The sequence below is a fragment of the Podarcis tiliguerta genome (assembly GCF_965153285.1).
Source record: "Podarcis tiliguerta genome assembly, chromosome: 14".
Classification (NCBI taxonomy): domain Eukaryota; kingdom Metazoa; phylum Chordata; class Lepidosauria; order Squamata; family Lacertidae; genus Podarcis; species Podarcis tiliguerta.
The window spans coordinates 3,438,280-4,004,608 of record NC_139547.1 but is presented as its reverse complement, the minus strand read 5'-3'; the positions used below and the strand labels follow the sequence as shown (position 1 = coordinate 4,004,608).

The window sequence follows — 566,329 nt, the reverse complement described above, 5'->3', positions numbered from 1 at the left end:
GGTTCCTGATATAAAGTACAATCTGCTGAGTGTTTCACAGATCACCAAGAAAGGACTGATTTTGTCCTATGATGAAGAAAGCTGCAAAATCTCCAAAGATGGAGAGCTGTATCTTTCTGCTAGAGAGAAAGATGGACTGTATTTGTTGACTTTTGATGAAAGTGATTGCATAAAATGTAATGCTTCTGAATCTAACATGATCTCTCTTGCAGGTGTGACGAAAAATGTCCGGACTACGAGAGTAACCAAAGCTTTTCAGCGAGTGTATGCTGATGTGATTGGTCCTCTAGCACCGTCTAGAGGCAATGCAAGATATTATCTTGTGTGTGTGGATCATTTCTCTCATTACGTGTGGATATTCATGTTACACAAACCGCAAGAAGCCTTAGAAAGGTTTAAAGAGTTTTGTGAGAAGGTTAAGAATATTCATGATGCTAACATTGATTGTCTTTTCACAGATGAAAAGCCAGTTTTTCTTTTACAGGATTTTCAGGATTTCCTGGATAAGAAAGGGATAAGGCACAAGATTGCTGTTTCAGCAGATGCATGGAACAAAAGTGTCTGTATGCAAGTGAACAAAGAATAGCAAAATGGGATGAAGGCGCAATTGCTGTGTTCACATTTGCCACATGAGTTTTGGGCTGAATCTCTATCGTGTTATTGTTACTGTTGGGTGAGAAAGGTTTCCAAAGGCATGGAATGTTCTCCTTTTGAGAAGCTGTTCCACAGAAAACCTTCTGTCGCGCATTTTAAGGTTTTTGGATCTCAAATCAGGACAGAAACTCCAGATGGGGTGAAGAATGCCAGAGGCATTTTTGTGGGTTATGAAAAGGGTCTCTACAGAGTAATTTTGTCTGAATCTGGTCAGGTGATTCTCACAAAATTTCTAGAGAGTGCTCCTGAACAGGAGAGAGTAATTGTTCACACATATCCCACTGAGGACAGTTCAGATGATGATGATGATTTTACTGATTACAGTGGTACTGAGAGTGATAGTGATAGCTCGAAGAGCTCAGTTGACACAGTCATTGAGAGGAAATCTCACACAATGGCTAGACCTTCACAGGTGGAGGATGAACCACTGTTTACTAATGGAACTGGTTCTCCAAAGAGTCCTGAGACTGAACCAGTGAGCAGAGAGGATCAGCACCTCTTACGCAGGTCCGAAAGAGTAACAAAGGGAGTACCACCCAAGAGGTACTCAAAAGAGTTTGCTAACTCAGCTGTAGCGTGTGTTACTATTGTTGACAACTCAAGACAGGTTAAAGCTGTGTCTAAGTCAGAGACAGAGACACAACAGGGAGTTGCTAAGCGTAACACTACATTCCCTAGCCAAGGATATGCAAATGCACTCATTCCTTGGAAATCAGACAACCAGAGAGGTACACTGGGGAAACCAGTGGCGGGTAGTTCCAAGGGTGGAACTGAAACAACAGGGGAGTGTTATATGTATAACAACTGTTTGTTTTCTTCTCTGGATCACGCTTTGCTCGCAGCACACATTGAATCAAATGGGGGAGTATGTTACGATATTGAAGCAATGATGCTGCAAGCTGATTGCTTGGAAAAGTCATGTGATGTTGGGAGTGTCTGTGGGAAACAGACAGCACCGGAATTAGCTCAGAGTGTAATATGAGCTGCACAGGAAGTGTTTGTTCAGTCGTCTGCTGGAGTTTGATGAGAGCAGACATGTTTTCTGTAACACTGCAAAGACAGGAATAAAGCCATGTAAATACATTTCTGTCTTATCTCTTTCCCCTGCCGGGGGGGCAGGAAAGAGTGGTGTGTTCTTCTCACGCTGAGAAGGATCGCCTATCGCGACCTCTGCCTGGTCCCTGCCGGGAGAGCAGACCGGGAGGTCAACAGGAGACCAAGCCGGGTGCCTGGGAGAGTTGCCAGTTTCTGCTGATAAAGGCTTGGAATCCAACACTGCTTTGGTTAACAGCTCTCTATATGTCAGCCAATTACTTCTCATATCCAGTTTTTTCAGAGATATTGCTTCTAAAGGGGAGGTCTCCCCAGTCTTTAGGGGACAAGGTGAGGTTGCATTCAGACAATACTCCAAATCATATTTTGGAGTCCTCTTCCCCAACCTGGGGCCCAACTCGGGTCCTGGAATACAACTCCCATTACCCTCAACCAGCACAGAAATTACTCAAGGATAATGAGACCTGTGGGGCGTGTTACTGGGTGGTTGTTTTTATTTTTATTATATATATTGTGACATTTTATGTTGATTTTGTTCTGTGAACTGCCCTGAGACCTTGGGTCTAGAGCAGTATACAAATTTACTAAATAATGAATAAATAAAATAATAGTCCAATACACCCAGGAGACTCAAGGTTGGGGGTGCACTATGACTTTAATGCTCGGACTAAGCCCTTACGCATTCAAATGTACTGTAAGTTTTCTATTCTTTTCTTTGGCTTATGTAACTATGTAAATGACATCTCAGAAATACTGAATAATACTAATCACTATTATTGTTAGATTTCTTCACCACCTCAAATGCTTAATTCAAGGGAAAAAAACTTCTCTCTTTTTTAAAAAATGCATGCATTATCCCATTCAGCTGAGTCAATTTCCCCCCAACAGTCTGTGTAGTTCAGATTCAATATATTCTTCCTGCTCGTGTATCTTGTATGCTAGTATAAAAACTGGAGATTTACTTATATTTTAGTTTTACCAGAGAGAGAGAGATTCTTGTATAATTCAGTGGTACACCTAGAAAGGGGTGAGTGGAGAGAGAGAGAGAGAAGGAAAAAACTCCTTTAGGCCACAATATGTCGTTAATATTCCAAATTAAGTCAGATTATTCTGCATCAACAGGCAGGTCAAGCTCAGCTTTATGTGGTATCATTTATAATACAACATTTTGCCCAAAGCAGCACAAAAACCCTGAAGCACCACTCTGAATTATCATGACTAAATAATACAGAACACTTCCTGCGGGGGGAGGGGGATGGAGCTGTGTCTGGGGCAGGGCCTCTTGGTTCCATTCTGACAATTGTTGTGACTTCTGAAAACCAGAGTTGGCCAGGCTAATAGTGGGCTGAAGGCCGGTGCCATGACCCTGGAGTCAGACTCCTTCAGAGGGTGAGGCCTAGGGCCTGGGAGTCAATGTGGGAGAGGGGATTGCCCCGAGGGCTGGCCCCATAAGCCTCTAACATGGTGGCTCTTCCACCAAGAGCCCAAGGCTGTTGTGTTGCCCCCAAGGTTTCTTACTGCACCAACCATCTTCCTGGCTCCATCAGAGTCAACAAGTACTAAAGCAGGCGGGGCCCCTTTAAATGAAGAAGCTCCTCCCAGCAAAGGTGGAACTCTCAGCTGAGACAGAGCAGCAGCTACTATTTAAGGCTTTGCCTGCTGCTGCTGCTGCTGAAACAACATCTGAGCCCAGTCCAGCCTCAGTTAACAAGGAGCTGTCCAAGGTACTCTTGCTGTGCCTCAGTTCTTCTCAGTTGAGTGTGCACAGCAGGAGCTAAAGATACCCCCCCTTCCCCGCTGCCACCAAAGGAGGGATTAATAGGCCACTGGTGGCAGCCATTGTCTCTCCTCCTTCACCCAGAAAAGCCCCTGGAAACAGCACATGTCAGTCAAGCCATCACTTGATGTCGTGGCAGGACAGAAAAACCTTCAGCTGCCATGCTTGAGAGACAAAAAAAATCTTAAAATGTATGCACCCTCTGAAGATTGACAACCCCCCTGCTTCCGTTGTGTGATGGACAAATGGTCTTGTGAAAGTGTGCATCCTCATTGTGCCAGCCAGAGGTGGATTTAGGGCAGCATGACCAGTTCCACCATCAGGGGTGCTGAGCTGGGTGTGTGTGTGTGTGCACAGGGCATTGCAACTATGACATAGTAAATTGAGCAGAGTCTAGCAGGGTGTGTGTGCCGAATTTAGCCTTGCATGAGGCCCCAGTGGAATTTGAAAGACCAACGTCCACTCCTGGAATGAGCCTTTTATGCAGTGGCTCTTCATTTGTGAAATGCTCTCCCCAGTGAGGCTTACCTGGTGCCTTCATTACATATCTTTAAGCGCCAAGCAAAAACGTTTCTCTTCAACATTCAGTGGCTTTTATAATGTGTTTATGGGAAGGGGGTTATTGGTTTAGTTTTGTTTTGTTATATATTTTGTATTTTTTCTTTTTTTAATGTTGTGAACTGCTCTGTGATATTTGAATGATGGGTGGTATACAAATTTATATGCCTGTTGTCTTTGGCCATGGAGTTTTCTTGGCAGGGATACTGGAGTGGCTTGCCGGTTCCTGCTCCAGGTGGATCACGTTTGGTCAAAACTCTCCACTATGACCTGTCCATCTTGGGTGGCCCTGCATGGCAAAGCTCACAGCTTCTCTGAGTTATCCAAGCCCCTTCGCCACGGCAAGGCAGTGATCCATGAAGGGGAGAGTCCCATGGACTGCAAGAAGATCAAACCTCTCCATTCTGAAGGAAATCAGCCCTGAGTGCTCACTGGAAGGACAGATCCTGAAGCTGAGGCTCCAAGACTTTGGCCACCTCATGAGAAGAGAAGACTCCCTGGAAAAGACCCTGATGTTGGGAAAGATGGAGGGCACAAGGAGAAGGGGACGACGGAGGACGAGATGGTGGGACAGTGTTCTCGAAGCTACAATCATGAGTCTGACCAAACTGCGGGAGACAGTGGAAGACAGGAGTGCCTGGCGTGCTCTGGTCCAGGGGGTCACGAAGAGTCGGACACGACTAAATGACTAAACAACAACAATACAAATTTAAATAATAATTATAATTATGATTATTCTTACTAATAATAAACCTGGACACATTGACTGCATGGAAAGGGGAGGCCTTCTCTCTGTCTCAGCCGGACCCCCCTGGCAACATTATGACATTTTGTGATTGTTTTATGGATTACTGTGAGATGATGTGTGCCTTCCATTCAAATGCTAATAATCATAGTGATCACAAGGATGAATAACAATTATCTCTCTCTCTTTGTGTATATATAATTACATTTATATCCCATCTTTCCTCCAAGGAGCTCCAAGTGCCCTGCCTCGTCTCTCAGGTCCAAGTCTGGCACTCTAACCACTACACCACGTTGCCTCTCAGGAGGAGCACCAACCTCAGGGCTGGCCCAAGTCATTTTCCTGAGGCAAAGAATAAGATGGCAAAAGGTAATCTGACTGGCAGCGTCTGAGTGGGGCCGCATCCTGCACTCCCCCTGAGGGCAGGAGCCCAGTTTATGCCCCCCACAGCTTTGCCCTCCCCCAGCTCCTTCCTGCTGCCCCCCCTTCAGCATCTGCCCCTGGAGACCCCTGCTGCCCGTCAAAAGCATCACCCTGAGAGGGTATTTTGTTTTCCTTGGAAAGGCAACCTCTTCGCTCAGTGGCATTATTTGCCATATAATTGGAGGATGGATTCCCTTCTCCCCTGGCTGCCTTTCATGTTGTGAAGCAGGGATATTTTATTGAAGAAATAATTCACTCCAGATTATTCCGTCTGCTACACTAAACAAACAAACAAATGAACAAAAACCTAGCCCTGCAATGTCAAATAATGCCTAATTTTTAGAAGGAGGGTTTTTTGCGATTGAGGAGTGTGGCGCTGGCAGGCCTCTTGGGCTATTAGATGCATTACATACATTATTAAGAAATAACAGGGGCACCTTCCGAAGACAAGACAGGAGTCATAACAATGGGACATTGATTGTCAGGGAGAAAGAAATTACACCCCCCCTCCCATTTTAGCAGCACAGCGGGATTTCAGACCCGCCAGCCCAGCCTCCCGTTTGGCGTACAAATTTAGATACGTGGGGCCTGACAGTCCCTGACAGATCTTCACATCTGGAAAACTGGATAATAACAACAATTCAATTCAAGTAGAAGGAAGGAAAATTAGGTTTTCAATCTTGATGCCAGCAAGGAAGCTCCTGATATGGAGATACACAGTCAAGTTTGCATGAGTTGACTATATAAAAAGCAGAGCAGTGTGGGAGGGGAAAGGGGGGGGGGGAGGAAGAAGAAGAGGAAGGAAGGATAGCAGGGGAGTCAGGAATTAGCGTGCAAAGTTCCTGTGTGCGTCTTTCGTTAATGTGAGTGCTAAACAGAAGGCTTCTAACAAAGGGTTTTAAAGGCTGGTGAGGAGGACGGTTGCCGTAGGAATTTCCCTTTGGGGTTCAATACAGAGGCTCATGCCAAGTTTCCAGTTGGTTGGACTTTACTGAGTAATGCATTACAGGACAGAGTCCAGAGAGCTTTCCATTAACACACACACACCATAATAAACATTACATTAACTTGGCTGCTTCATCCTCTCCCTGATCAGCTTCCTGATTGCTCCACCATCTCTCATTCAACCACCGTCCTTGAAATGATTTAATCCACCCATTTTTCCTACTGTACCTGCAGAGCCCTCCTTGTACCTTATCTGATGTTTTATTGCAATCTGCTAAACTGGGGACTAATCTACACTGGTGAGTAATAACGTTAAAAAGTGTTCTAAAAATGTAACACCAGAGGGCACTGTAGAGCAGCAATCTTTGCCAAAGGGAAATTGCATTGGGAGCAATTTTTAATAGCGTTATTATATATAAAAAATAGTGTTTTCCATAACAGTGTAGATCCAGCCTAGTTCTTACCAGTTTTGTGGTCAGGCTGTATTCTTGCGTATGTGAGACAGAATTTCTACCTCATTGCATGGCATGGAAAGTGTCTAATTACCTGCGTTGGGTTTACCATGTTGTGGCAAACAATGGGCACATGCAGAGCGGCTGAAATTATTGTTATTGCTGCTGCTGCTGCTGCTGTCATTGTTGTTACAGGTCCCTGGTTGCAAAATGAGACTGCTAAAGAGGTCAGACTAGGTGGACAAACTTAGCCTGGCAAGACTTCCTTTTCCTTGCTTGCTTGTTTTATAAAATGTATACACCACTTGACTGTAACAACTCTCTCAGAGCAGTTTACAAGGTACTGGGAGACCAGGCCTTAACTAAAGAGATGGCCAAGTAAGTGTGATGCATTGCCAAAGAAGCTGCAATAGTTGGAGAGCCTTCTGACAGGTGGCATATCTCTCCCCCCTCCCCCCCCCCATTCCTTGACTTGAGATGATGTCATCAAAGCATCTCTGTGTGAAAGAGAACAATAGACTGGCAATCCTGGAACTGAGCTTGGAACAACCTTCCTCCACTTCTCTCCTCCCTCTTGGGACGGAGGAGGCAAGCCTTCTCAGCAGAGGTCAGGGTATCTGGTGGTTCTGACCTGTTCAGACTTTGCCCACATCCAACAGTCTCTTCTATTGAATGATGATGAATATCTGAGTTGCTAATGCATTGTTGGGTTTTTGTCTTTCAAAATTATACAGAAAAATATGTATATTATGTGTATAAAAGAGCCAAGTCCCATGTAGCAGAAGTCTATGGGTGTTAATATGGAAGTACGTTAGTACAGTTGTATGTAACATCTAAACTGCCAATATGATGATGCAATTATAAGACAAATCAACGGTGCAACTGCTCTTGGAATAGTGTGCACAGTCCTGGTCACCTCACCTCCAAAAGGATGTTGTCAAGCTGGAAAAAAGCAACCAGAATATGATCAAGTGGATGGAATAAACTCCCATATAAGTAAAGCTTATGACAACCGGGGCTGTCTAGTTTAGAGAAAATGTAAGAGGCAGCAAGACATCTTAGGTATAGTGGTTTAATTTGCTTGCTCCTACGGGCTGAGGTCCCTTTGCTCCCCCCAATAAAATATTAGAGGGGGCTGCCCCCCAAGTTGATGGACATTGCCATTCAAATGGTGTGATCAATCATGTTGGGTGGGGCTTACCTCCCTCCCAATATTTTATTCAAGTTGGCACCCCTGTTTGCTGAAATGGGACAGTTTAGATGCATAAATGAATATTGCTAGGATCTTGACCCTGCTGCCTGGCTTTGTCTTTGCATGTGCATCTCCTTTGGCTCCTCCAATCCTTATCCATTGCTTTGGAACTCTGCCCCACCTGCTTGGACCGCAGAACCACTTCTGGCCTGCTAGCATAAACACCCAGCTTCCTCCAGCCCAGTTCCAGAACCTGGGGCCCAGTGTTTGCTGAGACCTGGCGACAGCTCATTTGAGCGAGGAGCATGTGACATAACTTTGGGTTGGCCATGTATGTGGGCCATGTCATTTTGTGGAAAGGGGAAGGTGCAAGGGGTATTTTAAACCTCGGGCCGTGAAAGATTTCTGTCTGAACCTGAGGCCACATAATAGAGTTGCTAGACAATCGCTGTGAGTACATTTGTGAGCCTTTCGAGAAGCAGAAATTAAGTCACTTTCATGTGTATTGTTTTTGGTCCAGCCAGGTGCAACTGTTAACACAAAATGCTGATGCGCCCAACATTTCCAAGTGCCACAAGAAAGACGCTGACCCACTTCTTTGATGTATGACTTGTTCTCGTTTATCCTCTTTTCTACTGCACATGCTTTATTAAAAAAACAACAACAAATAGGAGAAGTAATGGGGCTTTCTGGTCTAATCTTTTCCTACAGCTGTTAAAGGTGTTGGGCCTTTCTGCTGGTGGGATGGGGAGAGAGAAAGGGTGGCCCGGCCTTTAGATGAAGTAACACCCAGACCTTAAGCTCTTCGGGGCAGAGATCTATCTTTTATGCATGTGTTTCTCTTTATAGTGCTGGGGAAGGTGATCACCTAGATTTTGGGGATTTGCCTGCTCTGCCTTAGGGACAGCTTGGCAGTGCTCCTGGGCCTGGGCCAGGCTCACTGTGAGGACCCCAGGTACATGATTGTAAGCTCATCAAAAGAAGGGCATATCATAAATGTGATACATTTTCAGTTCTGAGTCACGGGGAACACAATCCAGTGGGAAATTATCCAACGCAAAGGCTGTTGAGATGAAGGAGGGCTGCATAAGAGCACAGTAGTAGGTGATGTTACAGGTGCTGGCCAACTGGTGCTTTCCTCTGGTGACCACTGCCCTCTGCCGTAATGCTCTTGCACAGCTCATGTTCATTTCAATGGGGTTTATACAAAGGGACTTCTTGTTGGATTGTGGCCCAGGCAAGCTAATGGGAGGAGTAGGAAGATTTTCTGCTTTGGGCTCCAGCCCTCCCTCTTGAGAAGCAAAGTTTCCACAAATGAGAACTGAGCTCCTTTAAACTTCTCGGGAGTTTGAGCACCATCAAAAATTCTAAGGAGATACTCAAGGTAACCTTCATCTTAGCATTTCTCCAGCAAAGCTGTTTGCCAATAATCTGAAGGAGGTAGGGGGAACCAACTTCAAAAACGTCTCCGATCATTAGAACACTGTTTCAAAAGGGAGGGCCTCTGAACTGATGGGTGTTTGGCAAAGCACTCGGCTTGCACAGATGCTCGGTATCTTTTATTTTCTTTTTTAAAAAAAAATTCAGAGGGCAAACCAGGCAGCCTGTCTGGGACTCTTCTGGGCTTTGTCCTCCTCATCTAAAAGAGAGCTGGTGGCTCATTCTGTGGTATTGTGTGCTTTGCTTGTGTGTTGTTAAAAAGAAAGAAGTTTCAGACAAGGAATGTGAGGATTCAATTGTTATGCACAGTATAAAAACTGGACATGGTGCTTTTTCTCCAGCTCGCTCCTGTTTTCACCTGACTAACCATATTTCCAAGCTTATCTTGTGGTCCAGCCACTTGATTTCACTCTTTTAAAATGCAGGACACTTGTACTAGAGAGGGACCCAGATGCACCCTGCCTTTTTCGGGGGTACCCACAAGTAGAGAGTGAGGGGCAGATGAAGCACATGGAATATGAGAGGGGGAAAGAACATACAGGAAAATAGGAAGCTGCCTTTATATTGAGTCAGACACTTAGTTCATCTTGCTCAGTACTGTCTACAGCAGGGGTTTTCAACCTGTGTGTTGTGGCACCTCAGGGTGCCTTGAAGTATGGTCAGGGGTACCGTGCACAATACTGGTGTCTGTTCCTCTTCCCTTCCCTTCTTTCTCGGATGCCCTCTTACATCTCTGCCTCTGGTGCGCAACTCTTTGTGGCAGCAGCCCTGGCTACAAGCTCCCCAGTCAAATGGCGCCTTTGGGGCTGGCCAGGGGGTGCTGGTTGCCAGCTAGCAGATTGGTGAGGGAGCTCAGCAAGCAGGCAGGCAGGCAGGCGTGCGCTGTGTTGGCATTTCTTGTGCTTGCTGTGTGCAAGGCCTGCCTGGGAGCTGAGTGCCCAGTGCTGAAGGGAAGACTTTACACCATGCCTTTAGGCCTGGCAGCACCCACTGCTGCCTCCGAAGGTAAGGTGCTGGCCTCATATTCATCTTTGGCCAGTCTCTGTGAAATATACTCAGAGTCGAGTGTGAATTTCATGCTCTTTATGCAGCTCATAGTAGCAATGAATGAAACTTTTCCCAAAACGTCTAGCTATATATATACATTATTTACACAATGGGCCCCCCGTGATTGGCTAATTCTGGGTTGCCCCTGTAGGCCAATCAAGTTACAGATTCACTTCATCCTGGAGCCTGATTGGCTGCCCCTGTAGGCCAATCAGGTTGCGGATTCACTTCCACTTGGAGCTGGATTGGGTGGCTCCTGTGGACCAATCAGATTGCTGCATTCTGGATCCTATTGTTCTAGGATTCAGCTCAGTACCTAACACTCTGTCAGGCTATTAAGACTGGGGGCATCCTCTTCCCAGGCCGCTGTGGGGCAGTGTGAGGAGGCACCTGTCTTTGGAGTGGCGGGGGGAGGGGCAGCTCAGAGACCAGGGGGATGGGCAACTGTGGCTGCCCAGAGAACTCCCAAGGAGAGGCAAGAGGAGAGGAGGCTGAGGGAACACTCTCCAAGGAAGGGTGTTTGAAAAAGGGTGAGAGGCTGCCAGCTCTGCAGGCAAGGGGTGACATAACTGGGCTCCTGAGCCCTACAGTGGTGCCACAGAAAGAATGCAGTTGGTCAAGGGAGCCACAGACTCAAAAAGAGTCTGGTCTATTCACTGGTGGAGGAAGAGGGGTGTGGGGGGAGCGCACCACCACCACCAGTGTGATTCCAGTGGGGTGCCATCGTGGCTGCCCCCCCACCCATGCTTGGCACCATGCCCCTGGGCGCACACCAGCCACGCCCCCACCCACTCTCTGCCCCCTGGGCTGGAGCATGAAGCTCCACCACTGGGTCTGCAGTGACTCCCAGGGCTTCTCCAGGGCTTCAGACAGAGCGTCTCTCCCAGAACTACTTGGAGATGCCAGGAATTGAGCCTGGGACCTTCTGTGTGCAAAGCAGATGCTGTTTCTTTCCCGGCAAAAGCACCCTCTGCGAACTCCCGTCAGTCCTAGTGAGCATGGTCAGTGATCAGTGATGATGGGAGTTGGAGTCTGACACATCCAGAGGACTACAGAGTCTACACGGACTGGCAGCATCTCTCCAGGGCTTCAGGCAGGGGTCATTCTTAGCCCTGCCTGAAGATGCGGGGTGTGTGTGTGTGTTGAACATGGGACCTTCTGCATGCACAGCAGGTGCTCTCCTGCACCAATTGCCATCCATGGCTTCTACCAGCATTGGCTCCCATTTCATCTGAAGCAAAGTCACCTTACTGAGAATCGCCCAGATCAGGGACTTCAGAGCTATGAGGAATAAAGTTGCATTTTGCTCATCTTGTCATAAATATCCCATTTGCACCTTGGTTTCATGGAGGATAACTTTATAAACACACACAAGCAGCCACTTGGTTAGTTAGGCAAATATATCAAAGCTGTGTGTGGAGGTATCTGCCTGGGATTTTGAGTTCCATTTCTCCAGGCACGAGGCATCTCCAGTTTGGGTGTGCTTGTTTTATTTGTAAACTCTAATTTATAGTTCTTCATCTTGACTTTTTATTGCTCCTGTGCTGCAGTTTTTCAGAATCCTTTGCTGCTGCTGCAGGTGGTGAATGTGCCCCAAGGTTGCATTCACACCTCAGTTTGTTTCATTCCCCTGGCATTCCCCCTAAGTTGTTAATTTCTGCATTATATTTGAGCTTTCCCATAATGTAAAAGCGGCTTCAGGAAAAATAATGGAATATAGTGCACATTTAGTGCTCATTTCCATGCAGGGCTGTCAATTTGAACAAAATATTGGGGGGGGGGAGATAAACCCCACCCTGCATAATTGATCACATTTGAATGGCAATGCCCATCAACATGGGGGGTGGTCTCCTCAAATATTTTATTGGGGAGACCCCTCGGACCCCTCGGAGGTGGCTCCTATGTTTCTATGTTATCTGATTCCGGGGGGGGGGGGGGAATCCATTCATAGAAGATCATGGGAGTACAGTGATGAAATTTGGGGCCCTATACCACCATGCAGTTCTTCCCTGCCATTTTCATGGGGGAGCAGAAGCAGCCATGTGCGGAAATGGTGCATTGTCCAATGACATGCATTGTTGTGTCACACCACACCCAGCAGTGTTAATGAAATTTTGCATGACGTGCCAGCCTGTCAGTCAAAAAGCGACAGTACCCTGGCACAATTGGGGCTGCAGTGTAAAAGGAATATTGGAGAATAGGGCAGGAGTGGTGGCATTATCACCAGAAAAAGTAACACAAAATTCCCCGCATCTGAATGCCCCCTCCAAGTGAGAATTGTGGTATTCTGTCAGGAGATGAAGAACCTGGCTCCACTGGGTAGGCGTTGAGTTGGGGGTCCTGGCATTTTTTAGAAAGAAAATCCCACCGCAAGTCTAACATCTTCCCTTGTCCTCTCTATTAGCACTCGATCCATGCTAGTTACACAGAACTAGTATGGGGTTGGGATGCGGGTGACACTGTGGGTTAAACCACAGAGCCTAGGACTTGCTGATCAGAAGGTCGGCGGTTCGAATCCCCACAACGGGGTGAGCTCCCGTTGCTTGGTCCCTGCTCCTGCCAACCTAGCAGTTTGAAAGCACGTCAAAGTAGATAAACAGGTAACGCTCCTGCAGGAAGGTAAACGGCGTTTCCATGCACTGCTCTGGTTCACCAGAAGCGGCTTAGTCATACTGGCCACATGTATGAGCTGTACGCCGGCTCCCTCGGCCAATAAAGCGAGATGAGCGCCGCAACCCCAGAGTCAGTCACGACTGGACCTAATGGTCAGGGGTCCCTTTACCTTTACCTAGTATGGGGTAGTGGTGAGAGTGTTGGACCTGGGAGACCAGGGTGCAAATCCCCAGCTGGCCAGGAAGCCTACTGGGTGTGCCCTTGGGCCAGTCACTGCCTCTCAGCCTAACCTGCCTCACAAGGTTGTTGTGGGGTCAAATAAGGATGGGGAGAATCATATAGGCCACCTTAACCCACTTGGAGAAAAAAAAGGTGGAGATATAAGTGCCCTAATAAATAAATAAGTGTGTGTGCGTGTGTTTGCACCCACCCACACGTATATGTTTTGCTGCCACTGCCTCTTCCCTTCCTCCCTTCCTCTCTCTCTCCACCAGCCGCCAGGCAAAATGGCACCCATTTGGCTCCTGTTCTGACACAAGATAAATGAGAGCTGGGCCTTTAGCGCTTTTCTCTGGCTGCCAGGGGTTCCAAAATAGCAAACTATTTTTCACAACCACAATGTGATCTTCTGGAGTGAGTTGCAGCAGGTGTACGGGGCAGGAACAATCGTCGCCTGCAGAGTGCGATGAGGGGGATTCATTAAGTTGCCTTGTTTGTCTACAAAGGAAGAAGTCGCCTTTCACAATTGGCCAGACGTCGCCTTTTACTGGACGAGGATGCATCATTCTTTTCGTAGATGCAGACCACCCTTTTCAGCTCAGAAGCTTCTGTGAATGTAAATGGGCCACTGAGAACCAACATTAAAAATCTCCAGACTTGCAAGCATTTCACTGATTAAAAACGGTTGCACTCTTGTAACCTCTCCCTGTTGTTATGGCTGCTGCACTGTTCCCCCTTTTATCTAGAACCTATTTTGGGGTCAGGGCAAAATAAACATTTCCGTATTGTTATGGGTTGGGGGGGGAGTCAGTCTGGATGATGCCCTGTGTCCATTCCAATTCTTGGGTTCCTGCACCCAGGGAGGGTTAGAATCTCATAGAGGAAGTTGTGACTTAGCTGATCTCATCAGCACCCCAAAGGAATGAGCTGGGTTGCAAGAGCTACAACTCAGTGATGGTGCCCTCCAGGCAAATGGGTGGGGCTCCCTGCCCTGACTTTGCTGCTAGGCAGGAGAGCAATAGTCAGTGGGATGAGTGCAAGTTGAGTGGAAGCAGACAGGACAGCTGTGGACACAGAAACCTGCTTGCTCTGTGCTGAACCCAAAGCCCCTCCATCTTATTATGTTCGTGCTGCAGGTATGTAAATAAAACCATATATCCTAAAGACACCACAATCTCTGCTGGCCTTCATTCCCAAAAAACCTGAACCCTAGGCAAGCACAGGCATCCCTATAGTTACTCACCACTGAGTAACACTTTGTTTTGAAATTCCATATTGGTTGTATCTGATTCCTTCAAGACTGTGAATATACAGTAAACATGCAGGTACTGTCAACCTATTGCAAAACAGAACCCCTCATTTATTAATTAATGTTTAAATGCAATTGAAAAAGAGGCAGGGCGACACAAATATGTTCATAAGGCAAGAGCCCAAACACAACTTAAATGGCTTGAGCATCAGTGCCTTTGCTCATTTGCCTTCAGTTACGATGCTCTAGCAGATAGTTAGTTATATGATAGTGTATTGTAACTGAAGGCATAAATGCCAGCCTCCTGCCTAAGGAATGCATCTTAGTTTATAAACATAGTTTCCCCCCGGGAATGTAGAGTTATGTGATGCATGATTAACTTAAATACCGCAGTTTATTTCTGAGGCTGCAATCATAATGCAATTTGTACAGAGCTCATTTTAGGGGGTGGGGGAAGGGATACACTATGCATGAGGCGGGGGGGGGGGGAGGGATATTGCTATTAAATTTCTTAACTGACTTTCAGCCAGGCCAGACATTGAGAAGGCTGACTTGCCAACACACGTACACCCCCCCCCCAATAATAAAATGTTGGAGAAGAGCTAGGAGGATGTTCACAGAAAGGAGACCTGTCCCTGCATGCCAGCCTTCCCCAGCCTGGTGCCCTCAGAGGCTTAGAGCGGCAACTCTCACAAACTCCAAGAAACAAGACCATATAGGCAGTAATCAGAATCACAGAACTGTAGCTTGGAAGGGACCCAAAGGATCACCTAATCCAGGGGTCAGCAAACTTTTTCAGCAGGGGGCCGGTCCCACTGTCCCTCAGACCTTCGGGGGGGGGACTGGACTATATATTTTTTTTGGGGGGGGGGTGAATGAACGAATTCCTATGCCCCACAAATAATCCAGAGATGCATTTTAAATAAAAGCCCACATTCTACATACTGATTCCCAGGCCGTCTGTGGGCCAGATTTAGAAGGTGATTGGGTCAGATCTGGCCCCTGGGCCTTAAGTTGCCTACCCATGATCTAATCCACTACAGTGCAGGAATCACAGCTAAGGAATCCTTGACAGGTAGCCATCCAGCCTCTGTTTCGAAACCTCCACCAGGCAGTCCATTCCACTGTCGAACAGATCAGAAAGTTCTTCCCAATGTTTCATTGGAATCTCCTTTCTTTTCATTTGAATCCATTGCTTCGGATACTGCAGCTCTTGTGCCAAAGTAGTGAGTACTTCTGTACAAGATGCCCAGGCGCAGGTGAAATGCTCCTTCCCCTAATTCAGCTCCTTGTAATTCTTCAAAGGAGGTGAGTCCCTATTGTTGCTTTATTATATTCCCCCAGCCTCTGAAATTGTTTGCTCACAGTATCAATTACTCGTCAAGTGAGCTGCAATCAATGTGTTTGAATTGCCCCCATTTTACTGGGCTTTGTCTCTGTTTTGAAATCAATCTGCTGCCCCTTTTTAATCCATTTCCTTTCCTCTAAGCCCTCGTGTGGGATGTTGCAGCATTGATCACTGCCACAATGCCCTATTGTCTCACTCTGTCTGTGAATAGATATATAATGGAGCACCAGGGAGATTCTTCCTTAATCCTATCCAGTGGGGTTGCCATTCTGCATTTCAAACACCCTGGACAGGCTCCCTGGTAAGAACAGCCTTCCTGGCTCAGACAAAAGGCCTCTCTGGTCTAGCATCCTGTTCTGCCAGCCAGATGACCCACAGGGAAGCCTGCAGCAGGACTTCAGCACCACAGCAGTCTCCTCACTCCTGATGCCCAGCAGCTGGCACTCAGAGAAGCTGGCTGCCTCCAATAAGGAGCGAGTGCAAAGCCACCCTGACTTGTAGACATTGATAGACATATCCTCCATAGATTTGTCTGTACTTTTAAAGCTGCCAAAGCTGATGGTAGCCACTGTTACTTCTTGTGGCAGTGAATTCCACAGACGGGCTTCCTCTTTCTTGTCTTTCACCATTCAGCTAAATTGGGTGGCCTCATTGAACAGTATTGTGAGAATTACAGAATCATAGAACTGTAGAGTTGGAAGGGATCCAAAGTGTTAACTAATACAACCCCCCGCAATGCAGGAACATTTATTGTACTTTCTTGTTGCTGCGAATTTGTCCAATCCCCTTTTGGAGTCATTTAAGCTTGTGGCCATCCAATCCATCTTGGGGCAATGAGTTTCATAGGCTAACAATGTGGACAGACATGTTTCCTTCCTTTTGTTTCCTGGGTCTCCTTCCAGTAAGCTGACCTTTCACCTTCACTTCTCTAGGATTCCCCTTTCTTTTCTTAATTCTAAATATTAAAAGATTTTTTGGGGGTAACAAAAGTACACACAGCACCTCTGTTTTCAATACATGGAGTCCTTTCTCCAGATCAGTAACATCTGATGTGAGACTTGACTGTCATAGGCAGTGTGAGGCTGGGGGAGAAGAGAGGTGGGGAGAGAGGGCAGGGGAGAAAGAAAGGGGGATAGTAAACTTTCTTTCTTTTACACAGTGTGTGTGTGTGGGGTGGTGGTGGTGGGGTTGTGACAGCGTCACATGGGTAGGTTCTTCATCTATTCATTTGTTGGTTTTTGTTGGCGGTGAGGGAGATTTGGGGAGCCCAGGGCAAGGCTGGTGACATTCGGCTGATGGCAGTCAGCTCTCGTTTGTGAGAGTCCTGCCCAGTAACACCTTTTGTCCTGACCTCTGAACTTTGAAGGTCGAAGCAGCTTTCCTCCTCCTGGGTTCTAGTGCCTCCTCGTTCCCCCTGACCATGCTGCACATTTTTCATCTGATTTCTCTTTGGGGAGGGGTGGGGAACCTGAGTTGATATGGAGAGTGTGCCTCCTAACATGAGCAAGGACCTCAAGCCATTGTTGCTCCAAGTAAATTTATTTCCCACTTCATTGGTGATGCGAGGCTTGGCTCCTTGCCGCCTCCACCCCCCCCACCCCCTTAACCTTGCAAGCAAAGATACTTTGCAAGAAGCTGGCAGTGTCCGTCTTTCGAAGGCAGATCACACACCGTTCGCTGCACCCAGTTGTGCTGTGAGATTGAAAACAATGTCCCCCACAGCACGGCCCCTACTGCGCCTCTCATTATAACACCATCCTTGGAACCCAGCCATTTGAGGTGTGCTTTCGCAAAGGTGTTATTATCGAGGGGCTGGGGATGCTTAATGCTCTGTCAGCATTTCCATTACCAAACTGTTTTTGTTGGGGGTGACACACAGGCCATGAGCATTGCATTCTGGGTTGGCGAGAGAGACATCAATCTGTGATAAATTTTTATTTGCTTTCTCTCTCCTACCCAAATACTCTGAAATCTAACTGGCAAGCCATTTCCCCCCTCCTCTCCATTAATTGTTGCTGATACAAATGAAATTGGGGATTTGGGAGATTTAAATATTTAAGCAGGTCTCCTGTGGCGCAGGAAATGTAAACAGACCACAACTTGTGCTTGACAATGGGGAAGAAAGCAGCCCCCCTCAGCCCCCTCATCCCTCAGCAAAAGGCAGACTGATATGTAAGCAGGGACACATTGCTCTCTGTGACAGAGAGGTTTGTTTTATGCTTAATTACATGAACTTCAAATCAATGCTTGGAGGTGCAGGAAAGGTTGTCGGAATGGCCTGCCCTTCTGTTAGGCAACTGGGATTCAGATTCCTGAAACGCATCTATCCTTCAAAATTTGCACTGCTCTCCATTTTGCCATGCAGTTCTCCAACCAAATTATGAGTACAAAATGCATTTTGTCATGAGATTGGGTGGGGGGGACAGTCTGGATGATTCCTGTGCCCTTTCCAAACATGTTTTGCGCTGTGTGTGTATGTGTTGGGTATAAGAGCTTGCCAAACAAGCTCCTTTGTCTTTTACTGACTAGTTAAGTACCACAATTTGCCATATCCAAAGAAGTTGCTCTGTACCATGGCACCAACGGGTGGGCCTCCACACCCCTCTCCTCAAGCTGTTAAGTAGGAGAAGAATAGCCAGTGTGTGGGAACTGAGCTTGGAAGCATCCTGGAAGTTGGAGACCCAGAGACATGCTGGGTCTGTGCTGGATCCAAAGCTGTGACTAATGGGGAAAGTTGTGTAAATAAAACCATATATCCTAAAGATAGCTCAGCCACCGTGGCACTGACCTTCATTCCAAGGAAACCAAACCCGGCGTATCTGCAGGCATTCCTGGAGTCTTTTGCTTTGGTCCAGCAAAGTGGTCCTTACTTTCAGCAGACTTCGCTATAACAGGGATGGAGAACCAGACTGCAACTGTCTTACAGCTAAGCATTTGGCCATGATGGCTGGCATAGGCGCCAACTCTATAGCCCTGCCAAAGTCTATTGGGATGGGGCTGAAGCCCCCCAATCATGAGGGGCCAAGCCTCGTGGTGGCAGGTCTTGCGCCAATGATGTGTCGCAACGTGCCTGATGTCATGCACACATTTCACACACCCCTCCAATGTTGGGCGGAACTTGGCACCTCTGGTGGCTGGAGCTGATGGGAGCTGTAGTCCCAGCAACATTGGGAGGGCCTTGGCTTCCCCATCCCTGCTCCATCGCTTGCTGCAGCCAATAAGAGTTCTGAGGTTCCTTTCAAAATCCAGTCTGCCACCCGCCACCCCGTGCCTTGATGTGCCTGAGGTGGCTCAGGAGGTGTTTTGTTTGCAGCCCTGAGCTCTCCTTTCCCTGAAAAGGCAGATCCGGCTCTTCCTCTGTGTCTCTTTGCATTTTGGGCAGGAGGAGCGAGCAGACGGTGGCTGCCGAGGACCAGAGGGAAGCGTCTGCTTGATAAATGCCTGCGCTTTTCATTAGTTATGCTTAACAAGAAAAATATTGTGCTTGATAATTCAGGCCACACGGTTGCCTGCCACATCCAGTCGCTTTCTCTGCCCTTGTCTCTCTGACTACCTCATCCGCCGAAAGAAGTGATGTTATAATAATATGTGAGTGGAATCCATAAGTTTGATTCCAGTGCTCTCTCCCTTCCCATCACCCAAGAAATTCCAGGCAGGAGGTCCTTCCTGTGACATTTATCTGATGTGCAAATTGTATTTGCTCTTTGGGGAAAGTCCATTGTTGTGTTGGGGGAACTGTATGATTTCTGATCCTTCTGTTCTCAGCCTCCACTTTCTTGGGCTGTGGTATTTCACAGCTGATGAGTACGGTATACCAAGTTGTGGTTGTTTGTCACAGGGCACAGGTGCACTCCACTTCCTCCTGGAACTGTGGACTTGGTTTTTTAAATCTTAATGCAGGGTGGGGGGTAGGGTGGAGTTAGCAGTACTTTTTGTTACTCAGGGATACTGCCTGCTTCCTAAATAAAGAGGCAAAGTGAGAGAAATTGATGTTGGTGACGTTCAAGTGAGCAGCCTCAATGACTGATTTATTGCTCCTTCCTTCCTCCATCTTCCTGACCAGGGCAGATTCAAGATAGATGAAATAATAATAAAGATTGTATTATATGTCACCCAGCCTCCCAAAGGAGGCAGGGCCTAGTGCACTTCAGAATTTTAAAAAATGACAGTTTGTATACAATGGTTAATTTAAAACATCTAAAAGCGCAAAACTAAAAACTATGAATCCTAGAGCAAATGTATGTCCCTAGAGCCAGGTAAACAAAAACATATGTAATTGATGTCTAAATACTGAAAGTGATAAGGACAAAATCCTAGGGTCCAGTACCTAAACCGTTCCCCGACTTTCCTAGGGTCTAGCCCTGCAGGTTCTGAATTAGTCAGGTTCAAGTAAGAGAGCACAGCCAGGCAAAATGAAGCAAAACAGCAGCTAGGAAGCTTTGACTGCTTTTACCGTTGCAACAAGGTTTCAGCTCCCCCCCCCCAAAAAAACAAAAACCAAGGAAGAAGAGGCCCAGAACAAAGGGCACATGGCTTCTGAAATGCTCCCAAAATTTCCCACAACACATTTCCCACAGCACCATCAAAACATCCCAGGTATGTCACAGAAAAGGTATGGTGTCAGACAGAAACCTGAGATCCAGACATGCCCCTTTCAATCCTGCGGGGTTCAAGTACCCACTTCACACAAGTCAATGAGAGTATTTACATATCGCTTTGTCATGAAGGCATTCCTTGGCTCCTTTTTCTGTTCTTTCTGGGTCTCATTTCCATTATTACCTTTTGGAACTAAATAAAACCATCTATTTGACTATTTTTGGTAAATTTCTATGCTTCAGGAAATGGGGTTTCCTTGCCTTATTATGGTGCTGGGAACCCAGTATAACAGAGGGAATTGTATAGAAACCAGTGGTAGTGTGTGCATGTATTGCAGTTGTCAATCCTTACAACGTAGCGTGCAAGCTCAGGAGGCCAATACTTTGTCCATAACAAAAGCATGAGAGGGGCAACTGCACTTTTCCAGGGAGGAAGTTCCATAATCAGGGAGCCACTACCAAGAGGTCCCTGCCTAAAGTCACTATGTCTTGACAGGATGATGAACAGGGCCTCCACTGCTGACCTCTAGTGCATGGGTCAAAATCCATCCCACATACCATGAAACTGGGCTCCTGCAAGAGAGTTTTCCAGTGACTACAGTTCTGATCTGACCACCCCCTGCCCTTAGCAGTGCCTGAAATGCTCCCTCCTTGCTCCACATCAGGGCCATTTGCGATCCTGCCCTTGGAACAATCATGCTGCCACAGCAGATCTATTTCTAGGTGTCATCCCAGCTTCTTGCTGCTTAGTCACTTGCCCAATTCTGTTCCTTCCCCCCGCCTTCTTCTTCTTTACATACTTAGCACCCTGAAGTGTGTAGATTGGATTCTGGAGGCTATGCTGTTAACTAAGCAGTTTTTCTGCTCTCTTTGACACACAAACCTCGTTGCTCAGGTTGTGACCTGCTGCACCCCCCTGGCCTGGGGGTTGGGCTGGCAAGCAGTGGCGGGGCTAAGCAGCCATGAAACCCATCAGGACCCTTTGCTCTAGTGGTGAGTATCTGCCCCATTGGGTGAGCCATCAGACTCACAGTTTGGAGCATCTTCCTGGGCCCTGGGGTGCGCTCAGGCTCTGGTTTGGCCATTAGGCCTCCTAGAGAGGAAGGGCTATGCAGGGCTCCCTGTCTGTGCTGAGAGTTGGCCCCTCTGCCCCTTTCTTTACCTGCCCCTTTCCTTGGCTCTAGACCCTCTGGACCCTGGCTCTCTTTCTCCTTTGAGATGGGATAGTGAGCCATCTGTTGCCCTACAGGGGAGACTGTGTCCAGGTTTACGTGCACGTACTTGCTTAGTCTGCTGTCCAGGTGCTGCTCTCTGTGGATGAGGCAACTTCAAGGGGCCCTCTGCTCTCTTTTCCTTGGGTTATCTACCTTTAAATCCATTGACTAGAGGACTCCTTGAAAGATGGGACACTTCCAAACAGAAAACCATCCTATGTAAATTTGAACCTAGGTCCATCCAGCATTGTCTACTTTTGCTGGCAGTGACTCCTGAAGGTCTCAGTAGAACTCTTTCTCATTGCCTGCTCTTGGATCCTTTTAATGGTTTGAACCTGAGGCCTTCTACATGCCAGGCAAGTGCACCACCACCAAACTATGGTCCCTCCTGGTACCCACCTGAAAATTGTAGATGTTGGCTTGTTGTTGGCACCGTTTCTTTTAGTGTTGGAAGGGGAACTTGTACGGGCTGTATCAGTATTTCCAGCTGCAATCTATCTATCTATCTATCATCTATCTATCTATCTATCTATCTATCTATCTATCTATCATCTATCTATCATCTATCTACCTACCTACCATCTATCTATCTAACATGTTTTTATATTGCTTTTCAGCCAAGATTCCCAGAGTAACTTACAAATACCCTCAGCCTTAAAATATAAAAAGGCACAACATGAAAGGAAAAGGCTTTGGGGAGGGAAGAGGAAAACCAACTCAGGCACTAGTTCTTAGTTCGTATCATGACCAGGTGAAATGGAAAGATTTCAAGGAGAATAGGAGGAGCAGAATGTTACGTGTTTAAGCAGAAGTGGATGGGGAGACCTCCGCAGTCCCATCTCTCTCCATCTCCTGTTGCCTGATGGACCAGAAACTTCCACCTTCCCTTTGGATTCTGCCAAGAGACACCAGGCAGGTGAATGAAAAGTGGCCAGTGCATTCAGTAGCCTTATATACCTAAGAATTGTGTCTGGAGCCACTTTTAAGAGTTTCATGTTGAAAGTACTTTAAACATGATTTGGCAAAGTTTTCTCATTGCTTATATATTTAGCACTAATTCATAGCTCTAACTTGGATCATTGATGTATCCAGTCTCGCACTTTCTCGAATGGCGCATCTGCCTCACCTTTTGCAAGCTTTAAGGAGTGCCAAGATGCTAGCACATTTATGGGCATGAGTCATCAAGATCTATTCTGCCCATATCAGGCTCAGCAAGGCAAAAACCTTTGTGTTGTGTATCTCTCTCTCCCCGACCTCCCAGCAATTGTACCCAAATAACCTGAAAAGCATATTCAAAACTCAGCTATTATTTCTGGAAGTTTATGTTGTTGTTGTTGTTGTTTTGTTGTTGTTGTTGTTGTTGTTGTTGTTGTTGTTGTTGTTGTTGTTGTTATACTCCACCCATCTGGCTGGGTTTCCCCAGCCACTCTGGGCAGCTTACAGCATATATAAAAACAAAGTAAAACATCAAGCACTAATAACTTCCCAATACAGGGTTGTCTTCAGATGTCTTCTAAAAGTTATATAGTTCTTTATCTCCTTGGCATCTGAAGGGAGGGTGTGCCACAGGGAGGGTGCCACTCCCGAGAAGGCCCTCTGCCTGATTCCCTGTAACTTCACTCCTTGCAGTGAGGAAACCAGCAGAAGACTCAGTCACTGGCATTTTTAGGCCTCATTCCGTTAATAATTCAGGTGGGTGCTCTCCTCAATGTGCTTTCACAAGGAACCCAGGTCAAGAACTGTAGAGTTGGAGGGGACCCTGAGAGTCATCTAGTCCAACCCTTCACAATGCACGAATCTTTTGCCCAGTGTGGGGCTCAAACCCACAACCCTCGGATTAAGGGTCTTATGCTCTGCACTCTGAGCTCTCCCAGTGTCTGCTGAAGCTGTGGACCAGCTCTGCAGGGTACGATCAACATTGTTGGACTAGCATAGTAAGATTAACATTGGCTATGCAACCCCATGACACTGGATTCTGGTTTTACCTGGAACAAACCTGTCCAATCTCACAGTGTAGAGCAGCTTGATTTGGATCAAATTTCCAATTACGCTTCCCAATTTTGGAGTTTTTGGAGCCATGTCTAGTATTTGAACTATATGCTGCATTACTTCCCCTCCTTTCCTAATATCTCCTTGTCCCCCCTCCCCGTTTTAATTTTATAATTATTGCCTGAAGATTGATTGTTTAAATCAGTACTCTACAAGAAATCAGGAAGCTGTTTGTAGAGTGTTTATTTAATCTAAGCATTTATGCTGTGCTCTAGCTGGAAAAGCTCCCAGAGCAGCTTACAAGCCAATAAAAAAATCAGACAGCCCCTCCTCTTGGGCCCACAGTCTAAGAAGACATGGCACAAAAGGAAAATGGGGGGGGGGGGAGAAGGAAAAACAAACCCAGATACCAAATATTTACTATTACAAGGTTCCTTTAAAGACCAGTTTGAATAGAAATGGGTGTGCTTACAGTTCAGAAACAGCTTGGGGTGGCTCGTGAGAAGTAGCCTCACCTTCCTGAAAGTGGCTGCAATGCAGCCAGAAGCCCCTGATCTTCCAGGAGGCCAGGCTGGAATCTGCTGGTTTCTCATCATTCTTACAGAGGTTGACTCACTACTCTTTCTGCTCTTCCTCGCAGGACAGTTGGCTCACTGTGGGGAGGGAGGAGTAGCCCAACGGAGCTGGAGAACAGCAGAAAGGGGAGATGGCCGCCTCTTGCTCTCTGCTTCTTCACAGCCTACCTGAAAGAGGCAAGCTGCCCTCCAGAGGCTACTTCCCCACATCCCATTGTGTCTGGAGTCTCAGCAGCTTGGCTGGGCCATGCGGGGCAGAGGGGGCGGAAAGGAGGGCAGGGTCCACCCAGCCATGAGGCAAGGTTAGGTGACCGCCTCGGGTGGCAGGATCCAGAGGGACAGGTAGCTCTTTCATCCTCCCCCTTGCTCTCAATGTAGCTTTTCTCCCACCCTTTCATCCCTGGTGGGGAGGGAGGCGCCACTTTATGGTTCACCTCAGGTGCCAAAATGTCTTGGGCTGGCCCGGAAGAGGGGTCATATGGATGCAGGTGTGCCTCGAGAGCTCCAAGAAATAATTTCCCAAGCCTTCAAATTCTGAGTCTTCATGCCACACTGAAACCCAGCATCTCAGAGCTTGTTATGTGCTGGCATCCACGGGGGGAGAGAGAGTGCTGGTATTATGATCTGCATACGCTTTCCATACAAGCCCAACATTTTCTCTCTCCCTTTCCCTTTTTGCCTTTTTAAAACAATTGAGTTGACATTTTCAAACTGCTTGCAATAATGTTTCCGTGATCTTTCCTTTGGACTGTAGTAGCTGCATCGATAGGCAAAGTTGCATAATTGGGATAATTTTGTTCCAAAGTACATCACTTTTTTTGCAACCATCGGCCCCACATTCCAGTGCTGCCAGCACCTGATGAACAAAATCCAATCTGTTAATTATTTCCGTTTCCATGTTTCCAGTTGCATCTTTTATTTAATAAGGGGGGGGGTCTCTTCTTTTGTTTTAGCTTCTCTCGTGAAACCTTTGAAGCCAGCCTCCTCCCGCTGCCTTCCTGAAGGTTTGTGCTTCTCCATCAACTGGCTGTTCTTTCTGACGCAGGTCCCTGAGGACCCCCTGAGCCCCCTGAGCAGAGAGAGAGATTCCTGTTCCTTCTCCTGCACAGGAAGCGGAATCAGGTCTTATTAAATTCCTACAACTGAATTCACTTAAACTCCCTCAGAGTAGGATGTTTTGCCTGACAAGCTGTGTCAAGAAAAAAGGCTCTCGTCTAGCTAATTAAGACATTTCTTTTGACAGGCTGGATAGCATTTAAGCTCAGTGTGTTGTACACAAGCTAATAATTTAATGTCCCCCCACCCCCTGCAACTATATATGCTATAACCAGAAAATGTCAAAAATACAGAAGACTCAGAAGTCCCATTGAAATGAATCTGAGGTAAAAGCGATTAAAAAAAACATGGGAGGGATCACTTGCAGAAAACTTTTATCCAAGTGGTTTATAGGAAAGGCATTAAAAACATCCCAGTTTTCATCAGTTAAGATCATCCTCCGCCCACCTGATGCCCTCCAGTTGTGTGTGTGGCTGATGGGAGTTGTAGTCCAAAACAGCAGGAGGGCAGCAACTGCGAGAAGGTTGGTCAAGTTCTGTGATGTTTTGCTTCCTATGCGGAGTCTTCGTGGGGGACACATTGAGTGGATCTAGAGAACCGGTAGAAGTGGATCCCCCTGAGTTTCATGATCTGCCAGGCCCAATTGTTCAGGTCACGTGGCTCCTTTATTATTTAATCTACATTGTCTTCCAATCTGCATTGGCTTTTGAGCCCAGTTCCAAGCACCACTCATATTGAGAGCATCTTGTGACCCGGAAAACTAAGAGCTGTGCAATAGGTTGCAATTTCCATGTACAGGGATAGCATGTGCCACAGTAACACACTGGTTTCTTTTTTCTTTTATCCACACTTACTTTCATTGCCTAAAGCCTAAGCAATGTGGGAGAAAATCCACAAAACCAGAAGTGTGTTAGCACTGATGCAGGAGAGAATAAAATACCTTGAGCATGTGGAGTGTTTTGCTCACTTTTATGTCTAACCCGCCTCTCCCTGCTTCTGGTAACCATACAGATGACTCCAGTGAGTGAGAGATAGCAGACATTCTCTGCCCCACAAATATTTCCCACCACCTCAAATGCTCCCAAAGCTCCTTGTAACATTATATTAAGGTCCTATCTAGCACCAACAGAGTTTATTGAATGCTTGTGGAATTTTAGAGTGAACTCAGCTCTTCTAAGTACAAAGCTGGCAGGAACTCTGAGCCCGAGTGGGAAGCCAAGATGCTTGGAAGGTTTCAAGAACAACAGCAGCAAAGAGGTGTGTTGAATAAAGACATTTGTTTTGCCCTTCCCTCCTACTGGCCACTGATTCAGAACTGTTAGAAATTCCCCTTAGACTTGTGCAAATCTTAGCACTGCACTTTGGGGAGAAGTGGGAACATTCCACCCCTTTGGTGTTATTGCAGCAGCTTCGCTAGGTAGAAGGAAGAACACAGCTGCTGCCAGGCTATCCACCTTCCTTGATCTCTCTGGCATAGGCCACTTTCTCCTTCAGCTGCAGGCAAGAGCAGCTGATGGTGGCATTGATAATAGCGTGAGGGAGGCGGGCAGGGATAGTTCTATCATTGGGCAAAATGAGGCATCTGCCTCAAGCAGCATCTGCTGGGTGGGAGGGGATCAAGAAGACAGAGGAGAGCTGTGTATGGACTTGCTAGGAGTCCCCCTCAGAAAACTACAGTTCCCTGACTTCCCTGTGAAGAGAGATTGTTAAACCACTCTGAGAATTTTAAGTCTGTAAGGGGAATAGTGAAGTTTCCTAACAGCTCTCTTCACCCTTAAAAGACTGCAGCCCCCAGAATTATTTTGGGGCAGCCCTGGGTGTGCCATCATAGTGCTTTCAGTGAATGATGTGAATGGAGCAAGAAATGTTTGCAGCCCTCACACTGGAAGGGAGAAGTGGAGGCTGGGAGGGAGGTGCCTTGGAAGATCCAGTCACAGGAGAGAAGTAACCCTCCCACTTCCCAAACCTGAAGAAGGAAGTGGGTCCCTGAGACCTGAGAGGCCACAGGACGGAAGGGATAGCACGGTCAGAAAGCGTGAGAATCCAAATCTCAGGGACATGAGTCCGAGCCCCATGTGGGGCAAAAGACTCCTGCATTGCAGGGGGTTGGGCGAGATGACCTGCAAGGTGCCTTCCAACTCTAGAATTCTATGATTCTAAGCCTGTCCTCTTGTGCCATCATATTTTATCTCTCTATTTTTGCTGCTTATTTAGTTGAATTGCGGCACCTTCCTGCAAAGGTGACAGATTTCTTCTCCACCCTTGCTTTCTCTTACCTCCCTCCCCTCCCAGCTACCATTTTTCATCTTTGCATCATCTGCTCTATCTTCCCTACTTCAATTTTAATTCTACGTTTATGGTTGGCTTACCTAAGTCTAATTCCCCCCCCCCCCCCAGCTCTCTCCCTTTGGGACTTTGTAGCTGCTCTGCTCAAAATTTCATTCTTGCGAGAAAAAAATAAACCTTTAAACATGGTAGTTAAAACATCATGGATAATCAAATGAAATGATGAAATAGTCCCCTAAGGGAGAACATACTGCAATTTGTAAAATATTCCCTCCAGATGTCTCAGAAAACACTCCCTCTCCTCATAAGATCACCCCCTGCAACAGGGTTTGATTTGCATTTAGATATGTTGGAGTGATGCTCAAATGGGGTTGGCTTTCATTTATACCTGAAGTGGTACAGCCAGGTGGTGTCAGGTGTGAGGTGCTGTCCACGGGTGGCAAACACAGAGTGCCAGTGAGAATCCAGGCTACCATTTCTGGCTTTGTGGTCTGTGCACTGACTGAAGGAGAAGAGGCACCCTTGGAGCAGGCGAGAGTCATCAATGCTTGGAAAGAGACTCTGAGCAGATCCAAACCATATATTTAAAGCACATGACTTCTGCCAAAGAATCCTGGGAACCATAGTCTTCCCCTCCCAGAGCTACAATTCCCAGCACCCTAAACAAATTACAGTTGCCCAGCCAGTTCATTCCACTGTTTGACTCCCAATTCTAGTATGATAAGAGAGGGAGAAAAATTCTCTCTGCTATGCTATTTGCTATGCAAATCTGCATCAGGTGCCCCTATAGTCACCACTTCCCCTGAACTGAATAAAAATCTCTCTTCATGTTAGCCTCTCCTCATATGGAAGGTGCTACAGATTCCTATTTCTTTGCTGGGTTTATTTATTTATTTAAAATGTTTTCATTAAGATTTTTCTTGGGTAACAAAAGTATATGCAGCATCTCTGCTTTCAGTCCTTTCTACAGATCAGTTACATTCAGCTTGGTTTATTTATTACAGTTATTTATATCCCTCCTTTCAGGAAACATCCTTCTAAGATGGCTTACAAGAAACAGCTACATTTCTGAAAGCTACCCTGAACAATGCCAACCTATTAAAAAGCCATTGGGATCCTTCTCACAGGGCAGCTGGTGGTACAATGGCCCTGTGGGGCAGGGGAGAGAAAAGTTCAGTTGAATATCACTCTGAGGTGATCTTCGCTTGCCTCCTGTGTCCTTTTCTGTACCTGTTCTAGCTCTACAGTGTTTGTGATGGGGGCAGCCAGAACTATACACAATCCACTTGGGACTTTACCATCCTGGATAACTGGGTTCTCATCAATGTCCTGGCATCAAGGCAGGCCAGCAGCTGCAGCACCACGGAGAGCTCTGAGTGAACCAGTTTGCTCCAACAAGGGCTGGACTGGTGAGCTGAGACTTTATGAGACTCTTCCTCCAGTCCACATGCTCTAAGCTCCATCCACTTGGTCTAAAGGTTGTGGATCTTCAAGTTCTTCTGGTGGTTAGCCAGATGCCTATGGGAAGTCCACAAGCAGGACCTGAATGCAGCAGCAGCACTGTTCCCACTTGCGAGTCCCAGCAACTGACAAGTCACCATGCTTCACCTTCCTGTGCCATCCTGACTGGCATGCTCCCTGTGCCACTGGGCACGTGTGGGAATAACAACAACAGCAACAACAACAATGTATCTGTACCCCACCCATCTGAACTGGTTGCACCAGCCGCTCTGGGAAGTGTTTGATTTGCCCTGGCAAGTCCCGCTCAAGGCAAGGCATCTGTGATGCTCCCATTTCAAGGTCTGCAGGCTGCAAATCACCATCCTTGGGCTCTGTAGGCTCCAAGCCACAAACCTCAGATTCTGTGGCTCTGAGCCACAGAATCAGGAGCCTGCTCCAGTACCCCACCTGTTGGGCCAGCAGGCCAGGGCTCAGCCAGCTCCTCTTCCTCCAACTCTGAGCTGAAGACCAGGGTCCCAGTACTTAGCCACTTTGCTGTTCACACCCAACTCTAGATTCAGATGCTTGCCTTATCACAGCCAAATCTTTGCGCTCCAGCCTCACTCCTAACTAGCAGATAACAATATAAAGTACTTAAGTGCAATGTGTGTCTGTTGATGAGCTCCCTGCACCCACCGGCTGATCCTGAATTCTTCTGTCTCCCTGTTAATTATGTGTCATTGTGTTTTCCGCTGATGAAATCCCTTTGTGGTAGGAGAACAGCCTACCGTTTGCGTTTGGCACCTAAGCTGCTCCTCTGCAACGGGGTAATTAAACAACAAAGACCATGTTTGAGTGGCAGGTGTTCAAGCACTCCTTTCTTCTTTGTCTGGGAAGACATAGTTTATTAATTAAAAGCAGAATTTCTAAACTGGGAACAAGAGGAGAAAATGTCAAAGACAGCAATGGCAACGTTCTTTGACTCAGAAAGTGCAGCTTGTTTAGCCGCTTAGTGACCCCCAGATGTTGTGTTGACTCCTCCTGCCACCAACCCCATCCAGCATGGCCAGTGGCCACAGACTGATGGGAACTGGAGTCCAGCAACTTCTCCAGAGCCGCAGGTTCTCCACCCCAGTCTAGTTCAGCAGCCTCTTATACACCCTCTTATAGGCATTGGTGAGAAATATCTTGCTGATATGTTAATAACATTAGTCGATGTGTCAAAAGACAGGCTTCCTGCTTTCTTCACAAGGATATTAAGATACTGAGAAAAGTAGCTGCCTTTTAATGGCACAAGTCCAATCTTACAAGGCAAATGTGAGATTGTACTGGAAAAGCTTGATTGCCACAACTATTTCAGTTTTACTTTTGCATGTTTCAATTTGGCCAGTTGTTAGACATTGGTATGATGGGGATTTAAATTTAGGTAAAATAACTGGCTGAGCTTGACTTGCTAATTATGCCATTGAAGAGTTGATGACTTGGTTTTAATTAAGTTGCTATAGACTTATGTTTAATTCTGTTTTCTTTCTTGCACAGTTGTATTCTGTCCACCCCCCATTTGTTGTTGTTGTTGTTGTTCAGACGTCTGAGTTTAAGCAATAAATCTGGATGGATTGAAAATAATGTATCCATCAGTAATAAAGCAGTAACAACTGCAAGTAAAAAAAAAATCTTCAAATGCGAGGGAGAACTATCACATTTTTGCCAGGTGGAAAAAGATGTTTGGGAAGTATATGCCATAAATGGGGAGCCACCACAAATAAGGCCACCACCTCAGAAAATGCCTTGGGCCAGAATTATTGCCTGCTGGTGATGGACCTGCTGGCTACCTGGGAAATACATTGTTTCTATGGTTTTCCCTAGTGAGAGGTTTATGACTCAGTGCATCTATGACTCAGTACATAGAATTTGTCTGAGCCAGATGAGAGAAAGGGTCCATTTAGTTCTACATTCCATCTCCAACAGTGGCTGATCATGTGATGCCCATGACAAAATCAATCATTGTAATTGCCAGCACTTTTACTTTTTAAATAACATATTTGCTGCCAAAAGAGCATATTTTAAGGGTCTGTCTTACTTTATGGCTGCCATTCGTCCAGATTTTCCTTTAAAAAGTTCGACAACTTTGGTGGTTTTCTGGTTTTTACTTTTTGAAATATGGCAACCCTATCTTATTTTTTTGATGGTAAGTCGTTTTAAACTGTTTTTGTATAGTGTTTGAGTGTTAAGACCCACCTTGGAAACTGGAAACCACTTGAGTGGGAGAGGGCTTGCACTCTTGCGCTTGAATCCTGCTTGTGGGTTTCCTACAGGCATTTAGCTGGCCCCTGTGAGAACAGGATGCTGGACTAGGTGGACCACTGGCCTGATCCAGCAGGCTCTTCTGATGTCCTTTTCTCTGGGACCTTAGGGTGAAAGGTGGGTAACAGACAGATAAATCACAAGAGCCCTGCTGAATTAGACCCAAGACCCCTCTTGTCTAGCATTCCATTCTTACTGTCTCTTATATCATGATATGTCTTTTGGATGTGCTTCCTTGAAATCCAAACAAGACAAAGAGCAGTGTACCAATGCTTTATATAAATAAAAGCTGGGCATTCCATGTTGAGGGTCCTGGTTACAGCCCATCGGAACGGGTAATGGGGTGGAGGGGAGGGAATTGCATTTGGCAAGGTGCTTTTGCCTACGCAGCCTCTGACTTTGCAAATGAGGCAGAGAACCAGGGGTTATGTGGACTTATGTTTGTCAGCACACGCACATGTCAGAACCAATTTGAGTCTCTAAGCCTCCGTTTGTTCAGAAGGCTCATGTTTGCTCCAGGTATCTAAATTTAGCCCCCCCTTTTTGGTCAGCCGGAATAACTTATGTTATGGAAAAGAACGCTTGCAAATCTTTGCCATGTCACACCTTATTAGTCACACAAGCACTTAAAAAGCAAAGCGAAGGAAGGAGACACTCCATGGATTTGTGGAGACAGGACCTTGTTATTAATATTATTAAAAGTACCGGCCTGAGCTGTCTCAGGATTTTCTTTGACTTGAACCGGACCAAGTTTCAGAACATGAAATCTCTGAACAACACAGCTTGGGGGAGAAGGATCCATCCCTCTTCTAAAAAGGGGAGGGGGCGACTCAGACGTCTTCACAATGTGGTGCAGTCTTTCACGTCTCCCCCCTACCAGGATCAAAGGCAAAGTCTGTATTTTGCTGACATGTTGCTCTTTTGGGGAACTATTGCAGACTTGCATGCTGATTGGGGGTTACAGGCATAGGCAGTGAGCTTAAACTGGGCGAAAAGCTCTCAGATATGCCCCCTTTTTAATGCAAAGGTTTCTGTGAAATGGGTTTGCTGTCAGGATTTGAACCAGGGGCCTCTCCGCTGGTGCTCTGCTTCCCCCCTATTGTGAACCACAAAATTCGAATCATTATTACTATTTTCCAGTTGTAACCAACTAAACCCTGAAATTAATGCTATCTGAAAGACCAAATTCTTTCATACGAACCTGCCCAGGCTCTGAGATCTTCAGGAAGGCCCTTCTCTTGGTCCTCCCCCTCACAGGCAGGCTTGGCTGGGACACAGGAAAGGGCCTTCTCGGTGGCTGCTCCTGGACTCTGGAGCTCCCTTCCTAGAGAGGTTAGACTGACTCCCTCCTTGTTGTCCTTCTGCTGGCAGGTGAAGACCTTTTTATTCTAGAAGGCCTTTAGGAACTAGCTGGAAAGGGCTAGTGTTGTGATATTTTTTCTTTTCTTTTGTTACCATCTTTTTAATAGAACATTTAAATATAGTTTTAATTCTCTTAATGTTCAATTACTTTTTAATGACCATCTTTTCTATGTTTTTAGTTTTTTTCTGTTTTATCTGTAAGGTGCCTTGAGTCCCAGTCTGCGAAAAAGGTGGGCTATAAATCATCTTCATCACAAAAATTTGTTATGTCCATTAACTTAAATTGGCCTCATCTGAATAGGACTAGCACTGGACGCCACCTGCTAGCACCAAGATGGGTGGCTGAGGCTGAAATGCCTTTTCTAAGGCTACCAGAGTCAGTTCAGGGCTATCTTGGGATTTGAACATGGGCTTTTTTGCAACACATTTTATTCGTGTGTGTGTGTGTGTGTGTGTGTGTGTGTGAGAGAGAGAGAGAGAGAGAGAGAGAGAGAGAATTATTTGCTTTTGTTACTGCATTCAAATGGATTTCTCTATTTTCCAAACTTCAGTGTTAAATACCTTATTGAGACCTTGACAGAAGTGGGAGATATAAGCAGAAGCCTTCATGCACAACTGAGAAGGAAAACCCAGCTTGCTTGCTTTATTTTAGTAACATCATTAGATCCAAACTAGCCTCAACAATTGTGGACTCACCCAATAAATTAACATTCGATTGATCTATGGATTAAACTGACCCAAACCTGCAGCGCTAATTTTATGTGTGTGACATTTTTTCCAGGGCCTATGTGAATGCTATTTGTTTTTAAGCACCCCCAACTACCCACCTCCTGGCCCAATGCTTTTAATAGCTACCTAGCAGGATGAAATCTGACAGGTGCAGCTTCTCCCATTAGAGGATGCCTTGAGGCCATTGCCAGCGTTCCAAGATTTCTACCTGGTTACGGAAGCTCATCTCTCTTTGCCAGATCCCGTTAGGCTAGCCCCAAATGACAGATGGCCCAGCCGCACTGCCAGGCAACACAGATGTGATCTCTGTTCTCAGATAGACAGTTGCCACAGTGCCCAGTAGCCTAAATTGCCCTGGCAAAAAAGGACGACTGAAGCCAGGGGGAGGTTGAAAGAGGTTGCTTATACTGTATATGTGTGTGTGTGAGAGAGAGAGAGAGAGAGAGAGAGAGGGAGGGAGGGAGGGAGGGAAGCTTTTTTTTTTTTTGAAACGATATTTCCAAACAAGGTTATAAAATTATTTCATTTTGCCATAAGGATAGGTGTTAGCAGGTAAGCAAACTGACAGAATTCATAATGCAATTGCAGCATTCAGTTTTGCAGAACGATGCTGATGTCACAAGCAAGCCTTTATAAGGGGGCTCTTTTTCAGAACTGTTCATTTTTACGGCAGCTGCCATGGTACAGAAGTAGCTGGTTAATATGGGAAACAGCCCCACTAGAAAAATTAACCAATAAACTGAAACTGACACGGGGACAAACAGAAGAAGACGCCTTCACTCTGGTATGGCTCCCCTTTATCACATACACAGCCCAACAGGACAGTGACAATAATCCACCAAAAGCATACAAATCAATATGGCTAACCTGATCCAAAACACCCACGAACCCCACTCACACACGAAAACAAAGACCACCACAGCCAACCACAAATGAACAACCACACCCTAGGCCAACCCCAACCTCTCACCACCAAAGGAACACAAGTGAAGAGCAGAGAACCTGTACAAGCAATGCTGACACAAAATCCTACATACATTAAGCAAAACACATTAAGCTGGTTAAAATAAAAACAAAAACAGGCAGGCAGCCTGAGTTTGAAGGGAGAAATGCAGCCTCTACATAGCTGCCTCTGCTAGCTATATAAGGAGTGGGATGATCTTTCAGGTATCCTGCTCCCAGACTGTATAGGCCTTTGTGAGGTAAAGGTAAAGGACCCCTGGACAGTTAAGTCCAGTCAAAGGCGGCTATGGGGTGTGGTGCTCATCTCGCTTTCAGGCCAAGGGAGCCAGCGTTTGTCCACAGTCAGCTTTCCGGATCATGTGACCAGCACTACTAAACTGCTTCTGGTGCAACGGAACACCATGACGGAAGCCAGAGGGCACGGAAATACCGTTTCCCTTCCTGCCGCAGCAGTACCTGTTTATTTACTCACACGTATGCTTTCGAACTGCTAGGTTGGCAGAAGCAGGGACAGTGCAATGGGAGCTCACCCCGTCGCATGGATTCGAACCGCCAACCTTCTGATCAGCAAGCTGAAGAGGCTCAGTGGTTTAGACCACAGCGCCACCCATTTTCCTTTGTAGGCCTTTGTACACCAGGCCTTGAATTCAGCCCAGTTAACAGTGGCATCACACGGCCGCAATAGTCTGCCCCAGTGAGCAGATGAGCCGCTGCATTTTATTTATCTGTGCAGTATAAGAAGTTGGGCCAGCCTCAGGGGAGCTCCGCATTATTACCAAACATTCATTTTTATCTGTCTGTTCCTTCAGTCAACAACATGTGCTTAGTCCAAGGGTCAATAACTTGAATTTCACTTCAGTGTCCTGCATTCTGAGCGGCCAATAGATGGCACTGCTGTGACTCCCTCTGTTATTATCTTGCCCAATAGGCAAATCCTATTTCAGAAGGACCAGCCTCTTCAAGGAGATAAGCCCAAATGAACAGGTGCACCAGAGAGTTGCAGCCTTTTGCTGCATTTTGGCCCGAGAGAAGGCTAAAAAGCAAGGGATTGATGCGGTCTGAGGCCGGCCTACTTGGATGCAAACCACATTATACCCAATGCATCATCCTCCAAGTGAGCTACACAGAGAAGGGGGGGGGGAGGGACAAAGGCTCCAGCCATGAGGAAGCAGGTGAATCTTTGGGGTCTGGCCCAAGGGGAAGACTAGAGCTGATGCAGTGAGTAGTGCCTGAAGGTGACCTACACATAAGTGCTCAATCAAATGAGCACTGAGACATGACTCCAGCACCTCCGTATTGAATTTGTGGCCGCTTCCCCAGTTGAGACTGGATCTCAAAGTGGGCTGCTACTGAAACCCACAGAACGGTGCCATGTAGGAAGGAAGGCCAGTCTCTTTAGGCCAGTATGCAGATGGCCTGGGTGAACAATGGGATTTGCTGCCACTAACTAGGATGGCTTTAAAAGAGGATTCAACAAGATACTGGAGGAGGAGGAGGAGACCCCTGGCGACTAGTCATGATGGCTGTGTGCTGCCTCCTAAGTCAGAGTCAGTATACTTCTGGTAAGCACCATTGGGAGACAATGAGTGTGCCCGTGGCCTCGCTTGTGGTTACCCCATTGCATAGGAGCCAACTCCTGTATTTCAGGTGCAAGCCCCCCCCCCCAGTTGATGGGCATTCACATTCAAATGGTGTGTGTGTGTGTGCACCGTGTCATGTGATCAATTATGCAGGGCGGGCCTTACTGGGGCCCCCACAATATTTCATTCAAGTTGGCACCCCTGCCCCATTGGCAACTGGCTGGGCACTGTGAGAACCCCATGGGCCTCTGACCTGATCCAGCAGAGCTCTCTTTTCTCATGAATAGGTGTCACAGTGGCCCAGTTTACACGTCATGGTAAGGTAAAGGGGTAAAGGGGACCCCAGTCGTGAGGGAGTCCAGTCGTGGCCGATTCTGGGGTTGCGGCGCTCATCTCACTTTATTGGCCGAGGGAGCCGGCGTACAGCTTCCAGGTCATGTGGCCAACATGACTAAGCCGCTTCTGGCGAACCAGAGCAGCACACAGAAACGCCGTTTACTTTCCCGCCTATTTATCTACTTGCACTTTGAGGTGCTTTCGAACTGCTAGGTTGGCAGGAGCAGGGACCGAGCAACGGGAGCTCACCCCGTCACGGGGATTCGAACCGCCGACCTTCTGATCGGCAAGTCCTAGGCTCTGTGGTTTAACCCACAGCGCCACCCGCGTCCCAGTCACACGTCATGGTAACCCATAGTTAATTGCTTGCTGTGAAGTCCATGATCTGGGCTGTTTGTCTCCTTCCAGCTCATGCAGAGAGGGACCAAACTGCAATCTTGGCTTAGCTATACATCCAATAACTGACCAAGCACAAACCATAGTTCATATTGAGTTGGGGTTGCATGCAGCAAAATGAACCACAAACCCTGAGGCAGATACAATGCTCAGCCAGGCTTCATGGTTTGTTTCCACCCAGCATGAGTAGGCAGAAGTGGGAAGGAGCAAATAAAATGTGAGTCGTGGTTTCCAGTTTACCAGTGATGTGCAAATATGGCCAGTGAGTTTTTTAGCATGTTTGGGTGGGGCACTGCAAAGTCAAGAGGTGGGAGAATGTTAAAAAGCGCACTATGGATCCCATCTGATGCAGGCCAATTTGAAGGCAAACAGCCGTGCCCATAGCATTTATTTATTTACACCCTGCCTTTACCAGTCAAGATTGGCTCCCATAGTGGGTCACTATTAAAATCTACAAAGTTGTGTCCTTATTCAGGGAAGTGTTTGCTTATAGCAGGTTTGTTGGGTCCTTGCCAGCAAAACTGCTGTAAGCAATTGTTGTGGTCCCCTTCTGAGAAGTGTCTGGAGGGTGGCAATGAAGGAACAGACTTTTTCTGTGGTGGCTCCCCAATTATGGATTGCTCTTCCTTGGGAAACAACAACAACAACAACAACAACTTATTGTTTATACCCCGCCCATCTGGCTGGGTTTCCCCAGCCACTCTGGGCAGCTTCCAGCAAAATATTAAAATACAATAATTCACAAAGTACAGGCTTTGCCATCTTTCTGGCATCAGGTAAGTGTGTTTTTATTTTTCCAGGCATCTGGATGGTGCCAATAGTCTAGCTTTTGGTTGTTTATTTTCTCTGATCATTCTTATATGGGTGTGGTGGTTATTTTATGGTGTTGAGTTATTTTTCTAGATGAACAAATTTACCGGTAATATATTTGTTTCAATATAATGAACTTTTATTGTATATTTTGGATGTTATTGTTTCCGTAAATCACTTTGGGACTTCTTATGGCAGTGGCAAGTAATAATGAATGGAATAAATTGAAATGGAATTTAACAACATGTGATACAAATAACGGTTGTTGATGTAAGTCCTTTCTTCCTTGTATGGATGACACTTGACCGAGTACCTTATGTTGAGGTACTCTGTCTCTGACCCCAAGGAGCCGGCACTCTTAATTCCAAACCTCAATGTTCTCCAAAGCTTTTCACATGAGCTTTTTCAGACTCTGTTGCTGAGAACAGAGTTGGGAAACATTTTTTTATTTTAAAAAAAGTCTTATTAAATATAGATGAAGAAGCATTTGTGCAGCAGCCTTAATGAGGCTTTTTGTTTATTTCCCACAAAACACAGCCGGATCCATTGTGCTTAGCTAAATTTAGCTGGTGTCAGCTTGGGAGGTGTGAACTTGAGCTCCATTGGATTGGGGAGCAAAGGGGCTCTGTACGTCCGCCCCTCTGAGGCATTGCCTACATGATGCTTCTGTGGCACAATCAGACACCCCTGAAGTGGAAAGGGGTGGCTGGCAGTGATGCAGTGCCATGGTGTCTGCACTGACGTGTGGCAGCTTCAAACTCAGATTTAAAGCTAAGAAGGCGGTAATTGGAGATCTTCTCCGCTCTATGAAACTTTCTTGTGTTGTGTCTCTCAAATTCACTGCCGCAAGATGGTGTCACAATGGGGATTAGATGGATTAGTGGAGGCAAGTTTTACCATGTGGCTGAAATCCATTACAGCTCAATGGAACCTCCATATCCAGAGTCAGTAGATATGATCCAAGAGTCGTCTGACTCTTTCCCCACCCTCATTTGGTTGCCAGAGAGGATTCTGGGTCCCAAAGCTTGGACTGCATGCAAAGTCCTCTTCTGTATTACAAAGGATATTTGCTTGTGTCTTTCAGATTGTGTGATGCACTCCCCTGGAGCAGCCAAAATGTGGGGCTGGCTTTAAAGGATGAAGGAGGATCAGAGGGAGAAGAAAGCCATGGATGTGATGGAGAAGTGGATCTTGTGGCCAGTTTTTGACTACTTTGGTCAAGAAAGGGAAAAGGCTTCTTACTTGCTCACCTTCTCTTAGTTGCCCACACCATCTATCCAAGCTCCCAAGTCCTGGAAAACTACGGGGAATATATGGGTTCAGAACACCACTGTCCAGTGCCCCTTATTTATGAATGCATAATCTTTATTGCATCTGTCCATGGACCATAGCAGGCAACCAGCAGGCAGTATTGCTGGAAGCCACAGGAGGGGAGAGTCTTGCTCTTGCGCTCAGGTCCTGCTTACAGATTTCTCAAAGGCATCTGGTTGGCCACCGTGAGAACATGATGTTGGACTAGATTTAATCTGCTTTTAGTCTATTGTTATAACTTTTCAAGAGTCCTAGATTATAGGTGTTGGTTTTTCTTATTGTTAATTTTATTGTTTGATGCATTTTTGTAAAATGCATTAAGGGCTTTTAAAGTAATACATAAAATATGTAAAAAGATGGTCCAGCAGGCTCTTCTTATGTACACAATCAGATAAAAAGAAATGGAGGCTCAGATCCTATCTCTGCCATGTGCTCTGCAACTGTTTATTTCCACAGCTGGATTAATTCATCTTTTTAAGCGTTCCATCATTTTCAGGAATGAAATATTGCAAGCAAAACCTAAGTTTCCTCCGCCATGGGCACCCAGCTCTTAAGAAGCAAGTTGGCATGTGTGTTTTTGCTCCAGTGTTATGGTCTGCCCCTTTCCTGATTTCCAAACAGGGTGGGGGGACTGCAAACAGCGCCACCTGGAAACGTGTGTGTCTCTGAGCGCCTTGGAGCGCAATGCATGCCCTTGGCTCTGTGGTTAAGGGAGTGATGAATTAGGCCCCTTTGGAGAGAACCGGGGGCAGGCTGGATGCACACTGCAGAAGAGCCCTTCTCTGCTTCATGCCTGCCGGGGCTTCGGGATGATTGATTAAGCTGGCATCACCTAGGAAGGGAACTTGCCGCGGCACTTTTCTGCTGAAACAATACAGCTGAGCTGGAAAGGGACCATTCTTCCTGCCCTCATTTCCTAGGAAGGAATATCTGAATATGCCTTACAGCAGGTCAGGGTCAGCTGAGCTGTGGACACTAGTTGGAGGGGAGCCAGGAGCAGCAGGGCAAGCTGCTGGCCAGGACTGGAAATCCAGCAGTCAGGACCACAGGAGAAATCAGGCGGCAGGATCAAGGAGGCAGGCGCACGCCGGCTCTAAGGTGTGTCTCGCTACTAGTCTCCTTCACAGGTTTTTAAGCAGAGGTTGGATGGCCATCTGTCAGGGTTTCTTTAGTTGTGATTTCTGCATCGGGGTTCGACTAGATGACCCTCAGGGGCCCTTCCAGCTCTGTGGTTCTAGATATGTGGCTACCCAGTGAGCTTCATGGCTGAGAGGGGCTTTGGAACAGGGCCTTCCTAGTCCTAGTTGCACACAACACCACCACTTTGCAACGATGGGAATAAGAAGAGCCCCTCCCTGCCCCAAAATCAATTTGGAGGAAGTAGTGAGGGACTGAGCTGCCTAAAAGCGATTTGAAATGGCAGCTTAAACAGATGCAGCCGTTTGTTTGACAACACAGCCATCAAGTGCTCCTTACGAACGTGGCTTATCTGTATTCTAGATTACATTAATAGATGTAACTCTTTCAGGGATGACAAGCGCAAATCTTCATAGGATGCATGAGAACCCCACAAGGAATGCTGCTGGTTGAGATTTCTGAGGTTTGGGGAATGACATTCTTCAAATACGCTTCCACCTTATCTGAAAGTGTGTCGAGTTTGTGCATGCAGACATTTGCACAGGGCCAGCTTCAAGGGGTGAATATGCGTATACAAAGCCCCTAACAATGTGGACACAGTTTACCTGCGAGGTTGCCTTACTCTACGTACATCTACTTATCTGCCTCAATCTGCAGAACTGGTGCTTTTGCAAGTGCCACATTGTACCTATTCCACATTTCTAAGAAGCTGATATTTTAGTGTGGCAGCACCTACACGTTGGAACTCCCTGCCTATTGATATCAGGCGAGTGCCATCACTGTACTCTTTTTGGTGCCTGCTAAAAACATTTTTGTTTCAACAAGCCTACCCAGATATTTAGAACGTTGATGTGTTTTGTAGTTTTGCATTGATGGTTTTAATTTTCTGAATGTTTTAACTGTTTATACTAATAATTTCATTGTTTTTATTCTTTTTGTAAACTGCTTGAATGTTTGGGTTTGTTTTTGTTTTGCAATGTAGCGGTACATGTTGTTTTTGTTGTATAGTCGTTTAGTCATGTCCGACTCTTCGTGACCCCCTGGACCAGAGCACGCCAGGCACTCCTGTCTTCCACTGCCTCTCACAGTTTGGTCAGACTCATGCTGGTAGCTTTCAGAACACTGTCCCACCATCTCGTCCTCTGTCGTCCCCTTCTCCTTGTGCCCTCCATCTTTCCCAACATCAAGGTCTTTTCCAGGGAGTCTTCTCTTCTCATGAGGTGGCCAAAGTACATACATTTCATTAAATAAAATAAGTAAATAAATATTTATAAAGCCTGAAATGTGAGGCCTCCTTACACAGGTGCTGATGCCACGAGCTGCTTCCACGAGCCACCCTTTCTCCTGCAGTTCCTCTACAAAAAGCTACCAGGCCAGCCTAGGACTGCAAACAAAAGACGCCACACGTCCAGTGGAGGTTACACTGGCAACCATTTCACTGCTTGCCATGGGAGCAGGCCCAACATCAGCACAGCTGCTCCAGCTCCTCAGCGGGATCTCATTTAATTTGGGGCTTTTACAGCTTTTACCCCCTGGGGATGGGGCTGGCATTTAGATTTCCCAGAAGCCTGCTGATCAGCCTGTGTCATCAGGGCCAGCCCATGGGCAATGCCATGGAGAGTGTCAGGGGCTGGGAGCCAGGAGCTGAGCGTAACCTGGATCTGAAGGCAGCAGGAGGCAACGTCAGAGAATAAGGCAGGTCTCAGCACCAAAGAGCAAGCAGGGTCAGAGCTGGATTGACTAATGGTCTGGTTTGATGTAAAGCAGCTTCCAATGGGCTGGAATTTCAGAATCCCAGGATAAATTTTCATGATAATTGCAGAAGTATCCCTGTCTACACAAGGAGTTACAACATTGGCTGCTATCCACAATCGGCTTAAAGGCAATGTATTGGCTGTGGGTGGAATAAATATCTATTATTGGCCTTGACGGGACCCCTCTTCTAACCAATGGTGACTTGTGAAACCAAATTTCTCATGCTCAAGGCAGTGCTTTTAGTAGCAATCACATCCCCAAGCCAGGTATTAAGTTGGAGGCCCTGTCCTCCGATTCACACCTGTGCTCATTTCATCAGCACAGGGTAGTTCTCAGACCCGATCCAACCTTTGTCCCCAAGATCAGTTCTTGGTTCCACACGGCCCAGGAGGTGGTTCCTCCCTCCTTTTACCCCAACCTTAAAACACCTGAGGAGGAGGATTGTTGCACCTTAGATGTATGCAGGGCTCTCTGTTTCAACCTAGACAGAACAGCAGCATTCTGGAAATCGGAAGCTTTATTTGTTTTATTTGGGGGTGTCACAGTGGGGTGGAAGGTATCCACCTCCACCATTTCCAAAGGGCTCAAGGAAACCATCATCCAAGCCTATCAGGCACTGGGGAAGTTCCCTTCAGGGGGGCTGACTGCACCCTCCCTCAGGGGAGCAGCCACATTTGCCATATTTAAGGAAGCTTCCCCATTGTGGAAATTTGCAGGGCAGCCATGTGGGTCTCCATGCACACATTTGCCAAGCACTGTAAGATAGATTCATGGGCCTCGGCCAACATAAGCTTTGGGAAAAAAGTACTTCAGCAGCTAGTTAGTCCATGCCCTTTCTCCCCTCCCGCCCAGACATACTACAGCCCTGCTACTTCCCATACCAGGACCGCCCTCCAGGAACCTCTGGGGGGGAAACAGCAATTCTTACCATGAATTTCTATTCTGGGGATTCTTGGAGGGCAGGGCCCACCTCGCATTGGAGGCCGGGTTAAAGGAGATAACTGTAACAACCGGGCCATACATAAGTAGCATAAGGCACAGGGTAGGCTGTTTTTCTCCTGCATCTATTTCTTTCTGTTTGCCATGCTCCTGAGCACCACGGATGGAGGCCATATGTAGAGTCAACACAAGCGCAGAAGGTTTGAAACCAGCACACAATGTTGGCAGCAGTTTGCAGTCAATTGGACAAGGCTGGGTTTGGGGCCGTACCCATGGTCCCCCCTTTGAGTGTCCATTACTCAGTTTCGGGGGCGGCACAGAAAGGCAGGGCTTGCAGCACAAAATGGGGCCAAATCAGCACACCACTTTGGCACCAGTTTGGAGCCAATTGGGCAAGGCTGGGTTTTGAGGTTTGAGTGTCAATTACTCGGGGCAGCACAAAGCGTAGGGTTTGCAGCACAGAATGCCACAAACTAGCACAAAACTTTGGCATCACTTGGGGGGTGGACCCAGAATTTCAGGGTCACACATTAATGAAGCCCACACTGGTTTGCAAAATCCATTCTTGAGACAATATTCCACTTCAGAGTTTTCTACTCAGAAGCATGACTGCCTCAGACTGCAGCAGCACAATCCCCAGCAACTGTCATTTAGAGGCAACCTGCCTCCAACCGTGGAGACCAAAGCCATCATGGCCAAGTAGCCACTGGTAGCCTCTTATCTCTCTGAATTTGTCCAATTCTCTTTCAGAGCCATCCAAGTTGGTGTTATGAGAGAGGAAGGAAAACTTTCTCTGGAGGACCGGAGCCAGCCCCTGCCCAGCAAAAGAACCCCAATATGGGTTGAGGTGAAAGCTGTCAGAGACACCTTAATTCATGATATATTCTTAGTAAAGAAGAAAGATGGAGGATGCCCCCCCCATCATTTCTATATAAATAGCATCAAAATTTACAAACCTCAGCATATAACTCTCCTTCCAGAGAAGAGACTTAGCCCAAAGCAAATCTTGGAGACGTGTCACATGGCGACAGTATTATTCATGATTTGCTGTTCCTAGAAGGAAGGCACACTCATCCAGAGCAAGGCATCTTGGAGGGAGACTAGGCAATTCATATTGCAGCTTTGAATCTAATGAATATTCTTTTAAAATATGCAATGTTATGCTGTAATTGGCTGAATGAGGACGAGTGCTGAAAACAATTATTTAAATTCCATTTCAAGAGGCTTTTTTCCAGGCTTAATGCTAAATGGATATGGGAGCTGGGGGGGGGGGGGGAGAGGAGATGAGGGTGATTAGGGGCCTGACTTCTTGTATTTGGTATAGGCAAATCTTTTCGGCTTTCACTGTGGGGTTGCATGAGAGAGAGTGTGCAGTGGAGATTATAACATTACCACACCCTGAAACATTCATGTCCATGAAATTCATATTTGGCCATTCTAAATTAGGCTTTTAGCTAAACTAGGTTTTGCTGTGTTGCTTTGTGGGTGGGGCTGTGATGCAGTAATGCGACTGAACACAATTTGGTGCACATGTTTAGGACGTAATTCTCACAGCCTTCCTGGAAGGGGGATTGAGTGGAGGAAGGAAAATGCAAAATCCTTTGTAATGCAGTTTGTGCCTTGATATATTTTGCAAACTCAGGATACTAACTCCAACATCTCCTGCCCTCCCAACCTTTTAAAGAAAACTTAGGACTCAGCTGCAAATAAAACGTTTTAAATGTGTTGTAAAGTGCAATATACAAACGTGACACGAGATGGCGAGAGTGAGCTATGCAAAATTCAATGTATTTTTCAAAACGTTTTAAAAAAACATTTTCACAGCATTTTTTATATGTGTGTAGATTCCACCTTAGGGTGGTATGCTACCAGGTTTTACTGATAGTAATGCTACTGAAATTAATAGACCTAATTTAGTTGTGTTTATTGACTTCAGTGGATTGCCTCTGAATAAAATTTCACTGAATACACTCTTATTTTTTTAAAAAAATATTGAATCAGAGTTGGGTGGTGATGGATGAAGCACAGGTTCAATTCTGTGCAGACACTGGAGAGCCCACCAATCTATAACCCTCTGGAGGCTAGGCCAGTTGACACACAGATTTCAAATGGAAACTGGAAATTAATTAAATGAACAATTAGAAAAAAGAGAAAATTTGGAAGGAGGGAGGGAGGAGAGAACATGAGAGCATAGTGTTATGATTTTGGGGGTGGTCATTCTGGATGATATCCTTGGATCACCTCCAGGCATGTGATTCTGTATCCAGTGGGTTATAATCTAGCAGAAGAGGTTGCTGAACCAGTCAGGCAAGTTTCTTTGCAAGGCAATGGCATTTGCCAGGCACTTAAGTGCCCTCACCAGCATGTCAGGAATGGGCTAACTTGCAATAGCTACAACTGAGAGATGGGGAACAATAGCTTGAATGCTAGAAGCTGCTGAAAGACAGACAGACACCTAGATCTCAGTCACTGTGAGCCCCCTCCACCCTGTGCTCAGGTTTTATATATATATCTCTGTAAATAAACCATGTAGCCTAAAGACACCAAAATCTCTGCTGACCTTCATTCCAAGGAAACCAAACCCTGGGTATGGTGCTTGGAAACCCTGGAGTCTGAGATTGGGGCGGCATGTAACAATCTCAACATGAAGCCAACTGTCAAGAATGTATTAATAGAAATAATTGTTTCAGCAAACACATATTTTCAAGGAGCCCTCCTGAGCATGTTTGGCGGTGACAAAATTTTTCTTTTTTTACAGTATTCCATTAAAGCAAGGCACTGTGGAAGATCCAGTCAAACACAATTTAAAATATCAATTTAAAGTCAGATTAAATAGATCAGACAGAGGGGGTGTCCCTGTGAGTGGGCAGGGCCGGCAATTTTATTTCTTTCTCTAATATTCCTCCTTGAAACCAGACGTTACCAAGAGGGTGTACAACATAAGACAATCTGCCAGAACTCATTAAGCGCTGCTAGACAGATGAAAATGTACACCTGCCATATCTAAGGAACAATGAAAATAGATGTATTGTTATCAGTTTGCAGGAGGGGGCAAGTCTGAATGGGTCTCTTCCAAACCTGCAGTCCTGTAACTATGGGGTTAGACTGTACAAGAACAAACCTGGTAAACTGGTCAGACAATATTTCTTTGTAAGGCAATGGGCTGAGCTGGCTGGTTAAGAACATTTAGATGACCAAAGAGATTGCTCTGTTGCCACAGAGACAAATGGTTAGGCATTTTCCCACCCCAAACTCACAACCAAGGAGGGCTTTGTGTGCATGTGAGTTTGGGGCTGATGCTGGAAGCTGGAAGACACAGAGAGATGTCTTGATCTGTGCAGGACCTCACAGCTGTGACTTGGGGCTTCCCCGGAAAATTAATTGGGAAGTGAGATCTGTTGGAGTGTCAATGCTGTGAGCGCCACCATCCTATGCTCAGGTTGTGTATATGTGTAAATACAACCATATATCTAAAGACACCACAATCTCCACTGACCTTCATTCTGAGGAAACCCAGCCTGCCTCTGAGAGGCCTAAATAGGAATATCCACAGGATACAGCACCTTCTTCTTCTTCTTTTTTTTAAAAAAACATTTATACTTTTACTAATAAGATTTGCCATTGACAAAGAAAAAGTTCTGCATCAGGTGTCCAAACTTTTTTCAAAGAGGGCCAGATTTGATGAAGTGAAGGGCCGTGAGGGCTGACCAAAGTTTTTAACCTTTTTTAGGATTGAAGTTGCTGAGGTGTTTTTAAGGATTTTACCCCAGGAGATAAACTGCCACAGGGGCCAAATTAAACCAACTGGCAGGCTGGATTAGGCCCCTGAAACAGACTTTGGACATGCCTGGTAGTGAATAGCTCCAGAGCGATGAATCTGAAAGGTTTTCCAGCAACAGAAAAGCAAATAAACATTGACAAAAGGCAAACCTACAGTAACAACTTAGTTACAGTGTTACATCATATTAAGCATGAAACCCACCACAGGTAAGCCATTATTGAACCATTACTTAGGACAGATGAAACACAAAGATACATTTCAGGATATATAAACAAAAAACAAAATATTGTGTCCTTTCCTTTATGGTTACTTCAGGTGAAGGAAGGGGAGAAATTTACACCAACCATTCTGTCCGCCAGGAGACTGTCCGTGTTGGAGCCAGACCAGGACATTTTGCTGCCTTAGGCAAAACCAAAAATGCCAAATGTGCTTGAGGCAGTCCAGGGGGTAAAAGCAGGTGTGCGATTGCCATGGTAGTGGTGTGGTGGTGGTGTGGGCAGCATGTGGGCATGCGGCAGTGAAAACGGGCATGGAGATCCACTGCCAGCAGGAGGATCTGCCACCTGAGGCAATCTCCCCATGCTGCCTCATGGGTAGGCCGGCCCTTGTTCTTCAACGTGATAGAGCACTTTCTGAAGACTGCTGTGGACGGGCACAGGAGGAGGAGTTCTTTCAGACTTTCTGAAACATCCATGTTTTCCAGGCAGCCTTTTAAAAGAGGGAAGAGGCAGTGAACAAGCAAGGAATGTTGCAGATAATCTAACAGGCTGTGGCAGCATTTTATGCAAAATTATTTATTATGAAAATTATTGTCATGAAATATTCATCCCTTCCCCTACTCCTGCAATATGGTCAGGGAAGGAGTCTCTCTCTCTCTCTCTCTCTCTCTCTCTCTCTCTCTCTCTCTCACACACACACACACACACACACACGTTCAGCAAGGCAGAGAGTGGCTCCGAGATACTCAGTCATCCTTGGGGGATGTTAGGTGTGTTTTGAAGGTAACCTTTCGTGGCAGAAAAGAGGCTGGTGGAAAGCTGACTTTCCCAACTCGGGAAGGGGAAATAAGCTGCCAAAGCCGAGGAGTTTTCTGCTCTCCTGATTATACATGCTGCAGAATACCATTTGGTCAGCCAAACAGCAAGTGATTGAAAGGAAGGAGGGAAGCAAATGGTTGAGGAGGCAGCTAAGAGAGCGAAAAACAGCTGGCAAAGTCCCTGTTCCATTCCCAGTCAGAGGAAGAGTCATAGCTCGGTGTTGGAGCTTTGGCTTTGCAGGCAGAAGCTTCCAGGTTCAATTTTCAGCATCTCCAAGGATGTCTGAAACCATGGAGAGCTGCTGCCAGTCAGTGTAGGCAGTGTTGAGCTTGATGAACCAACTGGCATAGCTTTGCACAAAGCAGCTTTCTGTATTTTTTTAAAATATCAGAACCATTAGGATTGCAATTTTATTTTGCTTTTAGGGAAAGTGCCACAGCTCAGTGCTAGAGCCTTTGCTTTGCGTGCAGAAGCTCCCAGGTTCATCCTCTGGCATTTCCAGTTAAGGCTGGAGAGAGACCCCTGCCTGAAATCCAAGAGAGAGGCTGCCAGTCAGAGCAAGCAATACTGCACTTGATGTATCAATGGTCTGACTCAGTAGAAGGCAACCTTGCATGTTGCCCCATTGTGAAGGCTTAATGAGCCCCCTTCTCTCTCTTTCTCTAACCAACTCTGGTTTTGTAAAGAAACGATATGTTAATTTTTTATATTGTGTGGTCCTTCCTTTCCCATCTCTTTGGCCACCTTGAACCATGGCGCACTCAGCATGCTGAAGAAGCCAAGCTGTTGAAATGTGACAATGGGGCAAAAAGAAGTGGCTGCCTTGTGTCCCAATGGCTTGTTCTTTTGGCTAAAATGGCATTTCATCTTCTGCGACTTGAGGGACCTTTGCGGCTTCAAGGATTGAAATCTGGATGCCAGGGATGTGTTTGGTCCTGCACAGATGCCATTCCTTGGTGAGGGGGTGGGGTGGAGAGACCCCCTGTATCTTCCAGCACATGAGCCATCAGGCAGCGATGGTCTTTGGCTCTCATCCAGTGGCTTCTGTTAACTGGATGAGCACCAAACCAGAAGAAAATGAAAGCTAAAGATTAAAAGCTTTGTTGCCTGTTCTTTTACGAAGTTCCAGCCAGAGATATACATCTGTGGAGGGGAAACTGGCTCCTAGGATGGCGTCCCTTTGCCAAATCGGCACGAGTGTTTGGCATGGCTGGGCGAGACTGAAATAAATGCATGAGTTGGATGACTCTAGGAACTGGACGAGACAAAGACCACAGCACAGAGCGAAAGAGCACTTTCTTGGTGCTGTTTATAACAGAGCTGAAAAAGCCAAATGGGGGTAGTCTTTGGCCAAGATAAGAAGAAATGCACTAAGAATGATTTAGTGGCACAACACATTCGGAGTCTTGAGACTCCTCTTCAAAGGCAATTGGTTGAATCCCTTCAGATCCACCCCACTCTGCAACAGGGAATCTGTCCATTTCAATTTTTTCTCACTTTCTCATTTTCCCAGTCTTAAGGTCAGTGCATCACATTTCCACATCACTTTGTGATTATTATTATTATTACTTTTTGTAAAGATGTCTTCAGGCTAGCGCTAGCACCTGCACTACAGATCTCTTCCACTGCTCCCTTCCCAAAACGTACCTGGTGCTCCTGCTCCCCTGCACATCTATTTCTGGAGCTGCATCTGTGAGACACACACATGCCAGTTGCACCAGGCATTTCCAGGGAGGATCAGGTTGTTGACCTAATGGCTAATCCAGGCCGGCCTGGAAGCTGTTTGTTCATTCAGCACCAGAGTATGAGCTGCCGGCTTGTTTAGCGTTACATGTGTATCCGCTTTCATCTGTCAAATGCTGCATCGCGGGCTTGCATCGGCCTCTAGGTAATAGAAGCACTTGTTTGATACGCTCTCTGATCTTGCCTTAAACATCACTCTCTCAATTTGCTTTCTGAGGAGCACTGCTCTGACCCGGTGGGAAAATGTGTCTTTAATTTGTCCTTTCACCTACTCCTGGAGCACTGAAAGCATTCTGTAGCCACCTTTTCCACTCTGTGTTGTGGAAATGAAGAAATGCTCTGCATGGTTTGTATTTTAGGCTTGGTGGAGTTCTTTAATTTCGTTTTGTGGGCTCCCCTCCCCACCCACCTTGAAATAAATAAGAACCAGTATTTTGTTTTGCATCAATTTACTTTCAAAGTGATGTTCCATTTTCTCCTCACATCCCAGACAGATGGAGGACAGAGGAGTGCAGCCATTGGAGCTTGGCAAGACAACGTAGTGGAGTCCCTGTTGGGTTTAATGGCAATGTGCTGCTTTTGACTTCCTGCTGCTAATAGTGGCTTGGATCCTAAGATGGCAGGGAGTTATCAGAAGGAAAGCTATCCACACCCACATAAGAATCATACAAGTGTACAGTTGGAAGGGACCCAAAGGTCCAAACCTCTGCAGAGCAGGAATCTCAGCTAAAGAATCCTTGATAGGAGGGCTTCAAACTTCTGCTTTAAAACCTTCTGTGAAGGAGAATCCACCACCTTCTGAGGGAATCCGTTCCACTGTCAAACAGCTCTTATCGTCAGAAAGTTCTTCCTGATATTTACTCAGAATCTCTTTTCATGTGATTTGAATCCATTGGTTTGGGTCCAACAGAAAACAACCTTGTTCCATCTTCCATGTACTTCAACAACACAACAGGGAGAGTGGTGATAAAATAGCAAAATGCAATGTAACAAAAGATAGTACCAGGGCAACCGTTACAAAGTTAGAAATCTCAACAACCATGAAAATAACAGGAGTAGTCTTTTTCTTAATGAACATTAATATATTTGAATCTTGATAGCAGAAGAATCCACTCATAAATTAACAGGTGCTCAACACTTGAACGTAGTTCCAGTATACATCATGTTTCCTCCCCCAGAGGGGCTTAATCATCGAGCTAACAAAATTAAATAAAACAAGATTTCCGTTAACATCTATTTCCATGAGGTAAATAAAATGTGAAGAGAATGTGTTCATGCAACATTACCTGTTGTAGTAAAATGTAGACAGTGCACAATTATTAGTTTAGAACAAGGGTAAATCTATAAGAGTAAAAAATGACAAAATAACTCATCTAATCACAGAAGGATATAAAATTGACAGCCCTTCAGATATTTCAAGATGACTATCTATCATATCTCTTATCAGTCTCTCCTTATCCAACTCCCACAACTGTTCCTCATAAGGCTTGGTTTCCAGACCCTTTATCATCTTGGTTGCCCTCCTCAGGACACCTTCCAGCTTGTCAATACCCTTCTTAGATTATGGTGCCCAGAACTGGACACAGGACTCCAGGTGTGATCTGACCAAGGCAGAATAAAGTGGTACTATGATTTCCTGGATCTGGACACTATATGTCTGTTGATGCAGCCTAGAATAGCATAGAGACGAGCCTGCTGGGTCAGGCCATGTGGTCCAGCATCCTGTTCTTACCACATGCTTGTGAGAAAATGGCAAACAGGACCTGGTATCCAGAAGCAAAACTTGGCCATTTACATGTGCGTTCAGTTTAATAGTACAGTACTATGGTCACAGCTCCCAATTGGCTCAACAACACATCTCACACTAGTTCCTGGGCGCAACTCTAGACTAAGTCCAGTATCGCTACCAGCTGTTCCAACACCAGCTGTTTTAGGGCATAATCATTTACAGTAAGTTATCTAGAAAATTTACCTCTTCATCATGACCCTGCCTGCTTTGTAGATTTCACTTTTTTTTTAACTGCTTGGTTTTGTTGTGGTAGAAGAGAAGTTGCACTGTGCTACTATATCTTTTAAAAAAATGATTATATACAGCCAGTGCTTTTTTTCTTAAAAAATGTTCAGAGGTACTCTCATTCCGTCTGAGACTCAGGAAACACCATGAGTGGAAATGAGGCTGCCATCGGGGGTAGGAACGGAACTGACGATTCACTGTGCTAGAGAAGAAACTTTTTTTTTAAAGTTTCTTCTCCTGTTAGATTCACAAAATGTTTAGGGGTATGTGTACTTCTGCATCCCCCCAGAAAAAAGCACTGTTTACAGCCCTGGAATCTGTTTGGTTGGAAGGTGACTTAGAAAACTTTAAAAAGAAATAAATAATCCAGCTGCTCCAGGTTTTTAAGGAGCCCCCGAGCAGGATGCCTTCAGTGGTCCTTCTTTCCCTCTCCCCACCCCCTTCCATCACTTCTAGTTGCTCCACCCCTCCAGCTTCCTCAATGCTCCTGCCTTATTGATTGCCAGGCGGGCAGCCAAGTCCTTTGCTTGCTCACATTTTCTGTGACAGGGAAAGAGGCAGGTGAACACGCAAGTGAACAAGCAGGCTGCAATGGTGTAGAGGAGGAGCAGGTGTAAGGGGCTCTTTGTCAGTGGGCTACTTTTGGGTGTGTGTTTGTGGACCCTCGGCAGGTGCCCATCCAGACTGACCTTTGGCTCTAGCCCTGCATCAAATGCTGTAGCTCAGCAGAAGGGCTCCTATTTTGCAGACAGAACTTCCCAGATATCTCCCCACCATCTCTAGTTAAAAGGAACACAGCGAAGACAATGGGGTGGGTGGGGAGGCCATGGTCTGAAACCCCAGAGAGGTGCTGAGTTCAGATCCTGCTTGTGGGCTTTCCATAATTGGCATCTGGCTGGTCACCGGGAGGACAGGATCCTGGACTAGATGGGTCCTCTTTGGTCTGATTCAGCAGCCAAGCTCTTCTGATGTTCTTACATTACTCAGCGTAGATTGAGGTAAGGAGCTGATGTGACCCTCTAGATGTGGCTGGACTACAACTCCCATCATCCCTTACTGATGGCTGTGCTAGCTGGGGCTCACAGGAGCTGGGAGTCCCACACCATCTGGAGAGCCACAGGTTCCCCACCCCTAGAGCAGACGGTGCCAGGCTATCTGGACCACAATTCTGACCTGGGATAAAGCAGCTTCCTATGCAGACATACAGAAGCACCTGCTTTTCACTCTTAATTTCTGCTCACTGAATTAGATGTTGGTAGCAGTGTGTTTTAACTGTTTTTAGTTCTGAATTTTCAATTGTTGCAACGTGCCCTGGGACCTGCTGGTGAAGGGCTGAGTAATGTAAGAACAGATGATGATTCTGATGAGGCCTTGGCATGCGCCAGAGGATGCCGACTCCGGATGTTGCTGTTCCCCTGAGTAAGACACCCTCAGTGGACCATCCACTGCTTCCATTTGAACCGGGTCTTCATTCTAGAGCAAAGGGAAGAGGGATTTTTGCACATTCCCTTTTGCAGTTGAGAACTGAAAGCTTCTCAGCCCATTCCAGATAGACTAAGAGCTTTAATCGCTTGGCTTCCACCACCAATTACGCCTGAGAAACGGGATAGCTGGGAGGCTCATATCGAATTGTTATCAAAACGTCTCAGTTCAGATTCTGACAGCTTCTAAGGGGAATGCGTTTCCTCAGCCCGGAGTGGAGAACAGAGAATTCCACTCAGTAACTTCCCACTCAAGCTATAGATTTACTGTCAGAAAAAATAAAAGCATGCCTGAATTCCTCTTCAATTAAAGCATCTGGCTATTCCTTTAGCATCTGTTAGTTCCTCTGCTTTGAGTGTGCAGAGAGAGAGGTTCACCAAGGTATCTGGATACGGAGACAATTCTACTTGCCAAGAATTCTCTTCTTTAGAATGGTTAATGTTGCCATGACACAGCCTTAGAAATAACATTGTCTGGATGTTGAGGATCAGTTTGAAGACTGCTCTGGGCTGGTTCATATGTGCAGGAATATGCCTTCTATTGAGTTGCACCATCAGTCCTTCTAGGCTTGTTTTGCAGCAGCTCTTCAGGATTTCAGGCCAGGAGTCTTTCCTAGCCACACCTGGAGGTTCTGGAAATTGAACTTGGAACCTGTGGCACACAAGCAACAGATGTGCTTTACCACTGAGCCTACCAGCAATGTTCCTGATGAGCCAAGGAAGCTGCCTTATATGGAGCCAGATCAATGGTCCCTCTATCTTTGAATCGCTGTGTGGAAGCTGGAAGGCAGATGATACTGAATCAGACCATTGGTCCACCTAGCTCAGAATTGTCTACACAGTGTTTCAGAAAGGGAATCTAGCCCAGAGCTACCTGGAGATGCCAAGGATTGAAACTGGGACCTTCTGCATGCAAAGCAGATGCTGAGCTATGGTCCTTTCCCATCAAAATGACCCTCTGTCATATCCCAGGTATGGTTGGACTCCAACTCCCATTAGCCCATGGTCAGTTATGACGGGAGTTAGAGTCCAACAACATAGAGAGAGCCACAAATTCCCCACCCCTCGGTCTACACTCAATGGCTCTCCAGAATTTCTGGCAGGTGACATTCTCAGCCCACCCCAGAGCTGCTGGGGGGTTGAGACTGGCACCTTTAGCATGCAGGTCTCTCCACTTTGTTACTGTATCTTTTGATCCAGGGAGCCACGGAGGGGGGTGCATGGCAAAGGGACCCTGGAAGACGCTTGCTGTTTGACCAGGGCTTCAAACCAATCCCAAGTCTCCATTTTCAAATAACATTTTATTGTTGAACAGGAAAAAATGTGTACCAGTTTGTGGCCACCAATTAGTGCTATTTAGATTAAAATCTCTCCCTTCCCCCCTCCTTTCTCATTAAGGGTTTTTTTTTTGTCTTGACCCTCAGTGTATAGGTCAAGACAGTTGGCATAGCATGAACATGAATGACAAGGTGAATGCCTGTTGTTCAGATCTCAGCTCACTCCTCTGTGGTCATTATCGTGCACCCTTTGGAAAGCAGTTAACTCTTTCAGCGACACTCTGCAATCCATCACATGATGTTATGAGTTGTGGGGGCGGGCGGGGGGGGGGGGAGTCATCAGTCTGGATTATAACCATGGGTCCCTTCCAGTTCTTGGGATCTTGTATCTGTGCAGATTGGATACATAAGAGAAAGCTTAGCCAAACCAGTTCATTTGTCAAGATAGTGGCTTTGGATGGCTAGGTAAGTACCACAGTGTAGCATATCCAAATAAGTTGCTCTATGGTATATACACCGTATAGCCAGGTCTTTCCCTCCCCTAGCTGCTATGTAGGAGAACAATAGGCAGAGCTGGGAGTGAGCGAACTGGAAGCAAGCTGGAAGCTGAATACACAGAGACATGTCTTGCTCTGTGCTGGGCTTTGGAAACATGTGGGGAAGCAAGATCCATGGGTGTGCTAATGCTGTGAGCTCCTCCATCCTATGCAGCCCATCTTCATTTTGAGGGAACTGAACCCCGGGTAAGCTCTTGGAACCCCTGGGGTCTCTCACTGCTCAGAGATTGGGGTGCTTCATAACAAGGGAGCAGCAATGCTTGCCTGCTTTATTCATTTTTAGTTTATTTAAAACATAATTATTCTTTACCTTTCCGAACACCAGGATCCAAACTCCCCTTTTATAATAGAGAGAAAACAGTCTAACAATAGAACAGAGATGGGCGCAGCAAATACTTTAACTAGAAAACAACAGAGCCTGACACTCCTGGGGAAACAACAATGTTTTATAGTATAGATATACTATAAAAGCTGAAGGTGATGAACAGTCCTTTTGTGACAGGAAAGTGCAGGCCTCCAGGTCCTTAAATCAGTTACACTGGGTTATGGCTTTTAATTTTGATGTGCCAAGTGTTTTGAGCCATGGACAGTGAGCATCTTTTTCTTCTTCAGATGCAGATACATGACCATGACTTGGAATAACTGAATTACCATATCATAAATTCATGGCAATCCATCTTGCCTCAGGCACCTACAGCTTCCCGCCATCTGTTGATCTTGATTATTGCCTTTTATTAACTAGAGTGCTCTTCTTCCAGAGATGGGACACAAAGCTTCCTACTTAATTTGTTCATGAACTGGAGTTATCTGGTGGACGAAGATACTCTGGAACAGGGGTCAGCAAACTTTTCCAGCAGGGGGCCGGTCCACTGTCCCTCAGACCTTATGGGGGGCCGGACTACATTTTGGGGGAAAAATAATGAACAAATTCCTATGCCCTGCAAATAACCCAGAGATGCATTTTAAATAAAAGGACACATTCTACTCATGGAAAAACATGTTGATTCCCTGACCGTCTGTGGGCCGGATTTAGAAGGCGATTGGGCCACATCTGGCCCCTGGGCCTTAGTTTGCCTACCCATGCTCTGGAAGACGATGAGCCTTCCCAGATACTTCCTGCTTTTGGAGGAAAATCCTTCAAGGACAAGTTATTCTGTTGCTTTCAGAAGGCATGTAGATGCTGTAGATGGATCCCCATCCCGGGACTCTGGATGAAAGGAGCATAATTGGGAAAAGGGGGAGAAGTCAACAAGAACTTTGCATCAAAACAAACCCAGGAGTGGGGTACCTCAGACCTGGAATTGAATTTATTTTATTTTTATTCATTTATTAAATTTGTATTCTGCCCTTCAGAGAGGTTCACAACGTAAGAAAGTTCTGGAGGGCCACCATTTATGTTGTGCCACCGCCAGGCCACACCCCTCTCTAGCTCTGCTCCACCCTCTTTTTCAGGGCTTCTGCTTGGAAGGTATCCTTGTCCTCTTGCCTTCCAGGGCTGGTGTCTGTGTGTGCTTCCAGATGACACCAAACTGGGAGTGGTAGCTAATACCACAATGGAATCAAGATTATTTTAACAGATTAGTGAACCAACAAAATGAATTTCAGCAATGACAAATGTAACTTTCTGTATTCAAGCTTAAGAACATGAAAAGCAACTTGCTTGATCAGATCAAGGTCCATCTTGCCCAGCATATTCATTGCAATAATCCCAGCAACCTGCAAGTACTAGGTTATTAGCTGATGGTGGTCTAACAGGGGACAGCTTGCCTCCCACCCCACATTCCCTCAGGATCATAATTACTTTCCTTAGAAATCCAAAATCCAGCTCAGCCTGGATTGTTCTTGATGCATTGCCCAGGATTTTGCAGCCAACTCACATCATGAAATTTTGCACAGTAATAAATGGGAATCAGAAATGTGAATTCCACCAAGAAGGCTGTGAAATCACCTAAGCTTCTTTTCCAACTTGGATCCTTCTGCTGGAGAGCAGAGAAGGATGGGAGGCTTCCCAGTGGACAAAGTAAAAGAGAAAAGTAAAAGAGCTTTCTATATTTGTAGTTTAAATACCTTGGATAATTAGTGCTTCTCAAGATAATTAGTACTTTCTTCCCTCTGTTTGCTTGAAATGAGCTAATCAGGTGTTTGTGCTGGTGACACCTTAAGCTTTTGGTTGCTTTGCTAAATCTTTCTAAGGTCATGTTACCTTACCTTATCTGAGACCCCTGGAGAATCCGTGTTAGGTTCTAGAAAGTGCAGATAATTCTTTTCTAGATCAGGGATCATTGACACTCCAGATGATGTTGGACTTCAACTCCCTTCCCCCAGTCACCATGGCCAATGGTCAGGAATGAGGGGTGTTGTAGTTCAGCTATATTAGGCTCCTCATTCCTGTTTTAGACTCAATAAATCTTGGCAGGTCCCAGGACACAATATTCCAGGGACTTTAAGCCTCACATCTTAGCAGCCTTCAAGATGCACTCCGTAAATGGTGAAAGGATGTAGCCCCAGTGACTGATGGAACTAGGGCAGACACCTCGGCCAAGCCCTCCTCTCAATGGCCACCCTGGAAGTAGCAGATGGTGCATCAGTGGTGGCAAGCGGGTCTGGTATCAGCACCTGGGTAAACATTGCCAGGTTGGACTGCTGGCCAGTGCACCATCCTTTCTTTCTTCTTATTTTTAAAACATTTTACAGTCCATCTAGTTCAGCATTGCCCACCCTGACTGGCAGCAGCTCTCAAGGATTTCAGACAGGAGTCTCTTTCTCAGCTTTATCTAGAGATGCCAGGGGTGGAACCTGGGAGCTTCTGCACGCAAAGCAAATACAGAACCACTGAGGTAAGGTTCTTCTTTCTGGATGTGCTCCAGCCTAGGCTGGTTCTGCTATATTAGCAATCTCACTACCCACCACCAGAATCAGCAGAAGAGCTACACTTACTGCTTCTGGTCACCACCAGTTGGGGTGGAGAGGAGATGTGATGGAAGCAGAACATTGCATCCCCAGTCCTGAATAGGAACTTGGAAGTGCACTTGAGGGAGGAAGCACCAGGTAAGAGGAAATCATGTAGTCACCCATGGAGGAACAGTGTGCCTTCAGGGACAGAGGGAGCTGCCTTGAATTCCTGACACAGATCTGTGGTCCATCTAGCTGAATGGCAGCTCTACCAGCCATACCTCACTGGGCACCCTCCAGAAGTTTTTCTTTCTGACAAGGGCAGCCCCACAAACAAAGCACTGCAGACATCTAGAAGTCTTTTAAGTGGGAGACTGAAAAGCAGAAGGAAAGCAACGAATGGCTTGGGATAATAATTCATAATGATGATGGTAATAATAATAATAATAATAATAATAATAATAATAATAATAATAATTTATTAATTTATTATTTATACCCCGCCCATCTGGCTGGGATGCAGGGATTACTGTGGACCAGTGGCTGGCAGATGGTACAGAGAACTTGGGAGGCGGCTGGCAGATGGCGAGGGTAGCTGGACCAAGGCAGCAGCAGCAGCAGCAACAGCAGCTCTTGGCTTGGGAAGAGCACAGTTTGGAAAGCAAGATCAGAGGACACTCATTTTCCTGGGGATTAACACAAGGCTAGCAAAGCATCCTAGGAGGACCAAGTCAAGGATAATGCTCAGTATGGCATTCAGGCCTCAGCGCAGAGCAGCAAAAAGGAGATGTCTTCGGATGTCTGCCAGAGGAATTTTTGTTTCCCATGTGGATTACTATGGGAAATCCATCTGCCATATGAATGTTTGACTAACTCAGTCTGTGTTTGTCATTCCCTCAAGATTGTCAATCACTCGCTGCAATTAAACACATCACATTGTTATCCTGCTCTTCATTTGAGGAGAACCTACCCTAGGCTGAAAGATTGTGATTGGCCCAAAGCCAACCCCTCAGTCTGAGCAACTCTTCTGACTGAAAGCCTTCCCTCATCACCCTTGCCTGACTGAGCTGGGACCTGACCCCCAGCCTGTCTCTGACTGCGTTTCCCCTGTCCTTCCCAGAGTGCCCTTCACCCTCCTCTGCAGGGTCAGTTCAAGGCAGTTTGAAGTCTCAAGTGTGGGCAAGATGGCGCCCAATAGAGGCAGGCAATCTGTCTGTTCCGCTTTCTCTCAGTTCCTCATTTTTGTTCTCTTCCATTCAGTTCTCTATATTTCTACATCTCTTTGTGATTATTATTATTATTATTATTAAGTCCTTGTGCAAATTCACCAGCATCTTAGAGAAAATTTCTCTTGATACACACATTATTGCATGCAATACTGTCTAATGTACACATTTTTGCAAAGCAATCTTACCTAATACAATGCATTTTTGCATGCAATTTTTACAGATATAGGCATTTTAAGGCATTGAACCCCAGGATATACATTTTTGTACATATTACTTGGCAGGAAAACTGCACTTCAAAATTCTGAGAAGTGTGAATTTTGAAGGCTGGGTGTGTTTCAGTTTATGTATAGTGTTGCAAAGTGTAACGTTAGTAGGCTTGCTTTTCCAACCATATGAACAGTTGAACACTGGCACACAGGCTCTGTCTACTCCTTGTTCCTCAAAACCTGCTCCCTGAGGCAGCTGCCTCACCCAGCCTCATGGTAGGGCCAGCCCTCAATGTCATCATTTTTCATCATTGTATTTTTATGCCACCTTTACATAGTAATAACCATGCTCAAGGCGGCTTACAACACGAAAAAATTTACAAACATAACATAGCAAAAATAGTCATAAATAAATAAAACCTCAAAAAGTACACAAGCAAATTTATCAATTTTTGCATAAATCATAAGAACTAAAATAAAAAAATCAGTAACTGCAACAATTCCTCACTCCAGTGAAAACCCCTAAACAAGACCCCAACCCAAGATTCTGTTCAGCAGCCTCAGCTTTTGTAGCTGGAGTCAGTCCGGGTCCCTCCTTCTCCAAGTGGAGAAAGGTCTGTTAGCCAGGGAGCAGGTCTTCCAGGACTCACAGCCAAGATGGTCTCCTTGGGTGAATCTACACACAGGAAGAAACCTGCTATAAATAAGTCAGGAATCAAATTGATATAACAAAAGAAAAAAACCCCGCTATGTAAGAATTGCATATAAATTTCTTTTCTTCTCTGGCACTATTTGGTGTTGCATGTTTATAATGTCTACAAAACATTGTTTTTGACTAATGTAGCTGCGTCTGCTTGCTCTGTAACTCAATCTCTGGCAGTTGCAGCTGTTTGGCTCAGGCATGACATGTAGGAAAACCCCTCAGAAATAGAGTTAAGCCTTCCTCTTACACACAGAATAAGCAAATCTTTTGGTGTGCAAGAGTGAAGCAGGCCTCCAAGTTTCATTTCAGAAAGAACTGTGTTCCAGGGGTTGGTCCCTTGCTGTGCAGGCTGAAGGTCCCAGGTGCAATCTCTGGCCTCTCCAGGTAGGGCTGGGAAGGACTCCTGCTGCAATCCTGGAAAGCCACTGTCAGCTGTCATAGACAACACTGAGCTCAATGGAGCAGTACTCTGACTCCATACAAGGTGCCTTCCTGTGCTCCTAAGAGAGTATTCTCTCTCTCTCTCTCTCTCTCTCTCTCTCTCACACACACACACACACCCTTTAGGCCAGTACAGTGGTACCTTGAGTTCCAAATTCCTTAGGTTACAAACGCTTCAGGTGACAAACTCCACTAACCTGGAAGAGTTACCTCGTGTTGAGAACTTTCCCCCAGAATGAGAATGGAAATCGTGTGCCGGTGATGCAGCGGCAGCAAGAGGCCCCATTAGCAAAAGCATGCCTCTAGCTAAGAACAGTTTCAGGTTAAGAACAGACCTCTGGAACAAATGAAGTTCGTAACTAGAGGCACCACTGTAGATGGGTGGTGGAGCATCTGCATTCTGAAGGTCCCAGGTTCAATCCTTAGGAACATCTCCTGCTGGGTAGCAGGAGGGAGGGAGATAGACCAATGGCCTGATTAGGTCAAAGCAGCTTTCTGTACTCCGAAGTACCTGAAGTTTAGGAAATCCAGTGCTAGAGAATTCAATGGGCTTTCTTGAAACAGGAAAACAAAAACATTTTCCATAAAGGAATAAAATCTGTAGCATTATCAGGAGTAGCCCCCCCCCCCCCGCCTGCAGACACACACCCCAGCCAGCCTCATCATTGGCTGTAAGTTCCCGAAATCACAATGTGAACTAGCACATAATTATTATGTAAGATAACTGCAGACAATTATTCTGCCTCCCTTCCTCTTACAATGTTATAGAACTAATTACTTTCTCCTTGTGTAATGTTACTTAGGTAAATTGAACCATTGCAATAATTTAAATCTCATCCTTTTCACTTCCCTGGGTTCCCTTCTCTGCTCTGCAGTCCTGACTTGCGTTTCTGGAGATGGGGTGTGTGTGTGTGTGTGTGTACACACACTGCACCAATTCCACTTTTATTTCCTCTTAATACTGAACTCAGGAGGCTGACTCCCAATTAGTTTTTTGGTAAAGACATTTTAATTGCATTTTATAATGTGTGTAAAACAGAGAGTTATAACAATAGAAGAAAATTAAAAGATAAAAAATAAAACTCTAAAATAGGCACGTAGACTGAGTACAGTTTCACGTGGGTTAAAATAACAAAGTCTATGTAATGAATATTGATGTTATCTGATTTTAAAGTGTAGTTCTAGGTTTGTTGGCTTGTGACAAAGGTTCTCTTGATGGTCCATTGTATATGTAAAAATGCCAGATCATATAAAAAGTGCCTGGAGGTTCTCGTCCTTGTTGAAATCTCAAATTATGCACAACTTTCTCCATTATCACAGAGTAGCAAGGCCAGCTAGTTTTGAATCGATTCAACATTCCAGGCCCCCTCGTTGCGCAGAACTTTCTTTTCCGTGGCCTGATCCTCCTCCCCAGGAAAACATTTGCATCCAGGCACAAACTTGCTCCAACCTTGAGGACTTAAAGGAAACCACCCCCATCTTTGCGATCGCTTGTCATTGCTATGAATTAGCTTCCCCTGGCGTCATGATAATAGGTGACGGGACGCCTGAGAGCCGTCCTTCTCTGCAGTGTGTAACTCCTGCTATGCTCCCATTATCCCTGCTGCGAGTGCTGTTACACCAGCAATTGTTTTGATGATGAATTACAGAACACGGTGCAAGCACTGAGCATTCAGAAGGGCATGGCATTTGAAACCATTCTGCGCTTGAAATACAGTAATTGAATACAACCGGCTCAGTTTAATGTAGGCAAAAAAGCAGGGGAGGCAGTCACTTACCACTGTCATGGCGTTGCTTAGCTCTTGTTTCACCCAAATGTTCTGCCTTTCCCTGATCATTTTAAACAGTGTTTGGGGTTTTTGCCTACTTTCAACGTAAGTATAAAGACAACAAGGATGCTTCCCTAAGTAGGGACGCCCCAAGATGCTGCAATAAAACTCTGATCCTCGACCTCTGCTACTTTGTGGCTCTACTTATCTGAGAGAAAGGCTTTAGGAGTAAGCTCAGAGGGAAAATCCATACCTGCCGTCTTGCAGGCAGTGGTGTAGGAAGTGGGGGCAGAGGGGGCAGGTTGCCCCGGGTGCCACTCTGGGAGAGGTGACAAGATAGCCCCTGCCTCCCCCCAGCTGTAGAGCGGCCAAGGGCTCGCAGCGTCCATACGGGCTGCCACACATGTGCAGTCCATACGGAATGCCGCTCACGCAGCAGCCTGTACAGTCACCATGCTGCACATGTGTGGCATTCCGTACGGAGTGCGCACCGCAGGATGCTGCACCTGTGCAGTCCGTACGGGCTACGCCACCCTGGGGGCCGGAGAGGGTTCCTCCGCCACTGCTTGCAGGACATATTTGGGAGAAGAAAAGGCTCAGGAGTAAACCTTACACCATGGGGAGGCAAACTAAGGTCCGCGGGCCAGATCAGGCCCAATTGCCTTCTGGATTCGGCCCGCGGACGGTCCAGGAATCGCCGCATGGGTCACCAGCGCAAACATTCTTTCCCTCTCCCTCCCTCCCTCCCCCTGACATGGCGGTGGCAGCGGTACCTCCTCCCTCGCTCCTCCTGGCTTCTCCCTGCCCTGCCTAGAGGAGGAAGGGGGCTGGGCTTTGTTGGTGCCAGCAGCAGCAGTGCTCAAGCATCCACCATTTTAAGCAGCCACTCTCCGGAGCCCTTTCATATGCCGCTCATCGTCCCTCCACCACAGCAGCCGCCAGCCCCTGTCGCTAGCAAGACACAGTAAGCAGCCACCAGGACTTGTGGTGCTCTTGAATATTCTCTCCCCCCCCCAAAAAAAATATAGTCTGCCCCCCACAATGTCTGAGGGACAGTGGACCAGCCCCCTGCCAAAAAAGTTTGCTGACCCTTGCCCTATACCAATCTGAAGTGAAGTCCCTAAGATGGCTGGATGGCATCTTGTATGCTGCCTTCTGGCAACTCCTGCTGCCAAATATATTGCTTACAGGCACTGACATTCTTGAGATCCTGGCACCTGCTAAAGACATAGAAGCAGCGGTGCGGTGTATGCTCCCACCACCTAGGTAGAGGAATGAAGGTTGTGCTCCCAAGGGTGTGGGTTGTGGAGGGAGCCCGTTGCACCCAGCCTGGCCAGGCACAAGAATGCAGCCTCAGTAGCATCCTAGCCTGATGCTGCCCAGTGTAGGAGAGGGGCAGCAACGCTGCTGTGACTCTCATCCTTCTCTCTGCCCCCCAGGTCAGAGCTGACCTGGGAGCGGAGCTGGGCTGTGCGCAAGGGAACTAGGAGCTCCCTCAGCGCACAGCTCTCTTGAGAGGTGGTCTATGGGGGGGATGCCTGGTTGCACCCCCTCCCAAAAATGTGCTCGGTGCCGTGGCCCCCACTGCACCCCCCATGCTACACCCCTGCATATAAGGTTATATTGCTGCAATGTGTTATATGTAGGGTTGACTTTGAAGATGGTTTGGAAATGGCCAGGTTGTTCAATGGGGCAAGGTTGTTCAATGGGGCAAGATGGTTTGAGCATATTACACCGATCCTGATCAGACTGCACTGGCTACCAACTAGTTTCTGGGCCCAATTCAAGGTGCTAGTTTTGACTTATAATGCCTTAAATGGCTCCGGACCACATTATCTCAAGGACTGCCTCTCCCCATATGAACCTGGACCCTGAGATCATCTTCTGAGTTCTTCCCCCATGTGCCTCCTCCATGACCGGCCCAGAGGGTGGCAACATGAGAACAGGGCCTTTTCTGCAGTGGCATCTCGTTTGTGGAATGTTCTCTCCAGGGAGATTTGGCTGGCCCCTTCATTATACATCTTTAGGCACCAGGCAAAAATGATGATTGACATCGAATGCCCTTTTAAAATGTGTTGGGGAGGGAGGGTTATTGGGCTGTTTTTGTTTTTATTATGTCTTTTGTGTTTCTATATTGTGATTTTATGTTGTAGCAGCCCTGAGACCTGCAGGTATATGGCAATATACAACTTTAATAAATATTAATAATAAAACTGCTGCATGCAACCCAATCTCTGAGCAGCAAAAAACTACAGGTGTGCTTGCGCTTCCCCAGGAATCTTTTCCTTAGAATGAAGGTCAACAGAGACTGTTGCATCTTTAGGATATATGGTTTGATTTACGCCTATATACAACCTGAGCTCACAGCATTAACACTCCAACAGATCTTGCTTCCTCATTAGGTGTCCAGGGAAGCCCCAAGCCACAGCTCTTGGGTCCAGCACAGAGCTGACAGGCTTCTGTTTTTCCAGCTTCCTGCACCAGCCAAACTCACTCTCACACAACCCCTGCCTGGCCTATTCCCCCCCCCCCAAGGATGATGTGGCATCCAGCCAGGTGAGGGGGGTGAGGTGGAGAAAATTGCCTACCCACTTCGACAGTGGAATTTGCTGCCAAGGAGTGTGGTGGAGTCTCCTTCTTTGGAGGTCTTTAAGCAGAGGCTTGACAGCCATATGTCAGGAGTGCTCTGATGGTGTTTCCTGCTTGGCAGGGGGTTGGACTCAATGGCCCTTGTGGTTTCTTCCAACTCTATGATTCTATGATTCTATTCTATGATTCCTGGAGAGGACCATTGCTATGGCAACCTAGCTCACTCTTTGAGATGCTGATGAGAGCACGTAATAGGCCAAGTAAGACCATTAGCTTGACAAAGGAACTAGACTGGTCTGTTCACCAGATTTCCTCTTGTAGATTCTAAACTCACCGCCACAGGATGACAGTTATCATGCAGACTGACCCCACAAATCCATAACAATATTTGCGTACTCAGACTTTTGGCGGGGCTTAGTTCCAGAAATCAGGGTTATGGTTTCATGCTGCCCAGATCATTGCTGTAGATTTTATTGAGGTGTTAACCTGTTTACAGTTTCTGCATTGGTGTGTACACTGCCTTGTGATACCATATGAAAGGCTGTACAGAAATGTTTAAATAAATGAAAAAGCCTTCCATGTGCATCTAGGATTTCACCAGGGACAAAAGTAGGAATGAGAATATTCTGGAGACAGGGAGAGGCAGGGAACAAGGGATTCCAGAGCACACAGGAAAACAGCAGAAGCTTCTTCATCCCTTTTCCACCCTGCCTTTCGAACCACATGTGGCTCACAGACGGAAACCCACAATTACACTGCCTTGGACGAGAGGACGCTTTGGGTCCCTTCCAGGGCTAAAATTCTATAATTCTATGAACCTTAAGAGTGATGGAAACCAGCATTTTAAACTGTGCCTCTGCTTAATATCCCTATTTACGTAACTCTTACCAAGCTTATTGTCGGCTTGCACCTGAGAAGGAAAAGTTTAGGAGTTCAATGCTTGGCAAGTAAGAGTCGTCAGCAAATGTAACAAGGTATTCTGGGTGTGAACCACACTTCACAGGTACTGCAAAGTTGGGAGCACTTATTATAATAGTGAGCGTGATCCATTATCATCAACACCACCCACATGTGACAAACTAGAATAGTAAGGCATGGTGCTACCCAATTAAAATTGCCAGGCTGTACTTCCATAATGCACAAGGAAAAACTGTATGTATGTATGCATGTATGTATGTATGTATGTATGTGTAATTAAAAAGGCTACCTTTCCCATATTAAATGTTGCAAATGCCCATTCAAAAGGAGGCAATTTAAAAAGGCCTGTGTCCACAAACTTTCCATTATTTTCAATGGGAGACCCAGATGCACTGCTCTCCTTATAACTTCTGTGTTTCCCATCCAATTGATATTCTATTTTATCACTTTCCCCCCACTCTATAAACATTTAAGAACTTATGGTTTTTACACAGATTGGAAGGTAGGTACCCATTTTATAAGCAACCAAAAAGTCTACACAGACACAGTCTAACTGCTCTCTCTCTTCCTCTCTCCTTGCAACCCAAGGGACCTCTGTGCTCTCTTTATTTGGTTGTCATAGATCAGGGATGGAGAACCTGCATCCCTGCAGGTGTTTTTGGTCTTGAACGCTCAGAAGCCGCAGTCGCATTGGGGAATGAGGGGATGAAGAGGCTTTCATGTTTGTTTGCAACAGATTAGCACAGAAGAAGTCAGAGAGTGAGGGACATAAACATAGGCCAGAGCCTTCTTTGCTTTTTGTGGATGGGGGTTCCTACTTCAAGCTAGCAGTTAAAATAGAAACATTCCTTTGCATGGTGGTTTGCTTTTCTAATTCAAAGCTAAAGTTTGTATTTCAGCTGCCTGAAGATCTTTAGTTAAAGCTCAGTGGGCTGTACTATGCTAGTCCTACCCCATGTAATTCACGATCCTACAGTAGTCATGTCTATTAACTGCTCTGAATAAGTGTGTCTGTCTCTGCTCTGAATAAGACAAGCATTCGATACCACACAATGTATTTCAGTTGAACCTATGTAGCTGGTTAAGTAAGCACCTCTGAGTTCAATGAAGAAGAAGAGTTTGGATATGATATCTGGCTTTATCACTACCCTAAGGAGTCTCAAAGCGGCTCACATTCTCCTTTCCCTTCCTCCCCCACAACAAACACTCTGTGAGGTGAGTGAGGCTGAGAGACTTCAGAGAAGTGTGACTGGCCCAAGGTCACCCAGCAGCTGCATGTGGAGGAGCGGGGAAGCGAACCCGGTTCCCCAGATTACGAGTCCACCGCTCTTAACCACTACACCACACAATGAAGCTGAGTCCCAGGAAACTTCACACAGGATTGCCGCTATGCTGATCCTAATGCATTGGGTATTGTGTTATGGACTGCAGCTCTTTGGGGGAGGGACGACAGAACAACAAAACTGCCTGCTTCTGGACTCCTCTTGGAGGTACCACGATGACCTCCTTCACTTCAAAAATTTACCACTGCGCCACTTTGGGTATCCCACAAAATCTGGACAATCATAGGTCCCTTGCCTCTGTGCTAATCTTTCTGCGACCTGTACAACCTTTCTGCGACCTGTACAATTTTAATAGTAAGAGAAACAAACAATTGTTTTTAAATTGAACTGATTTATTTGAATTGCTTTTTATTTTTGCATATGAAATGAATGCAATGAATGGGGCCTATTAGCTTCCTTTTTCATTCATTGGAAAAACGAGAACATTCATCTTTTCCTGAGCACTGTTAAGTCCCCAGCTGGAATTGATGGACAGATGCTAATTCTGAGACCTCCTCCAGGCTGTGCGACAAAGTTGCATGACTCTGTGTTCCAGTCTCACCTGAACTGTGAACTCCCTAGTGGTTTCAGCCTCAGTCCTACCTTCTGCTGTTGAGGGATAATAATACTGTTCTACCTAACAGAGTTGTTGTAAGGATTACAGATCATAATTTTGAAGTGCTTTGCATCCTATAACAAATGCTGGTAGAACAAACGTCAGCTGGAAATTGTAGAAGGGAACAATAAAAATGTCAACAATAATAATTATCCTTTTTAAGACACATACAACAAGTCCCAAGGTGAATTACAGTATGAAATTTGGGGAGCTTAATTCTTGGCTAATAAGATTCATCTGCCTACAAGCAGAATGTCAAGCACAAACCACTGTCTTGTGCGGAGTGAAACTAGCCTCTAACCATGGTTTGTTCCGCTTGGTTTGCTTCATTGCAGAACAACAAGATGCCATTTGGGTTGGAATCTGTCTCACGTAATGAGTAGCTGGGATTTTAATCTTTTACCAAACACTGTGTTTGAAATCTGAAGGCCCTTTGTTGTTGCTCAGACGTCTCCTACCAAAGCAGAGGTGGGTAACTAAGACCGCCACGCTTCATCTGGGAAGAGACCTTTTCCTGCCCCTTTCAGCAGCTGTGCAGTTCCCTGATAGAAGGGGGAAGGCTGCAGTTGAGGGATAAAGCACCTGCTTTGCATGCAGAAAGTTGCCAGGTTCAATCCCTGGCATCTCCAACTAGAACTGGGAAAAACCGCTCTGTTTGAGACCCTGGAAAAGGCAGCTGCCAGTTGCTATTGACCATTCTGAATCAGCTAAATCAGTGGTCGGACTCTTTCTAAAACAGCTTCCTTATGTTCCCAGAGTTATTGCATGAATCTCTGCAGCTGGTTGCCAGTAATGACCACAGAAGCCCCCAAGAACCAATATCTGTGCCATCCTGGTTTAATTCCATAAGCAAATCTTGCATAAAGTTGTTTTCATGTGAAGGCACACTGGTGTAACAAACAAACTTGTCATGGATATTTTTGCTTGGATGCTTCTGGTCTTTGCAGATTCGAGGTGTGCAACAGTCTTGAGAAAGATGAACATAAGCCCCTGTTTACCATATACAGTCCTGATTGCCCCCCATAAATCAAATGACTATTCTATCCCTATGTTTGTTTGTTTTTCAGACCTTTGGGAATACTTTGTTAAAAGGCCAAACCGAGCTGCTGTTAACTGTAGCCATGCTTCAAGGTCCACCCCTGGTTTCTCAGCAGTGTGATCTCTGCCTCGTGAGTGGAGGGATCTCGTCTCTAGTACCCGCCAGTTTCTTCAGAGCAGTGTTGGGATGACAGTGGAGTTCATAAAGTTCTTATATGTCTATGGTTCTGCCTATGCAGGCTCTCGTCACATTCACACAATACATTAAAAGCACTCAGTACCACTTTAAACAGCCATGGCTTCCCCCAAAGAATTCTGGGATCTGTAGTTTGTTAAGGGTGCTGAGAGTTAGGAGACCCCTATCCCCCCACCCCCCCCACCCCGAGCTGCAATTCACAGAGTGGTTTAACAATCAATTGCTCTCCACAGGGAATTCTAGAATTGTAGCTCTGGGGAGGGGGAATGGGGTCTCCTACCAACTCTCAGCATCCTTACCAAACTATAGCTCCCAGAATACCTTCGGAGAAACCATGACTGTTTAAATTGGTAACCTAGTGCTTTAAATGCATGGTGTTGACTTGGCCTAGGAGAGCAGCAACTCATCCCCAATATCAGTGGTGGTTCTGGCTGCGTTGCCCTTGATAAAACTTGCCTGCCCCACCTGAAACTCACTGCTTTTGCCCCAGAAAGGAAATATATATATATATACACATATTCACTGGTGGCAGATCAATCACCAATCTCTGGCATAATGTGTAATTTGAGAGTGTTCAGCTTTCCCTGGATTGAGCCCAAGATATCTCTTTTCTGGCCTCAAACTGGAATTTGGTCTTATCTTAATGTTCTGCCTGAGATTTATTAATAGAGGATGGAGAAAGGACACGATCATTTCCCCTATCATAACCACCTGGCAAAGAGCCATATAAAAAACCTGACATTTCCCCCATTCTTTATTGCCTAGCAAATGCTGTCAAGGGAAGGTCATCTGATTCCTCACCCATCAATACAGGAAGGTGATAAATGTGTCACATCACATTCTGTGCCGCTGTCTTCACCCTTGGGAAAGTGGCGGCAGGGGAGGGGGGAGATAATGCTTTCTGTCGATGTACATTGATTTTCTTTTATAATTGTTAAAAAAAACTGGAATGTGGAGGACTGCTACGCCTTGATGCCATCAAGGGATGACAGCTTAGACTGCCAGTGCAGTGTGGTGGTGAGAGCATAAGACCAGGAGGACCTGGGAGAGATGAGGGTTCAAATCCCCTCACTTAGCTGTGAAGCTCACTGGGCGACCTTTAGGCCAGTCGCTGCATCTCAGCCTCAACTACCTGACAGAGTTATTGTAGGGATTGATGGAGGAAGAGGTGTTGAACAATGAATGCAGCCTTGAGCACACTGGAGAAAAAGGTGGGATATAAATGCAATAAATATAATAAAATATAGAGAGATCGCCTGATGCTCAAATGACCCAGGCCCAGCCTACAATGCATTTGGACCAGTGTGACTGACCCGCCCCCTGCCTCAGCATCGGAGTCTGAACTGCTCCCTGTCATAGGTTCCTCCTGCCCATTAAACCCTGTTGTCCCTTCACTATCCAGCACCTCCTTCCAGTCTTCCCCCTCTGACCTCTCCTCAGTGTCCCACCAACTTCCTTCCTCTGGAATTTCCCTTGGGGGTTCCCCAGCTGGTGGCTCCCACTAGTCCTCATTGTCCAGCCAGTTCCTGACACTGGGTATTCTATATGCAGTGCAGGATGTAATCCACCATAAGTGGATGACAAGAAGATTCAAGAGTTACCCAGACCAGACTCGGATGCTCACCTGTGATACATTCACACATTGAAAGCACATTGTTTTTCTCATGGAGTGCTTTGGTTTACATTGACTGCTGATCCAGAGTTTGCCCTGTTTCCTGTGACAAGCTGCAAGGCATTCCTCTGCCTAAAGCCACAATTAGGGCAGGCGCATGGTGGAGGTGATGGAGTGAGGCCCCTAGGAGAAAAGGCTGCAGAATTTGGGACTTTTTAGTTTAGAGAAAAGGTGAGAAAGAGGCGACATAATAGAAGTTTATGAAACTATGCATGGCATGGGGAAAGGGGATAGAGAAAAGTTTCTCTCTCTCTTATAACACTAAGACTCACGGATTTCCAATGAAGTTGCATGTTGCATGTTCTGAACTCCCGCAAGGTTCAGAATTTCAAACAATGCTCTCACAGCTGAGACCCAACATCCAAGTTGCCTCAGCAAAGTCCTGGAGCAACTGGCTGAGTTTTACAGCAGGGCTAGTACTCATGGACTGGAGGCCTCACCTCCTGAGCGCTGCCTCCTGGCCAGTGCCATCCTGGCTTCATCAGGGTACTGGGGTTTACTGCTGTGGGGATCTCATCTCAAGGCTTTCTGGATCCCTGGAGGCATCTGTGGACCAGCCACCTGAGGTTCAGGGGAGGAGAGAGAGACTCCAGTGCCCATGGACTCACATGGGGTGAGCCAGGCCATGGCTCCATCTCCTCCTCAGAGCTGCAGTGGCCCAAAGAGTCTGCTTCCAATAAGTCCTGGTCTGAGGCTCTGACAGAAGATGCTTTTCCTCTGAATGTTGGCCAAAATGGACTGCCTCTCTCCATAGGACCCAACCTGGACCCTGCAATCACCATCCAAGGTCCTTCTTCAAGTGTGTCCTCCATGGGAGCTCTGGAGGGTGACAAGATGAGAGGCCTTTTCAGTGGTGGCTCCCCATTTGTGAAATGCTTTCTTTGAGGAGGCTTTGCTGGTGCCGTTGTTATGTATCTTCAGGTGGCAGGCAAAAACATTCCTTTTTAACCAGGCCTTTTAACTATATGGCCTTTCTGAGTGGGTGAGATGTTTTAATGTAATTCCCTGCATGTCCTCTGGTCTTAATGTATTTATACTTTTCTGTAAGTCGTTCATAAGTTGCTTTGAGTTGCCACTGTTTAAAAAGTGACTAATAAATGTAATAAATAATAAAAATAAATGTGCGTCTATATATGCAAAAGGATGTGGGTGGAGCTGTGGTCTAAACCACAGAGCCTAGGGCTTGCCAATCAGAAGGTTGGTGGTTCGAATCCCTATGACGGGGTGAGCTCCCGTTGCTCGGTCCCTGCTCCTGCCAACCTAGCAGTTTGAAAGCACCCCAAAAAGTGCAAGTAGATAAATAGGTACTGCTCCTGCGGGAAGGTAAATGGTATTTCCGTGCACTGCTCTGGTTTGCCAGAAGCGGCTTAGTCATGCTGGCCACATGACCCGGAAGCTGTACGCCGACTCCCTCGGCCAGTAAAGCGAGATGAGCACCGCAACCCCAGAGTTGTCCATGACTGGACCTAATGGTCAGGGACATATGCAAATGAACATAATATAGTGTGGTGCAAATTGTGCCATTGGCCTGTGCTCTGAGCCTCTTAAGGTCCTAGTAGCTCTCCTTGGAAGTCATAAACCCACAGCTGCAAAACATAACCTAAGCCAATTTACTGACCACAGGTGTCCTTCTTGAGTAGGGGCACTTTGCTCCTTCTCCATTGGCGACATTTGCGTATGGACATTTGTTCCATGAAACTGCAAGACTGAGAAGAGATGGAACATTGCATTTGACTCTCCAAAATCCCTTGCAAGAGACCACAACTGACGCTCATATTTAATTCATATCTAAAGCCTCCATTCGCTGCATACATTCTAAAAAAGCGCTCGTGGCATTTCCAGTCTGTTGCATCCTTGGTTCAGGAGGTCAGCACTGCGAAAAGCAGCTGTGCCCAGGATGGTAGAGCTTTAGTCAGGGTACAGCTGGCATTTGTTTGGAGTGGCACAGAAACACTATCCTATGGTTGTATGTACAGGGATGACCAGAGATATTTTGGTGCTGTAGCTGTTAAGATCCAAAGGGTTCTCTCTACAGTCAGAGGACAGATAATCAGACATCTTCTTTGTCTCTGCAGCCTTTTCTCTGAAAGCATCCTCAAACAGCTTCACCCATTGCTTTGGGTGAGGAAAACAATTTAATTTGGTAATGTGATGGTCTCATTGATGGCAACTGTGAGTAAGGCTTATGGTCCCTGGGTTTTTTGTGCAGGTGATCTCACCAAGCCAGGGATCACACAACAAACAGGTTGGTGACACAGTTCTGTGCAACAAATCAGATTGCAATGTTATGTGATGACATCAATGAGGGCAACTGAAGTCAACTCCAGGTAATTTACCTGGAGAGCTGAATCTTTTTGAAAAGGAGAGCTTGAAAAATTATCAAAAAGATTGTAGGTTTTTGACAGCGCTGAAATACGTTTGTGTAATTTCAGCTCCGCTTGAACAAAAAACAATAGGAGTTGTTATGGCTCAGTCTCATTATTGGAGTGGGATTTTGTCATGATGACTAACTTCTGCTTCTTCCTGGGGCAAGCCAGCCTTTTCACCTCTCCCTTTGCTAGATGCTGCTCTCAGGTCTTGGATGTCATCCTGCAGAGTTTCTCCAGCAGCAGCAACAGCGACAACAGCTGCCTCCTTGGCAGGCTCTCCAGGCAGTTGCCTCTGCCATGCTGGAATTGCCTTGGGGTCTGCTGCATGGCTGTCTCACTGAGGGCTTTGCACCGTCTGTCTGCACCCCATATTCCACTGCTCATCTTTACATCACGCATTTGCAGTCAACCTGAAGGGTGCAGGTCCCCATCTGGAAAACTGCAGAAAAGAACCACGGTTCTAATTCTATGTTATCAGAGCCATCAAATTGGCAAGATCAGAACCATCCTGGTGCAGGGATGGCTCACTTAGGGTTGATGGCTGGTTTTAACAGGACAAGTACAGGGAATGTCAAGATGCCCCCATAACAAACAAGTGACCCAGAGAGCTCTGTCATGAAACCTGCAAGCCTGAGGCCCCCAACTCCTGATTTAGCTATTTGCTGTGTCAAAGGAGAGAAAAAAGTTGGTCTTCTCCCTTGATTTAACAGAACAGCAGTACCATTAACAATGCAGTTTGTGAGTGGAACACATTGTTACACCTTGAATTGTTCTTGTTGAGTTATACTGAGTCAGATCATCAATCTATATAGCTCAGTACTGTCTACACTGACTGGCAGATGCTCTCCAGGGTTTCTGGCAGGGAGTTTCTCCTAGCCCTACTCGGAGATGCTGTAGGACACCCTTTCTTAACGTTTGGTCCCCAGATGTTGATGAACCACAGCTCCCGTCATCATTGAGCACTGGTCCTGCTTGCTAGGGATTATGGGGGCTGTAGTGGAACATCTGAAGACCCAAGATTGAGAAATGATTCTGCAGGGGATTGAACCTGGGCCCTCTTCTGCAGGCAGTGAAGATTTTCTAACCACTGACCCACACATCTTTCCCATGTAGATGTGCTCTTTAGAAGGGGGCGGCTATATGGAGCATCCATGTTCAGATGCAGTTTTGCTGCTGCATACTGGTTGCTGGGGAGGCAAATGGTGTGAGCTTTGCCTATGGGCTTCTCAAAGGCATCCAGGTGCCCACAGTGGCACAGAGTGCTAGCCTAGCAGAGCTCTTTGTACATTGCCCATTGGCTTTCCAGGGTCAACCATGGTTTTCCTCCGTCAAAGAGGCAGCCATAGAGCCTTGGCATCAACCCATCTGCTCAAAATCCATGGCTTGTTCAGGCTCCCTCTGTGGGTTCATTATCTATCTGAATAGTTCTCCGCTCCCTTTTCACTACTCCATCCTCTCCACCCAGCCAGGAGCACTAAATTAGAACTAGTTTCCTGCTACTGAGTGACAGCGCTAAATAGTTTAGAGGTTAAAAAGCCACTGCAAAATAATTGGAGGTGCTGTAGGCTGAAAGCCAAACTGGGGCCAGTTCAGCCTTGGCGCCCCCACCCCACCCCCACCAACTCCCTGCCGTTCTCTAGACTATCATTGTGGGTTATTCTTAGATAATCCTCTTTTGGTTTGGAGGCTTGCAGACAATGGTCTGGGGGCCATTACTAATCGCAATACATTTGGAGAGTGGAATTAAAAATAGACGAAGGGTGAGGGGAAATGGCTTTCTCTTGCCCCCCCCCCCATCTCCATAAGCTACAGTTGTGCCAACATGATCATGTACAGGCCTTTTACAAATTGATCTGCTCTTCATTTCATTTTATTGTTCATTTCCTTGAATCATGAACTGGAAATTACTCCCAAAAGGTATTCCTGTGGGGATGATGGATCACTGGGGAGCTGGGTGCCCCCGCCAGTAAGGACGCTGTCAGGGTTCAGACCTGGAACCTGGGGTCTCCTTGGAGGAGGAGCAGACACACCCGCCCACCCAGAAGATTTCTGCTCAACCAGTGTGACTCTGAGTGAGCTATCAAATCCAGACATCCCTGTCTTACGACCAAGACCAGAGGTTTCCATACTACTTGCCTGGTTCCTGGCTGGCTGCCATCAACACCATCCCTGCCCTCGGCCACAGGAACAGAGGAGATGGTGAGCTGGAAAGGAACTTCAGAACTGCTGGTGGTGTGAGGGCCTAGCTGAGAGGAAAGGGATGGAGCCTCCAAATTACTCCTATACAGTTCTATATGTTCGGCTTCCAAAAATAGTTCGCAAACCGGAACAGTCACTTCCGGGTTTGCGGCATTCAGGAGCCAAAACATTCGACTCACAAGGCATCCTTCAACCAAGGTATAAGCTTTCAGTCTGAGGTGCCTTGGAGGTCCAAGCATCAATGCAAAGCCTTTGGTGAGAACAGCTAATGAGTCATTAGCCAGGCAGAGGGTCCTTTGCTGCTCTTCATGTGGTATAGAGCATGCCTTCCAGAATGGAAAAGCTATCATGTGGAAAGCAGGTTGCTGCTGCTAGCATTACCCAAAAGCTTTTGCCCTCCACCCTCAGCTATGGAGAATTGTCTCCTGGCACCTTCATTAATTTGCTTCACCTTGCTAGCTTTGTTTCTTGGAAGAGGATTAACAGACTCTGGGTATATCTGTGCTGCAGACTTAAACTAGTTGAAGCTATGCTCTGTGATGGGGCAGAGGAAAGTGCAAAGCTAGGGGATAACCTTAGTCCTCCATGCAAACTGCAGTCCTCACAATTCTTTAAGGTGAGTCGCAGCAGTGAAAAACTGTATTCCACTACAGCAAGGTGTAGGCACACCCTCTGAATTAGGAATTTGTGTTGTTTTGGGTGGATACTGAGTTGTAGCAGTGACCACTTTGTAGTGATGATCAGAATTTAAAATTATGCACCAGCAACACTAGAACTTTCCAAAAGAACTTGCTTATTTTTATTTTCATTTTTAACAAAATAAAAAAGAAAGGAAAAATAGAAAAAAAAGTGGGGAAGTGAAACAAACTGAGGAAGACTCATCACCTAACATTAAAAACCACAGTAACCATCAATACATCCATCACAACTGAAACGTTTAAACAGTTTGTCCATTTCTGGTTGCCGTCGCTCAAAAAGGATGCTGTAGAAGTGGAAAAGATCCAGGAAAGGGCAACCAAAATGATCAAGGTGTTGAACTCCCCTGTGAGGAAAGCTTGCAATATTCATGGGTTTTTAGTTAAGAAAAGGGTGTGCAAGCAGGGAATATGATAGAGGCCCATAAATCTATGCATGGTGTGGAGAATGTAACTCAGGGCAAATCCTTGAAGCTGAATGTTGGAAGATTCAAGGCAGACAAAAGGAGGTTCTTCACACAACACAGAGCTAAACTGTGGCGTTCACTCCCCACAAGATGTAGCAATGGCTACAATTTTGATGGCTTTGAGAGGGCTGTTCAACAGTGGAATGGACTCCCGCAGAAGGTAGTGGAGTCTTCTTTATTGCAGGTTTTTAAACAGGCTGGATGGTCATCTGTTAGGGATTCTTTAGCTTTGGTTCCTGCATTGCAAGGGACTTGCAAGGGTCTCTTCCAACTCTACAGTTCTATGAAAAGAGAACTAAACAAATTCATGTCAATACCTCTGTATACCAGTTCCTGAAACTCACAAGTGGGGAGAGGGTGGTTTCACTGAGGTCCTGCTTTCAGGCTTCTCGGAGGCATCTTGTTGACTATTCTGAGAACAGGATATTGGACTAGATGAGCCACTGGCCTGACCCACTGGCTCTTCTAATATTCCTGCATTCGTAATTATGTGCTTTTGCTAATATATATTTATTTCAAAGAACAAACACCACCTCAACCTTTAAATCAGTAGAATGTAAGCTCTTGCAGAACAGTTCTATGTACAGCAGAGGATGGTCCTCAGCAATTCAGTATGGTGAGAGGGGCTACTATGAATGGGCTAGAACGAGAGTACATATGTTAAGAGCCTGTTTCTGTTTTCCACAGTGAAGTGCTGGTGAACACCATGCGCCGCGCACCCTCGATCTTGTAATAACTGTAAAACCCACAGACTTTCTTAAGTCTCTTCAACTTCAGCTGGGATTATACACTATCAGATTGGACGTGGATAATATTTCCCCAGCATCTTCCTTTGTAAAAGCTGTGACATTTCACTAGGGTGCTTTTGATTTATTTTGCCATCTGTTGAGAACAGTCTGTTATCAATAGAGATGGTTCCTGATTCCTTTCACATCACTGAGGTTTGGCAAGCAGTCAATAACCTTGAAGATGAGGTGGGAACGATATCTTCAGCATTTCAATTAACCTTCTGCAAGTTGCTTAGGTGATTGGATCTAAATGAAATCTACCCCAATCCCAGGGCTTTTCCAGCTTTTCCCTGTAAGAAGCGGTGGGCAAGAGGCTCAGTTGCAGGACATCTGCGCTGCACTCAGAAGGTCTAAGGTACGATCTCTGGGTGGGGAAAGGAAAGAGCCTCTGTCAGTCAGTGTCAGTCCTGGGCTACTGGATGGACCAATGGTCTGACCCAGGACAAAGAAACTTCCTACATTCTGCGCAGCAAAGTTGGGTAAGGGGCTGGATGTATCAGAGTTCCACCCTCCCATCAGTACACAAACAGATACACATTTTATATCTTGGGGGGGAAAGCATTTTTTGTACTGTTTGCTGCTCCCCACTCTCCTGAGCAGTGAGACGTTCCAGAGACAGCATCATGGAGTGTAAGTTCCCTTGGAGGAGAAAGTGCAGGTGACTTAAAGCATGTTTTTCATGTTAAAAATTAACAGGCAGACTCTTACATGTGTGGGGTTACAGCTATGAGTGTGGGGGGTGTGCACTGTGTTATTTTGCATTGGTCACACCCACTTTTGTCTTCTCCATGCCCACTCTCAGAATATGGCTCCGGGGGGGGGGGGGGGCACAGGTTGGCCAAGAAAGGATGTGGCTCTCAAGCCAAAAAAGTTCCCCCGTTCCTACCAGGGAGTAGCTCTCCTACCTTACGCAAGAACTACTGCAAGAGCCACCTGCATCTGCAGTAGTTCTTTGGCTTTCCAGCCTTGGGGTAAATGGGACACTGCCCCTCAAAGCTCAGTAAATCTTCAGCCAGCCCCCCACCCCACCCCTGCACCTGCCTGCTTACTTACATGCAGCCCAGGGGATGACAACACCTCTCAGCTCCCTCCTCTTCAGTCTCAGTACTGCCCTTGTACAATTCAGCAGTAGGTGGGGGCAAAACTGGAAATGAGTTGGCTCTGCTTTTCGGGGGCTTTGGTTTCCTGATACCATCATTTACTCACAGCTCTACTGTTGGTACCCCATTTTCAGGGGAAGAACTGTTAAGCAGAGGAGGATGCTTGACCTTTCAGCCACCTTTGGATTCCCCCTGCTTGCCTTAAGGCTATCCCCTTCCTCCAGTCAAGCTCAGAAAGCAGACTTAATTTACTATATGTCCATCCATCCTTTCCGCCATGGAGCTCAGGGTTCAAGATTCTCTCGCTCCCCATTTCATCCTCAGCACAGCCCTGTGAGGTATTATAGGCTAAAAGAAAGTGACTAGTGCAAGGTCACCCAGTGAGCTTTATGGTTGAGTGGAGAACCTGACCCCCCCCCAGCCCCATGGAGCAAGTGGTGAGGAGGTCAGTGGACGGGTACGGGAAAGCTGAAAGGCCCATCCGTTCTCCCCTGCAAATGTCAGAGGTCATTTGATAAGGGCATGTGTTGTCTCACCCTGTCCCTTCCTGGAAAAGCAGAGGGATTGCCTGTTAGCAGTGGTGGTGTAGTGGTTAGAGTGTCATATTAGGATCTGAGACACCAGGCTTCAGATCGCCACGTAGCTCACTGGGTGGCCTTGGGCCAGTCACTGCCTCCCAGCCTAGACTACCTCACAGAGTTGTTGTGGGGACTAAATGAGGAGGGGGAGAAAGAACCACGTATGCCACCTTGAGAAAAAGGAGGGATATAAATGCAATAAATAATAACACAATGACTGGTGGGCTGTGCTTGGCATGGAAGTCACCCTTCATGTGGGTCTGGAGGGCATCAAGCCTTGCCACTTTGCATGTGCCAATATGTAAAACAACCAAACTTCTTTTTTTTTTAAAGAAGGTCGGGCTTGAAACTTGTTTAGAATAAAACACTCTGAGTCAGCCTTCTGCAGCCTGGTGCCCTCCAGAGGTCTTTGGACCACAACTCCCACAGCATGGCTGTGTCAACTGGGCTGCTGGGAGATGTAGTCCAAGACATCTGGAAGGCACCTGGTTGGGGAAGGCAGTGCTCTACTTCCCAAGCGCTGCTGCACAATGTGCCACATTCTGTCTGGATTTGAGGCAGGAGAGGTGTGGGGAGGGGGGGCAGGGGCTTAGTGGGATGGCAGAAATGGTCTGAATGGAAGAAGGTTGCTTAAAGAGGTTGAAAATGAGCTACCTGCCAAAGGAAAGGCAAACCGGTTTGGACTGAGTGGGGAACATGACAGACGGTTTGTGGTGTAGTCTGGGAGCTGGAGGTGAAGAAAGCAGGCAAGGTGCAGAAAGGTAAACAGCTTTGGAGGTGATGGGACCAGCAGAGGAGGGCAGAGGCCAGGTGGAGTTCTTGTTGGTTCAGCGTTTCCAACAGAAATGAAATATTCTAGGAATCCACATCTTAGCTCACAGAGGAAATCCAGCCTGACTAGAGTGCTGCCCTATCCTCTCTAGTGCCACCCCACAGCTTCCTCTTCTCAGAGCTGGAGCAGCGTTCCCTAAACTTTGATGTCTGGAGCACTGTTCTTTTTTTTCTGGATTAAAATTGGAAATACAGTGCTCTTCTTGCACTACCCTCCCCTCATTCTGTTGGAAAAAATGTGTTTTCTTAATTGGCTCCGCAGGTAAAACCTTGGAACTGTGGGAGGGCCTGGCAAATATTTTGAGCAAGTCACCTCATAGTTGCAAGGAGGCTCTTTTGTTTGGGGAGACAGTAAGAAAATGTATTTGTTTGGGGAGGGAGCTTGGTGGGGGCATCACAAAAGAGGAAGGCTTTCAGTTTTAATTCAGGTGTGTGTGTGTGTGTGTGTGTGTGTGTGTGTGTGTATTAGTTTGGTAATTTTATCGGCTCGTATGTGTTTATTATCTATGTACTGTACCTAAACTGCAATGGTGGGTGCCTATCATTCATTTTGGCAATGCTATCTGTTAAGGTTAAGCTTGAACTTTTGCATATAAATTGCAATGAATTAGTGGTTGGTGCAAACAAATATCTGTTTGTCCTTCCAGCAGAAAAATGGCAGGTATAGAACTATTTTAAACTAGCATGAGTGAAAAGCATTCTGATTTGCACATTCTATTAGGCGGAGGCAGCCAATGTTGTTGGGCTCCAGTGATCATCAGCCCCCACCTAACATGACCAGTGGGTGGGGTGCTGGGAGTTGTCATCTAACAACATCAAAGGGTACCACGTTGGATAACCTGCTATAAGAGCTCAGTTACACTCGTCTTCCCCAACATCTGGTGCCATCTATACGTTTTGGACTATAACTCCCAGCATTCCTGAGAGGGAGATGTGATTCAAAACACCTGAGGGACACAAGGTTTAGGAAGCCTGCTTGAGATTCACTCAGATAAGAATCTGTATTATCAGGGAGCTATCTGTGGTCCTGAAACGCCTAAGCGTATTGCCTGGATTATGTACCTCTGTTGCTGGACAACCATTCCTGTTGAAGGCCAGTCTGCTTGGTATCCCGTAGGCTTACAGCCGAGCTGGATCAAGGTACTGACATTTGGATTTTTCATTTTATTTCATAGTGCCCTGAACATTTGCAATAGGATGATATATCTAAATTAAATTAAATTAAAACTCCCTTCCACCAAACATGTCCTGAGTTTTCACAATTCTCTTTGCTGCAGACATGCTAATGAGCTCGGGTGGTAGTCACTGATTTTATTAAATATATTTGGATTCCTGCCCGGTTTCCACTTCACCTTCAGATGAGGTGAACTTCTGCCTTTTTAAAATCTTCCATTGATCTTCTCTCTCTTTAAAGCTTCTCCAAAAACTGCATGACAACGGACAGAAAATATTTAAAGAATGCCTGAAGAAAAGTCAGCTCCTCTTTTTTCTCTTCCTCCAAGAGGGTACTGGAGAACTGCGGCAACTTCAGCACTGAGAGTTCAAAGGAATGAGAGTGGTCACTCCCTCTATGGACAGCAGCTTGTTGATCCCCATATTATGTGGCCTTTTGATCTGATCTCAGACCTTGTGTACTGGCTCTTAATTTTGCCCATAGCACTTCTGCAAAGTACTCATAACAGAGCTGGAGGCGGCTGATGAGAGGAAGCCAAGAGACAGGAACCAGTAGTAGAAAAGTCAGAACCAGAGACTCAGGAAAGACTGTCATTTTCCATGCAAAGTCTTGACAGCTCTTCCCATCTGGAAAAGCCAGTGCCCAGCCTGGTTGAGTGGAGTCACTCATCCTCAGAAACTGCAGCTGGGAACCTGCAGTGCTCCTGCTGCGGCTGGACTCCAGCTCCCACCATCCCCGACCACTGGCCAGGGCTGATGGGAGTTGGAGTCCAATCATATCTAGAGAGCACAGGACCTGCTCCAGGCAGCTCCAGCCACTGAAGAGCTTTCCTATGAATTGTGCCCTGTGGTAATTAATTTATTGACTGCACAAGGGACTAAACTTGTTTTGGGCTTGCCCGGCCTATGGCTGCAATCCTAGCCGTTATTTGTTTGAAGTAACTCTCACTGTGGACCTTACCTCTAAGTAAACATGCATAGAATCACAGTGTGTGCAGTGTACACGCAGTGCCCTCTGCCAGAGACTGCTGGACTCCAGCTTCCATCAGCCACAGCCAGCATGGTCAATGGTCAGGGATGAGGAAGGTTGGAATCCAAAAGCATTTGGAGAGCCACAGATTCCTCATCCCTGCTGTAGATATATGTTGATAAACAGCCTAAGACCCCAAATTTAATAGCCAATACCAAAGTGTTTTTAAAAGGCTTATATTAAGCAGCCTGGAAAGTCTAGGAGCCAGCTAATTAAAAAGATATATTTTCAAAACTGACAGTTTTTTGGGAATGGGGATTGTAACAACCAACACCTCAGGATTTTAACAGCACTCTAGGCAGACACCTGGAGTGAGATGTAATCATAAGCAATCCAGAATAAGGTCCAAATGCAAAAACTGAGAAGGATAAAAAGACTCAGGCAGAAGTTGAAGTTAAGATTGGTGCTGCAGGCCAATATGATCAGCAGCTTAATTTTCCGTTCCTTTCCTAACGATTCCTAGCATGGAATTTGCCTTTTTCATAGCTGCTGCACACTGGGTTGATGCCTTCATCGATCTATCTACTACGACCCAAAGGACTCATTCCTGATCAGTTACTACCCATTCAGCCATCATGAGCATATACAAAATTAATATTCTTTTGTCCCAACATGCATCACTTTACACTTGTTTAAATTGAATTGCACTTGCCATTTTACTGCCCAGTTTGGACAGGTCCTTTTGCAGCTCTTCATAATCACTTTTTGTTTTAATGACTCGAACAATTTAGGATCCTCAGTAAACTGGGCCACCTCACTGCTCACCCCTCACTCTAGATAATTTATAAACAAGTGAAAATGCACAGTACTGATCCCTATGGGACTCCCTCCTTTCTGACATCCCTCCACTGGGAAAGGCTCTCAGGCAGAGAATGTCTTTTTAACTGGAGATGCTTCTGGAGACTGAACTGGGAAGCTTCTCTCCAGCTGAGCAGCCTGTGGCCTCTCCACAACCCATTCATGATTGTAACACAATTGTTGGTCAGAGAACTTAAGGAATCAGAGTTATGTCATACTATCATTTTAAGCTAGATTTGTTATTGCACACCCCCTTTTTTTAAAAAAAAGAAGAAGACTCCCCCACAAAGATCTACTCCCTTCAAATTGCAACACTGCAAAAGGGGGCCACCTCCTGAGCTCCGAGAGAGCAATTAAATTCAATGCCCATTTGAAGTGGATGCAATAAAGTCAAACAAAATGGAAAGCAATATGCTAATTACAAAAAACATCCATCAAGCTGCATCTCTTGGAGATGAGAGTCCCACACTTTGTCAGAACTTCTTGACGTGTACGAGAAATTCCAAATTACCCTTGAAAGTCCTCAGCTGGAGAGGCCTTCTAAGTAGAGACATAAAAGGGTGTTGGAACAGATCAGTAGGCTTAGAGCTCAGCTCTGCACTTCACTTTGCTCCTCTGAGTGCTTCAATCGCTGCAAACTTGCAAAACAGCAGCCCCGGCCCCTGCCTGACTCATTAGCACCAGTCCCCAAAGTAACATCAGTCAGGCTGGCTGCAGATTTGTGGAGGATTCTTTGCCCCTTGGCAGATTGAACCAAATAAATCAATACCTTGCCCAACACCCTTTTAAAACAGTCATCCCCCACCCACTCCAAATTTGGCATAACCTTTCCCTTGAATGCTTTAAAGGCTGTTGTGGAAATAATATTTCGCAGGGAACTGCTGCAAATAAAGGCAGATGAGGGTCAATTCCCTGTTTTAATGCGGGGTGAAAAAGACAAGGCCCTCCCAAGTGCCCCAAACAGTACCCTGAGTTTTCTGCAGAATAACTGACTGGTGCTTGAGAACAGGGCCAGCTGGAGACATTTTCTGCTGGAGACAAAGATAGTCCCCACCTCCCCAAAAGGAAATTCCACGGAGAGCTGAATTTGGTCATGGGAAAACATACTGTACCATACCTGAGAGCAAGGGGTTAGCTGAGAAGGTGCAAAGAAAGCTAGGGATCTCCAGGATTGGGAGAATGGTGGTGGTGGGGAACTGCTGCCTGAAGCATCTGTTTCACTCTACCTAATGATAGGGCTGGCCCTGTTTGAGAATGTGATCTGTGTCCCAACATCATCACTCAGAGCATTTCCCTCTGCCTCAGCCAACCATGGGGAGCGTGGCAATGCATGGTGTCCCAATGTTCTACATGTTATGCATAGATAGACGTTACTCAACATGGGGCTGGCATCTTCGGAAGTGGCCTTGTATAATTTTACTCAACAGATCTAGAACCACTGGAAGCTGCTTTACCCCAAGTCACAGCACCAGTCCATCTCACATAGAATTGTTTGCATTGACTAGCAGTGTCTTTCAAGGGTCTCAGGCAGGAGCCGTGTCTAGCATACCCCCCCAACATTTCTCCACTGAAAATAGGGACTTCCTAAGGAAAGCGGGATATTCTGGGATCAAATTAGAAACCGGGATGACTTCTCTACATCAGGGACATCTCTGGAAAATAGGGACACTTGGAGGGTCTGGCTTAGCCCTACCTACAGAGGCTGGCTATTGATTCTGAGGCCTTCTGCATGCAAAGCATATGCTCTCCCACTAAGCTAGAAACATTGCAAAAATGTCACAGCACTCAATTGTGGCACTCCTTAATATAGGACACATCCCACCTTTATGGTTTGACATGGGATTCAGAGTGTGAACTTGCATATCAAGTTGTTGGTGAACTACTGAGTACATCTGTTAAAATGTACCCAGCTTGTCATCTTTTATATAAAAGCAGTCTAGACAAATTGTTCTCGAGGAGTTCTCTAAAAAGAGAGACCCATTTACTGCCTCTTCCTGCACACTTTTTGCTCATATAAGGTATGAATCAGCAAGAGTTAGATCTGGACCCTCATTGTGGAGTTTTTGCATCATAATTGGCAAGTCAGTTTGGATAAAAAATAAGAAAGTAATTGCATTCTTTTAGATATAGAAGATTTAGCAAGAATTCCTAAGTGGGTGTTAATAAGTTGGAACTTATTCAACCTTTTACACCAACGGGGCTCAGCACACATACCCTCCACCATCCTGAGAAAGCTCTTTAATCCCAATTTTATTTTATTCTTTGGTAGATTTACAAAAAAAAAAAACAGGAGGTGCTTCTGGATTCAGCTGTGTCACTGGAGACCCAGGTAGCCTCAGTGACTAGAAGCACCTTTTATCATCTGCACCTGGTATGACAGCTATGACTGTTCCCAGGTCAGGAGAGCTTGGTTATAGTAGTTCAGGCACTGGCGACTTCAGAACTGGATTACTGGCAAGGAACTCTATGAGGGGCTTCCTTGGCGCTTGACCCAGAAGCTGCTGTTAGTGCAGAATGCTGCAAAACAATTGCTGACAGGAGTGAGACCCCATCACAGGAGTCAACTCCTAGGGGCCAAGGTCCTTTCGACCCACCCCCCCAAAAATATATAACACCTCGGCTCAGGTTGCTTGTTTTCTCTACCTGGCCAAGTTTAAGGTGTTGTTGTTCAAGGTGTTATTGTTCTGGGATTGGCTTGCCCCATAGATGCCCGCTTAACCACATCCATCTGTGGAACTGGCAGCATTATAGACGACACAAAATGCTTATTCTGCACTTGTAAGAAGTCAGTATTTTAGGGTGGCAGCACCTACACCCTGGAACTCCCTGCCTATTTGCATCAGGCAGGCACCATTGCTGTGCTTTTGGGGGCCTGCTTAAAACTTTGTTATTTAGGCAAGCCTACGCAGACATGGAGACGTTGCTGTGTTTTAGTGCTCCCCAAGTCAATTTTAATCTTTTGAATCTGTTTAACATCTGTTTTTAATTGTCTTTCTTGACAATATTTAATGTTTTATTTTATATTACTGTAAACTGCCCAGAGGTGATTTTAAATTTTTTTTACAGTCAAGAGGCACCGTATTTATCGCTCTATAAGATGCACTTTCCCCCTCCTAAAAAGTAAGGGGAAATGTGTGTGCATCTTATGGAGCGAATGCAGGCTGCGCAGCTATCGCTGCACTCAGGAGGCTTTGCGTTGCTTTCGCTGAAGCCAGGAGAGCAAGAGGGATTGCTGCTTTCGCTGTGAGGTGATCCCTCTTGCTATTGTGACTTTGCTTCGCTGGAGAGGTGCTGTGCAGCTTTCCCTCTCTGCGCAGCGCCTCTTTGGCGAAGCGGGAGGAGAAACAGAGCCCCTTCTGTTTCTCCTCCCGCTTTGCTGGAGAGGCACTGCGCAGAGAGGGAGAGAATATTTTTTTTCTTGTTCTCTTCCTCTAAAACTAGGTGCGTCTTATGGTCGGGCGCGTCTTATAGAGTGAAAAATACGGTACATACATTTTGTTAAATAACAAGCAAGCAAGTACTCTGCTATACATAGAGTCAGTTTTCTGGTGTACTGTATGTGTGTGGCTATGTTAGTGTGTTATAGCAAATAAAAAACAGAGTCTCATGACACCAAAGACAGATTAATTGTGGTGTAGCCTTGGCAGGAATGGAGCCCAGATTATCAGAGACATGAAGCCTGATTACGCAGGGTCAAGTCCACTGATGCATCTGCCAGAATAGATACAGTGGTACCTCAGGTTACAGACGCTTTGGGTTACAAACTCTGCTAACCAAGAAGTGGTTGCTCCAGGTTAAGAACTTTGCCCCAGGATAAGAACGGAAATCGCGTGCCAGCAGCGCAGCAGCAGCAGGAGGCCCCATTAGCGAAAGCACGCCTCAGGTTAAGAACTGTTTCAGGTTAAGAACAGACCTCTGGAACAAATTAAGTTCTTAACCCGAGGTTAGTCCAGCCCCCTCCCCACCTGGTAGAGTCAACACGTTTTGCACTACAGCTTCCATCAGCCCCAGTCAGAATAGCCATGGCTGATGGGAATTATAGTCCAAAACATCTGGAGAACTCCAGGTTGGGAGATGCTGTGTTCAAGACTCAGGTATGTATGTTCTCAAAATAGAATAAGTCAGAAGGGTACCAATGTTTATTTTATTTATTTTGAAAAATTATGTGCAGCTTAATTACAATCATCTCTAAGTGGTGTACAAAGAGATCACATAGATCAGGGCTGAGAAGCCAGTGAGTTGCAGGACTTCCACTCCTCAGCCAGCATGGTCAGGGATGATGAGAGCTACAGGTTCTCCTGACCCAGATCTACAGGAGCAGAAGCTGTCTGTGCAAGTGTCGGAGAGGCTCCCCAACAGGCAGAAATTCAACTTGTGCAGCTGTTCCCTGTTCAAGTTCTGCCTGTTACACTGCTGTTAAAAATGGCGCAGGAGCTCCAAACGCCTCATTGGAGCCTCAGCTCATCAATATTGCGTGGATATATTGGGAGGGAAGAAGTTTTGTTTTTGTTTTAAAAAGCAACAAAACACAGGCATCAAACTGAGTTTTAGGAGACAGGAGGGAGGAAGGGGGGGGCACCCCACCCACCACCTACTACTCCCAGTGACAAGCTTACTTATTCTGAAGGGAACTCTGTCTGCGTTCTTTGAATCAGAGTAATGAAGACTTTGGGAAAGGGAGAAAAGTGTTATTTTGACTTGCATAATTCAGGATGTAACAAGAGCCTGTGGCAGTTGAGAGACTCAAAATACAGTTGTGCAGTTGCTACTGTTCTTCCAGGTATGTTAAATTAAGGTTGAAATATTCCTTAAAACCAGAAGCAAATGAACAAACAAAAAACACCACCGTGATCTAGAAATGAAGTTTTCATTGGAGGCTTTATTTATTTATTTACCTGTTTGGGAGGAGTAGAATTAAATGATCTTGCATTCCCAATTTTCTTACTTTTTTCCTTTGAAACGTTGAAGGCTTTGCAGCTACTTTGATCACTCCTCTTTCACAGAGTCTTTATGTCTCTGTGTTTATTTTTATTTTAGTTTTTGGAAGAGGGATGATATAAATCTCAAATACACTCATTTAATAACCACTTTTAAAATATCCTAGGCAGGGACCCTGTGCCTTTAACATCTGTCTAGCAGCCTGGCGCAATGAAGGCAAAAGCTGCACTAGCTGGATTTCTGACTGCCGTGCAAAGAGGCCCAAGACCTCAGAAAGTGCCAAGGCAGTTTTTAGTGGCTTACGTCTGTGATTCTTTCTGCACTTAGCTGGGAATAAGTCCCGTTGAACTAAGTGGGGCTTACTTCTGATTAAACATGCATCAGATTCCACTTTACACCAGAACCTGTGGCCTTACAGATGATACTGAACTACAACTCCCATCATTCCCAGCCATCAATGACTTGGGCTGATGGGAGTTGCAGTCCAGCACTAGAACAGAAGAAGAGCTTGGAACTTGCTTGAGGACTTGGTGCACTAGAGCAAAAGGATACTGTGGAGTCAGAAAAGGTTCAGAGAAGAACATTCACAATGATCAAGGGAGATGGAGCGCTTAGGATTTTTTTAGCTTACAGGAAAGGTGAGTGAGAGGTGACATGCATGGCATAGAGAAAGCAGATACAGAAAAGCTTTTCTCCCTCTCTCATGAGAACTGGACATTCAATGAAGTGGAACGTTGGAAGATTCAGGGCAGATAAAAGAAAGGACTTCTTAATGCAGCGCAGGCGAGACTTGGTCCCTCAGGAGGCAGTGACGGTCACAAATCTTATGGCCACCACCAAATTCATGGGGGAGAAAGCTGTCAATGACTACTAGTCATCAGCTAATAATGCTTCTGAATATGAGCCAGGAGGGCAGAGTGGTCTTCTGCACAGGTCCTCTTTAGAGGTTTCCTAGGCTAGAGGCATCTCATGGGCCCCTTTGAGAACATCATGCTGGACTGATCCAACAGACTCTTCTGACATAGCAGGAGAAGTGAATCAGATGAAAAGTCCATCAGGGCTGGGGAAACTTCCTTAGCTCTAGGGCACATTCCCTTGTGGCTAACCTTCCAGGTGTAGGCCACACTAGCAGGGATTTTTTCCCCAGCTGGAACTCAGCAGAACTCAGTTCTGGCACCTCTTAGGTGGGTGCCGTTGTCATTATAAGAGACCTCCGAGTACAGGGCAGTATATAAATTCAATAAATAAATAAAATAAATAAACAAGGGAGGTGTTCATGGTGAGTTCCAGCACCCCCTTTTCTAGAAAAATACCACTGCACACGACTCTTGGTGGGGTGGGAGGGAGAGGCAAATAGATGTGTCTCTTATCTTCATACTATACTCCAGAAACACCAGAGGTTTCTGCAGCCCCACATCACTCCATCCAGGAAGGAAAGGGGAATAATTTTAGGTAAAGGACTTAGATTTCAGCTACTCCAGGAAGATGTGGAGCAAAGGCAGTGAGGGGTGAGCTTGGCATATGTGGCATTAGGGGAGACCCAAGGGCCTGAGAGAAAGGACTGGAGGGCGACATTCATCCCTCCCTCTGAGACTCTGGTTCCCAACCCCTGATTCATTACCCACATTAGCCAGTCAGATACCGCTAGAAAGTCCACAAAGAAGCATCCCCACTGACCAGAAACAGTCCTTGGGCAACCTGGTTACAAAGCTTTGCTGAAGGAGGGCCCATCCAAGGCAGTCAATTCCATTGTCAAAAAAGTTTTATTTTAAATATTATTATCACACAACATCACAATTTGAATTCTATGTAATTCAGCAACTTGGGGGGGGGGGGAGCCTGTGGACTTTCCAGAGGTATCTGGTTGGCCGCTGGAGGAATTGTGATGTTAAACTGACTGGGTGGCTGGGATCCACAACCTCAGGGACCCCTCAGGGAGAGGGGTCAATACGGCCCTCCATACCTCTCTATCAGGCCCTTGGAACTCCCCTAATGCCACACACACACACACTCGTGCCAGGTTGCATTCCTTTCTGCACCCTGGAGTACTTTTGGCTAGCTGAAGCGTGGACTCCTTCTCCAGTTTTGGAGGTTCACTCCCTGACACCTCCAAGTCTAAGAAGAAGCAGAGGGCAGGTGATGGGGAGGTGGTGGTGGTGGACTGGGTAGTTGGAGCAGGCAAGCTAGTCCTGGGAGCTGCACGGGGACCAATGACCTGACTGGTCATGATCTGAGGAACCCCTCCCCCCAGTCCTTAAAACGTTTTCGCTCAAAGGGCCCATTTCCTCGAAAGCAAAGACCAAACCAGAAGGGGCCAGAGGAGCCCAGATGCGCGACAAAAGCCCACCCAACCCAGAAGCCCAGGATCTCCTGTGGCGGGAGGGGGGGCGTTGGGAGGCGCAGGCAGCCCGGCAGCCCAGCGGGTTCGAGCCTTGCCTGGGCAGGGGCTGCGCGCGTCTACACGGGAGTAGAGGGGGTGGGAAGAGCGAGCGAGCGAGCGAGCGCGGGGTCCCCGTTAAAGCTCTCGCTAGCGCTGCTTGTGGTCACAGCCAAGCAAGCTCGTCTCCCATCTGGCTCAGCCTCGCTCCGCTCTGCCTCTCCCCGCCGCCCCCCCCCCCCAGCATCATTCCCGTTCGCAGCCTCCTTCTTCTGCCCCCTCTCCGTCTCCCCCGCCCCGTCCTGCCGGCCCAGGGAGCCACCCTGGCCCAGCCGCCGCGGCCGCCCCCCCTGGCGCGCTCGCCGTCTCCGAAGCCGGGCCGGGAGGGGGCAGAGGCGGCGGCGGCGGCGGCGGCAGCAGCAGCAGCACCACCAGCGGCAGCCGCGCCAAGGCGAGGCGGCGCGATCGCCCAGCCAGAAACATGGAGTCCGCGCCGGCAGCCGCCGAGCCCGCAGCCGCCGCCGAGCCGGGCTCCGAAGCCGCCGCGGCCACGGCCGGCGCTGCAGCCCGGGATCCCGCGGCCGGCGCGGAGCTGGCCCGGAAAGGAGAAGCGCCGCCGCCGCCGCCGCCGCCGGCTCCCAACCGCAGGCAGAGCTACTCGGGCAGCAGCAGCGGCGGCGGAGGAGGAGGAGGTAGGAAAGCGGGGAAGGGGGAGGGGAGGGGGGAGGGGGGGAGAGAGAAGCCCCTCCGCCGGGATCCCCGCGGCCAGGGCCGGGGTCGACCCACGATTGCGTCTCCTTTCCGTCTCCAGATATGTATATAAGTATGTATATACAGTATATATATGTGTGCGTGTGTGTATAGGCGTGTATGTACAGTATGTATATGTGTGCACATATATATATGTATATGTATATCTGGTTCGACATGCTACCTTGTAAACTTTTAATGGATTTTTTTTTTAAAAGAAAAGAAAAAGAAACCACAAGCCTTTGCTTCCATGACAAGCCCGGCCTTTTGGTGGGAGGAGACTCCGAAGGCCCGTTCACACGTTCCCCCTGGTTGGAATGTTTTTGTTTTCGGAACTGGCCGGCCTGAAAAGGCGCGCTTGCCTTGCTCCGCACGTGTCCCGGGCGAGGCGCGGGAGGCGAAGGGCCGGGCTCGTCTTTGCCGACGTGCACGTGTAGAGGCGAGGACGCGGGACTGGTCAGAGCCGCAAAAACATCGCCCCGCCGGAAAATAAAAGTCCCCAAATGCCATTTTGGGTCTGGGCTTTGGGGTGTGGGATTTATCTCCCACAAGGCAAAGAGGGTTTCAGCCCCAAGTCAAGGAATCAAACACTCTGGACTGGCAGGTGCTTCTCCGTCTCCCTCTCTCCCCCACTCCTTTTTAAATATAGGTGTCTGTTTTGTTCCATTATTAAATGGTGGACAGAGTTTTGGAGGGGCGGGGCTGGCTTCTTGCCTGGTTTCTTCCTGAAGCGTGTTGATGGAAGCGTTCAGACGAGCTCGAGCAGCTCCGTGTTTGCACACTGGGGTGGTGCAGTTGTTTCCTTTGGAGTTGTTGCTGGCAGGTGGAGGCCGTTGACCTCTCCTTCCTGGATCTGGCAGGAGTCCTCTGCTCGCCTCTCCTTTTTGAACGTCCCGCGTTGCGCGCTTTTCTCACGGTCTGGAGGCGAGCGCAGGTCAGGTCCTCTTGACACGTGCAGGTCACGCGAAGTTCAGCGCCGGGCGTACGGCGGCTTCACAGTCGGGGAAACAAAAAAGACCTGGCGGTTGCTGATGGGTGCGTGGGCGCGCGCGCGTTTAGCAACGCGGGTCTACCTGGCTTTTTTAGAGCAGGGAGGCGAGCGTCCCCCTTTTCTGCTTGGCGTGCCAACGGTTAAAGCCCAGAGGACTTCCAGAAACGTGGATTGGTGTGATCTGCTTTCTTTGTAAAACGAGGAAGGTGGTGATGAAGGATTACCTCTCCTCTGTAAATAAAGTAGGCATGGTTGCTCGAGAGGAGAGATGCGGAACCGATTCACCAGGTTGTGAGGACGTAGCCATGCTCGCCTTGCTGTGCCAAGCTACAAGTTGGATTTAGCAAGCCCATAGCTAGAAGACTGTCTTCTGTCAGTGGGGGTTATTATTTTGGAGGCGGGGGGAGCTGTCGGCGCAGCACTGGAGACAGAGGAGCTGGGCTTGGAGAGGGAAGGGGGCTTGCAAAGGCGGGCTAGTGCCCCTCTCTCGACGCTGCTCAAAATATGGCTGATCATGTGCGCTCCAATATTATTTGTTGTTGTTGTTTGTTCCTCCCAATTTAGGCCACGCCTTCCATTCCGAGCAGCTTCCTCCTTGGCTGGCGATCCCCGTACAGCGGGCGGGGGGGCGGAATAAAAGATGATCGACACCCCTTGAAACCAGGAGTGCGTGCGTGCGAGTGTGTGGGGGGGGGGCAATTTCCCGAGATTTTTTTAATGCAACTCTAGTTAGTGGAAGAAATGTGTATAATTGTATTTGCAGTATGTATATAGAGAGAGGCATTTTTGGGGGATTTGCAAGGGACCTTGGGATGGTGGCTTCCACGAAAAGGAATGTAAAAGCTGGTTACATAACAACGTTAATCAGAAACACTGGCGAAAATGTGTCTGAGGAGAGCCAGATTTTTTTTTGGGGGGGGGGGATGTTTACGAAGCGGCTGGACTTTTGCTGTTATACAACCTCCCTTTTCTTCTTCTTTTTTCTGGCTCCATCCCTCCTTAACTTTCTCTGCTTTCAGATAGCTTAATCCCACCTTATTGTTTACCCTGGAATTTTCCTCCCCCTCCCCCTTCAAGAAGAGAGCGGGGAGTGAGAGAGTGAAATCTACAGTGTGCAGAGAATACTCCTCTCTCTCTCTCTCTCTCTCTCTCTCTCTCTCTCTCTCTCTCTGCACATCTCTGTTTCCTTCCCAGCCTGAGCCATGCAAGTCTGTGGGAAATTATGTAACCAGAGTTGAAGTGTGTGTGTGCCTGTTATTATTGCCATAGAAATAAAAAAAGGCCTGGGAGAAGGAGTAGAAGGCGACCTCGACAGTTGATGGTGACTTGTGCTCCATCCTTATCACGGTGATCTTAAACGGTTTAGGCTTTTGAAACTGCTAACCTGCTGACCCAAATGTGCAGTGATGCTGCTCTGCTCTCTTTCTCTATCCTCGTTGTCCCCCGCCCACCCCCAAACCAATTGTGGAGAGGATTAAATCAGGAGGGAAAGTGAAAATGTACACAGGCTCTGTGTGTGTGTCTCAGCACGCAAGCACTGCCCTTATGTAACAATCTGAATGGAAGTAACGGGGGGGGGGGGAATACGTAAGTTAAGGGGACCGTCTGAGTTCAGGGGCGGGAGAGCATCCACCAAGGAAAGCCTTAGTTGAGGGTGGGGGGATGCAGTGGGCCTCCTTTGTGGATGGCAACACTGAGCAAAGCAGGAGTGTCTCTGCTTTTGCAGGAGTTCTGGCATCTATGCTCAGGAGAAGGGAAATGTTTGCAATGGCTGTTATGATGATGATGATGATGTAATAATGGAGTTGGCAGAAAATAATATTTGCTTCCAGTGTGTAAAATGGTTGGAAAAGTGGAACTGGCATTTCCTTCTAGCATAACATCTGCAGCAGAGCTGGAAGCTCATTGACTCTCTGAGCAAAGGCTTTGTGGATGAATGCTGCAGCTGCCTGCCATTTGATATCCTTAGGGGTGTAGAGGAAGGGGAACCTGACTCGGGATTTATTCAAAGTGGGAGTGATGACATCTGCCAGAGTGCTGGAATCATTGATGAAGTCTCCTTGCTCCAGCAACTGAATGTAGTGATGAGGAAGCTTACAAGTTTGTAACAGGGCTAGCATAGTTTTCTCATAATGAGAAAAATAACCAAGCAGAGAGGCTAGGTACTGCTTTTCTTTGATGGAGTTCCTACTTCAGGTGAGCAGTTTAACCAGTAACACTCCTTTACAAGATTGTTTGCATTTCTAATCCAAAGTTAAACTCTGCATTTCAGCATTTGACTCAATGTGTTTTACAGGTTGAACCTATGGAGTTGAATAAGTAAGCAACACTGAATTCAATGGAGCTGAATTCAAGTGAGGTTAGAGGGAAACAGGTAGAGGGCTTTCTCAGTAGTCGTGTCTGTCCTTTGGAATGCCCTCCCATCAGATGTAAAGGAAATAAACAACTACCCAGTATTTGAGTTTTAGAAGACACCCGAAAGCAGCCCTGTATAGGGAAGTTTTCAATGTTTGATGTCTTACTGTGTTTTTATTTGTAGGAAGCTGCCCATACTGCCTGGGGTAACCCAGTTAGATGGGCAACATATAAATAATAAATAATAGAATTGTAGAGTTGGAAGGGACCCCAAGAGTCATCTAGTCCACCCCCCCTACAATGCAGGAATCTCAGATAAAGCATCCACGACAGATGGCCATCCGACCTCTGCTTAAAAACCTCCTGAGGGAGACCATTACACTAACCAAGAGCTCTTACTGTCAGAAAGTTTTTTCGTATGTTTAGTCAGAATCTCCTTTCTTATAACTTGAAGTCATTGCCTCGAGTCCTACCCTCCAGAGAAGAGAAAACAAGCTTGTTCCCTTTCCCATGTGACAGCCCTTGAGATATTTGAAGATGGCTACCATATCTCCTCTCGGTCTCCTCTTTTCCAGGCTAAACATGTCCAGCTCCAACCGTTTCTCATAAGGCTTGTTTTAAAAACCCTTCAACATCTTGGTTGCCCTCTTCTGCACACATTCTAGCTTGTCAACATCCTTCTTAAATTGAAGGATGCCCAGAATTGGACACAAGATTGCAGGTGTGGTCTGGCCAAGGCAGAGCAGAGTGGTACTATTACTGTACTTCCCTTGATCTGGACGATATACTTCTGTTGATGCAGCCTAGAATAGCACTAACTTTTTTTGCTGCTGTATCACACTATTGACTCATGTTCAGCTTATGGTCCAGTAAGAACCTTAGTTCCTTTTCACATCTACTGCTAGTAAGCCAAGTGTTCCCCATCCTATATGTGTGCAGCGGGTTCTTCCTGCCTAAGTGCAGAACCTTACATTTGTCCCTAATGAAATTCATGTTGTTACCTTGTGCCCAGCTCTCCAATCTACTAAGGTCCTTTTAATTCTAATTCTGTCTTCTGTGGCATTAGCTATCCTTCTCAATTTGATGTCATCTGCAAATTGGATGAGCATCCCCTCAGTTCCTTCATCCAAGTCATTTATAAAGACGTTGAACAACAATGGGCCCAGGGCAGAACCCTGCGGCACCCCACTTGTCACTTTTCCCCAGGATGCTGAGGAACCCTTAATAGGTACTCTTTGGGTCCAGTCTGTCAATCAGCTGCAAAGCCATCTAATAGTTAACTGACATTTTACCAGCTTCCTCACAAGCTTCCTCATCAGTTTCCTCACAAGAATATCACTTTGTCAAAAGCCTTACTGAAATCAAGATATACTATTTCCCTGATTCACCAAGTTTGTAATTCCATTAAAAAAAATGAGGTTCGTCTGGCATGACTTTTTTTTTTAAGAAACCTATCCTGGGTCTTAGTAATCACATCATCCCTTTCTAAATGCTCACAGGCCAACTGTTGAATTATCTGTTCTAGGACCTTCCCTAGTACTGATCTCAAGCTCACCGGTCAGTAGTTACCTGGATCTTTCCCCCCTTTTTGAAGATGGGGACAACACTTGCCCACTTCCAGTCTGTAGAGACCTCACCTGTTCTCCATGAACACTCAAAGATAATAGACAAAGGCTCTGAAATTTCATCCGCAAGCTCCTTTAGTATCCTTGGATGCAGCTCATCAGGCCCTGGAGATGTGAATTCATTTTAAGTAGCTAGGTGTTCCCTTACTACCTCTTTTCCTATCTTGGGCTGCAGCTCCCTCCTTACATCATTTATTCTGTTATCACCAGGTTGGACATCACTTTCCTTTTGGGTGAAGACAGAGGCAAAGTAGGTGTTGAGTAGTTCTGCCTTCTCTCTATCACCTAATAGCATTTCTCTGTGTTCCCCATGCAGAGGACCTCCCACTTGCTTGTTCTTCCTCTTTGGACATAGCCGAAGAAACCTTTATTATTATTTTTACCCTCTCTTGCAAGCCTGAGCTCATTCTGAGCTTTAGCCAGCCTGACTTTCCCCCTGCAACTGTTGACTACTTATATACACTCCTCCTTTGTGATTTCTCCTTTCCTCCATTTCTTATACATGCCCTTCTTAATCTCAGCTCATCTGTAAGCTCCTTATGCAGCCACACCGGTTTCCTTAGATGTCTCCCACTTTTCTTTCTTGTTGGTTTTGTCTGCATTTGGGCCTTCAATATTTCTCCTTTTAGGAACTCCCATCCTTCTTGGACTCCCTTCTCACTGAATATTTCTGACCACAGGATCACACCCAGTAGCTCCTTAAGCTTTTTGAAATTGGCCTTTTGAAAGTCCAGAGTGTGTGTTCGACTACACTCAGTTTTCCCTTGCCTTTGTATGATCACTTCCTCCCAAGTTTCTGAGTTCTTCCACTTATTTGATCAGTTCCTCCCTGTTGCTTCTTCTGCCTTCTGGGAAATGAAGTTGTCAGCAAGGCAATGGGGGAATTTGTTGGACCTTACATTCTTGGCAGAATTTGAGTTTCAACAGATATCAGGGAAATTGAAGTCTCCCATGACTACTTTCTTTAGGAAGGCATCTTTCAAGTCTTTAGTCTGGCTTGGCGGTCTATAGCAGAGACCCACAGTAAGGTCACTGTTGTTTCCCTCTCCTACATTTTTTACCCATATATTCTCAATCCGCTTTTCATACTCCAGGTCATGGAGTATACAAGTGTATATATACCGGTATATACAATTGTACATATCCTTTACTACTACTACTACTACTACTAATAATAATAATATTGATTTCAGTGAGTCTTTTGAGTATTATGTGGCACCTGTAACAGTGCCAGTTCTGCCAATCAAAGCAGTTGAGTGGACACATGTAAGGTAAGGTGGGAACAATAATGTGAAAGAACTAGTTTGTATGTGTTAAATTGTGCATAAACACAGTGTACACCAAGTCACACACATGGCGGTATCAAAGGCATCATGCATCAATAGGATGTTTTGGTTTTCCTTTTGATACAACTGGAAAAGTTGTATCCTGCCCTGCCTTCCTCTGCTCTGCCCCAGCCTCTTTTGCTGTTGCTGCTGCCGCTGCTGCCAAGATCGCTTAAGCAGCTTGTGGCTGTTGGCTTTTGAGGAGCAACAGTAAAAGTCTTGCTGAATGGCAGAAATGCATTAGTGCTGTAGTGGCAGCAACCCGCTGCGGTGTCTTTCATTTTGTAATTTGATCTAATAATTTTTGATAGAGTTCTAAAGCAACCCACTAGGACGGTGGCAAGTTTTAAGGAATTGATGTGCTCCAAGAAGCGACACCAGGGCTGGCATTATAGCAGCGTGAAAAGGTGCTGTGGAAAGGAAGCCAGCAGCAGCGTGAGAGCAAGCTGAATGCAAAAGCTGGCTGGAGGTGGCAAAGCAGCACTTGGATCGAGATGACCTCCATTGTCGGACTCAGTTGCATTACAGCTTTCAAGGATGCCAGTTTACTGCTAGGATTGTGCTGTTTCTGCACAAAAGAGACACTGGAAGATGGGGTAGAGAAAGAAATATAACATCGGAATGTGAGATGCGCTTGTTGGATCAGGCCATGGCGGGCCCATGTCATGCAACATCCTCTTCCCACAGTGGCCAGCCAGGTGCCTGTGGAAAACCAGCAAATAGGACCAGAGCACAAGAGCTCGCCCTCCCTCCCTCCCTCCCTCCCTCCCTCGGTTTCCAACAACTGGTATTCAGAAGTATTTACTGCCTCCAAACACGGAGGCAGACAGAGCATAGCCATTGTGGCTAGGAGCCATCCATAACCTTTTCCATGCCTTTGCCCAATCCTTTTATAAGGATTAAAATCTTTAAATGAGTTTTTACACACTGCAGGGGTTTGCAGAGCCCCCAGCCCCCTGCTCCGTGCTTGTGTCATGTCAAGGAGCGTCATTCGAGTTATGGGATGGTGCCTCGGCTCTGTCCCAAGATTGTGTGGCACTGCTGCCATGTTAGATGTGGACATCTCTGCACAGTCTAGTCTCTGTGCCTAGATGACCCATGCATTCTGGAACCCTGCACAATGAGGGTTTTTCTGGAACATGTGGAAAGCCTTTGCACGGAGAAGTCTGAGCAAGCAGTTGTCCTTTGCAGATGTGCATGCCTAATGCACAGACCATCTGGGGCCTCCCTGCCCAGTTTGATGCCCCTTCGCCTAATGCAGGTGTGTAGAGCGCTGTGGGAGTGTTTGTGGTTCAGTCTGCGGGTGGGCAAATGTGGATCCTTGAGCCCAGCCAAGGCTGAAAGCTTGCTGACTTGTCTTACCCTGTTGGCCAGCTGTATAATGTGAATTGCTTTTAGCTTCTCTGAGCTGCTTTCAAAACAGTAAAAGCGTCCTGTGCCACCTTAAAGGCTAACAGATTGATTGCACCATACGCCTTCATGGACTGTATCCCACTCCATCAGGAGCTGGGCTGTAGTCCAAGAAAGCTGCTGCCACAATAAATCTGTTAGTCTTTAAGATGCCACAGGACTCTTAAGCTGTTGCAACAGACTAATATGACTGAGAGCTGTTCCAGGTGTCTCTGCCACCCTGTAAATTGGGAAAGATGTTCACGAGTGCTGAGGGTTCAGCTGCTTGAAACTTGGTAGAGGTCTGTTTCTTTTGAGCATATTTCTGGCTATGCTTAACATGTGTGTACCTTTGTCTCTATCTTGACCCTGTGGCATGTTGAACAATGGAAGCGTGATGCCTGGTTGCTTGAGGAACTAGATTTCATCCTTCAAGATTACTGGCTTATCTCTACATGACAAACTTGTGTCAGTTTTATACCAGTTTAGCTGAAACAGCTTCCTCACCAAGAATCCAAGGAATTTACATTTGGTTGAGAGCTGAGAATTCTGCTCCGCTCTCCTTCCTATAGAACTACAGTTCCCAGAATTCCTTGGGAGGGGAACATAATAACTACTCTTTTAGGTCCAAATGGGGATGGGGTACCTGTGGCCCTTCAGATGCTTTTGGACTACATCTTCAGCCATCCTTGACCACTGGTCATGCTGGCTGGGCCTGATGGGAATTGGAGTCCAGCAATATCTGGAGGGTAATTGATCTCCCATCCCTGATCTATGGTGCAGATATCTCCTGCAAATTTCAGGCTGCCATGGCTTCTGTTAAGACGGCTGGCTGACCCCTTGTGCTACCTGAACCGTTGTGAAGAAAAGACAGGCAGTTGTAATATTACTGATGTAAGACTTCATGTTTCTTTGCATTAAGTCCCCTTTGGTCTGGGTGTTGTCTTCAGAATACTGAACTGGGTTGTCAGCTCTGCACAAAAACTCAAGGCTTCAGAAAGTGGAATTCATGTTATTTCTATTTAGACTATTATAATTAGGTAATGATGTTATCTCAAATCAGAAGGAGATGGAGCAGCCTCACAAGAAGATCCCCTGCTTTGGCTATTTAGCTTTCTTGTGTATGTGGAGTTTCAGCCATTTTCCCTGACTGATTTCATAAAACTTACATACACACCACTTGATTGTAAAAAACAACAACCCCTCCACACACCTCTAAATGGTTTACAATAAAGATAAAACAATAAAATTACCAATAAGAAGAATTAACAACAGTCATTTAAGACTTTAAAACTTAAAAGAAAATAGACTAAAAATAGATTCGAGCTTGCAACAGCTTTCTAAGCTTCTGGATAGGCTTGCCTAAACAAAAATGTTCTTAGCAGTGAAGGTGCCTGTCTGACATCAATAAGCAGGGAGTTCCAAGGTGTGGAACGGATATTATGTGGCATCTGTAACACCGATCGAAGTGGTCGGGCATCCATGTATGGGGTAGAGTGACCTCTTAGGTAAAGTGGACTTGTTGCCGTGGCTGCACCCAAATCCAGATCTGGAGTGTTCCCACACAGCCCAGACCAGTGGCTAGAAGCTGAGCAGGCCAAGATTACAGCCTTATTGATAGGGAAGGCACCCAGCAACATTTAGGTCACACCTAGCGAATCCAGAGCTCTCATACTACTGCCTGCTACTCACAAGGGCTGCTGTTACACACCTGTTTCCTCCATAGCCTGTATCATTCCTAGTCGAGGCCCTTCCTGGGGTGTCTGCTTAGAGAGAGGCTCAGTGAGTGGCCAGAAGGGAGAGCATCTTTTTCATTGTGGTCCGCTGACTGTGGAACGCTCTTCCCAGCAAGGCCCTCCTGGTGCTGACATGGCTTCTTTTTGATGCCTGAAATTTGTGCCAGCTGTGCTTGATGCTAATGTCACTCTGGATTGCTGATAAGTTTGCATGATGGATGAATGTTCAAAGCAAGAAGGTGTCTGTTTTCACAGTGCTGGGCTGGTTGTGGCTGTTGCTGTGTGTATGTGTGTGTTGGTTGCACCTTCTGGCAGTTGATACATCATGGGAGAGGCAATCCTGGGGAATCTGCTCGATTTAGTAAGAAAAACGTCTTAGTCCTTGTGTGCCTGGCCATTATATGATGAAATAACTGAAGGCATCTTGGTGGGCTTCTAGTGGCCATTGGAGGTGTTCAGCGCACTCCCTTGCTCATATCCTCCTGTGCCTACAGCTCACACCTTTAGGCTCCCCACCCATTAAGCATTGTCCAAAATACACATCCCCCTTCCACTAATTGATGTCCAGCTGACGACCCCCCCTCTGCTCTTCTCACATGGGCATTTTTCTTACTTTTGGACTCTGCAGTGTTGCCTGGAGCCAGGCAGTCCTGGTATATTTTAAGAATGATGCACCCCGTGATTTAGAGACTTCCCGCTTATGAAGACTTCAGTTCTCCCTTTGGCAATTCACGGGTAATGATAAATCATCTCCAGAGAGGAGAATATGTGCTTCTCTCTTGCTAGCAAAGAGTCAGCCTGACTTCCATGCATCTGTGTTCAGAATTGAAGTCCCACTGAGTTCAGTGGACTTACTCTGAAGTAAGTGTGTGCACCACCACCACAGTCTAAGAGCTTTCTGAGCTCTAGTGGTTGGCCGTTGAGATGGCAAGGGAGATACACCCCCTATACTTTATGTGTCTTTGTTGTAGGGCATGGGTGTAGCCAAGGGGGGCGGCAGCTGCCCCCCATCAAGTAAAACAATAGAAATACTTAACTAACTGACCAGTCGGGTCAGTTCTGCCTCCCCAACAAAAGTCCTGACCCCCTAACAAAAACCCTGGCTATGCCCATGTTGTAGGAATATGGGAGAAGTTTGACTCTGTTTGTACTTAAAGGCAAATCTGCCAAATCCACACTTTCCAAAACAATGTGGAGAAGTGAAACACAGACGTCCTTAGAAATCCTCCCTTCTTCAGATTTTGCAGGTCTCTGGAGTGCAGTTCTCCACCCAGTAAAGTATGCAAAAATGCATTGTTTTAGGGAAAATAACATACAAACATACATGCATTATATTAGGAAAAACTGCTTTGCATATTGGGTAAAATTGGTGTGTGTGTGTGTGCGCGCGTGTATGAGAGAATGATACAATTTTGGAGATATTCACACTAAAGGACTGGTGAATTTGCATGAGGATATTGTATGTATGTGTGTATCACAAACTGATGTAGAGAACTGAACTGAAGATTTGGAAAAATGCGGAACTGAGAGAAACCCAAACTGTATCCTCCACTAATTGTGTTTTGTCTCTGCCCTTATGAACCAAATGTTGTAACTGCAAAAGCAGCAGAGATGTACTTATTATTATTACGTTTATTAGTCGCTTGCTACCGTAAAGGTATCCAAGCAACTTACTTTTTAAAACATATACATAAATATTTATTTCATAAAATAAATTTATTTTTTCATAAAATTTATAAACCTCTTGACTGTGAACAACCCCACCCCCCAGTGGCTTAGAAAGAAGATAATAGAAATATCAGTTAAAACAGTTAAAAAACTATTTAAAAAGTTATTAAAATACAGATTACAAATATATTAAATACAGATTAAGGCATACAGCAACATTCTACATGTCTGTGTAGGCTTGTTTGATCAAAATTGTTTTTAGCACATGCCGAAAACAGTACAATGAAGGCACCTGCCTAATGTCAATAGGCAAGGCGTTCCAAAGTGTAAGTACTGTCACACTAAAAGATGGATTTTAAACAAGTGCAGAATGAGTTTTATGGTTATGTGGTACTTGTGGTTGTGCAGGGGAAAGAGAAAAATTAATAGAAAGCATTAGCATTTCATACAATTTATAAAAATGAAACAACCACACTAAATGGTTGGCACCTGTCTGTTTCGGAAGTGCCTTTGCTGGTGAAGTCAGACCTTTGGAGAGTTACAGCGCCTGCTGTGACTGTAGAGACCGATACGAGAGAGACATGTTTTAATGCAACTGGGGCAGATGGAGGTGTCTGGTTCTGCTGCGGCAGCTGTACCACTGAGCACCACAAACTACCTTACATATGAGTCAGTCCAGAACAACCATTTCCTTTGCTAAATCAATGGAGACTAATAATGCAAGCTCCCACCCCAACTAGCCCAGAGAAAATTTTGGATTTTGGTGACTGGTGCTTCTGCTGTTTCATAGCCCTGAGCTATGGAGTTGATTTTTCAGCTGCATTTTCTGCCCTTTGGGGATTCATCAACCATCAGGATCAAACTGAAGCACAAAACTTCCAGGGGCTGCGTACAGACTCTGGAGGGCTGTCCTTGAGCAACTGCAATTGTTCATTGGCAGTGGGGAGAAATGGTCATTCTGTGCCTTAAGAGCAGGGGTCAGCAAACTTTTTTCAGCAGGGGGCCGGTCTACTGTCCCTCAGACCTTGTTGGGGGCCTGACCTTATTTTGAAAAAAAAAAAAATTGAACGAATTCCTCTGCCCCACAAATAACCCAGAGATGCATTTTAAATAAAAGCACACATTCTACTCATGTAGAAACACGCTGATTCTGGGACTGTTCACAGGGCCAGATTTAGAAGGCGATTGGGTCGGATTCGGCCCCCGGGCTTTAGTTTGTCTACCCATGCTTAAGAGTTTTGTGAGCTCTTTGCTTGGCCCACCCCTTCTCCCTGCCCTTTCCTCTCTGTGTAAAACCCACTTCTTGTTTTACCCTTCTCTTTTAAATCTTACTTGTGTGAGAGTCACTCCTTTGAAAGAAAGGCCAACCCCTCAGCTTCAGCCCATTGTGTGGAGGGACGAGAAATTTCCCTGAAAGCCTGCAAATGGTTAGGCATATTCTTGGAGTCATAAGGACTAGAATGTTGCCAGCAGCAGGCATGAGTTGGCTTTCTAGTTCTTTCTCTTTCTCAATGCTCCTGCAAAAATGCAGAATATGCAAGCAGCTCTGAATATATTCAGAATGCCTTTTGAAATAATACATTTTTCTACTTCCCTACATTGAGAGTGAATTTGAGAGTCACTGGAACCTTCTGCTTCTTATCATTCCTGCCCTCGGCCGCCACGTCTCCCCGTGGTGGCCCAGTTGTTCCAGTTGTGCTCTGCTGATGTGGCCCTTTGCTGGTTACCCTCATTTTTACTGCTTTGAATGTTTTGCTCCCTGATTATGAGCAAAAGGCTGCTCCCGCCCCCTTCTTCTTCCCTAGCACAAGTTGAACTTCTTGATAGCGTAACAAATTTTAGCTTAGCTTGCTACTATTCTAATGAGCTTCCTTCTGGCTAGATAAAAAAAAAAAATTAAGCTGCAGCCTTGCTGGAAAAGATTCCTGCACACGGATTTGACAACTAAGTTTAGCCGATTGTTAAAAAGCAAGCTATGATTATGGGCTGGCAGCCTGTGCTACCAGTTCTGAATTTTAAAGAAGCAGAGATCTAATGCTTATTGGCAAAACAATCCCCGCTCGAAACAATATGTTTCAGAAAAGGGGGGGGGGGCAGCCTGAGCAGCTTTGGCATTTTTGCCAAGAGGGTTGGGGGGGGGGGGGAGAGCACATGCCTGTTTTTCAAGCTGCTTCGGCTCCCCCTAGAGAAAAGCATCTCCACTTCCATCCTTTAGGGACCAGGTAATAAAGTCCCTCTGGAATGATCTGCCCTTTATTTGGAAATGAAATGCATTGCTCCAAAAATGTCTCTTCAGCAACCCTTTTATGGATTCTGATGTAGATTATTCTCTTAGCTGCTCAAATATTTGTTGAATATTTGATAACTTTCTTGGGCATGCCATGCTTTTTATTTTGTTTTCATAAGACCATGAGACGAGCCTGCTAGATCAGACCAGTGACCCACCCAAGCAGATGCAGGACCCAAAGGCAAGAGCCCTCTGCCCTCCTGTGGGTCCCAGCAACTGGTACTGTAGCCAGGACTCAGAAGCATTGCTGCCGCCTCTTGTGGAGGCCCAGGACGGCCCCCATGGCGAATGGGAATGGATAGACTTATCCTCCATGAATCTGTCCAATCCATCACTGTGTCCTGTGGGAGAGAGTTCCACAGTTTAACTATGCACAGCATAGTACTTTCTTGTGTCTGTCCTAAGTCTTTCAACATTGGATGTTCATGAGTTCTTGTGTAATGAAAAAGGGAGACAAACTTTTCTCTGTCCGTTTCTCCGTGCCATGCTTAATTTTATAAACTTCTGTTATAGTACCTCATCCTTGTCTTTTTTTAAAACTAAAAAAAGTCCCAAATGCTGCAGCCTTTTCTCATAGGAGAGTTACTCCATCCCTTCATCATTCTATATAATATAGCATAATATAGAGGCATATAATATAATTATAAAATCTTCTCTCTCTCTCTCTCTCTCTCTCTCTCTCTCTCACACACACACACACACACACACACACACACACAATGTTAGATTTTGGGTCTGTCAAATGAATCTGATCAATCTGAATCAGAGCAAGAAATGCTGTGATGTCTGGAGCACTCTGATTTTGATTAAAAAAAGAAGTCACATTTGATAAAATTTGACTGGAAAAACTGCATTTGTGTGTGCGTGTGTATTTGGCATATAGGTTTCAACTCTGCCGTTACCCATATGGCTGTTGTATTCACGGTTTTTTGTATGACTGCTTCTGATATCAGATTGAATCTGCAACATGGGGTTTGTAGTATCTCATAATAAAAATATTGTGGCATTTGCAACAACATGTGTGCTTTGAAATATCAGAGCACAGCAGAAAAATACAGAAGAAGCATTGCTGCAGCCTGAAAGTGTGGAAATCCTTCCAAAGGAGCATGCAATAGATTTGACTTGAGCCTTCTGGATTCTAGCAATGCTGCCAGAATAATATTTGGAACAGACAGAAAAGCACTAGTTGAATCAAATTCCTTGGCACTGCATTTGAAGCAAGCTGCATTTTTCCAGGTTAGATTTCTTGGATGGCACTGTATTTAAATTCTCCTCCCCCATCTATGGAGAACACCATAAACATTAGAGTTCTTAACAGGAAGTTTTAAAATTGCCCCATGAGACAGTGTGGCTTCTATGGTTTGGCAAGCAGCAGAACGTCCCCTGTTACAGTTTTAAACAGCCAAGTAACTTTTTGCTGGATGCCTTTGCAGAGTATTAGCACATATTTAGGATTATTGAACAGTACAGCCTCTCTTGTACTCTACCATTACAGGATGCAGGTGGAAAGTTGTAGGTCTGAATACTCCCATATGAAGCAAAAATCCCTGAACACAGACATAACCTGAGGGGAGAGAAGCCTAAGCCAGACCCTTTTCCCTGACATGCTAGCTTTCTACAGGCATCTGAAGTTCTACAGTACTGAGCCCCTCCACTCCCATTCCTTCAGTGGTCCCAACCATGATGGCTACATACCCTCCAGCACAAAGCAGTCCAAATCCAGGATACCATCTTCCATATCCCACACAAGATTGCAGACATGAAAAAATGTTTATTGGGGCATGGTGCGCAAAAACACACATTTTGGGGCACTGCACAAGATCGTAGACCTGGGGGGAAAAATATCACTTTTTGGGGGGGGGGGGTGAGATGTCTGCTCGAAATTGCACGAGAGCAAGGTGCCCCAAATGGCTGCTTTACTCTCACAGGAAAAAATGGCATGTCCCAGTTTGGACAGTTGGCAGTTGGCAGATATGTGGCTCTGTTTTACCTCCACTGTCGGAGGCAGTGAACTTCTGAACACTAGTTTCTGGGAATCACATAGGCATTTGGTTGGCCACTATGAGAACAGGAGGCTGGACTAGATGGCTCATTGGCCTGATCCAGCCGAGCTCTTCTTCTGGAATCATAGAATTGTTGAGTTGGAAGGGACCCCAAGAGTCATCTAGTCCAACCCTCTGCGATGCAGGAAGCACACCTTATCTTCTCACAGTTTGGGGAAGGGGGAAGGCTTGACCACTCAGTTCTGCTACCAGTGCCCATTCAGGCAGGGCATGATCACCCTCACAGCATTTGAGTCAGCCAAAGACATTTCTGGGCTGGGACCACCTTCCCACTCTTCCCACTCTTCCAGTTCGCCTCTTGTCTCCCTGCTTCCCTTCCCTTCCCATAGCATCAGTGACAGCAGGCCCTGTGGAAGCTCAATGACATTGCCTGCTCTTTATCCTTCCACAAGGTTCATGGAAGCAAAGTAGCTGCAGCATTTTCACTTCTGCAGATGGGCAAGCCTGCCAGCCTGCCAGGAAATGCCATGGAGGAGCCAGAGACATCTGTGATAATGAGTGAATTACCTCGCCAGGTCTGACCCCCACAGTGCTGCTGTTTGGGAGCAGAAGCTTTCATGTGAATGGTGTTGAGCTTTCTCCTCTTGCTTGGTGTATGTTCTCTTTCTCTGGAACAATGAAAAAGGAAATCAGCCGTAGGGGTGTATTTGAAGATGCAATGCCAAGCAACGGTTTTATGCTGCTTCTATGATTTGCAGGGATACAGGGTTGGACAAAAGAATGCCGAGAATTCCAAGCAGATTGTAACTCTATAGAGGAATAAATTCTGTGCATGTAGCAAAGTCCCGTTTTCAGTGCCCAGCAGTGTCATGTAGGGTTGAGGATGTCCTCTTGCATAAAATCAGCAGTTCAAAAAATACATTATTTTTAAAAGAAAAATTGCCCATTAAAATGCATATCAATCTTATTTTTAAAAATCTGTTTTAAAAATTTGTATACAGTGGTACCTTGGTTTACGAATTTAATCTGTTCCAGAAGTCCGTTCTTAAACCGAAACCGTTCTTAAACCGAGGCGTGCTTTCCCTAATGAGGCCTCCTGCTGCCAGTGTCTTTTTACCGTTCAGATTCTGTTCTTAGACCGAGGTAAAGTTCTCAAACCGGGACACTACTTCCGGTTTTGTGGAGTCCGTAAACCGAATCGTTCATAAACAGGACTGTTCTTTAACCAAGGTACTACTGTATTGCTTTATTGTCAAAACCTCTAAGCAGTTCTTATTTTTTTTAGGTCAACTTGCTTTTGTCTTCTGAATTTTATTGAAAATCATAGAATCACAGAATCATAGAATCATAGAGTTGGAATAGACCACAAGGGCCATCGAGTCCAACCCCCTGCCAAGCAGGAAACACCACCAGAGCACTCCTGACATATGGTTTGTATTTTATGATTTGTGTAAACTGATTAGCAGTTTCTAATAAATTTTAAAATAGAGAGAGAGAGAGAGAGAGAGAGAGAGAGAGTCCCTTTGCCTGAAATCCTGGAGGGCTGCTGCCAGTCTGTGTTGACAGTACTGAGTTTGATGGACTAATAGTCTGACTGGGCGGGACATGGTCAAGGTATATAGTGTCATGCATGGTGTGCAGAAAGACGGCCAAGAGGAGTCTTTCTCCTTCTTTCATAATACTGGAAACTGGTGGAGTCATCCTTCAAAGCTGAATGTTTAGGAAAGACTAATGGAACTCACTGCCACAAACCATGGTGCTCGCCACCAACCTGGGCAAGCTATTAGAGGGATTAGACAAAGCCACAGAGGATAAGGCTATCTGTAGCTACCAGTCATGATGGCCGTGTAGTGCCTTGAGGATCAGAGGCAACATGCCTCTGAATGTCAGTTGCGAGGGGAGGCAAGCAGGGTGAGTGCTGTTGTGCTCTGGTCATGTTTGCATTTATTTATTTATTTATTTATTTATTTATTTATTTATTTATTTAAATTTACACAGACATGGATATCCAGAAGAAGGGGTCATCTGAGACATATGTGCCCAATAATAATAATAATACTGGAAAACTGTAGGAATTATCTAATATTAAAGGTCCAGAGAAAGAGATTTAATTCATCTTTAAGTGTTGCCTTTCTCATGAGAGGCTCTGGCAGATGGCTGATTCAAAGTGCGTTTACCTTGAGCTCAGTTGCATTAGACTGACAGCTTTTTATAGTCAATTGGATAAGGCAGCAGCCGTCAGAATGGGAGCAGCAGTGTGGGGACAGATAATGGGGGCCCTGAAATGATGATCTGAAAGTGAGCTGAGCCCATGACGTGCTTTCAGTTTAGCTTGTTGTGAAGGCAAGTAGTTACATGCATGCATGCACGCACGCACGCACGCACGCACACACCATGGGAGATTTTGGGCATTTTGTGGTATGCTTGTTGGACGCATATGTCAGGTGAGCAGGCAAACACCTACACCCATTCACCTTTCTTTGGCCTGGGGCCCCATTCACCCTTTTCCAACCCTGCAGGGCCCCGTATTGCCAGTGGTGGGCATGGCCGGAGGTGGGCACAGCCAACCTGCCCTCTTGCGTGTGTGCCTGCACACATGCCCAGAGGCACACAGCCCTTCCTCTTTAGATGATGTGTGCAGAGCAGCTCAGGCAATTGAGTTATCAACTTGCAGGCCAGATGCACCCACCCCAATGTTGTGTCTGCTTTACCTTTCTCCTCGGTGCCCGATTCTGTGCCATGAAATTTTCTGTCCCAAGGCATCATGCTGTTAAGTGCAGCTAGGTAGCTATTTTGTAAACACTGGGCTCTGTATCCTCTTACTTTGAAATGTGGCAAGCTAGCCGCCCTGCTGTGTTTAGGCCTGCCCCCTTGCCCATTCCAATGAAGGAAGCCCTAGGCTTCTGTCCCAAAGGCATAGGAACACTGAAAGCTGCTTTTCTGAGGCTCTATCCAGCTGAGTATCTAGCTCAGTATTGCCAACATGGAGGGGGTTTCCAGGGTTCCAGGGAGGGAACACTTGCAGAGCTTCCTGGGATTGAGCCTGAGACCTTCTGCAGGCCAAGCAGGTGCTCTGGTACCGAGCTACGGCACCAAAAGGGTTAATACAGAGATTTTTAATTTTTTTTAAAGCTCCCAATAGCCAGGCTGAATCTCACCTTAACATGAAGGGATAGAAGCAAGAGCAAGGTGCCTTTAAATCTCACAGATCACTTGACAGAGACACATCTTTGGCAAGAGGCCTCATGTCCTAAACCTGCAGAGTTAAATTTACCCAGCCTGACAACTGTATACTGAGGGTTGAGTTACATAACAGCAGTTGCTGTGTTTCACATTGCACTAATCCTAAAACAGAGATAATGCAGACCCTGCAAAACTGAATCTTTGCTGTGTGCGGAACCTGGTGTGGTGCCAGGACTTACTCTTTCCTATATGTACGTTCACGTCGCCGCTTCTTTACGTTCTGCCATTTGGGCCACCTGCTAGCTTCTGAATATTTGAATTATAGGCCTGCAAGTCAACAGCACGGAGCTGCTGTGATCTAGCGGACAGGGAGCTGGACTAGGAGCAGGGAGTCCTGGGTTCAAGTTCTGTCCTGGGACCAGATACTCCCTCCTAGCTTTAACCCACCTCACAGGATTGTTGTGAGAGTTACAATCCTGGCATGGGGAAGAACCATGTTCAACACCTTGAGCCTTGAAGAAGAATGAGGTTAAAATGCAATTAATAACCCAAGAAATATATCAGGCCTGACAGGTGGATGTTAGTGCAAGGCAAGAACTGTGATACTGAAACCATTTATCAGCAGTAACTTTGGGGATCCACTGAAAACCCAGAGCTGCTCTCCCTCCCACTGACCCTTAGGTTTTGTGATCAACTGGACCAGTTGCCAGTAGCAGATTGAGCTTCCACCCAGAGAACTTCCATGATTAAACCATAAAGGTAAAGGTAAAGGTACCCCTGCCCGTACGGGCCAGTCTTGACAGACTCTAAGGTTGTGCGCTCATCTCACTCTAGAGGCTGGGAGCCAGCGCTGTCCGCAGACACTTCCGGGTCACGTGGCCAGCGTGACGAAGCTGCTCTGGCGAGCCAGCACCAGAGCAGCACACGGAACGCCATTTACCTTCCCGCTATAAAGCGGTACCTATTTATCTACTTGCACTTAAGGGTGCTTTCGAACTGCTAGGTGGGCAGGAGCTGGGACCGAACGACGGGAGCTCACCCCGCCGCGGGGATTCGAACCGCTGACCATGCAATCGACAAGTCCTAGGAGCTGAGGTTTTACCCACAGCGCCACCCACGTCCCATGATTAAACCATAGATGGCTGTCAACCCAACATTTATGTATCACTGGTCTGTAGGCAATGGCCATGTATATCCTCAAGTGTTTTTATCTTGAAAGGCTATATTTGTGGTGGGTGGGGGGACATTTCTCACTTGCATGAAAACAAAAAAGCCACAACGGCCTGAGATCCCCCCCCGCCCGTCATCTCCTGATCATGGATCTTTTCATGAGTAACATTATGGCTCAACTTTTTGTAGCCCTGCTGAGAATATGTCCAAGGAGGCAGCCTGGTGCCTTTCCTGAGCAGTTGTGTTTCACTTTTGCACATGTGGAAATTTGGGCATTGTGTTTCCCCCCTTGGAGTGCCCCCCCATGGTCAGGGAAGATGGGAGTTGGAGCCTGACAACATTTGAGGAACAAGAGCCCCCTGCCCTCATTTTGGCTGCAGGGGGAGAGTGTCAGTGCTCTGCTGACTCAGTGCCAAAAACACCAGGACAAAGGAATGGCTGCCCTAGATCTAATCCAGCCTCCTGCATCTGACAGTTGTTAGCATTGCATGCTTCAGAAGGAAGACTGAGAGGACCAGCAGGAGGCAGATGTCAGAACACCTTCTGCTAATCCTGAATAGTTGCTGTAGCTTCTGAAGACATGGCTTTCTCTGACCTTTCTGTGTAGGCAAGATTAAAGAAATTTTGATACTCCCCTCCCTACCCCCCAAAAAGGATTGAATCTGAGTGGAGAGATTTCCCCAAAATTGCTCTAAAATTTGTTCTGTTCTCTGTGCAGAGACTCTACTTGTTTGTGAATCTTCCTTAAACCTTTGTCTCCTGCCTTTGATTATTGGAGAGTAGAAAGCAGAAAATGGATTTTTCTTTTTGCATGTTTATTTTTGTTGGTCTCAACAAGTGGCTCCCACTCTGGGAATTTTTTTGGCAAATGTAGTCAATTCTGCTGACATTCCTCTTTGCTACTCCCATTTGCCCTCACTGTCCTCACCTAGCGTCTGATGTGATGTTTTCACAGGTGGATAAAGGGAGTCACATAAGTGGCCACAGCCAACTGGGTTCAGTGGCAGTGTGGGCAACTAAGGCCAAGGTGAGTGAGGGCAAAGGACGTGGTAATGGAATGACATTTTGCAGGCGCCACAGACAAGGGAACACAGAAGTATTTTGAGTAGCATTTAAACCATTTGGATGCTTGGAGAGAAGGGTTATTCCCCCCAGGATTTCCCCAAATTAGTCAATATTCCTCCCAGTAAAGAGAGCCTAGTTAATCTAGGTAATCTTGCCTACAGATTAACTAAACAAGCACCAGCTCTCAGTGCTCATAGGCTGTTAACTGTGTGTGCTAAGGAGAAGTTAAAATCTTTTCCTCCTGCTCCCAAAGAAACAGCAGGCAGACAATTGCTTGTTAGCAATGCTCGAACCACCAGCAGCAGCATTGTGTCAACCTGCTCAAGATGGTTTATAGGGGAATAAATGGCTAATTGGAGTCTCACTCAAACAAGACAAGCAGGACTCAGCCTGAAGAAACTATTAAGCCTATGCTTCTGTGCCCAAAGGTACTTGTTCTTGTTGGTACATTTATATACAGAGAGAAAGAGAATTTCCTAGGTACCAATATCCAAGTTTGGGGCAAGTTCTCTTTGATGAGAGAACCTCAGTGGAGATTTAAAATCACAAAGTATCAGCAAAGTAAAGCGTAGAAATATAGGTTATGACTTTTAAAACATGCCCTTCCAAGTTCCTTAAAAGTTTACCTCTTTCCCCAGCATAGGAAAAGACTGCAGGTTTGGTAAGTTAAAAAATGGTTTACTTACTAATTCTTCAAAGGTCTGGTTCATGTGCTTTTCCATCCATCAGTCAGAAAAGTTGCATAGGCAGTAAAATGTAGTTTACTTACAAAGTGGTAGAAGTTCCTAGATTATTGGTATTGGAACTCAACAGTTCCTGATGAGAGCCATGTGGCTGAGCCACAGCAACCAGTTCAAACTGCTTCACACGCTGAGCTTCTCAAGTAGACTGGGTACAACCGTAACTTGATGACTCATTTTCTCCCAAGGTAAAGGGAAGTGACATAGCTAAGCCTAGCAGGACACATTATTCTATGGTCCTAACCCCTTCATGCATTTAGACTTAAGCATGCTGGTTATATGAGGCTAGTTATCCTACAGTACTGTCAGTGTTGTTGTTTTATTAACGTGTTGGTTCATGTGCCAAGGCATCATTTAAGCATCGGGGGGGGGGGAGGCCTATCACATGGGCTATTAAATTACTCATAATTGGGTGCAACTTTTACTAATCTAGTTGGACACTGTGAGAAGTGGATGCTGGAAAAAATCATTTTCTGATTATTTTACCTTGGTGTTGGAAGCTGTCACCATGTTTGGGTTTCAGAAGATGACAGCCATGCAGCTGATAAGCCAATAACTCACTCTGTGCGTTTGCTTGAAGAAATGTCTGCTGATGACAGGATTCAAGCTTCTTTCTCCACCCCAGTTCTTAGAGCTGAAACAGAGGAGAGGAGAGCTGCCTACGAGGAATCTGTTGCTGGGCCATACCTTTAAAGAATATAAGACGAGCCTGCTGGATCAGGCCAAAGAGGACCCATCTCATCCAGGATCCTGCTTTCACATTGGCCAACCAGGTGCTGGTGGGAAACTGACAAGCAGGACCCAAGCAAAGAGCCCTTTTCCCTCCTTCAGTCTCAAGCAACTGGTGTTCAGAATCATTGCTGTAGCCAGTCATGGAGACAGAGCATAGCCATCATGGTCGCCTTATCCTACATGAATATGTCCAATCCATCCAAGTTGGTGGTCCCCACTGCCTCCTGTGGGAATGAGTTCCATAGTTTAACTATGGGCTGCATAAAGAAGGACTTTGTTCACTGCATGTTGGGTCTGGGAGCTCAGTGATCAAGACTTTTCCTGCAGAGAGCCCAGCTTGAACCCATGACACTTCCAGTCAAGCAAAGGATCAAGTAGCCCAGCCTTTGTCAAGGCAGCCCTCCAGTTCTTATTGGACTACAACTCCCATCAGCCCCTGCCACTATAACCAATGGTAATAGAATAACAGGATCATGGAATTGTAGAGCTTGAAGGGACACTAAGGGTCATCTAGTCCAACCCCCTGCAATGCAGGAATCTCAGCTAAATTATCCATGACAGATGGTCATTCAACCTCGGCTTTAAAACCTCCAAGGAAGGAGAGCCCATAACCTTCTGAGGTAGACCATTCCACTAACCAACAGCTCTTACTGTCAGAAAGTTTTTCCTGATGTTTAGTCAAAATCTCCTTTCTTGTAACTTGAAGCCATTGGTTTGAGTCCCTCGCTCCAGAGCAGGAGAAAACAAGCTTGCTGTATCCTCCACGTGACATCCCTTAAGATATTTGAAGATGGCTATCATACCTCCTCTCAATCTCCACTTTTCTAGGCTAAACATACCCAGCTCCTTCAAGCACTCCTTGCATGACTTAGTTTCCAGACCCTTAATCATCTTGGTTGCCCTTCTCTGTACATATTTGTCAACATCCTTCTTAAATTGTGTTCAGAAGTGGACACAGTATTCCAGGTGTGATCTGACCAAGACAAAATAGAGTGGTACTCTTACTTCCCTTGATCTGGACACTACTGTTGATGCAGCCTAGAACAGCATTAGCTTTTTGTTGTTGCTGCATCACACTATTGACTTGTTCACCTTGTGGTCCACCAAGACCCCTAGATCCTTTTCACATGTCCTGTAAGTAATCAAGGTGACCCCCATCTTATATTTGTGCATCTGGTTCTTCCTGCCTAAGTGCAGAACCTTACACTTGCTGCTATTGAGATTGATTTTGTTAGCTTGCGCCCAACTCTCCCATCTGTTAAGGTCATTTTGAATTGTGATTCTGCCTTCTGCAGCCTTACTGTAGCTACCCCTCCTAGTTTGTTGTTATCTGCAAATTTAATGAGAACCCCCTCAATTCCTTCATCCAAATTGTTTATAAAGACGTTGAACAACAGTAAGACCAAGACAGGATGATGAGGAACCATTAATGAGTACTCTTCGGGTCCGGTCCATCAACCAGCTACAAATCCACCTAACAGTTACCTTGTTCAACCCACATTTTACCAGCTTCCTCACAAAAATATCATACCCTCCTAGTTGTTGTCATCTGCAAACTAGATGAGCACCCCCAGTTTCCTCACAATAGTATCGTGGGGGACTTTGTCAAAGTCTTACTGAAATCAAGATACACTATGTCCACAGCATCCCCCGATCCACCAAATTGGTAATTCCTACAAAAAAAGAAATGTGATGAGTCTGGCATGACTTATTTTTGAGAAACCTATCCTGGGTCTTAGTAATCACAGTATCCTTTTCTAAATGCTTGCAGACTGACTGTTGAATTATCTGTTCTAGAACCTGGGTCTTCTCCCCCCCCCCCCCCACTTTGAAGATGGGGAAAACATTTGCCCGCCTCCAGTCTGTAGAGACCTCACCTGTTCTCCAAGAATTCTCAAATATTGTAGACAAAGGCTCTGAAATTTCATCCTCAAGCTCCTTTAGTACCCTTGGATGCAGCTCATCAGGCCCTGGAGATTTGAATTCATTTAAAGTATCTAGGTGTTTCCTTCCTACCTCTTTTCCTATCTTGAGCTGCAGCTCCCTCCTTACACCATTTATTCTGTTATCACCAGGTTGGTCATCACTTTTCTTTTGGGTGAAGACAGAGGCAAAGTAGGTGTTGAGTAATTCCGCCTTCTCTCTGTCACCCAATAGCATTTCTCCATCTTCTCTTCCATCATGTATAATTGAACACAGCAGCACATGTATAATTGAGCATGTGGAGTAAATATGCTGCTTGATTTGTTCAACTGGAACACTTCAATTTATGAAAGGGGAAGTGCAGTGGGAGTGGGGGGGGGAGGAAAGGCAATTCTACTCAGTGCGGAAGCGATTAAAAGTATGAAAATAACATCTGCAACCCAGTGTCTCAGTAGGGGGCTACTGTCCAGCCAGATGGTTCTGCCCCCTTCCAGGACACTCCATTCCATAGCTCTCTCTCTCTCTCTCTCTCTCTCTCTCTCTCTCTCTGTCCATTCCATATGGATTGGCCCTCTGAGAATCAGGTTCACTACCAATATGTGTGATGCTTTCCTGACCAATAGCTGTGTTTCAACAGCTGCCATTTATTCTATATAAACAGATGTTGTCCAAAGTGCTGATGGTTCTTTTTAAACACCCGGGGATAACATCTCCGAAGAAGGTAGGAAGAGGCCTGCAGGATTAGTCCAAAGGTCCATCTGAGGCTGTCAATGGCTACTAGCCAGGCCCTGCCCTGCCACCACGGTGGTTTCCCATTAAGACATCCAGCTGGCTACTGGGATCATTGGCCTGATCAGCAGGCTCTTACATTCTTAGGTCCCCCCGCTTCCTTCAAGGAGCTCAGGACAAGGTGTACGCATTATTATTCCTCCCCAAGTTTTATCCTTATGTCCAATCTCAGAGATAAGTGAGGCTGATATAGATTTAGATGATATTGAAATAGATGAGTGTGTGTGTGTGTGCCTGCACTCACCCACTGACCTTTGCAGCTGGCTTTGAATCCCAGTGAGAGTCCAGCACACTGACTGCTTCACCACACCAGCTTTATGAAGGAGCAACCAGTCATGTTAGACAAATGAAGCTTCCATGTATTGGGGGAGTCTACCTCTGAGGTTCTTACCTAGTCCAGCTTCCTTTTTTCACAGTGAACTCAGGTTCAGTGGGTGACCTTGGGCCAGTCACTGCCTCTCAGCATAACCTTTTTCATAGTGTGAGGATAAAATGGGGGAGAGAGAAAACATGGTGAGATATAAAATCAATCTATCATGTATGTATGTATGTATGTATGTATGTATGTATGTATCATCTATCTATCTATCTATCTATCATCTATCTATCTATCTATCTATCTATCTATCTATCTATCTATCATCTATCTCATTTTTTGCCGGATCATTTTTATAAACAAGTAACTATTTCACCTAGTGAAGGTATTACACCCAGCTTGAAATGCACTAGATTGCATGATGATGTTGCATCCAGTGATGTCATGCTCAAAGTTTACCCATCAAATTCAATGGTCATGGCTCAACAAGTTCATTGATACAAATAGGTCTACTCTACATTCCTTTCTTTTTTATGACTTCCTAGTAAGGTGAGGGCCAGATATCTTACAACAGTCTTTTCCATTTCATTTCATTCATTTATTTATTTTTAAGAAAAATATTATCCTTCCTATTTTTCAGAAGATGTTCAAGGCAGCTAATAGTAATAATAATTAAAAAATGACAGTGATAAAATATAAAACCACCCAGAGTTCAACCAAATAGTAAATCAAAATAATGAATAATGAACTACACAACGAGTACATAGCAGCCATCAGAATTAAGACGTTGAAGTACAAAAAAAGGAAACATTGAAGGCTTACATAAATAGTGGCGTTACAAATGTCTAGTCTTACCTCCAAAGGCAGGGAAGAGATCCATTGCTCATGTTACTTGAAATACACTGGCTTCATGAGAGCCTTAAAGAGGAGAGTGCTCATGTTGGGATCAGACATTTGGTTAACAATTCAGCTGCAAAGCTTCCTCTAGCTCCGCGGTATACATGCTCAGATCCCATTCATTTCTATGGAACTTAGGAACAGCAGAAACTGCCTTGATCCTGAGTCCGATCACTAGCTCAGTATTGTCTCCCCTGGTTGGCAGTGGCTCTCCAGGTTTTGGGCAGGGAGATGCTGAGGATTGAACCTGGGACCTTCTGCATGCAAAGCAGGCACTCTTAACACCGAGCCAGGATCATTCCCTGGAGTTCTTGCATGGAAGATGTTTCCCACTGGGCTGGGCCATTTGCAATGCAACACAGTTCTGTGATGGGGATCTCCCAGATCTGTTTTATAGCTGACAGCATCCATTGCATGCAGAATCCACATTTTATTTTTTTAAAATAAGTGTTCTGAATACTGATGCCTTGTATCTTTCTCTCTTGCTTGGTGTCCTTTTAATTATGAGTTGTCATCCTCGCTATCTGCAGATGCTGGTGTGTCCTGCTGGGCATTTATTTCTGTCTTGATTTGAAACTCATTTGTACCTTAGCCTTTCTGTGCAAATAATTTTATATTAAATGCAGGGAAATGGGGTGATTGTGATATGGCCATTGCCATGATCAGTAGTTTTTCATAGCAGGTGAGCTTGAGGATTTGGGAAGCAAATTAGAAATGGCTTTGCATTTTGAAGGTCTCTCATGCTTAAGATCTAGAACCTGAACAACTGCATTAAAACTTGGGCTGGGGTGTTCCAGCATTCATGTCAAATTGTGATAAACCTGCATGCTTCAGGATGGGCGTCGAGAGTTAGGTGAGAGATGGGTAACCTGCAGCCCTCCAGTGATGATGGGAATTGGAGTCCAACCACATCAGCCCTGCCAAAGGGCTCAGGGCTTATCTACACTTAACTTCCCTTAGCTCTTTCCAGCATGGCCCACAATTTAAAGCTCCATGTCCGAGTCTCCCTCTTCTTTAGCCTGGGCCCTTTCCCTGTGGAAACCCACTCTTTAAATCTCAGTTGGAGCAAACATCAATCAGCAGAAACCCTCTTATTCAGTTTTCACAAGCGTGTTTTTGCAGGAAAAGCTCTGGAGAGGGGAGGGGGAACTGCTCAGACAGGGAGCGTTAAAGCTGGAAAAGAGTCTGGAAAGAGAAGGTAAAAAGCGAGTGTGTAAGCATAGGTTCAGATGAACCTATGCATCACGGTGTGTGTGTGTGTGTGTGTGTGTGTGTGTGCGTGTGTCTGGTCCTGAAGAGAACTGGAGTCCAATGACAATCTGGAGGGCCACATTCTTCCCATTGCTGGGTGAGGCCATTACTATGAGAATGGAGAGCTCCGGCTTAAAACACTCTTATCTCCCAATAGTGATAGAAGTGAAACTGAATCAGAGCCGTATTGGGGAATGAGCACGCTATCTGGCTAACATTAAAAAAGAAAGCCGGCTGTTCTGTAGTTTAGCCAACCCTTCTGGGTGATTCTAGAAACATGCAGACAGTGTCTGCATGATCCACCTGTTGAACTTCTACCCAGTTATGCGCCCACAACTCAGAGGAACAATGATCTTCCATGCCAGCAAAAGCTTCCGAGAGCAACTGATGTTAAAGCCTTTATAATCTCTGCTAATTATTAACATTACTATCCTATTCCCTGCTCTTGATATAGCTTGTGTGGGGAATAACAAGGTAATGATGATACGCAAATGGTGCAGTTTTGCATGCATGCGCTCGCCTGTGTGTCTGGTTTCCTAATTAAGCAAACATCCCTCTCAAGCCTTTCTCAGAGGTTCCTTTTCTACCCCGCCCCCCCCCCCCGTGCCTCTGGTGCTGGGTGCAGCTGTAACACGGGCTCCATTCAAACCAGGGTTTGCAAATGTTAAGTGCCTTTTAAAAAAATTTTAAACATTTATATCCTGCCTTTCGCTTCCACAATGGAACCCCAGAACTCATATACCTTAGTATATCCCATATACTAATAGTAAATGGATTTGAGTCCTAGCATACATGCAGTTTTTGTTGTTGTTGTTGCTTTGCTGGGATATGTGTGTAAAATGGATGTCTAGGGAGTGGAGATGTAATGGAATGTGTGGAAAGAAGCATGACAAGGCTGGCTGGCTAGAACCCTTGACTGCCAGTTTGGAAAGGTGCATCTGAACAAAGCTGTTTTTAGATGATGTATAGAGGCATAGGCAGAAGGGACCACTTTGATCTCTTACCGTAGTGAAGCATTTGGTAACCTTGGTGCCACTTCCAAGAAGGCTCTCTGGCACTCACCAACTTCATCCCCAGTTGTGCTGGGGCATACCATCACCCCCTCCAAGAGCCTGAAAAGTGCAGGAATTGGGGTCTGTAGTCAACACCTCATCGCACAGAACAGATGCAGCCGTAGCAACCACCCCATCCTCTCTGGTGGTGCTGTCATTGAATGCCAGGTCAGTTCAAAAGAGATCACTCACCCACAACTTGATGACGGATGGGGGCAGGTGTGATGTGGCCAATGGTCCAAAACATTTAGAGGGGCACTGGGTTGCAGAAAGCTGACACAAACCCACGATTAAGCCAAACAAGGATAGGGAGAGGAGCTGGAGAGGAGATAAAGGAAGATCATGATTCCCAAATTTGGCTCTTGATTTGCAAAGTACAGCCATCAGGAGCCAGGATTATGCCTGTATAGGCCCTCAGCTACTGCACAGAAGCTCTGCACCCCACTTTTTCCTTTGGAGCCCTAAAGCATGCTATTGCAGCTCCTTTCCCGCTAACTCTGAAGCTAACAGTGGCAGAGGGCACTGTTTTTTATTGATCCTTTCCTCTTCAGCACCAACATACAGGAGCTGGATAGCTATTTTTAAAATACCTGTAATAATTTTTTCTTCAAAGTATAGACAAAAGGATGCTGGCTGTTTTCCCTCCTTGTGTTTTTTTTTTGAGGGGGGGTCTGTTTTGCAGTATATTGTTATTGCTGCAATTTGGCATCAATTGCTGCAATTTGAGGGGAGGGCGGGCAAGGAGCCCCCTCTTGGGCCGCTCGGCAGTCTTTGCAACCAGCCCGCTCCCGGATCGTTTTTTCGTTGTTTTTACACAGTCCGTTTCTGTGCGCGTGCCGACCAATTTTCCGAAAGGAAATTGGCCGTTCTCTCTGTATTATATGTTTTAGCTGAGTTCAAACAGCCAAACACCTTCTGCAGGAATCCTCTGCTGAGTGCTGATATTCGATTTGAGTCCTACAATGGTGATATCAGCTATTAGGCTAACTTGGGGTGGGTGTGTGGATGTGTGTGTTTGCGTAGACGTGTTTAGATTCCCTTTCCATTCATTTTCAGATGCCTCCAAATGTGCTGGCTATAAATACCATGGTTTATAATAGTAGGTCAGAGAAAGGAGAGCACTTATCAACCCCACTGAACCTGAAAATGTCTTCCCCCCCTGGGTGGGGGGGCAGCGGTTCTGGGCGACTGCGCTAGCATCTCTTTCCTTCCACCCCTTAGCTGCTCACTGAAGCTAAAATCCCTCGGCCCGCCGGGATACGCGATGGCAAATTACAGCCCCGACATTGTCCACAGCAGCAGCAGCAGCAGCAGCAGCAGCCTCTATAGCTGTGGAAGCAAACAAAAGATGGTTGTGCCCGTGTGTGGAGCGTACCAGATTGGAAGTGATGTTTCCTGTCTACTGGGCCTTCTCTGAGCCGGCGAGGAATGAAATCAAAGGCGACGGGTTGCTTCCCTACAGCTCCAAAGAAGACTTTGTGGCTGAGATGTCTTCTTCCATCCCATTCCTCGAGACTGAATCCCTCCCCTGCTTGTCTTCTTCTTGTGGTCTTCTGTTCCCCAGGCACCTCCTGTGATGGAACACTTAGCTCACTCTCAGTGTCTCTCTCCCTAGTTTCCAGCTGCATTGGGTGTCTGTTGTCAGATGCTCAAGACTTTCCAGAACGCATCACGATTGTGGGGGGGGGGGGTGTATACATGTTGTTTTGTTTTGCTTTTATTTTAAAAACACACTAAATGTACAGCAGGGGATAGTAAGTAAGTGATGACAGGGTGACATATTGACTGAAACCTCATGTAATGCCTTCTGAAAGAATATGCCTTTTGGTGCATATTTTCTCTTTAATTATTATTACTATTATTAATTTGTTGCCCTTCTTCTAGCAGATGGTAGGTAGGGTTTTTTTGGGGGGAGGGAGTTGTCTGAAATAATTAATATGTTTATTAAATAAGGTAGTGGAGTCCATTATCTAGCAAATCAATTATGTAAATGTGTCAAAAAGCATCAGAAGTTTAGCATTTTAACTGTTGCCAAACTGCATCCACTTTCCTAAATTATAGATGAAAGACTTGGGATTTCTCCTCTCCTTTCCATGTGATGTTGGGGCTTCAGTCTTCTTCCCCCTTCGAGTGTAACAGAAGAACAATTTTTACTAGTGGGTTGTGCGTGTGTCTTTGCACGAATCGGGGTATTCCTTATCTACCACGAAGAAGCCCCTTTATATACAGACCTTTATATGGATGGTAAACTGATAGGGTGAAGAGGGGAAAGGAAAGTGGCTGAAGTAAAATGCCTGGGTGAGAAAATGAATTGCTGGCTGGTAAAGAGATTCATTCTCTTCATGTTTCAGTGTGAACCCACCTCGTTTCCCCTTCCTGAACCAACAGGTGAACTGGGATGCAGCCACGCTCTGAATTAAGTATGTCTCCAAATTTTGCAGTGCAGTTAGTTCCCCATTCCCAAGGTTGTGTGCAAAAACGTGTGCACTGGTGAAAATGCACGTCCAAAAGTGTGTGGAGAACATTGCATGCAAAACTGTGCATGCAGACAAAAAAGAAAAAAGGTGTGCAAAAATTTGTTTACAAAGAGAAATGGGCAAGAAAATGCAGGTGCATTTTGGGTTGCTTTTGTTTCATTAAATCGCAGACTGGGGGGGGGATGGGGAGAACTAAACTTCAGGCTGGGGGGGGGGAATGAAGAGAAACTAACACTGCCAGATTTGTCCATCAATCCATCAACTCATAGTTCTGCCCCCTCCCAGCAAAGAATTCCCTACAGAAAATCTATTAATGGCTGACCCTTTTGAAAAAGCAATATATTCTTCCTGATTATTTCATGTTGCCCAGAATTCTTCACCGTTAAGGCCATGGCCCATTCCAGATCTGCTTCCTCCTTTGCCACCAAGACTCTGCTCTGAACCTGGGCTTTAGGATTTGGCGAGGGACCACAGCTGATGGAGAGATCACTTGCTTGGTATGCAGAAGGCTCCTGGCCCAATCCCTGGCTCATCTACAGTTAAAAAGAGGGTGTGGAGGGACCCTTCCTCTGCCAGAGTCTTGGAAGGCCTGCAACTAGTCAGAGAAGACAAATTTTAATATTTTCACATCATTTATTTACCGGTGTTTGGAAATTTTATATTTATGTATATTGTTTGTTTATCTCAACAAGAAAAGCAGACCATACACACAAGGAGAAAAAGAAATATGAACAAAATAATAGATCCGTTCATGACAAAACACTTCTGAGAATAAAGTCAAAAGAAAAAAAATCTGGAGTGAATGAAATGGATACATTTATAAAATTGTAAGCTTACAAATGGGGTATAAAAGCACAACTTACGTTGTACAATAAAGGAAATGAGGAAAAAAGAAAAAGGTCTTCCCTGTTTATTGTCACCTCCAACTAAAACCATACTTGGAAATATTTGGAAATTTTCTAGGCCATTTAACATTTTCAAGAAATCTAAGCGGTGTACAAGATAACTAAAAACGTAACTTGAAAACATGCTTTAAAACCATCTCTCTCACACATACACACACTGATATGAAATACTTCCAGGAAACATAAACAGCAAGGTGCAACAGCAGAGGTTAAAAAAGAAGAGAAAGATACGACTTCAGGAGGTACTTGAAGCTGATGGCACCATTGTGGATTTCAGAGGGATTAGGGCATCCCAAACTACAGGGGCACCCATGGGAAATGCCCTTAGCTCAGATCTCCCCATCAGTGGCCCCTACACTGCCCCGCTGACTGTGGGGTCACCCAGTCACAACACTTTCCTTTCTCCTGGAATTCTTGCAATTCTGATTTCTTAAAAAATGCCTTACAAATGTGGAGCTTCCTTTCTACCCGAGATTACAAGCATTCATGCAACACAACGCCCAATGTGTTGTGTTTTAATTTGTCAGTGTTAGATCAATCATAACAGAATGAACAGAGGTGTCTGATAGAGTTGAAAGAAGATGGAGCAGGGCTGGTGCTGCAAAAGGAGAGAGAGAGGGGATGACAGATGTGATGTCTAATTTGAATGGATGAGCTACAGGCAAGGAGCGGGAGGGAAGGGGACGCGGCAGCCTCAACCCTCAGCAATGGCCTCGGGAAGGAGACAATATTAAAGCTTTATAACAATGAAAGAACATTGCCTGATGTGTTTCGCAGAATGGGGTAATGTATTCCGAACACACAGCAGTGGTTATATTTAATCTGACACTGCTAAAGATGGTTGGGAAGGGGACAACGGATCCGCCAGCATTTTATTTCAACACACACCCTCTGCTTGCTCTGCAGGTTTCTTTCTCCCCCCCCCCCGCCCCCCGTTTGCAATTTCCTCTTTGCAAAACCCAAGGCATCCAGGAGAACAGCCTTTGGCAAGCCTCTTGTTCTCCAGATGTTTGGGGCTACAACTCCCATCAGCTGTGCTGGCTGGGGCTGGTGGGAAGGCTATTCTGAAACATCTAAATTGCCCCAACACTGGCCTGGAATAACACTGTTGGGCTAAAGGGCCAAACACTGGCCTGGAATAACTCAGGTTCCTCTCTTCCTATGGCTGGAGTTATCCAGGGAGAATCAATGATCAGCATCCTCTTGGGCTGAAGGAATTGGTGCTGAGGACTGGGCTTTTAAATATATTAGTAGCAGGAAATCATCTAGGGAAGCAGTTGGACCCTTGGGTGACAAGGGAGTTTAAGGAGTTGTACAGGAGGGTAAAGAGATTGCAGGGAAGCTAAATGATTTCTTTGCATCTGTCTTCATAATGGAGGATATAGGGCAGATCCCAGTGTCTGAAGTACTGGTAACCTTTGCAGGAGGAAAGTCTGAAAAACTAGGATAGATAGTGGTGATGGCATATGAGGTTCTAGGCCTAATAGACAAAATAAAAACCAACCAACTGCTGCGTCCATCCGAGTGTTCTGAAGGAACTCAAATCTGAAATTGTCTAATGAAAATATTGTCTCTCAGATCAGCCTCCATAACTTGAGGACTGGAAAGTAGTCAATATAAATCCAATTTTTAAGAAAGGATCTCAGGGGATCCTGGAAACTACAGGTTTGTTAGCTTAATGTCTGTCCTTGGAAAACTGGTGGAAAGTATTGTTAAATATAAAATAACCCAGCACATAGAAGAACAAGCCCCACAGAAGCAGAGCCAGCATGGCTTCTGGAAAGGAAAGTCCTGTCTCACAAACCTATCAGAATTATTTGAGGATGTCAACAAGCATATAGATAGAAGTGACGTGGTGTACTTGGACTTTCAAAAAACTTTTGACAAAGTACCTTATCAAAGACTCCTGAGTAAGCTTAGCAGTCAAGAAATAAGAAGAGAGGTCCTCTTGTGAATCAAGAATTGGTTAAGTTACAGGAAGCAAAGCGTAGGAATAAATGGAGAGGAGTAGAAAGTGGAGTCTCTTCAGGAATCGGTGTTGGGATCTGTGCTTTTTAACTTGTTCACAAATGATCTAGAGTTAGGAGTGATCAGTGAGGTACCCAGGTTTGCCGACAATACTAAATTGTTCAGGGTTGTTAAAATGAAAAGAGTTTGTGAAGAGTTTCAAAAGTACCTCCAAACTGAGTGAACGGGTAGTAAAATGGCAAACGCAATTCAATGGAAACAAGTGTAAACTGATGCATGTTGGAGCAAAACATTTTTTACTTCACATACATGCTCATGGGGCCTGAACTGGAGGTAAAGGACCAAGAGTAAGACCTTGGGGTCATAGTAGAGCACTCTGTGAAGATGTTGACCCCGTGTGCAAATTCCATGTTAGGGATCGTTAGGAAAGGAATTGAAAATAGAACTGCCAGTATCATAATGCTGTTATATGGTGTGGCTGCATGTGGAGTACTGCGCGCACTTCTGGTCTCCTCACCTCGAAAAGGATATCATAGAGTTGGAGAAGGTTAAGAAAAGGCCACCCAATGATCAAGTGGATGGAGCGAATCCTCTATGTAGAAAGATTGCAGCATTTGGGCCTTTTTAGAATAGAGAAAGGGTGAGAAAGGTGAGAAGTTTATAAAATTATGCATGGCATGGGGAGAGCAGATACAGAAAAGTTTTTCTCCCCCTCATAACATTGGAACTCCTGGGCATCCAATGAAGATGAATGATGGAAGATTTATTACAGATGAAAGAAAGTACTTCTTCATGCAGCGCAGAGTCAAATTATGGAACTCACTCCTCCAAGAGACGGTGATGGCCACCAACTTGGAGGCCTTTAAAAGAGGTTTTGACAGATTCATGAAGGAGAGGGGTATTGATGCCGACTGGTCATGATGTCTGTGCTCTGTCTCAACAGCTGGAGACAGTAATGCTTACCAGTTGCTGGACATCACGGGAGGAGAGAGGCCTCTTGTGCTCAGATCCCACAGGCATTTGGTTTGCCACTGTGAGAGCCGGGGTCATGGGGCCGATCCATCAGGCTCTTCTTATGTTCTTATGTTCTAAACAGTGATCATGCCCACCTCATTCATTGCACTTCCCCCTAAATTGAAAAAGGCCCAATTATTTAGCCTTTCCTTGTTGGGAAGCCCAATCCAGCCCCCTAAACATTTTAGCTAAGAACTCTGATGACTTGCCATCCTCGTCAGATGAATGGCTGGTGTCAAGAGTCTCCTGATGGGACTGATGACAAAGAATCTAAGCTGATAAAAAGCCTCTCTGATCTTAATATAGTCTGTCCCTTTGTCTGTTGGCTGTGCTTAACTTAGTGCTGCGATCAGCATTGTGGGTTTGTAGAGATGTTAGTGCAGAGAGTCTGTAAAACTCCCACTCCTTGCTCCCATAAATACATCTCTGTGATAAAGTTTGGAGTGATTTTTGCACTTATAACTTTATGATGCATCCTTTTGGCTTGTTAAGATGAAAGGCCTTCATCGAACTTGCTCTCCTCTGATGTGATTTAAAAAATAACAACACAGGAGCATAGTAAATAGATTATACTCTGTGTGCAAAAGAGAGAGAGAGAGAGAGCGCACTGGTGCAGATTAGTGTTTTGAGCCAGGAGGTTTTGCCACCATGAAGGGTGGGGAAAACATGGGGGGGGGGGGAGTTTCTTTCTTTCTTTTTTGACAAGCTGCTTGTCAGAATTTTCAGAAGAACTTTCTTTTATTTATTATTCATTATGCAGAATTCTGTAGCATAAATGGATTTGTTTGCATGCCACCAGGCTGATTGAAAAATAACCAACATCAGGGCAACTTGGGCTGAGTAGGGCTGCGAGCAACTGTGGAGGAGGGAGGAGCAGATGTAAAAGAGCCTGGCTGCTGGATCAGAGCAAATGCCCGTCTTCCCCAGCATCCTGTTTCCACTGTTGGATCTAGCCAGGGCGGTCAGTGGGTGATCACAATCGGTTACTCTTCTCCTCCTTCTCCCTCTTCCTCTCACCACCCCCAGCAAAATAATTGTGTGTGCACCCTGACCTGGGTTTCTTGGAGGAAAGTGGGAGCACAGAAGAACATAACAAGAGCCTGCTAAGGCAGGCCAATGACCCATCTATTCCAGCGTCCTGTTCTTACAGTGACTAGTCCAGTGGCAATGGGGAGCCCACAAAAAGGACCCGAGCAGAAGGACCCTCTCTCCTCCTGTGGCTTCCAGCAGAGGATGACTATCAGGCTATTGGTAGCATTTCCCTCCATGAATTTGTTCAATTCTCTTTTAAAACTATCACTGCCTCCTGTGGGAGTGAGTTCCATAGTTTTAACTCTGCACTTTGTGAAAAAGTATTTCCTTTTACCTGTCCCAAATATTCCAACAGTCAGTTTCATTTGATGTCCATGAATTACAAGAAAGGGAGAAAAATTGTTCTCTATCCAGTTTCCCCATGTCATGCAAAATGTTATAAGCATCTATCATGTCACCTCTCACTCACCTTTTCTCAAAACTAAAAAGTCCCAAATGCTGCAACCTTTCTTCATGAGAAGCCTAGTGTCCAGATCAAGGGAAGTAATAGTACCACTCTTTTCTGCCTTGGTCAGACCACACCTGCAATCCTGTGTCCAGTTCTGGGCACCACAATTTAAGCAGGATGTTGACAATCTGGAATGTGTGCAGAAGAGGGCAACCAAGATGACCAAGGGCCTGGAAACTTAACCTTATGAGGAGTGCTTGAAGGAGCTGGGCATGTTTACCCTGGAAAAGAGGAGATATGATAGCCATCTTGAAATGTCTAAAGGGCTGCCACATGGAAGATAGAGCAAGCTTGTTTTGTCCTGCTCTGGAAGGCGGGACTCAAACCCATGGCTTCAAGTTACAAGAAAGGAGATTCTGACTATGCATCAGGAAGAACTTTCTGACAGTAAGAGCTATTCAGCCATGGAACAGACTCTCGCGAAAGGTGCTGGGCTCTCCTTTCTTGGAAGTTTTTAAGCAGAGGTTGGATGTTCATCTGTCATGGATGCTTTAGCTGAGATTCCTGCATTGCAAGGGGTTGGCCTAGATGACCCTTGTGATCCCTTCCAACTCTATGATTCTGTGAGGAAGTTGCTCCTTCATCTCTTTGGCAGTTTTGATTGCCCTTTTCTGAACCTTTTCCCACGTGTACGATATCCCTTTAGAGGCGACGAAACCAGAACTAGACTGGAGGACGGCCCTTGGTACTCCATGGAATCTATTAAGGTGCCTGTCTACAGATCTGCATCAGGGGGCACCCTAGAGGTGGAGTGCTACTCTAGAGAAGCCTTCATGTTCAACAGTGACCCACCTGGCCTCAGGAGGCAGGAGTGCATGAAGAAGATCTCATATCATGGGCAGGTGGCCTTTCGTGTACCCTTGCCCTCAGCCATGGTTCAATTATATGAGTTGATGAACCCCTGGCTTTAGGCAACCCCCTCTGGCTGGGGCAGTTGGGAGCTGAAACCCAAATCATCTTGAGGACACCAAGGTAGGGAAGGCTGGTCTTAAGCCCCATCAGCCCATGACTGAGGCTTCGTGCTCTGACCACATGGCCTCAGCTCATCATTAACACTTCGCATAGCAGCCACCACCATATTCTTCTAGTCTGTCTGTGTGCATGCATCCAGTTGTATTTATAGAAGAATGCCTGTGAAATGTGAAAGAAACAGGCCTTTGAAGTGTCAAGCCATAAATTCTGGAGGGGAAAAAACAGATCTTTCTTCCCTGCAGGAGGAGCCTGCATTTCATGTCGAACTGTCTTAATTTGCCTAAAATATTTCCCCATTGGCTCCAGCCGTGGAAAATAATAAGGCAGAAGAAGGGAGCTGGCGTGCCTCAATCCAGAGATGTTTTCTGCACTTAGGCCCAGTGTTTCTTTCTTCCACTTGCTCTCAGCTTTTCATCCATTTCCATTGCGCATGAAACCCCTGAAAGGCAGAACATCACTGCCTGAGCTTTGGGGCTGAGGGAGAAAACTCTTCCTGGACATTTTGCTTACAGGTTTCCTCTGCTGATTAATTAATTAATTATTCATTTATTTCATTAAAATTATACACAAAAGACCAAAACAAAACAACCCTCAAAGGGTCTGTCTGATATCAATAGGCAGGGAGTTGGAGCTTTTGCCACACTCCTGAACTGATTTCTTACAAATGCCAGTCTCCAGATCCAAGTGGTCAAGTGGGCATATATGGGATGAAGCATGGACTTATTTTCAGTTGGAACTCTCTAGAACTCAGTTCTGGCACCTCTCAGGTGGGCACCATTGCCATCATGAGATGACAAATGAGGCGCTCATGGTGAGTTCTGTGGGGTTTTTTTAATCATATTTTTATTGCATTTTCCATCCCCCCCCCCCCCATTTAGACATTATCTTAAAATTCACTTTATATATTGCTCGACTGAGCATCAACTTCCCTCCCTCCGGCTTCATGGTTTCCCCATTTATATCTTTTCTTCCTAGCATTTGCAAGTCTTTCCTTCTACCGTTTTCCTTCCTAGTCCCTTTAACTTTCAATAAAGGTAAAAGGGTACCAATCTTAGCATTACAAGTCTTCTCACAACCCCGCTAATGTTGTTACATTATGTTTACAATGTTCTTTCAAATATAATATAAATTTAGTCCAGTCTTTTTGAAAAGCTTGATCCTGTTGGTATCTTCCCAGTCAGCTTCGCCAGTTCCACAAAGTCCATCATTTTCGTCTGCCACTCTTCTAACTTTGGTATCTCTTGCTGTTTCCATTTCTGGGCTAATAAAGTCCTTGCTGCTGTAGTTGTATACATAAATAATTTCTGGTCACACTTTGGTATCTCTCCCCCAACTAACCCTATTAAGAAAGCTTCTGGTTTTTTAACAAAGGTACAGTCATACCTCATGTTACGTCCGCTTCATGTTACGTTCTTTCAGGTTATGTCCTGTGGCAACCCGAAAGTACCGGAAAGGGTTACTTCTGGGGTTTGCTGCTCATGCATGCGCAGATGCGCAAAATGATGTCATGCACATCCGCAGAAGTGGCAAATTGCAACCTGTGCATGTGCAGACACGCTGCTGCGAGTTGCGTTCTTTTCATGTTGTGAACGGGCCTCCGGAATGGATCCTGTTTGCAACCAGAGGTACCACTGTATTCTTGAATATTTTCTTTAACTCATGGTGAGTTCTAGCACCCCTTTTTCTAGAAAAATAGCACTGGATAAGGCTATCTCATGGGCAAACTGGGCCCAAGTTATTAAGGGCTTTATGTACTAATAGTGGGACACGGGTGGCGCTGTGGGTTAAACCACAGAGCCTAGGACTTGCCGATCAGAAGGTCGGTGGTTTGAATCCTTGCGATGGGGTGAGCTCCTGTTGTTCAATCCCTGCTCCTGCCAACTGAGCAGTTCGAAAGCACCTCAAAGTGCAAGTAGATAAATAGGTACCGCTCCGGTGGGAAGGTAAACGGCATTTCCGTGCGCTGCTCTGGTTCGCCAGAAGCGGCTTAGTTATGCTGGTCACATCACCCGGAAGCTGTACGCCGGCTCCCTCGGCCAATAAAGCGAGATGAGCACCGCAACCCCAGAGTCGGTCACGACTGGACCTAATGGTCAGGGGTCCCTTTACCTTTGCCTTTATACTAACACCCTGAACTCATCCCAGTAGCAAATAGACGACCAGTGCTGACAAGCTTTCACTCCTGTTAGTTATCGTTCACCAGCATTCTGTGCTAACTGTAGCTTTTGGGTCAAGGACTAGGGAAGCCCCACATAGTGCACATTGCAGTAGTTCAGTCTTGAAGTAACCAACGCATGAACTGATGTCAAGATGGACAGGCCAGAGCTTTGTAGCCAAGCATGAGCTTTGTGTGGTGCCCACAATTAAAACTGATGGGAAAGGCAAATGCTGGCTGCAGGGTTTTTAGGGCCTAGGGAGGAGTAGAGGGGATAGGGCCACTCAACATCAATGAGCCCAGGGGATGGAGAGATGGGAATTCTGGTTTCTCTTGGCTTCTGATATTTTCTAGTCTTGAGTTCAGTCTTCCATCTTTCTGCATCAGCCTGAAAAACTCCTGAAAATTCATCAGCATTTTAAATACCTCTTAATATTTATTTAGTTTATTTATTTCATTAAATGCATATACAACTTGATTGTAAGGGGGAAAAAACTCTCAAAGTGATTTACAAAAAGAATAAAACTATGCAATTATCAACGAATAAAACCAGCAGTTAAAAATATATATTTTTAAAAATAACTAAAATCCACAGCCACAAAAAACAGATTAAAGCACATGTTTCTGAGCACATTGATATATGCTACTTTGACTGATATGCACACATTTTTGCCATTGATTACCCCTAACAGAATGCGTTTTTTGTTATTTTCACTGATGCATGCCTTTGATGCACACTTTCTGCTAGCACACATGTTGTATACATTGCTTTTGGCTGGAGACTTGTATCACAAAATTCAGGGAAGTCTTGAGTTTCGAAGGATAACTGTGTTTTGGTCCCCATGCTGTGTGAATTAGGTTGGTTTGCATTAAAATCCCATCTGAGCCAAATTTCTCCCTATCCCTAATGGGCCTGTCTTCTTTCATGAGCATACCCAATCTCCACCACTGCCACCACTGCCATTGTTGCCAGTTGCTCCACCTCCTCTACATCATCACTTTGCAGAGAGCCAATGAACAAACAGACCTTGGCAGCTGTCACTCCTCCTCCTCACTGCCACTGTGGTTTGGTTGTACTTTCCTTCTGTTCCAGAGGGTGGGCTGTAATGGTGATGGAGGTGTCTCAGAGGCTCTTCAGTGGGCCTCCTTTTGGAGTGTAGGCTCTTGACAGGTGCCTGATTATGCCTCCCTGTGAAGCTAGCCCTGGGAAAGGCCTCTGAGAACCTTTGCACTGAGACCGTGGAAAGCCAGTCATTGCAGATGTGGACAGAATTCTATGTTTCAGAAGCCTCTTTCCATCCTCAGGCTTCTGAAACACTAGAATTCAGGACCATCAAATGATGGGGAGGGAATTCAGGACAGAAAAAGGGGACTTCTTAACACAATGTACAGTGGTACCTCGGGTTAAGTACTTAATTCGTTCTGGAGGTCTGTACTTAACCTGAAACTGTTCTTAACCTGAAGCACCACTTTAGCTAATGGGGCCTCCTCCTGCTGCTGCTGCTGCGCCGCCAGAGCACAATTTCTGTTCTCATCCTGAAGCAAAGTTCTTAACCCAAGGTACTATTTCTGGGTTAGTGGAGGCTGTAACCTGAAGCGTATGTAACCCGAGGTACCACTGTAAAAGGAATTAGCTGCCACAAGCTGTGAAAAGGGCTACTGGACAGCATGTTTTTGCAGGGAAGCAAAGAAACTCATGGAAGAGGTGGAGAGGCCTATCTATTCACCATGATGGTTAAATGGAACCTCCATATTCAGAGGCAGTGTATCTCTGAATACCTTGTCTAGGTGATTACATTTTGGGGTACCATGGGGTATTTTTGAAATTCCCAGTGCTATTTAATATCTATATGAAACCGCTGAGAGCAGTCATTATGAGTTTTGAGCAAGGTGCCTTTAATTCACTGATAACACCCAGCTCTGTTCCTGCACAACATCTGAGTCAGGAGAGGCCATGCCGTTCCTGAACTGAATGCCCTGATGCGTGGCATGAGGAAAAATAAGTTGAGCTGGAATCCTGACAAGCAGGGGGCACGGTGGATGAGTGGTTCCTATGCATGGGAAATTGGTCAATTGCTTGTCCTGGACGGGCTTGCACCCCCCCTCCCCAAAGGAGCCAATTCGGGGTCTGGGGGTGCTTGAAATCCAGCAATACCTGGAAGTTTCCCCATCCCCTATTAAACCGTTGTCTACCTTACTTTACAGGCTGCTAAGTGTTTGGGGTGGCTGTGACTAAATGTTTGAACCGTGTTAATGTTGTAGCCAGTGCAACACAGACAAGTTTGCCTGGATGATCAAGACCATTTTGGAACTAGAAGTTCCCAACTTGTTACATCCTATTTTGTACTGAAGCATATTAAAGATTCTGTTTAATTACAAGACATTAAAGCTTCAAACAGATTCTTCAAAGGTATCAGAGGGTAAAATAACTACTGACTTAGCTGAAATTCAGTTTCATTAAGACTGTCCATATGGCAGAGAGAGGCCTAATAAGTTTTGTTCAAAGATAAAGATCTTTGGATATTCCCCACCAATGTAATTCTATCAGCTTTGATACTTGCTAATTGGAGACTGATGTCCCTATTTATGTTGGCTGACCACTGGATTTGCAGTATCTGCCTGTCCTGGAGCTGGCAAAATCACTCAGAGCAAATTGAGGGCAAGATAAAATAATGTATTACAGAAACATTACTATGATATTATTATGTTATTATAATGAGCGGCAATGGAGGTGTCTATGTATGGTCTATCAGATTCACTTGGCATGTTACACATGGAAGACCTATGCAAAGTTTTCTACTTCTTTCAGTTTTGATCATTATTAATATTTTATTATTGTCTATGGAGCCGTCAGAGTGGCAAACGTCAAAGGCATTAAACCATAATATCAAACATTAATTTGTCAAAGCCGAATCCGCTGCTGCATTTATGTGGAATAAGTCAAAGCTGATATCAAGGTTACAGATCTGATTTACAGACTGAATCCATCGGTCTAATATATTTACAGAGTCTTGTTACTCTGCCTTTTTATTTCAAAGACAGTGCCCAAGCCTTACCAGCTTAAAAATGAAGCACAGCATTTATTTATTTATTTATTTATTTATTTATACATACAAACAAACAAACAAACAAACAAACAAACACTGGTACCCTTTTATCTGCTGGTGCAAAAATTCCTCTTAGGGTGACTTTTAAACATACAGCAATGAAGATGGACCAAAACTCACTAGCAAATGCAAAAGTGGCACCTGCAACAAATTGTCGCAGTGTAATGTTCTCCAATTCAGGGTGCCAGCCAGTCAGCCATGATCTTTCACAAATGTTCTAAAGAAATAGAATTTAAGCAGCAGCAGCAGGTCATACAGCCTCAGCAGCCAGAAAAGTTTAGTCTTCACTTAATGAAGCAACGAAAACAGGAAAAGGGTCTCTTCCTTTCACAACCACCCTTAAGTCAAGTTTGTTCAGTTGTCTCCGAAGTCTGCTGTCCCATATATTTGCTCCATTCTGACTTGGATGAAGGAATTATGGGGATGCTCATCAAATTTGCAGGTGACACCAAACTAAGAGGGGCAGCTAATGCTGCAGAAGACAGATCAAGGGAAGTAATAGTACCTTGGTCAGACCACACCTGGAATACTGTGTCCAATTCTAGGCACCTCAATTCAAGAAGGATGTTGACAAGCTGGAAGGTGTACAGAGGAGGGCAGCCAAGATGATCAAGGGTCTGGAAACTAAGCCTTGCGAGGAGCGCTTGACGGAGTGTAGCCTCGAAAAGAGGAGACTGAGAGGAGATATGATAGCCATCTTCAAATCTTAAGGGCTGCCACATGGAAGAGGGAGCATGCTTGTTTTCTCCTTGTTCTTAAGGGTAGGACTTGAACCAATGGCTTCAAGTTACAAGAAAGGAGATTCCGACTAAACATTTGGAAAAACTTTCTGACACTAAGAGGTGTTCAGCAGTGGAACAGACCACTATCTTAGTGGTAGACGATCTTTCCTTGGAGGTTGTTAAGCAGAGGTTGGATGTCCATCTGTCATGGATGCTTTAGCTGAGATTCCTGCATAGCGGGGCGTTGCACTAGATGACCCTCAGGATCCCTTCCAACTCTTAAGATTCTATGATTCTATGAAATGCTGGTTGCATTTTCCTTTCCTCTTCCTCTCTTTGTTTCTTCCTCTTTCCCCAAGATGAACAGTCCCGCTTTTTGTCCAGGTGAAGCTATTGTTGCTGTTTTTCATGTGGAAGGAACATTCTCAGAGTAGGAGACAAAATGGAGGGGAGGTGGAAGGGGGAGTAAATAAGATTCCCATTATTTCTGCATTGGCTTGTGGAAGTGCCAGATGTGCGTTTTGATTTTCTGCCCATCTGGAAAGCTGTTTAACATTAACAAGAACTTATGAATTCTCATGTTCATTTTAATTGCCAGTTTATTCTCTTTTAACATTGGGTGATCGTAGAGGAGAACCATATCTTTGCAGCAATCTTGTTGCCTTCATTTCCTTTCACACAGCCACTGTAGGGGTAGCAGGCTAGATGAACAAACAAGAATTGCATTGCTGGAGCAGATGTATCACACCAAGCCCACTGTCTCCAACAGGGGACAGACACTGGGCATCTCACAAGCAGGAAAAGACAGTAAACCACATTGACTACCCCTCAGTACCTTGTGTCCTCTTCAGCTTCCTGAACTGGCATTCTTCATTCTCTGTTTACTTTCTGGTGTTTTACTCAATATGCAATTCTTTAAAAGTCGAAGTTCTACTTAGATAAGGGAGGATTGTAAAAACTGATCTAGACCGTTGATTCCTTTGCAGCATTTCAACTCATCTCAGGCCTGCAGATAGGAGCTATATTTGCTTTTGATGGGAAGGAATCCACAGCAGGGTGGATGTATTTAAAGCACCCGAGAGAGGAGGAGAGAGGTCCAGTTTAAAGAATGGATTTAGAATGGAGACGCAGGGGTACGCATACCCCTAAACATTTTGTGAATCTAGTTTGGCCTTATTGAGGGGCAGTATTTCAATATGAGTAGGAAAATGAGAGTACCCCTAAACATTTTTTTTTTGAAAAAAGCATTGACAATTAACACTGAGCAAAACTCTTTATTTGTAGAACAGTTGCTCAGACCTTTCAGGGAAGCTTTTATTGTGCAGAGTGTGTGTCTCCCGGGGAAATAATTGTTTGTGTAAATTGGCTCCAAAAGTTGTAACAATATCAGTGGTCTGAGCAGTGGGCTTTTGCAGATCTTAAGTAGCAGTGGGGCCTGGTGGGCTCTGTGGATTATTTCCTGGAGATTATTTCCTGGAGTCAGTCACCAAATGCCTCTCTGCCTTGCCATTACTGTTTACTGTTTTAGTTTACTGTTTTATCTTCATTGTTTTTGTTTTTATCAGCCTCCTGTAAACTGTCTTGGAAATCTAGTCTGTTATCTATTGGACTGCTATTTTTAGCAGATATATTCCTTTTATCTCCATTTTTAAAAAAGAAAGAAAGAAAAGGAAACCTTTATAAAGCAATCTGTATCCCAAAGGGTTAAATTCAAGGGTTAATCATTCCCTGTCAGATTTTAGTATTTAAAAAACAAAATATGTGACAATTGAGTATTTTATTCTTTAAAAAATCCACCTTGAGGGGCAATTCCATTGTGACTATGAAGACTGAGGCAGTACTTCATGTTCCAAAAGACATGTGAGCTAGTTGAACTTAGTTGCCATTGAAATAAATGGTACAGTTACTCATGAGTTTGTTTAACGTATTTAAAATTCTGCCTTTCTCCCAAGCTGGGATCCAAGTCGACTTGCAACATTTTATAAACATCACTATAAAATATGAAGCGATAAGAACGAACTGTTAGAAACAATTCCCACCTATTTCAGTGGCAACTATTTTCATCTAGCATAGTATTGATCGAAGCCGATGACCCCATGTCTCTCCTTGTGCTCTCGCATGGTATCAAAGAAAAGAGAAGCTGTGGTATCAGGCACCCCCAGTTTCCTCAGCAGACAAAGGGTATTCTTTTGTCATCATCCTGACCTCAGAGGGGAGAGGAGCAGTGAAATATACTCGGAGTCAAGAGTGGATTTCATGCTCTTTATTCAGCTCATAGTGGTGGGGAGGAATGGAAGTTTCCCCACAATATCTCCTTTATATACATTATTTACACAATGGGCTGCATGTGATTGGCTAATTCCGGGATTCTCCTGTAGGCCAATCGGGTTGTAGATTCACTTCCACCTAGAGCTGGATTGGGTGGCTCCTGCTAACCAATCATACTGCTGCATTGTTCTAGGACCAATCAGACTGCTGCATTCTGAATCCTATTGTTCTAGTACCAATCAGACTGCTGCATTCTGAATCCTATTGTTCTAGGACCAATCAGACTGCTGCATTTTGGATCCTATTGTTCTAGGACCAATCAGACTGCTGCATTTTGGATCCTATTCAACTCAGTACATAACAAGCAGTAACAACAACCCTGTGTTTTATCTCTGCATAGTTGAAGAAGCCAACAGCTCTCACATCCCCCAGGCCAGGTGGTTGACTCATTAATAGTCACTATTCCTTGAACAAAGGGAGGTAGAGCATGGGAGGCGTGGCCTGGAGACAAAGGCTCAAGAAGCCTCAGTGCACCTCTACCCTCTGCTGGAGCCACAAGGCGTTTTCATGGAGCTGTCTGTGGTGCTGCAACCAACAGGCTGCCTTGCTTGCAACGTCAGGTCTAGGACAGAATATCCTTGAACTGGGATGGAAACAGCAGACTGAGGGGAAAATAATACAATTCTCCCTCTCTTTATAATATTAGAAATTGGGATTATCCAGTGATGTTGATTGGCAGGAAATTCAGAACAGACAAAAAAAGTACTATTTCATATGATCCATGATTATTTAGATGATAGCATTGAGAGAGGACTAGACATAATCAAGGAGGCTGTCACTCTTGATATCTACACCCTGGTGGTATTCCCCCACCCCCAACCTGATCAGAGGCAGTGTACTTCCAAATATCAGCTGTTAGGGAGCCACAGCAGCAGAGGAAAGACTGTTGAGGAAAGTTCTGCTTGTGAGTTTCCTCAAGACATCTTATTAGTCCTGGTGGGAAGCAGAATATTGGACCAGATGGACCATTGATCTAATTCAGGAGGGATTATGTGGAGCCGGGGCTGGGAAAATGGGGTCCCAGCAATGTCATTCTCTAGAGCCAGTGTGGTGTAGTGGTTAAGAGCGGTAGTCTCATAATCTGGGGAACCGGGTTCGCGTCTCTGCTCCTCCACATGCAGCTACTGGGTGACCTTGGGGCAGTCACACTTGTCTCAGCCCCACTCACCTCACAGAGTGTTTGTTGTGGGGGAGGAAGGGAAAGGAGAATGTTAGCCGCTTTGAGACTCCTGAAGGGGAGTGAAAGGCAGGATATCAAATCCTTCTTCTTTCATTTCATGTTCCTGTTCAGCCAGTGCCTGGCCACTAACATGTACTTGTGTCCCTAAAGGCAGGTAGGAAATTTCAAAGAGGCAGGGAGGCTGAATTGCACACATCAATCTGATTGAACCAAACCAAATCTATGACTACTGATTTCCGGTGCTTCCGAATTTCCTTCCAGTACTTTGAGCACGACTTTTATGATGCCTCACTTTTTCTTTTTGTATTTCCAGGTAATTTTTCCTCATTAGATGTTTACTTTCAATTTGGTGGGAAATATGAGAAAAGCCCTTAGGTTTCAGATGGCCATAAGTGCTTGCAGCTGTTTACATTGTAAAACTCATCAACCACAATTTAGGTACATCTCCAAAGCCATTAACATGAGCAGAAAACAATAAGGAAATCAGCCCACTAATTGAAATGGGGAAAAGGGCAACTTAGAGATGAAACTCAGCAATGAAAAAATGTTTGTTTATCCAACTTTTATCCCTCGGGTGGGGACTTGTTTTAGTGTTGTACAAAATCTATCTCTATAAGGGCCAGCCATTAGACTGAAGACATTGGTAAGGTAAGGTAAGACTGAAGATGTAAGGTAAAGGTAAAGGGACCCCTGACCATTATGTCCAGTCGTGACCGACTCTGGGGTTGCGGCTCATCTCGCTCTATAGGCCGAGGGAGCCGGCGTACAGGTTCCGGGTCATGTGGCCAGCATGACTAAGCCACTTCTGGCGAACCAGAGCAGCGCACAGAAACGCCGTTTACCTTCCCACTGGAGCGGTACCTATTTATCCACTTGCACTTTGACATGCTTTCGAACTGCTAGGTTGGCAGGAGCTGGGACAGGACAACGGGAGCACATCCCGTTGCGGGGATTCGAACCACCAACCTTCTGATCAGCAAGACCTAGGCTCTGTGGTTTAACCCACAGCGCCACCCACGCCCCACATATGTAGATGTAGGGATGGTCATTTTCAAAAGGAGGTGGCCTTTCAAACCAACTGAAGGGCATCGCTGGAAGCGGGAGACATCTAACAAACCCCTTTGTAACTAATTTTGGGCTGGTTCAACATAATACTAAACCAAAGTTTAGCATTACGAGAATGAGCCTTGGTGAGCCTGTGCTTCGTACACACCTGTCCACCTCTGGCCATTACCAGCCCTACCATTAGACAGAGTGAAGCATCCACCTTGGACAGCTAATTGTGGGTGTCATGAAAAGGCAGCAAATTGTCTTTTCAGCTGGGATCCTTCATCCAAGCCAGTTATCACTGTTCAAGGACACATCCCAGCCAGGCAAAGGCATTCATGGAGGACATGGAGCTTGGTCAGTGAGGGGTGTGGCTTCAGAAGTGTCCCAAGGCCAAGACAGAGAGCACTGGAAAGTTGCATTCAATTTGTGAGCTAGAGGCTGCCTACCTCTGATGTACACCAAAGGTTAGGGGGCATGAATGAACTGGTCAAAGTATTGCCAATTACATGTTGACACACACACAAATGGAAACAAAAGTTGAGAAATCCTAATCTATCAGTTCCGCCTTGGAAAGTAATAGCAGTTAAATCTGAAACCCCAATATCTAGGGATAAATAGTTAAACTATAGAACTCACTCCCACAGGAGACAATGATTGCCACCAACCTAGATGGCTTTAGAAGAGGATCAGAGTCCCTGGTGGACAAACTAAGGCACGGGGGCCGGATCCGGCCCAATCACCTTCTAAATCTGGCTCATGGACAGTTCGGGAATCAGCGTGTTTTTACGTGAGTAGAATGTGTCCCTTTATTTAAAATGCATCTCTAGGAATTTGTTCACCCCCCCCAGAATATAGTCCGGCCCCACACAAGGTCTGAGGGACAGTGGATTGGCCCCCTGCTGAAAAGGTTTGCTGACCCCTGGATTAGACAAATTCACAGAGGAAAGGCTCCCTAGGTGGCACAATGGGTCTGTGTGTCTGGCTGCTAACCAGAAGGCTGGTGGTTCGAGCCCATCCGGGGATGGTTGTGGACAGAATTCCTGCATAGCAAGGGGCTGGACTAGATGACCCTTGGGATCCCTTCCAACTCTACAATTCTATGATTCTATGAAAAATGTGAAATACAGGCCCAGAAGCAGCCGGCTCCTCTGGCTATTTAGAGATGAGACAAAAGTTTTTTCTCCCCTCTCTGGAGAGGCGCAAGACTAACATGAATTGACAAGTGGAAGTGCGAGAGATCAGCTGGTGTCTTACCACAGGAAGCTCTTGTTTTATGAATGAACAGCAGCCAGGCAAGCACTGGTGCAAAGCAGAAAATAATTTTTTCTGACTTGGAGCAGGGAGAAGTAAAAGAGATGCTGTTAGCCTTTGTGTGTGTGTTCAAACAATGATTTATTCTGTATTTGGAAACTAATTAAGAAGGTTGGAGAAGTTCAGTACATGGGGCAATGACACTGGCAGGTCTCGGCTGTTGATTAGTCTCAGAATAATAGGAAATATAACCTGCTGGGAATTGAGAGAGCTTGGAGTGGTGAACAAACCGAGGCCTACTTTTTACAGTGAACCATTTCAGGTAGCAGGTAGGGGAAAGGCTCTTTTTATGTTCTTATGGGATGTAGTTCAAAGGCCATCTAGAGGGCACCAGGTTTGGCAAGTCTGGGATAAATTTGTTTTCCAACAGTGAGCCAGCAAGATGGTGGAGTGTGTGTTTATGATAGGGTTTTTTGTCTGTTTGTCCTAGACAGACCTTGTTCTGGATAAAAGGTTGAGGCAAGGGTGGTGGCAACTCATGTGTGGGCTTTCTCCATTGTGGCCCCCTAGAGGTGGAACTTCCTATGTCAAGTGGCTGGAGGCCACCTTCCTCTTCATTTGGATCCAACCAGCAGTTTAAAACATTTCCTTTTTAAGCCTTGGATTATGTTGCTGCTTAAAGCATCACTGGCGAATGCTGCTCTGTGTTCTTACGTTTCACTTCCCATTTTGGTGTGATAATTTGAGCTGGATCAGTCTTGCTTTGATGCTTGTATATTTTATATTTGTAAGCCACTTGGGGTGGAGTTGGAGAGGTATGCATTTTAAGGTAAATAAGTAATGAAATGATAAGTGAGGCAGCAGATTGTAGAAGCAGCCAGTTTTAAATGCACAGGAGGATAGCTTGCTTCATCCCTGCTGAAGAGCATGGAACAGAATGTGCCTTCTCAGAACAAAAGGCACTACAAAACCAAAGTGCTACAAAGGCAGAGTCCAGCTTTAGCTGTATCTGCTTGCAATTCCCCCACTGGAAGAGAAGTGCATGGATGTATTGACAGAACAAACACGAACACATGGATCTGCCTTATAACAACGTTTTAGCCCTCCCTAGAGATGGCATCTGGGACCTTCTACCACTGAGCTAATACCTTTCCCCAAAGATTCAGACTATTGGTCTACCTTGTTTAGGGTTACATGTAAGTTCTCCTCATCTGTGTTCATTTGCATAAATAACTAAATAAAATAAATGACAGTGATGCAATATGCTCTCCTCTCACCATGTCATTGGCTGGTCTTTCCACCCATTTTTTTCAGTGTCCCTCCTTCTCTCCTTGCTGTCTCCCTCTAGTGTACGCTGGAAACCTCTGGAGCTCCACCATGTTTGCATCCATCCCCACCACTTCAATAGATCAGGAAAAAATAGCCCCATTAGAGCATTCTTGACCCTCATTGTCTTCTGCTCTCCCCACCCCTCTCATACTTCCTTCATTTGAGTTGCTTGCATCAGTTGGTGAGAAATTAATTGGCCTTTGCCAGACAGCTAATTACCATTAGGCTACATTTGATTTTTTTTCTTAAGTGCTGTTCAGCTAATTGCTGTGATCACTTAGCTTGTATTCTTCTGATCTTTATGACAGTGATGTATTTACTTGTTTGGGATTCTACCCCAACTTGCCCCAAAGGTTCAAGGCCAGTTGCAATGCAAAGCAGTAGATTAGAAACTCTATAGGACAGTCCAGAAATGGCTAAATGCAGCCCTGTGCTGCCTGTTGAACTTCTAGTGCATCCAGTTGTTACTGTGCAGGCATGGATAACAATACACATAGGTGTATTGAACAGGGTTATATGCAGCTCCCTGGCAGAGCTTTTAACACAGGTCTGCAGCACAAGGTTTCATAGTCAAGGGGGCAAGAGTGATCGGAGACCCTGGAAGATGTTGCTTCTCTGTGCCTGGATAAAAATTCTCTCCCAAGGAATTGATTTATTCATTTAAAATATTTATAAATTGCTTCATATCAAAAGATTTCTAAGCAGTGTACAAAAAAACAATAAAAACCAACCATATCCAATGGAAGAACATAATGATCCCCAAGAATCTATGGGAAGCTGTCTTCAGGCACTAGGCCCATTGGCAGACCAACTCTGCGTTACAAAGATGTCTGCAATTGAGACACAAAGGCTGGCAGCATCAACCCCACCGTGTGGGGATCCCTTGCAGATGACCACAGTGCCTGGAGACAACCAATCAGGTAGTGATACACTACTCCAGAGGAGGACTGACTGCTGGGAGGAGTGCAGAAAGAAGAAATGCCATGGTGCATCTGCTGCAGCACAACCGGATGCCTTCATCTGCTTCATCTGCAACAAAACACGTCTCTCCCATATCAGTCTCTGCAGCCACAGCAGGCACTTGAGCTCATCTCCAAAGGCACACTCTTCAATGGTCTCCTGAAACAGATGGATGTCAACAACAACTTTATGATAATAGTACCACACTCTTCTGCCTTGGTCACACCCCAACTGAAACACTGTGTCCAGTTCTGGGCACCACAGTAAACGAAAAATATTAACAAGCTGGACCATGCCAGGTGAGGGTGATCATGATGATAAATGGTCTGGAAAAAAGCCTTCTGAGGAACAGCTGAGGGAGCTGGGTATGTTTAGCCTGGAGAAGACGGAGAAGCTATACGATAGCCATCTTCAAATATCTGAAGAGCTGTCAACTGGAAGATGGAGCAATCTTCTTTTTTGCTGCTCCAGAGGGTAGGACCCAAACCAAAGGATTAAAATTACAAGACAGGAGATTTCTACTAAATATCAGAAAGTACTTTCTGACTTTAAGACCTGCTTGAGAGTGGAACAGACTCCTTTAGATTGTGGTGGACTCTCCTTTGATGGAGGTCTTTCAACTAAGGCTGGGTGGCCATCTGTCAGGTATTCTTTAGCTACAATTCCTGCGCTGCAGGGGGTTGGACTAGATGACCACTGGTGTGCCTTCCAACTCTGAAATTATATGATTAAAAGGAAATCAGAGTAAAAGTTTGGATTATGGTGCAACCGGATCAGACTCTTGCATTATGAAGGATATCTGTGGTTAGATTTTTAGATTTTTGGGGATTTTTTAAAGTAGTGATTTCACGCAGCTTTCAGTTTAGCTTCCCTTTCCTTCTACTGGCTTGTCATAGATGTGCCTAGGGAGGAATGCAAAGAAGTCTTATCTAGGCTCTAATAACATTCTCAGCCCGTTTCATTGGGTTTTTGTGAAATTATTGCACAGTGTGGTGGAATTATGATAGAGGTAATGTACACAGACCAGATTTACATGGATTGGATTGCATCAGACATGTGCATTGGTCACCACAGATCTCATGCTCTGAACTCTGACTTGGTTTCTCCCCTCCACCTCTGATGGCCTGTAGCCTTCTTCAGCCACTGGAAACTCAAATGGCCTGGTATACTGAGCTCCTGACAATGGCACATAAGGTGCCTTCTGCCTTTCAAAATTGCTTCAGGGATAAGCAGGCCATTCTTACACAGAGAATGAGGTATCCGTAAAGCCACAAAACTGCTTCAAACACTCAACCAAAACAGCAGTGCACCCAGGAGTTTCTCTGTTTCCCATCATTCTAACAAGCTTCCAACCTGTGTGTCTTGTGTTGGCTGATCACAAGCCTGATGATGTGTTTCATCATTTTCCTTATTAGCCTTGATGGTTCTGTCATGGTGGATTTGCAGGTTTCTATAGCTAATATTGAGTGGATTATTTCAAGCACACATTGGAGAACCCTTATTGCTTGACAAGGTTTGTCTTCACATGTTATGTTGTTTACATGTGCCCATGCAGAAGAAAAAGTAATGATGCATTTGCCATGAAAAAACATGTGGGTCTCATATGGGTCATGCAGCAGAGAACCAGACAGGCTGCACTCCTTGCTGAGTGTACATTTGGCAAATGTTTGGCACGTATGTTGCTCTGTAATGTGTGAGATGGCCCTAAGAAAAATATAATTTTGAATGGTGGCATTATTAGTTTGGGTAGGTAGGAGTAAACCTGTGCATGCTCACAGTGGCAAATTTCTAAGGATGCGACTTCTAAGTTTCCTGGTTTGGTCTGGCAAAGGAGCCCAGTAGGGGCCAAGGCAGGTGTGGCACTACCATGGAGAGCTCCAGCTGAGCAGCTTCCTCTAGCGAAGTCTAGAGGCAGACCAAGTGGGCAACATTCAACTAAGTTTTACTTAGTAGAGCCACTGAAATTAATGAACATGACTAAGCTAGGTCCATTAATTTCAGCAGGTCTACTTTGAGTAAATCCTAGTAGGGCAACTGGTTTGAGTTCCGAAGGTCCCAGGTTTAATCCCTGGCAGCATTTCCATCTGACAGATTCAGACAGCAAGTGATGGGGAGGACACTTCTCTGCCTGAGACCCCACTGGAACCAAGACTGGCAGCCAGAGGAGACAATACTGGGCATGGAGGTCCATAGGACTGGGACCAACCTCTTGTATGTCACTCTAAATGCGGTTGGGGAACCTGCAGCAATCCAGCACTTGCTAGACGCTCAGAATCCATGGCCACTTGCCAGCCTGGCTGGGGGGGGGGGGAATGGAAAGTGGAGTCCAACTACATCTGGAGAGTCCATCCCTACCCCTGCAATAAACTATTTTTTTTTAATTTTTTTTTGCAGAAGGGTAGTGTCTGGATGAGATAAAATCAGCACCTTTTTTTAAAATTAAATTTCCAGAATTTCACAAATTACCTTCAATTCAAATAATTACATAACATCTTTGTTTCATAGGTTGACTGCCCACCCACACCTCCACAGTGTTTTTATTTGAACCCTTTTATACTTGTATATCAAGCTTCTATATTGTATATCAAACTCTTCATTGTATATCAAACTTCTACATTGTATATCAAACTTCTACACTGTATATCAAACTCTTATCTGTTACAAAAATCCCTGCAATTTTATCATTTTCCTTCCACTGCTCATATCTTGAATCCTGCCGGCGACTTCATTTGACTGTAATACTTTTTCAAATAGTCCACAAAAAGCCTCGAATCCTCGATAAAAAGTTCATCATTTTGGTTTCTTAATTTTGCCATCAGCTTTGCCATTTCTGCATAGTCTATTAGTTTTAAAAGCCATTCCTCCTTCGCTGGAACCTTCTCTTCTTTCCATTTCTGTGTGTATGGTATTCTAGCTGCTGTGGTCACATACATAAATAGTTTGGTCACCTTATTCAGAGTATCAGTCCCTATTATCCCTTCGGATCTTTTAGGAATAGCCCACTTAAACATCTTCTTCATTTCATTATATATCATTTCCCAAAGGCCTTTAGTCTTTTTGCATGTCCACCAGATATGAAAGCCTATTTACCTTTCCAACATTTACTTGATACATTTTTATACATTTTGGCCAATTTATTTGGCGTTAAATACCACCTGTGTATCATTTTCAAACAGTTTTCTTTTAAAGCATAACAGGCAATGAATTTCATGTCCTTTTCCCATAGCTTCTCCCAAGTCTTTCAATCATTGTATCATTGTTATGTTGGCTAGCTTATGCAAAACTACCTGGCTGAGCTACTGCTATCAAAAGAACAACTGAGGGACATTAGCAATACAGGATACCTCCTGTCCCTTTGCCCCAGGTGTGAAAAGAGATTGGGGATTTGGAAGGTTGCCAGGGTAGCTGCTGGGGGGGGAAGGGTTGCTGGCAGGGAGGAGGAGGAAGAAGAGCTGAAGAGGAGGAGGAAGAAGAGCCTGCGCTACTTCCTCTGGAAATTACCACGCCATAAGACCTGAACTCCCTCCGTGCAGACTGAAGGTGTCAATACAGTGGTACCTCAGGATGTGAACGGGATCTGTTCCGGAGCCCCGTTCGCATCCTGAATGGAACGTAAGACATGATAGCGCGTCTGCACATGTGCAGGTCATGTTTTGCTGCTTTCGCGCATGCACGTAATGGCATTTTGAGCATCTGCACATGCGCGAGCGGCGAAAGCCGAAAGTAACGCTCAACCTGAAGCACATTCAACCCGAGGTATGACTGTAGGTGGAAAAAACCATGTTTTTAAAAGTAATGACCATCTCTGCTGTGTCTTTAGTTCCCCAAAGGAGCACAGACCCTGTGTGAGTTCCGCTGCCCATATGTGTAGGAATATGTAAGTCTCCCAGTTCAACTTCATATTTATTTCAGTTGGGCACAAGCCTCTATGGGGAATGACCACACTGGTGAGATAAAATCAGCATCTTGAGAGAGATCAAAATGACAGCATCTCCAAAGAACTCCTCCTTGAGCGTGGGGCTTTGTAGCTATGACTGGAATGTGTGAATGAGGAATTTTTCTACTGATTAAACTTGATAATGGCAATAGGGGTTGGCCATAGTTAGTCCTACTGAGAGCAGTCCCACTGAAATTAATGGACCTTTGTGTGTGGTATGAGCTAGATCAAAGATATTTCCCTGTGCCACAGAGGACTAGGAGCTTGCTCTCTTCTGAGAGAATAGATATGCAAGGTGGTATCTTTGATAAGATCAGCCAGAAAGGATGTTCACAGGAAGAAGATGCAGAGCTCTTCATTAGAATACAAGGGAGAAGTAGCTAACCCCTCAGCAAACTGTGCAAAGCTGGTTGTTCAAGGCCTTTTTGGAAATAAATGTCATTGCTTCTTGCATGTAAATGACTTGGCATTGCATCCATCCGCCTCAGGCAAAGCTTTTCATAAGCTCTCTAACACTTTCTTGGAGGCTGGTATAGAGATGTTTGGAACTGGGGATTTGTACAAATGGGTTGGGAATTGTAATTTGCCACTTAGGGTTGTCTCTCAAAACATTTTGCCTTTGAAAGGAAGTCGCCACTCCTGGTATTGTTTAGAGAGAGCGCAGGGAGGTTGTTGAGAACCTCCACAGGATGAAAACAGGTGGAACTGCAGCTGCTGCTCCAGAAAGTTTGCCACGAAAGATTAAGACGGGAATGAAACATCACCCAAGGCTGTTTTGTTTTTCTGAAAGTGTAACTCTTCATTTCATCCCTATTTTTGCATTAATGAAGTCATGATCTCCTGGATTCTTTTTTCAATAATTAAAAAAAAACACAAGTTGCAACTGTGAGATGGGTTTGCGGGAGTAGAGTGGGGAGGAAGTGGGAGACATTAAGTGAGAAAATGTGAAGAGGTTTCTAACCAAAAAAAGATAGTTTGGTGGGTATATTTTTATCCTAAAAGGATTTATTAAAAGGGGGATATAAACTCAGCACAGGGAAGGAGAGAAAGTGGAAGGATTTGGGGGCAGAGTGCAACTTGGATAAAATATTGGAGGTGGGGCAGATAAGCCTTACCCCACATAATCGATCGCATACACCATTTGAATGGCAATGCCCATCAGCTGGGGGAGGGTAGCCCCCTAAAATATTTTATTGGGGTGGCTGAAGACGCCTCGACCCCTAGGACTTAGCTTCTATGTTTGGGAGGATGCCAATGGGATTAGCAGTGAAACAATGTTGGACGGACAGAGAAGGAAAGAGCAAGTCACTTTGTAGCTGTCTTGGCATGGCACTGTGGCCTGGGGGGCAACATCTGAGAGTGAACCTTCTCTCATTATGGCACACGGTCCTTCATAAAGATCCACATCATGACATTGCTGATGACTATCATCTCAAAAAGGGACGCGGGTGGTGCTGTGGGTTAAACCACAGAGACTAGGACTTGCCGATCAGAAGGTCGGTGGTTCAAATCCCCACAACGGGGTGATCTCCCGTTGCTCAGTCCCAGCTCCTGCCAACCTAGCAGTTCGAAAGCACATCAAAGTGCAAGTAGATAAATAGGTACCGCTCCGGCAGGAAGGTAAATGGTGTTTCCATGCGCTGCTCTGGTTTGGCCAGAAGCGGCTTAGTCATGCTGGCCACATAACCCGAAAAAACTGTCTGTAGACAAACGTCCAGCTCCCTTGGCCTGTAAAGTGAGATGTTACCCTTATCATCTCAAGAACATAAAAGCAGCCTTGCTGGATCCAACAAAGGCCTTAAGCCTTCTCTTCCCATCAGAGTTAATCAGATGTCTCTGGATATAGAACCATCCTTTATGGTCAGTTGTCATTGACAGTCTTATCTTCTATCCAAGCCATGAGAAAACTCATTTTTTAAAAAAGCCACATAAGTTGCTGGTCGTTTCCACACCTTGTGGCAGTGAATACCATAGTTTAGATATGTACTTGTGAAGAAGCTATGTGCTAAATTAGCAAAGAGGTTGTATACACTGAATAATAGAAATGATGTAGACAATTTTGTTTAAATATGGCATCCTTATATACAATTGATAACTGAAGAATGGCAATACCCAAATCACAGGCTGGACCTTGACAAACTTAAACAGACTTATATACCCTGGAGGTGGGAGAGAAGTAAGTTGGAATTTTGGTTTTGCTGCCACAGCCACCCGTCCCCTCCCTTTATATATAATGGTTGTTATATATTGGAAATAAATAAAACTGTATATAAGAAAAGAAGCAGCTATGAGCTCTGCAGGCATCCAATGAAGCTGGTGGAAGATTCAGGGCAGAAAGTGAGACAGGGGGGAGGGAGGGGGGTTTACCCATGAAATGCAGAGATGGAGGAAGAGAGAGAAACTGCCCCTCCCCACCCCTTGGACTCAGCCTCAAGGTTTTCTCCAGCTATTTAAAAAACAATAAACATGCATGTTACTTGCATTCACTTCATTGATGTGACATTGCTTTGGCCCTCATTTCCACAGTCATTTCTGATCAAGCAGGTTTTTAACTTTTAAGGCAGAGTGAAACTGGTGCAATTCAAATTCAATTCAAATTCGTAAATTAAAAACATTACATTAACAAGAACAGGGTGGATGCTGATAGATAAAAAAGGTAAAGGACCCCTGGATTTTTTAAGTCCAGTCAAAGGTGACTGGGGTGCAGCGCTCATCTCGCTTCAGGCCAAGGGAGATGGCGTTTGTCCACATACAGCTTTCGGGTCATGTGGCCAGCATGACTAAAGCTCTTATGGTGCAGCTGGACACCATGACGGAAGCCAAAGCACACGGAAACACCATTTACCTTCCTGCTGCAGTGGTACCTATTTAGCAACTTGTACTAGTGTGCTAGGGATGCGGGTGGCACTGTGGGTTAAACCACAGAGCCTAGGACTTGTTGATCAGAAGGTCGGAGGTTCGAATTACCTTCCGGGGGGGAGGTAAATGGCATTTCCATGCGGTGCTCTGGTTTGCCAGAAGCGGCTTAGTCCTGCTGGGCACATGACCCGGAAGCTGTATGCCGGCTCCCTTGGCCAATAAAGCGAGATGAGCGCCGCAACCCCAGAGGCATTCATGACTGGACCTAATGGTCAGGGGTCCCTTTACCTTTACTAGTGTGCTAGATTGGCAGAAGCTGGGACAGAGCAACAGGTGCTCACTCTGTTGCACAGATTTGAACCACCAACCTTCTGATTGGCAAGCCCAAGAGACCACAGCGCCACCCGTGTCCCCTAATCTCAGGTATCAAAGGCCTGGCTAAAGAGGTGCATCTTCAAGCATTTGCTGAAAGCTGTTATGAAGTTTCTAGGTGCACCTATGTGTAGAGGGAGTTCCATAACTTGGGCCACCTTCTCAGGGTGGTGGGCTGAACTTAACACCCAGGAGTGTCTGTAGGATATACAGTGGTGCCTCGCAAGACAAAATTAATTCGTTCTGCGAGTTTTTTCGTTCTACGAGTTTTTTCGTCTTGCGAAGCACCGCTGTGTATTGACGGTTTCCCATAGGAATGCATTGGCGGCTTTTTAAAAAAGGCGCAAGATGTTCCGTCTTGCGAAGCAAGCCCATAGGGAAATCCGTCTTGCGAAGCAACTCAGAAAACGGAAAACTCTTTCGTCTTGCGAGTTTTTCATCTTCCGAGGCATTCGTCTTGCGAGGTACCACTGTATGGGGTTTGAACACTAACATGAACATCTTCAATTGGGCCTGGAGATTAACTGGCAGCCAATGCAGCTGCTTTAGGACAGGGTCCCAAAAGCATATGAGATCTAAAGGCAACCCTGGCCAGTAATTTAACTGCTGCATTTTGGACCAGCTGAAATTTCTAAGTCTTCATTGCCATAATTCAATCTGTAAACTTCCAGAGCATGGAGTATCATGACTGAGTCACCTCTTTCCAAAAGAGACCATAGCTGGTGAACTACTCCTAGCTGCCAAGGCCACTCAGGCCTCAGGCGACAATGTTGGATCCAGGTGTACCTCCACCCAGCTGTGACCAAAATCCCCATCACTTTCTCTTCTCACATACATCATGGATTGGGTGGGCAGGGAAACCCAACAATGTTCATCTGTCTCCAGCCAAAGATGAGCTTCTTCTCCCAGCCTCTCTGACACCAGCTTCTTGCCTTCTGCTTTGAGCAAATGTGATTTGCAAATGAAAAATTTCATTAGTAGAGAAGTTGCCTGTGAGGGAATTAGGGGAGGAGGAGGGGGGAAGAGAAAGAGCAAAAAAGCAGCACAGTAACACTCAGAGCTGTTGCACAGAGCAACACAATTGCTTCGTTGGAGGAAGAAAAAGATTTACAATCCCCTGTTTGCAATTAAAAGAACAATTGCTTCTAAAGTGGCGCTTATTATTTTTAAGAAGTGTGTAGACATTCCAACAATGCAGATTGAAGGAAATAAGTCAGCTTGTGAGCAAAACATGCTGGAGATAATTGGCAAGGCTCACTTAATGCGTCTTGTTTGGTATCCAAGAGCTATTCACTGTGTGCCACCGTAACAGTATGTTGTTGGTACAACAGTGCTGACAGTTTGCGGAGATGAAAGGCAAGGCAAGGGGAGGATGTAGCACAGATCTTGCCAGGCAATCTGGAAGAAACTGATTCTGTGCGGGGTCTGAACGTTTCCAGCCAGCTCCTTCGGTTATTAATTAATCCTTTCTTTTCTGATCTCTGCTCCCCCTGCTGCTGCTTTGGGGCAGAAACTGATGGCACCCATTGCCTTGTTGAAGTCCTAAAGATTGTGGAGATGGTGGCTTTCAGGGGTGTGAGTGGCGACTGAAAGCCCCTTTGCCTTCCAAGTGTACAGTCCCCCGTGCCAGGGTGGGGGCCCATCCCTATCCCAGGAAAGCCCTTTGGGGTGGAGGGAAGCTTGAATCTGTAGTGTGTGTGGTGTCGGAGTCATTAGCCATGGGCCACCGAGAGCTGCAGGGCTTCCCGCAGGAGCCCTAGTTTTTCTGTCTGAGGAACAAGAAAAGCAGAAACCTTCCTAGGTCTTCTGACCAGGGCTTGGAATGCGCTAGCTCAAAATCCCGAAATATGCCAGGAAGCCCTTCCCATAATTGCCAGATGAACTAAAGGTGGATTAAGTTCATTTTGGGGTGGCATTTTGCATGATTTCCCCTTCATCTTCATGGTCATTGTCATTCTTTCTCCCCCCGCCCCCAGCCTTCTGTGAGATGGACCAGCCTGGCTGCTGCTAAGATTGTCTTTTCTGATTAGCCTTGTAAGGCTGTCAGAAAATGCTGTTTTGTTCCCGGATTGCTCATGAACACACACCATTCAACATGACTGGATGGCAGGATTGGACTGTCTTTTTAAGGCTGCATACTGTGGGTTAAACCACAGAGCCTAGGACTTGCCGATCAGAAGGTCGCCGGTTCAAATCCCCACAACGGGGTGAGCTCCCATTGCTCAGCCCCTGCTCCTGCCAACCTAGCAATTCAAAAGCACGTCAAAGTGCAAGTAGATAAACAGGTACCACTCCGGGGGAAGGTAAACGGTGTTTCTGTGTGCTGCTCTGGTTCGCCAGAAGCGGCTTAGTCCTGCTGGCCACATGACCCGGAAGCTGTACAGTGGCTCCTTCGGCAAATAAAGCGAGATGAGGACCGCAACCCCAGAGTTGGTCATGACTGGACCTAATGGTCAGGGGTCCCTTTACCTTATTTCACAGAATCATAGAATTGTATAGATGGAAGGGACTTCAAGGATCATCTAGTCCAATCCGCTGGAACGCAGGAATATTTTGCCCAATGTGGGGCTCAAACTAACGACTAAGGATTAAGAGTCTCGTGCTCTACTGACTGAGCCATCTAGATTTAAAGCACATGTACATGACACGGCTCCCCCAAATAATCCTGGGAACTGTAGTTTGTTAAGCATGCTGGAATCACAGCTTGGGGGAACCATAGTTCCCAGGATTATTTGGGTGAAACCTTGTGTTTTAAAGTCACAGATGCAGCCATGGACCAGAACAAAGCTCCTCTTGAGCAATAATGGTCGAGTACGTGTGTGTGTGTGTGTGTGCCTCCATCCTTTGTGGACTATTGGATGATGTGAGACAGTGGGAGCCGGTGAGTTTCAGCTGTTTCCCATTTCCCACCCACCTGCCCACCCAACTTGTGCCTGGTGGCTGCAGCCCAATGTCCCACTCACCTTCGTCTTCTTCAAGTGTCTTCACCCTCAAAGCTTTTTGGTGTGGGGGTGTGGGGTGGTCAGTAGGTATTTTCTCACCCATCATCCAGCATGTTCTCCTCCTCTGTAAGTCTGCCGGCACATGACAGTGCTTGGAAAGTTGGGAGGGTGTTCATTGCTGCAATCCAGCTTTTGCTCCCTTGCTAAAGTTGCAACCCTAACCCCATTTACCTGGAAGTTAGCCATACTGAATTCAATAGGATTTATTTCTGAGTAGCTACAGTTAGGATAAACTGGAGACTTGCCCTTTAGAAAAAGAAAAAAGCTTAGGAACATTGAATCAGGTCTGTTCTTAAAAGTGAACCAAACAGATTCCTGAGTCTTGTTCCTGGCAGTGCTGGCTCCAGCTGGTTTATTTTCATTCTTTATTACATCAATATTCTACCTTTCCTCTAAGGAGCTCTTGCCTCCCACCATGTTATCCTCACAACAACTTTGAGAGGTAAGCTAGGGTGAGGGTCCCTAGGTCAGCCAGTGAGCTTTGTGGATGAACCCTCATCTCCCAGGTCCTACCCTAACACTAACCACTCGGCCACACTAGTGTTCTGTTCCTGGATGAGGCCAGACCATGTGACAAGGGACCATATTTTCTTATTATGCAGAGTCAAATGATAGATTATTCTCTGTGCTCCATAGCAGAGAAGTAGCACGTATGTTTTGTGGGGATGGCTGTATATGCTTCTTTCCTTGTCTTTAAGTGAGGAGGGAGAGAAAGAGAGAGATCAGCAAGGTCTGCAGAGTTCCAAAGCTGGGGGTCACTTGGGGGGGGGGAATAGACTCGAGGGAGGATGGAAGCAGCAGCTGTCTAGCCAGAAACTGTTAGGTAGGAGTGAGGAATTGAAGGCTTGGTTGGGAAGAGAAAAAAGGCCAGCTCAATACTTCTTCAGCATCCAAGTGCCATGCCTCCAGAATCCCAGGAGATGCAGGAATGGGATGCCTCAGATCACAGGTGACAACATGTGAAATGAACAACTATTAGGGATGAAGACATTTCCTGGTTCCATTCCTTTACTCTTCCTCTCAAACACTGTCTCTGTCTGCACCTCTCACCCTTCTCCTGAATTCTGGCTCAACTAGGACCCTTTCTTAACGCTGAGTCCAGGACGGGAGCATGAATGTCTAGCCACAGCCTTCTGTTCCTCCCATTTGTTTGCATCTTACCATCTCTCCATTCCTTCCTTCCATTTATTATTCATTGCTTTTCAGGCCCTCACAAAATGACATAGGACAGCAAAATAAAAGCCACAGCAGAACATACGGCGAGGATGCAGACAAGTAGACACACGAGGGGGACTTAAGGGAAGGCAAGAGCTAAAAATGTGAACCACCCTGTGATCTTTGGATGAAGGTCGGTATACAAATTTATAAGATAAGACAAGGTGATAAGATAGATAAGATAAGGGATGATGAGCTAAGTGGTTATTGAAAGCCAGAAGGGGATAAATGAATGTCGCAGAGATTTCCACAACAGTGGGGGCCCCCTGAGAAGGCCGCATCTCTCATGTACACCAACCGCTTTCAGAAATGAAAAATGGAACAAGGGAGAATCTTTTGTGCAAGAGAGGGTAACCTGGTGCCCACCAGATATGGCTACACTCCAGCTCCCATCATCCCTGACAATTGACCATTGTGCCTGGGGCTGATGGGACTTTGAGACAGAACCTGCTGGAGGACTTCAGGTTGCCCAAAGTGATTGCTTTGTTTCAACACTCAGGCCTTTACAGGAAGCGAGACCTATTGGTAACATGCAAATTTATTTTGTATATGCCGCTTACTGGAGCAAAATACCTCCATGGTTTAATATGGATGAGTCTAAAATATTCATTAAAAATAGCAATTAGAAAAACAAACAGTAAAAACAAGTTACATAATAAATGAAATCAAAACAGCAATTTAAAAATGCTTATACTTACTACAACTGCATGTCAAAAGTACATTCTAAATTACATGCTGGCTTGCTGGAACAAAAACATTTTTAGCAGGCACCAAAACCTGTACCATGAAGGTGTGTGCCTAAGATCCATGGACAGGGAGTACCAAAGTGTAGGTCTTGCCACACTAAAGGATTGATCCCTTGCAAATGCAGAACAAACATTACGTGGCACTTGTAAATGTGCCCATTCTGCAGATGCAAGTGGTTGAGGGCACATGTGTTGGGTTAGGTGATCCTTCCAGTAAAATGATAGCAAGCTGCTGAGGACTTTTATATGCAATAGTAACTCCCTGAATGTGGCCTAGTAACAAATCAGCAGCCCGAGCGGGCAGGGGGAATTGGCAGGACCTGGGAAGAAATGCAGAATTTCAGAGGCATTCCTAATGGTTACACAGAGGCGTAGCTGGGGGGCTGGGAGGGCACACTGGGCGCCACACCGTGGGGCGCGGCACTTATCGTGGGGCCTGCCGTGCGCCTGAGCCATGCATCTCTCCTGGGAGTGATGCGGTGGCTCAGGCACCTGCAGGCTCTGTGCTGCCAAAACAGCTGAAGTGGAGGTGGCAGGCGGACTCCTTGAAGGTTCTGCACAGAGTACCCTGCCCTGGCTCGCCCCACCCCATGGATGGCTCGCCCCGGGTGCCCAAGCAGCTAGCTACGCCACTGTGCTTATGTAGCACTTCTGAGTGTGTAGTGCTTTACTACACACACAGCCAGTACAGGCTTTTAATTGCACAGCCAGCCCTTGAGCTAGACTGTCATTTTCAGCAACAGTCTTTCAACCTCCCTGTGTTGGCAAGTTGGAAGTTTGCCCTAAACCTATTAAGAATTTTTATTTCCATCTGGAGCGCAGACTTGTGGTGTTCAGCTGGCAGGTGACTATTTTGGGCCACACAGCAGGATCCAAGGGAATCATTCAAACGCCACTACAACTGTGCTTTTGCCAAGCTATACCTGTACAGTTTTATAACTACCTATCATCCAAAACTATGGACTGGCAACCTCCGCAACCCAACCTTATATGCCAGGAACAAATAAGAAGGAACAAAGGAAGCGGCCTTACATCACGTCAGAGCCACTGCAGCTGCACTTCTGCGTTGCCATTGGTGTCCTAGCAGGCCTGCCAGCAGCCTGGCAATCTTTGCAGTGCCAGTGGTGGCTTGGCCGTCCTTGCGCCAGTAGTCTGGCGGGCCTTTCAGCAGCAGCAACTACCCATTGGATGCCACACTTTGAATCTGGCCCCCACTTTGAAAATTTGGGGCCCCCTCAGCCCCCCTGACCCCCAATGGTGCCCCTGGTCCACACTGACTAGCAGTGGCTCTCTGGAGTTACATGCAATAGATCTCTCCCAGACCTGCCTGGAAATGTCAGGGGTTGAACCCGGGACCTTCTACATGCCAAGCAGATGCTCTTTCACTGAGCGACAGCCTTTCCCTGATAGGAACATGGTAAGTCACCTCATTCTGAGTCAGATTCATTTCCTGGAATAGTATAACAGTCTCTCTTCCCAGAACTATAGCTCTGTGAGCGGAAGAAGGGTCTGCTAACTACTCTCGGGGTACTTAACAAACTACAGTTCCCAGGATTCCTGATTTTTTTAAAAGTATAATGCTGCTTTAAATGAATAGTGCAGGTGAGCCTTGAGTCCAGCCTTGAGGTTACCAACTGCAGCGATCAGGCTGTCCCTGTCCAGGAACGGGCACAGCTGGCAAACTAGACAAAGCTGGTGGAAGGACCACCGCTGTTTCTAAGCTGCTTGGAAGGAGGCTAGTGAGGAGAAAATAGATGATAGTGGATATAAAATAGCTTTAGGGATCTAGTTTGGCCAATGGGCCGCCCGTTGCTCCCCCCCCCCCCCGATAGAAAACAAGCCCTCACCTCAGCATGTCCAGGGCTGGGCTGGCTGGGTGAAATTCCAGTAGCATGGGAGAATATACATTTATCATTGCCATGGCAACCTCTGATGTTGATTCATTAAATGGCACTCTTTCACCCTTGAGATGATATACTCTGCTGGCCTGAAGTGTCCCAAGAATTTGTTTCTTGCCTCTGGATTATTAATAAAATGAACGGCAGTATACAACGGAGACACTTTTTTTAAAACCATGGAGAAGTCATTGGTTATTAATTGGCTATTATGACATACTTTTGCAAATGAACTTTTTAACAAGTCGTTTTAGCTGTACAGAAAATCCTGCAGCTCGCCCTTAGCAATTAGGATTTAGGGAGCTGAATAGGAAGGACACAGTCAAAGAGGGAGTATTTATAGAACAGAAGATATTTCGTGAGCAGGAGGAGACCTCTTGCCCTGCTCAGCTCCTTGATTTTATTGATCTCAGGCCCTCCGTGCTGATATCCAGCTCTCTCTTTCTTCCTCATTATAAGATCCTTGCTTCCATTCTAGTCATTTCGCTGGAAATGTTTGCTGGAAATGATCGTGGCTGACCGTATAAATTTACCTGGGCATTTATTTCCATCCCTTTTGGATTTCATCCAAGGTGCTGGTTTAGCTAGAACCAGCCCCATATATTTGGAGTTATGTCTGCTGGCCCCTCTCATTGTATGTCCATTTCCCAGAATATGCCCCAATATGGGAGAGGCCACTTCATTCTCCTACCCTGCCCCAGGGCAAGCATCAGTGCAGGCCGTTTTAAATATATCACAGTGTCTCTGATGTAGCGCCACCTGGTGGCATTGAGGGCATTAAAATGGCAGCTCCCAATGCCCCCCCCCCCCCCCAAAGCAATGTTGCACTGGGGAAATTTATGAAAATAAAAAGTGGCTGCTTGCAGCTACTCACTGCCAGGTAAGCTTGTGGCTGGAAGCAGAGGAGGATTTAGGGCAGTGCCGCACTGGGCGCCAAGCCTGGGGGGCACCACAGGGTGCTACAACTATGACACCGTGAATTGAGCAGAACGGAAAGTGAGAGGCAGGGGCTGCCAAATTTTGGTCTTGCACAGGGCTCCACTGAAGTCTGAAAGACCAATGTTTGCACCTGCTCACCTATGTAGGGAAGGCCAACTGTCCAGGAGGGAGCTGCAGCCCAAGATAGGAAAAGAGGTCTTTGTCTATGATCTTTGAGAAATCTGGGAGAGCAGGTAAGGTCGCTGCAGACTGGAAGTGGACAAGTGTTGTCCCTATCTTCAAAAAGGGGGGAAAGATCCAGGTAACTACTGACCGGTGAGCTTGACATTGATATCAGGAAAGGTCCTAGAACAGGTAATTCAACAGTCGGCCTGTGAGCATTTAGAAAAGAACGCTGTGATTACTAAGACCCAGGATGGGTTTCTCAAAAATAAGTCATGCCAGATAAGCCTCATTTCTTTTTTGATGGAGTAACAAGCTTGGTGGATCAGGGGGATGCTGTGGACACAGTGTGTAGGGATTTCAGTAAGGCTTTTGCCAAGTCCCCCATGATATTCTGGCGAGGAAGCTGGTAAAATGTGGGTTGAACAAGGTAACCAAATACAGGGCACTGTAGGGTCACAGCAGTTGCTGAGAAAGTCTGGCAAACTCCCCTCCATGGCTACTGTGCCTTTTCCCATAACAAGGAAATTGTGGTCACTTCCTCTTAGTTGACAGTGCCCATTGCACCTTCCTCCATCTCTGGACTCAGTTTCACGGCATCCTGGCATTAGACTGATGAGAATTGGTGACTTGGCTTCATTTCAGTCAGTGGAATAGAAAATAAGCCGGCAGCAGTGGCTGTGGGTGACTTTCCTTTTTCTCAACAACTTTTTGTTCCTTCCTTTTGATACTGGCTCAAGCCTCTTTTTAAAAAGCCTTTTAAAAGAAAAAGTCAAATTCTGATTGGACAGCTGTTCTAGTTTTGCTTGGGGACGTTTTCTCAATGTGGCTTAATCAATGTTATGAACTGGGTCTGTGGGGGGCTGGGGCTGTAATTGGTTTCAGGTGACACTTCAACTAGTCAATCTGTGAAACAGTCAAGTGTTGACACAGCTCGGCAGTTCCAGCTGTTCCTGCTCACCCTCTTCATCTGCCCCCGCTCTGGATGTGGCACCCCGTCCCTTCTCCCTTCTGGTGCCATGACTTTCCAAACTGGATCTCTTACTCACCATCCTCACTGTCACCTGCACATCTTTTCCTGGGCTTTGAAACTCTTCTACTCAGCAGGCACTTAGGACACCCTCTTCTTTGGGGAAACTTCCCAGATGTCCCTTTGAATCAGAATTGCGTTTTTCATGGTGTTTTCACAATATCTTTCATTCCGGTGGAATAAATAGCCTCTGTGTGGAGAATCCTGCAGCTTCCTCAGCCCTTGTCAGGCAGGCTAGGCAAAGAGGTGTTTCTAAAACAACTGGCCACTTTGCTACTTGGAGAGCTGTTTTTTTAAAAAAAGAGCTTTAATGCAAACAGTGGTGTAACTGGAGTGAAGCAATAGGAATGTTTGGGGCCTGGGTGAAGCTTGTACAGGGAATGCCAACTGGGCATCAGACATCTTACTGGCAGTTAGGAAAATAACATTGCATTACACAACACTTCCTTTGAACTGAGGAGTGGTTGGGCACATTTTAAAGGGATGGAAGGCCAAGTAATCAGCTTGTTTGGAGGTTCAGGGTGGGCAGCATTCTAGGAAAGGATAGCCAACTGCATGAGAGCTGCGTCTGCAGCCTGACCAGGTCATCATGATCACCACCCCACATTTTCTTTTGGCTAAGTTTTGACTAAAAGACAATTCTGACAAAAAAGAGGAAAGTATACATGCCAACAACAGTAAATCATGTATTTTAAAATTTAATAAAGATTAATAATAATAATAGAAGGAAATCATGACATAAGGAGCACTAAAACCATTTGTAACATAATATTCAGCAGGAGAGGAGGCAAAACAGTTGCAGTATTTCCCACTTGGCCTGTCCTGAGCCTCCATAACTACCTTGCTGCCCTCAGGGGTGATGGAGGAAACGGTGCCATTGCCAGGAAAAGTCATTGCCATTTACTAGGAAAACAGATTCCATTGATACTGAGAGAACATTCCTTTGAGGATGCTTCCGGACAAAGCTTTTTAGCATCTTCTGTGTGGTCCCATTACAGGTCGTTGGCTTTAAAAAGAAACCAACCAGGATCCATATAGCATTTACGTCCTTTGGAAGTTTTCCAGTACTTATTCCTCCTTCCAACTTTTTGGAAAGGTCTGGCACTGCAGGGCAAGAAATTATTTGGCATGGGTGTCCCTTCTGCGTTTCTTTGCACATTTACAGTGGCAGCATTGATGGGTGTGGTTTGACACAGTCAGTGACATTCCTGAGGGGCTGTTCTTTAATGCTCCACCTCTTCTCTCCCACTATTGTCTTTTAGGATTGCAGCCTAAAAGTAGGTGCTGTGAGCTACACCAGGGACTGGCCCTGCCATTAGGCAAAAGGAGGAGACTGTCTCAGGGGGCAGCTGCTGGGGGGCAGCAGGGGCAGCTCCTTGGTTGTTCCTCCTGAGCCCCTGGGCTATACCCTTTGCTGGAGGACACAGCTGGTGGTGCTGCCCTCAGAGGTGATGAAGGATATTATGCCATTGCCAGCATTGAAAAAAAGATTGAACTGCCAGCCCAGTTGGCTTCTGTACATGGGATGGGGAGATGCCATCTCCTGTTAGCTCCCTTCGTGATGGTGGGGCTACTCTCAGCAGCTGGCGGTCACCACTCCTCACTGCCCCTCAAGTTTCCTCAGAATGATGCTGTATGATGACGTGTCCTTCGGTGGTGGGTGGCCTTAACAGGAGATCATCAAGGTTCATTCTGGAAGGGGCTTGTTAAGTCTTCCAGTGCCTGTTCTTGCATCTGGCTTTGTGATCTGTTCACAAGTGAATGTTTCGTTGCATAATTCTGCCCATGCGTCTCCAAGGTTTTGCAGTCGGACAAAGTGGCAAGATGAAAGGAATCCTACCGGTTAAATTTTCATGTATTTATGCATTATTATAGCTTGACAGTCAGAAATAATATCCTTCCCCTTTTATCCTGTGTTTCCCTCTTTTGAATCTGATATTTCCTTTAAAAGAAAGGGAGGAAGAAAGAAAGAAGCAGAAACGAAGTGTAAAAGAAGATAGAATTAAACCCTAGTTAGGATGACTTCGCTTCAAATAGTGTGAGATCTTAGATCTGTCTCCCCCCTCCAACCCCCCCCCCCCATCTAGTCTGCAGAGACTTGGCAGTCTGAGATGCCCTTGGGTGTTCAAAGGTAGATCAGTCTGCAGCGGGGCTGCCTTTGATGTTTCACCTACAAAAGTGTCACATCACAACTGATGCTGTTATTTCGCATTGCATGTGAAAGATTCACTAAAAGGTTAATTTCAAATCATGTTGAGTTTCATGCCATTAAAGTCAGTGCTCCCCCCCCCCCCCCGAACATTGCCAGGGAAATGATTAGCTGGGAGGGAGGCTGGGTTTACCTACCTCGCTGTTGCTTGTGAGAGTAAATCGGTGAGAGCTTGAGAGACACACGGATCCATGAGCCCCACATGCTGCTGCAAGGCCTGACCCTGCGCCATGCAACATAGACTTCCTTTGCAGTTCTGCCCCGATGGATGTACTGGGTCCAATATAAGCTACACCAATCAAAGCCACTTTTACTAAGATCCTCATTATGCACAAGCTTGCTGGATCCCCAGGTGTTATTCTGGCCCCAAATATTTGCGACTGAATTTGGAATTGTAAGCAACTCGGGGTCTCAAGCTGGTGGCTCCAGAGGCAAGACCCAGGTGCCACTGGCTCTATGCCGTTATGCTGGCTTCCTGGAGGAGGGAGCTGTTTGCCCTGATGTCTCCTCTGTGGATATCCTGAAGGGGCAGTGTTGCAATTACCAACTGAGCTGACTTTAAGGAGCCAGAAGGGTTCCACCTGCCATAAAACAAGACTGAGTTGTTCTCAGACGCTTTACCAGATCAGAACTATTTGATTCCCTGTTTGCTTTCTGGCCAGGGATTAGGGAGAATTCAGTTGACATTTAAGGCAACCTAATTCACACTTTCTGAATCAATGCAAACTGAAACACAGCCATCGTTTGAAATTCATGCCTCTTCTAATTTTGCAGCATAGTTCTAAAGCCAAGTAATATGTACAAAAATCCACATACTGGGGTAAAGTGTGCATGAAATGCATATATCAGTGGAAGAGCATACTAAAATGCATTATAATGGGGTAAATTAGTTTGCAATACATAAGGCAAAATTGCATAAAAATGTATATCAGGAGAAATTTGCATTAAAATGCTGGTGAATTTTTGTGAGGACTTTATAATAATAATAATAATAATAATAATAATAATAATAATAATAATAATAATAATAGGAAACCAGTGTGGAAATGTGGAGAACTTAAGATCAGAAAAATTAAAAACAGAGAAACTGAAACTGGCAGATCCATCTATGCCAATTTCTGCCTCACTATCTCCTTTGTGTCTACCTAATTTCCACTCTTTCGAAGATTGATTTCTGGCAAACCAGGCATTTTAACCAACAACAGCAAGGGTAGTACCAGTAGGTGGGAAATGTCTCAGATTCAATGTACTGGATTAGAACAACATCATCTCATGTGTGGAACACTTGTGAATGGTGGTCTTTTAAGGAAGTAATTTTTTAAAATGATAGAAATTGCTTGTAATTATTCAGTTATGTGGTGGAGTAACAGTGGAGCTTTTAACTGCCTATTACCAGTAATAACAATGCCAATTGTGTTGGCATAAATGCATCCGATTGTTTTGCAAATGCATCAAGAGTTATGTTGATGCTTGTGCTGGGATTGAGTGGGTGGCATCCTGCGGTGTCCTGAGCCATCCCAGCCTTGGAGTGGTGACAGATTCCAGAGGGAAGCCGGCAACAGGCCAGCGGCCAAATGCTGTTGTTGCTTCCGACATGGAGAAAATTAAGTCCTCTTGGTTTCATGCCCAGCCCGTGTAAAGTGTTGCAGGCAAAGAGCGAGAGTGTTTCATCATGTTTGAAACAGCAACCAACTTCCAAGATATTGTCCTTTAGAGGCCCCCGTAAAGTCCTTTGAGTGAAGAATTCTTGCATCCTCTGTGGAAGCTTCTGGCTCAAAGCTTCCATAAATTCCACCTGTTATGAGCACTCTCTCTCTCTCTTACTTCAGAGGGCGCATACAGAATACCACTTAATGAAGATCAGCAAAGGGTCCTGTGGCACCTGAAATAGGAATGCTCTATTAGTAGGGACGCAAGAGAGGGCCTTCTTCGTGGTTGCTCCCAGAATGTGGAACTCCCTCCCTAAAGAAGTTAGACTGGCTCCCTCATTGTTGTCCTTCCACCGGCAGGTGAAGACTTTCTCTTGTTCCAACAGGCTTTTGGGAACTGACTGCTTATAATGAAAGAGCTGGTGCCATGCTGTTTTTGTTGGGATTGTCTGTATAGTTTTAATAGATCAGAGAGAGAGAGAGAAAGAGAGATTTAAATCTATTAATGTTTATATGTTTTTAATTATCTCTCCCCCCCCCCCAATGTTTTAGCTGTTCTTATTTTATTTGTGAGCCGCCTTGAGTCTCCTGTCAAGGTAAAAGGTGGGGTATAAATAAATATATTATCTTTTGTTGTTGTTGGCATCTTGGGAGACAACAGAGGAGTGCATCTTTGGGACAGAAGTCAAAGTGTTGGGAGGTTGCAGCGCCTGCTGTGGCTGTAGGGACAGATATGGGAGAAACTTTCTTTGTTGCAGCTGCGACAGTTGAAGGCATCCAGATGTGCTACAGGTACAGCATGGCGTTTCTTCTCTCTGTGTCCCTCCAAGCGGTCATTCCTCCTTTGGTCACAGCTGTGGATACATGACCTGCCAGGAGGGGCACAGGATTCCCACATGGTGGGGCTGATGCTGCCAGCCTTCATGTCACGTTCGCAGACATCTTTGTAATAAAGAGCTGGTCTGCCAATGGGCCTAGTGCCTGAGGACAGCTGCCCATGGATTCCTTGGGAATCCTGTCATCTTGGTGGTCATGACCAAGCCAGCATTGATGCCACTGAGGCAGAAGTGAAAACATGCTGGGATGATGATGATGATCATTCCTTTGCCAAACTGGGCCTCTCCAGATCTTTTGGACCACGCTTTCATCAACCTCAGCCTACTGGTGTTGACTGGCAGTATCTCTCCAGGGATGTGAGATGTTCCCAGCCCTACCTGGAGACCTTCTGCACGCAAAGCACATGTCCCATCACTGAGCTATTATTACTATTAATTACTATTACTATTACTATATTACTGTTGATTGCCCACCTTGCATCCTAAAATCTCAGGACAGGTTACAACAAAAAAAACACAATATTAATATGAAAATGCAATATTACACAAAACTAAAAACAGTTTCAAGCAGTTTAAAACAACTAAGAATGTGACTTTTATTCAGCTTTTAAAATTTCTACTAGAAGCCTTTCATTCAAGCACTATAGCATGAGAATGTTGGGGTTTTTTTACACAAATAAACAATCCCAAGTACAATTTTTTAAATCAAAATTTAAAAACCACACTGTTAAAATTTCACCACCAGCCACAAATGTAATAATGATCATGCACTGAAGTGAAAAAGCATGGTGATAGGGGGCAACAGCCTAAAATGTCACTGTGCACGTCGAAAGCACACTCCTTAAAATATGTGGAAAGGTGATCTACATCTGTAGTGATAGTGCTACTGCTCCATTCCTTTTTTAAAAATGTATTTTGTGAGCTTTCAAAGCTCACAGGGAACTTCAAAGCATAGGGAAAAGGCAGGAAAACCAAATATGATGATGACATCATTCATATGCCCCAAACAAAGTGGGCAAACAAAGAGCAGTTATAGATTGGCTACAAACTACAGCGTTTTCCTCACGCATGTCCCCCCCAACTTCTCATTCTCTGTCCCATTGCTAGGACGAAGCTGGCCTCCCTTGGCTGTGTTGCTTGCTAGCACTGCACCATGTACCCGTATGAATTCTCCCTAGTTATGTTGTCAGGGACTGCAATTATTGAGACCCAACCTTGGGAATAACAGGCTCAGGAGGATGGCAAGTTTGCCACCCTGAACCAACACTAACAGAACAGCAGTTGTATATCTACATTTCCATTCCTTGCTATCTGGGTCTTTCTGTTTTTGCTTCCTCACTTCCAGATTGTAAGCTTTTGGAGGGCAGAGGGCTCTCCCCCCCCTTATTTCCATTACTTTGTAAATACACTATAAGGTGTGTTTATAAAAGAGACAATGCATGAAACCAGCCTAAGAGCAGTCAAAGGATGAGGGGCTTTTAACTTCTTCAATGAGTCCTTCACATTGTGCTGAGGGTTCCAGTCTTAAATGTATAGCCCACCCACCCTTCTTTGGAAAATCTCAGAACACTTAGGAGTTTGTGATGTGATATTTATACCCCACCCATCTGGCTGGGTTTCCCCAGCCACTCTGGGCAGCTCCCAACAGAATATTAAAAACACAATAAAACATCAAACTTTAAAAACTTCCCTAAACAGAACGGCCTTCAGATGTCTTCTGAAAGTCAGATACTGTAGTTGTTTATTTCCTTGACATCTGGTGGGAGAACGTTCCACAGGGCGGGCGCCACTACCGAGAAGGCCCTCTGCCTGGTTCCCTGTAACCTCACTTCTCGCAGTGAGGGAACTGCCAGAAGGCCCTCGGAGCTGGACCTCAGTGTCTGCACTGAACAAAGGGAGTGGAGACGCTCCTTCAGGTATACTGGTTGTGGGTGTCAAGCATTACGTCTAGAAGAGAGAGAGACCATGTGGTGTAGTGGTTAGAGTATTGGACTAGGATCTGGGAGATCAGGGTTCAAATCTCTTGCTCAGCCATGAAGCTTACTTGGTGTGGTCTTGGGCCAGTTACAGTCTCTCAGGCTAGCTTACCTCATAAGGTTGTTTTGAGGATAAAATAGGGTGGAAGAGGACGCTCCTAGAAGGAAAGGTGGGATATAAATGCAGTAAATCAAATATCAATAAGTGGAGCTGTATGCTACGTGTGCTGCAATAGTGTACTGAGGTCAGGGCTGTACATTGGGGTGAGAGGATAGGGGTGCCTGTATGTGAGACACAAAGCATAGTCCACAATGGTGAGAAGTCATCAACAAAGAACTGCAAAACCAGCGGTCTGCCTCTTAACACAATAGCCGTCAAAGACATAACTTGCCACTGAGAGTCTTATTTTTATTTATGCTGTACTCAGAAAATAACCCCCCGTTGCGTGCGAGCCACATCTCGGCAGGGTGTAAAAAGAATAAAGCCAGGATTGTAAATACTTTATGGTGAAGACTCCCATCTACCGAAACAGCCAACAAGCACACATACCCTCCGCTCCCCCCCCCCCCCGGTGGCTGGAGTCCCGTCTTGTTCTCGCTCCTTTGTGCTGCTGTTGTGTGTTGCCTTCTTGGCCAGCTTTTGCTCTCCCTTTGATTTATTGTGGTACTCAGAGCCTCTTCTCGCTGTCTCTCCTGCAACGTGTGGCTGGTACATGAGCATCCTAGGCCCCATAAGCGCCTGTGTTGCTGTACATGCAGAGCTGTTGTTACAGACAGAGATTAGAAAGAAGACTGCATTCTATACCCACTTACCTGGAAGTCCCATTGGTCTCAGTGGAGCTTTCTTCTGAGTGGACATGAATGGGTTTCCACTGTACGGCACAATTCATCTACCAGGAAGGTTTTCTGCACAGTCTAGCTGAAATGAATGGGGGAGGTGCAGGGGCCAGGTAGAACTCAGAGTCACCCCATGTAGTTACACAACTGGCTCTGTGGCATCCTGTTTGTTTTGCAAAAACAGATTTTTTTTGGGGGGGGGAGGAAGAAAATAGTACTTCAGGGTGGTCCAAGAGCTGCTACTGGGAACGTTGTGACATTGTATGGAGGGGGGGGGGCGGGAGATGGCAGCCCCCATAGCTACATGGAGGCAACCATGTTTTTCTTCATCCAGATCCCTAATAAAGGGACTGCACATCATTCCATTCATTCCGCTCCAAGACATTCTGCTGCCTGAAGCAAAGGACAAAATGGCACGCATACACTACACCCATTCCACATTTAGTGGGAAATCCTGCTTCAATACTAGCAACCCCCTCACTGTTCCAGTTTGTGTGGGACACCCTGGAATTACAGAAGCCATCCTGGCTTGGATCCCAGAATGTCTCGTCTTTTGGTCTGGGTCTCTGGTGCAAATCAGCTTGCTCCTGTGAGAGCTCAGAACAAAAAAAAATGAGTGTCCCAATTTTGATTGGCAGGATGTTGGAAGGTATGCCCTTGTGGAAGGTCTGCAGCAAAGCTGTAAGGGTAGAGAGCAAGGCACATGACACAAACCCTCTTGTCCAACAGAAGTGTGTGATTAGGAAGCTCAGGAGGAAGAGCTGAGGGGCACCACTCTTCCCAGCACATGCCGCCTTAGACAGTCACCTCACTTTGCCTAGTGGTAGGACTGGCTCTGATTGCAGAGGATGCATCAACAGCTTGGAGGAGAGGAAGCTCCTGGACTACCTTGGAGCTACAGACTTCTGGGATTGGTTCACTGATTACGAGGCTTGGACAGTAGGTTTATTTCCCAATCCATGCATGGATCTTTGCTTTGCTCCAAAACAGTATCCTCCCCATCCCTTTGTGTTAGGTTTATGTCAATGAGCAAATGCATCCTTTGTGTTTCAGTCTCTTTTGCTCAGAAACTCTCTATTCAGCTGGCCAGGCATCAGTTGTAGCTGAAGGTTTCTCTGCCTTTCTTAAGGCACAGGGTGTCACTGATGTCATAATTGCCCATGGCACTCAAACGCTGAGAAGTGCAGACACAAGCAGAACTTTGCTGTCAATCACAGTCACCCAGAGCAGGTTGGGTTCCACGGAGGTTTTGACTCGCACTAACCCTGCTTTGGGACACAGGTGGCGCTGTGGGTTAAACCACAGAGTGCAAGTAGATAAATAGGTACCGCTCTGGCAGGAAGGTAAACGGCGTTTCCGTGTGCTGCTCTGGTTCGCCAAAAGTGGCTTTGTCATGCTGACCACACGACCCGGAAGCTGTCTGCAGACAAACGCCGGCTCCCTCGGCCTATAGAGTGTGATGAGTGGACAACCCCAGAGTCGGTCACGACTGGACCTAATGGTCAGGGGTACCTTTACCTTTTAATCTCTGCTTTGAGGCTTTATAGCAGGGGTAGCCAATGTAGTCCCTGCCAGATGTTGTTAGGCTCCAGCTCCCATCGTCCCAGACTGTTTGCCATCCTGGTTGGAATTGGTGCAGGGCACCACATTGGCCGCCTGTACTTTATAGGGTCTGGTGAAATGGGATTGGCTCTTGGAGTTGGTTGAGGGAATGCCCTGAAGCTGAATTTTGGGGCGACTGAGGCTAAATGATGGGAGATGCAAGATGGACAAAAGGAAGTGCTTTGTCACACAACATACAGTTAAAATAAGGAATTTGCCAAGACAAGATGCAGCAATGGCCTCCAACTAGGACAGCTTTAAAAGGGGATTAGACAAATCAGGCTGGAGGCAGATTAATCAATTGAGAATTTGAGTAAGAGCTGAATCACACCTGTTCGTTTTGTTCTTTGAAGCACTTTTGACTCACTCTGGTCATTTGTTTCTTAAATTGGTACTTACCTTGCCCTGCCTTTGAAAGCTCACAGAGTGAAATTTGGTTAATACATGAGTGCCTTTCTTTGGTTAAAAAGCAGATGATGAATCAACTTGAAAATTATCTAATCAGTCGATGGTCCCCAAACAAATCACTTTTGAAAACTCCTTGATGCGTCAGCAAATTGAAATGAGTTTTTCGATATTGTCTTACCTGATCTCAGATTTTAATAATGTTTCCTGAGCTGCACAGGAAATGGCCCAGTGTGTGCCATCCCACCACAACCACCCTGCTCCTTCAGGTTGCTGTCTCCATGGCAACGACATGATAGAACCAATCTGAATTCAATTTCAGGAGTAATGAGAGGAGATAATTTTGCACTCAATCAATCACTGTCAGTAGCTGCTATCAGCCAATCAGTCATTATGTCAGTCACACTCATAGTAAACCTTCCCCCCTCCTTTCTAGAAGAAGGTCCGGTCAGGGGAGAATGTTTTCACATCAAGAAACATCGCTAAACTCTTGTCTGGCTTCAAAGCTAACAGGTACTACATCCAAGTTCTCATTGACCTCTGATTTTAAACCAGCATTACAGATCCAGCTAGAAGGGCTCCATCCTCATCTTCATCAAGATGACCTGCCATTGGGGGTTTCCACCTCACCAGCCCCTTGCTGGCCATATAGAGTTCCCACAAAGTGTGGGAAAGGGAGCACCCAGATATTTCCTAAGACTTAAATAAGGACAGGATGGGATTATGTGTCTCCTCACATCTAGTCCACCACCTGGAAGGGATCTAGAGTGCAGCTTCCCACACATGTCTGCTGCATCCCCACACCATTAGGCCTGGATGGAACACCTGGATGCAGCCTACAAGTGCTGGCCAAAGCCATGTGCTTGATTACCTGGCAAGAACCTAGTACTTAAACCCATGATTTCGACCTATGCCCATATGACTTATTCAGACATTTCCTCCCATGCGGACATGAAGAGCGCACCACATAGGTAGAAAGAATAGTTACATACATTCCAGTTTCCTTCTGAATGATAAAAATATAAGAAGAGGAGCCTGATAGTTGGATCAGACCCAGAGGCCCACCTAGTCCTGCGTTCTGTTCTCACACTGACTGATCAGATGCCCACTATGGGCAAGAGGACAACAACACACTCCCCACCTCCAGTTCCCAATCACACTGGGAACCAGCAGCACATAGCCACTGTGGTGAAGAGCCATTGATAGCCCAATTCTCCTCGATGAATTAGTCCAGGGGTCAGCAACCTAAGGCCCATGGGCGGGAAGCAGCCCATGGAGGTCATTTGACCAGCCCACGAGCCGCCCCCGAACCAAGTTGCCTGCTCGCATGCTGCGCTAAACCGGCACAGCGTGGCGCAGGGACTCGCTTCTGCAGCGCCGAAAATTGTGTCTGTACAGACGCAGACACCAAAAATCTCTGAAAATTGCGGGTGTGTGCACTCATGCACGTGTGCGGTCCGGCCCATGGAGGGATCTCCACAGGACGGATCTGGTCCGGGCAAGATAAACCTTGCTGATCCCTGATATTAGTCTGATCCCCTTTAAAATCCATCGAGTTGTTGGCTATCTTTTAACTTGTAGTAGTGGGTTTCCTGGGTTAAACTGAAGGAGAATTTAAGTGACATGGTCATAGAAAGAAATAGTTTTAGCTCTTTAAAACATGTTGGCTGACCTTATTGTACCCTCCTCCCTTCACTTGCTGCTAGAATAGCCTTCCCCAACCTGTTGCTCTCCAGATGTTGGAGTCCCAACTCTCATCAGTCCCAACCAGCACAGCCAATAGCCAGGGGTGATGATAGCAGTCGTAATCCCAAACATTTGGGGGCACCAGGTTGGGGAAAGCTGAACTAGAACATGCAGGGAAGAGAAATGGCTGATTATATGTCTCAAAACATTATAATCTGTAAAACACCAGTAAAACAAACCCCAGGAAGTATTTCCAACATATTTGGAAAGCAATTTAAGGACTGTGGCTGCATTCACATGGCAGTTCATTCCATTTTCAGAATGTTTCTCTAACTGTTAATTGCCACATTATATCTAAGCTTTCACATGATAGAAAAGCAATGTCTGAAACTATAATAGAAGGCTGTGCAAAGTTTCCATGTTATTTTCAAGGGGATTATTTGTCAAAGCAAAGCACATGGCAATGAGCACTAAGCTTGTGCTATATTCCACTATACAGTGGTGCCTCGCAAGACGAAATTAATTCGTTCTGCGAGTTTTTTTGTTCTACGAGTTTTTTCGTCTTGCAAAGCACCAATGTGTATCGACGGTTTCCCATAGGAATGCATTGGCATTTAAAAAAAAAAGGCGCAAGACCATAGGGAAATCCGTCTTGCGAAGCAACTCAGAAAATGAAAAACTCTTTCGTCTTGCGAGTTTTTCGTCTTCCGAGGCATTCGTCTTGCGAGGTACCACTGTAGTTCCAGAAGTGGCTTTTACATCATGTGAACTTAACAGTTAGCAAAAACTCACGAAAATTGCCTTGTGAAGGCAGGCTCTGTCTCATTATTCCAGATCAGGCTGCTCATCCCTCTAGCTTTGTCTTGTCCCTACTTCCTAGCGGTGGTTCCCCAGGGGTGGGGTCTCATTTAGAGAAAGATCTTTCATACCCACTGCTACTTGAGGCCCTTTGAACGGAAAGTGCCAGGGTTTGAATGTGGGGTTTCTGCTTACAAAGCCCTTGCCTGCCCACCAATATATGCCCCCTTCTTTAAAAACATAAATACTTTGTCAGTACTCGTCACTCTCTAGCTGATTCTGACTACCAGGCCCAGGTGCCAGGTGTGGCCCGCGAGGCACCTCTGTCTGGTCCTCAGGCTTCATCTCAGTGGTCTGACTCCACCCACTCCTTGAATGTTTTTGCCTGTCCTTGTACAGTGTGCTGTGATGGCACATTTTTGTGGAATGGAACTTAGTGTACAAAGGTAAGAGTGATGTCCATTGATCCAGCCACTTTTGCTTCTGATTCTGCCCACCTCTGGCATGTGTGACCCCTTGAAGGAGCCAAGGAGAATGCTGAACAAGATCTCCATTTATCCTCATAGAATAAAAATAAGCAAATTTGGTCTGTTTACATAATTTCCACAGGTTACAGAATCCAGTGTGGAATAAGAAGCCACTTAGTGTAAATTTTCCTTTTTCCACCCTTGCAGCTCTGTCTGTTTCCTGTTTATGCTTTTTTAAAGAATCAAATGTGACCTTCCTGGACTTAAGGGAGCCCCATTATTACCACCATACCATATCAGCTTTCAGCAGAGATTTATGCCTTTCCCAGACGTGCAAGCTAAGAGAGATTTTAAAGAATGTTCCCCCAGGCCTCTAACTTACTTTCAGTTCTAAGCTTAACTCACTTTGCAAAGACACCTTAGGCAAATGACTAGATCTGAACTGATGTACGAGGATTCGGAGGTGAGTGACAGCTTGTTGGCACCCCTCCCGCTAAGCTGGATTTAACCGAACCTCCACAAGCCCCACGGGAAGCTGGGAAGTCAAAGCAAGAACAACTGGACGGTGTTGATTCAGCTGTTGCAAAATTTATGTAACTTCTTGTATCTGTCATTCCATTTTTCTGACCAAGGAAGGCCACAGGAGGTGCAGAAAGACCTGGTTCTGACCACCCCCATGGCCTACTGGGCAGTCCCCAGCCAAGTGTGGTAGGACCTGGTCAAGGTTGCCTGTCAATTCCTGTTTCTGTCCAACCAGCATTCCATGTGAGTCAGTGAGGATTCACTGAGGGCAGAGCTTGATTCAGGATGTAGACAGGTAGCATCCTTAGTTAGTCATGGTTCTCAAGTCACTCTTGGAGCTAGAGGCTTTGAATGCTGCTGCTGCTGCCAGACAGAAAAAGTAGAGATCAGTTCCTGATTTATGCCTTCCATGTCTCTCCTTAAAAGGTCTGATCGGAAGTAAAACTGAGACCCCTGGTAAATCACTCCCTTGTTGGAAGTCAGACTTCCTGTCCCCCAGCTGTCACCTGGGGGCAGCCATTTCATTAGAAACAGGACTCATTCCACCAGCTTTGCCAAAAGATCCACATCTTCTTCCCCTGAACTGTGCCAGTTGGCATTATAAGAGCAAATGTCTAAGAACTGGTACCTGAGTTTGATTTCTTTTCTCTTCCCTTCCTGTCTGTTTCCCCTTGTGTGTTGTGCTTTTATAGATTGTAAGCTTGGAATTCATTGATTGCATGTAAGCCACTCTGGGGTACAAGTGTTAGTTGTAGTAGTAATAACAACACCTCTTCTTCAATAGTATAGACCAGCCAGATATTTTGGACTACAACTCTCATCAGCCCTGGCTGGCACCCCCATGCTCACATCAGCTCTAGCATGCATGATGGCCAAGTTCATCCAAAAAGGCATAGCTAGAAGGGCTTTGCCATTCTGGAACATGTGCATTCATGCAAGGCTGAAGCATTTCAGACAAAACCCAAAGAGAAGTGTCTGAAATAGGGCTGTGCAACCAGTTTGTCCAAATCTAAAATGAATTGGGCCAATCTGTGCTATATCCAGAATGGGTCAAGACAACTACAGAGTGGGTTGGGTGCACCCAAATCAATTTGTAGTGATTTCTGCCTTTGCAAAACCTTTTTAAGAAGTCTCTCTAAAGCCAGACATACCATCTCCAAAGTGCTGCAATTATTCATTGCAGTGCCATACAGTCCTAATATAAATTATGTTGACTCTTCCATATATAGATTTATTTGGGGGGGGGGCTCTTTAGAAGTGAAATATTATGGAAGAAGGAGAAGAAATGTTTATTTCAGCTTGATTACAATTCACTAGAATCTTCAAGGGCCTTGTAAAATTGCTTTGTGGGATGGATCCTGTCCACATGCCTCCAGCTGTCTGCAGAGAAGGGTAATTGTCCAGAAAAGTGTGAATACGTTGGATTGGATTGTGTAAAATATGGTTGGCAGTCCCTCCTGAAGGTTCCAGCCCTGTGAACCAGCATGCTTTGTTTTCATATCCACCCTGTTAACTTGAAGCACTTTACAGAGTGCACTCATTATGACAAGGTACATCATCCAGGTAAATGTCCTGTAAAAATAGTATTTGTTTAGAGATAAGGCAAAAATTAATCCACAGATTTCCCCTCTTCCATTGGTTTGGTTTCTCCATCCCACTCCCTCCAATAGCTATTAAAATCAGACCTGGCTTACCAGAATGAAATATTTATAGTGCTTGAGAAAGATGCAAAAATGTTGTTTTAATTGAAGCAAGAACTGAGGTGCAATGCCAACTTTCATTATGCAAAGAATAATCCATCTCTGCACTCCCACATAACTCCCCCTGCATGCCCTTCTTGTCCTGTGGACAGTGTGCTCTCAATATTTTTGGGTGGCCAGAGTGGGGCTAAGGTGAGAAGAGGTCCATATGACCAGTGGCGGAGCTTCATCCTCCAGCACCGGGGGGCGGAGAGCAGGCGGGGGTGGGGCCAGCACGTATCCTGGGAACGTGGCACACCACCCACAGAGGTGTAGCGCGTGTCCTGGGGGTGTGGCACCCAGCGTGGGCAGGGGGGGGAGCCACAATGGCACCCTACTGGGATCGCTCTGCCGGGGGCGGTGCGCTCCTCTCACACTCCTCTTCCTCCGCCAGTGCATATGAATCGATTTAGAAGAAAACACTTCACTTGAGTATCCTTCATCAACCTGAAGTCTTGTGCTGGGGCGGGGTGGGGGTGGGGCTTTTTCAGCCTGAGGGTCACATTCCTTCATAGGAAACTTTCTGGGGGCCACATAACTGCAGCAGGCTGGGCCAGAGGAAAAGTGAAGAGGGCAAAAGGATGTGACTCTTCACTTTGTTCATTGGGGTACATTCTGCCCATGCAAGAGACAGAGGTCCAGACACTCACATTTCTCTGCTCTCCATACAGGAAGGGCTGTTGCTGCAGTTCAAGGACACATTCCAGCCAGGCAGAAACACTTGAGCAGGTTGTTGAGCATGGCTGGTGAGGGCTGCAGCTTAGCAGGGGGCACGATCTGGGCAGTGTCCTGAGGGACAGTTTGAGGAGCATTTGGGCCTGGGGTTCCCCCACTTCTGGTCTGCACCACTATTATGCTGCCCTTTTCCCTGCCACTTCCAAGCCTGGCTCAGACCTTGAAGATGGCCATTATGTTGACTGCTACTGATGTTCGAGGGGGTGGGGGGCTCTTTAGCTGAGCTTGGAGAGAGCAGCTTCTCAGTTGAGCCAGTAGGTCAGAGTGAAAAGCGGTGCCATATCTTCATGGTGTCCCGGCAGACCAGAGTTACAGCTGGGAGAAAATGCATTTCTTCCTCTGGATCCTCATATCTTCAGCTTTCTCCGTCATTTTGCATCACTGTGGCAGAGAGGGGGGAATATTCCCCAGGGAAACATTTTCATAGTGGAAAGGGCTGCATTGGCATTATTTTTTCCTGCATCATATTTCCCTTGTGAAAATATTTACAGGCATACAGTAAACCAGGGCAGCTGTTCTAATGATTCTGGGCGTCTCTTTCCCTGTTGGGCTTCCCCTCAAAAATACATCTTTTGGAATTGCACAAATATCCCAGATCTTCTTCCAAGTTCTTGTAGACAATTTTAACCAAGGCAGACACATTGCTAGGGGTAGTCACTATCTGCACACAGTATTATTTAGCTCCTGTATTCATTCTTGAACTTAAAAAGGGGGAATATGTTGGGTGCTTTTTCTTTAGGGGAGGAACATTTAAGGTGCCATAAAAAGGAACCTATCCCTCTCAATCCTATGCAATTGGCATACCTTTATGGAATTGGCATACGTCACTCATTTCGCCATTTTGGCCATCACACTTTAAGAAATCTATAGACAGATTGGCATGGGTCCAGATGGTCACTGCCATGGAAAGCATGTCCTGTTAAGAAGGGCTGAGCAAACTGTGTATTGTTTAGCCTGGAGAAATGAGACAGGATAGCTCTCTTCAAGTACCTGAAGGGTTGACATATAGAAGAGGGAAAAGACTTGTTTTCTGCTGCTGTGATAGGAGCATAGGTTATGATGAAACAGTGGGAGAAATGTGTTGACAGTAGGATCAGTTTGACACATAGAGGGTTGAGTGATTTCTCCTTGGCTAGAAGTCATCCCGCAGCAGCAGCTGGGCAGCCCTTCTCTGGGAAGGCACAAGATCTCTGGATTTCCTACACTGAGCCTGGAGTTTGACTCTGTGGCCCAGAAGCCCATTCCCAGCTCATTATTTATGGCAGCCCTGTCTGCCATACGGAGGATTTCAGGACATTACAAGGTAGTTGTTTGGGAGGCTGAGAATAATGTACTACAGAAGCTCTGTAGGGAAACAACTGATTTTTATAAATACCAAACATTTGTTACAAGGGAAAAGCAGTGGGTTGGTCTCTTCTTGTCCCCTAGGAAGCCAGTGTTCCCTTTCATTCCAGGGAGATCATAACTGCCAGGCTCTCCCTTCTAGTATCAGCCACTCCATCAGGCTGGAGCAGAGGGAGAGGTGGGGCCGCCCACAGGATCTCCCTGACAGACCAGGAACTCTTGGCTCCTCCTTTCCTTGAACCCCTTCCACTCCATAAGCCTGTTGGATCAAGCCAGTCTAGTGCAGCACCCTGTTTTCACAATGGCCAGATCCAGTCCTTTTGTTTCTAAAAAAATATGTTTAGGTAGGGATACTCTCATTTTCCTAATCATATTGAAATACTGCCCCTCAGTGAGGCCAAACTTAGATTCACAAAATGTTTAGGGGTATGTGCACCCCTACGTCCCCCCAGAACAAAAGCACTGGCCCTGTAGGAAACCCGCCAGCAGAACCCAAGCACAAGAGCATTGCTGCCTCTGACTGTGGAGGCAGAGCACAGCCATCATGGCATGTCGCCCTTGATAGCCCTCTCTTCCATGAAGTTGTCCAATCTTTTTTAAAACCATCCAAGTTGGTGGCCATCAGTGTCTCCTGTGGGCGTAGGTTCCATTGTCTAGCTATCTGCTGTATGACCAACTATCCTGCTGAATTCACTTATAAAGGAATGGGGAAGAAATTAATTTCAGTTCACATTTCAATGTAACGTTCCCTAACTTGCACTTTCAAATCCCAGCTGTCCTTTGAAATATGCAATTCTTTGAATTTTGCAGTTCTCTGAATTTTGCAACACAGTTCTCCAAACCCACCCAAAGTGTACAAAAATGCATATACTGGGGGAAAGTGTGCACAAAAATGAGCAAAAGTGAAATGCAAAAGTAAAACCTCCTTTTTGTCTGATTCTGTACGCGGCGACCTTTCGTTTACTCAGGGCTTGCCTGAGCAGCTGTTTGAGGGCTGAGCTGTAGGCTGGATTGGGATTCTGGCAGTTGCTGAAAGATGGAGACCAGGATTGTGGCCATTAATGAGGAAAGCACTATCGGGGGGGGGGGTAGTGGGTGGGTGGGTGAAAAGGGGAGCCCTGCAAGCATGTGCCTGAAAGGGTATTCCTCTCCCTTGTTCTCCTAAATATCAAAGGAAACTAAAGAGCCTACTATCATAGAATCATAGAATCATAGAATCATAGAATCATAGAGTTGGAAGAGACCACAAGGGCCATCGAGTCCAACCCCCTGCCAAGCAGGAAACACCATCAGAGCACTCCTGACATATGGTTGTCAAGCCTCTGCTTAAAGACCTCCAAAGAAGGAGACTCCACCACACTCCTTGGCAGCAAATTCCACTGTCGAACAGCTCTTACTGTCAGGAAGTTCTTCCTAATGTTTAGGTGGAATCTTCTTTCTTGTAGTTTGGATCCATTGCTCCGTGTCCGCTTCTCTGGAGCAGCAGAAAACAACCTTTCTCCCTCCTCCATGTGACATCCCTTCATATATTTGAACATGGCTATCATATCACCCCTTAACCTCCTCTTCTCCAGGCTAAACATGCCCAGCTCCCTTAGACGTTCCTCATAAGGCATCGTTTCCAGGCCGTTGACCATTTTGGTTGCCCTCCTCTGGACACGTTCCAGTTTGTCAGTGTCCTTCTTGAACTGTGGTGCCCAGAACTGGACACAGTACTCCAGGTGAGGTCTGACCAGAGCAGAATACAGTGGCACTATAACTTCCCTTGATCTAGATGCTATACTCCTATTGATGCAGCCCAGAATTGCATTGGCTTTTTTAGCTGCTGCGTCACACTGTTGGCTCATGTCAAGTTTGTGGTCAACCAAGACTCCTAGATCCTTTTCACATATACTGTAGATATGAAGGATTACTCATGTAAATCAAACGTAGGTTTTAAATAAGGATGGGTGGGCATATCAGCCTATGGGGAGAGAAGGTTCCTGCTGGATTAGACCAAAGACACACCTAGTCCAGCATCCTATTCCTTTGGTTGCCAACAGTGGTGGACTTTGGGCTTTCAAATTTCAGTGGTGCCCTGTGTGACACCAAAATTTGGCACCCCCTGCCTCTTGCCTTCTGTTCTAAGTCGTTGTGGCACCCTCTTGGCTCGGTGCTCAGTGCGGGCAAACTGATGGTTCTCCCCTAAATCCACCTCTGGTGGCCAACCATATGCCCATTATGGCAAGTCTGCAGGCAGGCTCTCAGTGCAACAGCGCCCCCTCCCTCCTTGTGCTTCCCAGGAACTGGCATTCAACATGGTCATTGTGACTTGCAGCCATTGGTGGTCTTATTATCCAGTTAGGAACATAGGATGCTGCCTTATACTGAGTCAGTCTTGGTCCATTGCTTCATCTTGCTCAGTACTGTCTACACTGACTGGCATCAGCTATCCAAGGTTTCAGGTAGGGGCCCCACCTCTCTGGAGATGCTGGGGTTGAATTTGGGACCTTCTCATGCCAAGCAGATGCTCTATCACCTAGCTATGCCTCCATCTTTGGTCTGTATTTTCACAACCATGCATTAATTTGCAAATGTTGTTGTTGTTGAGTCGTTTAGTTGTGTCCGACTCTTCGTGACCCCATGGACCAGAGCATGCCAGGCACTCCTGTCTTCCACTGCCTCCCGCAGTTTGGTCAACATTTGCAAATAGTTCAAAATAAAAAGAAAATCTTATGGAAATTCCTATTCAAATAGTTATTAAAATTTGCATGCAAATTTTTGAAGCTGAGAATGAAGTCAGATCATCAGAGGTGTGCAAAAGAGGAAGGATAACAAAAGTTTGGCTCTACACATTACTTCTGTTTGCTTTGGTATCTGCAAAGAGAAATGCCTTACGTATTCCTCATTGTAAACATTATTGTGATAGGAAGAAAAATTCGTCTGGAATCTCCTTCCTGACCCATGCAGTCAAACAAATGTGTTTTGTGGACCAGAAAAAAGGGTGGGGGTGAGAAAGAGCCCATTCATTGGTGACGGTCTCGACCACTGGCTACTTTTCTCTCCAAAGCTGGAGAAGTGAAACTTGCTCAACCCCCCTGCCCCCCCCATTCCCTACAGGTCCTGTTCAGCCACACAGCAAATTACTTAAAAGGGCAAATGAAATGTTTGCTGTCCTGGCCAGCTCATTCAGTCCAAGGGAGCAGAACAAATAGTTTGAAGAGCACCAGCACAGAAGCAACCGATTCCCTTTTCTTGCAGGGGTTGGAGGGATCAACATTTCTTGCAGGTTGCTGGAGGGATCAACGTTTTTCTCAATGTTATGGTTGTAGTGATGTCAAAATCTTTTCAGGCTCTCATTAACCATGGCCTGAAAATAACCTGGACTCAGCTATTTAGCCTGGTAAAGCTTGCATAAAAGCATTTCTCCCCTGTGGTGCTAATACACTCAAAATAATAAGCCAAAGAGGGTAGCTGCTGTGTCCCAGCATAACAGAGGTGGCCTTTTAGGAGAGGAGGTAGAGAAGCTCAGTGGTGCACCTGCTTTTTATGCAAAAGGGATCCCAGGTTCCATCCCTGGCAGCTCTAGTTAGAAAGGATCACAGATGGGGAAGAACTTTGCCACAGACCCCGCCAGCGAGGGTAGACAATGCTGGTCAAGATGGACCAAGAGTCTAACGCAGCATGAAGCGGAGTATATGTCTGAGATGCAGAAGATCCTAGGTTCAGGTCATGGCAATTCCACTTCAAGGAACATCATGGTCAGTGGTCAGTGGTGAAGCACAAGAGGCCATTGTGACAACCTGCCCTAACCAAGATGACAAAGTTCAGACCATACACTGAAAGGACTATCATACCACTTTAAACAGCCAAGGCTTTCCCCAAAACATCTTGGAAAACGCAGTTTTTTTCAGGGTCCTGAGAGTTGTGAGGAGACCTCCATTCCCCTCATTAAACCACTCTAGGAATTGTAGCTCTGGGAGGAGAAGAGGGGTCTCCTCACAACTCTCAGTGCCCTTAACAAACCACAGATCCATAATCTCTGGGATGCTATGACTATTTAAAGTGATATCATAGTGCTTTAATTGTATGGTGTGAATGTGGCCAAGGATAGTACATTGCCATAGCCTTAAGGAGGTCCAGAAATGCAGGTATCACCACCACCACCATTGACCATTGGTCATACTGTCTGGTGCTGATGGAAGCTGGAAATCAACCATGTCTGGAACACCAGAGATTAGTCATGCTTGGTAAACAACAACCCATGTCTCCTTAATTCACCATGCTTCCCATATTGTAACAGTTACAGAGTTAGGTGGTAACTAAGGAAGGTGCAGTGGGACGCGGGTGGCGCTGTGGGTAATACCTCAGCGCCTAGGACTTGCCGATCGCATGGTCGGCGGTTTGAATCCCCGCGGCAGGGTGTGCTCCCGTCGCTCGGTCCCAGCGCCTGCCAACCTAGCAGTTCAAAAGCACCCCCGGGTGCAAGTAGATAAATAGGGACCGCTTACCAGCGGGAAGGTAAACGGCGTTCCGTGTGCTGCACTGGCTCGCCAGATGCAGCTTGTCACGCTGGCCATGTGACCCAGAAGTGTCTGTGGACAGCGCTGGCTCCCGGCCTCTTAAGCGAGATGAGCGCACAACCCTAGAGTCTGGCAAGACTGGCCCGTACGGGCAGGGGTACCTTTACCTTTACCTTAAGGAAGGTGCAGGTTGCTTTTTTATTTTTATTATTGCATTTATATCTCACCTTTCCTGTGAGGAGCTCAATGTCATGTACGTGGTTCTCATTTTATCCCCACAACAATCCTGTGAGGTGGGTTGCTGTGTATAAACTCAGCACAGCACAAGCCCCAATATACCGTGGCACCATGCGCAAGACCCTTTCCTCCACTTCTTGGGCAAGAGTTCATAGAGCATGTCTAATACATCTTTCTTCTTCCACTCCAGGATCTTTGGATCCAAGTCATTATGCTGGGCAATTTTGGAAGGAGCAAAACATGAATGAAGCTAAAGCAGTATATGTGACATGAAAAAGAAGCAGTTTTTATTTAGTAGTGCAGTGGTAAAATTTGATGTGCAGGAGGCCAGGAACTCATCATGAGAGCCCCCCACCATAGGTACACCCCCCCCAAATGCAGGTAGATTTGTTAATCCGTGATTATTACACACATGCACAGCCAAAAAGAACATCAGTAAATGGCATAATACCCAGTTTATTAGGATCAGCATGACTGCAATTCTATGTGCCGTTTCCCAGGACTGAGCCCTATTGAATTCAGTGATGTGCTTCCTTCTGCCTTTATGGGTAAAATATATTGTAAAATATGTTGCGCTTTAAGGGAAAATCTTCTGCCAATTAAAATGCAACTTTCAGCCTTTAAATAGAAATGCAAACAACCTCGCAAAGAAGTGTTGTCATTTTAATTGCTACCATAAAGCAGAAAGCCCATGAAATGAAAGAAAATAAGTCTCTGCTTGAGGATTTTCCCCATTTTCTCGCTTCTGCTAGGCCAACCTGTCATGAACAAACTTGAAAGCCTTGTTATTACCTGATTCAGGTAGGTAGCCGTGTTGGTCTGATGCAGTCGAAATAAAAAAAGTAAAAAATTGTCCAGACCACCTTAGAGACCAACTAAGTTTTTTCTGGGTATAAACTTTTGTGTGCATTCACATGAAAGCTTATACCCAGAAGAAACTTAGTTGGTCTCTAAGGTGCTGCTGGACAATTTTTTAATTTTTTTGTTATTACCCGATACACCTACGAGAACTGGGAGGGTGCATCAATTACTGTAGCACTTGAGCTGAAAACATCATTGCTCCTGCTCCAAACAAACATCCCAGAGCTGTGCTGCCTTGCATTCTGCTTCCACTGCACCCCTTTCGGTCATTAGAGTTAAATAAATTTGCAGGCCCACACTGTTATACAAAGAGACAGACTGTAAGACATCCCTTGCTGGTGGCCAAAGGCTAATGTTGGTCACTGTGACAGAGCATCCTGGCTGCCTGACCTCATTGGGGTCGGGATGGCTCCAACAACGGAAAGCAGGAACTGTGCCATTTCTAAGACTGCAAGAAACACTGAAGCTTGGTCATGCATAATGTGGGTCAGTGTGACGACATTGCGCAGACATGGGCAAGCGATTAAATGCCTTCCCTCGAGCGCCCTTCATGTGCAGTCGCTTTGGGGGCACCAACCTGCTTTTGCAGAAGTCCCACCGAAATCGCGATGCAGAGACGGAAGCCGTGCATGGCTGATTACCTCTCTGCATCTGAGCATCTTCTCTCTAACTTGCGCTGACTCCTTATTGCTAATCAAATCCAAAGCGGCTTTGTGTTTCCCCGCACCTTGCGGCACTGTTTTTAAAATTCACGACCCCTGAAGTGCCTTCGTCTTGGAGAGCTCTCTTTCGAGGTAGAGCGGCTGCTTTAATATTTACAGATAGACACACTAATTCCCTTGATGACGGTAATTAATGTGCTGCTTATATCCTATTATGTGGTGATTTAACGAGCTGGAGGGTAGCTTATGGATCCGCCGCTCCTCTTAAACCACCGAGCGACGCTCAGGCAGGAGAGAAGAATGCGGAAAATAGAGCATAAAAAATTCATGTTTTGCTAACGAGAATCTTTCAGATTAAAAAGAAAAAAAGAGCCCACTCATAATAAATAGATGTTATGAAAACAACTGAGAGATTGCAACCCCTCTTAAAAAAAAAAAGTGCTGCTTTTAATTGACAATTAAAACTCACTTTCATGTTCCCAGCTTACTCTTGGCTTTTACTGTTGTTTCTTACACAATGTTGACCTTTTTTTTTTGTGGAGGAGTAGGTCGTATCATGTGGCAAATGTCAGAAGTCCATTTCAGATGTTAGTAATCAGCAACAGCTCTTGTTATGCAGGAAGAAGCCCCCCCCCCCTCAATTCATTGGATCTGTTCAGAAGTAAGCCATGCTCCCCCCCCCCAAGTTGAAAAATAACTCCATTTTGATTTCCAAGCCGATCCAAACTCCCCTTTGAAATCAAAGGTGATGCTGATGTTTCTGTTGATTCAGAGGGGAGATTCAAGGGGGATGCAGCCTCCTAAGTAGCTGAAAGGAGGGCAGACAGGAGCCCACCACCCCAGGGGTCCTCAGTGGTGGGTTGCTGTTTCTCCTCCACTCAGTATTGAATCCAGATTTTTTGGGGGGGTGCATGGGCTTTCCTCCAATAATGAATTCCTCTCCTCCCTCCTTGGTTGCTTCTTCTCTTTTTCGTCTTCACTGCTTCTGCTAACAGCTTGCTTCCCAGTAGGGTTGCCAGGTCAGAGCTCAGGGCCCAAACCTGAGACCTCTGGTGATGTCATGGGTGTTGGGTCCTGGTGAGTCTTCCTTTGTGTTCCCTCCCACCAATGAGCTCTGGAGACTGAGGTTAATTGGGAGAGGGGAGGAGGGCAGAGAGTAGAACAGGAACACCCCCCCCCCAAAAGAGTATATGCAATAATTTGCAGCCAGCTCCTGATGGGCTGAAGTTTGCAAGCTGGATGGATAATCTTCCATATATATATATAATGCACTCCTGTCCCCCTAGAGTTCCATGCCCTCCTGGAGCTGGGCAGGTAAAGCTGGAGACCAGGGCAGCCGCATAGGCATCAACTGCTCCTCTTCCTCCCTACCAGATGAATTGTTAGGGCAAGAGTGAAGGCCAAGGGGACAAGCAAGAAGGTTGCAATGATGGAGACCATGCTGACCATGATCCCCAGCCTCTGCCAACTGTATTGGGTGAGCAGGCGGAAGTCAAGCCAGGAAGACTTCTTCATTGAGTAGGATTTTTATCCATGCCAGATGAGAATTTTGTGGTTGCAATGTGTGCTGCCTTACTGAAGACACGTTTTCCAGGTTAGGAAGAGGGGTGTGCTTTTTTAAACAAACAAATAAATGGATGAAATAATATACAAATATTGCATGAAGAGTGCAAAGGTTTTTGGACAACTTGGGCGAAATAGACATTTGCCTACATCCGCCCTCAGTGTTAAAATGCACATTGTGCTGTCTTAATGGTCATGGAACAGGAAAAAACCCTTGGATACAGGAAGCCAGACATTCCAAGAACCCGGTTTTAAAAAGAGATACTGTCTCAAGGACTTAAGAATCTCTAGAGGAAAGTGGAAAGAAGGCAACTCGAACTGGGAAGCGGGAGTGTTTTCTCTGAAATGCGTTGCTGTTAAATTCCCACACAATAGCATGTAAAGCTGCTTAAATGTGGAACTGCGCAGCCTGCTTCCACACCTACATCTGAAAGGTCAACACTGCCTTACTGCAAGGCAGTCAAATGTGATTTGAAAGAGAAAAGAAATCCTTTTCTTTTTTTAGTGCTGAGTACTCTGGGTTGCAGTATCAACAACCTGAGTTGTGCAGTTCTAACATTTATCAGGAAAAAGGAAAAGAATTCTTAGAGTGGCAAATGAGGGGGTGGGGAGAGAGAAAATGGTGCCTAAGGGGTGTCAGACACAGGAGGTCTGTAATGGTGGTAGCAGCATGCAAGGCTTTGGTTAGTGGTTGAGTACCTGCATGTCCAAGCTCCTGGGTTTGATGTCTGGTACCTCTAGGCAGGGCCGGGGAAGCTGCTGCCGTCAGAGCAAATGTAGCATCCTCCAGATATGGTTGGAGGACCATCTCCCTCATCCCCAACTGCTCTGGCCAATGGCTGGGGGGTTTGGGAAGGTCACAAATATCTCTATTTCTTTATTAACAGTAGGAACAAAATCTAAAGGCATGGAAATGGGAAACAACTCCTGTCTGGTGTCTTCTAATTCCATGCTGCTCCCCTGCCTTTTATTTTATGTCTTTGATTTTTCAGGGCAAATTAATCTTTTCCCCTGTCAAGATGTACTGTCAATAAGATAAAGCCAGCACAAGAAGTAATTTATATAATGGAATAAAAAGTCACAAGAAGGTTGAAATTTTTGGAGCAAAGTTTTTAATTGCCCCACCTGAGCCGAGGGTCCAGGTGTCAGGTGGGAGCCAGGACGCTCCTTTCTTCCCCTTAGACCAGGGCTCACTAGCATTTTGTGGACCCGCCTCTTTCTCTGCTCTTTCAAATGTGTCAGCCATTTTATGTTATGCCACTCACACCATGGCAACCATTTTGTGACTGGCACTCAGACACATCTTCCAAATTCCAAATGTGCTCACTGATCCAAAAAGGCTGGTGTAAGCCAGAAAGCAGGGCCAGGGTTTATTCCAATTTCTGTACAGTTACTAACAATTTGAGGTGCTCCATAAAGATGATGATGATACACTAATAATAATCTTCTGTAATAAGCCGGGAATTTCTAGGCATTTAATGCATGGAGATTTGACTGTGGAAAGGCCTTTAATTTTACTGGTTTATCTGATAGACAGTTCACTTACCATTAAGAAATGCTAGATTTAAAATGTTAGAAGGCTTTACTTTTAAAACACACACACTCCAACAGACTTTGAGACATCATAGTTCTAGAAATATAATACTTCTTACAAGTATTTTTTTTCTCGCTAGAGAAAGCCCAAGGCATGTTAAATGTATTTTCTAATTTTCCATCTGTTGAGAGGTTCAGATTGTACAAGACTCAGTCCAGAAGAGGTTGTTATTCCAGCTGGTAAACCACTTGAAATGTAAAAATGCTTCATAGGAAGTTTCCTTTTCAGGCTACAAGTGGCTCTAAATGTTGCATGACTAGGTTTTCTTCTTTTTTTTATAGTCCTTTTGTAGTTGCCAAATGAATTCCCATCTGCACGTAAGTTGCACCCAAAGTCTCAGCTATCTTGGCTATTCTAGATTTTTATTTTTTATTTTGCTAAGAATATCAAGTGCAGAAGTTCTGAGCAAAATGTTCTCTGACCCAACAATTTACCACAATACAGAGCTGAAACTAGTTTGTTCCCAAAGATTCCTTTCCATCAATTTTGAAGCTGAGTGTTCATCAAATATTGCCTGGACTTGGTAGTAGTCATCAAATATTTGATATCTGTATTTGACAGCACACATGGCAGTTGTGAACAGGCACTATTTGATAGCTGACATACAATGGTGCATCGTATTTGTTCAGTTGGTTTAAAATCTTTGTGTACTGCCCTTATGCAGAATTGCATTCAAAGTAACTTAACGAAATCAAGTTAAAAATATCATGCAGGGGATTTTCAGTCTGCATAAAACACACAATTGTACAAAACCATCATAAAATGATTCCTCAAACATATAAGATTGAGATCTTTTAGCCACAATGGCTCAGGCACTGGCAACATCAGAAGTGGATTACTGACTTTTGTTCCATGTGGCCCTACCCTAAAAGCTGGTCCAGAAGCTGTGCAGAAAGCCACAGGTCCAGCTGTTGACCAGAGGTGGTTATCAACAGCATCGTGCCCTCCAATGCAACACGGCCCAAATCCGAGACACCATCTTCTCGGTCTGAAATCTTTCACAAGTCACGTGACCTGCACAAGCATGTAGACCCAGGATAAGTGCTTTTTCAGGCATAGCGCCTAAAAATGTGGGCCTGAAAAAATGTGTTTTCAGGGCAATATCTCCTCCCAAAACCACTCAAGAGGAAGGCACCCAAAATGACCACCGTGCTCTTGCAGGGGGAAATGCCATGTCCCATTTTTTTGTCTGGGGCAGTTGATGGGTATGCAACACACAGGTCTGCAGACACAACTTCAGAAAAATCTTCACTGGCTCTCAACATACTTTCAGGCCAAATTTAAGCCACTGCTGCTAATATATAAAGCCCTAAATGACTTGGGTATGACGTACCTGAAAGGGCCACTTTTTGCCACCCATTCCTGCTCACTGTTTGAAATTTGCAGGAGAAGCATGGCTAACATGGCATCTATGAAATAATGGTGTCAGGGGTTCAGGAGCAGAGGCACAGGAAAGGGAGGAAGTAGAGAGCGAGGGGGAGGAGTCCGAAGGAAATGTTAGCGATGACAGCGGTCCGAGGTCTCTGAGTCTTTCCAGCGAATCGGAAGATTCACAGAAAGGGGCTCCCATGGTCAGGGCAAGGGGGGTGCCTAGGGGGACACCCCAGGAAGAAGGGGCCAGAGGGGACTCAGAGAGCAGCAGTTGGAAATCAGGACCAGCGTCCACACCAGAGTGCAGTAGGGGGGAGGAGTCCCAGGCATCGGGATCAGGCGGCGCACTGCCAGCGGGAGGACATGAGTCAGGATTGGCCACGCCTCCATCGGGGAGCGAGGAAACGGTCGAGAGGAAGGTTGAAGGCTGGGCGCGTGCGCCAAGTTCAAATGTACAGGAGGGCGGCACAGTTGGCAGCCCGGATAGGGAGCCAGGTCCCAAAGCCCGCCGAAAAGAGCGGGAGGAGTCAGGGGGGTCAACGTCAGCGTCAGAAGAATCCAGGAAGGAAGGGACCCCGGGGGGTAGCAGAACCCAGAGGAGAAAGGAGAGACAGAAGAGGTGGAGTAAGGCTAGAATCTTAAACTGGTGTACAGGGGGCGGAGATTCAGATGGAGCTTCGCCGATCTAACCCTAGACGTAGAGCTGGGGCGCTGCGGATTGAAAATGGAAACTGTACTTCAATAAAGACTTTTGCACATTACTACCGGCTAACGTTGGTCCTCTGTGAGCTGGGACCTGGAGCCAGCTCTGACAAATAATAATAATAATAATAATAATAATAATAATAATTTTTTATTTATATCCCGCCCTCCCCAGCCGAAGCCGGGCTCAGAGCGGCTAACAACAATAAAAGTAACACAGCATTCTAAAATCAATATATTCTAAAATCAATTCAAAATCAAATTAATGGCAACCATTGGGCTAGAGTTCTGTGACTTCCACAGGCATGGCACAGCTTCAGAAAAGGCCCGCTCTTCCTCCGACCACCCATTTAACCTCCACAGGTGAAGGGGCCCAGTCTCTAATGGTGATCTCAGCTGTTGGAGGGGGGATGGTGGCTCATATGGAAGTCTGTGGTTCCTTAGTCTGATCCAGATCCACTTAGGGTTCAGAAGGTCAACACCTGAAGTTCTGAATTGTTCCCCAAAATGAACTGGGAGCCTGTGACGCCATGGTTTGGCATGACATCTGAACACCATTTGAACTACTGTGGTTTGCAAGTTGCCATGCAACTAGGATTAGAAACTATGGTTTGAGTTGTTGTTCTGCCCAGCATCTGGGAATTTGCAAGTAAGGCAGCAGAAACCATGACAAACCCCAGTTTTCCTGTACAGTCGTACCTCAGGTTACAGATGCTTCAGGTGATGTGATTTTGGGTTGCGCACCGCACCAAACCTAGAAGTACCAGAACGTGTTGCTTCTGGGTTTTAGTCTCGCACATGCGCAGAAGCACTATATTGCGCTTTACGCATGCGCAGAAGCACTGAATCGTGACCTGCGCGTGCGCAGACACGGCGCTGTGGGTTGCGAACGTGCCTCCTGCAGAGATCATGTTCGCAACCCAAGGTTCCACTGTACATCTATTTCAGGAGCTTCTAGAATTGAGGTTCTTAGGATCTGTGTGCAGTGTATACAGTGACCCACGTGTGCAGTGTATACAGTGACCCATGTGTTTCAGCTGAGCTCTGCTTGAGCAGCAATGCCTCTCTGAGCTCTGGAATGTTCTTGTATCCTTGGTTGTTCTTCACTCCTGGTTTGCTCTGCTAGTCCTGCCTCTTGGTTTATCCTTCAGTCTTGACTTTCTCTCCAGTCCTGAGTCCTTGCTATGTTCTTCAATTCTGATCCCCTGCAGGGGTGCCCAAACTTTTTTCAAAGAGGGCCAGATTTGATGAATTGAACATGTGTGAGGGCCAACCAGAGTTGCTGAGCTTTTATATATATATATAATTTTACACCAAAGTTGTTGTACATTTGGGTTAGGACCCCCGGACCCCCAAATAGTTCATCTCAGACAGCTCTGTGTGGATTAGTTATAACAGTGTGGAGTGTAAGCCCTGGTTTGGCATATAAATTACCATGCTTTGGTGTTGTGCAAAGTTGCACCTGGCAACTTAAGTGAGTGAGTAGGAAGGAGGGAAGGGGAGAAGCCTTTACTTTCTTCAAGGTCACCTTTTCCTGAAGAAGTAGGGGAATGGGAGATCCAAAAGAACTCTGTTACAGCTTTTGAAGGCTGAGGGCAGCTGAGATACTAGTGAGTCTCTCAGGAGCAGCTTGAGGAAGGTCTTCTGCCACACCTGAGGCAGACTCTCATTTATCTGAGCCACTGTGCTCTGACTGCTAACAACCAGCCCAAATTGGCTTGCCTTCCTCACATTTGTCAAGGAGCCAGCTGCATTGGCTCAGCTGTTGTGGCTGAGGAGGAGGAGGAGGAGGAGGAGGCAGCAGCAAGAGGATCAGAGGAAGCTTGAGTCATCATCACTCTTACTCAGTTTACCTTTCTTTCCCTCTTAATTTCTTTTTTGCTTCCAATGTTTCTTTCTTTGTCATAACTATCTCTTCTGGCCTGGACCACTTGGGCATTTTCTGGTGTGTTTAAGAAGGATGCCCCCCCCCCCCACTTAGTTAGGAAAGTGCCATCAACTGGGATAGACAAATCTGACAATTTTGGTTTCTACCCATTTCTCCTTTTCTAGCCTTAAATTCAGTTCACATTTCTGCATCAGTTTGGGATATACGTATGTAGATAGACAGACAGACAGACAGACAGATAGATAGGTAAACAGACAGATGGATTCCTAACAATAATTCTTCAGCATTAAAGTGTGTTTTTCTCCCAATATGCTTTCCTTTCACACAATCTTCTTTAAAAATGCACATTTGTATGTTATTACTTTTTTATGTATTACTGAAAACTAATACAAGCCTTTTGATGCACGCCTTCCCCAAACATATTGTTGCACGCCACTCCTGTCTCTGAGCGGTGCAGGATTCTGGGGGTTCCAGACCTCGGGTCTTGCTTCTCCCATAGCCACAGCCTTCAATTCAAGCAGAAATCAACCATTGCTCTCAAATGTTGCACTGCCTCTTCTGCCTTCTGTTTAGTTTCTCTGTCACATTACTCCTACTCCCTGCCCTAAGCTTTTAGCTCTCAATGCCTCTAACTCTCCATTCTAAACTATCACTTTATCTGTTGAGGGCACCCACCCATTTAACATCTGGTACCAAGTCCAAGGGACGCGGGTGGCGCTGTGCTCTAAACCACTAAGCCTTGGGCTTGCCGATCAGAAGGTCGGCGGTTCGAATCCCCGCGATGGGGTGAAGCTCCCATTGCTCAGTCCCTGCTCCTGCCAACCTAGCAGTTCCAAAGCACGTCAAATAGGCACCACTCCAGCAGGAAGGTAAATGGTGTTTCTGTGCACTGCTCTGGTTCGCCAGAACCAGCTTAGTCATGCTGGCCACATGACCCGGAAGCTGTCTGCAGACAAATGCCGGCTCCCTTGGCCTATAGAGTGAGATGAGCACCGCAACCCCAGAGTCATTCACGACTGGACTTAACTGTCAGGGGTCCTTTACCTTTCCCCCCCCCCCAACCTAGTCCTCCTGTCCTCTGTTTTGTTAAAATGCCTCATCCCCCAGACTATCACCCCACAAGAAGCTTAGCCTGGCTTAATTATCTATTGACACTTGCTGATTCCAGTGGATTAGAAGTGCCTAGCACAAAATTTAGCACCCAACGCCTTAATTAAATACGTACTGGACCTAGGAATTTAGGGGAGTCTGGCACCCACAAACTCATAACTATGTATTTTTTCTAGTTTTATGTGGTTGGTGAAGTGCAATGCACAGTTCTGAGAAATGCAAATTCCCAAGAACTGCTGCATTTCCATTCAGATCATTTTAGGATGGGCAAGTTGGGTGATTTTGTACTGTGATGCCACTTGAACCAAATCCCCACCACTACCACCAGCTTTTAAAATCGACATCCACTCATGTGTGCCTTCGGCTTTGGGGACCTTAAATTCTTATGTTATGCCACCCCCATGCCAGAGGACAGATACTGGGTGCTGTTCAGGGCAGCACAATGGAAGACCCTGAGGCACAGCCCATCAGTTTCACTTCAGGGTCAAGATTTCAACTATCCCCCCTCCCCTCCACTCTCAGTCCACTACAGAAGTTGCAGCTGGGCCTGTCGGGGGGAACTGCAGAGCTCTAAATCTGTTTCTAGCTTACATTAGGCAAACATTTAACAAACATTTTACAGCATGTATTAACGTTTATTTGTTTTTATGAAGAGTTTTCAGACAGACACAACTGGAATAGATGAAAATTATCTTTTCCCAGTATTTTTGCAGAAATAAACCAGCCCTGCAGACAGTTAGTGCTCAGAAGCTAAATTCATGGGCTTCAGATTGTTTGCCAGGCAAGATTTACAAAGCCCATATTCTCTGGCTATCAAGGCATGGGCTCAGATATAGAGTCAAGCCCCAGATTTTAACCACCGCCATCGAAAAGACTGCCGTGGAAAGAAGAGTTGATGGCAAGCATTCCTTCATGGGGAAAGCGTTGTAAATATCAGAGGCCGCAGCTGAGAGTCTGGGCTGGTGATAAACAGGGGCTGGGCTATAAAGAAGAGCAGTTGTTGAAAGTTTTCTGCAATACTTTTGTCCCTTCACTGCTATGTCTGTTCCCTTTTGTGATACTTTTGAATTCAGCGTGCCTTGGTGCAAAGGAAAGCTTTTGAATTTACTTCAAAACTTGAAACAGACTCTTATTTTGTAATTTATTCCCCATCCCATATTTTCCTGCAAGGTGCTCAAGGAGGTGTACATGGTTCCCCCCATCCTCATTTAATCTTTGCAACTACCCTATGGGCTAGGTTAGGCTGAGAGGCAGTGATTGGCCCAAGATTGGTCCAGTGAGTTCTGTGGCCAAGTGGGGATTTGAATCCCAGTCTCCCAGGTCTCAGTCCAACACTCTAACCACTATATGCTATGCTGGCTTCCTCAGCACTCTAACCACTGCACCACACTGCTTCTCCCATGCCACCTGAAACCAGGCTGTAGAAGGGCCGGTATGGGACTCAAGGACAGCTATCCAGTCCTTTCCCCCAGCCCCAGGCCACACCCTCATTTGACACACTTTACACCCATCAAGAATGCATTTTTCAAGGTGGCTTTGCATTGCGATACATCCATTACCATACTGTATCATGATATTGTGATATTTGTTGCTGGAAGTTGCTTTGAGTTACTTTGGTGAAAAAACAACTGTTAAGTTTACTAAATAATAAATTGAAAACAGGGGTAATCTCCCCTGCATGCAGGAGAACAGGTTTTGGTGGACTGAGTTATAGTGGATCCAATGGCCTAGAAGGCAGTAGAGGGAAGTGAGGGGTGGATGAGGCTCATCAACCTGGGAAGGAAGTCCTTCTAGGAGGAAAACTCTGGTCCAAGCTCAAAGAAAAATCTGTTCCCACTGCTTTGCAGGACATCTTTGGGAGAAGTAAAGGCCAAGGAGTAAACCCTGCGCAAATCTGGAGTGGAGTTGCTAAGATGGTTGGGTGGCACCTTGTACACCTCCTTCAGGCAGCTCCTGCAGCCAGGCTGGTGCCAAACATCTTGTTCTGCTTTCCTCTGGAGCACAGCAGCAGCCCAGGACCTCCATGCACACTGCTCAGGCTTGCGCCCTGGAGAGGTCATTTCACGTGCTGCTAATGCAGCAAAAGCAACATAGAGGCAGCAGTTACAAGTTACCAGTGTCTGCATCCACAGCAGGTGCTGTGGTTCTCCAGCGGTTTGACTTCACCCCTGGAGATGCAATCCATTGCCTCTTGAGACAGATGGATGCCAACAACAACAATGTCCACTTTGAGTTGCCCGGGTGGAGAGATGTGTGTGCTGATCTGTGTCTAGACTCTGTTCACATTTGCCTCTAGCCCCACCCCTACCTCAGCCCCCTCAATTTTTGTTTCAAGGGGGCCCCCACAATCTTAAGGCGGTCCTGCACACGTGATATGCCTGTGACATTACATGCATGACGCACATTGCGTGTTGCAGGTCCAGTGGCTGACTCCTCCAGAGCACTTGGCCTACACATGACATCACAGGAGTGCGCCACACGCTGTCCCCCCATTTGGGGCAATGTGGCACTTCTGAACATGACTCTCTGACTGAAAAAGATTCCCAGCCTCTGTGTTAAATGAGCAAATGTACAATGGTGCAATCCTCTATGAGCAGCAGCAGGAGACTCCTGAGGCATCTCAAAGACTCCACAGTGCAGCACACTGTCGAATCCTGGATTGCCGTGGAGAACCAGGTTGTGTGGTTTGGTACTGAGAGGGTTGGAATGCAGGCTGGGGGGGGGGGGTGTCCTCTTGCCCACACTGGTTTGCACAGATGCTGGTACTAAGTCATTTGCAGACTGCCAGTCAGGCTGAAGGTGAAATCTGGGACAGACCACAGCTGAGGAGATGCTGTTCTGTTGCAAGCAAAAGAGAAGCCATGGGGTCTGACCCTGGTGGTGCAGCCAAAGTCAGGCTAGTAATAGATGCTGGAGGACAGCTGGGGAAGTAAGACCAGGCTATCTGCATGGCTGCCTGATGAGTTGAGCTGCTTTGTTGTTGCTTAGTCATTTAGTCGTGTCCGACTCTTCGTGACCCCCTGGACCAGAGCACGCCAGGCACTCCTGTCTTCCACTGCTTCCCGCAGTTTGGTCAAACTCATGCTGGTAGCTTCGAGGACACTATCTAACCATCTCATCCTCTGTCTTCCCCTTCTCCTTGTGCCCTCCATCTTTCCCAACATCAGGGTCTTCTCCAGGGAGTCTTCTCTTCTCATGAGGTGGCCAAAGTATTGGAGCCTCAGCTTCACAATCAGTCCTTCCAGTGAGCACTCAGGGCTGATTTCCTTCAGAATGGAGAGCTTTGATCTTCTTGCAGTCCATGGGACCATCAAGAGTCTCCTCCAGCACCACAATTCAAAAGCAACAATTCTTCGGCGATCAGCCTTCTTTATGATCCAGCTCTCACTTACATACATCACTCCTGGGGAAACCATAGCTTTTACTATACGGACCTTTGTTTGAGGAGCTAAAGTAAACAAGAGAGCTTTATAACAGCTCCATGGAGTTAACTGACTGTATTCTGGCCAGAACTGCAGCCCAGAGGGTGCCCTTGTTCCATAGCACCTGGTTTGCAGGGGGACCAGGACACTAATGGAGCAGGAGGTCAGGAAGACTGGCTGCTGGGGGCTGAGTTCAAGAGACGCATTCACACTCCTTACAGCAGGAAGCAGTAGGCTGGCTTCTGGGTTGGCATCTAGCTACGTATTGTCTACACTGACTGGTAGCAGCTCTCTGGGGTTTCAGGCAGGAGTCTCTCCCAATCCTACCGGGAGATGCCAGGGGTTGAACCAGGGACCTTCTGCATGCAAGGCAGGTGGAAGGCAGATGCAGAGCTTCCACATGCAAGGCCATGGCAAGGAGGACCTTCTGCATGCAGGGCAGGTGCTCTACCTCTGAGCTACACTCCTTCCCGATCCTCACCAGGGATGATCTCCCACCCCAGCTGAGGATCAAGAGGGGCACAGCATTCTGGCACTCCTGAGTCCCTGGTGGGCTTCCCAGAGGTATTTGGCTAATCACCGAGAAGCAGATGCTGGACGAGGTGGTCCAGCTGCGTTCTTCTGATGTTTTAATGTCATGTGCAAATCAGAAAATTAAGAGAATGTTCCTCAAGGCACAGTGGTTGCCTTCTGACTTCTCTCTTCCCAAGTTGTCAAGCACACACCTCACTGCCCCTGTGATGCTTGGTTTAATTAAGTGTTTCAATTTCTTGAGAGAGCCTCCAGTAGCAACACTGGCCATAAATGAGAAGAATTACGACCTGCAAAGAAGCAGTTCAGTCATTGGTGGCTCATCAACATTCTTTCCCATTAAGATTGCTATTAAGTAATGGGATTTTTTGAATGTATTTTGCTTATGTACGGTTAAGTACGGTGGGAGGGGGAATCCTTCATTTGTGTTCCATCTGGAGAGTTGCATAAGCTGCTTTTGGAGATTAGAAGGGTTACCTGGGATGGAAATGGGCAGGGGCAAATGTAAGCGAGCAGGATTTTTGCTGAGCATGGGCAGAGCTATATTTAGCAGATGTAGCCACATCGCTTCAGAAGGAGTATGCACACAAACGTCAGGGAACAGCCATGGCTCAGTGGGAGAACAACAAGGTTTGTTTAAAGAAACATATGTATTCTGAATAATCATTTTGATTAATTTTGTTGCCTCTAATCAAGGGGAAGGGCAAAAAGGTAGAGCAGGCTGCATGAATCTCAAGCCTGAGGGACCAAATGTGGCCCCCAGACCTCTCTGTGTGGCCCTTGGGACCCTCCCCAAGCTATACACCCCTGCTCCTGGCACACACCCTCCTCAAATGCTTTTTCCTGGCTTGAATGTGTCCTTGAACTGTGGACTGCCAGCAAGGATGGAGAGACACATCCCTACATTTGTGCATGTAGAAACCTCTGACTTTCAAGAACCTGGAATCTACTCTACTGCTGAAAGAGTCATGTCCATTGCCCCATCCGCCTGTGACATACAACCCTAGAAAGGTTCCCTCCAGGGAATGTGGCCCTCGGGTAGAAAATTGTTTCCTACCTGAGAGCTACAGCATGGCACTAAAGCAGAAGCACAGTTGGACTGTAGTGGATCAATATAGGTAATGAAGATTGTTGTCGTAGGTTTGTGGGGGGTGAGGTTAGAATCTGCAAGAGAAAACCTGGTGAACTGCTCAGACTAGTCCCATTGTTAAGGTAATGGCCTTAGATGTCCAGTTAAATAGTTCCATTTACTCATCTAACAGGCTCTCCATGGAGATAAAAGGGTGGGCCTTTTCCCACCTCACTTGGCTGTATGCCACATCCTCCTAGGATGGAGAACATGAGGCCAAGGGGGGCTGAGAGTTGTGTGTGACAGTTTTGCTGGAGTGTCAATGCTGTGAGTCCCTCTATCCTATGCTTTTCTTTATATATATGTAAAGAAAACCATATATCCTAAAGACACCACAGTCTCCATTGACCTTCATTCCAAGGAAACCAAACTCTGGGTAAGTGCAGGCATCCCTAGAGTCTCTTGCCACTTGGAGATTGGGGTGCATGTACCAATATATGGTGGGTTCAGTGGACAGAACAGAGCTATTCATGTAACTATCTCCTTTGGCTGCAGTTTTCTGCAAGGCAACACCTGGCCACTGCAGATTCAAATTCATGGCATGTCATGTACCAGACTTTCAGAGGAGGGGACATTATCCAAGGTTAACAGGATGCACTTGCTGCCAGTCTCTCTTTTTCCTACTTTCTTGGATGAGGCCTGTGTGCCGCTGAAATGGAGGCAGATTTATCACCAAGCATGAAAGTAAAGAGCAATATCGGGAGCCAGTTCCAGTTTCTCCAACTTCTTAATTGGCAAAGTGACCTGCAAGGCCTTGTTTTTTCCTTTGCAGCACTGGCTGCTGTCCCTTTGAGGGTTCAGGATCTGACAGTGTGCTGTTGTGGAGAGGACTTCCTGATTCCCCTCACCTAAACTGATTTTGCAATCACCCACGGAATCGTAATATAAAGACTGAATTGGATCAGGCTATAGTGTGGTCCACGTTGCATGGGAAAGTGATGGCAGGGGAGGGGTGTGTGTGTGTGTGTGTACATATACCGTTACCTAACTCTGTACCTTTAGGAGGGTGCTTTTTCCAACTCGGGGCCCCTGAGATTGTCAGTACTTACAGATGGAAAAGACAGTGTGCCACAGGCAGCAGCAAGCAAAAGAATCCTAGCTTACTAGGATTCACATTCACACCATACATGTAACAGCATGGTGTGAATGTGGCCTAGAACAGCAGAAGGACTGGGGAAAATGAGCTAAAACCACCAATGCATGAAGTAGAACAAAACTCCTAAAGCAGCCCCAGACAGCTCTGCAAACCATCCTTTGTTAAGTGTTTACACCTTGCTCTGTCTACTATTTATTAGCAGGGGAGGGTTGGGGCAGTAAGTGAGATCTGATGGTTTTCCTTCAGATGACACCAGGTGAAAGCACGTGCAATGTGTCCATGAGAGCGGCCTTGAAATAACTTTCACAGCTGTGTGTTTATCAGATCAACCTGCCATTTTCTCCTTCGATCGACTTAATAGCAGCTTTTGTGAGGTGGGCTCCATCCACCGTCTGGATTCAAGCTCAGGAGTTGTCTTGGAAAGATGGCTAACAGGAGTAAACATCTTTGGGTGGAATGTCACAAGGGCGTGCAGTTTTCTTACTTGTCTCATCCTTTCCACACACAAAAAGCTGCCAAGGAAGATACGTCATGCTCTCTCACCATGTTTGTGGCCTGAATCACAATAAGAAAGGATAGCAGTGAGGAACTCTCAATGGCTTGGCTGGGTTTGCCATGTCATTCAAATTTTAACTGTTTTGCATTCCAGTTAAATTTGACACTGATGATTTACTAAAGCATTTATCGATTAGTTTTACCTCCCATGACCCACTGTAACAATGTAGGATTGCCATATTTTGAAGAGCAAAAAAGAGGTAAATACCCCTACTATATGTAGGCTATAGAAGCTGTGATATATTGCTGGGTGGGGGCAGGACAAGAGAAGAGGAAAGCAAGTCTTCAACCACCAGCTATATCTATGTGTCATCCACAAAGTATAACTAGAGACACTTTGGCAAATTAAAAAAATCCACCCAGACAGGTATTTTACCCCTGAAAAAGAGGACGTGTCCTGGGAATAGAAGTCACATGGCAACCCTAGAACAATGTGACATCTGGTACATTCTGGGAAAAGGACCATGGCAGTTGACAGACTGGACCATCAGTGTCTTCTCCATTGCAACCAAACCCACAGGCAGTGGAGAAAGACAGTGAGGCATTAGAAATCTCGGAACAAAAACATTCAAAGACATAAATGAGTACCAAGACAAATTACATGCTAATAAATGAAACATGAAATGAACAAGATTGTAATGACTGGAACATGGAAACAAATGGTGCTTTAAGTAGGAGAGACAGATGGAATCCGGAGCTATAGATCTATCTAAGCCCCTCTTCAGGCATGCTAGATGTCAGTTCCTGGACATGGTGTCACTCTGGAACACGGTGGACATTGAAAATGGCTGGATTAGGAGGGAGACCACTGGAAGGGCCTTTGAAGGGCGCCCTTCAGAATGAAGCCAGCCTCAAAACATTTCAGAATTTGTGGTGTGGGTGAGCCAGGTTGTCATGGGTTAAGTTGTAGAAACAGGGAGATGGCCACAAGGTGAAGCTCAAAGGCTCTCTGTATTATACTTTGCATCAGTTTTATAGCACTGTAACTGTCATGGCTTCCCTGCTGGTGAAGGACAGGTAATAAATTTAATTGTTTTCATCTGTGAGTGTTTGTGTCCCCCACTCACATCTCTGAGTGACATTTTCTTGATCCCTCCATACGAGGGCATTGAGCCAGGATGGTCCCAGATGCAGGTCCTCTGTGGAAGGAGGCAAGTACAGTATCTCATTTGGCATTTCCCTCAGATGCTTTCATATAAGGTCTTCAAGGTAAGATAAATTTAACATCCTTTGTCAGGAGCTGGAGCTGGAACACGATGAAATGCAAGCTTTCTTGAACAAGGTTACGGGCTGAGAATATGGGTTGACCTTCTGTTCCTTTCTCGGTTCCTGTGTGGACTTGCTTTCCCTCTGAAGGGAACAGTTGGGAGGAAAGGACAGAAATGTCACCAGGGCCTGGACCCTTCAGCCAAGCTCCACCAACTGCCTAATTCAACTGAAACACAAAAATCAAATTCACTGTCAAACTAGAGGACTGGTCCAGCTGTCAAACTTTTTATGCATTAGGGACTCCAATACACATGGGAAATTGTTCAATGCATGCAATGCCCTGGTAGGATCCTGCTTTGGTATGAATAAATTTAATAGTGTGTGTGTGTGTGTGTGTACACACAAATATTTTGAAGGGTGGGGTGTCCAGGTCAGGTGTGGCTGCTGCCCATTGGACTGGTAGGGCAGACACCAGAGAACCAAACAGTAGGTGGTGCCAGAGACGATGACAGGGCCGGCTAATTATAGTTTTGTCCCCTTCTTTCCCCCTGCTGAGTTCTCCAAAGGCATGGCACTGAGACGGAGGAGAAAGGCGCTGACCAGCACTGCCACCCCCTGGACTGGTTGTGCATAGGAAGGCTGGGGCTGACTGATCCTAATGGACCCATCCCCACTGATCAATGTGGAGGGAGAGCAGAGAAAGTGTATGATCCAACATATGTGAAACTGGTATGGACTGGAAAGAGACTGATCTGTCCACCCCAGGTATAACCCACCATGACATTCCCCAGAGTGAACTTTGATGGCCTGAATGGGAGTTGTGCCACAGCACTGTCATGCATTTCAATGGGGCTTGTGCAAGAGAACTTCCCGGTGGATGGTTGCTGAATGGGGATTGAACCCTGGCTTCCAAGTCTCCAGCACAGCCTTTTTTAACCTCTCTGGAACAAGGGCAATTGGCTCGATCAGGGATTCAAAATTGCTGCTTCGCAACTGATAAGTCAAGAAAATAAAAAGATGAACAATTGTATTAAATATGCATTTAATATAATTGTGGATCTTTTTATCTTCTTATCAGCTGTGAAACAGCAATTTTGAATCTATAATTTACTATAGATTAGATCTGTAATTTACTATAGATGTTTAGTTGTTTTTTAAGATGAAGGTAGTGAGCAGTAAGAGGTTGAGCTATAACCAAAATCAGAAGTTTCTTTGTGGATTTTTTTACAGTGAATGAAGATCTACTATATTTATCAATCAGTCGATTTCTTTACTACGATTTGTGACCAGAACTCAAAAAGAAACTTTCTACAAATACATAAAATAATGCCAAACAAAACAACACAGAAAAACCATAACAACAAAAAAATACTATTAACTGTGTTGTGCTATAGAGCACCAGGCAAGAAAACAAAATTATAAGTTTGTCAGAATTAGTCCCTAGGGAGTTTTTTATTTAGTAGCACAATATTTAGCCACAATGGAAGAGGTGGGTGCAGCCTTTTCTGAAGGCAGCAAAAAAAGCAGCAGCATAAAATGAAACCGATCATCCTGGGAATTTCTGTAAAAAAAGGTTAAATGAAAAGGTATTCAAGAGAACAGACAGGAGTTGATGAATAATTATTTATTAAATTTATATCCCGTCTTTCCTCACAAAGGAGCCCAGCGGTACCAAAGCATTTTTAGTGATAAAACAGTATAATTGCAAATCATTAAAAAAAAAAATATTGAAAACATTTGAAACATCAAAAAGCATTTTAAAATGTTTAGTATATCCACATCCTTCTCCTTTTGTGTGTGTGTCATTTGCACTGGCCTTCAAGAACAGCCTTGCACCAGGACTCCACAACACTGGTTGCTGAAGAACTGTGAAAAGATCTCCTGATGTTTTAGAAGCTGTGGCAGGGAACAAGTTGGATGAAAGATGTGGTTCTGGAAGAGTTAAACCCTCCCCGCCATTTCCCCAATTTAAAGTACCCCAGGAGGTGCTGTTAGCTAAAGGATTTGTCCTCTCTATCCCCACCCAGGGGTAATAATATTGCTGGGTGGGTGGAATTTCAATCTGGAAAAGAGCTAACACTCTCTCTTTCCCGGCACTGGAGGCTTCATCCAACACACAGCACCATGGAGTTGCATTTAAGTCTAAAGAGGATGCCGGCTGGTTTCACAGCCTTATAATAGTCTGGCCATTAGCCATCAACTTTTCAATCTTGGACACATTTCCCCCCAAAATATAGTGCCCCTTGGACCTAAAAAAGCTATTCTCATGTGGCTGGTTGGAGATGGGAGGATGTGTGGCTGTGTGCAACGCACAAGCCTGAGAACGTCATAGAGGTCCTTCCACTACCATTGCTGCTGATGTGAAGATGGCGTGTGTGTGGCGGAGTTTAGCTTTTTCATTTCAGATGTCAAAGAAACCAATAAATTGGTTTTTCTAAGGTGAAGAAAATTTCTCAGGGAGGTCAGGTGAGGGGTGATTTGCACATTGCAGCAGCCTTTTACTATGGGTGAAGGTGGGTTTTTGTGTTGGTTTTTTTCAAACTGTCTACACAAGCAGTTCCCAGTTCCACATAATAATATTTTTTAAATTATTTATACTCCGCCCATCTGGCTGGGTTTCCCCAGCATTCCCTTCATTTCCACATACACACAGCTGAACAATCCCATTCCAAAAGGGTTAGGGGTCTTAGTAGATTACAACCTTAACATGAGTCAACCATGTGATGCAGCAGCAAAAGAAGAAGAAAAAGAAAAAGCTAATGCTGTTCTAGGTAAAGGGACCCCTGATCATTAGGTCCAGTCGCGGACAACTCTGGGGTTGCAGTGCTCATCTCGCTTTATTGGCTGAGGGAGCCGGCGTACAGCTTCCGGGTCATGTGGCCAGTATGACTAAGCCGCTACTGGTGAACCAGAGCAGCGCACGGAAACACCGTTTACCTTCCTGCCAAAGCGATACCTATTTATCTACTTGCACTTTGATGTGCTTTTGAACTGCTAGGTTGGCAGGAACAGGGACCAAGCAATGGGAGCAAACCCTGTCGCGGGGATTCGAACCACCGACCTTATAATTGGCAAACCTTAGGCTCTGTGGTTTAACCCACAGCTGCATCAATAGAAGAGTCTAGTGTCCCAATTAAGGCAAGTAATAGTACCACCCTTGGTCAGACCCCACCTGGAATACTGTGTCCAGTTCTGTGCACCACAATTTAGAAATTGACAAGCTAGAACATGTACAGAGGAGGGTGACCAAGGTGATCAAAGGTCTGGAAACCAAGCCCTATGAACGGTTGAAGGAGTTGAGTATCCAGTCAACCTCTCTGCCTTTTGGAGATTTCATTTCAAAGCCTGGCACCTGATGGCTGCTTTTCTTTTTTGTGAAATCTATAAGCAAGTCATTTGGCGAGTTTGGGTTTGGAACTGGAGCCCCTGCTTTTGATTCAGCATGCTTATGCATACTGCAGGGTTCTCGTAGCATAGCTGCCATCCCATCACTAGATGGTAGCATTCCTTATTGTTTCCCAAACCCTTCGTCTCAATGTCCTTGCAAAGGTAACTATGCTTGTGGTATTTTTAAACAAATCTTTTTAATGCATTTCAATTCCCAAGGAAGTTGGGAGTTTTTTGTGAAGTCTGTCAAGGCAACAAGTTTTGACTCATCTATCACACTTCTTTGGGAAGGATGCAGGGCCAGCGTGGAACGTAGCTAAAACCACTCCAACGAGAAAGGGGGGTGCTGCAGAGAAAGGGCAGCAGTGTAGCAGGTCACAACCGCCCCAGCTTCCACATGTTGATCCTCCGCTCACTTTCACCTGGGGGAAGCTCTTCTGCTAGGCTGCCTCAGAGGTGGGAAGTAGCTGGGCTTGCTCCATCAACTTTGTTGAAAGTCCAGCTCCATCAGGCACCTCCTGCCTCGCCACCAGCTGTCTGTGCTTGCTCTGGGACAATCTGTTGAGAGATAGAGGTTAGGAGACACTTACTGTATCTGATATATTCAGCTCTAAACTGTTATGCAAAAGCGCTTAATGTCTGACTGCACCATTTACACTGGATGTTGGTGTGTGTGTGGAGGGTAAATGGGGGGGGGATTGTTCATTAAAGGTATTTTCAGAAACTGAAAAATAAAAGGTTAAAAAGAAGAATGGCTATGATGGACTGCTGTCACTCAGAAGTTGCCACATGCCTCCACCCATCCAAAATATACTCTTCCTTACGGCCGCTGTCCAATATCACAGACCTCCAGTTTTCTCCTACCCTCTCAGAAACATTAAATGATTGACTGGGTTTTATTGTGTTCAGTCAGAGGACACAATGAGAAGATGCAAGAGAACCTTCTGCCCCATCACTCAGGAGGTTTTTAAGCAGACTCTGAATGGCCACCAGTGGGGGGTGCTGTAGCACACGGAGAGGCAGTGTGTTACAGAGGCTAGAGTGTCAGTCTAGGACAGAGTTTCCCAAACTTGGGTCTCCAGCTGTTGTTGAACTACAACTCCCATCAACCCTAGCTTTCAGGAACAATGGTCAGGGGTTATGGAGCTGGAGACCCAAGTTTAGGAAAGCCTGGTCAAGGACCTGGGAGACCAGGGTTCAAATCCTCACTCAGCTGTGAAGCTCACTGGGTAACCCTGGGCCAGTCCCTGCCTCTCCACTTAACCTACCTCACAGGGTTGTTATAGTGATTAAATGAGGAGAGGAAGAACCATGTAAGCCAGCTTAAACTCCCTGGAGAAAAATGGGGTATACAAATGCAATGAATAAATAAAATAGCATGGATTTTCCTGCATTAGCAGGGGGGTTACTAGCTGACCTTTCAACTTGATGATTCCGCCATATTGGAAAGGCACATTGTTCCCTAAGGGAAATAAGCATTCTGTAGTCTAACCTTGTCCTAACCACAAATTGCACTACACCCCATTCCTCCCAGCTCTGAGCAGTGTGACTTGGGTTCCTCATCTGACACTGAGGCTTAGGGCAATGTCCTTGGGGCGAGGAGCAGGCCTGAGGGATAGTTGCTGAGGCAGAAGGGGAACTATCCAGCTAAACAGCTAGAATAAGGGAGCAAGACTAGGAGCTGGACACAATGAGATGTTGCATCAGCCGCTGCCAGGAGGCGAGTAAGAGGTTTTATAGCTGGCCTGGCTGTTCCACCTCAGCCAGGCCATGCTATTGTGGAGCATCAGCAGGTCCTTGACCTGTAGAAGACTTTGGCTGTGACTTCTCCTCCCAAGTATGGCTCTGAGATGTACACTTTAGGCTGTAGTTCAGGCTCCATATTCCTGGAGTCTCAGCGGTTAGTGTGGAGGTTTGGGGTGGTCAAGGTATTCCTCCAGTTCTACGATGTCCCATAATGGAACATCATTCAGGATTGTAGTCTTGGGGTGTCTGTTAGTGTCCACTGGCTCCCCTTCATGACCTTGCTTACTGGGAGGATGGAAGACCTCCTCCAAGAAGTTTAAATTAGAGTCTTTCTTGGGGCAGGTTGTGATATGAATACAACAGGATATGAAAACCAAAAATACTGGCTTACCCACAGACTCCGCCTTCCAGAAACCAAACAACAATGAAACAATTATTTACCAAATATCTTCCTTTATATTTATGGAATTTTATTTTATTTTCAAACTGTCAGTCAATGCTGAGACATGCAAGGCAGCTGCCCCATTAGCTCCCCCTCCCCCTTTCCTGCTACATGCCCAAGAGCAAGCACTGCATCCATAGAGGTCTGGATCCAGATCATTTCTGGCTACTACTGATCATTTCCTAGTCATGAAATGTTGTCTGCTAATGGCTCTGAACAGAGAACAGAGTGCACAGGCTCTCCTGAGAGGTTTAAAACACTGTGAAGCAATTGTGTTGCATCCAGGTATTAATGGACTGACCTCAAACAGAAGCAGCAGAGAGAGATTTTTCTCCCTGCTCACATGCGGACCGAGCAGAATGAATTATTATCTGGACTATCAGCTGTGGAATGTGACTTGCTAGGGAGAAGTCAGTCGTATAACTCACTTTAGTGGCTGAGGCTTCCCTGACTGAGGGAGAGAGAAAGAAAAAGAATTTATATATCCCCAAAGAATGTCATGTCTGTTTTAGATTTGCACAGGCCAGTGAATGTATGCAGATGTTCTGTTCAGTGGTTTATATTACAGCTTACTTACTGTTTCAGCCTTCACTGTGGAGGGACAAAATTTGCCAAGATAGCCAGGCAGGATGACAGCGGAGGAAGTGAGCAAATGAGTCCCTTAGCAAGAGCTGTAGGTGAGCAATAGCATTGGTCCTTTGGTGGTATGAAAGGTGCTGTGTGGGCAGGGAGGCTTGCTGCAGTGACAAAGTAGCTCTGGCCAGGTTATGTGCTTGCCAGGGTGAACTTTCTTTTTGCATGGTGGTCCATCAGGCATGTACAGAACAGTGCAGATATCACACAGGTTACAATGCAGGAGAACAGGTCATGCTTCTCCTGGGTCAAACAGAACTCTTCCATTTTCAAGGAATGAGATGTTATTTGAGCCCCTTGTGGGTGGGGGGGGGGCTGTTTTCAGGGGATAGTGCCCTGTTCCAGTCAGAGCAAGAGCCCATCGGCTTCCGAGCAAGATCTCTAAGGAACTGAATCCAGAACGGAGACCACCAGTCTGAAGAAAATACAGTGGTACCTCGGGTTAAGAACTTTATTCGTTCTGGAAGCCCATTCTTAACCTGAAACTGTTCTTAACATGAGGTAGCACTTTAGCTAATGGGGCCTCCCGCTGCTGCCGCTGCGCAATTTCTGTTCTCATCCTGAAGCAAAGTTCTGAACCCGAGGCACTATTTCTGGGTTAGTGGAGTCTGTAACCTGAAGCGTCTGTAACCTGAGGTACTACTGTAAATGAAAGGGGTAGTCAGAAGGATATTTCAGGACCCAGGACAGCTCCCCAGTTCTCCATTTTTGCCTACTTAACTCACACAGTTCCTTCCAAACTTAAGCCTACATGAGGGTTTCCCCTCATGGAGCAAGATAGGGAAGTTGCAAATGTTCTGACTCACACGACTGAGCTGGTGTAATATAGGAAGCAAAAAAACTGAGCTTTGCGTCTAGGAAGTGCTCAGTTCAAACCTTCCCTCAGCTAGGAGGTGGCTTTAGACAACTTGCAATTTTCTTATTTATTTATTCAGTTGCTTTCATTTGTATTCCACCTTCTTCCTCCAAGAGGCTTGAGGTGGCATACCTGGTTCTCTTCCTCCTCATTTAATCATCACAGCAACCCTGTGAGGTAGGCTAGGCTGAGAGGCAGCGACTGGCACAAAGGTCAGTGAGTGAGATCCATGGGGATTTGAACCCTGTTTGCATAGATGCTGGGCCAGCATGCAAACCGCACTGGCCTTAGAACCTGGTGGGCTGATTTCTGAATCTGCCTTATCTAACCTACCTGGCTGATGAAAGTCTAGGTGCACCTGGATCAAACGTGTGGTGTATGTGCTTTTAAAAAGCTAAAACAAAAGTGCTTATCAATTGGAAATACACAATGTAAGCAGAAGATTTTCCAGTCTCACTATCTGAATAGAAGAGCTGGTTTCAATGGTGTAGAAAGATGCTTTTGTTGCAAATATTACTTTCCCCAAACCTGTATGGTGCTGTTTCCCCTACTTGTCTAAGCTACAGGAGGGATCGACCCAAGGACTCTGCCAGCAGTGCCCTGGCATTTTTCTCCCTGTGTCACTCGGGTAGCCATCAAGTTGACAAAGCTCTCAGTTATCTCTGCTATGCTGCGGCACAACTGATCTAGTGGCTAAAGATGGTACTGCTGTCCTTCAGTCCAGCCAGAGCAGGTGACTTGAGAAAACAATAGGGGCTTTCCTGGCTCTATATAAGGGCTTAACTCTCCAGCCTAGCAATTAATCTCACTGTCTAGCCCAACATTTCCCAAAGTAGGCGATACCACCCCCTGGGGAGTGCTGGATCAATCCAGGGGGTGGTAGTAGCCTCTGGTGCAATTGGGGGGTTGTTGAATAAAAATAAGGGGGTGGTGCAAGCCTAAAGAAGAGGAAAAAAATGAAAAAAGCTTCATATATGTTTAATCTGTTGTGTAATGATGCTTACTGCCTCCCATGGATGTGACTGTTGTGCTGGAGGCAAGGGGTTTTCCAAGGCTTGGGTGAAACCTTTTTGGCTTCACCCAGACCCAGGAAGTAGATCGCAGCTTGCCTGCCTATTTGGCCAATGGCAGGCAGGCTATGGTGCTGGCCCCGCCCCTGGGGTGGATTAGACTGAGCCGGCAGTCTTCCTTCCCATTTGCCCCATGGGTTTTATAGATACACAGGTAAAGGTAAAGGGACCCCTGACCTTTAGGTCCAGTCGTGACCAACTCTGGGGTTGCGGCGCTCATCTCGCTTTATTGGTTGAGGAAGCCGGCATACAGCTTCCGGGTCATGTGGCCAGCATGACCACAGCTGTCAACTTTCAGTTCTGAAAATAAGGGATCAGCAGCCTCACCTGTCCCCGGGACAGTCTACGGGATATCTAACAATCTGGGATAGCAGCGGGAAGCAGCGGGAAACGGCCCTGGAATAAGGGAATTTCCCACAAAAAAAGGAAAGGTTGACAGCTATGAGCATGACTAAGCCGCTTCTGGTGAACCAGAGCAGCGAACGGAAACGCCATTTACCTTCCCGCCGGAGTGGTACCTATTTATCTACTTGCACTTTGACGTGCTTTCGAACTTCTAGGTTGGCAGGAGCAGGGACTGAGCAACGGGAGCTCACCCCGTCACAGGGATTCGAACAGCCGACCTTCTGATCGGCAAGTCCTAGGCTCTGTGGTTTAACCCACAGCGCCACCCGTGTCTCTTTATAGATACATAAAAGAACGTAAATTTGTCGCTGCATCTATCTGTTTGTTTGCTTAAAGAATGTAGATATCGGGGGGGGGCACTGAGTAATTCTTTTTCTGAAAAGGGGACGGCAGGCCAAATAAGTTTGGAAACCTCTGCTCTAACCCTATAAACGACCTTGCCTTCTCCAGCTTGATAGGGACTTTGCCATCTAGTGGCTAACGATGGTACTGCTGTTTTCAGTCCTGCCAGACCAGGTGACTTGAAAAAATACTAGGAGCTTTCCTGAATCTATACAGGGGCGTAGCGTGCAGAGTGCCAGGGGGACAGTAGCCCCAGGCGCATGATATTGAGGGGGTGCAAGCCAGGTGCTCCCATGCACGGATTCCTGACCTGCCTGCTGCCAGGGGTCTCTGGGCCCCAGAGCCCAGCCTTGCCGCCATGCCCTTGGCCCCCTCACTGAATGGCCACCCAGCCAATGTTCAGGGAATGCACCCACTAAGGGCCGTGTCAGCCAGCTGGGCTCCCCCCTGTGCAGGCGGGCAGCCAGGCAGGTGGCACAGCACAGCCCTGTGAACCCTCTACGCCCCACACCTGCCTGGTGGCAGCAAGGGTTTGACCGACACAGTGGGTTTTGTTCATCATCCATGCTCAGCCCCTGGTCCCTCCTGGCATGCACATGTGCCCCGGACACCAATAAAAGACACAACGCCACTGGCTCTATATAATGGTTTCTCCAGGCTTGGCTCTTCAGCCTAGCAATTCATCACACTGTATAGCTCTGCATTCTTCAGCTTGATTTTGACCATGCCATTTGCCTTTGATCCTCATTTCCTTGTACTAGAACTAGGAACTGCCACCTCCCACCCCCAGCTGCAGCTGCAACCAGTTTCAGAGCCCGGCAGGCTTGCGTGATCCCAGCCAATTAGCTTTTTCTCTTTTATAAAAACAATCCATGAAAGAGAAGGGCTCCCTCCTCTTTCTTCTTTATCTTTTTTGGCATTTCTGAAACTGTTCACAAATAACTGAAGTCCTTTCAGCTAAGCTCCAAAACAGTCAATGAATAGCCAGGATGCCACCTCCATCACCTCTTAAATCGGGGAAGGAGCTGGCTCTACTTGACGGACCAGACAATTCCAGTAGGGGGCACCCTTTCTGCATGCAAGGGTCATGGTGATCTCGGGGTTCTGGGGGACATGTTATCACTTCCAGAGCAGGGAGACGCTGCAGAAAAGTGTTCCGCCCCACTGTTATAATTCACCTTAATGAGCAGCGAACAAAAGGTTGTGAAGGACAGTTGTGAGCGATTGCCGGCAGATTCCTGTTGCACCGCATCTGGCTAAGTTCCTGCTGGCAAGAGACATAATATATTATTGCTGCAGGTCACATAATGGTAAATGAACACTTACTGGCTCTGTGGCAACTGGATTGATTATTGTATCCCCTTCCGAACAGGGTCTTGCTTTGTTTTACAAGTAAATGCATTTGTCCCTGCTGTGTTAAAAGTCAGGCGATCAGTCTGAATTCACTGAGCTCAAAGTGAAGATGACAGAAGCAAACCAAGAGCGGCACCGGGCCTTGCATGAGCTTGGCAATGGTTTGATTCACTTGCAAAATGTGCTGTGCTCATGAGCATATATATATATGCAGTGTCAAAAACCTTCAGTTAAGCTTAAGAGTTAAGGTGTAATTTAAATGCCATCAATCCAGAATATGTAAATTGCACAATAAAGCATCCCTTGTGACCAGTGTTTTAACTATGTATAGAAATATGGGGTAGTAAGAGGATCAGGGAGATCTGAATGTCAAAACATAAGAGGAGCCCAGCTGGATGCAGCCAAGGGACCATCTAGTCCAGTATCCTGTTCCCACAGTTGCCAACCAGGTGCCCCGATAGGAGGGCCACAAGCAGGAGGGAATGTAGTCCTTGGAACTAGCAGTCACTGACAGTCTAACCCTCCAGGAATTTGTCTATTGCCCTTTTAAAGCTGTCCATATTTGTGGCCATCACAACATCTTGTGAGAGCAAATTCCATAGTTTAACAATGAGTTAAGTACTTCCTTTTTGCCTGTCATGAATCTCCCAAATTCAGCTTCATTGGTTGAGCCTGTTGGGCTCTAACAATATGGGAGAGAGAGAAAGAGGCTTCTCCCTATCCCCTTTCACCACACCAAACATATTATTACGCACCTCTGCCAAGCCCTTTGCTCACCATTTTTGTTCAAACTAAAAATTCCCCAAATTTTGCAACCTTTCCCCACAGGAGAGTTCCTCCAGCATCTGGATCATTTTGGTTGACCTTTTCAGTTCTACAGTATCTTTTTTTAGGTGTGTTGAACAGAACTGTATACAGGATTCCAAATGTGGCTACACCACAGATTTGCTACAATATTGGGTGTTGTTCAGTTCTTTCCTAATAATCCCTGGCATGGAAACAAGTAGTCCGTGTCTTGCTGGGACCCAGTATAGTGCACTTCCATGTGCTGGGTCTGCTCAGATCTCAGAACAGAATAGCCAGGCACAGTCCCTGTCTCAGCCATTGGCTGACATAAGACGCTTTTGGACTTGCTAGGTCTGGTATAAGCAGTAGGAACCAGCCTTCCTCCTTTGCCAGATCAGCAGAGGAAAACCTTCAAGCTGCCCCAGCTTAATCCCAAAGCTCCAACAACACACTTTAGAGGCCCTGAGCTGGAGCCCCACACCCTGGACTGGGAACAGGCAGTCCCAGAATAATAGAATTGTAGAGTTGGAAGAGACCCCAGGGGTCATCTAGTCTAATTCCTGCAATGCGGAATCTCAGCTACAGAATCCCTGGCAGATTACCTCTGCTTTAAGAACTTCCCATGAAGGAGAGTCCAGCACCTTCTGAGGGAGTCCGTCCCAATGTTGAGCAGCTCTTGCCGTCAGAAAGTTCTTTCTGATGTTCATTCAAAATTTTCTTTCCTGCAATCTGAATTTGTTGATTGAGGTCCTACCCTCTGGAGCAGCAGAAGACAAGCTTGCTCCATGTAACAACCCTTCAGATATTTTTACATGGTTATTTTATCACCTTTCAGTATTCTCTCCTCCTGGCTAAACATACCCAAGTCCCTCAACCACTCTTTGTAAGATTTCCAGACCCTTGATCATCTTGGTTGTCCTCCTCTGCACATGTTCCAATTTGTCAATATCTTTCTTAAATTATGGTGCCCAGAACTGGAATCCAAGATCACATCCCTTTGGCAGACTCATCTGCCTTCAGATCACACCCTGGGACCCTCTAGGCCTCGTTTTCACCTTTGGAGGCTGACTTGACCCACCAGCCTCCTCCCCCCCCCCACCCACTGCCCTACCATACTGGCTTCTCCTCTGAAAATGCTGGAAGAAGCAGGACCTTGGAGTTGATGTTGCAAGACAGTGCAAGTAAAAAGCACTGTGTGGGAAGGCTGACTCTTTGCAACAGATCAATGGCACCATCAAAAACAAAAGTGAAAGAAAATCTTTGACTGGATCGCTGCCAGAGAGAGGCACTGTGACCTACCACAGTTAAATTTGTTTAGCGTGCTACTGATGCTATGGTAATGAGGTGTTCCTTTTAACAAGGCAGCTGTCAGTTGCAAATTTAAAATGCAACTCCTCTCAGTTCAGAAGGGAGGCAATGAAGACATCACGTGAAAGAGCAAAGCAGTAAAAATTACCTATGGCTTATTGGTGTGTGTGTGTTCTAACTCTCTCACCCCTCCCTCTCCTGCTTAGAAAAATTATACGGAGGTAGAAGGGTCAGTGGAGAGGAGAGAATGACTTTCAACAAGCCAGTGTGGTGCAGTGGTGAAGAGCGGTAGTCTTGTAATCTGGGGAACCAGGTTCGCGTCTCCGCTCCTCCACATACAGCTGCTGGGTGACCTTGGGCTAGTCATACTTCTCAGCCCCACTCACCTCACAGAGTGTTTGTTGTGGGGGAGGAAGGGAAAGGAGACTGTTAGCTGCTTTGAGACTCCTTAGGGTAGTGATAAAGCAGGATATCAAATCCAAACTCTTCTTCTTCCAACCCCATTTCACCCCAAAGGCATAATCGGGGTGCCCCAGGGCCTTGAGGGTTTTTACATGCAATGTCCTTCCCAACAAGAATGGGATCATCAAAAGCTGCCTTGTATCTCTACAGACCATTGGTCCATCAATCTCAATATTGAGCCTTCTTGGGAAATTAAAGTTTGAGATAAGTGCCAGAATGAGCCTTCCCCAACCTAGTGCTCTCCTGATCAGCCTCAGTCGGCATGGCAGTAGGATGCTGGGGGTGATGGGAGTTCCAGTCCAAAACATCTTGAGGGCACCAAGATGGGGAAGGGCACCATTTTTGCCCACTGATGTCATGGAGATCCTTGAGAAGGTGGTAAAATGTGAGGAGAGTCTGGTCGAAAGTTACAGGACCACCAATAACTCTGAGTGAGCAACTTGCTCCAAGCAGGGTTGGGAGCAGACCAAGGCCTTGTAAGCCTCTGCCTCCAGACCGTCTTGTGGGGAACCTCCTGGCCTGCAGATGGGCACAGCCACTCCATAGCCTCTCTCATGGGCCGCTACCTGGGCCCCTGGGCTGGTGAAATGCGCTGGGAAGCACCTGATTCCTCATGCTCAGGGGAAGGTGCACAGCAGGGTCTAGGCTTCGGCCCTGCTGGTCTGGGACGCTGTCTGTCAGCCTCTGTGGTCCCCTGGCCTCCAACAGCTGGGTCACAATCCTGCACCTGATCCAGCTTCTCAGCTGGCACCTCTGCAGCCTCCAGCCAAGTGTCTGGATATCTGTTGTCCCACCATGCTCTCATACCCTCCAACATTTTTGGAGGGCTACCATTGCAGTATTCCTCCTCCTCCTCCACATCGGGAGAAGTGGAGGATGCCAGCGCAGCCTTCTGGCAGGCCGCACCAGGCCACCTGCTTCTCCAGAGACAGCACAAGGCCAAGAGAGGCCCCCAGAAAGCCAGGCAAGGCCTCGCTGCCGCCGGAGATGGTGCAAGGCCTACAGCAGCCTCCGGGAAGGTTGCCCCAGCCCACGCAGCATCAGGAGACACGGGGTCAGCCTGGAGAGAAGCTTCTGGGGAAATTGTGGCATCCCGGATTGAGCTCAGAAGCTGGGGCGGCTTCTGTGAATCTGGCACGTTCCAATTAAATTGGGACACTTGAGGGTCTGCTTTGTTGCGCAACCTAGAGGAGAGACCTAGAAAAGTAGGCCTGGAGCAAGCCCCAGGTGGCAACAATTACCTCAGCGGTTGTTTAACCATGCAGTGAAAAATGACGTTCAGGACAGCAAAGTCACATCCAGCTGCATTACCTCATTTTCCCTCCTTCCAAATGCAGGGAGAACTTGAAATAATGGGCCTGTCTCCCCATCCCCACTCCTGCTGCACTCCTGAGCGCACTGAATCACGAGCACCTTCTTTCCTCAGAACAAATTTATTTCTTGCTGCCTCCGTCCCCACAAAGGCCGACTCCTGATGAATACCAGCCTCCGTGGCTTATTTGTCAAAACCGGCACACCTGTGAGGGTTCCTGGGCAAGATAAATTTCAGGCGAATCGGAGGGGAGGGGAGGGGAAGGAGATGCCAAGCGAGGAATAAATCTTAACAAGTTACGCCGGGCCGTGAATTCTCCTGGAAAGAAGAAGGGTCCTCTTGACAAGGTATGATAAATTACACTCTTTGTTGACACCTTCATTGAGTTATTTATGGCTCGTTAATTGAACCGAAAAAGGAGACTCGTGGAGGTGGCCAGGAATACAATGCTTTTTCAATGGGCTGCAATGGTGGATGGCGTGAGAGGAAGAGGCAGGGGTGCCAACTTGAATAAAATAATGGGGGGATGTAAGCCCAGCCCCACATAATTGATCACAAGACGTGCCACACACATACTGTTTGAATGGCAATGCCCATCAATTTGGGGGGGGGGGTCCAATATTTTATTGTGGGGACCAAAGTGATCTTGGCCCCTAGGCGTAGGCTGCTATGGTGATAACATTCATTGTCTGGATTTTGAGATGGCTGGCATCTCCCCACATTCTGGAGAGGTGACCCTCTTTAAAATTGGCACATTTCACCTATTTCTTCTCAGGGTTTGGGGTTCTTGTTAATTTTTGTTTGCTGTGTCAAGGACACCCTCACCCACCCACCTGCAATCCCAGTCTGCTTCAGATCCATCTAGCACTTTATGAAAGTGTTGTGTTTTCATTTCTTTTTCCTGGAGAAGACATCTCACTGCGCCACGAAATGTTGAGAGTTCTCAGGAACTGACAGCCTTTAAGAAAAGCTATTTAGGGAGCTGAGAAGAATTGTACAATTGCAGCTGTTCTTTGCAACCATATCCCTACCCCCACTCCAGAACCACCTCCAGCACCATAATATTTGGATGCACATCCTGCAGCAAAGCCTTATAAAATCTTCTCCAGCATCTCCTCCCCCCCCCATGTGGTAGGTCTGCAGTTGTATGGTCAGCTTGTGAGCAAAAGGACTTCAAGAGCACAGGGCAAGCGTGGTTGGGTAGGTCTCATCTCCCTTTCCATCCACCATTAAATCAGGCCATTCTTGCAAAGGCCTTCTGGCTCCCAGCTGGAGATTCGTTGTCAATCCTGGATCAACCTGAAGGCAATACAGTCTCAGTTGGGATGCCTCCAGGCACTTTTTAATGCTAATGTTTGAGATATCATTGACTTTCAGAGTTATAGGCATTTTCTCCTAGAGCAGGTTTTTAAATTCTCCTTCATGTATTTATTCAGTTATATTTACCTATTTGCTTAGGACGATATCCTACTTTCCAACAGTGCTGAGTTCTTTCTTAGAGCAGCGTTGGAGAATAATTGGCGTATGAGCTGCATTCGGCTCACCAGAGCCCAGACCCAACATCTAGGCTGCGCAAACTCTGCACATTTAAAGCACATGACGCCCCCAAAAAATCATGGGAGCTGTAAATTACAAAGCTACAGTTTCCAGCACCCTTAACAAACTACAGTTCTCAGGATTCTCTGGGCAAAATCAAGCACTTTAAATGTGTACACAGCCATAGACTCTTGAAAAACTTTTTTATTATACTGTTATGTTATAAATTTCATTGATAAACCACCTTCCTTAGGAAGGCGTATATGACAGCTTCCTATCTCAGTGAAACTTTGCTTGAGCAACAAGATCTACTTGAGGCCTCTTATGTCATGTGTCTCTGGTTTTGCTCTGGACTCCTGCTCTGACCACTGGATCCTGATTGCTCTTCAGTCTTGATGCTTAGGTCCCAAATGTTGACTCACTGTTGACTCAGGCCCTGCGCTGACAACATCCATTTTTTTAGGTTTGTAATTTTTAACTGTAAAGTTTTGTTGTCATTAAAAAAAAAAAAAGTTTAGTTAGGCTTTAGTTTCTTTAGTTTGTTTGAAGAACAAAAATAACAACATTTATGCTTGAGTATGTGTTCAATCTCGTGGCGGCAAGTGGCGCTGTGGTCTAAACCACAGAGCCTAGGGCTTGCCGATCGGAAGGTCGTGGTTCAAATCCCTGCACCGGGGTGAGCTCCCGTTGCTTAGTCCCTGCTCCTGCCAAGTTCAAAAGCACATCAAAGTGCAAGTAGATAAATAGGTACTGCTCCAGCGGGAAGGTAAACGGCATTTCCGTGCACTGCTCTGGTTCTCCAGAAGTGGCTTAGTCATGCTGGCCATGTGACCTGGAAGCTGTACACCGGCTCCCTCGGCCTATAGAGTGAGATAAACGCCGCAACCCCAGAGTCATCCGCCTTCTGGTGTGTTAATGCTGTGAGTCTCTCTATCGTAGGCTCAGGTTGTATATATGTGCAAATAAACCATATATCCTAAAGACACCACAGTCTCCACTCTCCCTCATTCCAAGGAAACCAAACTCTGGGCAAACTCAGGGAAACCCTGGAATCTTGCCATGGTCAAAGATTGCGGGGCGGCGGTGGTGGCATGCAACACCATGTTTGCCTTTAAAAAATATATTCGCTGGGTGCACATTCTAATGAAAAGTGGTGTGCATACATCTGTGTAGTAACCAATGACAATGGTGTGGCAGAAAGGGAGAAAGAGAAAAACCCCACCTGCAGATCCACCTGCCTTAGCCTCCGGCCACACCGACCATTGGCATGCAGCCTCCAAAAGTTTGTCCATGAGGGAATGTGGCCCTGGAAGAAAAAGATGACCCTCTACCTCTGCTTCACAGAAAGTCTCCATCACTGAACTTGCATAGAAAAGGCTGCAGTGTGGACATGATCCTCTATCATTTACATCATTGGTTCCCAAACCTTTTGGGCCACCAGCCCCTTGGTTCCATAAACTCACCCCCAGAGACCCCTATAAAAACCACTATTCAAAATAGTGGTTTTCATGACCTACTAAGGAAAATAACAACACAATACAATTCAAAGCAGTAGCAATCAAATGCACATCCAATTAAAACTAGTTTAATTAATTCAACAAAATTGTTGAATTTGATGATACCAGCTTTTGAAAGTCTGACCGTCATTGCCACCCGCAGTGCCTCCTGCCGCCCCCTTGCCTCTTAGCACACACCTCCCAGGTCATTCCCCCGGAGGGGGCACCACCCACTTTGGGAACCACAGATTTGCATTCTAATCACTTGAGAGGAAGAAGCAGTCAGGTGTGATCCCAGTTCTTTACCAAAAAAGTGGAACGAGCATGGATAGTTTTATGAGGCTCTGAAATTGACGCCCCACTTTGTTCCCATTGCATAGCCCAAGATTGCCAGCCCCTGCTCCCTGCCCCTCCCCCAAAGCTCCTCTCCCTGCCCCTTGCTTAGCTGGCCAGTGATGGAAGCTGCCACAGGAATTGCGCATGGGGTGGGATGAGAAAACACTGTCTCACTTCTCTCCCCTCCCCTTCCACTTTAACACTCTGGTAGAGGAACCTGGGGCCTTGAAAGTAGGTGTCTCCTTAAAAGTGGTTTTGTATGAGCTCCTGCATTCTTTTTTCAAGGCACGTCTTGCAAGATCTTTGTTGACATCTCAGTTCTAAGCATTTATTTCTCAGAAAACCAGAGTCCATCTACCTAACCCTCTTTTATACCACTAGGTGGCAGTGTGAAAAGATTCCTGTGCATATTTGCTGAATGCACAGGCTTGTAGTTTGCATTTATTCATTTATTTCATAAATTTTATACACTGCTTGACTGTAAAAGATAAAACAGTAGAATCAAGAAGAATTTACAACCCTACTTTAAAATGTGCAAAAGTTAAAATACTAAAGCAGAATAAAATTATTTCATCCTTCTGAGCATCTGGGTGGGCTTGTCTAAACAGGAATGCTTTTAGTTATGCTTTGAGAACTGTGGTAGTTTGCCATTCAAGAAACTGATATTTTCACGGATGGACTGCACATGTCCTATAGCATCTCATGCAGTGGCGTAGCAAGGTCAGGTGGTACCCGGCACGGAAGATTTCTTGTCACCCCCTACATTGAAATCTAGTTGGACTCCCAAGAGACTGTGATCTACTCACTGTATAAAAAGACTGGCTGTGATCTACCCATTGTCATTGCCAGGAGGAAGGATTCACCAAAGTTGTTGAGCTTTTTCTTTTATGGGGGGGGTGCAGGGTTTGGGTCCTGAGTTGAGGGAGCTTCTGCTTCTCTCCTTCCCTCCACCCTCCACTTCTTTGCTCATCTGTCTCCTTCCTGTCCCCTGCCTGCCTGCATGACTCCTCCAGCAGCCCAGGATTGCATGGCTGTCAAAACGAAGCAGTGATAAGCAGCAAAACTACCCCCTTCTTCCCCCGACGGCTTGCAGTAGGCGGGAGTTGCGGGCAGGTGGCACGCCGAATGTCACTCCCCATCAAAGTTGACACCCAGGGCGATCCACACCCACCACACCCACCTTGCTCTGCCCTTGATATCATGCTTCCTAAAGTAGAAATCGGCAACTGGGAACATGTCATGTCAGTGGCGTTCCCATCCAGTCCCCCTGTCTGAAGGGTCCTCCTCCATTAATGTATCTTAGCTGCTTTCTTCCACAAGCAGCGGTGACAGTGATCAACTCTATCCAACACAACACAAGGGGACTTTAGGTTTTGCACCAGGGAGAGGCCACCAGCCATTTTTCTGATGGCAGTTTCAGTGAACTGCATCAACTCATAAGGACCTAAGAAGAGCTTCCTGGATCAGGCCAAGGCCCATCTAGACCAGCATCCTGTTCTCACCGTGGCCACACAGAGATGTTTGTGGGAACCGCTCAAGCAGGATCTGAGTGCTCAAGTATTCTCCCTCTCCTTCATGGGCGTAGCCAGGATATTGGGGCGGGGGGAGAACCTCAGTTAGCTATGTATTTATATTGATTTTTGTTGATGGGGGGCAGCTGCCCCTCCCTGTCTCCCCCTGGCTACACCCATGCCCTCCTGTGGTCTCCAGAAGTATCACTGTCTCCAGGTGTGGTGGCAGAGCATAACCATCATGCTGAATAGCCAGCGACAGCCTCCTCCTAATTCCAGAATACAGTGGTGGTACCTCTGGTTACGTACTTAATTTGTTCCGGAGGTCCATTCTTAACCTGAAACTGTTCTTAACCTGAAGCACCACTTTAGCTAATGGGGCCTCCCGGTGCTGCTGCTGCGCTGCTGCTGCGCAATTTCTGTTCTCATCCTGAAGCAAAGTTCTTAACCCGAGGTACTATTTCTGGGTTAGCGGAGTCTGTAACCTGAAGCGTCTGTAACCCGAGGTACCACTGTAGAGAAGCAGAACCCTTCCTGGTCGTCCTGGGTTGGTGGAGTCTCTCAGGTGCCCAATAACCCTTTGCAGCCCCAGTTGTGATGCAACCCTCTAACCCCAATTGCTCACTACGTCAGGCAGTGGTGGCAGCAGAGCTGTGTCCCAAACTGATCCTCTTCTGCTCCTGACAATGGGATCAAAACATTTATTGTTAGCTCTTCAGTCCATGCTTACTTAAAGATCTGAGTCCTGACGTGGCCATCAAATGACTCCATGCTAGCTTCACCCTCCATCTCATGCTGCATAATCAGAATGGCTTCACTTTTTGAAGCGTGCTTTTAAAAGCTTTTAAAAGCCAATGCGAACCTCACAACCTCCTTTTTTTTTAAGTTCCTCCCTCCCTTGCTTGGTAATGCAATTAGAAAACAGAGCAAAAACATACCTGGTGCTTGATTTACTTCAGCAGTCCCAGGAGAATCTCCCAATGATCTAAATATTTCAAAACTCTCAGCTAAGAACATGGTAACATGCATTACAGTGAGTGAGAGTCTAGCAATCACCTGGGGCGTGTGCCTGGCCCAGTGGCTTTTGATTTGAACCGCGCTGAAGGTCAGAGTTTAAATTATACATCAGCAATTTACTTAAAAGCCCAGCCAGTCTTCAGAACAGTTGTCTAACAACCTCCCTCTGCTTCTGCCTCTTTAGGGCTGCAGTTTTTTGCAATGTCAGTAATACTTTGCTTGATACCGTGTTGCAGAAGCTGGCTGATTTAGTGAAGCCCTGCTGAGATTCCGGCTTTAGAGACTGTTCCGGGTATATATTTGCTAACTTCTAGGCTGCCATTGGATCTGTTTGTGCAAATGCAAAAGTTGCAGGTTCGATTCCCGCATGGGACAGCTTCATTGCAGGTGGGTTGGGTGATTCTATGATATCCATGAGATATTCTTTCAGTCAAACCTTTAGGGTACCTTAGGGGCCACCTGAACCCTTATATCCCAGCTCAATCACTGAAATAATCTGCAAAAACATCTTTGGTTGTTTTTGAGTTGGCTAGGCTCATTTGACAAGAAAGTGAGCTTTTTGTGTCAGTGACCCAGTCTGGTGGAACGCTCTGCCACTAGAGATTCAGCAGGCACCGCCTGTGCCAACTTCTAAAGGTCTGCTGAAAACCTCTTCTCTTTTATTCTGCAAGAAATTAAGAACACATATTTCCTCAGTAGTCAGCCGAGCTTCTGAATTTAACATTTTAGATGGTTTAAAATTGTACGGTTTTATGTGTAATTGTAAGCCTGATTTTTTTATTTTAAAAAAATGAATATCTGTTGTGAGGAGGGACTGAATGCTTGCCTGCCTATTTATGAATATTCTAATATTCTATCTAATATTCTAATATTCTTCTGTGTGGTGATGAATGCCTGTCCTTGGGCAATGCCTGCTATGAAAAACTTCTGAACTGGCCCTTGTAAGGATGGATGAATTGTCAATTTGGGTTTCTCTTCGTTTCCCTTTTTCCCAACCTTAAATTCAGTTGGCCACATTTCCATATCAGTTTGAGATTTTTTAAAAATAAAGAAATCCTTGTGAAAATTAATGAGCTTTTCACCTAATTTTTGCATGCATGTAAAACATGCATGTTTTGTTGGAGAACTACTGTACATTGCGAAATTCAGAAAGGTGCTAATTTCAAAGAATAGTCATGAAAAATGGTCTCTTGGCTACGGACTACCTTGTCTCCTTACTATCATTTCCTTGCCTCACTCTGAACACTTAGAGAACTTTGCTAGATATAAGTATGCAAGGGTAATAAATAAGTAACATGATGGAAGTTGCATCTGCACAGCTGGTGACCTCTTTGCTTCATTCCTTCATTTACAAATAAAAGCTGTAGACACTTTAGTTCTGACACTCACCATTCAAGTGCAACCTTGACCTATTTCTCCTTATTTTTAAAAAAGGACAGTATTATCTCCAGGAATCCCCATACTGTCCGGTCAAGCCTGCGCAGAGCCGACTCTGTGATGTATGAGGAGGCCTGTCTAGCAGCATTATAGATTGCTCTCCAGCAAGATGTTAATCTTCCAATATCATATATCTCAAGGGAGATCTTTTGTTGCAGTGATTTGCCAATGTTTTATATACAGTGACTTAAAGTGGGAAGAGGAAGGAGGCTTGTTTAGTGAATTAGATTGCTGCTCCTTGGAGGAAGCTAGTTTGCCATCATGTGTGTATCTGCATTGAGGGGGAAAGAGGTGAAGTCAATGTACATCTGACACCATGTTGCACATCCACTGTGGGTTTTCGTTTCTTTCTCTAGACATGACTTTATTCATGCAATCAGCAATTGTGTGAATGGGGCATTCCCTCACCCAAAGCAAAAAGTCACAGTTTCAAAGCTGTGGCAGGGAGGGTTTAACCCCTCTGCCCCCAGTGCAGTACCATTCTGCATTCTCTCTCCCTCACACCTTCTCTTTGTATTGGAAAAAAAGGTCCCATTGATGGGAACTTTCCTTCCAGTGTGAATAACTGATGTGGGTTCCCCACTCTGGACTGGGACAGCTGCAGGGGCAATGGGGCTAAATGCACTTTTCACCACAGATATAGCCCCCCCCCCCGGCTTGCTATTGGCTTTTTAGAGACACGCTTGCTAACTGTGTGAATAAAGTCACACACACCCTTCCTTACCTATGTGTATGCCAACTTTAAGCAGAACCTGAGAGGGGGTTGGCTGCAGCTGTTGAAATGTATTAATGCAGAATTCAGGAGCCTCTGGAAACAGGGCAGAAGCCCAGAACATTTTACCAAAGTGCAATTAGGCCACTGAAACGAATGTCATGTGATCTAAGTAAAGGCTGCTATGTGTGTTCCATTTTGCAAATGGGGTTACTGTGTACACTGAGTCTTATTAAACAGCTATGCCCACACGTCTTGGAACCTTAACCCACTGGCAGAGGAAGAGGAGTGCAGGGGGAGCGTATCACCCCCGGCAGCGCAATCCCGGTGGGGTGCCATTGCGGCTCCCCCCCCCCCCCGCGCTGGGCACCACACCCCCGCAGATGGTGTGCCACGCCCCCAGGACACGTGCCATGCCCCTGCAGGCAGCGCATCATGCCCCCAGGATGCGCGCCAACCCCGGAGCATGGAGCTCCACCACTGCCTTAACCCTATCCAGGTTCCCACACCCACCAGCACACACACCACTGCTCATGTTTGCTGCTCATGCGTAGAGCTTCCTTAATCCAAAGTCAAAAGGTTCTCTCTCATACTCTGCACCATGAAATAGCACGAGTACTATGGAATTGACATGACAGAGATGTATAAAATATGTATGATGTGGAGAAATTGGACAGGGGTAGGATTTTCTTCCCTCATAATACTGGAACTTCTGGACATCCGATGAAGCTGAATATTTTTGAAGAATCATTGCAGATAAAAGAAGACTTCTTCATGCAGAACATGGTTAAACGTGGCCTCTCTCAGGAGGCAGTGATGGCCACCAACTTGGATGGATATAGAAGCAGATTGGACAGATTCATGCAGGAGAAAGCTGTCAATGGCTTCTAGCTATGATGGCAATGCTTTGCCACGATGGCTGGAGGCAGTAAAGCTTTTGGTTGACCGCTGTGAAGACAGGCTGCTGGGCTAGATGGGCAATTGGCCTGATCCAGCAGTTTCTTCCTATGTTCTTATGTGGTCCCCCCCCCCCACTCCAGTCCCTTCAAGGCAAAATGCTTATGTGAAGACCCAATGGGAAACCCCAGTGCAAAATCTTGTGCAATGTGCTTTGATGCTTGTATAATAAAAAGGCACTAGCAAAGAGTGCATTAGAAGAAATGAAACTCTTCTCACATTTGCATCTGTATTTGTGCCGCGTTCCTAAAATATTTATCAACTCCTTACCCTGACATGTTCCAGGAAACACTTTATAATTCAAAGGGGGGCTTTTATTTTCATTTTTAAAGGAGAAGAGGAGAGGCTAATAATCCTCTCTCTCTCTCTCTCTCTCTCTCTCTCTCCCCCCCCCCCGTCCCCCCCCCCCAGCCTGTGAGATCCTGACAAGGGTGCTCCATCTGGGTGATGATTTGTATGTTTACTTTCTACAATCAGGTAGAAGTGTGGTGGCAGGATAAAGCAGGATGCGTGCATAAATAAGGCTAACCAGGCTGATCTACCCTACTGAGCTTGAGCAGATTTGCAAAAAAGCTTTGACAAGTGCTGACTGAAATCCTTTCTTTTGCTGACAGTAGAAGTGTGGGAAGAGAGTGTGGCATTCTTGATAAACTAATAATGCAGAGAGCATCCACCCCACACTCTCTTGCTATCCTGCTTTAGGAAGGGCACAGCTGTAGTGCTCTGCTCCACGCTTGCTCTCTTGCAAAGGCCCAAGGCAGGTTGCAGCAGATGCCATGTCCTGTTACAAGGGTGTGGGGCACACCTAGATTCCAACAGGTGCCATCTGGAGTATTTCTGCTTTGGAGTCCCTCTGATATCTCGTTCTTTCTTTTTTAAAAATCTCCAATCTGCTTTCCCAGATCAATTATGTTTTCACAATAGTCCAACTGGTCTCCACTGGCTAGCTCTTTTGCCTACATCAAACCACACTAGGAATACTGTTTCCAGCTCTGGGCACCACGGTTTAAGAAGAATATTGATGAGCTGGAATGTGTGCAGAGGAGAGTGACCAAGATGATGAAGGGCGAGAAACCAAGCTTTATGAGGAACAGCTCAGGGAGTTGGCGATGTTTAGTCTGGCGAGGGGATATGATAGCGATCTTCAAATATCTAAAAGGCTGTCACATGGAAGATGGAGTAAGCTTGTTTTCTGCTGCTCCACTGTGTAGCACCCGAATCAATGGATTCAAATTACAAGAAAGGAGATTCTGACTAAACCATGGGAAGGACTTTCTGGTGGTAAGAGCTGTTTGACAGTAGAACAGGCTCCTCAGAAGGTGGTGGACTCTCCTTTGTTGGAGGTTTTTGAGCAGAGGCCAGATGGCCACCTGTCAGGATTCATTTAACTGTGCTGGACTAGATGATCCTTGGGTTCTCTTCAAACTCAAAAATTCTATGATCCTCTGTGTTGTATTTCCTGCCAGAATGCATGAGACTTATATTTTCCTATGGCTCCCAATTAAATTAACAGGGCTGGAAGTAATAGAAAACCACAACTTCCATGAACCCTGGCAGGAAATCATACTGAAGTAGCACACAATAAAGAATACAGTGGTACCTTGGGTTAAGAACTTAAATCGTTCCGGAGGTCCATTCTTAACCTGAAACTGTTCTTAACCTGAAGCACCACTTTAGCTAATGGGGCCTGCTGCTGCTGCCGTGCCACTGCTGCACAATTTCTGTTCTCATCCTGAAGGAAAGTTCTTAACCCGGGGTACTATTTCTGGGTTAGCGGAGTCTGTAACCTGAAGCGTCTGTAACCTGAGGTACCACTGTTTTTGAAATTGAGAACCAGATTGAGCATGCTAGAAGAGAGTGTTGCTCACAAGCACATTTACACATGGATTTAGGATCGAGCCCTATCTTGGATACTCAGGATGATTTGCACAACTCTGTGAAATAACTTGCATCTCATGAATGCATTTGGATATAGTAGGTGCAGAATGTCAACATAGCCTGTGCTGTTGAGAAAGTGACTGCTATTTTTTAATGTGTTTCCTCAGCATGAAGGAAACGGTCCCAATGTTGTGCTGTGCTAAGTCTCTTTTTAATGTATTTAGTTGGTGTAGCCATTCCCCTTCTGAATTGCTTCTAGAGGTGCAGACATTTTGATTAGGGCTTTGTGAGGCCAGGCATATTTTTGAAAAAGCTGCAAAGTGTGTAGACTGGATTCTGCAGCAGCAAGCAGATGAAATTAAACTGAACAGGAAAAGAACTGTTCTGTTTTTAGTAAGAAATATTCTCTCTTTCTGTGACACAGATACAGAGCTGGCTAGCCCAGTTACACATCCCCAGGGCTGCATGTTTGCCATAGTTTTGTAGGAGTATAAAACAAGCACAAAATGTACATTTCAGCTCCCTAAGAATCTGAGCTTCAAGGTTTTGTTTAAGTTGCTAGTCCTTATGTTTACAGGCAATACAGTGGTACCTCGGGTTAAGAACTTAATTCAATCTGGAGGTCCGTCACACAATTTCTGTTCTCATCCTAAAGCAAAGTTCTTAACCTGAGGTACTATTTCTGGGTTATCAAGCTGGGAATCTGTAACCTGAAACATCTGTAACCTGAAGCATCTATAACCCGAGGTACCACTGTACCACTGAACTTTGCTTCAGGATGAGAACAGAAAGCATGTGGTGGCAGCAGGAGGCCCCATTAGCTAAAGTGGTGCTTCAGGTTAAAAACAGTTTCAGGTTAAGTACGTAACCAGAGGTACCACTGTACTCGGTGGCGATTATTGTTAAATTTCAGCTCAGCCCTAGTGACCTTTGTTTAGTTACTCTCTCTGCCCTAGATGCCTGTCTGGAAAAGAAGAATAATTTCATCTACCTCACAGGGTCGTTGTGTGGATCAATGGCACAGGAAAATGTTCCCTTCCTTTAATCTTGGCTTCAGGTGGACCAACATAAGCCTTCTTCCACTGTTGCTCCACTACAACTGGCATTTAAAAATAGACTATCTCTGAATATGGAACTTCCACATAGCTGTTGGGGCTGATAGCCATAAGAACATAGCAGCACACATAAGAACATAAGAAGAGTCTGCTAGGTCAGGCCAAAAGTGGCCCATCTAGTCCAGCATCCTATTCTCACAGTGGATACCCAGATGCCTGTGGACAGCCTGCAAACTGGATGTGAGAACAAGAGCACTCTGGTCCCCTGTGAGTCCCAGCAACTGGTATTTAGAGCATAATGGCAGAACAGAACCATTGTGGCTAGTAGCTGTTGAGAGCCTTGTCCTTCAAGAATTTGGGGGTGTATAAGAAGTCATACTGTGTATCCAGTTCAGGCCATTCTCTGGCTGGTCTTCTTGCCTCAATAGCAATTGGCAGCTCTTGGTCAATGAAAGGGGCTTGCTTCTGCTGTCCCAAGGCAAGTGTCAGAGCAAGTATCCCCCCCCCCCCCCCAGACAGGATCCAGGAAATGGAGAAATGAACTGGCTTTCTGCAGTTGCTCCTTCACTGGCCAAGAAATTGAGCCAAGTTCAGTTGGCCAATCCTCCATGAATCCCCTTTCAAAGCCATCTAGCTAGTGGCCATAATCACATCAGGTGGCAATGAGTTCCACAAGTTCACTATGCATTCTGCGATGTCCTTTATTTTGCCTGCCCTGAATTTACTGCCATGTAGTTCTTTGGTTGACCCCTTGCCCCTACAGCTACCCATGTTCAAGGATTACGAGTTGGAGAACAAATTGCTCTCCAGATTTTCCACACCAGAAATCTCTCTCCTTCTCTCCCTCTCTGCTTGTGTTTCTGTCTAACTGATAAGTTGCAATGCAGCTGGTACACCTCAATGGGCTGTTGCGTGCATCTGTGTGTGCAGTGTTCTGGGTTGTGTTCTAAGGGCACCTTGTTTTGTGAAGCGGCTTCCCTCAATAAATCCACGATATGAAAACAGACAGCTACAGCTTTGTCTTTGTGATATAAATCCAAGTGACAGGTTCAACTGAAAAGCTTGTCCAAATGATTTAAAGACAATAAGCTTAATGGCTCCTCATTGACAATGTATTAAATACAAAGCCTTGGAACTCCCGATGGTAAAGGCTTTGACATCTGCCGGGGTCTGGGCTCACTTTAAAACACACACATCAACGCATGTCCCCAGAGCCGGAATGAAGCAGCTTTTGGGCTACTGTCCAGACCAAAAGCTGTGTGGCTTTATCCACGAAGATGCCTTTGCATGTTTCCCCACTTCTTCCAAGCAGCAAAGTGTTTGGGGGGCCAATTTCCTTCTGAAGTGCTAGTATCGGAGGCAGACAGCATGCCTGCAAGATGGCTTGTTTAGAAATTGACAAGTCGTGAATGAGTGAGGCCATAACTGCCCAGACATGGGCTCATCATTAGAGCAGCACTGGTTTCCCCCCAAAGGCCTTGGAGTTTCCTTAAGCCTCCTCCTTTACAAGAGGAATGTAGGAAGCTGGCATATACTGACTGCCTGGGAGCAGTTCTCCAGGATCATAGAATCATAGACTCATAGAAGGGTAGAGTTGGAAGGAACCACAAGGATCATCTAGTCCAACCCCCTGCAATGCAGGAATCAACACTGAGATGAAATAGGATTTACCTGATTGGCAGTGCCACTTCCTGGGTGGCACAAGTGGGGCTGGCTGAGAGCAGCAAACCAAGGTTGTGCAAGGGCAAGTGTGCTGAAATGCTGGCTGCTTCTCTCTAGCCAAACACAGAACAAAAACCTTGGCTGGGTGTATCTCTCAGCGCGCAGCTACAACAGGCCATAATGGTTGTTGACAAAACATCTTCCATCTATCAGTTTTATTCAGGCAACACGGTTGCTATAAAATGGAAAAGGTTGAGATGGGAGTGCCAACTTGAATAAAATTGGGGGGGGGGAGAGTAGGCCTCGCCCCACATAATTTATCACATGATGTGGTGCATGCACACCATTTGAATGGCAATGCCCATCATCTTTGGGGGGCAGCCCCCTCATATATTTTCTTGGGGGCCCCAAAGACCCCTTGACCCTTAGAAGCTGGCTCCCATGGGCTGAGAAAAGGGGAAAGCAAAGGATGGGGAAGACTGGGGACTTTTTCGTTTAGAGAACAGGCAAATGAGAGGCATCAGGATAGAAGTTTGTAAAATTACGCATGGCATGAAGAAGGTGGGTAGAGAAAGGTTTTTTCCCCCTCTGTCATAACGCTGGAACTTGTGGAAATGAAGGTGAATGTTGGGAGGTTCGGGACAGACCCAAGAAAGGACTTCTTCACACAGTGCATAGTTAAACTATGGAACTCGCTTCCACGGGAGGAAGTGATGGCCACCAAAGTGGACGGCTTCAAAAGAGGATTCGACAAATTTATGGAGGAGAGGACCATCAAGGGCTACTAGCCATGATGTCTCTGCTCTGACTCCACAGCGGAAGTCGCTGGAATCCACAGAAGGGGAGAGTTGCTCTTCTGCTTGAATCCTGCTTGCTGGTTTCCTACAGACACCTGATTGGTCACTGTGGGAACAAAATGTTGGACGAGATGGGTCACTGGCCTGATCCAGCAGGCTCTTCTTATTTTCTTGGAAACAACTCTATGCTTCTCTTCATCTGCCTCTTCCTTTGTTACAAAATTGTTGACATGTAGGGGTCTGTTTTTTTAAAAAAATACTGCATCTTTTGCATAGGTAAGGCAAATGATCCCTGGATGCTTAAGTCCAGCCAAAGGTGACTATGGGGTTGCGCCGCTCATCTCACTTTTCAGGCCAAGGGAGCCAGCTTTTGTCCAGACAGTTTTCCGGGTCATGTGGCCAGCAGGATCAAACCGCTTCTGGTGCAACGGAACACCCTGGAACACCTATGCTGGTTCCTGGTGCATTTTTTTTTTTATTTATTTATTTATTTATTTATTTTATTTATTTATTTAACAAAACTTTTATACTACAGTGGTACCTCGGGTTAAGAACTTAATTCGTTCTGGAGGTCCGTTCTTAACCTGAAACTGTTCTTAACCTGAGGTACCACTTTAGCTAATGGGGCCTCCCGCTGCCACCATCGTGCAATTTCTGTTCTCAACCTGAAGCAAAGTTCTTAACCTGAGGTACTATTTCTGGGTTAGCGGAGTCTGTAAGCTGAAGTGTCTTTAACCTGTAGCGTCTGTAACCTGAGGTCCCACTGTACTAGCTCATGCACACCCAATGATGGTGCAAATGGTAATAATCTGTGTGATGAGAACAGACTGTTTTTAAAACCTTACTTTTACATGAGCTGTGAAAGACCAGACTTCCTGAGGAATAGAGACGGGAGAACTTTTGTATTTCCAACATTTAAAAAAGCAACATTTTCCAGCCGGCTCTTCTGAGAGGAAGAACAGGGCATTTTCCTCAGATTTTTCTAATACTAAAACTCATTTACTGCTATGGAGGGGGAAAATATCTCTGGCAGAGGATTTAGCTCCTGCTAATCCTTAAGCAACTTGTTTTGACAGAGCCTTTATGGAAGATTTCTCACCCTCCCCTCCCCGGTGAAAGTTCTGATTTGCTGCAAAAGAGCAATTACTGATTTGTCCTCAGGCATCTTTTTAATGCCTGTTTGTTAATGAACTTCATGTATGTTCAAGAATAGCAAGGAGAATCCAGCCGCAGCAATTTACTGGGAAAATCTAAGCATGCTTGCTTGTTCTTTCCCCATCTCCTGGATCTTTCATTTTCTCTCTCTCTCCCTCTCCACATCACTACCACACCACCAGTGCCTCTCTTCCCCACCCTGCCGCCTCTGGGCATCTGGAGTCTGGATTTCATTGAGTTTGTCATGTGGTCTTCTCAGCAGATTCTCTGACGAGCAATTGAAAACTGAGCCGGCTTGCTATTTACAGCACACTTTCAAAACATAAAGACATTTCCCCCAATGAGCCTGGCAATAAAGGCGTATTTTGTAGACATCACACCATTTCAGACTGTCCATGACTGGGTCTGGCATCTGCAAAAGTTTCTGCACACTGTACAATGCCCCATTTGCAGATCAAAAACCTGGGTGCTGTTAGCGGGTGCTCCAGGCTCCTGAGCTAAGGCTACCAGCCACCCCCGTTTCCCAGGGACAGTCCCTGGATAGTCCCCATACAAAATCCATTGAAGTTGCAAAGTGTCCCCGGATTCATCGAAAAAATCTGGTAACCTTATCCTGAGCTCCAAAGCCTAATGTGCCCAGCTCTGCATCGTCTGCTTCCTGCCCTTAAAAAAAATAAAATTGTGTCTCTTACGACAACCCCCTTGCCAACTGGAGAAGGGCTGTAGCTTAGTGGCAGAGCATCCAGTTGAAGTTCCCAAGTACTCTTCAAAGACAGCACCATAAAGTATGCCATTTATTTCAGAAAAGGAATAGGAAGGAAGGAAATTTACTTTAGCTAGCTTAGGATGCTAATACAGCTGGCAGGAATGTCTTTCTATGGGTTCTAGGCCCACCCCCACCTCTTGATGGCTCTCCATATGAGCCTCTTGGAACTTTGCATCACCAACATGTACCGGGGGGGGGGGGGAGGACAAAATAAAAACTGTCAGAATTTATTAGAGAATCCAACAAGATTTCAGATGAAGTGGTTGCAGTCTTAGATGACAACCGCCTTCAGCAACATCATCTAGAGCAGTGGTTTTCAACTAGTGTGCCATGGTCATGAATGATGGTCAGGGGTGCTGTAGGCACCTTCCTTCCCTCCCACCCTCCCTCCCTCAGATGCCCTCTCACGTCTCTGCCTCCCAAAGGCTTACATGGCTCTTTGTTGCAGCAGCCCTGGCTACAAGCTCCCCAGGCGAATGGTGCCTCTGGGACTGGCCATGGGGTGCTGGTTGCCAGGAGCTGAGGTGGCCTCAGAGTAAGTAAGCAAACGGGCAAGGGAGTCCAGTCAGCCTGTCCACCAGTGCTTGCTGTAGGGAACTGACAATGGAGGGTGTTTGAGAAAGGGTGAGAAGCTGTCAGCTCTGCAAGTAACTGGGCTCCTAAGCCCCACAGGGGTACCACAGAAAAATGTTGTTGGTCAAGGGAGCTGTGGACTCAAAAAGGTTGAAAATCTCTGATCTAGCAACAGAGAAACACCTACCAATTTCTCCAACCAACTAATAGAACCTGGCCGAAATACTTCCACTTGGGGTGGAAGCAGAGTTGCTGGTGAACAAGAGGCAAGGCCTCCTCAGTGGCTGCATCCAGGTCATGGATCTCCTGGCCCCATGAAGTGCCATTGACCCCCTCCCTCCCTATTTGTTCCTCGTGAATAAACATCTCTTCTAGCAGGCTTTTATTTACAAGTCGGGCCATGGTTTTTAAAACTCCTGATCCTGTCTCTTATTTATAGTTGTTCGATACCATTTTATGTGTTTATTTCTTTAAGATACATCTTTCCTGCTCTTCACCGTAAAAGGTGATTCCAGAGTAAATTACAATTGATTGCCAGTAAAAATATATATAGCCAACAATGAAACACTAAGTAACACACAGGGACTCTAAAGAAGACAAGAGTGCAAAGATAAAATAAAGATTATAGCAATTGACAGAGAAGCCAATGAATCCCTCAAAGGCCTGGGCAAATACTGAAGTCTTAAAGGGGTGGCACCAACCAGGTGTGATGGGTTCTGCCCAACATTGTGGGTGCCCAGCATGCGTGCATGTGTGACATGGCAGGAGGAGCTGATGGAGCCAGTAGCAGCCACAACAGGCCCCATTGGGCTTCCTCCTGCCGTGTGGGCTGTGGAATATTGACGGGGCCCAGCCCCTTCACCGAAAATTTAGGGGGTCCTCAGCCCCCATGGCTCCGCAGAGATGGTGCCCCTCACACCAATGGGATTTGGGATAGGAAGGACTTCCAAAGTGCAAGTGCAATGTCACGAGAAGGATGGGATATAAATGTTTCAGTAATAAACACCACCAAAAGGTGGGGACAACCTCATTTTGCAATTTGGAGATTGGGTGGTGAAATTAGGGAGGACATAACTCATCCTCTGGGCAGCACTCGATGCTGTCTGTAGCTTCTTGTGATGGTGGGTCACTTAAGAGTCTGTTTTTCTACTGCATCAGGCCACTTGTTCAGTCTAGCTCACTCTTTTCCATGCTGACCTGCAGTAGCTCTCCAGAGTTTGAAGCAGGGGTGTCTTCTAGCTCTACCTGGAGATGCTGTCAGGGATTGAACCTGGGACCTTCTGCATGCAAAGCAGATGCTCTGCTCCTGAACTACAGCCCTTTCCTGGTGAGCTATGGGCCTTCCACCACTTATGCTCCATAGCTGCGGGGAATTCTGAACCCAGATCTCCCCAGTTCCTGTCTAACTAAATACCATAGGAATACCCAGTCCAAGGACGCACTCAGATGGTCTGCTTCATTGTCTTCTCTAAAGGAAACTGATCTTCGAACTGTTTTCAAGTAGGAGAGCAGCATCATTCTGTGCTTCTGGCACTGGATTTTCAAGGATGGCTGTCCTTCACACAAGGTCCAAGATGCACATGAAGCTATGGCACTTTTAATTTGTCTTGCCTGGGCATGAGGCAATGATCCTCTGAAGGTGTGTGGCGCTAGGAAGGTGGACTGCTGCAACCCATCTCCCCAAATGCTTCTAAATGCATTTGTCGCCTTCATGTTATATAAAGTTCTCTTGCTAGAAATCCTTGAGACAACATTGTTCAAGGCCACTCAGTTGTGGAAACCAACGACTTCAAAGTTCTGCTCTCAAGTGCAACATGGCTGTTCTCAATACACGCTCTGCACTGAACCATTGCCCCAGGAAGCTGCTGCTATTATTCACTTCACAATGCAAGTCCAAAGCACCAGAAGGCTTGATCTACAAGATATATTAACTGCTTTACAGACACCACTTGCATTGGAGACGGTGGGCATCCCAAAGAGGCACGGGGGCCATTTATCATGCAACCCCCCCCCTCACAAAGTTAGATATTCCTTCCCCCCACTATCCCTGCCACCTTCCTCTCACCCAGATACCTTCCTTTGGAAAGCAAATAAACTAAACTTTAGTTATGCTGCATGATGATAATTGCACGAAGAAACATCTTCTTGTAACAGCTATTTTGCCCCTCCTCGTATCCAATTACTATGCTTACCCAAAAGCTGTCATCTCCTATACATCCAGCGTAATTAATAGCTTATGGACCAACTCAATGCCATGGAAAATAATTACTGGTAAAGTGAGAAAGTAGTCTTTTAAACAAATGCAGCAGTCAGGCACTCCTAACGCTACACGTACAGTTTTGCCTTGATCCCAAGCAGCCCTCTAACGGCAATGTGGACTAATTTGTCTGCCCCTTTAGAGATTAAGAAGGGATTGAGTGCTTTCTTAATAGAGACTGTGAGGGGCAGATGCTATAATTAGCCAGATCACATTTCTTTATTCTATTCATTAAAAACAAAAAAAAAGCTTGCAAGACAATATAACATGTATTAATTTTAAATTGTAACTATGCAGGTCATTTTATAATGTAGTGGTAATTACATATATCCAGCCTAAGCAGGCAAAAGAAATGTCCTTGATGTTGTTTCTGATTCCAACAGAGGTTAAGGATACGCCTTTTCTACAAATATGCATTAGTTTTATGCTAGTTCTGCTGTCCTCACTCTTCCACTGGGGGCAGGTAGAGGGGTGAGTCCGCTACAGATGCCAACTAAGCAAACCAAAACACACATATCTACTTTATAGGTATTTTCGGAAATGGTTTCTCTTGTTTATTTATTCTATATATTGTGGGTTCAGCTGCCTCTTGACATATCATTGCCAAACTCAGCATGAGGTTTCCCAAGGTGGGGGAGGCAGTCCTCATCTACTTTTGGACACCAACAGTCATTTTGAATCAAGAGGACAGACTGAAATGTGACCTTGGCGTGACTTCACCTGTTTTTGACATAGGTTCCAGCACCTCTTGAGACATCGTTGCCAAATGGCAGAATGATTACTGTGCTGGGGGCAGTGGTTTTTGTTGACTTTGGGGCGCCAACCCCCAGGTACAAGTCTTACCCCTCAACAGACAGCCCTCGTTCATTAGTTATTTGGACTGTGTTAGTGTATACAGGTTCAAACCATGTTATTTTGAGAAGAGGGTGAAACCAGCCATACGTCAGCAACCATACATTTAGGAATGAAACTAGCATGCCACACAAAAAGGTCCACACAATTTAATTACTAAACTTCGGATACAACTGCTTTAAAAAGACACAGAGCCAGGTCTGGAGAATAGCCAAAATTTAATGATGGAAGGACCAGAACCCCCAAATAGGAAAAAAAAAACACTCTAGGATTTGTGGCACAAAATATAGCTTCATAGCAAGGCTGGATCTGCTCCCAAACTTTGGAAGTTTGTGCTTTACTTGAGGTTAAATCTGAAGCAAGATAATGGTGTGTCTTCCTTGTGGGGATTGGTTTTCACTGCCCTTCCCTATATGGTCACAGGGCAGTGTTATGCACATTAAAACTCATTATTATTACATTATTGTTGTAATTTCTTAGCCGTCCTTCACCCTAACGTTCTAGGGCGGGTTACAACATTAAAATACAACATTAAAAGCAGTTTAAAACAACTTGCAATCACAAAAATAAGGTGGGTCCTAAAAATATCTCATCAAAGGTAAAGAGCTGTGTCTTCAGCATCCTCTGGAAGTTGTATAAGGAAGGGACTTCTGTGTGGAAGGACTTCTGCAGCTTTGGGACTGGCACAGAGAATGCCCTCTTCCAGACTGCTGTCACCCCCTGAGCCTCTGAGGGAGGATGAACTACCCAGAGGGCAGCCTCTGCCAAAGTCAGTATCTGAGGGGGAAGGAGGTGACTTTTCAGATATTTGGGACCTGAGTCGTTTTTGTGGTGTCCAAATGTCGGTTAGATTTCAGTGTGTGTGTCTCTGCCCAAGATGGTTGGGGATACTGGGGAATGATTCCAAATCTGGAGTAGTAAGGAAATAGATTCTTTTGCAGAGTTAATGTGACAGGGAAGTAAGTGGCTTGCCCTGTACTGAACAAGAACTTCCAAGGTTGCAACGAGTGCTTACATACTTATCATTTCCCTTGTCTAATCGCTTAATTACCTTGGTCTCATTTGATCTCATTTTGAAGGTGACTAAGTATAGCAGCAGCAGCAGCAGCAAGGCAGGAACCTTCACTGCCTCATTTGAAGGTGGAGAATGAGGGCTTTGGGGGCTAATTATGGGGACCTGCTTCTGCATCTGCATAAGCAGGGAGGACATCGCTGGTACCACCCGAATGGGAACTGAGGTCTCCAGCCCCTTCTGAATCCTGTGGCTTTTCTGGGCTTTTGTGAAATTGCAGACTGTACCCACCTCAACCCCTGACGATTGCCAAGGTGCTTCCATTACATATTTTGAGGGGCTGAATATCGCTCTCTATTCCTTTCCCCACTTTTCTCCTGCACACATCTGTATGGTGGATTCATTTCCCATTTTGTCTCTGCTTCCTGAGCATCCCTTTTCACAGCCCCCCACCAGAAATCTTCCAGAGGGCTGAGGTGGGTGGGAGGGAAATAAATCACGTCCCGTATATTCCCAGGGCAATTTCAACTTTAAAAAAGGATATCAACATGAAGGACAATTGCAGTGTTGAGCTGTCATCTCGTCCCCACAGGTACCATGAAAAATTACTGCCAATAAAATAACATTTTTCAAAATGTGACACTACCCTTAAATTTATCTTCCACAATAAATGGGTTCTGGGAGAAAATTTCAGTCCTTTTGAGCATAAACTATTCTTCAAGCACTCAATAATAGATTACAAATGAATTGCATTATTAATTTATAATAGAATAATTGTTTTGCTTCAACAGTCACTTTCAAGAATTCGGGCAGTAATTTTCTTTGCTTCTTTATCATCTTAAAGATATTTTCCCCACAGGAAAGAAAAAAGAAATGAAAGAGAATGAGAAGGGGGGTGGGAAAGTTGTAGATGGGTTCAAGTCAACAAAAGACCGAGACTTTCATTCCAAAGGCCAATTGGAACGAAAGCCTTAACTTGGATTATTGTCTCCAAAGGTTGCTTGCTATGTTCATTACAGCCTCCGTTTGGCCCTTTCTGTGATGCGATCACTGAGCTGCTCACTCAGAGTACAAGGAAGAATGAGAAGCAATTCTTGAGAAGCATGAATTAAGAGCATGAGGAGAGCCCTGCTGGATCAGACCAAAGGCCCCTCAAGTTCAGCAGCCTGTTCTAACCAGATGCTTATAGGAAGCCTGCAAGCAGGACCTGAGCACAACAGCCCTTCTCCCTGCCCCGTCCCGCTTGTGAACCCCAGTGACTGGCATTCAGAGGCTTACTGCCTTAGACAATGGAGGTTGAACATAGCCATCATGGCTAGTAGCTATGGATAGCCATCTCCTTCGTGAATTTGGCCGTTGCTATATCTTATAGTATCAGATTCCATGCTTTATCTATGTTTTGTGTGTGTGTTTTATTTGGTCTGTCCTGAACCTTTCAACATTCCACTTCATGGGATGTTCTAATATTATGAGACAACAATGATATGAGAGCACTGGGCTGAACATTTTCACTTCTGGGTTTTTTATTTCTCCTCCTATTTCTCCTCTAGATTTTGTCATTCCAAATCACTCTATCTTGTTTCTGAAGCTGAACTGATTGTGCATTAGGAACTATCCACTGGCTGGTTTAATTATTATTAATACTGTTATTACTATTATTACTATTATTGTTAATATTATTAATATCATCATCATAATTGTTGTTGTTTATTTGCACCTTGCCCATCTGACTGGGTTGCCCCAGCCACTCTGGGTGGCTTCCAGCATATATAAAAACATAATAAAACATTAAACTTTAAAAAGCTTCCCTATACAGCGGTCATTACATTTCTGCTTGCTGACGTTCCTGAGTTTTCAATCCCAGGCTGGGTTGGGCAGGAAAGACTCTTGCCTGATACACTAGAGAGCTGCTCGCAGTCTCTAGATGTTTAAATGGACCAATGGTCTGACTTATAAGACTTATAAGACAGTTTCTTGGCTTCTGATGTGCTGCAATTTTCAGCCCTCTTATTTCTCTCTCACACTCCATTCTGTATGTTCATGTGTTTCACCAGTTGAGGTCTCCTTTGGTTATTGCCTTTTCTACCTCTCTGCCTTTGTTGTCATTTTTTGGGCAAATGGTTTGTTACACCAGAGTCATTGTCACATCAGGTTTTTTAAAGAACTGTACTCAGATGCAGGCTTTGTTTTCTTCCTGTCTTCCTGCTGAACCAATCCTGTTGTTTCTGTTGGAAGTCAACGAGGCACAGAAATTGCTACAAAGGAGTCGGCTGAAGAAACCCTGTAAACATTATGGCAGTATGAGAAAGACTTGTTTGGTTTATTTCTGCAGGCTTTGAAGATGCTGCAAAGCCCAAGTTTAAGGTGATATAAATACAGATGTGAAGAGAGAGAAAAGTATTTGGGGGCAGCAGGGCTTTGGGATGGTTATGGCCGTTTTAGCTAGATTCTGTAGATACGTTATTCTGTGTTGGATTTTGAAGGACTGTAGATCTTTATTGCCGCCAGTTGAGATTGAGCAGAACTCCAGCTTTTCTGAGAGAAAATTTGACAAAACCTAAGGAGACATGAGGATGCTTGCTAAGGGCTGATCCCTGTGTAGATTTCACAACCATTTTGCTTAAAGCAGGAGGGGAAGGACTTGTTGTGCTCCAGATGCTGTGGGCAGAGCTGGATTAAGACCTTTGGAGTTCCTAAGCACTTAAAAGATTTTGGTGCTCCCATATATCTAATAAAAATATCAACAATAATAAACTGTAAAATAAAATCAAAAAATCAAAATAGAATGGCATCTATAGTAAGATGGAAAATGTTTTTTTTTTGTATATCACTTTATTTATATCTGATAAATTTTCTCCTACTTTTTCTAATTGCAGTCTTTGATCAGATCTTCAAAACTAATCTTATGTAACACATCTGTTTCTTTACTTACTAGAGATAAGGCATTCAGCCTGCCTTGTTTCATAGCTGTTCTGTTGGGATTCTCTCTTTTTTGGCAACAAATCATAATTTTTATTAATTTTTCAATTTTATAGTTCCAAATAAATATTTTACAAACTTTAAAATATCCAGTGACTTCCCTTCTTCTCTTTCAATGGTTCATTTTACATATCATACATCCCTGCATATTTTACTATAACCATTCAAATCAGTTTTCCACTTTTACATCCATCAAATATAATTTACTCTGTTGAATTTATCTTAGTGCTGCCGGCATTTTCAGCTGTATACAGTTATTTTCCATATATTCAATAAATGTTTTCCACTCTTCTTTAAATGTATGTTCTTCATGCTCTCTTATTCTATGTGTTAAATCTGCAGGTTCTGCATATTCTGTCAACGTAAGTTGCCAATCCACTTTAGTTGGGACCTCGCTCACTTTCCAATTTGGGGGCTAACAAAACATGGGCCACAGTTGTTGCGTACATAACTAACCTTTTCTGACACCTAGGAATTTCAGTCTGGGTTGTTTTTTTGTTTTTTTTGAAAAGTAGTTTTGAACATTTTTTTTAAAATCACTATAAATTATTTCCCAATAACTTTTTCCTTTTTGCATGCCCACCACATGTGGAAAAAAGTTCCCTCCATTCCGTTACACTTTCAACACATATCTGATTCTGCTTTATAAATCTTAGCCAACCTACTCGGAGTTAAGTACCATCTATGAATCATTTTCTTCTTCTTTTTAAAATAATGTTTATTGCTTTTTGAACAATTTAAACACTACAAAACCAAATAAAAACAGAAAGAAAAAAACAATACAATACAATACAATATAAAGACAATACATAACACTAAACACATTAAACTAACAAAACCAAATAAAAACAATTTAAAACACTCAAACAATTTCAATATCTTATCTTTCATTCACTTATTTCACCGACCTCCTCACACCTCCCTTTTTGTATTCCACTTCTGTCAAATGTTTCAGCAATTCCTTTCCATCTTCCTCTGTTATCTATCCTATAGTTATCCTAACACATTCTAACTTTATTTTACCTTTAAAATTCCATTAATCTATTTATACTTAAATCCTTATAACATTTCTACTAAAGCCATATAACTTCATTCCAAAAATCTTTTAACATTCATTAATTTTACAGTATTTCTGTAAATAATCTTTAAACTTTTTCCAGTCTTCTTCCACCAACTTCTCTCTCTGGTCTCGGATTCTGCCAGTCATTTCCTCCAGTTCCATTTAGTCCATCAACTTCATCTGCCATTCTTCCCGGGTGGGTAAATCTTGTGTCTTCCAAATCTATGAATCATTTTCAAATAATTCTCTTTCAATGAATAACATGCAGTAAATTTTAGGTCGCTTTCCCAGAGTTTCTCCCAGAGGTTGAGATCTATATTGTGTCCTATGTCTATTGCCCAGTGTGTCATTGAAGCTTTAACAAACTCATCTTTTGTTTCCCATTCTAGTATAAAATTTTATATTTTAAGTTTATCCTTATTTTGTAAGAATTATTTTTCAAATTGTGAGCTTTGGTCCACAAATCCATTCTTTCTATTTAATTTAAACTTGTCATGTAACTGGTGATATTGCAACCAATCCATAACTTGCTCTTTAAGTTTTCCATTGATTTCAGTTTGGGTCCCCCCCCCCCATAAAATCCAGCAGTTCCCTGTAAGTCGCCCATTGTCTGACCATATTAACTCTCTTAATTGTAATTGTTTCAATGGGAGATAGCCATAAAGGTGTTTTTCTTTCCAGCAGATTTTTATATTTCTCCCAAACTCCATACAGATTCTTCCTAAGAATGTGGTTCATAAAATTCTTGTAGATTTTAGCCTTCCCATACCAGAGACATGCATGCCAGCCAAATTTTAAGTCATGACTCTCTAAATCTAAGATGTCTGCATTGTCCAATACAATCAATTCTTTTAACCAACACAAACAGGCTACCTCATAATACATTTGCAAATGGCAGAGCAAAGCATCCTCTTTCTTTTGTATCTATCATAGTTTTATGTTTAGTTCTTGACTTTCCCCCCTGCCAGATAAATTTAGAGATATATTTTTTCTATTATTTGAAGCAGCTTAAATTATTTACAATTAGGATTGATTGTAATAAAAACAGCATCCTAGGCAGTATATTCATTTTAATGGCTGAAATTCTACCTAACTGGGGGAGTTTCTCCCCCATATTTCCAACTCTTTATTAACCTCTTTCCATAATTTTATATACTTATTTTCAAATAGGTTGAGATTTCTTACTGCCAGTCAAATTCCCAAATCCCCAACTTTTTTGCCTATTTTTAGTCTAGACGCCCTTTCTAAAAAAAAATTAATCTGCTCATCCATGATTTTAACCAACATTTTGGTTTTATCTGAATTTATTTTGAAACCCACCATTTCTCCAAACCTTTTCATTTCTTCTAATGCTTAGGGAACGCTCTCCAAAGGTTGTTCTAGTGTCAACGCCACATCATCAGCAAATGCCCTTAATTTATAAACTCTATGTCCCACCTTAATACCTTTAATTTGCCTGTTTCTCCTTATATCCCGAAGCAGTATTTCTAATGTCAATATAAACAGCAGTGGAGACAGGGTAACCTTGTCTTGTTCCTTTTCCTATTTGCCATTTGTCTGAAAGAATATTATTTATTAATACATTTGCAGATTGATCAGTATAGCTTTAATTCCTGCTAGGAAAGAATTACCTATTTCCATTTTCTCTAAAACCTTGATCATAAATGACCGTGAAATATTGTCAAAAGCTTTCTCCACATCTAAAAAGATTAACACAGCCTTTATCCCACTTATTACTTCCAAATACTCTATTAAATTAATTACATTTCTTATGTTATCTTTTATTTGTTGGCCTGGTAAAAATCCAGCCTGGTCTCTGTGGACTGACTCAGTCAATGTCCTATTCAATCTATTAGCCAAGATTGTAGCAAATAGTTTGTAGTCACAATTCAATAATGAAATAGGTCTATAATTTTTGGTCTTTGTTAAGTCACTGTCTTGTTTTGGGATCAGAGTAATGAATGCTTATTTTCATGAAGGTGGAATTACTCTTGTCACCAAAATTCTATTCATGGTGTCCATTCTGTTGGAATTTTTAATATACTTCAAATGACTAAAGGAACACTCATCTGAGCAATTCGTGATCATTAATGTTAAAAATCTGGCAATGGAAAATATCTATGGTGCCCCCTTTCCTTGATGTGCTTATTTTGCTTAATAGTTAATCCATTCCTGGTTGTTGGTTGCATGGCCAGGGGTCAGCGATTATGGACAATAGTATCCAACAACATGTGGCAGGCACCAAGCCCCCCATCGTGACTCAAAGTGGGATGTCAAAGGCAAATTGGGATGTTCCTGGCTTTGGTGAATCATCTTGGGCCAATAATAAGAGATTAGCAAAATCTCAGGAGAGGTTGCAAGCCTCTTTCCACTTGGGGGACCCACAAGAAAATCAATGCAGTGCAATGACACTGTGAATTCTCTTGTGCAAAAATAAGGAAGTTGAGCGCAGTGTGGTTGCTAACGCTTTGCATGCAGCATAATCTCCAACATTTCTCCAATGAAAATAACAATAATTTTACTATTTATACCCCACACATCGTACTGGGTTGACCCAGCCACACTGGGCAGCTTCCAACATATATAAATAACATAATAAAACATTAAAAACCTTCCCTATACAGGATTGCCTTCAGATGGCTTGGGAGATAACTCCATATCCTCCAACATTTCTTCCATAAAAATAGGGACATCCTAAGGGAAAGTGAGACATTCTAGGATCAAATCAGAAACTGGGATGACTTCTCTAAATCAAGGACATCTGTGGAAAATAGAGACACTTGGAGGGTCTGCATGCAGTCTATGCTCCCTTTCTCTCAGCCTATGGGTTTCTGTTCCTTACCTGTAGGTGAAGGCTAGGGTTCGGAAACCCATGACTCTCCAGTTGCTGCCGGATGACTGCTTCCATCATCTCTGGCTGAAGGCCAGTCTGGCTGGAGCTGAAGGGAGTTGTAGTCCAGCAACACCTGGAGGGCTCCAGGTTTCTGACCCTGATCAAGAGGGAGGAAACAGAAGCCTTCAGAATGCAAGAAGCAGATGGTGCTGCCTAAGCATAACTCCCCCACTGCTCTTCCCTTCCTCCCCATGCCCTTTCTAGTAGGAAAACAAGTCCCTGGGAGTTACCATTTGCAGGGGGGGGGGGCACTTCTGCAGCACAAGCCTTCACTCCTCACTTGTTCATTTCAAGTTGTTCTTCATTTGCTGGTCTAGAGAAGAAGCATAGTGCTGGCAACAGGATCACCAATGTGACCAGTAAGGAAGTATCTTCCTCGCTTTCCCTTGGTTACATATGTCCTCTGTGATCCTTGTCTGGTTAGGATCACTTTAGGAGAGGGAGGGGTGGAATGATGGTGAAACACCAGAAAAACCCCCCAGGTCTGAATAGCATGTGTGTGTGTGTGTGTGTGTGTGTGTGCTTTAAAATACTCATAGGAAAGCACTTGCACAGCCCCACAGAGCACCCACCAGGAGTGTGAGATCCCACAAAGTCTCATAACTCACGCCTTGGTGGTGATTCATCTGTGTTGGAAGCCATGTCACCGGCTGTAACTTTTCCAATTAAGGCAGAGCAGTTGTACTCCCTCTGTAGAATCTGCAAGGTTCTCGCTATTCATGGCAAGGTTATGTAAGGCAGAGCTGAAAAGGTCAAGGTAGCTCCATGTATTTAAAATCTTGCTCTCGAATCATGAGTTCCTCAACTCCTTGGAAGGTCTCAACCCGCAGTCGTTTCACAGTTTATCAGTCAGTGAGGCTGTGGCAAGGCAAAAGCGATGAGCCCCTGATCTTTTAGAAACTGGAGATAATGACCAAGGTTGTGGGCACAATGACCTTTCCATCCAAAGAGGCCATGAGATCACTGAGGTCCACATGCCACAACTTTAGCCCTTTTTATTCTCTGTCATGACTGTACGGTAAAAATCATTGCCAAGGCTGAACTCTGCTGTCCCTGACCAGCATTCAAGAACTTCAATGAAAAACTATCTTGTCTGCAGAGCAGCTGAAGAGCCAGCATGGTAGAATGGTTAGAGCAGAGCAGGCCTGCAGGTGAAGCGGGTGAAAAAGCCACCACAATTGGCAGAAACCACTGCCACGGCTGTCGGAGAAGCTCCGCTTTGCAGAACATCTCCCCTTTCACCAAGAGCTTTGTTGCCAAGTGAGAAGGGAGATTTGGCAAGGCCTTCTCCTTAAGCAGGGGGGCAAGACTTTACAACAGCTTTTCCTTGAGAAGAAGCCCTTGCAAAGCCTCACTTCCCCATCCCCACATCATGGGGGTGGCAGTAGGGTGTTTAGCCTCAGGCATTTGACTCAGCCCAACTCAAGTTAGCCCTCAGGTGAACTTGGGCGTTGTCAACCTTTTCAGACTCAGGACCCACTTTTAGCCCAAACATGCATTTGGGGACCCATTTCTTCATCTTTACCATATATTAGCATGGTATCTGTGCTTCTGTTGCAACCCGCCTTGGGTCAGGTTGCAACCCACTAGCGGGTCCTGAGCTGAAGATCAGTGGGTTAACTAATCAACTGAAATGGATGATATTAACCAGCTATGATTCCTTGAAATAAGTGACAGATCTGTCTTTTTATTTGGAGAATCTGGGATTTCTGCGACTGGGGAATTGGATGCTAGCATCTTCTTTCAAATCTGATGTGTGAAATTGTCATGTAATCATGTCAAGAGCTGTCTGCCGTTGTTCCCAATGATTTCAAAGAACTGGTCATGCAGAGAAGCTCCACCCCCATCATAAAGTTTAGTTAACCACTAAAGTGATAATAGTAAAGGTTGCCTGTTTTCTGAATATCGTCTCACTTCTTTGCCCCCTTGGTCTGGTGTTGACAGGATGAAAATTTCTCCACCATTCGAGGAAAATGAAGCTGGAGGGGGGAGGGGAGCAGCAGCTACTTTGCTTTGTGTCTCTGTGGGGGGTTCTTTTCTTTTATCTTTAAAGACACAAAGTGGCTTGCAACCTATTTTGAGATGAAATAATGCAGGATCAAAGCAGAGGGTCAAGTTGGGACAGGGCACTTACATCGCACCGGCTAGGGCCTGGTTTGGATTAAGCAAATAATGAAACCAGAGCTGCTTATCTTGTTTCTTTTGTTTTATTTTTTGAGACATGAGTGGAACATTCCAAGTTTCCAATGAGTATTGCTTCTTGTCTGGGACTTCAAAATTCACACCAGGAGCTCTGGGAGCCAGAGAGGCAGTGGCAGCCAATGACCTGGTGAGACTGCAGCACTTCCTGACGTCCCAAAAGCTGAGCCACTTATGCTTACCAGGAGGGGGAGCAGCAAGACAGTGGGGAGGTCAGTGTGATGGGAACACAGCAGCAGTGACCTCCCCACTGTCTTACACCTTCACCTCTACTTCCCGGTAGAACTTAACTCAGCTGTCAGGAGGTGAGCACCAATGCCCCACCATGCTGCCTGCTATTGCAGAGAAGGATTCTGCTCGCCCTGCACTGCATAATATGGAGGTGGAAATCACAGGCAGTTCAAGCTGGGAACCACCACAGGGCTTGAACCAGGAAATCAGGTAGCAGAGTCCATGGACCTTGCTCTTGGTACTATTGAGGGCAGCTTACAACCAGAGAGAAGCAGCAGCCAAACCCTTCTGCTCCACAGCACAGCCCTGATGGTGGCAGGAAGGAGTACTGCAGTTTGTCATCCTGGTCAGGCCAAGTGATCCAGGTGATAGGGACCCTCACTAAGCTTATATAACGTCTGTCTTGGGCTTGGCTTCCCAGTCTGAGCAACTTGTCCCCCAGCATGCTTTCTCTGTGAACTCATGGAGCTGGGCTCCTGCTGTCCTAGAAATCATACAGTCATAGAGAGCCAATGTGATGTCGTGGTTAAAGTACTGGAGTAGGACCTAGGAGACCAGGGTTCAAATCCCCACTTGACTATGCAACTCACTGGCTGACGTTGGGCCAGTCACTGCCTTTCAGCCTAACCTACCCCACAGGGTTGTTGTGAGGATTAAACAGAGAGGGGGCAAACCACACAAACCACATTGAGCTCCTTGGAGAGGAAGGTGGGGTAGAAATGCAATGAATAAATGAAATAAATGATAGAGAGCCAGCCCCTTGACAACGTGTGCTATATAGCTCTGCATTTCAAGGGCAGCCCCCCCCCCCCTTGGGCTTCTCCCAGTTGGTAGGTGAGTTTCAGCAGAATGCCTTGGATCCAGATGGAAGGAAACACTGATGGGTTTGTGTCCTCCACCCTCAAAATTTGCTCCTCAAAATAACCGAACCTTCCACACGTACACACACACATGTGTGAACGCACACATACACACAGAGAGAGAGACAAAGAGGGAGAGAGTTATGTGTCTCTATAAATGTGGCCATGGATGGTTTTTTTGGGGGGGGAGGGCATTTTGGCCCAGAAAGAATTTTTAAATATTCTTTTGTAATCCCTGCAATAACCTAGTGCTGACACAGCATTGCTGGGTAAGAAAACACCACCACCCCACACACATACACACACACACACACACACACACACATCCCTGCTTGTCTTCACTGAAATAAATCATGAAGAATTGAAAACCACAAATCAGTTAGGAACAGTTTAGAACATCCTTCCAAGAGTATTTGTAACTGGGTCCTTGTAATTGCATGTTTGGGTGGGGAACACTGTGTCATTTGACAATGCATGGCTATTTAGCATGGTCGTTGTGGATGCTACGCACCCATCAGCAACATCGACTGGCCAGCGCCCCCAACCCCAGAAACATTTGGTTTGGTTTTGCTGTGTCTGGGAGTCGCCATCTAAATGTCCCACAATGCCCTGATGCAGCATTGCCCTGAGGCACTGTGGGAAATTTATAAGGTGGTTCCATCAGAGAACTGCTTTTGCCACCACTAGGTGGTGCCATAACTGAGGATCCACAAGAAAGCCTTTTGCAGAGACACCCCTCAAACCTAGAACCAGCCCTGAGCTGCTTAAGAAAAAAAGCTGTCAGCCATAGGTGACGTTTGTTTAATCTTGGGGCAGGGACAAAGGCTTCTGATTGTGTTTGAAATTTCCTGCATTGTTTTGAGTCTGTGGGTTTTTGTTATTTTCTTGCTGTGGGAGAGATATGTGTCTTGGAACACAGCCTGGATAAGCAAGCAATGCTGGTAGCTAAACTGAACGTGCTTTAACCATTGTGCATTACAGCAACAGCGAGGTCCTCTTGCTAGCTTGCAGAAGAGCCTGGATAAGCAAGCAATGCTGGTAGCTAAACCGAACGTGCTTTAACCATTGTGCTTTACAGCAACAGTGAGGTCCTCTTGCTAGCTTGCAGAAGAGGGGGAAACAGTGCTGAATTAGCACACAGCCTTTCAGACTTCACTGGGACAAAAGTTAACTAGGCTCCCTTTGCACTTTTCTTTCATCTTAATGCAGTTTGATTACCAGAAAAGTTATCCTTCTAGTAGGATAATTAATTGAAGTGTGTGTGTGTGTCCATCATAATTGCATTTCTTAATTCAGTATTTGCAGTGGAAGGGGGGGGGATGCCCATTATTTGGGTTTTCAACCCCCCACCCCTTTCAAATTGATTTAACTCACTTCAGTGATGTGGTTCTATTTTGAGCTCAAACAGGGTAAGTTCTAGTGTCCCAGTATTCAATTTTCCTCTCTGACTTGAAAAGTGAACTTTTTAAAAGGACAGACACATATGTGCCTAAGTACAACGTATGGGATTCTCTCTCCTCTCCTCCCCCCATCATACCCGCCCCCCCGCAACCTGCTAAATTGGTGTATTTGACTCTTATCGTTTCAGACAGCTGTAGTTTAATCTCATATTACCTTCAGCAATAAAGTACACCACTTCTGCACTCTGTGTGCAGCCAATTCAGTAGCAGAGATTAAATTACTTCCAATCCCCCCTCTGCTTGGTCATTCCACCTGCTTGTGGGGTCCCCTAGAGCATCCACTTTGGCCACAGTGGAAAGCAGGAGGCTGGTCTAGTGTCTCCAAGAGTCCAGCACTGACCAGGATGCCAAGCTGAGCAGGACAACACAGTTACTGGCAAAGAAGCCATGCCAGGTTCCTGGCTCTTATCAGGGGACCACTCAGCCTGAGGCCGGCAGGCAGGAGAGGAATGTTCCATAGTCTTTAGAACCGGAGCTGCCACCATCACAGGCACCTTCCCCCTGGCTTGACTTACAATGAAGCAGAATACTGAAGGATTCTGGACACAGAAAAGAAAGTCTTCGTGGAGCTTAAAGTTAAACTATGGAACTCACTGCCACAGGAAGCAGCAATAACCACCAGCAGAAATGGCTTTAAAAGAAGGTTCGACAGATATTTAGAGGAGAGCCATGGCTATGCTCTGCCTCCCCAGCTGGAGGCAGCAGTATGCTTCTGAATATAAAAACCAGTGTTGGAAGCCATGGGAGGGGAGAGGGCACTTGTGCCTGAATCCTGCTTGCTGGTTCCCACAAGCACCTGTTTGAACACTGTGAGAACAGGCTGCTGGGCAAGATGAGCCACTGGCAGGACCCAGCAGGCTCTTCTTGGGTCCTTTCACGGTGCCTCGCCAGCTGAACAGAGTGAGGAGCACTCCAGGGAAGGAGTCAAGGAGCAAATGAAAAGGGCCTGGCTTCAGACAAAGGGGGGCTGGCACCTGAAGCTCAAAAGGCCTCAGCTCACCCCCAGCTCTTGTTGGAGTAGAAGCATAGAAGCAGAGAGTTGAAAGGGACCAATCTTAGTCCAGCCCCTGTAATGAAGGAATCTTTGCCCGAAGCTGAGCTCAAAACCTGGGATTAAGAATCTTGTGCTCGACCAACTGAGCCACCTCAGAGTCAGGAACTCTCTAGGAGCAGAAGGCTGGACTGGATTGTCCTTTGGCCTGACCCAACAGGCAGGATCTAGAAGAGCTAGGTGGACCACTGATCTGACTCAGTATAAAGCAGCTTCCTATGTTTTTATATCAGCCCTTTAGTCAGCAACATGAGGACTGGAGTCTTACATATATCCCTGGGGAGCCCCAGTCAGTCAGTATAGATGTGGGGCATGGAACCTTGCATTGGCTTCAGGGCAGCCTTCCGTCCTCTATTCTGCCAAGCAAGAGGCCTTATTGGTGTTCAAGGACACCTTCCAGCCATGCCAAAGAAGGTGAGGAAATGCAAAGCAAGGCCAGTGAGGGGGGGGTGGCCAAATAGAGAGGCCTGCAGAACCACATTCAGGGGCACCAAGTGGGGGGCTGGGGGGCCAGGGGGCCCAATATTTCTGATGAAAGGACTGCCCCCCAAAAGTTCAGTGGCACGTGCTAGTGATGCCAGCCTGGTGCATGGCATGAGCGCATGGCATGCTGACATCACACAGCCCCGGTTCCCCTGAATTGTGGGGGTAAGGTGGGGCACGTGGCCACATTTGACCCCAGGCCTGCAGTAAACACTGAACTAGATGAATCAGTCAGTGGTGGAGTGTGCCTCGCTGGTGCCCAGAGCAGGTGTGCATGCGCCATGCCATAAGGGTGGGGCGTGCCACTGAAGACTGCATCCTTCTTGTGTGCCCTCCAGTTGGTCAGGCCTGACCCAGACGTGGAGTGGCTGCTGCTGCCCACCCCCAAGCCCCGAGGGCCAAACCGGGCATGGCTTCCCTTGATGAGGGAACTATAATGGGGGCTTCTGGCAGTGCCCTCTGAAAAATTTCACCCAGGGCAACGGCTCCTCTCGCCCTCCCCACACTAGGCCACTGGAACCACTGCATAAGACGAGGAAAGCTTTCCTCCAGCTACAGTGGGCTGGACCAGCAATACCACCACAATTTGTTTTGCCTTGTTCCATTTGAAGAGGGAGAGAAGAGGAAAAACTTGTGGGGGAATATGTTTGAAAAGCAAAAGCTGGAGTTTCTGAAATCTGAATAGGGAAAGACTGGAGACTAAAGTGGTAGCAGAACAACACCTGTGCTTTGCCGCAGAAAAGGTTAAGCAAAACATGCTGGCATCCCTTTAAACAGGCACCAAGTTAGATTAAGCCCACCGGCCAGGAAAGTACCAGTCATTTCCAGACAAATTAGGCCCCATTCTTCCTGCAGAGGGGATTAAAAAAAAAATCATATTCCACATTAACAGTCCCTTTGGTATTTTTGTCAAATGAGTTTTAGTGGCGGAAGGCTGCTAAAAATATCTGCCAATTTCTTTCCTAATTTAAATGCAGCGCTGAGCAGAAACCCCCATGAATGCACGGAGCTCGCGGTTCAACAGCTTGAATATCATCATCACGCCGTTCCATTTCACGCAGAGACTTTCGAGAGCTAAGTGTGCAGCGCCCTTGTTAAGGCTAGAACATTGATTGTAGCAAGAGAGACTTCTGCTTGCTGCAGCACAGTATCAGCTCTGGGAAACTTCCTTCTTTGAGATGTTAAGGCATAATAAACATTAGAATATAGGTTTGGGAGGAGTCAGTCTGGATGATTCTTGGGGGCCTGTGCCCAGTGAGGTTAGACTCTGACAAAAGGAATTTGTTGAACAAGTCACTTATGTGTCCTAATCAACATTGAAAAAGAATGGGTTAGGTTGCCAGAGCTGCAACCAAGTGATGGTGCCCTCCAGGCAAATGAGTGGGCCTCCCCCCTCACCTGGCTTGATAGATAGAAGACCTGCCCTGAGATTTATGGATGAATTTAACAATTTAAAAACAAGAAGAAGAAATGGGGAGCCTATGGGGCTTTCCAGGTGTTGCTAGACTACAACTCTGATTGTCCCTGAGCGTTGGACAGGCTGGCCAGGCCCAGTGGGGGCCAGGAGTCCAGCAAGTTCCATAGTTTATCTATGCAGTGCATTTAGATTCTTTTGTCCTGAGTTTAAACATCCAGCTTATTTGGACATCTACAACTTCTAGAGTTACGAAAGAGGGAGAAGAACTTTTCTATCCACTTTCTTCATCCCATGCATAATTTTATAAACTTCTGCAATAACTTTTTCTCTACACTAAAATGGAGTCCGTCCGTCCCCTTGTTCGTTTGATTTTCCCTTTTCTCAGCCTTTTCCAACACTTCTTGAAAACAGGTAGCTAAGATCCCAAGTTCAAGTGAGGCCTGCCATACTCTCTGCACCTGGAAGTTCAGAGATGACTCCACTGTAACAAGACTCCAATGCTAGAATGTATGCAGGACAGCAGCTAAGTTGGCCCTGCCCACATTTGACTCCTGCACAGGGTGCACATCTAACGTCAGACTTTCTCCACCTACAGCCTGGTTTTTAATGAAAGCTTCCAGAGCAGAATCCTTAAGGATTTTTTGTTGTTGTTGTTGTTAGCTAAGCAGCCTGCTGCCTGCTGCTGGGATGATATTTCAAGGGCCCATTTGAGCCATGTCATAAATCACTGGCATCGGACGGTGGGGACACCCTGTCCTAGAGAGCTGTTCTGACTTGTCTCTTGGCCTCCCATGGTAGCGGAAATTGTGAGTTAGAAAAATGCAGTGTGAAGCCTCCCGTACATTTAAGCAAGGGAATAATGATGATCTTCTTCACTTGCAGAACTTGGCCACAGGGAAGGCTGTGCAGCACTCAGCTCATTAATTGGTGTCATGCAGAGCTTGAATAAAGAGACAGGAAGGTGTCTCTCTGCAACTATATGAGACACCCAGGTGCATCTTACTGGTAAGGAGCAGACTGTGGCCCTCACAAAGGTTGTCCGGCTTGTAGCAAGGTCTCGAGGGATGATCTTCACCAGTGCTTTTTTTTTTTTTAAGCAAAATGGTGCTGGTACCTGAAGACCATTGTAGGCATGGCTAGAAAGAGGTGGACACAGGGAGGGTGGCTGGCAGTAGAAAAAGGTGCTGTGATTGATGTGCAGAGAGCAAAAAAAACCAAAACAAAACCCAAGAGGGAATCAGTGATAGTCGTGCTGGAGCCTGAGACAGGCGAGTGAGGTGGGGCTGAAAACCGTCTGGGGAGCCCCTGCTTTCCTTCCTCTCCTCAGCTGTGCTGTGTCCAGGAGGTGGCTGAGCCAACGAGTGACAGGGACGCAAAGTGAGCCTGAGGGGGGAGTTGGCAAAGAGCAGCTGCCCCCCTCTGACAGAGCTGGATTTCTCCTCCCCTTCCCGTGTTTTCTGTGGTGAATGCCTGGTTTGTTCTGTCCTCGCCATTTGCTTCTCAGTTCTGGCAGAGCTGCTCCCCAGGGAGCTGGGAGGGAGACAATGATGTGGATTATTATTATTATTATTATTCATTCATTCATGAAATTTATATGCCGCCCCCTATACCCACAGGTCTCAGGATGGTTCCTCCTCTTCCCACTCGGTTGTCTCCTTGCAGCCCCTCATGACATAGTTTGAGCTGGAGTTGTGTGTGTCTCACAGTTTGAGTGGGTTGGAGGGGACGGGGGGGGGGTGTCAAGCCACCTCTGCAACCCCTGTAGGGAGGAGAAGCAGTCGTGGGGGTGGGGCAGCAGCTCTGAGGCCAAGATCTGCTGCCCTCCCTCAGTGTGAAGGGAAGTGACTGTAGCTCTGGAGAGGGAGGCAAGCAGGTGAGCAAGTGAGCTGAGCAGGGAGACACCCATCTTCCCACAGGGTGAATGAGGTTCCAGGCCCAGGCCATGTCAAGACCTGCCTGGGGAGACAGGAGGGACAAACCTAACCAGGGAAGACTCATAGCGGCTCAGTAGCAGAGAGCAAGCTCTGCATGCAAAGGATCCTGATGCTGGGTTTAGTCGCTAGGCTCTCCGATTAAAACAAAGATGGCGCTGGCAAAGGGAAAGCTCAGGAGAGGTGGCGCCACGCCGTACCCACCTCGTTGTCTTTGCACAGCAAAAAGGGGGGAGGGGCCACAGGGTGGGTGGGTGCCATTTTCTCTTTTGCCTCAAGGGGCAAGATGTCTTGCCCCCCCCCCCCCGGTGTGTTTTCTCCTGGCTTTGTTTTGTTGTTGTTGTCATTTTATTGCTCCATCGTCTAGCTCTGATCTCATAACACTGCTCACTCATGTAACCAGAAGCCTATGGGGCTCAACTTTTACAACCACTGCAATGTCTTCCAGTCCATTTCCGGGCAGAACTCAAAGTGCAAAAAGCTTTGTGCCCCAGCACCTCCCATGTCCTCTTCTTTCTCTATTAACATACAAACATCCAGCGTATATTTTGCATCTGGAATATGCAAGTTTCCGCTTGTGTGATTTATTTATTTTTTGAGCAGAAGATACAGACTCCTGACAGTTTTGACTTTTCCCTGAAAAGAAATGTTCAAAACAGCATTGGGCTGACTGAACTGTTTATTAGAGATGCACTGGAGCTTACTGTCACCTCTTTGGAGATGTGAGCTAAAGGTAGATAAGGTATTCAAATTTTGTGGGCTGGGAGTGTGGGAAAAGCAGGGCTGAGGATACCAGCACACCATTTTTACTAAGGGGGTAAAGTGACAGAGAGCTCCCATCATCCGCAGTAATGTTCCCACACACATCATCCCAGTGTGAATTTGTGGGTTCCTGCTTGGGAGAAACCAGATGCCCCAACTATAATCAATTTCTGGTCCTTATTATTCTATTTCTGGCCTCTTCATCTCTCACTTGTCCATTCAAAAGTCCATCCCATCCTGATTCCACATTAGTTTCCAATTTTATCTTATTTTTGTAGGGGGGAAATCTATACAAAAATTTACAAAATACTTATTTGGCTGTGAAATTTAAATATGTAACTTATCCCAATGGTGGCATTTCTAAATGTATTTAAGTTTAAATACATGTTTGTAATTGGTTTTTTGGGGAGAGGGGATTGAGCTGAGAATTGTATTACAAAATATGGAGACGTGTGAAATATGAAGGATAACATTTACTAGCCCAGAAAGTGCAAATTATGCCAAATGAAAATTAGGCCTGACAGAAGTCTGTTTCAAGCCTCTCTTTTACTCCTTCCCTTTGCTCTTCCTGTCTTAGAGGCATCTGCAGGAACTGATGGTCATAGCACCAACCTTGCATTGCTGAGTTAGCCCAATTGCTCTTGGTGCTAAAGAGACTCTTTGCCATAGCTGTCAAGTGTCCCTTATTCCAGCGCCATGTCCCGCTGCTGTCCCTTATTGATGGATGTCCCTTAAATGATGTCCCTTAAATGATGTCCCTTAAATTTCAAAGGAAGCAGCTCCTCTCCCTCCCGGCCAGGGAGGAGGGAGGCTCCAACTGTGTTGCTTGGCTGTGTTGCTCACCCAATAAGAAGTCTAAGAACGACTGGGGGTGGAGCTTGAATGCCTTGTGTGTGGCTAGTTAATGCAAGCTGAGGGGTTTTTTGAATGCTGGACGCCATTTTGTTGCACGTGCTGCTGCAAACCTTGCAGTGCAAAGCCAGGCTGGGGAGCCATCTTAAGTTGAGGCTGCATAGGCCTTGTGGTGCATGTGATTCAGATTCTATTCAGTTGAACTTCTGGTTACAAAGTTGGTTGGACAGTGTTCTCAAAGCTACCAGCATGAGTTTGACCAGACTGCAGGAGGACAGGAAGACTGGAGTGCCTGGAACAGGTGAGGCTGCAGGTCCCTTATTTTGGCTGCTGGTTCCTTATTTTAAAGGCTGCTGGTCCCTTATTTTCAAATTTGTAAGTTGACAGCTATGCTCTTTGCATTGATGTTTTGAAAATGGTACGTGTCAGGTGTGCCTTTGGGCGTGGAGGCTGACTAGGACGGGGACTCTGGTGTGGTGCAGTCCTGTTGAAAATCACAGAGGTGCTATTGACGCATCTAGCTCAGTATTGTCTGCATGGACAGGCTCTCTGGGGAATCAGGCAAGAGTCTTTCTGAACCGTATCTGGAGATGCCCCAAAGTGAACCTGGGACCTTTTGCATTCAAAGCAGATGGTCTGTCACTGAGCTACAGCCTCTCACCCCTCCAGAAAAGCTGCTGTTACTACCAGGAGAGGAGCTTGCCAGGGTAAATACCGGTAGATTTTTTTGTACTTTTTACATTCTGTTACCATTTGAGCCCACTGTTTTCCATTTCCCATGTGTGAGCAGAAATAAGTAGTATTTATTGTTAGCCACCAGGTTGGTTACTATAAGAAAAATGGAAATATTTAGAGGGATTAAATAAGGATTCATTTCCAACTATGTGGCAAACATTTGTTTAATATATTAATGATGATAGCAACCCGGAATTCTTAATAACTATTTGGAATTCTTGGTAAGCTTTTAACTTTAAATGAAAATATCAAAAGACATCAAAGACAATATCTTATAAATAAGACAAATCTTTTAAAAAATGTGACTACCCTGAAACACCAATAATATTTTTTCCAGGGAAAGTGAATGAAACAACCAACATTTGCAGTTTGTGTGTTTAATTTTAGTTTTCATTCTGTTTTGCTGTTTTTCTTAGTTTTTGTTTTTTGTGTGTTCATGAAGTGTATGTTCTTATTCAAGCAATTAATAATGTTGGGTTTTTTGTTTGTTTTAAAGAAGTGGCTTGGAGGGTGGAGCTCCCTATCTTGACCCCCCTCTCCCCATAGAGGCCTTCTTGACCAAGGCAATGACGCCCCACAGGGGGGGTGGATGGAACTGACTTGGATGCCCCTTTGGGACCAGGCAGGTAAAGATGTATTTATGCACACACAGTCGTGTGAGTTAGTTTTAAGAATGGCTTTATCTGAACTGCTTGGGTTTTTTTTAAACAAAAACAAAAAACACACACCCTGCAGCCTTGATTAGGATCTGCAGCTTATTTCACTCTGCCTTTAAGAGTTATTGGCTTCTGATCATGTTTCTCGTACACTGCCCTGATAGGACCAGCCTAGAGATTTCTTAAATAAATCCACATTGGTCAGAGCAAACAAGGAAGGAAATCCACTCCTGCCTGTCAAAGGCTGTGCAATCTCTCTCTTGGATGCAGTTGCTAGGTGAGGTCGAGAAGGCAATGGGCTAGTTGTGCGCGGAATCACTGTTACTCATTCGGATGGAGCGTCTGTATTTGGGTTGTTGTCAAAGTTACTGTGTACGGTGAAGTAATCGCTGGACCCACTGGGTGTTCCTCCTTTGCCTGTCAGGAGCAGGGGGAGTTTAATGTCTTTGTGCCCAGGGAAATCTGTAGGGTTACGTCCTATGAGTTAGGCAGGCAAGCAGGCAGGCAGGCAGGCAGGCTGTTTGTGAGCTGGCCCCGGAGGGTGTGGTCAAAGCCGTGATTCACACGCCGGGCTGAAGTCATGCCTTGGAATGATCCTGCGTCCATTTTCATCCTCTCTGCTTATTCAGCACAACTTGGCCAAATGCAGCTGGTTGGCTACAAGCCCCATTTTCATCCATCTCCAGGAAGAGGCGCAGACTCAGAGAGGCCTGATTTTGCACTCAGATACCCAAAGTGTGTTTCTCTACTAAATCTAATATAAAGAGAGCTAATGGGCCTAAAATGGGCTCAGAGGCCCTGCCCCCTTGACCTGGGAACAGTGCCCCCTGACATCCGCAGGGTGTTTAAAAAGCTAACTTGATAGGAGTTGCAGGGAGTTGGACTAGATTACTCTCAGGGTACCTGCCGACTCTACAATTCTCTAATAAGGCATCCAGGGATCATCTAGTCCACCTCCTGCAATGCGGGAATCCCAACTAAACATCCATGACAGATGGCCAGCCAACCTCTCCTTAAAAACCTCCAAGGAAGGAGAGTCTGTTTGACTGTTAAATAGCTCTTACCGCCAGAAAGTCCTTACTGATGGCCAGAAAGCCCTTACTGATGATGAGTCGGAATCTCCTTTCTTGTAACTTGAAGCCATTGGTTCGAGTCTACCCTCTTGGGTTGTCCAAGATCAAGGAAGGTGTTTGTAGCAGAAGCACCTACTCTCTCCTAAGCACAAGGACACCATTTTCTTCTAAGAGGATGAAGGAAATCTTAACATCGCACATCGATAAGCCTCCGTCTGAACTTAAGAGACATTGTAGGCTCTTAATCTGAACTGTATCTCATGAGCCCAATGTTAATAAAAATGATAAATTGCCGGCGCTGCAAATCCTCGTATTATTCATGAGGAAGATTTATTGGCCTCCAGTGGGACAGATGGAGTGGGGTGATATTAAAGAGATATAACTGTACAGATTTTGCCAGAGTTTGGCAGTTGTTAAAAACACAGAGGCCCAATTGCCTGCATTGTCAGATAACCCTTGTGATAACCCTGCCATTAATCAATGTAGGAAACCGGTGTTTATCCAAGAGAAGGGGTTGGTGGGAGGGAGGGTGGAATAAAGCAAACAAGCCCAGCTCAGTGGGAAGGCAAAGCGGGCCTGCAATTAGAATACAATGTCTGTGGCACTTCATTAGGGTTGCGAGACCCCCAGGACTGACCCGAAATCTCCAGGTTTGCCTGCTGCCTCCCCTGCATCCTGCAGTGGCGGGGGGAGACCTTGAATATCTAGGTGGGCAAAAGAGCCTTTTAAAAAATTAGCAAGACTGTCATGCAGCTTGCAAGCTTCAGCCTTGCAGGAACCATCCGCAGCTTATTGCACAGGATCTCTTAATTAAGCTCAGTTTTTGCAAATTATTACATAGACTCTGGGGGACAATATAACCTTCTCCCCTCCCTCTTCCCTTCTCCCAATTCATCTATTTCTCTGCAAATTATTGCAGACTCTATGGGGCCCTCCCACTGTGATATCACTGGGGCCCATCCCATATCATCGCTGAGTCTGTCCCATCCCATCACCAGAGTCTCAGGTTTGAGCCCTGAAATCTCAGGGTCTGGGATGCTCCTGACCTGGCAACCCTGTACTTGGTTGCTCTCCACCAGCAGCCATGTCCTGTTTCCACACAGACAGAAGCACCATTGTCAGAGGGTTGGCACAGCACAAGACTCTTCTCTCCACTTTTCCTGCCAAGTCCACATGTGGTTATGGATTAGGTGCCTGAGGATGCCGATGGTGTAGCTGTGCACAGTCCAAGAGAAGACAAAGGCAGGAGGGAGAGGGCCTTCCAGACCCATTGGCAGAGAGTGTGTGAAAAGCCTGGGGCCACCACAGAAGAGGCCCTGCTTCAGAACCAAGGGCAGTGGAGGCTGCTTCATTAGGCTAACCACTAACCTCAGTTTCCCCTCAGCCTGCCCTCACTTGCCTGCTTTCTTCCTTACAACCTGCCTGGTGGCGCCTCCTGCCAGCTGCCTCATTACATTTCCCTCCCCCAATTCTTTTCATGGATTTTCCTATATAAACCCAATTACACAAATTAGTTCCAAATTAATACAGTTTTGTTAAGAGGCTTCCTGCACACTGTTCCTGATGGATCTTTATGATCTAACATTACTGCGTTTCATATTCTTATTTATTTCCATTGCATTCCATTTTTCAAAAGTATCACATAATTAACAGCTGCACTCTTAATAATTTCTATTTGTGTTATTATATTATTTAACTTTAAAAAAAAGGCTTCAAGTGAGGAACCACAGCTTCTTCCTTCTCATCCTGCATGCGCCACATCCAAAAATCAGATTAGTCTCTTGGCCTTACAGGTCTCTCTGATGTTTCCCTTTTTCCTGCGGCATTTGGGCCTCTCTCTTTGCTCCCACTGTTGTATTCCAGCCTGGCTGGGGTGGAGCTGCAACTTCAAGGTTAAACCCTCTCCTTTCTCTGGCTCAGCTCCTTCCCATAATACTCGAGCAGTTCCAAATCGACAACAGCAGATCCCTCCCTTCCACTGGCACAAAAAATCAACAAGTTCCAAAGATTCGCCATTTCTTCCTCTGGCTGGGAAGGGAGGGAAAAGGCAGTGCCGTTCCGCTTCCAACATCCAAAAAGCCCGCTTTCCTTTTGCCGCCACCATAGCATTTTGATTTTTATAAAAGAATAGGTTATAGCTCAATATCTCCACGATCTCTTTCAGTCTTTTTTAATGGGGGGGGGGGGGGTAGGCTCTAACTCCCAGCTACATCCTTCCAAAAAAAACAGCCCCCCCCCCTTTACTCCTTTCAAGCGGCAAACAGCTTTACATCTTCTTTTAAATCTCAATGTTACATCGTACATCAAACCATCCTCACTTGTGTATCTTAAAATTCAATATTAGGAGAGGGTTGCCGAATCATAAATGTAAAAACTTCCATAAAATACACCAAAGAGACCCCTCTCCTCTATACACCTTCAGAACAAGATAGAATCTTCTCCCAATTTCAAACCTCGTTTCCATGCAGCTGATTGTTCTCAGTTATAATGTCCATCTCCTCTGGTGCGCACTTATTCTTAATGACAATCAGGACCCAATTATAAGGAAAACCTCTGCATCCAATGGTGATTTGGGTGGGGGTCTTCCGCATCAAGTGAAGTGCGTAGCATCCAGAGCCTCTGTCCGTCCCCGAGCTATTAAGGCAACGACAGGTCACCAGTAACTCCGGCACCCCAAGAGGTTTATCTCCATTTTTTCAGCCTGTGCCTCTCTCCGATGCTGAGCCATCGCCATGCCGCAAGAGAGGAACTGGTAGCGCCAGCTTCCTCCTCCTCAGTCTCAGTATTGCCCTTATAGAACTCAGCAGAGGGAAGGATGGGGACAGAACCAGGAATGAACTGGCTCCACCTGCCATTCATTGCTCTGGCTCCAACTTCCTCCTCCTCCTCCTCCGTGCCTACTGCCCTACCTACCAGTCCCAAAGGGCACCAAACCCCACTGGCGTGTGGGGCATGCTGAATTACATCTTGGAAGGACGCAGACCCTCCAAGTGCCCCTATTTTCAAGGCATAGTCCCAGATTTACAGAAGCCACCTCAGTTTTTTATTTGATCCCAGAATGTCCTGCTTTTTCATAGGACATCTCTATTTTTATTGGAGCAAAGCTGGAGGGTATGGAGTTCTGCGACCTCTGAGCCAAGAAAATAAGTAACTATAAAATCTTTAGAAGACATCTGAAGGCAACCCTGTATAGGGAAGTTTTTTTAAATGATTAATGTTTTATTATGTTTTTATATATGTTAGAAGCTGCCCGGAGTGGGTGGGGCAACCCAGTCAGATGGGTGGGGTATAACATAATAATAATAATAAGGAATAGGATGTCCCTATTTTCATCGGAGAAATGTTGGAGGGGATGAGGACATGGATGCCAACACACTGCAGGAGACTGGCTGCAGGGCCGGAAGAGGCTGGTGTTGGGTGTGGAGGAGAAGGCCAGTGTGAGGTATCTCAAGATGTTTTCTTTCTGGATGGAGTGAGATCCCAATGAGGAGAAGGACTGTGGCTCAGTGGCCAAGCTCTGCTCTTCATACAGAAGGTCTCAAGATCAATCCCTAACATTTCCAGGCAGGTCTGTGAAATCCTGGAAAACTGCTGGCTGCCAGTGTGGACAATCTGGGGCTAGATGGACCCAAGTGTCTGGCCCAGTCTAAGGCAGCTTCCTAGGTTGCCATGTTCAACTGGTAGCCCCTCTTCAATCCACAATCCAGATCGCACTGAAATGAAAAGGAGCTGAAAAATTCATTTTTGGGGTGAGGCTTGCGCAAAATAACCTTAATCTGCCCCTATTAGTGGCACCCCAGATCTACCCCACTCTGAGGCATCAGGGCCATAGTCATGCTTCTGGTGGAGACAAAGCTTTGCTTTTTCTCCCCTGACCAGAAAAGGGGGAGGGGGCTCTGTTTATAGCATCAAAGAGAAGCAGCCCTGTGTTGCAGCTGTCTTGCGTCAGGCATGAGAGTCACTGGTTGGCTGGAGCAAGTTGATCTCATGTCACCAGGGCTGTTTGTTACATGCACAGAGAAGGAAAGATTTGTGGGATTTGTCAGCCCTTGTGGAGTGCTAAGCAACACACCTGAGATTAGAGAGAGGGAGAGGGGACAGAGATGCTTCTTCTGCTGAGTTCTTTAAGGAAGGGCGTTTGAGGTCAGCTTGTGTGAACATCTTTATGCTATTAGGCCTCTGAAGCATCTGCAAAGCAGACGCAAGCCCAAATGTTGTGCTTTGTGTGTGTTTCATTTTTACATCTTGGCATGGATGGTCTCCCAGGTTGCTCCGTGAAGGAGGGGTGGAGGTTTTGGAGCCTGTACTGCAGCTATCGCAAAGCGCCGCCATTCCAGATGGGTTCAGAAATACTTTAAGCTGTGAAGAGTTTTGCAATGGCTTCTTGTAACTTTCTCTGCAGCGATCTTACCAGTTTACTTCAGAATTCTCTAGAGTCGGATCTTGAAGATCAGTCTTTTTGTTTGGATGGTTGGGTGAAAACAAAACACTGCAATGCATTTTTAGGACTTATGTAACACTACAGGGCGTTTCCTTCTGCAAAGGTATATTTTATTGCCTATAACTCAGCCAGCAGAAAGAAAGAACAGTCAGTCCTAAGCAGAAAATGCCTTTTGCATCATGAGAATTTTCACAGAATTGTCACTGATTAGGTGAGGTCTTTTTCCATCTAGTGCAGCTGAGAGTTTAGAAATCCAATGAAACGCTTTAGAAAAGAGACTGAAATAAATACTGGGCAGACAAACATTGAACTCCACTTAGTTGTGGCCCTTTCATCTGGACTCTAGAAGAAATATGAAGACAACCTCAGTGCTAGAATTATGGGGATACAGGTCAATGAAATCCACATGCCCCACACCAGACACTGTCCAGTTTTATCCAAATCATGGGTCCCCTCTGTGGGCTTCTAAAAAGAGTAGTCCAGGAGGTGGGAAGGTCATCATAAATGGTAATGCCTTTCTGCTCCCTGCAATACAAATAAAGGATTTCAAATGTGGCAGCTTCCAAACTGAACACACGGTAAATGAGATGGATTTTGTTTTATATGCTAGTGTTGGGTGTAACTGTTTTGAGTAAAGGTTTTAATATGGCTTTACCTTGGGGGTACTTTGGTGCAAATAAGGTGTTCCTAGTTAATCATTCATGTTCTTGTCATAAATGTGCCGTTCTCCCAAGCTTGCATAAATAGAAGACTTGTATAAACTAGAGATAGAACAGATGACCCTATTTCCATTCAGTTTGTGTGTGCATTAAACTCATTTCATTTCATTTTTCACTAGTATACCGCCTTTTTACAGGCGGTTTGCAACTCATACAGATGAGGGCTATTCAAGAAAAACCACATGGCCATCCTTTAACAATTAACATGGCCAACAACAACTTGACAAAATCCAAGAATCCATTTTGCATATAATATTTCAAGACAATTACAAAATACCAGCATGCAATAAAACAAAATCACTCACAAAAGTTGCAACAACTTAATCATGGTAATCAACCAAGACAACATCTGCAAGATACACAAATATAACTCTTTTGTCCCCTTTTATGCTCTTGCTATCAAAACTGGAAGACGGGGAGGGGGGGGACATATTAAAATGGGACATGTTTTCATACGCACTTTCCTCTAAATAATAACAACAATCAGTGCTATTTTTCTAGAAAAAGAGGTTCTGGAATTCACCATGAATGTGTCTCTTGTTCTCTTATGATGGCAATGGCACCCACCTGAGAGGTGCCAGAACTAACTCCCAGTTGAAATAAAGCCCTGATAATAAAATCAATCAATCAATCTAAGGATCACAGGCCATCGATTGTTTAACTAGCCAAAGCCTGGGAGAAGAGGAATGTTTTTGCCTGGAGCATAAAGATATGCAATGAAGGTCCCAGGTAAGCCTCCCTGGGGAAATAATTCCACAGATGTGGAGGCACTTGGATGAGGGAGGTTTTATTCAGAGCTGACCTTGGATTCAGCAAAAGCAGCCTTAGACCCGAGGGCTGACTGATGGCACAGCCGCAATTGCCCAGGTTGGAGCTGGAGCTGGCACATGACATAGTCACTAACTGTCTGTACCATGTGGCCCTTACCTGGCTCAGCCCCCCTCTCGATTCATGCCTTCCTCTACCCTAAAACCCCTGAGATTGGGGCCCCTGCTCTTCTCAGCTCCTCTTCTCCCAAACACATCTCCCCTCCCTCAATTAAAACAAAACAAACAAGCCGGACTTCCACTTAGCTGAACACAACCAACCAAGATCTAGTCCTCCTAATCTTTCACAGTGCCAATAAAAATAAATAACTATGTAAACAAAAGACCTACCCATGTGATGCTGACACAAATCCCTACACTAACACTAAGCAACAGAACAAAAGAACAATATAGCCATCTCCCTCCTTCTCCCTAACCACAATATGCCTATGACAAATGTGTCTCTCACTAAATGTAAACAAACTGTGAAAAAGACTTCATGAATTCATAGAATCATAGAATTGGCAGGGACCCCCAGGAGCATCCATGACAGGTGGCCATCCAAACTCTGCTTAAAAACCTCCATGGAAGGAGAATCCACAACCTCCCAAGGGAGACCATTCATGAACAGCTCTTACTATGAGAAAGTTGTTCCTGATGTTTAGTCGGAATCTCCTTTCTTGTAACTTAAAGCCGTTGGTTCAAATCCTACCCTCCAGAGCAGGAGAAAATAAGCTTGCTCCACCTTCCATGTGAGAGCCCTTGAAATATCTGAAGATGGCTATTATATCTCTCAGTCTCCTCTTTTCCAGGCTAAATATACCCAGCTCTTTCAACCATTCCCCATAAGACTTGGCTTCTAGACCTTTGATCATCTTGCTTGCCCTCTTCTGCACACAATCCATCTTGTCAACATCCTTCCTAAATTGTGGAGCCCAGAACTGGACACAGTATTCCAGGTGTGGTCTGACCAAGGCAATACTATTACCAAGTACTATAACTTCCGTTGATCTGGACACTCTACTTCTGTTGATGCAGCCTAGAATAGCATTAGCTTTTTTTGCTGCTGCATCACACTGTTGACTTCATTTTGTTAGCTTGCACCCAGTTCTCCAATCTGTTAAGGTTCTAATTATGTCTTCTACAGCATTAGCTACCCATCTCAGTTTGGTGTCATCTGCAAATTTGATGAGCATTCTCTCAATGCCTTCATCTAATACCTCCAGTATTTTCTTATCTCTTCCTGGGCCACAACCTTCAACAGAAAGTCTCTTCAACTTCCTGCCCAGGGTCTCACAGTCCCTTGCTATAGGTTGAAGGCTTTGAATGGCAGTATTATTTGTACCCACATGAATCAGAACGAGGGGGTAGTAGTCAGTGGAATTTATAAGACTTGGCAACTTCTCTTTCACATCTTGTATCTTTGCACTTGGAAGACAGCACCTGGAAGACAATTGAAAGTGGAGACAATAGATGTACTTTCCCCAGTTTATTTGTTTGTTTTGTAGCACAAGAAAATCTTTAATAAAAACTATTTTTTTTAAAAAAAAAAACAAGCAACAATAAACCCACACAGATTAAAAATAGGCATTTTGTACGTGTTTTTCTTCTAAAACAAGCAGTTTTGTCTGCTTTTCCCCAGGCATTTCCCCCTAAAATATGCACTGAAGCAAAGTAACACCACACAATTTGGATAGGTGTGCAATCTGATTAATGACTGCATTTCTGTCACTGTATAAGTCTGGCAACTGTAACCCTGATCATTTCGCTTTAAAGGTGTGGACTGCACAGAATTCTCCTCTACCCCTGGTATAAACAGAAAATTTTAAAAGACGTTCCCCTGAAATTTGCAAAGGCTCTGCTCTTTGTTTCTGTTTCTAAGGTGTCAATGAAGGCAGGGCTGTAGCATCTCTTATCGCCACCCGGGGCATTGAGTGTGTGCACCAGGGGTGAGCAGGGCGCGTGGGGGGGGGGGCACACGCATGTGCCAGATCCCAACAGAGGAGAGGGGCACCAAAACAGCCATTGCTGCTTCTCTTCCCCGCCACTTCCATCCTCAGGTCAGGCCTGACCCAGCAGAGGAGCTGTGGCCAGTTGGGAGCTGCGCCCTCCCCCTACCTCTTGGCCGGCCCAAGGGTGGCCCTAAAGAGAAGGAGCTGCTTCTGCCGCTGCCACCCCAAAGCCTATGCCCAGGTGCAGCTTCCCTCAATGAAGGAGCACATCATGGGGATGCCTGGTTGCACCCCCTCAAAAACATGTGCCTGGGGCTACAGTCCCCCCACGCTATGCCAACGAGTGAAGGAGCATTCAATCTGAGACATGCTCCCCAAGATTTCTCTCAGCATCTTGAAGGATGCCAGTACTCATGGTTCTGTGATCCAGACAAAATGCTTAACTCTTTTCACCTTATGTTTTAGAAATTAAATGCCCTTTCCCATCCCCCATCAACAGAAACTTTCTTTCCAGACTGGCTAAAGAGTTTGTTTCAGTTAAGTATTGTTATAGATGGGCGGGGTGGGGGGCATGGCAAAAACCTAGAAATTAATAAATGCTAGTATTTTGATGATTGGGGATGTGAAGGAAGAAATACAAGCTGCTGAGAAATTCCTGGGCTAACCTATGCAAAAAACGTCCTGGCCAAGCTGGGGCCATTAAGAAACAATACAGGGCCATCAAGGGCCATTGGGAATGCAAGAGAACATACCCTTACACTGAGATGTGAACAGAGACTGGGGATTTGGAAGGTTGCCAGGGTAACTGGGTGTGAGGCATAGGAAGAGAGTTTTGAGCAAGGGTTGCTGGGAAGAAGAAGGTCTGGAATCCATGTTGGGCAGGCTGGCTGCCTTGGACTCCAGGGTTGCACTGCTGCAGGATACAAGCCCCTCTTCAAATGGCCATGCTGCTAGATCTGGACTCCCTCTTTGTAGACTGAAGGTGTAAATAGACTGTATTTCAATTCTCCAAAGGACCACAGACCCTGGGTAAGTGCCTGCAACCCTGTGGGCTCTTGCCACCGCTCAGCAGAGAGAGGAGGAGGCATTCAACTCTTGTAACAGTATTTAACATCATTTGGGAAGATGGTGCATCATTATTCCCAGGCCCATGGCACACCCATGGAACAGATTATCCCATTGGGTTGGGCTAACCCTCTGTGTGTGAATCACTTTCAAACTTAGGGCGGGGGCAGCGGGCAGCGCACCCAACAGCAAAGTCCTCTTCCACAGAACCAGTCACATCTGTGCATTGCTTTAGCTGATGTCAGATGCTGCATCATGGCTGTGATTGAAAAGGGGAAATGGGGAGACAGAAGGGGTCACAGTGAGCAGTACATTTGGGAAGGTGATTTGAGGATTTCCAGCATTTGGCACAAGTAGAAAGTAGACAGCAGGACCATAGCTAAGTGGGGAACATCTGCTTTGCATGCAGACGGTCTCAGGTTTTATCCAGCTAGAAGGCTCAAACAGCAGGTGAGGATAAGGCATCCCTCTTTGTCTGAGACCCTGGAGAACTGTTGCCGGTCAGAGCAAAGTGGACCATGTGGTGCACAAACAGGCTGTCCCTTGATCCCTTGATCCTTCAACTCCCTTGATCCCTCATTGGGGTTTATGGTAGTTAGAATCCTGAAACATTTCAGTGGGGCATAGATTGCCCCATTCCTGCCACAGATCAACTAGAGGGAAAGAACCATAGGGGAAAGAACCATATGAGGATGTGCATTGTCTCTGACTCCAGAATGTGATCAAGAGTCTAGAGCATAGAAAACAGCCTCACAATGAGTCAGACCATTGGTCCATCTAGCCCAGTATTCCCTACACAGACTGGAAGCAGTTGTCCGGGATTTTAGGCAGGGGACATTCCAGCCTTACCTCGAAATGCCAGGAATTAAACTTTTTCCATGCAAGGTAGATGTTTTGCCACTGAGCTGGGACAAAGACCAGGGGGAAAGGCCCCGTGGATGATGAAGATCAGATAATAAACAACTATGACTTTGGCTGCCACCTGATACAACAAATCTTAGTTGGTTAATGAGTATTAGTTGATTCATCATTTGCTTAGTTATTTAAATTTGATCACTGGTCAGTGCAATCCTTTTGACACAAGATGTAGCCTTTCTGCTCACCTCACCTCAAAAATGATGAGTTGGAAAAGGTTCCATAAAGGGCAACCAAGTGATTGAGGGGACAGAGTTACTCACCTATGAGGAAAGGTTGCAGCATTTGAGATTTTACAGAAAAGGCCAGTAAGAGGTAACCTGATGAAACTTTATGAAATTATGCCTAGCATGGAGAAAGTGGATAGAGAAAGGGTTTTCCCATCTCGTATTGCACTATAACTTGTGGACGTCCAGCCCAGATGAATGTTGGAAGACTGAAGACATATAAAAGAAAGGACTTCTTCATGCAGCACATAGTTGAACTATGGAACTCACTCCCGCAGGAGGCCATGTGAACCATCAGCTTAAGATATTTTAAAAGATACTAAAGAAGGATTAGACAAATTCACGGAGGGCAAGGTTATAAATGACTATGCTGTGCCTCCATGGTCAGAGCCAGCAATGCTTCTGAATGCCAGTTTCTGGAAGCCCTAGGAGCGGAGTGCCCTTGTGTCCGAGTCCTGCTTGAGTTTCCCACAGGCATCTGGTCAGCCACTGTGAGAACAGGATGCTGGACTAGATAAGCCCTGGTCCAGCAGGGGTCTCCTTCGGTTCTTATGTAACATGTTAAGCCAGTTGTGAAGGCCCAGAGTTCAAGCGCAGAGCAGCTGCTTTGCCTGCAGAAGACCCTGGGTTCAATCCCTAGAAGTGCCTCCAGTGAAGAAGGTGATGGGAAATATGGTTTTCTGCCGGAGACCCTGGAGAGCTGTGGGCACTACTGGCTTAGGTGGGCCACTTCAGATGGATGGCACCCTGGTGTTTCCTGTAGCAACTATAACATGTGGAACTGCCTGCTCTGCCCCACCCCCGAATATTTGCATATTTATTCTCCAACTTAAGCTCATGAAGAGTTAACAATTAAATGTGGGATGTGTGGAAACCTTACATAACTCATTCAGTCTCATCTCTGGGGTGTTTCTTTGCACACTCTGCCAGAACTAATTTCACGGTTTTAAAACAAGTTGTGATACAAAAGGAATCTGTAATGAGCTGTTGGGGTGGGGGTGGGGACGATGGCTTCCTTCTCTGCCCTCGAGGAAGGCGGGCTGGTGGTTCCACAGGAACTTTTGAGTCCCACGTGCTCCACGCTGCCCCTCCCTCCCCCCACATGTCCCCCAGGACAGCTCCTCTTGCGTTACGGTATAGTTTGTGCTGTGAATTTCGATGCATTTTTCAAGATGTCTTTTTTGAATTTGTTTTCCCCCACATGAGTTACACGAGTTATCATCCTTTAAGATTGAACCACCTTTCCTTCAGACTTCCAATACCTTCCTTCCTTCCTTCAGACTTCCTTCCTTCCTTCCTTCCTTCCTTCCTTCCTTCCTTCCTTCCTTCCTTCCTTCTCTCTCTTTCTCTCTTTCTCTCCTTCCTTCCTTCCCTTTCTCTCTCTCTTTTTTGCTAGAGCCCCAAGGTCCACCAATTGGATCCAGGTACAAAATGGCAGCTCAAGGGGAGGAGCCACTGGCCAAATGTACAGTGGAGCTTAGTCACAAATAAATATACATAGGATTGCAACCTAAATTTTAGAATGGGGGGTAGATACAGGATTTTTGTACATCCATATATGTGTGTATACAACTGAAGAAAGTGAATGCAGAAATGTTTGGCTAAGATTTGTTAATGTTTAATATTTTAATATTTAATATTTTTCTTGGATTTGTCCATTTTTGAGCATTCTGACCTGTTTCTGAATCATTCTGTGCTCTCGCTCATTCAGTCTGTGCTCCTGGTTCCCAGCTACTGTGTATAAAATGAAGCTCTGGTGCTCTCTATTCACTATAATGGGAAATATAAAAATGGACACAATTCCTTCTACCCTTCAGCCAAAGTCAATGAAATTTATAGGCACAAGAGCCCTTCAGAATGGATTAAGCTGCCCAAATTACAGACAAATAGGTCCTAGGACCTTTTGTGAGGGGAGTAAAATGAAGTCACTTTTCTCCATAATATGTAACAGGAGGGGGGGGGTTGTCTCACCATCTTATTCTAATCTCCCACACAGGGTTGTTGTGAGGGGAGCCTCATATCCTTCCTTAAGCTCCTTGAAGTAATGGTGAAATAAAAGCATAATAAACAAATATTGGTCCATTTGTTATATTAATATTTGACATATGAATGAATGATGTTGAAGTCTGCTTGAACAAACTCTGCCCCTGCAACTCTTTCACAAAGTGAATTCTTGTTTTGAGGCAGGGCTTCTCTTAAGCGAACAGTACAGTTTCAAGTAAATTCAAAATTAGACACATTTTGCAATTCAGATTTTGAAGTCAAACATTTGATGCCAGTGCTGAGGTTAGGAAATAAAAAATAGAAATTGGTTGGTTTCCTGACTGCTTAAATGAATGGATAGAATAATATAAAATCAATTCAATCGTGTATTGCATGTCAGCCGTCATATAAGGTCTAATTCCAGCCACGTCTGCAAGCACATCAGATGTCAATGTGAGTGCTAACTATCACATATCCAACAAATATTTGCCTCATCAGAGAATTTTGGAGAATAACAATAATCCTTGCAGAGGAGACTTTTGAGAGGCACATCAATTTCAGTTCTGCTTTCAGTGACCTGTTATTATGAGCTATCTAGGTTTTCAGAAACCAGGATCAAAATTAGCAAAATAATTGAAATTTTGAGGGAAGAAAGGGCACCCCAAATATATGTGAATATGGGGCTAGCTAATAGTTACTGATTGCAAAAGCCCAAGTCAGGCCTTATCATTTGGCAGAATGAAGCAACCCTTCTATTGGAGGACAAAGCTGTGTGAGCCACGCAGCCTGTCCTGTACCCACATAACCAGCCTGCTGCCAACGGGCTTTGAAGGACTCTACGTTGTTGCCAGCATTGACCAAACTTTTACCTGCCAGCCCTGCAAAAGCCTGCAAGGACATATCTTACCCCCTTCCTCAGAGCTTCAGCCAGTTTAGGATTTGAAGCCTGTAGAGAGGGTGGGGGGAAGAGGAGCTTAGCCTGTCTCTTCCTGCAAACAGAGCCCCTGTCATATTGCTGGAGATGGAAAGCAGGGAAACCATTTTGCTGCTGTCAAAAAGGCATCTAGAAGAAGAACAGGAGCAGCATCCCACCTGTCAAGCCTGATCGTTGCTCTCTTGCAACCATGTGATGTTTTCTTCCCGACGGCTGGCTGGCAGTCAACTCTCCATCTTGGTCATCAAGAGTCAGAAGTCAAGCGACACGACTGGCGGAAGAACCCAGCGCTCAGAAAAAGGCTGGGAATGTGGCAGAGGGGAAATTGCCTGTGAATCTCTAGCAGAGGAATTTACTGAGCTCAGAGTTGGTGGGTTTCATCCTGGAACACAAGCAAGAACAATATTTAAGGGTGGCGAGGGAAAAGGCAGGCTCCAACCAGACTGTAACCATAGTGATGGGAGAGTATCTTCCACCATACCTGAGGGCAGTGTGGTAGCTTAGGGGACCCAAGGAGAATGGTGGGGGACTGCCCCCGCCCCATGGCACCTGCCTTACTCTGCCTAAAGAACATAAAAACATTAGAAGAGTCCGCTGGATCAGGCCAGTTGCCCATCTAGTCCATCAGCCTGCTCTCACAATGGCCAACCAGATGCCTGTGGAAAACCAGCAAGCTGGACATGTGCTCAAGAGTCTCCCTCCCCTCCTGTGGTCTCCAGTGTCAGGCAGCCAGAAGCCTCTGCCTCTGACTGTGGAGCCAGAGCATAGTCGTCAAGGCTAGTAGCCATCAACAGCCTTTCCAGGAATTTGTCCAATACTCTTTTAAAGCCATCCATGTTGGTGGCCATCGCTACCTCCTGTGGAAACAAGTTCCATAGTTTAACAATGTGCTGCATGAAGAAGTCCTTTCTTTTGTCTGTCCTGAATCTTCCAACATTCAACTTCCTTTGATGTTCATGAATTCTAGTGTTATGGTAGAGACCAGTGTTAGAAACTGAGATATGAAAGCTAGGAGCTAAGTGGCACTTAAACCTAGGTTATGGGTGCAACAACAGAATGTCTAGGCGCACTTTTTTATAACAAGAATACAAAGCTGAAAATGAATGAACTGCAGCTAAAATATTATGTTCATTTTTTGCATGGTCTAGTCCTTCCCCTGCCCACCCCCTTAATATTCTTAAGATGGTCTTTTTTCCAGTCTTCAGAGAGAAGCTGGAAGTGGGGAGGCAGAAAAAGTTCCTCCTTTCCTTCCACTTCGCAGTTTTAATCTGAAATCTTAGGCGCAGTACTGCTCCCAGAGCTTAGAAGCTGCTCACCCTAATGAAATTCCCTGTCGCAAAATGTGCCTAGAACAATGGGAGTTTTGAACGCTTGGTAGGGACAGCTCTGGGACTTGACAGCAATAAGGAGGGAGTAAAGGTTCCCGCCGCCTGAACTTACTGAATAAGGGTAGATGTAGGTCGCCAAAAGTTGTTTGGGAGCCCTTGGTGATGTCTAGGAGCAAAAAGAGGAGAAGGAACTTGACTCATGGAATGAGCCAATAATTGCACCTGGCCATTGCCTTGCCACATTCATTAGGGAGGCGCCGATGGGCAGCGCACAGCCGCATTTTTGAGTTGGATCCTCGCTGATGTCGGCATTCATAAATAATTAATATGACATTTTAAATTGATTTGTTTCCAAATAGAGTTACGCTCAGCGACTGCTCAGCCTCTCTAATGAACTCTCTGCACTGTTCAGAGGATGCACTGAAGCTGGAAGTGTCTCACTTCTCTTCCTCCCCTCCTAACACACACACACACCATCCCCACCTGCATTCCAAGGTGCACAGAAAGGAAGGCATGAAAGAGCAGACCTGTCCAGCTCTTCAGAAGCGAACAAAGCCCAATCATTGTCCTCCTTAATCTCTGGGAAAAGTGATAGCATCCTAGAGGGCCTGGGGAGGATTTGACCAAGATGCCCTGTGAGGGTCTTGACTTAAGTGAATTTAGAGCGAGTGAGCGAGGGAGTGTGAGAACCAGTGGGGTGGGCAAAGGGGGCTGGTTGTGTGATTTCCAAATGTCAGCGATCATGTTAACTATGAGAGCACCAGGAGCTATTTTAGTGGGAAGGAAGAGGCAGTGAGCAAAAGGCATTTTTGGCTAGGGTGGAAGCCCGTCTCTTTCTCAGCCCTCTTGGAGGGAAGAAAATCTAAAACATTCCAGGATCCACTTTGGATGTCATTATGCGCTGCATATTAACAATGCAGCTGTGCTCTTTCCTCCAACCTCCCCTGAAGGCTTTCGTTGTGCTTTCTTGCTTACAAGGGAGTTGCAGCGCTGGTGACCTCTTGCACTTTGCGGAGCAAAACACTCGTGCCGGAGAGGAAGAGCTGAATGTTCAGCAGTGGCCAGGGAACTGGAAGCAAAAGCAAATCCTCAAAAAGGAGGAGGAGAGTGTTTGGCAATACAGGCAAAGGCCAGGTTCTTCCAAACTAATCCAAGTTTAGTTGCGCAATAAATACACAGCTGTGACTTGGTTGTCATGGCAGAAGTGGTGGGGTCAGAACATCAGGCAGTGCTTTTTAAAATTGGGACATTGTATTTTCCCAGTCTTCAGTACTGCTGGAACCAAGGAGACTTAAGGCAGACATATTTCGCTGGAACTGTGGCTTGGAGGTCCCAGCCAGTCTGGGAGTTGCAATCCAATATATATGGAGGGCACCAGGTTGATGACTGCTGCTTTGGAGCAGTGGCTCCCATAGTCGGTGTTACCAAGCCCCGGAGGGGAGGGGATTACCTAGGAGGGTGCTAAGAGGCAAGGCAGGCAGCGGGCACTGGAGGTGTAAATGACCATCAGACTTTGAAAAACTGGTATCACTGAATCAAGTTCATCCATTCTGTTGACTTAATTAAATTAAATAGTTTTAACTGGATTTTGAACAAATTAATTGTTTGTTGCATTTAATTATTACTGTTTTAAATTTCATTATGTTGTTACCTTCCTTAGTGGATTGTGCAGACTGCTATTCTGAATAACACTTTTTATAGGGTAGGGGCACTATATAAGTTTGGAACCAAGGTGGCAGGAGCCTGAAGGAAAGATGGGGAGCCACTGCTCTAGCGCATAACCAAGGTATAGTCTGAGCACGACCTTTGGGATTCCTTCGTATGAAAATCTTCCTAAATTGCCAGAAATCTGGAGTTGAAAGATCAAGCCTTAAGATTGGGGAGACACAGAAGTTTTAAGTAAGCTGGAGCTGGTATGACAGAGGACTCACTCCTCTAGCTAAACAGGTGCTGTAGGTTTCCCAACGTCTGACATAGGCTGTGCTGCAGCCGTCAACATCTGTTGATTCCTTGCTCCTTGTTTTTCTTCCTTTCTTTTATCCTTGCTTCCTTCCTTCCTTTGCCATATTTGGTGCCATTTCGACTGATTTGCTTTGCAGTCAGTTGCCGTAATGCTTTGTAGCTTCCGTCAGTATGTAAATTAAACCAAGCATAGATAGCTTTGTGCTGCTTAATGTTCAGCTGATAAAAATTAATGTGGTGTGAAATGAGCATTTTATCTGACTGCAGATACAGTGACGGAGTTAATTAGACCAGCAGAGCAAAATGTTATTAAAACATTGGAGGGGCCCTGGTCTCTGAGGGCTGGCCAAGCCTCAGGATCCGGGCGGGGAGGGAGTTGTCGTGGACAGCAGAGCATCGTGCTAAATCAGCTGAAGCAGACTCACAGCAAAGCATCCCGACTACGAAGCGGTGCTGGTTAAGCAATTGGACATGACAGAAGAAGCCAGAGAGTGCTGATGATCATACGCCTTGGGTGCATGGGGGAAGGTTTGAGGCGAGCGAAAGGCTCCTGGCACACCCAGGAAGTGCATCCATCAGCATTAACACACGGTTGGTGGTGTCGTCTTGGCAGTAAGCATTGCCAGTTCTAAAGTTCAGCGTTTGAGCCTAGTTGGGCAATCAAGAGGCCTGAAAGCAGCAGAACATTTAATTTTGAGGAGCTTCTTTTAAAAAGCAAAGTTTCTTCCACGCCTCTAGCACACCCTCCAAGGTGTTCATAGAGGCAGCCAGGTGTTTATAATCTGAGCCCCATGTTCCAAGCTAGCGAATGATATCTTCAAAACCAGAAAAAGGCAACCATTAATGTTGGTCTCTGGACGAGCGTGGAGGCATGGGGAATGATTAGGGCAGGGGTAGGCAACCTAAGGCCCGGGGGCCGGATCCGGCCCACTCGCCTTCTAAATCTGGCCTGCAGACAGTCCAGGAATCAGCGTGTTTTTACAAGTGTAGAATGTGTCCTTTTATTTAAAATGCATCTCTGGGTTATTTGTGGGGCATAGGAATTCCTTCATATTTTTTCCCCAAAATATAGTCTGGCCCACCACATGGTCTGAGGGACAGTGGACTGGTCCACGGCTGAAAAAGGTTGCTGACCCCTGGATTAGAGATTGGGGAGACAGAATTTGTTTGGTTTGATGTTTATTGCAAGCTTACCTAATTCACAGTCCCCAGTTGAACTTCCAAGTTCACCCTTCTCTGAATTTTGCAGTCCAGTTCTCCAGCCAAGCAACATGTACACTAATGAGAATATCAGAGGTGATCATGTATAAAAATGCATAGATTAGTGAAAGTGACACTTTTTTTAAAAAAAAGCATTAGATTGGGGAAACCTGCATGCAAAAATGTGTGCATTCAGAAAAATGTGCCCTAAAATGCTGATGGATTTTCATGAGCATTTTTAAATAGTAGTAGCAGCAGCAGCAGCAATTCAAATTGATGTGGAAATGTGTAGATCAGAACTTAATACTGGGGGGAAATGAGAAAATGAAATCACACAGTCTAGCAGGATGGGGGTCTTCACCACCCCACTACATTGAGACACTTTCTTTGTATTTAAAGCTGTGAGCTTTTAGGGATAGTTGCCTTTGCCATGTATCAGGTTGAGAATAAAATTGAACCCCTGAACTAACCAACACTAAAAATGGCTTCATCACTCTCCATACCATAATTCGCAGCATAATCATTGCAGGTTTTATGCCAAATTTGTGATGCGAAAAAAAGGGAGTGCAACCAATATTTGAAGTGCCCATCTGTGCCATGTTCCATGCCAGAGCTCCGACTGCCACTGCTGCTGCCCCAGAGGGCTGCCTGGCTGCGCGGATTATTGCCCCTCTGCCCTTGCCCTCTTCATCACGGCTTCTGGTCCCTGAGTCCACACCCGCCTCTCTCGCTTGCCTCCACCACCTGTGGCAGCTTATTTGGAGACAGTGGTGGTGTCCTTGTTTCCCACAGCCACCCAGCCTCTGGGAGATGGTTCTGCTGGGGGTGGAGGCAGAGGAAGGGGTCACAGACGGGCAGTGGAGGTGGTTGCCCACCCACTGCCTCTCCTTCTTGGGCGGCATATCACGGGGCGCAAGCGCAGGTTCCTTATCACCCTTGTCTTGCTCTTTGGGCAAGGTGGAACCAGGGGCATAGGAAGGTCAGGTGGTACCCGGTGCAGAAAATTTATTGTCACCCCCACACACATTGATTTTTTTTTTTTGTTTTTTGCCTGAAAAAATAGTGTTACGTTAATTAATATTTTCTTACAAAGGAATGTGGATTATGGGCCTCTAATAACAAGGAGGCAACTGTGGACAGATATTTAAATCTACAGGATGGATTGTGTTTTGGCTCCACTGAATTGAAATTTCAGCCTTCACGACATGAAAACGGCCAAGTAAACAGTTATTTTCGTGGAGGAGGATATTAACTGATATGCATGAAATTTCAGGTATAGCTATATAATCCCTAGTGTAGTAAAATAAGACCTTTGGAGCAGGCATTATTTTAAGAAAAGTTTTTAATGAACCGCCCTAGTAGGGCAGTAATTGCTCCTTTTTGACACCCCCCCTCCATGATGGAACCCGGGGCGGACCACCCCCTGCCCGCCCCCTTCCTACACCCCTGGGTGGAACAGCCCCACAGTAGTTCCTGGCCATTTGCTTTGAGTCAGCCAAGCCCAGGGAAGCAGCCAAAGCGGCCTGGAGCTCATGGCCGACACAGTGGGGTACGAGGGGTGCAGGGGCAGCGGTGGCTGGAGGAGGAAAGCAAGGGCCCTGAGGCCTAGCAGAGCCTCAGAAGTTACACTGCGACAATTATGCAGGGAAAGCTTTGAAATCAATTTTTGGGCCAGAAAAATGGGGTGCGGCGATTCTGCGGTGGTGACGATTATAGTGTGAATTACAGTATCCTTCCTCCCACCCACAGCTCCTTCACACCTGAGGGGCATCAGGTAGCTCCCACCCACCAAACTTGCTTATTGTCCCACTTACCCAGTTTCCAATAACTTTTTATTGTTATTGTATGACCTTTTGAGCCATATTTTTAATAATAAAGTGGAGTAGGAATGTGAGAAATAAATAATAATGTTCAATGTAACCCTATACACACTAACTTAAAAAATAAGTCCAGGTGAACTTCAGCAGCCTTTACTTCTGAGTAGGCATGCATAGTATTGCACTTTAACACTTCCAGGTCAAACAGACAGTGGGGTTAGGCCACAGCAACTTGAAAATACTATCATCATAATCCTCAACATATGGTATCCAATATTTTCATGAAAATATTATTCAGATTTAAGGATGGACTAGTAAAGAACTGCTGAAGCTGTGTAGTTTTACCAAGCCACCTTGTGGAAAGTATCTCCTGTAGCTCCAAATTTACTAAATTATATTGCATGTCAGCTCTTAGAATCTGTTAAATATTGACACACCCGTGACCCCCACAGCTTTTCTGTTACTGTTACATATCAGCTGCCAGTACTGATCTTGATGGCCACCGCCATACTGTTGGGAGTGAAACCCTAATGTTGTTATCAGAGTTGATGACTATTTGCACCTGGTGTCAACAGGAAGCGTTTGCCTTCAAAATTCATAGAGGACAAATTGGGATGGGTGAATTATTTCCAGCTGATGGGTGCTGGTTCCGTCATGGTGTTGCTCTTTCACTAGAGAGCTAAGCTACTTTATAGGCAGAGCAGCCTTGAGAGGCCAGTCTGTACTCTGAGTTGCTCTCTGGAACAGGCCTACCCCACCATGGTTGGATATGGCGAGAGCTGCCTCTAAGCCTTGAGTGTGTTTTTGGTTCAGGTAGGTAGCCGTGTTGATCTGAAGCAGTCAAAATAAAAATAAATAAAAAATTGTCCAGTAGCACCTTATAGACCAACTAAGTTTGTTCCAGTATAAGCTATACCAGAGCAAACTTAGTTGGTCTATAAGGTGCTACTGGACCATTTTTTATTGTGTTTATGGTGTTATTGTTTCATCATGACCCAGGAAGAGCAGCTGATGCTATGTAAAAGTTTGCAGGCTTTATTGCCCATAAAGATCCTTCATAGGGTAAGCCACTAAGGAGCTGCATCGAATACAGCCAGCAATTTTGAAAAGGATGGTTCTTCATAAAGCTTTGATTCATGAGCTCATGGTGGGAAGATCTAATTTTGTTTAAAGGCCAGGAGACCAGCAATACGTTCATCTTTGTGTTTTGCCGGACTAGCATATCCTGCTATTGTTTTCCATCCTATAAGGCTTTAGGCTAGAGCTCCAGACCACCCCCACCTGCCACTAGGCATATCCAAGAGTCTGCTTTTCAGCAGAGTCAAATGGTTGGACTTTCCTGGGTTGTACCATTTTAGATGGTGGGGGGCTGCATCTATTAATATCCCCTTCCTCATGGGGGGAAGGGAGCCCTTATGCCTAGAAAAATGTCACCCCCAGTGTTTTCTTCAGTCGTTTTCTAAATGCATGATGTTTCTTAGCTAGAATAAGATTCATACATGCATTTTAAGTGGAGCCAGGGCAGAGAGAGAGGCTGCCTGAGGAATGCAATCTTTGCAGATTCCGGGATGGACTGACCTCGTCTGCGCCTCGTAGGCTAATGTGCAGATCAGGCTCTCCACTGGCTCTCACACTTTCCAAATGTTCAGCTCAAAAATCATATCAAAGTTCCTGTTAGGACTCCTGCTTTGAGAGAAAACATACATTAAGAAACACATCTTTGGAGAGAGAAATACATTTAAGAATTACATAGAAATGCAAAATTTCATTTTAAAAAATGCAGATTAATACCTGCAGTACCCTGCTGCATGAAAGCTATAACTGCTCTTCTAACAAAGGGATGATGGCAACCTGTGGTCAGTGAGTAAATTTCCATTGGTCTGATATTGTTCCACTTTTCCCATCAGCCCTTAAGAGGGTGAGGACTTTTGTGTAAGCAGGCATTTGTGTATGTGAAGCTGAGTACATAAGTTCATAAAGGAAGGTACTTGGCTTTAAAAGATGCACTTCTATATCCATATTATGGCTTTGGTTGTGGTTTGTTGGTTAACATCACAATGCTACATATTGTCACTTGCATCAACAGTGGCTTCTAGATAACATAACACTATAATGAGGATGAGACTGCATTTTAAATCCTGGTGTTTGCAGATGGAACAGGTTCGTGAAAATGGGTTCCAATTCTATCACCTTCTTCTACCCATAGTAACTTGGGGTAGACCCATCCATAATCAGAAGCACGGTTTCCAATGGAAATTGCAGCTCTGTGTTGAGATCCCTCTCTCCCTCCCCAACCCCTGACATCATTAAGCAAAGAATTTCCCCACCACTGTTCACCAATGATTCGCCATTGGTGGTGGGAGAGGAGTGGATGTGAAAGCCTCAGTTTTACAGCATCAGGGATGAAATAAGTCAAAGCAGGCACGGGAGACGCAACATGAGGTTGCCCTTTCTCATGGTGATGTCATGATGGGGTTCTGCTTCTCCCTGTCTACCCACTGCCACAGACACCCAAAGATTCTTGGGCAGGGGACAGAAAGGTGGAACATCTGTGTTATGAGGACAGAGGTTCTCCTGAGGTGGGGACCAGATGCAGAGGAGCCAAATGTCTAATGGCCTTTGGCCCAGAGGCTTCCAGGAGAATGGCGGTCACAGAGGTTCCCATCAAGGCAGGGGCAATGCATGTGTGTTGGTGGGGGTGCCTTTGGGGTTCCCAGCAGGCATGTTCAGCCCAGAAAACAAGAACATGCTGACTCGGCGTGCTTCTCACCAAGCCAACTTGAGAAGTATCTTCCTCTCTTCCAGCCGCTGCATAAAATCCCAGGGGCAGCAAAGCACAGGGAGGGCTTTGCCTTCCTGCGGCACTTGCAGAGGGTTAGCAGTTTGTGTCTGGAAAAGTGAAGCATACTTAGCGTGATTTGATTTCTATCTCTGCTAATTTATATTGTTGTCAGTCCCACTCCTTTTCTGAAACAAGGCAATCACCGGCCGTCCTGACCTAGGCTGGAAATGGACATTGGGCTCCTTTCTTGCCGCTCGTCCCTCCGCCGCCGCCACCCGCCTCGAGTATAAGCCATGGGGGCTTTTTCAGCATAAAAAATGTGCTGAAAAAGCTGGTTTATACTCAAGTATATACGGTAGTTGGTAGTTAGAGCGTCAGAACAGGACCTGGGAGACCAGGGTTCAACTCTCTACTCATCCATGAAGCTCACCCTGGGCCAGGGACTGCTTCTCAGCCTAACCTCTGAAAAGCAGATTGTCCTCACAGGGTTGTTTTGAGGAGAAAATGGGGAGGGGGCACATGCACACACACACACACACACACCCCGATCTCCTTGGAGGAAAGGCAGGATTTAAATATAAGAGTAAAATAAAAATATGTCCATGGTATTGCCTGACAACCACCCTAAGAAAATGAAAAAATCAACACTGTGAGAGATTTTGCTTCCGCTGTGAATTTGAAAAGAAACAACACACTCTTTGTTTTATAAAACAATAGCCCTCTCTCACACACATAAATGTAGGAGCATAATCCTAAATTAACAAGAGCAGGTGAGTCGGGCTCAAAAATCCTTGGAAAGCCAGTTTGGCACACATCCATGCCATTGATCTCTGGATTATCCTCTTTCTCACTAAATGTGTTTCTCGATAATTGTTTCTTACTGAAGGAACAACACCTGCGATATCAGTCAATACAGCTTTGCGGCTTGCGGGGCACACGCCTTCTTTGAGGTGCTCCTGGCCGGAGGCAAAACCTGAGTGCTTCTGTCAATGGAATCCACACAGCAGCGCCGTTGCATCGACGGCTGGATTAAGCCCTGGTCAATTTATATATTTATATATTATTTTTGCCTGGCAAGAGACGGCACACTTTGGGGAGTGTGGGTTTGCTTTTGTTAGGAGGTGTTAAACCGTTTGCAGTGCTGAGATACTTTTAAGCCTTGCGAGTGAAGCATACACATGTCCAGCAGCGCAGCTCAATAAGCTGAGGAGGTGGGGGTCTGCTTGTGCCTTTTTTGAACCCCTGTTGTGTCCACAAGATTATCAGGTAGGCTCCTTCTCCTTCTCTGAGGTGTTTGGAAGGAGCAATCATCCGCTGTCTGTATCCAGAATTGAACAGGGGAAGCAGGCATCATTGCGGACAGGATTTTCACACAATCAAAGGGTTCTACACACACACACACACACACACCATCACAGTTCCAGCATAAATTGAGACTGGGTGATAATTGTCAAAGCTCGTTAAGATGGCAAATTGCAAATGAAAGGTTATTGATGGGGGGTGTGTGTAATAAACTGGCTCTTTATCAAAACCCATTCCCATTCCCTTTGTGTTCACGTCCTCTACTTCAGTACTTGGTATATTGAGAGGCAATGTGGTGTAGGGGCTAGAGTGCTAGAAGTTGAGGTTTGTAATCCCCACCCAGTTGGGCCAGTTGCAGTCTCTCAGCATAGCCTACCTCCTAGGGCAGTTGTGAGGATAAAATGGAGAGGGAGAGAGAGAGAGAGAGAGAGAGAGAGAGAGAGAAGCAGACGCCACCTTGAGCTCATTATTATTATTCTGTTACCCTTCCAAGTAGTGAGGGTGGTTCTCTAACAACAATTCTGCATGGCAGACCTAGGCTGAGAGATGGTGACTGGCTGTGCTGGCTCCAGCTTGGGCGGTGTGTGTGTGTGTGTGTGTGTGTGTGTGTGTTGGTAGGGGTGGGGGTGGGGTGGGACATGGGGAAGGTGCCTTCAAGGGGCCGCCATCTCCAAGATGCAGTAGCCTCTTGCCTTCTCTCTTTCTGGGCCTCATCTGCACAACTCTCCCAAGGGAGAGGCTAGACATGAGTAGGCAAACTAAGGCCCGGGGGCCGGATCCGGCCAAATCGCCTTCTAAATCCAGCCCATGGACGGCCTGGGAATCAGCATGTTTTTACATGACTGTAATGTGTCCTTTTATTTAAAATGCATCTCTGGGTTATTTGTGGGGCATAGGAATTCGTTCTTCTTTCCCCCCCAAAAAAATATAGTCTGGCCCCCCACAAGGTCTGAGGGACAGTAGACTGGCCCCCTGCTGAAAAAGTTTGCTGACCCCTGGGCTAGGAGATGATCAGAAACTCCTGTTCTGCACTGGCTGCCTGCATTTTTCACATCTGTTTTCCGGCCATTCCTTGAGCATCTTTTGCAACTGCAGAGGTGCCCATCTCTGCCTGTGCATCTCTTCCCCCTTTGTCTCCTCCTTTCATCCCTCCCTGCCTTTTGCTGCCTTGGGGGTGGGGGGCTGTCTTAAGGCCTCCTGTCTCTCCTTCCATCTCTCCATGTATTCCCCGCCACCCCCACCCTGAGTCTGCTGACTCCCGCATTCCTCTTATACTAAATTATGCCCTAATTTCCACCGCCTAAAGATCTCACAGCTGAAGCATTATTTCTAACCGTATTTTGTATTCCCGCTGCATGCTGTAATCTGTTTTGAGTTTTTATTTTCGGCAGAGCTGCTGATGCCGTGGCAGCTTCTCTTTTTGTGTTTTGATTGGGTCGCAAAGAGCACTCCCTCTGCAAACACACACACCACTCCTTTCCCTAATTCTTTTTCTTTTTTACTGCAGGCCTTGCAGCCTTTGCTCTGTGGCTGAAGCTTTATTTTTAGGCAGACATTTTCTCCATCTCCCACCATCCTTTTTTGTAATAAACCTTTCAGCAATAAACTAATAAACCCCAATGGTGAATAATTGGACAATTATTTATTTTATTTTTTAAAATGAAAGATCAAGTGAAAACATGTAGTAGGCCAGCCTTACACAACCTCTAGGCCAGTTGCGACACATACATATCCTTAAGTCAGTTGCAGGGAACCGTTCTTGGGAGGCCGGGGGCCGGTGATGGGCGGGGCAAGAGGCCAAAGGGGGCGGGGCAATGGGTGTGACTCGGATAGTATATAATTTATATTATTATATAAATGATAATGAAGTCTGCTGTGTGTGAGGGAACCCCCCTGTTGTTTGTTTGCTTAAGCCCTGAGCATTAATTATATTCGTTTGGCAAGCCACAAGTCTGTCCCAGTGTGGCAGTTGTAAATTAAAGCCCTAAATGAGAGAATCCCACAACACGGGTGAATGATGGCAAGCAGCTCGTGGCTCATTCCAAAAGTTGCGTAATGGGCCTTTATGAATGGGAATTCTCCTTTTGAATGTTCAGTTGTGGTGGTTGAACATTCAGAAGGCCCACCCCAAAGGGTCCAGTCAGTGCTGACTGTTAGGGTAGCAACCTTTTTGATCCAAATCACCACCCCACAGCTTTTCTTCTTTCTTTCACTGGATACAACTCACCCCTCAACCACCTCAAAAACATGGAATGCCTGACAAGGACCATGCATCCCACCCACAAGAATTTCACTGAAATTGTCTCTTCCCTTTGATAATTTTTGAAAGCCATTTCTTTTCTCAGATGGGGAGTGGAGGAAAAAAGTGGGAGAAAAATCAGCATTTCACTAATGCGTGTGTGTGCAGTTGGTTGTAATCAATGCTAGTTCCTACTCAGAGTAGACCCACTGAAGCTACTGAGAAATTGGAAGGCTGATTTCAGCAAGGGTCTGCCAAACTCATACTGTTCTGCTTCTATGTATTCCACGGTCATTGCAGCACAAGACAGGCAGCCTCAGATCTGCATGTGTCTCTCATTATTTACTTTTCTATGTCATTTAAGCTAACAACTTGTTCCAAAATTAGTTAGCTTTGGTCTGATCAAATGAGCACAGTGTATTACTTTTTTAAAAGAGGAAACTGGAGATTGAAACTTTGACTGCTTAGTGCCATTGAAACATCTTACTGTTGTTTTCAAAAGGCCTCCTGCTGTCATTGTGAAATGCCCAGATAGGGAGACTGCTGTGAGATACGTAGGTGATGCTGGCTGACAGATATGTGTGTGTCTTTTGGAAGCATTTGAATGCATCAAAGTCTCCTCTGAGGATGCTCATACGCTAATCTCTGCCTATGTGATATTGAAACTTGAGGATTCTAGCACAGAGCAAGAATCCACCTCTTTGTGGGCTGAACTCTATTCAGTGAGGTTGCACCACTGCTGAGATTGCACACTTTGAAAGTTAAATATATATATTCTCCTTCTGCCTCTTTCCCATCTTGCAGATATCTCTGCATCTATATTTACTATTGCTTTGGTGGGAAGGGGGGAGCAAAAGATTCCTCTGTGTCAAATTCCAGGGTGATAAAAAATGGAGGATGGGGAAAATACCATCTGATTCTTAACAGCGGGGTGGAGAAGGGCTTGCTCTCACACAGAAGAGGGGAAAATTCATGACTAGACAAATTGTAGAAGCTTTTCCACTTCACATTGCATGCGACTGTTTTTGAGTTCAATGTGTGTGCCGTAGTGAGTTCAATCATATTTTAAAGAGAAAAGAATGCCTGCATTGTTCTGGTGATGCGCAGTAGATGGAAGTGCAATAAAATTGTGCACAACAAAGAGAAAGTGGGTAAGGAAAAGTTTCTCTCCCGCTCTCCTGCCACTAGAACTTGTAGACATCCAGTAAAGCTTAGTGCTGGGAGATGCAGAAGAGAGGAAAGAAACAGATGTTGGGAGATGCAGAACAGAGTTAAACTATGGCACTCACTCCTGCAGGAGGCAATGACGGTTACCGACTTGGTCAGTCCTTCAATAGAGGATTGGAAAAATTCATGGAGGAGAAAGTTATCAGTGGCTACCAGCCACAATGGCTATTCTGTGCCTCCACAGTTGGATACCAGTCTCTGGAAATCACGGGAGGGGAGAGGGCGCTCTGATGCAGCAGGCTTTTCTTACCTTCTCACAATGCTTCTGCAGGAGCACAGCCTTTGTTTCCTCTCCCATGCTCTCACTCTTCCCTCCCCTGACTCTCACGGAGGATTCTTCCACCTGCCACCTTCATGTGGGTGCAGCCCTTGGCCCTCCCCAGAAGGGGAGACACCAGAGGAGTAATTCTCTCCCCATCCTGAAGCACACCTTCTAGGTGGGTCGAGTCCAGTTTGCCTTCTTCCATGCAGCACCCCCAAGTAACAGTCTCTTAAAAACCCAATTGCTCTCTTTTGTTTCCTTAATAAGCCAGCTGTTGGCACCTCTGTCAAGGTTGCCCTCCTGCTGCATGTCTCTGTCACAGCCCACTTATAATGCTTTTAATAAAATAATACCTATAATATGTATAATACAGTCAGTATATCAAGCATATTTATTAATTTGTTCAGTTTAAACAGACTGCAGGATTCAGCTTTTTGTGGTTAACGCCCAGAGCAAATAAAAAACTTGTGGTACAGCTAAACTGGCCTGCTGGGCTAAGTGGATGCTGACCACAGCAGTACAATTCTGCCTGCAGGATGAGTAAACTGATAAGCAAACCCTTACTTTTTTTTCCTTTTTAAAAAGACTCATTATTTCAAAATAGGTCTACACACAAATCTGAATATGGTACACAGAGCTCATAGCAAGACTCCAAAAGAGGGAAACAAAAGGCCCAGAGGTAGTAATGATCAGCTTTCCTGATAATGCTCCTTGGAATAAAGATTCCATCACTGCATTAAATGGAGGGTACTTTACCTGGAAATCATTATAATGCTGCTTTCTTTCTCTGACTCAAATTAAATTTGTTATTTTAGCCAATTTAGCCGCATGCTACATTTTCAGCACTCAGTCTCCAGCTGTTGAAAGTTTGGGCAATTTTCCTCAGGTCCCTAATTCTATCCGAGCTGCCGTCAACAGATTTCCTATTAATTCCATCTCTGACTTCCCCACCTAGGCCTTCAACCAGCAGAACAAAATTACAAGAGGATCGAAAGATAATTGGTATCTTGACTTGTCACAAATGATATTTAAACGAGCTTTCCAATATTCTAATAGTCCTTTATCCTCTGTCACCAACAGTGGATAAAATCTGTGAAGGCAGCAAAACTCCATCTCCAACAGTTCTCTGAAGATGTATGTGGTAGATCTTCTCTCCCGCCCCCTGCCCCCCCCCATACAGCCCAGACCTGATTTTGATCTCTATTGGCCAATGAAGTACAGCCTTTAATTAGGTGTCTGTTCTTATGAGAGGAAATTTAAATGCCTTTGACCTTTTCAGTCTGAGAAGCAATCCTATCAAGCAAAACTTGAACATTTCTTAAAACTGGGAAGCCATTTTTTCCCCCAAGCATCTTCCATGGAGTCCTTTTTTGTGTCAGAGTAGATCCAGACACATCTGTGCACTGTTCTGTGTCTGCCTCACCCATGGCTGGCTTGCACAGAGGATCAAACACAGAGAGATGGGTAGAGATGGTTTAGTCACCTCCAGACAAAACGCATGTAGGCGGCAATCCTCTAGTTCCTAGAAGGACATTCCAGAGGGTTCCTCAGAAGCTCCTCAAGAGCAAAGAGACAGGTCTAGCCTTGGAGGGTGAGATCCAGCCTCCTCTGGCAGGCTGTGGACAGGTTTGGAGGTCTTTTAAAACATGAAACTAGTGGATTGGGGTGGCCCACCAAGGGCCCATCTCAAGTACAGGCACGTCCAAACTGAGCATCATTCCCTACAACCAGCAAGGTTTGCAAATGGTGTCCCATTTCACAGATACAGTTGAGCGCTATCTGGTGAGCAAAATATCAGGATCATTTAAAAGTCATTTGTATCCCCCCCCCTTTACAAAAAGGGGCTTACACACAATCCATATAATTCAACTCCTTTTAAAAAATAACTACCTCCAAAGAACGAAGAAGTTTTTGAGGAAATGGCTGGTGCTGTGATGATTTTATTGTAGTTTTCTATGGTTTTCATCATATTATTTTAATTTTATTGGTGTTTAATTACATTTTAATTATTGTTTTTCTATATTATTAGCTTTTTCTGTGAACACCGCCATGAGTCCCAGACTGGGGAAAAGGCGGGATATAAGTAAATATAATATTCACTAAAACAAACTAAAAGGATAATCAACGGTACTTTGAACAAACAGCAGTTTAAAACTGCCGCAGAATGTGTAACAGAAGCCAAGGATGCCATGAAAGAGTAGGCAGCAAGGCAGGGAGCCAGGCATCCAGCTTTGGGGAGGCTGATCAACCCCCCTGGGTACAATCCAGAGCAGCCTTCCCTGGGTCTTATTCACCCACTTCATCACGGATAGCAGAAGGTTCACCAGGAGAGCCTCTGAACTGGGAGGAAGAGCCCTGGCTCCAGCTTTGGGCAACATGTGGGCCAGGCACCATCTACAGGCCTCCCTCCCTCACTGAGGTTATCCCTTTGCTTCAGGAGGTCCAGGGGGCTCTTGTCCTTGGCTTGGGAGTGGTCCTCTGCAGCTGCCACATCACACCAGTCCTGGGAAGGAAACGCACAAACAAGCTCATATAGGTTGCAGTTATTCCCCAAGTATTCTGGCCCCATCCCACTTGGGCCTCTGAAGGCCAAGGCTTTGAGGTGAGCACGGAAGCAGACTGGGAACCAGGGAAGCTGATGAAGGGATAGCGCAATGTGTAGGGTCAGCTCTCATCCGAACCCTTGCAGCAGCTGCATTCTAGACTAATTTGAGCTTCCAGGCTTTCTTCAATGGCAGTTCCATATAAAGCCCATTACAGTTATCTGTTCAATGATGTTGCATGCAAGTGCAAATCAGTCTCTTCCTCTTGAGTTTTGTTCCCTGGGTATCTTTATGGTGACTCTTTAATTAGGATGCTCTGCTTGTTTACAGGTTGCTCCCTCATAGCTACTCCCTCCATGCCTCCATTTCTGTTGAAATCTCTTTTTTCTTCCTATTAATGTGTGTGTGTGTGTGTGTGTGTGTGTGTGAGAGAGAGAGAGAGAGAGAGAGAGAGAGAGAGAGAGAGATCTACATATAAGAAAAGTTTCAAGGAAATTGCTAGAGGCAAGGAAGGAAAAGTGAACTTGGTCGTGGCACAAGCTCATCTTTCCCAGGGAGACAAAGCTAAATTAGTTCCGAGATGCTTCCCATCGCTGGTGGCATAATAAGAGACCCTCTTAGCAATTCAGCATTTGCAACAGGGAGAGCAAAAATCTGATGGGGTGGCAGGATGGGGGGGGTGCACTAAAGGTAAATTGTAGCAAACCCTGACAGTGAGACTCAGGGCTGATAGGTAGGGACTGGCCTGTTTGGGGGGCGGGCATGTGCCCAGTTAGTATTGCAGCCTAGAGGGCACCCTTGAAGCAGAACTCACCCTTGCCAGGCAGATTCCTGGAAGCACCAGAAGGAAACCCAGTTGTGGTGCATGCACACACACACACACACCCCAGTGTCCTATATTGGGGGGGGGGGCATTTGTGCTTTCAACTTGCAAAAAGGAAAACCCTGCTGCCCCCTTCCTCCTGCCTAGAAGCGCATAATAAATATGTTCCCTGACCTAGAAGAGCAGTGTTTAATTCTATTGGAAACAGAGGTTGCTCATTATATACTTGTGAGAAAAGCAGCTGCTATTGATTTGGATTTTTTATTTTTTTGACCCAGTCTTTTAGCAAGTCTATTAATTGCTATGGAGCCCAAATCCACGCTTGACCTCAGAGCCGCTTTGAGTCAAGAGGGCCTTGCACTCACGTTAATGAGCACGAGGATGAAAAGGCAGCGGCATAATCTCCGCTTAAACTTTAGGGAACAAAATGCTGCGCTGTGGAAAACATAAAACACATGAGCAAACCTCCCAGGAAAGATGGAGGTGCTGGAGTCTATGTAGAAGAGGCAGCTTTTAAATTGGAGGCAAAAGAAAACAACAAAACAAAAAAGACTTGTGAATATTGGCTATTTCCAGAGTGTGCCTTCATGAGACAGAATGAACAAGTGGGAAAAGGAAGAGGGAAGACAAGGGTTTCGACAAAGAATCATGGAATTGTAGAGTTGGAAGGGACCCCAGGGGTCATCTAGTCCAACCCCCTGCAATGCAGGAATCACAAATAAAGAATCCCTGACAGATGACTATCTAACTTCCATTTAGAAACCACCAATGACGGAGAGTCCACCACCCTCTGAGGTAACCCTTTCCACTGCCCAATGCTCTTACCTTCAAAATTTCCTTCCTAATATTTAGGTGGAATCTCCTTTCTTGTACAGTAGGCCTGCAACTTAGAAAGAAAGAGTTTGGATTTGATATCCCGCTTTATCACTACCCAAAGGAGTCTCAAAGCAGCTAACATTCTCCTTTCCCTTCCTCCCCCACAGCAAACACTCTGTGAGGTGAGTGGGGCTGAGAGACATCAGAGAAGTGTGACTGGCCCAAGGTCACCCAGCAGCTGCAGGTGGAGGAGCGGAGACGCGAACCCGGTTCCCCAGATTACGAGTCTATAGCTCTTAACCACTACACCACACTGGCTCTCCGTGTACATGCATTTAACTTGTAATGCCCCCATTCATCTTTCTGTGTTTGGCACACACACACACACACACACACACACGGGGTGGGGATCTGGGGAAAATGACTTTGGCAATCCCACCTGCCATTGAACCTGATGGGTTTTGACTACGCACAATTTTGGCTATAGGAGTGATCCCTAAGGAGGTTGCAGGCTTACTGTAATTTGAATCTATTTGTTTGGATCCCACCCTCTGCAACAACAGAAAACAAGCTTGCTTCATCTTCCATGTGGCAGCCCTTCAGATATTTTAAGATGGCTATCCTATCGTCTCTTGGTCCTCTCCAGTCTACACATACTCAACTCCCCCAACCGCTGCTCAGGCAGCTTGGTTTCCAGATAGGGTTGCGAAATGTCCACTTCTCTCCGGCCACATTCTCTTTTTCATGGGTAGAGTTGTCATAGCGATCCATAGTTAAAAGTAGAAGTTGGCAAACGTGTCTTCTTTTTCCCTCTTCAAAATATGGCAACCCTCTTTGGTCACCCTCCTCTTCATCTTGTGGTTATTGTCGTTCCTTCCAATTGCAAACAGGTGATGAGTGACGAGTATCAACAGCACTGCAGCTAAAACCACTGAGACCCAAGAGAGAGGTATTGGCTTGCTTGGGAAAACCCCAAAGCTTGCAGAAGTACAAAAGCATTGAAAACACATCCAAGGTGGCAACAGTATCTGAAAGCATCCCAAAGAGCTGTGGAATGTAGAGTGACTTGGGATGGGGACGGAATTCAACCCAGTTCGCATTTCAAGGTGACCCTACATATTTTCTGAAACAATACAAGAACCAAAATGCAACCATCCTTTGAAATCTGCACTTCCCCAGATTTCACAGTGCAGTCTTCCAGCCAAGTAACGTGTACAAAAATGTATTAACTAGTGTAAAGTATGCACAGAAATTTATTTATTTATTATCAAAGTTTTCAGTCACTTTATCTTGCCCAGGGTAATCCAAAGAAAGTTACAAATGCACATAATAAAAATAACACACCAGAATGTATTACAATGAGGAAAATTGCTTTGCAACAATTGCATACTTTTTAAATAAGTGGGTAAGCAAAACAGCATATATTAGGAGAAATTTGCAGTAAAGTCCTCATTAATTAATTTATTTCATATAACATATACAATGCTTGACTATTTAAAAAAAGCCTCGAAGCTGTTTACTTTCTGTTACTTCATATGTTACTTCATATGCACAAGAATGGCTTCAGATTCTATGACCCATCCTGGTGCAAGAAGAAGGAGACAGTGTGTGTGAGGAAGGGGTGGAGCTTAGGTGTTTAGTGGGAAACCATAAAGTGAATTTTCCTTATCAGTTAGTCTCAACCCTGCCCTCTACTGACTGGAGGAATGCAATGTTGCTTGTGCCCAACAGGATCTTGCCCCAAAGGCAGCCTATACACTTTATTTTTACCTTGTGAACTGCCCTGAGATCTTTGGATGAAGGGTGCTATAATAACAACAACAAAAAAAAAAAAACAAAAAACAACAACAACAATGGTAAATGTGTGTAAAATGACATAGAAATCTTTAAAAATGATTGCCAAATAATTGCAGTTGTTGTTATTTAGCATTACCTGGCATTTTCAGAAGGTAAATGAAATATACTCAGAGTCGCAAAGTGATTTCATGCTCTTTATTCAGCTCATAGTGGTGAGGAGGAAGGAATGAAAGTCCCCTCAAAGTATCTGCTTTATATACATTATTTACACAATGGGCTGCACATGATTGGCTAATTCTGGAATTCTACTGTAAGCCAATCAGGTTGTGGATTCACTTATATCTGGAGCATGATTGGGTGGTTCCTGCCAACCAATCAGACTGCTGCATTGTTCTAGGACCAATCAGACTGATGCATTCTGAATCCTATTGTTCTAGGACCAATCAGACTGCTGCGATTTGGATCCTATTGTTCTAGGACCAATCAGACTGCTGCAGTTTGGATCCTATTCAACTCAGTACATAACACCCCTCCCCTCTAAGTTCCCGTCCTGCCCGGGAGGTCACATTCATAGTCCTCGAGGTACGCCGGCGGCCTTCGTGTGCGTTGCGGCCTGTGGTGTTCCCTGGTCCGGGGTTCAGGTTCTGGCTCATGTTCCAAGGATGCTGGCTGTGATGGGCCTGTTTGGTCTGGCGCAACCTTCTCGCTCAGTCGTGGTTCTGGTTCCGGTGTCCTTTCGGCCTCGCGGGTCCTCTCTGTATTTACTGATTCTGCCTCTCCTGCTGGCCCCTCCTGCTCTATGGGCCTCACTGCCGCTCTGTTCCCTTGGGACTCCTCTGACCTTTCCTCCTCCTGGTTTTCTCCCGGGAATCGTCGCCGTATCTGGTCGCAGTGGCGGCGCCAGCATTGCCCCCCATCCGTTAGCACCTCGTATGACACGGGGCCAGTGACCCTGGTGACTGTGGCGGGTACCCATGCTGGGCCTGCCCCAAAATTCTTTGCGTACACTGGGTCCTGGGCCTCGAAGGTCCTGGGGTTCCTGCCTTCCCCCACCACTACGTCATCCTGAGCTCTATCGGGGTGAAGGTGGTCCAATCTGATTGCAAGGCGCCAACCCATTAGTAGTTCAGCGGGGCTCCGGCCAGTCGTTGAGCTGGGGGTGCTGTGCTGTGCTAGGAGGAATGTGGCAAGGCGGTACTCCCAATCCCCTTGCGTCATGCGGCGAAGGGTGTCCTTGGTGGTCCGCACCATGCGTTCTGCTTGGCCATTGGTGGCAGGGTGGAATGGCGCCGAACGGATGTGGCGGATGGCGTTCTGCGCTGTGAAGGTTTGGAATTCTCCTGACGTGAATGCAGTCCCGTTGTCTGAGACGAGAGTGTCAGGGAGCCCGTGGGTTGCAAACAGCCTGCGTAGTACCCGGATGGCTGCGGATGTAGAAGTGGACGGTACCAGTGCGACTTCCAGCCATTTGGTGTAGGAGTCCACCACTATGAAGAATGTTTTCCCCTGAAAGGGGCCAGCGAAGTCCACATGCAGGCCTGACCATGGTGCTCGGGCGGACTCCCAGGACTGGACTGGGGCCCTTGGGGGATCTGGGCGGGATTCTTGGCAGGCCTGGCAGTGTTTGACCCAGGCCTCTATCTCTCCGTCGATCCCCGGCCACCACACATAACTCCTGGCCAGGGCCTTCATTCTTACTACCCCTGGGTGTGTCTCATGTAGGGCTGTGAGGACCCTTTTGCAGAGGGGCTGGGGAACAACGACCCTGCTTCCCCATAACAGGCACCCCTTGTGGGCCGACAGTTCATGTTTGCGGGTTGTGTAGCCAGCGAATTCTGGCCCAGGGCTGTTGCTGGGCCATCCCCTCCACACCCAGTCCAGGACCCGGGAGATGACCCTGTCTTTCTTGGAATGGTGTGCAACTTCTTGTGCCTGAATGGGGCGGTCGGGAAGCAGCTCCAGGCTCATAACCTCTTGTGCAGGTGCTGGGTCGGGGCCTGTTTCCGGTAGTGGTAGCCTGCTGAGGGCGTCCGCATGGCCCATCGCCTTCCCAGGTCGGTGAATCAGTGCATACTGGTAGCTGGCAAGGAAAATTGACCACCTGAGGACGTGAGGAGACAGCACTTGGGGGGTCTGCTTTTCGGGGGCAAACAAGCCAAGCAACGGCTTGTGGTCAGTCACCACAGTGAAGGGCCGCCCGTACAAGAAATCATGGAATTTTTTTACTCCCTTCACAATTGCCAGACCCTCCTTGTCTATTTGTGAGTAGTTCCGTTCGGTTGCGCTGAGTGTCTGGGAAAAGTATGCTACTGGTACCTCTCTTCCATCCGGGAGTTGGTGTCCCAGGACAGCGCCAATGCCATAGGGTGAGGCGTCGCATACTAGCACCACCGGCAGCCTCTCGTCGAAGTGTGCCAAGACCGAGTTTGAGACAAGCAAGTCCTTGACTGCCTGGAATGCAGCCTCCTGGCGCTGGCCCCACACCCAAGGGGCCCGCTTGTCCAGAAGTCTGTGTAGGGGCTCTGCTACCGCCGCTTTGTGGGGAAGGAAGGAATGGTAAAAGTTCAATAGTCCCAAGAAGGCCTGAAGTTCAGTCTTGTTCTTGGGCGCTGGGGCATCACAAATGGCCCGTACCTTGTCCCCAGTTGGGTGGACCCCTTCTGCGTCCACCATAAATCCCAGAAAGTCCACCTGAGGCACTCCTAGTAGACATTTTTCCCGCTTCACCTTGAGACCCGCCGTCTGGAAACGGTGCAGAACGGTGCGGAGGCGGTCCTCAAACTCCTCTGGTGTGGGCCCGGCAATCAACACATCATCGAAGAAGGGGGTGCCGCCAGGAATTCCTTTAAGGAGAGAGTCCATTAGGTTCTGGAATATGCCTGGTGCCACGCTGACGCCAAATTGCAGCCGCTTTACCCTGAACGCTCCTCTGTGCGTCACAATCGTCTGTGCCTCTGCTGTGGCCTCATCTACTGGTAGCTGTTGATATGCTTGGGCCAAGTCCAGCTTGCCAAAAATTTTCGACCCAGCCAGGGTGGCAAGGACATGGCTGACCACTGGCACTGGGTATGCATGGGCCGTGAGGGCCTTGTTTATGGTACATTTGTAGTCTGCGCAGATGCGGACCGAACCATTAGGCTTGACGGGTGTGACGATTGGGGTTTCCCAGGGGCATTAGGCACCGGCTCCAGCACTCCTTGCTCCATGAGCCGGTCCAATTCCTCGTCTATACGGGGTTTCAGGGCGAACGGGACCCGGCGGGCCTTGAGCCTGACTGGTCGTACTGCGGGGTCAAGCTGTAGAGCAATGGGGGGGCCCGTATACTGTCCCAATTTCCCATCAAAAACCCCCGGAAATTCCTTGCATATGGCGTCCACGTCCACTTGTAAGCTAGTGTTGTTCACCCCGGTGACGGCTAGCCCCAGTGGTCCAAACCATGCCAATCCCAGTAAGCTAATGTAGGGGCCCTTGACCACAAGCAAGTCCAGTTGCCGCGTCCGCCCTCGGTATTGCACCCTGAAGGTCCCCACCCCCATTGTGGGGACCTTACGTTTCTGGAAGTCCCGGAGGGTGAATGGGGCCGGCCTGAGTTTGGGACCCCCAGTAGGACACAGTTTCCTTAAGGTCCTTGCCGAGATTATGGATAGATTTGAACCCGTGTCAAGCTCCATGCGGCATGGGGCCCCCTCTATCTGTACCTCTACATAAATTTTCTCTACGTTGGGGTGGGGCAACTGGTATACCTGGAAGTCCGTGAGCTCCGTTGAGTTGCCTTGGTGCGTTGGGCCCCGGGACCTGGGGCTCTTGGATTGGTCATCTGATGCCTGGCGTCGGGTGGGCCGAGCCCGACACACCCGGGCGATGTGTCCCGATTTTCTGCACTGCCTGCACTCTGCGTTGCGGAAACGGCAGGTCCTCCTCTCGTGACTTTCTCCACAGCTTGCACAGTTCCCTCCTTCTCGTCGAGGCAGCTGTGGTATGTGGGCTGCTTGAGTGCGCTGCTGTACTCGGTGCACCTCCTCCCTGTTGGATCCTGAGTCGTCGGTGAGGTCTTCGTGGTGGACCCTTGGTTGGGACGGCTGGCTCGGCCATGCCTCTTGCGTCGACTTCTCAGCAGCTTCCGTTGCCAGGGCCTCCTCCAGAGCGACCTGGAACGTTAGGTTCTTCTTAGCGTAGAGGCGTCGTTGCAGCTTCTCATCCCTCAGGCCACCGACGAGGCGGTCATGAAGCATGTTCTCCAGCTCTGAGAAGTTGCAGAACCGGGCGGCTTGGCGGAGAGAGGTCACAAACCCAGTTATGGTTTCCCCAGGGGCTTGCCGCTTTGTGTAGAAGGCATTTCGACGAGCCACCACTGAGGGCTGTGGCGAAAAGTGCCCCTTCAGCTGTTCCATTATTGTTTTGTATGGAACTGTAGCGACGTCTTCAGGCGCAAGGAGAGCCCGGGCGATTTCAAACGTCTCCTCTCCGCAGACGCTGAAGAATATTGCCCTCTTCTTGGCGTCTTCTTCATCGGTGACCCCTTTGGCTTCTAGGAGGAAGGTGAAACGAGAGGCGTACGCTTCCCAGTCTCCAGATGCTGGGTTGAATGGCGAGAAGCTGCTGTTGGTTGCCATTCTGAGTTCCTTGTGTCCTGGAGCTGAAGCCTAGATACACGGTGCGAGGCAGCGGTGCGGCAGGTGGCGGTGCTGCGGTGCGGTGTGTGGCAGTCAGCTCAGCGGGATCCCACCCTCGTCGCCAGTGAAATATACTCAGAGTCGCAAAGTGATTTCATGCTCTTTATTCAGCTCATAGTGGTGAGGAGGAAGGAATGAAAGTCCCCTCAAAGTATCTGCTTTATATACATTATTTACACAATGGGCTGCACATGATTGGCTAATTCTGGAATTCTACTGTAAGCCAATCAGGCTGTGGATTCACTTATATCTGGAGCATGATTGGGTGGTTCCTGCCAACCAATCAGACTGCTGCATTGTTCTAGGACCAATCAGACTGATGCATTCTGAATCCTATTGTTCTAGGACCAATCAGACTGCTGCGATTTGGATCCTATTGTTCTAGGACCAATCAGACTGCTGCAGTTTGGATCCTATTCAACTCAGTACATAACAGTAAACTTAAAAGTTCTTTGGTTTCCCCAAAGTGTTTTATGTGCTTCTTCCTCAGACATAGACTTAACAAGCTAAATGTTGTCCAATCACAAAATAATATCAGATTTGAATTCCACACATTTTAAAGACTCTCAAAGATTTGCAAAAAGCAAGTTTCATCTAAAATGACACATCCTACTGCTTGGGGCTCTGCTTCTTCCAGCCTTCCCCCTACTGAGCCCCCCCACACACCAGTTGAACTCCTATATCAGTTGTGAGTTCAGCTGGGAGAAAAGCCCCCGTGGGGAGGTAAGACGGAAGTGCAGGGAGGGTTCAGCCAATTGAAGAACGAAATGGATTTTCTGCCTTCACCTCCTCATTTGGCCCTTCCAAGGTGGCCCCAGTGAACATCCCCATAACCCCTTAACAAATGCAGTAATTTGGTGATTGCATATTACATCAATGTCGCGGCACTAATGCGCGCCGCATCATTTATCTGAAAGCTCTCGTTAAAGCAAACAAATTGCCGTGGTTGCACAGGTAATTGGCAGTGTGGGAACAGGTGAGGCATGCAGGAAATTATAGCATACCATTTCTGTGTACACAGACGTTTCATCAAAAGGGATACGAAAGTGAGACGACGAGAAAAGCGAGCCTAAGGCGAGGGGGAGGCAGGAGGGCAAGCAGCAGTCTCAACATCAATGCCAAGCACCAGGTCTTGCATTTTAGCACTCGGGGCCAGCCTGCCCGTGGGCACATCGCTCGCCGCCTCCTGCGTTTGTCGCCTGCCACCGTCTCCTCCCACGGCTGCTGCCGCTTCTGCCTCTACCTCCACCAAGGCCATCTCTGCCCCCCTTTTTCTCCCTTCCCACCTACAGTGCATTGGGGCTTCCTCAGGCTACCTCCAATTTCCTGAGGCAGCGGCAGAGAACAAGGCAGTAGGGGGCAGAGGAAGCAGGGGGACATTGTTTTCTCTTTTGCCTCAAGCGGCAAAATGTCCCAGGTCGTCCCTGTTATCCCAGAGACATCCTCCTGCCCCCAAATAGTGTTGGGTGGCCTGGAAATGTCATAAGCAGAACTCAGGAGCAGGGTGGGCGTCTAGGGATGGGGCTTGAGTAGGAATGCCAGCTCCCAGAAGGCCTTCAGCCCAGCCCAGAAATCTCCAGGTTGGTGTGCCTTGCACACCTAGAGCCGTGGTTCTCAAAGGATGTGGCAGGAGAGGATAGCAAGTGTGGCAGGAAGATTCAAGGACAATCAAAGAAACATTTAACCATGTCAGTGTAGTGTGCCACTGGAATCTTTTTGGACATGCAACTAGGAACAGTATCCACGCCTCCCTTCAAGAGCATTGGCTATTCTTCTCTAGCTCATATTGTTATGAACAGAGATTTGCAACTCTGACAAATATGAAAGATCAGAAAGAGAAAGAGAAAAGCTTCTTTCTGCTGATGAGGGGATGAGAGTCAGTTTGTGTCAAATTAGACCTAATATAAATGAGATTACCCAGCAAAAGCAAGCTCACACCTCCCATTGAGTTTGTATCCATACTTAAGGTACATATGTAAGTGGCCCGTATATTTTGGGAATGATTCATGTTCTTATGTAGCTGCCTTGTTTTATACTTTCTGGATGGATGTCCCATGATCATATTATAGAGTAGTTGTGTTCTATATGAAACTCTTGCTTATTTCAAAATATTCTAACACCCATACCTGCAGCCTACTTCAAGGTCCAGCAACCATGTCTTGTGAAAGAGGGCACGCATCCATAGCACAGAGACTGCACCCTATTGGCAATTGCCTGGCTTTTACTTCTTCAGTGTGGGATTGCTCCCATAATAAGCCAAAAAATAAAAACAAGTTTTTAGATTATGCACTGGGTTGTGCAGACATGGACAAATAGACTCTCCTTCATTAGAGGTTTTTAAGCAGAGATTGAAAGGCCATTTGTCAGGGCTTTTTAGTTGTGGTTCCTACATTGTAGGGGATTGAACTAGATGACCCTTCTAATTCTAGGATTCTGCTCTGGGAAGCAGAACACAGAGGGGATAACTGTGCTTGCCTTGCACTTATTCCTCACCATTTGGCCTTTAGAGGTAAATTGTTTAGAGGTAAATTGTTTATATACACGATGCTGGCTAATAGACCTATACTCCTCTACTGATTCTACAAATCAGTCCAATTGGTATTTCTGAAAGCCCTGTTCAGCTAGTAGCCACCACTACATCTTGTGGCAGAAAGTTCCACAGGCTAATTTGTGCATTTCTATCAGTGCTGAACCAACTGTCAGCCAAAGAGCTCCCCAATAAGTCTTGCTGACATACTCAGTGGGCCGAGATGAATGATTCAAAAGTGAAAACAAGCCTTCTCCTGCCTCTGTTTCCTTTTGTATTTGCCCAGAGTCTTCAGGTGGTTTAGTGAGGGGCACAAAAGGAAGGGGGAAAGGTTGGGGCAGGGGTGGCACAGGTTGCGCAGCCCTGCTTTTCTCCTGCTGTCCTCTCTTGGATTTCAAATGGAAATGCAGACTAAAGGAGGCTGATTCATCCCACGGCTCTTTTAATAGAACCTGGTGCAAACTCTTCTCTTGATTTTCCTGCCTTTTCTCCCCACTCCCCTCCTCCACCATACAAAGTCAAAGCTGATGCTCCGTTGTTTTCCCAGTAGTGATCTACTGACCCACTTTGCCTTAATCCCTTGATGTCACTTGAATAAACTAACTGATGGAGAGTGGGGAGGAGGCAGAGAGTTGACATGGCTAAACAATTTCCCTTTTGCTGAGCTGCAAATTAATTTGATGCTGTTATGTAAGTGCAATTGCCCTCCAATCACAACCCTGGATGGCCAAGACTATAGAAAATAACAGGGGGAAGGGAGTTCATGGAGTGTGGACATGGAAAGGGCAGTCTGGCTGTTGCAGGTGGAAAGAGAATCGCAGCCATCCATCTTGCCCTGGGCAGAGATGAAAGGTCCCTGCCCCACTGAGCCAACATTTCCTCCCTCCTAAGGAAAGGTTAGGTTAGGGAAAAGGTGAGTAAGAGGTGACATGATAAAAGCTTATAAAAGAATGCATGGCATGGAGAAATGGATAGAGAATTTTTGTTCTTCTTCTCTCATAAAACCAGAACTTGTTGAATGCTGGAAAATTCAGGACAGATAAAAGAAAGTCCTCCTTAATGTAGCACAGAGGTAAACTATGGAACAAACTCCCACAGGAGGGAGTAATGGTCACCAACTTGGAGGACTTTGAAAGAGGATTGTGCGCATTCATGGAGAAGACTATTGATTGCTACTAGCAAGGATGGAGGCAAAGCTCTGCCTCCATAGTCAGAGGCAGTAATGCTTCGGAATGCCAGTTGCTGGAATTATTATTATTTATTTATTTATTTATTTATTTATTTATTTATTTATTGTGCCCCGCCCACTTGACTGGGTTGCCACTCTGGGCGGCTTCCGACATATATAAAAACATAATAAAACATTAAGCATTAAAAGGTTTCCCTGTACAGTACAGTGAACGTTCAGGTTGCGAACGTGATCTGTGTGAGAGGCACGTTTGCAACCCACAATGTTCACAACCCGCAGCACTGCGTCTGCACACATGCAGGTTGTGATTCGGCACTTCTGCTCATGCATAAAGTGCGATTTAGCACTTCTGCACATGCATGACGACCGAAACCCAGAAGTAACCCATTCTGGTACTTCCAGGTTTCTGCGCATCCGTAACCTGAAAAAACGCAACCTGAAGCGTCTGTAACGGTTCAGATGTCTTCTAAAGGTTGTCTAGTTACTCATCTTCTTGACATCTGATGGGAGGGCGTTCCACAGGAAGCCATCGGAGGAGAGACTGCTATTGTGCTTGGGTTCTGTCTGTGGGCTGCTCATGGGCATCTGTTTGGACCCTGTGAGAACAGGATACTGGACTAGATGGGCCTTTGGCATGATACACCCAGCTCTTATGTTCTTATCAGTGTTTGTTTTCCTGGTGGAACACACCAGGATGCAGTTCTGGCACCTTTTCTTGGCCCCTGCCTTGTGCTGCCGCCATACTGCACCGCCCTCCCTGCCTTGAGTGTATGCACCCCAGAGCATGGGGTGGAGCGATGATGGCGCCAGCTCTGCAAAGCATGGTGGGAGAGCCGACATTGCTTGGCTGCCTGCACAGGTCAGAAAAAGCAACAGTAGCTCTGCCAGATTGGCTGCATGAGCCCTGCGGAGTACTGACAGGCCTTCTGAGCCAACCCCAACAGGCAGTGGGCCACAGCTGCAGAATAATCAATGAGGAAAGGGTGAACAACTTTTATCAATCTGAAACAGCGAGAGGCGGGCATTGGGGGGGGGGGAGGCTTCTTCCAAAAGGGGATCAGGAGCCAATCAAGAAAGGAAGCTGTTGGCCAATAGGCTGAAATAAGACAAGTGTGGGCAACACCATCTCAGCAAGCTAGGAAGGAGTGTGCTTACTGTGTTACTCAACCTTTTGTGACACACCCATTTGAGCACTTTGCAGCATCAGTATCATTTTATTTGTATACCACCTTTCCATAGTTAAAACAATGCTCAAGGTGGCTTACAACATGACAAGATTTACATAATTACCAACATAACAAAAGTAACAAAATGGCTGAAATCGGTGGAGAGGGGGCCAAAGTAGAGAAGAGGGCATGCATGCCTTGCTCCCTGTTAATGCTGAGGCCAGGAAGCAATCTGAATCTCCCTATAAGATGCTGTAGCTTGGCATCTTGACACATGGTTTTGGTTTCAAGATGGCGTCAGTGTCTGGGTTGGCGACTGAGGCGGTGAGTTTCAGCAGTTTGGTTTCTAGAAGAACAGCACTGCTGAGACTTGAGGAGGGCAGAGCTAGAGGAGGAAGTGGGAGGCCATGAATGAATGCCATCAGATGTGTGTTAGGCATCATTTCAGCTGCAGAGGAGAAGGACCAAGAGTTGAAGCCAGGGATGGGGAACCTATGCGCCTCCTGATGTTGTTGGAATGGACTCCAGCTTCCAACATTCCTGACAATGGCCATGCTGTCTGGGGGCTGATGGGAGTTGGAGTCCAGAAGCAGCTGGAGGGTCACAGGCTCTGCACCTCTGCACTACAGTGTATCTGCTACCATTGTTCAGTAACATGATGAATGCATTCATTTTTATCACATGTCAAAAGCCCCAAGTCCAGCAATACCTCTGGAGTGCCTGACTTTGGGACTGCTCCATTAGGCTTGTTACCTTGAACCCTGGGCCAAAGGCTCATGGAGCCCATGGGCCACTCAGATCCTTGATTTCACCATTTGTGGTGCCTCTGGGCCAACTCTGACCACAATTCTAAAGGCTTACAGGGCCAGACCCAAACAATCCTGCTCCCTTCATCTGCAGTGATGCTCCTGTGTTTTGATACTCATCCTGAAACATGCTGGGTGCTGCCCCAAGGGAAATTGATGAGAAGGGAACATTGCTCAGCACCTTTCAAGTCTCTACTTTTTCATCTCCCCTTGCATGTGAACAGCCCATCTCAAGGTAGACATCAAAGGATCCTAAATTCTGCTGTGTTTCAGCCTGTTTCATCCCTGGGGAGCTGATAAACAAACACAAAGGTGCCAATAAACACACAGAGGCCTTTGTTGTGCTTTCCTTTTGAGATCCCAGTGGAATTCTTGGTGTTATAAAACTCTCATTAAGAGATTTCATTCCCCTCGCTGTCAATTTCCAAACCTCTTTCTGCCCACAATTTTCTGAGCAACTGGGATCAGATCTGTGATGGAAGGGAGCCAGCACCTGTTCACATTTCAGATTCCCACACGAGGTTCTAGTGGCTGCATGTAATATCACTGTAAGTCAGAATGAGAGGTGTGCCTGAACTCCTAACTATATTTACCTGGGACTAAACTCCATTGAACATAGTAGAACTTAACTTCTGGGTAAATATGTCAGATTGCAAAACAGCAATTCTATTGGAGTCCAGAAAAAACACAGAATGTGGCATTGGCTGCACAATTTTACTTTTCTCGGTCTATTTTTGTTTGTTTGTTTAAATAGCAAGTTTCTAGTCCTTATGATGGGAAGATATACTTGAAATTGTACATGCAATTCTGGGGAAATCTCAGAAAACCAGGGAAGTAGCTGGTTTCAATGAGCCAATGGAGTTTCATGAGCCAATGGAGAAATTAATGGCACCAAAGAAGGTAAATCATACAAAATGATTTCTTAATTTCCGTAATATATCGAAATTCCACTCTGCACTCCAAACAAGACCCTTGACCTCTCCTCGATGGAATCCATGCTTCTTATTTCTAAGTGCATTCTTATTTCTAAGTACAGTTGTCTAGCAATGATGGGAAGACACACTGCACATGCTCATGTGAGCTTCTCTTTATTGTCACCATGAAAGGGCCCATACTTCCCTGAACTGCATGTGCTTCCCACAAGAACGTCGGTGTGCCACTTGATTTCATTTCAGGGCAGCTGCTGCTGAAACAAATTACTCCTTGTGGTTTGTGCTTGAGAGCAGCTCTGCAAAAACACATCTGTTGAGTCATCTGAAAGTAATTGCAAAGGGGCTGGTTTATTGAAGGGTTGATTGGGCCTGTCCTGGAGCGTCAACCATATTTAAGACTACACCGGTTTCCTTGTCCTCAGAGAAAAGCTAGAGGCTTTATTATATAAGGTCTTCTCCATTCCTCTTTGCTCAGTCCTTCGCTTAGCCAGCCCTATTCCAGCAACACCACCAACAAAATCCACACAGAGAGCCCAAATGCTCCTCTCTGACCACCATCATGAAACGAAGCAATGAAATTGTCCTCCTGGGTTCTGTGCAACATAATGGAAACTTTCTTCAAAAGGCTCTTCCAGTTGCAGTTCTTATTATTTCCCTTCCGGTCTGGCTCTAATCTTTTTGGCAGGATTGCTGATCTGTGTAACTTCTTCTGCAAGATTGCTGCCCTCTCTGAGACCAGCTATAAAGGGAATTTTCTGGCATGAAGTCTACCTCTGTACCCTCCAGCATATATTATGAATGGTCACATGACTGATATCAGGAGTTACCAGGGTGAGATCCGGGAACAAGTGCCCTCTTCTACAGACAGCTGCTTTGCGTGGTGAATCACCAGAGCAACAGGTTGGAACATCTCTTCCTGTGCTGCAAAGGCTTCCCAGGTTCTGGACTGACTGCATCCACCAAGCTAGTGATTGGTTCAACTCAACAGGAAAGGCTATGGTATTATTATGAGTTTTGGGGGGGCAATCAGTCTGGATACCTCGTAATTCTTGGGACCTGTATCTGTGGGGGTAGAATATCTAAGAGCAAGCTTTGTCAAACCAGTTCCTTTGTCAGGTTCATGGCTTTGGTTCTCTAGTTAAGGACAGGAGAGATCAGACAAATCAGTTTTTCCTTTGTTTCTCTTTTTCTGGTTGGCTGCAGCCATTTTAAGAAGAAACCGTGGCAGGAGCTGGGAGAGAGATCACAAATTAGAAATGTTTCCATAGAGAAAAATGAATTTTTTCAGCTTGTTATGTGAATGCTCATCTAACAAACGATTTCCTGGGAATGTTTGTCTTTGGAAAGTGGAACCCTTCTGTACGGAAAGCTCAGTGTGGCCCAGCTGAAGGCGGCCACCACAAGCAGTCCAGTCTGTGTTGCCTGATAACACCTGATTTGCACAGGGATCTCCCACGCTGGATTGCAACAGATGTTGGGGCATCATTGTTGCATCTGTGGCTGCTTTTAAGATGGAAAATACATAAATCAGAAAGGAAGAAGTTGTGGATGGGTAACATTTTGCTGATGTTATTTCAAAGCCTCTGAGGTTTACCCCCATGAACCAGAAAATGCTTGTCATGCGAATCTGAAGACAAGGTAGGCATTTTTCTCATGCTCTGCATTGCTTCACTCCGAACGTGGATGGCACACAGGAAATTAGTGGCTTTGAATGGCTCAGAAGGCAAGACGGCAAAACCTTGTGGGGATTTGAAGATGCAGAAATCAGCCCAGCCCAACACAGCTGAATCTTGCAAAAAGGAAAAGGGAAAAAGAAAAGATCCATTAAAGCCAGGGGCAGCTCATCCTGTTTCACTGCCTGAGGCGAAATGGGAAGGTGCTGCCCACCACCACCGCTGCCACCCTGCCCCCTCCAAAGCCCCACTTACCAGGATCCCACAGTGGCAGCTTCCAGCAAGCTCTTGAGAGAGTTCAGCAAGATCTCATGAGAGTTCTGCAAGGTCTTCTTAGAGTTTTGTGAGATCTCTCCGAAAGCTGCTGCCACATGACCCAAATGGCAGCGGGTAGGATTCCACTGTCCAAAGTGCCTGCTTCAGTCTGCCTCATGGGTGCGCCAGCCCTGATTCAAGCCGTGTGTGTGTGCGTGCGTGTTTAGTGCTCCTTAGGAGCTACTGTAAGTTCAGGCTTTGTCAATAAGAATTAAACTACCAGCTGGTGGTCCTCTTTGGACTGGGTGTGCTCAGGACACTTGGCTCTCATCGTCCCTTAATCCTGCCATGGAATCTCCTCCCTGGACAACCATGGTCGCCTGCAAGACTGCAGGGCTTTGTATTCCCCTTCAGCAAAGCCCAAAAGCTAATAGGCAATAAGAATGCAGATCATATCCCTTATGGGAGGCATATAGTCCAGTCATCCCATTCCAGATAACATCCTGGCTTATGTTTCCAGATGCTTTTGAAGGACAGCCCCTTCTAGGTAACTGTGTACGGTGGAGACTCCCTGTGTCTTTAAAATGTATTGTTTGAGAACAGACACTCCTGTTGTGGAGTCCTTGGGGCTCTCTGGGTAAACTCAGTGCCTTGCTTATCGAATCAGCATTAGATAGATTTGTGTTCTCCATTGCAATTTACTGCTTTTGAGGTTTTTAAGGACCCACTCTGGCCAGAATGAAACTCCCTTTCATGTTGGAGGGAAAAAAGACAAGTTTTCTAAATTCAGCTGTTATTATAGGAGAAAAAACTGTGTCCTTTTTTCTTTCCCCTTTCTTTCTTTTCCACATTTCACTGCAGGAGATTTGGTCTTGCTGGAGCTGGTAGAAAGGGAAGTTTTGTGTTTTAAAAGATCTGATCACAGTCTGTTCCTGTCCATATTCTCCAATTAGGCCTTGCCAGTTCCAAACTCAGCAGGGGCTCCAGTGCCTTTAATGGCTATCTGGCAGAAGGGAGAGGAAGGCTAATGCAGCTTCCTCCATCCCTGTGCTTCAGTGACAGGAGAAGCTGCACCCTGACTTTTCCCAGCCAGGCAGCTGCTAAACTATGCCAGCATTGTACTGTTTTCTGGAGTGGTGACCCCCACATTGAGAGCCAGAGCTGTGTAGTGGTGTGAGTGCTGGACTAAGACCTGGGAGACCAGGGTTCAATTTCGCACTTGGCCGTGAAGCTCCCTGGGTGACCTTGGCCCAGTCAGTGCCTTCCAGCCAACTTACCTCGCAGGGTTGTTGTGAGGATTCAGTGGGGGGCGGAATTGTGTGTGCCACCTTTAGCTCACTGGAGAAAAAGGTAGTATGCAAATGCAAATTATTACTATTATTATTATCATTTATCACTTTTCTGGGAGGCGAGGAACACATAACTCTGTACCTGATGGTGGGGCAGACTCCTGCCTGTCAGAATAAGGAGAGGCCATAATTCATTAGCAGAGTACAAACTTTTCGCACAGAAGATCCCAAGTTCAGTTTTTGGCATCTCCCAGTAGGGCTGCAAAAAAAGAGCTGCCTCATAGCTGCATCCAGTCAGTGTAGTAAACAGTGCTGGGAAATGTGGACAGCCTGACCTGGTGTAAGGCAACTGACTCCATTCCTAAACTGACAAATCACAGTTTGGGACATTGCCTCATCCTTGGAGGTGGACTGCTTGAAACACCAGTCATGGATTTTCAGAGAAGGTCAGGGAAGAAGAAAACTACTTAGGTCTGTCCCTACCGTTAGATGGTGTGAAGCAGCCACTGATGGTGGCAGATGTTGGAGGGAAGAGGTGAGCTGCTGGAAGACAGAGTTGTGTGTGCTACGGCATCTGCTCTCCTGCAGTTAGGGGGAGAATGATGCCCCATCACTGGTGTTGAGGTCAGGCAGCGACCGATTTGCATGGGGGTTGGGTTCTGGACCCCCACCCACCCACACACACACATTGGCAGGGCCTACGTAAGGCCACCCCACCCCATTCCATTCACACCCCACCCCTTTTGTGATGTTTTTGTGACATTTGTGGGTCACTTCCAGGATCGATGTGTACACACGTGCTCGGTTGCACACATATCAGACGTGCCGAAAACTGGCACTGCCTGTGTCATGCCATTGGTTTCTGTATGTGGAACTTGGGGAGGGGGATACCATTTTGCCCTTTTCCTCAAAGAGCAAAATATCTTGGGCTGCCTCTGCTTGTCTGTATGTTTGGAACACAAAGCACAGCTTGAAGTATAAAGTGTGGTTAGCACAACCCTGGCTGTTATATATGAGCCAACCCTGAAATTGACCAGATCTTTAATGACCAGCAGAACCATGTGCATTTTTTAAAAAACGATTATGCCTAGCCAGTCTTCTCTCCCTTTTCTACTTTCCTTACAAATAATATAATGCGTTTTTCCCTGGTGGGCCACTGAACAAAGCTGGGACTGTTATTTTCCCCTCTTCAGTCAAGAAGGGAAAAGAGCCTCAACGCACCGTGGTCAAGTTCGTCTTTGCTCCTGACAAAGCACACCTGCATTGTATTCCAGAGCCTTTAATGAATTATTGGACTCCGGTTCACATTATTGCAGGATTCCCTGAATGGTTTTCTCCCGCCAAATTGCATCCCTTGAGTGAGCAGGCTGGCTTTCCTTTCTCTGCCCTCCCCTCCCCTTTTCTCTCTTTCCCTCTCTCTCCCCTCCTTTTCAAATGGACAGTCAGAGAAGTTCATGTACAGCATCTGAGTTTCCTTTTACATGTCCCCAGGGGGCTTTGCGCTTTATGAGTCGTTGTTCCTCTGTGTGGCAATTACTTTCTCTTTTTTCCCTTCCCCCTCTTCCGCATTGATAGCCTGTGTGATGTGCCGGTTTTGAAGCCTCCTCTGGGAATCGGACATTTAGTGCTACAACAAGGGACTATTCCCATGCTGTGTTTTGAAGGCGCAGTTGGGGCTGTGGCTCCGAAGTACAGAAGCGGCTTGACAAGGCAGGGGTTTTCTATGGAAATAGCTGCATGTCTCAATCTGGAATGAGATGTTCAGTAGCAAATGCAGGTTTCCCAGACAGGGCTGGAAGATGCCAGAGGTTAGTGAGGAGGAGCTGCTTAATATCTCTCATGGCTGAGTCCAGCTATTGTTGGACTCCAACTCCCAGCAGCCCCACAGTGAGCATTCGCAGTGGTCAGGGAAGGGATGGCTATGAGAGTCTTAATCTCAGGGTAGTGGGTTTGAGCCCCACATTGGGCAAAGGATTCCTGCATTGCAAGAGGGTTGTTGTTGTTGTTGTTGTTGTTGTTGTTCTCCTTCTTCTTCTTCTTCTTCTTCTTCTTCTTCTTCTTCTTCTTCTTCTTCTTCTTCTTCATTCAATCTATACACTGCCCTATACCCGGAGGTCTTGATTCTTTGATTCTACAAAGATAGGCACTGCGGTCCACCTCGCCTACCCTGCACCTCCTAAGCCTGGTGGCCTTGTGTGCCTTCGAGAGCTCTGTCCCACTGCCAGGGCAGAAGTAGGATTCAATGGCCAGCCTGGTTGGCTGTTGCATTTTGTTTGCTTGTTCGTTTTTTAAAAAGTAACTCAAAGCGGCTTACCTTAAAACAACACAAAGAAAAATCTAAAACACCTTCATATTTTGCAAAGGCGGGATTAAAATGCCCCACCCACTGGAGGAGGCCACAGATAATGAAAAGAAAAAGGCCTGGCAGAAAAGAAATGCTTTTGCCTGGTGCCCAGGGGGAGCGCTCCACAAGTGGTGAGCCACCATGGAAAAGGCCCTTTCTTGTCTTGCCACTCTCTGGTTCGCCTGTTCAGCTAGGGCCCTTCTGTGGCCTTGGGCCAGCCCTCAGCTCTCTAGTTGCACTGCTGGCTTTCCACAGGGCTACTCCAGGGCAACTGGGAGCTGCTCCCCCCTCCATTAATTCCTGTCCTCTCAGTTCTGCCTTCACTGGCATCCCAGTGACTGCTGGAGGTTGTGGCAGTCCACATGAGTCTTAAGGAAGGAGGCTCACGGTGTTCCAGGAGTGCTAAATGCTGAGCCCCACAGCTTGCAGAAATGTGTTTCTGGGGGAAAGTGCATGTGCTGTTTGGAAGACTCAGCAATCGTTCTGCCTGTGTGTGACTGGGAAAACGGGCAAAATCCTGTGAGATAAATGGCCTTCTTGGAATTGTTCACTCAGCTCAAATTTGCATACGATTCTCTCAGTTTTGCATTTCCAGAGGCTGAATTTTTGTTTTGCTCCTGAAAGATTTAGGCGACTCTCTCCCCCACCCCTCTCCTTTTTTAAAAAAAGCTCTGTTCTGACGTGCTGCTATAAAGTAACAGGCTAACAAGCGCACACCTGGTGGCTTCAAATGCCACCTCTTTTTCTTCTGCCTCTCCCTGGCATTTATTGCGGTCGAAAATCAGCCCTGCTCACATCTATCTGCCAATAATGAAACAACTACGGGAGAATTTGAAGCAAATCAGATGAAAATGGGAATGCATGGAAACAATGTGGAGAGCCTATCCTGGAAGAATGTGCTACGGGTGGGTCAGCAGTGGCTGGGCAGGGGGAGAGGGAGATTCACTGTGGAGCTTCCATGCCCTTGTGGAGAATGCCAGGGCACCATTCATGGGCAAGGGAAGGGCAGGATCCCTGGCAAAAAGGCAAGGACTTCACAAGACCCTTTTCCAAGCGATGGGACACAGATGATGAGTGGTTGGTGGGCTAAGGTGGAGGCTAAGGCCACATTCACGCGATACATTTAAAGCACTCATACTCAGTGCTGTTTTTCTAGGAAAAAACGGTGCAGGAATGCTGCCCTGCCCCTCCTGCTTCTGCGCCAGCGAAAGAGAGAGGTCTTCTCTGTGGATGGGCAGAGCTAATGCCTAGGGAAGAAGCCTCCCTGCGGGTCCACGGAGCAGCCCTGTCCCTCCTGCTTGTGCACACAGGCTCAGTTTTGCAAAGTCCTGATCAGTTTTTCCTGATATAAAACTTGTTTGTTTTGTTTTATTTGCTGTTTTGAATTTGTAGGCACCCATTTACCCCAGGGTATGCATTCTTGTTTGCATTACTTGGCTGGAGATCTGCATTGCAAAATTCAGAGAATGTCAGATTTCAAAGGGCAGTTGTGTTTTGGTTCTCATATTGTTTAGGTAGTTTCACTTTTACATGCAAACTAAATTGAATCCCCTCCTTCCTAATCAGTAGCTGTGTTACTTGTTCCTAATTGTTTGCTCTCATCCTGACAAGAGGCAGGTATTGAAAAGGCTGCACTTGCAGGCAAACCAACGTAACATTTCAGAGTAGTCAATAGCGACTTAAACAGAGATAAATTTAATAATAACTGGTTTCCCTTCATTTCTGACAACTCACCAGAAGAACCTAGAACATCTTCCATTGATTTTTCTTTCTGGAGAGCAGTGCTTTATTTTAGAAAAAACGGTACTGGCACTCACCATGAAGTTGTTACAGTAATTGCCACACTTTTAACATATGAAGAAGAAAAAGTTGCCAGTACAGTGGACTCTCAGGTTGCAAACATGATCCGTGTGGGATGCACATTTGCAACCTGCAGCATTTGCAACTCACAGCGGCACGTCTGAACACAGGCTGGTGGCGATTCGGCGATTCGGTACATGCGCAACCCCCTAAACCCGGAGTATCCCGTTCCGGTACTTCTGGGTTTCAGTGGTCCAGCAACCAAAAAAACCGCAACCTGAAGAATCTGTAACCTGAAGTATGACTGTATTGCGCACCCTTGAGCACCCCCGGAAAAAAGCACTGCTGGAGAGCTATGTTATCCTGAACTTTATATCCACATTCCAACTTTTCTATCTATCCTATATGTTTGGCATTTCTAGATTTCTGATGTTTTGTCTGACATACAGAGAGAGAGAGAGAGAGAGAAGGAAGGAGGGAGGGAGGGAGGACAGGCCGGCTGCTGGAGCTGCTGCCTAAGAAAACATGAGGGAACCTGACAAGGGCAAATGTTTCCTATGACGAAATTGCCTCTGCAGTTGTAAATCTCCAACCTTCCTTTTTGAATGGGGTAAGAGGAGAGAGGAACCTGAAATAGCAATTACTTGGAGAATGTACTTGAACTCAGCTGCATGGTAGCTCACTTCGTGAGGAGCGGCTGATCTGTCATTAGCAGGGAGAGATGTAGTAATATTAGCCATTACACTGCCTCATTAAATAGGTTGGGCTTAACTTTTTCCTTCAGAAGAGACAAAGTTTGCAAGCCTTGAAGCACTTAATCAGGAGTAGCGCCACAGAAGTCAGTGGGGGACTCTCTGAGACCACTTAAAGCTAAGTGGTTTATGGAGTGCGTAAAGGCAAGAGGCCTGAATGTCATTTTGTAGGAGGCCGGGAAGCTCCCGCTTGAGCAAACCAGAGAGAGGGACCAGTCTCCTGTGCCTGTGGAAGCAGATCAGAAGGGCTTTGGCAGGGCAGAGGGGAGCAGGCAGCTGCTGAGCTGAACGATTCTGATGGGCATCTCACGTTCAAAAAGGTTGCTATCAAGAAAACCACCCTGAGTCCCAGACTAGATTTTGCCAGCTCTCTCCAAGGATCCAGATGGTCCTATTCTGCCTCTGCAGGAGAAAGGGGATGAAGCAACTCCTCTGTGAGGAAGACTTACCACATTTAGGGCTTTTCAGTTTAGAAAAAAGGCAAGTGTGGTGAATATGACAGAGGTGTGTGTAAAATTTATGCATGGTGTGGAGACGTTTTTCTTCCTCTCTCATCACCCAATGGAGTCACCCAATAAAGGTGAATGGTGTGAGATTCAGGACGGACAAAAGGAAGAACTTCTTCCCACAGCACATTGTTAAACTATGGAACTCATTCCCACAGGAGGCCACTAACATTTTATTATTATATTTCTTTCTTTATCAAAATGGTATACCGCCCTATACCCATAGATCCCAGGGTTGTTACCACATAAAATTACAATATAAAAAACACAAAATACATTATAAAAATAAGAACAGAAACAACCCAGTGATCCCCGCTTCCACACGGCATCTAAAGGGGCATTGCATGTCAATCAGCCCAAGGCCTGGTTAAAGAGGAATGTTTTCACCTGGTGCCTAAAGGTGAACAATGAAGGCACCAGGTGAACTTCCCTGGGGAGAGCATCCCACAAGCAGGGAGCCACTGCAGAAAATACCTGTTCTGGTGTTGCCCTGTGGAGGAGGCACACAAAGAAGAACCTCAGGTGATGGTTCATGTGGAGGAAGGCAGTCCTGGCTTCCAAGGAGGATTTGATCAATCTATGGAAGATAAGGCTATCTATTGCTACTAATGGTCATGACTGTATGCTATGTCCAGGATCAGAAAATATTTTATGAGGGGTCACAAAGGGACCTCAGCTCCTAGGAGTTGGCTCCTATGCTCCCAGGCCAGGTGGGAAACGCCCTTTCAGGTCTCACAACCAAGATGGTCTGGTTGCTTTGGTTGGGATCTCTCCTTTGTTGGATGTGTACGAAATAACTTTGTGATGAAGGCTTGGTAGTTGCTGTTCTTAAGGAAATGAATGAATGACTAAAGAAAGAAATATTGCAGTGTCCAGAATGCCAGCCTGCCATGCTCTCTCTCAGGGTACACCATTCCATTTTCCACCCCTGTGGTTTTCCTTCCCCGCCTACAGCCAGCAGGCTCACTCCTCATTGGACTGTTTGGATAGATCTCCTCCCCCATCCTTGGGGTGCCCCCTGTCTGCAACCCTGGTAGTGCCCCTCCCTCCATCTTGTGTGCAGATGCTGCTCTTTGGGTTCCATAATGGTTCACACGGGAGGAACTGAGGTCAGCATTACAGAGGAAGGGTGATGCATTCAGAATTCAGTGCACTCACCAGGATAATCTTCCACACAGCTTAAAGCTGAAATCTGAGGTTGAGAATGGGAATTATTTGAACAATGTCCATTATATTACAAGTGCCGTCCCCCCTTGCTCAACTTCTCTGCTCCTCTAAAGATTAATCATGTTTCTAAATTATCTGATCTATGGGAGGAAGGGAGAAGCAGTTACGTTACGTTCCTTGCTGAATAAGTACTGGCTCCTTCGTCTTTAACCTCTATGATTTGGCAATTAGCACAGACCAAATATTTTGACGTGTTTCATAAGCTGGCAAGAATTATCTGAAATTGGGAAAGGAAGACCCATGAACGGAAAAGGCAGGGAAGATTCATAAGTTTAAGAATGAGTTTGTGTGTGAAAGTTATTACTGCTTTTTATTTTATAGGGTTTTTTTTTTTATATTGGGGTTAATTATAAGAGGATGCGGAAGTATAATTAGTGTTCTTTCTATGGAGGATTATAGGCTCTCCTGAATGCCCTCTCATTGCATTCTTACTTCCTTTAATTTTCTCTCTGTGCTTTTTTGATTATCTGTGCCGTGACCTTGGGGTTCTCAATGCTGTAACGTAGTGCTGCTGACATTTTTCTATAACAGGTGGGATTTCTTCTTCCTTAACCACTAGTTTACCAGGTGACAGTCAACTTCTAGTGACTTCTGGGGGTGGCGAGTGGTGAAGAACCAGTGTGGTGCAATGGTTAGAGCAGAGCCTTCCAAACTTTTCATGTTGGTGACACATTTTTTAGACATGCGTCATTTCATGACACAGTAATTCAGCTTTACTAGCAGACTGGAGGATAAACTAACCACTTTCCAGCCCCGGAAAAAGATCAGGGAGCATTCGCATGAAATACCTACACGCTGCAGCCAGCACACTAACATGTCTTGACACACAGTTTGGAAAGCTCGGAGTTAGAGTGTCAAACTAGGACTTAGGAGAGGCCAGGGTTCAAATCGCCACTTGGCCAGGAGGCTCCCTGGGCCAGTCACTGCCTCACAGCCCAATCTACCTCACAGGGTTATTGTGGGGATTAAATGAAGAGGGAACCATGCATGCCATGAGGGGAAAGGTGGGATATAAATGCAATCAATCAATCAATCAATCAATCAGTAATGTCTTAACAGGATAAATCTCTCTCTTGGAGATAAAGGAGATAAAGAACTATGCAAACTTTAGAAGACAAGGGAAGTTTTTAACATTTGATGTTTGACTATGTTTTATATATGTTGTAAACTGCCCAGAGTGGCTGGGGAAACCCAGTCAGATGGGTGAGGAATAAATAAAATTATTATTATTAATGATGATGATAGGATTTAAAGGAGAAAATATATCATCAAGGTTTCTTCATCTCTCTCCTTCATTTCATGATCCCAGCCAATCAGGGATCTCGTGCAAACACAATGATGTCATGGAGTCAGTAAGATTTGCCTAAATGATGACACAGGGAGGGGTGGCTGAAAGTGCCTTACATTCACTTCAAAGCCCTCATCCAGCTCCAGTTGTGCTGCAATGCACTTCTGGATGTGCACTGAAGCCCTCATTCACCCAGTTGTCTAATGTGACAACTAAGCTCCCTGTACCTTCTTTAATTCTCTGTTGCCCAAATGACGTTCTCCTCCAGGTCATTGCATTCCCCTCCCTCAATCCAGATTTTCCCATATGAGGGATGCTCTGAAAGGGATCCCCTCCTGCAAAGGGATCCTCAGGACTGCGGACACTGGAGTGGACACATGATCCAGTCTGGGTCATCCACCTGGATTGAATCAGGGCCACATTCATGCCATACATTTGGCCATGGCTTCCTCCAAAGAACTCTGAGAGCTCTAGTTTGTTAAGGGTGCTGAGAATTCTTAGAAGACACCATCAACTCCTCACAGAGCTCCCTGTGAGGGAGTGATTGATCGTTAAGCCACTGGGAGTTTAGCTCTGTGAGGGGAATGGAGGTTTCCTAAGAGCTCCATATAACAAACTACAGCTCCCATGATTATTTGGGAGAAGCCATGACTCTTTAAAGTGGCATCATAGTGCTTTAAATGTATGGTGTGAATGTGGTCCTGGTTAGTCTACCCTAATATCCAGAGCAGTTATTCTACACTTTGGGCTGTGGTCCTTCCCCAACTGATCTGCCTGGGAAACAGTTCAGCACCAACATTTGGCTCTTGGGGTTGCCTCCTGTGGAGACCACCATGCTTTCTGACTGGCCATGATAGCTCTCTTCTGTCTCGGCAGCTGGAGGCAGCAATGCTTCTGAACAGCGGTTGCTGGAAACCACGGGGGGGGGGGTGCTCTTGCGCTTGAATCCTGCTTGCTGGTTTCCCTTGGGGATATCTGGCTGGCCACTGTGGGAACTGGACACTGGACAAGATGGGCCATTGGCCTGATCCAGCAGGCTCTTCTTACGTTCTTAGGTGCCCTCTTTACAATAAGTTCCTTGTCTGGCTTTGCTAACCCATGCTGCTGCTCTCCCACTCCCGGTGCCTCCCCACATTCCCTCCATTGCATAAAAGCCGCCCATGTTTACGTCTCCCGCTTTTAAAATTCTCTTTTGGAGACGTTCACAATGAGTGCCAATAGCATTTAATACCATCAAGCTTCCCCTCAGGTTGATTAGCATTTGGATACTTAAATTGAAAGGTCAGTTGATTTCTTGCCTCAGTTGTCAATCCATGCAAGCTGCTGGTGATGCTCCTTCTGTGGGCACCTCCCGAATGCCACCATCCATGCGCATGCTTGGCAATCTTTTTGCATCCTGTGTCTCTCTCTTCCTTAGGGGAGGTGGACGTACCCACCTGCCATGCACAACCTCCATTGTTTTGGATTCGCTGTGTGGTACCCGCCACTGCTCATTGAAACATGGTAAACTGAATTCTTTTCTCAGACCCTGGTTCACCTTGTTCAGGATTGACGGACAGCAATTTTTCAGGGCTTTCTCAGCCTTGCCAGGACATGCCAGTGACTGCATCTGACACCTTCAGCATACAAGGAGTTTGTCCTGCCCTTTAGGCTGCAGAATCAACCTGCCTGAACATTCCACCAGCTGATCCTGAAGAGCCGATCCATGTCCACCAGGCTTGAGAAAGCCCAGGCCTCAGCGCCCACCCCTCACTCTGAGCAGCTTGTCTCTGGTGTGAAGACTGTGCCGTGTGCCTGCTCTTTTCCCCAAATGGACATCTTGGATCTTGACCTCTAGGTTTGGAACCACACACCTCTCTCTGTCAGGGTTGGGCAAGCAGTGGACATGCACTGGATGCTGAGCCAAGGGAGTGCTGTCTCAAAGCCCGGTAAGCGAGGCACAGAGTCCTACAGAGTCCTTCAGCATCCTTCCCAAAGCCTACTTAGCACTTTCCCAGCTTGGGGAAGGAGATAGGAAGCTCTAGGACTCCACCAGAGCCCTCATGCCTCCTTCCCAAAGCCCAGCACCCTCTTCCCCACTTTTGGGAAGACAGTGCAAGAGCTGGGGAGGGAGTGCACCAAATTTGGGCCTCCTACAGGGCACCATAGTACCCAAGTCCACCACTGTCTCTGTCCCAGAATATGACTGCCTGGATCTCATTTTTTGCTGGGCCCTGACAGCCTCACAAAAGCTGTTAGAGCACTGCCCTTTTGGAATAGGGGATTGTTTACACGAGCCTGCCAACAAACCACCCTCCTATCAGGGGTGGACTTGGTCTTTCAGATTCCATCATGTGTCCCCCTGCCTCTCACCTTCCGTTCTGCTCAGTTCATGACGTCATAGTTGTGACACCCTGCAGCATCTCTAAGCTTGGCACACAGTGCAGCGGAATTGCTCTCACTGCCCTAAATCTGCCTCTGCTTCTGTGCTGGTGCATTCGCTCCTTGAAATCCCAAAGATGGGCCTTGGCAAACCTGCAGAGATTCTATTAGCACAGACCAGGCTCTGATAGGCAAAGGGGTTTTTTTTGGGGGGGGGGAGCTATCTGGTGGCTTTAAGATTTCTGAGTTGTTTAGTTTCACTGATGGATCTCTAAAGCTGTTAGTGTCTCTAGGGTGCAGCAAGATTGCTTATTTTTTGTTAGATTTTTAAAGCTCTGAAGAGGACGGAGAAGGCATTATGTTGTTCCTGTAATACCTTGGCAAGTTATTCTGGAGTTGAAAGATGCTGGATGCAGGCTCTTGCAGCTGTGTGGCTGTAGAAAGGTAAAAGGTAAAGGACCCCTGGATAGTTAAGTCCAGTCAAAGGCGACTTTGGGGTTAGAATCATAGAATCATAGAGTTGGAAGAGACCACAAGGGTCATCGAGTCCAACCCCCTGCCAAGCAGGAAACACCATCAGAGCACTCCTGACATATGGTTGTCAAGCCTCTGCTTAAAGACCTCCAAAGAAGGAGACTCCACCACACTCCTTGGCAGCAAATTCCACTGTCGAACAGCTCTTACTGTCAGGAAGTTCTTCCTAATGTTTAGGTGGAATCTTCTTTCTTGTAGTTTGGATCCATTGCTCCGTGTCCGCTTCTCTGGAGCAGCAGAAAACAACCTTTCTCCCTCCTCTATGTGACATCCTTTTATATATTTGAACATGGCTATCATATCACCCCTTAACCTCCTCTTCTCCAGGCTAAACATGCCCAGCTCCCTTAGCCGTTCCTCATAAGGCATCGTTTCCAGGCCTTTGACCATTTTGGTTGCCCTCCTCTGGACACGTTCCAGTTTGTCAGTGTCCTTCTTGAACTGTGGTGCCCAGAACTGGACACAGTACTCCAGGTGAGGTCTGACCAGAGCAGAATACAGTGGCACTAATACTTCCCTTGATCTAGATGCTATACTCCTATTGATGCAGCCCAGAATTGCATTGGCTTTTTTAGCTGCCGCGTCACACTGTTGGCTCATGTCAAGTTTGTGGTCAACCAAGACTCCTAGATCCTTTTCACATGTACTGCTCTCAAGCCAGGTGTCACCCATCTTGTATTTGTGCCTCTCATTTTTTTTTGCCCAAGTGCAATACTTTACATTTCTCCCTGTTAAAATTCATCTTGTTTGTTTTGGCCCAGTTCTCTAATCTGTCAAGGTCGTTTTGAAGTGTGATCCTGTCCTCTGGGGTGTTAGCCACCCCTCCCAGTTTGGTGTCATCTGCAAATTTGATCAGGATGCCCTTGAGTCCATCATCCAAGTCGTTGATAAAGATGTTGAATAAGACCGGGCCCAAGACAGAACCCTGTGGCACCCCACTAGTCACTCTTCTCCAGGATGAAGAGGAACCATTGATGAGCACCCTTTAGGTCCGGTCAGTCAGCCAGTTACAAATCCATTGAGTGGTAGCAGAGTCAAGACCGCATTTTACCAGCTTCTTTACAAGAATATCATGGGGCACCTTGTCAAATGCCTTGCTGAAATCAAGGTAGACTACATCCACTGCGTTCCCTTCATCTACCAGGCTTGTAATTCTGTCAAAAAATGAGATCAGGTTCGTCTGACATGACTTATTTTTCAGAAATCCATGCTGACTATTGGTGATCACAGCATTCCTTTCTAGGTGCTCACAGATTGTTTGCTTAATGATCTGCTCCAGAATCTTCCCTGGTATTGATGTCAGACTGACTGGGCGGTAATTATTTGGGTCCTCTCTTTTCCCCTTTTTGAAAATAGGGACAACATTTGCCCTCCTCCAGTCTGCTGGGACTTCGCCTGTTCTCAAAGATGATTGCCAAGGAATTCTCAAAGATGATTGCCAGTGGTTCTGAGATCACATCTGCCAGTTCTTTTAATACTCTTGGATGCAGTTCATCTGGCCCTGGAGACTTGAATACATCTAAACTAGCCAAGTATTCTTGTACTATCTCCTTAGTTATTCTGGGCTGTGTTTTCTCTGCTTAATCATTTGCTCCAAATTCTTCAGGTCGGGCATTGTTTTCTTTATCGGAGAAGACTGAGGCAAAGAAGGCATTGAGGAGTTCAGCCCTTTCTGTGTCCCCTGTTTGCATTTCACCATCTTCTCCTCTGAGTGACCCCACTGTTTCTTTGTTCTTCCTTTTGCTACGAATATACCCATAAAAGCCTTTTTTGTTGCTTTTAACCTCTCTAGCAAGCCTGAGTTCATTTTGTGCTTTAGCTTTTCTGACTTTGTGTCTACACGTGCTGGCTATTTGTTTGAATTCCTCTTTGGTGGTTTCCCCCCTTTTCCATTTTTTGTACACATCCTTTTTTAATCTTAACTCAGTTAAAAGTTAAAAGTTCTTTAGATAGCCACCCTGGCTTCCTTAGGCACCTTCCATGTTTCCGTCTCATTGGTATTGCCTGAAGTTGTGCTTTTACTATCTCCCTCTTAACAAACTCCCAGCCATCATGAACTCCCTTTCCTTTTAGTATTACTGTCCATGGGATCTCACCCAGAACTTCCCTAAGTTTTATGAAGTCGGCTTTCTTAAAGTCAAGAAATTGAGTCCTAGTATGCTTGGCTGCTCCTTTCCGCTGTATAGTAAACTTCAGAAGAGCATGATCACTTGCACCTAATGATCCTTCCACTTCTACCCCATTAACCAGGTCATCGACATTGGTTAGGACCACATCTAAAATGGCTGTTCCTCTTGTTGCTTCTCCCACTTTCTGGACAATGAAGTTGTCTGCAAGGCCAGTGAGGAATCTGTTTGACCGTATGCTCTTGGCTGAGTTTGACATCCAACAAATATCTGGGTAATTGAAGTCGCCCATTACCACTATCTCCCTTCCTTTTGCATGCTTGGCCATCTGTTCCAGGAAGGCATCATCTATGTCCTCCGTTTGGCTTGGGGATCTATAGTAAACTCCCACAATGAGGTCACTGTTATTCTTCTCTCCCTTAATTTTGACCCAAATGCTCTCACTTTGGCTTTGAGGTTCTAAATCTTGGATCTCTTCACAGGTATACACATCCCTGACATATAATGCCACTCCTCCTCCTTTCTTGTCTGGTCTGTTTCTCTGAAATAGATTGTATCCCTCCATTTTTACATTCCAATCGTGGGACTTATCCCACCAGGTTTCAGTGATGCCTATTATGTCATATTTAGTTTGCTGTACCAAGAGCTCAAGCTCATCTTGTTTATTTCCCATGCTTTGTGCATTAGTGTACAGACATTGAAGTCCATTAGTCATTCCCCCGTGTCTCTTATTTAAGGATTTTTTCCTCCCACCACTAGGTCTGCTTGCTGTTTGCTCCATTTGGTCTATGACATTTGGATGATCATCTTCATCAATTGATAGACTCCTACCTTCAGGAGCACTGTCTCCCTCCCCCACATTAGTCAGTTTAAAGCCCTCCTGATGAGGTTTCTGAGTTTTTTGGCAAAAACATTCCTCCCAACCGTTGTGAGGTGCAGCCCATCGCTTGCCAGAAGTCCATCTTCAAGAAACTGCAGTCCGTGATCTAAGAATCCAAACCGTTCCTGTTTACACCATTTGCGAAGCCAGCTGTTTACTTCCACTATTTTCCCCTCTCTCCCTGGGCCACGTCGTTCTACTGGGAGGACAGATGAGATGACGATTTGTGCATTTAATTGCTTCAATTTCCTGCCCAGAGCCTCGTAGTCTCTTTTGATCTTCTGGAGGCTATTGCTTGCAGTGTCATTGGTTCCCACATGAACCAAGAGGAAGGGGTATTTGTCAGTGGGTTTTATGATTCCTGGCAGTCGTTCAGTTACATCTTGGATCTTAGCCCCGGGGAGACAGCACACTTCCCGAGACATCTTGTCAGGCCCACAGATCACTGCTTCTGTTCCCCTCAGTAGGGAATCCCCTATCACCACTACACGCCTCCTCTTAGGTTTGGTCGGGGTTCTTCCGTGAGCGGTCCGTTCCAAGGTCGCCTGCACATTCCCTGAGGACTGACTTTGCTGCTCATCTTCATATACCTGATCGACTGTAATGAGGGAGAGATCCTCAAATGGAGTCTGCTCTTCGTCTTCCATGCTAGGGGAGAGGACCTCAAAGCGATTGTGTATTTCTAAACAATCAGAGCGAACCCTGGGCCTCCTACTTCTTTGAGTCACGTTTCTCCACATATCGGGCTCCTGTGTTGGTGAACTAGCCTCCTTCCCAGGGGAGTCTCCTGTCTCCTCCTTGGTGGAGACGGTGTGCTCTGCTGCTTCCAAGAAGAGCTCCAGCTCTCTAATTCTTTGGAGTGTAGCTACACATTCCTCCTTGCGGCACTCATCTTGCTTTCAGGCTGAGGGAGCCAACATTTGTCCACAGACAGCTTTCCGCGTCATGTGGGCAGCATGACTAAACCACTTCTGGCACAACGGAACACTGTGATGGAAGCCAGAGCTCACCGAAACACTGTTTACCTTCCTGCCACAGTGGTACCTATTTATCTATTTGCACTGGCATGCTTTCGAACTGCTATGTTGGCAGAGGCTGGGACGGAGCAACGGGAGCTCACCCTGTTGCGGGGATTCAAACCACCGACCTTCTGATTAGCAAGCCCAAGAAGCTCAGTGGTTTAGACCCCAGCGCCACCCACGTGTGACTCCCTTGTCACGGGACAATCTAATCTTGGGTATAGATGCATTTTCCTTTTGCATGACTTGATTCCCTTTGGAATTGTTTCCAACTGCAGGGAACATCTGCAATGAAAGTGAAGAGACTTAGTAGAATTATGCATTTTGGTTAGAACATAGTGGGGAGCTATGTGGAATGATAGTCAGGTCCTCCCAATAAATAAGGCAGCCTTCACCAACCTGTGGTCCAGAACATCCTGTATGGAGGGCACCAGATGGAGGAAGGCTGTGGTCAGGCATTGCTTTTTGTTTTCTTCTTGGTGTTTTAATTCTTCAGGAGCAGGTGTGCAGCTTGGGGGGGACTTCTGGAGGCTTTGCTGTCAATTGAGGCTCAAGCAGCCTCAGTGGCATGGAGTGTCTTCCATCAGCTCTGGCTGGTGGCCCAACTGTATCCCTTTCTGGGCAGGGATAACTTCTGTTGTATATGCTCTGCTAACCTCTAAACTAGATTACTGCAATGCTTTATAGATAGGCCTGCCTTTGACAATGGCTCAGAAACTGCAGCTGGCGCTGAATTCAGTGGCCAGATTGCTCACTGGGGCAAGATGGTCTGAACACATAGCACCAGTCCTGGCCTGACTGCACTAGCTACCAATTAGCCAGGCCCAAGTGCTGGTTTTCACCAGAAGGCCTTAGGTGGCTCAGGACTCAGGTGGCAGCACGAGACCACATTTTAAAATACTCTCCTTGGGAAACAAAAGCAGGTTCCCTTAAATGGGAAAACTAGCATTGGAAGGAGCAGGCTGGGCTTGAACCATTCTTCCTGCAGTGCTAGTTTTTCACTTGCAAGGAGTCTAGCAGCCGTTGCTCACCTAGAAGCAATGCCACCTGCAGCCTCAAGGAGCTCAGCTTCCTCTTTCTTTCTCAAGGTCCTCCACTCTAGCAAACATGACAGGCGCATTAAAAAATCAAAGATCCTGTATTTTTCAGCTCCATATAACAGCAGCATGACTGAGCTTCTTTTAACAGTGGTATAACTCCCCAGCTGGTGGCTCTTTGAAAAGAGATGCTCTTGACAGCAGCTCTTGCTTAATGTAATGGGCACACTTCCATTACATTAGTTAATTATTACCCTTTTGGGTACACATGTGTGTGAGCACAGACACACCATATTTGAAGATCTCAAGTGTGTGTGGTTGCCACTCTAGAGGAATGGCATGTTCTGTTAAAAGAACCTGCAGGATCAGGCCAATGGCTCATCTTGTCCAGCAACCAGATGACTGTGGGAAACCAGCAAGCAGGAATCTCCCCTCCTGTGGTTTCCAGCAATTCAGAAGGAGTGCTGCCTCCAACTATTGAGGCAGAGCATAGACAATGTGGCTAGCAGCCATCAAAGCTGCCTCCTTTTGTCTAATCCTCTTTTAGAGCCATCCACATTGGTGGCCATCACTACCTCCTGTGGGAATGAGTTCCATAGTCTAACTATGTGTTGCACGAACAAGTTCTTCTTCCAGCATTCGTGTTCATTTGAGCTCACAAGTCCTAGTGGGAGGAGAGAGAGAGAATTTTTCCTCTGTCCACTTTTCCCATGCATAGTTGTATAATTTTTTATCATGCCACCTCCTGCTCACCCTTACTCTGAAGTCCCAAATGTGTTTTACGTAGTTGCAGGCGAATACCCAACACCAATGAGCCACAGGGGTGTGTCCCCCCCCAGTCTCTCTCCTCCCCCCAGTCTCTCCCCTCCCCCCGGCCCCCTGCCCCCCCATGATGCAGTCACTGACTTAGGAGCTGAAACTTGGCAGGCATCCTGCCCACCTTAATCCTTTCTGCAGTTTGTAAGCAATGAGCCGAGAGCCGAGGAGAGCAGGCAGCTGAGCAGGCTCTGCTCTTTGAACTTCAGTTTCTTTATTGTTTTCCCTTCCTGTTTCCAGAGCTGGTCTTTAAGTGTGAAAGAAACACCATGCAGCGTTTGGCTCTGCTAATTAGGCAGCTTCTTTCACTGACTCTGGAAAAAATATTTGGCCAACACTTGCAGTCTCATGGTCCTTTGGCCCAGCAAATATTGATTCAATTCCTCTGCGATTTTTCCAGAATGAAAAGGCTTTGTTTTCGAAGCGTTGAAGAGAACCCTTTCCAGCTTTGTTCGGTTGCGTGGAGGCCAACAAAACTCGAGGCAGTTAGCTCAATCTGTGATTGGCTCTGGCTCTGCCGGTCATTCGTTAATTCTCTGTCATTAGATATTTCTCAGTGTAGATAATACTAAGCTAGGTGGACTCTGACTCTTTATAAGGCTGCTTCCTATGTTCCTAAGCTCTTTAGCTGTAGACAGCAGTTGTCCTGTGTCTGGGCACCTGTTTTAATTGCCTATCAAGGGGGAACCTTTGTCCAATCTTCCTGACAGATCTGCTGCCGTGTGGGAGTTGTAGGCTATCAAGTTAGCCACATTTTTCTGCTGTTGTTGGATGGAAAACACCAAAGTCACAGGCAGCAGAAGACCAAATGAGTGTCCTTTAAAATGAAGGGAAAGAGGAAATGAAACAAATGCGTCTTTGAAACTGAACACACAAAAATCAGATGAAAAGTTTTCCATTGCATGTCACTGTCAAGGAGTGACAAAATGAGATATGTCTAGATCTACTGGGAGACCTTAAAGTGTTTTACAGTAGATCAGCAAGGATTTCTGACTTCCAGGTTTTTTTCCAGAATACTAGCAACAAGATAACTCCACAGTAAATTATACTGCTAAAACAAAGTTTTACCTATGTCTGCCTGGCTTTGGTTGTGCATGAAATCCCCAAACCCTTTGCTAAGGGAGGTGAGTCAGTCTAAATGCAGGGATCTATTCTTCTGTCACCTTAATTTCCCCCTTGCTCCCACCCCTTTTATATAAAAAATCTTAGGATGACAGAAGCAGGGATCCCTGCATTCGACCCACTCACCTCCTTCAATTAAGACTGTTACACTGTTATGGAGCATTTGAACAGTGGCATATAATTATACAATGATTTTATAATTTTAATTTGTAGTTACACATAATTGTGAATTCAAACTGCATAGTAGTAAGAGCAGAGTATAATTTCACATTATTCATTTTCCCCTTTCTTGCTCGTTTGCTTCATAATCGCTAATTACCCCTTTGCAGCAACTCTGGTGCAATTCAGCAGGCAGGTTCTGAGAAGCTTCTCTTTGGAGAGATTCTATAGCAAGCAGCTCCTAAAAGCTTTGAATCTCCCAAGAACACGGAGTTCTGAGCCTGTCCTGTGCCTGCAGACTTCTGCTTTTTGAGAGCACACACAAAAAAAAGTCTGTCCAGTGCTTCCAGAGGAAACAAAGTCCTCAAAAGGAATTAAAACCCTCCAACCTCAACAAACAGCAATAGATTGTGGTTGTTGGCAATCGTGCACTGCTGTGGAAGATTTGCAAAAGATAATTGTAAGCAGAGCTGCGTGAGCTTTCAGTTAGTTATTTAGTCCACTGATATCCTGACTTTCTATCAATAGTACCCAAGGTGATTTACAAACTAACAGCTATGCTATTCACAGCATGAACAATAAAAGCAATAAACTATGGGTGCTCACAGAGTTCTCTGCAGATTTATCCCCAGATTCCACAGTTCAGAATTTCCTGGATGTGAAACTGATGTACTGGGCATTCCCCCACCCCACTCTGATTTCATTTCTTAATTTTGTCTAGGGTGGTTTGTGGGCTTCTTTTCTTCATTGTAGCTTTCCATTCTTCCCATTTGTTCACTCCTCTTCTCCTGGTACATTGCGGATCCACTGTATGGATCTGTGCACAGCTAAGGAAGAAGAAACCTGACAGTTTGTGTTTACCTCAGTTTCTCGTTTACAAAAAGAATAACACAATAAAACAATCAATAAAAAATTTGAAACAGCTATCAAAAAGTAAAAGATAATTAAAATCAACAATAAGCTAAAACCAGATAAAAACACACATCAGCATACTACATATCTCAGCAGGCTTGTCTAAACCAAAAGGGTTTTCAGCAGCTACCAAAAAGAATACAGTGAAGGCACCTGCCTGGTGTCCATAGGGCGGGAGTTTGCTTTCCTACAAACATGAAACCACTATTATGTGGCACTGTGGTTCACAGATTTTAGATGTTCCTCTGGTTCAATGGGAATGTAGGAGTGGAATGCAGGTCAGAGTGAATCCACTGAAGAGTCAAAAAAGAGGAATGGGTTTAATCAGCTCAACTTTGAAACAAACACAAACAGCTGTGAAGGACACTGCAATAAACAAAGATTTCTTGCAGAACACAAAAGCCTTCACTGCTTTCCTGAGCACTTAAACGGAGTTGACCATTGTTTCCCCAGCGGAAGGGGTCCAAGGGTGCACCAGGCGTAGAAAGTACTACGAAAGGGGGGAACAGCTTCTCTTAAAGAGGCCCCTGATGCCCACCCCTTCTTCACTCTGTTAAATACCATGGGGTCTGCATTGGGGGCCCATTGCACCAAACTGGGAGTTCACCAGCAATGTCACTGGCTGGCTTTCAGTGCATCCCCGTTTCTCTGCATGTCACAAAGGGTGTTGTGTCTGACTGCAGTTCTGATCACAGAACATTTTCAAGGTGAAATCCAGACATTGCTTTCTGTGGTCAAGTGCAGAACCCTTAACCTCCGCTGCTTAATGAGTACAGCGCTAATTTTCTTATCACATCAGCGGAAATGACAGGCTCCTCTGCATCTGTCTGTTTCCTAATTTAATGCACTAGCTTTTGCAGGTCATTGGAGTGGTGGGGGGGAATGTGAATATGGGGCAGAAGGATGGCCTTGCTTTTCCTCCAGTGCATTTGAGCAGATGAATAATACCAGGCTGGGCTCCCGGATCTCCCCACAAACCCACCACAGACTTTACACTCACCCAGTAGTAAACTTCTAGCAAATGAGATGCCTGGAAATACCTGATATGTTTGGACTCTTGCAGTTACTCAGCGAGGAGGGACAGTAGCACTCTGTACCAACTCAGGGGCACTGTAGTCCATTCTCACTTTGCATGTCTTGAGGCAAGTCTTAGTGTTGAAAGCAGATGCCGCTGATAAAGCCTCTGGCACAAACAGGAGGTTAAAGAAATGGTCCTGATGCTCTCCTTCCTTCCCGCATGATGGGGTGAGGAACGGATGGCTCTATCAATTTCGGTTCTCTCAGTTTCACACTTTTTAAATCTTAAATTCAGTTCTCTACGTTTCTACAGCAATTTGCTTTTAAAAGAAAAAGAAAAAAGATCCTCACGAAAATTCTTCAGTGATCAAGTGCTAATTTCTCCGGATAAACACATTTTTGTATGACGTTTTGACTAACAGACACATGTTTTGCAAGCAGTTATTCATAAAAGGAATCATGCTGGTGTGCTATTTTAACTAATACATAATTTTCTGTACCCACTTTCCCCTAACATATGCATTTTTGTAAATACTGGTTGGCTGAAGAACGGTATAGTAAGTTTCAGAGAAGTGCAAATTTTGAAGGATGACTGTGCTTTGGTTTTTGTATTGTTTCAGAAAGTGCAAATTTGATAAATTTGTCTTTAAATGAGAACTGAATCAGATTCCTCCCCCATCCCTGCTGGTGGCTGCCCCCCTTCATTATCTTCCCATGTCACTAACAAGATAACATAACAGACACAATGTCATCAGGGATGGGGAACCTGCTGCTTTTTACTCAGTGCTGGACTACAACTCCCATCATCCTCAGCCAATTGGCCCTTGCTTTCCTCCATCCACTTTATCCAGGTCAGAATAAAAATTTGCTTGCGCCACACCACTTTTTTATTGATAATAAATACATTGGAAAACAAAAAGAAAGAATTCCTAGCAGTGTTTGATTTATAACACAGAACTAAATACTGCATAATATTGTTACAAAAGTTGAGTGCCTCTTCGTCTCGCTGCTGAGCGGTGGCAAGAGCCCATGGGGTTCCTGGAACTCACCCAGGGTCTGTGGTCTCCTTTGGAGAATTGAGAAATGGCAGGGACTGTCGTAGCTTTAAGAAATATGGCTTATTCACCTTTTTATACCTTCAGTCTGCATGGAGGGAGTTCTGATCTTGCAGCATGGTCATCTCAAGAGGGGCTTGTACCCCACAGCAGTGCGCCCCTGGAATCCAAGGCATCTCTCCCAGTCAGCCTGCAGCCTGCCTGCCCAAGATGGATCCCCCAACCTTCATCCTGCTTCTTCTTCTCAGCAACCATTGCTCAAAACGCTCTTTTCCTGTTACCTCACACCCAGTTACCCTGGCAATGTCCCAAACCCAGCCTCTGTTCACACCTCATGGTAAGGGGGGGGGGGAGACAGGTCTCTTTCCTTCCCAATGGCCCTTCCTTGGCCAGGTCATTTTGCATAGGCTAGCCCAGGAATTCCCCTGCAGCTTGTCTTCTGCCTTCGCATCCCAAATAATCAAAATCCTACCAATTATTAATTTCTAGGGTTTGGGGGGGGGTCCCCCTTCCCAAATCTATACCAATATGACCATAGGATTCCAGAAAGTATAAAACATTGCAGCTACAGAAGAATATGAATCATTCCCAAATTATAATTATAAACAAGCTTCTTACATATGTACCTTAAGTATTCAAACTCCATGAGAGGTGTGAGCTTGCAGTATCACTTGATGGTCTTGCTCTCATTTTGAAAAGGTATCTATACATATTCTGCAATTATTAATTTATTTGATACTATATCGTACTGCACTGAAATGTTTGAATATTGCTTTGATTGTCCTTGAATCTTCCATTTGCCATCCTCTCCTGCCACGCCCTTTGAGAATGGGAATGGAGCCGTCGTTCCCTTTTCTGAACCTTTTCCAATTGCACAATATCCTTTCCGAGGTGAGGCGACCCAAACTGTACACAGTACTCCAAATGCGGTCGCACCATAGATTTGCACACCGACATTATGATGTTGGCATTTGCTTTCCCAGTGTTCAGTTTCTTTCCTTATGACAGGATAGAGGATAGAGAAGAGCAGGGAGGGGGGGCTACACTTCTGGGACCCCCTAGCTTGATCTGACCAGCCCCTCTATTATGTCTTTTGGGGCTCATGACAATGTGGGGCTGGATTCTGCTTAGAAAGGACCAGGGATGCAAGGCTGTTTCCTGCCCCCTTTTTTTCTTTTCATTTTCCTTTTGTCTAAAGTCGTTCAAAGTAAAAGAGAAAGTGTTGCGCCAGATACAATGAATCAAATTGCAGGCAAGGCCGGCTGGGTGGATTGATTCCCCTCAGGAAGTTGCACATTTTGCAGCCAGGTAGCTCTGTGCAGAATCTAGCACAGGCTAAATGAATTGTTCCCATTAGGGAGCGGCGTCTGTTGAAGGAGCTTCTGTTCTTTGAATGTCACCGGGAAGAAAACGTCCACAGCTTGTAAAGAGGCCGTTCGCCACGCGTGGCAATATTTTACTGTCACTGGTGCTGCTGCCTCCATAAAATGATGGCTACCAGGAGGATTAAGAACTTAGACGCACGCACACACACAAATGTCCTGGAAGAAGGAGGCGCATGATTTTGGTAGAGCTAAAGTACAACCACCCAGCAGGGAATCTCAATGTCAGAGTCTCTTTGGTGGTTTAAATGTTGTGACTTTCGATAGGGCACCTTTAAGCCATACCTGGTACCCTCAAGATCCTTTTAGATCAGCTGGGAGTTGTGTTGATGACTCATCCAGTGTGATGCATCAGCAGAGGACGCAGAGGCCCTTCAGAGATTTCCTGCCCCCAGCAGTTCTTCCAGAGCCCCCGGTTAAGGAGGGGAAACTCCTCTCCTGCACAGTTCAAAGTAAGAAAGTGTTTACAAGACAAAGCTAAGCACTAGTGTTTGCTATATACAGTTCTTCTGGTCTTTGAAAATACATAAGTACAGAGAGATCCACTAACACTATCACCATGCTAAGTAATGCTGCTGCATAAAACCCGCAGCATCTTCCCCTCTGTCAAAGATTCAGAAGTAAACCCTGACATGCAAAAAATACAGCAGCAGAACATGCAACATGACGTATTATACATGAAAGCATATCTCCTGAACCAATGGGAAAATGAATGACTCAGCATACACTTGGCCTCACTGGTGTTGCTATAGTAACCCAGTGCACCTGACACCCTTATCTCAGAATGTCCTCAAGTCATGAGACCACACACTGTAACATTTAACCCATTGTTCACATTACACAAACAAGTTGTAGTCCAAAACACCCAGAGGACACCAGAGTGGGGAAGGCCAGCTTCATCAGTCCCCTCAGAAAGCCAGGTGAGCAGGTGAACATCTCATGACCCAAGCGACAGAATTCATGATGTGTTGTGGGAAGGTGGCATCTTGGTCACAGCTGCACTTTTACCACTGAGCACTAGAAAACAGTTAAAGGGACATGGGGCATGGTAAAATGTAAAATAAAATAAATACAGAATTAAGGATCTTTTTAAGAGTTCTTTGATGCCTGGAATCTGTTGTCATCTGTCCTTGCAACCTTCTGCATAATTTATCCCCCTTTGGCATGAACTACGAGCATTAGTGTCCATTAACACCTCCCCTCCAAATATATATGTATATATAAAGGACTAAAATGACTTGGAGCACTTTGAGTAATACAGGCTGATGATGATTAATAATAGTATTTTTGTCCTGAGCAAGGGCATGTTTTCATTGTGCCCTCAGTTTGGGTTTCAGCCCACCAAGGAGGGCTCCTTGACTTTTGCTTTTGTGATCCACAGAACTGCTGTTGTAAATCAGCCCCTTTGCAAACCTTGTAACATGGAAAGAACACCTGAGCGTGGCTACTGTAGACCCCTTTTCGTTTGTTGCTTGGCAGGGGTGAGGAACCTGTTGCTGCACTTCAACTCCCAGTGGCCCCAGAAATCAACAAGATCCAGGGGTGGGGGACACAGGATTTCCCATCCTCTTTGAATCAACTGGTTCTCCAACGTATTGTTTCCTACACCCCAATCTCAGAGCGGCAAGAGGTTTCAGGGGTTCTTGCGTTTACCAGGGTTGGGTTTCCTTGGAATGGACAATAGAGACTGTGATTTCTTTAGGCTATATAGTTTTATTTACACAGATATACAACCTTACCATAGGATGGAAGGCTCACAACATTGATGCTCCATGAAATCTTGCTTCCCCATTAGGTTTCCAGGGAAACCCCAAACTCAGCTTTCGGTTCAGCTCAGAGCAAAACATGCCTTTGTGTCTCTAGCTTCCAGCATCAGCCAAAACTTTCACAAACAGCTCTCCCATGTGCAACACCTTTCTTGGCCTACTGTTCTCCTTCCTAGCATGATATGGCATCCAGCCAAGTATAGAGGGGGAAAGCTCACCCATTTATCACTATGGAAACCCATTAGACGTGTAAATGGTAGTACGTAAATGGCCAGCCAAGTTAACAAAGAAACTGGTCTCACTGTTTCGCAAATTTCCTCTCATAGGTTCTTACTCACATACACAAGATCACAGATTTGGAAGGGACCCACCAGTGTCATCCAGACTGACCCCCCCCCCCTGTGTATAACACTGTGGCTTTTCTAAACTCCTCTCTTAGAGGTCTAGGTCCAACCCTGCAGAGATCCAGATCTCTGAGTGCAACCCCAGCATGTTGACTCAGAAGTAAATCCCATTGAATTCCTAGGATTGCAGCCTCAGTCTCTTAACCTGAGAAGGCCTGATCCTGTAACCCCTACAGTGTGTGGCTCTAGTTTCTCTCCTTTTCTCCCCTATATTTTTTTCTATGGTTTGGTGATTAAAAAGGACACAATGATCCTGTGCTCTGTTTCCAGTTCTGGATCCCTTTGGGTTTTCTGTTAAGCCCTTGTTAAACATTCAACATGAGCATCTCCCCATCTGTGTACATGCCGGTCTAGTCTTCCTCTTTGCCAGGCTCCCTGTGAGCTCTGGAGTGCCACCCACCATCTTCATTGCAGGCTTCCAATGCTGCTAAAAGTGAAACAGAAGGTGTGAGTTAGCAGGAAACATAGTGGAGTCTGGGAGGCAGTTGTTATTCAGACTCTTGTATACCATGTCAGGCAAAAGATGGAGAGTAAATATTTGAAGGAGCAATCACCCTTGAGTCAGAAAACATATTTTAATACCCAGAAAGCTCAGGAGTCTGCACATATGTTGGTGATTTTAAAAAAATAATCATGAGAACCTAAGGACTGACTTGCTCATTCTTACCCAAAAGCCCATCTAGACCACCATTCTGTCTCCAACAAACCAGTGTGCTCCACCAGGACACTTACAAGTGGGTCCCATTTCCAATAAATGTCCCAGAACTGCACTGTGTCAGGGGCATTTTGGAGGGGGGGGGGAGTAGCAGCTGGTGGCCAACACTGCTGGTGGCATAAGGGTTGATTTGGTGACAGCAGCAGAAGAATCATAGACTTGTTGGGTTGGTAGGTACCCCCCCCCCACACACAAACACAAACACAAAGGGTTATCCTGCAATCCAGGAATCACAACTACAGAATCCCTGAGGCCATCCAACCTCTGTTTAGAAACCTCCAATGAAGGAGAACCCACCAATTTCCAAGCCAGTCGGTTCCACTGTTGAGCAGCTCTTGCCATCAGAATGTTTAGTTGGAACCTCCTTTATTGTAATTTGAATCCATCAGTTTGGGTCCTGCCCTGTGGAGCAGCAGAAAGCAAGCTTGCTCCATGTGACAGCCCTTTAGATATTTGAAGATAGCTATCCTGCGGGAGGCAGTGGAAGACAGGAGGGCCTGGTGTGCTCTGGTCCATGGGGTCACAAAGAGTCGGACAGGACTAAACGACCAACAACAACAACATCCTGTCACCAATGAGAGATGGAAAGCTATGTGGCAACCATTCCACATGGAGACTGTTTGGTGACTTCTCCCCATTACACACCTGTTTCAGCACCTGCAAATGTGTGGCCATTTTTTATCAGTCCTAAACCCTAGCTAGCTGTGTCATAAGTAATTTCAGACTATGTGATGCTGGCTTAGGCCAGAATATGACCCCAATTTTATACCTTTTATACAGCATATATGATGGAAATGTTGAACTCAGTGGGACTTACTTTTGAGTAGAAGTGCATAAGACTGAACTTAGGCATCTTTGTGTGTGCATGTCTTTATTTTAAAGTGAAAAATTGAATAGCATGGATAGCGCTTTTTGAAGTTGCTTAGCAAAGGTCAAGAAATGACTTCTTTAAATGAAACTGTGACTTTTCTGGAGAGTGGAATGTCTTCTTCTTGTTGTTGTTGTTGTTGTTGTTGTTGTTGAAGTGGTAGTAAATGTCACCATATGTATATTGTATGGGGGAGAACCCTGATAGATTTTCTGTGCAAAACAAAATAGTTGCTCACAACAGATTATTCTGTGCTCTAAGAAGTTAATCAGCCTCAGATATATACACATATATATTTGCATTGATCAGTAATGTCAGATGCAAATGCCCAAAAGATTGATTGTGCGATATTGAAACATTTGCTCAGTGATAGACGTGGCCGTGTTATGTTCTGGTATTTTCATGACATTTCCTTTTGCTTTGCTCGCTGATGTCAGGGAGTTGGTCTGAATTAGCAAGACGACATGGATCCTTTTGCTGATAACAGTGTGATGAGAACTGTGTGCTTTGAGCAGCACAGATTGCATGGAAGTGATTGCAGGAGCTTAGTCTTGAATGCAAACACTGAAATGTCATTTATATATAATCAGGGCCTATTGGTTTGAAACAACTTTCCCATTTTTGCAGCTTACATTTTTGAACAAGTATGCATGCTAACAGGTTACTATTACAAATCTAATTTGTCTGTTTGCAACAAAATAGAGTTTTGTTCACTTTAGAAGTATATTCAAAGATTGGGAAAAAATGCATGAAAACATGGAGATTGCATGCTATCTGCATGCCATTATATATGCTTAGAGATGAGAGACAGATTTCTGCTTGAGTCTCTTTGAACACATGCAAGGAGATTAAGAAAGATGATTTCTTAAAATTATGTATGGCATGGAGAAAAGTAGACAGAGAAAAGTATCTCCTTCTCTCCTAATGGTAGAACTGATGGACATCCAACAAAGCTGAACTTTGGAAGATTTAGGACAGATAAAAGGAAGGACTTCTTCACACAGTGCAGAGTTAAACAAAGGAACTTGCTTCCACAGGAGGCAGTAATGGCCACCAACTTGGAAAGCTTTAAAAGAGGATTAGATGAAGGCGGAAGCTAGCAGTGGCTACTAGCCACAATGGCTATGCTTTGCCTTCATGGCCAGAGGCAGTTATACTTCTGAATGCCAGTTCACACAGGAACAGACCCTCCCAGTGTCCCTATTTTCCAGGGACACTCCTGGATTTACAGAAGTCATGGGTTAGTGCTACATACAAGCCGTACTATTCTGAGCTCTATGAAGAGAATTATCAGATGTGGCCTCTGGCAGGAAAACATGTAGTTTTTAGTGTCATCCTATTCTCCCCATCTTCTGGGTGTTGTTGTTTTTCTAATAAACTTTATTTTAAACCAGTGGTTCTCAAAAGAGCACTGTCAGACCTTCCAAGTACCTCTACTTTCCAAGGACAGTCCCAGATTTACAGAAGCTATCCCAGTTTCTGATTTGATCCTGGAATGTCCCACTTTTCCTTTGTTGTTGTTTAGTCATTCAGTCGTGTCCGACTCTTCGTGACCCCATGGACCAGAGCACGCCAGGCACTCCTGTCTTCCACTGCCACCCACAGTTTGGTCAGATTCATGTTTGTAGCTTCGAGAACACTGTCTAACCATCTCGTCCCCTGTCGTCCCCTTCTCCTTGTGCCCTCCATCTTTCCCAACATCAGGGTCTTTTCCAGTGAGTCTTCTCTTCTCATGAGGTGGCCAAAGTATTGAAGCTCACTTTTCCTTAGGATGTCCCTATTTTCATCAGAGAAATGTTGGAGGGTATGGAGTTATGCGACCCCCCGAGCCACCTGAAGGCAGTCCTGTATAGGGAAGTTTTTAGATATTTAATGTTATATTATGTTTATATATATATTGGAAGCTGCTCAGAGTGGCTGGAGCAACCCAGTCAGATGGGCAGGGTATTAGAGAATTAAATTGTTGTTGCTGTTGCTGTTGTTGAATAGGACGTCCCTATTTTCGTCAGAGAAATGTTGGAGGGTATGCAAGAGGGTAGAGGGCTGTTGTGCTTGAATCCTGCTTGCTAGTTTCCCACAGACACCTGGTTGAGCTTGAGTTTTGCTTGTGGGTTTCCACTATGAGATCAGGATGCCGCACAAGATGAGTCCTTGGCCTGATCCAGCTGGCTCTCCTTATGTTCTTATTTGCTTGCTTGTTTCATGAATGGCTTCCTGTGAAACACCTCAAAGCAATATAATAATAAAAGCATCAACGTTAAAAAAAATTATAGAAAACCATGTCGTCTAGAAAAACAAAAGAATTTCTAAACTACAGAGATAGAGTGGAATGAAAATCCCCACTTCTGTAAGTTGCTTGTGGAAAGAGAAAGATGACATGAAAGTTAAACCTGCAATCCTAGGTGCACTTATTTGGAAGGAAGATCTGAACTTATGTGCTTAGGGTTGGGCTAAAACTGGCAAGAGCTGGCAGTTCCTGGGCAAAATAGCTTTTCTACCAGAGATGGAAAGTTGCAATCCAGGCTGTCTGATTGTTCCATACAGACAATTTCCCCACTCACAAGCATTCAAGTCGTGCATGACCACACAGACACAGTTTTCATCACTGGCAGGGGGTGGGGCAGGGGTGTAACAGGGACTGAATGGGGCAGGGACAGAATGGGGGAATCCCTGCTCATGTATGTCCCGGTGACATATGCAGCAGCCGAGAACAGAACCCCTACATAAGTGATGATTCCCTGCACATTGCCAAGGAGTTGAAGGGCCTAAAACAAGAACTCCCAGAAAGGCTTGGTGGATAACGCTTCTGTGTTTCTAATCATCTTTTGGTCCCTGTGTTCAAGAAAATAGAAAAGATGCATCCCTTGTTGGCTAACTTAAAGTTTAACTTCAGAGGTCAGATTCTTTGGCTCCTAGTTCTGTCTCTTACACAGGAAGGTAAAGGTAAAGGTACCCCTGCCCGTACGGGCCAGTCGTGTCCGACTCTAGGGTTGTGCGCCCATCTCACTTAAGAGGCCGGGGGCCAGCGCTGTCTGGAGAGACTTCCGGGTCACGTGGCCAGCGTGACATCGCTGCTCTGGCGAGCCAGAGCCGCACACGGAAACGCCGTTTACCTTCCCGCTAGTAAGCGGTACCTATTTATCTACTTGCAGTTAGGTGTGCTTTCGAACTGCTAGGTGGGCAGGAGCTGGGACCGAACGATGGGAGCTCACCCCGCCGTGGGGATTCGAACCACCGACCATGCGATCGGCAAGCCCTAGGCACTGATGTTTTACCCACAGCGCCACCCGCGTCCCTACACAGGAAGGTAGCCTTGATAAATGGTCCTGACTGAGTTTCAAGAAATTAAGTATTGGGTTTCCATAGGTTGAGGGACGCGGGTGGCGCTGTGGGTTAAAGCCTCAGCGCCTAGGGCTTGCCGATCGAAAGGTCGGTGGTTCGAATCCCCGTGGCGGGGTGCGCTCCCGTTGTTCGGTCCCAGTGCCTGCCAACCTAGCAGTTCGAAAGCACTCTCGGGTGCAAGTAGATAAATAGGGACCGCTTACTAGCAGGAAGGTAAACAGCGTTTCCGTGTGCGGCTCTGGCTCGCCACAGCAGCGATGTCACGCTGGCCACGTGACCCGGAAGTGTCTTCGGACAGCGCTGGCCCCCGGCCTCTTTGAGTGAGATGGGCGCACAACCCTAGAGTCTGTCAAGACTGGCCCGTACGGGCAGGGGTACCTTTACCTTTTTACCTTCCATAGGTTAAGCCCTGTCAGTCTGTTGCAGCAAAGGGTTCTAGGAGCCTTGGGGCACCTGAAAGAGTAACACATTTATTATGGCATAAGTTTTCATGAATTACAGAACATCAGAGTCAGCGGAGTAAGTGAAACCTTATAAACTGCTTAGTCTTTAAGATGCCACAAAGGTCTGTTGTATAGGGTTTGCTTGAGTCAAGTCTTTTTAAACTGTTTTTTAAAAGGCATATTAAAATGGGATTTTTTAATATAAAAAAAATACTTAAAGAAATATCACCTGAAATGCTGTTGGGAAGTAGCTACATCCATGGTCATTTTGTTCAGATGTGGCTTTCTCTGTCCTGTGTTCCTTACTGAAGTGCATGGAATCATTTTTAGTGGTCTGAACTCGTTCTACAAACCTCTCAGCTCGGAATACAAATGAACTGATTCCTGATGCTGAGTGCTTACAAAAAGGATAACCTTACGTTCAGTTCCTCATTGTGGTGTGCTGGGTATGGACCTGAGCTGTAATCCTTGTTGAGCTGTTAAGTTCCCTAGTGATCTTGGATCCAGTTCACCCACCTCATAAGGTCATTTGAGGTCAAAGTGGGATATAAACCCTTAGTATGCCTTCTTGTGCTGCTTGGATGAGGGCGTGGGATGCTGATGTGTTGGCTCCTTTTTTATTATTATTGAGAGACAGTGTAGTGTAGTGGTGAGAGTGTCAGACTAGGACCTGGGAGACCAGGGTTCAAATCCCCACTTGGCCATGAAACTCCCCGGCAGGGGAAGAGGAAGGGGGGGTACAGTGGGGGGTTCCGCCCCAGGTGTCACCACTAAGGGGGGTGACAAAATGCTGGGCGGCACTCACCACAGGGCTTGCAGTGCTCCCGAGCCACGCATCTCTCCTGGGAGTGACGCAGTGGCTTTGGCGCCCGCAGGCTCCAAGCTGTGTCAAACGGTCCACCTGCCACCTCCCCCTCAGCTGTAGGGCGGCTGAGCGGCAGGAGGCAGGCAGACTCCTTGGAGGCCCCGCAGAGCGTTCTGCCCCGGCTGACCCTGCCCCCGCGGGTGGTTGGCCTCGCCCCTGGGCGCCAGGCATGCGCGCTGCCCCAGGCGCCTGGTCAGCTTGCTCTGCTGCTGCTCCCTGTGTGACTTCAGGCCAGCCACTGCCTCCCAGACTAATCTGCCTCACAAGGGTATTGTCTCAAAGGTGCTATTGTGTTTAGTTTTTAAAATGACTGCCCTCTATGGCTAGTGGGATGGTCCCAATCAGTTTGCTAACAGTGACTCTCCTCTCTTTCCCTCTAGGTATTTCTGTAACAAAGAAGACCCACACATGTAAGTAAGGCTTTCTGATTTGGTCACTTTCTCTTATGCACAGGACAATTGCATTGGTGGGATGATGAGTGTTGCCTTTTTGTTGGGTCCGCCATTAACCAATAAGCTTGGAGGGCAGGGGACTTGGAAAGGTGACGGAGCTCTTGCTTGACTTATCGGCTTGCTCCATAGGGGACCAAAGAGCTTATAAAAGGCAGAGGATATGCAGGAATTCTGGTAGACCCATTACTTGGGGAGAAATCCCTACAAGAGCTTCTTATCTCCAAGGTAGTTCCATCTTTGAGAAACAGAGAGTGATATGGACATAACTGTGGGATTCAGGCAAGGCATTTGAGGAGTCTCAGCAACTGCTTAGGATTAGGAATTGGCAGTGTCATAATTTCATATCTATGCTTGACAAATGCAACCTGAAGTAAGAGGAAATAATTGCTATTTTTCTGGTGTGAGGCAGAACAATGCCCATGTTAATCTTTGCTGTGCTAAGTCTCTGCCCTCTCTGCTAGCCCGGTGACTTTTTTTACTGCAGGTTCTTGTGGGCTTCTGTCAGTTGGGAGGCTTCGGTTGGAAATAATGAAGTGACATTTGCTGTTCACCATGCACATGCTGCACAATAACCTTAATAACTTTAAATTACCTTCCAGTCTTCATTATTTCAGAAATAAGTCTGAAAGAGGGATGGCAAAATCCTAAGGTTCAAATTACAAAAGTCCCGAATCAAGTTAAAATAAGCCCAAGTGGATTTGCACCACTTCCAAAATTAGAAATGAAATGATGGTGGATCTGCTCTTCTTTCATGACTCTGTTAGCTGTTATTGCCTTTTCAACAGAGTAAAACAGCTGTAAAGACATTGCAGAAATGGGTTATCATTCAGACTGTGCCTCCATCCCAGAAAAGCTTATCAACAGACTTGTCAGGATACTAAAACTCGCTTGGTGCAATGCCATCAGAGATGTGCCATCTGATTCTAGACTCTCCATCAGTGTAAATGGGCAATCTCATTTCCTCAACATTCATGAAACTGTTTAAATGATGTCTCAATCGAAGGAATGTCACATTGCTTGTTAAAGTTGCTTTTTGTGGCCATAGTCTGCATTTTAAAGCTCTGTGTCCGAGCATCCTTTTGTTTTACTTTTTTTGCTCCACAGCTTTCCTTGTGAAAACTCACTCTTTAAAGCTCATTTGGAGCAAACGTCAATCCACAGGAAACCCATTTGCTCTGATTCAAATTTAAAGAGCAGGTTTTCATGGGGAAAACTCAGGGCAAACAAAAAGCGTTTGGACACAGAGCATTAAAGTGCCTGGAAAAAATGAGGCAAAAGGAAAGTGTGGATAAGCCCTAAGGAGCTGAGACTCTTGCAAGCTCCTCCCAAGCCCACCCCTACCACTTGCCTTTCACCTTTTGTATGTTCTGCTCTGTTCTACTTCCTGCTGTGGAGCAAACATGAACTCCAGCTACCATTTCCCCAGATGAGGAAGGCTGGAGTTTGGAGCAGAGTGGTCAGGTGTTGCTCAGCAATGAAGTAGCTCACACAGTACAGGCATTGGAGGACGTCACCCCTTCCAAACTCTGAATCAGGCCTCAACCCAAGCAAGGGCTTCCATGCGCTTCCTCCTCCTCCTCCCAAATAGCCTCACAGATACCTTCCCAGCAGCTTCAACATTCCTGCCTGACTCACCAGCTCCTCTGCTCTGGAGAGACTGGTGACTGGAGCTTAGAGCCAGCCAGAAACCCAGGGAGTTGGTGTGGTGATCTCCAGTCCTAGGGCAGAGCTGTCCAGATTTGATGATTCCTCACTGGCTGTATGGAGATCTGCTGGAGAGTCCTGCTCCCCTTGTTCCTCCTCTGAGGTGACCTCAGATTTGAAGCAGGGTTGATCTCAGACATCTGCTTATTATTGTAGGGCAAGGAAAAGGGCAGAAGAGAAGACCAGCAGGAGCACTGAGAGCAGAATCCATGACCATTTTAGCTCCCTGTGTTTCCTTGGAAGGAAGCACCATCAATTCAGTGGAAGTTGCTTTCACATAAGTGTGCTAAGAACTGAAGCTACTGGAGGTGGAGGAACTCAAAGTGCTCAGTGCAGTCAGTAAAAAATTGCAGCGCCAGACCAAGTTGCCACTTACCTTAATGTCATCATGCTGCATGTGCCCCTAACAGTGACAGCCAGTAGTGCAGAGTTCCTTGCGTGATGATGTCACAGTATGGGGGCGGACTGAGTCTCCTTCCCCTCAGCAGCTGCATTGAGCATGACCTGCATTTTTTATTTGAGCAGATTCACCTCAAAGCAAAGCATCCTTGATTTGAGTGTTGCATTGAACTATTGTCACTAAATTCCTGTATCTTGAGCCATTGAAGCCCCATCCAAATATCTAGAACAGTATAAAGAATAATATTAGGAGGTATTGAGAATGGAGGAGGTGAGTTCACGAGTGGGAGGAAGGGGTAAGTAATTTGGTTGGTGGGGAGAATCAGATCTATCAGCAGCATAAGGATAAGCATAATGACTACCAACTGAACCTGCACACTCAGGAGCAGTCCATCTCTGAATGCAGCAGTAGGATAGAGCTCTTGCACGCCTGCCCCGCTTGTGCACTTCCTAGAGGCTTCTTCTGTTGGGGATCACAGTGGCAAGCAGTTGGCCTTTTCTTTCATCAACCTGCAGAGTTGATTCCGGGCTCGTATTTCCAGGTGGCTCAGAATAAATCCGAGAGCCTCTCCTGTTTTGACTTTGGGGTGTAAAGTCAAGGGAGGTTTTTCAGTTTTTTGTTTTAAAGCGTGAACATCCCACTTTCCTCCAAAAGTCAGAACTTTGCTGGAGTGATAGTTAACGGTGTGTGGCTGTTAGACCCGCTGCCTCTGGAGAACTGGAGAAAACTGAATCCTGTCCCCCGAGGCCAATGAAATAGCTGTTTGGTCCCTCGTGTGTTTCTGCCTAATAACTTAACCGGGCAGCCTGGAGGTCCCTTGGGGGCTTCTCTGCAAGACTGCTCCCTCTCTTTGCTAAGATTGCTTATTAAAAATGATTTTATAATGAAGTTGCCTCAAATAGCAGCAAGTTTCTTGCTTGTCCTTGAAGCACTGTTTGCCCTGGTAAAATAATCCTCGAGACAACCATGCTCTCTCTCTCTCCTTTGCTTGGTTCAAACTTTTTTACAAACTACTATATTACAATTGATTTTTTCCCCCTTGGCGGGAGGGAAGGAACACCTGTTCCTCGCCAGCTGTTTAGAAGAGTTGAAATTCCTCCAGTAGCCATTAAAGTGAAACGTGTCTTATTTGTCTTTCATCCATAAGCCAGCCATCTATCACCCTTTGTTCCTTCCTCTGACATGCCAGCTGAGTTCTAGCTTTAATGGCTGGCTGGCTGGCTGGCATGTACTGCCTCTCTGTCTCGAGTCAGGCATAGGCAACAGGGTGCCCTCCAGATGCGACTGGACCAGCACGCCCATCAATCCTGGCCATGGGCTGTGCTGGCTGCAGCTGACTGGAGGCAGAGTCCCACGAAATCCAGCGGGCACCTTATTAGCTGCCTCTGCCTCAAGTGGTGGATCACTTGAAGTAACATGGCTGCTGCTGCATGGCCACAGACAGATCAAGCACACTAGATTGACCCAGCCATTACCTTGCCCCTTGAATGGTGGCCAGCAACCAGTATCTTCATGGTGTGAATTTTCAACAGACTGCAAATGCTCAAGCAACTCTGCTTAAAATAACTTCTCTTGTATTTGCAAACACATGAAGTGAGTTAATTTGCCCACGGCCATAACATCCAAGACCTAATTCAGAATGCCCACAAATGCCTCACAATTTGTAACTTCTTTGCCACATAACTGAGGTATCTCCAACTTGAGCTGTAATAAGCGGAAGGACCTGGGCAGTCAAGGGCACACAGGAGCCCGTATATCTCAGCTTGTTACAGGTGTCACATAATACCTGTTCCGCATTTGTACCAGCTCAGTCTTTTAGTGTGGCAGCTCCCACACTTTGGAACTCACTGCCTATTGAGATCAGGCAGGCACCTTCACTGCACTGTCTTCGGCACCTGCTACAAACGTTTAACAAGTTGATGAGAGTTTTAATTTGTTTTTAGTTTACTGTTATATCAACTTTTTGAAAGTCTTAAATAATTGTTATTAATTCTTCTTAGTGATAATTTTATTATTTTATCATTTTGTAAACCACTTGGAAGTTGTTGTTTTTACAATCAAGAGGTGTATAAATTTTATGAAATAAATATATAAATAAACTTAATCCTCTGAGAAACAAGTGAAAAGCCTTCCTTTTTCTGTCATGCTTTTGGAAGTTGAGTCAGCTCACACGCTTATTTTTGTCCTCTGAATTTGGTTTAGTACTTTTATCTATTAATGGTTCTGTGTGATATTATTTGAGCTTGTATTTCTTGATGGTTGCCGTCTTATGTTGAATGGCCATTTGCTTTCATGCTAATTCCATAGCAAATAGTGGATGGGAACTTTGCTTGTGTGTGATCACAAATGCCTTTTCACACTCCAGGTTCGGGAAACTCTTTGGGCAGCACAAACACACAGACACCCCCCCAACTGTGAGTGCAGAAAGTGTAACGGGCCCCTGATCAGGTGCGGGCCCTCAGCAGATGCCCTTGGCGCTGATCTGGTTCACAAGTTATGCCGCAGCAAAACTGGGTTGGCCTCATTGATCAGGCTATGGAAACCAATCCCAGCTTTCTGACGAGCGTACCAGATGGGCAGGGTTTAAATAAATTATTATTATTATTATTATTATTATTATTATTATTATTACCTGTAGGAAACTCGCCATTTTGTTTTTTGACACCTTCAGACATTAAACCTACATAACTTGACAGGTGAAGAGACTCTAATATGGTCGAGGAAAGGACTGGTGTTCTCCCTCCCTCCTCGCACCTGGCCTTTAACTAGCATCCACTAAGCTGGGCCGTTTTATCCTGCAGGGTCAGCGTCTGGGATACGCCGGCATCTAATCCACCTGTGAGTTGAGAATGCTCAGTGCCATAATCCGGAGCTTGTAAAGCTTGCTCTTCTTAATCTGTGAGGGAATCGCCACATTGAGAACGGCAGCGGGCCAGCCGGTACATGGAGACGCGCTCAGATTCCCTTTGAGATAGAGTTGTCTTGCTCCCTGTGACCAGCGCCTCTCTTTCAAGGCCCTCTCCATAAGCTGATTCCTTATCTCTTATCGTTACCATTATTAAACCAGATACGTAGCTGGAAGGGTAGCCAGAGGATTCACATAGATAGAGGAAATGGATTTTCTGTCCCAGTTGGAATAGCCGCTTCTTCCTTCTTGGGAGTGAGCAGCAAATGTTGAGAGCAAATATTTCAAATTACAGTATCCCGGGGGAGGGGGGAATAAATAAATTTGAAGACTAAGGGTGTCCTCTTTCTTTTTAAGGACTCTCTTCTTTTCTTTCTTTTTTAAATCTCATCTATTGGCTTTTTGCAACTTGTTATGGCAAAGCAGTATAAGAACAAAGACATTCTTCTCTCTCTCTTTGCTGCTACATTAAATACCATCCTAGCTTTTCCTTCTTCCTCAGTGCTAATGACAACTGCTTCTTCAGGATAGGTGATGGAATGGAGGAATCCATCTATTTCTGTTCCGTGTACTTTCTCTTGTAATCACTCATACAACTGTTCTGTTCCATATCTGCATTAATCTGCATTATCACTGTTTTTCAAAACCTTTCACCATTTTTTTTTAATATCTGCACAAAAACAGGGTGCTAGTCACCATGGACAATTAAAGAATGAAAACTTTAAGTATTTTTTAACTGAGCTTTCTTTCCCCTCTGCCCTCCCCATTCCATTCTCCTTGTGTGCCATGTCTTTTAGATTGCAAATCAAAGGGAATGAATCCCTTACCAATAATCTTTCTAAGTCACTCTGGGAGTCTTCTTGACTGTGATTTTTTAAAAAATAAAAATGCTTCAAATAATTTTCTCTCAAAATATGCATTTTAAACTGCATTTTGGCTTTTCCCCCCCATTGAAGAACTGTGTTGCAATGTTTTTCCCCAGACTCAACACTCTTTGCCAACACTGCCTCCTTTGCCAGTATCTTATAGAAGTAGTTGGCACTCAGAAATCCAACGTAACACATGTCTGTCAAACAAATACCAGAGGCCGCACACCAGGGATTTTGGTCACATGTGTGCTACAGAACTGGTAAGAATTAGAGAGGCCTTTAAAACTTCATCATACCAAAGATGACATGGTGCTTTGAGGAGTTACAACAAATGTGTGAGGCCCAAAGCTGAAGCTTACCAGACTTTATTAACATTCTAGAGCTGTTTCTAGAAATTGAAACATTCTAGAACTGTTAGACATTTTTATGCACCTTTTATAATGTTACTGCTTTTTTATTAAAAATTCTACTGAGAAAATTAAATTGTTCAGTGTTAACCACTCTCTTAAGTAGCAACCAGCTCCATCAATAAATCTTTCTCATTCATGAAAAAATTACAGAAGCTGAGCTTGGCAATTGAAAAAAGCTAACTCCTGTTGTTGCACTCAACAGGAAGCTGCAAGAAACTACATTTGCTCAACAAATGTATCCTAAAAAACACCACAAGCTTGCAAGCACGTGTCTGTCCATTCCCATATTACACTTTCGCTGCATATCTAACTATGTAAGGGTGCAAGAGGTGATTATGGCAGCTCTCATAAGTTTTTCCATTTGATATCTACCAAAACACGTTGTTTTGTTTGAACGTCTGTCTTAATACTTCACTCCCAGCTGTGTGAACCATAGTTAATGACAGCCGTCCACCAGCAGACAAGTTTAATGGTCCATAAAAATCCCAGCCCTTGGGGTGTCACCGGATATTTATTGTTACACAAAGCAAAGGAGTAAATTTGTCACTTTCAGATTTAGGTGACTCAAATCGGCGCTTTAAAGCTGCGGGAAGTGCTGGCTTCAAATCACTTTCATTGCATCTCATTATTGTTGGTCGCAGATGTGATGATTTTGTTGTGGGAGGAGGGTTTATTTGCTTCTGTCTTTCCACCCTGTCCCCTTCCCCTGTCCTGCCTGCACATGCCCTCCATCAAGTCAGATTCAACTGGGGGGGGGGGGGCTACAAACATTTTGCCAGTGATGCAAGATATATTGGTTGTGGTTGCCCCAGGTAGAGTTACCAGCTCAGGAGCATCCCAGACCATCAGATTTCAGGGCCCAAACCCCAAGTCCACATGGTTTTGTAGCATCTTTTACTTTGTGCTTCATTTAAGAACTTGCTGGCTGTTTATGGGGGGGAAACAGCAGACAGATGCTTTAGCAAATAATTCAGTCAATAAATCTTACCTAGTGGCAGACAGATGCTTTATTTTGGGGTGAAGGTCCCCTCCCCACCTCCAAAAAGAGGTAAGCGAGGTGCAATAGACTTTCCTCCAACTTCTATTCTCATTGATAATGAAAGTTGTGATTATTTCATCTGAGAGAGCTTCACTTGTCAGTATGTGAGCTGTTCTGCTTTCTCTCTCAACTTTCTGTCTAGTCATTTCCCACCTCCTCCCACGCCCTGACAAGTATTTCAGTAGCATATTCAGTCCCTGGTCGATTCCTTCCAATGTTAAAACAGGCTTTCCTCTCAGCCTTCCCTAACCCAGTGCTGTGCAAATGTTTTGGACTACAGGTCTCATCAGTCCCTGCAAAAAATCCACAGAAGCATCCCCCCCCCCCAAAAAAAACCATGAGAAGGAAAGAGCGTGCTCAGTGGTCCCAGAATTCTGGATGGACAAGACCATTCCCAGCTGGAAATGGGGAAATGGTTTTGGGAGCAAAAATAGAATGGACAGGAGCACTCTGGAGGGGAGGCTGTAGCCTCTGCCTGCTCCTCCTTGGGAAAGGGTGTGCTGTTAAAAGGATCTGGGAGGAAGGGCTCCAGGCAGGGGCTAGGGCCATACCACTCCTCCAAGGGGGACCCCAAGGAGAAGGGGTCCCCCTATTTGATGTAGGACACAGGGCACCCCCCCCTCCAAGATGTGGTTTACCCTTAAATGCACTTCCAGCAGATAGGTTGGAGTGGAATAGCAATGGCTTTACCCAATGCCTATGCCAAACCATTCACGACTGTAACCAATAAAGTTGTGGCCTTATTTGAACCCAAAGCCCAATAGGCTGTTGTCCATTGTGGTTATTTGTCTCTCCAGGGAACTGTGGGGTCAGGGGGCCTTGGCACACAACACTCTGTGCTGCAACGCTTTGGTGGAAGCCCTTATTGTAGAAGTCATGATTTAATTCCTCCTCTGGTGAAGTCATGTCTTAAACAGGGTGGAGGAAATTGTATGTTTTTGACTCCTTGACACAAAGATAGAGGAGTCACATGCTCATGTTCTTGTTTTTTCATTGTGGGTGGGAAGAATAAGAAAATGTTGCTTGTCACCTTCAAGGCGCTGACCCTTCGTCTCCTGCAAGGAATAATTACTCATTTTCAGTTGCTTTCCCTAGAACTGCTTAATGAATGTTGCATAAGGTTTAGAAGTAGGGCAAGCTGATGGGATGGCTGCTCAGGTGTCTGGGAGAAGCCAAAGGGACAGCAAGAGCTGGAGGACAGGAGGGGCCAGAGGTGACCTTACAAACCTCCCCTTTCCAGCTGTGTCAAACTGACCGAAATGGCGCCTTGTTCTCCCAGAGGTGGTCAAGGGGCTGGGGCTGCAGCTGGAATGACAGGAATGCTCCTCTGCTTTACGTAAAATGAAAAAAGAAATGAAATGAAATCCCTGCATATGGAAAAACAACAGATCAGGGAACACAATCCCAGCTCTCATTGAAGCAAGGAGGAGGGGCCTCTTTTGCCTGTTCCCTTTCTGAGGCCACGCCCCACTGGTGGGTGGGACCAGAGAGAGAAGTGGGCAGGGGCCGAGGTAAGAGGAGTCAGAGTAAAGGATGTGACGCTCACCTCTGTACAGGCAGCTACATTCCAGCCACACAAAGGCAGTGCAGGAGAGGCAAGGCAAGTCAGTGAGGGGCTGGTCTGCGGTGAGGGGTGCAGTCTGGGTCCCCATGCTCCCCACCTCTATCTTAAATGGCAAGTGCAAAATTGTGAGTCTGTGGAGTGGAGCTCAAGGTCATCGCCCTCTCCTCGGCTGCACAAGTAGGAGGAAGGCGCAGAAGTTCATCAAAATGAGTGGCGTTGTAACCTGTGCAAGAAAGTGCAAAACTCTCAGCACCATGGCAGGCAGCATGTGAGCATTTACCACCCTCACCCTGGCAGGGGGCTGGGAGGCAGCAATGTGTCAGAAAGCAAAGAGGTGCCCTTAGAGATACTATTGGGGGGAGACATCCTTGCCGAATTGAGCTGACTCTTATCTGCAGAACCCCTCCCTGGTTTCTCTCTCTTGGTCATGTTGGCGTGTGACCAGATACTGAGGACTGGGTTATAGAAAGAGAAACACTAGCTGGACCTGCAGCAGAATGTTGTATTGTGGGAGTGCTTCTGTGCAGGAATCCTGCCAGTCACCCAAACCCATTTCTAGGACACCTTATGCCACCCCACCCCCGTTTTCTATTTCCACCACCCCACTAGTCAGACTGCATTTCATGAAAGCTGAATGCTGAACAGTTCCTCCTTAGGACCCCCCCCCCAAGTCTTTTTGTAATTATGCAAACCTTCAGATTCACCCCCATGCCTCGTGATACCTCCCCTGGTGCTGTTTTGGCTACGGAATGATCCACACTTGGCAAATGAGTTTCCTATTAGTATTTAATATAAGTCATGGAAAGGCAATGATGTACATTCAAGTTCTTCTGTGGACTCGCTAACCGAAGTGTCAGTTACCTAGAAACACCAAGTGGTTAAACAGGGAGATGGTTATCGAGTCCCCAGAGTAAAAGGGGGTGTGGAGCACAAGATTTTGTGCTACATCCTTGAGGCAGAAACCCAGTCACAAGGAGAGGCTGTGAACCACCACTTGGCAGCTGAAACTTAATTTACATTCTGACGTCACTGAGTACCATCCCTCCCTTCCTTAAGAGACTTTCTGGTCTGTCATTATTCCATGCCAGCTTAATAGATGAAAGGGGCCAATTTGCATTAAGAAGTAAACACTTATGCAGGAATCTGCCTCCCCTACGATGAAAGCTTGCAACATTTGAAACTTTTTGGTCTAGAAAAAAGGCAAGTGAGATGTGACATGAGAGACATGTATAAAATGTCATGGAGAACAAGGGTAGAGAAAAGTTTTTGTCCTTCTCTCATAGTACTACTACTACTAGTAATATTTTTATTATTTATACACTGTCCATCTGGCTGGGTGTAATTCATGGGCATTCACTGAAGCTGAGTGTCGGAAGATTCACCACATAGTTAAACTCCGAAGCTCCCTTTGGCAGGAGGCCGTGATGGCAGCCAACTTTAAAAGAGGATTAAACAAATTCATGGAGGAGGAGAGGGCTATGGGTGGCTACTGGCTTTGATGACTCCACTGTGCCTCCAAGGTCAGAGGCAGTAATGCTTCTGAATACCAGTTGCTGGAAACTGCAGGGGGAGGGGAGGGGAGGGAGTGTTTTGTGCTCTGGCCCTACATTCAGTCACAGAAATAAGATGGGTCCTCAAAATATGTGTCAAAAGCTGGGGTAAAGAGGTGCCTCTTCAGCATTCTTCAGGAACTATATAATGAGGATGCTGGCTCTAAGGGGAGGGAATTCCCCAGTTTAGGTAGGGACCACCTCTCACAGGTCCCCTCTGAGGATGGAGGAGCTACCCAGAGGGGCCTCTTCTGCCCATCTCAGCACCTGAGAGGCCTGCAGAGAAGGAGACAGTCTTTTAGATATTTGGGACCTGAGTTGTTTAGGGCTTTAAACACTAATGTGATGTCAGGCTGCCAGAAAAGCCCTTCCATCTGTGCTTGCAGTAATGAACTTTATTGCTCAGTAACCAAGGAGTCAGCACAAGGTACATCCATTAGATAAGCAGGTCAGTTGCAGACGCTAAAGTTCTGGCCCCTCTTCCCCCCTTATTTAGACCTCCCTTCTTGCATTTTTTCACCGTGACTCAGCTTTTCTTAATTGTTCTAGGCTTTTCTCGACCCTTCTTTCCTGCTCCTTCTCTTACCAGCGTCTGTGGCTACCTCATACTTCTCCCCTTCACTCTCACTCTCAGCTGATGATTCCTCCCTGGTTCAAAATCCCCTTCCCCCTCAGGTTCCTCCTGGACCACTGGCTGACACCAGTTTTCCTCGTCCAGCCAGTCCCTGACACTTGAGCAACTTCAATTGGGCCCAGGAATGGACTGGCAACCAGTGCAGCTGTTTTAAAATTGGTGTTCCGTGAACTCTAAATGGAACTCCAGCCAGTAATCTGGCTGCTGCATTTTGGACCATCTGAAGTTTCTGAGATCTTCAGGGGTGACCCTACACAGAGCACGTTGCAATAATCCTAGTATGTTGTGACTAGCTGGCAACAGGAACAAACCAATAAGTTGTCTGAAATGTTTTATTTTATCTCCCAATAAAAGGGTTGAGCAGAGGATACCCTCCCCCAGGAGTGAATGATGTTTTGTCCTGTTATGGGACAAATGTCCCCAAATACTGACTCCCAGAATGTGGCCACTCTTTTCACAGGGCCACCCCATGTGCTGGTATGATATTATTGAGGCACAGACTGCACCCAACCAGCCGCTTCCATTTCCTGCCCAATTCTGCTGGAATTTGTTCTCTTTCTGGAAGGCCCCATGGCAGGAGAGAGAGGCCTCACCCTCACAAGCACGTCACAGTCTGAAAGTCCACAAGCACTTGTGATGTTCAGAAACCACCCACAGAAGGAACTTGGGGAGCCCTTCCACTCTCCTTGACATACATGGCCTCATCTGCCCTGACCTTTTGCTGAGAATGCCAGAAAATTATATGGGAGGATGGGGCAGTGAGGTGCCTTGTTATTTTGCAGAGTGCCTGGAATGCTTTGGTGCATGGAACACTTAAGCAGCTAATTGTTTTCCAACAAAATACAGTTTTTGCAGGCCAAGCTTTCGTACTGGCATGTGGATCTACTCACTAAAATTGGGCTGGCCGGCCCCCAGCAGGGGGAACAAATCAGCCCCTGCCTAAGCACATTGTTCTGCTCCTCCTAGACATCACCGATTTTGGTGGCAGCAGCACAAAGAAGAACATTTAAAGTAGACATAACACAGCAGTGGGTTGTAGGTGTCAACCTCTCTGCCCACCACAAGACCCTCATGAGGGTACAAATTGCCCCCTCCCCAGTCAGCGATTAATCAATTGATGAGCAGGGAGGGGAAAGTAACACACACAACACTCTGCTGATCTGCCTGGGCCTGTGTGTCTATGCACGGGTGAGAGTGTAAGTGCAAAAGTGTGGGGTGGTCACACAACCTACTCCTGGCATGCAACCTCCAGATAGTTTGGCCAAAAGGGGTTATCCACTCCAGCAGCGAAACCTTTGCATGCCTTACGGACGCTGCATGCCTAGGCATCTTTATTCAGATGAAAGACCCACACTTTCATTGGGGCTCATGCTCAGGTAAGTTTGCATGGGACTGTAAACTTAGTTCTGATTTACATGTCACAGAACCAGTGTTGACGCTGCTGGCTGCTCTGTTCTCGCTCCCATAGTGGTGCAGGCAGAGGCCCACATGGCTAGGGCAGATGGCGCACCACCCCTTGCTTCAGAGAATGTGCTTGCAGTATTTTCCTAACTTGAATTAAACACAGATGCACACTTGTTTTAACCTTGGTTTGTTTAATGGGTAATCTCACAGACAAGCAACCAAGCTGTGGCTGGTTTCTCCAAAACTTGGTTTGTTTCCCACATGGTCTTGCTTTGGCAAAGCATCAAGGGTGCCCAAACAAACCATGGTGAAGCACAGCTGGCAGGTTTGGAAATTGTGCCAAACCATAGTTGAAACAACACACATTTTCAAACCAACAACAAACAATGGCTCTGCTATGTGGCTAGTTGCTAGAAAACAAACCAGGGTTGGTGGTTAGATTCAAATATTCAAACTATTCAACCCTATTTTGGCTAAAGAAGCCATAGGTTAGTGTTACATACAAGCCAGGCTATTCTGAGTACTATGAAGAGAATTATCAGATGTGGCCTCTGGCAGGAAGACATATAGTTTTTGGTGTCATCTTATTCTCCCCAGCTTCTGGGTGTTGTTGTTTTTTAAAAAGACAAACCTTTATTTTAAACCAGTGGTTCTCAAAGGTTTACTGTCAGACCTTCCAAGCGTCCCTACTTTCTAAGGACAGTCCCAGATTGATAGGAGCTATCCTGGTTTCTGATTTAATCCTGTAATATCCTGCTTTTCCTTAGGACTTCCCTATTTTCATTGGAGAAATGTTGGAGGGTATGGAGTTAAGCAACCCTGAGCCACCTGAAGGCAGCCCTGCATAGAGAAGTTTTTAATGTTTAATTTTTTAATTTTTTTTATATGTTGGAAGCCACCCAGAGTGGCTTGGGCAAACCCAATCAGATGGGTGGGGTATACATACATACTACTACTACTACTACTACTACTACTACTACTATTAATGTCCATATTTTCATCAGAGAAATGTTGGAGGGTCTGTACTGTGTGCTGTTCTGGTTGCCTCATCTCAAAAATGTTATTGTGGAGTTAGAAAAAGGTCAGAAACGGGCAAAGAAAATGATTGAGGGGATGGAGCGACTCCCCCACGAATAAACGTTGCTTCATTTGAGGCTTTTTAGCTTAAAGGGTGTGGCAGGAGAGGATGGCAAGTGTGGCAGGAAGATTCAAGGAGAATCAAAGAAACATTTAAACATTTCAGTGTAGTATAGCATCAAAACATGTATTTTTGCAGAATATGGATATAAATATTTTCAGAATAAGAGCAAGAGCTTCAGGTGACACTAAGGACAATCCTAGTTGTGTTTTGCAATGTATTTCTTATCAATAAAAAAAATTGATGTGGTGTGGGCAAATTTTTATCCTGAAAGTGTAGTGCAGAGAAAAAAGTTTGAAAAACACTGTTTTAAACATTCGATAAATTAAAAGACGCAGCCTAGATGTATACATCAGTAGAAGCTTGATTAAACAAATAAGTTTTAAGGAGGCCCCATAATGCCATCAGACGTGTTGTCTGCCTAAATGCAGGCTTCTAATGTTTTATTTTAGAGGAATGAGAGCCACAGATGTTAGAACTAAAACTTGCTTGATCAACTGCCAGGTATTGAATTGAAGGTCAGTTCTATCGTTAGAACTCTATCCTTGGTTCTCTTAACTGGATTTTACCTGATTGGCTCCTGCACTGCCCCCCCCCCCCCCATTTCCATCCTCTTTATTTTTCTAAAACACACAGGTCAGCTCATGCAGTTAATTCTGCACAAAATATGGATTCACAAAATGCATGATATGCCTTGAATATGAATTGTCTGCTTCGTTTTTCTCTCCTGTGTTATTTGATCTACAGCTAGAGAAGTCATTCCCAAAAGGAATCGGAGCAGATTTTATCTCCCTGTTTTGTAATTTAATTGATGTTTGTTTACACAAGTGACCTTGCCGGAGATCGCTAATTTGGCATTCCAATGTAAAAGCTTAAACAATAATTTAATTCTGTCCCACCAGGGGATGGTGATTCTGCTGCGATCCCTGTATCATTTGTTCTTGCAGCACTCAGGGTTTCCTGTCAGGTGGCCTGAGCTGATGCTGTTCTGTGGCTCTGAGGTGGAGTCCCAAGTTTGATCCCTGGCAGCTCCAGGAAGAGCTGCTCAATGCCTCTGCTTGAGACGCTACCCCGACAAAGATAAAAGGCTGTCGGACCCTGCCCCAGGTTGCGGGAACAACATTGCTGTATGCCAGATCCTGCCTGAGATCCTGGACCTGTCCTTGCCTGGTTTCCTGCCTCGTGTCCTGACTTGGCCCTGTCGGACTGACTCCCAGCGGAACCTTCGGATTCTGGACCAGTCCTGGACTGCGTTTCACGGGTTACCCCTGGGCCCAGCACAGGAGGGCAACCAAGATGATCAAGGGTGTGGAAACTAAGACTTATGAGGAGGGCTTGAAGGAGCTGGATATGTTTAGCCTGGAAAAGAGGAGACTATGGTGGCTATTTTCAAATATCTCAAAGGCAAGCTTGTTTTCTCCTGCTCTGGAGGGTAGGACTCGAGGCAATGGCTTCAAGTTACAAGAAAGGAGATTCTGACTAAACATTTGGAAAAACTTTCTGACAGTAAGAGCTGTTTGACAATGGAACGGTCTCCCTCGGGAGGTTGTGGACTCTCCTTCCTTGGAGGTTTTTAAGCAGAGACTGGATGGCCATCTGTCATGGATGCTTTAGCTGAGATTCCTGCATTGCAGGGGGTTGGAGTAGATGACCCTTGGGATCATTTCCAACTGTAGGATCCTGATTCTGTAATTCTATGAATCTGCTGTTGGTGCAATCTATTAGACAGACCTGGGTTCTATTTTCTCTACTCTGTGCATGATTTTGTAATTTTTTTCATTGTCCTAAAACTCCTCCCTCCTTGCCCATGTTGCTTCAGGCACATTTATTCCAGTCTGCCTCACTTTTAGTATTATGCTTCCTTTGATGCAAAAAGTGGATGCCTCTTACACCATTTGAACTGTGAATGGCACAGTTGTGTCAATAAACAAACGTGGCTCCTCCCACTTAGAGCTGCAGTGCTTTGCATGTTTAACTGGGGAGTAGGCCCCATTGAAGAGAATAGGTTTACACTCTTGGGGAGTAATTGGCTGTTCATGGACCATGAGGGCTAGGATCCTGTTTTTTAAAAAACAAACCAAAGGAAAACAAACCGAGGTTTCCTGTGTTCTGTCAAGTGCATGTTAGCTGAGCTGTGTTTGGGCTCCCGCAGTACAGCAGAAGGACAAAACGTTTTTGAGTGCAGAATTGGGCTTCCTTTTTTTTTAAAGTTGCTAGTCCTTATGAATGCACAGTTGTGCTGCAGAGTGTGTGGGCAGCTGCTTCTTCTCAGAAGGCAGAAGAGTTGCTAAACAGGTTTCCCAGTGGCTTGGGGTGGGGCTTCTGCAGCACCCTGTTCTTTGCAGCTAGCAAAACAAATAACATGCAAAATTATAAAAACGGTGCATCGTGTGAGTTGCAAGGACCTCAGAATTTACCTTTTGATCTTTTTACCATACACGCATGGTGTTTTCAGAAGCATTGTTTGTTCTCCCCATAAGGCCACCATCTAGGGGGGCTGGGGGGCTGATTCCCTCAGAAAAAAATCAAGGTGGGGGGCTGAGCCCCTTCATTATTCCACAGCTGCGGCAGGCACCTCAGACCTCCTCCTGCCACATGATGTCATGCGCATTTGCCAGCCCCCCCCCTCCAAGCTGGGCAGAACCCAGCATGGGTTTCTCCCTCTTGGGCAAAGCAAAAGTGTGGCAGAGCAGCCTGCCATATCCAAAGCCCCTTGGGCTCATTCTGGCCAGGGCAGGAGCTGGGGGAGGGGTGGAGATTTCCCTTACAGTTTTCTTCCTGGGCTTGCACAGTTGAGGGCCCTTTGGCAGAAGGCAGGAAGAAGAGACTTAAAGTCCTGCAAATCCTTAGCTGCCCCCTAGAACACCCTGGTGGTTTTTTTTTTTGGGGGGGGGAGGTTGCAACATCACTGGGAGGACATCTACCCAGGCAGAGACTTACATGAGCATACTGGGTAGTGGCGGGGGGGGGGGGGGAGCGGAATCCAGAAGGGCAACTACCCCCCCCCCCCGGACCTCTCAATTTGCCAGTGAAGCAGTTTTTTGCTGAATGCCAGCAGCAGAATCTGCATCCGTTTGCATGGAACTGTTTCTGAAGTGTCTGATTCCTTTGCCCTTTTCCCTCCACCTACAGAGTGCCACAACAGCCATGTGGGGTCGGATTGGGCTGCCACAGGTCTTGCCAGTCTATGACGAATTACTGGGGGGAGCACATCAGATCCATAGCCTTTCATCACCATGGTTTTCTACACTGGTTAGCGCCTGATGTCATCTGCAGATAGCAGTCATATCTGAATCCGTTTGGTTGCCAGCCACACAGGGAAATGTGCTCAAGTCCACAGTCATAGAGGATGAACAAAAGCAACACTTGGGGACTGAAACACTTTCATACAGCACTTGAGTTTCAGTAGAATCCTGAGAAACAGCACTTGCATCCCCCCCCCAAAAAAAATTCCTTTGTGCACAGCCCAATGTCTGTTTTTAAAGGCCCCCCCCCCTTTTTTTTTTTGCTTTTAGTTTGTCTGCAAGTTGGCTGGAGGTTTTGTATCATCTGAAAGGTTGGGGGTTGAATATTTAAAATAAAAATAAATGCAGGTGTTGTTCCCCACTACGTACAGACATTATAAAAGGCTGCCTTGTGCGGAGTCATGCCCTTCACCCAGTTCTGCCTGCTCAGCCTGGCAGCAGCTCTTCAGATCTCCAGGTAGAGGATCTTCCCTGCAACTCCTCCTTTCAAGTGTGGTGGCAGGAGTTGAACCTGAGGGCCTTCTTCACGCCATGCAGGTGCTCTACTAATGAGCTGTTGCCTGTTTCTCCATGGCCTGCTCCTCCCCGCCGGACTCCCTCAGCTTGGCACACACAAAAGATTCATTGAGAAGCTTAAAAAGCCGGCCCTCCTAGCACTGCCTCCTAAGCCAGCCAAGCTGGGAGACAGGTCCTTTGGTGGCTTTCTCCCCACCGCCCTCAAAATTCTTTAAACCCTCATCCCTGAAACATCTTGTGATGCAGAGCTCGCCTGTGGCGTGTGCTTCTGACTGTCAAGGACCTACAGGACCAAGTGGCCGCAGGAATTGCCTGCCTCCTGGAAAATTTCACAGGCTCTCTTCTTGCGGCAATGCCCATCAACGTCTGCTGGCATCCCCAGATAACCAGGAAGGGGAGAGGAAAGAGGGGGGAGCCTTTCAGGAACCAGCCTGAAAACCCAGACATAAGACTTTCCATCAATTACGGGCAGCGAAGCCTCAGGCAAACAGTTTTGAAAGTGAAACCGGACACCTCGGGGAAACTTGCTCCAGAAGGAAACCTAATATGCCAGGATTTGACTCTGGCACTCGGGCACACCCTTCTGCTGTGTCGCCCTCCCCAAAATAGGCACATTAGCTTATGTTAACTTGGTAATATGTATTCAGTAAAACACGTAGAGGCCGACTTATGCCAGCCACATGAAGTGTAACCGCAAGCTCAGCTGGAACCCCTGGGGTTGTGACTTTTAAAAAAGAAAAACCCTGATTAAATATATACTGCGTATTTATCTTCCATCGTTGTACACCACTGCCGCAATGTGCTGATGTTTGGAGGGATAATTTCAGCAAGTTGTGTACCATATGAGCAATGCCACAAATTTGTGGCTGTCAAAGGCAGGCTGGATACCTGGAACAACTGGAGTCACTAACCTAGGATTTCTGGCGTCAATTTCTAGGGCTTAAGACAGGTTGTGCTTTGTTAATGATGCAAGGCCAGGAAGCCAGGAACTTAGCATCTATATTAATCCTGCCCAACGCACAGTCTTCATACTGCCAGCCGGACGTGATGGCCCAACATTGCAGGCGACCCTGGCCTATTCCCAGGCAATGAGGCATGAGTAGCAAAGCATTATGAAAAGACCAGAGTGTAGGGTTGCCAGGTCAGGAGCATCGTAGACCCTGAGATGGCAGGGCTTAAACTTGAGACCTAGGGGTGGGCCTCAATGATGTCACAGGGGTAGCCCCTGATGATTCTTCATCTGTGCCACCTCCCACTATTCAACCCTGGAGACAGAGGTTAATTGGGAGAGGGGAGAAGGGAGCAGAGGAGAGCAGCTAGCTTCTGCCAAGCTGAAACTTGCAAGCTGCATGCGATGCAATAATAATAATAATAATAATAATAATAATAATAATAATAATAGCTTTAAAAAAAGGCACACTTGCTCACCTGGAGATTCAGGTCCTCTCCCTGCTATCAGGAGGGGTCCAGGCAAACTTGGAGACTATCCTAAAATCCCATACAAAGGTTCCCCTTTTCAACTAGATATCCTTCAGATGTTCTTTAGGATCACCACTCAGTTGAACACCTGCCTCTGGAAGTGAGTGTGTTTGCCTTAGCCTTCCCCAACTAGGTTCCCTCTTGATGTTTTGGAGCACAACTCCCATCACCTCCAGCCAAAATGGAACTTACAGTGCAAAACATATGGAGAGTACCAGTTTGGGAAACGCCAGTTTGACTAAAGGGGCAACAAGTGTAAGTCAGGTCTTGAGTCCCTGCCGTTTCCTGAAAAAGACCTCAATGGACAACTGCCATAGAAATCTCAGAACCAGTTTTAAATTTATAGGTAGCTGGGGTCTCAAAATGTAACCCAAATGGAAATTCTCCAACCAAGTAGTTACTTATATAATCCTAACATCTGGGAGGTCTCTAGGTTGCCAATTTTTTTCCATTTCTTCACCATCATTGAGATTTTCCACACATTCCGCAGAATTTGGAACTACACACAGTTTCCAACGTCTCGTTAGCTCCATTTTTGTAGCACCTAGTAAGTTCAGAATCATGCCTCTTTTTGTCTGAGCGTTTTAAGGAAAATTACAAGACAGCAAGCTCTGTCTACAGCTGTATTTCTTTTATTTTGAAATTAATAAATTAACAAACTCTAATACCCTTGTAGTATGCTATCTGTAGTGTGATCCTTAAGGCGATTGGGAAGTTGTGGACCACTTTGGGAAGGAGGGCTCGATTTTGTGGGAGGTGACTTGGGTGACTGCTTGCAGCAATAAGACTAGGAGTAGTCGACCTGTTTATTCAACTCTTCACTCAAGCGCTGAACAAATAGTACAAGCAGTTAATCTTCGTTCAGAAAGCTGGCAGACGTGGCCTGTACAAGCAGTGTGGCACTAATGCCCATTCATTTACAACATCAATGCCTGTTCAAAGGGGAATGGGCATGTGAGTAATTGTGGTCATGTATCATCTTATACAACAAGGGAAAATCATGCACACAAACCGTGTAGCAAAACTGTGAAATGGGCTACAGGCAGAGGCGGAGTGAGCTCCTCTGGCACCCGGAATGGCGCACATGCTGTGCACCCGGGGGCAGGGCTAGCATCCCAGAGGAGTGTCGCCTGCGGCGAGCGTCCCGGGGGGGGGGGTGGCAGCGATGTCACCCCCCTCAGGGATGACACTCTGGGTAGACCGCCTCCACCGCACCACCCTTCCTCCACCAGTGGCTACAGGCACAATTAAGAAGAAAATACCCAAGAGCTTAACCGGGGGGGGGGGGGGGAGTCAGTTGGTCTTGGACTGCTGGGAAGGTGGTTGCACCTGCTGGCAGGCAGGTTCCTCCTGGCCATTTCTATTCAATGCAAAACTACTCCATGCATGGAATAACAAGTTATCAAAGCTGCAATTTTCAAAGCTTACGCAGTCAAATTTCTACTGAGCCTTATATTTCCACACTGCCCATTCCAATAGTCTGTGAAGCATGCCCATTTCTTTTCTGGTGGGTTTTGGGCCCAAGATGCCTTTCTTTCTTTCTTTCTTTCTTTCTTTCTTTCTTTCTTTCTTTCTTTCTTGTTACTTTTAAAGCCCTCAGTGGCCGGGGAACTGCATACTTCAGAGAGCACCTAACCCTGTGGCGCTGGCTGCCAGTTAAAACACAGTCACAAGGGCAGGGCGGGCTTTTGCCAGGGAATGTCACTTTACTTCCCCACATTCACATTCATTATCGGGGGGTGTTGAGGTATAATTACGTTGATTTTACAATTTGTTTGTAATCCTCCCTGAGCCGTGGAAGCATTTTTTATTTAAATAATATATAATCCCTCTTTCCTGCTGTCGGCAGAGTCACAGCTTCTTTCTAGCGCCAAAAGGAAACCACATTTTTCAAAAATGTGTGCGTCAAAAAGGGTGTGTGTGCATTTGTGTGTGTTTTAAAGTATGTTGCAGAGCTTCCTGCTTCGTTTTGTTCTCTCTTGGGCTGTAAACAAACTGTTTTGACAGCATCCACCTCTTCTCTCTGTGTGTCACTGATTTGTAAATGTATTTCAGCAGCTTAAAAAATCTCTTCCCAGTGCTGTGTTGGTGGGCAGCAGCAGCTCTGGCACCGGGCAACATTCATTTTAAGCTGGCATTTGAGAGAGGGTCTCCCTGCCCCCACCTCACCCTGACCCGGCAACTGTCATGGTGCATTGTGGTTTGCAGACAGCACACTCTGAAAGGGATGCTGCTTCGTGGTATTTGGTGACAGCCTCTGCAAAATCCAATAATAAAAGGAAGTGGTTTTTATACAGAAAAGAGAAATTTGAGGCTGTCGCTTGCAGTAATGATAATGGTACACGGTGGCATCGTATGCATTACTTTTTCCTCCCAAGTGATTCAACAGCTGAAAGTATCCATGACAGTCTATATTTTTCATTGGTTTGGGGTTTCTTAAAGGAGCAAATTCCCCACTGAATGCATTTCTGCCTCATTTTCTCCCTGCCTATGAAACAGGTGACAGTTGCAGGGGGCCTTGATTTTCCTGGAGTTATGTATGGGCACGCTCCTATCAAAGCCAAGCACATTGGAGCCCCATTGATTTCAGTGGGACAAAGGTGAGCAAGTGCTTCGTTTTGTTTTGTTTGACTAGCTGAGACTCCTGCATTGCAGTGGGTTGGACTAGATGACCCTTGGGGTCCCTTCCAACTATGATTCCCTTGCAGCATGGCTGACTTGCTTGAGCCAATTTGACTTGTGAGGACCTAGTGTGGTGTAAGGCAGATCTCTTGAGCAAGCAGGCAGAGGGATGCTGCAGCCTCTCCCCCCATCACTGTGTGGTGCTATAGTTCTTCTTATGGCTAGTCAATCAATCAATCAATCAATCTTTATTACGGTCCAGAGACCCTACAAATCAATACACAATTCATGCAGCCTACCTCCAGGTTAATCAAGCATTTTGTTTAGAATATAGGGCTCATTTGTTCTTGCATTTGTTCTTGTTATGGCTAGTGATAAAAACAATAAAACTGCAATGAACTGATCAAAACAAGGCAATCTTAAACTATCATCTGAGTGCATCCGGTGCCCCAGTTGCCCATGAAAATGCTGAAGATCCAAAGGCTTCCTTAACGTTCCCCTTATGGGCCAAAGAGCCAAGTCACTTCTCAGTGCACATTTTAAAACTTGAGCTGAACTCCTGCCTGCCTCTTCAGTGCTGTGAATGGCTGCCATGGCAACATCAAATAAAAGAGGTGTAATGGGTGGAGCCAGGCAAAGATAATCAGCTTTCAGGGTGGGAGGAAGCTGGGGAGTGGGCAAGGAAATTTCCCAGGACAGCCCTCACAGAAGCCACAAGGTTATACAACACATGGAAGTGGACCACAAATAGGAAGCAAATGAAAGCAATAGATTTCAGTATAGCAATAGATTTCAGTACAGCAAATAAAGTCTGCCTGTGCTGGACCGGGGGTGGGTGGGGTGGGGGGAGGCTCACACATCCTTCTCTGCACTCACCCAAGGAGCGTGCAAAACAGAGCTGGAGAGATGTGTGACTCAGGCTGGTGTGTGACCTGGTCTTGAGGGTCAGGTGGAGAGGTATGGAGGGCCGCATTGGACCCTGGGACTGAGGTTACCCATCCCTGAGCTAGAAGAACTTCTCTTCCTGGCCAGAGACCATCTCTGCCTCCTCCCCTTACCCCGCCCTGTAAGGTTAAGTCCCATCAACCATCACTCTGAGCTCCTTGGAAGAAGGGTGCAAAAAGGTACCAAAATTGAATGGAGGTTCTTTGTTACCCTTCTGCTAATGGTGTGGGTGTGTGAAAGCAAACCAGGCCTATGGATTTAAGTGGAGGTGATGCACCAATAAAAGTTTGCATAGACGGTGTATGCATGACTCTTTGAAATGTTCCTCCTAAGACCTGACATAATGGGCGTTTTCTTGAGCCAGATGGGACAACCTGTTTTCTCCAGCTCTGCTCCTCTTGAAACTGGGCATCACTTAGGTGTGGGCATGAGAGCTACAGGGACGTCTATCTTTGTGAAGTTTAACATGAATAAGCAGACAGCAATGAGTTCTGGGGGAATTCATCAGGGTTATGTTCTGGGTTTTCCAGTTCCTCTCTGCCTCAGTCCAGCCTCCTTCACAGGGTTGTTTTGAGGGTAAAATGGGCAGGAGGAGAAGAATTTTTGCCACCTCAAGCTTTTTTAGAGGAAAATCAGGGTATAAATCAGAGTTTAAAGCAGGTGGTACCACCCCCTGGGGTGCTGTGGGATTACCTGGGGGGGTGCTAAGAGGTAAAGGGGTGGCTGGAGGATGCTGGACATAAATGATTTTCAGACTTTGAAAAGCTGGTATCACTGGATCAAGTCAATCAATTCTGATGAATTGATTAAACTAAATAGTTTTAATTGGATTTTGAATCCATGTTACAATTGTCACTGTTTCCAATTTTATTGTGCCCTTATCTTCCTTAGTGTATCATGCAAACCCCTATTCTGAATAATGCATTTAATAAAGTAGGATGGGTTTATGGAACCAAGGGAGTAGTTGCCCCCCCCCCCCCAAATTGAGAACCACTGATGGTAAACAAAGGAAGTAATAGTAGTTAAGCACAAACCACATACTGAGTCACTAAAATCCCTTCCCCCTTTTTGAGGGCCTTGCGGGCTGGGGAAGGGAATATTACTTGCAAATCATGGTACTAGTCCTCCAGCATATTAGCATTTTCAATGGGAATGGAAGTTCTTCATTGACAAAGAGAATGCCTGGAGGGTTTACAGAAATCTCAGATGGACAGGTTCCTTCTCAGGGAGCAGCACAAGAGCTGTTGGATGTGCAGGTGGGTTCCCAGAAGGGATGCCAAGGAGAACTAGGGACCTTCATCCTGTCCCCTTCCTTGTAGCTTATGATATCATGATTTGCAAATGCATCATTCTCCTGAAGGTAGTGTTTAGCCTTTGGCCACCCTAATCATCAATCCTAAACAGCATGAGGCAGGCATATTTATTGTTTGGATGGTGGACGTCAATCTTAATAACGCAGCCCCACCCACTTAATTGGAGAGTGACTTTGGAGGGCAGACACACGCCCTTCAGGGAGGTTCATCAGCCACCTCATTTGGTTATGTCACACATCCAGATTCCCAGGAATTATTCAATGTCATGAACTCTGTCCACAAATGTCTTCCCCAACCCTTTGTCTTTTCTGCTGCTCAGACTATAACTATGCATATCAAAAACCAAGAGCAAACGAAGGAGCTTTTTGCACCATAGGTGACTGAAGCTGCACAAATTCTCTGCCTGCAGAGTTAACTTTGCAAGGATAGAATCTAATGTGGGTTGCAGGTCCATCTGCTTTCTGGGGAGCAGTTCTGGAAGGGAGGTGACAGGAAGCGCCTCTGAGAGGGTGGGTCTTCTTCAGAGGGTGGATCACCATCCCCTAAGCCGCTAAGACACTCCCTGGGATCAAACACTTCTTGGGGTTCAGAATCTGCAACTCTCACCTTGCTGGGAACGCTACCCAGGGTCCTCCATATCTATTTACCCAGGCTCCTCCCACTCCTCCTCAGGGTCCCTCCACCTGCTGCATGACCCCTCCTTAGGCCTCAGGTACAGGGAGGGAACAGGGTGGGAGGTCCAGAAAGTTGCTAATGGCACAATTCTAGCCATGTCTGCTCAGAAGTAGTTCACATTGATTTTAATTAGGTATACTCCTAACTAAAGAGTTGCAGCCTTTGTGTTACTTACTATACATTCAAGAAAATATCAATTAACCATTTATTTATTTCCCTCTCGTCATATAGAGGGCCTCAGAGCAAGTCACAATAAGAAGAATTAAAATATTAGAGGGGGACAGAAAACCACAAGAACAGATAAAACAATAAAAAACCAAATAAATACTTGCATTGTTCAGCAAAGGATTTTGCTGCATAGTGATGATTTTATTGGTTTTGCAAAGGTCTCATCTTCTCAGCTGTATTTCAGTTGTATTGGTAGAGTAAGGAGGGAGGATAACCACTCCACCACCCAAAATAAGCTATGAAAAGGTCAAGAAAGCAGGATGGACTTCAGATACCTAATAGATAATAAATTTAATGCACAATGGAATACGACACTTATTTTCCTTTCTTACATGAGGCGTCCACTCATCTACCATCCCAGTTTACCCATCCAGTCTTTGCATGCTTAGCTTCAGCATCTATGAGGTAGTAGTAGATGGACCAGTTCACTTGAGCTATGATCAGGTGACCATGAGGAGCTGATTGGTCCCCAAGCCCATAAAAACCAAAGTGTTCCCCTTTCCAGATGCTCTCAATTTCTTTGATGCCGGTTGCCAGCAGGGCTTCTGAATTGTGAATCCAAGTTCATGCCTTGCTAAGTCACCTCCCTACCCCAGTGGTGCTGGTGAGGGGGTTTGGGGGCAAGAGAGAGAGGTGGGCAGCCTTCAGGCTAATCCCCGCAGAGCATATCTGCTCAAGATAACCTCTTCATTATATGGGAGCATCTCCCAGGGCTCCTTATCCATTGTGACCTGACCCTTATATTTCATGGCATGGAAGGTGATGTGGAGAAAGAATGTCATAATGTTTCTCTATTCCCTGACAAGCCTTTGAGTAGCCCTGTCAACAGTGATTTGGGGCTGAGCTGAAATAATCAAGAACGAAGTATCTGCATGACACATCCTTGAAGGATTCTTGCCAGTAATAGAATGGGGATGCTAATGAGTTTTCAGCCACATTTTTTTAAAAAAATAATAATATTCTAATCAGGCAAGAAGAAGTGATTAAGGTCTCTTTCACATCCACACTCCTTAATCTTACCTAGTTTATGTGCTGTGCTGAAGCAACTTCTATGGCATAGGGCTGCCTTCCCCAACCTGGAGCTGCTCCAGATGTTTTGGGCTACCATTTGCATCATCTCTGACCCTTGGTCATGTTAGCTAGGCCTAATGGGAGCTGAAGATCAATGCATCTGGAGGGCACTGGGTTGGGGGTAGTTTCTGTAGGGTGTGCCGGCATCAAGAAATTTTAACCCAAATTTTAAGGCAGCTGTTTTCTTGAGGAAGCCAGGATGTCCCCTCTGGGCTCTGAGCAGCTCACATGATGGTATCAGCCCCTTTGATCAGCTTTTATCGGTGGCCGCCTATCCGTTCATTCATTCCATCTCTAAATTGCCCACTGGCCCAAGTCCTCTGGGAGATTTGCAACAGTAAAACACAAAGACAATTCAGTTGGCAAAAAATACGCAAGAGCTCAGCATCAGAAAAACAGTGTCAGAAAAATACAGCACAAAACTTTCTTGGAAGTTGTAACCACTTGTCATGATGGCATCACTATGCTGTATGCTTTGGGGTGGAATACCCCAGCTCAGTGGCGCCTCCTCAGCACACTGAAAACCCCAGGTTTGATTCCTGGCATGTCAGGTTGGAAGGATCAGGACGCAGGGTGAAGGGAAAGGCCTTCTGATCCTAGATCCTAGAGAGGTCCTTAGTTGATAGGTAGATGGTCAGTCATAGCTGGGATGTGTGTGAGCACCAAGGAATCGGGAAAGCTCCTTCCTCCCTAACCTTTGTCAAACCCAATGGGCCTTTAAATCATTATTAATATTATTAGCAGTATTAATTGGGGAAGGGCCATAGCTCAGCAGAGCAGGTTCCAGGTTCAATCCCCAATGACACATCCGGGTAGTGCTGGCAAAGACTGCATCTCTGGGGAGCTGCTGCCAATCAGTGTGGACAATCTTTAGATAGATGGATCAATGCTCTGCTTCAGTACAAGGCAGTTTCTTGTGTTCCTAGCAATTTTTGGGTGCTGTGAAGTTTATTGCAAGGAGCGCTGACCATCAGACAGGCCTGACACCACAAATGGCAAGTCATTGGGAAGTTCTCCTGCACACCCCTAGTTGAAATGAATGGTGCTGCCATAACTAGGGACAAGAGTTTTTATGTAAATGCCTAGAGAGGCAGTTAGTTTACTTATGTTACTTCACTGGTGCTTTAAGACTGTTGTCCTGAGCATACTGCCATGGCAGGGATGGAGAGCCTGTGGTGTTCCACATGTTGTTCAACTCCCATCAGCTCCAGTGATGTGAGTTGAAATCCAACAACAACTAGAGGGCCACAGGTTCCCCATCCATGTACTACACAGTAAATACCATTGAGTATTATGGGGCTGAGTATTATGGGGCTTAACTCCAAGTAAGTATTGGCAGTGATAACTTTCAATCCTGCTTTCCCTATATAGGGAAAGGTAAGTGGGATGTGGGTGGCACTGGGGTCTAAACCACTGAACCTCTTAGAATGCAATATGTTTTAAATGGTTTATATGCTTTAACTGTTTTTCATCCTGTATTTTAAATTACAGAATCATTAAATTACAATTACAACATTATAAATTATTGCATTGGAAATTACAGCATTGGAAATTATAGAATTGTAGAGTTGGAAGATTCCCCATAGAGTCATCTAGTCTAGTCCCTGTATTCCAATGCAAATTGTTGTAACCCAGCCTGGGACCTGCTGGTGAAGGGCAGACAAGAAATAATAATACACAGGTAGCATTCTTCAGTACATTTCAGGGCTTGCTAAATACATTTTTGTGTTAATCTGGGAACTGCTTTCCCCAGAACTAGTGAACATCCTCAAGACTCTGATATCACTGCACTCCTGCCCCTAATTTTATCAGCCCCAGTCTTCTCAGCTAGCCGAATCCAGGAGAACTGCCTGCTGCGTTTCCCTGACCTGAATGCTGTTGGCCCCTGAGGCCTTCTTGTGCGCCTCTCTGGGGACGCCTGCCGCTCTAGCTGGTGGCCAGCTGGAGAATCTTTGCTACACTGCAAGCTTGCTCCAGCTGCTGCTAACAAATGATACAATCGGTGCTTTTTCCCCTATAACAAAGGTGCAGGAACGCTGCCCTGCCCCTCCTGCTTCCTCGCCAGTGGAAGAGGGAGGACTGCTCTGTGGATGTGTGGAGAAGCTTCTTCCCTGCACGTCTGCTCTGCAAGCTGCCCTGTCCCTCTTGTTTGCATGCACAAGTTGGAGAGGCAGGGCAGATTCCAGAGTTGAGGCACAGGAAGGTTTCTGTTAGCCTCGGTGGCTGAAGAGCCTCTTTAAAGCCCTGCTGTGCCTTTGGGTCATGAGAAGACCCTCTCCAGAGCCCATAGAGGATGTCCTCTTTCCGCTCCGGGTAGAGTCTTCTCGTGAGCCAGAGGCATGGTGTGGGGAAAGGTGCCAGAACTGTGTTCCGATGTATTCTGGCTAAAAAACAGCCCTGAATACAATACTGTGGCAGAAAGGATAAGCTGCCATCTGCACAGTGGCGACCTAGGCACCATGGAATGTTAAAAAATGGATGGCTAATCAGTTGACCCTAGCAGGAACTCAAAGCCAAGGCAACATCGCATTCCTCCCTAAGAGACCTACCTACCTACCTCCGTTTGTTTGTTTGTTTGCTTGCTTGCTTGCTTGCTTGTTTAAAAGCAAGCAAAAAAACTCTGGGTCCTGCTCTAATGGTCAAGAGCAGGCACCATATTGTCCACTTAAAATGCTGGTGGCAGTATCTTCTTTAGATATACTGTACGTCTGGGGTGTGTATGCATTTGCATCTATTGGAGACCGACTGCCACAAACAGCCCACTGCATCAGATGTCATCCCTGATTACCATTTTCTCTTCATCCGGGCTGGAAACAAACACTGATCAATAATAATTCAAGGCTATGTACCTTAAGGTTAAACATCTGACAATCAGAGAAGACTTAATGGGCTGTGACACCGCTCAAACCAATGGCCTGACATGCCTTGCCATGTCATAAGGATATGCGGAGGGTGAGCTAACCTTGCATTAAAATACATGAAGCCAGTCCCTCCCCCCCCATACACCCCTTCTGAATCTCAAGTTCGTTGTCTTGGTGCGTCTAAATGTCAGGGCACTGCGTTGCTGAGCTATTGCAAAGCAACCATAGGCTCGTAGTGGTGGAGACGTTAGGCATCGTGTCCACATACACCATGCCCCGCCCAACCCTTTTAACTGCAAATTGACCCTTCATATTATTTCTGCAGTCCTGGACAGATGATAATCTAATCCATTTTCCAGGGTGGAATTTTATAACCCACTAAAGCAAACACAGACCACTCACTGCCCCTGTTGGGCTTCCTTGTACACTGCATGGGATCTTACAGATGCTTAGATCAGCTTTCCACTGGGGTTCTCTGGATGTTCTTGGGCTACAACTCTGAACAGACCCAGGCAGCACAACCAATGGACAGGGACAGTGAGAGTTATAGCCCAACATTGGGAGGGTCACCAGGTTCCCCATCCCTGATTTAGGGCTCACCCGCACTTATCTTTCGCCCTGCAATCTTTAAAGCTGAATCGGAACAAATGGCAATTTGTGTTTTCCATGGGTTGCCATTTGCTCCGATTCAGCAGTAAAGAGCAGGTTTTCGTGGGGGGATCTTCAGGGCAAAAAAAGGTATTGGACACGGTGCTTTTAAGCACAGATATGTGCCTGGAAATGTGGCACAAAGGGAGGTCTGGATGACTCCTTAAAGGAATTAATGCAGGCCTGGAAAACAGAAGAGACCATTGGAATGATGTGGGGTGAGCTGGAGGTAGGGGGATAGCTACATATCAGAATATAGCGCTTATGGAAATATGTAACAATCATTGATTAGCACCAGGACTTTTTTTCATCTGGAACTCACTGGAGCTCAGTTCTGGCACCTCTCGGGTAAAAGTGGCATTGTCATTGAAAGAAAACAAGGGAGGCGCTCATGGGAGCTGGTAGTGAAACATCTGGGGGGGCATTTCATACATTTTATGAAATAAAGAAAATAACGAAATGCTCTCAAGATACAGGGCAGAAGTCCCTTCCTTAACACTTCTGCTGCCTGATATCCTTTTAGCCGAAGATGATACTAGGGATGCTGCTTGGGACCTTCCGCATAGAAAGCATTCATTGAATTACAGTCTTTGCCAAGGTGTTTATTTTTCTTCTGCTGGTACTCACTCAGGTGGGCGCCAGGGCCATTCCAGGAAAACAAGAGAGGCGTTCATGGTGACTTCCAGCAACCTTTCCTTCTAGAAAAACAGCACTGCACAAAAAGCAATCTCTATAAGCAGTGTGTTTTCATGTATAGGTCTTTGTCATGCAGCCCTTCTTTTCTTATGGCTGCCTCTTCATGATTTTGCTTTTAAAAATGTATCAGTTTTTTGTGGGCTGATAGTGTCACTGAGCCACATAAAAGCCATGGCAGTTGATCATTCCGGTGCTCTGCTGGTTCATCTTGCAAGAGTCTCTCACTTCCCATTACCAGAGCAAGGTTAAGCTGAAGATAAAGGTCTCCCTAATACATTCCCCTCACCCTCAGGCAGATATTAATAGCTTTTTGATTTGGATGCATCTCTAAAGAATTAAAATAGGAGGAAAGCCACCTCCGCAGAGAGTGGGATCCCCCCAGATGTGACCTGCTCACCTCAGTCTCTCACCTCTTAACCACACAACACTTCAAACCAATTAAAGAGAAGGAAAAGGAAACATTACAGAAGAGATAAAACACAGCTAGATTCCTACTAGGCAAACTTCTAGAGTCCTGCCCAATATGCTTCAGTCAGAGCTTCAGATTATACACTTTCTTGTTTTTCAGTTGGTCATCTTTTCTTTTTTAATGGTGCACTTAGTTCTTACAATAAATAATGCAAAGAACAGTAATATCTTAAACTCATTTTAATATTATTTTGCTATATATGTTTGGATACCATTGGATGCCATTGAATCAAGCTAGCAGACCAAACCGGTCAAAACAACACTGATTGGGAACTTCTTAAGATGTTGTCATCAAATTTGGCATAGTGGCTCCTGAGATCAAGAAGCAAGTTTTCATCTATGTTTAGCTACAGTTAGATGACACTTTGAATCAAGATGGCATACTAAACCTATCCAAATGTCACTGATTTTGACTTATTTGAATTGCATAACATTTGCATATGATAATCTCCTCCTCACTGTCAGGAACCATCATGACAGATTTGGTAGCGATATCTTAAGAGGTGTCCAAATGTATCAATAGCAAGCAGAAAGACAGTCAAACAACTTTCCAAAATATATAGATATCTATAATCCATCTAAAAGATGGCACTCCCCTTCGCAGAGCTGGTAAACTCCTGCGCACATCTGTCACCCCAAGAAATGCCTTTAAACCTTTGCTCTGTTGTCTCCTTCATATTTAAGAGAAGAAAAATGTGGATTTTCCTGGGGGAGGCAGCTCACAAGGTAACCAGACAGGGAGCTTTTTGCTCCTTCTCTTTTCCCCTCCTGCTTTTCATTCTTTCTCCATTATGTAAGCACTTGCCAAAAGTAAAATACAGTTTCCGAGACCAGAACATCTGCAGTTCATTCAGTTTAAATGTAATAATTATTGCTTTCGTCTCCCACAAGGCCAGCAAAATGCAACTAAACACAATAACCAAATACGAGAGAAAAAATGGATTCTGCAAAAGGCTTGCCGTTCCTTTGTGGAAGACACGCTCTTCAGCATGGAGGCCCTGCTTCCTGTTCCCAGATGCAAGAGCTGTGCTTGCAGGAGTGCCATTCTCAGAGACACTCTTCTTCTTAAACAGCTTGCAAGTAGGGCTGGTTCCAGATGCTGTGGGCCCTTCATATGCAGCCACGGGAAACAGAGGGGGCCTGCGCTTATCCGCTCTTAGATATACATGCCACAAACATAATGACACATCCATGTACTCTTTCCCACTCAACATCTAATAGACAAAAACCATGTAACAACATGGGGACACGGGTGGCGCTGTGGGTTAAACCGCTGAGCCTAGGACTTGCCAATCAGAAGGTCGGCGGTTCGAACCCCCGCAACAGGGTGAGCTCCCATTGCTCGGTCCCTGCTCCTGCCAACCTAGCAGTTCAAAAGCACGTCAAAGTGCAAGTAGATAAATAGGTACCGCTCTGGCGGGAAGGTAAACAGTGTTTCCGTGCACTGCTCTGGCTCGCCAGAAGCGGCTTAGTCATGCTGGCCACATGACCCGGAAACTGTACACTGGCTTCCTCAGCCTATAGAGGGAGATGAGCGCTGCAACCCCAGAGTCGGCCCCAACTGGACCTAATGGTCACGGGTCCCTTGACCTTTACCTTTATGTAACAACACAGCAGAGACACAATACTCGGTTTTGTAAGTGCAGGGGACAAGAGACAGGCACCCTCGAGGAGCCGATCCTCTGTGACTGATGGACTGACTGGCTCCAATCAGCACAAAGGGTGGGAAGACTTCTTTGCAGCAGCTAAAAAGCTGATTGGATGGCTCTAGGACACTGGCGATAATGACTCCGGCCCACTACACAGCATCTGCATGTGGGACCAGGAAGCAGGGCGTATGTGTTGAAGGGTGTGTCTTCCATGAAGCCATTTGCAAAAGCAACTGGGGGTTCAGGTGCCTGCATTGCTCACATGCGAATTGTGCGTATGGATGGGCTGATGTGGCCAGAGACATACCTACGCTCCCTGTGCCCTTGGCAAGGTGATGTTGGCCGCCCAGAGCAGTGGAGGAGCAGCCTGGGGAGTGCATGGCAGACAGGCAGGTTCCTAGCCACTGCAAGTCAGAGGGGAGAGGTGCAATTTTTGCCCCCAGCCCAGGCCTGCACCCTTGGTGAAAGCCAACCAGCCCAGCCCCTAGGCAACCCCCTGGATATTGGTGCATAGGGCTGTCCCCTGTTTTGTTTATCACAGACTTGAGCTGGGCCTGTGGGTTGGTACAGTGCTTCAAAACACCTGAAAGCACTGAATGGGTAAAGGAGAGGGCTAAGAAGCAGGTCAGGACGCGGGTGGCGCTGTGGGTTAAAGCCTCAGCACCTAGGACTTGCCGATCGAAAGGTCGGCGGTTCGAATCCCTGCGGCGGGGTGCGCTCCCGTCGTTCGGTCCCAGCGCCTGCCACCCTAGCAGTTCGAAAGCACCCCTGGGTGCAAGTAGATAAATAGGGACCGCTTACTAGCGGGAAGGTAAATGGTGTTTCCGTGTGCGGCTCTGGCTCGCCAGATGCAGCTTGTCACGCTGGCCACGTGACCCAGAAGTGTCTTCGGACAGCGCTGGCTCCTGGCCTCTAGAGTGAGATGAGCGTACAACCCTAGAGTCTGACAAGACTGGCCCGTACGGGCAGGGGTACCTTTACCTTTACCTTTAAGAAGCAGGTGGCTTCCAAAGGGTGTAGCGGGTGCTGGGAAGTCCCACCTTTTCTCACCAAGTATTGGTCCTTCTCACCCATTTTGGAGCTGATGCTGAAAACAAGGCCTGAGTGGCCTAAGCTGACCACGTGCTGTGGACATCTTTTCACAGTGTCATCCATGAGCTTTGCCCAAGTCCCTGTCCAGAGTCTAAAAGTATCCACAGGGGAGATGATACAAGAAGCTGAAGGAAAGGGGGTAAGGGGGGGGGGGAGAGAGAAAACCCCTGGTTCGCTCTTCCTATGCCCCAACTGCCTCCCTCTGCTGGAGGAAAGAGCTGTGTATGCCACATGGCGTACCTTGCACCCCCTAGACTAGGCACCGACCCTCATAGAATTGTAGGGTTGCAAGACACCTCAGGGTCACCTGGCCCAAGCCCTGCAATGCAGGAATCTCAAGTACTGTAGATCATATATGACACAGAAATACGGCCTGGAGGACTGTCACCAGTGCTGAAGCAAGTTTCGACGGCTAACCCACTTGGCTTCCTTATTCCTGCAGAAGAAGTCATGAAGCTGAACTGGGGCCCGTGGCAGCGCCCAGGAGGGGGGGGAGGGGGGGTCATACACATTCAGTGCAAACGTGCATTGAATGTCAGGGAAGTATCAGGGCTCTTTCTCGCCCCCCCCCCCCGATTTTGTGTGTGTGTTCTAAATAGCTTTGAGATTTCAGGGTTGTCACCCTGTGTGACACAAGAGTAAGCCAAAACGCTGGTGACGACCCTAAGCCCATTTCCCCGAAAGTAACCTCCGCTGACTGGCTTTCCAGCTAGGCTTCTGCGCAGCTCAATCAGACGAAGGTTAACGTTTAAAAAAATGTTTTAGGAATTTTTTAAAGCGTCTAAAACAACCATTCTAAAGGACTGCTGCGAGAAATCGCCTCCCCTTCCATTGCTAGGAGTCTGGAAACACGCGCAGACGCCCCTCGCAGGCGGCCCCAAACTGCAAACTCTTCCCGGGGGGGGGGGGAGTCTCGTCCGGATCCCCGGGTTGCGGCGCCCGCTGCCTCCGGAGAAAGTGGCCCCGAAGTCCGCGGCGCTTGGTGCCGAGGAGGCCCGCCGGGAGCAGGCTGAGGGGGGGCTTCCCTCCCCCGCGGATCGGGCCCCAGCAGGAGCAGGAGCAGGAGGAGGCGGCGCCGGCTGCGGGATGGCGGGCGGGCGGGCCGGAGCAGCGTCCGCCCCGCCGGTCCCCCTGCCCCACCTCCAGCGGCAGCCGGGGCGGCGCGCGTTGGCGGGCGGGCGGAGGGGGGGCCGGGCCGGTCACATGGCGCCTCAGCTGGGCCGAGGCGCGCCGGAGGAGGCGGAGGCTGCTGCCGCTGCTGCCGCTGCGGAGAGGGCCGGTCGGGGCTGCTGGCAGGCGCTGCTGACGAGGCGGACGCTGCCCCGCGAGCGCGCAGGAGGCGCCCGGCCAGCCCCGAGAGCGCAGCCGCCGCCGCCGCCGCCGCCGCCAAATGCTGTGCTTGGTGATCGCCGCGATGAAAGGTGAGCCGCGCGGCGGCGCCCGATCCGCCCGGGCTGCGGCGCTGCTTTCTCCGGCTCCGCGGGACCCGCCAGGAAAGCGGCGCTCTCGGCAGCCCAGGCGCTTTCCCAGCGCGATCCGGCTCCCCCCGCTGCCGGGTCGCTGCCTGCGGGCGGAGGCTGGCTGGGGGTGCGGGAGGGGGGCGATCCGGGCGCCGGGACGGGGCGGGGGAGAGGCAACTCCGGGTCCGCGAATCCGAAAGGGCTGTTTTGCGTTACGTAAAGTGACCGCTCGGAATCTACTCCCGAAGTTGCCCCCGCCGTCCCGTGATGCCCCTTGGCTCGGGGTGCAAGCCTCTCGGCGGGAACGTCGGAAGGGGCCTCTGTCCCGCTCGAGCTGACCTCGGGTCAGGTGCCCCGTCCCGGAGAGGGCCCGTCTGCCCTTGGCAGTGAGTCCGCTTGATTTAGTGTGTCTTTGTGTGCCACTAACCCAGTTGTGGTCTGAAGTCTGCAGAGTGCTGGACTTGACATGCTATATGGACCCCCACGCCCAATTTTCCAGACACAGACTCTGCCCGATAAGAGAGGGCACTTGAGGTAGAAGGATCAGTAACTTATTTATCCTTCAAAGTTTGAAGTCTTTAAAACGTGATTGTTCTTTTAGATGTGATCATTGCCTATTGTTAAATATTGAGGGGAATGCATAGCTTCAAAAACATTCTCCTCGCCCAGAACAGACAGAATATTGAATTGAGGGGAAACTTTGAAGCACATGTTATTTCTGTGGGGTGGTGATGCAGAGGGACACCAGAGGCATGTGCCCAACTGCAGACTAACAAGCTCTCCTCTCAGCCCTACATGTTTGTGGTTACCTTCCATTTCCCTCATATTTTACTTTCTCACAATGAGGTTGGGTTTGGATTTGAAAATGACTGATAGGAGCCAGCACTGGCCAGATGATCTATTTTGCGGTGCAGCAATGCTGTGCGTGTTTACTTGGATATAAATCTCACTGTTTTCAGTGGGGTTTATTCCCAGGAAACAGGGCAGCCTCAGTGGACCAGCGGATGTGGCAGAAAGTGGGTAAGCTTTGGGGTTGCAAGGAACTCTTTGTCGCCTGAAAATGATAGCAGGAAACTGAACTGGGTCTGAACGAAAGTGTTTGAGGATAACTACCTTAAGCTGGGGAAAGGAGATGTTAGGCTAAGGAGAATTGTGACCGACAGCTGTGAGCAAAACCCTTTGCATGCTGGTCAAAAAGACCATTAATCCAAAATGCCGTCTTCTGTGCTGTTTGGTAATAGTCAGGCATAATCCGCACTAACCTCGTGTTCTCCACAGTGTCCCTTCCCCAGCTATAAAGCTTATCAGTTGTTGTCAATTGCTGTGTTGGTTTTGTTTCCAGTGTGAGAGAGTCTTTACCCTTATTATATTTTATTGTTCTGAATTCAGCTCAGCCAAGACATCTGTCAAAGGTCAGCCTTTGTGGCTCTGCAGGATCTCTTGTTATTCAAAGGCAAGTTATGCTCTCCCCACAAACTTAAATGGGAAGAGATTACTTTCAACCCCTCCTCTGTAGCACAGGTTCAGCGTAACATTGACTAAAGTTGCACAGGGAACATGGATCAGGCTGTGTTACTCATGTCTGGTCTCTAAAATGTGATTTATCCCATTTGGCAGGGCTTCTGCAAAGTCTCTGGAATTCTGCTATGAAAAGCCAGCACAGGCAAAAATAGTCGGTTTTTAGAATCATATCCATTTTTAAAAGAGGAGCTAAAAGGAAGAACTGGATTGACCTTCCTTGATTGGATCATGGAAAATCAGAGGTTTTTAAAATCCCAGTCAGTGTCTGTCCTCAGTTGCCTTGGTTTCAAGAAAACCAGCGGAAGGCTTGCATTTTTGTCTGTGTGAGAAAGAAATGCAAAACTTTTTGTGGAATGTTTTCAATTAGCTCTTCTGCAGTATAACAAAGTGATTTTGCAATTTCGCATAGTTAAAAAATAACTAAATTGAAATAATGTGACCTTCTTGATAGTGAACTCTGTAGAAACACCATATACCTTAATATCAAGTAACACAATTTTCATGGTGTTGTTTCTCTGAAAAGAATACACAGTCTGGATTTCTCTTTCTGACTAGGGCACTTAATGATGGGGCTGTGGTGTGTTTTTTCATGATGATTCTTCTGAAAACAGATTGGTATATTTGTTGCTTTTTTATGAAGCAAAGCACTAAATGAACACTGTTAACTTTCCATTAAAGTCTAGTTTGGCCTATACATTTTTTGTCATTGGGTGTAGGAGAAGTTTGATCAGCCGAAAGAGAGCCACTGCAGTCATTATTAGAACCTTGGATCTGGTTTCCTGGAAAGGGTGGAATCAAGATGCAAACCAGTATAAATATGGCACAGAGTAGTTATTTTAAGTCTTATTTTGTTGCATAAGTTTAAGAATTGTATCTCAATGTGTACCTGCTTGTATCCCAGAGCAAATGCAACAAGAAATTACAAAACAAATTGATAGTCTCTTTTTAGCAGTGCAGCCCAAACTTCTGCATGTCTACCTGGGTGTAAAACCTATTGAGTTCAGTAGGACTTACTCCTAGGCAAGTCCATCTGGTAGCAAGCCCCACTAAACACAACATGCCTAGGATTTGTCATTAGACAAGCTCTTACACAATTCTAATTTATAAATTAAGGTCAATAATGTTTTTTTAAAGATCTCCTGCTATTGTTATTAAGTCACTTAACATACATTGGATTGAAGCTTCTTGTGCTAACCTATTTTATTAATTAATTAATTACTGTTTGGAAACACTTCCTAAAATACGTCCCAATCCCAAGCAGGCAGACTTGGAATCAGACCCTACTGAATTAGTAGGGAACGACTTCCTTGGAAGGTGCATTTAGGACTGCAGCCTTAGTGCAGCCAGCGTGGCTCAGTAATGGAATCTTGCAGAAACCTCTGAGCTTTGAGCTATTTAAGCAACATGGAGTGCAAAGCTGATCCCACCGTGCAGCCCTGCCACAGTGAGGTTGCAGATTTGGGGTGCTATTAAGGGAGACAGAAAGAGAGTCACATAAGTCTGAGCAATGATCCATGATCCGCTGGGAAGTAACTTTGTTCAAGTCCATTGAAATGAATGGGAAATGCACTAGGGCGGTGATTTTCAACCCGTGTGCCAGGGCACTCTGGAGTGCCTTGAATGCTGCTCCGGGGTGCTGTGGGCAACGCTGGCCTCTGTCACACTTTCCTTCCTTCCCTCCCTCTGAGGCCCACTTGCACCCCTTCCTCCCAAAGACTTCCACAGCTGTTTGCTGCAGCAGCCCTGACTACAAGTTCCCCAGGTGAATGGTGGCTCTGGGGCTGGCCAGGGAGTGCTGATTGCCAGGAGGTGAGGCACCTCAGAGACCAGGGGTGGCTGCTGCAGCTACCTGGAGGACTCTCGAGAGGAGGCTGAGGGAATACTCCACAAGGGAAGGTGTTTGAAAAAGGGTGAGAAGCTGCCAGCTTGGCAGGCGAGGGGTGACATAACTGGGCTCCTGAGACCCACAGGGGTGCCGCAGAAAGAATGCAGTTGGTCAAGGGAGCCGTGAAAACCTCTGTACTAGGGCATCACTTGTGCATGTATCCCCTATGTTTCAATTGGCTTGTTCACCTCCGCCAGCTCCTGTATTAATGCATGGGAAATATATTGGGCCAGGCTTGCTTGATAAAATGGAAACAATGAGAGAGGACTGGGTTTTAATGGAGTGCTTATGGATGGGGCGAGGAGAAAGATGCTGGTGCCAGTGGCATGACTTGTCAAGGTCCCTGCAAAAGCTTTTTGCAGGATGTAGTCTTTGATACGCTACTTTTGCCTGGGATCGCTAAGTGCATTTAGGTGCAGATCTTTCCGCCTGCCATGCCATGATCGGGGACAACTGATCTCTTGCAATTACTGTGAATGTCAGTGTTGAGTTATCTTCAGTTTTGACTTGTGACACTTTTACTATCTGGCATTTCATTTCATTTCATTTCAAATGCTGTAGTTGAAATGTATGCTAGAGTGAAGCTTGGCTACATTTGCTTTTTGCCTTCTTAGGTCTCCCTGGCAAATAGGTTTGTGAAAATTATTATCCCCCCACCTTTTCTGCTCTTCCTAAAACCCCATACCTCTTGTGTTGCACTGACCTCTGGCTGCCGGGAAAGAATGGATTCTCTGTGGTTTGCTCCAACAGAATCAGACCAGAAGCAATGGAGAAAGCCACTTTAGAAATGGTAAACTGAAATACATCGGCGGGAGATGCAGAAATATGTTTAGGTGGTTATGATGTTTTATTTATTCTTGGTGCCGTCATTGGAGTTTTGAGGAGATGTAATTATTTATGACTGCTCTGAAGATGAAGGAGAACAAAAGTGAAATATACAAATTTCTGTGGTCTTAAAATAAAAATAGGGAGGCAGAAACCCGTTAACTCTCTTCCTTCAAACAAATGAGCTTCATAACCAAAGATGGTTTGTGAGCTGGTAGCCTTATGTCAGATACGTTTTTCTTGCTTCATAAAGCACGAACAGGACCATTGTGTACAAGGGAAGAAAGTCCTTCTTCATGCACGTGGAACTTGCTCCCCCAGGAGGCAGTGTGACCACCAGCTTGGATGGCTTTAAAAGAGGGTTAGATAAATTCACAGAGACTAAAGCTATCTATCTATGGCTAGTGGCCAGGATGGTTCTGACATTCTTCTGAATACCAGTGGCAGGAAGTCACAGAAGGAGAGAATGCTGTTGTGGTCAAATCCTGTTTGTGGGCTTCCCATGGGGGCATCTGGTCAGCCACCATCAGAACAGGATGCTGGAACAGATGGGCCATTGGCCTGATCCAGCAACCTCTTCTTTTATGCTCTTATGTGGGGAATAGTGGCAGCAATAAAAGGGCCCATTGATGGGTTCAGGGCCTGCTCAGATGCTAGACTCACGGTGATCATGGCCAACCTCCAGGAAAACTTCTGAGGAAACACTCCTGGGCAACCAGCTACCTTAGTTTGTCCCCCAGCTCTCCTCAGCCAACTCCCCTGAAGACCTGTTGAGGTTTTATAATTAGTCAGTCAGAGATCGTGTGAGGATTATGTGAAACTAGGTGTTGTTAATACTATAACCACCCCAAGATCTACAGATGAAGGGCGGTACACAAATAATACTAATACTAATAATAGACCCTGTTGATGATAGCAATAATATAAAATGTTTGCATAGCCCTTTAGCAGGTTCCTTCAAGCTACACTAATAATCCTTAACTGCAGAGGATTGGCCAGAGAGTGGCTTACCTAAGGCCACCTGGAGAGAATGTATATGAAGCACTATGACATAATGCTTATGCAAATACTGAGGGGTTGTGTCACTGAGCAGCAAGGCAAGATGTTGTCATGGAGGTGTGCCCAAAAGTAACAACAGGCTGCTCTGCTATCCAGGTTCCTTGTAGTTTTATTTCATTCAGCACATATCTGTACTGATTTCAGAGGATTAGTCAAAGAGGACTGTGTTGTTGTTCTTGTTTTACTTTTGGTTGGGGGCCTGTTAGTGTTTTGGGTACCAAAATTGCAGGGATGCACCCTTGCAGCTGTCCATCCTGTGATAACAGCATGCAATCTTTCTCGTTTCCATCTTCTCCTCAGAGATCTTTGGCAGCAATCATAAGCATACAAGCACCCCCCAACTTACTCATATTCTACTCAAGGACAACTATGTATATGCGTGGCACCAGGAAATAAATAAATAATTCAGTTCAAACCTGGAAATGGCCAGAGAGGACACTGGAGAGTCATCATGGCTTGTGAGTAGACCCTCCCAGAGCCCAAAGAGAAGAAAACCTGCCATCAGATCCCTGTGCAATTCCACATGTATAGCTGAAGCTGCTTTGTTCTTTGTTAGATCATTGGTCCATCTAGTCCAGAAAGCCTGGAGTCACACTGAGGAATTCTTTTCCCAGCCGTGCTATCAAAGATTTAAGTGTGGACCTTTACTGTGTGGACTGCTCTCACGCTTATCATGAGGCCTCTGGAGTTCAGCTTATCAACGGTTACAAATGTAAGAAGAGCCAAGCTGGGTCAAACTACAGATCTATGTAGTCTAGTCTAGCTTCGTATTTTTATTGTTATTATTATTATTTATTAAATTTGTATACCACCCTATACTCACAGGTCTCTGGGTAGTTTCAACATAAAACCACAATATAAAAAAACAAAATACATAATTAAAACAAAACAACCCAATACCCCCCAATAAATGTCCACAAGGAGTTAGCAAACAGGACATGAGAGATGTAGCCCTCCCCTGCTGTTGTTATCCAGCAACTGGTATTAAGAGCTGCATTTCCCCGATCCTGGAGGTAGCAAACAGGCATCGTAGCTAGTAGCCAGTACTAGCCTTATCCTTATGAATTTGCCCAATTTTCTTTTAAAGCTATTGAAATTGGTGAGCATCACAACAGCTTGCGATAAGGGTCTTTGCTTTCTATCTGAGAACCTTTTGGCAGGACAGAGCCAGTGATTTTGATGCCTTCAGCATCTTCAGGCAGAGGCTAAACAGTCACATATCAGACACTGTCTGTCTCTGGATTTCCTGCATTGAGCAGGGGATCAAGGCCCAATCTGACTTTGTGATTCTGTGCCTTGGACCAAAACTCAGTGCAAATGCACCCTGATGTGGGTCACGGACCCCTGGGAACTCCTGTGCCACAAATTCCCTTGCAATGAAATGTGAAACTGTACAAGACTATGCCAGTGTTGTCTTGGCAGTTCTAGCTATCCATGTGCAACCACAAAGGAATCTGCTAGTGGGCTTTCAAATCCATTTTGGATTCACCACAGTTTAGTGTTACATCTGAACTATAAACTGTGGCTAATCTGAACTGTGTTGAAGCAAGCCACCTTCATAATGCGTGGACTGAAGTGGCCATGTTTCAAACAAACCATTGGTTAATATCAACTACAGTTTACCAAATTCACCAATATGAAAAACTGTGGCTGATAAGAAGTGGAAGATCACATTTCAGGAGGGGTTTGTGCCAGAGGTCTTCCCAGTGGTCTGATCTACACCGCATTTTGACCCAGCCCTTGGTGGTCTCCAAGGAGTTTCAGCTCTTGAGTGATTTCCATGTCTGTGGACACTGATCCGTTTCCGGTGAAGAACTCGCAGCAAAAGAGAGCATGTTCTGCTATGTGAGTTCACTGCTGTGCTTGGCAGTTTCATGAATTGAAAATGTTAAGCCTGTTTTAACTTGTGCAATACTGAGAGAGGGGGGAAATCTCCCCAAAACACGTTGGTGTAGGCACTCCACCCACAGAGGCTTGACTGACGTCAATGAAAACTCTTGAGTGTGCGTAATGTGGCAGGATCAGGCCCTTGGCTGAGGGGTGTGTGTATGTTGTTGTTTTTCATGGCACATTAATGAACACACCTGTCTGGAAATACCTGCAGATCAGAGGCATGTTAGGTAATGGCAGCACCCAGGCAGTTCTTGTGGTTTTTTGGGAAGCAGGTGGGATTACCTCGTGAAATGGGAGATGTAAGGAATGTTCTTTGACGCTGTGCACGTTCTGTCCTGCACCTTCCAAGGCGTCATACTTTTCTTCTACTGAGGATAACCCCACCCACTGGACAAATCAAACCGTCAATCCAGGAGACAGCCCTGCAAGGAACACTGAACTAACAGGGCACAGTTTCGTCCTTGCTCTTGGGTGTAGGATCAGGATACGAGTCAATGGACTGTGTGCTATTTTTCCATTAAGAAATATTTAGAACGTAAGGCGTGCTTGCTGGATCAGACCAATGCCCATCTAGTCCAGCATCCTGTTCTCACAGTGGCAAACCAGATGCCTGGGAGAAGCCCACAGGCATCTCCTCTCTTGTCACTTCCAACAACTGGTATTTAGAAGCTTTACTGCCTCCAACTGTGGAGGCCAAACACAGTCTTTGTAGCTAATAGCCATTGATAGCCTTATCCTTCATGAAGTTGTCTAGCCGTCTTTTAAAGCCATCCAAGTTGGTAGTCATCGCTGCATCCTGTTTAACTGTGTGCTCTGTGAAGAAGTCCTTTCTTTTCTCTGTCCTGCAGTTTCCAACATTCAGCTTCATTGGATGCCCGCAAATTCAGGATGTACGCAAGAGAGCAGGGGAAATGGAGAGTGCCCTTGTGTAACTTGCAAGGCGCCTTTTGATTTGCACCAGGGTCTTGGCACTCAAGCAGTGGCCAGAGAGGTGACATCTTGAAAGGACAGGTCTTGATATGGTATGATTTGGGGCACATAGCTGTGTACACTGCAATTCCTTGTTCAAACTATAAATCCAGTTCTGAGTTGAGTAAGGGGGGGGATGTTCAGATCAGCTGCATCCTTGTGGTACTTCACTGTCAAAACCAGTCTGGGTCACACTAAGGCATGGCTCCTTCAGGAGTCCCTCCCTACCAGCTCTTCCAAGCCTCATTCAACCCCACCTTTCCCAGTCTCTGTATCAACAATTTGTTAGAACAATACAACAATATCATTATCTTTCTGGTAAAAAAAAGAAAAATTGGATTCTGACTGTTCCTTTCCTGGCAAAGCCTGGAGAGAAATGCACATTGTTTTTTTGTGCCTAGCTATAAGTGTCCAAGAGACTTCTAGAAATGGTTGGCTAAATTATGATAAAATCTGCCAATCTGGGTGATTTAAAAGGTTCTCTTCATTTCCTCCTTTTGCTCTACTTTGGCAGTCAGAGCATAACTTTAAAGCATTCACCTTTTTGGTACAGTATTTATCTCCCAAACTACAATTAGCAATTGCAGCTGATAACTCAAAATGATCAAGTGAGCAGCCCACTCTCTCCTTTCAGGATGTGCCTTTTTGCTTGAAGATTTATAGCTGAGGAATGTGTTGTGCAAATGGTTCTGCAGCTGTCTCAGAGACCTCCTCTGCCGCTGCCGCCTTGAAGCTCTTCTTGCCTCTCAGGCCTGTTGTGGTTGATGAAAGATTCTTGATTCTCAAAAGTCTTTCGTTGTTCTCAGCCTGAGCCTTACGAAATGGAAACCAAGACTTTTGAGTTCACACTTTCTCTTCTAATGCTTTGGAGCGCCTGCCCATGGTGTGTGGCTTTAACCTTAACAAAGAGCCCCTACATGCGGGGCTTAACTTGCCAAACTAAGCCCTGCTGCCCCTGGAAGGTGTGCACCAGTTTGCAACATGGAGACCAACTCATTCCCATGCCAGTAGAGGCTGGCAAGATGGGGCAGTTTTCTTGGCCATGGCTTATGGGTGCAAATGTGCACTTAATCATGGTTAATGGAAGCCATGCTTTGTGAAACCCAGAAACCAGGGATTTGTGTTCTGATTTGTGGCCAGTGTTTGCCTTTAGTCTATGTGAACATAGCTATGAAAACAAAGCAGAGCTGAATCATATACCTGCACAGGGTCAGTGCATAAAGGCTTGTCAGTACTGTAGTGGTCAGAATTACCACCACCCTTCCTGTCCGGTGCCTATGCAGGTCTTCTTCCTGCAGGTAAGGCAGGTAAGACACTGTAACTGAAAATGCACAGGCAGACCTCTGTTTTGAGCAGGGGGCTTCCCGCTGAACAGTCTTCCCACCAGGCTGGAAGATGCTTAGATGTTCTTCTGAACAGGGATTTCCCGAAGGAGGCCCAATTCTTGATTTTCCATCTCCAGGAATATCTTGGAGCTCCAGGCAACTGCAAACCACATGGTCCAATCAGAGGTCTGCATTCTAGCCAGGCAAAATCATCTCATCTTAGCAGAGCAGGACTCCCTTGTCTCACTCTAGTACAGCCTTCTGCAACCTGGTGCCCTCCAGTCCTGTTCTAAGGTGAGGCTGATGAGAGCTGTTGTCCAAAACCACAGGACAGTTCAGGGAAGGCTGGCCCAGCTTAGGTTAGCCCAGTATAAATTCAATTTATTCTGCGGTATGGAAGAGAACAAACAGCTGCTTGAGTTGTTTCTGCTCTGTGTTGCCACTGGACTGGGAACTTCTGTAACCTTTCCTATGTTTAGTATGTATTTATGGGGTCTGTTACCTGGTGTTTATTGTCCAAAAATAAGTTTTATGTTTATTTATTTAAAACATTTTTTACCATGCTCTTAGGCTGAAAAGACTCCTACAGCAGCTTGCAAAGATCAGTAGCAAAGCAGCAAGTTGTTCCTGTACATTGTTGTGTGCAACAATTGCCTTTTGCTGCTCTGCAAATCTGTAAGCTCATTTTCTATTTGGGAAAAAACCTTCTGTATTATTTTCCCTGAGTTTTTGAAAGCAGCCACCTGTGCATGCAGACATGCACACAAACACCCCTACCAGATTTGACTCTCCAGGTTTACTTAGGAAAAAGTGTGAGTGTTTGTGTTAGAAGCTTCATGAAAGCCAGTACTTGGAAAATCTGAATGAAAAGTACATCTTCCTTGTACATTCAGAAATGTCTGTCTGAATCATTTTAGGACTTGACTGCAAGTCATGCTGCTTAAGTGGAGCTTAGCAGTGGAGCAGTCAGTGGGAATTCCAGCTCTCCTCTGTCCTCATCCTGGACATTGATCCTGCCAACTATTTTTATTTTAGTCATTTCGGGATATAGCTTCAGTCGCTCACCCACACTGCGTAAGCACCAGAGCTGCACAGCAAACAAGAAGTGAAGATTGCTTGGAAACTCAACACTTTTGCACCCAAATTTTATGCCTGTGTTGCTGTTGTTTTATGGCTGAAAGTTATTGCACTTGGGACTAGTTAATATAATCAAGGAGGATGAAGTGAATTTCTCCAAAGGCCACCTGCGAAGGGTTGGCTTCAGGTTCCATCATATTCCGACTGGTCTCCCTGAGGAAAGGGTCTGGGTCTTTACTGTGGAGCTGTGTGGAAAGTCCTTCATGGCCTCTGCCCTTGGATGTGTCCCTCCCTAGGTCCCAGGTGCCTGTCTATTAAAACTTCTCTTTTGCAGTTTTTGTGGGGGTGCTAATTCTTACACCCGGTTTGCTCCTTCTTGATGCTGTTCCTGTAGATCTTTTTTTTGCTTGTTATATGGAATGTGTTTCATTGAAAGCTGCCTTGAAATCCTTCTCTTCTTTAAATATTCAGTGGTATGTAAATCCAATAAAATAAGTATCTAAGCTTTTCCTTGATTTTACCACTTGAACCTGCTAGTGGCTGTTGCTTGTTTGAATACTTCCCTTCAAGGCCAGGGTGGGGGGCACTCCATGCCCATAGAAAAGTGGCATACTTAGGGAGACACGTGGGCTGAACTTTCTTCCTAATACAGTATTTTTTTATCTGCGCAGAGTTCCCTATTCAAGAAAGAGTCATTCACACATACACAGCTTTAGGTGCATAGCCCAGGACTAGCTTTGCTGCTTGAGTTTGGGGGTGGTGTAAATTGGCCCTCAGAGCCATTTGGGGCCCCTTCTAAAGTTCATGTCTGCTTGGCTGTCACAACAGAGTGCTGTTAAGCAAATCTGCATGGACGCAGCTAGGGTCTGCAAAGAATCTGCTGTATTAGACAGGAGGGGACTTGGAAGACTGGCTGCATTGTCATCTTCCTAGTAGTAATCAAGCCACATAAAGTTTGACATCAAAGAGAGCAAAGCACACTTTGTGGCAGGGAAATACATCAAAGCATCGGCACAGGACAAAGAATTGTGGAGGGAGGCAGCTGAGTTTCACCAGCTGGGTCTCTGCGGGTGAGAACAGAAACCTAAAAAAAAAAGTTGGAAAATGGGCCCCTTTTTCTCAGCTTATGACAAAAGGGAAAGACGCATTTAAAGAAAGGGATTCTGAAGCTATTCTCGAGGCTTTGTGTGAAAGCCAACAACAAACCTGAGCACAGAGAGAGAGAAATTGAGTCATTTTTGGTACCCTTCGTAAAGTCTCATCCTCCTGCCTTGGCTCTGCAGAGTCTGGCTGTCCTTATTTCCCTGTCCTATGTTACCTTGGTGTCCAGGGCTTAAGTTTTAGCTGGGGCTTCACTCTGGAGCTGAAACATCTGTGGAATCATTCATGTCCAGAGCAATAAGAGAGCAATACTCTCTTGTTGAGTATTCATAACCTGCCCACCTCTGATGGAGGGTCAGTGACTTCCAGGCCAGACATGTTTCTGCTCCAGCATCCTTTCTTTAAGAAGTGACGCTCTGTTGGGATTTTGCTTACATTTCCCAGCATTCTCTCAAGGGCTGGCACAAATGACCCCTGATTGTCCTTTCCCCCTGTAGCATGTTTGGAAAGGAACTCCCAGTTCAAGAGGCAAGAGAGCGGAGACCTTGAATCCGGCACAGTTGTTGCTGTGGCATGAAGGGCAAGGATTGCATATGTGGAAGGGGCCATCCTTCGAAGAATGACATCCACCAGGAATTCACATTCACTAATGAAACATGGGGCCTTCTCTGCAGTGGCCCTCAGATTGTGGAATTCACTCCCCACAGAGGTGTGCGTGGCTACAGTGCTATAGGTTTTTTAAAAATTCAGTACTTTTTTCGAATGGATTTGGCCCAATAAAGGAGTGCCCTGATCCTGAAGCTATATTTTATAGTGGGCTTTGGGTTTTTTTGTTTTTTATAGTGGCTTTTTATGTGCTTCTGGGGGGCCGTGGTTTAAATCCTTGATTATAATGTTGCCAGTGCCGTTCTTAGCTTTGTTGCTGTTGATATTGGATGTTGCATTGTGAGCTGCCTTGGGTGTGGCATGCTGCAAAAGGTGGCATATAGGGGAATAACGGCAGTTTGATGCACTGGTTAGGAGTGCCAGACGAGGACTGGGAGACCAGGGTTTGAATGCCACTCAGCTGTGAAGTTCACTAGGTGACTTTGGGCCAGTCACTCGCACTCAGCCCAACCTCCCTCGCAGGGTTGTTCTGAGAATAAAATGAAGTGAGGAGAACCATGTTGGAGGAAAGGTGGGATATCAATATTGTAGTAGTAGCAGCAGTAGTAAATATGACTGTGAGAGCCAGCTCTGCCACAACTGCTGGAGAGTCCCTAGCTTAGCTGGGGCTGGGAGGCAGCCAGGAGCCCCAGAGAATTAGTCCAGCACTCACAAGTTGGAGGGAATCCAGTAGATATTGACAGCTGTAGCATGGAATGTCATCTGGGACCACCTGATTTCCAGGACCACGTGGATTATGGGATATCATCTTAGCATCCTGGCTTGAAGTTCTCTTCTCCAGCCAGTGGTATGAAGAGCAGGGAAAATTTCTCTCACTTTCAGGGCTTCTTGGGTGAAACAATTCAGACTTGACAGATTCCAAATGCCCTTTACCAGCCCCAGTTGTCTGCCCTTGGTGCAGCTGGCGAGGAGGCTATCCCAGAATAAGTCTGCACGTTAGACTTGGTTTGTTGGCCCAATTACGGGTTAGAGATTTTTTTAAAAAAATGCTAAAACTCTCTCTGGAGATCTCAGACGGCTGCTGAATGTCCATGTGGCAGTTTTGTAAAAAAAAATAAAAATGCATGCACAAAAATCCCTGAGGCCTCCTCCCCCCCCCCCCCCAAAGCTGCTGTTTGCATGCTTTCTTAGTTACCGTTCCATCCAATATTATGCGAGACTCAGCCCAAATATGTCTGGCTCCTACACTACCAAAGCCCACACTGGCTGCCTTTTTTTTGCAGAATGGAAACTCAGGCATCTGTGTTTCTTTTTCTTTTTTTGCTGACTCAGCCTTCCTAGTGCGTGGTGTGGGTGTGTAAAGAGAGAGAGAAAAATACAGATTTCCTGATCTGATATTTAAATTAATAGACAAGTGTCTGAACTTTAAAGAACCAGCCTCTGCAACTTGCGAATGAAACCTGCCAGCAGCTTAAGATCAACCCTGCTCCCATTTATGTATTGTTGTTTCCCAGGAAGGTAGCAAAACCAGGACCCAGCTGCTGGGGGCTGCACCCAGCTTGGCATCCCACAAAGTTGCACAGGCCTCCTCAGTTCCGTACCTGTCAGCAAACTTTCTGCTCACGCACCTGAGCCATGGGCAAATCTTCCCTCTCAGAGGAGGGACTGACAGTAATGGGAGCTGTCTTCTCAGTGCAAATCACAGTGTTAGAGGAGTGGCTTTCATCAAAATTGCAACAAGGGATTTTACTCCCCACTCCTAGCACTGGCCCCAATCCAGCTAAGTATCACACGCACACATACCGGCAGCTGCCATTTCTTTCTTTCTTTTCTTTTTAAAGTATGAAGGCACATTGAACATCAGGTCTTGTTTGGACCACGGCTGAGAGAGTGTGGGTTGGCCAGTGTCAAAAGTGAGATGGTTTCTGAATCCCAGCCCAGCCTCTTAGCCACGGTGCTGCAGTGGTTTTGGGGATTTATGCAACAGTGACTTTCTGTAGCCGCCTTGTACTTGAGACCCAGGTGGAAGAACACATGCCATGGGCGGGGCTATTGTGCCACCCATCTACTAAGCAAAGCCCAAGAGCACGGAGCTGCCTGGCCTTGTGGGCGGATGCTGATTGCATGTTTATGCCTTCCAGAGTTGAGTCTCACGTGCAGCTGCATATGGTGGTGGTTGCATTGGCACACTCCGTGGTGGACAGTGGAGTTGTGTGAAGTGTCTTTTGTGCAGACACTGCTGTGCTAATTTCCACCTTGGGGTGATATCTTGAAACTGTTGTCAGGCATGATTCATGGGGAAAGGGAGCATGCGACAGGGGCAGGGCCGACTGCCAGGTTCCTCGCCCACCTAAGAATTCTGGTTTGCCAAGCATGTTGCTTGCTGCCCTTTGAAGCAAAGCAGTTGTTGTTCCACAAGGCTCCCACATTCTCCCTGGGGCAGGGTAAAGTAAAGGTAAAGGGACACCTGACCATTTAAGTCCAGTCGTGACCAACTCTGGGGTTGTGGTGCTCATCTCACTTTATTGGCCGAGGGAGCTGGCGTACAGCTTCCAGGTAATGTAGCCGCTTCTGGCAAACCAGAGCAGCGCACGGAAATGCCGTTTACCTTCCCACCGGAGCGGTACCTATTTATCTACTTGCACTTTGTCACGCTTTCGAACTGCTAGGTTGGCAGCAGCAGGGACCGAGCAACGGGAGCTCACCCCGTCGTGGGGATTCGAACCGCCAACCTTCTGATCGGCAAGTCCTAGGCTCTGTGGTTTAACCCACAGTGCCACCAGTGTCCCCTGGGACAGGGTAGGGGGAGCTTTTCTTCCATATCCAGACCCACTTGATATTCACAAGGGCAGTATTTATGTTCTGAAGTATTTGATCCATTGCTTCCTAGTTCCTTCCATTCCCAGATTTTCAAAAAGATTGAAACTGGAGCTGAGTTGAAACAATTTGTCCAGCTTTGTGACTATTTTCATGAGTGTTGAGATTTTCATCTCTTCCTCCTCTTCCGGTTCTTGCAAACATACCCGTAAACATACAAGGTTTATTTCAGGGCTCGCTGCCACTTTGGCTACGTGGCTTCTCTATGACCTTTTTCTTGGTTGCCATCACTGTCCTTTTGCTCCCTCTCCCATTTTCCCTCACTGCTGTTCCATCAGGTCACCGCAAGTCACATCATTTGGGTGGGTGCCATATTACATTTTATGTGATGACCTCATGGACGCTTGCAAACAAAGCAGGTCACCAAGGCCAGTGAAGGCAAAGGAGGCTGAGAGTAATGAGGGCAGCCAAGAAGAAAAGGGATGCTGATAGGAAGCGGTAGGGTGCACAGAGTCATCAAAAGAGCACAAGTGTCCTGCAAATTTTTTCCCAATAATTCAGTGCATCAATTATGCTAATTTCTTAAGGATTTGAAACGAGTGAATGGTAGTCGCTGCTTCATTTGCAAGAACAATGTTTCCCCTTTTGAAGATCTACTTTGTGTCATGCTAGCTAAGGTGCTTTGGGATTTGGGTCAAGCCTTTCCTTTTTAAGATACACTGATGGGGAAAACAAAAGTTTTAGCAAAATTGTTTACTCCATCTCTCTGGCAAGAATCTGGCAACTCTGTTGACTTAAATCTTGGAAAGACAAACTCTTGGAAAGGATAGCACTGGATTCTTCAAATCCCCTTTCCAAAGTCCCTTCTGTTTAGCATGCAAATTGAATTCACTTGATTAGTAAAAAATTTAAAGCTTCCCATCTCAACCAAATTCCGTTCTAGCAAGCAGGCCAAGACTTAAGGCGTTTTTGTGGGGGAAACCTGCTCTTCTATTTTTTGAGACGTCATCTCAAAGCAGAACAATTTTGTTTTAATTTTAAGATTGATGTAACCAATCCTTTTTCCTAGGGTGGTGCTTTGCCAAGTGCTGCCGCTGTGTGTTCTCCATTCATTACAGCATGGCTTGGGAGTTGCTCCCTCGAAGGCTTTCTTGAAATGAATGGAAGTTTTACTGCCTCATTCCTTGGCCAGCAGCAGCTAAAACTAGCTATAAATGCCCCTGAATGCCACTAGAAGCCTATGGCAACAGGGCCATCTGCCCTGTGGCTAAAAGATGGCAATTAAAATGACCAGTCAAACTAGGCTTGAGGGAGAGGCCCAGAATTTGGGTGCCACCAGAGAAAAGGCCCTTTCTTGGCTGCCACCCACTTGACATTTGATGGTGGGGTTCGTGTGTGGAGGGCTTCTGAAGATAATCTTACCTGCACTTTTTACTGGTACAGCAATCTGAAATTCTCTTTTCTATTAAAGGTGCAGAAGTGCTGTCTCCCCCCGCCCCAACCTGGCCACACCAATTAGCAGGCAGGTTCATATTGGAAAAAGAGGTGCAACATACAAAGCCCATCAGCCAAGTAGAGTGGCCCACAAGGGGCTGAATAAACCTCTTGCTGCCTTCCTGGGACTATACAAAAGGTGGGTGGAGGGAGAGGTTAAGCAAGCATCTGACAAACTAAGCATCTGACAAACTAAGGCTTGGGTTGTATTCAGCTTGTTGCATTGAAAGGGGCAGGCCTTCTCAGTAGTGGACCCACCCTGTGTAACCCACCCTGTGGCACCCACCCTCCCTGCAGAAGTCAAGGAAATAAAGAACTACACAACTTTTAGAAGATGTCTGAAGACGGCCCTGTATTGGGAAGTTTTTTATACATGCTGTAAGTCACCCAGAGTGGCTGGGGAAACAACAACAACAACCATCATCATCATCTTATCTATCTATAATCCCTACAAAATCCTCTGGACCTGCCATGCTTTATGACAGGAATTTAAAAGCATGAAATAAGGTATACAAATATATATGGTGCTCAGAACCACAGAACCAGTGTTAGAAACTGTAATACGAAAGCTAGGAGCTAAATGGCACCTTAAACCGAGGTTATGGGCGCAACAACGGAATGTCTATTCTTATAACAAGAATACAAAGCTAAAAATGAATGAACTGCAACTAAAGTATTATGTTCATTTTTCACATAGTCAGTCCTTCCCCTGCCCACCCCCCTAATATTATAAGAGGGTCTCTTCTACAGTCTTCAGAGAGTAGCTGTAAGTGGGGAGGCAGAAAAAGTTATTCCTTTCCTTCCACTCTGCAGTTCTAATCTGAAATCTTAGGCACAGTACTGCCCCCAAAGCTTAGAAACTGCTCACACTAATGAAATTCCCTGTCACAAAATGCTCCTAGAACGATGGGAGTTTTGAACACTGCACAGAACACAGCTTAATTTTGTCTTTGGCGTAGGTTTCAATGCCCAATGCTGTTTTCTTGCACTGCGTCCATCCACACCAATAGGGCTTGTGCAGGAGAATTTTGCAGTTGATTGTGGGTGGAGTCCGCCTGCTGTCCATTATGGATCCTTAATGGGATCCCAGACCCACTGTCTGTGGCACAGGAAAGCCACCTCTGCAGTTGGGACCCAACATTTCCCCACTAAAAGGTGGCAGCTTAGTGTAAGTAAAATGCAGTGACATCTGTAGCTGACCTGGAGGCCATAAACTGTTTCCAGACAGTCTTCTGTTCTCCATAACCAACTTTCTGGTTTTCTTCCCTTGAAGAAAGTGATCAAACCACTTCCATTGGTACCGTATATAGAAGGACTACTTCTAATAATTGTCTTGGCTGCAAATTATTTAAGGGGAAGAAAGTGTTGATGTGTATATCTGGCACAATAGCAGCCAAGTCTTGAGAATGATTTCCCTTTTTGTGATGAATAAGCTCTTTCAAATGTCTGCAAAATATTATGCTCCAAATAAATAATTTGAGACCCAAAGCACTTTTTTAGAAATAAGAACTAAGATAGCTTCTGGCAGATGGTTGGTCAAAATTCTGCTCTGTTCAGAGATCGCCAAATCATTTGATAATGAGCAGAACTGGAAGTTGCTAGGTCAATCTTCTACATATATTTAAAATATTTATTTTAGGCATGGCAGCCATTTTACCACAGCCCAGCACACAGAAGTGAGGCAGGCAACATTCTGGGCATGGACACAAATGATGGGGAAAGTTTCACTTGGTTAATTGATGTGCTTGCCCGCTCTCTGAGCATGTGCAAAAACAAACAAACAAACCCTGAACATTTTTCAACCTTACGTATATGTCATGGCTTTGGGCTGAGGGATGCAGGTAACGTGGCCTATTGAATCAGCTTTCTCCAAGCTGATTGGGGGAGGCCAAAAAGCCAATATAGTATTTGATGCTTCAATGCTTGGAAACAAATGTATGGGTGATGACTGATGTGATTTCAGGAGTCAGAGAGAAGCCTTAGGGTTAGGGTAGGTTTCCAGTGTCCAGGGTGCAGTTTAAGTGCATTGCACCTTCTATCTTCGTCTTGGCTAGTAGAAGCAGAGTGAATTCTGCAGAAGAAGGGAACTGCAATCATGTATATTGGTAACAGCATGCAATTTGGTGCTGAATTTGGATCTTCCCCTCTGCCTGCAGCACCCTGCAAATCTGTACATCCACACAGATGTTCCCAGATATTAAGATCAGTGAGGGTTGGTGAGGCGGGGATGTTTCAGTAGTTCCACCTCCCTCGCTTAGCTTGTGGAGAGTGGGGTAGGGCCTTCTCTGAGGCAGCCCCTAAGCTGTGAAATTCCCTCCCCACAGAGGCGTACCTGGCACCTTCTTTGTACAGCTTTCAGCGAATGCTAAAGTCACACCTCTTTACCCTGACCTTTGACAGCCGAGATAAAGTGTTTTCAGGGCTCACACTTTTCATAGAATCATAGGATTTTAGAGTTGGAAAGGACCCCAAGGGTCATCTAGTCCACCTCCTGCAATGCAGGAATCTCAGCTAAAGCATCCATGGCAGATGGCCATCCAACCTCTGCTTAGCAACCTCCAAGGAAAGAGAGTCCACAACCTCTTGAGGGAGATCGTTCCGCTGTCAAACAGCTCTTACCGTCAGAAAGTTCTTCCTGATGTTTAGTCGGAATCTCCTTTCTTGTAATTTGAAGCCCTGGGTTTGAGTCCTACCCGTCAGAGCCGGAGTAAACAAGCTTGCGTGGTGGCAGCGGGAGGCCCCATTAGCTAAAGTGGTACCTCAGGTTAAGAACAGTTTCAGGTTAAGAACGGACCTCCAGAATGAATTAAGTTCTTAACCCGAGGTACCACTGTAGTCTCATAGTATGGGGTCTCTTCTGGATCCACTGTTGTCATTTGAGAAAGAAGGTGGCTTCAGTGGCACAGGGATCTTTCCACTAGATTAGAATGGTGACCCAACTATGAACCTGTCTGGACGGAGAGAACCCAGGTGCAGGAATCTGGGCTCTGGTCAGGTCAATATCTGATTACTACAAGTGCAGGATGCAGTTGCCTGGTTCGCTGGCAGGCTTGAGGCTAGCCAGTCATAGGACAGCAATCCTGGCACAGCTGTACTAACTTACTGTACATTTCCGAGCCCAGTTCCAAGTGCTGGTCCTGTACCCCAATATCTTTCAGACTGCTCCTCCTGATATGAACCTACCCAGACACTTTGATATTTACCTAAGACCCTCAGGCTTTCATCTCCCCTCATATGGCATACTCTCCCCAGTGAGATCTGCCTGGCATCATTATTAACATCCTTCTGGTGTCAGGTAAAAACTTCCTTCTCCCAGGCATTTGAAGGATTATGATGTTTGTGCTGTTTGTTAGTGTGTTGTTTTTTTATTGTTGCTAAAGCTTTTGCTTCTGTTTTATTCTTGTGTCTGTTTATACAAGAATTTGTGGGAAATTCCCTGAATAAAAGCAAACTGAAGTGTCAGTTCAAAACCTCCTCCTGGCATCTTGTGGAGCTGCCTGGCCATCTTGTGGAGCATCTTCCATTAGCTGTTGCTGTGGACATCTTGGTTTGGACCTTGATCCCTCCAGATCTTTGTTTCTCATGTATGAAGACTTGAACAAACAAAATCTCCAAGTGAAACGAAATAAAAGTTATGAAGCTTAGTATATCTTTGCCTATAATTTCACCATCTAAAATTAGTTGTTGTCTTTTCAAAAGAGAACTCTTATTTTTTTAAATGATTCAGAACAGATGTTTTATAAATGTAATTGTTTCATTTAACATTTCCCCAGTGTGGGGCATCTGATGATTGTGGTGATATAAATTAGAGGTTCTGCGCCAGATGTCTTTCTCAAAAAGCACCATGAATTCTCTTGAAGAGGAAGGAGCATCAGCACAGTGGATTTGGTCTGGCCCAGCACCTTCTTCGGAACCCAAAGAATCGAGGCAATGAGTTCTTTGCACCCAGGCTTTGAGAGAGCTGCGTAGCCTCTGGCCTCTTGCAAGACATGTCCTCATTTGCCCTCCATGCCTAGATATTTGCAGAACAGAGAAAGGATTATGTTCCTACCAGGATACTTGATACAGGGCAGGCAAGTTCATTCTCTCTTTCTGGCTGTTTGCCAGCACAGTATTGTCCTTCTGAGTTTGGCTACTATATTTGCTGGAGGAGGCTGTGTTCATATGGAAATGTTGCTGCTAGCCGAATGAAATCAGGCGTCGCAGAAGCTGCAGCCATGCAAAGGCATCTAAATAACATGTCAAGATCTTTCCATTTTCTTATTTGTTTGCTTTTTTCTGTCTCATATGCCTTTGGAATACCATCATTATGCTTGGTATTACCGATTCTGACTGATGTTGTATTTGTGCGGGAGGTGATGCTTTTGAAAATGTTGTCATGTCAACTGAAGCTATCTTTAAAAAAAAGAAAAGAAAACCCTGTCCTAAGTCTTCAATAGAAACAAATTCATCTTGCATTATATAAATAACACCTTGATAAATCAGCCCAGCAATTGATAGTTCTGCGCCCTGTCCTGCTTCCCTTTAAGGATGCTGGATTCTAAAGGCCATTGGATCCCTGCTAACCCTCACAGTTGTTTGGGACACAAACAGGAGCGTTCCTTCCTCCCAGCAGTATCAAATTTGCTTGCTGTTTGGAGCAAGCTGCAGAGAGGTGGTTCCATCCATCTGGGGTTAACAACTGATCAAAAAAATGCCTATTTGCTCTTAGGCCTTTAATTGACTGGGGAAGCTTTTCATAGCATGATTGCCTTGAAATGTTTGCAAGGAGAACTATACTGGTTGGCTGGAAAACCGAGAAGCCTCTCTTTGTTACTTTATCTCCATTAGAATGCCTTTCTGCAGGCCACTGTCGATACAAAAGAATAATTGGACACAAATCTGACCTCAGAAATTGCAGTATCCAAACACCCGGTGGAGGAACTTTTCTGTCTCCCAGGGCATTGAACCACTGACCAAGTTGTCATACTGGAACATACAAATTTCAAAGGAAGACTGCAGTGTCGAACCCACTGGACATAGGATCCAATTCCTGCGGGCTGAGGTCCCTTTGATCTCCCCAGTAAAATGTTTGAGGGGGCTTCCCCCCCAAGTTGATGGGCTTTGCCATTCAAACGGGGTGTATGCACCACATCATGTGATTATGTGGGGCGGGGTTTACCTGGGCCTCCCCAATATTTTATTCAAGTTGGCACCCCTGCTGCTGGAATACAGTTCATCAAGAGGTATAGTGCTATCCCTTGAGGACTAAATCAAAGCAAAAGTATGGTATTTTTAATTACACAACATTTGTTAATTGCCCCCCCCCCCCGTGCCAAGATGTCTGTGTTAACAACAACTGGCTTTTGTGTGAAAGACAACTATATAATCAGATGGTTATCACTGCTTGTACTTTCTGCATTTTATTTTCATCTGACCTCGCTGTTTACAGTTCTCCTCCCCTCACCCCAAGGACCCCGTGCCGGATACTCAGGATAACACCTTGTGCATCTGATCAAGCGGACTGTAAATGCAAAAGTTTATGTCATAAAAAACTTGCTGCTTGTTAAGGTGCTGCAGGACTATTTGTTTCGATCTCCAGTAATTCTGCTTCTGAGCTTTGCAAAGGCATTTGGTTGGCCACAAAGTGGGGGGAGAATGGCAGTCCAACCCAGCAGGTTGGTGATTATTATTGTTTTCTTTCTGGGAGCAGTGGTATGTGCTACAGGTCTGACGGAAGTGCAAAAAACCTGCTCTGGTGATGAAGCCCAAGAGCGAGCTGCTCTTTCTTTTGAGCTCTGCCTGTTGGTCTATCCCTGTGGAAGTCTTTGCCCCAAGTGCAAACTTCAGCCAAAGTCTCAGTTTTGAGGTTTGTCTAAACTCTCCTACAGCAGAACCCATTTTGAGCATCACTGAAGTGGGGAAGCAGTATTTCAGGGAGCCAGGACAAAAAAAGAGTCCGGAAAAAATGATGGATGGTAACTCCATTAAGCCTCAGCACTGATTAAGATGCATTATGGGAAAGGCCTGTTGGAGTTTGGGCCTCCTGTAGCATCTGTGGATCCCTGGGAAAGCCCACTTTGTACTTCAGGAACCTTTGGCCTGGATTAAATTTACCTCATCCTAGCAGGGCAGAGAGCAATTAGCCCTGTCCTAATCCAGGCTAAATTGCATATGGTTGGAGACTTTGTAGGGATGTTAGCATAAGTGTTACCTCTCTAGCATACAATGTGTGTAAGCAGCTCTAAATGGCCTTGTCCCATTTGCCAGGCATCCCTGGCAGGTCTGTGGATGGAGTCTCTGTGGTGCAATTAGTTTTTGCATAGTTGGAAGGACTAGCCCATCATATCTCATGAGCTTGACTAGAGTTGGGCAACAGCTGTTCAACTGCTGATGGGTGTCAACCCACAAATTATCTGTGGCACCCTATAATTGCTTGCAGCCAGGTGACATACACTGACCTCTTATATAACAGGCCAAAGCTATCCACTGTGAACAATGGGGTCTTCTTAAACTTTCCCAACATTCACCCAACTCGTTTCTTTTTATAGTGGCTTAAACAGAAGCAATTGATAATTAGGAAATCATTATTTTATCTCTTTTTTTATCCCTTATTACCCTTCCACCATTTTAAAGTGGGCAGATAATTGTATATATTGTGCTCCACTTTGACAGAATGTGCATACTTCATGCTTTTATGCTTAAAGACTTGTTAGAAACAGGAAAGAGATGGGGCGGGCCTTAGTTACATCACCAATGCAATAAGAGTTATGTTTGATATTTTGCTAAATTTAATTTAAATGCCAGGATTCTTAACCAGCCTTTACGATTGGCCTCTGAGTCATTGCCATCTGAGCTACCTGTAAGATGGTGTGTGTGTGCGTGCAGGACTTGAGAGACAGGACCTTCTCAGTGGTGGCACCATTTTTGTTGTTTTTTGTTTAAATTTTTGCTATATCGTATTGTTTTCAGTTATCTTTCTGTGAGCTGAATCCAACTAATTTGGAGTTCCACAAGTTGATTGCCTGCTGAATTACAAAGTGCTTCCTCTTTTCAGTTCTGAGCCTGCTGCTAATTGAGTAATCTTTAGTATCTTTAGCACGCATGGAAGATGGAGCAAGCTTGCTTTCTCTTACTCCAGAGGGCAGGATCAGAACCAGTGGCTTCAAGTTACAAGAAAAGAGATTCTGCCTAACATCAGGTAGAACTTTTTGACAGTAAGAGCTGTTTGACTGTGGAAGAGACTCCCATGAGAGGTGCTAGACTCTCTTTCTCTCTTTCCTTGGAGGCTTTTAAGCAGAATTTGGATGGCCACCTGTCATTTATTATCTACATTGCAGGGGGTTGGACTAGATGACCCTCACAGTCCCTTTCAATTCTACAATTCTGTGATTAGGAGGTTTGAGAACCTTTAGCCTTCTGCAGTCTTTGTAGCATTAGAAACTCCAGAAGTGATTATTCTTTGGTTTTACCACCCCGAGCAGTTAGGGTGTCAGGTAATATTGTGGGCTATTTTGAATCGGGCTGCATTGAAATCTGTGAACCACCCTGCGATCGTATGATGAAGGGAAATATATAGTATATACAAATAAATAAATAACCTTGTTGTTATTTTCTGAAGTGTGACAGAATTGTCCAGAGAAACTGACAATCCCACTAGAGGGGGTCTTAACCTGGAGGAGTTCCCTCCTCTTCCATCTTGGAGATGTGTACTTTTGTTCCAACAGAAGCTAATGCAGAACAGATTTTAACACTGTGGCTAATTCATTTCAATTGAGCCTGTGTTGGCAATTATGAAATAGGCTAGACATTGGCAAGAACTTAAGAAGTAATTATAGACTTTCCAAATCTGCAGAGTATAAATAATTACAGGTTTAAAAGTGTTATTGCGAGCCTCAGTTAATACCATTTTTTTTTTATCTTGGTTCTTTTGAAGATGTAAAATGCAAATTCTTACTGGGCCACTGGAGATGCTCTGGATTTAAAATATGCTGCCTCTTCTGGACCCTGTTGATATAGGGTGGGGATGTCCAACAGGTCGATTGCGATCTACTGGTAGATCCCCACAAGGTTTTGGTAGATCGTGGTCGATCTTTGGCTCCCTGACTCCTGCCCCGCCCCTTGCCCCACCCTCCATTGTTGTATGATCTCTGGAAGGGAAGACAGAGCTTTCTCTGTGCTGCTGTTTTGATCCATAGCGATAATTTTTGTGAGTGACCTTACCCCTTTCCCCCTTCCTTTTAACCCCTCCATGGAACTCCCCCCCCCCCAAAAGCATTTTTTAACCCCCCCCCAAAAAAACAGGGCTTTCCCCCTCCCTAAAAAAAACTAAACAACTTTGAGCTGAACCCAAAAAAAGTGGGGGTAGATCACTGCCAGTTTTTAATTCTGAAAGTAGATCACAGTCTCTTGAGAACTGGCCACCCCTGCTATAGGGCAAAAGGTGCCAGGTACAATCTGTAGCACCTCCAGCAGGACTGAGAAAGAAATCCTGGAGGGCCACGGTCAGTTAGCACAGAGCATGGAGTCACCAGATGTTGTTGGACTACAACTCCCACCATCCCCAACCATTGGCTAGGCTGGCTGGATCTGATGGAAGTTGTCGTCTCAACAGTTCCTGGGGACTCAAGGTTGACAGTGCTGAGCCAAATGCAGCTTTCTATGTTGCTATGGATGCAGAGTTCTCATGCACAAACACAACTGAATAGCATTCCATTCACTACACATTGTTGTCTCCACTCTTGGCCCAACTATATGCATGATCATTCCAGGCACACTTGAGGCCCAGCTTGGTAGACCCCAAAGATACTGGCCTAGTGGTTGGCCTTCTCAGGTTTCAGAGTTGAATGCAAGTTCCTCAGAAATGAGCAATAATGGGAGATTGCAGTGGTTGTTGTTTTCTGTGTTTTACATGAGAATCTAATTAAACCTCCTGTGGTTTTATCAAGGACGGTGAAACAAAGTGTGCTTAGGCCAGATTTATGAATAATCCCTCACTTCGTTGCCTTGGTAAATAAGACAATTCACCAAGGAAACGTTTGTAAATTGGAGCAGAATTTGTGTGTGTCATCTTTTGGGTCATCGGTGTGTCACAAATTACCCATGTGACTTACATAGGTATATGACAAATTAGAAACGTTGTGGATTTATTTGCAAGCCTGACTTGATGGCCTTACACAATGGTATTCAGCACAATTTTTAAAAATAATAATTATAATATTCAGCATGAAACTATTTTAGATTTTTTTAAAGTTCTAATCCAGTAGTATGAAAATAGACGAAATAATGCTTTGATGAGATCTGTGGACTTCCAGATTATCTACAATCCCCATCATCCCTCAGAATTGGTCATGCTAACTGGGGTTGACAGGAGTTGGAGACCCTTAGATTGTCATGTATTTTCTGTCTCTACCCCAATGAAATGACAAAATATTTTTGTGTTCTCTGCAGATGCTGTTCTGCTACTTTTATTTTAGTTGCCCGATCAGCCTTATGTAAGCCATGCCGTTCCTTAACGAACCACATTTTATTTCCCTCCTTTCATGTAAGGAGATTTTGTTCTAAGCTAAATGTTTTAGCCATAAGTTTGGCATCCAGATTCATTTGATAAATAGTTTTCTAATGTGAGGGGATGCATTTGTGATCTGCCTGGTTTGAATACTGGAATACTACGGTAATTCCTTCAGTTGAAGTGGTTGGAAGACTACCTTAGTACTGAGCAATTCAAATGCAGTTTGGAAAGTTTGGTTTTTTTAACGAATTCCATGTTGCTGACAGGAGAGTGACTATGACTGATTCTACGTGTCTGTGTGTGTCTGTCTCTGTGTGTAGGTGTGATGAGGGCAGAAGGGCAGAATCTCAAATTTTCATTTTCATTTTATTATTTATTAAATTTGCATACCACCCTTCATGCAAAGACGGTTCACAGCATAAAATACGGAATAAAAAAAAGTACATAATAAGAACAAGAACAAAATAAAACAATCACCACCCCCACCCCATCACATTTAGGACATAGACTGTTAATCAGTCAAAGGCCTGGTTGAAGAGGAACATAGTTCAGTAGCCAATAACCTGATGACAAAGTTCATGTTGCCATTAGGTCTGAGTGATGTATCAAAACATTGTCTGATTTTTGACCCGGCTGTATAACGTGGGTGGGGTTTGTCAGCCAGTCAGTGCCTTAACTTCCTTCACCAGGTGAGCAGGTGAGCTGCCTTCTCCTCCACCAGCTGGATGCTGCTGGTGGTGGAACGGGTGGTGGCTTCACCCTAGTGTCTCATGGCCCAGGGCTGGTGCTCCTTCCTCCTCCCTCCACGCGCTGGGTGCCAGGCAGGAACGGCTGCCGCTTCAGCCCAGTGCCTCACACAGGTGTGGGGCAGTCTTTGATGTGAGCTGGAACTCCTCATTTGTGTGTGGGTTGCCATGTGGCATCCTGGCTGATGTGCTCTGCCTGGGGCAGTGTTGCCTGCCCAGCGTTGTGATCTCCTCTCCCTCGATGCTCCCCAGGTGTGGGGCCGCTGCTAGGGTTGGCCAGTGTATCTTGGTTCCTTCTCCCCACCTTATTTCATTCTCCATATTTCATACATTGTGGTGTATCACTATATCGCAATGTTCGAAACCTGATATCACCCGGCCCTAGTTGCCATCTCCTCCTGTGCTCTTTTTACTTCAACATCTCTTGACTTCAGAATGTGAAAATGCCATTGAGTCTGAATCTGGGGTGGATAGCATCTCTTTGTAGGTTGGAGGAACTGGACCTGGAATTCTTGATTTATTGGCTCCGGCGCTTCAGTAAGCTCTCTGACAAACATTAGCAGTTGTTACCTGTCTCTGTTCACAGCCAAATACATGCCTTCTCCATGAGGAACTGATTGAAACCACAAGCCATTGGCCCTAAGCCCTTGACCAGGTATAAAGTGCAATAGGGAATTTCCCTGTTAGCTGTAAAGTATGACAGGTGGATGGGGAGCAATCATTCTTCCTTTGTTGCATAAGACAGACAAAACTATTTCTTACCTCTGATGTGTTAGCTAATGTAAATACATATTTGTTCCCACAGAAAAATTCAAATTGGGATTTCCCATTTGTTTGACCGCGGTGTCATACTGGCAAAGATGTTGATTGTCAATGTGAAATGTTGATGCATCTTTAACTGGGGTGTGCCTTGAGTTGTGTAACTGGCAGTTTGTGACGTGTGTGTGCACACATATAATTACTTATGCATGTACCTGGCACATTTTTCATTTTTCTGAATGTCTTAGAGAGGGTGAATGTGAAATAGGCAGGAAGAAACTGCACTGATAACTTAATGGCATGTTTGGCACAGCGCAATTAGATCTGGTGTTGAGCTCTGTAAGGCAAATAATGCATCCAGGAGTCAAGACACTGGGTGCCAGTTCTTTCTATGGGGAATTCATGCCTGTCCTATCCAGTGTGAGGGAGTTTAAATCTGCAGAGTTAAGCACATGACTGTGTTTAGTACATGTACCCATGGGTGTAGCCAAGACTTTTGTAAAACAAAAAAGAAGTATAAAAACAATTAAAAGGTTTCATATACAGTGGTGCCTCGGGTTAAGTACTTAATTTGTTCTGGAGGTCCGTTCTTAACCTGAAACTGTTCTTAACCTGAAGCACCACTTTAGCTAATGGGGTCTCCCGCTGCCACCGCGCCGCTGGAGCACGATTTCTGTTCTTATCCTGAAGCAAACTTCTTAACCTGAAGCACTATTTTTGGGTTAGCGGAATCTGTAACCTGAAGCATATGTAACCCGAGGTACCACTGTATACAATATATATTTTTAAACTTCCTCATATAAAAACAGTTAAAATAGTTCCAGTGCAGATCAGAGTAGGATTGAGATCTCTATTTAAAAGATTTGTTGAATGATGAAGGCCTGGAGCAGGTGTCAAAAAGGCAAAAGAGAGAGACAGTGCCTGTGTAATATGCAACTGGAGGGGATTCCATAGGGTAGTTGTCACCAGACTAAACGACCCATTTCCTATTTCGGACCTCTCTGGTTAGATGGTGCCCTCACCCACAGAGTGCACTGATCGATTGCATATATTCTTCCTAATGATGTCTATAAAAAGTTTATTCTTCGAGAGCTAACTTTTTGCTCCGTGCTAAAGGCAATATAATGTTTGTGACAGCGATTTTGTGTGTGTGTGATACATATTTACTAGTATAATTGGGTGGCATGTCAAAGCTATCATTTCTGGTGATAGCAGGCCTTTTCAGTCTACTGTTTTTTTGATAAATAATGTTCAGTTGTTACTCAACAGAAGGGGGTCCAGATCCCTTCTCCAAGGTGGTGGTGCTGTTGTGCGTCTGTGCCGTGATCAGAGTTCAGTTTGCTCTCTATTGCAGTAGCTCATGGGATCTTACCATTGATCTGTGCAATCAGTTGTAACAGAGAATTCATGCAAATCACTAAAATGAGTATTAATAATAGGAGAAAGCATTGATTGGGAAAATGAAAAAAAGACCAGGGGAAGAGAAAAGAGCCAGAAATACAGAATGTGAGGCGGGCCTTATTCTGAGCTAGTGTGTCAGGGGATTTGTGATTGTTTTGAGAAGTATTGAGGGGGCAGAACGTTCTTATTTTAAGAGGCAAGGCAGCCAAATTAGAGGAAGGAGGTTTAAATTGTTCTAATGCTTTGGGTTTGAATGTTAGAGGTTGGAGAAGAGGCAAAGGGAAAGGACCCTGAGCCCTGGGAATAGGTGGGATTTAGACACCGCGGGTCCCTCTTCAGTTGAGAGACTATAGATGGAAAATTATTCTTCCGTAAAGGAAACAAAACTTTTCCTGTCGAGCTCTTGCACATCCAATTCTATCTTGTCCAGAGAACCAGGGATAGTGTAATTTATAAATGCTAAAATTTTCTCTTTTAATGAGGATTTTGATAGTTGTCCTTAAGTGCAATCTTATATGTCCTTAAATGCAAATCTTCTTGCAGCCTGAAGAAGAAGAAGAGCTTATTTTGCCTCACAAGGTTGATCCTTTTAAACTGGTCTTTGTGGGTTATTGTTTTTGTTTGTTACTATTTTTGTGCTTTTGATATTGTAAACCATTCTACAATAATCCTTTGATGAAGGGTGGTATAAAAAATTAATAAATGATGATGATGCTAATGATGATGATGATGATAAAATGCTTTCTGCCTGTGGTGTTGGTAGGCCATGGACCAAACCCTAGGTACCCTGACCACTGACATGATGACATAGCAAGCCACAGTGCCACAAATATTGACTCAGTGAAAGCATGTGAAGTATCACAAATCAAAAATAATTTTGGCTAGAACATTTCCCCCACCCATGCCAGTTACAACGATTTCTTTCTGCCTTTAGGCGACTATAAAATGACTCTGCTTTCTTTCTAAGCCTCTACTCAATGAATATTTACAAGTTACTTGTTGTGTTACTGCTTTTACATGAGTAGATTGTGGTTGCATTATTCCTTCAGCAATAAATATTCAGCTTCTTGTTTTAAGTATTATCCCCCCTCCAGATTTTATTAAATGATGGCTAGAGGCAATACAGTTGAGGAAACAAAAGCAATTCTCGTTGCAAATGTCTAGTTTGTCCCATCTCAAATGGGTTCTACGTAAAGGGTTTTTTAGCAACGTTAAATTGGATTTCGAGGAGTCAGCTGATTCTAATAGCCTTTGCGGACAAATAAAAAAAGTTGATCTGATTATTCTTTCTCTGCTTGGTGATGGGTTTATGTAATCACTAATCTTGGCACTTCTTTATCTAAAGCAGATTACAAGACCACTGTCAGTTTGGAGACAGACTTTAAACAGATTTAGTTAGTGTTAAATAAGTTAAAGTTAACTTTAACTTACTTGGAAAAAGAAAAGTTTATCAAACATCTGAAACTCTTGTTGCGGTTACAGTGGCATTTGTCAAAAGTTTCACATATTTATTTACTTGTTTAAAATATTTATACCTTGCCTCTCAATCCAATGATTCTCAAGGCAGTTTACAAACAAGAGGTAATAATACATAGAACGACAAAATTGCCATAAACACACACACACACAGAGAGAGAGAGAGAGAGCGCGCGCACTCCTTATTCCTCTGGCTGGTGACTGGGGCCAAAGCAGGCTTGTCTTCAGTTCTACAGTCCTAGCTGTACATTTTTGTTGAAAGTTTAGAAATAAAAACAAAAAATGGACTGTCAGCCAACAAACAAACAAAAAAAACACCCTCCAGAATTAAGAAAACTGATTCTAATGATGGCATACTACTGATGTAAGCAGGTCTGTTAATCATGTACATGCTTCTTGCCACCAACCTGATTTCTTCCTAGCTGAGGTAGGGGATCATTTTCATCCCAGGGCATTTGGATTCCCTTGTGATCGACCTTCTGAGGAACAATGGATACAGCTCTTCCCTTCTCAACTGCCAGCACATTCTAGCCATGCCAGAGGCAGAGGTTTCCAAACACACACCCAACGCTCCTCTCCACTCAGGCAACGAAGAGAGGCAGGGCACCTTTGGCCCAGGCAAGAGTGCTTGAGGAAGGTGTGGAGCAGAGCTGGTGGGGGCCATGGCCTGGGGTGGGGGGCTCCAAGGGGCAGGCAGAGGAGCCTTGAGGGCTCCCCACTCCCAGCCTGTATTGTTGCCATTCACTCAAGTGAGGCTGGATCTATCTCTGGCAGGATCTGCCTTCCTGCCCTGCTTGTGGGCTAGAGGATGCTGGGCAAAATGGGCCTTCCATCTGGCCCAGCAGTGCTCTGTTTATCTTCTCACAACACACAAGAGCTACCCAAAATTAGTTCCAATATTTTACAACACCTAGCAACTGTTCTGGACGGGGCAGTTTCATTCGGCCACCGTGGCTAAGAGACACGGATGGGCCTAGGCTCCCAGAATGTGTTCAACAATGCTTTTCTGTCTGTTGATCACTTCATAGAAGGAAATTCTTTTTTCTTTTCATTTTTATATCTTATTTTATTTTTTCACATTGTACATAAACTACATAACTCGCAGCGCACCAACCATTTTGCTTTGAAATATCAAATCAAATTCTCAGAATTCAGTCCAAAAAATCTTTCCACATATATTGCAATGAGATTTTGGGAGGTTATAAACCCAATCCTCTTGACGCCTACATTCCAAAAACAAGTGCCATGCTTTGTAAAAAAGAAGAAGATGGGGGTTGGGGTTCCCTTGGGTTTTTCGAATCTGGCACATCAGCTTTTCAGCCAAGTCTCGCGTCCATATCCTGGAATACCAGGCTTCCGTGTTCAATCCCAAGGCAGGATGCCATTGTGGGGCTATTTGTCCAGAAGGAAGTTCAATTGGTTGTAGGACGCAAGCCTAGGATTTAGGTCAGAGGTGGCAAACTTGCAGCCCTGACCCAGCCTGCCAACGCGCTGCGGACGACCCCTCTTTTTTTACAGTGCTGAGCTGAGAGGCTTAAACCCCTCTTGCAGTCCAGAACTGTGATCAAGAGGAGTGTGGTGTGTATCCCTGAATGTGTGTGTGATCGTAAATGGGGGTTTATGTGCTCTCGATTTTGGGTGTGCGATCACATGTGAATGGCATGCAGCTGTGGGGGCGGGGGGGGGGGATGACCACACTTGAATGTGGTTCTTGAACTAAAAAAATGCTATTCTTCCCCGATGTAAGCTGTGTTCTGGGTTGAACATTTCCCTGCTATGACTTGCATCTCACTTCTATTAGAGCACTTCATTTTCTCATATAATAATAATAATTTATCATTTATAATAATAAATTCCCAGCCACTCTGGGTGGCTTCCAACAAAATATTAAAATACAATTGACCATTAAACATTAAAAGCTTCCCTAATACCCAAAGCTTTCTAATTTGGGGGGCTGATATTTGTCTGTTTTGTTTGTTTGTGCTAGAGAGCAACCATTTATTACAAGTTCAAGATTTTTACAACTTGATTCCCCACCCCCACTTACAGTTTGTCCAAGTAAAAACATCATCTTGGCTTCTTTTAGTTAGATGTTCCCAACAGTTTTAATGGTACAAGCTTAACTTTACAAGCTATAAATTGCAACTAATTCAGAACTGAAGAGAAAAAAATCCTCTTTAATAGTTTTGCTGTTGTAGGAAAAGTGGCATTGCAGGCAGTTGAAGGTACAGAAGAGTTACTTTTGCATTTGAAAGAAGTAGAGATTGAAAAATGATGGGCACTTTCACTTAGTCAAACCTTTATGACATTACCAGCCCCAGGCTTTTCAACATTATGGGGAATCAATGTTAAAAATAATTATTTTGGTTTTGTTTTAACTGCATTCATATTTTAGAGTTCATATTTTCAGGAATTCTCCAAAGCCTTAAGGCACTTCTTTCTTTTCAACTGTAATATGAAATTCTTGCTTGAAGAGTTTTCGAATTCATAGCTTTAAGTAATTGAGGAATGATTCACTGGAATGTTTTAGAACAGTGTGTGGCAGAGTTATTGGGCAGGGATGCTGGTGAGGCTCAGTCAGAACTGGCTCTTAGGGGGGAGTGAGAGTGGGGGTGAGTGAGGCAGAGGGAGGAGAAAAGCTAAAGAAAGTGGGGTCTTAGCCAGAATTGGATGGTGGATGCACATCATAAATCCCTCCTGACATCCACCTGGTTGTCATTGAAGACCAGGCATAGGCAAACCTGGCTCTCCAGATGTTTTGGGACTACAACTCCCATCATTCCTGACCACTGGTCCGTTAGCTAGGGATGATGGGAGTTGTAGTCCCAAAACATCTGGAGGGCCAAGTTTGCCTATGCCTGTTGAACACCCACAACAGACAGAAGTTCTTACACTTGTGGTGTGGGCCTTTGGGGCAGCCAGGGCCAAGTTAACTGCACAAGTATCAGGCTCAACGAATTTGAATCAGGAGCCTCTTCTGTGCCATGGTTCCTCTTGTGGTGGGCTATTCAAGACTGGAGAGTAGGGTAAAGAGCCAGTATGGACTGCCCTGGTTCCAGCCTGGCTCTAGAAGTGCACCTGGCCTGGCTGAGAATGCTTCCAAGCTAGGGTTAGGTCTTTGCCAGACCCCATCATGTCTGAATGGCGCTCTAGTTTTGTCTTCAGTAGCTGCTTACTTACCTGCTGTACTTCCAGTCTGACACACAATCCGGTTTCTTATGCCTGTCTTTTGCCTGGATCAGTCTCTTAAGCCTTAAACCCTTGACTGCCATCAATGCTCCTAAGGCCTTCAATGCAGTGTCCCCCCCCCCCCCCACTTCTGCCTGGGCTAGAACCTTCTGTCTTTATTTGCTCTTTACTTACAGTCCAGCTCTGACAGTAGGAAACCCAAGTGGTTGCCTTTGGGGCAGCATTTGATTTTGGAATTGTGTATTCCAGAATCTCTTGCCAAGTCACAGGTGTTGAGGTGCAGCTTTTGGGTTACATAATGAGTCAATATGAAGCAGTAAAATGTTGAGCCAGACCTATGAATTACCCTTGCTCTTAAATGTATGATGCCCAGGACCTGAAGTGTTGCTGCCCAAAGCTTTATCTCCGCTAGGCTTTGGCACTTTGGAAACAAGGCTAAAAAGGCCCTTTTTGCAAAAGAAAAAAATAATAATAAGGGGGGGAGGGAGGGAATGACTGATGAGTGGTGTAAAATCTAGAAATTGCTGTGGTCTTACTGCTATTAGGCAGTGAAGGTCCATAAGGACCAAGCACCACTTAAAACCTAAGAACTGGACATTGATTTAAGTTTTCTTCTTCGCCAACTCTGTTGACTGCAGTGACACCTAATGGTCATGGACAGAATTTCCTCCGATCTTTCCTGTCATTCTGATTCAACGGGTATTTCTGTAGCTTTTTCAATTGATTTTCTTGACAATGTAAGATTGTTATCACTGAGTTAGTACATACCTAGTTCATCCTCTGAATAAGCTGCCTGACACTTGCATTAGTTCTAGAAAGATTGGATCTAGTCTCCAGTAATATCAGAGATGGGATGTGTTGCCGTTCTTACAGCACCGGGCACCAAAAAGCTACTTGTGGACAGAAGGCTGCTTTTGAGCTTCTGCCAGTAAGAATTAGAGGTGGGTGGGTGTGTTTTGAGGGCAGTGATTTCCTGACTTTTGATACAAGAACTAGGAGTTGTTGTTTTTTAGAAAGACTGAGCCTCCCCCAGAGGAAAGTGGAATTACCTGTGGTCTCACACTGAGCATCCCAGGCATTCTAACCACCCTTGAAGTTCAGTACCACTACAGATAAACGTTAGGCTGAACAGGAGGGCCCAGCCTTGTTGTCTATAACCAGGTGCTGCCTTTGCAGATAGGAGCAAACCCACCAGCACCAACAGTGTGTGCCGGCAAACATGACATTCCCAGAAGGGAAGAGAGTCTTGCAAGTCAGGGTGCTCCACCTCATCTTTCCAACTTGGTGGGCAGGGGAACTTGCTGGGACATCCTTGTCGCTTCTGTGTGGTTCTGAACTTCTTGCCCTGTTCCTGAACTGCAACTCCTGAGCACCATGTCTGCTGCCGAGCCTGTGCCATTGCTTGTCTGAATAAAGATCTCTTTCTTGGTTTCAAGTAAGAGCTTTTGTCTGTGTGTTTTGGATAGGAGCCAGGACAGCAGTTTGGGAATTACTATCCTATGGGGAGAAAGACAGGGCAGACTAGATACAACTAGTGTCATCTGTATCATAGCAGCCTTAATGGCAGCTCCACATAATGAATTGTGCAAGAGGATAGATTTTTGTGTATATAGCTGTGATGATCACAAGTCACTTTCCTCACAAAGGTCACTCTAGACTACCTGTTTGTTGAGCCTTTGAATGTTGCTTGAATGGCTGTTCCCCTGGGTGTTCATACGCTCTGGGATCCTTGTCCTGCTGACTTAGCAAAACCCCTGCAGTAAGACGGGCTGTTTAGATGGGCAACGCCATCCTTTGTTAAGGAATGCTGTGAAAAAGCGTATGCATGGCACTCCATGCACCACACCCAGAGGCTTAAGTAAGAGTAAAGCTGCCCTTGTAAAAGTGGAAGCAAATGTTTTAAAAAAGCAGCAAAGAAACAACTAATCACTGCTCCTTTTTAACCCATTCTGGTATCATTGACAGTGTTAAAGAATTATCATAACCAGCTCTCACGAGGGGCAGGGGGAGGTCTTAATGGTGCTGTGAGGAGTGTTGATCTAACTCTCTCAATACATTTCACATTGAAATACATTTATACATATTTGCAACATTCCTCTCTGCATGTGTGAATGGGAAATGAACAAAAAACACAGCTGTTCTTGTGTATGTTTGCGATTGGTACCTTACCATTTCAAGAGTTGCATGAACGTGCTATTTTCCCTGCATAATTCTTCACACACTTATTTTGTGAAAGTTTTTTGAGCACAAAAAGCATAGGCTCCCAGTTTCTGAAAGTTTCTGTGCTACCTGCAATGTTGATCTCCTCTTGGGAATCCTGCTGCGACACACGGAAGAAAGAGCGCCCTCACTTTGGCGCATGTGTGCCGCCACTGCCAAGGCTTATTATTGATCACCTTCATGCTGTACAAACAAGTCCCTGCTCATGGTTTGCAAACTAATCCTGTCAAAATATAACTGTATACATGAGGCCTGAGGTTTGAGATAGCTGAACCTGTACAGACTGGCAGGAGGCCATTTATCTGAGAGTGGTTCACAGGGCCAGTCTTCCCTCTTAGGCAGAGCAAGGCAGCTGCCTCAGGCAGCCAATTTGGGGGGCCATTAAAGTGTGTCAAGTTGTCCATTATTCCAGTAATCATTTTTTAATGTATATATTTCTACTTTAATCTCTTCCGGGCAAGGATGTGCTTTTTGGTGGGTGGGGTCTTTATTTTCCTGCAATGAGCCAGGTAGACTGCCTGCTCATATATCGGCTTGCTTGTTCATGACTATCTTTGCAAAGGCTGTTCTCTGGGTCTGTTCATCCCCCACATATAGCAGGTGAAAACAGTGCCTTTTCTGTAGTGGCACCTCAGTTCTGGAAAACTCTCCCCAAAGCATTGGTTTTTGTTTATTCCACTTATCTTCTACTCTGCTAAAGCTTCTACCATTTGGTTTGGTTATTTATTTGATTGTATGTTGCTGTATATGTTTATAAAATCTGTTCTAGTGTTGCTTTTATTATTGTTTTTAATAATTTTTGTAACCTGTCCTGGAAATCTGGAAATAAAGGCAGGATGTATATATTAAAAGAAATTATAGTAATAGTAGATTGAAGCTGTGGAAGGAAGAAGGGATGTAAAGGAAGAACTAAAGGAAGAAGGGATGTATGTGAACATTTTGCCCTGGGTACCAAAATGTCTTGGAGCAGCCCTGATTGTGCACATCTAGGATGTACCTAGCAATGCTTACCCTTTGCTTCACATAGCCATGAAGGCTGGCAGATAAGGGCTGCTCCCCCCTATATGATGCTGTGTGTACAGTGCTGGAGTTTAAATTAGATCTGTCACCCAGTGAGGGACACCTGACCGTGCAATCCTATAGGTGTTTCCTCAAAAGTAAATCTCACTGAACCTGATGGAGCTTCCTTCTGAGTTAGACATGCATAGGAGTCTGCTGTTAGCTGATTAAACATTGGATTCTAATTTATTAATTGATGCACTAAATCTGCACCAATGTGTGTATGGGTAGCAAGGGGGTGTGTGTGACAAAATATTTCTAATGAAAAAAAGCACAAGTGTAATTATACATAGAAGAGGAGCTTCCTTTTTTCTCTTGCAGTAGAGAATTCTTCTTTCGATACTGCTTGCCATCTGCAATTTTTAAAAAGTACTTATTATTGTGGCTGTTAGGCACCTTGGGTGTTAGAGGCAGAGAGGTGGGGCATCAGTTGAAATAATAGATAAATCATAACTACTTGCCTGAAAATTAATTTAGATTTTTTGCTGCTTTATCAATCGGGGCATTTTCTAGTCATTTGATTTTTGAAAACATTGGTTTTCCCAAACAATTAATTGACTAAACATTGCAGCCTCCTAGATATCCATAAATCTGTGTTTGACTAGGAGGCTGTTTGTGTTATGAACTGCTTGTGCATTTGTAGCTAGACACCACCACCCCTAACACCCCAACCTGGCATCTAGGAACTTGTCAAAATGATAATATTGTTGTAAGCTTCAAATGATTTAGGTGAATAATACTTAATCATCATGAATTACTTTAGGGTGCACAGGAGAGCAAATTATTTAGGTAATGGAGCTGAAAATGCACTGGGATTAGAATGTTATGCAGTCAAATAATTCCTTGGTTAATTCTGCTTCAATGCAAATTCTTGTTTGTGCTACTAAATATGTATGAGTGTCATTGACTATGTATAGCTTCATGTTTAATCAATAGAATTAGAAAGAGCAACAGCAATGTTTCTGTCACAAATGGTAGTCTTTGATGACGGCTGTTTTTCTAGAAAAAGAGGTGCCGGAACTCACCATAAATGCCTCCCTTATATTAGCAATGGCGCTCACCTGAGAGGTGCTGGAACTGTAGCATTTACCAGTTTATATACAGAATGTGTTTATGTGAGTGACCATCCCAGATTTGAACAAACATTCCTTATGAATATATCCCTTCTTATTTTGGAAGTTTCTTGTGCTACCAGGCAAACTGCTTTCCAAATGACTGTCAGATTTTTCTCCCGTCTTCTTTATTTGTGTCACCATCAGTATCGCTTCCTTGTGTGACAACTTCTCATAGTACTTTCTGGGTCTGGTGGATGTTCATGGCAAGGGCTACTTTTCTTTTGGAGGCAAATCTTCAAACGAGAGCTGCTAAAATACGACAGATTCTGAAGTTGGTGATGCATCTGTATTGAAGGCTGTCCCATCTACCATATGCATGAGATATTTTGTATCAGCTGTTAGGACAACAGCTTTTGTTGGCTTATGTGTTCTGCGACTACCTTCAGTGAAGGTAACAGTGAAATTGAGAAGGAAGAGATGGAGGAAGATTACGGTGATGTGCCTGGTTCTAGAACAGCAAGGTTTACTATGTCTGGGCCTGTTCCAGCGGAGATCCCTCTGTGGGCCAGATTGCGATTTCTGGCATCTGGCAATTTTTGGTTTCTGCATCTGTGCAGATGCAATTTCCAGCACCGCAAAAGTGAGTCCACGCACCGCATTGCGCTGCTTTAGCACAGTGCGTGGGGACACGCTGAGCAGGCGGCTCGGTTCGGGGGCAGCTCGGGGTCTGGTTAAACGACCCCCGTGGGCTGGTTGTGGCCCATGGGCCTTAGGTTGCCGACCCCTGCTCTAGGACAACGTGAGTAATGAAGAGAGAGTTTAAAGTATTTTTAACTTTATTTTAAGGTTGTCCTCAAGACGAGATTTGTGTCACCTGAGCTACATAGTCTTCGCTGCCCGCTGTTGTAGCTGTAGCTCTCCATTTGTACATTTTTGAGGGTGGGTTGGTGGGTCCTGACCCAGTCCTGAGACTGAATTTGTACAAAGAATAGCATGATGGCTTTGCATGTCGATCTAGTTGTGGTCTGATATTTGCAAGGCCAGTCCACCCATGAAGCAAGGTGACGTGGCTGCCCTAGGTGGCAGGATCCACAGGAACAGGTCCTTCAAGCATCACCTGCTGCTGCTGCCACAATGATGGCTGCAACACACTCCTTAGAGGCCAGAGCTGCCACCTCCTTGGCAGCAGCCCCCCTCCGCCTCCAATGCTGCCTCTACTGCAGCCTATTGGCGGTTGGTCTCCTCTTACGCCTAGGGAGGAAATGGCGGGGGCTGCCCTTTGAAGTCTGCACCCGCTCAGCATGATTCAGAGTGGACCCCTTCCCTATCGCTCCCATGACAGCCTTTGGTTTCCACTTCAGCCACCAGGTAATGTTCATTTGATTTCCTCCACCTTATTCCCGATGTAGATCTTAGTCGCCTCGTCTTCCCTGGCTGGGGGCGGGGGGCAGGGCACACCATTTTGTGGTTCTCCTCAGGTGTCAAAATATCTTGGTCCGGCCCTGGATATTTGATTCCTCATTCCAGCATAGCGATCTTGTGTGGCCAGTGGGTGTTTCATAACAATCTGCTTAATGCTTCACTCTAACCATATGATTAGCTCAAACCGTAAATAAAATTCGGTGCATGCCTGGAGTGTACGATTAAGTGCTTTCCAGGACAGGAGCCAAGTCTTGCAGCACTTTATGAGACTCTCCCCTCTTCTAGACTGACTGACTGAGCAAACTTCTGGAGCACCTGCTCAGGGATAGCCTAGCTCACTTAGCTTGTTGTACACAGAGCTAAAGGGAAAATAAAAATTACAATGCCGTGGAAAGATAACCCAAATTCTTCACTGAAAAGAGCTGAATCCCACAACATGCTTGAGTGAATTTATCTCTCCTTTCTTCTCTTTAAAGTAGTCATGGGGGGAGAGAGGCAAAGGATTAGGGCTGGTCATCAATGTACCCCACCAGGAAATTCCCTTCAACTGCTATTTGGGCACTGCAGATTGCTGCCCATGCACTTTCATGCTATCTTCACCTTCATAAGCGAAGATGTTGAGCCCAGTACCACATCCTGTGCTTTTCTGCACTTGTGTGGATTCCCCCAACCCTACCACAGTTTAACCACTAACTTAAATGTTTCTGTTGGTGGGTAGTTCTTTTGAAGACTGTTGCTCCTTCAGTCCCCTGGTGCCTTGCTTTTTTTGTCCAGCAGAGAGGCAGAACGAAGTCAGGCACATGGGACCTGGTTTTGCTTTCTTCTGTCTTTTATATCTGGCCACTTTCCCCCTGTATTTAAGAGAACAGCTCTATTGTCTAGTGTCTTTCTCTGTTGAAGAAAAAGTAAGGGTTTGCTTGGAGGGTGAGTGGCTGGTGGCATCTCTCTCCTTGTCAGGAGGAAGCAGTATACTCCAAGTGGGTCCTTAGAATCTGATGATTTCCCTTGCATAAAGACTAAGAATTCTAGTGTGAGAGTGCCTCTGTAAATATGTGTTTAGGGGAAAAAATCTGTGAATTGAAATAAGCCTATACTCCAACTAGGCATATTGGAACTAGGATTCAGGCTAATTTTCATCTAACATTATATTATCCTTATTATTTTACCTAGAATGAAGTTATATTTCTTTCCAAATAACTTTTATTGGTTTTCAGGCAAATACGAGAACAACATAGAACTACAGTAACTTGTCCAGTGGTACATTAAGTTTCATATGCAGTACACAGTACACAAGCAATATGTTTATTTATGCCTTATCAATTCATGTATCCTCAGTGTAGCTTGGAAAATGTTACTGTTCCAATAATAACAGTCCAATTTGATTGAGGTGTGATTGACTAAGCAGTGCTCCGTTGCAATCTACGCTCATTTCTGGAGGAGCCTGGGTGGGTGGACTTGGGCCCATTAGCTCTAACTCAGTAATAGCGAAACAAAGCTGGAAATTTCTGTCATTATCTATGCCATGTCCTGTTTTGAACAGACACTGCATTTCTCACTGTGTCTTGTTTGCATGCGAAAAAGATTCGAGCAAGCACTTATTTGCATGCAAAAGATGAAACTGATAAGTGGGAAAACACCCTAATTACCCCTTCCTGATTTTTTTTAAAAGGAAAAGTAGCAAGCACTTTTACATTCATCAGACCAGAAACATATATTTGCATTCACAAGGCAAATAGTAGGAACATCTGGCATGGGGTTAATTAGATGACTTGTGACCCCAGGCTGTTGTGGAGCTGGCCAGGGAAAAGGACACCAGACACCCTTTGGAAGAAAAGCAGACCACAACACAACTTTAGCAGTAGCATAGCAGGGCATACAGGAAAGGATTATTTACCTATTGTTCCATTTCACCCAAATCTCCAAGCAGTGCAAGCAGTGTTCGAAATTAACCCGTTGCCAGTCACTTTTTGCAGCTCAGGGCTGCCACCTAGTGCCCAAGTCAAGATTTGCAGTTGCATGCTTTGTAACTGGCTGGGCAGGAGAAGCTGGGGATACATTGCGATGTTGAAAACCTGACATCATCCAGTCCTAGTGTGTTGCCTGCTTTCTGAACCCAAGTCTAGCCTTTCTGGGAGATGAGTTAGCAAAGTGTGCTGATGACACCAAATTGTCTGTGGTAGTTTTTAACTAAAAGTGGCTGTGAGGTGCTCAAATAGGATCTCTCCAAACTGGGTGAATGAGTATTAAAGTGGTAAATCCGATTCGGTGTTAACAAGTGTAAAGTGATGCATGCTGGGGCAAAATATCCTGACATTACATATATGCTAATGTGGTCTGAGCTGCTGGTGGCTGACCAAGCTTAGCTCAATCAAGAAGTTAACCCAGGTTGTGGGAAATGACTGAAAATAGAACTGGAAATATCACAAAGGCCTTATACAAGTCTATGGTGCAGCTGCACTTGGAATACGGTGTCCAATTCTTGTCACCACATCTCTTAAAAGCAGACATGTCCAACGCGTCAGTCCCGATCGACGAGTGGATCCTGCAATGAATTCTAGTCGATCACCACCCACTCTCCATTGGAGATGTTGGGAGGAGCTATTTTGACGCTGCGCATGCACCCACCCCTGCCCTGTCAGTGCGCATCTTCCCACAGTGCACCCATCCCTGCCCCCTCAGGAGAAGCAGCCAATGCCTGCCTGCCCACCCTGCCCCCATCCCTGCCCCCTCAGGAGAAGCAGCCATCCCCCACCCACTCTGCACCCATCCCTGGGTGGTAGATCACTGCCAGTTTTTATATTGGATCGTAGATCACAGCCAACTTCAAGTTGGATATGCCTGTCTTAAAGGATATTATAATGCTGGATTTTTTTAAAGAAATGGTAGAGCATCACCCTAGTTTTTTAAAATATTTGTGTGTGCTCCTGCACCATTTACAGGGATGTGCTTTCCTTTGCAGAAATAAAAACATTAGAACTTAAAAAATAATCATGTTATGTGGGCATGATGGACAGAATGAGACAATGTCCTTCACTGGCAGCTCCTCCTCTCACAGAAGCTGTGGTTTTGCAGACTGAAAGGAAAAGGTTCACCCTAGTGAGAGGCAGTGTGGTGTAGTGGTTAGAGTGCCTGTAGGACTAGCCTGTGGGAGACCCGGGTTCAAAGCCTCACTCAGCCATGAAGTTCACTGGATATTACTGTCCTATACATGCCTAAATTTAAGTCCCACTGAGCCCTCAGTATGACCTGTTTCAGTAAGGCTGGTTTCAACCCTTCAAATACCACAAATTGCAAAAAGAACCAAATAAATTATCTATGCAAAGTTGTTCAGAAACTTATAAAGATACAGGTTTTGGCAATTTACCCCCTGTAATTTTGTAAAAGAGGATTGGTTTTCACGTTTGCTAGAATGAAACTGCAGTCACATCTCTTCTAGACTGCTTTCCCATTTGATTGCTTCTCTGTTTTAAAGAATTTGTCTTTTGTGCACAGCGTTTATTCTATCTTCAGCTAGCTCCCTCATCTTGTCATCATTTGATTCGTAATCTTGTAGGGGGGAAACATGCCTAGACATATTGTTGTGGTGACCATAACTAGGCAGTTACTTTTGCATCTTAAATTTTTGCTAAAGAATGAACGTCCATGTTTTAAATGTGTCAGGAATTGCCTTGCAATAGATTACTTTATACATCCATACAAGGAGAGATGGAGTTCTGTTCAACCTGGCACATCTCCGTGCCAAGGCAAAAGTGTGGTGGATCTTTATCCGAAGGATGTTGTTTGCAGATGACACTGCCTTGACAGCACACTCCGAAGAAGCTCTACAGAGACCCATCAACTGTTTTGCCCAAGCCTGCAGGGAGTTTGATCTTACCAGCAGTCTGATGAAGACCAGGATGCCACCAGCACCCCACACATCAGCTTTGATGAGCACACACTTGAAGTGGTAGACAATTTTGACTGTCTGGGTTCCACCATAACCAGCAATCTTGTCATCAACACTGAGCTGGACAAGTGTAGCTATGGCAATGGCTTGCCTCACCAAAAGAGTATGCTAATGTCCAAAACCAAGATGAAGGTCTACCAGACTTGCGTGTTAAGCATGCTGCTTTATGGAAATGAGTTGTGGGCAACTTACAACCAACACTTTCCACATTCACTGCATCAGGAGGATTTGGGGTATCACATGGCAGGACAGAATTCCAGGCAAAGATGTGCTCTCCCAAGCCCACACCCCTAGCAGGTTTGCACTCCTGTCTCAGTGACGTCTACGCTGGCTTGGTCGTGTCCACAGAATGGAAGATGGCAGGATCCCCAGGGATGTGCTCTACAGGGAGCTGGCTTCTGGCAGCAGGCCAATCGGCAGACCAACTCTGTGTTACAAAGATATCTGCAAATGTGACATGAAGGCTGGCAACGTCAATCCTGCCATGTGGGAATCCCTTGCAGATGATCTCAGCGCCTGGAGACAGGTGGCCAAGTCCATGGCAATGAATAGAGAAGAAATGACCGCTGGGAGGAGCACACACACACAGAGAGAAAGGCATGGTGCATCTACAGCAGCACAACTGGATGCCTTAATCTGCTTCCGCTGCAACATAGCATGTCTCTCTCACGTCAGCCTCTGCCGCCACAGCAGACGCCGCAACCTACCAACAGCTTGACTTCCCCTTTGAAGACGCACTCCTCCGCTATCTCCCAAGACAGGCGGGTGCCAGCTGACAACTGGTTTATGCTGTATGCAGAATCTTGCCATGTGATGAAATGCTTTTTTTAAAAAAAAAATTGGCCAAAGCAGAAACTCTTGGGTCCAATGCCTCTTGGTTTTAAAATGCTAAATCTGACGTTGTGAGTTTTTAAGTACTTTCTCAAATGACCCATTTTAATAACCTGAAAGCTATTATATAACAAGTAACCATAAATTAGTACAAGGCCCTAGGGGGACCCTCACAGTTCAGCAATGAATAGTTAATGTGGTAGAATGTTGAGCAGGTTATTAGTTTTCATTGTACAAATGCTGATCAGGGAATGCTTTTCTAAGGTGTTTAAAAGAAAATATAATTAACTGGTTGTGTGCTTTTGTTGCAGCTCAAATTGAAATTATTCCATGCAAGATCTGTGGAGACAAATCATCAGGAATCCATTATGGTGTCATTACCTGTGAGGGCTGTAAGGTAAGCTTTATATATATTTAAAAAGTTATATACAAGAGTCAAAAAATGTGTTCAATCTTTGACTTGGAAACGTGTCTTTTTGCAAGATTACATGTTTGCTAGTTGACACTAATTATCAATAAAGCATTGTTGTGTTTTTCTCCACTAAAGGACACTTGTCTAAATTCACATTGTCCTTATAGCTTTAAAGACCCAAATAGGTACCTGTTTAGGAACTTGGGGTCCCTCTAGACTGATGCTTTCTTGTGGGTGTATCCTGTAGCATATTCTTGTCAAAATAATAATCCACTAGTGGTGGATTTGTTCTCTTTGTTCTGTGATGCTTCCCCACTGCTACCACAGCATTGCTGTCTGGAGGGCCTAAATTACAACAAAGCCAAGACAAAAAATTGAATTGGATTTCGGCAGGAAGTTATCGGATAGTCACTGATTGGAAATTAGGTGGTGTGACTGCCCCAGCACTTATGCGGGCACAAACAGTATTGAAAGTGGTGTCATCAAGAAAGGTTTGGCTTCTTGGATCATGGTCTCTTGTTTCCTTGAGGAAGGACTTCTGGCAAAAGATGGGCTGCACCTCACAGCAGTTGGCAAGAATGTGTTTGCCAAGAGTCTTGAGAATCTGATCAGGAGAGCTTTACACTAGATCTTGAGGGGGAGGGAGACAACATTACAGATGACAGAAGAGCACCTGGTATGGGGGATAACTTCATTGATGCGCAGGAAACTGAGGTGGTGCTCCAGAAACCTACTAAAGGGCAGGAAACTACAAGAGGGAAGCAGCTGGAGGGAACAACTCATGGTTTCAGTTGTCTCTACACAAATGCACAAGATATGGGAAACAAGGAAGATGAGTTGGAGCTTTTAATATAGGATGGCAAATATGACCTGGTAGGCAGTACTAAAACCTGGTGGGATGAGACTCATGACTGAAATGTAGAAATTGACAGGTATAAGTGTTTCAAAAGGAATAGACCAAATAGAAAGGGAGAAGTAGCATTATATGTAAAATATGTGTACACTTGTGAAGAAATCCATGACCTGGAGCATAGAAAGCAGATTGACCATCAAGTCAGACTGAGGTCTTGGGTGATGCCTTCCCAGAGCAGATTACCAAATATTCAAAAATGAGAGGAAGTCTTCAATTTCCCCAATATCTGCTGGAATACAAACTCTGCTAGGATCTAGGGGTCTTGGTGGCCCACAAGCTGAACGTGTCCACAGTGTGATGCAGCAGCAAAAAAGCTAACACTATTCAAGGCTGCATCAACAGAAGTAGAGTGTCCAGATCAAGGGAAGTAATAGTACCACTCTATTCTGCCCTGGTCAGACCACTCCTGGAATACCATGTCCAATTCTAGGCCCCACTATTTAGCAAGCGTGTTGACAAGCTGGAACGTGTGCAGAAGAAGGCAACCAAGATGATCAAGGGTCTGGAAACTAGGCCTTATGAGGGGCTGGGTATGTTTAGCCTGGAAAAGTGGAGATATGATAGCCATCTTCAAATATCTCAAAGGCTGCCACGTGGAAGATGGAGCAGGCTTGTTTTCTCCTACTCTGGAGGGTAGCACTTGAACCCACCACTTCAAGAAAGGAGATTCTGACTGAACATCAGGAAGAACTTTCTGACAGTATGGGCTGTTTGGCAGTGGAGCGCTCTCCCTTTTGAGGTGGTGGATTCTCCTTCCTTGGAGGTTTTTAAGCAGAGGTTGAATAGCCATCTCCTGCATTGCAGGGGGTTGGACTAATGACCCTGGGCATCCCTTCCAGTTCTATGATTCTATCATTCTATGAAATCAGAACTGTAAATGGCCGCCTCAACAGCATCACAATGAGCACAGACGATTATGAATATGCAATAAAAAGGATGTATGGAGAGGCCCTTATATAGCCTCTCTTTTAACCTTAACTGGGTCTCAAAATTCTAACTTCTTTCGGGGGGCTTCACTGGCTCATGTTCTCCTACAGTGTTATGATTTTTGAATTTTTTTTATAAATAATTTTTATTAACAGGCCAATCAAATCACATTAATTCCAAATCACATTAGTTCCAAATTATACAGCCAAATTTTTTAAAATTTTATTGGGGGGACCCATACTTCGCGCTCCGAAAGGGAACCAAACATCACTCTTGCTGCTGCTTTAATTTCACAGTTCTATCCAGTTCTGTCCAGATAGTCTCCTTATTATTTTCCTCATCTTCTTGTTGTAATCATATATTCCTTTCTTTGAGATCTCTGATAATCTTCACAAGGGTTGAAAACAAACATGTCCTTTGTGGATTTTACACTCTCCAGGAGCCATATCACGTAAAGGACAGCCGCCATTTCCACACCTCCGTAAACAACATTCTTACAATCTGTCCGTGATTTCCACCGGCCTGCAAAACTGTATCTCAGGGGGGCCCTGCCGGGTCAAATTCACATTCCATAGGCAAAATAATTTTTGAATTGGCAGGTTTCTTCATTGACAAATTTGCTCAAAATGTGTAAAGACCTTCAGTGCTTTTGTTGCTCCTTGTAGTACCTTTTTTAAAAAAACCTCAATCAATCAAGATCCTTTATTAGGCATAGCATACCACACATTATCAAACAGACACCGTATACAAATTGTGCAAAATGCGAACTCAACATAACAAGGTTTGTCCCAGTCATATCTTTGACTTAAAAAAATAAAATAAAATACTTTATTACTACTTGAATGGCCATCCTTCAACACACATTCCTTGGACAGCTTACAAAATGAGATTAAATACAATATTAAAATGCATGATTACAATTAAAAACACCAAAAATACACATTAAATATATATTTTCCAGCAGAGGCGAATAAAACAAATTTGCAGATCAATTTACAAAATCAACTGCAGCTTACACAATGAGAACCCAGATTTTGTTTGTTTAAAATGTTGTACATCCTCCTGTCTGATTCTGTTCTGCTGCTTTTGGTGCGTTCCTGTGCAAATTTTTAGGCATTATGGCAGGGAAAGGTTCTTCTGCCAAAGGACGGTCAGCTTCACGGTTTCCGCCACTTCCAGACTGCCGCTGCCTTTATCTGATCAGTGGAAGGCTTGTTTTAATGCTAATTGCTGCTGGATAGGGGGATTTTCACTGAGAGGGAAGGCTTCTAATTCCCTGTTGTGCTGCGATTGCTCTCCCACCTCCACACCTGGTATTTAATTGTTTTAAACCATAACATGGTTGCTAATCACATTTAGAACTGTAGCATAGAGAAGACTGCGCATGTTGTAGCAGTTTGATATTGAGTTATGCAGTTCCCCCTGTAAGGTCATCTTAGGACATCGATGACTTGAAGATCAGTAATGCAATTTTTGCTGAAGATGCCGAAATGGACTTTAAAAGTCTGCATATATTTGAAGTCAAACTGGCATATTAAAATTAAATCCAGCTATAAAAGGGCTGCTTATCTGCTGGAAATAACTTTTCTTCCTGTTAGACATGTGTTTTACTCAGCTTAGAATTTAAATATCTGACTAGTAAATTCTTTAACAGACCAGAAGATGAGCAGAAGATACGTATGCTGATCAAGCCTCATCAAATAAATTGCATATCCTGTACCGCCTTTTATACAGTTCACCTAGGGACAGATTTCACTATTCATTTCAAAGTTACAAAGTTTTCTAAGTCAGTCAGATGATTTCAAAATGAGATGATTTGGGACTGATGTAGATCTAGCTACCTATAGGGCAGCTTTATGGGCATGAGCAGCAAGAAGATTATGTGCTACTTATCTTGACCTCATAAGACTAAAAATGTTCATTGCCAAGGGTTTATTTAAAGGTCCAAATGATTTTGGGAGCTTTGCCATTTTAAATGCAATTTGCAGCTCTAAAAATTGATGTTTAACATACTCTTGGACTGTCTTTCTGTTTGTGATTTATATTGTGACGGCCAATGGTAACAAATAATTTAAAAACTGACTAATCCCATCATTAATGTGCTGTGGAGTAAGGCCCTCTGCCTCTTCCTTGATTCCTGTTTTCCCAGGAGCCTCACCACCTGGGCTAGTCTGTTCCCTCACTGCTCTCCTGAAACTTATTTCTGAACCAGAGTCCCCTGTTATCACAGCGCTGTTGCTTCCCTGCTCCAGCCTTCCCCTGGCAAGACTTCCACAGACTTTAATGCTTCCCGTGGTCTAGTGCATTATAGATGTGCAGGATTGTATGTGGGGTGTGTGTGTGGGGGGGTGCTTGTTATTCACCATGTCAATCACAGCAAGTTTATCAGGTCCTGGCTACATAGGTTAGATCAGTGTTTCCTAATTAGTGAATTACTGAGCACCCCCAAGCCATGGACCCCCTACTTTTGAAAATTGTGATAACTCTATGCCCTAGCATAGCTAGGGGGCAGGGCACCCTGGACGGCACTTATCCTGGGGGCAACACACTGGAGCCCAAAGTGAAGCACAAGTCCAAGCACCCCAGAGCCCGGCACACCGCTCCCTAAAGCAGTGCAGCCCTGGGCTGGGCTCTTCGTGTGCTGAGCTCCTGCACCCCCCCCCCGCCAGCTGCTAGAGGGTGGCCGAGAAGGATGCAACTGTTACATGCTGGCCCTGCAGCACACCTGAGCCACGGCATCTCTCCTCGGGGTGATACAGTGGCTGGGGCATCTGCAGGCACCATGCTGCCCAAAAAAGCAGTTCACCCGCCACCTCCTTCTCAGCCGAGTGATTGCAGGGGCCAGAGCTGCAAGCACCCTCCTGCTGGAGGGAGGCTGAGGGGGAGGCGGTGAGCAGACACCCTGTAGGCTACATGCACACTGCCGCTCAGCAGCGCTGCCCCAGCTTGCCCCGTCCCCATGGGCAGCACGCCCTGCTCCAGGCGCCCCGGCAGCTTGCTACGCTGTTGACTCTATGGTAGTTACCTCTGCAAAGCAATTTTTTGAACAAAATGTGGGGTAGCCCCTAATAAGCAAAGGATTTTAGGTATACTAAAAACAGACTAGGGCTGAGCAATACCTCATTTTCAACATTGTGATATACCAGCACCTAAACATCGCAATATTCCGTTATTTCACAGTGTCTGAAATTGGAGATGAGGTGTGGGAGGTCTATTGTTTGCATGGTTTGCAAGCATGCCTGGAATTTGGTCTATGGCAACAATCATGCCAGGGAAAAGATGCTCTTCCAGTTGGGGGTTTCAATCCCATGGATATTGATTTGATGGATAGTGCTGCACAGGATAAAGGGGATTAAGAATAAGAGATGCATAGGCAACCTACTTGGCCCATCCGCTGCATGAAACTTTCAGCTGGGCTATTGCCTACAGAGATTCAAGTCACAATAAACCAGCCACTCAGCTGGGTGAGAAGGTGAGAAGAAGATGGAGCAGTTACTGTCTCTGGTCTGATCCAGGAAGGCACTTCTTATGCTCTTAAGTAAGAGCGCATACTTTGTTTGTTTGTTTGGCTATCTTAACTATCAAAACATTAAGATATTGCTTAAATGTGCACTCTTGTTTTGTAAAGGTTAAACTCACAATAGTGAACCACAAGGCATTATTGCATGTGTGAAGGGGCTCTAACTGACAGCCTAGTCCTAACCCCTAGATGTCTATATGCATACAACCCTTCACAGCCCTTTCACATATACATATTGAATGCCTGACAAAAGCTAGGATACTAGTAAAAAATAGTAAGACCATTCAAAACTGAAGCAAACTGCTCCAGAATCACAACAATAAACAGTCACTGATGTTCCACCCACCTGGAATTAAGGATTCTGAGTAAAATACTTTAAAACTATTTGCTATATAATCCCAAATTTATGAGAGCAAGAACCCAGATTTCTACAGTCAGAATATGTGTGTTTTTGATTTTTGTTTGTTTTAAAAATAAATTCAGTGAGTTCAGCTTACAAAATGCAAAAGAATGAGAGGGTATGAGGGGTGGCCAGGGGAGAGCAATTCTCTGATTCCTAATTGGCAATTACTAGAATATTGCAAAGTGTAATGATACGTGGAAATGTGTAAGTGTTAGCGATAAATCATGGTATTATGAATAAATCTTTGCTGTCACAGACTGGTGTGTATCCCTTCCAGAGTGTCTGTCATTAGGATGCAACAAGGCAGCTGTCAGCTGTTTTCTTGTAATTAAACAGCCAATGAGCAGCTAATTAAGACATATGTGTATACAGAAGTGGGCATGTTAATGAACTGTAGGAATCAATTCATTAAATGAAAATTGTCAAAAGACAAAATATGAGCTTAGTAGTTCAAGTTTCTGGCGGGCTCAGAAACCAGTGGCGAGAGGAGCATTAACTGCCACTCACAAGACGTGGGTGAACATTTATTTATTTCTTCTTTGAGGAAGGAAACTAAACAGAACACTTCACTGGTGCTATTAATAGGTTTTATGAAAGCTCCCATTAATGCCATTAAATTTAGCTTTTTGTAGAAATTGTTCATTCAGACCGACTAGGAAATGAAAGGCACACTTTGTAAGATTTAATCTGTTGGGGGCATTATCGGTGTGTATTTTTTCCAACCTAAACCACTGCTGATTTGTGTGTCATTCATATCATGTTTTCAGTATTTATAGTTGCATAAACAAAAACACAATACCCTTAAATTGGTCAGATATTTGTCAGTCCCAGTCAAATCCGGTTTTGCTCTCAGCTTTGGTAGTGAACCAGTGTTGTGGCTGTTGCTGGATTTGACCTTTCACAAGTCAGTTCATTTCTCCCCTGATCCTCAGCAGTCCGCCACCCCTAAGGCTGGACACACTTAGGAGCCTGTCCTTTGGGCTCAGCGAGCCGTGTCTGAAGGAGGTGTGTGGCCCTCAGGAAAGGGTTCCAGAAGGCCAGCTGTTTTGTGGTAGCTGTGGACAAGGAGGGCGAAAGCAACTGCTGGAAGTGCAACAGCAGAGATAATTCAGTGCAACCTAAGAGTTACTTACAGGCAACTAGCCATGAGTGGGACAGGGAGAGATGTCAATTAGCAACCAGTCAGTGGCATGATCCTAACTGCAGTAACGAGATGCATAGTTCTGAGGCAGCTGATCCTCGGTATGTTAAGTTGAATATGTCTTCCTGCTATGTAGGCGGCCTGAGGGAAGAGAGACCAAACCAAATTATACAGCATTTTGTTCAGTTTCTTCCATAAGGACTTCTCTCTGGACTCCATCTGCATTATTTTAAGTGACTTTGCTAACAGCAGCATGAGAGGGAAGAGGAAGAAGCAGTGTTGTCTGTAAGCTTATCTCTGCTTTGCCTCTTTTAGGTTGCTGCTGTTTGTATAGTTTCAAAGTCCTACAGAGTCATTTTGGGGCAATTGTGTGTATACAATGGGAAACAATGCCTCTTTAAATCACTTTCATCTCTTAAAAACTGTGATTTCTCACCAAGTACTTGGAGACATTCAGTTGAGAAAATATATGGGTTCTCCAGTCCTCATTTGGATACAGCTGAAATGCCCTAACATTTTCTAATATTATTCCTACATATTTATATATATAAAATGTATTTGAAATAATTTTTATTACTGAACCCATTCAAATATATAATCATACATTGTGAAGTATTTTATATTTTGTAACAAAATGGAATAAAAAATATACTCTTGATTATGCTAGTTTTTTCTCTGACGATAAGAATTTAGCTGAAGCAAGGTGTCCTTTCAATGCAGTTGTCGTGTGCGACCACTTTGGATTCAGCCATCGATAAATCTTCCTCTTGCATTTTGTCATTGTGCTACAGGGCTTTTTCAGGAGGAGTCAGCAAAGTAACGCCACCTATTCCTGTCCCCGACAGAAGAACTGTTTAATTGATCGAACCAGTAGAAACCGTTGCCAACACTGTCGTTTACAGAAATGCCTTGCTGTGGGGATGTCTCGAGATGGTGAGCTTTACTAGTTCAGGTCAGCTGTCTTGTATGTGCGACACTCCTTAGCTTTCTGCTTGCTCATCCCATTCTTAAAATATTTGTCTTGAAATATACTGTGCCTCATAAGTCACTGAATTTACTTTGGACTGATGCAGCTGGTGGCTTCCAGGGTTTTGTTTTGCTGCTGCTTACACAGGCACACTACACACAAGAGTAAATGCCTGCCTTTCTTACTGGTGTCACTAGGCCAGCTCTACTTTAATTTTCTTTCACATTCCTTATTCCATTCATACAACATTATGGGTGTCCTGTATTTTTCTTCCTCCAGCCAATCTTTATATTCCCTCCACCTTCTTCCTCCCCCATTACTGGTACAGAGACCATGAAATCCTGCTGCTAAGAGATGTCAGTGTCACCATAGGAAGGGTTAATTACTCCTCTCTTGGATGACAGGCCAACATCAAAGTTATAACTTCTCTTAAGTAAAAGAAACTCTGCATTTTGCACCAAGGAAGCCCAAATATGGAACAGACTATTATGCAAATTAAATATATTTGCCCCTACGATTGAAATCTAATCATGTGAATTATTTTTCTTATTAAAATTGCCCTTCTGATGATGGCCTAAAAGCCATCTCCTTAAATTCTTCTATTGCTCATACATGCCCTAAGTATATTATACATGACTTACCTATTCAAGAGGCTGACCCAATAGGATAATACCTAACTTCTCACCTTCTAATATATGACTTCACCTGTAGGATCAAGCAAAAGTGTGTTGTAGTGATGTTGTAAACTGCTTAGTAGCTACCCTAGACTTACGTATGATGTGTCCTAACATAGCCTTTTACTGCTGCAGCTGGTGGTGATAAAATATATTGCTTATGGATATATTTCAGCTGTAAAGTTTGGTCGAATGTCAAAAAAGCAGAGGGACAGCTTGTATGCAGAAGTGCAGAAACACCGGATGCAGCAACAGCAGCGAGATCACCAACAGCAACCCGGCGAGGCAGAGCCATTGACGCCAACATACAATATCACTACCAATGGGCTCACAGAACTGCATGATGACCTCAGTAATTACATTGATGGGCATACCCCTGAAGGTAGCAAAGCAGACTCTGCCGTTAGCAGCTTCTACTTAGACATACAGCCTTCTCCAGATCAGTCGGGGCTTGATATTAATGGAATCAAACCAGAACCGATATGTGACTACACACCTGCATCGGGCTTCTTTCCTTATTGCTCTTTTACAAATGGAGAGACTTCTCCTACTGTGTCCATGGCAGAATTAGGTAATAACAAAAGAGGGGGAAATTTCCATGTGGTTGCTGTAGTAGCTATCCTTTGGATTAAGAACAATGACTTTGTGGCTTTTCATGACTGAAACTACATGTCACCTTTTGTGTTTTGTGTATGGCTGAAACTGTGAGGGCTGCTCTTTCTGGAAGTGCATTGCCCCCTTGACTAAGGCAGCACTGATGGGGCTCATCAAGTCCATAATCTTGGTCTAGGTCTGAATTCCAATAAACCAGACTTGCTGTTAGTCAGTCACCTGAGATGATTAACAGGTTTTTTTATTGTATTTATTATTTCCATTCCTATTCTGCCTTTCCTTCTAGGACTGTCTCATTTATCCTTGGCAACCACCCTGTGAGGTAGGCTAGACTGAGAGAGAGTGACTGGCCCAAGTATATCCAGTGAACCTAAAGGCTGGAGTGGGGATTTTAATCCTGACCTCTCTTATCCTTGTTCAACAGTCCAACTGCTATTCTAGCCTTTTTCAACCTGGGGTCCCTAGATGTTGTTGGACTGCAACTCCCATCATTCCTAGCCAGCATGGACAGTGATCAGGGATGCTAGGTGTTGTAATTCAGGAACCTCTCGGGATCCACGGTTGAGAAAGACTGTTCTATACTATGCTGGATCTGGGTCTGGATCACAGACACCCATTACAAAGTTTGTGTAAGTTAGCAAGGCTGGTATATTGTTTATCTGCAAGACTAAACAATGGTAAGTTACATGAATTTTGCACTTGGTTACAGTATAATGATTTCCTCCCCATGGGTGACCAGAGCATACAGTATTTATTCATTATATATTTATTCATTAATTTAGTTAATAAATAGCCAGCCTCAGTATATAGCTGAACAATGATGTAAAGCACATGTTTAATTGGGAAGTAATAATTTTATAATGAGGGCTAACTTACCAAGTAACAAAGAGTGTTTTGACACATTAAAGAATAATAAATTCTTTGCAGCACATGCTTTCATGGACTGAAGTCCATTTTATCAGATGCATGAACTGTGATATTCAGGTGGCATATACCTGCCAAGAGTGTAAAGCAGGAAAAAAAAGTTAAATGACAATGAAATGTAAAACACTGGTAGCAGAAACAAGCATCAGCCCAAGACTATTTTGTGTTAGATTTTGTGAAAAATCTAAATATTTCTCCTACTAAAATGAGACGTAACTTACTGTTGTACTCCTGCACAGCTCCTATTCATTTACTTGGGCTTGCACATAAAAACTTTGGAAAGAATTGCACTCCAGAAGTTTAGATCTGTCTGTCTGCTACCCTTAAGAGCTCCAGAACTGGCAACTCACCAGGGTAAATCTGGGTAACTCAAAACTGTGTTTTCTCCATTTGTGGTGTCAGTTATCTAGTACGTGCTGAGGACGAGTTAGATGTGGTTCTCTCTCAAAGTAACAGCTAAAGGAAGTCCACTTTGTCGGGAGTTGTGAAAAGGATCTGTCATGTGCGAAAAGAACCTTAAGAACAACTTGTGCATGACGAGCAGTGGAGAGTTTACCAACCCATCCCTCTTTGGTGCTTTTCTTTTTCTTTTTTGCTATCAAGGTAGCAGTAGCACTCTCCTATTCCACACTAAAATGAAATCTTATTTCACATATTCTGGGATGAAAATAAAAGAAACAGTTAGTAGGCACGAGAGATCTTATACAGTAGTACCTTATTTACGTGAATCTAATGCCCCGGCAAATCTAATATGCACCTCAATTTTCAAAACCTTGAAACCAAAAAGTATTTGCTGGCAAATGTAAATATGCCATCAGATCTAATGGGCACCCTAATTTTCACAACCCTAATTTTCACAACGTAATTTGGCCCAAAAAAGGTGTGCATTACATTCAAGGAAATATAGTACATGTTCTTCGTTAGCCTATACCTCCATGTCATTTTTGAAATATAGGAAAAAACTTTTGAAAATCACTAAACTGATTTTCACTAAAAACTGAAAGCCATCCATATTACACAGATGGATTTTATCTTCAAGAAATGATAGATCACTGTATGTTCACAGATCTTTATTAATGAGTGCTTTCCTCAAAAGTGCACTTGTTCATGTCTAGCATGTGTAGAAAACTGTGAGGACTTTCTTCAGTAAACAAACATTGATTTGTTGCAATGATAATTATAGAGGTTTGTGCCCTCGTTTCATTAAATATTTAGTAATGTGTCAAAAAGCTTTTTTATTTACCCAGAAACAGTTGATATAAAAGTGCCTTTCCCAGCTCCATGTTATGAACAACTCTCATCACCCCTGACCAGGTTGGCTAATTGGCCCAGACATCTGGATGCTATATATATATATATATATATATATATAGGCAAAAAAATAGCTGACTCCAGTTAGAAATCAGAATTCAAACCTATGTTTTACATTTCATATCATACATGAACCCACCTCTTCAAGGTGCCACAAGACTCTTTGGTGTTTCGGCTGCATAGAATGACTTCCAAAAAAAAAATAAAAAATGAATGAGATAATAGCAGATAGGTGTGAAAATATTTAAAGTATCACAATAACCCTTTGAGTGAAGTGCTGTTAATACCACATACCTTTTGAGTTGAGCAGGGACCGTTACTCAAAACTTATAGTAGAACACATAGTTTCTAAAACTGGAAGTTTTGCCTTGGAATTTCTAGTTAAAATAGTTTCTAGTAGTTGGTGCTGGGGGGGGGGGTACTGAGACCTTGGAGAGGCTGCTTTAGACAAGTGGCCCAAAGTGCTACCCATTCATTGTTCTTCCATTGTGAGCTATGAGCAGAATTGCAGCTGACTTTCCACACTATTGGGAGTATTGTGCATCACATTATGTTCTGGCCACTCAAGTGGAGAGAATATTGCGGCTGTGAAAAGGGTCACCTGCAGCTCAGCATACATTCACTATAACCTGTGTGGTGGGTGCCATTTTATGAGCCTTAAAAAAAAAAAAAAAACTAAACCATTTCCCAGCTTTTTTTTTTATGAAAGAGAAGGTGCTAAAGCACTACACATTTCTTTCATTTTCAGAAAATAGAGATGGAGGAGCTTTTGAGTGGTAACCAAAATATTTTTTTAAAAAACAAAGGTCTAAAAAAATGTCATCCACCGCAAATGTTATGATTAATTTGTTCATTTCCCCATAAAATCATTGCCCATATAAAAAAGTTGGGAGTGTGGTGCTAGAAAGTATCTTTACCTGTGGAGCTTCTGCTTCTTCCAGTTCGCTTTTTAAAAAGGCAGACTTTCTGCAGTTTGAGAAAAAACAGGAAAAAAATAGGGAAAATACAGGATGATGATTGAATGATAGCATCATGTGTACGCCCGTAAAACATCGAGTAAACAAAGCATGGAAATTCCATTCTGAACACTTAGTTGGAACCACCCCAAGGCAGAACTGCCAGTACTGGGTTAGATAAACCAATCATCTGACTCTTGAATAAGGCGGCTTTCTGTGTTCATTTGTTGAGGCTGAGAGACTGACTTAGCCAATATAATCTCCTGAGAATCCAGATCAAACCTAGTAACCCCTCACTTACAAGGGTGAGAATCAGTGATAATTTTAAAAAATGGAAATAAAAGGAAATGGAAATGGGTGTTAGAATCCCATTTCAACACTGTACAAATTTAGTGTTGAAAACATCTATAACTTAATGATTGGCTAGACAGAACATGTACAATGAAAGTTGAGGATGGCCTTTTTTTAAAATGCATGCCACTTCTTGCTCATTCTGTTTTAGAACATCTCGCACAGAACATTTCCAAATCACACATGGAAACTTGCCAGTACTTGAGGGAGGAGTTGCAGCAAATAACATGGCAAACTTTTCTACAGGAAGAAATTGAGAACTACCAGAGCAAGGTATTTATCTTGGTAAACATGCTAAAATAGCACACAACGGTTTTTTAATTGCCCATTCTGAAACACTACAGCATTTTGTGCAATCTGCGAATCAGTTTTAAATGATTGTCGTGTGTGTGTGTGTGTGTGTGGTGAGTTGTACTGCCTATTTCCAACATACCCCCCCCCAAAAGATTCATGCAACACCACATGTTGTTTGAGACTCAGGATAACCAGCATTGAAAGAAAGGGCCTATTTGTATACTTCCTCTACCCACTGCAGCAAGAGATCAATAATAGGCATTGTGTTTGTTTCTTCATCACTGGGAGAAACAAACTATGAAACCATTAGAATCTCTCGGGGTCTAAGGAGATCCTGTGTTTGAATAACCATAGTATCTCCAGATTCAGTACAGGCAGCCTCCTGTTTATGTGGGATTATGACGTGCCTCAGTGAAATCGATTATAATTGAACCCCATTGAAAAAGCCTGCAAACACCGTGTTCCGCCCCACCCTGCCCTTTTAGTGACACTTCAGACATTTATGACATTTCTGGGTCACTTCCGGATTCGGCGCGATGTACATATATACGACCGCACACATATTGAACGTGTGTAAACGGGGAGCTGCCTCTACTTCAGTTCTCCCTGTGATGGTGGGAAGCAGGCGGGAGGGCAGGCAAGTAATTTGTTACTCCCAACTGTTTCCCAGGAAGAATTTTTGGTGGATGGAGATGGCATCTATAGTCCACAAAAGTATTACCTGAGCTGGTGTAAAGCTGTAAGAGTTTATTCAGGTGCCAGAGTTTGGTATCACGTGAATAAGTGTGGGGAAGCCTCTGGCTCGCATGCAGCTAGCTCCTCTTTCATGCCGCCATTAGCAATTTCCAATCCTTATTTCATCTGAACAGGCAGACAAGGATCAGAAGTTACTAATTGCTATACATGAGCCCCCTCCACACTCATTTACATAATGCCCAAACATGATTCGACATTACATGTAAATGTACCCCTTCTGGTCACAAACATGAACTCCCCAAATATCTCCACAATGTTGCTGTCCTTTAACCTCAACTCTGTGTGGATTTTGAAGTTGTTCCACCTCCCAAAGTATCTGAAGGTGGGCAAAAAGTTCTCACAGAATGCTTATGCTGGTTTGAAGCTATATGTTCACCATTGTCCTCAATAAAGGGTCTGGTGAGGGACCCGGGTGGCGCTGTGGGTTAAACCACAGAGCCTAGGGCTTGCCGATCAGAAGGTTGGTGGTTCGAATCCCCGTGATGGGGTGAGCTCCCGTTGCTTGGTCCCTGTTCCTGCCAACCTAGCAGTTCGAAAGCACCTCAAAGTGCAAGTAGATAAATAGGTACTGCTCCAGCAGGAAGGTAAACGGCATTTCCGTGTGCCACTCTGGTTCACCAGAAGCGGCTTAGTCATGCTGCCCACATGATCCGGAAGCTGTACACTGGCTCCCTTGGTCAGTAAAGCGAGATGAGCGCCACAACCCCAGAGTCGGTCATGACTGGACCTAATGGTCAGGGGTCCCTTTACTTTTTATACCTTCAAGGTACTTTTTAATTCTGCGTTTATTTCAACTCTTTCATAGGCATATGAAAGCACTTCAGAAATTAGCATTATTTTTATAACTATTTCTGGCTAAATCATGGATAAATGAAGGTGTGTTTTATTTTCAAAGTGTATACACCTCCTTTCAGCAACAACATGGGGAGATTCAGGACAGAAGGAAGTACTTATTTGCATAATGCATAGTTAAACTGTGGAGTTTGCTACCACAGGATATAGTGATGGCCTGGACAGTTTCAAAAGGGGTTTAAAGAAATTCATGGAGGGTGTGGCTATTAACAGATACTAATCACTATGTCTGTGAGCTGCTTCCGGGATCAGAGTCAGTAAATCTCTGAGTACCAAATGCTGGGTGGCACCAGTGGAAAAGAGCTATTGGTCCCTGTCATCTTTGTGGTCTTCCCATGGGCATCTGCTTGGTCCCTGCGAACACAGAAGGACAGACTAGCTAGCTTTGACCTGGCAGGGTTTCTCTTATATTCTTAACCCTCCCCACCCCCAGAAAGGTGACTTAAAAACAAATTTTCAAAGACAATACACAAAAAATATTAGGAGAATAATTAAAATAAGTCAAATGCCTGATGAAACAACATTGTCTTCACTACTCACCTGAAGGACATTTAAAAAAATGTCCCCTAGTTACGTATTCGCCTGAAAAATACTCAAGGGTTGTATAAAGAGGTTGTTTTTAATCATTTAGAGCCCAAATGCAAAACTGTAGTGGAAATTAATTATTACTTTTCTGTATCTTTAAATAAATTAAGATTAATTCACTATACTTGTTGTACTAAGCCCTAAGGTTTCATTCCAGAGGTAGATGTTTTCTATTAAAAAAAACCCTCATCACTTGTCCAGTCATGAATGCAGTAAGCCCACAACTTATGGGCATTTAACTTGTGTGCATTCAGCTTTACATGTTTGGGAAGTAAGTAAGTAAGTACGGAAAGTGGGAGGCATTTGGGGGAGAAGACTGGCAATGCGACCCTGCATTGCACCCAATGTGTTTTGACTATATGCAGTTTTGGCTTTTAGGTGTGACCCCCAGAACATAACCCCTGAGTAAGTTGAAAACTTACAGTAGTAATAATTTGCTTACAAAGTATTGATTTGCTGCCCTAGAGAAAATGCTGTCTGTCTGATATGTATATTTACGTCTCCTCATGCTCGCCTCTAGGGGTTGTGATTCTTCTTGTGGATGGAATACATTCTCTTGGGCCATGTCAGATGTAAACGTGTTTGCCAACCTCTCGCTGCCAGCTTGACTGTAAAGTGGGGCTGGGGGGTGTCTAAGTTTATCACTAAATGGACTTTCCTTCTTCTTACCACCCCCACATTCCATTTAGTGATCAAAGCAAACTCCCCCATTCTACTTTATGGCCAACGTGGTGAGTGCGTGTTTAGCAAATATGCCCCTGTGTGGTTTGGTCCTTTGCCTTCGTTTACTGTGTTGTTATAGCTATACTTTGGAGCCCTGGGCAAATGGTTCGGAAGCCTATATAATAATGTTATATGATTATGATAGAAGAAGAGAATACGCTGACAAATTTAGAAGGAGAAAAGCAGTAAAACGTCATATGGTTAGCATTGCTATTTAAGTTCTGTTGAAGGTTCAAACCCATATAGAGTTTATTTCTAATTTTGAATGCTTTGTATATTTGCATAAATAATGCAATGTCACAAGATCCGTCATGCCTTAGATCTATTACACCTCAAATGGGGGAATAAAAAATATTTTGCATCAGGTATCACCGGAGCACATTCCCAAAATGTAATTTTAGAGACAACAGATAGTTATTGGTAAAGGAACATTGTTGAATGGGATTAAGGAATATTTTATCTCAAAACACAAAGCACACATTAGATATGCTAATGATTCATGAGTTGTAATAAATATGCAGGCATCCCCCCACTTATGTGGTGGTTACACTCTGGGGCCCCGTGGGCATAAGAGAAATTGTGTGAAGTGGGGAGCACCCTCTAAACACTCTAAATGCCCTCTCTCCAATCCATACCAAACATACTGATTCCAAAAATATTCACAACTAGAACTGAAGCACTGGGGCCAGCAGGAGGCAGGAGGGTGTGTGGGAATGTGGCTGCTGCTGCGCTACCCTGCACATCAGCTCTTAGGCGGGGAGGCTGAGCAGCATAACAAAGCCCTGCTGTGCCTCCAGTGTCTTCAGGCTTCGGGGAGGGTCTCTTCGCAAGCCATGAAGACTCTCCAATTATCTCCTGCCATTTCCGGGTTTGAATTGAATTATTTACCCGGTAATTAGTTCCTGGTGCTAAGCAAATACTCAGTTGCACATGAGTTGATTGCACGTAAGTGGAGGGATGCTTGTAAAACATATTCCACTTACAACTTCTGATGTTTAAATAAGAAGCTGAGCAGAGTGTGGATTTTGCTTCTATGTTCTACATTTTGTAGAATTCTACACAGAACTCTCACTGAAATGAACAAGAGTTTTACCCAAACATCCAATATAAGTTTTACTATTAAAATGTCATTCTTAGAGCCTATTTGTAAACTAAAACATAAATTGTAAATTTTATGTAAACTAGTCATTGTTATTATTTCTCTGTAGCACTCACCTTTAATATCTATAGTATAGCATTAGAAAAACTGTAGGCAGGCATAAAACTGCCATAAGCCCCTTGAATTGCCATACCACACGTATCACAAATTGAAATACAAAATGGGAACACAGCCTGACATGCAAATCACAAGGCAATCACAAGGCAAATCACAAGGCAATCAGTTGCACAGATTAATGATTAATGCTTTGCTTTAAAAAAACCAAACTTATTCCCTTAAGAAGGTTTAGCAAGTCTGGAAATAGCACTCTTTTTTGTCTTTAACAGCAAAGGGAGGTAATGTGGCAATTGTGTGCCGTGAAAATAACAGAAGCAATACAGTACGTGGTGGAGTTTGCCAAGCGCATTGATGGCTTTATGGAACTGTGTCAAAATGATCAAATTGTGCTTTTAAAAGCAGGTATGTGGGTTGGGGGGCAAAATTGAAACCTTTAAAATAAATGTCAAGTGCACATTTTATTAACATTGTAATTCCATTATAAAAAGTGTATTTCACAAAACTGTGGCTCACCTAAACATGTTTAATGCTTCGTTCATTACATAATCATACTGCCAACAAGTTGTACAGTTCAGTCCTGGGCAATCATGGGCCAATGTTGGGCAATGTAGAAGAAGTCAGAGGAATAGCCTGTTGCTTGAACGTAAGCCATGTGCCTTCACATTTCCTTCATTAATAAAGTTAATTCCAGAATCACTCTAAGAGAACTAATACCGATAAAGTGTTGTTGGTGTTGGTGTTGTTGTTGACATTAGGCAGGCACTTTTGATGTACTCTTTTTGGCACATGTTTAAAAACATTTTTAAGACCATACTATTCGGACACATATATGTTATTTTGTTTTAATCTCTTTTACTGTTAATTTTAATTATTTGTAAATGTTCTAAATTGTTTTAACAGTTTTTATAGTTAATTGTGATATTTCTTGTAAACAGTATAAAATTTTTGTTAAATAAATAAATCTTTTTTAAGATAGCACAGGCATTAAACAGAAACAAGAACCCAGTTTTCTAGAGGGACACAACTAAAAGAAACCTGGTTTGTGCAGAAAATTGAAGCAAAAAAAGTGGGGGTGGGGGGAGAGACCTTAAAATGTGACTTCTCTGAACAAACTGCATAATAAATGGAACTCTTTTTTTGTCTTGAAGACAATATGTTGAAATGGGTTGGAAATTCCATATTTTCCAACATATTTTGTACTTAGAACAAACATCATTTTGAGGCTTTGACTCTTATTTTTGGGTTTCCAGTGCCCCTCCTGTTTATCTGTTTCTGACATATTTTCTTTTTAAAATAAAGATTCCAGGTTCAAACATGAGCTTGAATGAATGAATGAATGTTTATTTGCGTCAGCCACTCAAATATTTCTGCCAGGACAAGGGCTTTCTCAAAGCTTTCATTACCTAATACTGGCCCTGTAAGGTTTTACACTCATGAGGTCATACACACAAGCCTTGAGGTCATACACGCCCCGCTCCTTGTCTAGTGCAGCCACCAGAGTGGAAGCCTCTGCTTCCCTTTTAGATTTGCCACAGTTTAGCATTACACCAAAGCCCAGAGCTGGGATTAAACTTAATGATGGTTTGTTGAAACAAGACATCTTCTAAAACCATGCTTTGAAGCTGGCTTGTGTCAACAAAACACAGTAAAAATTAGCCGCAATTTATTGTTTGGATGACATGACAAGCTGTGGTAAATCTATAATGGAAGCAAAAGGCTTCCAAACTCTTCCTTGGAAGAGTGTATCTTTTGAAGATACACAAGCATAAGACTCACTGCAATTTATCCTTATAATGCTAAATTATGGTTTACTGTTGTTTTTGAATTGGCTCAGTGTGTGAGCCATATTCCTCTATTACCACCTTTGTATATTCAAAGTCATAAAATTGGCTTAACAGATATAATTTATTTTCTGTTTTCTGAGGGCACATAAACCTCATTTGTGAGCTAGAAATATATTTTAAGGAGATGTACAATCTATTGTTTATTTAAGAAAGACATGGGATAAGAACAGTTGTTTGTGAACCACTGTGTTTCTAGGTCTCAATTGTAAAATTGTTTCTTCTTTGGTTTTAGGGTCTTTAGAGGTTGTATTTATCAGAATGTGCCGTGCCTTTGACTCCCAGAACAACACCGTGTACTTTGATGGCAAATATGCTAGCCCCGATGTATTCAAGTCATTAGGTAAGGAAATGAAGTAATTAATTAGAAAACATACTTTTTAAAATAACTATTTGGTTAAATTAATTTGCTATAATAAATGGATTGTGTGCAAATCACTTAATAGATTTTTAATTAAGGATATTTTGGTGATTTAAGTAAGTTACACCTTCTGTATTTTTTAATAATGTACTTTTTGTTCTTTCAAAAGATTAAAAACTAAGGGTAGCCTAGACCCATTTATACTTTTTGATTACAGCTTGTTAATTATTACACAACACTTTGAAGTTCAAAGTGAGAAGCTCACTAGGCATTCTAGAAAACATGTCATCTGGACTCTATTGTGCAAACTGCAAAATAAGAGCACAATAAATGTTTGCTGCATTATTATTATACCAAGAGCTATGTCCTCCAAAGAGATAATTCCAATTATTTTTCTACCATTAATCAAAAATTATATATAGTTTCCTTAATAGAAAAAAAATATCAGATTTGATTGCAACTGAGTTCCTATAATAAGTTCCTTGTTGTGAAGTTCTCACATGCCTGTATGGGGCTTCCACGTCAGACACAAGCCCTACCTTTGTATTTAAAAGATTCCCAAAGTGAAGCCCTGTTATTGTTGTAATCTAATAATTACTCAGTTTTGTGTTCATGCTGGGAAGCATTTGGAAATTTATATAATGAGCTTAAATATATCTGGAAGTAACAGCAAGTGGATGTTGACAGTACAGCAGTGAAGAACTGCCTGGAATTATTAACTAATTAACACTGAGATTCAATGACACTTGGATATAACAGTGTAGAACATGGGGAAGGGAGCTGAAGGCACTGCTTACGTTAATTCTCTTTAGTGCCATAAGGTACTTTTTCTTTTTCATTAATGAATTCTGGAAGTTTCATATTGGGCTGATTAACCAAGATTTCAGTCCTGCTTGTGACACCAAGTGTTGTGGTTCTTTATGGAGAATAATGGAGACTATGAGGAGCCCTTCTGTGAGTTTTAAGACCAAGAAATGCACAAAGTAGTTTCTGTGCTCTTTTGGTGCAAAACTATGCTGGCCTTTGAAATATTGGAACTGCTTATTAGACCCAATTGGAAAATGGCTAATTTTCATATAATTAAGACATCTCATTGATTCAGATACTTTAGTCAATTTGAACACACCAGCCTTGTACCCACTTTAAAACGCATGTGCTCCGTGTGCAAAGAAGTAACAGGATTATCATCTGTCCTGCTCAACTGTTTTAATATTACTCCATGCCTAGAGGCAGCAATCCCACAGTCTGAGGCAGTGATGCCTCTGAATACCTGTTGCTGGAAACTGCCGTGGGGGAGAGGGAGGGGGCTCATGTGTTCTGGTCCTGCTTGAGGCATCTGTGTGGCCACTGTGAGAACAGGATGCTGCCCATTGACATCATACACCAGGCTCTTCTTATATTCTTATTTGTATGTTCAGAGGGCCCAGGGCTGTGTAATGACTGTGGGGCTACTTAAATCAGACTGCACATCCAACACATGTAGATGACATGAGATTTAGCGTGGACATGCTGTTGTTGCCTCATTGTATGAATTACTGTGATGGAAAGCAGACCCATAGATATTGTCATGGTAAAACTAACAGTCCACTCTAATGTGAATAAATGCTCTGGCAATTTATTCTCCATATAATCGCTGTTCTTTTTTTTTAAAAAGTATTGTTTTATTTTTTTGAAAGAGGCCCTGTGTAATTTGCTGCTTGTTTTTTTTCCCCTTTGGCAGGGTGTGAAGATTTCATTAGTTTTGTTTTTGAATTTGGAAAGAGCTTATGTTCTATGCACCTTACTGAAGATGAGATTGCATTATTTTCAGCTTTTGTTTTACTCTCTGCAGGTAAGGCATTAAGTATCTAAAAGCATTCTCTAGTCCTGTGTGACGGACAGCAGAGCCAGACCAGAGTCTGGGGATGCAGTCCCTCTGAATCCCCCCCCCCCCCGGGCTGGAGCCGCTCTCTGATTGGCTACAGACATCTATCCATGGGGGGCGTGGAGCCAGCACCTTGGGAGATAGAATAAAAGGAGCCGTTTCTGAGGGAGATAGTTAGATATGGATAGAGATAGGGTTTCGTTTGAGGGGGTGGGATGGTTTAAGGAAGAGAGTTGGAGTCAGGAGAGGGAGTTGGTTCTGAGTAGAAACATCCACTCTGATGAAAATATCTACAGCTAGAGAAAGGAGTCTCTGAGCTTAGTGTGAACAACAGAATTTGGCGTCTTATGAGGCCAGGAGTTAACTTGGGGGCTGAACTTGAGCAGGAGAAGTAGAAGCTGTGAAGTCTACTTAGGTCTCATTCCAGGCAGGAGGGGAGATGTCTAGAAAGAGAAGACTCCCAAACCCCTGAAGAGCGGTGTGGTTGACCCCGGGGGTCTGTTATATTATTTGAAGTACCTCGGGAGTGTGATTGTTAAAAGGTTGGGTAGCTGACACCATCTTATTTAAGAAGCAAAGTATTCAGCTGTAACACCTATGCCGGAACAAAATTAAGGAAATGAAGTGAAATAACTCAAAATAAGCTAAGCATTTATCAACTAGTCTAGAAACCTGTAACATCTAACTGAAGCGTAATAACTGAACATAAGCAACTGAGGTTTAAAAGACGTTGTGCTTGATTAGAAGCCTGTAGCATCCATTAGATTCAGTATCATTATTAATAGGTTGACTGTTTCCTGAAAGAACATTATCTTCTGATACATCCTTTGTTTTATCCACTTTGTTCTATATAATAAATCTTTCTTATATGTTCAGCTTTTGCCTGAGTCACCAAATGCAGTGGTACCCTGGTTTACGAACTTAATCCGTTCCGGAAGTCCGTTCTTAAACCAAGGCATTCTTAAACCAAAGCGTGCTTTCCCATAGCAGCGGGGGATTCCATTTACAAATGAAACACACTCAACAGGAAGCAAAACATGTTGTTATTCTAGGGCAAATTTCACAAACCAAAACACCTACTTCCGGGTTTGCAGCATTCTTAATCCAAGTTGTTCATAAACTAAGCTGTATCTAAGATTTCCTTCACACTAAATTTAAAACATAACTTGTGGTGGTGACTATAGAGGGTACACATAGTTTTGATCCACTGTATTTGGTAGGCAGCAGCGGGATCCACTACTTTTTGCATTAAAAAGTTTAATTTGATTTTATTAGATTTGTTTAAGAATCACTTTATACTCCACAAGAAAGAAATGTCATCTTCTGCATCAAGCTGCACTTGTTTGTCATCAAATCCAATACTTAGATAACTGTTGGAAGGAGCAGAATAGAAATATCATTGGCTGCTTCCAGCAGTCAGTTCTGTAAGGTCTGGTACTGAAAACCTTTTAATTACTGATTAGAAACAATCCCTGTGATAGTGAAAGTGACTTCCATGTTGCAGGAAAGTGACAACAGTGCAGAGGCAATGATTTTACCATGGAAGGAACGATTTTACTCCTCATGGTGCTTTGAGGAAGGGTTGGTTCTGCTAGTGGGGCCTACTTGGGAAATGCTGGGCGTTCGAGCATTTCTGCCTACATCCACATCAAATTAGCTTTGCACTTCATTTTTGTAACTTTCAGCCTCTCATTTCTGCAATTTTTAGACCAATGCCCCCCAGAACACTTAAGATCCTTTTCCTTTATCCACTACACTCCAAACTGGAAAGGTTTTTCCTTAATTTGGCAGGTTTTGTCGCCACATAATGGCCTACCATGCTTGCAGATGCCATACAGTGCTGATTAAAAAGTTATAGAATGTTCCTTAAAATAAAATAAAAAATCAAACTTTAAATGTGCTTAGCACAAAAACACCTGGATTTGTTTGCCTGTAATTTGGCAAGCTTTATAAACTCTGGAGGGGCTACTATGCCTGAAATGCCAACCACTTCTATTTAAAGGGGAAAGTTATTTGCCATTTTTTTATTCTCCGTAATAATGAAGGTGGTGAAGTGGAACAGAGCTTTGTTTTTTCCAAGGCAGATTTGCTTTGGAAAGGACAAAGTTTCTTTCCTCACTGCCACTCTCCAGGAAGCCTGTGAAGCACTTCAAACCAAAGTGGGTTGCTTTCAAAAGAGCCAAATTATAATCCAACCCAAATCTTATAATTGATTCACCATCCTACTGATTATGCACATAGCCAAGAGTGACTATTTAAGAATGGTGTGTGAACACTAGGACAACTATAGGATACACTGTGCTAAAGAACAAATGCTTAGTATGGAATGTATAGCTAGTTGCTTTGTAGAAGCACCAGAAAACATGACTTTATGGGCTGATTCACACATGCATATATGTCACTTGACAACTCTCTACTTGACAATACATCACTTTTTCATTTCACCATGACTTGATTTTACTGTATTGAAGGAAACATCACTGTACACAAGAGTATGCTCTGGTATGGTAGAGTCCCATTCATTTTGTACACATGGAGCACATGGGACTGAAGTAAAGAGAAAGGAAATATGGCTACCAATGTGTAGAATTGCAGGTGTATCCCTTTTGGGTGTTGTTAAACATTGCACAATTTTATGTAGTCGTGCATTAAGAAGAAATAATTGTAGAAAGTAGTTTGTGGAAGGTAGTTTCAAAAACATTTTGAATACTAGATTTAATCCTATTGTATGTTTTTATTTGTAAGATTTCAACACGGGTAATTTTCATTTTAGACCGATCATGGCTTCAGGAGAAAGTAAAAATAGAGAAGCTCCAACAGAAGATTCAGTTAGCACTTCAACATGTATTACAGAAGAACCACCGAGAAGATGGAATCTTAACAAAGGTAAGAGCTAAAGAGTCTGACAGTGGCCTGGTTTGCACGACAGAGTAAGTGTCCTCCCTGGTCTTTTTTTACTGCAACTTAAGAGTGTCACCTGAATTGGGACTTGTGATTAAGCTCTGTCTTCACTGACCGTAAGCTGTAACCAAGGAGTAGCCAGCCAGCTGCAAGTTCCTCTTCGGGACCCCATGCATTTACACAGTTCCGATAAGCAAGGGTTTGGCTTACTGTGTTGTGTGCAACAGGCCTTTTTCTGGTGAATATTAGTCACCTTAATTAGACCAGCAAAAATGATGAAATTGGCAGGAGAGACCCTGCTGATGGTGCCTCCACCCTGTGAAGCTCAAGAGGTGGTGGCATGTGAGAGCAGGGCTTTCTCTGTGGTGTGACATGGAACACATTCCCCTCCAATGTGTGCTTGGTCCCACCATTATGTCCTTTCCAGGAGCAGATCAAGGCACAACTCTCCCCCCCCCCCCCCAGGCCTTTGGTGTTGAGGATGAACACCAAATGATCTTCCCTTCTCTGCAGTGCTTTGTTACTTGGGTGGTTGTTTTAAATTATAACTTTAGAATTATAACTTTTATTTGGAATAAATTGTTATTTTGACCTGTTGTAATCTGCCCTGAGATACTGTGAAGGGCTGATTATAAATGGAAATACATACATACATACATACACACACACATACATACATACATACATACAATGTAATTAGCAGTTTAGTTTATGACGTGTTTTGTGAGGTCTGCTTAAAATTTGTACCATTTTCCAAGACTGACATAACAGGCTGAGCAAGTGAAATTGATTTTGTTTTTGAAGAATGGAAAATTAGCCGCTTACCTTCACAAAAATAGATAATGTTTGCCTCTGCTTGATGTATTCATTCCACATAAAGTACTGAATCAGCGCTCAAGGATTAATTTAAGCTAGGGCTACCTGATTTCATTTTAGGAACCAGTTTGCAATGCAAGAGCTTTGCTGTGGAACAAAGGAACAGGAGTAAGGTACTTTTGAGCATGTACATTCCTTTTCCTACTAAATACTACAGCCTGCCAGCCACCAACCCTCACACATGCACACATGTGGGATTAGGGCAAAGGGCTTTCAGATTTGAGTGTATGCCATTCAAGCAGGATCTAAAGTCCAACAGCTCACCTTTTAGAAATTAAGTACTAGTTAGGCTGCAAGTATGATGCTTTGATTGTGGAAATGTTATGGAAGATATTGTTGATACATGTTTAAATTATACAAATTATATTAAGTCATACAAAAAAATACAGGCTTAAGGTACGTATTATTTGTTACTGATGTTAATGGAACAATTTAAAATGGATAATTGTTGCTACTTTAGTTTTACAGGCTTCACAAGTCACCCTTAACAAATAGCCATATGGAACACTTTGAAAGGCAGAGTTTAGTTGCAACAAGGTCTCTCCTTATTTTCCCTGTGGCTTTTCTAAGTTATGGAAGAGAAGGAGGTGTTATGGTTAATGATGATGATGATGATGATGGATGCTGTTAGACAGGCATTCTCTAGCCCCATTCTTACAAGGAAACTAGGATTTGTTGCCTTGAAGAACAAAATTAAAAGACCCCCAAGCATTTTCATACCTGTACATCTAATTCATTTTGCTTTTCTCTCCCTACAGCTAATATGCAAAGTGTCTACTTTAAGAGCACTGTGCGGGCGACATACAGAAAAGCTTATGGCGTTTAGAGCAATATACCCAGACATTGTGCGACTTCATTTTCCTCCATTGTACAAGGAGTTGTTCACTTCAGAATTTGAGCCAGCAATGCAAATGGATGGGTAAACGTATCACCTAAGCACTTCTAGAATGTCTGAAGTACAAACTTTGAAAGAGAAAAGGAAAAAAAGATAATAGAAACCAAGACACTTTATATGGTCCTGCATAGACCTAGGGAGCCAACACACTGCACATCTTCTGGCGAATGGGGTCAGGCAGAAAAAATGGGGGAAATGACACAAAAGTTGAACTTGTTTTTCTCACGCAAATGATTTCCATGATCCCTACCGATATGGACCCTTTTTTTGTCTTGACTTCTGTCTTTGACCTGTTTATGCAGAATGAGGGTACTAAAAAATCAGGAGGTTTCCTTTTCCTTGAAACTCACTGCCCACAGACTTTCACAGAACGGCGTTTTGTTAGTAAGAACAGAATCTCCAGCTAGAAACCAGCGACTGGTGTGCATTGCAGAGGCTTCAGCATCAGTTTGCACAACTTGCTCATTGTTTCATGAAGGACGATTTGATTGCCAGTAGGCGGAATGGCATGAAAAGGGTCCATAGCAATAGTGACAATAGCATTATAATCTATTACAGGGTAAATGGGCACGAAGTCTATATATAGCAAAAGAGATATTGTTTATAATATTGTTTTAATTAATATAAAATGTAGTTACTGGTATAGCTTTTATTGTTGAATTGATAAGGCACTTTCATTTTGCACCTTTTTCTTTTAAATTATATGCTAGCGTGTTCATTGTTGTGCTGCATGTGCACCAGAACTTCAAGTTTAACTGTGGGAGGTTTGGAAGGTATAGGGACACTGCAAGGTGTTTATGCTGCTGTTTTTCCACATTTACTTTTGAAGAGAGGCCGGTCATATCATGAAATACCTTCAGTGATTTTGTGTAATGGGACGAGGGGGGGAGGGGGGAAGACAAGTTTCTAAACTGCTAGTTTTAGCTTGTGTTTTTAAAAGACAATTTAATATATAAACAAAACAATCCCTGTTCTTAAAGAGATTGCTGACATAGGGATAGAGAAAATCTATATTTAATCACTTTAAAGGTGCTACTGAAAAATTAGCTCATTTTAAAGTCAGCCGATTCCTTAGGTGACTAAATATGGACTCAGAAAACCAAATTTAGATACATATCTTTTGGAAATATTGGTCCTAATACTTTTGTTTACATTTAGAGTGTGTGTGAGAGTGAGTGTGTGTGTGTGTTTGTCCGTGTGTCCCCAGCAAGTGCATGTGCACCATTAGTCATCTGTTGAGACAGATAGGGTACAATCCATCACGAAGTTCTTTTGTGTAGTCCTGATTGAAATGAATGGGAGATTTCCAAATTGTAATAGTGTTTCCTGGTGAATTGTCTCCCTTGACTTAAATCCAGCGTACAGTTAAGAGTGCCCAAATCTCTTTAATATTTAAGACTGAATAACTGTTTGCTGGATTGTGGCACTGTTGTTTATTTTATTTAGTAAAAGAGGGTTTACATGTGGCTACTTACTCCATAAACTAAACAGTGTAATTTAAGCGGGTCCCCACACCTAGAGAAAAAGGCCTAAAGCTTGATTTCAACTGAGTGCTGCACTTTTTAGCCACAGAGGAATGCTCAATAAGCTGTCCAGGATGGCCAATTATGTGAATAGTGGATTATGAAATAAAATGAAGTATCTGACTCTAAAGAAATTAATTTAGGAATAGCCCTTTCAATCTTCTCTTATTTTCCCACCTTCCAAGGAATAAAACAGGCCCACATACATTAAACTGGCAATAAAATTGCCACCAATAAGGCACACCATATTGATTGGGCCCAGTTTAACTACAAACAGCAAAAACCCTCATTTCACTGGCGTAGTTAAAATGGATGCCAACCACGTGGCTGCTATGTTACACAGATGGCTTTCCACACAGAAAAATCTCAGCACAGTTTGCTTTCCTGGTAGCAAATGGATCATAAACCATGACTTTGAATTAGGCCACATCCTACCACAATGCATACACGTGATACTGAATTTTCCAAGTGTTGTTTCAAACGTGGTTTCCAGTATAAGTGAATCACACACTTTTTGAGATATCTTGTTTTGTTACTGAAGAGAAAATAAAAAGGACATACATAGGGCTAGGGAGTGCTTCTCTCCACCCGATTTCTCTGGAGCATACTGGGGCTTCATTCAAAATGTAGCAGTTACATACAAACCTAAACATTTTAGAACCTGAGTTCTAATTTGAGTCATTATTTTAGGAATTATTTACATACCATCTGGAGTATTTTATTCAACCTTAAACAGTCTTAGGTCATTGTGTTTTTGGGACGAATCCTAAATCCTACTCAGCTAAAGGTGGCAACTGTGCTATTTTTTATCTGTTGACAAGTCAAGAACTCGGTTATTCCAAAGTACACTTCTAACCCTGATTCCACCAACACCCTTGATTGAGAAAATGTATCAAAGAGTAAAAGATTCTTCTCAGGATAACTTGTAAAGCAAGGGAGTTCTTCAAACTACACCTAACTTATTCAAATGACTCTTTGTAAAATAAATTTTATAATATAGCAATTTTTAGCATCCTGATGATTTAAATTTAAAGCATACAGACTGATGTAATCTTCTTGTCTCAGTGCCTGAAAGTTTTCATCAAAAGACCAACCATCCAGCTGTCTAGACATGGATTTTTCAGGCTCCTAAAGAAAATCTCAAAAAATATTTTTTTTGCCATATATTGGATATTATGATTATTTAAGTATTTTTTTTATTTCAAAATGACCTCTTGCAAGGTATGAAAAATTTTATTTACTTGTTGGAGTATACATGCATTCTAGCATACAGTGTAGTAGTAATTCACATGTAAAAGGTAATACAAAATTCCTGTTAAGGAAGGTGCATGAGGGGCTATGCAGTTGGACCTGTTTGTTTTGAGCCCTAAAGTCTTCATTCAGTGTAGTATAAAGAGCTGAAAATTCTCATCTTTGAGGGTTCCCACATGCCCAGTGCAAACTGTAAGATTAAATTTTCTATAGGCATTAGAACTGTAAAGCCGGTTCAGTCAGACAGGAAACAAACTTATAGCTGCAGAATCTTTCATCTCTATCACTCCCAGGGCAGCTGGCAGTTTGTTAGCATCTAGGGAAATCAAGGCCTAATTAGTTCTGAAAGGATCTAATGTGCAAACAAAAGTGAACATGCAAACATTTTAGGACCATGTTGGGCTTGCAGACAGGAGCTACTCATGCAAACATGTTAGTAATATATACCAGCAGTTCTATGTAAGAAGTTACACACATGGCTGCCTTCATGTATGTACCTCCCATCTGTGAGCAGAGCAGCAGATCTCTATGCTCCTGAGCCACTTAGGTTGGGAATGTAGAAATGGGAAATTCAAATGCAGTCCTCTTGCCATTTACCCTTTCTAGTGACCACAGATACAGTGGTACCTCGGTTTAAGAACAGTCCGGTTTAAGAATGATTTGGTTTACAAACACCGCAAAACCAGAATAGTGTCTTGGTTTGAGAACTTTACCTCAGTCTACAAACGGAATCCGAACAGTTGAAGGGCACCAGCAGCGGGAGGCCTCATTAGGGAAAGCGCGCCTTGGTTTAAGAACGGACTTCCAGAATGGATTAAGTTCTTAACCGAGGTACCACTGTACTTTGTAAGAAGGCATCTACGATACAGTTTCATCAAACACAGGAAAAGCTATGGCTGGCTCAGATATGTTCTTGGCGCTCTGCACATATAGAAGCTCACCCATTCCTTTCTATAAGCAATCCTCTAATGCATGCCAAGAGATAGCAAACAGATTCCCAGAAAAGCCTGAGAAACCCCTGATCACAATAAACTTTAATTGCATCCAGTGAATGGAATTTTGAAAGCATCCCAATATTCAGTTTTCCTCTACCCCAGTACAGGGGAGCTGTTTCTAAAGAATGAAAATCCTGCTAGCTACATGGACAGAATTTTGCCATCATAAGTTTTGTTTATTTTATTGGAGTAACTGGTAGTAAATGTTAATTCTGGTCTTTTTATAGATGCAGTCCAAGCTTAAATCCAGGCTGTTTAGCAAATGAGGGATTTTTTAATGTGACCTCCCTCAAATGCTAATTTAGTTTTAAAGTTCAGCTAAATTAAAACTCCAGTATCTACCAGCCAGCGCCTGTTTAAGGCCAGCCATTTACTAGAGACAAAACGTATAAAGTTGATTCAAATGAAAAATGAACAGTATTCACTTCTGGCAGTAAAAGGGTTAGTTATATTTTGGTATTTCGTATTGACTCTCAGTCACGGCCTCTGTTATTCTTAGTAAATATTTTACATTTATCTGCTCACACAAAATATATTCAGATATTGAATTGGTCCTTACTTGTAGGCAATGCCATATCATTCCCAATCTTATCCCTAAAAGCAGACACCAGGTTCACTCCTGTCTTGAAAGCCAAGCACCTTAGGTCTACACATTAGACACACCGTTATCACTTATAGCTTTTTCCAAAATCCATTAATTGGTGCATAAACTAGCCCATGTTTTCTTCATCTCAGTTAACAGCAAATTATGCTTTGAAAAAAGGTAAAATGGTGGGAACTGTTGCTGATGCCTTTTTAAGAGAGGACATGCCGAAGAACTCAAGCTGTAGCTGAAAGTACCGGTATGTAGATGCCAGCATCAGAGCAGGGGCAAAACCTATCTGGGAAAAGAAGCTGAGAATAAGGACTAAAATCAGAATATGACGGGGTAGTTTCTTCCATTAGAAAACTTGCAGGCTGTGGACTAAATTCAAATGTATAGTGTGGGAATCTTTTGGGACTGTACTATATAATTTGATGAAGTTATATAAAATGGCTACAGGTATTAGAATCAATCACTCCAGAAAGCGGTTAAGTTAAAAATTGTCTTGGATTTTCATTTTCTATCCCATTTTGCTGGACATCTGGTACAGTTGGAATATTTCAAGATAGAATTTATTTCTAAAATAAGATATGTAGTCTTAGACCACGGTTATATACTTTTGTGTCTCTAGGATTTTCATACTGTTTTGAAATGGCACGATGCGAGATACTGTTTTAAGTTTAGTTGTTCTTTTCTGGAGCTTTTAGACCATCACCATCATCATATGGCTATCAAGGTATGAATGTGTGTACCACTGTATGTGTGTGGTTGCTTCTGGCCATTAAGTGTCCATAGAATAAAGAAAATGTGTTGAAGATATTTAAGTCAAAAATAGAAGGTGGAAAAAATATTCTATATAAAGCCTTGTCTGGACCACTTAGAGAGACTTCTATTTTTTTAACCCTTCTATAAATATTTGATGGCACTTGAAATATTCCTGCAATAAAATGTGATTTGTGTAAAGATTAACAAACAAAAAGATTTTGTAATGTGAAACAATGAAAGAAAGCAATGTAATTTTTCAGAAAAAGAAAAAGAAAAAACAAACAAACCAACTTTGTATTATTTTTGTTGATGGAATTTGTCTACTTGTCTTTGGAAAAGATTTTATTTCATTGAATGTGCCATAGTAGAGATGTGGGTTGTGGTTTTTTGTTTTTAAGTTTTAGATGACAGGAAAGCTATTTGTGTTACCGACATTCCATAATGTGTGAGGACATAGCATAATATTTTTTTTCTTAATATATATATATATATATTAGTAAGCTTCAGTCATCGTTGCTTTTTTGCACATGTACTTCACTCCTCTATAGTGCAATATGTACATAGAGCACTTGCGGGTTTAAACCTTGACCCCTCAGGGAAAAAATACATATTTGTTGTACATAATTTTTTTTTTTTTTTTGCCTTCTTCTTCTTTTTTTTGCTAAGGAATGTCGATTGAATCACTTGTTGTTGTCAAGGGGCAGCCAGATAATAATCCTAACGCCACTGCCAAAAAACATTGATCATGTAATCATCCATGCCCTGCCATTCACAATGAAAAATTCTGACAGTTCTTTGTGCAAATTGGGGAACAAAAGGGGTATATAAGCACCTTATGATTGACTTAACTGTGAATGACAATCCATCTTGTTATCAATAATAGATGCCCTACCGTTTAGAAGTTGGGGTGAAAAAGTCTGAAACAAATGTGCTCAGGGATCTTGTAGAACTCTTCAACAGAGTGGCCAGTACTTCTGGGACAAATTGCTTTTCGAAAGTTTCATACTATCCCTCCATTGCACAACTGAACTGGGCAGAGACATTTTTTATCCAAGTGAATTTCAGTTGTTTGGGTTTCCAGACCCTATACTGCTCAACTCTTTTAAGGATTGGCACAAGATAATAATAATTCCAGTGCTCTGAGTATTTTGTTTAATGTATTAGAGAAGTGAGCTTGTTTTGGCCCGTGAAACAAAATACTTTAATTTTATTTCAGCTAGCCACTGTTCATAATGTTTTAATCATAGACTCTTCAATACTTCTCTATGTCATCTTGGGACCAACTACATGTTATGCTTACTGTGAAAAACCTTTGATTTTTGTTAATTAAATTACAGGCACGCTGAAGTGCATAAATTCAAACATAAATGTATCACATGGTGACAGGAGGTTTATGGGAATTGCCCCTCCTGCATGGCAAGGGGCTGGTGCCAAAGGGATTCTCCACCCATTGAAACTCATAGCCATATGGGAGGGGCAGTTTCTATTCTGATCAAAGCTGGGGAAGAGAAGAAGTAAACCTCTTTTCACTATGTGTTATGATAGGAATCCTGCATTCCTCTGCATCTGTAATTTAAGTAAAAAAAAACATTGCTGCATATTACACAATAAGCATAGCATGTATCTTGGCGTGTGGCTCTGGCCAACACGGAGGCTTCTGGGGCAGAATTTTAGACAACGCTGAAGAAGCTGGCAATACACTAGTTTATTTTCCAAAGCAAATGTGCTGTATATTTTCTAAATTTCTATAATGAAAAAACATTGGGTGCCAATACACTTTTAGACACAATGAAGCTAAATTTGTATTTTTATGTAAAGTGCATTGTCAGTATTTTGCAATACAGAATTAATCCTCAGTGTTAAACTCCTGTTTAATGTAAGTTTATGTTATCCTAAAAACTATTGTTATAAGCTGCTGTTTTAATGAGAGCCGTGCAATTCAAAATAAACTGAATAATATTCTGCCCAGAACAGGTTATTAAACTCCCCCGCTGTTGGTGAATGTGCTTTACTTTAACAAAATAAAACCAAAATTGGAAGGGAGGGTAAGCTGCATGATAACAATCCCCATATAATTCAGTAATTAATATAAATATGTAGAAGGTAGTGCTGCCACTGTGCCAAACCATAGAGCAGAGTATTTAAAATGTTCTAAAAGGCCCTAATAGGAGTGTGGAAGGAAGGCTGCAGTTCTAAACCCAGGTCTTTGCTTCTGGGGGGATATAGGATCTACTGGTCTCCACTGGTCACTACTGCCAACATCAGCCAATGGAGGGCTCCAAAATGGAACATTTAGTGGGTGGAGCAGAGCTGGGCTGGCCAAAGTTTTGTTCACTCCTAAGCTGGTCCAATGAAGAGCCCAATTAAGGCCACTGCTGTGCCAGTCTGGTCCTGCTGCAGCAGAAAAGGTAGCCATTACTAGTCCCGCCCACATTCTGTTCCGGCTGGCATGAGCTCTGCCACTCCATTCTGCCATGCTGCTCCCCAACCAGAGTTGGAATTGCTCTGCTAAGCTTTCCTTGATCTGTGAAGTTTGTGCCTCTTTCCATGTTTATTAAAAGCAGAAGAAGCAGTAAAGGAAACAGAAGTTAAGTAAGAATTTAAGACTCACTCTCTTTAACAGTCAGGCCAAAGAGAAATTGATTTCATCATCTCAGCTAAGTGGTTGAATGCCCTTCTCCAACTGCAACACCCCCACTTTGTTTAATTTATGTATCATGTGTTCTACTCATGCTTTCTTTCCTAACTGCCACAACATTGCAATCCATTTTTATTTTTTTACAGAAGTAACCACCGTTAAGTATATATAAAGCATCCATTGCATGTTCTGTTGTGCTTACATCCTGGTTCTCTTCTAAGACTAAAAAGTGGTTGTTTGTTGAAAGTGTTTTTTTCCCTTTCTGATCTATTAGCAGCTTAATCCTTCAAAATGAGACAGCTTTGTAAGAGGTACTCAGATATTTTCAAAGGAGTGAGCCTGTTTGTTAAGTGTAAAGGGTGATCAGAAAATTACAGGGTGAAATATGTACATCTAGAAGAGATTATAATCCTATAAAGCTGAACTAATTAGAAAGCATATCTAATTTTTATTTTTATATTTGTTCCTAAGTGTCTGTTCTGTGTGCGCAATTTATGTAGCTTGGGAAATATTAATGGATCAGTGCCAATACAAAATTGTATGCTTTTTCTGGTTATGTGATTATCCAGATTTTGAGTGTCCAGTAAGAGACACATGATTGCCATGTGATCATTCTGGGCAAAGCTGAGTGCAAAGTATTCTTGATGCAGTTTTAAGGCAATAATTTTGGAAAGATTTCAATTCAACCATGAGCTCTAATAAAAGATTCCCAAATATATGTAAATATGGATAAGTATTGACATCATAATTGTTTCCTGCCACCTCTTTCCTTGGAGATAAAACTACAGAGTTAACGCCAAAGCTGGCTCCTTGTAAGTGGGTGTCCAAGGCAACCATTTGTGGATGGTTTTCAATTCCCAGATGATTGCCTTAGACACTATAAACTTGAAGAATTGATGTAAAATATTTGGATAATCTGTTACTTTGTTTGACTAATCATTTACTTGGAGGTCTTCACACAATCATTTTTATCAAGTCAAACAAAATTAATAATCAAACTCTATCTGTGCATTTACAGGGCCACACTATTTAGAAGTCAGATGTCTTATGACTTAAAAGTATTTTTAAAAATAATCCAAACGTTAATACAATGTGAATAAATTTAAATTTTGTGGCATTTACATTTCTTCAATTTAATATTTCTGGTAAAGTGGTGATTAGGAATCAAACCAAAGCCTTATACAATCAACCAATTAACTACTAATGGATTAATGATATTACAAATAAAGATTTGAGAACATATTTTCACATGCCAATTCTGGTTCAATTGTATCGTGATAATTCACTACTATACTGCGAATTCTTAGAGGAATGTGCAGGTGTCACATTTAAAATTTGTCATGTTGAAACTAGTTTGTTTGTCTACTTTTCTAACTATTTGGATATATAGAGATCTAGGAATAAAGGAAGATGTTGTTTTACATTGCTTTATGTATATAAATGTGTTAATTAGATTTTCACATTTATTGGTAGCAGGGCATAACAGTTCCTCTTCAGAGCAATAAATAAACTTAATCCAAATATAAAATTTTAGCTCCTGTGCATTGAAGCATTGTGAATCTGAAAGCCAAGAATCATTATGTCATTCAATTTTTATTTTTTTACTGCTGTGGCATTCACTTTATCTTTACTGTTCATCCCGTTGCCGCTTAAGAATACTTCTTTTAAAAGGGGGGAAAGAATTGAGCACATAGAATGCTTTATGCTACATCATTATTTTGTGCATGTGTTTACTTTGCACACTTGAACTTTCCCATACTCCTTAGAAAGTTTTGCTGAAGATGCATAAATGTACAGGACCCTGCAATCTGTTTCCTATTCTCGTATTGAAATGCAGAAAATTCATAAGCAATATAGTGAATTTTATTTCACAAACCACAGAGGTACTGTATATATATTTTCCTAACTCCAAAATTTTCTATTTTGACTCAACAAATTTGTAAAAAAAAGCCCCAGTGGTAACTCTTTTGACTATTAGGACATTAACTGGCTGCTTCTTTATATGTAATTGTATTGTCTGCCTGCTCCTTTTTCGGAGATGTGTTTTTGTATGGATGTTTGAGCCAAATGGGAGGCTTCAAGCTATGATGTATTTTCCCAGTTTAAATATATTTAACATATGACAAACCCCAGACAAGGCTTTTAATAATGTAAGAAGAACTGCAGTGTTAGGTGGTTTATTTGCAAACTTTTCTCAGTGCTATCCATTTTATGGCACCTTTAACAATATACTTGTTTCCAAAGTACAAAATAAAGGTTAAAAAAAAACTTCTAGCCATAACTGAATGTTGAGCAATAAAAACAATGACTTTTTGTGCATAGATTTAAAAGAAATACAAATTTTAGACATCTGCATGTAAATGCAAATATCTTGTTTACTGCTTTCTTAAACTTGATCAACCAACTCCTTGTTTTACTACTAATTTAAGGACTTGTAATGGCCTGTACACATTTTCTCTTGCTCTAATTCTTATGTCATCTTTGTCTCAGCTTCTGAGTCATACTCTTCAATGTTGTTCTGCTCACCTTTTGTATGGTTATAACTATTTTGCTTTCATTCTCTATAGATAAAATATACTACTTTAAAAGCCTATGCGGTGCAAATATTTATCTGTTTATCAAATACCACATTACGCTGTATAATATCTGTTTTACTATATACTCTATTTTAGAAATAGCTGTTTAGAACTAGAGTGTGCTATTTTTGTGTTTTTCTGATGTGTGGTGCTAGATAAGTTAATTTTATGAACAAATCTCCCTTTCCCGTTTTACTCCTAGGCAATACCACATTTGGGTCTTGTACTATTTCACTGAATATCTATGTGTGCATGTGTATATACCTTATATACATTTACACACATGCCCAATCAAGTACCTGTATCAGAGTACCTAGACTGGGGACATGTTCTCTCTGAATATATAGTATCATTCTATAAAGTTCTCTCTAGCATATTTAATCAGGAAAAAATTAACTCCTCAGTAATGATATTTGATATCCTACGCTGATTCTTCTTTCTCTCATCTACTTTGCAACCGCAACACACTTTTGGTTATCCTATGGCACTGTAGTTCTGAAACCAAGAATGCCAAGGAGAGCCCAGTGGTTTCAGAGAAACTACATTTATCTTTAATGTGTAAAGTACTAATGTGTAAAGTCCTTTCCCCCCCACAGAACATTCTAAATTCTTCAGTGGTGCAATTCAGCATCCCTGCAATTAAATGGGGAGGGCTACCATAGGGGTACAGTTATATTCTATTGGGAGGGGGAGAAGTGGAGCCCCCAGGAGAATTCATGTGAAAAGATGGTTCTGTCTTGATTCAAGGACTTGGGAGAGAAAAGTACAAATTAGAGTAACACTAGGTGCAATCCACAACAATGAACCCTATGTCTGGGTTCAGACACTTGATGGGCCCAATAATATTACACCTGGGACTGCCAGAAGGCATTGATTGTATGAACTGGTGCATATAAATGGGTCATATATGTTGCCACGGCTGTGTATTACAACAGCTGTGTATATATGCCTCTATATCAATGATGGATTTAATACAATTACTGACTCCATGTTAGCCCACTCGTGACCCCCCTACACTCCCACAAGCAGTTGTGCAGGGATTGACAACTGCCTGAACAAGAATCAATATTACCAAGGAGTATACAAAAAACTCTAGCTACTACTGTGTACCAGTAGTTATTATCAAAGAAGGTAAAATAAAACGTGTCATTTCACTGGAAAAAGTAAAATAAGCTTGACATTTCAATAAGGTTAGAATGTCTATATTTCCAATTCTGTGTTGCCCTCGATTGCGCCAGTACAACAGTTAGCATAGCTACACTGTGTTATGTTCTCTTGGCTGCCCCAGCTTTTGTGGATTATTTTAACCTCACAACACTACAAGCATGGGCCAATGGATTGCCAATGGAAATGTGGCCTATGATGCCGCAGGCTGGTTCTGCAATCCTGGGCTTCCACTGCACACTTGGATGCCAACACATCTAAGGGCTGGCCCATCCTTGCCTATAATTATCAGTATATGCAATAAAGAATTTCCACAATGTGCAGTAATACCATTAATACAAGAAAACAAACACACAGCCAAAAGAGGTTTGGTCTCAGTTTTTAAAGCTTGAGAAACTTAAGCAATGGTCATACTAATGGTGCAATCAGATGCACATTTGCTTGGGAATGTGTATTTCTCTGTTGACTAGAAATTTGCTATAAATTAAGAAAATTATAGCCAAAGAGTAAACTGGAATATGCACGTGTGGTTCCCAATGGCACCACAAATTGCACAGCCTAATTCTGAGCAGAATTTGGCACCATAAAGTACTGCAACAGTAGAATAGTAACTTTTAAAAAAGTGCTTAATAATCAGACTCTTTCAGCTAGAATTCAAGTCCTGTTATTCATTACCAGTATCATCTTTTGCAAAAACCTAATGGATATCAAATATCTAAAATGGGGAACAACTGACCTTTAAAGTATTTATTACAACTCTTTTCTGTACTATTACTGAAGCTATAAGATCTTTAGTAAAAAAAAATAATTGAGAAATCTAAGAAGCTGTTTGTTTACCGCACTTTTTAATAGAGGATAGTTAATATTAAAGCCACACGTCCTGGTTCCATGCACTGCTTCTGTATTTTGATTTAGCAAACAACCCATTATTCTGGAAATAAATACAAATGTATTTATCGGCACCCTGGCTATATTTTAATGAATAGAAATTTTAAATACAAACATTTTCAGGATAATTGATTTGATTTTTTTTAAAGAAAAGCTACAGTCTTCTTTAAAAATGCAAGTCCATGATTATTTTCTAGTCCCTTATTGATACAATTCACCTCTTAAACAGAGAATCTCCTGATTTGTCTAATATAAGTGTCACATACTTTATACCAGTAATGTTTTCCCTAATTGTTTGGGCTTCATTGTTTTATAAATTATGCAAGTTTGTGTGAGTAATGTTTCTTGTGTAATTAAATGTCTGAAGAATAAAAATAAATGCTGATTATAAATATGTATTGGTTTGAGGATTAAGCACATAAACATCACCAACCTCACTGAGTAACACACTCAGTCTTCTGTAAATAACTACAAATTATCATGAATCTGTACTGTACATGCAAAAATGTGTTGTCTTATGTGTACAGTATGTACAAATTCATTTTCTAGCTATGATAAAAGCATAAGCCATTGAGAGGAATATTAAAAGTAATACTGTAATAAAACTTCACTAATTATATCTTCCCCGTTATCACCAACTTTTTCACTTCTATCAGATCTTCTTTAGAGCTCACTCTTACACTTGTCAGCTTAGACTCAAGTTTATTTTATTCTGATATTGAACAAAGTATTTTGACTCATTTTGTAAATACAAATGTAAAAATAAGAGATTTAATGTTGTCTTTTAAATACTCTTGATTTTCATTCTAATATGAATGTTGTTATATTGTACTTAGAACTTGTACCTTTAATATTACATTACCTTTATTAAGTGCATTGAACACATCAATTTTAGATGTGCTTTATGTACTGTTCTCCTGTAATAAAACTTCAGCTTCTAATGGAAAACTTGGTCACATTCATTTTTCACTTCAAGTGCATTAAGTGTTACTGGTCTGTGGTGAGTGGTCCCTGCCCTCAGGGTTAGGATCTAAAAGACAGGAGCAGTAATCCCTAAACAGTGTGCAGGCCAGGGTGCCCCAAGAAAACTGCTTAGATTAGAAAACAGGCACCTACCAACAAGAGGCTGCTTGCTTTGTCTTTGCTTCACTGATTTGGCCTTGCCTTCCTTCCAGTCAGTCTGTCTACTGTTTTTGTTGTTGTTTAGTCGTGTCTGACTCTTCGTGACCCCATGGACCAGAGCACGCCAGGCATTCCTGTCTTCCACTGCCTCTTACAGTTTGGTCAAATTCATGTTGGTAGCTTTGAGAACGCTGTCCAACCATCTCGTCCTCTGTCGTCCCCTTTTTTAAACTACATATTAACTACATATTTAAAAAACTACAGACAATTACAAGAAAAACAGCATGGCACCAGCCCCTTTCATTGAAAGTTGTCAGTTCTCAAAAGCCTGCTGAAAAAAAAACTGGACTGTACAGTCATACCTCGGGTAACAGACACTTCAGGTTGCGCGTTTTCAGGTTGCGCACCACCCTGAACCCAGAAGTACCGGAATGCGTTACATCCAGGTTTCAGCGCTCGTGCATGTGCAGAAGCACTAAATTGCACTTTGCGCATGTGCAGAAGCGCCAAATCGCAACCCGTGCATGTGCAGACACGGCGCTGTGGGTTGCGAACACTACGGGTTGCGAACATGCCTCCTGCACAGATCATGTTCGCAACCTGAGAATCCACTGTACAAAGGACTCTATGATCTGAAAGTAGAGACAATGTATGTACTTTTGTAATCCAAGAAAATTTTTAATAAAAACCTTTTTTTAAAAAAAGGTTTTCACCTGCTGGTGGAAGGACAAGGTGGGACACAGTTTAGCTTCTCTAGGGAGGGAGTTCCAAAGAAGGATACAATGGTCAGTAGTATCGAAAGCCGCTGAGAAGTCCAGCAGAACCAACAGGGACACACTCCCCTTGTCCAGTTCCCCGTGAAAGTCATCCACCTCGTTCACAGATCCCGAAGATGAGTAGGTCCATCTTTGAGCCCTATAAAAGAAATAACATACAATGATGTGATTTGATCCAGCTGCGCTGAACTTTCCTGAGGATTCTTTAGGGATCCTTCTACTCCCTTTCTCCTGCGATCCCCTCCCCTTCTTTGTATTGCCTCTTACTAAAGGAACATTTTCATAAGGCTTAGTGGCATTCACTTAATACAGTACCATTCCAAATCCTTTGTGTTCTGTACAAAATTAGTTATAGATCACCTGTATTAATAGAATATGAATTCAGATATAAAGGGAAACATATTTATGTCATACTTTACTACAGTGGTACCTCGGGATAAGTACTTAATTCGTTCCGGAGGTTCGTTCTTAACCTGAAACTGTTCTTAACCTGAAGCACCACTTTAGCTAATGGGGCCTCGCGCCACTGGAGCACAATTTCCGTTCTCATCCTGAAGCAAAGTTCTTAACCCGAGGTACTATTTCTCGGTTAGCGGAGTCTGTAACCTGAAGCGTATGTAACCCGAGGTACCACTGTACATACACTTCACTTTCAAAATATTAAGGGTTGTAGTCAATGTTAGTCCCACTCAACATTAATTTCAATGGGTCTGCTCTGAGCCAGACTATATACCTCCCAACATTTCTCCAATGAAAATAGGGATGTTGTGTTCATTTTTTTAAAAAAATCATTCGAGAAATGTTGGTTATGGAATTATTTTTATTATTATTATTATTATTATTACACCCCACACATTTGACTGGGTTGCCCCAGCCCCTCAGGGCAGATTCAAACATATATAAAACATTAAACATTAAAAAAAACTTCCCTATAGAGTGTTGCCTTCAGGTGGCTCAGGGGTTGGATAATTCCCTAACTGCCAACACTTCTACAATGAAAATAGGGACGTTCTAAGGAAAAGCAGGACATTCCAGGATCAAAACAGAAACTTGGATGGCTTCTGTAAATCCGGGACTATCCCTGAAAAATAGGGACACTTGGTGGGTCCGGGACTAACATTGACTAAAACCCAATGAAAGTTCTTTGCTCTTTAGCTGAGTTTTGCTCTTCTGAAGAGACTACAACGGTACAGCCCACAAGTGTAGCAGTTTATCAATATTTATATTAAACATGAATACAGTAGTTAGCTATCAGATTAATAATGTTTTTAAGGAGAACTTTGTAAACTGACAGATTAACCAGCTTTTTGCACTTAGGTCATAGAACTGTAGAGTTGGAAGGGACCCCGAGGGTCATCTAGTCCAACCCCCTGCAACACAGGAATCTCTCGCCCCACATGGGGTTCAAGCCCACAACCCTGAGATTCAGAGTCTCCTGCTCTACTGACTGAGCTGTCATTTGTATACAGCCTCTTCGTTCCCCTTTGTGTAAAGAAACAGAGCAGAAAGACAATTATAGTTTCCTGTTATGACATCCAAATTTGGAAATCGTGGTTAAATATTTCCAAACAGCCATGCTATTTCACCAAATGTATGGGTCGTATAATGTGATGTTCTTATGATTATATTAGTGCTTTGTTATTAGTGCCTCGTGGTGCAGTATATAGAAATTTAAGAAATAAACGTAAATTTAAAAAGAGGAATAAATGAAACAAATGATATTTTTATAATCACTTCACATATTCAGACACCAAGCCCTAGTCTTTTCATTTTTTTAATTTTCTACGACTTTCGATGTACTTTGCCAACTTTTTGCCACATAATTTACATTAGTGGCCATTTTCAAATGTTTATTATTGTAGAGTGTGTGCCCAGGATAAAGGGCAATCTATTATCATTATTGCATAAAGATAAAGTGTTTTTAAATTAATACAGTTTCCACAAATATTTAGTAAACGTTCTAAAATATCTTACATTAACATACAATATTTACTTTAGTTTTTCACCTGTTTCGCTAGCACTGGCGTTATTCCACAGCGGGGGTTTTTATTTTTAATACGTATTGGAGTTTCCAGCATAAAAGCTGGGGGAGGGCAGTAAAGCCCACCGGGAAAAGGTTGAAGATAAAGAGATACTGTACTAAGGAAGCCGAGCTCCTCTTGAAGCGTTTATTTCCCCTCCCCCTTTATATGAAGTATAAAAATGACGAAAAGGCTGAGAGAAACTCGCTTGCCCACACCCAAAATGGATCCTAAGCTCCTTCTACGTCTCGCACTCCGGTTGGCTGATTCGCTACCACGTGAATGCCTCGCGGGGAGATCGGCCGCGCTGGTTGGGTAATACCGCGAAGCAGGGGCGGTTCCTAGCGATGCTCACCGAGGCTCTACTGTGGGAATGCGGTCGCCTCTTTCCGGCCTTGCTGCCCTCTCCAGCTGCAGGCCGGGCGAAGCGGCCGCCGAAGGCGCGAGATGGCGGCGAGCGGGAACCTCCTCGCCTGGTGAGTGCGCGGCTTGGGTCTCCCTCCCTCCTTTTCCCTCCTCGGTCAGGCGCCGCCGTCCACATTCGGAGCCGAAGGGAAGAGGGCGGGGGACCCTCATTTCCTGCAGTCGTTCGCCACGCTGTGGGACGCAGTCAGGGAAGAGCATCTCTGAGCGTGTGCAGAGTGCTCTTCTCCTCTCAGCGTTGAGGAAGCAGAGCCCGCTCTTCCAAGCGGGTGGGACATTTAGCCTGAAAGTCCCTCTGTCTGTGTTCCCTTTAAAACATTTTAGCAACAGCCTTCCTTTGCAGGTTTACCTGGAAGTCAGTCCTGCTGCCTTCATGGAGGGCTTAACTCCCAGATAGGTTTGTAGGCAGCCATACCCTCACAGGCACTATCCTACCTGCAGTGAATTAGACATCCAGGTATGCACCCTCAGGGTGTTCTTCTGTGCCCCATATTTAAGTAAATACATTAGTGTAGCTATTTACAGCGATGATGGGGGCGCGCTTTTCAGTGGTGGCCCCGCTTGGGCCACCTGCAGCAGGTATCGCCAACCTTTTCAGACCCAGCACTCGCTTGGGACCCAAACATGTTTCTGGGGACCCATTTCTTAATCTTTTCCCATAGATTTGCACAGTGGTAGTGCTGCTGCTGCTGCAGCCCACCATGGATCAATCCGTGACTCACTGTGGGACGACCCACCAGTCCTGTATGGATCTCCCCATTGAAGCTTTCCTGATGCTGACCATTAACAGCCTATTTTTGGCCTCTTTCTGCCCCCAGGCATTTGGTTGCGTTTTAGAGGTGTAATGGTTACAGTGTTGGACTAGGACCTGGGAGACCAGGGTTCAAATCCCCACTCAGCCATGAAGCTCTCTGGGTGGCCCTGGAGTCAGTCACTGCCTCTTAGCCTAACCCGCCTCACAGGATTACTGAGGGGGTTAAACGAGGAGGGGGAGAACCAGCTAGGCCACCCTGAGCTGCTTGTTGGAAAAGGGGGATATAAATGTGAGAAATAGCAATAATAACAAAAAGAACTAGGAGGGGGAGAAAACTGCATTTAAATATAGCATGGTTATTACAGAGTCACAGTATAAGAACGTAAGAAGCACCTGCCTGGCAGCTGGGTGACCCATCTAGGCTACATTCGAGCCGTGCCTTTAAAGCACGATGGGACCTCTTTAAACAGTCATGGCTTCCCCCAAAGAATTCTGGGAGCTGTAGTTTGTTAAGGGTTCTGAAAGTTGTTTGGAAGCCCATATTTCCCTTATAGAGTTAAAATTCTCTGAGTTGTATTGGCACAGTAATAAGCTCTCATTCCCCTTAACAAGCTACAGCTCCCAGAATTCTTTGGGGGAAACTGCGACCTTTGTGCTTTAAACATACAGTGGTACCTCGGGTTACAGATGCTGCAGGTTACAGACTCCGCTAACCCAGAAATAGTACCTCTGGTTAAGAACTTTGCTTCAGGATGAGAACAGAAATAGTGCAGCGGCGGCAGCAGGAGGCCCCATTAACTAAAGTGGTCTTCAGCTTAAGAACAGTTTCAGGTTAAGAACGGACCTCCAAATGAATTAAGTACGTAACCAGAGGTACCACTGTATAGTGAATGTCACCCTGGTCTCACAATCTAGGATCACAATGGCCGGCCAGTTGCCTATTATGGGAAATTCTCAAGAAGGAGAGGTGAGAACAACGGCCCCCGCCTTCCCTGCTTTTGCTCCCCATGAACTTTTATACCTCCTCCATTAGTAGATGCAAACCAGCCATCATAGCTATTGTGGTGTTCTGTCTATTTCTATGGATAGCCTCCCCAATTCCATGTAGTTATAATTACAGTAAGGGACGCGGGTGGCGCTGTGGGTTAAACTACAGAGCCTAGGACTTGCTGACCAGAAGGGTTGGCGGTTCGAATCCCCATGACGGGGTGAGCTCCCATTGCTTGGTCCCAGCTCCTGCCAACCTAGCAGTTTGAAAGCATGTCAAAGTGCAAGTAGATAAATAGGTACCACTCAGGTGGGAAGGTAAACGGTGTTTCCGTGCGCTGCTCTGGTTTGCCAGAAGCGGCTTAGTCATGCTGGCCACATGACCCGGAAGCTGCACGCCGGCCCCCTCGGCCAATAAAGCGAGATGAGCGCCGCAACCCCAGAGTCGTCCGTGACTGGACCTAATGGTCAGGGGTCCCTTTACCTTTTATAATTACAATGGACCCTCTGGATACAAACGTAATTTGTTCTGGGGGTCCGTATGTCTGTGTCTAGAGTCTGCATCTAGAGGCGCCGCTTCTGCGCACACACGCAGCACGATAGAGCACCCATGCGCACAGAGCGCTTATGTGCATGCACGCATGGCGAAACTAATGAAGTATACACTTCTGGGTTGGCTGCATTCGCAACCCAAAAGTTACATTACCCAAAGGTAACGTAACCCGAGGGTCCACTGTATCTCAATTAGGAAATTATACGTGCTGATCTCCCATAATAATGATATAAATAATATCATAAAATATACTCAGCATATAGAATTGCTGCCTTCCAGTGCAGTTCTGTGTAAGCTCAAGTTACTCAGAAGGTTTAAGGTGGCTTACAACATGAAAAAACCATAATTACAAACAAATAACAAAAGTAGTCATAAACAATAAAGCATTGCAAAGTACACAACTAAATTAAACAATTACCATAGAAATCATAATAAGAGCTAAAATAAAGATGCAAAAAATATCAAAAACAGCAACAACCCTGCCCCCCACAAAACCCTCTAAGCCAGGGGTAGTCAACCCTTTTATACCTTCTGCCCACTAATGCATCTTTATTGATGGTAAAATTTCCTTACCGCCCACCAGTGCTCGATGGAAGGAGGATTTAGTTTGTGCCGTAGAACCCCCTACCGCCCACCTAGAATCCTGAAATGCACCCACTAGTGGGTGTAGGGACCAGGTTGACAACCCCTGCTCTAAGCAATACCCCAATCCAAGAATCTGTTCAGCAGCCTCAGCTTTTGTAGCTGGAGTCAGTCAGAGACCTGACCTCACAGGCCAGGTGGAAAAAGATCTGCAACACAAGGAGAAGTGTTCAAGGTGGTCTCTCAGTGATTCTCATTTGTTGTGATAGAAATATTTTTGAATGCATTTTAAACCATTTATATTGTGCAAGCTGTAAAACAAACCATCCCCAGTTTTAAATAAATGGTTTTGTTATTGGTTGGCAAATCAGTAGAGTCAAGAGAGGAACTAAGATGAAAAAATTAATGTTTGGGAAAGTATTCATTCATTCATATAAGCAGGTACAGTTATTATGCAAGTTTTCCCTCTTCCGATTCATGAGATACACTTAGAATTATGCCATTGCCTTTTATACCACTGGATTTCAGTTTCTAAGCAATTTCCATGGTTAGTCTGTTGCAGCAAATTTGCCACAATACTGTTAAAATTTGCAGAATATTTAGCCCACTTTCCATCACCGTTGTCCTCAATTAGAGTACTTAATCCAAAGAAGTTAGGAATAGACACAATAACATCATGAGACCTGGTTATGACTTAATAACTGATGGATAGTGATTTGTGCTTAAACTATGATTTCCCAGCATTTAAAAACCATGTTTCTAGTACCCAAGTAGCGTGCAAGATAAAAGTTAACTGATCTCCATCTAGTCAATGTTAAGTTCATTTTATTGTTGTTATTAATTCATTATTCTGTCTTTTCTTACACAAAACCAGGGATATTCCACCTAAAAATGGTCACGATGTGTATTTCTCGCGAGATATTTATGAAAAATACTCATTGACTCCAACTCTCTCTGAGCTACTGTTACTACCAAAAAGGTACCAGTATACCTTTTTTTTCTAACTTTGGTTTGGAAGGCAACAAGCATTCTAGGAAAGAACACATAGGTTTATTTTATTTTATTTTTTATATTGTGCAATAATTTGAATAATAAAATTGTGTGTGTGTGTTTGAAAAAACAGTTAAATTATATATCATCTAGCACATCACATTGCACTTGCTACAACAGGCAGAAAAATATTTAAGTGATCTGCCAAGACTCTCATCCATTTTCAAGTGTCCAGGCGTGCAAAAGGGTGGTGAGTTTGGGAACCACTGCATTAGGACTTATTTTCAAATAAGCATACGTGATTGCAGCTTCACATTACATTCAATGCATGTTAACTCAGAAGTTCATTCCACTGGGTCCCCATGTTATTAATTAGTTGCTTTTCAGGGAAAAGCCTGTACAAAGCAGCAGGGAGAGAGAGGATTTCCTTTGGAAAGGGAATGATAGCAAGAATCCTGAACCTGGGACCTAACTTGTGAAGAGAAAATGGGACCAGTATCTCCCCCTTCGTCTCAGGAGTTAACTTGGGGAGCGGGAAGAGAGAGAGAGAGCGCGCTTTCCTTAACTGCATCTAAGGGAGGCTGTGGTTGTGGCTTCAACAGTTTAGGACAGAACTTGGGGAGGAGGAGTAAGTGAGGAGTATGTAGTTGCTAGAACATATAAACAGATAGTCACCCCCATGAATACAGGAAGGTGGCTCTATCTGTATTCCATGATGCCACCATTAAGGACATGGAGAGACAAAGGCTGCTGATGGAAGAACAGTGCTCCCAAGAATGTGTGGATTCGCACCTGAGATGCATCCCTTCTCTCCTCATAGAAGCTGTGATCTGAGGAAGAAGGGAGTCTGCTGACAAAAGGGTCAGTCTAAATAAAGAACAGGCTGGCGATGTAGGTGAAAGGGGGCTGTCGAAGTGATTTAGGCTTGCATTCTGCTGAAGGCTTTGACAGCAGCACGCCGTGAAATAATCCTGATGGGCTGCCGTCCCACTCCTCGTCAAATGTAGCTAATTTAAGCTGCTAGAATCGCTTGACATTCCTACATCAGGCACATCTGAGTCAGCATCTTGTTGGTGTAGCAGCTTAATTAAATTTGCCAGTTCGTGCCACAAGGATGGACATGTTCTCTCATTCTGAGAGACAGCTGTGTAGTATTATTAAGAGCTGTAGACATGATACTGTTGAGACATTTTCCTGGTGTGTAAATCAAGTCTTTCTTTTTCACTAGATCAGCAGTTAACACTCAGTTTAGTTAATCCAAAATGTGCTTATTACTGAGCATGCTTATATGTTAAATAATTAAGAGGTAAGCCAGCCATCACCCATTATAGTGTTTTGAGTATCATCCGTATAATTGATAGCACCGTTTGAGGACCTATGTGCTGTGGGGTAGCATTTATATAACATAAACTGGCCTGGATCCAAAGTGCCATAAATCAAATTTCATGAGCCCAAGGGGCCTTTATGTTTGTTTTTCTCATAGAACCACTCCGTATGCCGTCTGACATATTACTTATACAGCTGAGAAGGGGGGAGGGGGGATACTTGAAAAATAGTCAAAAAATGAGCTCACATGAGCCTCTTACTTACAATGAAAGAACACAGTGGGACTTGTTTCTGAGTAAACATATGCAGGATTTCACTTAAGTCATTTCTTGGATCTTGGCCATTGACCAAGCTGGTGGTGTTTCTTCAAAGTAGTCATTCGGGTTTCACTTGTTTTTAATATTTTTTGGGGGAAAGAGATAAACGTGATGGTTTGACCAAACTAGTTATGAATTTTTGTTAGAAAGTTGGGTATTAAAAATGTTGCAGTAGCAATATGAATTATGCTCCATGTTGGATGAGAATTAAGGCTGTTGGTCTTGTTGGCTTTTGCCTACATTTTTAAAAAATTGTCTGTATTTGTTTCAGGCACACAGAAGGCAATGCAGGCATATCAAAAGATGTATCAAAAGAAAACAAGTCTTCTAGTGGGCAACCCGCGGCAAAACCAGCTGAAGTGGCATTCCAATCTGCAGCAGAAATTGCATCTTTTCAAGAGCCTAGAGTCCCCTATCCTTACTTTTCTAGTTTGACAGAGAAACAACAGAGGAGATACTTATTTCTATTGTCTGCATACTTAAATGCTGATCCCAGCCTGATCGATCCATCTGAGCAGAAAGATCATTTACAATATCTGGTAAGGGTTCCGTCTCTATTTCCCATAATAGTGACATGATTTGCTAATAAGATGAACAAGTGTTCCTAGGTAGCCTTTCATGGAAACAGGAGTGTTGTGTCTGATTGAAGTACAGGCACATGAAGCCTACTGTGTGTAGTTCTATAAACTTAGGAAGCTGCCTTGTTCTTATGGTGCAATACTCTCCCTGGCAGTAGCTCTCTCCAAGTTCTTCTCCACACATCCTTTTTCACTGGAGCTGCTAGGGATATACCTCTACCTACTAGGTGCAAAAGGGACGCGGGTGACGCTGTGGTTTAAACCACAGAGCCTAGGACTTGCTGATCGGAAGCTTGGTGGTTCGAATCCCTGCGACGGAGTGATCTCCTGTTGCTCGGTCCCTGCTCCTGCCAACCTAGCAGTTTGAAAGCACGTCCAAGTGCAAGTAGATCAATAGGTACCGCTCCGGCGGGAAGGTAAACGGCGTTTCCGTGCACTGCTCTGGTTTCACCAGAAGCGGCTTAGTTATGCTGGCCACATGACCTGGAAGCTGTACGCCGGCTCCCTCGGCTAATAAAGCAAGATGAGCGTGCAGCCACGACTGGACCTAACGGTCAGGGGTCCCTTTACCTTTACCTTACTAGGTGCAAAATGTTTGTTCTCCAGCCAAGCTATGGCTGCTTCATGAAAAGTTTTGTGTAAAGTAGTTTTCCCCACCCCACTGAGAATTGCAAAGGAAGAAGAGGTTGCAGTAGCTTGGCGACTCATGAATCCTGATAGATGATGAAAATCACCAAATCCACATTCGTGGAGCAGCAGGTGCATTTCAGGTGGCCTTGGGGAAGGGCTATAGCTCAGTGGCAGAGTGTGTGTGTTGCATGCAAAAGATCCCACATTCAGTCCCTGGCATCTCCACTTCACCTCTGTCAGAGGCAGTATGCTTCTGAGTACCAGTTCTCTGGGGAGAGCGTTGTTGCCCCGGGGTCCTGCTTCAGAGCTTCCTCTGTTCCACTTTTGATTTTTTTGCCCCTTAGAATCAGGTGACATACAAATTTTATTAAATATGCAAAACTCTGAACTATGCCTGTGTATGTGGCTGCCATGGAGCTGGCAGGAGAAGTGCACATGCAGTCCACTGTTGACTCTTTTTGCCATCTGAATTTGTGCAAGGCACTTTCAAAACAAGGCAGAGGATGGGAGCTGGAAAGAAAGCTGGATGGGAGGAAGAGAAATGAAGGACGCAGCAGCCAAGTTTGATTGGAGGTTGGTGTGGAATGTTGTGCTGAGTGACAGCAGAGCAGTAAAGGAAAGAAGAGGGAAAGGGATAGAAAAAACTACCAGGAATGAGGAAGAGAGAGCCAGAAAGAGAATGAAAGGTGAGGAAAGATAACAGATAAGGGGAAGCAAGGGGCTGTGTGGAGCAGACAAAGGATTTAGTGCAACATTTTGGTTGTATCTAGTGCTTTTCTTCTAGAAAAAATGGTGCCAGTACTTCATATGCTTGAGTACCCCCAGAAAAAAGCATTGGTTGTATCTCTGTTGTGTGTGTACTTCTTGTAAACTCAGTCTAGACTACAACACAGCCTTGCCTCTTGGTCTTGTTATCCTATTAAAGCCCAAGTAAATGTGTCTCTTTCAACACATTAGGATTGTGAATAATAGCTACTATCTATATATATCTACATCTATCTATAAATGTAAAAAATAAAGATGCTATATTATGTAGGTTCTGTTTGTTTTTTAGCAAATGAAAGAATTTGTAAGCAAAGAAGTTGGCGAGTTCTTGAAGTTTGCTCAAAATGCTGCCAGAAGTTGCTCTAAAGATTATAATAACATCTCAGAGGAGGCCTTGCTTTACACCAAGGTAATAGCTGTAAAAGGTTGCTTTGCTGCTTTCTGACCTTTAAAAACATAGTTTGAAAACTAGATAGGAAACGAGGTTTTATTAGCTGAGAGACGCTATGTGTAAGATGTTTAAATATATATATTCTGAGGGAACACATACCCTAATTTCAAAACAGCAACAAATATTTAAGTTGTATATATCTGCCAGTAATAAATGCAATAGAAGCAACTTGCATCTTATGCAGAGGTTATGTTTCAGGGATAGCATGTATATGCAAAAATATATTTACCATACTTTTCCGTGTATAATACTAGGGGTTTTTTTACTCTAAAATAATGTTCAAAAGTGTGACTCGTCTTATATATGGATAGTGGATTGGGCGGGAGGGGGCGTGATTGGCTGCAGCCGCGAGCAAGAGATTTAGTGGCTGATTGTTGGCTGCTAGAAGGGCTGCTTTGGATTGGCTGCTTCTCCTCTAATTGGGTTGGTGATTGGTTTCTGCAGCAAGGACTGCTGTGGATTGGCTGTCACTGCCTCAATTGGCGGCAGCTGTTCTGGGATGTGCGCGATTGTTAGCTGACACCATTTCTCAGTCGAGTTAGTGATTTTCTGCTCGGGAATGGTCTGTTGGTGATTGACTGTCGGTGCGGCAAGTGGGCGATGGATTAGCGGATGCCGGCATTTCCTCCCCCCGCCCCAAAAAGCTCAACAACTCTGAGCCATCTCCCCCCCCCCCATTTTCTTAAAATTGAGTCCCCAATTATACCTGGGGGAGTCTTATACATGGAAAAGTACTCAAATGCCACACACAAACACATGCACACACAAACACACTCTTACCTTCCGGAGGCAGCACACTGGATGGGTCTTCCCCGCACCCCCAGAAGAGAGCTTTTAAGCTCTCAGGATTTCCTACTGGTCTCTGGGAGGTTCTTGTGTAAGTTATAAGTTGCTTGTATTTCAGAACTGAAACTCCATTGTAATTTAGCTGTACATTATTTCTGAGACACCGTTGCAGAAAGCACACTTTTACAACCGTATTTTCTTTTACCTTCCAAGAAATTTTTAGCATCTCGTATTGGTTGTGTGACGAAGTATCCTGAATGCTATAACCTACAAGAAGTTACCAGCATCATGGGAGGAAAGTTCTGCACAGAACTGACATTTAAATTGGAAAAATGCCTTCTTGCTTTGGTAAGTTGTACTTTCTGGAGCAAAATGCTTTATACCAAGGCTACCTCTAACTCAGCATCATCTACACTGGCTGTTGCTGGTGCTCTAGAGTTTCAGGCAGGGATCTTTTCCGGCCCTTCCTGGTGATGCCAGGGACTAAACCTGAGACTTTCACAGGTTCTCTGCCACTGAGTGAAGACTGGCAGGGCACTTCGCATGACAGTTCTGGCACTGAACTCAAGTGTCAGGGACTGGTTGAACGCAGAGGAACAGTGGGAGGAACAAGTTGGGGAACCCCTAAGGGAAGAAGTCTCAGAGCCTGGGGATTGGTGGTGGCGCGACAATGAATGGTCAGAGGGAGAAGACTGGGAGGAGGAGATGTCAGAAACTGAAGAGGTAACAGAGCTTGGTGAGGGGGGAGAGTCTGGCAGGGAGCAGTCCAGAATCAGAGACAGGAGAGGAGGGAGAGCAAGCAGCAGAGATGAGTCAGGCTTGTGAAGAGGTATGAGGTGTCTTCCCCCTCTTGCTGTGACAAGCTTTCCTGCCTCTGGTCTCCCAGAACCAGGGGAGTCATGAAGTGGGAGGAGCAAAGATTGGCATGCAGGCACAGTCTCTGATTGGGTTTTATATATATATATAATAAAGAGTTAACTCCAGCTTGCTCAGTGTGATTTAGTGATGGCTTGCTGCTGTCACTCGGGCACCATTTTTCATCATTGGACAGTTTGAGTGTTATTATTTACAGTTAAAGTGAATACAGCCAGAACAAACTAAAAGCGGGAAGGGAGTTTGTTAGGGAAGGGAAAAGAGATGGGGGGAGGAATAGATTCCAGGAGAGCCCTCTGGACATGTACTTCATGCAAATTGTTCCAAGTATGGATCTCAAATGTCTGAGAACTTAATTCTCTTATGCCATTTGTTGAAGGTAGCTTTTCATACTTCACAGGAGTAAATAAGTCTTCTGACCACTGAGCAGTCTGAGTGTAACATTAGTCATTTGACTAAGAGTGTGATCTTGAAAGAAACACATACAGTCATACCTTGGAAGTCAAATGAAATCCATTCCGGATGTCCGTTTGACTTCCAAAACATTCGGAAACCAAAGTGCAGCTTTTCATTGGCTGCATGAAGTTACTGCAGCCAACTGGAAGCCCCGTAGGATGTTCAGCTTTCAAAAATGGTTTGCAAACCAGAACAGTCACTTCCGGGTTTGCGGCATTCAGGAGCGAAAACGTTTGAGAACTAAGCTCTTTCAAAAACCAAGTGTCAGGTAGTGGTGTGGTTGCTTGAGAGCAAACAGGCAAACCTGTCTTTTCCAGCCTTTCACCTCTGAGCTGATGGCAGGTCCCTGACACCAAGGGTACGACTGTACTGAAGTTTTCTGTTCATTTGGAAGCTGAGCCAAAAGTGTTGGTTCTCTTTTTTCATTCTAGGGAAAGGTGAGCCTTGTTAAGCGATACTTTCCAAAACTGCCTGCACCAATACAGTTACCTGATAACCATAAAAATAAGGTGGACATTGCAACTCCAGAGCAGAGAGCTTCAGCGCTTCACAATGTAAGTAAATGGTATGCTGTCAGCAAGAACTATGACCACACAAACCCCTCAGTTGTGAACCAGCTGTTCTTAACAAACTATTCCTAGTGATTATTTTCTGTCAAAATGTACATCACATCACCTAACCAGAAATGACTTTTGTAGTGGCTGATACAGTTTAATAGAAGGTGAATGGAGACAGATACAAGTTTTAATTTGGTCTTGGATCCAAAGAACTGAAGGAGCAGAGAAAAAAATGTGTTTGTGCAGTTGTGTGAATGGTTGTACAAGTGCTAGTTGAAGGCTTCTTGCAGTGGAGCAACCACAACATGTTGGGGGTCGCATGACACTATGAGAAACTCAGTTAATAAGATGTGGTGTGTAACATGTAAAATCCAGTGCACTGCAAGCAGGTTTTTTTTTACAAGAACCTCTGCAGAGGCTTACCTAAGTGCTTACACTCTTGGGTTTGAGAATCAATTTCCTTGTGTAGTGATCTTCCACTAAGCTGGAAGTGATCCTTTGGTGGGCACGCAAGGCTTTTTGCTAGAGGAACAGTACATTCAGAACCAGATGTCCACATTAATCAGTGTTCTTCAACCTTGGTTCCCCAGATGTTGGACTACAACTGTCAGCATCCCTAGCCACCTTATCCAATAGTCCAGCAACATATGGGGACCTGAAGTTGAACACTGAGTGAGTGAGCTTTTGTTCTGAAAAAGCCTTCGGCATTTTGCTCTATTTTCATTGTGGTTTTATGCACCACCTAAAAGTGCACTATAGCTGAGGAATTCTTCCAGGAGTTATTAGGGCATCTAATCATGCGTGCAAGGAAGTTGCTTCCATCTTTAAAATCATTAGTGTTTGAATCCATGAAAATATATCTGCAGTGTTAATAAATATATTGATCCTTGCTTTAGAAATTTGGCTCCCCTTTCTCCCCTGTCCCCAAATCAAATGATTTTTCCCCATAATATTTTCCCCTGCTGGATCAAGTACTTTCATGTCTAATAGTGGAATGTCATATTGCTCTCACTCTGATTTACACTTTGTTTCCTCATTTTGTTTTCAAAAAGGATGTTAGTACAGATCCAAATGCTGAAAAACTTGCATTGAAATATGGCCCTCAGGTAGTGCTGACGAGTGAGTCATTATTTACATTGTTGAACAATAATGGTATGAGTTACAGTGAACAGTGGGAACTTCCGGTTTCTGTGAAAATCATCTCTAATGAAGGTATATGCATGTTATTTATTTATTTATTTATTTATTTATTTATATACACACACACACACACACACACACACACACACAGAAATATATTTTGAGCCAAAGGGCTGGTGCTTATTTTCTGGTGCATATAATATAAATTGTGTGTTTTCATACATATAGCAGATATAAAATTAGAATATTATTGCCCTGACAACATTTCCTGCTAGCCCTTTGAAGATGCTGGTGAATTTTGAACTGTACCCACATACCGAGGGGGGTGCCTAGTTGAACTAATTGAGACTTCCTTCTAAGTAGACATGTGTAGGATTGCATTGGACATGCTTAAGGGTTTTGCTATTAATCTCTTGGAATTATTCTGGAAATGAAGGGGGAGGGAGAGATTTCTTTGTAGTGGGGGAAAGGTCAGTAATATCCAGAGGTGTTTTACTATGTTGCAGCAAAAACAAGACTTAGCAAATTTGTTAACAAACATCAGGAAATAACGAAGAATAGGAAAAATAGGTAAAGCAAAATTGCAAACCACAGATATATTGCATCCTTCTTACTACTTAGAACAGTAACAGTGTCCAGAGACACGGAGCACAACTAATAATGATTTCTGGTGATATTTTCCTGCTGCTTTTTCCCACTCCCACTAAATTGTTCTCCCAAGTTGATTATGACCATTGATTCTATTGCTACATAATTATTTGCAGTTATGCAGGAGAGGAGTCAAGGAACTGATTTGGCATACTGGTTCTCCTCCAACCACTCAGCTAGTTTTTGTGGTTTTTTACTGTAAGGACAGTTGAAATTCAGTGGTTTGTGAAAGGAAAAGGCTTGTGAAAAGCAGAATAAGAAACCCGGAATTATAGTAATAATTATCATCATCATCATCATCATTCCCTGTCCATCTTGCTGGGTTGCCCCATTAAAGTTACTGGGAGGAAGTCACTTTTATTTCTCTGCTGGTTAATGCATCTTCTCACATCTGCCTTTAATTAAAAGAAAAACAGGAAGTTAATTTGTAGGTAAGTGTCCAGAAAATAACGATTGTGCTACTGGAAAGTGAACATACACTTTTTTTTTCTTTAAAGGTTTCAGACCAGTCAAAGTTGCCTTTATTGATCCCCCTCTCCCAAAGAAAGAGATGGCCATGAGAGAAAAGAACCATTTGTATCATGAATTTCTGGCAGATTTCCACATGACTAAAAAATCAAGCATTTTGGCTCATGCTGCGATACTAGACAACCCACCTGAAGGACTTGTGAGTTCCATTTTTAAGCTTATTTAGTTTTATTGAGCACGAGGGAGAATTTAACTTTCCTGCAACTTATGAAATGGTACTGGATATCTTGTGTTCCCTGATCCTGCATAGAAATCTGCTACAGAATATCTGTCCTTGCTAACCTCCCTTTATATTTTGGGGTGGGGGAAGTTTTAAGTCATCAAGGGTTGCATGGATACATTTCTTAAAAGTGCAAGCGTTGATCTTCATCCAGCTCTTCTTGATCCAGCTTTACCAGAGTCTTTTCCAGAGTGCTTTACCTTTGGTTTCCATCGGTACAGAGCATTTCACCATGCAGAATGAAGGTGCCACTTGTCATGCTGAGTACCTGAGTGGGCTGGGTCTCTGCAGATCTTTAACTTTCAACCTGCCTCAGTTTGCCCCCCTGTATACAAGGATTCTCTATCTTTGTTCTGCATGGCTGCCAGATAAACACACAGGAAGCTGACTTATTCTGAGTCAGACCGTTATTCCATCTAAGCCAGCAGAGACTGGCAGATGCACTCCAGGGTTTTAGACAGGAATCTTTCCAAGATTTACCTGGAGAAATTCCCTTCTTGGTAAAAATAAATAAATGAAACTTTCCCATTTTATTTTTACAACTACCCCCTCATAGAATCATAGAATCATAGAATCATAGAGTTGGAAGAGACCACAAGGGTCATCGAGTCCAACCCCCTGCCAAGCAGGAAACACCATCAGAGCACTCCTGACATATGGTTGTCAAGCCTCTGCTTAAAGACCTCCAAAGAAGGAGACTCCACCACACTCCTTGGCAGCAAATTCCACTGTCGAACAGCTCTTACTGTCAGGAAGTTCTTCCTAATGTTTAGGTGGAATCTTCTTTCTTGTAGTTTGTATCCATTGCTCCGTGTCCGCTTCTCTGGAGCAGCAGAAAACAACCTTTCTCCCTCCTCTATGTGACATCCTTTTATATATTTGAACATGGCTATCATATCACCCCTTAACCTCCTCTTCTCCAGGCTAAACATGCCCAGCTCCCTTAGCCGATCCTCATAAGGCATTGTTTCCAGGCCTTTGACCATTTTGGTTGCCCTCCTCTGTACACGTTCTAGTTTGTCAGTGTCCTTCTTGAACTGTGGTGCCCAGAACTGGACACAGTACTCCAGGTGAGGTCTGACCAGAGCAGAATACAGTGGCACTATAACTTCCCTTGATCTAGATGCTATACTCCTATTGATGCAGCCCAGAATTGCATTGGCTTTTTTAGCTGCCGCGTCACACTGTTGGCTCATGTTAAGTTTGTGGTCAACCAAGACTCCTAGATCCTTTTCACATGTACTGCTCTCAAGCCAGGTGTCACCCATCTTGTATTTGTGCCTCTCATTTTTTTTGCCCAAGTGCAATACTTTACATTTCTCCCTGTTAAAATTCATCTTGTTTGTTTTGGCCCAGTTCTCTAATCTGTCAAGGTCGTTTTGAAGTGTGATCCTGTCTTCTGGGGTGTTAGCCACCCCTCCCAGTTTGGTGTCATCTGCAAATTTGATCAGGATGCCCTTGAGTCCATCATCCAAGTCGTTGATAAAGATGTTGAATAAGACCGGGCCCAAAACAGAACCCTGTGGCACCCCACTAGTCACTCTTCTCCAGGATGAAGAGGAACCATTGATGAGCACCCTTTGGGTCCGGTCAGTCAGCCAGTTACAAATCCACTGAGTGGTAGCATAGTCAAGACCGCATTTTACCAGCTTCTTTACAAGAATATCATGGGGCACCTTGTCAAATGCCTTGCTGAAGTCAAGGTAGACTACATCCACTGCGTTCCCTTCATCTACCAGGCTTGTAATTCTGTCAAAAAATGAGATCAGGTTAGTCTGACATGACTTATTTTTCAGAAATCCATGCTGACTATTGGTGATCACAGCATTCCTTTCTAGGTGCTCACAGATTGTTTGCTTAATGATCTGCTCCAGAATCTTCCCTGGTATTGATGTTAGACTGACTGGGCGGTAATTATTTGGGTCCTCTCTTTTCCCCTTTTTGAAAATAGGGACAACATTTGCCCTCCTCCAGTCTGCCGGGACTTCGCCTGTTCTCCAGGAATTCTCAAAGATGACTGCCAGTGGTTCTGAGATCACATCTGCCAGTTCTTTTAATACTCTTGGATGCAGTTCATCTGGCCCTGGAGACTTGAATACATCTAAGCTAGCCAAGTATTCTTGTACTATCTCCTTAGTTATTCTGGGCTGTGTTTCCTCTGCTGAATCATTTCCTCCAAATTCTTCAGGTCGGGCATTGTTTTCTTTATCGGAGAAGACTGAGGCAAAGAAGGCATTGAGGAGTTCAGCCCTTTCTGTGTCCCCTGTTTGCATTTCACCATCTTCTCCTCTGAGTGACCCCACTGTTTCTTTGTTCTTCCTTTTGCTACTAACATACCCATAGAAGCCTTTTTTGTTGCTTTTAACCTCTCTAGCAAGCCTGAGTTCATTCTGTGCTTTAGCTTTTCTGACTTTGTGTCTACACGTGCTGGCTATTTGTTTGAATTCCTCTTTGGTGGTTTCCCCCCTTTTCCATTTTTTGTACACATCCTTTTTTAATCTTAACTCAGTTAAAAGTTCTTTAGATAGCCACCCTGGCTTCTTTAGGCACCTTCCATGTTTCCGTCTCATTGGTATTGCCTGAAGTTGTGCTTTTACTATCTCCCTCTTAACAAACTCCCAGCCATCATGAACTCCCTTTCCTTTTAGTATTACTGTCCATGGGATCTCACCCAGCACTTCCCTAAGTTTTATGAAGTCGGCTTTCTTAAAGTCAAGAAATTGAGTCCTAGTATGCTTGGCTGCTCCTTTCCGTTGTATAGTAAACTTCAGAAGAGCATGATCACTTGCGCCTAATGATCCTTCCACTTCTACCCCATTAACCAGGTCATCGACATTGGTTAGGACCAGATCTAAAATGGCTGTTCCTCTTGTTGCTTCTCCCACTTTCTGGACAATGAAGTTGTCTGCAAGGCCAGTGAGGAATCTGTTTGACCTTATGCTCTTGGCTGAGTTTGACATCCAACAAATATCTGGGTAATTGAAGTCCCCCATTACTACTATCTCCCTTCCTTTTGCATGCTTGGCCATCTGTTCCAGGAAGGCATCATCTATGTCCTCCGTTTGGCTTGGGGATCTATAGTAAACTCCCACAATGAGGTCACTATTATTCTTCTCTCCCTTAATTTTGACCCAAATGCTCTCACTTTGGCTTTGAGGTTCTAAATCTTGGATCTCTTCACAGGTATACACATCCCTGACATATAACGCCACTCCTCCTCCTTTTTTGTCTGGTCTGTTTCTCTGAAATAGATTGTATCCCTCCATTTTTACATTCCAATCGTGGGACTTATCCCACCAGGTTTCAGTGATGCCTATTATGTCATATTTAGTTTGCTGTACCAAGAGCTCAAGCTCATCTTGTTTATTTCCCATGCTTTGTGCATTAGTGTACAGACATTGAAGTCCATTAGTCATTCCCCCATGTCTCTTATTTAAGGATTTTTTCCTCCCACCACTAGGTCTGCTTGCTGTTTGCTCCATTTGGTCTATGACATTTGGATGATCATCTTCATCAATTAATAGACTCCTACCTTCAGGAGCACTGTCTCCCTCCCCCACATTAGTCAGTTTAAAGCCCTCCTGATGAGGTTTCTTAGTTTTTTGGCAAAAACATTCCTCCCAACCGTTGTGAGGTGCAGCCCATCGCTTGCCAGAAGTCCATCCTCAAGAAACTGCAGTCCGTGATCTAAGAATCCAAACCGTTCCTGTTTACACCATTTGCGAAGCCAGCTGTTTACTTCCACTATTTTCCTCTCTCTCCCTGGGCCACGTCGTTCAACTGGGAGGACAGATGAGATGACGATTTGTGCATTTAATTGCTTCAATTTCCTGCCCAGAGCCTCGTAGTCTCTTTTGATCTTCTGGAGGCTACCCTGTGAGGTAGTTTAGGCTGAGCGATAGTAACTGGTCCATGGTCAACTAGTGAGCTCCACCCAGCGTCTCCTTGTTCCCAGCCCAACATTCTCAGCCATTACATCACACTCTGTACTATGCAGTGGATACAGGTTTCCCTAAACCTGTATTCTGACAATAAAATGTGGCTTTTCTTGATGACAAATGTTGGCATTTAGGGTGGGCGTGTATGTACTTGTGACGTTAGTGCCCCCTTCTCTCCAGGGAGCACAGGGCAATGTACTATTTATCCAGTTTTATCTGCACAACAAGCCTGTGAGGTAGATTAGGCTGAGTGTGGGTTACCCAGTGGGCTTCATGACTTTGTGAGCACAGCTCTTCCCAATCCAAGTACACCACAGTGTTGAGTACAGCACTGGCTCTTAAATGTCACTATTTCCATTAATGTGCCTTAATAACAGAAAATGAGGCAAAATTCGAACAGGTAGCTAATTTGCAAATCCTTCTACAAGAACATGTTTTCATCACTGATGAACTGGGTTTGAAAATCTTTGAAATGTTTTCCCCTTTCCAGTGTATGCCTTCTAAACACTTCCATTTCGCTTGTTTTGCTTGTATCAGATGTAACAATCACAATCTAATAAACCACAATTTGTCAGAACATGTGCTCACTTCCTTCTCTTACTGTGCTTTAATTCAACTACAGTTTCCATTATGTCCAAACAAGGAAATTGTGATTTATTATATTGAGTGCAAGCCCGGATCCAATCCTGGTTTGTCGTCTGAGATTAAGCCACAGTTTCCCAGTTCGGACCTGTTGTTAACAATTTCTGAATGTTTTCCATTATGACAAGAGAGAGTAATAGGAGGAAAAAGATGAGCACAATAAAAAATAATTGGTCTGATAAACCATGGTTTGTTAGATTGAAATTGTTGTGTCTGAGCCTGACCCCTGAAACATTTTGATGCAGAAATACTGAATAGGCTTTATATATTAACTGTTAAGAAGATCATTTTGTTCACTGTTAAGAGTGGCTCTCTATGTATATTTTTTTTGTTTTCCTTCTTTAGCTAGGAGCACCACTTGAAGCATGCCAAGGTAGACGGCTTCAAGTACCTGACTCTGTGGATCTAGACTTTGGCACTGATGTGACAGAACTAGAGACGTTTGGTTCTGTATCTAAGCATTCAAATGCTTCTAAACTGGATAACATTCCTGCAAAACCTGCCAGTATATCATCAGAGCATGCGAAAATGGAGAAAGCACCAGTGTTGAACATGAACAGTGGCACAAGCTCACAGACATCCGACTCCATCAGCCTAGACATTCATACCAATGTCACATTGACAACAAAGCCTTCTACACCAGAGAGCAGTCCTGTGAAACATGAACATATGTCAAAAATCTTATCAAAGCACCTGAAAATGGAGAAAGAGTCAGTGTGGGAGGTAAACAGTGATGTTGGAGAAGGAAGGAGCAAAGGCCCTGAACGGAGGCTAGAATTAAGCACAGAACAGGATTTTAATAGGACTCCAGCATCAAGTGGTGGTGTCTTGGGTTTGGACTGTGAAGCAATTTCATCAGTTAAAGGGTTCAATTTGATGGAAAGTGAACTGGATGGCAAAAGAGTTGTTTACGTCAAAGATGAAACTCTGGACAAGAATACCTTATTAACTTCAGATAAAAAAGATAACTTCAAGGAAGGAGGTTTGGCTTATGCAGCCAAAGATGATAACTCATCCATTCTCTCCTGCTGCAGTGACACAGATGAGGAATCTTTGATAATTGACACAGGACATAAAAATGGCACTGACTGTGAATCGAGTGTGGTTGCTTCTGACCGAGGCCCTGAAGCAGTTACTCCTGAGTCTCCTTGCTCGAAACAAGCCCTGTTAGGAAAAATGGCAGATCCTTCAAGGATTCCAGTTCAAGAAATGGCTGTGTCCAAAAAAGACTGTGAACAGATGTCTAAAGAATTTGATCCTGTTGGGCAGATTTTGAAAATGCAAGCTGAACTTCTCAAGCCACCTTCACCACACCGACAAGAGCAGCCACAGATGAATTCTGAAAGAAGTCCTGCACCAAACCAGGGGTATCCACCATCAAAAGTACCTTCTGCTATGGAGCCCAAGCAAAGTACCACTGTGGATACCAGTAACTTACCCAAGGTTACCTGGACATCATATTTTCAGGGATCTCAAAAAGGTGAGTTTTTTTGGTGGCTGTGCTAAGAATGTGATCCCTGATTGGGCAAAGCACTACCAGAATCCAGGTGGTGGGCAAGAACTTCTGGGACATCCTGGCCAACCGTCAGCACTTTCCTCTTTGAGGTTGAATCCAAAGTACCCATTAGTCAGACAGCATCCTTACATGTTACAGGGCAGAAAATACACCTTTTAAATGGGCGCAGCCTGGTGAATGTGATGAGATATTGACCAACTGCCTTTTTACTCTCTTTTGGGAAGAGGTGGTTTGGGGTGCAGCTGAAGATTGTTTGGAATATGAACCTCCTCAACAGGGCAATCTTATCTACAAGCTGTTCAGCCTTGGCGACCTGCAGCTACTGGTGCGCTGCCCTGTGCAGAAAGTAGAACAGAGGCCATCCAACAAGAAAGCAAAAGTCAAAAGGGTAAGCTTTTGTGTTAAGTGGGGCTCGTGTTTTTCCAGATATGTAAAAGAATGCAGTTTTCTCTTTGAGCCAATTCGCTTGCCACCTCCTTGGTCAGCAGCCAGAGCTTGGTCCACTTTGAGAAGGTGGAATCATAGAATTGAGTTTGAAGAGACCATGAGGGTCATCCAGTCCAGCCCCCTGAAATGCAGGACTCTTTTGCCCAACTTGGGGCTTGAACCCACAACCCTGAGATTACGAGTCTTCTCCTTAATCAACTGAGTTAGTGGCTTAGCTCCAGCTCCCACCCAACAGCATCCTCTTGCTTTAGCTGCAGCTCCCTCTGAGCCTCTCCACACTCTGGGTGGCTGACCTGCATGCTGTGCTGGAGTGCTGGCAGCAGCTGCAAGTCCCACTTTCTTCACCAAAGCAGAGAATGGGGAAATGAGGACTCCCTGTGCTGCTGCTTTCCCCACCACCCCTTTCCACCAGCTCCTTGTGTGCGGCATCTGTGTAGTTCATTGTCTTCCAAGACTCCTTTCATTAAAAGAGTCCTATAGTTCTATGACGGAAGGAAGCTAGGGGAAAAACTACTTATGATGCTTTTCCTGACACTTTGTTTGATCATGTAAGCTAAGCACACAAATTTGTTGCTGCTTCTGTTGCTGTGCCAGCTATGCAGAAAGATGAGGAGCCTCCCAGGATGATTGGAGGCCCCTCCATTGCAGCTTGGGATGTGTGAACAACATGGTTGGGGCTCCATTTCTCCATAAACAATCAGCTTTGTTGCTTGAGGGTGCTGTTAGATAAGTGTTTCTCAAGCTTGGGTCTCCAGCTATTGTTGGACTACAGCTCCCATCATCCCTGACCACTGGTCCTGCCAGCTAGGGATGATGGGAGTTGTAGTCCAACAACAGCTGGAGACCCAAGCTTGAGAAGCACTGTGTTAGATCCATGCCTTGCTGCAGATGCCTCAGTGGCATCTGTAGTACGAAGCACCATTCACCAGCTAAGGCTGCTCCTCGACAGAAAGGGCTTGGCCACTGTTATCCACATCTTGGAAAGTTGTTTGTTGTTTGGATGATTGCAACCCAGTATAGGTGAGGCCACCTTTGAAGTTTCCTCACACCAGTTCATTCAAAGTACAGGTGCTAGACTACCAGCCAGAATAGGAATTTTCCAGCCCTGCTTCCTGAGTTCCTTTTAACAAGTTGCCAAGGATTGAACCAGGAACACTGTGCTTTGCTTCTGATCTATGGACCTGTTGCCTCCACAGTACAAACCAGAATCCAATCTAGGATTGATGGCTCAAGCTAGTATTATGGTTATAATACTATATCCATACAAAGAACTTGCACTGACAGAATTTATGTACTGCAAAGAGAAATAAAAGTTCTCCATTTCAAAAGTCCCTACTGTTTTGTTCCTTTCTGCTATGCAGTCATAGCATATGAACCATTCTACTGCCAGTGCCATACAGTGAAATGTAAGGAGCAGGGATTATCCTCTTAGGAATTGGAGAGGCATACATTTGGGGAAATGTTATTGCTACTCTGCAGAAGATAAGTAACACAAATGCTTATAAAATTAGTTTGTGGGGAGTTGCCTCAGAATATCTTAGTCCTCTTTTTGTCCTTGAACTTCCTAAAGGTGGCAGCATTGCACTTCTGGATTTTCAGAATACCCCGCGCATTCCATTCACATAGGTGCAAATGTTGTTAAGTACAATGAAGTCAGGTCATATAATCAGTATCTTTAGATTGTGGCTATCCATAACAAACTTTCCCAATGTGAGTAGAATGCACTGTATTGATGATGACATATAGAGCCATTACAAATATGCATCTATGCAAAATTGAAACCACGGTGTGGTTGTGACCTCAAGACTGTTTATTCCAGCAGTGGCAATTACTGCTGTGGTGCTCTTAAGAGAATACAAAAGGGTGAGAACCACTGTGTAATTTTTTTATTTACCCTGATGCTACAGAGCTGAAGGGAGGCAGACTCTCTTCCACATTTATATCCTTACATGTATCGAAAAGTTGCATAGCAGAGGAAGTGGGGCAGGGTGTCATGGGCTGCAGGGTACCCTCCAGCGGGTGGGCCCAGCGCTGCCTGAAAACTCAGTGCGGGGTGGGACATGGGTGGTGCACATCCTGCAGGGCGCCCCAGCTGCTGCATCCCTCCTGGTCACAAGCAGGCGCAGTGCTGCCGGAAAAAGCAGCATGGGGCGCACTGCTGGAAGGGCACCTGGAATGGACACCCAGGAGAGGCGTGTAAGTGCCGGCCTGCAGGTGTTGCTCCCAAGTCCTGGGCGCACTCCAGCTGCTTCCCTCCCAGGAGGGATGCGTTCGCTCAGGCAATGCACTTGGATGCCCCGCCTCCATGGTGTGTGTGTGGTGGGGGGGGGGTGCGCGCATACCCCCTTGTGCCAGTGGGAGTTGCTACGCTGGTGTGCATATTGTAGAACCTTCACAAAAAAGATAATCACCCAGAAGTTACTTCCTTTGCTACTTTGCATCTCAAAATAGTTTTCAGCTTAAGGGAAGACTTCATGAACCCCAGGCCTGGTCCCAGATAAGTCCAGTCTGGCAGTGGCAGTGAATCAGATTCTGGTTATTTATGAAGTATATAGACTAAAAAATGTGTTAACCAAGTGAAAACACCCCCTCCCTTCTGGTTTTGCAGTTCTTTCCAGTTTACGTATTGCCAAAGCTAGAATATCAAGCCTTCTATGGAGTGGAAGCATTAACTGAGGGTGAAGTATGTCGTCTGTGGACAGAGAGTTTGTTACATTCAAGAAGTTCATTTACAGTTGGTAAGTTCTGTCCTTCTGAACATAAGTTGATTTGTTCTGGGTTAATATTTTCTGATCCTGCACTAAGGGGATCGTAACTTCCTGTCATTTTCTTTCTGCAAAATTCTTCACATAACCATTTTTTTTAAAAAATGGCCAACTGGGAATAATTTCTCAATGGAAAAACTATGCTAAAATGTTCCAATGTGTAATTAAGTCCTGTGGCATGCACATGGAATTCATGGCCACAAAGATGTGGCAATTGCACTTTTGATGGACAGCAGAGCCAGGCCAGAGTTTGGAGATGCAGTCCCTCAGAATTCCACCAGGGCGCTGGAGCCTCTCTGATTGGCTACCAAGACAGCCAGTTGGTGGGGGGTGGAGCCAGCACTTTGGGAGGGAGAATAAAAGGAGCTGTTTCTGAGGGATAGAGTTGGATAGGGAAAGAGATTGGAGAGAGGGACAGAGACAGGGAGTAGTTTGGGAGATGGGGATTAGGATAGGATTTGACTGAGGGAGAGCTGGTTCTGATTTGAGTTGAACATCCACACTGAGGAGACTAACTCTAGCGAGAGGAAAGAGCCTCGTAGTTTAAGATAGGAAGACCATGTGGAGTGTCTTGGGAGGGTATACAGACAGGAGTTATCTGGAGGGCTGAGTTTGAGCAGGGAGAGGGAGAAGCTGTGGGAATACAGACTACCTGGGTCTCATTCCAGCCAGGAGGGGAGAGTTCTTCTCGGAAAAGAAGAATCCCAAGCCAGTAACAAGGGGTGAAGTGATGCCCTGGGTCTGCTATACTAATCTGAATACCTCAGGAGTGGGATTACTAGTTAACTGACAAAAAGGACCCCTTTGCTCTTGAACCAAATTAATAAACTGTGTTAAAAACATTGACCTGAAGCATCTGCTGGACCTAAGCATAAGGACTTAGAAAGGAGAAACAGAAACTGAAATGTAACATCTGATTTTGAGAAGAGGGAGTTTAAGAGAAGATGTGCCTGTACTACTGTGTTTAAGGCTGTAACATAATCATATTTAGCTTAAGTAATAAGTTAACTTCTACCTGAAAGAACGCATCTCCTGACCCAACTTTGTTTCACCAACTTCTTCTTCTTCTTCTTCTTCTTCTTCTTCTTTGTAAATAAAAGTTCTCTTGTTTGGTTAACTCCTGTTTGAGACTCCTTGAATTGCAGTTTCTCTCACACAAGATAGCCTGTGGTAAATTGCAGACATTCATTTAATTGGCATACTGTGAGGTGGGTCCGCTATATTTAATTGGGAGCAGGATGAAACTGCTACATATTAATTGGTGGTTAGCGGTGGGATCCGCTGCAGCCCCATGCATACAAGGCCTTTTAAAGGGATTAGAAAAACCCCAGGGAACATCAGTCTATTAGCTATGATTGCTAAAAGGAGCCTCCCTTTTGAGAAGCAGCCTGTCTCTTGAAGATGGAGCTAAACAGAACAGAGTCATTGCCTTCATGTGCTGCTTGTGAATGTGCAGAGATATCTGGCTGCTTGCTGTTGGAAACAACTGATCCCAGAAGGCTATTCTCAAGTAAAGTATTGCACAACTTGTAAGAAGAAGAATAAAATCAGGCCTGTACTTAGCAGAAGTATGCCTAGAGAATAGGAATCTGAGTGTGTTAGATTATTGGTCCTTTCATAGAATCAAAGAATTGTAACCCTTTGGAAATATCCCTTTGGAAATACCCAAAGGGTCATTATATCCCTTTGGAAATATCCAAAATATCCAAAATATTCCAAATATCCCTTTGGAAATATCCAAAGGGTCATTATGACCATAAGCAACATTCTTTGGAGTGTTGAAGGCAGATTCTTGATAGTCAGTGCCCTTCCTAAATAGACTTATTCACTGCTATCTGTCCATGACCCTTCATTGCACTGCTAACAACAACACAGGGCTGGGTGAGAGACTTTTTGTTACTCCATTACTGGCTAGTGGAGATTAGCGCTGCACCCCATAGTTGAATTCGACTGGATTTAGCCATCTAAGACTTACCTTTAGTTGTGCAGAGCAGTTGCTACTATGATATCATTTGCCTTGGAATAAAGAAATCTGTTCAAAACTGAGCACCCTGAGTTAGCAAGTTTACCAACTCTGGAAATTAGCAAAATGGAAACTTATCCCAGGTCCCCATTCCAGCAGCACAGCATGGTTTTAATTTGTCTACCCTTGTGATTTTTAAGAGCTAGACTAAATCAGTTTCACAAGTATGAACAGATGGCTTTTTCTACTTTTTAAAGATATTGCATTTCATCATTTTATAAACCGCTTTGTGGGTTTTTTGAGTGTAGGGCAAGACAAGAAAAAAACCACACATACCTGGAAATAATAAATAAATAAATGCTTCTTTGAAGGTAGTTGAGTTACTGATAAAATATGCAGACTGAGGATGCCCAGCCTCTCTCTCCCTCTGGCTCATAAGGATTTCTTGGTTAGAGGGATAAAGTTTAAAAGCAAGCCAACCAAAAAACAAACAAACCCCCACCTCTTAATAATCTTCCTTTCTTGTGTAACCAGCCATGAAGTATTACTGATAATCTTGCTGTCGGGAAATTGACATTTGCTTGGAGTTGATAGCAGTATGTCGAATACAATGTCTATGTAAAGTTTACCTAACTTCAGAGCGCTTTTGGCAAAGCACATGCAGTGGCTGGAAAGGTGCTCCACATTTAATGGCTGAACTGAAATTCAAACAAAGCACAATACAGATTCAAGACTGCGTTAGTTAGTAAGTGACAGAACATTCAAACAAGTGTTTAAATACTCTCCCCATCTCCGTGTACAGAGATGAATCAAAGAAATTAGTTGCAGAAAGAAACTTTCAGTTCAAGTTTATTAATTGTTCACTTCAAAAAGCAAATGTTTGATTCTTTACACAGATTCTTTACTAACAATGCATTTTTCCTTGTTAAAGATGTAAACAGGTTTAGAGCAAGCAATACACATTGATAGCTGAACAATTTAGAGGGTGGTCAGTGGATGTTTTTGTTTGTTAGTTTTTAAAAAAGAAACCAGTACATTACCAGCCACCAGCTCCTATGTGTGGCCCAGTGGTGACCAATGGCATTTAAGGCTGCTGTTTGGAGTAGCCTGAGACTAGAAAGATGGCTGTTTTAGGGGGTTCAGTAGAACTCACTCCTGGGTAAGTACAATAGGATGGTAGCCATCAGGATTTTGGGGTTTGTTTTACCTGGTCTCTCTTTATAGTTCTTAGTTTTGTTTTATTGAAGTTGTGATTGTGTCATGATCTTTTAATCTAAATGCTGGTCTCTCCTCCATTACTTGAGAATTTCCTTCATCTTTCTTGTGCAGTTCCTCATTTTTCATTGCGGAACCATTTGGTATTTTTTCTTTTCTTCAGGTCATGTTGATGCCTTGACTTCAAAGTTGTTTCTGCTTGAGCAACTGTCTGCAGAAGGGTTGAAAAAAAGATTTGGCACATTTAAGTGAGTGAGCTTCCTATAATGTAAAAAATTTACAAGGTATTTGTTAATGACAGCTTCAGAATATGAAGCATGTCTGAGCAAGCCAGGTCCTTTTAAATGTCATTCCTCAAGTTAACAGTGCACTTTTATTTTATAACATTGTTGTGACCACCCTGGTTGAGGTATATTCTCTATTCCAACTCTACATGTTAATGATACAAATAAAACAGGGCTACCGCTTCACCAGGTACTACCTGTTGGTTTGTTGTTATGGTTTGGGTAGATGATATACTTAGGCAGAAAGCTGATGGATCATTTAGTAAAACCAAATAGACAAATTGGATGACATTAAGTTGAGGGAGGGGGCCTTTATTGTCAGGTGAATTCCCCCCATCAAACCATAGGTAGCACTTTCAGTTCACGCTGACTCCTTGCCAAAGCAGGCTTCTTTCGTCATTGTGTGTGTTCTGAACAGTCAGGTGGCACAGGCCACACACTTCCAATGTTCATTTTGCTGTCATGATTTTGAAACTTTTGTGAAAAAACGTAATATGAGACTCTCTTGCCAGATTTCCCACATGTCTGGTGCTGTGGTGGGTGAATGGGGCAGTAGAGTGTTACTTCAGTTTTTGAACATCTCCATTGACAAATGTTTCGGTTTTCGAATGCTGTAAGCCTGGAAGTACCATAATTGGCCCGAATATAAGCTGCACCTTTAAAATTGGAGGGGGGGGGGGGAGAAAAAAAGAAAAATACCTGGCTGCATATGGGGGGGGGGGGGAGCTGCGCTGCATTGCCAACGGCCCTTCCCCTTCCTTGCTTTCTCCCTCCCTGGCCTTGGAGAGGACAGGGGACTACACACAAGGCGGGTGTCACTTTGCCACGCTCCTGGCACTGTTTGCCCCGTGCTCTTGGCTGCACACCATACGTTTGTGAATACAAGCCACACTTTAACTTTTTATGGTTGGAATTTGGGGAAAAAGTTAGGCTTATATTCAGGCCAATACGGTAAATGCTTCAGTTTTCGAACACACCTCAGAAGTCGAACATGAAACACAGCTTCCGTATTGAGTTTTCCATTTTGAGGCTTCCATACTGAGGTTTTGGTTTTCAAACATTTTGGAACTCGAACAATCTTCTGGAATGGATTATGTTCGAAAACTGAGGTACCACTGTATAGAGCTGAGTAGCCTGGTCAACTGATCAGGGAAGTTTGTCAGAATTCACAAACTATGTAGCTGTATGTGTGTATGTTTTTGAGAGACCAATGATTTATAATGCACTAATTTTTAGTGCTCATGAAACACTTCCCTCAAATTATTTGTTCCGTATGAATGTTAATCTTTCTGTAAGTGCGGAACTGACACTTTTACAAGCACCACATAGGTACAAATAGTGTTAGTTCCATGCTTGCAAGAAACCTGTTGGTTTTAGGCAGGGGCCTTTGCTGTGTTGTTTTCAGCACCTGCTAAAAGCCTTTTGGTTTAGGCAAGCCTACCCAGACATATAATGGTAACATGCAATTTTATTATGTACATTTTTAGCAACTGCGTGTTTATATTTTGATAAGATCAGACACTAAAATCAAGTTAACATAGTTTTTATCAGCATTTTAAGATGAATGTTTTATATTCTAGGTAAACTGCTTAGAAGTTAAGAATGATTAAGTGGTATATAACCATCCTGTTACATTAATAAATTTACACATGCAGGCCAGCAAATTCACTGAATATTCTCCAACATATACTGAAGAAAGTGAGTAGGTATGTATTTCCTTTGACTTTATTTCTGAATGGTCCATGGTCCTATGCTAATTTTGTCATAAGTACCAGAAAAGCCCTTGCAGACTTAGAGCTCCAGGTGCGTAAGGAAGGCTCACAAGCTGGAAGGTCCTAGGGAGCCGTGCAGTGGAAGGCAACAAGAAGAGAAAAGGGGCGTGGGTAGCAGGATCCAGGATCAAGAACCGTGAAAGCTGCTGAGCCAAGGTTGTTGAGAATGAAGGGGAGGCAGGGCTGAAGTCATGTGCTAGGCAGACCCAATGCAAAAAAAGAACCTGGGCTGAGAGAAGCCACATTCACAGACCAGTAAGCTATCCAGCAGAGGAACAAAATAAGGAGAATTCTGCACTTGTTTAGCCAGCGTCCTGACCTGATCTGAAAGATTTTCATTCATTCTTTTGTTAATCTTTTTATATGGCACTTTTCCATGGGATTGTGGCTGTAGTAACTTGCAACATGTTGGACAATCAGCAATAATCAGCACAATTCAAAGCTGGTATGAACAATTGCAAATAACCATAGTGAATAGTCAGCAAGTACAAGGTAAGATTGTCAACAGTAGGAATAAACTGACCTAATCCAGCATCTTGAAACCAAACAGGAGAGGAGAATAGAGCTGAACACAGCAGCAAAAATGCACTGTGCTTATTGCCAAACAGCATAGGGTTCTCCATAGGCATGTTTTTTGCCAGCCACACACTTCGCTTGTGGCAGCCTTTCTCCCAGCTCTCACTTGGGTCTCCTTGCTGAATCTCTTCTCTCCATATGGGAAGATAAAGATTGCCAGTCCTCCTTCAGACCGTGCATGCACTCACAGTGCTGCTATTTCTCAGGCTCTCCCCCCTAAGCTCCCCTTCATGCACTGTCTTCCACACCCAGGCCTTATCATGCTTCAGAGCAGTGGAGCAGGGTGTGATACATAGAAAGGCTCAGGCTCTTGATGTTAGTGTGCCTCCACCAAGCACCCCTTTCCAGTAGTTCTGTGCCCAGGAAGGAACCATTTTGGGGGGCCACATACAGGCCAGGCAGGGGAGAACAGGCTTCCTATGGATTGAGCACCTTGGAAGAACTGGTGACTCCAACTGCTAAGCAGCCTATTTTCTATGTCAGAGATGCAAGTTCTGGGCATGAGAACAAGCTTGCTTGCCTCTCTCCTCGCTCCATCACTCCCAAGTGCTGAGTGCTACTTCATCTGTAGAATATACCCGCATGTGAAGGTGGTGTGCATCACCTGTGTACATGTGTTCCCCCCTACACTTTCTTCACAAACACATTTATTTATTTAACCAATATATTATTTATTTAACACATGTGTATTTGTGAAGAAAGTGACGCGTGCTAAGCAGTCCTTGGAGGTGACTGGATCTAAAAGTCCCATGTGAAATCTACAAGGTAGTAGAGTAATGGAGGGAGCATAGGAAACAGTTGGCCCTCCTGGCTACCTGCTTGAACTTAACTGTGACAAAACCTTCTCCATTCCTCCTCCCAGAACCGGTGGTTGAGGAAAACAGCGTGGTGGTGAGGATTCTATGTGCAAGTTGTGTTTGCTTTCAAAGGACGTTTCATAGTGCAGGAGGTAGAACATTTAGTCTTGTACAAGTCACAGCTCTTAATGTTGTGGTGATCACACTAGAGTGCCTACTCCAATGCAGTACATCTGGCAAATGGGAGCAGAATACCCTTGTGCTCTTCCCTTTCTGTACTGTTCATTTGCTTCAAAGCCACAAAGCCTCCATTTGTACTTTTAGTTTGCAGGAGGGCTCTTACCTATTGGCTCATGCAGCAGGAGACTCTTCTGTTACCATCTATAAGAGCTGCGACGGAAAAGCCACCCGAGCAACGTACAACTTGCATTCAGCTCACTCTGCCCTGCCCAGCTTACCTTCTGCCCTCTCAGTTCCGTGGGTGCCACTAGATCCCAACATCCCTCTGCCCTATCATTTTGCTCAAGGGCGAGTTCCATGCACTTTCCCACCCAAGCCAGCAAACCCTGTGAAGAACCAGAAGGTGAGATTTTAATATTACATTTTACATAACATTGTCATTTTTTTTTTAAAAAAAGAACATTGTATTTCATGGCCATTTGATTTCACCATTTTACATATATTTTTCCAGTATATAGGTGTGCTTGTGTATATCTGCCAAGTGAAGATTTTATGTATTCATTCCTTTTCTGTTCCATACCTTTGACATGTGAAAGATACCAGGGTGGCTAGTAATATGTAGCGAAAACACTTCATATATCTGATGAAGTAGACCCTAGTCCACAAACACATGTGCCTTTTAAGGAACCACAAAGACTCTTGGTAGTTTTAGAAAATGGTATGTGGTTCCATTAAAAAAAAAGGAGCCTCGTGTTTTTCTTGATTGTGGCTGTGTGATTACTTCTAATGTAGGAAAACATGATTTTGTTGTTCCAGTTAGAAACATATAATTTTATGTGGATGGTTGTTTCTTCTTTTTTCTTTGTAAATAAAACTAAACAGCTCCACTGAATGTATACATTTTCAGTCTCTCCCAACTATATAGTTGAAGCAGTGAGAAAATGTTCAATCTCTTGCAGCTCATAAGGAAGTCAGACAGGCCACACGGCTGCATCTACCCCACTATTATCTCTGCTAAGAGGCAACAGCTCTGGGGTTCCTTGCAGAGATCCTTCTGCCCTGAAATTATTTTCTAGTGATCTCAGGAGTTAAACCTGTGGCCTTCTCTCAACAGAGCCACAGTTCGTTGTGGGTTTTATTTGAAATATTTATGAGAATGGGGAAAAGAAATATATTCTGTAAAATCAAATATCTGCTCAAAAGATAAGGAAGAGCTTAACAAAGCTGCAACCTGTGATGTTATACTTGTAGACAAATGACCATAAGCATAAGAAACTTAAGAACTTCTCCATCTATTCCAATATTCTGTTTCTAACTGGTCAGCCAGGTACCTCTGGTAAGCTTGCAAGAAGAGTATGAAGGTAGCTGTTTGACCCTGTTTGCCCCCAGCACCTGGTAGGGTTGCCATATTTCCAAAAGTAAAAACCAGGACACCCCGTTTTATAAAAACGCCCAAAAAACATGTTATTTTGGGTTGACTTGCCTAAGATCCAGTACAAAGCACTGCCTTTCAGAAATTCCCCCCAGACATCAATTCCACCTTTGAAATCCCAGTAATGTCTGGATGTATGACAGCCCTTGCACCTTGTACTTGGAGGTCTGCTGCTCTCTACATCAAGGCTCCATTTTAACTGCCATGACTGATTGATCTAATGACATCAATGAATTTGTCCAATGCTTTTTGAAGCGATCCTAAGCCCAGACCACATCCCATAGTAGCAAATTCCCTAATTACGTCCTGTATGACAAAGTACTTTCCTTTCTGTCAGTACTGAATCTACTGCTTATTTGCTTCATTGAAAGACTTTAAATTCTAACATTTTGTGTGTGGAAGAGAAATGCTCTCCTCTAAACACCACGTTTCCCAAGGGTAGCTGGTGAATGGTTTATAGAGTAAGCTTGAATTCTAGTACTTCTTGAACTTGCTGGTTAGTGTAAAACATTGAAGCTGCAATCCTGTGCATGTTTATCTGGGAGTAAGCCATGTTGAACTTGGTGTGGCTTAGTGCTGAGTAAAGTTGCATAGTATCGCACAGTGTGTCTTAACACTGGGAATGTGGCCCAGTGTATAAGGGAAACAGCTGCTTCTGCTGCTATATAATCATTATTTAGTGCCAGCAAAGCGAAGGGTGTTATCCAGTATCCAAAAGTGACTTGTTGCCTCTTTTATAATATTAGCCGGAACAAGCTCAGAGGTGTGGGTGGGACAGGGAGCAAACAGGTACTGTATAATGTACAGCTAAAGAGAGATGAGTGTAAATCTGCAATGGCTTTTCTAAAAAGGTGAATTCGGGAGATTGTGAGGAAAGAGGAGTGTTTAAAAACACGGAGAGGCTGTTTGAACCGCAGAGAATATTGTGGTAGAAAACGCAGAGATAGAAATGGAGAAGGAGGCGAAAGGTGTAGGCAGCTTGCCCAGCTCAAAAGCAAAAAGAGACAGCAAGGGAAGTTAAATAAAATACCTGCAATGTTATGCAAATCTATGCTGCAACTGCATTTGGAATACTGTGGGCAGTTCTGATAACCTCACATCAAAAAGAATACTGTAGAGTTGAAAAAGGTTCAGAAAAGGGCAACCAAAATTATCAAGGGTTTAGAACGACTCTTCTGCAAGGAGAAGTTGCAGACTTTTTAGTTTAGAGAAAAAATGTTTAAGAGATGACATGAGATTATAAAATTATGCATGGCATTGTAACTGATGGTGAAGAGAGGCTGTGTGACCAGTGTGGAGATTGGGGCACCATGGATCTCTTTTGGCTTGTTGTCATTTTGAATGTAGAGTGCCCTAGACCTTTGAGATGATACGGAGGTGTTTTCAGAAGCCGCATGTGATGTGAGTTCTGTGACTGAAACTCCCCAAGTCTTTTTTTATTTTGCGTGGAGCAGGCAGGAGTGTGCAGTTTGGATTGGTGGTGAGGGAGAGTCTAGCCCTTTGCCCCTGTACTACAGCCTCCAGTGGAATTATGCATCTCAAAAGTGCTATTAGCTTAAGCTATTAAGCCAGAAGTTTTTCCCCACCTATCGTACAGATCTAGCTACACCAAATCAGGGCAGCTGCCTTTGATTAAATGCAAAAACATCAGAAGGCTTCCACATCACTTGTAGGTTTTCAGGAAACCTAAGATATAAACGCTTGTTCCTGAAAGCTCTACTTGTGTCTTTTTTCATAGTAACTCAGGAAGTAGCTAGCCAGGAGCAAGATCACAGATCATTGGAATTTTCACAGATGCAGCTGAAGGGGTAATACTGTACAAAAATGCTGAGTATCCAATGAAGGCAGGGGTGTGTATCTGCAGAAGCTCATAGGTTCAATCCCTGACATATCCAGGCAGGGCTGGGAATGTTCCCTGTCTGAAACCCTGGAGAGCTGCTGCCAGTCAGTGTAGACACTGCTGAGCTAGATAGACAAATGGCCTGACAAGGCAGCTTTCTACCTTCCTTCCTATAAAGCAGACCCTTCACAGCAATATATCATGTAATGTCATTTGCTCCACCCTTAACTGTTTTAGGACTGAGTTAAGGGGGAGGAAGAAGGTGTTTCACTGTTTTTCATTTCTGAGCAAATGTTAGCAAAGTTAGGTAGACTCTACAAGAAACTTCACACCCTGAACTTTAATCAGATTTGAAGTAGTTTCCTCTTTTTCTCTCTCTTTTTCTTCCCTGTTCTTTTCACTCCTAGATGAGTGGGACAAAAGCACACACAGGCACACCCAACCGCAAAGAGCAAGTTCCCATGGAAACAAACAACGATCACCCGCCAGCTAATCCTTTTCGAAAGAGACGTGGGGCTGCCCAGAACAAGTCAATGATGAGAAATATCTACAGGCAGGCAAATCGAGGGTCAAATTGGAAGTGCTGGAAAAAACCAAAGATGAGCAAAGATGAGCCAACTTAGTCATTTGGAGGAAATGTAGAGCAGAAAATAACTTTTTTTGTATGCAAATGACTGTACAGCCATGGAGAGAATGCCAGGATGGGCGAACTTATCTGTTAAGAAATGCTGCTGTGTAAAACCTTTTGACTTATTTTCTGTATCCAGTCAAATTGGATGAGAGCTGTTTCTATCAAGGCAAGTGCAGACCTGAAGCAACCATCTAATAGCTTGCTATTACTGGGCCAAGTTGCAGGGAATAAATGTGGGGAACTTTCTGAACATCATATTTTATTATTAATAAAATTAAACCAGCCACAGCATGCCTTTCGAAACCAGCCGTTGCACTTAATTGATCTGGGCCAAAGCAGATCCATAACAGACTCTCAAGCAACCCCCACTCCAGCGTCTTTTGGTTTTTCTTGGGAGTTGGTTGACTCCCACATCGCATCTCTTGGATCCTCACTTAAACAGCATGCTTGAAACAAGTACCACAGATACATGCAATGAGTTTGTGTTGCAAACAATTACAGCCCAATGCTGCATTTTAAAAAAAATATATTATTTTATACTTGTTTGAAATTGAAGTAGGCTACTCACACAAAGTTACTTTAATCCAGTTAAAAATAATAATATGGTTAATTTTAAATGTTCCAGTTGCACACTCTAAAAGTTTGAATTTGACTTTTCTCATCTGTTTGGTTGCTGATAGTGGTGTTTTTTTTCTGTGCGTAGGTTGTAAAAAACACTTGTATTTTTATATCCTGAAGTGATTCCAAGTTTGAGTCTTGTCAGCCTGGCTGCCTTAGTGTAATTTTAAGTTGTACATTGATAAACTACTTTTTTAAAGAAAACATTATTGCCCTCTTCAGATACACAGGCAGGCCCTATCATGAAGAGGTGGTGGTGGCTGGGTACAGCAGCAGATATTGCATCAGACTGATGCCACAGGACAGTTCTCCTGCTGAGCCTCCTTGAAATAAACAGCTGTACAAGAGCACCATAGGGCGGTTCTTCTGCTGCTGTTGAGTTTACTGAGGTTTGCACAGGATAACTGATTTGTAGCCCATATTAGTAAATTTATAGCAGGCACCAAACTAACTTTTCATTTCAGGTATCTTTGGCCCTCTGAATGCAGACACACTCTGAACCTGGCTGGAATGTGTCAGAGAACTCTGTTAATGCCTTTTGCTTTCCTGGATGGAGAGGTGTTGTGAGAGGAGGGGCTGATTTCTGCATGGTTGGAATTTGGCTGCTTGTTTCTCTGTCCACTTCTCCTGACCCTCTGCTCACTTCTGCCTCTCCCCCTGCCACCTCTGCCATGTTTCCCACAAGGAAATGCAACCCTCAGTCTAAAAGAAGTTCCCTACCACTGTTCTAAACTGTTCTACATTTTCATTAGGAGCATTTTCCTTGTCTGGGGTTCCACTTAAAGAACTACTCTTGGTGAGAGAGAATGTTTTTAAACAAGTTCTGTCTTCAACAGTACAAACCCGTACAAAGAGACAACTACTTCATGACACAGAAAAGAGGTTTAATACACTAACACCTTTTCATTCATTTGTCGCCTTGTTTACCTTCTGTTGCCATAGCAGACACCCTCTTCTCTGTTCCTCTGAACTTGTTTCAGTTCCTTAATGAAAAGGAGCCAAGTTTGCTTTGCACTGTTGCTAAATAGTAGGTTCTGTTTCAAAACCATAAATCCAGTCTTTGACCTCCCACAGAAGAAATATTTTGGCGGTGAGTCATGTATGTGCTCGATAACAAGAGGGTGGGGTTCAGCAGCTCAGTTTTTCAGCTCGCTTTAAAGGGGGAGAAATCAAAGAACTTTCTCAACCTGTCTTTTAAAAAGGTTTACCTTTTACTTCTTGCTGGTCAACCCTCTGTTTAGAGGCCATTTGGTTGAGAGGCCTCTGACAGCTGTACATGATTGCATACCCTCCCCCTTTTCTCTTGGGATGGCATTTCTTTGCTGCTAGCTGATATATGTAGATTGGCTGCTGCAAGGTTTAGGCTTTAGGGTGTTCTTGGTGTGGCACCTATTGCTTATGTTCCCATGGGAGATGCCAGGCCTGCTTCACTGAAGTCTTTTTCTATACAGGCAAAACTTGTCAGTCAGACTTTTGAGTGCCTAGAGCTTAAAGCTGTATGCTGAGCATCTGGGTGTGGCTTTCAAACGGTGCAGCATTTTGTATTCCTGTTTCTAAGGCAGCCTTTGCTAGCAAAGTGCCCTCCAAATGTTTTGGACTACAACTTCCATCAGCCCCAGCCAGCATGACTGTATTACCATGGGGCTAGTGAAAAACTTACTTTCATAGCAATAGAAGCAGGCTGTAGGTGCTCCAGGTTACAGGGGTGGGGGCAATGAGTTTTTCAAAAATCTAAAAATCCCAGACCATATCTAAAAACCCTCTAAAAACCATATCAGGGGCCCTCGTCCTACCTGTTTGTTTTTTTATTCCATTTGCACTAATCCTAATTGCACAAATGGTGTATTGTCTGGTTTGTCTAAGGACTGCACTCAACATGGAACTTTAAGGGAAAGGTTAAAAGTGGTGGGCAAGCTTTCCTCTTCAAGGCATATATTCAACTGTCACGTCTCTTTAAGGAACCCTAGTTGGATGCAGCTGATTATCTAGAGGCGGTCCAGAGTTTCAGGGTTCGGTGTCATTAGTATGCTGATGAAACCAAACTCTGTTTTTCCTTTCCACCTAAATCCAAGGAAGCTTCCTTGATACTAACCCAGTGTGTGTCATCCGTAGTGGACTGGATGAGGGTGAACCAATTGAAACAGAGGTGCCCTTGGTCAGTTGGAAGGCAAAAGAGGAAATAGCCAGAGAAGACACAGTTTTGCAGTTTGGGTGTGTTGCTGGACTCAGCCCTGAGTGTGGATGCCCAGATCTCTGGTGTGGCCAGGAATGCATTTGCATAGTCAAAGCTTGTGTGCCAGCTGTGCCCATTCCTTGAGATGTCTGATTTGGCCTTAGTTACATCCCATTTGGATTCCTGTAACATACTCTACGTGGAATACCTTTGAAAAGTGCTCAGAAACTTCAAGTGGCTCAAAGAGCTGCAGCCAGATTGTTGACCAATCCTTGTTACAGCAGCTTCACTGGCTACCGGTCTGTTTCCAAGCACAATTCAAAGTGCTGGTTATAACCTATAAAGCTTAGATCCAAAACCATAATTCCTCAAAAGAGCCTGCCCAAGTTATGAGATCTTTAGGGGAGCCCTTCCCTCATTCCCACCACCTTGACATGCATGTTTGGTGGGGATGCAGGAGAGGGCCTTCTCGGTGGCTGCTCCCAGTCTTTGGAACTCCCTCCCTGGAAAAGCTAGACAGGTTCCCTCCTTGTCCTTTTGCCAGCAATTCAAGATTGCTTTATTCCAGCAGGCTTTGGAGAACTGTTTTTGAGGGAAAGCGCTTTTAATAGTGCTGTGCTATTTTTTTCACTTTTCAAGTATTGTCTTTTATATTTTATATTTTTGCTTTATCTGTTCTGTTTTAATTTGTGTAAGTTGCTGTGAATCCCGGTCTGGGGGAAAGGTGGTTAATAATAATAATAATAATAATAATAATAATAATAATAATAATAAATGAATAATAACTGAGAGGCTTCTGAGGATCATCCCAAGTTTTAAAAATACCTGTCTAAACTAAAGGGAATTGAAAGTTGCAGTGGAACTTCAGGCAAGCAGTGACACCATAACAGACGTGCAACAGACGTGGAGTTGCTCTCACTAAGCTGAAAACTGGAAAATGTTTCAAGGAATCGGTGAACATCCTTTGCTCCTTTTATTCAGGGTGGGAGTGGCATATCCCAAACTCATTGGTAAGGAACATAGGAAATCTTGTACTGGCTCAGCTTCTGGTCTCTTTCCCCTTCTCAAACATGGCCTTGCAGCTATAGCCCCTTCCCCCGTCCCCAACAAAAATCCTGTGTCATCATTGCCTTGGCCATGTGAAAAAATGAAAAAATATTGGGACACGATATATAACGAAATGAAAAAACTATTTAAATACACTTTCCCAAAGAAACCAGAAGCATTTTTGCTAAGGAAAACGGGATGAATTAAAAAAGGAAGATTGCAAACTATTCATGTACGCAACAACCGCCGCTAGAATCTTAGTGGCTCAGAAATGGAAATCCCAAGAAATCCCAACTTTAATGGAGTGGCAGACAAAAATGTTTGATTCCATAGATTTGGTGAAATTGACTTATAAGATTCGGAACCAAAAAGAAGCAAAGTTCGAAAAGGATTGAAGTAAATTTGTTGAATATATACGGAGTAATTGTAAGAATTTAAAAACTGTAGCAGGATTAATGTAAATCTTGTGATGTGGATGGAGTGTAAATAAGAAACTGTAAGAAAAGATTTGAGACATGAAAACCATTGAAGGGATGGAAGGAAGTCTGGGCGCAATAGGCGCAGGGTAAGTAAGAAGACATACAAATTTTTGAATGTAAGAGTATTTATTTTATTTGTTGTTGTTACAAAAAAGCAATAAAAAGTATTTGGGGGAATAAATCCTGTGTCATCATTGCCTTGGATGGGGCTGGCTTGCCCACTTTATGCAGGCTTGGCCACGTGATGGTGGCATCACATGCTGAAATGGGTTGGACTGAAGTTGCCATGTGGCTACAGCAACAGTTGCCGGGATAGCAAGATCAGGCTTTATCTGTGGCACATGGGCAGCATGTTCTTGCTCCATTCTTGTGTGGTTGTGCTTTCAAATCCCCACCATAGTGCTGCTGCCAAACAGAAGAAGCAGTCAGTATCCTTAAAGTGGTGGTTTTCAACCAGTGTGCCATGGGTTTGAGTTATGGTCAGGGGTCCTGTGGGCAACAGTGGCCTCTATCCCTCTTTCCTTCCCTCCTCTGATGCCTCTTGTATCTCTCTCTGCCTTCCAAATGCTTGTGCAGCTGTTTGTTGCAGCAGCCTTGGCTACATGCTCCGCAGGTGAATGGTGGCTCTGGGGCTGGCCAGGGGATTCTGATTGCTAGGAGCTGAGACAGCAAGTGGGTGAGGGAGCCCAGCCAGCTAGTCCACAAGCCCTTGCTATTGGGAATGGACAGACAAGTCACATGTCCCTCTCTTTGGGGCGGGGGGGGCAACTAAGAGACCAGGGACAGCAGCAGCAGCAGCTGGCCAGAGATCTCCCAAGGAGGGAGACAGAGGAGAAGGTGTTTGAAAAAGGGTGAGAGGCTGCCAGCTCTGCAGGGAAGTGGTGACATAACATGTCTCCTGAACCCCACAAGGATGCCACAGGAATAATGTAGTTGGTTAAGGGAGCTGTGGACTAAAAATAAAAATGAAAACCTCTGCCTTAAAGGAATGAACCCTAGTTCTCAGTGGCATGACACAAGCTTTGCATGCAGAAAGTGAGGAGATTTCACCCCTCCCATATCCAAGAATCTGCTGATGTTCTCTGCTGATTCTCCAGAGAGGAGGGGGCGGTTTCTGCTCTCTACTTATTCCGCTCCAGCCTCACATCAAAGAGAGAGACTGAGTGTTAGAGAGAGATCGTGTGTATAGATAAGGATGCTGCTAAGAGCAGCTGCAGACACTCAGTGCAGTTCAGCGTTTTCGTTTAGACCTCATTTAGCTCTGTACATAGTTGTGTATTATAGTTGTAGATAGAATAAAGAAGATATTCTACAGAGCTGCTCTGCTATACTCTGCTGTGCGACGACTGTCTTCTTGTTGGAGTGAATCCGGTGCTCATGACTCTAAGCTGTGAGTCCGCAGCACTTTGACCTGTTCCTGTGCAGAAGGTGGTCTCTGGAAGTGCTACCCACCTCGCCTGGCCCAGTCGGGGCTGAAGTGGATGAGTCCAGTTGGTGGCACTGGCTCAAGGGCGATGCTGACAGAAAGTGCCTCCAGCTAGGGCTGGGATGGGTCTTCTGTCTGAGACCCTGTGTGGACAACCCTGGGCTAGATGGACCAATGGCCCTACTCGGGAGAAGACAGCTTCTTTTGTTCCTAAGTTCCTTCTCTAGCTAGAATTCAGCATAATAGATGCAGGGTTGCCACTGAAAACAGCATGTGGAAGTTGGGCTGTTAGAGCAAATTGAGGGCCAGACTGACTCAAGTGAACAGTGAACAGCACAATTGATACTCACTTTAAAAAAAAATGCCACCAAGGCAACATGAGAACAGGCCTTTTCAGTGGTGGCTCCACATTTGTGGAATTCTTTCTGCAGGGAGACTTGCCTGGTGCCATCATTAAATATATTCAGGGACCAGGCAAAAATCTTCCTTTTTTACAAGACCTTTGGCTTTTAAAAAAGGCCTTTTAGAGTGGGTGGGATGTTTTAATGTGATGATGATGATGATATGCCAACCAAAAATACAGGAAAGACAACAAATATTAAAAGACTTCTGAAGCAGGGCTGCCTTCAGATGTCTATGAAAAATTATATAGTTGTTTAACTTTGACATCTGCCAGGAGGGCATTCCACAGGGCTGACACCACTACCAATGAAGCCCCCTGCCTGGTTCCCTGTACTGTAGTTTCACTTCTCACAATGAGCAAACTGCCAGAAGGCCCTCGGAGCTGGACCTCAGTGTCTGGGCTGAACAATGCGGGTAGAAATGCTCCTTCAGGTATACAGGGCCAAGGCTATTTAGGGCTTTAAAGGTCAGCACCAAAACACTGTATTTTCCTGCCTCTTGGATTTAATGGGCTTTTTTTGTAAGTCGTTTTGAATTGCCATGGCAAAAAAAACAATGTTGTTGTTTGCAAGTCCAGGTTTTGCAAGGGGAATGTGTCATATAATTCTAAAACATGTGCTTCCCTGCACCGATAATGCAGGTGACATGACATCATCGGGGTGCATATCTTTCCCTCATCAGCCACCAGTAATGCCGCTAACATGATGTCATCAGATCACTTGTTTTCTGCCCCCCCCCCCCGGCTGTTAAAATACATCACATTCTGCCCTTGCTTCACACATGCTTCCTTCTCTCTTGCATGCTACTTTTTCAGATTATTTGGGAAGTCCCCACTTCAGATTGGGGTGCTTCGGAGGGACCCTGCTTCAGTTCAGACAAAGCTGTCTGAAAGGGGTCCGCTTTGGTTCTTGAGTCGGGATTCATCTGAATCTTTTGCACATCCCTAATGAAGTTCTGCTAGCCACAGAATTAGCCGCAGCAAATGAAGAAACTCTCAGAGTCAGTAACTCTGGTCAGACCATAATTCTTTCAGTGTGTTTAGTTTAGCTCCGCACTTTAGAGGAAGGGGTGATCTATGCAGAAAGTGCACCCTTGATCCATAAACCACATAGGCACAAATCCAGCTGGTCTTTTGCAGGACCAGAACTGGACTTCACAATGCCATGTTCCAATTGCCTATCTGTCTACCTCTGTCAAACAAATGGGCATTGATCCTTTTTATCCAGTTTTCATGATTTTTCTTGATTGCAAGGGGTTGGGGAGGTTGGCTCAGAAAGTGTTTTGTTCCTTAAGCCTCTTTCATTAAATCATATTGGTTTCCCATGGCCAAACTGAATCTTTGGAAGCAGCACATATTGCTGCTGCAGTAAAGAGATATTTGTTATGCTGCTTTTCGAACTTATCCTGAGCGGGTCTGAGCTGACCGATGGCTCTGAAGAGTGCTCAGGAGCTCCCCAAGTAAAGTTGAGGCTATAACATTGCAGGCAACTTAACACATAGTGGAGATGATTTTCAGGCATGTTTGAAGAGATTTTGTTGGTTATTCAAATTTGTGATTTGTCTACAGTGCCAGCTGCTCAGAGATATACTGCCCCTGTACACTTGGCTCTGTTAGCTACAATGGCTGGTAGCCATCAATATACCAGGTCATGGAAGGTATGCCTAATCCTCTTCGCAGCCATGTAGGTAGTGGCAACTCACCACTTTTTGTGGCAGTGAGTTCCACAAGTTTAAATATGTGTTGTGCAAAGGAAGCCCTTGCATTTTTCTGAACTTTGTGGCAGTCAACTGAACTGAATGATTCAGATTGTCAAAGCATGTTCACTGCCTAGGTAAGGTTTAGAGAGCCCTGGTCAGCAACCAGTTTTAACAGAGGGTTGATATAAATTAACCTGGCCATTTCGGTTGCTTTCAGTGTCTCATTTCTCCAATCTTAAATACAGTTCACAACAGCAGTTTACAAAATAATAATAAAAAGTAAGCCCTCACAAAAATTCATTAGTACTTTTGCGCTCATGTGTCCATATATATACTTATTTTTGCAAGCAGTTTCCCCCCAGTATAATGCATTCCTGAATGTTGTTATCACTAATATATGTATCTTTATGCTCTAACCTGTTTTGTTTGGAGAACTGCATTGCAAAATGGGTTGATTTTTATTGGTAGCTGCAGATGAAGTACAGATTGTTAGGTAGATTGAATTTGATTGTTTAATCTCTCTCTCTCTCTCTCTCTCTCTATATATATATATATACACAGCCCCGTTCGCATCCTGAATGGAACGTAATACGCGATGGCACGCGTGCGTGGGTCGCGTTTTGCTGCTTCCGCACATGCACGTGATGTCAGTTTGAGCGTCTGTGCATGCGCGAGTGGCGAAACCCGGAAGTAACGCACTCCGTTACTTCCGGATTGCCGCAGAGCCCAACCTGAAAGTGCTTAACCTGAAGCACATTCAGCTCGAGGTATGACTGTATACAGTGGTACCTCAATTTTCAAACATCTCCGCTGATGAACATTTCCGTTTTCAAATGCCGTAAACCCAGAAGTAAATACTTTGGTTTTCGAACACGCCTCGGAAGTTGAACATGCCGCACACCTTCCATATTGAGATTTCTGTATTGAGTTTTCTATACTGAGGCTTCTGTATTAAGTTTTCAGTTTTTGAACATTTCAGAACTCAAACTGTCTTCCGGAATGGATTATGTTTGAAAACCGAGGTACTAGCTTGTGTGTGTGTGTGTGTGTGTGTGTGTGTTTGTTATACAGAAAACAAGCAACAACAGACAAATTATTACAAAAATACACAGTTGCATATAAAAATGTTACATTAATACAAAGTTGCTAATATAAAAAATGCAGTATCAATTCATTTTCCTTCTGACACACGCTCTCAGCCTCCGGTTTCTCAGCCAGGGTCCAAACAAATTCTCAACTCGCTCGCAAAAATCTCACAATGAGAAGAGTTCCTGGAAACAGCAGACATCACCCTAGTCTCTCAGTCTAGACTTGCTTTTTATGGACAGGCCCAAGGTGGGTGGCACTTCCTCAGGCTGCCCACAGCTGTGTCCCATTCAGCTGCACTCTCCGCACCCAGTTCCAGGGGCAGCAGGTTTGATGAGCTTCCCAGGGGCTCCAAAGCATGGGGAAAGGGGGTCCCTCCACTCACTGCTCTTTCTTCACCCTCTGCCCTTTCCACCTCCTCCATCTTCTTAGATACTGACTGATGCTGTGACACAGGCATGCATTTCTCCCCATCCCTGCCAGATAGTCTTCTCCCTGCCCTCCAAGGCAACTGGATGGCCAGGTTCTTGCCCCACAAGGAGTTAGGTGAGTGCTGGAAGACCTGCTCCCTGCCTTGCAGGCCTTTCCCCCGCCTGGCCTGGCGAAGCCAAGGCCCTGACTGACTCCAGCTACAAACTTGGTCTAGGGTATTGTTTAAGGAGTGTTGATGTTATTGATTTGATTTTTTTTTTGTATTTTCATTTTAGATGTCATGATTTATGTGGAAATGGTTTCAATTTGGTTGTGTATTTTTTTATCTTTTATTTATTGTTTATGACTACTTTTGTTATGATTGTAACTCTGTTTTTTCTCATGTTGTAAGCTGCCTTGAGCATGGTTTTAACTATGGGAAGGTGACGTACAAATAAAATTATGTATGTATGTATGTATGTATGTATGGCACTAACTAAAACTTTCAGTTGCTAAACTCTTCTAGGAGCAGAGCATACTCCAAGCAGCTGGTGCCCAAACCCTTTGACTGTTCTCCTACCTCACCCAAGGGAAAATGCTATCAAAACAGCCAAAAGAACACAGCATGGGGCAGGTGTTCTGATGAGGTTAAAAGTGTCATCTCCAAGAACACAAGAATAAATAGCCTTGCGGAATCAGGCCAAAAAAGCATCTATTTCTGCTCTCCAGGTACCCCTCCCTCGGCAACCTCACAAAGAGCCAGTGTCAGATTTTGGAGAACAAGAGATCATCATGACAGCTCCCAGAGCCACACCCCCAAGAAGAGTCCAAAAAATGCAGCTGTGTTGATCCATTAATACACACGCACACACCCAAAGAACAGAGACCCATGACATAATACTCATTTTATTCAAATCACGTGACTGCAGTGTTACACATAGAGACTCAGTGGTGATTATTCCTGTGACCACACACTTTTAATTTGTAAAAAAACCAAAAAAACCCACACCCTGAGGTTTAATGAAAGATCTTTAGCCAGCTAAAATGCAAGCTTTTGCTTTGAATTAGAATTGACTTCCTAGTCTATGTTTATCTGTTCATGTACAAATCGAAGCATCTCATCACCTTAGTCCAGAGCTTTCCAAACTTAGTATCACAACACGTTAGTTTGTTGGCTGCAGTGTGTAGCTGTGTCATGCAAATGCTCCCTGTGCTCATCTCACGGCTGGAAAGGGGTTAGTTGACATCTGGTTTGCTCGTAAAAGTGAATTACTGTATTGTGAAATGATGCATGTCTAAAAACTGTGTCACCAACACAAAAAGTTTGGAAAGTTCTGCCTTCCTCACTTGCCACAGCAAGGATGCTCTGTCAGTTACCCTGCACTTCAGCTTTTGACATCATCACTCTTTCACTGAAAAGCCCTGGAGCTGTGTTCTCCCTTGCATCCCTGCTCCGCTACACCATTCCAGGCACCACCTAACTTGGGGCCATTGTCATTTGGTTTGTCTCCAGCTCCTGCTAGCCAAGAGGGAGACAGCAACTGTTTGTGTAGTTTCCATTTAATCATTATGCTGGAAAGCTGTTGATGGACAAATCCATGGCGCCAAGCTCTAGTTGTGCAAGTTACTCTGGATATAGTTTTCTATCGAAAAGCATGTCCCAGGTTCATTTCCCAACATTTCCTCAGGTAGGAGGCCCTTCTCTGAAACCCTAGAGAGCCGCTGCCCATCAGTGTCAACAGCTAATTGAACCAATGGCCTGACCCAGTAAAAAGGAGATTCCTGTGGCCACCACTGCATGCTTCTGCTGGGCAATTCAGTAAGCTACTATGTAGAGAAATCCCTTTCCTTAGCCCGTTCCCAAACCTTATAGTAAGTGATTTGAACTGGGTGGCCAGTGTTGAACTAATGAATAAGTGAAAGCCGGGTGTGGGGTGTACATGCTTAGGAGGCCCTACTGCATTTGATTGTGCAGGAGAAGTTTCTAAGATCTTGCACCTCCAATGTTTTCTCAACCACTTCCTCCATGCAATGCACAAATAATAACCCTTGCCTACCTTATAAGGCTATTGAAAGGAAGTTCACATGTGTTTTAACCTGTCTTTATCTTATTGCTGACTTTTATTATTTTTAAAATGTTTTGAATCATTGTTTTTATTGATAGTTTTATAGTTTTATTCTTTTTGTGAAGTGGTTTGAAGGATGGGGCTTTTTTCCCAATCAAGTGATATGCAAATTATATTAAGGATGACTGCAAGATAGGCATCTTCCCTGTTTTACGTGTGTGCAGCCGCATAGATGTGCGGCACCGGGAAATAAGCAAATAATTCAGTTCAAACCTGGAAATGGCAGGAGATAGTTTGAAGTCCTTGTGGCTTGTGAGGAGACTCTCCCCAGAGCCTGAAGTTGTACAAAAGAACACAAGGAGAGCCTGCTGGATCAGGCCAATGGCCATCTAGTCCAGCATCTTGTTCTCACAGCAACTGCCTGTGGGAAACCAACACGGAGGAATTGAGCTCAAGAGCCCTCGCTCCCCCTGTGGTTTCTGGAGCTGGTATTCAGAAGCATTACTGCCTCTGTCCATGGGGGCAGAGCCATCTAGTAACCATCAATATCCATCTCCTCCACAAATGTATACAATTCTCTTTGGCAGCCATCACTGCTTCCTATGGGATCGAGTTCCATAGTTTAACTATGTGCTGCATGAAGATTTCCTTTCTTTTATCTGTGTTCTAGTTCTAGTGCAACATTCTAAAAAGTCTTATTTACTCCTTTCCATCATCCAATGCCATCAACCATGTGTATGTATATAAGTAAGTGTGTGTGTGTATGAGAGAGAGAAAGAGAGAGAGATGCAGATGCCATTTTAGAATTACACTTCATGCATCTGATGAAGTCAACTCTAACCCACAAAAACTCATGCAAGACTCCTTGTTGATTTTGCTGCAGCAAACTTATGTGGCTAAATCTCTGGAAGCAAAAGAAATTATTTTTACCAATGACAAGATACACCGTCTTACTAAGGGTTTTCACATACCATTTTTTTCTCTTTGGGACTGCTACTATCTCCTCCCCCACTCCTCCCCCCACTATAAGGAGGGAATGCAGCCTTCTGCACTCAATGCAACCACATTAGTGGAAGCGTGGTTGCTTAAAAGCATTGCTCCTTGCTGATCAATATTGCTAATGAGTTTCGTCTGGTGCCATTTAAAGCCTCCTGCTCTAGCCTGGAAATCACCCCACCAGCAGCAGACTGTTCCAGCAGGCATGGGTTGTGTCTGTACATGAACCCAGCTCTCCACAAAAGGCTTGTTTGCTCCCTTATTTGGATGAATGGTGGGCATGTCATCCTTGCCAATGAGCATGCCAGTACCTGCAAAGACTCACCTATAAAGTGTTTTGAGCTTGCAACTCAGCAACAGTTGAAGCAATTATGATGATGTGGGTGTAGTTTTCATCAGAAATATCCCTGAGCTGAGATGGGTGGGAGGCTCAGCCCTGCTGAAGAAAGCACCCCAAGCCAAACAGTGCTTCGTTTTTCTACTGGTATTTGAAGAACTTGGATTTGGAGGGTAGGTCTGGTAAGGAAGAATGGAAGCATCATTAACCCATGCTTCCTTTCCTTGTGGTTAGCATCTGCAGTGATAAATGAAATCATTGTCTCAGCAATAAAAGCCAACTGTATCTGTAACATTCACACAGTTATGGTCTCCCCTCCTGTCTGAGAAGATTCAAGGGCTCAGTAGTTATCTGACTTTTGTTTCCTTTGGAAGGAGGTCACTGGAGATTTACTGGCATTTTGTAATGTCTGTGTTTTATTTACAAATTCAGATGTTGAAAATGCACAAAACTTACATCCCCCAACATCCAACCTCCACTGCTTCTGCATCAAACCTCCAGTATGGGTTGCTTTTTGTTATGTCAGGTTTGGAAGAGCTCTGACTTTTTTGTTGTAAAAGAAGAAGAAATCACCCTCGTTACCCACTCTGATGAGGCTCTCCACTTACACACATTTTGCTTACGCGCACAGGGCTCTGGAGCATAACCCCCATGTAAGTGGGGAGTCGCCTATAACGTGTACAAAAGAACATAAGGAGAGCCTGCTGGATCAGGCCAATGGCCATCTAGTCCAGCATCTTGTTCTCACAGCAACTGCCTGTGGGAAACCAACACGGAGGAATCAGGCACAAGAGCCCTCGCTCCTCCTTGAAGCACAGAAAAGGACTTACATCCTGCACCATATTAAGGTGTGTCTGCCACCTTCATTGTACTGCTGGTGAATGATGAAGATGCACCTCTTTGCCCTGGCTTCTGACACTTGAGAGATATATTTTTAGGACCTACCTTATTTCTGTGCTTGTAAGTTGTTTTAAACTTTTCTTTTACTGTTGTAACCTGCCTTGGGACCTTAGAGTAAAGGGCAGGTTAATAAAAATAAGTAAATCACTCAGAGTCTTGCTGCCTTACTGCTGGGGTGGAGAAGGCAGCACATTTGGCCATATTTGGATTCTGAGTTTTGTCAGTCTGCAAAGGATGGAAATAGTGGTGGGAGAAGGACACGACTGGCCAAGGCAGAAAGAAAGTGGAGAATAAAAACCACCACCACATTCACTTAGAACTGTGCTGGCCAGGGCTGGCAAGGTCCCTTATGGGCAGAGTTGTGGCAGAGCACCTGCTTGGCATGCAGAAGGTCCCATGTTCAATTCCCAGTGGCATCTCCAGTTAGAAGAATCAAGCAGCAAGTGATAAAAGAGAGCCTTTTACCTAGGCTGACAAATATTCTGACCTACAAGGCAGCTGCTTATGTCCCTATGCAGGCTTTCCTCCAGGATATAAGGACATAAGGAGGGTCCTGCAGGATCAGGCCAGTGGTCCATATCATCCACATCCTGTTCTCACAGTGGCCAAACAGATGCCTGTAGCAAACCTGCAAGAGCCCTCTTCCCTCCTGTAGCTTCCAGCAACTGGTTTCAGAAGTTTTATTGCGTCTGAACATGGAGGCAGAGCATAGTCATCCGGGCTTGTAGCCTTCTCCTCCATTTATTTGTCCAATATTCTTTTAAAGCCATCCAGGTTGGTAGTCATCACTCCTATGGGCCTGAGTTCCATAGTTTAACTATGGCCAATATATCTAGCAGTGGATACAGGAGCTGTTTACAAGGGAATAGGTGTGGCTCTCCTTGATTAACACAAGACACCTGTGATTGGTGAGGGAGCCAAAGTTGGCTGAGCAGATAGTCACCTCACCTGCCATCCAGTTTCCCCTGGCAGGCAAGGTAAAAAAGCTTGTTCTGGCAGCACCTAAGCTGATCTGCAAAAACAAAACAAGCCTGCAGAGCTGTTGCCTAAAATCTGCACAAACTCAGGAAGGAAAATGTGGCACTTTACCAGCCCATCACCTCCATGAGTGATGGCCAAGCAACTAGTTCTGGCCTTTGTCCCATGACTCTAGTCTTCATGCATTGCAGATAGTTGTGGCTGCCAAATCACACTCCACACTGCAGCTTTATGTAGCGGCCCCACTTCTATATGTCTGCAATGGTTCTATACCAGTTTAACTGTCATGGCCACCTCCAAAGCATCATGGGAGCTGTAGCCTGGTGGAAGTATAGAACATTCTGTGAGCCTTTGCCTCAACCACAGAACTATGCTTTCTAGGCAGAGCAATTAAAACACATCAAATCTGAGTATGTCCACAGTTTAGCCTGCTGACTAAAACCCTCAAACCTTTGGGTAAGCAAAGAAATAATCATGTGTGTTTGAAAAGGAGCTGAGCCAGTTTATTTAGAATAAAAGAAGCATATCCTTTAGAATGATTTACTGTTGCATTTATTGTCTCCAGCAATCGTTTAATCTCCAGTTTGTTTTTTGCCTGGGCTGAGTTGGAGGGAGATCAGAATCTTTTATTTTCTTAGCAGTCACTGCTGAACGTTCTGTCTACTATCCATTTGTTCATTCCTCATATGAAGGATCTCACTGAAAGGCAGCCATTGGACCAAACTATTTGATTTGGTTTGAGTTTTGCACTTTAGCACATTCCTCAAACATTTCATGAATGTTATCTTTCCAGGGGCTTTGGTAAGGTGGAGATGAGTCTACATTTCCACCCCTGTGGCATAGACCAGCTGTTTACTCCAGCCTCCCAAATTGCCTATACAGAGTGAGTCATGACATTGGAAAATTATCCCAGGGAGAAACAATGAAACAGAGAACAATGTGACTGCTTCTCTGGAAAGGAAAATAAAACTCTGGCCGTTGACACCTTCCCCCACTCACACACCACAGTCACTTATCTATGGATATTGGAGGCTTCTCCTGTAACTCACTGAGTGTGCAGGATCAGCCCTAAACTAGCCTCCTCCAACCTATCGCCCTCCAGGTCCCATCAGCCCCATCCAGCATGCCCAGTGGGAAGGGATACTTGCAGCCCAGTGTTTTGCAGTGCATGAGGAGATCACTATTTGGTGGGCAATCTGTCTTTCTGGAAAGTTTGTCCACCATTATTGATCTCCTTATTGAAGAATTTTGGATAAGCTTCCTTTCTGTCGTAGGATTCTAGTTTTCCACACCATATTTTCTTCCCTGTTTCTTCTCTTGTGTTCATTGGATGGGAAGAGGCAATCCACGACACTTTGCATCACATCTGCAGGGTGGCTTCTAACCTGGGTCTCATTTGTCTTTGGGACTCCATTGCATCTGAATTTATACATTTGAGGACTGCTTTTTCCTGCCCATCAGTTGTGATCGACTTCCATGCTGGTGGGAATTGCAATCCAAAATGTCCAGAGGGCACCAAGTTGGGAAGGCTGCCCTAGGCCAACAAAGAGTGTCCAAAGTGATGTATGTCTCCATGGCCCAACGATCAAAACTATAGATTCCACATTCTTATATATGCTGCCCTGAAATCATTTTTGAAGAAGGTGAGGTGCAGTTTATAAATTCTTTGAATCAGTAAATAAATTTCACCTTCATCCAAAAACATGAAAGATGTACATATAATGAATAAAATATAAAAGATGAAAGTACCCAGCCATCTAAAAATACAATGATTTTACATGCCTGTGCAAAATAAAAAGATATTAAGCTGGTGCTGAGAAAAAGGCAATGTCAATGCCAGTGGTTCTTCTCAGGGTGGGGGGCATTCCACAGTTTGGGGGGCAAAACAGAAAAGGTTATTTCTTGTGCAAATGAAATTTGCACTTCTCTAACAAATGGAACATGAAGAAAGACTTCCTTTGGTGATCTTTATTTAATACATATGTTGCCCATTTCACAACTTTAATGTATTGTTTGCATGCACAATTTTGCTCTGTCACACAAGGAGATAAATTTTCCTCCCACATTGAACTGATCCCAATTTCTCTCAGGCACACTGTTTGCTGGATGGGAACCAACACTGTACATTTCCTGTGAATTAAGCACAATAAATGTTGGCTCAGTGCTGGCCATGCAGGTGAGTGTTACCAACTTTACATGTGAACAAACTGCTGTTTTTTAGCTGAATGGCTAGCAGATGACAGGGACCTGCCAAACCCAGGGTCTCAGATGATTTACCTGTTCCTAAATTTGTTCCTGACTCTGAGAAGTGTGAGCTGGAGTTATGGCTGTGCTTCAGGAGCTGCTAGCACCAAAACAAGGTGCTGGAAGGGCCCTCAGCATTGGAACTCCTTCCATAGAATTTCTGCCAGATCCTTATCTCTGCTTTGTTTACGAGAGCAGTTTAAACTAAAATTAAGGGGTGGGTCAATTTAAGCTCCCAAGTATTACTACTTGATGAAGAATTCTAAATCCAAATGCAAACCACCTGTCACATCTTATACATGCCTACTCGAAAGTAAGAGCTGCAGTGGCACTTACTCCCAGTCAGATAGGTTTGTAGATTGTAGCCATAGCTAATTTACTATCTGGATTTTAACTGATAATTAAGTAATTAACGGATTAAGCATGCAAGAATCCATGGCACTGCTGGATCAGGCCAATGGTGTATGTAATCCAGCAACCTTTTCTCACAGGCCAACCAGATACCTGTGGGAAGTTGGAAAGGGTGACCTGAGCCCAAGCAGATGCTGTTCAAAGCGCCCTGCCTCCAACTGGGGAGGCAGAGCAGAGCCATCCTGGCTCGGAGCCACTGAAACTCTTCTTCATGAATACCAAATATCTCTATATTGCATCTCAACAGAGATTAAAAGTTGACTTTTTAAGGGGGAGGGATAAGAAGAGCTTTTCAAAATCATTAAGTGCTGGAATTGTTGATTTCTGATCTTGCCTCCTGAGGTCTGTGCATTTTATCAAGTTTTTAAATGGTAAAACAAACAAACAAAAGCAAGTGTAAAGTTGGGTTTACAAGTGGAGTTGACTCTGTAAACAGTTGAAGATGGCTGATTTTGTGTTCCTCACACAGTCAGAAAATAACCTGGTTCCTTTTTGTTTTTTTCAAGTGCATCAGGAAATAAGCTTGGCCTACACTCCGGATGCTGGGTCAATGTATATCCTGCGACTGTTCCATTGTCTTTGTTGACACACTTGACACACGTTTCATTCATCTAGTCAGCACTGAGTGGCTGGCAGGTGTGCTATTTATATCTCTTTTGTGGGTGTCCCTAGGCAACCTTTAATGCTAATAGCAAACAGTAGTAGCTTGCATTGAATGTGGTGTTTATTTCTCTTTGCTAGGTGCCCAGAATTTTAGCTGCATGCTCGTGGCTTACCAAAGACATGAATGCTGCCTTTTCTGTGTTGGCCCCCAGATTGTGGAACTTCTACCACTCAGAAATGTGTGTGGCCTTCATGCTTCAGGTGTTTAAATGTGCTTTAAAAGCCCCTGTTTTTTCGAAACACTTTAAAAAAAGGAAAATGTTGTTTTCCAGGGAGCTCCATTAGGTGCTACATCAGTTTCTGCTACATCTTTTTACTGGCCTATATTTTAAAACAACTGTTAAATGTTGCCTTTAGTTTGCTTGTATTTATTATACTTTTATGATATAGGCAGTTGCCTTGAGTGGGCTATGCATAGGAAAGCAACAAATAAATAATGCTATAAATAAATTAAATAAAAGAAGTTGGAGGGTGTGTGTGCTTTTTTAAGGGGGGGGGGCATCCCTGACTTCTTCCCTGACTCATCTCTGCCTCTTGGTGCCCCCTCCTTTCCAGTTTCCACTGCTGCCTCTGATTCTGGACTGCCCTCTGACAGAGCCTCTTCCTGCTCACTAAACCCTGTTACCTCTTCAGCTTCTGACACCTCCTCCTCCCAGTCTGCTCCCTCGGACCACTCATCATGTCCCATCCCCACTCCCCGGGCTCTAAGTCTTCTTCCCTTGGGGGGGTTCCCCAGCTGTCCAGTCCATGGCACATGCTGAGGTGAATTGGAGCTTAATGTGCATAGTAAACGGGGATAGAACAGTAGCCTTAAACGCCCCAAAGGAAGGAAGCCAAGAATTATTGTGACATCAAACATGAGGTTTTTACAACTCTAGGACTTCCTGTTCAGGCACTAGGTAGGGGCAAAAAGCATTAACGAAATGTGATATTCTTAGCATTTACTACAAACAGTTTGCCTCATCTTCACAAGGGCTGTGGAAGAGATTTGTATGAATTCTGCATCAAGAAGCAAACTGTCCTTACTTTGGACAGATTCAAGGTTTTCCTGAGCTGAAGTGTGATCTCTCTCATGTGCCCTAAACTGAAGTGGGGGCCTCCCACGTCCATCAGGGGGCTTCAGTAGTTCAAGTGTAATTTTAAAAATGCCACAGATGCCATTTCTCCCCAAGATTGCAGTGTTAAGGAAATGTCATGGGGGTGGGGAGCTCTTTGTGACTGACAGGTCTATCTAATCAGAGGGAATTGTTTTACGCTGTCGTTCAAATCTCAGTGGTTTGAGGAAGGGCTGCTGAGGCTTCACCTTGTTGTCTGTTCTGGGCTCTTGTTTCTGCTAACAGCATTTGCTTGGAAGATGTTGGATATTCAAGTGCTTTTGCCTCTGGGCCATGAAGCCCCAGCTTTGCATTGAGTTTATTTAACTTTTGAAGCTGTTTTTTTTTACTCATTGTAACTCCCTAGCCCTTGCTCTCAACCTTAGAAACTTTTCAGGTTTTTTTCTTGATGCACCTCTGTGATGTATGACATTTTATAATAAAACCACAAGGAGAGAAGCAAATCCCTTTCAGTTCTCCCCTCCTCCTCCAAAACAAACAAACAAACAAAAACAAACCCCTTCAAAAGTGCCCAGTGCAAACCAGCCTGGACCTATTTTTCCACTGTCTTTTCAGGCAAGACCAGATCAGAATGTTCAGAAAGTGTTAAGGCCAGTGGACAACCCCTTTCCAGGACACATACTCATCAGGAAGGTGTGGATCAAGACTGCATGGATCACATTCTCGATGCATCCCTGCCTCAGGTCACATATATGTGTGGCTTCCCTTGTGCTCGACCTGGAATTGCAGTTAGTGCAGAACGCTGCAGCACAATTGCTGACAGGAGCAAGACCTTTTTGACATATAAGACCTGTGCTCAGAGATCTGCACTGGCTGCCAATTTGCCACTGGGCCAAGTTCCAGGTGTTGCTCTCAGTATATAAAGCCCTTAACAACTTGGGGCCAGCTTACCTGTGAGAGACACCCACTTGACTCCTTTGATCTGTGGAACTGGCACTGCTACAGGTGCTACATATTACCTGCTCAGCACCTGAAAGAAATCCAATATTTTAGCATGGCAGCACTTACACTTTGAAACTCCCTGCCTAGTGATACCCGGCAGGCGCCTTTGCTGTACTATTTTCAGCACTGACTAAAAACATAATTGTTTAGACCAGCCTCCCCAGATAGGCTGGATGCCGATGTGTGTTCGTTTTTAGTTTATTGCTGAGTTTATTTATTTTCTAATGTTTTAAATAGTTGTTTTCAATTTTTTTTTACATTTTATAGTAATTTCTTCAAAGACTTTGAGCTGTTTTACAATCAAGCAGGGTATACATTTTATGAAAGAAAGAAAGAAAGAAAGAAAGAAAGAAAGAAAGAAAGAAAGAAAGAAAGAAAGAAAGAAAGAAAGAATGTCACTGAAAGTTGACACTCACTAGTGGAAGGCAGGTGTAACACCAATGGACAGGAGGAAGGGAGCTCTCAGCTGGAGTGCAGGTAGATCTAGATATTGATTAGATGGGATGGGAACAATGTGGGTGTAGCTGAAAAAGTTTCCAGGGTGTATTTCATTTCCAGGCTCCATGGAATAATTTACACCCCTTTGAGTACATTCTGATGCAGCAAGGTGATGTTTAGATGTCTTTTTTTAGATGGTTACAGAAACAAGCACAGCTTGTTCAGGCTAGCGAACCCTGGGAGCTGCCTCTTGTTGCATCAGACCATTGAGCCATCTAGCAAAGATCCACTCTTCATCAACTGCCAGCAGCGCTCCAGGATCTCAGGAAGACGACTTTCCCCCACCTTTTCTGGAGGTGCCAGGGAATGAACCTGGGACCTTCTGCTTGAAAACTGATGCTCTGCCACTGAACTATAGCTCTGGTGGTTGGCTCAGCCAATGGTTCTGCTGCTCAGGCATCTTAAGACACAAGTAGCTGCCGTTAGTGGCCAGAGAACATATTGAGCTATGGCTATGAGTTAATCAGAGAAGTAATGGACTCTTGCACCACACAGACAATGCATAAATGGAATTAATTTTCTTACTAAAGAATAAGGTAGCAGTGTCATTTAACACCATTGCGATATTTCTGTGATGTGCTCTATGTTGGCTGCCCTTTTAGTAGGGTTGCCATATTTCAAACAGTTGTTGAGTTGTTTTTAGTTTTGCCAAAAGTTGTTGAGCTTTTCTGGCAAATTCACAAAAAAAGTTTCTGAGCTATCTTTAAGGAAAATTGCCAAAAACAACACTGCCGACATGGGTTGCCATATGTCCGAATTTTCCCAGACATTTTAAAAAAGCGATTTCCGTCCAGACACTACTTCCAACTGCAGTATTCCAGATATGTCCAGGACGTTCCGGACATATGGCAATCAAAACACCATCTGGTGCAATCATCAGCAACCAGGTGCTACCAGGACAGGTGGAAGGCTCTTGCGATGGTAGACAAAGCCCTGAACAACTTGGGTCCAGGATACCTTAGGGACGACCTGAGCCCTTAGACCCTACCTCAGTTGCCCAAATAATCCAGAAAATCCCATGTGTCACCAAGGCCCGACTGACTTCAGCCAGAAGTCATTTAGCATTGTTGGTCCCAGCAGAGATTTGGCAGGCACCCTTGCCTTTTTCACTTTCTCGAAGTCTTTCATGCCAACAGGCCTATGCAGCTGTTTAAACATTCAGCTAGTCACTAATTTTGATTAGTCACATTCTTGCTTTTCCAATGCAGTGCAGTGGTGAGAGTGTTGGACTAGGAGCTGGGAGACCAGGGTTCAAATCCGTGCTCCTCCAGGAAGCTCTCTGGGTGACCTTGGGCCAGCCCCTGCCTCTCATCCTTGCTTGCCTCATTGACCTCACAGAATTGTTGAGGGGGGTGGGGACTATTATATACACTACCTTGAGCTCCTTGGAGAAAAATGGAATACAAGAAACAATAATGATTACCGTATTTTTCGCCCTATAGAGCGCACCGGCCCATAGGTCGCACCTAGTTTTTTTGGGGGGGGGGAGGAATAAAGAAAAAAAATTCCCGTCGGGGAAAAAAGTTCCCGCTGGGCTCCCCAGGCTTGCGGATATCTGCCTGAAGCCCAGGGCGTGCTGCTCAGCGCGCCCCAGGCTTCAGGATGCAGGCTGCTATCCGCAAGCCTAGGGAGCACTGCGGGAACTCCCGCCGGGCTCCCAGGGCTTGCGGATAGCTTCCTGAAGCCTGGAGAGCGAGAGGGGTCGGTGCGCACTGACCGCTCTTGCTCTCCAGGCTTCAGCGAAAGCCTGCATTCGCCCCATAGGACGCACACACATTTTGTATTTTGTACTGCTTTTAATTGTGTTTTATATTTTATAGTTGCACAGCATCCTGGAGTTTTATGACTTTGTAATATATACATTTTTATAAATAATTATTAAATTTGTTATGTGAAGTCATAATCTTTTATCAATAATTGAAGTGCAAGCTTTCATTCTGAGTATCAACTAAACACTGAATTGATTAATTGGTGGGCAAGGAGAGTGAATTGAATTGTTGGCAATGAGATGTAAGAGTATATTTATTCATTTTGAGTTTGCTTTTTAGGCATCTTACTCTAACAGGAACTGAAACAATTAAACTGTTGGCTCCAATTAAAAATTACTTAATTGTTCAGTTGGAGACTTCTTCTTCTTCTTCAGTATCAGGGATACTGCTGCACCCAACCCAGCCTCCAAGAGATTCCAGGGGTGCCTGCACTCAGCCAGGGGTTGGTATCCTTGGAATGAAGGTGTAGACGGTGGTGTCTTGAGGATGCAAGCTTTTATTTACACACAGATGTGACCTGAGCATAGGACGGAAGGGCTCACAGCAGATCTTGCTTCCCCACTAGGGTTGGGCGAAGCACAAAGCAAGACCCCACATCAGCATCAGCCAAAACTCACATACCAGCTCTGGCTGTTGCTGGTCTACCTTACAAGGTGAGGTCACTTTCAGCAACTGAGAGGGGTAGGGGGATTCCCCCATTGTCTCTATGGCAATAGGGCAAACTCTTCCTGATGTAAATGGCTGGTTAAGGCCTTTACCTAACAAAGGAACTGGTTGGGCGGGTTTCTTCTTATAGATTCTATTCTCACCTATACAAGATGCCCACCCCACCCCAAAAAACTATAGCAATATTTTTTAAAGACAATTGGACTACGTCCACTTGGGTTGTGCAATGCAGTTTGATCTTCTCCCAGGAAAACAGTTGGGAGATAGAAGACAAAGCATCCCAACGTTTTGTGCACAAATCAATTAAAAAATCACATTTCTAATTATAATGTTTAATAATAAACCACTTTTCCAAGCAAAACGCTCAAAGGGATGTGCAAGATCAAAAGAAATCACAACCCCAAATCAATAATCATCACCAAAGAACACTTAAAATATCAGTAAAGCACACAATAAGTCAGATCCAAAATCTGTTTACACCAGCCTTGGCCAGCCTGGTCTCTCCAGATGCTTTAGGCCACAACTCACATCAGCCCCAGGCACCTGTTGAGTGTTATAGTCCAAAACCTCTGATGGGCTGCAGGCTGGCCAAGGCTGATTTACACCAAGCTGGGGGGGGGGGGGGGCGGAAACTGCTGCATCTGAATCATCCTAAACTTTGACAGAAGTAACTTCAAACCTCCATTAGGCTGTTGGTGGCGACTGAAATGGACAGTCTGATTTATGGCTGTGTTGTTGCCACTCTCCCCTTAGGGTATGTTTAGCTGTACAAAAGTGCAACAGTTGTGTAACCACTGCAAATGGGAGTCATGAGTGATACCAGTAATATTCCAGAGCGCTTACATAACTCCTCCTTATGTGTCTATGAATGATATTTTCGAGCTATGATCACAGTTAATTATACGTTCCAATGGCTCGTCTTTATCTGGGACAGCCTTAAAGTTCTAAAGGCTCCTCTTCCAATGCCCCTCCTTTTGGTTTTGGGGTAGGGGTAGGGTAGGGTATTAGAAAAGATGTTTGGGTGAATGGCCAGAGGTGCCATTCTACGAATGTCAGCTCTGTTTTCGGGACTCAGTAACAAGGATGGGGAATCTGTGGCTCTCCAAATGTTATTGGATTCCAACTCCTGCCACGTCAGCCACCATGACCAGGAATAGCCCCAGGAAGGCTCCCCATCCCTGTCCTGCAGAGTTAATCTCTGTAGGGCAGGAAGAGGCAGCACCTGGTCTCCAGCAGGGCACCGCTGGCCAGGTCACGTTCTCCAGTTGATTAAGGTTCATCTTGAACTGTTGATAGTGCATCATATGCCATTCTGCACACCAGGCAAGGCCAAGCTTTTATTGCTTATGGGACATTTATGTGGGGCACAGCACAGTAGTGGGCTCCCCCATTTTTTAGCTATAAGGAATAGAAAAGATAGCATCCCTGTGGCTACCACTTTGTATTCCACCATGCACTGAATTGTGTCATTCCAGTGCATGAATGTTGGCATCTGTTTATCTCGGGAGACAATGGTGGAGGGCACCTTTGGGGCGTTGGCGAGTAACAGCACCTGCTGTGTCTGAAGAGGCTGATACAGGAGAGACATGTTTTGCTGCAGCTGGGGCAGATGCAGATGTCTGCTTGTGCTGCTGCAGATGCACCATGACATTTCTTCTCTCTGCTCCTCCTAGCGGTCATTCCTCCTCTGGTCACTGCTATAGATGCACGACTTGTCTCCAGGTGCTGCGACCATCTGCAAGGGATCCCCATGTGGCAGGGTTGATGTTGCCAGCCTTCAGCCGTGTTTGCAGACATCTTTGAAATGCAGAGTTGGTCTGCCAATGGGCCTGGTTCCCCATGGAGCAAGTCCTTGGATATGCATGACAAGAAAAAGAAAATGGTGGCCACAAGCAGATTTTGGCATGCAGAACTCAATGGTTTGGGAGTGGAAGAGGCTATGGGCAGGCAAGAACCAGTGTACTGAACCCTGCCAAAAACAGGAGGCCTGACAGCTGCCTGAGAAAGCTGTATGCTGATGCCAGCCCACATTGATACAGTTGCCTCCAGCTCCCAGCAAACCCATCCAGCATGGCGAGGGAGGTTATGGGAGTTGCAGCCCAGCAACATCTGCAAAGCCACTGGTCCCCCATCCTGTAGGAGACCAGTCTTTGCCAACCTGGTGCTTTCCAGCTGTTTTAGATTACAACTCCCATCAGTCCTAGCCTGCAGAGTCCTGTTCCCATCAGTCCCAGAATCACCCAGTTGCAGTCTGGGACTGATGGGAGCTTTTGTCCCACACAGCAGGCAGGCACCAGGTTGATGAAGGCTTCAGCAGGTGGAATTGAGTCTTTAGTGATATGTCCATTAATGGAGCCTGGAAGCAATGTAAGAATTGAGTGCGGCAAGTATCCACTTGCCCTGTTTCCTTCCCTTGATGTTCTAGAGAGAGATAAATGTGCTTCAGACTAGGCCTTGACCATGTTTGCATTTACACCCCAGAAGCACACTCAACGAGGAAAATAAAACATTTGCAAGCAGTTTTTCCTCCCTCATGGGCAATGATGCTACTTTACAAAGGATTATGGAAAGCAAACAAAATATTCCGGCGGTGCATGCCGAGTGCTGGAATGCAATTGTGTGTGTGTGTACATGGAAGTCCAACAGCAAAGAAATCCTTGATGCCGAGGATTAGTTTGCTAGGTGGAGCACCTAACAAGATCTGCTCGGTCTGCTGGATAAAGAGCTGGCTGTGGTGTCCTCACATTTCCTGATGTTGTAAGACTTCTGGCATCTGATTCATGCTGCAGGCAGCCCAGGCGTCTTCAACTAAAGCTCTTCATTTTGCAAACTGAAGAGCAAAGGGAGAAAATATGAAGACAGAGCTGTTCCGCCTGGCCTTTGGTTTGGACTCACTCTGGCCCTTATGTTTCCCTCCCCTTATGGTTTTGATCTATGGGCTACTTTTAAAATGAGGCTGCATTTTAAATTGCATGTATTTTAAATAGGTTTTTTTCCTATTATGTTTTTACTGTAATTTTACTGATTTTAGCCACCCTGAGACCGGCTCTGGCTGGGGAGGGCAGGGTATAAATTATTATTATTATTATTATTATTATTATTATTATTATTATTATTATTATTAATTTTTTACCAAGTAGCTTGGGGGTAGGCTGTGGGTGTCCACTGAACAATATCAACTGAGGGACAAACTGATTCATCTCAGCGAGGGGGGGGGGGCATAGGCGTAGCCAGGATTTTTGTTGGGGGGCAGAACCGACATGATTGGTTAGTTAGTTAAGTATTTCTATTGTTTTACTTGATCTGGGGGGGGGGCTACACCCATGACAGGGGGTGGGAGAGGCAATGAATGGGGATTAAGCACACAACTGCCACTCATTCACCCACTATTTTCCAAATCAAGTTTGCTCCTTCTCACTTGTCACTCTTTTGCCTCCTGGTGGAAAATATTTATTGAATTTATATCCCAGCCTTCCACCCCAAGGAGCCCAGGGCAGCAAGACAAGCAGAAGCTGGGTGGGGGAGAGGATTTTAACTGGAGGAAATGACACGGAGGAAATGATTAAGCATCCCCTTCCATTCTGTCTCTGAACAAATTTCATACCCACCAATATTCCTCAGATAAAATAGGGACATTTTCACCTGAGGAATGTTGGAGGGTCTGCTGCCCCTTTGGCATCTGCAGTTTCTCCCATCCCCCAGGAGTTCTCACTCACCCCAACTGACCCTCCTCTCCCCCCCCATTTTTTGTCCAGAGCATTTCCTGTCAGAAGAAGGGTGAATGCCACCACCATTACACCAATAGGACACAGCACACACTGTTGTGAGAAAAGCCCTTAATTCCGATTTTATTTTATTCTTTGGTGTATTTACAAAGAGAATAGCACAAACCAATAAAACTTTTTTAGAAAGGGACAAAGATTAGGTGTGGATTTTTGATTTTTTTTTAAATGAAGACTACTTGAGCGCCACTCCCCCTTTCCTCCTGCCCAGGGTGGTCCTGCCCTCTGCCCACATCTCAAGGCTGGCACGTCACGTGGGGCTTCTCTTCCCCCCTGCCCACTCTCCAGCAGACATTACAAGCTGCTCAAGAGAGGAGGCCAACACCAGCAGCCATGGGAGGCCATGGGTTGCTCTTTCGCAGCTCCCACTGCTGCTGCTGCTCAGAGGAAGCTCCAGCTCAGCTTCTCCTCAGAGCTCAGCAGAGGTGAGGGAAACTGGGACATTCCAGGATCAAATCGGAAGTCGGTATGGCTTTTGCAATGGCGGAGCTTCATGCTCCAGCATGGAGGGGCAGAGAGCAGGCGGGGGCGGGGCTGGTGCACGTCCTGAGGGTGTGGCACATTGCCTGCGGGGGCGGGGCGCCCAGCGGGGGGGGGGGGGCAGCCGCGATGGCACCCTGCTGGGATCGCACTGCCAGGGGTGGTGCGCTCCCCCCGCACCCCTCTTCCTCCGCCAGTGGGCTTCTGTAATTCTGGGGCTATCCCTGGAAAATAGGGACACTTGAAGGGTATGAGACCAGTTCATTGCACTGGTTCTGAAATATAAGATTACTCGCGCAGAGCTGGTTCCAAGGTGTGGTTTGACCTTACCTGTTTTTGCATATACGCACCATCCCCAGAACATAAGCCCCCCACAAGTTGCAAGTCCACTTTATGTGAAAACCATTCCACACCCCACACAGATACTGACAGGGCCCACTAAGCAAAATATGGGGGTCACAGTACAGGGTTGGTGGCTGCAGGTCCTGGTGGCCACCCCTTGGCAGTTCAACAGCACTTCCTTCACTGTGAACCTCAGATTAATTTGCAAGCAACTTTCCAAGGTTCTCTCACTCCAGCCACAGAAATGCTGGGCCCGGTTCCTCATTAGTCATCTCTTGGCTCTGCCTTGTCCTTTGCTAAGCACATCTAGAAACAGTTCCCCTCACTCTGCTTTTTTAAAAAAAAATCATTTAAATTGCCAGGCAAACTCTCTTAGAAGAAAAGGGCACTGAAAAAAAGAAGAATGCATGTTGTTGTTGTTATTGTTTTCTCTTGCTAGCATCAGGCAGCCAAATCCTGTGCACATCTGCTCAGAAGGAAGTGTTCTGTAGCACTTGCTCTCAGGTAAGTGTGTACAGGATCACACCCTTTTAAGTCCAATGTAAATGTGCAGAGGACTGAAGCCCTTAAAATGCAACGAATCAGTGTGCTTGGATTTACACTTTTCCCAGCAGACCTATACAACTGAGTGCCACCATTTCACTTACTGGTGCAGGCGCACTGGTAGCTATGTACATGGTTCAGCACACAGGCTCATGACACATCAATACCAGGGAAGATTCTGGAGCAGATCATTGAGCAAACAGTCTGTGAGCACCTAGAAAGGAATGCTGTGATCATCAATAGTCAGCATGGATTTCTGAAAAATAAGTCATGTCAGACTAACCTGATCTCGTTTTTTGACAGAATTACAAGCCTGGTAGATGAAGGGAACGCAGTGGATGTAGCCTACCTTGATTTCAGCAAGGCATTTGACAAGGTGCCCCATGATATTCTTGTAAAGAAGCTGGTAAAATGCGGTCTTGACTATGCTACCACTCAGTGGATTTGTAACTGGCTGACTGACCGGACCTAAAGGGTGCTCATCAATGGTTCCTCTTCATCCTGGAGAAGAGTGACTAGTGGGGTGCCACAGGGTTCTGTCTTGGGCCCGGTCTTATTCAACATCTTTATCAACGACTTGGATGATGGACTCAAGGGCATCCTGATCAAATTTGCAGATGACACCAAACTGGGAGGGGTGGCTAACACCCCAGAGGACAGGATCACACTTCAAAACGACCTTGACAGATTAGAGAACTGGGCCAAAACAAACAAGATGAACTTTAACAGGGAGAAATGTAAAGTATTGCACTTGGGCAAAAAAAATGAGAGGCACAAAAACAAGATGGGTGACACCTGGCTTGAGAGCAGTACATGTGAAAAGGATCTAGGTGTCTTGGTTGACCACAAACTTGACATGAGCCAACAGTGTGACGCGGCAGCTAAAAAAGCCAATGCAATTCTGGGCTGCATCAATAGGAGTATAGCATCTAGATCAAGGGAAGTAATAGTGCCACTGTATTCTGCTCTGGTCAGACCTCACCTGGAGTACTGTGTCCAGTTCTGGGCACCACAGTTCAAGAAGGACACTAACAAACTGGAACGTGTCCAGAGGAGGGCAACCAAAATGGTCAAAGGCCTGGAAACGATGCCTTATGAGGAACGGCTAAGGGAGCTGGGCATGTTTAGCCTGGAGAAGAGGAGGTTAAGGGGTGATATGATAGCCATGTTCAACTATATAAAAGGATGTCACATAGAGGAGGGAGAAAGGTTGTTTTCTGCTGCTCCAGAAAAGCGGACACGGAGCAATGGATCCAAACTACAAGAAAGAAGATTCCACCTAAACATTAGGAAGAACTTCCTGACAGTAAGAGCTGTTCGACAGTGGAATTTGCTGCCAAGGAGTGTGGTGGAGTCTCCTTCTTTGGAGGTCTTTAAGCAGAGGCTTGACAACCATATGTCAGGAGTGCTCTGATGGTGTTTCCTGCTTGGCAGCGGGTTGGACTCGATGGCCCTTGCGGTCTCTTCCAACTCTATGATTCTATGACACACATTTGCACAGAATTAGCATGTGCTAATTTATATGTATTGGTGCAAATTTACAGTGACTTTCAGAGTGGGCGGGTGGGGTGACCTCTTGCTGTTGGGACTTACCCTGAACCAGGGGCGCCATCTAGGAGGGGCTGAGGGGCCCCCTGAAATTTTCAGGGAGGGAGCCGGGCCCCCTCAATATTCTGTGGTCTGCAGTGGGCCTTGTGGGGCCTACCTACGGCTGTGGTGGGCCTCATGGCTTCCTCCCATCTTGAGATGTCATACGTGTGCTGGGAACCCTCAAATCCCTGAACTGGGGTCTGCCAACAGATTTTCTGGATCCAGGAAGGACACCACGTGCAGATGGTTTTATTTATTTGTTTCATGCATTCTGTCCCACCTTTTTCCCTCCAAGGAGTTCCAGGTGGTACACATGGTTCTCTCCCCAGCTCATTTAATCCCCAGAAGAACCCTTTAAGGTAGGTTAAGCTGAGAGGCAGGCACTGGTCATCTGGGCCACCCAGTGTTGGGATTTGAACCCTGGTCTCCCAGGTACACTGCAATGGTCCTCTGTCCTGCCTGCCAGCAAGAACTGTTGCTTGTACAGAACTAAGTCAGGGGCTCCTGGGAAACTGAAGATGATATGTGTCTGAGGTTTCCCCAGTCCTGCGCTTTGTCACCTGTCCAGTTGCTAGGGAGGAAAAATAATGTGAGTTTTAAAAAGTAAGGTAAGGGGTAAGCAAAGGTCTGGGGCACAGCCCCCTTGGTCTGCCCCATAACAGTGCTCCTAGAAGAAAGAAAGGCAGACTCTTAGAATTGCATCTTTGTACACATACCTTGTCTGGAGAAATGCACTGCAAAATTTGGAGAAATGCTAAATTCGAAGGAGAGTTGTTTTGGTTCAGTTATTGTTTCAGAAAGTTTGAATTTGGTAAGTTCACATCTAAATGGGAACCTAGACAAAGTTTTCACCCATCCTTATGTCCCTAACAATACCTCTGGAGATGGAGAATATTATACCTAAAACAAAAGCTTTGAAAAGTTTTGAAAGAAAACAGCTACAGTGGTGCCCCGCAAGACGAATGCCTCGCAAGACGGAAAACCTGCAAGACAAAAGGGTTTTCCGTTTTCAGAGGCGCTTCGCAAGACGAATTTCCCTATGGGCTTGCTTCGGAAGACGAAAAAACCGCAAGACGAAAAGACTCGCGGAACGGATTCTTTTCGTCTTGCGAGGCACCACTGTATAGCGAGTCTCCCCACCCCACAAATTGGTAGTATGTCAGTACTGGCAGGGATTTTTCTTTTTTAGAAGGCAAGAAGAGTCTGCCGGGGGCCTTCTAGTCCAGCACCCTGTTCTCATAGCGGCTGGCCGGGTGCCTGTGAGAAACCCTCAAGCAGGATCTGAGCACAAGAGCCCCCTCCCCTCCCCGCCGGTGGTTTCAGCAACTGCTATCCAGAAACACCCCTGCCTCCAACCATCCTGGCTCGCAGCTGTTGATAGCTTCTCCTTCATGAATTTGCCCAATCCTTGTTCAAAGGCATCCTGGTTGGTGGCCATCACTGCTTCCACAGCTTATCTATCTATCTATCTATCTATCTATCTATCTATCTATCATCTATCTATCATCTATAAATAAAAATAGTCTAGTAGTACCTTGGGGACCAACTAAGTTTGTTCATGGTATGAGCTTTCGTGTGCATGCACACTTCTTCAGATAGTTTGCATCTATGTGCTTTTTGACAGTACAGAGTTCTGGCCCCTCTTGTTTGGTTTTGCTGCCATTTTGTGCGGACATCCACGGCACTTCCATCAAGATAGGAGTACCTGGGCCTCCTTTTTTACAAAGATGAGAAGACATAAGGCTTCTGAAAATTAAGAGAGTGTCCCCACTGAGTTCAGTGAAGTTTTATTCCCAGGAGCCAAGCAAATTCTCTGCAAGGGAAGCAGCACATCTTCCCTGATCTCCACTGAGATCAATGAGGTCTCCCTTTGAGTCAAAAGTGTGCCTAGGATCCCCCGGCAATCCTATGCACACTTTCTGACCTGGGAGTAGGCCCCACACATCCTTAAATTCAAGTGCCCCTTGATCTGGAGTGAAGAAGGAGAGGACTCTAAAGCAGTAAGACTCCTCTGGAGAGGCTGAAGAGAGCTAACTTCAGAGTCAATCAATCATTTTATTTGTATGCCGCCTTTCCAAAGTTAAAACCAGGCTCAAAAGTAGTAATAAACATCAAAAAGTACACAACCAAACTGAACAATTTCCACCTAAATCATAAGATACAAACTAAAGATACAAAAAATCAACAGCTACAACCCCGAAAGCAACGACCCCTAAGCAATGCTCCAGCCCAGGTCTAGGAGTATGTAGAAGGATCGGTGCCAGCTTGGAAATGGAAGAACCTTGCACTTTGGCAGGGCTATGTGGACTCTGGTTATTGCAGAGAAGATACAAATCATGTGTTTCTAAGAGCAGTGAAGATCTGGAGCAGTTCCGCGCTGTTTGGTGGGTTTCGTTTCCTACGCTCCAGATTTAGAGATACAAAATTCTCTTCCCCCACCCAATCACAAAACCTGGCTAAATCAAGGCGTGTTTCTCTGCCTTTATTTTCCTACATTTCCTCTACTTATATGGAAAATACAACTTCTACTTATTTGGAAAATACCTCTCTTTTTGTAACTTTAAGGTTTGTTTGTGATTTTAACAACAGCAAGAGCATCTGTGACTAAATTTTGGAAACTGTTTGATTGAAACATTATTAGCAACCTAAAAGTGCAGCATTTTTAGTATTCCCAATCTGGCAAATGGCTCTGGGCGGGGAGATCCTATAAATTAAAAGCTGCTAGAGAACGCAGTACAATTGACAGATCTTTTTTGCAATATGGTATGATTTTATTTCATTGACCAATGAAGTTCATCATGGCCAGGTGGCCTCTCCTACCTGTACCAAGGTGTGGATCTTGACAGAGTTTACTCTAGTGAGTTTATGCTTCTTTTAATTTGTTGGAATTATCAATAGTATATGTGGAAACAGTGCTCTTAGCCTTTCATCTGCTTTTTTGCAGGTAAATTGATGAGTTTGAGACAATAATTGCTTGCACAGCTGCCATTGTAACCATCTTCATTTCCTTGCTGTAAGTTGCGATTTATACACCTCTTGAGTGTAAAAAACAACAGCAAGTACTTTGCAAAAAATGATACCAACAATAATTTAAAACATTCAAAATATCAACAGTAATCAGAAGACAGATTAAAGCATGCATCACCATTACATCTGGGTGGGCTCGGAGAGATTTCACTCGGGGTGTCCTTCCTTTGCCATAATTTAAAAATCAATTTAAAATGTTGCACTTTGGGGTTCTTAATAATGTCAAAAATAGTAATTGTTTTTTTAAAACTCTGAAACATTTATGGGGCGGAGGGAAGCTGTTTCAAGCCGGGCCGGGGGCCTCGGGCCCTCCCTCCCCGCTTCCCTTCCCGAGGCTGAGTCAGAGGCGGCGGCGGGCCGGGCGGGGCGGGGCGGGCCGGCTGGCTCGGCTCTGGAGGGCGGCGCCTGCCGCGGCCGGAGACGCGCGGGACCCGCGGCTGCTACAAAAACCCCACCCCGCCCGCCTCTCGCCCGTGCTCAGCCGGACTCGGAGTCTGCAGCCGCCGCCGCCTGCTCGGTAAGTCTCCGGGGGCGCTCCATCCGGAGCGGCTCCACCTGGATTGACTCCGAAGTGATCGAGATTGAATCTGGATTGATCTGGATTGACTCCGAAGTGAGGCAGCGGGAGAATTGCACTGCCTTGGTGCGCTTCCATGAGAAGTCAGTCCCGTTGAGTTCAGTGGGACTTACTCTCGCGTAAGCGCGCTCGACTCAGCCTCTCCTTTATCGGGGGGGGGGGGGCTGCGTGTGTCTGGTGGGCAAAGGTTTGCCCTGCAAAGGAGCTCGGGGAGGATTGGGGCCGCCGTTGAAAGCGGCGGGGCTGACTTCGGAGGAGGGCTGCGACGGCTGGGAGTGGCCCTCGGTGCGCTTCGGAGAAAGTCTCCATGGGATCGGGCGTTTAGGCTGACGTCCTACCAATCCTGACTTGTAGGGATGCCATGCGTCTTGATTTTTCCGGACATCAACGGGATTTCAAAAGCATAATTGACGTCCGGGGAGGGGGAATTCCCGGAAGGTGGCGCTTCTTTGTCCTGGATCTTAGGCAAGTCAGTCGCCTTCCTGAAAAAAGCTCAAGAACTTTCGAGGTGTCCTGGTAACTCTATAATTGGGAGCCAGAGTCGCAGGGGCGTGAAGTGTGCAGGGACACCCAACTGTCAAAGCAGAAATGCAAAATGGAAAAGGTTTCTCGGCTGTTCAGAGTGCCAAGAGGCTCCTTAAAAATATAGAAAAGGGGGAAAAATAAATTTTCATTCTGCTGGGGTGAAATGCAAACTAGCAGAATGTGACAAACATTTTCTAGTGTTGTCTTTCCACTTACTCATCTCTTGCAATGCATTTGATTTTGAATTTTGCTAATTCACATACCTGGCTGCATTCTCAGCCCTTTTCTGCATCCTCGCTCCCCAGTCTTGGGTGCCCAGCACCTGGCCTGTAGACTCCCCCAAGCAGAGTTGGGTCCTGTGTGTGGAGTCTCTGCTTCTGTCCCTCCTTGGTGCTTTAGAGTCCCAGAATGGTCGAGGTGGAAGGGACCCTGAGGGTCATCTAGTCCAGCTCTCTTGCTCTAGCTGGTGAGGCAGCATCCAAAGACACCCAGGAGATGAGATTTGCAATATGGATAACTTGGGGACCTTTGGAATGAGGGGCCGGTTGAAAATGCTATTAATAATAAAGCTTCTGAATGGTTAGACCAGGCTTTAAGCCTTCTGTGTGAGCTGTAGCCTTGCATGCTTTGGGGACAGCTGAAAGAGAGACGCTTTCTTTTCTGGGTTGTCGTGCTGCAATAATGGTGTGTTCATTTATTCACCACCCCTCTTTTTGGCCCTCCAACTCCAGGAGGCAAGGATTGAGTATTCAGGCTTGAGAGCTTTCCTTTAAAAGTTTCCACCTTGTGTGTGGGCACCCCCCCCATGCGTGGCTCCCTTTCCCCAAGGCTTGTGTAGGAGACGGTCCCACCCCTTGGTGCCCTCTCTGCCAGTGGCCCATTGCCAGCAAATCCCAAAGGGCAGCCCAGGGGGCAAGGACTGGATTACAAACGGCCCCTTCCAGAGCCCATCCCGAGAGGAGAATAACTGGTCGTGATGGTGCTGTGTTAATTTCCCTGCTTGCCTTTCTGGCTGTGGAGATTCCCGCTCTCGGCTATTAGTTTCAGTCCAAGCCTTGGGTGTGTCCGCCTTCTTGCCCGAACGGCTCTCCTGTTACGTCATTCTGTGAAATATGCTCTTCTCACCCCACAGGCCAGAGCTTGGCATGTTGCAGCAAGTTGTGCAGTAAGCAAAGATGTACTGAGAAAGGGCCACACCCGTCCTGCGTGCTCCGTTTGGGGGAATTATGGATGACTGCAGTGCCTGAATAATAGGAGGAGGCTGCCCCTGAATGAAGTCCACAACCCCCACAACACCTCCCCAATTATCCCCCCCCCAAAAAAAATCTTCAAAAGCCAGTTGCTACCTCTGGCCCAACAGTAATCTAACATCTGGATGATTGCATAATCTTTGCAAGTTTCTTGTGAAATGGTTGCGGGGTGTGTGTATTTGTCTCCTGCAGACATTTGCTTGTTTTCTGAACATAGCTCACTATCTCTCGACCTGAACCTACTTTCCATGGTTGTTGTGAAGCTAAAAGGGGGACAGTTGTTTTTGTTTTGTAACATGTTACAGTAAAAGCATATTTGTAAATAATTTTAAGGCCACAGTCCTAATTCTATTGACCTGGGATGAAGCCCCATTCAATTCAAAGCGACTCACAGTGCAATTCAAAAGTTAAGTCAGTGAACCAAAATTCTGCAGTTGCTCAGAGAAATTAATAAAAGATTTAAAGTAGCTGCATTTCTGAAGTATTTATCAATGCTTGTTTTGCCTGCAGTGGAACATTCCTCTTGTACAGATATACAGTATGGGGTTTTATAAATGTAGAAAATGGCTTCTGCATTTCTCCCCAGTTTCCTGACTTCTAGAATGTGCTTCTGACAAAGCAGGCTTGAGTCCAGCCCACTAAAACTCCTGCTGCAGTAAATCTGATGGTTGTAAAGGAGCCACAGGACTCCTGGTGCCAGCACCCAGCAGATACTGGCCACCCTCCAGGAGGGCTGCAATATACCTGCCTCCCCCAACATTGTTCCCTCTTTTTCGTACCACAGCTCCCATCTGGCTGGAGCTAATGCAAATTATGGCCCAACCTGGAGGACACGCAGTATATGTACTGCTAGTTAACAACAACATCTTTGGAGTTTTTGGGGACCCTGACTCTTCCCTCCCTCCAGGTCCAGAAAGACATATTGGTGTAGAGGGTAGGATGTCAGGCTGGTTCAAATCTGGCTCAGCTTAACCTCCTTTGCAGGGTGATCATAGAACGATAGCGATCCTGATCATAGAATGATAGAGACCCCAAGGGTCATCGAACCCAATCCCCTGCAAAGGAGGAGTCTTGACGAAAGCATCCATGACAGACGGCCGTCCAGCCTCTGCTTAAAAACCTACAATGGAGAATCCACCACAGTCTTTACCACTGCCAAACAGTTCTTACCATTGGTAGGTTAAGATAGAAATGGGTGTGGCGAAACCATGCATACTACCCTGTTCTCCTTGCAGGGAGAGAAATGTGGCAATTTTCTCTCTCCCCTTTGCCTCTAGAGTTGGGCAACTGACATTTGGCCCAGGGGTTTCCTGTTGCTCCCTTCTGATGCGTATACCCTTTGATTCCGTGGGATGCCTTCGTGAAGAAACCGTCAACCAGTGTAGTTGTGTGAAGCTGCAAGCCACAGTTGACGTGAAATACGGGTGGGAGGGAGGTGAAATCTACCCCAGGCTGGCTCATGAGCAGAGCTCTCTTGACCTGTAGGTGCTGGCACAGCCCAGCAACACAGCCTTGCCTCTCCTTCCAGCTAAATAACCAGCACTGCAAAAATTAAAAAGGTTCATTTTTTTAATAGTGCTTTCAAACACTGAGTAGGAGAGCTGGCTTCTCTTCCTGCCTCCTCCCTGCTTTGAACTTAATTAAGTTCTGCTGCAGAGTTTGGCATGATCTCATTCTGGCTTGCTGTCTTTGTGGGTTCCGTTTGCAGCAGTGACTGCCTGCCTTTTCCTGCAAAATACTTATCAAAACGAGAAAGCTTTCAGCAATCCTGTTTTGGTTTAGAGAAGGCCTCTCGCCTTCTCACTGTGTAGACCTCTTGGGTGCGTCCTTTGGGGCAGCTCTGTGCCTCCCTCTCCTCCTTGCAGCCCCACATTCCTCCATGGCCACGCCCAGCCTTCCTTGGAGACGTGGCTCACACAAGCTCAGGGTTTCCATGCTCTCATTCTGAAGACTTCTGAAACTTGAGCAACACCTTGCTTTTTGTTTTTCTGTTTTTTTGCCATCCCCAGAGGGGCCACTCCCTTTCAGGCTAGCACAATGGCCCTGGCCATGCCTAGTGAACAGTTGCCAGGAGCTCCTCTCTCTCCCCTTTTCTTGGACTTGATCTGTGCGTCCAGAGAACACTCCGAAGGCTGCTTCAAGGACTTGGCTGGGGCAGAAGGAAGGTGCCAAACGCAAGACAGAGAGAGGATTGGGGCTTTTTTAAAAAAAGGGTGGCAATGTTTAGTCAATTGATTGGTTACTTACTTATTTCATAAGATTTAAACACCACTCAATTGTTAAAACCCAAAGTGGTTTCCAAAAAAGATAGAAAAGAAGAAGCGCGGGTGTCACTGTGGGTTAAACCACAGAGCCTAGGGCTTGCCGATCAGAAGGTCGGCGGTTCAAATCCCCGCGACGGGGTGAGCTCCCGTTGTTCTGTCCCTGCTCCTGCCAACCTAGCAGTCTGAAAGCACAAAGTGCAAGTAGATAAATAGGTACCGCTCCGGCGGGAAGGTAAACAGCGTTTCCGTGTGCTGCTCTGGTTCACCAGAAGCGGTTTAGTCCTGCTGGCCACATGATCCAGAAGCTGTCTGTGGACAAACGCCGGCTCCCTCGGCCAATAAAGCGAGATGAGTGCCGCAACCCCAGAGTCAGTCACGACTGGACCTAATGGTCAGGGGTCGCTTTACCTTTACATTTAAGAAGGATTAACAACAATAATTTATGACTTTTCAAAAGTTAAAATAACAGTAAGCTAAAAACAGATAAAAATTTATATCAGCTTTCTAAACATCTAGGGTAGGCTTGACTACACAATACTGTTTTTAGCAGGCACCAAAATGGGTACTGTGAAGGTCCCTGCCTGACATCAATTGGCAGGGAGTTCCAAAGTGTAGGTGGTGCCACACTAAGACATTGAGTTCTTTAAAAATTCAGAGCATGTATTATGTTGGCACCTGAGCCAGGAGAAGGTGCCTCTTGCAAAGCAATCCAACTTGGATGGCTTTTTTAAAGGACTGGACAGATTCATGTAGGAGAAGGCTATCAATGGCTCTGCCGTGCCTGCAGTGTTGGCTTCTGAATCCCAGCTGCTGGAAGCCACAGGAGGGGAGAATGCTCTTGTGCACAGACCCTGCTTGCAGGTGCCCCCCAGGCATCTAGCTGCCCACTGTGAGAACAGGATGGGGACCATATGGGCCATTGGCCTGATCCTGCAGGCTCTCCTTGCATTCTTTTGAAAGTTCCTTCTAAGGATTCTCCGGAGAGTTCTCCTTTGTGAATTAAACTATATGGCTTCCACTGGGGCAGGCAGCTTATTCTGTGCTGCCCCTGTTCCTCGTCTGCTTGAAAGACACCAGGCTATTCCGGCATGCTCTGGTCAAGTTTTGAGCATGTGTAGATCTGAACTTGAATCCATGTCCAGCTGTGATGCCGCCTTGAAATAATAATTTTACCTATTAACACACATTTTAAAAAATCAAGGAGAAACAGAAAGGGCGTGGTGATTATGCCTCTGGTATGGTTTGAGCTTTAAGGGTTATGGTGAATTTTCTGGAATTAAGTAGCTCTAAGTTTCACATGGCATCCTTGGAGTGGGATAATGAAGGCCCCGGGGCCTTGGTGGCTGCCCCCCCCCCCGATTCTCATTCTGCCCCATGGGATGCAGATGTATCTTACTCTTCATCACACTGGGCTAAACAACACAGCCTTGAGTTCCTTCTTCCATTAGGAGCCAAGTGGTGTATCCAGCTTTGGCAACTTTCATACAATTCATTTAAAGCACTATGATCCCAACTTCAAACAGTCATGGCTTCCCCACCCCAAAGAATTCCGGGAGCTGCAGTGCGTTAAGGGTTCTGAGAGTTGTCAGACCATTCCCCTCTCAGAGCTACAGTACAGAGTGGCTTAACAGTCGATCTCTCTTCCCAGGGAACTCTGAGAATTGTAACTCTCTGAGGGGAATAGGGGTCTCCTAAAAACTCTCCGCCCTTTGGGGGAAGCCATGAGTGTTTAAAGTGGTGTCATACTGCTTTAAACGGATGGTGTGGCCAGAGTACTTCTCAGGGTCTCCTCTGGGAAAACGTGGTTCCAGGGGAGGCTGGGCTATGATTAGCCCTCCGCCAGCCCCCAACTGCCGACCTCCTTGCTTACAACCAGTCCAGGGGGTGGCATGGCCTGTCAGCTGCCTCCCCCTCCTTCGTCTCTGTGTTACCCCCCTTGGAACTCAGCAGGGGGAAGGATGGGTTTGCCTGTCTGCCATTGGCTCTTGCTCCCCCACCCGTGGGGCTGCCCCTTCCTCCCTGCCAGCATCAGCCGCCACTGCTTCTTTCAATACCACCGAATGGATGCTATGCCTTCTGCTGCACTTAGATTTTGGTACAGTACATCATTTGGTTGAAAACTGATTTGTGTCAATTTCCCTGTAGGCTTGCAATCTTGGTTTAAAGCTCTGTGTCGAATGAGAGCTTGTGTTCCTTCTATAATAAGAAAGAGCAAACACTCTGTGCTCTTTGTGTTTCCCATTTCTGAGCTGTTGATGGATGTGACAGGGTAAACCTCAGGGTACGTGGCAGACCACTGTCCCTAATACCTGTATCAGGCACAGCCCTCTTGAAGGGTGAACCGTTCTGTGCTTAAGAAAAAGCAATAATTTTTTGCAATTGGACTAAATTGTACACTTTAGGCTATTCAGTTAGAATCAATTGAGTTCTGGGCAATTTTGCACAAATGTTAGGTGTACGCAGTTTTGGCTGGGTTTCCATGCTAAGCTAGACCCTTAATTTTTGTTGCTAAAGTCTAGGCAGTGCAAGCTGTGACAGAATTATAGCCTCAGTTACTTACTGGGCAGAGGAGATTGCGGGAATTGATGTATATGCTCAGATGGGGACTCAGGGCTACAGCGGAGGAGGGAAGGCATTTCATAGTCTGATGTTTGCAAACACCTTGGGAACTCTGGTGTCGGGTCTTTCTTGTGTCTGTGTTTTCCAAGTCTCTAGTGCAGGCAGGCGTAAAGAGCCTGTATCTCTCCATTGCTCCCCCCCAGCCTGACCAGCAGTCGAGGATGATTGGAGAGGGGCGTTTCCCACCCCTTCCCTAGTGGTTTGTGCATTTCCAACTCTTCACTGCACTCATGAGGACTAGAGGCTTCCTGCCGCAGTTGAAAAATGCAAGAGTCTGCAGCAGCTCCCAGATCCTGTGTAGTTGGCAGTCCACAGTTCACAGCCTAGCCACGCAGTTCAAGATCTGTGACCTCATTTATCTTTTAACAAACTCATCTTTGCAGAATTCCCATCTTCCTCCTCCCCCTCCCCCCCCCCAATGACTGGGCTGCAATAACTTTTCTCTGATTGGCCTCCGTTTACTACAGGGTTATGTGGCAACTCAGCCGACATTCCAAGGGCGTGTCGGCTGAATCACCGGACTCGGTTCTCCCTCTGCCCCGCCTTTTTCTGCCTTGTCTCAACAAGCCTGCTTGGCTGTGGTTTTCATTCAGTTTTGTAACTGAAGCTCTTTTAAAAATCAGTTGGTGCTCTGGCCGAGGCTATTTTTATTGCAACGACTTTCAACTCTTGGTGTAACTGCTGGGCTAGGGCAGACACTGGCATTTCCTTAATAATAATTATTATTATTAAAATGGTGTAAGTTTAAGTGTGTCTCTCTGTGTGTGCCAGTGTGGTGCAGCAGTTAGCAGACACTCCAGGTGTCCTTATTTTCCAGGGACAGTCCCAGATTTACAGATGCCATCCCGGTTTCTGATTTGATCTCGGAATGTCCCACTTTTCCTTAGGACATCCCTATTTTCATTGGAAAAATGTTGGAGGGGATGGGGTTTTGTGACTGCCGAGCCAAGGAGATAATTAACTATACCATCTTTAGAAGGCATCTGAAGGCAGTCCTGTAGAGGGAAGTTTCTTTAATGTTTTATTATGTTTTTATATATGTTGGAAGCCTCGCAGAGTGGCTGGGGCAACCCAGTCAAATGGGTGGGGTAGAAATAATAAAATGATGGTGATGGAATAGGACATCCCTATTTTCATCAGAGAAATGTTGGAGGATATGGGTTAGAGTGTTGGATTAGGACCTGGGAGAGACCTGGGTTCCAATCTGGACTTTGCCATGAAGTTCACCTGCCTCTAAACCTGATCCTACCTCAAAGGATTGTTGTGAGGATAAAATGCCAAAGGGGGGGAGGGCCATGTGGGCCACCTTGAGCTCCTTGAAGAAAAAGATGGAATCAGGGCCGTCTTAAGCATATCCGGCACCATGGTGCAAAGCTCCCTGTGCCCCCCCCCCCCCGTTTTCCAGGGTTTTTTAAGGGAGGTTGGGCGGGGCTGGAGGAGGCAGGCAGCGGCTGGAGGGCAGCTCCTCTGGAGGGGAAGAGGTGGAGGCTGGATACGGCGCCTCCCAGCTCAGCTGGCCACTTTGTGCCGTGGTGGACACAGCAGACGGAGGCTCTGGGCGCAGCGCTGCTTTGGCGTGGCATGGTGGAGGCGGGTGAGGGCAGCGAGCTAATGCTGGGAGGTGCTGTGTCCAGCCTCTGCCTCTTTCCTGGCGCCCTCCAGAACTTGGCGCCCTGGTGCCCCATGCCAATAGCCTCTATGGGTAAGATGCCCCTGGGTGGGATGCAGATGCAATAAATATATGCAGGGCTTTTTTTCAGTCGGAATTTGGCAGAACTCAGTTCTGGCATCTCCCAGGTGGGCGCCATTGCCATTATTAGAGAACGAGGGAGGCATTCCTGGTGCGTTCCAGCACCTCTTTTTCTAGAAAAATTGCACTAAATATATGAATGGTACCTTACAGCTTGATAAGCTTTGATTAATGAGTGAAACAGTGGGGGTATCAAATGTATCAGGACACCATAGCTGGGGGTGGGGTGGGGGCTCTGTATTAGGGGTTTTTTAAAGGAGATTGGGGAGAGTCAGAGGAAGGTGGATCCCAATAGGCCTTGGAAGCACAACTATTTATTTGAATTCCTTTAAAGCCACACCCTTTTTCCATTCTGGAGCACTTAATGGGAACAGAACATTAAAGCAATAATACAGTACAAAGAGTATCGTAGAGTCACAAGACGGCAATAAAATGGGTGAGATTAAAATATTGATGGGACCACAACCCAGCAGCAGTCTGCTCTGTAACCCAAATGCCTGGATTAACGGGAATGTCTTCAGCCTTAAAAGTTTTTTTTTTATTGGTTGGGGCATGCATTTAAAGCACATCCAATGCACATATAAATTACATTACGTTCCCCAAAGAACCCTGGGAGTTATAGTTTGTTAGGGGGCTGAGAATTACATGTTTTGCTTGGAGAACGGTGTTGCAAAATTCGGAGGCCTGAGATTTTGGAGATTGCTGTGTTTCCCTTGCCTTATTGCTTCAGGGACTTGGAATTAGATCAGCTCTTCTAGGTTGTTCTGAGGGTGGGGATATGGTGGTGGTTGGGGAAACCATGGGGTGGACTGGATGACCTGTTCAGCGCCACTCACTTTCATGGCTGTGTGTTTCTACCAGGAAGGAAGCTGCCTATTGTCCACCTACACCCACACAAACACACCCACACACCCTGCTGTAACTGTTGCACCTTCATAGGGTCACACAACAGATTCATTCTCTCTCTCTCTCTCTCTCTCTCTCACACACACACACACACACACACAGCCTGTCCTCAGTATATTTGAAAAGTGAGCACAGCTGCTGCACACAGTGTACCATTGTCAGATGCTGTTTGGCAGCTGAAATATTTGTCTAACCTAAGGAATTTGGGAGTTCTGTTCTCATGCCTGATTTCCAGGAATGCAATGGTGGGGCTTGAATTCTTCTCAGCAACACCTTTTCTACAACAGCTGCCCCTCCTTCCCAGATTTTTGAGCTCCTCCCAGCCCAACAGAGCTTATTTGGCTTGCAAAGGCATTGAAGATACAGGGAGTTAAAAAAAAACTTGTTGGAAGAGAAGAAAGCAGGTTAAAATCAACACATTTTCCCCCTGACTAGCTGCTTTGGCCTTTTCAACACCTTTGTTATTTCAAGTTGCCAGCCTTTGTACTTCTGGGTTTTTTGTCTTTTTTTGTGTGTTTTTTAAAGACTCTTCCAAATCTTCAAGTTACTAGTCCACAAATGCTTTTCTGCCCTGCCTGCCTACCTGCCTGCCTGCTACTCATTTGTAGTCTAGGTTCTAATACTAACAAAGGTTCTAAAGTTTTGTTTCCTGTTGAGTCTACCTGTTGACAGCCCCCAAAGTGGCTACTGTAAACCTGAAATATTGCAATTAGTGCAGTAATTCCAGAAGAGTGCTATGAGAGACCTACTACTTTACTGCAATAAGTAAATTGAATTACCGTAAATATTGCTATGAGTCTAAAGTATGAATAAAAAAGAATGCCTTTATGAGGCACTTCCACAGTATTTCCTGTTATTGGCCATCACTTGCAGGGGAGAGAGCAAGGCTCTGTGTCAGGGGAAATTTAAATTACCCAGTCACTCCTGATGCAAAGTTAGAGTGGAATTACTCGTTGGAGGAGGATTCTTGTTGCATCTCTGTGTAATATGCTGCTCTCGGCTGGACTCCATCCACCGAAGGCACACAAACCCAGACAGTGCTGAACCATAAGAGATGGGGTCCTTAGCCCTGTTGTTTCCAATAGTCAAGCTCCTTGGGGCAGGAGTGTGTTTCCAGTTTTAACCTGGAATGTGTTTCTGTGTGTCATTTAACTGCTGGAAATTTTTGGAAACTTCCTTAAGATCAGTTTTGGTATTTTGGCATCTGATATTTTTTTTTTTATGTCATGTGAGTGGAGAAGCCTATATCTCGGCAGTTAGGTAGAGATGGTTTTGTTTCGTTTTTCTCCTTGACTAGGCTTAGCCTGGGACTTCAAACCAAATACACATTTTGACACTGAGGCTGCTGCATTGCTCAAGTTCTAAGAAGCAAATGGCTAAGGGCAGCTGTAGATGGTCCCTATTTATGCTGGCCGAGGTCAATGGGAGCTGCAGTCCAGAACCTCTGGAGGACCCTGGGAGATGGCCAGGGGTCCTCTGAACCTGGGTCACTGCCCCTTCAGGATGTGATTGGCATTCCGTTGCTTTGCCCCCTTTTCTTCTCTTTGAAAGCCCGGAGCTCCTTTTTCTTTCATGGGGCTTCAGGATGGGCGAGAGAGGAGCGGAACCAGGAGCCTGTGAGTTTGGGCATTGGCCAAGCCTGTTCCTTGGCCAGGACTCCTTCCCACGTTTCACTCGCTGCCACACCCTCAAGCTGCCTTCTTCTCTTTGCCAGCTTTGTTAGCTGTGCCCTTGGTTGGGAGCACTTAATTTATTTGTAAAAAGCCTTAATGGCGTTCTGACGTTAATCCCTGCATGACAGCCCTTTCACCGTTTAATTCATACTTCACAGCCTGAAAGCCATTTATGCAACTAGCCTTAACTTACCAGAATAAAAGAAAATATATGATCCACTTTGCCTTTCCTGTTTCTAAGCATTCAGTTTCATTCAGAAGATCCCACCCTTCTTGTATGTCAGGGCTCTCTCTGCATCTCCTCAGGAGGAGGCCACCCACTTGCAGGAGCAGCAAATGAATTGTGATTTTGATAAAATACATATTCTTATTTAATGGGCAATTCTAGAAAATAAAATTTTTTAAATGGCAACTGTAGCCCCAGTTGGGCTCCCTAATCGTAGATTGTAGAGTTGGAATGAGTCCCAACTCCTACAACACTGGAATCACAGCTAAATAATCTGGTCAGACGGCCATCCAGCTTCTGTTTAATAACCCCCATGAAGGAGAGTCCACCACCTTCCAAGGTAGTCTTTTCCACTATAGAACAGCTCTTACGTCAGAAAGTTCTTCCTATGGTTTAGTCGGAATCTCCTTTCTTGGCATTTGAATCCATTGGTTCAGGTTCCTGCTCTCTGGAGCAGCAGAAAACAAGCTTGCTGCATCTTCCAGCCTTTGAGATATTAGAAGATGGCTATCAGATCCCCTCTCAGTCTTCTCCAGGCTAAACACCCCCAACTCCCTCAACATTTCCTCCTAAGGCTTGGTTTCCAGGTAGCTTATCTTGGTCATCCTCCTCTGCACACATTTCAAACCCTAATAAATGGAGGTATTGCAGTGTGCAAGAAAGGAGGACTTGACAGTTTCTTCTGTGCTGCAGTCGGGTGTTGGTGATGTGGTGGTTTGGGTGTAGATCATCCAATACATGTGGAAAGCACCTGGTTGGCGAATTTAAATGAAATAAAGAGCATGAAAATCTTGCAAATGGGAGGAAATTTCCCATTGACATTCTTTGCTGGGATTTTTGGGGAATTGAAAGGTATTTAAAGAAGATTAGGGTGATGTTACAAATATCCTTCCTTCACTGCTTTCTAAAACATGTTTTCTTTTGCAGCCTGACACCCTGTTGAAATGTTGCAGCCGCATGCCCACTATGCCTTTAAAACACACCTGAACCACATTCTTTCCCTCAAAGAATTCTGGGCACTGTAGTTTCCCCTCACAGAATTGCAGTTCTTAGAAACCATTAACAAACTACAGTGCCCAGAATCCTATGTGAGAAAGAATGGCCTTTGAATGTGCCTTAAAGGTAAAGTGTGGACTCGGCCTCAGTGCCTCTATGCTTAAGCAGATTGACTTGAAGTCTTCTTACTTTCTTCCAGCCTTCTCTCAAGATGTCAACGGTCCACGAAATCCTATCCAAGCTCACCCTTGAGGGAGATGTAAGTATTGCTCCATTTACTCCCCCCGCTTCCCCCGGCCCATCCCGACTTCAAACACATCTGTGTGCATGTGGTGTATTTATTGGGGAATGCCTCTTTTGAATGGCACTCAAAAGTTCAAGCCGTGCATCTCTCAGGCAGCAAGTGTTGTGAAAGTCCCCTCTGGAGGTGTACGCCGGGGGAAGTGGACCAGTGGCTTCCATGTTCTCAGCGGGCAGTGCCATGTGCTCAGAAATGCAGACATTCCCCTGGACTGAGAACAGGCTCTTTCGAAAGTTGTTGATTTTTACACTTGCACAGAATAAACCTTTTGAGCTGCAAGAGTGTGCACCACTGCTTCTAACTCAGGGCGGGAGAAAGAGGTGGGGGTGCTTTGGTGTTCAGAGGTTTGGGAAATGCTCTTTAAAGAAATGTCCTCAGGCAGTCTCCTAGGTGAGTCACACCAGATCTGTTATTCCAGTGGGACCTGCCTGCCGGTGGGTGTGCAGCTACCGGATCCCTTAAACTGTAGGGGGAACAGATTGAGTTGAGGCCCTTCTGCAGGCCAGGCATCTGCTCCACGGCTGAGCTACGAAACCCATCCCAGACGTGTTCGATGATAAGCCAGCAAAAGAATGTGCTTTTATTCTGAGTGGTGTCAGCTTCTCCATGGTGCAATTAAACTTTTCCACTCGCTGCTTTTCTTGGCATCAGAAAGGAGCAGAATCTTCTGGAAAATCTGTCTATGGTGCACATAGGCCAGCAAAAGGCCAGCTTCCACCTTGGCTGAGAGAGGTGGGAATAGCCAAGAGGTGGTAGTTCAGTAAAAAAAAAAAAGGGGGGGGGGAGTGTTTACACCCTCCCCCTGGAGTCTTACATTTTTAAAGGCTGTGCTTGAATAACCTGTTTCACAAGCCTTGCTGGAGAGGAGGAATTATGGGTGGCAGTTCTGTGTTTGGAGGTTGCTAGCTAGCTATTTATTTATTTATTGAATGTGTATACTGTCCTTCATCCGTAGTTCTTGGTGGTTCACAACATAAAAGCACAAAATAATAACCTAATAAGAACAAGAACAACCCCGCTGTCCTTCCGCCCCGTTTGATCATTGGCCCTTTTAGCTGCAATACTCACAGGTGCTTTTTCCCTGGAGCAAAGCTAACAAAAAGAAAGGAACCTCCCCTCCCTCCCCTCAGGGATCTTGGGGTGATGGCAGTTTCCTATTTTTGTGTTGCAATACCTCATATTTTGTGCCATTCCTGGCAGTGAAGCAAGTGGAAAAGAACATGGCTCACCTCTTGCAGGTCTTGCTGGCCTCATTGCACCATTTCTGTTTTTGACTTTTAAAGAAGCAGAATTTATTTATTGCATGCATTTGTACACAGCTTTCTGATTTTTTTAAAAAAGTGGCCCACAGATAACAACTATTTGGAATTCAGTTACCTTTAAGCTGCACATGAGACTATCACAGTACTCAAGGACAATATCCTGGTATTGATAATTAAAACATATATTTTTATTTAAATGTTCCTTCTCTGCCAACACCAATGAGAACAAGTTTTTTCCAGGGAATGTGAATGAAACAACTCATAAGACCCATAAGACAGCTCACAGGCAAAGTTCTTATACATCAGGGATGAGGAGACTGACTCCTATCACCACCGCCATCTGCTTTCTGGGGCTGATGGGAGTTGGAGTCCAGGAAGGCCTCTGGTCCTGTCTTTGTTTTATGCATTGGGTCTGTTCTGTGAGATAAGAAAGTAGCCCCGTCAGGTGAGAAGACGGTGCCATTTCCCCCATGGACGTTAGGCAGGCTTTCCTCTTGCAAGAACAGAGCTGCTGATTTAATGGAGCCAGTTTGGAAGGTCATTCCCCCCTCTCCTCTTCTCTCCCACAGCATGCTCTCCCTCCAAGCGCCTACGCCACAGTCAAGGCATACGGGAACTTTGATGCGGATCGCGATGCTGCAGCCCTCGAAACCGCAATCAAGACCAAAGGTAGGGCCGGGCAGGGGAGACCCTTTGTCCTCCATTGGCAGCTGCCATGTCCTTGACTTGCCACCGTCAAGCATTACTTTATTATTATTGCTTATTAACTTTGAAAAATTGGAGAGAGAGAAGTGTTGATGGAGTAAATCAAAGAGAGCACACCTGCTGTTTTTGCTCTGGGGCTTTGTATGTACCATGCATCTGTCAAGCACTCTGAGATGCCTGAAATTTCGTTTTTAAAAATAAAGAACATGCTTCTGGCCCTCAGTGTGGTGGGGGAGGAAAAATACTCTTTGGATCCCACAGCCCTAATCTTTATCTTTTTTTCTTCTCCTACTCCTTGCTTCAGGTTCATTATATTTTTTAGTGAAAGAGGAGAAAGTCTACAAACCTCCCTTGTTGTTCTTTTTTTGTTAGATCATGGCGTTTGCTGTGGCATGCCCCTATGTGTGCCCTTTTGCATGTGAACCATTTGATATAAAAGATAAATGGCCACGCAAGCAGCCACAAAGCCACAAAGGCGAGGTTCTGTTCCTCCCTGCTGGAGCAGCTCCTCCTGAAGGCGGCACTGGAGGAGGAGGAGGGGAGGGGCAAACCATCACTTTACAGGAGGTTGGCTAGTAGCTCATCTCACACCGGTGTCCTGGAAGGATGCTACAGCTCACAGTTGCAGGAGCTCTCCACTTTGGAACTTCCCCTTTGCAGGCCAGCTTCATGCCTTCTGTTTGGCTGTGGGCCTGCGCAGTAATTCTCACTAGTTACTAACCGCATGGCTGTGCTCTGCCGCCACAGTTGGAGAAAGCAGTGCATCCAAATACCAATCTCTGGAAGCCACAGGGAGGCAAGAGTGCCTTTGTGCTTGAATCCTATTGTGGGTTTCCCACTGTAAGATCACGATGCTGATCTTGGCCTGATCTAGTAGGACTCTTCTTACCCTGAAGCCACAGAGTAGCAAAGCAAGGCACATCTGTTAGCCAGTGGACCAAAGTGTCTTTTCTGTTTGCCAGATTAATCAGAGCACTGCAACAGGAGATTAAGAACTCCCTCCTTCCCTTAAGACTGAAAAAGAAGAACTCTGAGCTCCATTCTTCACTGAACAGCTCACTGCCCCTCCCCTGTCTCAGCAGCTATGAGTCAGCATCCTGCTTCTGATATCCTCTTACCCTGAAATGCAAAGGGATTTTTCCAACCCTCACCTCCTGCTCCACATAAGCCAGAAGAATGAACACAGCCTGTTCCACTGTCTCTGCAGACTTTGGAAGTGGCACAGTTCTGCATTCTTCCTTGGGGAGAGTGACTTTTCCTGTCCACCTGCTCTCCTCCTTACTGCTTTTTGTCAGTCCTAAGCTGGGTCTCCCTGTCTGTGGTTTGGACATGGTTGAAACTGGAAAAAGGGCCCAGCATGATGCAGGTCCATGAATGAATGAGAGGATCTGTATAGATATACAATGGGGCAGTGAAGAGTTTTCTGTGCACACAAACATCTAACTACACTTGATGACCAGCAGTAGAACATGAGGAGGGATTCAGTTGCATCCTATCCTTTAGATGGCAGGCTCAAGCATTATTATTTTTTTACTGAAATTTCCCTGGGCAGTTAAAATTGTCTAAGCTTTAACCTGCGTAAAGTTTTTTAATTGTTGTCTGTTTTAATTTTTATTGTTGCCTTGCATAAATTTATTATTTTATTGCTCATTTCCCTGGAATTGGATGAAGGGTGGTATCTAAACTGTGTTAGTTTGCCATGTGATGGTGTATTCACTTAGAGATCATCTTTTGTGGTCCATTCCAATCTGTCTCTTTGTAGCAGCGTATGTGGGTACTTCCGTTTTCTAAGGCATCAGCATTTGATCAATAAAAACCACCACCTCCATTGACTTTCAAAAATGCCCCCAGTTTAAACTGGGGAGTAAACATATAAAATACTTTTAATACAAGCACTCATGGAAGCTTCAGGTGCCCAGAGGCTTCCTCTTTTTATCTTGCCCAGGAGGGAGGCCTCTTTTGAAGCAGCACCTGCTATGGCTCATATATGAGTAAACTAAAAACAGAGGTTATTGAATTGTTGTTTTTTAACCCTCCTATTTAAATGTAATTGAGCTAATGACCCTATGAGTTTTAGTTGATTTATCAGCTCAGGTTTCTTTAACTGGGTGGCAGTTGTTCTCCATGCACAACAGCCTTCTCAGGAGGTTAGGCTGAGAGTTTGTGGCTGGCTGAACCCACCCTACAAAGGGTTGCTCTGGCTGAAATCCAGTATTAGTCATCACTTTGTGTCTCTCATGCTTATTTCTACTGCATCCCTCAAATGCTCAGTGAGTCATCTTTTTCTTCAATGATTCATATTCTGCCATTTGTGTGAAATGTCCCTGCAAGAACGGGCGGATCCTGTGAGCATCTCCTGGCCACAGCCCCGCATGGACTGAAATCCAACACCAGGAAATGCCAGCACATCAGTAAAGCCTGGCCCAAGATATTTTGCCGCCACAAGCAGCGAAGCCTAAATAACATCCTTCCTTCACGAGTTAACATTTGACATAAGACCCTGTGAAATGAATGGGAGCCACCAAACTGCATGCTAGTAGGCTTTCTGTAGAGTGCAGGGATATTTTTGGCTTAAAAAAAAAGTTTTCTAGACCTCGACAGTGGAAGCAGCAATTTAGGAAGACTGAGGTGGTTTCCTTTTTTTGCTTTTGCAATACAGTAGTACCCTGGTTTATGAACTTAATCTGTTCTGGAAGACCGTCCTTAAACCAAAGCATTCTTAAACCAAGGTGGGGGACTCAACTTACACTCAACAGGAAGCGGAACATGTTCTGCTTCCAAGGCAAAGTTCACAAACCAAAACACCTACTTCTGGGTTTGCAGCGTTCTTAATCCAGGTTGTTCATAAACTAAGCTGCTCTTAAACCAAGGTACCACTGTACAGCGATGTTTCCCACTGGGCCACCTTTAATGGCACTCTCCTCTCACCTTGCCTCAAGGGAGGGTCACCTCTGTATCTGGAACATTAGGTAAAGTGTCCGTGGTGCGTGCTAGGGGATGTACATAACGTGGACATGATATGGTCCGTGGACAATTTGCCTGAAGCAAGTTGCTAACCTTGTATCCTCCCACTACAGTTCCCATTGATTGACTGAGTTTGCTTATATGCCGCTTTCCCAAAAGGAGCTGTGCTCAAAATGGCTTATAGCAGCCATTCAAATCATTAGAACAGAGAACACTAGAAATACAAATATACAAAATACAGAACGTGTCAGTAAATTCAAAATAATAAAAACCAACAATTTAGCAAACAAAGCACAAATTTAATGTTACAAAACCAAACCAATCCCAATCTAGGCTTAAGTACATAAATAAAAAGCAAAAGTGAAAAAGTGAAATGTTTGTCCCAGCCAGCATCTAGTGGAATGCTCTTTGAAGACAGTGTGGCACAGTGGTTAGTGTCTTAGACTATGGAGACCCAAGTTCAAATCTCTGCTCAGCCACAAAGCTCATTGGGTAAGCTTGGGCCAGCTGCTTTTTTCTCAAAACTAATCAACCACACAGGGTCAATCTGAGGATTAAAGAAAAAGATTGGAGAACTTTTATATGTGCTGTCTGAGCTTTAGAGATAAAGTGCAAACAGCCTTAAAGTTTTATTACTTTCAAGTGGTATATAAATTTTGTGAAACAAAAATAAATGTAAAAAATGTAAATAACTTGTATCTCATTTCCATCTGTTATTATAACTGTTCTCCCTGTTTTATACACATTATAAAATGATTTTTTTTAAAATGCAAAAAGAAGAAAATGTTCAGTGAAGAGTGGGCTATAAATATTGCAAATCAATCAATGTGCATTGTTGTGCTTTTTTTGTAATCTTCTGAAAGTTTTGAGGATTGGGACACTGTTTTTGAAAACCCAGCTGGCCCCGGGTTTGCCTTTTAAATCTTTGCAGAAACTACAACATCCAGACCTCTTGCCAACGACCTGTTTTCTCTCCCTTCTCTCTCCCTATGCAGGTGTGGATGAAGTGACAATTGTCAACATCCTGACCAACCGCAGCAATGAGCAGCGCCAGGACATCGCCTTCGCTTACCAGAGGAGAACTAAGAAGGTACTGAAGGAGGCCAAAAGCTACACTATACTGCGAGAGGTAGACCTCTCCTTCTCCCATCAACTTGTCAGATCCCCTTTTAAGGACCTCTGAGCCAGCGGCCATCACCATACCTTGTAGCAATGAATTCTATCAGCCACAATTTGGATGAGCTTGCCCAGAAAAGCGGCTTAAGAATACTGTCCAGTGAATAAAAGTAGATAGAATTTGAGCTTTCTTTTAAACGTGGTTTGGTGTGTTGTCACACAGAACTGAGCCCCACAGAAGATATCACTAAAATAGTGGCGTTAGTGCAATCTTTCCAAGAACTGCTGTGTCCTGACTCTGTAGCTCATAAGAAGAGCCTGGCTGCTGGATCAGACCAAGAGGCCAGTCTGCTCTATCCTTCTGTTCCTGCAACGATTAACCTGATGCCCACAGGAAGCCCACAAGCACCTCCCTCCCAATGTTGCCCTGTGGGGACTGGTATCCAGTGGCTACTGCCTCCGGTACTGGAGAGCCTACAGCTGTCATGGCTTGTGGCTACTGTAGGGCTTGCATGGGAGAACTTGGTTTCAGCTACATTTAGAAGATGATCATTTCCACTTTCACAGTTGTTAGCTGGTCTCTCGTGTTCCATCCTGGCTTTCTGCAATTGGAGCCAAACCTCCAATTAAGCCAGAGTGCCTAAATGCCAAAGGATTCTGAGAGACAGTGGCAACAGGCAACCATCCAATTCCTCAGTGGAAAAATATGAGTCAGGAGTAGAGGGAAAGGAAATGGATAGGAGATTACTTTTCCTGGATGAGTTTCCTGGGGAAGAAATGTTTCCACTGGGTTTTCTTCACGACATTGCAAATGGCAAGTCAGTTAATGTTCTTTGGGATCAGGAAGGTGGTCCTGTTTGTTTTGAAGGCTGGGGATCTACATTTTATGAGAGAGAGAAAAGAGAGGGAAATGTCCCACCACTTAAATCGTCTTTGCCCCCCCACAGAATCTTGTCTCTTTTAAATCTGTCCATTGCATGCTGAATGAACACTTTCCTACTAGGTTTATGAGTGTGAATTTAGTTTGTGTGCTCAAAATTACATGTTCTCTTGCTTTTTTTTTTACACAAAACTTGTTTACCTTCTTGGATGGTAGAATATAACAAGGTATTGGGTTGTCATTTACCTTTAAATAGAAAGATTTTGATCACTTCCAAAAGACCACTATGTCTCCCCTGCGAATCAGTAGGGAAAAACAACAGATTTAAAGACTTCAGTCACTCAGAGGAGCAAGCACCCAGAAATCTGAAATAGGTACTAACTTTGTCACCCTCTTTCCTGTCTTTAGGAGCTCTCTGCAGCTCTGAAGTCTGCTCTGTCTGGGCACCTGGAGACTACTATCCTGGGTCTGCTGAAAACACCGCCTCAGTATGATGCTTCTGAACTGAAAGCGTCCATGAAGGTATGTGAAATGAGGAACCCCCAAAAGGTTCATCGTTGATGCTTGTCTCCATCACTTGAAACCCTTCTCAATCTCTCAGCTCTCACTGTCTAAGAAAACCTTCCTTTATTGAAGGGACCACAAGGATCATCTAGTCCAACCCCCTTCACAATGCAGGAATCTTTTGCCCAACGTGGGGCTCGAATCCACAACCCTAAGATCAAGATCACTGAGCTCAGGATGCTGCCCACATTTCAGCACCTAGATTGCCCGTGTAACTCAGATCACTGTGTGTTATCGACACTGAACAGGACCCACAACAGTGAGCGTTGGAGTTGCTGTTAAAATTAGTGTTTGAAATATTAGTATTTCTTCATCATGTTTATATCCCGCCTTCCCCCAAGGAGCTCAAGGGGGCACATGTGGTTTTTTTCTTCCCCACTTTATCCTCACAAGAACCCTGCAAGGTGGGTTAGACTTGAGAGGTTTGTGACTTTCACAGCCGAGCGGGGATTTGAACCCTGCTCTGCCAGGTCCTAGTCCAACACTCTAACTGCTACAGCACGCTGGCTCTTTAAAGATCTGTTGTTTCCCCATCACCACTCAGCTGCCAGTGCCAGTAGGGAGGGGGGAGTGAGATTTTGGTTCCCACCTAATTCACAGCTCCCAAACTAGTAACTGAACTGAAATGTTTCAAAATTCGCACTTCTCCTAATTTTGTGATGCTGTTCTCCAACCCAAAAATGTGTATGTTTGGGGAAAGTGTGTATTAGTGAAGGTGACATGCAAAAACAGATTATGCCAGGGGAAATGACTTGCAAAAAGCCTGCGTATTGCACAACAGTGTGCTCAAAATGGGTATCCTCAGAGAAATTATGCATGAAAACATACATTTTTGTGCATTTTTTTTTTAAAAATAATAATCTCAAAACTGATGCAGAAATGGTCCAAACTGAGTTTAAACTTGGGGGAAATGAGAAACTGAAATGGAAGGGATTCCACCACCGCCCCTCACTCAAGCCCATCATATCAGTTAGGCATTTTGGTCCTGTGGGTGGTACTCAGCCAAGTCCTATGCAGTGTAGACACATTGAAATTCATAGGCATGACAAATGTAGGTTAATTAATTTCAGTGGCTCTGCTCTGAGCAGAACATAATTGAATGCCATCTTTTGTAAAGATCAACTCTTGAGCTCTCCAGCCTGCAATCTGTTTCGTGTAGAAGTGCTCCATTCCTCGGTCTCACGACATGGGCAGGACTTTGATTTTCCTGTCCCCTAAACTTTACCCGCACTCCTGGATTTCTCTAGTCAGTACACAGAGTTCTGCCTCCTCTTTTTCTTTATCCAATGCTGCCCTCTGCTGTCTCAGCTCAGCACTGTTGCCAAATGGAGCTTTTAACTTCTTTATTAACAGTTTTCTGCCTTAGCCTGCTGTGTCTCAAAGCTTTGTTCAAATGCTTCCTAGCCCTTTTTCTACACGTTTATCGGGGCTGGCATTTCTCTTTACGTTGTGGAGCAACCATTGCACACCCTTCTCCTGTGCCTGGGACAAGGTTTTAGGAAAGTCGACCCCCCATTTTATCCTCACGACAGCCTTGCGAAGTCGGGCAGATTGGGAGACACTGACGGGCCCCTGACCACCCAGCGATTTGAATCTGGGCCCTCCCTATTCCTCATCCAGCACCCAAATCACCATGTGCCACACTGACTTTCTGTTTGAAAAAGCTTTTCGAGTTGGACTGGAGAGCAAACAATGTAAAACATGTTTTCTGAAAAGCAGGAAGCCTTTGAAATCTTGGGGGCTTCCATGTCACAATTGTGGAAGCTTTTTGCAACACTGTCACAACATAAAATAGAAACATCGCCACCCGACCTCTTTCCCTCTTTTCTTACTAATGTCTCAACAAATGAAACTGATTTGTAAAAATGTTACATGGGGGGAAAAATACAAGAGAAAGACATTGCACACACTTTTGTAAATAAAAAAATATTTACTTTTTTTTTTAAAAAAGACACTGTCACAACTTTCACTACAGGGGGTTGGACTAGATGACCCTTTTGTGTCCTTCCAACTCCACAATGCTATGAGTCTCCGCATGGCATGTTGACATAAGCAAATGGACAGATCTCTGTCCCATGGAGCTTACAGTTTAAACAGGGAGAACAATAGAATGGAGAACTAGCATTTCAGGAGGAGGGCGAGGCAACAGTTTTTCTCCCCAACATCTGGTTTCCTACACACTAGAAATATATGTGCAGGAGCATTCTGTTGTCCATGCACCACCACCAGTGGCACTACAGTCCAGCAACAGTTTGAACATGTGGCAAGCTCAGTTTCTACAAGGGATGCAGAAGGCCTCCTTGACCTTGCTGGTTTCCCAATACTCCTGAACATCGGCTGTGGCAGATGGGAGTTGGAGACCAATAGCATTGCGAGGGGCCACATGGACTCCCCAGTGTACGCTGCTCATCCTGGAGTTGAATTTTAAATATTTTGACACGGAAAAGTATCTTGCGCCCCATCATTTCCAAAGGGCGTTCCCCTCCCCTTTTCTATTTCATTGCTGTCTTAGTCCCTAGAGCCACGTTGCAGTAGAAAACCAAGGAAATTAAATGAGTAACATGGTTGAAAGCACTTCATTTATCAATTATGCATCTAATTCTGAAGTCAAAGGTTGCGTTATTCTTGTTTTTTGTTAAAGAGGCACATAAAATAAGTCTCTTTAATTATGCTCTTTCCTTAAAAGTTCCCCAACATCCTTGCAGCCAGAGCTGCTTTATAAATGATGCCTGATGGAACTGGAACGGAACAAAAATTAACGATCTTGTTTCCAGGCCTTTGGCGGGGATTGTTTTGACTGAACTGTAGCAGGGAGGGTCATTGAGTTCCCAAAGAGTTTAATTAACACCTGATCCCTTTTCATGTGGATTAGTAATTTTCTTATTGTATTAACAGCTTCATAATTGATTTACACTTTACTCCCAGTTAATTCAACTTTTAGTTCAAAGCCGTATTTTTGTATTCAGTTTTATATGTTCAGCATGCAAGGGAGAGAAATCTGCTGATTAAATCTTGAACTTTGATCATTAAAAAAACCCCTCACACTTTGAAATTTATATTTTATAATATATGTCCCTTGAACTCACTCAGATTGTTCAAAATATATGAAATCTGAATATTGGTCTGTCGTGCAAAATGCATTTCTGTTCTTTGCTATTAGCAGGGATAATAAAATGTCTTCGTCTATTTTTAAAAGGCTCCCCTGTATATTGATTCCTGCTCCCCCCCCTTTTTGTGAAAACAATTTTGAGATGCAGTGTGTCTGGGCATTGTGCTTGTTATTTGAGTGAAAATATTTCCTGTTCATTTCTGCTTGTAATCCCAAGTTGTACAGGATCAATTTCAGTCTGTTACCTACAAGGATGTGGGCAGGCTGCTTGGACAAGTGAAACCGACCACCTGTCTCCTCATAAAAGTGACCCCGCAATAGGCTTTGTGGGGTGGTGAATTTTTGTGAGTGAGTCTTCCCAAACCCCCTTTAAAAAGCAGTCATTAAACCACTTCTTAAAAAAAACCATCATTAAACCCAGCCATTTTCGCCAATTATTACCCAATTTCAGACCTTCCATTCCTGGACAAGGCGATTGAGTGGATGGTTGCTGAACAACTCCAGGCATGTCTGGAGGATGCAGATCATTTGGCTCCCTTCCAGTCAGAATTCAGGCCCCATCATGGGGCTGAAACCACCTTGGTTGCACTGGTCAATGATCTCTGGCAGTCTAGTGACAGAGGTGAAAGCTGTTTCCTAGTTCTGCTGGATCTCTCAGCGGCCTTTGATACCATTAGTCATGGTATCTTTCTGGACCGTTGGGGTGTGTGTGTTAGGAGCTGGGGCCACTGTTACACAGTGGTTCCGCTCCTTCCTCCTGGGCCATGACCAGAAAGTGGGGGGGGGGGGGATCAGACCCCTGGGCTCTCACTTGTCGGGTGTCTCGGGGTTCTGTCCTCCCCCATGCTTTTTAACATCTATATGAAGCTGCTGGGAAAGATCATCAGGGGGTTTGGGCTTGGTGTTCACCAGTTTGTGGATGATACCCAGCTCTACTTATCCTTTAAATTGGAACCAGTGAAGGCAGTGAATGTCCTGTGTGAGTGCTCTCCTTCAGAATTCATTTCCAGCTTTGGAATAGATTTTTGTTGGTCTGTCTGAAGAGGACACAATTCTCCAGTGAAGGCAGCAAACAAGAGCAGTATTCTGAAACTGACTGTTCAAAGCAGTTTGAGTAGGATATCTCCTCACAGGGCCCTACCTTTAGGCAGAGTGAGGCAACTGCCTCAGGTAGCATATATTGGGGGACCAGTGTTCCCCTAAGCTAGCCTGCTGCCCTCAGATGCTGTGGAGAATGATATATCATGGTCGCTGTGGCAGTACCTGTCAACTGCCTCAGTCTAGCTGGCTTCTGTATGAGGAATGAGGGGAAGGTGCCATCTTGTAATTTGCCTCAGGCAGCAAAATGCCTTGGGCTGGCCCTACTCCCTCATAACATTTTTTATTTTGATAACAAGCAGAAGCCACACTTTTTTTTTTGTTAAAATCTCATCTCACTGAGTATGTGTACCTATCAAGATGTCCATTTCTGCTTGCATTTCAGGGTCTGGGAACAGACGAAGACACACTCATTGAGATAATCTGTTCACGGACAAACCAGGAGCTGAACGCAATCAACAGAGCCTACAGGGAAAGTAAGTTGACCAGGAGGGATGGGTGGGGGGCTGAGTTTTTTCTTTGGGGGCAGATCCACACCATAGATTTTAAAGCACATTCAGCAGACATTTAAACCACATGGATTTCCCCCCAAGAATCCTGGGAACTGTAGTTTGGTAAGGATGCTGGGAATTCTAGCTCTTTGAGAGGGGAGACTATACTTCCCATGATTCTTTGGGGGAAGTCATGTGCTTTGGCTGTATGGTGTGGCTCTGTCCTTAGATAAATTGCCCTCGGACTGATTTGAGGATTGACCTGCTGATACCTTGATTGATGGGTCCAGCGACACCAAGCATTTTGTGGTAATAGGTTCAGAAGCTCATTTGCAGTCGCAGAGGTGTAGTCAGGGTAAGTACTTGGGGCATGTGAGGCCACTCCCTTGCTGAAGCTAAGTGTCTGGTCAGTTCCTGGATGGGAACCAGACGTATGCTGCCTTAGCTTCCATGACAGAAGAAATGTACGGTATAAATGTCAGAAAACAGAGGAGGGGTAACTTATTTTTCAGGCCTAAAAGAGAGGTGTAAAATGTCCCAAAGTATTTCAATTTTCACACCAGATGCAGTGGTAGGGAAAGAGTGCCTAATTTGCTGGGCCATTCTTAGATCTCATAAAAGTCCTTCCTTGTTTTAACGAAGCAAGAGTTAGGAGGAGGTGAGATTGTGCAAAGCTGGTGGTGGCTGCATTAATTGGCTTTTAAAATAAATATTTATGTGATGATGTTGCTTCATAATGAGTAGTGCTTGGGGCTTTTAATGTCTTAGAAAATGGGCACAAGTGAGTTGATGAAAGTTCTGTAGGCCATTGCTTCTTTAGTTGGAAGGACTGTGAACCCCACACAGCTCTAGGGTCAGGAGGGTCCTGTGGAGACGGGGAGTCCGGGGGGTGGTGGACACAAGAAGCCACTGGAAGGGACAGAGAGGGATATGTGCTACAGAAGCATGAATATTTGATCACAGGATGCCCTCTTCAGTTTCTGAGACCTTCACAGACACTTTTGCTAGACACTTGATTTCTGTTTCATACAAAGACTGACTTCCACATAGGGCCAAATTCTGCACTGGGATCTAGGATGAAGAAAACATGCATATGGGTCTTAAGCTCAGCTTTTCCTTTTAACAACTTGGCTTGAGCTTCCAGAGGATAAGTAACTGGGACTTGCTTCTGAGTGGATCTGGACAGGATTGCTCTGCCACTTAGAAACAACAAAAGCAACCAAGGGTTTGGGCTCTTATTCTGCTTAGCAAGTCTCAGTCCCTTAGAAAAAGGAAAAAGAATGATCTCTTTGAAAACAATTGGAAAACGGAAATGAAAAGTCTGGGTCAGTCATCATGACGAACCTTTTCTGTCATTGTAAAAACAAGCCTATGTGGGCACCCAGCTTGTGTGATCTGTCACAGCTTGATTCTACTTTAACATACCTCAGTTGGGACAAGCCACAGTTTCCAGAGTTCGTATGTAATGAGTTACTGTGGTTTGAAAGCAGAGGTTTTGCAGTTTATTCCTATTCTATGTGAAGGAGGGGAGGGCGAGAATTTCTGGTTTAATTTTTGAGCTGTAGTTTCCTCTTTTGTCTGAACTCAGGAAACTTTTCTTCTAACTGTGGATAGCTAAAAAACTAGGATCGGGCATGATTTTTCATTATGGCTGAACTGGGCTTCAGAAATGTTAGTAATAGAGCCTGCTTAACCAGTCCTCCTTGATTTCTTTTTTTTAGTGTACAAGACTGAATTGGAAAAAGATATCATCTCAGATACATCTGGCGATTTCCGCAAGTTGATGGTGGCTTTAGCCAAGGTAAGACTCTTCTGGTCCAGCTCCCTTTTTCCTCTGGTTATTTTAACTTAACTGTTTGCTGCAAGTCATGGTAAGAACTCGATATTTTAGTTTGGCAGCACTTGCACTTTGGAACTCCCTGCCTATTGACATCTGACAGGCACCTTCACTGTGCCTTTTTCAGCACCTGCTAAAAACATTTTTGTTTAGACAAGCCTGTCCAGAGTGGTGGTGTCTGTGGTGGTGTTGTATGTTTTAATCTGTTTTTAGCTTATCACTGATTTTAGTTATTTTTTGAATGTTTTAAATAGCTGCTTTTAAATATCTTCATTGAAAATTGTACTGTTTTATGAACCAACCCGGACCCTGCAATCACCATCCAAGTCCCTTCTTCATGGGCCTCCTCTGCAAGAGGTCTGGAGAGTAACAAGCTGAGAACGGGCCTTTTCTGTGGTGGCTCCCCACTTGTGGAATTATTTCCCCAGGGAAGCTTGCCTGGCACCTTCATTACCCATCGTTAGGTACCAAGCAAAAACATTCCTCTTCTCTCATGGCTTTGGCTAATTAAACAATCTATGGCCTTTTAAATTGTGAGGAGTGTATGTGTGTTATTGTTTCAGTAACAAACAAAAACAGTAACACACACCCCACTCAGTTTAAAAGGCCGTAGATTGTTTAATGAGCCAAAGGCCTGGGAGAAAAGGAATGTTTTTGCCTGGCACCTAAAGATATGTAATGTTATGTATTTTTATATTGTAAACCATCCTGTGATCCTTGGAGCAAGGGCAGTGTAGAATTATTATTATTATTATTATTACAAACTGCTTTGAGTTTTTTTCTTAGAATCCAATGGCATATGAATTTCATAAAATAAATAAATAAAGGACTGTGGCCTAAATGTGTAAGGGATGCCACACAGAATTTGAAATTATCTCTTACGGCCAGATCTTAAGGATCCACTTCACCCTTGAGAGCCAATAACCATAATGTCAAACCCCCGTGCCCCCCCCCCCCAGTATGTGCTCTGAGAAACAAGCTCCAGTGATTTGCAACAAATGGTACAAAAGTTGAAACACCTAAAATACAGACGCTCCCAAATGTCCACAGCTCATAACTAGATATATCAAAGGCTGTAGTCCTCATGACTGTAAAGCTGTCCCCAGTCCATAAATCCCGGCAAGAGAGTTCGTGATATTCTGCATACTTCTCTTCTCAATGAATCCTGGAGCAAGAAGTGTTCAGTGGTTGTATATCTGAAACAGGTGTTTGTTTTTCTTCTTTAAAAGGGAAGGAGAAATGAGGATGCTTCCGTGGTTGATTATGAGCTGATTGATCAAGATGCCAGGGTAAGTAATGCTGAATACTGACCTCTTTTCACCTCGTATGAGGGCCTGTTGAAAAGCTGCCTCCGGCCTCCCCATGTGTGCAAAGTCTCAACTGTTCCACAGTATCTGAGTATACAAATGCACTTCAACTGTACCAGCTCACAACATGCTCAGTCTGCCGCAGTGCTCACGCGTTCCAGAAGTATGTGACCAGCTGTGAGCCCTTGCCGATAACCAGGTTATAGACCAGGCTTCCTCAACCTCAGCCCTCCAGCTGTTCTTGGCCTACAACTCCCATGATCCCTAGCTAGCAGGACCAGTGGTCAAGGATGATGGGAATTGTAGTCTCAAAACATCTGAAGGGCCGAGGTTGAGGAAGCCTGTTATCGATCCAAACCACCCCAGCAATATTCTCAATACCATAAAGTGAAACTATCCATACGTGGGTGAGGTGCTTTGGAGGAAAAGTGCCGGGAGTCTTGTAACTCTGCTGCCATGGCAGTGGCCAGGTGTCTGACACAAAACTTTTTCATCCCAACTGCAGGACTTGTATGATGCTGGTGTGAAGAGAAAGGGAACGGACGTGCCCAAGTGGATCAACATCATGACTGAAAGGAGTGTCCCCCACCTCCAGAAAGGTAACATGCATCTCCAGGCCGCTCCAGAGGTGTGGGTGGGGTGGGTGAAGCCCTCACATGTTCAGGCCTGATGATGGAGGCTCCTTTTCACTTGCTTGTGGCTCTCTCTGCTGGCCAGACTGGAGGAGAAGCAGGGATTTGCTCCACAACTGATCTTTGGTTTCATGATTGCACCCATAGCTCAGAGAGGGAACATATGCTTTGCATACAGATTAAGAACATACGAGAAGCCTGCTGGATCAGGCCAAAGGGGTCAATCTGGTCCAGCATCCTGTTCTCACAGAGGCCAACCAGATCCCTGTAAGAAACCTGCAAGCAGGATCTGAGCTCAAGAGTGATTCTCCCCTCCTGTGGTTTCAAACAACTGGTATTCAGAAGCATGACTGCTTCTGAAGGTGGAGGCAGAGCATGTCCATCCTTGCTTGTAGTCTTCTCCTGCATGAATGGGTCCAATCTTCTTCAGTCATGGAGGCAGAGTATAGCTGTCATAGCTAGCAGCCATTTATAGCTCTGTTCTCCACAAGGTCATCCAGTCCTCTCTCAATGCCATCCCAGTTGGTGGCATAGCTGTCAACTTTTTCCTTTTTTAAAGGGAAATTCCCTTATTCCGAATATGATTCCACACAAGAAAAGGGAAAAGTTGACAACTATGGTTGGTGGCCCTTGTTGCCTCCTGTGGGAGTGAGTTCCACAGTTTAATTCTGTGCTGCGTGACTTTCTTTTCTTTTTCCTGACCCTTCTGTTTCCATTGGCTAAACTTTGCAGTGTTTGAGAGGTACAAGAGCTACAGCCCTTACGATATGCTGGAGAGCATCAAGAAGGAAGTGAAGGGAGACCTGGAAAATGCCTTTGTTAATCTCGGTGAGTACATGGACAGAGGCAAGAGGAGTTGACCATCCCAAAGGATGTTGAGGAAGGTCAGGAGTTGGTTTGCCCTGGACAGAGGTGTCCCTAGGGTCCCTTGTGCCCATGGCAAAGAGCTGTATTGGTGCCTCCACCCCCCAAAACACCTGAGGTTGCCTGGACAGGAGGAGCGCGCCTCCTCAGGGCTGGACAGGGCACCCGTACCGCCCTCTGCCTGGAGGCTGCTCTGAGAACCCCTTTCCGTTCCCCTCCTCCAGCAGCTTTTTAAAAAAGGACTGGGAAAGGGAGGGAAGAGGAAAAATCCAGGCACTAATTCTTAAATAGTATGGGGCGGGGGGTTGTGTGTATACTAGCTAGGGCTATTTTCTGTTAGGTTAGGAACTTAAGAGGAACATGTTCATATCCATTAGTTAAATCAATGTTGATTGGCTGACACTGCAGTGTTTAAAAAATGGAGATTATTAATCTTTTAGCAAAAGAATCCTTTTGACAGGAGGGAGCAGAAATGTGTTTGGGGGTGGGGGGGACTATCTACTTTTAAACTTTTAATAGTTTGATTACAGGTATGTATTTTAACCCCATGTCCATCTTTTTTTCTCCACAGTCCAATGCATTCAGAACAAGCAGCTGTATTTTGCGGACCGATTGTACGACTCAATGAAGGTAAAATACCCGAACACAGGTCAGGGGCACCCTCCTGTGCAATCACCATTGAGATTAATTCTGTTCATGAGCTCTCCTGCTCAGTGATCCTGTGCGCCTCCCGCTCATCTGAGTGGGATTTCTCTTGGAGCACCCCAGAGGCCTGTGTCTGCTTCCTGCACCAAATGTCCATAACGTTGTTGTCATATCATTAAATCACTCCCAGAAACCATGCCTATTTTCAGTCTGGGTTCTGAGATGGGTCAGGACTCAAGTGGGGCTTGATCATTCCATTTGCAACTTAAGGGTTAATTCATTTGTCAGTAAGTATGGAAGTGTTGCTTAGCAACTAAGGAGGCTGCATGATCCTTGGTGAGGATGCATATGCTCTGGCTGTGTAGCTGTGAGAGAATTTCTCCCTGGATGTTAAGTTGAACCTAACCCTGCTTTTAACAAGGCCTGCCCTTAAAAAAGAGAGAAAGCTCTGGTTTCCCCCCCTCCTCAAGTTATATGTTGCTTTGCTTCATTTTCCTCAGTAAAGTGTTATTAGGATTTCTTTTCTCTGGATTCCATCTGTGTTATTTTACTGACTGCTAACAATTCCCACCGCCCAAAAAATGCATTGCAAACAATCAAGTTTGATTTTAACAATGAAGTTTAATTGTGGAAAATAATTGTTTTTTTCAGGGCAAAGGAACCCGAGACAAGGTCCTGATCAGGATTATGGTCTCCCGCAGTGAGGTGGACATGCTGAAAATTAAGAGTGAATTCAAGAGGAAATATGGGAAGTCCCTGTATTACTTCATCCAGGTGAGGGGCCATTTTGCAGCAGATCTCCTGTCAGTCACAGCAGAGCAGACAGTATCAGATCGCCCCATGGAGAGCTCAGTTGTGTTGAGCATGGGGCTGATAATGCCGAGGTTGCAGGTTTGATTCCTGTAAGGGACAGCTGCATATTCCTGCCTTGCAGGGGGTTGGACTAGATGATCCTTGGGTCCCTTCCAACTCTGCAATTCCATGCTGGCCGTGTGGTGTGCTTATGCTCGGGATCCCAGCCACTCCATTTCTCCCACTCCCCATTTCTCTCCCCCGACCCAAGCCAGGCTTCTGTGACTACTGAGCGTACTCAGTCTCCATTCTGCTGTTTTGGGTAATCCACCCCCACAAAACATTTTTTCCCATTTGTACATTGAAAGCCTTGGAATCCCTCCCCCACTCCAACTTGCTGGTATGCCCTGAAATTCTTGGCATGGTGCAAGAACACACACATGGGGAAAAACACAGCAGGACAATTTATGGCTGCCTGCATGGAGTGGCACACAATGGAAGCCTCCCTTCTTTTTTGTATCGTTTTGGGGGTTCTGATGATCCTGACAGAGTGAGGAGAGTCAGGGCCAGGCTGGCCCTGCGGAGAGTTTTGGGCTAATGTCTCTTTCCCTCTATTCTCCTTGCAGCAAGACACAAAGGGCGATTACCAGCGGGCACTCCTGAACCTGTGCGGAGGAGAAGATTGAACACTGTGATGGGAATGGAAAGAGTTCCAGCCCCGAGATATGCTCCCCCCCTTTTTTTTTACCCCGCTTCAGCCCTGATCTCCTTTGCAGAACTAGAGCCATTGGCACGATAGCCTTTGCTAACTCATCTTCCCTATCCTGTCTACTCCAGGCGGATGCTGCTGGTTGCTTTTGTATCATTCCCTCCCTTGGCTCAGGCTTTGCTTGGCTTTTACCCAAGTAGCTAATCTCAGCAGAAGTAATCAGGCCAAAGGAGTTAACATTCCAAAGAGAGGGAGAAGGAGAGGGAGGCAATCCTTACATGCGCAGTGGAAGATTCTGCCTCTTTTTGTGTGCAATGTTCTTGTTGGAACGCCAAATAAAATGGAATTTTTACTTTAAGAAAAACACAGTGTGCTCTTGTGCATTCTTCCAGAGGAGGAAAGTGTCAGCTTCCTGGTGTAACAATAATTACCTTGTGGGATTCAGACACTCCCCCTTCTGCGCCTTTTTAAAACATTGCTTCATATCCCTCCCTTTTGGTGTAGCCTCCCATCTCACAGCAGCAGACAGTAAGACTGTTTGACAGTGGAATGGACAACCTTGGAAGGTGGTGGAGTATCCTTCATCAGAAGGTTTTGAACAGAGGTTGGGTGGCCCTCTGTCAGGGATTCTTCCGCTGTGATTCCTGCATTGCAGGGGGTTGGACTAGATGATCCTTGGGTGTAATTTCCAACTCTGATTCTAAAGAACTAATCCAAACCACTCCTGCTTTGCTTTAAGGTAAAGGGACCCCTCACCATTAGGTCCAGTCATGACCGACTCTGGGGTTGCGGTGCTCATCTCGCTTTACTGGCCGAAGGAGCCGGTGTACAGCTTCTGGGTCATGTGGCCAGCATGACTAAGCCGCTTCTGGCAAAACCAGAGAAGCACACGGTTGCTCGGTCCCTGCTCCTGCCAACCTAGCAGTTCAGAAGCACAAAGTGCAAGTAGATAAATAGGTACCGCTCTGGCGGGAAGGTAAACGGCATTTCCTGCTTTGCTTTAGATGAAAGTTAATTTATGGTAGACTAGTGGGGAGTGCCTGGTGCTGCCCAGGAATTTGTAGAAACCCAAAAATACTATGTTTTTTAAATGGATGGTGATTTTGTGAGTTTGGACTTGTCATGTAAATGACTGGGTAGCTCAGTTGGTTATAGCGCGGTGCTGATAATGCCAAGGTCACAGGTTCAATCCCCGTATGGGACAGCTGCATATTCCTGCCTTGTAGGAGGTGGAACTAAATGATCCTCAGAGTTACTTCCAATTCTACAGTTCTATGATTCTATGCCAAACATTGGGTGAAATCATGTTTTGGTCTGCCATCTGGATTCAGCATGGTGCCTGGTACCCAAACACTGATGTAGATTCTCACCCCCTTCTCGGGAACCCCCATGCCAAGTTTGATGAAGATACCTTGACAGGCAACTAACTCTATGCCCCCAGACAGGTGGAATCATGCAAATGTGACATTTTGGTCCACCATCTTGATTCAAAATGGCACCTGGCATCCAAATGGCAATGAGGCTCTCCACCCCCACTTCAGGAGCCCTTGTGCAGTCTTTGGCAATGATAACACAAGAGACATCTGAACCTGTGCCCCCAAATGGACATAGTGATGCCAAACTCACATTTCGATCCGTTATCTTGGTTCAAAATGGCAGCCAGCTTCCAACTGCCAATAAAAACTGTTGCTCCCATATTGGGCACCCTTGTGCCAAGTTTGGTAAGGGTATCTCAAGATGTGTCCAAACCTATAGACCAGATCAGTAGCCTTTATGACAGCAGGGACGAGGAACCTCAAACCCAGTGGGCTGAATAGGGCCCTTCAGCCCTTTCTAGCCTGTCAGTCAGGACTCTTCCCTTGTTCACACCTCTCATTGGCCTTGCCCTCGTACCCTCTGGGGGTGCTTTTGCCTGGCTGGAATGTGTCTTGAACTTGGATGATGCTACTTGCTTGCCTGGATGGAGGGATGTGGGCAGTGCTATTTTTATATAGAAAAAATGGCGCTAGCACTCACCATGAAGTTGTTACAGTAAGCATCACACTCATGGGGTGGGTGGTGGAGTGCTGGCACTGCATACCCTTGAGTACCCCCAGAAAAAGCACTGGGGGTGGGGGTAGCAGTCTTTGGCTTTCCCATGGCTGGGCTGCCCCCCAGAGGGAAGAGCTGCATTCATGGCTCCACCCACTTTTGTCTCTGGCCTCAGTTTCTCCCCTGCCCCAGCTTTGCAATAGAATATAATGCAGTGATACCTCGGGTTACATTCTCTTCAGGTTAGAGACTCAGCTAACCCAGAAATAGTGCTTCAGGTTAAGAACTTTGCTTCAGGATGAGAACAGAAATTGTGTGGCGCAGCGGCAGCAAGAGGCCCCATTAGCTAAAGTGGTGCTTCAGGTTAAGAACAGTTTCAGGTTAAGAACGGACCTCTGGAACGAAATAAGTATGTAACCAGAGGTACCACTGTAATCTATAAAACTCTACAGGTTTCTCGTGCCAACCTTGCCCATCATCATCTGCTTTTTGGTCAGGGTGCAACACTAGCAAATATTGTATTGAAAGTAGACCCATTCATTCATTTCCTTAGGTCTAGTCTAACATTGAACACAATACTGTGTAAATAAAAGTACACCCAGCTTCAACACTAACTGAGGTAACTGAAACCACAGAACAGCCTACAGATTTCTAGCAATAAAACTATCTACAGATGGCTGGGTGAACCTGCAAGTTTTTAGCAGGCACTGAAGTAATGGAAGAATCACCAACCAACATATCTCAAAGGTGGCTGGGGAGCAGTCATTCCTCCTGATATTAATCTGTGTCCAGTGAACTTTGAAAACAAGGAAAAGAAATGGAACAAGGACTTGGATGTTCTCAACCCACCAGTCAGAATGGGTATTAGGAGCAGGTCAGCAAAAGCTCACAAGGCATCTGTGAAGTTAACTCTTTATTCAGTGAAACAAAACAGCTCAGGCCTAGTGAGCACAGCAGCTCTGCCCAGTAGGTCTTGCCCCAATGAGGCAGCTGCAAGGCCTTCCTCCAGCTCTCTTAAGTTTCCTGCTCCCCCAAGTCCTTCCCAAGCAATCTGAGACTCCAACACCGTGTCTCTGCTCTGCCCTCTTCATACCTCTGCAGGTTCAGGGAGACCAGTGGGGAGGGAAGCTGGTCACCGCAGGAAGGAGGGGGGGGGGATCCCTGGCTTCTTCCCTGACTCCACTCTGCCTCTTGGCCCCCCCCCCTCTCCAGCTTCCACTGCTGATTCTGTCCCACCCCCACTCCCTGGGCTCTAAGTCTTCTTCCCTTGGGGGGGGGGGTCCCCAGCTGGTTCCTCCCACCACTCCTCCGCATCCAGCCAGCCCATGACACCGGCAGCATGTCCACGTTCCTGTCCCGGCACCAAACAGCCCTCCTTCAAATTGCACCCAAGACAGTCATCTGGATCAGGCCAATGGCCTATTTCGCCCCACATCCTGTTCCCTTAGTGGTCAGCCTGGTGACTGTGGGAAACCAGCAAGCAGGGGCAGAACACAAGAGCCCCCTCCCCTCCTGTGGCTTCCATCAACTGCTATTCAGAAGCATTACTGCTTCCAGCTGTGGAGGCAGAGTATAACCATCATGGCTAATGACTGATAGCCCTCTCCTCCATGACTTTGTCTAACCCTCTTTGGAAGCTGTCTAGGTTTGTGGCTGTCACTCTCTCCTGTGGGAGTGAGTTCCATAGTTTAACAAAAGAAGTCCTGCCCACTGCCCACTCTGCTTCTTGGCCAAAAACGGCTCCAACAATCTCTCTCTTGAGGAGCTCTGAGAAGGGAGCAAAACAACCCTGCCTCTGCTCTAGTAGTCTGAGGCATATCTCTCTCTCTCTCTGTGTGTGTGTGTGTCTCCACCCGGCTCTTCAGCTTAGTTAGGGTCCCCTTTTTAACAGGCTGACTATCGTGGCACCTTCTGGATGTTTATCCCCTGCTCCCAAATAGGCCTGGAACTAGGGGTGGGGCATGGGGGGCTGAGGGGGCCATGGCCCCAGGTGCATTTTTCTAAGGGGGCATGAGAAGGTGCCCCACAACTGGCTCCCTCATTGGAGCCTGGCTCCAGCCCACGAGGGAGTTGCAGAGACAGCCAGCTTCCTCACGCCCGACGCCACCAGCCGCAACGCCATTCCTGGGTCAAGCCTGAGAAAGGAGGCAGAGAAAGGAGAGTGGGTGGCAACGGGGTGGAGAGAAGCTGAGGCGTGCACACATTTAGCTGCACCCTTCACATGTGATGTTCAAGCAGTGTACAGCCTGCCCACACATTATGCAGCTGACTTAAATGCCCATTTCCCCACCACTTTCACCCCAGATGCCAGGACCGGCCCACTCAAGAGTCAAAGTGAGGCAACTGCTTCAGGCAGCAGGATCTACAGAGGCAGCAAATCCCAATGTCAATATATCTTTCCCCTTTGTTACTGTTGTACATCTTCCTTCATCCTTTTCCCCCTGGTAGGGTGGGGTCCACCTCAGGTTCTGAAATGTCTTTGCCAGATGCCAGCTGCCAGCTGCCATCCTCCGTCTCCGTCTTCCGTTCATCTCACCTCTGCTAAATATAAAAATGGAAATCTCTCTGGGCAGGGACCTCTTTCATTCTTTGCACCAGGTAGAGGGCTGGTGCAATAATAACCCTAATATCCACAATAAATAGTAACACTATGTATGTGAGCAGCCAACTTCTCAATAGCTCCCAAACTTCATGAGCAAAAACCTTGCTTCCTAAAGTGTGAGCTGATTTTATTCTTAACTCTAAGCTCCCTGCTTTTGTGCATTGCAGACAAGCGGATCCTTTGGGTCTCTTCCACCCCTACGATTCTGATTCTATTCTTCCCCCAAGGACTGATGCTTATAAATTCAGCAGCTAAATAAATAAAAACAGGTTTGCTGGCTTGCATTTCTAGACACTCCCTCACACTCATAGAAAGAGAAGTTGTTGGGGAAAGCTCTCAGCTTCTTGCCAAACAATTTATTTGCTTATTTATTTACTTGCAGGATTTCACCCAAAGGTTGCAGACAAGTCACAACATAATACGTAATTTTGCAGGTGGTAACTGTTTTCTAATAAAGCAGCAGGCCTAAACTCCTAATGCACAAAGTGCAGTTCCCCATTAGAGGGTGCTCAAAGAAAGCCTTACTGCTTTTCCATGGACTGAATTCTTCTTGACAAACATTTACGTTTTCCTGCTCCAGTCTGGACTGAATTTTTGTAAAGAATTATATTGGAAAGCCTTTGTGTAGTCTATAGATAGACACATGTGCATCAGAAGCCCAAGCTTCTGAGAATGTGTTGCCACCCACCTTGGTCACCTCATAAAGCCAACATCAACGCAGGTCATGGGAGAGGTGGGGTGCTTATGTTTTGCTTAAGAAACATGATAAGCTCTGCAAAGTTCCTTGAAGCAGCAGGAAAATAAGGGCAAATGCTAGAAGAAACTATTACATGCTCCCCAACATTTCTCAGGTGAAAATAGGGACACCCTATTTCTCCTGCATTTGATCTCCTTGCTCACATAGAGGTCATATACACATCAACACCAGACACCTCAACCTCTCCGCCTCACCTACTTCACAAGATGTAAAGAAAAAAATGTGTGAGGGAAGGAATTGGGTGCAACACCTTCCACAGATAAATGGAATAAAACACAATTTTAGCCGTAAGCTGCCTTGAGTTTCTGTCAGGGAAAAAGGCAGGAGAGGAGGAGGATAGAAACTGTGAGAATGATCAGGAACAGACCAGAGAGTAAATCCTATTGAACACAGTGGGACTTTCTGAGTAAAAATGCTTAGGATTGTAGTGTAAGGCTGCCCAGGCTTTACCCAGTTACCTGAGAGTAAACTCCATTGAATACAGTGGGACTTACTTCTGAGTAGACATGTAAAGACTTGCTGCGTAAGGCTCAATTTACAACAAAGGAATAAATATTCCACATGTTTTCTAAAAAAAAGTTGCTGGCTCTTGCATTGCAATTAAAGGATTGTTGACATTTTCCCTTCAAAATTATAGGAAGGGCTTTGCATGCCAGCTTCATCATTTTCTTCATTTGCTGCAGGTATTTTATTTTCAGTATAAACAGGCTTTTTTCTTTAAAATGTATAGGGGAACTCTCATTTTGACTCAAGAAAATCACCATTTTATAGTTCAAATTGGGAAAAATAGATACAGTAAATGAACAAAAGTACAAAGATTCACAAAATGTTTAGGGGACTCCATTTTTGCACCTACACACACACACACACACACACACACGAGACCTGAAGGGGAGGAAAAAGGAAAACCAGGACATTCTGGGATCAAATCAGAAACCATGATGGCTTCTGTAATTCTGGGACAGTCCCTGGAAAATTGGGACTTTTGGAGAGTATGCTATTATTCCCCCAACCCCCAGCCGCCACCCTCCCCTGCAGCAATTTGGTGGAGCAGGGCTGTCCCAAGTTACTTTGTCAGCAGTTTAACACAGGGACCAATCCAGCCAGGGGTTTGCCTGAATGAGCCCCAGGGCTTATTTTCAGTGGGAACTCACCAGACCTCAGTTCAGGCACCTCTCAGGTGGGTCCCAGCACCTCTCAAGTCGGCACCATTGCCATTCTAAGAGGATGAGGGAGGCATTCGTGGTGAGTTTCTGCACAAAAATGAACAGGGGGTGAACAAGGACAATGTGCTTTCCATTACGATGAGATTTCTGCCACAAAGCACCCTGGCAGAGTTGTGTTCCAAGGCAGATTTGGGCTTTCTAGCAGCCTTAATGGCAGCCAACACCTATCTCTCAAGAACATCAGAAGTTGCCTTCTATTGGGTCAGACCATCTAGTGCAGTGCTACCAACACCAGAAGTGGGAACCTGTGACCCTGCAGATGTTGTTGGACTCTCATCAGCCCCAGACAACATGGCCAATGGTCAGGAATGATGGGATTTGTAGTCTGGCAAGATCTGGAGGGTGACAGATTCCCCATTCCCAGTGTACAATTACAGCTCTCTGGGATTTCAGACAGGAGATTCGCCCCAGCCCTTCTTGGAGATGCCATTGCGAACTGAACCTGGGACCTTCCACATACAAAGCAGGTACTCTAACCACTGAGCCTCTCTGTCCCTTTCCCAGTCTCCTTGTCGCAGGGCTGCCTCACCTTGCTTTGTGGAACAGGTGTGCATCATGGGCATAGTCGGGGGCAGCTGCCCCCCAATCAAGTAAATTAATAAAAATACTTAATTAACTGACCAATTGCATTGCAAATAACTCGGTTCTTCCCCCCTCAACATAAAGCCTGCCCCCCATAAAATAAATCCTGGCTACCCCCATGGTGCACGTGATTTACTTTTTTAATGATTTCTGGAATACCGTGCCACTTTTGTACTAGAAAATGTTCCTGCCACTAAGTGTTAAAATAAATACTGTATAGCCAGGACTTAATCACAAACGGTTAAATATGCCTTGCTTTTTTGAGAATATTTCTTTACCAATAGAAGAAGAATTAGAATAATTTATGGAGCCATGCGTTATGAAAGTGGCTTGGCTAAAGGAAAGATTCTCCAATTATTTGTAGGCATTAGGGTTTCCTTTCTTCCCTTTCAAAATGACTTGTTTACACTCGGGGAGCACTTCTAAATTTTTAATAGACAGAAAGAATTCATTTAATTAGGTCGAGTGACTTGTTTATGTCCAGATTTGGCAATTTTAGTGTCGGGAAGCCTCACCCAGCGAAGGCCACCGGCTCCCCTTTGCTGTGGCTTCTTTCCTGTAATTGCATTAAATGCTTACAAGCAAAGTCATTCATATTTGACCATGTAAAGGAGAAATGGAGAAAGATACTGCAAGCAGGAAGAAGTCTGGGTTGAGGAGCAAGACTGATTGCATGGAGGGTGGCTGTTGGAGTTGTGGCCCCAAATGTTCACCTTCTTGCTGGGTGGATGCACCATGGGAGTAAATGGCAAAATTCTTATGGCTTTAAAATTAAAACCTACCTAAAGTAAAGCACATGACACAAAAATGAGGAAGGGGGCTGGACTCCTTGACCCACCACCAGCATTTTCCAGCAAATTATCATTACCTTTTAAGGCCTGGTTTTGTTTTGTTTTACCAAGAAAGCATTACTCCACCCACAGTTAGATGTGGCAAAATCCACAGAAAGGATTGGTTTGGGACATGCCGCCCAACCCCACGTCAGGTTTATTTGGAAGTAAGTCCAAGTTTAACGCAAGTGTGCATTGGATTATGGTCATGCAATGCAATGCTGTGGCTGCTGACTTAGAAGTGTGTCTCATCAAAATGAATTGGGCTAACTCTCTAGGTTTTGTGTTTAGGATTGTAGCCTTATTCACAACTAAATTAATTTCCATTGATTTCAATGGCATTTTAATCAGGAGGGCTAGCGTTCACTAGCTTGTGCCTACAGTCATTCGGTTGCCCAAAATATTTTCCTTCTTTCTTTAAAAAATGAAAACAATTTCATAACAATATTACATGCATTCCAAACAATGACTGAGACAACTTTCCAAGTCCCTCAAAAATCTCAAAGATTGGATTTTACTTACATGTTTTGGTAATGATCTTTCCAAAATTCAGTTACGTATTTTTTACTCCATAAGACGCACCAGACCATAAGACAAACCTAGTTTTTGGAGGAAGAAAACAAGAAAAAAAATATTCTGAATCCCAGAAGCCAGAACAGCAAGAGGGATTGCTGTGCAGTGAAAGCAGCAATCCCTCTTGCTGTTCTGGCTTCTGGGAGAGCTGCGCAGCCTGCATTCGCTCCATAAGACGCACACACATGTCCCCTTGATTTTTAGGAGGGAAAAAGTGAGTCTTATAGAGCAAAAAATACGGTACCTTTTCTCAAAAGAAGGAAGTTTTATCATCTCAACGTGGTATTTAAAATGTTTTTCGGATTCTCCTGAATGTTTGAGGTTTTAAGACTATCCACAGTCCATTTATTGTCAAATAGCATCATTATCAACAGGCTTTTGCCACCACGCTATTTAGGATTGAACTACACTATACTGACTTGCATCCCCCCCCCCCCAGGAAGGTGGGTTTAGAATTGCAGCAAGAGAATTGCAGCAAATAAAACCTTTGGCCATGAAAATGCTGAGGGCTTAGCTCTCTTTGGCTGCTGCCTGATATAAAATGGAACAGCAACAAAACTACATATTAATTTTAAAAATAAAACAGAAGCATGTAAAGTGAAGGTAGCTTTTAGCTTCGATTGGTAATAATATATCGTAAGGCCAAAATCAGGTTCAAAAGTTCTACCTAAGCCCCATTAAGATGAATAGTGAGGCTTTCAAAGAACCTTCTGATGGTGGATCATACCTCAACAGCACTTCCAAAATATCAAAACCATATAAATCAGAGTAAAGTTATATCAATATAAATCAATATAACTTTATGTGTGTGTATATATATATATATATATATGTGTGTGTGTGTGTGTGTGTATATATATATATATATATATATATATATATATATATGTATATATGTATATATATGTGTATATATATATATATATATATATATATATTACATACAGTACTTCAGTACATATACAGTATATATCTTCACTTACAGTATGTACTGTATCTCTTCGGTTCTTGCTGCAATTTATGACTCACTTTGTAGGTCTATTACATTAAGCTAAACAAGAATATCAACAGTAGCCATCCAAAATGACATGCTTATCCATCCTTGACAAACATACATTGTCTTGCAGACATACTTGGATGCCAAACATATAAATGCATTTTAAAAACTTTTCGATGTTAAGATTTTTATTTTTTTGGCGGGGGAGTCCAGTTTAAAATATGAGATTTTTATTGGATGCAACTTATTCTTCTCCACGTGCAATTGAGAAAATCCAAACTTCACACAAGGAAGAGAATGGGATACAATTTGGGCAGAGAAAATGAGAGATTATATCCCACTATAACATTAACAGGGCTAAAGGCAACATAGGTGGGTTTACTTCCCCAATGTTAAGTTTTAATTAAACAGCTATCTCACAACAGTTGAAAATACAGGTCTCTTTTGAATGAATTTTGGGGGCATATAGAACATAATCAACTCCTGTCTCTAGACTTGTGCCATTCAGAAACCACAGGATGTAATAATGTCCTTTAAAAAGTACCACTTTTGTAAAACTGCACTATTAATTTCAGCTCAGGTAAATGTCAGACCCTTAACTGAACAGAAATAATTACTTACGGGGTCATCCCTTGCTGCTCAACATTGCGATAGCTTTTTACAGATATTGTATAACTGAAATGGTGCTTTAATAGCATCAAAATAAAATGTGCATTATCAAATAAATTTATTTTAAGGATTGATGCACCATTAATGTGCCCATTTGCTAAAATGTGATTTCAAAACAACATTTATACAAGTAAAAATGCAAACTTAAATATTTATTCAAAGGAAGTAGAAAGCTGTTCCTCTGTAGCATGCAAAATGTTGGCCTTTTAAAGGTTTTTTTTTTTGGGGGGGTTGTTTTATTGTGTGTGTTGTATTCTCATTTTGTATTTTTATGTTGTGAACTGCCCTATGATCTTTGGATAAAGGGTGGTATAAAAATCTAAAGAATAGTAATAATAATAATAATAATAATAATAATAATAACCACATTTTATTTTAGAAAACACGGCCTGAGTTACAATTCCCTGTGTCTGAAAAGAGCAAGAATTTTAGAAGGTTTGCTTTTTAGGAGAGTTTTTTCTCTCTCTGAGAATGCAAAAGGATGAAGGCTGAGCAAAGGGAAAAAAGGGGTAGATACTTAGACAAATAAAAACTACAGATAGCATGTGCTGGTCCATGGTTGGTTTGCTTATTCAAAAGTCACAATAAGGAAACACTTTTATCAGGACCAATCCAAATGCATTTGTCTTTGTTTACATATTGTTATAGATTTTGTTTGGGGGGGAGACCCCACCCCAAACCCTAGAAAATAATAAATGGTAGGATTGTGATTATTTGGAGTGTTGAAGGGAAGATTGCAGATCAGTGGGGAAATGCAGGCTAAGCTTCCTTTGCAAGCCAGGGCCTCCCCTCGGATAGAGGCACTAACAGGACAAAAGGTGTTGATGGCCCATCTGAGAGGAATTCTTGGGCCTGGGCAGGCAGAGGTTGCCATGGTGATGGGGTGTGTGTTTGAGGTGTCAGGAAAAGAGAGTACTGGGAGCAAGGTGTGCTGGGAAGAAGAAGGGAGAGAATAGAGAGAGAGCCATCATGGGCAGGCGGGCTGAAGGTTGGCTGGGAGAGATGACTTTGGCTCCAGGGGGGAGCAACTTGAATAAAATATGGGGGGGGGGCAGGTAAGCACTGCCCTACAGGTTCAGTCACATGACTGGGGACACCCACACCATTTGAATGGCAATGTCCATCAACTTGGGGGCGGTGCTCAGCCCCCTCAAATATTTTCAGGGGTGCTGAAAGGACCTCAGCTCATAGGAGTAGGCATTGCTGTCTGAGTCAAGCCCCTCTTGAAATGACCATGCTGTAAGATCTGAACTCCATACAGGCTGAAGGTACAAATAGGTGAATAAACCATATTTCGTAAAGCTACAACAGTCTTAGCTGTGTATTCAATTCTCCAAAGGAGCACAGAACATGGCTGAGCGCCTGGAACCCCCAGAAATCTTGCTAGAACTCGGCAGAGAGTGGGGTGGTACCCAACTTCTGTAATAATATTTATACCTTGTTTTTAAGCAGCATTCTTCACAAAGTGGTACATGAAATGCACATTAAAAGGTAACCAATAAAATATAATTTAAAACCATTTAAAACATTGGCATGTGTCCTGAAACAACAAGGATCACTTAGTCATACAAAAACCAGATCACATCTCAATTTCCACTGAAGGCCATGACCAAAAAGGTGGGCCTTCAAGGCCCATGGAAAAGTACTGAGGGATGGGGCTTCCCTGATCTCATGTGGGGTGGCTATGTTCTGCCTCCACAACTGGAGGAAGCAATGCTTCTTGAATACCAGTTGCTGGGAGCTGAAGGAGGAGGAAAGTGCTCTTGTGTTCCAGTTTGCTTGCCTTGGACATCGGATTAGCCGCTGTGAGAACAGGCTGCTGGACTGGGGCCACAGGCCTGATTCAGCAGGCTCCTCTTATTTTCTTATGAATGAATTCCAGAAATGCATGTCTACTCCATATACCCAGCAGCCTGGTTGTCTTCACAGGTGGGCACCAAAGCAAGTTCTCTTTTGGAACCTGAGCAAGTTAGTATGAGTGTGTGGCACAAAATAGTGATGATCAGCAGCTTCATTTTCTGTCATTGCGGGGAATTCTAAGAAACTAAAAAATCATTTCAGTTTTGAAGTCCATGGTTAAAACCAGTCCAGTTTTGATAAGTTCTGTCCACCTTCTTGATTCAAAATGATGCCCAACTGTCTCCAGTCATAGAAAAAAGCTTGCTCCTTGGTCTCAGGAAACATCACACCCCATTTGGTTAAAATCAATGCACTTTTGAAAAGTTCAGTCCATCACTGTGGGTCAAAATGGCATCTAACTACATGCCAGTGTGACCAGTGATGTTATTACTAAAAGCAGGGAGAATACATTGTAGAATCAACAGAAGGCCTATCGCCTGACCCCCCCCCTTTTCTCCACAGTAGTGAGACAGACTCAGCAACCTCTTTGTTGCAGGAGAGTTCCAGAAGCCAGTTTGGAGGTGGCGGCAGAGAGGCTGCTCCACATGAGTTTAGAAGAGGCCTGGCTGTTTTACTTCAGGCCTGTTTTTCTTTCTTTCTTTTTTATCGATTTTCTGAATTTTTACCAAATCAGTCAGTTTAAAACAAATACAAATCCCTCCGTTCTTGATGTGTCCAAAGGTTCTTCTTGTTGCTGCACTATTTCCCTGATTATTTCTAATCCATATTCCATCCCTTACAATTGTTATACTATATTACAATAGATTTATGTTGCTTTTAAACTTACTATCCTTAACTTGCCAATTCCTGCATATACAGTATTTAACATTTACAGTACCTACAAGTGAGCTTAGTCAATTGATTATCAGTCCACAGTAAAACAATAACTATCATTTCTAAAATATTTCCTCACCTTTATTTTGCATTCACTAAATGTCTCCCTCTTCTCCTTAAATAACAAAAGAGGTTGCATTTACCCATGCCTAACTCTTTGATATTGTTACTTATTGTTTCTGTATTAATTCCCCTTTCTTATCATCTTATCTTTCTTATCTGCATGTGTATCTTTTACCAAAAAATCACCTCTTACGCTTCATACCAAATATATCCCTGTTTTCCCCCTTTGCTGCTTGATATTACATATTTATCTATTATTCACAATCCATTCCTTATGTTCAATTCCTGTTTCCCCTCAGATGTTGCTTTTTCACATACCTTTAAAGAACAAAAGAGGTTACACTTTCCCTTGCCTATCTATTGAAAATCACTTATTATTTCAGTATTACTTTTCTTACGATCTTGCGTGTGCCGCCATCTGTATCTAGCTTCTCTGTCATCTTTCCTCATCCGTTGGTTCTTCCTCTTCACTTTTCCAGTCCACACTCCCCCCATTCAGTGCCCATTTCCTGCCCAATTCCACTTTGTTTTGCCAGTCATGTTCTCTCCACAGCGCCTGCGCTCTGTTTCCATTGTAAAGTTGGCTGCCTGACATTAAATCTAAATAACAAGAGCTCTCTGCATTCCTTTGACATTTTGTTCCTGCTCACCTTCCAACTCTACACTTCTCTGATTCTCTGTAAAAGGTGGCCTGGCGGAGTCCAGGGCAACGAAAAAGCAGCCCTGGAGCAGAAGCTCCTTTCTCACTTGATTGTTGCCTCCACACACCATATTTTCCTTAAAACAGATCAGAGGTGCATGCTATAGTATAATAACAGATGGGAGTCATATTCAGTGGCGGAGGAAGAGGAGTGCAGGGGGAGCGAACTGCCCCTGGCAGCGCAATCCTGGTAGGATGTCATCGTGGCTGCCTCCCGCCTGTGCTGGGCTGGGTGCCATGCCCCCACAGGCGGTGTGCCACGCCCCTGCGGGTGGTGTGCCATGCCCCTGGGATGCACGCCAGCCCCGCCCCCAGTGCTGGAGCATGAAGCTCCACCACTGGTTATATTTTTTCCTGTCACTTGGAAAGGTTAGATGATGAAGAAATTGTTCCATACAGGGATGGCCACCCAGACATTGTTGAATTCCACAAGCCCTAGCCAGCGCAGCTAACAGCCAGCAATGCTGCGAGTTGTAATCCAGGAACATCTAGAGGGCCAGAGGTGTACCAGTCCTTGCCATGCTGGTGCCCTCCAGATGCTGCTGGACTACAAATCCCATCAGCACCAGTCATCACATCAGTGGCTGAATGCTGATTTAAGCTGTCCCAGCCTAGCTCTCTGGCAGTTTGGAAAACCATTAAATGTACAAAAATAAACCAGAATTGTAAGACAGTTGAAAAATTGTATAAAAAATATCGAAAAATGAACCAGTTCAGTCTAGGTATAGCACCTAGAACAATCTAAAACCCACAGAGCACTAGCTGAGAAATTATGTGGTGAAATGACAATACCTTTTATAATCAAACAGCCTGAAAGATTGAGGTCTCCATCTGCAGCCTAAAAGACTACAGTGTCTGGTAGGTCTGGAAACAGACTTGAAGTCCATTTTCATCAGTGAAATTTGAGAGGGTGTGGAAAATCGGAGGGGATTGACATGTAGGACAAGGCTATCAATGGCTACTGGCCAGGAGGGCTTTGCTCTGCCTCCATGGTCAGAGGCAGTAATGCTTCTGAAGACCAGTTGCTGGAAGCCCAGGAGGCAAGAGGGCTCTTGTGCTTGGGTCCGACTTGCAGGTTCCCCAGATGGGCCATTGGCTGATCCAGGAGAGCTCCTCTTATGCTCTCAATAGAGCTCCATATTCAGAATTGAAATGCACCTCTGCTACTAAATTGTGTCAGCCTGCCTCGTTTGTAGATGCAGCAGATGGCAGGCCCTCAATGGCCCTCTTTGGCTGCAGGCAAGGATGTTTGAGGGCCAGATTCAAGGAAGCTGAGGCAGGGCTGGTGTCACAGCCACCCAGGCTGTCTTGCAGGATCAGGGCTGCCTTTCATCTTCCTTCGGCATACCTCTATGCAGCGAGGAGGAGATCTTCTGGCCAAGCTGCCGGCAGCCTGGGCACCGCCAATCGTAAAT

At 45.1% G+C, this 566,329-nt stretch overlaps 3 protein-coding genes and 2 long non-coding RNA genes across 15 annotated transcripts; 3 read left to right on the top strand and 2 right to left on the bottom strand.

Moving 5' to 3' along the window:
* The first annotated feature begins 89,760 nt into the window (after positions 1 to 89,760).
* RORA (RAR related orphan receptor A) lies at positions 89,761 to 449,867 on the top strand. 6 transcript variants are annotated; one of them, XM_083412802.1, is made up of 11 exons: positions 89,761 to 90,008; positions 331,439 to 331,468; positions 410,573 to 410,658; positions 418,369 to 418,510; positions 419,394 to 419,789; positions 423,524 to 423,645; positions 428,068 to 428,200; positions 429,875 to 429,982; positions 431,721 to 431,831; positions 434,638 to 434,750; positions 436,400 to 449,867. In XM_083412802.1, the coding sequence occupies exons 1-11, from the start codon at positions 89,798 to 89,800 to the stop codon at positions 436,562 to 436,564; spliced, it is 1,617 nt and encodes a 538-aa protein (XP_083268928.1). In that variant the 5' UTR covers positions 89,761 to 89,797; the 3' UTR covers positions 436,565 to 449,867. The 6 variants fall into 6 exon arrangements, 5 of the variants coding, with proteins under 5 accessions (XP_083268928.1, XP_083268930.1, XP_083268931.1 ...); XM_083412804.1 differs by having other exon boundaries at positions 89,783 to 90,008; positions 419,394 to 419,600; XM_083412805.1 differs by lacking the exon at positions 89,761 to 90,008 and adding an exon at positions 90,115 to 90,139.
* On the bottom strand, positions 101,185 to 120,078 carry LOC310664170. The gene is made up of 6 exons (XR_014504800.1): positions 119,939 to 120,078; positions 118,516 to 118,623; positions 115,439 to 115,516; positions 112,090 to 112,237; positions 106,013 to 106,113; positions 101,185 to 103,783 (listed from the first exon to the last, which is right to left on the bottom strand). It is a non-coding gene; the product is annotated as an uncharacterized lncRNA (long non-coding RNA).
* Positions 419,801 to 436,393, bottom strand: LOC310664173. Its single transcript, XR_014504807.1, has 3 exons — positions 435,906 to 436,393; positions 422,983 to 423,031; positions 419,801 to 420,825 (listed from the first exon to the last, which is right to left on the bottom strand). It is a non-coding gene; the product is annotated as an uncharacterized lncRNA (long non-coding RNA).
* Positions 449,868 to 453,168: 3,301 nt separating the features above from the next.
* Positions 453,169 to 487,222, top strand: ICE2 (interactor of little elongation complex ELL subunit 2). Of its 4 annotated transcripts, none has more exons than XR_014504790.1 (15): positions 453,169 to 453,314; positions 457,012 to 457,116; positions 459,042 to 459,309; positions 461,033 to 461,152; positions 462,194 to 462,328; positions 463,741 to 463,863; positions 464,919 to 465,078; positions 466,152 to 466,321; positions 471,328 to 472,462; positions 472,723 to 472,886; positions 475,554 to 475,683; positions 479,052 to 479,136; positions 480,753 to 480,878; positions 482,642 to 482,900; positions 486,177 to 487,222. XR_014504790.1 is itself a non-coding variant. In XM_083412738.1 (15 exons), the coding sequence occupies exons 1-15, from the start codon at positions 453,286 to 453,288 to the stop codon at positions 486,390 to 486,392; spliced, it is 3,150 nt and encodes a 1,049-aa protein (XP_083268864.1). In that variant the 5' UTR covers positions 453,171 to 453,285; the 3' UTR covers positions 486,393 to 487,222. The 4 variants fall into 4 exon arrangements, 3 of the variants coding, with proteins under 3 accessions (XP_083268864.1, XP_083268865.1, XP_083268866.1); XM_083412738.1 differs by having other exon boundaries at positions 453,171 to 453,314; positions 480,828 to 480,878; XM_083412739.1 differs by having other exon boundaries at positions 453,177 to 453,314; positions 464,919 to 464,985; positions 480,828 to 480,878.
* Positions 487,223 to 519,484: 32,262 nt separating this feature from the next.
* Positions 519,485 to 551,515, top strand: ANXA2 (annexin A2). Of its 3 annotated transcripts, none has more exons than XM_083412832.1 (13): positions 519,485 to 519,606; positions 532,075 to 532,134; positions 534,008 to 534,107; positions 538,103 to 538,197; positions 539,512 to 539,625; positions 544,260 to 544,350; positions 546,087 to 546,166; positions 547,432 to 547,491; positions 548,015 to 548,108; positions 548,874 to 548,969; positions 549,577 to 549,635; positions 550,302 to 550,424; positions 551,069 to 551,515. In XM_083412832.1, exons 2-13 carry the CDS (start codon positions 532,087 to 532,089, stop codon positions 551,126 to 551,128), a joined length of 1,020 nt encoding a protein of 339 aa, XP_083268958.1. In that variant the 5' UTR covers positions 519,485 to 519,606; positions 532,075 to 532,086; the 3' UTR covers positions 551,129 to 551,515. The 3 variants fall into 3 exon arrangements, with proteins under 3 accessions (XP_083268958.1, XP_083268957.1, XP_083268959.1); XM_083412831.1 differs by having other exon boundaries at positions 538,103 to 538,236; XM_083412833.1 differs by having other exon boundaries at positions 519,568 to 519,785.
* Positions 551,516 to 566,329: the final 14,814 nt, after the last annotated feature.

Bases quoted from the DNA above. Each gene is read 5' to 3' on its own strand.
- RORA (XM_083412802.1), top strand. From the start codon at position 89,798: ATGGAGTCCGCGCCGGCAGCCGCCGAGCCCGCAGCCGCCGCCGAGCCG. The intron at 90,009-331,438 runs GTAGGAAAGCGG...CTTTCCCTCTAG, and splicing joins CGGCGGCGGAGGAGGAGGAG to GTATTTCTGTAACAAAGAAG. The intron at 429,983-431,720 runs GTAAGGAAATGA...CCCCTTTGGCAG, and splicing joins CGATGTATTCAAGTCATTAG to GGTGTGAAGATTTCATTAGT.
- ANXA2 (XM_083412831.1), top strand. From the start codon at position 532,087: ATGTCAACGGTCCACGAAATCCTATCCAAGCTCACCCTTGAGGGAGAT. The intron at 539,626-544,259 runs GTATGTGAAATG...CTTGCATTTCAG, and splicing joins AACTGAAAGCGTCCATGAAG to GGTCTGGGAACAGACGAAGA. The intron at 549,636-550,301 runs GTAAAATACCCG...TGTTTTTTTCAG, and splicing joins GATTGTACGACTCAATGAAG to GGCAAAGGAACCCGAGACAA.
- ICE2 (XM_083412738.1), top strand. From the start codon at position 453,286: ATGGCGGCGAGCGGGAACCTCCTCGCCTG. The intron at 459,310-461,032 runs GTAAGGGTTCCG...TTTGTTTTTTAG, and splicing joins AAGATCATTTACAATATCTG to CAAATGAAAGAATTTGTAAG. The intron at 472,887-475,553 runs GTAAGCTTTTGT...CTGGTTTTGCAG, and splicing joins AGAAAGCAAAAGTCAAAAGG to TTCTTTCCAGTTTACGTATT.